The sequence below is a fragment of the Melospiza melodia genome, chromosome 8 (assembly GCF_035770615.1).
Source record: "Melospiza melodia melodia isolate bMelMel2 chromosome 8, bMelMel2.pri, whole genome shotgun sequence".
NCBI classification, from domain to species: domain Eukaryota; kingdom Metazoa; phylum Chordata; class Aves; order Passeriformes; family Passerellidae; genus Melospiza; species Melospiza melodia.
In genome coordinates this window covers 5,665,345-6,242,060 of record NC_086201.1, presented here as the reverse complement: position 1 = coordinate 6,242,060, position 576,716 = coordinate 5,665,345, and the positions used below count along the sequence as shown (strand labels likewise).

At 41.8% G+C, this 576,716-nt stretch overlaps 3 protein-coding genes across 7 annotated transcripts; all 3 read left to right on the top strand.

The window, feature by feature from the left end:
* The first annotated feature begins 100,532 nt into the window (after positions 1-100,532).
* THSD7B (thrombospondin type 1 domain containing 7B) lies at positions 100,533-400,005 on the top strand. Of its 4 annotated transcripts, XM_063161586.1 has the most exons (30): positions 100,608-100,649; positions 139,929-140,054; positions 154,416-154,509; positions 156,501-156,674; positions 205,995-206,790; positions 215,051-215,305; positions 221,699-221,868; positions 233,162-233,317; positions 234,906-235,103; positions 262,490-262,681; positions 266,072-266,306; positions 267,993-268,108; positions 273,738-273,870; positions 274,835-274,938; positions 302,909-303,103; positions 307,165-307,428; positions 322,637-322,815; positions 367,025-367,158; positions 367,832-367,985; positions 376,993-377,134; positions 378,534-378,649; positions 379,108-379,225; positions 385,453-385,598; positions 390,521-390,680; positions 391,027-391,200; positions 391,288-391,383; positions 392,468-392,550; positions 393,551-393,743; positions 397,060-397,147; positions 398,859-400,005. In XM_063161586.1, exons 4-30 carry the CDS (start codon positions 156,536-156,538, stop codon positions 398,938-398,940), a joined length of 4,818 nt encoding a protein of 1,605 aa, XP_063017656.1. In that variant the 5' UTR covers positions 100,608-100,649; positions 139,929-140,054; positions 154,416-154,509; positions 156,501-156,535; the 3' UTR covers positions 398,941-400,005. The 4 variants fall into 4 exon arrangements, with proteins under 4 accessions (XP_063017659.1, XP_063017658.1, XP_063017656.1 ...); XM_063161589.1 differs by lacking the exon at positions 139,929-140,054 and having other exon boundaries at positions 100,533-100,620; XM_063161588.1 differs by lacking the exon at positions 139,929-140,054 and having other exon boundaries at positions 100,589-100,649.
* A 20,777-nt stretch (positions 400,006-420,782) lies between these two features.
* Positions 420,783-432,160, top strand: LOC134421117 (carnosine N-methyltransferase 2-like). Of its 2 annotated transcripts, XM_063161584.1 has the most exons (8): positions 420,784-421,053; positions 423,048-423,109; positions 424,420-424,558; positions 426,061-426,113; positions 429,032-429,139; positions 429,247-429,377; positions 429,685-429,778; positions 430,831-432,160. In XM_063161584.1, exons 1-8 carry the CDS (start codon positions 421,028-421,030, stop codon positions 431,184-431,186), a joined length of 969 nt encoding a protein of 322 aa, XP_063017654.1. In that variant the 5' UTR covers positions 420,784-421,027; the 3' UTR covers positions 431,187-432,160. The 2 variants fall into 2 exon arrangements, with proteins under 2 accessions (XP_063017655.1, XP_063017654.1); XM_063161585.1 differs by lacking the exon at positions 423,048-423,109 and having other exon boundaries at positions 420,783-421,053.
* A 24,647-nt stretch (positions 432,161-456,807) lies between these two features.
* Positions 456,808-470,301, top strand: LOC134421116 (histamine N-methyltransferase-like). Its single transcript, XM_063161583.1, has 7 exons — positions 456,808-456,925; positions 457,582-457,771; positions 459,034-459,086; positions 462,457-462,564; positions 466,015-466,145; positions 466,678-466,771; positions 469,084-470,301. Exons 1-7 carry the CDS (start codon positions 456,841-456,843, stop codon positions 469,437-469,439), a joined length of 1,017 nt encoding a protein of 338 aa, XP_063017653.1. The 5' UTR covers positions 456,808-456,840; the 3' UTR covers positions 469,440-470,301.
* Positions 470,302-576,716: the final 106,415 nt, after the last annotated feature.

The window sequence follows — 576,716 nt, the reverse complement described above, 5'->3', positions numbered from 1 at the left end:
GCAGCACCTTGGCATGGCAGCTCTGCCAGCTTTCCTCCCCCCTCAGTGACACTTACAGCAGATCAAACCCTTCCATGCAAGTTTGCGACACTCCGCTCAGACCGCGCGAGCCATCTCTGCGTCAGCTTGGTTTTATTCCAGTGCAGGGCATTTACACCAGAATTAGATGAGTTATTAATTAATGTAACCTTAATGCAAAAGGTTCTGCCATCAGTAAGGCCAACAAATATTTTCCATGGATGGAGGGCAGGTTATTTCCACTAGAAAACTGAATTCTCTGCAAAAAAAGACAATACTTGCTTTGGAGCAAAATCAAATTAAAGTATAAACAGAGGCAGAATATAACAATTTGTAGGCTGGAAGAATGTTTGTGCAGTAATAACAATATTTTAACTGTTAAATATTCATGAATATAACAGAATTTAATAAAGACAAGAAAGTTACAAAATTCAGCTGAGCTCCGGATCAGAGCTTTTCTCCTTGCTCAGGTACAAGATCGCCTTCTGCCTAAAGTGGCTGTGACTGCTAAAAAGCAATTTCTGAGTCATGGAGTATTCAGGCTTGGGATTTTAGATTGCTTCTTTGTCAGACAAATAGCAAGTTAAATGTCTTTGAAAGTGTATATGAGCTCCACTAAAACCTTCCTTCTAACCACACAGCTGTCACTGCACTTGTGGGTCTGTAGTTTCTGCAAAATACAAATTAGAGTTTTCCCTAATTAATTGTTAGGACAAGGCTTTAACAGATACTTGATTAAGATCTTGGGGCATAAACAGTTAAAGAGTGTAAAGATCTGAGAAGTGGTTTTGCCTGTGGTACAAGCTTTATACTGTTTGTTTCTCAGCGACACAAAAGAGTCTTTAAATTTTTGCTGTGGGAATAATAAGCACAGAGTTCAGGCCTCACTTTTGTGGCTAAGAGAAATAAAAACCAAAGGTAAAAGTGAAATCCTGACCCTGTTAACAAGTGAATGTAGAGTGTAAGGACTTGAAGTCATTCTGACTTCTCCAAGCTATAAGTGTTAAAACCCCAGCAGTGTTTATATTGGAGTGGAAATGCCTCAGATTCTGTGTTCAGTAAAAGCAGCTTCATGGTCTCTGCTATAGCTGATGAAGATACACTCAGCTGCAGAGCAGCACAGGTATAACCAAGAGCAGAATTTGTGATCTTTGGGTTATTTGGGTCCAGATTCAGCCTCCAAGACAAAGTGTCGCAGTCTTGGCAGCTGTATTCCAGGTGGCCACTGAACTTGTGTTAATATAGCTTCACCCTCTGCATTGATCCCTTTGTGACAGTTTGGAGATGCCATAGAAATGGAAAGCAAGGGCACAAGGTTACTTCTCCTGCACCGGAGTCACACGCATAATATGTTTTGACCTCCTGGGACTTGGTGGAGTGGTTCATTAATGCAGTGGAACTTATTCAGGACTCTGAGCTTTTTTCTGCCAGGTATTTGTCTCTTTTGTCTCTATAATTACATGCCTTTTTTTTTTCTTTTTTTTTTTCCCCCTCCCGAGAAGTACTTGTTTCTAGAAAGCTATAGGGCTAATGAGCCTGGAAATTTAAAAGAAGCCTCGATGTAATTGTTATGGCACATTTTATATGCATTGCAACATCATATTCTTATGGAGAAGAAAATCTATATTTCTCCATCATACTTTAAAGACTAATTCCCTGGAGTAATCTCCATTCTTTACTAGTTTATTCTAAATAAAATTGATTTTTTCCTGGGAGATTAAAACCTGCCTTGAAGATTGTGAATGGTTTTGTTGTGCGCGGGACTTTATTAATAGACTCCCTGCAGCCTAATTCTGTTTATACAACTTGAAAACAATAAAAAGAGTTGACAGTTTTGTCAGTTGTGTTTGCTTAAAAAAAAAAAAAAAAAACAGTAAAAAAAGGAAACGCAGAGCCCTCCTTGGCCTGATGTAGCAAGCGCCAGCCCTGTAAACAAACTTCAAGCGGAGCGTTTAGGAAGATGTGAGTCATTAGTCAGGGCAGAGCGGGCTGTGGGGTTTATCTGTGAAATGAAATGAAATGTTCCATCGGGCAGGGAGGAGCCCTGGGGCTCGGTGGGGAGCAGCACACGACGCGGGTTTATCGCCAGCAGCAGCGGAGAGAGAGAGAAAGAGAGAGAGAAGGAGAGAGAGAAAGAGAGAAAGAGAAAGAGAGAGAGAGAAAGAGAGAGAAGAAAGAGAGAGAGAGAGAAAGAAAGAGAGACGGAGAGAGAGAAAGAGAGAGAGAAGGAGAGAGAGAAAGAAAAGAAAAGAAAAGAAAAGAAAAGGAAAAGAAAGAGAAAAGGAAAAGAAAAGAAAAGAAAAGAAAAGAAAAGAAAAAGAAAAGAAAAGAAAAGAAAAAGAAAAGAAAAGAAAAGAAAAGAAGAAGAAAAGAAAAGAAAAGGAAAGGAGAAGGAAAGGAAAGGAAAAGGAAAGGAAAGGAAAAGGAAAGGAAAGGAAAGGAAAGGAAAGGAAAGGAAAGGAAAGGAAAGGAAAGGAAAAGGAAGGAAAGGAAAGGAAAGGAAAGGAAAGGAAAAGGAAAGGAAAAGGAAGGAAAGGAAAGGAAAAGGAAAAGGAAAGGAAAGGAAAGGAAAGGAAAGGAAAAGGAAAGGAAAGGAAAGGAAGGAAAGGAAAGGAAAAGGAAAGGAAAGGAAAGGAAAAGGAAAGGAAAGGAAAGGAAAGGAAAGAAAAGGAAAAGAAAAGAAAAGAAAAGAAAAGAAAAGAAAAGAAAAGGAAAGGAAAGGAAAGGAAAGGAAAGGAAAGGAAAGGAAAGGGAAAGGAAAGGAAAAGGAAAGGAAAGGAAAGGAAAGGAAAAGGAAAGGAAAGGAAAGGAAAGGAAAGGAAAGGAAAGGAAAGGAAAGGAAAGGAAGGAAAGGAAAGGAAAGGAAAGGAAAAGGAAAGGAAAGGAAAGGGAAAGGAAAGGAAAGGAAAGGAAAGGAAAGGAAAGGAAAGGAAAGGAAAGGAAGGAAAGGAAAGGAAAGGAAAGGAAAGGAAAGGAAAGGAAAGGAAAGGAAAGGAAAAGGAAAAGAAAAGAAGGAAAGAAAAGAAAGAAAAGAAAAGAAAAGAAAAGAAAAGAAAAGAAAAGAAAAGAAAAGAAAAGAAAAGAAAAGAAAGAAAGAGAAAAGAAAAGAAAAGAGGGGTGCATCGCTCTAATAATCGCATTTTGCACTGGCAGGACTTGTCCCGCGGAAGCGTCTGCCAGGCAGGGAAACTGCACCGCCGCTTAACAAATGCAGTGTTTCACTGCTAGATAGGAGTGCAAATTTCACTGCGAGATAGGAATGCAAATTTCCAATTCCTAGGCGATTGTATTCGAAGTAAGAGAAAGGAGCTGAGATCGGGGGGTTAATACAGAGACACTGAATTCTAAACGGGGTTATCTTCACGGAACCGAGGATCGCTTTGCAGGTGATCGGAGAAACTTCTCAAGGCTCTACAGTCGGACGCGTTTGTAATCTGCCTTACTTTAGGAGCTGAATGAACCTGGCTCTCCACCCTGGCACAGCACTGGAATTTCTACTGCTATAAAAGCAGGACGAAAGCTTTTTGTTCAAATAATTTGACAAAGGTGACTTTTCAGCTTGCCCAAATTCCCAGCAGCTTAGTTTTGATATGGGTAAGGCTACCACAGCCGAGTTCCGCCCCCGAATTCTGTCACCAAACCCATTGATCTCAAAATTCCAGTATTATGTTATTTAGCAGCTTGCATTCATTTAATATATACAGTTTTACTCATTCTCTATCTCTGCTTCATGGCGAATTGCTTCACATTTTGGAATTTGTACTTAAATCTCTCAGCAAACTGTTACTTTAGAACAGATAAGGATCATGCAAACGTTTTGCTACATGAAACGCGATCACATCATCTTTCTTAGGCCCTTCCTAAGAACTTTCACTGAGTTTTTCAGCTGACAGATGTGCTGACAGTAGTGAACACGTGTGTTTATTCCTCCTGATTTGAGTTCAAACTGGTCTTAAATTTCATCAAATAATGCCCCGAAACTAATGGTGGTCTTTTAATTGTGGTAAACCAGAAGTGACTTCAGAGATATCAAAGCGTGATATGCATTTCAGTAGTCTAAATCACCACAAATAATGGTCTTGTGACACAAACACCTTGCAGTGTTCAATCCGAAATTTACATCAAAGTTTACAAAGTTTGTATCCAAGTTCTGCTGTGGTGGTCCTGCCATCGCCCTTAGGCATTTTTTAAATGGGTAGATTTTGCTCCTTGAATAAAACTGTAGGAACACAACTTATAAGGTTCCATCCATTCATTTGCAAAAGGATTAAATTTCACTTTATAAAAACTCGGAGATCCTTTCCCTAGAAAGGTAGGCAAAAGTGCATTTAGAGCATATAGGAACATGTTATGAATAGGTGTATCTGGGGTGGGTAACTTGAAATGAAGCCTTTGTCACAGAAATGAGGAAAATAAATAAAACACAATCTGTGTTTGGCTGACCAGCAGCCTGGGGTGTGAACCACATCAAGGGATCCCAAGCAAAGGCAGAGGCTGAGAAGTCTGAAACTCGAGAAAGGAAATGAGCTAAATATCAGTGTTTCTGAACAACCTGGAGTCCCTGTGTTGGAAAAGTGAGCTCTTCTATTTTCCCTAAGTCAGAACTTTAAAAGTTTTGAACTTTAGCAATCTTTTGTGCTTTCCGGTTGATATGGGAATTATCTTCAAAGCAGTTATCTAAAGTTTGCTGTCCACATAAAAAAAACAACCAACAACTTAAAAGGAATACTAAATACAACTGAAAACTGTATAAATCTACTCAATACTCACTTGTCCTTTTATCTGTAAGTAGATCGTTGATTCTGACACAACCACATCATAGAGTTGCGGGGAAGAGGAGCTCTAGAAGAATAGATAGGAGAGAGGTTAAAAAAAAGAAAACTATTTTTACCTCCAGGAAATAGGAGGTATTAATTTTGCATGGTCTTTTATAGTATATTTATGTAAGACAGGATTTCTATTGAGCTAATCATAATCCAAGAAACATGCTGTTATAAATTCCTGGGATATATGTCTTTAAGGTTTGTTTTTCCACCCTCTGAAAATGCATTGAACTAATAATGAATGGGGACTCCAGGCCCATAAATAGAAATACTTAGCTTCCAATCTGGTTTTGGGAGAACTTGCTCAGTTTCATGGAGTGGTTTGATCCAGGTGCTGTGCACAGTGACCTGATCTCCTCCCAGTGACACTGGAGCTCATTGCAGGCAGCAGGATTAATTTGTGTGAGAAAGAGGAGAAAGCTGATGCTGCAGCCTTCTGCTGTAGACAAAAACAAGAAGAGATGAACAGGTAGATTTGTGCTCATGATAGCTTCAGTCTCATCTAGTCTGATTGTTGTAATTTAGGATGTACACACTAACACAGAATAGAAATATATTCCAGTTTCTAGTTATGGCCTACAGTTGGTATCATCTGATGAAGTACTGAATTGTTTTTTGAGTGATGCTCTTGCTGCTATGATACTCCCACTCCTATCAGGCTATTAAATAAAACTGAACCCATTTGCTGATTGTCTAAGAAAGATAATATTTTGTGCAACTAGAAATATCAGGAACGAATCCAGTAGTGGTGAATGTTTTCTGTAGAGGTCGAGATACAACAGAAGAACAAGGTCACACTGGAAAAAAACAAACCACAAAAAAGGACAAAAGCCACAAAAAAATATGTTTAAGAAAACAAATATATTCTCCTTGTGTACTGGATTAAATTAAAGGTACCACCAATGGAACTAGACCAAGGTAAAAAAGGTTGTAAAAAGAGAAATTCTAATCAGATATTTTAAAGCAAAAATAACATTTACATGCAAAAAACTGTAAGACCATTAGTGATATTATGCAACTTATTTGTGATGTGTTTTTCTGAAATATAATCAGTGTTATTTGAACCTGGCCTTTTCCTGGGAAAATTATTTTCAGCAATAAGCAACAGAGGTGGAAAGCAATGTTAACATAGTCAGCTGTGACTTTCATTAATTTAAATAATGCTGCTCTCAAAACTCATCCAACAGCAGCAGCTCAGTTTTCAACAATTTCCTTTTCAGTCCAGCTCATTGCTATCAGCCTTTTACCCAATTTCCTCATCACCTCATACTGTCTGTAGGTTTGCTGCTCATTTTCCTTGTAGCACAAAGGCTGTTCCTGGAGTCCATACCCTGTTCCCAGAATCTAAAAGAAATTGGACAGGATGTGGTGAAAGAGGTTAATTATCACTGTTACCAAACCCTTCAGTGCATGTGAGCCTGGTGATATGGCATAGTGGAGGTCTTTGGGAAATCTCCTCCAATTTGTGTCTGCAGGAGAAAATCACCTGTGTATAAATATATAAATATAAATATAAAAATATATATTTATATATTTTTGTGTATATATAAACGTTAAATTTTTACACATGCCTTGATCCTTAAGACTATTATGAGGAAACTTATTCTGCCTCTGAGAAAGTGCTTTAAATGAAGTACATTTGATATATATGTGCTTTTAAAGTTTTTGTGAAAGGTCATTTTTTTACCTTATGAAATATGCTTTGAGAATATACATTTCTGAGACAATCAAATGAAAACAAATACTTGCTATGTCTTATTCGTAGCAAAAGGTGGGTAAAGAATAATTCAAGTTTCTGGTAAATGAATTTCATCTTTACTTGACCTTTGTAAAGTAATAGAATAATAATCACAGGTCTCGCTCCACGGTTATTCCATTGTTTTTAGTCTCCTAGTGCTGTTCACACACACAGGTATGGTGCTTACACATGCATTATCATTTCCAAAGAATTGCTTCAGGCAAACCCTTGATGGAGTGCTGCCATCTCTTGGTTATGCAAATTATATGTTGCAAGATATTAGGCACTTTTCTGAGATGGAAATGCCCTCCCTGAATAGCTCTGTTATGTGAAGGGTGATGCTCAGCTCTAATATTCAACACATTTACAGACATTTTCCATTTAATGTATCCAGCAAGGTTACTAGAGATTTTTGAGAGGCTTTGAGTTTGTCCTTCCTATTAAAGATGAGGAGATTGGCTTATCTTTAAGCTGCCAAAAGCATTACAATGCTGTTCAGGCACCTAAGCATGTGCACCCCTGTTGTGTAGCTGGTGATGCTGAGGAGAAACCCTGCACATGTAGCACTAATGGTTATGGTTATGTGTGCTTCTGTAATTAATAGGAAGTAATGACAAGTTGTCCTTGGTGAGAGTCAATTATCCATGACCCTACAATAAAACACAAAGTAGAAAAGAACAGGCAGGTGATGGGACCAGATCCCTTGGAAGTGTAGGCATAGGATGGTGCCAGAGGCCACAGAGTCATCAGATGAAAGAAACTTAACAGCCACCCAAAATGTTAAAGTACCTTTTCTATAATGCTGAAAATAATGTGGATTTAATCAGAACCTCAGGCACATTTCTCCCTGTTGAGCTGGGGGGACTCCAGTCAACCCACTCGTGGTGTTCCACGTGAGCTGCTCACCCAGGGCACCCATTGCCTACTCCAAGTCCTTATAAAGCCAGCACACTTTTCCTCAGAGTGCATTTGCCATGGCACTTTCCCTGGGAGAGCAGGATGGCAGATAAACATGAGACACTGAGCTGATTAAGTGGCACACACTGAGCTTCCCGAAGGAGGGAAGATGTGCATCCCCTTTGTATGCCAGCTCCTACATTGTATTATGCATTCTCCTCCTGGTTATTATCTTCTATAATGCAACTTTAAATTGGTTATTTATCCATGCATAAACATGTAGAAAATTCCACTTACTGGCAGCACTATTTATTCAGTTGGTGATAGGCATCTTTAAATACTCAATTTAGGTACTTCCTGGTCTGTACAGGCTCATAACATGCCACAGATATGTTGGGTAGATTTTGGTTAGTCCTTTGATCATTTACAGATATTCTCGTTAATTTTCTGCCTGCTAAGCAGTCACTCCACTGTTTCAGCTGGATTCAGGCATAATAATTAGGACACAGGCTTTCAGTAATAGCCTAAAAAATGTTCCTGTCTCAGCTCCACCTACAGCAACTTTCCTGGTGTCATACCCAAGGCTTTCAGTGCTGACCTCTTTTGGAACAGTTCTGGTTTTGAAAAGGTGTGAAATGTCAATTTGATTTAAGTGATGGTGAGTAAATAGGCTGCGTTTACACAAATACTTACAAGTTAGAGACATGACTGTCACTCTGTTTTAAAATAAATGGTTGAAAATATACCTCCAACACTCTGTTCAGGGAATATGGTGTCTCTAATTAGCAGAGTAAGGAAATGACACATCTGCTGTATCCTAGGGACATGATACATGCATGGGCCTGAGTAGGAAAGAAAGGAAAATACCTTCTTAATTAAGCTTTAGTTTACTTTTCCAAGTTCATCTTTCTTTGCTCAGTTGTTTATAGTAGGTGACAGCAACAGTGGGAGATGAAATAATTAAATGAGATTTTTTAATCCTTGTTCTCTGTGTGAAAAGTGGCTGCAGTCTATGAAACACCCTGATGGTTTGCATACTCTACTGCTCTTTAAATATTCTCAAGTCTCCCATGTTCCTTCTTCAGCAGAAGAACGAGATAAATAGTTTTACTAATTGGTTGATTCAGTTTCTCATAACATCATCTTTACCAAATTCCTTGTTAAGTTGAGTGGGAAAGAAATAAAGACTGCAAAACTTTCAATTTTCTTGCTTTGTCTGGGTGAGGATCAAATATTCATGGAGAAAATGAAACACTTTCATGAGACTTAAAATTCAGAGTAAGTGGTTTTGAAACTACTGCCTAAGGACACGTTTTATAAAGCTTGGAAAAAATGGTCTGTCTGTTCTTACCAGCTATAATCTGTATGTGAGAGGTGTAGTGGGGCTACATTGAAAATCCTTTTCCCTCCTTTTCCACTTCACCAACAGTGCAGCAGTTTAAAGAAGGTGAAGGAATAAAGAATGTGAAGGCATTCCAAATTCACACTTGTTATTAGAAAGGTCAGGAAACCATTTCTCCATGGCTGGTCTTGTCTATATTTGCATGGCCACCACATTTCAGCAGTGGTGTGAGAAAAACAAGGTGTTACCTCCATCCCCTACCAGGACAGCCTGAAAGTTCTGTTTAACTTTGGAATGCCTGCATTTCAGCTTTCCTTCCAAAGTGAAAGTCTCCTGCTGCGTTGCCAGCAGTGTGGACAATGTCACTCTTCACTGTATATATCAGAACCTTGGATAGGTTTTTTTTAGAACACTGTTTAGGTCAGAGAAGCATTTTGGAGGTAGAATAGCTTTGTCTGCATTATGTGAGAATTCTGAGGCACCTACAGTACTAGGACACTGTTTTCTGTGAGTAAAAATAGATAAGCTGGTGTGGCTGAACTAGAAAGGCTGCTGGAAATCAGGGAAAAAAAATGTTTCATAGCCTTATTTGATATCCACTGATATTCATGTGTTGCATGTCAATTCTGATGGGTATTCTCCATGGCCTGTAGGACAACAATACAACCACCTGCCCTGCTGATTATGTGACCTCTCAGGGGGTTGTTTCTGCTCCCTTACACCCTACCCACTGAGCTGTAGTTTTCACTCCCTCTCTGCTCTCCTCATTGCAATTAATGCCTTTGTGAACAACATAGTTATTTCTTCTCATACTTTCCACTTTCGTATGAGGAGAGGTTTTGTGCTTCCTGGGCCCACATAGGGACAGTCCATGCAGTTTGGGAGGTGCCTTACTTTAAAAATATATTGACTAGTTTAATCAGGGTGGAAGTAAGTTATACTTGTCTTCACTTCTTCAAAAAAGAAAAGCTTTGCTTTTGGTTCTTACTCTTGTCTTTGTCAGCCACAGGCAATGAGGGTGTCCCATGTGAGCAGGGTACTCAAGGACACAGGTAGCTCCCTGGAGTGACAGCAGCCATGTGCACGCTCAGAGTGCTGGTGATGACCAAGGAAATGCTGCCTTCCCCAGGACCCAGAGCTTGGAGGCTGACAGTGAGAGAGTGAATGAGCCAGCTCACCTTGCAGAAGGCAGCCATCAGCAGCAGAGATGGCAGTTCACTGGGAAATGGCCATTTCATTTTCTGTGTTTGTGCTGGTAAAGGACCCTGTCAGCACACATTCACACACACAGCTCTAAGTGCAACTGTCTTTGATCGATTACACTGCAAGGAGGCTGCTTGTAATTCTTTGTTTGTCCCAGTTTATATACTAGACTGTCTCTTGGTCACCTTATTATTCTGATCTTGGGTGAATATTTAATACATAATCACATATTTTTAGAAATTATTTTATTGCCTGGCTCCTATGTTAAAGCTAATTAATATTTATACTTTATTCAAATAAGGGATGATTTTTTTTCTTCTACATATTTGACCTTGTATAAGATAACAATCCTTTCTCTGCTATAAAACTGGGATGTTTCAATCACCCCTTTCTTCACTGATCTAGATGCTGGCAGCAAGTTTTACAAGCTTTTGTTTTATTTCCCACTCCTCTTAGATGCTCCACACAAATGTATCTCAAACAATTGGCTATGAACTATCTATATTATTCTGATCCATATGTTGGTGAAATTATATCAACAATATTTACTGCACTGAAAAGCTTTGAGAGCATCAGCAGAACATCAGCTTGCCTGGTAATAACTTTAAAGCAGAAATAGGTTACATTTTTTATAGCTTACAAAAAAAAGGTAAATATTGATTTGAAAAATTCATACACAACCTTTTTTTGGTTTTAGTATACTCAATAAAAGAAAGGAAGCATGTGTATGGGTCAGTTTAAAGAAAATGTGAAAATAATGGCAATAATACTGACCAGTCACATTGTTCTGGCAGGTAGAAATATCTAAACCTTAACATCATTTGATTATGTGTTTTTGTGTTGCAGAGAGATTGTTATGTTACAAGTATTAAGAATTTCATGACACAATCAATTTACCAAGCTGTCCTAGAGAAACAAACTCTAGCCTAAAATTCAAGTACTGTAGAGACAGGTACATTTCTGCCATAGGTGAGCAGCACTGTCAGGTTCCAAAGGGAATTGGCAATCACTCTGGTTTTACACTGCTTTTAAGGACATAGTTTTATTTGAATACAATAGTTAATCTAAGAATAGTTTTATTTGCCAGGGTGTGTGTGCTGTATTTCTACTGTCACTGTTTGCAAGCTTGCTCTTGTGCTTCATCAGGAAATTGAGATGAAAAAGTGCTTCCAGCTACACTATTCTGTGGCAGAGAAACTGTTTAAATGGTTCAAATTTTATGCAGGTGAGTAAAGATTTCATATCATTATGCATCTGTCCTCTTGATTCTTTGGTTATGGCTCACATGGCCCAGAACTTGAGATGACAGCATTGTTGGTGGGCATTTGGAAAGGAAGGCTGGTGCCTCCTCCCCTTTTCAGCAAGTTACAAAAAGTTCTGTTTCTAACTTCCTGTGGAATACCAGTACAATTTGCACAAGACAGAAGAAAACAAAAAGCTGAGCTAAAGAGCAAAATAGAACAAAAAGTCAATGAAGTTTATTAATAGCACTATTAAAAAATCCTAGATATCTAAATGCATACATGTTGTCTGTGTTCCTGGACTAGTGAAAGCATCTTTTATAACAAAATTTACTTCCAGACATAGCGCAGAACTTTGCCCAGGAGAAAACAGGAAAAAATGTGTTTAGAGTTCTTAAAGCAGGCAAACAATTTCTGACAGACTGACTGAAATGCAGAGCAATCATTTGATGAAGAGAGAAATCTGCCTTGGCATGATACTGATGTATTTTTCTTAAGTAACTTGTACCATAGGGTGTAGAATGCACACCAAAATGCACACCAAACACACACCATTATAACTATTTTATTTTTTATAAAATACACATTAAAATACTCAGACCATGAAGTTCTACATGAGGGCTGCAGCATCCTCCTTTTTAAAAAAAGGACACTCTTGCACTTCTTACACTCTGTGCATGAATAATCATTCAGGCAGAATGAGTATACAAGTCCTAATGTAACTTGACACCCACTTGAAATTTTAAAGCTCCTTCTCTATGATGCAAAAATTAATGAGGATTTAATCAGAAACCTCTGAGAATATGGGGCACAACTGTAAGATACAAATGAGAGGTATTCACAAACATGTTACTGAGAAGAAAATCTGATGGATACTTTTTTTTTTCTTTATTTGTGAACAAATAATCAGGTGAATCTGTGCCCCTGGAGGCAGAAGTGTCTGAAGAGCAATGAAAATGTCCTCACAGTTAACAAGAAACTGTAAGTGTTTTACATTTAAATATAATTTAACTAAAAAACAAGTCCCCTTGTTTAGTCACACAGAGACAACAGCAGAATGACTCATTTTGGGGTAGGTTATGGGTGGTCTTTGGGGGGGTTTTGGGTCTGGAGGGTCAGGGTGGTCTTTTTTGGGGGGTCAGGGTGTGTGTGGGGGTCCCTGCTGCACTCACACAAGGGGGGGACACAGAGGACCACCCCAAAATGGGGAGGGAGCACAAGAGGTTTTTTCCCCAAATCGATGGTACAGAAGAAATAATGAAATGACACCAAAATAATCCCCCAAAAAACGAGGGGGGAGGGAGGATATCAATAGATCTTTATTTTGGGGGGGGGGGGGGGCTGCTGGCAGGCCTTTCAGTGAAGAGTGACTAGCACCCAAGTCAGGAGGAATTTCTGTCTTGGCCAACACTAATGATATTACCTTGATTATTTAAAACTATTAGGAATTAAATAATGGTTTATTATTAAAAGAAAAAAAAAGAAAGAAAGCTGAAAAATTGCTAAGAAGAATAATTAATTTGGCTGCATGTAATTTGGTGCCTGTGGGTCTTGAAAGGGTGTAGGTTGAGGACAGTGTCTCACCAGAGGGGATGTGCTCTCTGTGAGGCAGAACTCAAGGATTTCATTCTGCAAAGCTAACAATGTAACTCACCTTTCCTGAGGTGAACAGACTGCACAGGGCTTTTAGATCTAATTACTGCACAAAGTGGGAACTGCAAATAAAGATATAATCCCTGTTGATAAAGTGATTCATAACACTGTAAGCGAGTAGATGGCAAAACTAATTAGGCTGTTTTATAATGATCACTTTCTGTATTTGCTGCTGCTTTATGGGTCACTGTTTGGGAGACAAAAGCAGCTGTGACCACCATGTGATCCAGAACCTCCTCAGCCATGCTCAGCTCTGCTCTGTGACCCACTGCTGGTCCATGAAGTGTGTCATTGTCAGGCACCAGGAGCACCAAATTAACACTTGATACTGTTCAAGCTGACTCCCAAAAAAAAGGCACAGCACAGGGTCATCCAGCTGATGACTGCTGGCCACAACATCAACCCACAATTCCCTCTGGGTCCAAACATGATCCCAGCTGATCACCCAGAAATGCTGCTGGCTTGGACTCTGACAAAATGAGTATATACAGTTTAAAAAGGAAAATATGGGATTGCAGTGCTCATTTGGAAACAGTGGGAATGGGAAGTCAGGAAAAATATCTCAGGATCCTGACCTGGGAAAACCAAGCTGTGCCCATGATCTCCCATGCTCCAGGATGGAAATATGCCCCTGTCACACCACACACCCCACTCACAAGAAGCACAATATAATGGAGATGGGGATTAAATATGTTGTTTGACAACTATTTTATTTTTTATAAGCTGCTTCATTAACTTCATCCATTTGAGCAGGAAAGTTAAATAGGAGGGTAAGTTAAAGGGAAAAAACATCCAAGCAGTCCCTATTCTTACTATGATTTTTAAGAGGATTTTCTTTTATTTTTAATCTGTTGTAATATATTATGATGTATTACTCTTTCTATGGATCACTGGTGGATAATCTTGTACTGCTGCTGATTTACATCACTGCAAGCCATGCCAGTGTTTGTATGACAATGTAAGGTAGAAGTCATTCAACTCACTTTCAGCTGGTGGAATTAAGAGAATTCATGCATATCCCTACTGTTCAGACCTTGAGAACTATTAATTGCCTTAAGATTAGGCTTAGGAACAGAGCAGAACACTTAATCTTCTAACAGGTCTAAATCTTATTTACCATTCAGCTACAAGCTCTTTATTAAAAAAAAATCTTCAGCAAGAGAAGGTTTTAACTGCAGAGATTTAACCCTTAACCAGATTCCTTGTTAGATTAAATCTGATCTAATAAGCTAATTGTTAAACATCTGATGGTGTGTGTCAAATCTCTGTCAGTTGCTTATGGCAGAGCTTGTACCATGTGCACCCAGGTTTGTGGTGCTGTCTAAGGGTGACCTGTGCATGAACCTCCTTGATGTGAGTTCTGTATTTCCATTCACATTGTTTTTGTGAGATGCTTTTTAACCCTAGCAGTAGAGCACCCTCTAAAATAACTGCAGTACACCCTTTCTCTCATACTTAGACATGGAATAAGTGAATAAAGTGCTTCCTCATACCATTAGTGTCCATTGCAAACTGACTTTGTAATGTTGACATTAGGAAGACCTGGCCTGGCATTTGATAGTTTTCAGTGACAAAATATAAGACAGCCAAGTGGAGCTATCAGTGATGTTTTGAGATCATAGGGAGTTGAAACCACCACCAGTATTTTCTTATAAAACAGCTCTGCCCCAAGATCTGTAGAGTCCATGTGGCATTAAGTCCTCTCCTGCAGAACAGCAGCCTTTTGCAGAGTTTGCTAAATAGTCATGTAACACTTTGCATCTCTGGATACTATCCTCTTAAAGTTAGGGGTGTTCTTCCATGTAATTGTGTTGGAAAATAACTCTAAAATTCTGAGTTTGAAGGAAAATAAGAGCTTTACCAAACACAGAAAGTAAGAGAAGTTGTCCTCATACCTATTTACAGATCAATGACCTTCAGTGCTGGCTTTGGCTAACTCTGTATTCTGTCAGCAGCCAGAGCTGTGACACTGCTGCTTTCCCCACCACTGCCAGTGCTTGAATTCACACAGAAATTCCAGGTGACTCCACTCCCATGCCTGTGATCCAAGCAGGCTGAACAGGAACAAACCTGCTGGATCCCACTGGCCCCAGGTGCAGCCTTTCTGCACTGGAGCTGATTTAGCTTATAGAACACACAGTGACAAATTACTAAATGTCTCCTGTTTTTGAGAGGCTTTCAAAATCAAATGGGAGCAGGTAAGATTGCTGCACTTTGGAAGCAGTGCTTCCTTTTCTTCTTTGAACACTGATAATAGCAATTGACTTGAGGGTGATAGTAACCATCTCCTCTGAAAATAAATGAGAAGCATTTTCCATTCATCTTGCTGTAATAACTAAAGGAACCATTTTTTTCAGAGTGTGTAGAAACCAAACGCAATTATTGCTTCCTTCCTACCACTGACCCATCAGCCTAGAATTGGTCCCTGAAGAATCACAGCAGGTTGAGAGCATCAGCTGAACACAGCATGCCCACAGGCGGCTCATTCATGGGGACATGAAGCACCAGGAAGATGCTGTCCCCATGGACACAGCTCACAGGGACACAGAGCACCAGGAAGATGCTGTACCCATGGACACAGCTCACAGGGACACAGAGCACCAGGAAGAGGTGTCCCCATGGACACAGCTCACAGGGACATGGAACACCAGGAAGATGCTGTCCCCATGGACACAGCTCACAGGGACATGGAGCACCAGGAAGATGTGTCCCCATGGACATAGCTCACAGGGACATGGAGCACCAGGAAGATGTGTCCCCATGGACACAGCTCACAGGGACATGGAGCACCAGGAAGATGTGTCCCCATGGACACAGCTCACAGGGACATGGAGCACCAGGAAGATGCTGTCCCCATGGACACAGCTCACAGGGACATGGAGCACCAGGAAGATGCTGTCCCCATGGACACAGCTCACAGGGACATGGAGCACCAACCGCTGGCAGGAACCACATGTGTTTGGGGCAGCTTGCTGCTGTTTAGATTTTTATTTCAAAACTGCTGATAAGAGATGACAAAAAAGCCATGTTCTCCTGTCTCTCCAGAGCGCGGGGATCTGTTATCCTGTGTCTGTGTGTGGGAACCCAGAACTTCCCTCTGGCTGTCCTGGATTGCCAGGACCCCTGCCAGGGGGCTCAGAAGCCCTGGCACAGAGCCCAGAACACCTGTGGGTTTGATTATGGCCTGTGGAGCAAATCACCAAACTTATATGAAGATCACCAAGCCACAACATTTTAGGTAGAATAATAGTGAAGTTATCACGGGGTGAAAGAGTAGATTTTGGGGTTTCTGGAATGGGGGTTCAGGAGGCAAGCGTGTCCAGCCTTTCTCCTTCTTCTTGGCCTCCGTCTTCTGCTGTGATGTTGGCACTTACAGATTGGTTTAGAGTAGAAGCTCACTGTCTAACATAGGTGATAGGTATGGGAAAGTAACTGTATACATTGTACACGTAGTTTTTAGTATAAAGACATAACAGTGCCCCGGGGGCAGGCAGAGTGCGTCTGACTGTCTTGCTGAGTGGACCTCGGCAGGGAAGGAGAAAGAAATTTATAGATACGATACAATGAACAACCTTGAGACCGAGAAATGAAGAGCCCTGACTCTTCAAGCGCCGGGCTGGGAAAAGAGACTTTGGAACTTTTCTCGGGGTCACTCTGACAAGCCAGAGATACCCCGCCATCTGTGGAGCTCAGGGAGCCCACAGACAGCTCCCCCGAGGCCTGCGGGCTCCCCGAGCTGCCGGCGCCCGCGGGCAGCCCGGCCCGGCCGCTTCGCTCGGGGACTGCCGGGAAGCGAGGCCGGGCAGCGGCTCCGGCCGAGCGGGGAGCGAGCCGCCGCCGGAGGGCAGCCTGGTGTATCCAAACCCCAAAAACGGCGTGCTTTGAAAACCAGCCCGGTCTCCGGAGATGAACGGCTCCACGGAAAACGCTTCTATGGAAATACTTGTTCCAAACCTTCAAGTCCGCCCATGGTTTTGCAGACAGCACGGGGACATTAACAGGTGCCCTCACAGCCAGCGAGGGGCTCGCAGGTGTCAGTCCAGGGAAAATGCAAATCTTTACCCCTTCCATTTTCCTCAGAGGAGCAGGGAATTGCGGGTGAGAGGAAAGCTAATTGTTTACAAACAATTTGATGGAGAATGTATGGGTGTTATGTCTTTGAAGTGACTCTTAGTGTGCCTGCTGACTCTGGGCCGCAGGTTCCTCACAGGGCCCGGACAGCTCGGCTCCTGAAACAGACCTGGGGCTGCACAAGCCCCAACTTCTGAGCTGTGGGGTGCAGCAGTGGCTTCAAGGGGGGAATATGGGCAAAGTGATTCAGGAAGGCTCTGCAACAAAGGGAAAGGAAGGGGCAACAGGCGGCCGGAGTCTGGGATAAAAGGGAAGCTGAGCCCTCCAAGCCTGAGAGAGAAAAGCCCGAGGGCTTGTGCGCCAATGGACTCTCTCCCTTTATCCGAATAAAGCTGCAGGACTCCTCTGTCTCCTTTCTGGACACAAACCTCTGAGGTTTGTGGGTTTTCCTGACACGGGCAGGGCGGTGTTGCTGCAGGATCTGCGGGCAGCCGGCTGCGTCCCCCTGCGCACAGTGAGGACGGGAGCGCTGCCGCTCCAAGGCTGCCACAGAAAATCAGGGTAATGCTGAAGCTGAAAGGAGAAGAGTGAAAGAAAAACTCACCACTCCTCAGTGTTTGGCATTACACGTTTGGCTGTAATGGCAGATATATTAACCCTAAATTACATGGAAATGTCAAAGCAAATACCCCATGAAAGCATCTAAAAGCATGTTTATTTCCTGACACTCTATTGCCTTTGAGCTGTTATCCTATGTCTGTGTAGCTGTAATTTATAGATGTAAGAGAGAATTTCACAAAATAGGCAGAGGCAGATAAAAAAAAAAACACTTAGGAGGAGCAAACATCTATTTTAAGAAAAAAATATTACCTTGTAGTAGGGAAAACTCATATTTAGATTTTAGGTTTTGAAGCATTTCTTGGTCTGACCACCACCAGAGGAAAATAAACCCTAAAACAAAACAGTTTTTTGAGTCTCAGGCTTTGCAGTCAGCCAGTGGTGTCACCTCCATGTGTGGGTTTGTGGGTTTCAGAATTCCTCTGGCCTGGAGGATGCTGGTGCAGGTCAGAGGTGGCACAGGTGCCACTCCTGCAGCTCATGCTGTACCACAGAGCTGAGAGAACAGGGAAATCTTTTTGTGCTGCATGAAAACAGCAGCTGATCAAATCATCCACCTGTGAATTGCTTTAGGAGAAAACCAATCATGTGACGACTCCATTGAAAACAGCAAAGGAAGTTGGCTTCATTACCATTCAGGAAGGTGTCAAAGGATGACTTCCTATGAAAATGCTTTATGACACCCCTTGTGTGTGTTTTTGTGTGATCCTAACTGTATCAAGCAAGACTTTGTAGAGAATTCAGCTTTAAAAGGTAGCTACCAAATGTGTATGCTTTCATGGTGTACATAATTGGAAGACTAAAATAAAAACCCATAATGTATTCAAGGATACAATATTCAACAGGGATAGAACAGCCTATCCCTTAATATCTTTTGTGCAAATTTAGATCTGGATTAGGCTGAGGAGCAGAGCTGTGAGATTTGAAGATGAACATAAAGGCTATGGGTTAATATGGATGAAGTGTAGTTCTAACATGGTTTTCTCACAAGACTTTGGTCATAAATGTTACAAGCCTTGTGAGGCCTAGGGTGTGCAGAAGAAGGATATACTTCTATTTATACTGGAAAATATCCTTTCCTATTTGGGATCCAACTTAGAACTTCTATCCCAGTTATCAATTTGCATGCAAAATCCCTCAACTTTTGTTGTTATGGTTTCCTAAGTTCTTCTATAATTTATCAGTAGCCATCTAGACTATAACACCTCATACATTTTCCATGACATCTAAAAAGCTAAATTTCCCAGTAGTTTAAATTATTTTCTGTTCCAAGCACAGGTAAAAGATTTTTTCCTGTTGTCTCTCATTAGATTCCATACAAAGCCTTGTTAACTAGATGGAGTATGTAAGTGAAGTTTGTGATTGCTTCTTATGCTAAAAGTCTTTTTGTGGTTGCAGGTGTTCTGTGGAATTTAAATAATAAGACTTAGTCATAAGATGTTCAATAAACAAGATGAATGAAAAAATTTGAGTATCAAAATAGTTCAGTGTCACCACCAGTGACACTGTAACAGCAGAGTAACTTCCTATGCTCACAGCTGCAGGGGCTTGGCAGAGGGACTGCACTCCTGATATTCTGCAAGCCAACCCAAAAGCCAGATGGAAAGGCAGGAGGAGGTCTGGAAACTCCTGGTTGACAAACTGTCGTGTCATAAACACCCTTGCAATGCATTTTAAAACTGAAAGGCTGGACATGGCCAAGCAGCACCAAGAGCTACAGTCTCAAGCTGGGGTTCTCTGTGCCACAGTAGTTCCTATTTGCAGCCATAGAAGTCAAGGTGATGTTTGGAGCTGAACTTGTGGAAGCAAAGTCCAAGTAGCATCTGAAAATATTCACTCTAATCACAGAATCTGGATGTAAGACAAAATTGCATAATTAATCTTGGATAAAGGCAAAGGTATATTGTCGCAGACATTTTTTCACAGAAATCCTTTCTTTCAGATTTCTGTGTCTTCTGGAAGGCAGAGGCCTCAGAAGAGAATGTAAACAATTATTATCAGCTGCTGTGGAATGCAGCAGGGGCACCTTGATTGGCTCATGTTCCCATGTTTATAATTGGAGGCCAATCACGGGTGCAAGCTAGGGACTGAGTCCTTGGCCACAACTTTGTTATAGATTCTTTTCTATCTATTCTTAGCTTAGGAAGCTTCTGCAAACTTCTCTCTTTATTCTATTTAGCATAGTCATAATGTATTATGTATCATATATCAATAAATCCAGACTTCTGATCAAGAAACAAGATTCACCATCTCTCTCTCACCAGCAGCAGCCCCACTCAGGACGCTGTAATAGTATATAATTTGCAGCACTAGCAGGCCTTTTGATGAACAGAACAGGAGGTGCTCTCTGACAGACTGCAGGGCAAGGATCTCTCCTTGTCATCTGCTCCCTCTCTGGTGGTGGTTTTGGCTAATTCTCATTGGTTCTATCCAGTTTGAAGATTTTTTTCCAGTTCTTATTTTCTGTAGAAGGGGTCAAGATTTACCAGATGTTTGATTGCTGAATTTACCTGGAAGATACAGACAGCTCTAGGTTAGAAACCTTTGGAAAAAGCCATATCTGGACAGGGATTCCTACATGTACAGTATGGGAATATGGCACACCACAAAGCCTGGAGCTGCTGGGGTGTCCCACCCTTAGTGCTGCCCCTGTGTGACGCTGCTCCCTCCTGTCTCCCAGATTTCCATTCTGTTCTTGGTGCTGTGTCCAAGAGGCCATGGAAGCAAACCCACAGGGAGCTCCATCAGCTCCCTCTTGCTGGACTGGAGAGGATCTGCACCTCTGTTGGGATTTGGAAAGCTGGGAGGAAGACAAGGCTGTGCTCCTTCCCAGCCTCCTCAGGTGAGCATCTAGCATCTGTACACAGGAGAGGGAATTTACCGTTGGGTGAATAAATAAAATGTGAGGATCTGCCACACAGTCAGCATTTGTGGCTCAGATTCTGGCTCCTGAGTGTCTCTCTGATCCTTTGGACTGGGATATTTCCTTTGCAGCCATCAGACAGGCTTGGGGTGGGATGAAGAGGGAAGTTAAGCAGCCTCTGCTTCTGCTTGCATGCAGTGCTGGGCTTGGCTTAAGGAAGTGAGATACTTGCTGCTAAGTTTAAATTCAGAAGACATACCTACCTGTAAATCCCTTCTCCCAGTGGAGGTGAAAAGACAGCAAAAGACCAACTGAACTAAAGTTAAATTTGACAAAAATAGGGAAAATAGCTATTATTTATTCATTAGCTTAAGCGGTGAATAGCAGCGCAACGCTAAAAGTGTGAATGACAGGAATAACACAGTGATTCCCATATAGAGCCACAAAATCTGGATGTAGGCAGAAAGACTAGTTTGATGTGACACTGATGTAGACAGGTAATTCCAAACAGTTGGTGTGTATTATCTTAAATGCCATTAAAGTAATCAGTTGTGAAGGTACTACAGACTTAAATTCTCAAATATCCCTGGATGACTTGAATATAATGCTATGGATCTGAAGTGAAATCTTCCCTTAATGGATTTAAATCCGTTGCACAATATTTGGAGACTTGAAAAAGAATAATTTTCAGGATTTTGACAGACATAATGTGAGTTCTTTTAGGCTTAGAGGTAAGTATTAATAATACAGCTGAATGAATGTCTTCCTTTTACTTTTCTGTGATTTATATATAGAAACATTTTCACAATAAGTTTGTATTTTCAGCCTGTATCTTCAACTTCCTAAGTAAAAAATGTAAGCATTATTCTGAAGACCCTTTCTGTTTCTTTTAAAATGTCACATATGTAATTATTTGACTGTAAATACACGTTCTTAATATCTAAAGAGGAAACCTAAAGAAAGAGGTTAACTGAAAAAAATTAATTTTTAAGAAGTGTGGGTTAGTTTAGAATGTGAGTTGTTTGAAATGTATCAGTTGAACTGATTCAATGAGGGAGTGATTTTTGGATGTTTTGGGTTTGCACAGCATTTCAATGTGTGTTGTTCTCCCCATGCTTTGTTATGCACTGCAGACTCAGTGAGACATATCCTTACTGCTAGTCCTCTGTACAGATGTGTTTTCAGACCTGCATATGACCTCCTTCATTAAAAGTACTGGTTTTGATATTAAAAATTGCTCTTTTCCTGATCCTCATAGCCCTTAGGAGACAAGCTATGACTCTTCCTCTTTTTAGAATGATACAACTGAAGAGATGCATTCTTGTGTGCATTATTTTGAGATTCACTAATTCCTTCAGTCTGAAATACTGGTATTAATGTACAGCAAACATCCATGTATATTACACAGTGGTTTTACAATGGGGAGAGACACACACATGAAGTAGAAAACAAACACACTAGGATTTACCTCCTGGGATTTCTTGAGAGAAAAGGCATTGATAACCAACAGAGGGTGTATCAGCCTGTTAATGAGCAGATGTAGCTGGCAATCTTTCCTACCTTGCTCTTTAAATAAATCATTATATGAGTAAAGCCTAATTTCTGATGTGCCTTTGGTGAGTTGGTTGAGAAACATGCACAAAAGAAAGCAGTCCACGCTGCACCATTCATTAGGCTTCTTTAATGGTTATTTATGTGTATGTCAGAAATGTGTGGTGCTGGTGAGAATGGAATACATGAACAGCTGTAAAGGCAAAAGAGTATTTTGGAACCTGTGCTGTTCGTTCCTGCTCATTACCCTCAGGTATAGGTATTGTCTGGGTGCCCATTTTGAGGACTTGATATAAAAAATTGCAAGTGACAACTTTTTTTTGGCAAGGCCTTGATATTATTTTCTTCATTTGAGTTTTAAGAAGGTTTTCGATTTTGTCACATGTACTTGCCTGAAGTATTGGTATTTCCTCACATGATGAGTCAAAGATTTGATATAATCATTTAAGTTCAGATTGCGCTGTGATTTGTTTAATCTCCTTTTATATCTGGGGAGCTCAGAAGATCCAGGCATTGTGAAAACATTTGTCTAAGTCTTAATCTTTTTATTTTATCCACAATGCTTCATTTGAAGGCAGCTCAAGGACTTTCAAGACAAACACAAAATTTCAATGAGCCATTTCAATAGTCAAATTGAAAAATATCTGATTTTGCTGTTGTGATTCTCTAGAAATCAAAATACTTAGATGTAGGAATTTACTATTTTGTATTCCTGTTTAATTATTCAGCACATTAGTATAATTTAAAAAATGCGGTGTAGAAAGGTTTTGAGATTTCACCAGTGAAGCAGTTAGCCTGACATGCACTGAGCAAGCCTGGAGCTTAGCAGGAATGCCAGTCCAGAATTGTGGAAAACAGATACAGGATGTTTTAAGAGGGGAGCCATGGTTCTTCAAGCACTTAAGGAATTAAGTGCAAAAATATATTGCTCAACTATCCTTGTGCCTGGTGACAGACATATTTATGTTCTCAGTGATTCTTTCATTCAAAAGATGAAACTTTTGGAGCTCCAGTTTTGTGGAAATCCATAAAAGATTTTCCTTTAATGTTTTTTTTTCCTCAAGAAAGGTTGCTTGTAAGATTGTGTTGCAGAAGGCTATCAGTATCCATTTACAATTGCATTAATTCATTTGTGACCAAAACAAATTAATAAATGTAGCATATGTGGATGCTCATTAGAAAGAAGTACTCCCTGACACCAAAAAGGAAATAATGAGATGAATTGCTTATACTTGAGCAAGATCCAAGACAGTTTAAGGGAAATTGAGAAGGTCTCAGAAGATATTAATCACAAAAATATCAATAATGCTTGAAAACTAGAAAAACCAGCATATTCTCAAAAATACACAGTATTTTTTATACACTAGCAGTACTTAACTTTTATTCCTAAATTCTAGTCGGGCTGAGCTTCAAAAATGGGATAAATCAGAAATATTAAATACTATGAAAACAAATTTAGCATCCTACTAGTTTTGGCTTCTTATTCCTAAAGGGTGCATGGGAGAAAGCCAAGAGATCTGTGGCTTGAAAAAACTGTTTCCAAAAGAGCCTTAAGCTTGTAAGAGTTAAGAAGAGACTCAGTGTCACATACTGAGAAACTCAGACTCAGTAGAGCCTGTAAAAGTCAACTCATGAACTGTGCCATGAAATGAAATGTCCTTAGTGCCATCAATAAAGAGGCTTTGGGTTATCTAAATGTGGACAGGAGAGAGAAGGACAAAATGGTGAAGTTGTATTTCATATCCTCTCTAGGCAATTGTGATGAAGTCACCCCTATTTGTAGCTTTAAGCAAGAGGAACAGGACTTTGATAATTCTGAATCATAGATGGTTCAGAGTTTTGGACTTGTATTTGTACAAGTGTTAAGGTGTATAAACCCTGTGGTTTTGTACTGAGGGAGGGGATATACCACATACATGCAAACACACAAGCTTAAATAGGTAAATTACTGCATTCCACCACTGCAGCTGCAATGACAGGATCTTACACCTACATATTGCTTTTCAGCAGTGAAGAAATGTCCAAATATGAATAAACCTCCTTCTATGCAGGGACATTATTCTCATACTGTGCTCCTTTCCAAACTGGTATAGATTGGTATATGAAATGCACATGCATGTTCGGTGTGAGATTGACAGAAAATTTCCTGATATTTTTGCATCTGAAATGGAAGAATTCTCTGTCTCTCTGTTTTTCTCCACAAAATATTCTGACATCAAGGCTGGACAGCATAGCAGTACAAATGCCATTATCATGTTGATTGAGGTAAAGGGCAGCAGTGTTGGTCATGGCAATGCAGAAGAGAAGAGAAATTTCTTACAGCAAAATTAAAATCAATTATTTTAATCAATTATTTTATTTAAATCAATTTAAATAAAAAACCCTGTACTATCCAGAGGTAAGGTACTCTCACAAAATCTGGGAGCATAGGGGGGAAAAAATGTGTTGGGAGAGAGAATAAATCAGCAGAAAAGAGAAAACTGCCCTGGAAAAAAATCCAAGTAGCGCAGAGGAGAAACTTGAAAAGCAAATACACTCCTTTGTTTCAGACTCAGCAAAGATGCAGTGTGGATTGCAGCTTGAAGTTAAAAACCCCTCAACCTGAAGTTGCTTGGGTCAGAAACCGCCTGAGCACAGCTTCAACCCTCTCTTGCCAACATGTATCATTGGTTTTATCTGGACTGCTACAGCCCTTTCTTTTCTGGCCTTTCAGGACCCTTTATGGTCCATACCAAAGAGCTCCATTCTATATTTTTCTTTCTCACACCCTACTTGTCTCTGCTTTGTCCTTGCTCTGATAATTCCTTTAGCATCGGGTCCTATCTACTGCACTGCTCCAGATCTCCCTGTCAAGGTTCTTCTTTTGTATGATCCTGGTCTCTACATTAACCTTTCTCTTCTCTTTGTTTTTGCTTGTGTTCTGCTAGCACCTCTTTTCCATAAAATCCATTTGTAGTGTCCTGCCCTGCTCTTAACACAGTCCTTGTGCTGGACCTCATGTGACTTTCCTTCAGTCCATTGTTTTTTTGGAGACTCTTGACAAAGCACTTTACCTCCCTTTACTTCAAATTTCACAGCTGTAATATGGTGATAATATTATTGACTTCCTTTGTAAAATGTTTTTAAATTTACCAGTGAAGCTCTGCATAACAGGTGAATATTATTTCTATTGAAATCAATGAGCACTAAGGTGAGCAGTGGGTGTCTCTTTAATGTAAGATCCTGTTTGATCTTCCTCTGTCCAGCTGAGACAAAGAATGTGCATGCTGTGTATCAAGTGCAGGCTGCAGCCTGAGCTCCGGCTCAAATTTATTTATAATACACAGTGTGTACATGATTTCAAGGTTATATCAGTGGCTTGAAAACCCAGGATCTTGTCTTAAGGAGGGATTGTGAGCTGTATTTGTGGCTCCCTTCCTGCCATGGGTATGGGTACACAAGGGAGAGTGAGGGCAGGTGTGTGAGCTTCCATTCTTGATCTGATGGACATTGGAAGCACATTGTCACCTGCATGCTAAGCTTTTTATGTGTGCTAACTCCATCATATGGTCGTGGCTTTCCTTAAAATTTCTCAAAAAAAAAAGAGTCCTTTTTCTCTATGTTGAGAATGAGTAAGAGCAATTCTCCCCCGAAGGTGAAGTTCAAAGCTGCTATTTCTGAGAATAGAAGTTTAGAAAGAAAATGCCACATCAGTTTTGGTTCTGGCATCTTGTGAGCATTTCTAGGTGTCTTTCAACTTACTCTTTTGTGAAACAAACAATACAGGTAAGAAGAGAGCTGGCATACACTTATCCTCCTTTAAAATGAAGGTTGTGTTGAAATTATTTCAGAGAGCTTTTTGGTTTTACATTAATTATGAATTGTAAGCTTTTCTTAGTGAAAACATGTTAAACATTTACCTTGTGAAACCATTATTGCCAACTTCTCATTAGTTTTATGTGTAGCAGAATAGCATGATGTTTAATCAGATACTGGAATACGAGATATTCTGAAAAGTATATGAAATATTGTGTGGAAACATGTGTTTCCATAAATAGTGGTTAAGCTTTTCTACACCTGTGAATGCTAAGTGTTAACATTGGTATCAGATAGGATTTGGTGTGGTTACACAACCTCTCAAGGTCATTTTCACACCCAGATTCTAGTGTTTATGGTATGATCCTAAACAATCTGTCAATCAGTCATATATCAATGGATGTAATGGAGTTTATTTTTATCTTTGCTTGTTTGCTTTGCTTTTCTTAAATCCATTTAATACTGATATTTTTACAAGAAACCATTGTGCTCAGATCTTTTAGGGATCTTTCTTTGGTGGAACTGGTCACCAACAATCCCAATGTCTCCCTTTATCTGTACCTATTTATTCCCATGTTTTGAACAAGCCTGTTGGTAAGGGGGTGCCTTAGAGTTTAAGACTGTGCTGAATGTGTAAACTCCCACTATTCTGAGACAGACTCATCTCATTAGGTCTTGCTTAATTTCTTCTGCAGTGGTATTTTCTTTTTTCCTTCCACAATAACCTAACGTATAAAACTTAAAAGGTCTGCAGACACTAAGAAATGAAAAGGAGAGTGATTCATCTTGGCTGTGGACTGAACAATAGATTTCATCACTGTCACTGCTGAGCAGAGTTCCTTGTCTGCTCCTGACATGATAACAGTCAGCTGCACTACCAGCCTCCAGTGCCCCAGGAGGGAAGATGACTGCCAGCTCTGATTGTGGATATGTTTCTTTTTTTTTTGTAGCACCATAGAAGAGAATCTAAAGCTCTGTCTATACTAGCAAAAGAAAAAAAAAGAATTTAAAAGTATTTGAATATTTGCTGTTCCTAGTTCCAGTGTAGACTTTATACAGAGATGGGAATATTTCTGGACATTGTTAATTAATCCATAAACTGTTTAAGGAAATGAAAGTTTGGATAGCTGCTGGCTTGGTCTGCTCAGTGTTTAGCCCTTCCCAGGCCTGATCTGTGTGGCTCAGCCAGAGTGAGCTGGGGCCTCTTGTTTAGGCAGAGGGGATGTTTAGGTTTCCTGCTGCAGTGTTGGTGAGTTTGGCAGTGACGTAAACAACAGGCTGTGTGGGTGGTGGGCAAATGGGGTCTGGTAAGAGGGCTCAGAGGGGTCAGATCTGCACTTGCCCAGCAAGGCAGGACTGCCAAAATGTCTGTGATGGTCACCAGGTGATCAACCCTATCTCCAATCTGCCATTCTCTGAGGTAACTTCTTCCTACCATTTCTCTTGAGGAAGCTACATATAGTTTTCTCACCTCTTCTCCTGGTGTTACCCAGCTAAATCTGTCATAAGCTCAGACCTTGCAGCTCTGCTTTCTCCAAGAGCAATGAATGTATAGTTCCTTTAAAGTGTAGTTCTTGCTCCAGTGAAAGCTCTTTGCAGGAGCCATGACACATGTAGCTTGCTTTAAGGTTTTCCTTCAGTCATACCATTCCCTGAACGTGGGGAAGATGCAGCTTCTTTGGGAACTCTCCTGGAATCTCTTCTCTGTCAACAAGCTGACCTCCATCCTCTCTTCCTATGAGGTGTCTCAGTTTGCTGGTGTTCAGCCTCACACTCCTGCCTTTGGCAAATCCATTTGTGGAAGTGGAAATGGGATCCTCGGGTGTGACTCATTTGTCTGTCATCTTCCACGTGCATCCTGGACATCTGCTCTGCCGCCTTCGTCTTTGCTCTTCCTCCTGCTACAGCACAGTCACACAGGGGATTGTCACCATCTGCCCTAGTTGATTATTTGCCACTAAATAGTGTGTAAGTGACATTTTATTTGGTAAAAATAACGAAAGCATAATTTACTTTTGCGAACAAGCAGTTTACTATATTGACAGTAGAGAGGCTTGTACCATGGTGATGGAATTTCCTAACTTTTTATACTGAACTGTTTCTCTGGAAAAGGAGAAACAGTGGAGATAAGAAAAATCATTGTCTGAGCTGATACTATCTGAAGTCTAAGGATGGTGACTGCATAGACAGAGGTCTCCAGGTTCATTTCTTGTACATCCAGTAGAATTAATCTTAGAGTGGCATTATTTTGGATCGGTGCAGTGTTGATGTAAGAAAACCTCTGGGAAAGCAAAGAATTATTTTTATTAGTATCAGGACTGAGCAGAGAAGTACCTGAGCAGAAGATATAGAAATGTCTGTTTGCATGTGATAAGCAGTAAATCACTTTATTTGAAACATTTTCCATGCAATATGTCACTATTGTCTTTGCAAGGTACTTCTTGTATGTATGTGCTCCAGTCTCACTGTGCTCTACACTGTCCAAACATAAAAAAGAATAAAAGCTATCCTCAAATAGTTGAAAATCTAAGTGAAAGGCAAACATAAAGATAAAGCAAACAGATAAAGGGAAGAGTGGAAGATGTAGGGAGTACAAATGGTTTGAGAGAGTGAGTCTTAGCCTTCTGACTAGTTCCTGCAAGAAATGTAGAGATCATGCTGGTATGGGGTTTTATGAATCATTTCGATAAAGCTGTTATCAAAGAATGAATCAAAATAGTTCCTGTTAAAGAAAACATTATCTTTGCAGTCTATTAGAATTCTTTCATTACTTGAGGACAGGAAATCTTGTAGCTACAATAGTAAATACAGTTTATGTGGATAAAGTCACTCAAAAAAAATTATCTCAGTATAAGAAGGAAGTTCTCTTGCGGATTAGGGAGCTCTAAGAAGGTGAGAAATGGTGAGAAATAAGGACTTGGGAAAAAGATTAATAGTTGAGCAATGTAAAGATCCATACTGGAACTTGTGAAAACTGTCTGGAAAGGCAATAAATAGTACTTTTTTTTTTTTTTGTTGCTGACAAGGTGAAATTACATGGGCCTTGTTAACTCTAAGAGATACGAGGAATGCAGAGGGATCAAACGGTGATCGAGCACTCAGCAATAAATGACAGGTGAGCTTCAGGATAGACAGCTGATGGTAACTGATGCTGAAGGGACAATTGGAACTAATCATACTGCCTGATAGATTCTAAATTAGCTGTAACAACTCCCAGAAAAATACTTGGTCATTGCAGGGAACAGCATTGAGAAGGCTGCAGTTCAGTGCAGTCTAGAAAGAAATTGAGATGTTAGATTGTATTAAGACAAAACAAGTATCATTGCAAGAATTTATTGTACACCTTTGCCTGTATTAGTGTTCAATCTCAGCATTCTATCTCAAAGAGCACATAAAATAATAGAAAAGGTCCTAAAGAGAGCAACTGAAATGATGAAAAAATATCAAAACAATTGCCAGAGAAGTAAATGTCAGGATATTTGAAGACAGTGCTAAGGGGAAATTAATATGGGAAAACGTAATAGATGAATGATAGTGAGGTGAACTCTCTTTTGTCTGTTTAAAATGAAGTGAAAAGGATGCTTCAATTAACTTTACCAAAGTGTAGTTAAAAGGCAGCAGACTCAAAATAATGAGCAGAGCAAACTGAACACTCTGCTAACTGAACCATCCAAATGTTTTCTTTCTTGACACTTTGCTGAGGGAAAGATGACCTGAGATATTCAGAGCTGGCTGTTCCTTAGTTGTGTGTGGCCACTCTGGGCTCCAGGGCCTTGGTCCCCAAGGTACAGCTGGTCACCAAAGAGCCACAGCTGGCCACTCCAGGAATGGTTTCTGATCTGAAAATTGTACCTTGTCCAGCCTCTGAGTGACTGACAACCCCAAGTATTCTGGTGAGTGCAGCACTTTCTGTACAGGTGAGCAAACAGCCCCTGATGCTTCTCAGCCTTCTGCCATCCCACACCTGAGAATTCAAACTACTGCTCATTTCTGCCTTTCTGCCTTCAGGCCCTTAGATGTTGTATCAAGGATCCTGTCATGAGCACTTGAGCAGGTTAATTACCTTTCACCCTGCAAAGCTTCATTATCACCACCATCTGTTGAGTGAATACTTTATCTGGACAAGCTCTAGTCTAAGTTTCCTCCATAATGTACCTTTGATATTTTGTGTAAACTTTTAAAATGGGCAGATAGATGATGGTAAAATGATCAGAATATCTAGAATCTGTCATTCACTCCCTCAAATATGTCATTGCTCCAATTTCATAACTGCACCAATTCCAATAATTTCCCTATTTAGTCTTGTGTACTGTTATTTAGCCTTTAAATGACTGCTTATTTTTGGTAACTTAAGGGTGATTCATTTTCTGAAGTTCACCCAAAACAACTCTGTGAAATTTACCCTTTAATATAAATTAAAAAAAATAATCAGAGTAGTATTTTTGTTATTTTTCTTAGATTTTCATGGGCAGAGCAAGCATGCTTTTACAGGAGGTTTGAAAAATAACATTGATAAGACAAGGGCAGCAGACAGGATTGGAAAATTCTGAGAGATCCCTCAGCTCTCTGAAGTCATCATTGACTAAGTTTGTCTAATTTGTCCTTTAATACTCCTGTCTGCAATTTAAACATATTAACAGAGTGGGCAGTAAGGGTAACCTCCTGCAAAACTTCTCGGTTATTTGCTGCCTGTTGTTGTGTCTCCTTGAGTCTTGGCTGAGTTAAACAAATGCAATTCTCTCAACCTCTCCTCTCAGAAGGTGTTTTCAAACCTTTGATTGTTCCTGCTGCTCTCAGCTGTCCAGCTGACTTGTTTCTTCCTGGAAGTTTGGTGAATTAAACTCCCTACAGTGCTCCAGCCTCAGGCTGTGGCCTGCTGAGGGCTCCTTCAAATGTCCTATGTGTGACATCTTCATCACACACCCTTGTAGAAAGGTAATTTTATTAACAAAAATACTAACTCATGTTCTGCTGGTAATTGTTTATCATCCACATCTTTTTTTTTTCTGAATTAATTGTGTTATTAGGTATTCCACATGTGGTATGTGCACAACTGATGATTTCTATGTAAGTATATTGCACTTGTTTTCCCTGAATTGTATCTTATTTGTATCTTCAGTTTGTTTAGATAAGTTTTGAATTTTAATCTTGTCTCCAAGAGTCCCTGTGCATCCTGCCAGCCTGATATTATCTGTGAATTTAATTACTGTGTGTTTTATTCCATCATTGAAGCCATTCATAAAAATGCTGAATAGCACTGAGCTCAGCTTAGGCTCTTGCAGGAGCTTTGCTCAACACATCATTTCCTTTTGGCAGTTAACCAACAATTTTACAGACATTTTTTAGTACTTGTACAATAACTTCATCGAGATTGTGCCAGCTTAGCTCATTTTTGACAATATCACAAGAGATTGTGTAAAAAGCTTTTCTGAGGTTAATCTAAAACTAATCCTCAGCTCAGAAGCCTATTAACCTGTCCTAGAAACAAGTCAGGCTGACTTTTAGGGAGCTTGCTATTTTATAGGTTGCCTTTTTCTGTTGTTAGACACTTGCCTGCCCCTCTGACTTCAAAGGTAAATCACAAATGGGTCTAGGTTTGAATAAAACCAGCCCAAAACATTTCTGTTACTTGATTTCTTTCCCCAGACTGTCTCTTTCTATTTATTGCTAATGTATTTAGGAACTATTCTCATGTTGCTGTTTTCTTGTGTATTTATAGTTGTGCTTTGGCTTTTGTATTTTGTCTCTATGCTCCTGCAACCACATCAAGATATTAAATAGGAGGTAACTGGCTTTTGTTTCAAAGCTAAGCCATTTTTCATCTTTAATAAGATGACCTAGTGGTCACTGCTGGCCTGTGCTTTCCAAGCAGACTGTTCACAGTTTCCTGCATTGTGTGCCTTTGCATATTTTCCAGTCTATATACACTGGCTATTGACTCCATTAAAAAGACACAGTGTAAGCTCTTGGTGTGTCACTCCTGTACATTCCTTCCTGTTCATGTTCAGATAAATGAAGTCAGCTGTAAGAGAGCTAATTTCCACTGGTTATAACAATTTTTGGTTTAGGTGGCTTATTTCTTTGTCTTTCTGATGCAGCAAACAGTTGGTGATAATTAGAAACAAAAGAGCTGGTGTGTATATTCCTTGTAAACTAAGCATATTTTGCTGCAACAGGGGTGATTAGACATGAGCTGTCAGCATATTCCCATGTTCTACAGTTAACTGTGCATTAAAAATAATAATGGGAATAATAATTTCTATTATACAGAGCAGAGATGCTTTGCAGTCCCTACCTAATGTTCTGTGGAAATGTAGCCCCCACCTGGGGCAGGTGACAATCGAAGAGCACAGAGCATGCCAGCTAAGTCTGGGAAAAGGACAATGTCTGCAAAACTCACAGAGGAATTAAAAAGAAGCAGGAAATTTTCTTACAGCCCAAGACAAACATTTCTGTTAATTGACTGGCCAGGGATGGGAGGATGTTCCTTCTTTTCTGTGAGTTATATCGGTAAAGATTTAGTGGCTGCATTCTGGCCCACAGAGGCAATTTCACATATGGCAGTCCCTGACAGCCAAAGAAGTTATCTGCTCTCTGTTACACAAGCATAAACTTCTTTTAATATTCCTCTCTATTGACATTTAACTGGGCTGTTTGTGACATTGAAATGGTGTGACTTACAAATCAACTCTGAATGAGGTAATGTGGACCTTTTCAAAGACCTGATTATGGCGCATCGTGAGTCTGTTTGAGATGAATCTGTTTGTTTGTGTTCACTTTCTGTTGAACTTTGGTGACAATAATACTCATAAGCAATAATAGCTGATTTTTCTCTATGATCATTTGCATAAGAAGTTAGATGAGAAAAATGATATTGCCACAGTGATCTGTGCATCATCATCATCATCATCTGTGCATCTAATCAGCATTAGCTGTGGAGCTCACGCTCCGAGCTGTAATACCAAGGAAAAGAATGAGAGCTGTGATTAGCAATTCTGAAAATGGGGTTTGGGGAATCCCTGCCCACAAGAGTGATTGAACTCATTCTCCCTCAGAGTGGAAGCTGCTCCTGGTAGTGATATGGATGTCTGTGTGCTATAACTTGGACTGAGGCCATCCTTTCTCCTCTGAAAGGTCACCGAAGAGCCATCAAACAGCAGCAGCTTTCAGCTTCATGTCAGAAGTAGTTTGCCAGTCACAAGGCAGCACTTCACAAAGTTTTAAATTCACCCTGTTACATCAAGAGCAATGTAATAAGCTCTGGTAGTCACACAGGACACGAACTATCCTCTTGGATGGCACTTAATGTATGCTTTGTCATCCCTGAAACTCCACAGTCTTGTATGGTGCTATTATAGCTAAGGAAGAATATCCACCTGGTGAATCACTCCTACTAAATCTGATTTACTTGTGGCAAAGCCTAAAACAAACAGCCCAACACATTCACAGAAGTGAGATGTACAGCTTTCCCTTTGCTATTCCACACACAGGATAATGACAATGGAAATAACAGCCAAGGGTACTGAGGCACCTTGAGGAAATGACTGGCTGTAATCGTGCCTGACCTCTATCTGTCGCCCGTCCTTTGTTCCTGGTCTGTACAACAGTGGAACCAATGCACATTATTAAAAAACAAAACCAATTCTGTACTGGCTGAATGATAGACAGGGCATGTTATTTTTCAGGTCTACTGTCTTGCTTTCTACCACCTTTCTCTTAGTACCAAAAAAAGGGCAAAAGGAAACATTTATTTGTTTAAAAATGTGTGCCTTGCATTTCTCTTCTGATAACAAAAAAACCCAGTGTTCCTATACTGTTATTTATTACTGTGCATTGTCTGCTAAGGCTATGTTTTCTATCATGGGATTCAAATTGCTTCTTGTGCCATCAGCATTTTCCTTTTTCACATTTCTTTCAAGGCAAAATAGAAAATCTATTTCTCTGCAGTAGCAACAGTGATCTGGGAAAACTTTATTTAGGGTGAAAGGGAAAATAATGGAGTCAGAATAAGCATCCACACTAAAAGTCTATTTAGAACATCAAACCCCAATGTATTCATAAGACAGAATTTTATCTGTTTTAAATTAAGCTCAAGAAGATATAGAAACATAGTGTGTAATGACCACCAACCTGTCTATTTGCATTGCAGATTAAAAAAACCTGAAGATGACGAGTTTAGATGAAAAGACAGTGTGTTTATGGCAGACAGTATATTTATTTTGCAGAAAAGCTGTGTGAAGGCAGTGCCACTCTTGTAATAATAAAACCTGGAGTGCATTTAAAACTTAACAAATGCATTTCCATCCAGGGTTATTGCACAGGAGACCACATAAATAAAAATTCAAACACTGCTTTCTTAATTCACACTTACAGTTACATTTAATGATGCCAGGACTTCCAACATGAGTAAAACCAGCAGGGTCTGGCCCATAAAAATGATGCTTGTTTGCAGCCTGCCTGTTTTCTACAGCGTAGCACTAAGATATCCTTTACTGTCTTTGCAGCAGCAGCAGCTCTGATTTAAGGAGATGCTGACTTCTACCCTCCAGCTCCTCATCCCTTTCCATGGTACCTCCTCAGCTGCAGCAACACAAGTCTTGATGGGGCCATTAGACCAACCAAATGTGGAAAAAAATTACAGCCAGTACCCTGTCCTTATTCCACACACTAATGGCAAAGCAGAAGAAAAGATCTAAGAAGTTTAACGAGTGTAGCTCATCCAAAGGTAAATAAAAGCAGTCATTAGGCAATGACAGATAGAGAAGCAGGGTCTGGTTTTTTGTGCCAGACCTCTCCTCTAGTGCAGTAAATCTTTTAGTGATACAGTGGTCAAAAAAGAAAGGACTATGAAGGCAAATTATTTAGTTTGAAAAGCAGTACTTATGTACTTATTCCAGCATTTCTGAATTTCAGAGTGAGCCTGTGTGTAACAGTAGCATTTACAAAATTTAGCTATTACAGGAACTGACAGGTTTATGTTGGACAGCTTAAACTTTCAAGTTATCCCCTTTTTACAGGTAATGAGAAATGATAAGAAATTCTGTCTACAATGCAAGAGAAAAGAAGGAACATAAATTGCAGTGCAATTAGCTTCTTTTTCCTTTCTTCTCTGAATACACAGGCTAATGGATACCATTCAAACTGCTGGAGTCACAGATGGGGTACAAGGCTCTGTTCTGAAATCGTTTAACTATGTGCTTAACTTAGAGATGTGAGCACTGTAAAAGCTGAAAATGCTGAGATCGCTTACTCTTAATCTTCAGGGGCTCAGTATTTTGCTGATCAGGGCTGGACTACTGAGCCTTTACAGGAATGAATGCAAGCTGATCTGCTTATGAGAGGGTTTAATGGGAATTTCATTTTCCCTTTCATTTAAAATTCTGTCAACAGTATGTCCTTCCTGGCCCCTGCAGGAAGAAGTGTATCTACATAATGCTTCATTGTTGCTGCAGCAAATGGGCTGTAAAGTAAATGTTCTAATTAGTCTTTGAATCATTAGGCTGGGTGTAGTTTGTCCGGCAGAATGGTGAGCTCGTTGGTACTCTAAAGAAAAGAAGAGAAAGTCCTCTGCATGTTTTCATAGTTTCTTTTTGCTTTAAGACTGTTGTGACTCAATAGTCACTCTTCTGCTGCCTGTTAGCAAGGGGAGGATCCTTATTTTTGGTTTTATTTATATACTTGCCATTTTTGACCTGAGAAGACAGGTTGGTATCCCAGAAAGCACCTTTTTACCTTGAGGATTTCAGGTGCAATATAAGCATTCTGCTTCAGATGAAAAATATAATTTTTGCCCTCCAGACTATTTTTTAACATAAGACATCGGTGTGTCTTGGTGTCCAAAGAGATTTTTATGTGGGCCTTGAATAATTTAGTGCTGGTACTAACAGCAATACATGCTGACATGACTATGTGTCACCTAGAAAATCTCTACAGAGAGAGACTGTCTAGCTCTGAGTACTCCAGTGAGCTCTTTGGAGTGTTGAGGTAGCTTTCAAGTACAGAAGAAAGAAGGAATAAATGTATAAAAAGTGAACCCTTGTGAGAGCTGCAAATGGAGTTTGGATGTACAGGATCCTCAATGTGTGAAATATCTGAGGCTCTTAGGAGGATAAATGCACAGTAATAAGTCAAGGAAGAAAGAAAATAGAGAAGCTGGAGATGAAATTCCCCATTTGTAATTCCAGGTTGGTTTGGGTGTTTTAAAATTTGTGTTGTGGTATGAAAACTCTTTGAGGCTGAAGTATATTCTGGTAGCTCTTCCAATTAAAGACTTTAGTGAAACCAAAGTGGAAAAATGTTCTCATCTATCATGTTGGCTCTAGATTTAGTTAATTCCCTCCAGAATACATCTACAGGCACAGAAAAGTCCTTAGGATTAGCCTGGCAGAGGATGCAGCCTGTAGTGGCGGCTTGAAGTTGAGGAACTCAAGCTCACATCTCACTAAGACACTGCCAGGAGATTAAACAAACAATCCTGCTTTGCACGAGGACTGCCTTTTGGAACAGTGACACTGGGAATTCCTCTGCTGCTGTTGCACCTTATCTTATCTATTAACATGTTTGCCCTGGGTTTTATCTGTGCCCTGAGCAGAGCTGGGCAAGCAGTGATAGTGCAGATTGACGTGGAGAGTGATGTGATCTGATTTGATGATGTTATCTGATCTGCCTGGGAAGCAGTTGGCTCAGGTGCAGTGCTAATGCAGAGCAGCATTCAGAGTGATCGGATTTACTGGCACAGACCTGGCATCAAGGTTGGCTTAATGGCAGAAATGGCCCATAATGGCAAAAATGGCCCATCTGCAACTGGTGCTGTCAGCTGGAGTTGCACTAAGTCTCTGGAATGGCTGGTTGCTTTCTCTGTGTGCTGTGTGATGAGTCTATTACTGTTTATCTTGTAAATATACATTTAGAGACCTTATAAACCTGCCTGAATTGTTGCATCTGTAGACTAACTGCTCCTTCATAGCCTTGGTGGCTTAGTTAAAGTGCATGTCATTAACTTGATTGACTACAGGAGCTCCCAAGGTTTATCATACCAGTGCAGGTGCTGAACTGGAGTGTGGGAGTAATTCGAGTGGCTGCAGCAGAAGAATAGGAGGCTGGAAATGTCATGAAGTCTCTCACTAGTGTATTTTGAGTCTCTCTTAACCTCACTTCTCACCTTTCTTACAGAAGTATTTGAAGAGAGAAAGAAATGTCAGCAAAGACTTTCAGAATCTTGTATTTTAGGTGCTGTAGAAAAGCAAAGTATTTTACAAGCATTCCAAATCAAATGTCTCCATTTAGGAAATAACAGTTATTAATTCTTTCAATCAAACTACTCAAAGCTTTTATTCTTGTACAAAGATGTATTTTACAGCCTATTTAGGTTAAAAAAAAAAACAACCAAAAGCAAGCAAACTAACAAAAAAAGGCTTTAATAGGAGTTTATTATAGGAGTACCATAAACCTTGCCACTAAAATTGCCCTTTTGCAGGAGAAAAATGGCAGCTAAGTTCTCTCATTAAAGAGATACTGGCTAACTGCATTAAAAAAGATCAAAATAAAAAAAGCAGCAGCTTAAGATAGAAAGGAAAATTTCAGCCTTTCCAAATGCCACCTCTTCCCATGGAGTTTGTGAACTTACAACATATAAAAACACAGTTTGGAAGGGACCTTTGAGAGCGATCTTGTTCAGAGTCCTCCCCCACACAGAACCAACAACATCAGGTCAGAGATTGCTCAGGATTTTGTCCTGTCTAGTTCTGAAAATCTCCAATGACTCAAACTGCTCCCTTAAAATAAAAAAAGAAAAAAAAAAAACCCATAAAACTGTTTTGGAGGGATTGATCTGGCTTCTGCCTTTGGAATCAAATGGCTGAAGTTCAGGCTTTCACGATCAGTGAGCAGCTGTTGATTGAAGAACACAGAAATGGTCTCCGGGAGGGAGGTGCAAACTGTCCCTGCACAGGTGTAAATTCCTTCTGAACAGCTGTCCTTTAGTACCTCAAGAGCAAAACAAACAAACAAACAAAATGAGCAACTTTCCTCTCCCTCGCGTTTCATTTCCAAGCTAAATTTTAAACCACACCGCAGCGTTAGGAGTGCTGTACATAAAATTTTTGAAGTCAGGATAAAGGATGGAAACACAGACAGAGCTTTTATTACAGTGCTGCTAAAGACGGTGCTGTAGTAAATAAAGTACTGTTAATATTTTAAGAATGGCATCCCTGAAGTATCTTATAAGATATTTCTCCTCAACTGCCTTTCTTTAGCTGAAAAAAAGAGAAGTGGTTCTTATAAACACATGTGCCTCTGTCTCATCAACTGCACATGTAATTTTTTCAGGCAGCAATTAAATTTAATTACATAAACTTTCCATATCCAAATTGAATACTTAGTTTTATACTAAATATAAATTTAGAGTTTCTGAACTGAAATAATTTGTACATTTTTCTTTTTTTCCTCTAACTGGGCCTTTACTGCCTTAGAATAATGAATATAATTATAAAATAATGCCCCCAAAAGACAGAAATGTGCTTAGCATTTTTTATTCCAAGCAGAATATTGTAAGCTTATGTTTACAAAGCTTGTCTTGTGCACGTGGGTGGACCATGAAATTATTTATCAAATTATTTCAAATAATTAATGAGATGATTGCAAACTGTTCCCAAATAATTCAAAGAAAAAGAGATTACATTAAGCAAGTAAATAATTGCGAACCATTTGCCTAGCTCAATTCCAAACAAATTCTTCCAATGTCAGGGAAATGAAAGAAAAGGATATCTGTAATACCCACAGATTGCTTTCACACTGCTCCAGCACTCCCTCACTGATGTGGAGTCATTGCCAGAATTTTTCTGTAATTTCCCTAAATTGCTACGTGTGCATATTGTGTTAAATGGACTTCAGTCATAGGGAAAGTCATCTGAGGTCACTTCAAAACTGAAAGACAAAAAGTGACTTAAAATGACTTAAAGGAGTAGTAAATATGTAGAATGTATTTTAAAGTGGTTTTGGAGGAAGGAACATTTTAATGAACTATAGAGCACTATAAATGAGTTTTTAAGTAGAAGGAGAGGACAGAGATGGATGGGGAAAAAAGAAATGGAACTGAGGAAACAAAATGGATCAGATATGAACAAAGCTGCTCTGCCATACTGTGAGAAGGAAGAGAGCAAACCTCATGAGTGCCACTTCATTCAGTGTTTAGGAAAAGGCACCATTTCTTTGCTAGGCAATGTAGGCCATTATCAGTCACTGATACTTCAAGCATAACATGGGGAAAAAACCATTAAAATAAACTCAGGTTCTATTTTCCCTCCCCTCTTCACTTGTTAAGTGCAGGAACAAAAACCTCTCTTCTAAAAGATACATTTATCTATTTATTTATTTACTATGTTACCTATCAAAAGTCAATGTACAGTTGTATTTGGTAATTTATTTCACCATGAAATGTGCAGGGTTCTGTTTTCTTCCATGGAATATTTAATGTTATGTGGACCTCTGCTTTAGATGACTCTGCTGATAAGCTAACCAAAAGAGATTAATTATCTCATATTGGCCATGATATGCATAATTTCAGATCACAAATGCAGAGCTGGACTGTGTGTCTCTTCTTATTTCCACTCTAACTCCATCTATTCATAGGATATTGCTAAAACAATAATGGAAAAAACAAGAGACCCAGACATAAATATGATATCATAAGTAAATAAGGTACATAAGTAAATTCACTCCACAGCAAATGATTTTTCACTACAGCTACCCACAAAATAGCTTTTTTCTTTCATGAAATATCCAAGTCCAAACCTGACAAATAAGTACAGAAATCCCTGGGTGGATGCAGGACTGATCCAGGTGTGCTGAAGAGCTCCTGGGTGGGGCAGTCTGATGCATGGGGCATTTCAGACAAAAGTATTTTAGTTTTCAAGACAAAATTTTGTGGTAGATTTTTTTTGTTGTTTGTTTGCATTTTTCCTTATTTTTTTCAGGCAGTGGTAACCTTTCCACAGAAAGGGAACACCACTAGTAACTGTTAAAAAAATAGAGTTGTAATTTTTTATTCATTTGTTTAAATTGGGACTTTCTCCTCATCCTTCCCTCCATTTTTTTGCCTGCATTGCTGGGCTATGGCTGAGCCACCTGTTTCACAGATCTGTCATAATCCATTTCTTGGGTGGCTTTCTACTCGTTGTGTTTAAATTAGAGGTAGGGAAGGGGATTGAAATATTCTCCTGCTACTTCATAAATGTTAATTCTGCTGCAGAAATACAGATGAGAGCAAGACTTTGTCTTCCCTTGTGAGACCTGTAAAATATACAGACAGTAAATGCTTGTACATGCTCAACAACCAGATAGCTTAGCAAATCCTTTCCTAATATTTTTTCTATGTAAATAAGCACCAATAAATGTTTTGGCTTTAAACACCTTGATTGTTTAGCATGCAGAATTTTAGACATGTCAGCTCTGGTTGTTTGATTTATACCTTTGACCTATCTCTAATTATTTTAACCTTATAATTTGCATAAATCCAATCTTTGCTGTCAGACTTAGAAGACAACAGAAATCCCCTTATGCATTGTGATTCACTGAAGAAATTAGAGGTGTGATACGTTTTCATTTGACCCTTTACAACTTCTTCTAACTTTGAATTACTCCAGTGAATTTTTCTGTTGCTGAAAGTAAAAGATGTAGAGAACAGATTACTGCTGAGTGCTTTTTGCCTGCTCCTGACAAAGGGAATCGATGACTCCCTGCAACATCTGTGCTGTACCTGAGCTGCCCAGCTCAGCAGGGAGGGTTGGACTGTGGCTCTCAAGAAATTCAGGTCAGAGGCACTGGTTTTCTTCATTATATCACCTATCAAACTTGCAAACTCGAATTTGAATTCTGTTTTGAATTCTGCACGCTGACTCATCGTGCCGTAGGGAATTCAGTTTTTTTAGACCTTTGGTTCAAGCCCACTTTGAGCTGTGAGGATGCTGCCAGACTGCTATTGACACTTGGCACTGGATGAACTGGGAGATCTCTCTCTGAGGGGCAAATGGCCCTTTCTGGCTTTTCTCAGCTCCCTGGAGCCAGAGTGAGCATCCTTCCTGTGTGGGTGGTGGAAAAGTATGCAATGTGAGATGGCAGTTTAAACTTCCAAAACTTATTTCTGTGGAAGAAACTGTTGTGAGAGGAGAAATGGTGGCCTTATCAGGCGTGGTTTCATACATGAAATTGAAAAGTTTATTTAGTTGGCATTTGCCTGGTGCTTTACCCTGGTGCAGGAGGATGGTTAGTACTTCCTCACCTCACAAGATGTGGTGACAGGCCTTCATCTGAAAAAACTGGGAGCTGTTCTGATGTTGCAATAATGAAGGCCATTTACTATCTATTAGCTCGGATGGATTAAAAGGTTAAACCAGTTTCTGAAATTAATTATGCTGAGAATTCAGTTAGAAGGGTTCTTTGATGTCTGGCATTTGCATGTCTGTGATGAGGAATAGGTCACCTGCTTTGTGCATAAACTCTCAAGGCTTACAAGAAGAGGAATAGCAAAGTTCCCTGCTAATCTACTTCTCCTGCTTAAGGATGAGTTTCCTACTGATGTGGAGGGAGTCACACCTCGCTGATGTGATTATCTGCAGGTTGGCTAACATTGGGCAGGAATTAGAAGCAGCTTTGTGGCTTCATTTAAGGATAATCTCACTCTCCTACTTAGCTACAGCAAGGAACTCTCCATCCTCTTTCATTCTGCTCTTCTGAAGGTGCTGGTGAGAAAACTGATACTGAAGGGTGGAAATGCAATGTATTTAATAGTAATGTGACAAATCAGGCATTCATTGGTCTGGCCATGGGCTGCATGACCCTTCCACACCATGAGGTTTGATTAGCTGCTGGCTTTGTTCACCTACTGGAGTGCACCTCGGCATAGGCCCTTCTGTGTCAGTGCTGGAGAACTTCTCACTTTGTACACCTGGCACTTGCAGGCTTGGGCAGGTGCTGCCCTCACCTCCCTCTGTGTCCCTGTGTCATGATGCAGTGCCACAGGCTGTTGACAGAGTGTCTAACACAATTTGGGAGTGACCTAAGTGGCATCTTTATATACAGCCATTCCTTTATGAAGAGAAGAAAAGGAACTGGGTTATGATGACCTGTAAAATAAAAGCTTTGAGAATGAGGTCAGTGACACATGCTTCGGAAATTGCTTGCAGTGAAGACTCGTTGCCTTCAAGGCAGTAAATGTTACCAGTCTGTAGTTAATGCCTTGATGAGAAAGGTGCTGTATGCTCAAGTGACAAAACCCTTCACTTGGCAGCTCCTGACAGTCTCACAGCTCATGGGGCTGGTTTCAGAGAGCCTCAAGCATGTTAAAAATCTGCAGTGCAAACTTGTACAATCTGCTCACTTTCTCTACAGCCTCTCCTGCCTTCAGTATGAGTTAGTCATGTTAGTCACACGGCTTCCCAGCCCTCTTACAGACAACCTGAATTCAGAGTTTGAATGTAACTGCTGGTTTGTAAGCCTGAGACATCAACTGACCCCTCCAGTTACACTGAACAGAGCCAAAAGCAGTGCTTGTGTAATTCTTATAATGATAGAATAGATTTGCAATTGTGTTTAATCTGAGTCTATTATTGCTGAAGAAATTGTTGATTCCACATAGGGCAATTAAAGTGCTCAATACTGCTTCTACCTGGAGTGAGCCTTGCCTTTCAAAGAAAATAGAAACAGAGAGCCCAGCCAGCTCTGTGTTTGCAGCACTTTGCTCACCTCTGCTTTTGACCTTTATGTAAATGAAATAGCCATTCCACATCATTGAAACCATATGCACAGAGCAGTTTAAAATATTGGCTACTTCTCGGGTCAGTGATGCCAGAACAATGTGGAAGCAACAAAGAGGAAGATGATTATGCAAAACAAGAGTTACCTTCTCAAATGAACAAGTCACAAACATCTTCCTTTCATGACACCTAGAAGAAATGTCAAGCTTTGCAAGCAATTTGGATCTGCTAAATCCAAAACTTGCCACCATTAAATATAGTCTGCAATTAAGTAATTATCTCCCTTCTCTCCATTGTCTTCCACTATACAAGAAGCTTTGCTGGGAGGAAGGATTTTGTTACCTGACTTGTTGATTAGGCTTAAAAGATGTAGGTTTGGAAAAGTTGCAGTAAACTTACTTTCCTAAGTGCTGTAAGTGCCCAGTTACTAAAGTGAACAGCATTAGAATAAAGACTATAATTCATTAGCTATGACTTGTAACTCTTACCTTTATCTCCCTTTGGTTAAGGGCTCTGGCTTCATGTAACTATTTCATTTCTAGGTCCACTCTTTACAGATGGAACATAATATCTGATGAACTGTGGCTTGTATCTTGAGCATCTTTAGACAAGCGTTGCTTAGCATCTCTACTTACTGTAGAACTAATGAAGTGAGTCTATGCCTAAATTCATCCCTAATGTAGTTCCAGTAAGGCAAATGGATCCAGCAGTGCATATTTTGCTATATGGTTTTTTTTCCCCTACTTCCCTTCATTGAAGTCTCTGACATCACTGCAGAAGAGGGAAATAAAAGCAGCTGAGGAAGAAATAAGAATAAACAGGCATTTGGTGACTTCGTAACTCCACTTGTGCTGTGGTGGAGCAGTGCAAGAGTGTGGAAAAGTGAGCAGCACATCACGAGGATTCCCACTTTTATCTGAAGAATATCTCTTATCCAGAAAGATCATGAAGAGCTTTGCACTCGGGGAAGTGTGAATAACACTGCTAAGTCCTTCTAGTCAGAGAGGTGAAAAGGCAGTCATTGACTGGGAAAGGGTAATTGACTGATGGCTTCTGTGACCCTGCTGCTCAGAGAGAGAAGGACCTTGTCAGTCAGACAAAAAATTACTGCTTAGGAACAAGCCCAGAAATTCAGTGATATAGCTCCAGTTATTAGTTAGGTCTGTGCATTTTAACCCTTCATGAAATGCTTTAAAAAAGGAGGGACACACAGAGCTAGCAGCAGTTGGAAGCATTTGTGCCTTTAATGAGAGACATCCTGGCTGCTGGTGTCCTTCCTCTAAAAGCACAATTAGAGAGCAGCAGGAGGGAAGGGAGGATGGTGAAACCCGACGGAGCTCTGGGATCTCTGCTCCCTGCAGTGCTAATGCTGCTCCTCAGAGGCACCTTCATGTAGGGGGTGTGGTGTGTGCCTGGCGAGGAAGGCTGAAGGTCACTGCTCCAAATGTTGTTTTTACACTGAAATTTAAAGGAATTGCTCAAGCCTTATAGAGGCTGAGAGCAGATTTTGGCACAGTCTTCATTTGTAGCCCTCCCTATCATAAGATGAAAGCTTTGCAGTCCAGCTGAGTTTGAATGACCTCTACACCTCAAGGTCAGGCAGGTTTTTTGTCTGAATTTCTAAGGTTTTCCTTGCTGCTAATCTTATGTGTAGAAATAGAAATTTTTCCTGGCATGTAAATGCACCTGCCTCAAATCAAAATCTGAATTTGACTTCTTGAAGATGTCAAGAGAGATCTTTCCTGTTTCTATTCTGTTGTGCAGTGGCTCTGAATACACTGACTTCTGGATTTTGCCCAAGGAAGATCTCAGAAGCCTCCTGTGGAGTTTTGTTACTGTCATCAAATGGACTTAAAAGAAGGAAAACAACTTGCTGTGTTTTCAGACAAAACTAACACATTTTATTTTTGCTCCTTGAAGGCTGTTCAGAAGGGGGCATGTACTGTTTCAACTGGCTAGGACTTTCCTGGTGTGTTTCATCACTTTCTGATTCAACATTTAGGTCTTTGGAAAAGTTGCTTAAAGCATTGAGGTACTTTTTTTTTTTTTTTTTTTTCTCATTTGAAAGGGAATTTCATTTCTTTAAAGTGTCAGCAGGTGTTTAGAGTACAGACTTTCAGTAAGGAGAACCAGCCTTTGTTATGTGTGATTTATCTGTGGGATGTTCCTTCATTTGTCATTGGCAAGGCAGAAAAGTGGGCAGTGTGGAGGGAGGCTGGAGTGGTGTGAGCAAAGATGGCTTGTCCTGGTAAAAGGCTTTTTGCTGGCCAGCTCTGCCTGAGGATGAGCAGTGGGGCTAGAGAAAGGCAGAGCTGGGCTGCAACACAGCTAAATCCATTTAGGGCAATTTGGATCTGAATTCTTTCTGATTATTTGGCCTCAACTACTCTTGAGTGTCAGTGAGCGTAGTTGTAGAATCATATCCTTCTCTGCAGTGGAAGTGAGAATTTACTGTGCCGTGTGTAATTGTAGAAACAGCGTCGTTTTCCCTTGCTCTAAGACAGATTTCTGTGCTTGTTTCCAGAGATCAGACAAAGGCTCTGGTCTGTGACTGAGCACATCACGCCAGCCAGCCTCTCTTTTGATTGATTTTTGATATTTGCAGATGCTGTGGTACTGCAGATGGAGGTCATGAACTATATCCTATGGTTTTGTCTGTCCAAATCTGGACACATATTATATATGTTAAGAAAGGCATTAACTTAGACAAACAAATTTATAATGAAGTGAAAAATAACAAACACCAAACACCTTAATATAGAGTTAGGATATAACAAAATAGTCTTGGAACACTTGTTTCAGTCTCGTAATTATCAGTTCATCATTTCTTTACCTTGTGTAGAGTCTGTAGGACACAGCTCCCGTGATGCAGTGGCTGAGCTGACGCTGGCTGGGCACCAGGTGCCCACCAAAGCCACTCTGTCACTGCTCCTCAGCTGGGCAGGGGGAGGGAACTCCATGAAAGGTTCATGGGGAGGGATCATTCAGTTACTGGCACAGGAAAACAGGCTCGGGGAAATGAGTTTAATTTATCACCAATCAAATCACAGCTGGATTAGGAGATAAGAAATTTGCTTTTTTGGATTATAAAACCAAACTTTATAAACACTTTCTCCCCACTCCTCCCTCTTTCATGTCTCCCCTTCCCTCATGATTTTCTCCACCTTCTTCCCCCACCAGCCATGCAGGGGGATGGGGAATGGGGCTGTGGCCAGTTCATCACACCTTGTCTCTGCCACTCCTTCCTCAGGGCCAGATTCCTCACACTCATCCCTGCTCCAGAGTGGGGTCTCTCCCGTGGGAGAAGTCCTCCATGAACTCCTGCAACGTGTGTCCTTCCCATGGGCTGCAGATCTTCACAAACTGGGTCCTTCAGGAATGTGCAAACAGGCTGAGCCTCAGTCTGCCATCATTGTTATTGATTTGTATACACCTGACATTCCAAGGAGCTGATGAGTGTAGAGATAATACCTTGTGCTGTTCAGTGTGTAAAATATCTCTTCTTTTTTCCTCAAGTGGAGCTGAATAAAGACTGTTTATTTTTCACTCATTAAGTGATTGACTGTAGCTGTGAGGTGTACATATCCTATTGAAACAAATTATGGGCAAAGAGTTGTATAATTCATTCACTGATGTGAGCTAAGTTCATATAACACTGTCTCAATATCTGACTGATATTGCTGTTTAGTAGATGTGACATTTAAAAGTTTAATCATGATCCTGCAGCATTCACTTGGCTCATTCTAAATTGTGGAATAAGAAAGGGGGCATTTGGCATGCTTTCAGGCACACTGCAATCTGCTGCAAAGTACTCAGGAATATTTCTAAATGCATGGATCAACCTTTTCATCTATTGATCTCAGAATGTTTTACTGAGCTAAGTAAGAATCATCAGCTTTCCTATTAAAAAAAAAAAAAAAAGAAGAGAGGTAGGAATGAAGAACCTTTACAAAAATCTCTTTCTTCTGACCATATGTACAGCAGGAGAGCAGTGTCCAGCACTCCTGTGGTTTAGGAGAATCTTTCAGGGTCTGAGCTTTGAGGCTGATGTCTGTTCAATAAAGTGAATAAAGTGAGACTTTATTCATCTTCAAAATACCAGCTCTGTCTTGATGGTGTTGTAGGTGGTTGCACAGATGAGGACAGTATGTATCACATGTATCTCTTTCTCCTTGCTTTCACATTTTATGTTTGTTTGGGAATTTGAGCACTAAATCACAGGTGAAAAAAGAAAGAAAAAGTAAATTATATGTTGGTATTGAATATTTTCTTATTACAGACATCAAACAGCAAGACTGGACTTGTGGAGAACAGATTTAAAGTACTGAAATGTCAATGCTGTTATGCACATGGTTTAAATTACTTTTCCCAATGAAGAAGAAACATGGAAATATGTTCAAATCTTTTGCCTGTCTTCAGTGACCTAAGATAAATTTAGATTCACGGTTTTAACTTTGGTTGCTGTTTTTTTCCCCCCCACAGTCTATTAATAAAATGCTGTTCTTGTAGATAAGTGTAAATATACTCCAAACTTTTAACTTAGGTTTACCTGGGACATTTTATGGCCTGTTTTACATGGGCAAAAGCACATAGCCTATTGGGAGGGATTTCTTTTGCTAATTATTTGGGGAATTCTGAAAATCTGAGTATATGTGATCCAGACTCAATTTGATCTTTTAAGAAAAAGACACAAAAACTCCCAAAACCCCACCCCACATACACAGAAGAATAAATACAAATATTCTTTGGAACCTTTCTTGATATTTCTCTGAGGAGTGAAATAGGGTTTGCTTTTATGCCCCTTTGAATGTCAGCACTGTTTTGGAGAGTTGGGGTGGAAATGCCTTCCTTGCAGTTTAAATGTAATATTTTTGGTAGTTCATGTTCTGGCATCTCTTGTGGAGTTGGAATCTTAGCTTCACCAAAATGAAGCAGCTGTACTGGCTCTGGCCTCCCTGTGTTCTCTTAGGAATCACCAGTTGGAGCCATCTTTGTTTGGGGCTGGGTACAGAATATCAGCATGTGTGTTTTTACCCCGTGCCTTTGAGCACAGGTGCAGGGTGGAAGCACACAAGGAGTCTGCTGGCCAGCAAGGACTGAGCTGCTGCTGCATCTTGGGAACAGCAGCTTTGGGAGCAGGGGTGAAGGCTGATACAGTGGAGGGGGTGGGTATAATTGTGATATTGCATTTTCTTAGTTTGGCCTTGATCTACACCTGTCCCAAGCAGATTTTTAATGGCCTCATACAGTGGGTGCTCTTCCCTCCCTTTATTTCTGATGCAAACCTGTGATGTTCACCTAATGGTATTTTCATTGTACAGATTTAGTGGGGGAACAACCTGAGGTAGAAGGACAGAAGACAAAAAAAATTCATAGTGCTGAGAGGCTCCAAACCAAACCTTCAAAGAAAGATTTTAGCACTTGCTGCTCACAATATGTTTTCGTAGTTATTACACGTGATTGCCTCTCATGGTCACAGTGTGTAAAGCAAAGTAAGGAGATATTTCCCATTTTATACAGATGAGGAACTGTGAGGAAATGCAGATATTAAAGAAAGCCTACAGTTCAAATAGGAGTTCAGCAAGGTTCAGGGAGAAAGAACCTTTGTTCAGCTCTCTCTAAACCCACTCTCCTCCCTCCTTTTACCTGTGCTTTTCACTTCTCTCTAACTGTGTGTTTAACTGGCTTCTCTTTTTCAGTATCATTTACCCTTTTACTATTTCCCAGAAATCAAAAGATTTGCTGGTGCTGGTTGCCCAAAAACCCCAGCAGAGAGAACCTCTGAAGTGTGCAGTGTTTGTGTGACCCATGGGGGTGTGAGAGGTGCCTGCACAAGGGAATAAACCTCCCACTCCAGCCAAAGCAGAGGAAAAGGGTAGATTGTCAGTCAGGAGTCTTTTGGGCTCTTGTAAACTGGCATGATAAAGCCATAGGTAGGGAAAACTTAATCCCATTTATTATGCAGAGATTAAAAGTGACTTTAGCATCCATGTCAGCGAGATGATGGATGGAAACTTCTTATTCACACATTTTCTCAGTGAACTCTATTAAGATGCAAGTCCAGGTAGAATTCAGTATGCTAATTTCAGAGCAAGTCCATTACACAGCTGAAGCTAACAAAATATGTATCCTTAGTAGGTCCTACAGTGTTTCTTACTGAAAAGAATGTTAAATATTTTAAATTATTTGAAAATTGGTTATTTAAGAGCAAAAAAGTGTTCAGTCATGGTTTCCTTTCTGGACCCAAAAAATTTCCAACTCTCTTAACATTTTATTTCTCAAAGCTCTGTTAACTTTTTTCAGCCCTCATATTCTAATCAAAGTTACACTCAGGAAAGCTTTATGTACACTTTAATACTGATATTTTCATTGGCACTACTTTCTCAGCCTGTTACCTTCCCTGTATGTGAAGGAGTGCAATCCCTGAGCTGTAATTTCTGTTATTGTTTCAGAGGTGGTAAAATCCCACTGGTGTCTCTCCAGGGAGTCAGACATGTGTTATAATCCTGGGTTACGCAGCTAAAGCTGCTGAGGGCCTTTCTCCTGCTTCTCTCCAAAATCCTTTGAGTGCATTATCTGACCCTCAGCACTCAACCCCAGCTGTACTTAAATACTGAAATACTGAAACACCAGGCAAAGGGGGGAGGCAGTGCCCATTCAGGCAGTGACTGTCACCCACAGCCATCCAGTGAGATTGTCAGAGCTCTTCAGTGCTAGGGAGGGGAACACAAAGTCTTTGAGTTTTAATTGTTTTTTTCTTTTAATTTTAACCATCAGTTTGTATCTGTTTTAACTTTTCTAGTGATTCAGTGGGTGTCACAGATTCCTGCAGGTGAGGAGATTTTAGTCAAGGCAAGTTCCTTTAGTTAAGGAGCAGGAAGAATCCAACTGACTCTATCTTGTATTTTATAGGAATGCTGGACAATTGTTAAAGTCAGAGAGAATTCTACTGATTTAGGTACTGTTAAGTTGATAAACAGGAGGTAAGTAACCAGACTGTACATCAAGTCAGGCTCAGACTTAAAACCTGAGCCTTCATCTCCTTGCTGCTGTGCTGGTCCTGCTGCAACACATTGCTTCCTTAAGATATTTGTCTTTTATTTAAAAACAAAAAAAGTATAGGAAAGTAAAAATAAGAGCAATAAAAGAAAATACTTCCTTAGTGACAGAGTATGTGAGTAGATGGAATGCAGATACAGACAGAATTTGAGAGTGTAGCTGTCACCACTGGCACAGGGATTGCCCTAAGGTGTGCCTGGATGTTAACTTAAGGTTAACACAGTCAATCTCTCCAGTAAGAATATTTTCAAGACCAAACATGTTGAAATATTCCTTTACTATTTCTGCTAGAAATCAGTTGTGATTGGATTTTAAGAAAATGGTTTTTTTTTCAATACTTTTATTTTTTATATCAGACATTGTAACATCTTCCCTCCAATACATCTTCTAGGTACAGATAGTGCAAAACCCATCAATTTCATATGTTCAGAGAGATAATGTATTAAGGAAGCAGTGACATATATACTAGAAATACTGTGCACCTGTAGGAAATACAGCCTTGAATTCCTACAGAACCTATTTACATGAAGTTATTGGCACCCAGAATTTCCATACTTCTGTACCTAGCCAGCAAGCTGCTATAAAGTTTCTGTGGTCAGTCATTCCCTGCTTTGCACCTTATTTATGCATTGCACAGCTGATGTCAAATCAGACCTGGCACTTTGTTTATGCTGCACTTACTTTGCACAGATATGAAAGACTGACAGGACTGCAATGCAGAAAGGAATGAGACCCCTATTTCATGTGTGTGTGTGTGATCTTCTGGATTCTTTAAAGCAACACAAAAATGAATTATCAAATCTAAGGCTAGAGAAATTACAAGGAAAAATATTATTATTAAAAAAATCAGTGATACCACTTTGAAGCTGAACATGCTGAACAGAGAGATTTGCTGATGAAGTTTCTGGGACAGATGGTCTCTGAATGGATTGATGATACAATTGCAGTAAGACTACTCTGAGCTGGCTCTAGGTAAAGTTCTTTCTGTGAAAGTGTGGAGCAAATGTGAATAAAAGAGAAAAATTATTCAACTGAAAACACAGTAACCAAAAACCTCAGCCTGTTTTTGTCCAAGATAACAGTATTCCACTCTTTTCCTCCTCATTGGTTTAGATTAATTTGTGAAATAGTTTCAGATGGTTTTTGTTGTTTGAATCAGAGTATTCTGTCCTATGATACAGTATAGGACTCATTCATGGAGAGCTCATGACATGTTTGAATTTCCTTTTGTATGAGAAGCAAACTTCTTACCAAACTGCTGAAATATAAAGACTAATGTAATTATTTTCAAGAGATATGTTGAACTGTAGCTTTTTCTTACAAAACACTTGATATGGGGAGGATAATGAAAACAGGTTAACTCACTTCTCCAATACTAATGATAACTCTAATGTGGATACTGAAAAAATATGGTAGTATTCCTAGTTGTAACAAAAGATAGCTGTCTTTTTATCAATTCTTTCCTGTAACCACTGCAAACAGATAAGAAAGGTGCAGCTCTTGAGTGAAACAGGGCAAGATTGAAGGGCTGGCAGGTCCCTCTCTGCTGTCTGGTCATGGTCTGGAGGCACCATAAGTCAGGGCACTGGAGGAAGCAATGAATTCACAATTAAAATGGAGCTCAGTCAAAAATTAGTGAAAAGGCTTCAAAACTGCTAAGCCAACTGGGAGCTGGAAGAATGGGAAAGATGGTGTTCTTCCATTCTGGGGGTACACTCATGACATCTCTGAAAGGGGTTTTAAAGTCTGAAAGACACAGGAAGCATTAGATTGCAGACTGATTACCTCAGTGAAGTTCAAGTACAGAGCCTGGGCTGGAGGATGATGGCAGTCTGTTTTTTTCTGTGGTATCATGGAAATCGATCACTTGTCATGCACAGAGAGTTGATAGACAAGCACCAGACATCACTGGACATAACCTTATTGATTTTCTTGATAATCAAGAATGAAAAAGTCACAGGGGAAACAAGAGACAAGATGAACTCCAGACCCCTGGCTGGCTGATCTCTCAGTTTTACCTGTACTTACAGCTTGTTTGTACATGAAAGGAAAGCTCATGTGTCTGTTCCTGTGCTTCTCCTCTGCTTTTACAAATGTGGATTCTCTGAATGTGTGCTCAAGCAAAAAGAGAAAAAAGAATAATCAGGTGCAAGAGTTGAAAACCAAAATTTTTGTGAGTCTAAACCCAAGTAATCATTTGGAATTTGTCAATGATTTCAACTGTCAACTTCATCCTCCCTTACCTGTATTGGCATTTTTTTGACAATATTTCATTGCTAAGAAATTCCTTGGATTTATTTTTCTTCCCAAACTTAGTTTTATCTTTCCAGAAAATGTGAAAGGAAGATCTGAATGAATTCTTCTGCTTTTACCAGTTGTTCTAGGTCAGTGGGTTATTGTAATCATGGACAAATGGTGTAATTCTCCTGCACATCCAGCTCTGCTCCTACTCACACAGATAAGCAAAGGCTTCCAGGATGAAAAAGTCCTTCCTGGAATCCCAGAGATGTTCACTGCCGTTTTCTGTGGATTTTGAAATATGTCAGTCTATTCTCTGAGGTTATCATATGTAATAATGACAGTAATAAGTCACTGTGAAATAACTGCATTTCCAGACCATTCCAGGAGCAATAAACATCAGAAGATATGTTATGAAATAATCACAAAAATATTGTTAGTGTTTAAAGTGAAGTTTCCAGCTGCCTCATCCACCTTGACATTGCTTTTTTATGGGAAGTAATAGCGCTGGAAACCTGTGTGTAATAAGAGAGGAGAGGGTGGAGGAAGGAAAACTTTCTTGAGATGTTGTTTCAGCCTGGGGGTACAAAGCACATCAGCCTCCTAACTGAGTGTTCTCTTCCTACAAATGCTGGAAACACATGGACAATTTCAGCCTCAGCTATAGGAATTTCAGTCAGATGCAATTCCACTGATTTCTCTGGAAACCTTTGAGTGATTCAAGAGAATAGAAAACCACAGCAATAATCTTTGCAATGAAAGTACTCTGTATTGGAGTGTTTTCTGGGGCATGTGCTGGGTTTCCTGAAGGAATGGGACAATCCATGGGTTATAGAAAGGAGGACAGGAACTAACTGTCAAAAATTGCAAGCACAGCCTTAGGGTTATTGTACTCCAAACTCTGCCATAAGGTGCAGGCTAAACTGGGGCCACTGCAGGCTCTTCTGGAGGTGACTGAGGCAGTGGGACAAGAAACACAGGTGCAGTTTTCAGTTTGGAAAAGCAGGATTTGCTCCATGGGTTGATTTAAAATCTAGAGAAGACTTGAAGTACATGGTGAAGAACATCTTCATTTTGCATTGAAGAAACTGGAAAACTTAAAATGTGCAGTCAGTAATGGAAATCTGCGTGCCAGAGATCCCTCAGAACTGCAGGGAAAACAAGAACTTCCTGATGAGGTTTATATTGTGGTGCATTTTGAACATTCCCTTAAGAGCTGTTCCTGCTTCAGCCACAATATGGAGAGCTGTCCTGAGACCATCCTGGATGTTTCCATGCAGATGACTTGAGTTTTCATCATCGGTTCCGATAAAATAATGTTTAAAGTGATCGAGATATCTCGGGTTAAGTACTCTCTGTTGTGTCTTAAAGTAGTCTTTAGCCACTACAGAAAAGACTGATAACTTAGAGAATCTCCTCCTGAGAGAGCCAGTTTAGACTTTAAGACATAACTGAAGACTTTCCTGGGAAAACTTAGGAAGAAATACTCCAAAGTGCAATACATTTATCACCAGGTCTAAATTTTATGTAATTTGGGTTCTTTATGATTATATTTCAGTTGTTATACTGCCAGCCTTGTGCATTTTGTTCAGTGCCTGCCCATTTGAATGTTGTGTAATTGGAAAGCAGGATGAGCAGTGGGGAAATAACTGTTACACTGGTGCTTTTATGGGCTCTGTATCCGAGGAGAAGGCAGCCATAAGGGACTCCCCCAGTGCCCTTCCTCCCTCAGAAGAAATGTTCCACAGGGGTTGGTGGAGGAGTGATGCAGATCATCTGTATTTTGTGGCCAAATTTAGAAAACAAAGCTGAAATATTTCTTGCATTGTCTTGCTGTAGTGAGGAAAGTGAATGAAGACTTGGGAAGGGCTGAGTTTTCTGTGGAAGTGCTGGGAGAGTGGGATTGTGCTGTCAGGAGTGATGGTCCTGAGGGAAGGGGGGCAGAGGCAGAAATTCCAGGGCAGCAGAGGGGCTCTGCCTGCCACTTCCCTGTCCCTGTGAAAATGCTCAGTTTGTTCCTCTTTTACAGAGCTGAAAACAAGTAAACACATTTAAGAAGGCTTCTTCTCTTGCGCTTAAGAGATACTTTAAAAAATCTTTTTATGATCAAAAAGTTTGTCAAAAACTTGTTGTTTTCCACTCAAAAAGAGTGGAAAACTACTGAGAGCTCTGGGTATAAACAGACAGGAGGTGGTCATACAGTGGCTTCACTCAGACATGGCAGATGCAGAGGTGAGAATTAATAAGTTTAACAAGAAATAGAAGAGAAAATGTGAGGATCCAAGAGTCTATGAGAGAGTGTGGCTTACAGGGATGGGGAAGGAAGGGGACTCTAGGGGAGAACAGCTTGGCTGTGGAGCTTCTGCCTTGGATCTGTGGGGCTGAGATTGATGGAGCTGGGTGAAGAAGTGGGTGATGGAGAAAGAAACTGAAGAAGCAGTTATAGATATAATTTGAGGCATTGGGAGGCATTTGCAGGTATAGGGAAAAAAAGATTAGTGCTGGTTTGCAGAGAAATAAAAAACAGTGTAAAAGAAGGAACTCAGTTCAAGTTCATGCAAAGAGACGGAGAGGAGGGAGAAACACAGTTGGAAAAGTGCTTGGGGAAGGGAGGAAAAGTAGGAAAGGAGGTCCTGATGTTCTGCATGAGATCCCTTTGGTACAGGGATAAAACCTAACAGCAAGGGGAGGTTCTGTGGGACTGCCAAAGCTGCCTTGGTGGGAGGCACAGAAAGAGCGAAGCTACAATTAAGTTTGTAAGAAAATGTACAAAAGAAGAAGGAGAATTCCCGTGGAGGCAAGAACAAAAGTGAAGAGACAACAGAGCTGCACTGAATAGGTGAAAACTGCTCCCTTCTGCATCAGCTGTTCAATGGCACATTTTCCATGGCACTGTAAGGAACACCTGCTCTGCTCCCCTCTACTCGTGATTTCTGTCTGAGGAACCACAATGCACATCAAAGGTCCTTTATAAGTGACCAATTAGAGGACAAATAGAAACTGTTTTCCTAGCAGAAGTGCACTTGAACTGCAGGTTGAACAGAATGCTCTGGGAGGGATACCACTGTCTCTGGAGACAGGGACAGGCTAATGGAGATGGAGCATTGCTGAGCAGCCCCTGCCGTGTGGGAAAGGGCAGGATGTGCATGTGGCTCTCCAAAACCATCCAGCTCCATTCATGCTTCTGAGTTTCTACAGGCATCATTATTTTAGAATATATTTTTAAGCTAATGGAAAGGTTTTTAAAAATCTGTTGGGATTTGCGACTTTGAAGAAAGGTTTCCAAGAAAGTAATTGGCTTTGCCTTCCTTCAGACACTGAAGCTCAATTTTCAGTGCAGGAGAGCATTAAAAACAGCAAAGAAAAATGGCTTAGGTGCATATAGTTGTAATACATGCTGCATTTGTAGCATCCCCAACAGGATACAAAAACAATATAGCCAAGGCACTTTGCTAGCATGAAAGAGCATCATTCCTTTGGTATTAGTTTATAGCACATGGAGTCATCTCTCACTTGCAGGAAAAGTCACTGAAATAATTTATGTCACTATTAAACAGCTTCACTGCTGATCCATTGCAGCCTCAGCACATTAACTATATTTACCATCTAAGATACAGAAAGGATTCTGTCCTATCTGACGAGGAAGCAATAAAGTTTTAGTGAAATGGATGTAAATCAAAGTTTAAGTTTGCCCAGTAAAAATACATAAAGCTATGTTTCACATCATGTTTTATGCATGGCAGTATTCTGCATATATGAATAAAACCTGCATTTGTTGGTAAATACTTCTTCCATATTGTTGATTGTTTTGGTCTGTAAATTAAACCTGTGTACATGCAATGATCTAAAGAAAAATGCATTTTTTGGCCCATAACTGTTTGTAAAAAAGATGCATTGATTGGTAGGAGGAGGAGAGGAAACAGCCTAAATATGTAAAGCATTCACTTTCTGGCATCTTCTTGGTTTCAAGTGCACAGTTTGCTGCATATACCTGAATTTCTACTTTTCTTTTTGGAGCTTGAGCTTTTGCATTGAGCTGTCACTTTATTAAAATCTTGCAGAGTGTCTCTGTACGTGTCAGACTGGCCACAGGATGGGGTTTATTTCTGGAAGTGCTTTCCTGGAACTTGATTTGGCCCCCAAGAACCCTTGTATGTATAAGGTAATGACACTTTACATGGTCACAGGGGAACATAATACAAGCTTCTTCTGTCCTTGCTTTGGTAATCCTGAAATCATCATTCACTGACTCTCTGTGCTCAGACAGTTGCTGAAATTCTGGGATAAGAGCTGGTGGACGGCTGTGGCTGTTGTAAGTCAGGCCCAATGTTAAAATGTGGCTCCTTTCAGTGATGCCAAGGAGCAGCAGGTCTGGGGAGAGGGATCAGGCCTGGGTGTGCTCCAGGGTGGAGGGGCAGTGCCCTGGAGATGGATTGCAAAGCTGATGGGAGCAGAGGGCTGGGCGGGGCCACGCAGATCCAAGGAAATTCCGTAGGTAAGGCAGCAGTAATAGGTGTCTAAGGTCAAGGAAATGATCTTTTTTTTCTCCATGCAATTATTTTGTAGTGTGTTTGCCAACTTGAACCACACAATGTGATAACTGCTGGCTCTCTGAGGCATTAGCTGAGGCATTACCATCACTGTTTTAAATGTGGTGATGTGCTGGATGTTCTTTCATCCCACAGGGAGGGAAGAAAAGGCCAACCAGTGCCTAGAGAGAAAATCCTGCTGCAGACAAAGGGCTTTGTGTAATCTCTTGTAGAAGAAAGACTGTTTTTATGTGCTGGCCCTCACCTATCAAGGTAAGAACTGGGGAGGAATAGGATGCTTAATTTTGGTACTATGTGATATTTCAATATACTCTATCATGGTTACTTTAATATATCCCTTTTCTGTGTATCTTGAAGGTTTAAAAAGTTTTCCTGAGACATATCAGCAAGATAGAAGAAATGCTGAAGGAGGCAGGTGTCAGCTGTCCCAGAAAAAGGATATTCAGAATCCATCAGAATCTGTAGCCATCACCTTTTATATGGACAAAGTTACCATGCCTGGCAGGCTGTCTCATGGTGTCCAATTGTCTGCTTTAACAAACACATCTTTAGGCTTCCAGAAAAGTAAGGTCATTGCTTGGATGAGTAATCTGACACTTGGAAAGAGATGCAGTGGGATAGGTCTACTGCTCTCCAAACAGTGTGCAGAAAAATAATAGTAAAACTAAAAGATAACATATAAGCAATAAAAATAGCAGGTATCTCTTCCTAGGCACATCAATCCTGGCATCATCAGCCCAGCCACAAGTTAGATGGTGAGGGAAAAACAGAGACAAAATGTGTCTCATTTCAGCACTGAAGATTACATGCCATCAAAAAGATAAAATTACCTGAGACCCTTCCAGATCACCTAAAAGTTGGGGTTGTGTATATGCAGCACATTGGAAAACTAGCCCAATTTATCATCTTTGCAAGAAAGCAAATACTTGGCAGGTTTTGTATTTTAAACAGCACTCAAAGTGCATGAAAATAAATAAATAAGGTAACCTTAAAGTCTAAGCCCAGGAATGAAAATCTGAGCAGACTTCAGCCTTCATCATCAGCTTAGCTCTCTGGGTGTGACAGGCAATTTTCCTTTTTAATTTTCTCCAGCAGTAAGGAAGCTAATGGTACATCTTAAAAGAAATGACCTTATCCTTGTAAAGCTACCTGAAGCTTGGCAGAAAATAGGATGGCCTCACTGTCTAAGAAAGGCTGGCTTGAAGGGAAAAATTCCCTTCTTTCTTGCATCAATGGGCTGAAGAATGGGAGGGAATATTTTATTCTTGTATGCCATTTTTATTCTGCTCCAGATATGATCCCTTTGGTGGTTTTTACAGGTACTATTTTATATATTTTTGTATTGTGGATGCTCCACATAGATAGATAGATATGACTCTGTTTGGCCAGAATAAATATTGTTAGGGCCAAATTTCTCAATAGCATACCTAGGTGCAGACTGTTCCTCCTCACAGTCTTCTTGAAGTCCACAGTCTGATGTGCATTCATAAAGCTGTGGGTTTGCTGGGCTTTAACATGGCAAGGGTTTTGATGAAATAAAAAGTATAAATTGCAGCCAGAGCTATTTCAGTGAGCAATCTGTCAAAATATCATTGGTGCTCTGAATCTGTCATAACTGTGGTGAGAGAAAATAGTAAATTCTGCTGTGTTTGTTTCTGTAGGGTTGCTGACCTGGATACACCCACACTTCATTGGTAAATGATACACACAACTGTATTAATTTTATATACATACACAAACATCCTTCTCTATCATCCTCTGGGGTTTTTAGCAGAGCCAGGCATTTCCCCACTAGTTTTTGGCAGTAGTTACTCCATTATCTTATTATTTCATTTGCTGTCAGAAAATGAAATGTTTAACACCATGAAATTCCTTTTTTAAGATGTCATACAGGACAGAGCCCAGTCACAGGGCTGTAGTTACAGGATGAGTGTATTTTCCTTTCACTGCTCAGCTCTGCTGCTGTCCTGCTTTTCATTTGTATATTTTCATTAGAAATGCAGTGTTGCATCCTCTCATGATTCATGGAATTAATGAACTCTCAGACCCTGGTCTGTGCAAAGAGTACAATCTGGTACTTTGCAAATATTTTGAATGGATTTCCAGTCTTGTGGCCAAAAGCTGGGATTCCATGCAAATCCAGCCATAGATGGCAAGGGAGAGCAGGAGGCAGAGCTCTGCCATGCTGGCACCAACCAACCCCAGGTCCCTGTTGGGAAGACTCTGTGGTTTCAACCTTCTGCCAAACAACTTGTCCAAATTCCCATTCTCTGTGTGGCTCAGCAGAAAACTAAACCTGAGCATCACAAATGCCCAAATAGTGATCTAATCACTGGACCATGTGTCCTCTGTTTAACTTGACTTTAGAATTTGCACTCTGCTGACTCGAATAGGACAGTTCACACGTCCAACTACTGTTATTACAGGTGCCTAAAGACTTGAGCACACATTGATGCATTGCTTTAAACTCATTTCACATTTCAAAGGTTTGCTTTGTGATCAAAGGGGCTGGAAACTTCTTTCTAAATGAAAGCAGACATTTTGGGACTATTTTGTCACTATAGCCACCACTGAAAAGAAAAGGCTGTGAGGGAGGAGGAGGACTGGTAATCCAGTGAAAGCAGGCTTCTTTTTTTCTGGTCTGGCTCTGCAAGGCTAAGACTTGGTTGGAAAAAGGAGTATCTCCCCATTCTCTAAGTTTGTTTAATCAGGAAGATTTTGAAATGCAACTGGAAATCAAATGGAAATCAGAGTGCTTCTAATGGATCTAAAGAACACTTTTCTATAAGACAACTTAGTTTTTCACCTCAACTGCGATGGTTTGGAGCCTCTCTACCTGTCCTGTCAGGGTAGGAGTTACTAGTTTGTTACCCATTTTCTTGCTTAAACCATCTGAAATGTAATGCATTTTCTTCATCCAAGGGCAAAATTTACCCACTTTGGCTGGACTGGGCCCATGTATGTGACTCTTTCCAGTTTGGTGTGGATCTCCTGAACCCAGGTGGCCCTCTGGCCCATTGCTCTGTTTGAAGAGCTCTCACAGATCTGGCAACTGTTTTTCATGACTGGTATCAAGATGATCTGTAAAGATATCAGGCAGAGAGAAAGAGAAGATTCAGATGCTGTCAGGGTGTTTGTTTATTTGCTTTAATAGTTGCAGTGGATGTTCTGGGTCATTAGTCTCAATTCAGGAAGATTCAAGCTAAGGTCACTTAGCCCAGCTGGAGAGAGCAGCTCAAGCTGTTTGCCTCCACATGTGGGTGGTACAGAGGCAGATGTTATTTTGGATGACTTTAATGTTAGTTCTGCATCCTTGAAGCTTTGTAGTTTTAAGTGTCTGAAGTGAGTGAGTGTCCTGGTGCAGACCTTTGAAATTTATGGCATCTGAGGGTCATGGTTTGAAGCACAACTCTATATTATCTTCAGAAACACAAGGAAGAGATCTCCAGGAGATAATGTTTTGTCAGACAATGATAATTGACTGGACCTATCAACACTTGTTTGCTCTCTGACTGCTAACCCTGACTATTACTGATCATGTAGCATGTTAAAGCTGATGTCTGACTTGAGTGATCTATTGATAGGGATATTTCAGTGGCTTTGAAGTCCAGAAGGGTGATGATTTATGGAGGCTGTGCCTTTAGAAAGGGAGGAACTATGTTGCAACAACAGAAGCTCTCAGAGTGCGGGGTCAGTGGTTGTCACTCATTCCCCAAAGTCCCATTATTTGTGCCTTCTTCCAATGGCTGAGGCCAAATGCTTTCAGATGTTTTATACCCCAGGACATGCCTGCTATTTTGGGAGCAAAAGTGAGTTTGGATGAGTTTCTGGGTTTGTATTTGCAATGCTCCTAGTATGAGAATCCTTCACCTCAGGTTACCTTTTGCAAGTGATCTGTGAAAAATTTGAATATCCAAGGACTATTGTAAAGAGTGCTGTGTAATGCTTATGAGCTTAATCCTTAGTATAATCCCTAAACTTAGTGTATCCTGGCAAGTTTCCTTGAATAAGAGTACTTTGCAGCTAGATCCAGAAAAAGAATAAACTCCATGAGTTAAGCAGAATGGCCAATATTCTCTTTTAATTCTTGCTTATGTGGCTCTTGCATGGCAGCAGTTGCCTCTGCATTGAGTATTGAAAAAAATAAATGTTTTAAATCCCTTAGAATCTCTAACAATATTTCTGAAAATTAATGGCTTCATTTTTTCCTCTTTCTCTTCTGTTTTCTGCCACCTTTTCTCACATCTGTCTTAGTGGGCTTGTCAGAACTCAAGAAGTCAGCCAGTACAAGTGGGAAAGGGGGGCAGGATATCAAGGAATGTCTTTAGGACTTGGTAGATATTTAGTTGGAATGCTTTACAGGTGATTTGATGTGAGAGTATGGGTTGGTGCTTGTCACTTTTGATCTGTGAACAAGAATACTTGCCATGAACACATCAATCACTTGGAATAGGAAGTTGCAAAAGAACCTGATCTTCCTTTGAAATACCAGTTCAAAGCCTTATTGTTCCCCAAATTATCCTTAGGATGGAAAAAAATGGTAAAAGATGCTTTCCTGGTTAATGATAGATAAAACTGGAGTATCATTTTCCTTTTTTTAGGGCCTTGGGATAGATCTCTGGATGTATTGCCTGATTTCTTAATGTATTTCCAAATTTCACCAAATCCTACATGTGGTTTTGGTTTTTAACCATCTTCATTCCATGCTGGCCAGATCAATGCATCAATTCCACGAGCACAGAATTTCCTCTTGAAACACCAAGATCAGAAGAGGGTCCTAGGAGGTGGTGGCTCAGACCCTTTTGGGGGGAAGGGGGAGCACACCCTTAGCAAGGGGCTGGCAATCCTTTGCCTTGGCGCTGTCTGCACCAGAGCTCTCAGGATATTGTTCTTAGTGAGGACAGTTCAACAAACAAACACCACAACTGACAGGGCAGAGCAGCTGAGCAAACAGACAAGGGTATAATTTATCCCTTTCTCTGGTTTTCAGTGTCTATTTAATGCTTTAGCTAATATGATCCTAACTGTGTGATGTCAGTTGTGACAGAAGCAGCCTCATCTGTTGTTTTTAGCTTGGGTTTAATTTAGAACGAAAGGAAGACAGGGCAGGAGGTGGAAGGGACGGCACAAGAGAGGAAGATGGGAGGGCTGGGCAGAGAAGAGAGAAAGGGCACTGTCACCAGTGACTGTGGGACAGAGAAGTCCCTAATAATCTTGTCTAGGCTTTAATTACTCGTGCCTTGGCTACAGCAGATAATTTTCTCTGACCTTGACAATTGTAGCTGTGCCAAATGCCAACTCCTTTCCTATCCCCTTGGTCACGATGGATCATCTCTGAGAAGGGACAGATCATCCCACATCCCACAGCACCAGCCTGCCTTTGTTGCACTTACCAACACAAGGTTTTCTCTCAAAGTGCCTTCCCAAGTCTGAAGACACATCTTAGAAATGTTTTTGTTGCCATCCCTCGCATTGCTCCTCATAATGCATTCCTGATGGAGCCTGTCTTGTTCTATTGCTTTTCTGGCTTCCTCCATGGTAGGTCCTCTTTGACTTTGGGGCTGAATGCACCTTTTTATTATTTGTTTACAAGGGGTTTAGCAGAATGGGATTATCTCCCATGACAAGGGTTTTTGCACACCATGCTGATAAGCATGACAAAAATATATGAAAAAATATATTGGCAAACAGCTTTTCCTTGTATTTTAGTAATGTTTTTGGATATCTCTGGTACCAATAACTCCCATTTTTCCCTCACAGTTAGGTGATGACCTCCAGGGTCACCAATACCAAATGCTTTTTTGTTTCATTTGGCTGAAGGTGCCACTGAACCTGGCTGCTATTACCACCACTATTTCCATTGCATTCTGCAATAACTGTGATTCACAAGCACATGCTGGGACACTGGAGAGCTGGAAAACTACTACCTATGAGGAAAATTAGAAGAAAAATTTCTGCCTTGAAATGAATTTATCTGATTCCTGTCTTCCTCAGATACACAGATTGAGCCTTAACTACACAGATGAGTTTTTTATTGTTTCTGTCAAGGAGGATGAAGTAAGGATTCTGATTGAATAAATGATGTGTGTGAGGCATGTCTGATGACTAGCAATCATTGATTTACCCAGCTTTAGTTTTCAAACACTGCAATTGTTTCCCTATTTTGTGTCCACTGTCTCTGAAACTATATTATATGTAAGTACTCTGAATATTTTATATTGCCATGCTTCTTTTTCCCCAGGTTTCTGCCTCTCTTCTTTTATCAGCATTGTAATGGCCTGGGCTTTGAATTGTTTTATCACTTTAAAGGAGATTGACTGAACAAATAATGTTGCTCTTTTGTTGATTGCCTTGTTGTCACTTAAATACTATTCCAATATAATGGGCAAGTTATTACTTCTAAGACAGATTTGCTACTACATTTTCTTTCTCTGGCTTTGAGAAGAAGGAAGTTATCTCAGTCAAATCTGTATTTCTTAGGAAGGAAGAAGATACTGTGCATTTGAACCTCATGAGAATAGTTTATTTTCAGTTTAGGCTAATACAGTCTTTAATTAATGAAGAGGAGACTTTCAAAGGTAAAAATGCAAGTGGGGTTCATGGTAATCCATATGGTTTCTCTTTTTTTCTCTCATTGTATGACTCTGCACCTTTTTTGACTAGTGACCCAATAAATAAATACTCTTTCATCTATATTGCTCTGATTGTCTATAACAGGAGCAATGCAGAGCATCCAAGCAAGAGGGGACCAAGCCAGCAATTCCAGCTCTCATTAGTGATGTTTGGCCACACAGGCTTTGCCCCAGCCTTTGAAAGCAGTGCAGTTACTCTGAATTTACTGTAAGGAATTTGCCACAATGAGCTGAGACAGAATGCAGGTCTCTATTAGATGTGTAAATAATTGCACATTTGTCACATGTGGAAAGCTGGTTTGATGTATGTGTAAAGATAACTGTTTCTTGATGAGCTCGAGTCCTTGAGTTTTAGTGCTTTAAGAGATTTATGGATAGTTGGCTGAGACAGCACAATGCCTGTGCTTGGAACAATGTACTTTTAGAACCTATGCATGCAGGTAACAGGCCTGATATTTACATCTAAGGAATACCCCAAATGAATGCTGTAATCAGTACCAAATCTGAAAGGTCAGCATCTCTGAAAGCTAATCCCAGAAAGAGAAGCAAGTGGTTTTCCTTTTGTGAAAGAGGAAATCAAGAAATAAAATACAGAAAAAGGAAAAAAGACCAAACAAAATCTCAACTCTCCTCTGCTTTTCAGAAAATAAGAGATTTGTAAAAAAAAAAAAAATAACAACTCTTTTTTACCATTTATGTCTCTTCTAAGTGTGAAGGACCAGCTATGAAGAGGAAAATTCCCAATCAAAGGTGTCATATGTGGGAGAAAAGGAGTTGATTGTTTTCAGGCTGAAAAGGTAGAGGTTAAGTGATAATTTGAAAACAGCTGACACTCATTCTATAAAAATCAGTGTGGTGTGCTTATTTGGAAAGGAAAAGACTCAGAGCAGAGGTGCTGATTTTTTTTCTCTTCAAGGAAGAGCTATGTCTAGCCTCCTGTCAAAAATAATTAATATTGTGTGGCATTAAAAAAACAAAAGAACCCTCAGAACCCCCAAAAGGTTCTTTGCTTTGTGGCTGCCTGTATCACATTGCCCTGTAGCAGAAGCTGAGTGAAATCAAAGGCAGCTGTAGTGAGATTTTCACAGGGAGTGAGGAAATGGTAAAAAGGTGCATCAAGAGGGAAGGACCTCCTGCCTGGGTCAAAACAGCCTGAATCAGCTGCAGCCTCTCCAAATCGATATCCAGGATGATAAGGGGTGTAAAACTTTTAGTGTTGGCCTGAGGAAATAGTAGGAGCCATCAGAGTCCACCTGAGAGGCAGGTGAGCAAGAACAAGAGCAGTGGGAATGGAGCTGTGCTTGCCTGGTGAGGAAAGGGGGTGACCTGGGGGAGAGGCCTCCCACAGTCACAGGGAAATGTCCCAGGAGGATGCAGGTACTGGTTCTGTGAGCTCTGCTCCACTGCTGAGGACCCTTTGGGTAGCTAAAGGCACTGGGAATCCCAGGTGACTGACAAAGTGGAATTGCTGCCCTGCTCGGGGCCCAGGATGCCAGGCAGTGGTTAAAGAGGTTCCTTGTCCCCATGTCCTTGTCCTGTCTAAAGCACATGGAGAGCATCCTGCAAATCCCTGTTTTATGACTGTTTTCATAAAACAGTATTTAATTTACCATGTGGAAAGCAGGAATGTATTGTTGGGATAGGGTAACAGATGAAGAACACATCTATGAGCATGAATGTAGAATTATATAAAAATAAGGTTTAAGGGAAAAAAAAAAAAGCAAGTAGATATTAGATGTATTGCAATTTTCTTTTTAGTATAAAAATTATGTACTCCCTGCTGGGAGGGATTTTATTAGTCTATTTAAACTGAAGCTTTGCAAATTAATTATGGAGGCAACTTCTTTGAATGCAGCTGAGAACTGCTGGAGCTTGCATGAGTCCTTGTGTCTCTTGCTTGATTTTGAAAAGCTATCAAAAAGCAAGCAGTCATTATAATTTATAGGTAACAGTGTACAGAAAAGCTCATTTGTTGCTACTCCACAGAGTTATATGCTAATTGTCAGCCACACTCTTTTCTCCAAAATATGAGTCTGTCTGTCTAACCACAGTGTGGCACTAATGGTATAAATGCAGCAGAACACAGATGGAAATTAAACAGCAGCTGGGTAATCATCTTCATAAATGTAATATTAAAAATATCACAATCCTTTAATTTTTGTTTTGCTTATATAAGGCAGAGCTGCATGACAAATAGCTATCATAACTTTACTGAGAGAAATGCAGCTTGTGACTGCTTTAAACCAAATTACTCTTTTGCCCTGCTGTCCTCACTTGAGCTTTTGAGTACCAGTATTTACAATCTGGTAAACACCAGATCGGGGTCATAAGCACTCATTAGCCTCTCAGAGCAAGGCCCCCTCTGGTTTGTTGAATATTGATTAGGAGGCACCAGAACATACCAGTCTGAAGCCACCAGGGAAGATGCTGAACATCTGAAGCATTCCCTCTGCATTTCATGAAGCTCTGGATTAAATCTGCAGTGGCCACTTTCATTTTTACTGACCACCTTCTTTGTCCTTCTGCTGTTCTACAGGGCTGGGCACTGTAAAAAGCTGATTGAACAATAAACCAGTGTTGCTGTCACCCTGAGCCTCTTGTGGGATGGAGGAGTGCTCTGACAACTTAACTTGGCTTTTCCATCCCTCATGGACAAGCCTACTTCCTTTCCTTCCTCTGATGCATTGCAAGTGTAATGTGTCTTGTTCTGCTGCCAATACCACCACAATAGATTGCAGTGCTTCTCTGAATAGAGATACCGGTGAGTCATTTTCATCCCTACTGAAATTAATTCATACATTTTCCCCCCAGTTTGCATCAAAATCAGGTAACTTGACTGATTTAGAGTCCAAACTCGCAACTGGTAAATATAGAAATCCCTTCTGAAGACAGTTTCTTGAAATTGGTAGCATAATGGTAAATACTGTTGAAGATGACCTTGAGGTAATAACTTCAAAAGCTGATAATAGGATTTATGCTCTGGTAGTAGAAGGTGTTTAAAAATTAAACAAGCAAAACATTGTTTCAGTATTAAAAAACCTCATATGTTGTCTTAATATGTGCTATAATCCAAGCCTGACTGTGCATAATAAGCTTGTAATTCCATTGATCCATTGATGGGGAGATAACAAACCCCTGTAAATGGCAAATGGCTGGTGTGTGAGCAATGGGATATTGATGGACCTGCTGCAGTGCTGTAACTTTCTGTGTCTTGGCTGTGTCCCCATCCTGCCTGGGGCTGCCCTGCCTTGTTCAGTGCCCTCAGCAGGCTGGAAAGCCAAGCAGTGAGGCTTTGCAGAGCATTCCACCAGCTCAGGCTCTGCTCTGCCTGCACTGGCAGCCTCACCCCCTGTGGGTGTGCAGACAGTGATTGGTGAGCATGCAGAGCTGCATTAAGGGATCCATGACTTGTTATCACACAGGAGCCACACCAGTTCCTTATGTTGCTTGAAGTAATTTCCCCCATTTTTCCCTATGCTCAACAAGAATTTTCAAGGGGTTGACATTTTATGGTCATACACACAGTGTCATAAGGGAGCAGACTTTTTAATGTAAAGTTAAACATGAATGGGATATAGATATAAATGTTAGAGGGGAGTGTTACAGTTAAAAGGAAATGTTTAATATGGTGAAATTAGTGGCAAAGGGAGGGCAAATTGATCCTCAAATCATCTCACTCCCACAAAAAACTGCATTTAAGGCATGATCCTCCACTGTTGAAGTCAATGACAAAAAGAAAAAAAAATCCATACTTTTTTGATAAGTGAAGGTTGAAGCCTTAAAAGACCTTTAATATCATCTTGCTCATAAGTTGTTTTGGAAAATGAAACAAGCTCCTTTAGACCTCTCTTCACATCTCCTACAGCTCCAAAATCAGCAAAAGAGATTATGGGTTAGAGATACAATCTCACTTCTCCTCTGCTGTCTAGGAAGTCCAGGGTTGTCTTTGCCCTTATGAAGCACAGCCCTACAGAAGAGAGGAAAATCTATTTAATTTTGCTTTGCATTATACACTCCAGAAAATGCAACTTTATCTATATAACAGCCTATGATGAGGCAGAGGGAAGGAGCTACTCATCTAATAAAGTGCTTGTTTCCAATTCAGAATCTTGCCACACTTTCCTGAGGCAACACTGATCCAATCCATCCTAATTGCCTCTCTTAGCTCAATGTGGACTTCATAAAAACTAAATATTGGGTTCATGCAAAACAAGTTTTGCTTTGCTGAGCATTAAAGTCTGCCCTTCTGATGCAGACCCTTATTTTTATTCAGAGAAAGTCAGTGGATGAGGCTCATAACTTTTTGGGAACATTTGTACCATCCATATGGTTGTTTTTTTCTGAAGAGCAATATGACTGGAGTTAAGGCATTTGCTGTTAAATAAATGTTTCTTGTTTTAATTTCTCATCACTCCCAAAGAGTTGGGATGGAAATCATAGTGCTTTCATACAGATGGAGCTCTGAGGTAGATTGCTGCAGTGATGAGGAGATATTATGGACTCCTTAAATGGTGTGTGGGTGTCTGAGGAGAGTGGGATACAGTCTGGTCTGGAGCATCAGACAAAGGTGGTGATGCCAAGAGCTCTGGTTCTGGGCTCAGAGTAGGGGACACCAGCTGCCTTCTGCCCAGATGCAGGGGCTGTTCACCCTGCAGTGCTGCTGTGACACACTGGCCACCCTCTAGCTCAGTCATATGTGTGTTTAAGCACCACCTTCTTGTTAGGTTGGTGCAAGAGCCTTTCTTTCCCCAAAAAACTCACTGTCTCTATAATTTTAATTCAAATGGGGGCTGCATTACCTGGGAAGTCTAGTTTATATATTTGAGTCCCTCAAGACATGGAGAGGAAAACATTTGTCAAGGATTATGCCCAGGGCAGGATGACCAACGGGAGTGAGAGGGGGCACAGCTGAGATGCAGCAGAGCTGCTTGGATTCAGCTGGGTGCTCTAGACCCCAGCCCAGGGCTGCTAATGCCCAAAGGACAGCAGTTTCTCATTTTCTGGGCTGAGTGATCTCTTTCCTTTGGCTCTGGGGGAGCCTCTCCTTGGGCTGTCAGGCAGGGAGCTGCCCTGAGCTCTCCCCTGTGGCTGCCCCTTGAGAAGTGTCTGTTGAGGGGCACGTGTGCACACAAATGAGAACTACAAATACACCAAGATGTAAAAGGTGAATCTTTCAGTCTGTGTGCAAGCTGTGCATACCTTGATATGATAAAATGAAGTATTGCAGTGTTTAGATATGAGTATGGTGGGAGGAGTTTAGAACATTTCAAATTAATGCAATGTCAGTGACCTGTAACTCAGCACTGCCAGATCATCTTCAAATCACAAACCTCAACCTGTTTTCTGTTCAAGATAAGCCTGACAGTTTTCAGTCCGAACTGTTTGTTATTTCCCTTGCCAAGATTGTATCCCACTAAAAATAGAGTTTATAATAGAAGGTACAGCTTTTAGCTATGAGGCCTTCAGGATGGCTCCATTATATTGCAGTTCTTTAAATTAAAATGAAGGGTGAAAATGCATATAATAGGCTTGTGCTAATAAAGCATGAAATGAACAGTCTTACCTTAAGACACTGCTCTGTTTTTCCTCACTGTGTGAGCAGTTGTCTTTGTCTTCCCCAAAATACACTGAAATTGAGGGAAGATTTTTTTTTTTAAAGGAAACTTTTAAACCTTCCTATGCATTGTCATTCTGGCACCCTCTGATTTGTCACATAATTGTGTTTAGGCATCTTTGGGCAGTGGATGGGAGCACAGTGGAGCCTGCTTGAATAGGTGCTTCATGTTGAATTCAGATTGCCAAGTGCTACAGACTGAATTGCTGGAGCTGCTGCATTAATAGGCTGGGATTTTTTTCCCCCTGTGTGCTTTCAGGAGAACTTGTACTGAAAAATAACTTTCACTTCTCACCTTAAACCTGGAGAGTTTCTCAAATAGTCTGTGCTGTTCTAAATCTGCAATACAATTGGTAGACTCTTAATAGTGATCATAATGCAGAAGCAAAGCTTTTATATCAATATGACTATACCAGGAAGGGAAATTGAATCTTTCCCCATGTTTTCTGAATTAAAATTTAAAACATGCAGCAGCCGTGTAGATCTAGAAGCAGTAGGTGATGTTGAACTGCAATCTTTGAGCGTGATATTATGCCCCCAGCATTAAGTTTTTTTGCAGGGTTGTACTACATTTAGCTTCATTCTTCACATGAAATCTATGCATTTATATCTTTTACACATTTCCACCCAACAGAATTGGAGCTCTTATGCAATGGATTGGAGTGACCTCAGATGTTCACAGGGTTGGGGACAATAATGGCTGCATTAAATACCATTTAAACATTATATTTTGCTAATGCTTTGAAGTATTTTGTATTAACGTGAACAATGTCCACAAGAATATTGGTTTCTAAAGGAAAGAAATAATGCAGCTGTCAGGTTTAAATAAAAAGAAAGTTCATGCAGAAGTCAGGTTTGTCCAGGCGCTTTCCAGGAGAATTCAAAGGTGAGAGCAGAGCACAGGGTTCACATGGGCAGAGTTGCCTGGCACTGAGTTGCCCATGGGACTTCTGCCACTGACATAGCCAGCACAGCTTTCACATGGGCTGTAAAATCCTCAAAGCACGGGCAAGATGTAAAATATGTTAACTTCTGTCACTTGCAAGGCTCAGAGACACCACTGTAGAAATAAAAAGTAATATTCTGAGTAAACCAAAATGACAGAACATGCATTGCAAAGTGCTGCTCAAGCATATAAAGTGCAATCCAGCCACTAACTCAAATGAAATATTCTGCAAACTGTTATTGAGCACCAGCCTCGTGCCACAGAGTGTCTGCACAGAGGAGCTCTGGGTAAGAACTGGAAAAAGTTCTGATAACTTATCCAAAGAAGTCATTAGAGCTAGTAAAGTAAAAATTTTTGGAGTATAGCTGATCAATCCATCTGAAACTGCTGCTAAAAGGAAACAAAAATATATTTCTTGGTAGGAGTTTTGATAGCTGAAGTGAGGTTTTTCCAGAGTTGAAATGCATCAGGTTTCTGATAGCCATTATTAGATGAAATACTGTTGGGAGACTTCAGCTCTGAGCTGATCTTGTCCCATTTCACCAGAATTAAAGGGTGATTTGTGAGGTTGCTGTGGTGGGAGCAATAGCAGTAATTTTTTGTTGCAGGGCTTAAGATTTTATTGGGTGTTGTGCAAGGGAAAATGAAAAATCTCAATGTATGTTCTCAATTCTACGTTTCTAAAATGTGTAACGATGGAGCTTAAACTGGGCATTGCTTTTGGTGTGTGAATAGTGAAGAAAAGTCAGATTTTTCATCCTGTACTGGCTGTAAAATATTTAAAAGTAATGAGAATAGTCTGGATAAAGATTTTAATCTCAAATATTAATGAATGTCTATATATTTGTCTGCTCAAACTGAAATTGGATATTAATGAAAAAAAAATGAAACTCCAAACTTTCTAGTCCTTCACTGGTAACAAGGAACGTGAACAGCACAGTGGGGCTCAGGCAGAGCTGGGCTGAGCAGGGACAGATCCACCTTCTCCACACCAGGGATGGGACACAGCTGCAGCTCTTGGTGGCACTTGCCACCTTGTCACAGCTCCTTCCTGGGCTAAATCTCCCTTGCAGTGTGTGTTTTGTGTGAGCAGGACTGAATCCACTGCTTCAGGCTGCCAAGCCAGGGCTCGTGTGACAAAGGAGGGTGACTGCAAGCCAAGCTTTTCTCTGTGACTGAAAGCAGAGAGTCACAAGTGGAGTTTTGGAGTCTCTTGAGAGCAGCTGGAGTTGTAAATGGGATGTGTCTGATGCTGTGGTGGGAAATAGACCCAGAATCTCAGGCTTCTGGGGCGAGACATCAGTCTCTAATCCAGTCACTAGGGACAGACATAATCACACACATTAAAGACTTATTTTATGCCACAGACTGTGTGACTAAATTGGCCTGACATGTTTATCTAGATCCTTGTGCTCACATTGCATTTCAGCTGTGCTGAGAGCTGCCTGGGCCCTCTCCTTGTCCCTGCAAGGCGCTGCTGCAGGCTCAGTGTCCTGACAAGGACGCCTGCCCTGCCTCTGTCACACATTTGATTTGTACCTTAAACTTGTGGGGTTAATTTCCACTGAGCTTTTCCATTTGGGTTGACATTTAGATTCTTAGCCAGTGCTAACTGGGTGTTTTTCCAGTTGTTTTAACAATGTTTTTCTTTGTGCAGTTTTTCCAAGCACACCTCAGGGATACAGATGAGATTTGAAACTGGGAGCCGTATCATTTGAGAAAAATTCAAACCCTTCAAAAAGAAAGAAACAGCAGGAATTATTTGATTTTCAAATCATGTTAGAGGGAAAACTTTATACAACAAGAACAGAAACAAATTTGTTTGTATGTTTGGTGGGGGTTTTTTGCCAGGCCTCAGATTCAGGGTATCGAATGGATTATTATTGGTTCTTATCTAAGTTTAGAAAGAGTTGTGAATATATAATGAATACAACAGAGAGATTTCAGTGTTTATTGGTTTACTGGTTTATTGATGCTTCACTTGCCAGTCTTTGCAAGATGTGCCATTTATGAATACTTGGCTAATCTCCAAAGACAGTCGAGATTTGTTCCATTTATTGCTCTTCTGAGTTTGCCTTTTGGCAAAAAGTCTCAGCTCAGGAGCTGTTTGCATATCAAGGCTCACAGGTCTCCTTTGAAAACCTGCCAGGTCTTGGAAGTCATGAAGCCTCTCACTTTAAATTAAGGGAACAATAATTGAATGTATTAATTCTAATTCTTAACATTGTTTTTGTAACAGGCATACTTAATTTTGCCATAGCTTCATGTAACTGAGTCAAGATGGCATGCACTGTTCTGGCTTTCACTCAGGGGAAGTACAGGGGAATGCTGCAGAGGGGAGGTCTTTTGGACATAAGTTACAGCTAAGTTTATGTTTATTATGCTGATAAGGGAACAGCCAATGGAACACTGGCCATGCTGCTGGTGGTGTCTGTAGGGAAAGGTCAGGCACAGTTGTTTCATCCCTTTCAGAGGGTTCTGAAGCTGCTTCATAACTGATGGTTTATGTTGGTCAGTGAAGCAGGGATTGCTGCACAGCTTAATAACAAGAAGCAGAGCGGGAGGAAAATGCCTTGAACATCTCTGTTCTTGGGTGGAAGCAGTCTGGCAGCAAAGAGAGCAGTGGAGCAATCACAGCTTGGGGTTGGACTCATTCCCCTGGAAGCTGTGGGCTGGCTGGGCCTGAGCAGGCTGGAAGCACCTTGAGGCACTGGCCTCAGAGGGGTTAGCAAAGGATGGCTTTTACCTTCCCTAAGTGCCTAATTAGAAACATTTCTCCTGAAGGAGCTTCAGCCTGCAGAAGGAGAGGGAAAGTGCTGTGCAAGGAGGGGTGAAGTGGTGGTGATGAGCAGAAAAAGCAAGGATTGGCAAATAGTGGGAGCTGTAAAGGCACAATCAAATGCTTGTAAAAGGCACTCTTGGGTTTGAGAACAGGAGAGGGAGGAGGATCTCCTAGAGACACTGCTCAGGGAGCTGATCGACAGTCATTGAGAAGTATCTATGCTGGCTACTTGCTGAAAACAAGATAGTGCTGCCTCTTGCCATTTGAGAAAGCAGGAACTGAGCTTCTCTCTGTCCAGCACCTCCTTCTGTTCCCAGATCCTCGTTTGTGTTGCAGGAGAACTGGATCTGTGGTTACAGAAAACACTGGGAGTACTCATCAACTCAAGCACCCACAAACCACTTGTCACTCTCCACAGCTCAGGGAGGATTGATGCCCAGGAAAACCCATCAGTCCAGAACAGCGGGGCAAACAACAGCCCCAGCTGCCCTGACTTGTTTAAAATTTATCCCAGACCTATGCAGTGCTCCTCCCTCTGGAGGTCAATTCCAGTTTTTGCTCATTTGATCCATCTTTGAGCCAGAGGTGTTATTTTAAGGGGGAAAAGAAAATGAGTGCCATCAGTAGGGAGCTTGATGGCAAATGTGCACCTCAGTGTATTCCACTGTCTGTTCTCCCAACAATCAATCTGTGAGTGACCTTTCCCCTTTCCACTCTATTCTATAGCAGAGTTTTGATTTTATAAGCTGACCAGCTTCTTTCTGTTTCCCAAATCCTCCTATTGTGCTGTAACTGCCTTATTAAGATTTCCATGAGCATGTGGAAACGTTATAATAAGTTCCTCAATATGAAGTTCTAGTTCTGTAGGCTATAGATCATCTCTCATATGCTTTTGAATCAGGTATTGATGTTGCTCTATATTATAATGGGGTTATATTTCATTTTCTTAATGTCACATTTTTATTAATTTCTGATATTGGTACCATACTAAGTATCTTATTCATATGAGCACAATTTCTTAGGTTGAAGATATAATTAAATATGCACCAGAAAGGTGTGGCTTGCATCTTGATACTGAAAATGACTTCTAATCTTTATAACTATTACATATCTTATGTTTCATAGACAGATGTGTCATATTCCACTTAATGCTCTGACAGTGAGGTTATTCAGTTGTTGTAAAGTATTTTTGTGTATTCTGTATTTCCTATCAGTCTTTAAATTGCTGTTCCTTTCACTTAACATCTTTTTGCTTTGCCTCAGAATTTCTCCCCAGTCTATGAATATATTGATTCTGTCACTCATCCTTTATTACCTAATTAGTTTTAGTTGCATTGGTAGGACTTACATACTAATTGTAGCCTCCTGGATCAGCTTTTCCAATGTGACACTGCTACTATGAAGGCAATGCTTAGCAGGAGAATTCTAGCAGTGGAAGTCACATGGAAGACTTGAAACAGTGAAATGCAAAGTCTCAAAGTCTGGGGAGCAAATAAAACCCCCTGAAATTTCAGTTGTGATGTGAAGGACAGCCTGAGTTGGTGTATGTTGCCTCCTGTTATTGCAATAATACTGTGGGAAATAGTGCTGTGAGTGACTTTCCTCTGGAAGTGAAAGCAGGAAAGATGTCTGAGTGCAAATGGATACAGCTCCTGTTAGCTGCTGGTGGGCACAGAGGTCAGGGGAATTTGCTTGGTACAAGATATGGTTTATGAGACTTGTGATTTCCTGCTTTGTGTAGTTTGCCTTGCTTGGCATCTTCTGCAAAGATTAAGGGAGGGTGCCAAGTAGCTAAAGCCAAAATATCAGTTGTGTGTTTTGGAAAAATGAAACATTGTAAGATTAAAATACTCTTACTTAATTAGTAGCTTTTTATCAAGGGTATAAGAAAGCCAGGTCTTGCATAGGGAGCTGGGGTGGAATATGGTCAACAAGGTTCAAAATTGTAAATTGGCTGAAATATGGAGCTAAATCTTGAAGTTTTCTCTCTGAAAAACCTGTTCTAATGGTCTGAGTGTCAGCTGCATAAAGTTTGCACTATTTTCCTCTCCTCAGACTCTAGTGATGACAAATGTTCTTACAAAGCTTTTGTTTTTCCAAATAGAAAAAGAAGTAATGTAGTTTCCCAGGATCCCTTTAGCAACAATAATGAATCCTCTGGCACTCCTTACTATGTATTTAATGTCAAGTTTACCTTTCACCCTTAACTCATCTAGACATTAACTGATCTATAAAATTCACTTGAGGATTCATTGCCAATTATAAAACTCTTGTTCTGAAATGTAGACTTTTTTCTTTACATTAAAACATTTTAGTCAGTGAAATATCTTCATGTCAAACAAATGATGGATGAATGATTGATTGCCAATACATCTGGTTCATTCAGTTTTGTGTTTTATTACTTTGTGGACCAAGCAGATATTATCCAAATTCTTCTGTCAATGACACCAATGGAAACCCTGACTAATGGTTGTAGTGCATGGCACTGATCTGCATTTTCACACATCATTGACCAAAACACAGCCCAGAGCATGGAGGAAGAGGTGGCACTTAGGGAAAGCTGTAAAGGATACAATGCCATAAAGCTCGGAGCAACTGGGCTTAGTTAAAAATCCTTGGAGCCTTGCCTTGCTACAAGCAGATTGGATTTTCGATTTTTCACTGTCTTTTCACCAGGACTGAATGCTGCTGCTTGGTAGGAAACATTTGGTTTGGTCAGGGGCAAGCTAACACCCGTTCCTTGATGGGACTTGCAAGAAATGGGCTGGTCCTGATGCTCTGGGAGGAATGCAGCTGAGGGGGTCATCGTGGAAAAGGAAAAGTCAAATTCTCTTCATCTAGAATGAGAGGAAAATGTGGAAGCCTTCTGCTCTCTTTCTTGGTAAAAGTTTGCTGACATGTTTTATGGACTTAGAGACAGATATGATAAGATTAAAAGGGAAAAGAAAAGGAAATGGGGAATCAAGGGAAAGCTGCATTTTGGGGCCCCTGGATAGGACAGGAAGGTTTCATGAACTGCTGTAGGGTGGCAGTGCAGTCCCAGTGTCTGGCACTGCCCACCTCAGTTGGGTGTTGGCCCATTCCATCAGCTGCCACATGCACAGCCAGCCCCATCCCTGGGGCTCTGATGTTATTTGGAAGGAGCTCAAGGGAAAATATGGTCAAGGCTCCTGTTTACCTTGAGGAAGGAGCAGAAAGAAATGAGGTGAAAGCTGTATTTGCAATGAATCACTCCCAGAAAATGGTTTATTGCAGAGATATCTGTGAAAGGGAAGGCAGGATGAGAAGCACATGTATGAGCCCACCAGATCTATTAACTGAGGTTGTGCAGGGCAAGAATCAACAAGAGAAGATTTTGCACTTATTGCTGGAAAATATGTCAGCATCCCCTCAGGAATTCCAACTGCCCTTTGATAATAACTGCTAAAACCCAGTGTTTTCAGGATTTGCAGGTGTCAATCTAACTCATGTTTTTTTCTCACCTGTGATGTAGATTTCAGTTTATGTTTTTTCTCAAAGTTTCTTTCAATGTGCTGCAAAAAAAACCCCTAGTCCAAAAAGTGCAACACTGTTTAACCAGCAGACATCAGCTATGTGGATTTTAAATGTATTTGCATTACACAGTTAAGCATAAAATGGGTTTACTCATGGTCTGAAGTGTTCTGAATAATAAATTTTAAAAATGCTTTTGTATTTCCTGGAGAACGAGGCCACAAAGGTAATTTAGATGTATTTTTATGATGGTTTATCTCAGTATTTTAAAGAGGTGTATTATTGTGTGAAGGCTTTAAAAAAACCCAAAACAACAAAGGAAAGCAAAGCATGGTAACCTCTATTTGTAGTGGCTGATGACAGTGAATTGGAAATGTTAAACAACAAAAAAATGGCTGCAGTGTTCTGTGATAGTTCTGTGTATATTCTTGACAAATGCTTTGATGTTGAAAACTCCCATTGTGATATTTTTCAGAAAGGAACACTTCATTTTTTTATTATCCAAACTGCTTTAAAAGTATGTCATTGTTTCCATGTTTACACTTTATGTAGTCTAATAACAATGTTTAGGGAATAAAAGGCACCAAATACCTTCTTGTAGAGGCCAGAGACATTTCTTGAGAGTGAGTATTTGCAATATTAAACAGGTATTTTGCTTTGAAATGGGGAAGAAGAAACAGTCATTTTTGGGTTTTACTGTGAAAAGGGCAATTTGGCATTGGGCAACTAAAATACTGGTTGTACACCCATATATCAGTGAAATAGATTCTACAGCTGCTTTTCAGCTCTTGGTGCATAGCCAGGCTATGATAATGCCAGGAGTGCTTACCCTGCAATGCTGTAAACTCACCTGAGCTGCAATTACACACCTGCTTCCCCATGCTGCTGGGCTTAAAATCACCCTGGCTGCATCCCCTATGCTAACTGGTGTCTTAAATATGGGTATTTTTCAGTCTTTGTGGAGGTTTGTACAGCTTTCCCTCAGGCCAGGAGCCTGAACACAGCTCCTAAATGCTGCAGTCTGGAAGTGCTGGTGGTGTCAGTGCCTGTCATGAAGCACAAGTTGCATTTTCTCATCTTGCTGGTTGATGTCTGTCAGAGCTGGAGGTTCAGCTGGAGCCCTGCACGCTGGGAGAAGTTGGAGCTGGGTTTGTTGGGTTTTTAGTTCTGGCTGAGAGGGTTTAAATGTTTCCAGAAGGAAATGACAGCCTTGCTCGGGGCTGCTCTTACACCTTGGAGCATCATGGAGCTCCCCAAAGTCAGAAGGGTTGTCCTGGCTTTATACCCTGGTTTTCTTCCTCTGTTACACTCGAGCTCTGTGTAGGTTTTGAATAGCTGTAGGTAGAGAAACTCACCCCCAAAGATGTTCTTTCCTTTGTCTGCAGAAGTTGCTGTCTTTCAGAGAAGGCAGGTACATTACCCTGCCTAAACAACGTCTTTGAGATTGACTGTGAGAGTACACTGTGAGGCAGCACTAAAGACACCATAAATAGTGAATCATCTGTCGAAGACAAACCAGCTCCTGTAATGGAATCACTTGGAAAGGTGCCATTTATCCTTATCATTTTTCTAGTGAGAGTTTTACATTAGGGGAAAAAGACATGAAGAAATGTTTTCTAGCTGCCTGCCCGTCATCCTTGGACCAAGATTTATACAGGAACTGATCTTTGTATCTTTAACATTTATTGGTATTAACAACACAGGAGTGTAACAAATAGTTGGACTCACCATTTTTACAAGATATCAGAGGTCAGGAATCATTTTTGTTTCTTTTTTTCTTTCTTTTTGGAAGTCACAAGGTCATTTATGAAATAATATCCGGGAGGAACGTGAAGAAAGTTAAAAAAGCTGCTGCCTGTCCTACTAAGCTATTTAGAAAGATTTACTAATGAGCCACAGTGAAAGAGGCCAGATGAGCAAGAATGCAATTATTTACACTAGATTTGCAACATGAGATGTGTAACAGCTACACCAGCTTAAGGAGCACCCAGCTGCCTCCCTTTGTCTCGGTTGGTGAATTCCCACCTGTGCTGTGGCTGTTCTTGCAATTGTTCAAGTGGCAGCACAAATTGGAGCAATGAAATTATCTGGGTGGGGTCGTTTTTAGCCTGGATAATTTTACTGGTCTGCAGTGTGGCACCACAGAGGGGTGGCGTCACAGTTTGGTGGCAGATTGAAATAGAAATGTGAATGAACAGTTGAGAGCAGGGAGAAAAAGTAGAAACTTAGATTAATTTTGGTGCAGTCTTGGTATGTCCAGACCTGGCATAATTGATTAGAAGCACATGAACTAAATTCTCTTTCATTGTTTCATTTGGTTTCCTATTTTATTAGTCCATGTAGCTCAGAGTGAATAAAACCCAGCAGTTTGTCTCCAAATGCTGTAATTGTTCTCTGTACCATTCCCTATGTATTGGAGTTAACTGTAACAGCCTGGTAGAGAAAGTGGTAGGAAATCCTGGGTGAGGAGGATTCAAAACCAGCAACAGGGTGGGGAGGAACTACCTCAGAAAAATAAGGTACTGTAGGAAGGTACTGTAGGTCTAAACACAAGTCGAGACTGATTTGCTGGCAGCAAAAGGACAAGGAAAAAACCAAATGTGAGATGCAATAAAAAACCAATGATGGTGAAAGTAAAACAAAACTGTTTTCTGACTTAAGATCAGTCATTTTATTGATTTTTAAAACAAAAGCTCTATTTTCTTATGTGTGCCTGAATATACCAGGCAAAACCTAAACCCTGAAATGCTCACATAGCCTCAGGCAGCCCCCAGCCCCCTGGCCAATAACTCTTGTCTGGCTCGTGCTGCACGTACAACAGTGTGTGTACTCTGCAAGGTCGTTTATCCACAAAATCCCAGAGAACTGCATCAAAAGGGTCAAGAACAAGCTCTTTTGGATCTACACTAGGCAAATCACTGAATTTTTGTTAAAACAATTGTAAAAAATCACGGAGAAAGTTAAAAAGATCCAGTGCAAAGGCACATGATTACTACTGCGTGTGTCTAGAATTTGCTTCTTAAATGTACTTCTGCAGCAGTTAAACACTAAGGTACCCCTGGAGCTCAGATTTGTCTGACAGAGGAAATCAAGGGATAAAATCTCTTTTCAGACAAAGCCATACTGAAGCCTATGAAAGAAAAATAAAGACAGATGATGCTCATTGGGGGTGTCTAGAAAAATATTAACATGGTAATGTCTTTATGTCTATGGATTGTGCAATTCCATTCCCTTCAGTAGAATTGCACCAGCTTAGCCTGCTGAGCATTTCAACCAGCACACCCAGCTCTGCACTGGATGAATCTCCTGATAACAGATTGAGAGGTGTGATTCAATATCTCCTGCTCTCACAGGCGCCAGAATGCTTGTAGCACATCTAGAAATGCAGGGCACTTGATCCTGCCAAGGAGCCCTTGCTTCTGCTGAGGGAGTTGCCAGTATAATTGCAGAAGGTGAAAGGGGTTAACTCTGTGAGAACTGATCACTTGAGCCCCCTCTGGGAGGTGAGAAAGGCACCGGGTGGAGAGGCACTGCTGAGCTGGCTCCACTCCGCCCCGAGGTGTGACTCGGCATCCCAGCGTGGCTGTGGCATCTCAGAACTGATGTGAACGTGATCCTGATTTCTGACCAGGTATTGACTGAGCAAGGTGGAGCCATGGGACAGCTGTGCTCATTTGGTGCAACTTCTGGCCACTGACAGGGTGGACTGGGGTTGGGAAAGAATTTGGTGTGGGGCCACTCGTTGATTGAGAGATGTGGACTTAACCCCACTAATTGTTCTAGTGCCCTAATTGTTCTAGTGCCCTGGGACTTTTTCTTTCCTGGGCCTCATTTTGATAGCAGGAGTCCTCTGTGTAAATACAAAATAGTTTGAGACAGAGTGATACAACCCCCCTTCTGCAATTGGAGGAGGAAGAACAATACATACATACAATTCCCATACAATCCAGCTCTCTCTGGTTGTTCTGCTTACTCCTGGGGCTCTGAATTGGAAACTTCTGCATTTAGGCACACACTGCAGTATTTTAGCAGTTATTTCAATTTCTTTCTGGATTTGCTTATACACGAGTCTTATTTTGGTTTTGCACTTTGCACAATATTTGAAGAAAACAGCAGAAAATCCAAAAGCCCTTAACGTTTCATTTTGGACTATAAAATTAGCTTAATGCATTTCATAAAAACAACATTTGAAAATGAGCCTTATGCTGAGCAAAAAGTCAATTATTTTAAGTGAAAAAAATAATTTTATGATTGTATTTATCAGAAATTTATGTATAATTAGTGCAAAAATAGATATTTATTGATGCTTCAGCTTATGTTAAAAACGGGAATTAGTAGGATTTATAGAGATTTGAGAATTTTTCTTAATTTTGAGTGATCCTTTTAATAAGAATTTATTAGGGTTTTCCTCAAATGTCTCAAATTGATCAAAATAAAACCAAAGGCTCTTTGGTACAATTCTCTAAGTAGGCTTAAGACTGCTTAAGATTAGTACTTGTAACCAGTTTTTTTCCCTGTTAAATACTGAGGGCAGCTCCTGGGATCCCAGAGACAACTTGCTGTACTGTGTCTTCTTCCTGACACTGTGCATGCATTGAGTCACAGGAAGCTATTCAGATATCCTAATAAGCCATGATAGAAAATCCTACATGAAATCCTTATCAGAACACAGCTTAAAAACTGAAGCCCTTCCTCAGCTCAGATGGAAGCTCTGATATCAAAAGGAAATGGAGTAGAAATCTTTCCATGGGCTCCGTTAGACCTGGCTGCAAAGTACTCTGGAGGTACCCAAAAGTTAGCAGGCGTTGCTTTCTGGCTGATAGCAGAAAGAACAGATAAGTAAGAAAGAGTCATGGATGAAAGGAGGAAAAAGCTTCTTTCCATTTCACAAGATAGTGGTATTTGTAGGTGTAACTGCAGCACCCTTGAGTAAGAAGAATGGCAATGTTCCTTGATAGTGCCTAAGACCTAAATTAAACTGTGCTTTGCTCAGGGAATGAACAAACTGAAACACTTCTCTATAAACCATGGGCCATTTTGCTTGGCAAACTGCCTTGATATTTAAATGGTGAAATACTTGATAAAACCATGCTTTAGTCTGGTAGGGCTTCGATAAAATTAACCCATTAGTCAGCCCAGGACAGGCTGTCAGTCCCTCTGCAGTGATGGGACTGGTGTTGACTGCCAGCAGCCTCATCACTTCTTTTTCTTGTGCTATTCTGTATTACAAGAGAAAGTTAGCAGTTGAAAAGTTATTTTTATGCTAGTGCAGAGGCAATATCTCAGAAGGGAAGCTTCTCCTGGAATTTATTTTGCTGATCTGAAGCGAGATGTCCCACTGCAGAGCAGAGCAGCCACTACCTGTGTTTCTGTAGCATGGATGAACGTGTCAGTCAAGATAATGACTATTCCAACACAATCTGGTCTCTTCATTTCTCCATCCCTTTATTCCTTGACTTGTCATCATACCCACGCCTCGAAAATCCAGGTCAGCCCAGCTCCTTTCAGGCAAAACAAACCCAGTAACAACCCCCACACTATTAGCAGGGGCTGGGGACAATTTCTTGACGTGTGAGGAAGGTTCTCAAAATTCTCTTCCTTGTGAGTCATCGCGGAGAAGACCAGCATGAAAGGTTGCATGGCTCCCACACCCCCACCCCCCAGGCTCTCTTGTACAGACTCCTCATTAATGGAGGGATTGCGTTAAAAGGAATAAACCTTCCCTCAGAGGATCAATTAGCAACCTTAAAAATAGAATAAAGGAAGACAGAAGCCCTTGCAGAGCCTTTCTGCCAGAAGCTCTCCTTCGCAGTGAAAAATCCAGGAGTAAGCAGGAGTGTGACAGATGATGGAGAGGTTTCTGTCCTCGTTCCCTTTTAACAATTCCTTCACTGTAATTACTGGAGTGTTACTGGTCACAGCAATCCAGTTAGAGCCGCAGCAGCTCTTCCATTTACAGTTTCTATTTCCAGGGCTTTTCTCTCAGCTGTAAATGCGCGCTAACGGGGACAGTTTGGTGCACAAGGCCTTCCTGAAGGCACAAAGTTCAGAATGTTTTTTCCATGCAATTGTTCTAAAATCTCAATATTTCATTACTGCAACAAAATTACAAGTGTTGCAACAGTGTCTGTGTCTATGACTTCGGATGAAGAGTTCAGATATAAAATCCAATCCATCCCTTGCATCTGCCAGAACACCCTATTATCTCTACCAATCAATTGGCAACATCTTGGGAAATGAAAGTGTTTTGATAATTAAATATCAACGTGCAGCTGCAAAGGAATACTGAAATCTTTTTGATGTGTATAGCAAAGCCAGAAGGCTTAAAGTATCCCTGAAAATGTCCAATGCAGACTTCTTTATTTAGGAATTCATCTAAACAGTCAAATCTAGGTCACAACTAGATAGCATTGCCCAATGTGTCTTTAAAATTTCCTGCTACTTTATTTTTACTTTACAATTCATATTACTGCCCTCCTACAATTGGCCTTAAGTGTTACGCTTCTCAAAAATGTGAAATGTATTTTTCAACACCCTTTGCTATCAGTAATTTGACACAAAGGACACAAAGCAAAGATTTCACGAAATACCCTTGACTTTATCACATTTCATTATATAACATTTTGTGGAAGAGAAAAATGATTAAAATGTCTCAGTCCAAAAGCAGTTGGAATAAGTTGCAGATTGTGTATGTTCAGCTGCCCTTATACAGCTTTGATTTGTGTGGCCAGCACTTACTCAGCAGTTCAGTATAACTCTTATTGACCTTGGCAGCTGTCACATCGCTTGCTGGATTTTATGTCGCTGGAGGTGTCAGTGTTCAGGGGAAAGATGTGCAGAATATGCGTGGTTTTATTTGCAGGCGGGAACGAGGTAGAACCCAAACTGCATTTCCAACAGCATTATTTCACAGATGACAGTCACAGGAGACCTGTGACCAACTTTAACCTTTTAATAGTACGCATAAATTATGGCTACCAGAGAATACTGAGCTGCCAATTATAGAAGCTGTAGTTCCAGGGTCTGTGATTAGCATATTCTTCCCTACTTGCCCCATGACAAAAATGAATAGCAGAAGCTTTATGAAACATTTTCTGAGAGCAGAAACTCATAGAAACTTATCTCCAAATACATTTAGTGTGCAAAGTAGGTTAGTAAAGCTTCCATTAGCTACTAAATACCCAGAGTGAGAGGGTGGAGCAGAGTGTAGACTAAGGTGCCAGTTTCCTTTGTTCCTTAAACAAATACCTGATGGGTTTTTATTGGCCTACAACCCCTCCTGCAGAATACAAAGAACCAAGTCTGAGGTTGACCTTCCCCAAGGCAGCCAAGTTCATCCTGAATCCTTATCAGCATAATGGTTCAGCAATAAACAGATGTGGCTTTGCGGTATTTGTAATATAAAATGTAATGTTTTCTGAATGTCTTGGATGTCCTCTTGAGAGTGTTCCAGGGTGAGTTTGGATTGCAAGTCTGAATGCTGTTGCACCTCAAGGCTTTCTTTGGTAACATGTTTCTAGGTGGTGTGCAAGATTCTTGGTGTCCACAGCCTGGTCTGATCCTTGTGTGCTGAGAAGGCTGAGCTCTGTGGGTTTGGGTTTTTTTTTTCTGGTATATTTTTCACTCTGTTGATCCATCAGACCTGTTGGTGCATGTAAGTCACTACTGGGCATGAAATATGCCTGAGAAATTGCTTGTGAATGTTGCCTGCAGAAGCTCCCCACAGAAATGGCCTCAGCAACAGCAGCTGCAGCATCGTGCCAGCTCCTGCAGTAACTCTTGGTGACAGATGTCACCTTTTTGGAACGTCCAGCGCCATCTGTGACACTTTTATTTTGACCTTGTATTGATTAGCCCTTTGTTTTTTTTAAAGTTCCAGCAAATAGTGATGCTAATCCAGATAAACCCAGTCACAACTGAAGGTCAGCATTATCTACATGTGAGCCTCCAGCCCTTTCCTAATGGGAGCTGAAATGGCACCTGAAAGATTTTATGATTTTAGTGGACTTTTAAGAGGGACTAATTTATTGATATCATTCTGTAAATGGTGATTTCAATCACTGTAGTTAATTGTGCATGATTTCCCAATAGATTTAAAAATACAACATTTCATAAAAAATGAATAAGTTGCAAAAATTTAGGGGCCTCAGACTGATTTCAATTGGTGTTACACCAGAGCATTTTTCTTGTGTCCTGTGTTTACAAGTGTTTTTTAATCAAGTATAGAATAAAAAGCAAAATAGCATGAAGGCACTGAATATGACACTGTAAGAAGTGCACATGAGTCACTGATTACTACATGGGTAAAACTGAACAGTTCCATCACGTGTTATATTTTTAGTATTTTTAATGGCAGATATTGACTTAATTTTAGTGCTGTGCTGTGAAAAGTATCTAGACCATGTCCCTGCAATCCCAGACATTTCAGTCTGTCATACAAATCTGAGAGAATTGCAGACTGATACAGGGGTTTTGCACTATTTCATTGGAACTAACTTTTCATTGACCTTTGGCAGAGAAATCTCTTTAACTACAGCCTGGTCTTTTATTTCCTGGAGAGCTGGAATCAGAGTTAATGAGTGTGTATTGAGGTGAGAAACCCTGGTGCCCTTTTCTTGGAAACATGCTCCCCTCTCTACTTACCATTACAGGGTGGCTATTAGGAGAAGCACACCAGCACCACAGAAATAAAGAGCAAAGCAGATGCTCTCTCCCTTGCTTTCTTTTGGACAAGAAATCTTCAGTCTAATCCTAGTTTGGGGTTTCCTTTGTTTTCCCTTTTATTACAGAGAGGAGTATGTTCAAACCCATTCTCTAAGATCAAAATATGCAAGGTTTTAGTTACCAGGTTTAAACTGGTAACTGGCTCCAGGCTTGGGAGCCTTTTCTGCCCTTTTGCTGTACAAATGATGCCCTCTCTCCCCTTTCTGAACTCCTCCATGAATGCCTTGGCTATTCAAGGCCATGAAAAACAGAGTGGGAGATACTTTGAGCCTCACCAGCAGTGCTGTTGGTGTTGAACAAGATCTCTGCCATTTGCTGCTGCCCACTGCTGTGCTGTAGGTGTGCCCCAGACACTCAATCAGACACGTCCATTGCAACTGCTGAGTCAACAGAGTCGGGAGGCACAGGGTGCCTGTGTCATACTAAATAGTTTTCTTTGCAGATCCTTTCCTTCCTGAGTCTCTTTGTACCCCTGATCTTATCGATTGAATTGGCTCTGCTAATTTAGCAGTCCTTTGGGCTGATGATCATAATTACAACACACAGCACAGCTTGAGTAAACAGGTCCATCGCAGCCCTAACGTTTTTGGCTGCCCGATGGCAAATAAACATGTTTGGCAAGAAAGTGCTTCTTTAATGACTTTCACTGGTTGCTACAAAGCTGGAGGAGCTGTTGCAGTGTTATGCAGAAAAGGGAGCTGATCTGTATAAAGTTCAGCTCCATACACTTTTCCATGCAGCTCAAAAAGTGTTGTAAGACTGAATTCTTTTGAAGCAGACAGACATTGACAGGATTCAAGATAATTCTTATTATGCCTACCTAACTACAATCTTTCTATTGTTAATAATGAGGTAAATATTTATGCTTGATTTTATTTCGACAGCTATCTCGGAGTAGATGTGTCATACAGTTGGCAGAGTAGATTTTAAATTAACATGTTTGCTTTAAAGTTCAGTGGTAAAATGTAACTGCAGAGCAGAAAGTTGCATATGTTATAAACAGTAATTGGAAATAATTATAAAATTCTCTGCTAGAAAATTGTGATGAAAGAACACTTAGATGAATGACAAATGAGCTGTTCAAAGTTCCAATGATGACAAAGGTAAGGCTGTGTGGGCAAGGTTAATTCTCTTCCTTTGTGCATGTGCACTGCAAGTACTAATGATCCCCCCTTGCACCTTGAAAGTTTTCTGCTGCAATCAGTGGGCAAGCCCCACACTCTTTATTATTTTATGCCTACCCTTGAAGGTGTAAAACCCAGTACCATTAATTGCAGTTGGGGTTACACTGTGCCCTGGTGCAGGCACTCAGATTCTCTTCATTAACCCAATACCACAACAGAACCTGCACCATAAGCAAAAGCCCTTATTTTCATCATTATATATTCCTATCCCAGTCACTCTTCCCTTAATTTAGCTGCAAGGTAGAATAAATAATTCTGCTTTGCAAAATAAATGTTGTGAATTGGAGGGATTTGTGTTTTCCCTTCCTGGCATGCATTGCAGCCCCTGCCAGGGGCAGTTTGCTGGGGGTGGCTCTCACCAGGTGAAGCTCTTGGTCCTGGGCACCCAGGTGACCACCCAGGTGAGGCTGGTGCCCACCAGCTGCTGCCCACTCTGCCAGGTGGCTGAAGGTTTGACAACAAAACCCACCCTAGATCCAGGGATTCAAGCCTTTAGCATTCCAGATGAAGTCCACAGGGACTTTACAGAATGTGTCAAAATCACCTCTTGAATTATCTTTAAAATTCATTTAAAACTAACATGCATTCAGTTCTTAAGCAGCACAGGTACTTGTAGGCAAGTATTTGAAAGGAATTTAGTGATCCAAGATATGTTTTTAGGATGCAGCAAGGAGGAGTGATCAGTGTTGGGAAACAACTGATGTGATCAGTTTTAGCAGCATGTTTTTCTGCCAGTTTTATCCATGTAGCTCTTTGGATAAAATAGATTTAGTGGGAGTTCTGGGCATACTGTGATTCATCTGGCTGGAGCACTTAAACATGTCTCAGCAATTTGTTTTTAGTTTAAACAGCATTTAAACTCAATCTTTTAAGTAGGTACAGACATTATTTGTACATTATTTAATCCTATGCAAAAATTTCTTGAGTTTATTGCTAGCTGTGATACCCAAATCAGTTTGCTGCCAGAACATCAAGTAATGTTTGATCTAATACAGCTTTATTGGATGAAGATTATACTGTAAGTTAGGTTTACTTGTGAAAGCCTTTCTTTCCTGTAGACAAATATTTAATATCTGCACTCACTTGTAAAGCTCACTTTACAAGAGAGGTACTTCAGAGAAAAATGTTATCACCCCCAACGTGACTTTACCTGCAAGGAAAGTGCAAAACTAGAAACTGTAAGAAAATGAACAGAAATAGTGTTTTCTCTTGGGTGTGATCCCAAGACAAGTGCCAAACTGGGAAAGTCCATTTCTGGGCAGCTTTTGTTTTATTGGGATGTGGCTGTTGAGCTCTTGCCCCCGCTGAAGCCTGCAATTAGGTCAGAGGGATTTTCCATTCCTTGGCCTTCTCTTGATTTGTGGACTGTCAAGGTACAGTCTGAAATGTGACAAACTGGGTAAGGAGTTTTTGGGCCACAGTAAGCTCTGTATTTTCCAGTTAACCTTTTACTAAGTGTGAATCTACTTTTGGCATGATGGCCCTTGAGTAATGATTAGATCACTGTTATTGATCACTGCATTTTGAGGAAGAGTTCCTTTCTGGTTTTTTTGGGCTGAGTAGCCTGTCTTTGTGAGCTACTGTTTTGCAGAAGAAGAATCTTTGAGATCATGACACATATAGGAGCAAAAAGAAGAAGTGTTTCAAGAATGTCCTGCTGTGGCATTATCTCCCCTGCAGAAGACAGCAGCTGAATTTGCACTCTGTCAGGGAGCTGAGAAGTCAGGCTCTTTCATATGACCCACAACAATTTCCAGAACAGTCTGAAGAGCAAAAGGTGATTTTTTTTTAAATTCTTTTTACCTGGATGACAGGATGCAGACAGCCCAGCACAGATTTAGGTTTATGTGGAGACTTTTCCAGGCAGCCAGGTGCACCCTTTGTTTTTAGCCCTTCCTCCTGTTTGCACTCCTACACGTTTAAATGAGCAATGCATGCCTGACTGAGGAGCAGCAGAGAAGTTATCTGATATAAATGAGGTTTCCTCTCTCCTTTCTTTCCTGCCTGGAGAAATCTAAATGAAGGATCATCTTTGTTATTATGAGACAAGATGTGCCTGGTTGTTCTGCAGGATTATTTATGAAGTGAATGCCAACAGGAGAGTTAGCTCTCTGAGGATCAGTGCTCAGGTCTGAGCTACTGCCTTTGGCACAGTAATAACATCACTGTCAAAAAGTGGAGGGTTTTTTTCCCCTTCAACCTACAAATTTCTTATGGCATATCTTTTCTATTATTTAAATTTTGGTATGATATAACTCAGCTGTGCAATCTTCCTTGTGATCAGGCCCTTAAATGCTTGGCAGTTCAACTTTAAACTCTGGGAAAAGTGTAGGCATCAAAACATTTTCATAGAGGGAGGGAAGGTTGGTGAATATTAAAGCTGTGTGGAATCTGTAGTCACAGGGAAGCCCTGGGATGCTGTGGATACAGCCCAAGGAAGAGTTCTCAGAATTATTGATATTCAGACCAATAAATGTCTGACATTTACCCCTTGAGAGGATGGTGACTCTTCACCTTCCAGGTATGCTGCAGCTGGAAACTTTATGCAGCCACTTCTCACAGAGAAGATAATTGAGTCACATTAACTTCAAAGGTATCACTCGCATAAGAAAATGAGATTTAGTGCAAGGTTTATAAATATGCTATAATTAGACCATTAATTGTGTCATCTTTTTGGCTCAGCAGTTGACATTGCCTGTTCCTGTAAGTATGTGTTATTTCATAGTTTGATTTTAACAATTGTTTTGCCTCACACTGAGGAAGTTTGACATATGCAATGCTGACGATGTGGAAATAAGGCAAATCTAAGAAGACATGGGCTGTGCATGGTAGTTAATTGCCAAATGTTTTTTTAGTTCCTTATTGCAAAAACTCACTTCTAACAATTATTAAAATTGTGTATTTCCACTGACTAAAATATTTGCTGGATGCCAAATGGATATTAGATCGATTTCCTATTAAATGAAGAAGAATGAATCTGAGTATGCAACGAGACTAGTGAACAGCAGGGTTTATTTTTAGATTATACTTTTAAAGCTAAACACTATCTTTAAGTCCAAAAGGAATGTGCCATTTCTTTCATTACTTTTTTACACTTGATTTCTTTTGGCAGGTTAAGACAGCAACTTTACATGAAATGGATGATTGGTTGGGAGATTGTGAATCCTGGTTTCCAGGTTATTTCTTTTCTAATAAATCATTTATAGAAAAAGTGGTCTTCTGAAGTTGTCTCATTAGTCTTCATTTTTTCTGCCTTTTCTCGATTTTCTTTTAAAAAGACTGGTTAAATAACCACCGTCCTCTTTCAAATTCATGGGTGCAACTAACCCCTCAAAATGAACAAATGGCCCCTCTTTGATCATTGCTGTGGTTGAGAATTTAGATTTCACTATGAATATAATACTGAAATCCTTTTTTCTAAAGCTAGAGATGAATCCCTGCCCCTTACTAAGGTCCCTTTTTGCCTCCCTCAGTACCCAGGGCGTGCATCACTGGCTGTGCTCAGGTCCTGCCCTCCGCAGTAGCTGCTGCAGCCTGTGCTGCAGTGATCCCAGGCTGGGAAATGTTCTCTGGAGCTTGTCAGATCTGGAAATAATTTACTGTGCTCAGGGTCAAAATGCCTTCTCACTGCCACTATGGTTGTGAACACAAATGAAGTTTTAAAACTACCTTTGTTCTGCTTTCCTTAGTAGAGGCACTGGAATCAAGCCACCTCAGGCCCTAGCCAGTGTGTTTGCCATTTAGAAAGCCATGTAGGGCTTTTTCTTTTGTTCATTTTGCTGCCAGGTATCAAATATTTAATCATTTACAATGATCCTTTCCAGATTTCTACATGGATGAGAAGACATCAATCAAATTATGAGCACTTGCTGGCAATTATATGGATTTGATCTGCCTGCTAAGAGGAGCATGAATGAATTTAGAGTAACATTTAATGGCTCAGAAAAAAATTTCTGTTTTGGTCATCCCCACATGAAAATGTTAGTGTCTGGATTCAGGTAAACTGAATAGCTTGTGACATTCTCTTCCCATTTCCTTTCTCCTCACTGTGTTTGCTCTTGAAACTGAAGGAATGAAATCTGCACGAGTCTCAGATTTTCTCTAAAACTTCAATCCATTTAAGCCAAGGTGCCCTTTGTAGGAGTTGGGGGAGCACTGTTTCCCCTGATTTATTTTCATTTGGGCTCATATAGTTCTAGATACAAAACCAAAAAGAAAAATGTTTTTAATTCCTTCAGCACTGTTGTATTATAGCTGAAAATGGTGGGATGTGAGGAGAAGTTGGTGGCTTGTTGTGGATCACCCCTTTCAAACTGCAATTGTTTGTTATCACTGTCTTACTCCCTTGCCAAGGTGAAGCCAATCAGACCCCATTGCTGGCTACAGGGCTTCAGAGAGGACCATAGGAGACACAGAATGGTGGAGGCTGCTCTAAATTTTGTCTGGCAGTTGGGAGTGTTTGAAGGTATAAAATCAATTTGGGGCTTCCTGCAGCTGCTGGCAGCCTGAGGTGTTAGATGGGAAAAGTATTTATCAAGGAACAAATATTTTTTAACTGAATCAATGCCTCAGAAAAGAGAAAGTTGGTTTTGAAGGATTTCTGATGAGTAGGAATAAGTTTCAGGGAGTCATGGAGGAAGGAAGTCTTTACAAAAAATGTCTGACATGGTAAAGAAAACCATTACTTCTCCCAGAGCAGCTGGGAACAACCCACCTTGTCTGATTTCCTCTGGGGACTTTTAAAAGCAATTATTTTATTCCAGGTATGAAATTCCTCATCAGTTGCTACTGAGATTTAAATATATAGTTAAGTTTCTGTCATTCGTGTTTGAATGAATGATAGCATTGACCCTGTTCTTGCTTTATTAATAGATGAAAGTTTTAAAGCTTTGATTTGTTCATGAAAGGCTGGGTCTAGATGTTCCTCCTTTAACATGATGGAGTCAGATCCACTGCTGATAACTGTAGAATAACAGAATGGTTTGGGATGGAAGGCACTTTAAAGACTTTCTCATTCCTACCCCCTGCCATGATCAGGGACACCTTCCACTGTCCCAGGCTGCTCCAAGCCCTGACCAACCTGGCCTTGAACACTTCCAGGGTTGGGGCATCCACAGCTTCTGTGGGCAACCTGTGCCAGGGCCTCCCCACCTTCACAGGGAAGAATTTCTTCCTAATCTCTGATCTAATCCTGCCCTCTGTCAGTTTACTTCCATTCCCCCTTATCAATTCAGCCAGGGATGTGGCATTAGAGCTGTGCTATGACTTTCCACATCCTGGAAGCACATGAGGATTTTCATGAATTGATCAATCTTGCATAAAGCACACTGGCACCAGTAGACTGGTTCACCCCTTCAGGTGTTTTGCCCAAGGGATGCAGGTGTACTTTGGTGGGTTTTTGTTCAGAGGCTACCTTAGTGTGTGTGTTACAAATGTCATTTAACTTCAGAGCAGGAGATCACCAGTCAGTGAGGGGTGTTACCTCATCTACTCAGTAAAGGTAAATGCACAAATACAGCACAAAAGCTGAGCAACTGTATAATTTCCCCACCTCTTTACATCCACTTCAAATGTTTTGGTATTGCATCTTTCATTTAATGTTGTTTAAATCATCGTTTTACTGTGTAAGTTTTCATAGTAATGAGTTTTAGCAGGTTGCAGAGAGATTGCAGAAAGGGAATGTTTTGCCCTTCAGACTGGTGAGGAAAGGCTTGTGCTGCATAAACAGGAGAGGGAATTAGGCCATGTCCCAGAGCTGATCCCAAAGAAATGAAGTTGCTTGTGTATAGTGTGGCTTACCTGCCCACACTGCAGAATGAAACCTTGGCTCTGGTAGGAGCTTCCTCCTACAAGGCAGTGAAATCCTCACACCTTACAGAGCACTTCAGTTACCAGCAACAGCTCAGAGTTACACGAAACACAAGTAAGGGGGGAAATCTCCCTTAGTCTGGAACTTTGAGAGAATATAAATCTTTTTCACTTGGAGTAGTATTGTATTTCTTGTGCTAGTATTTTTCTGGTCCTTAGCACAAGAGTTGTCTTACTGGATCCGACCAAGGATATTCTGTCTCATATTCTGTCTTTGCTGGTGGCAGCGAAGATGTTATTCAGGGAGTGCACCACTGCCCTGCCCTCCTACGTGATCATTCCTCTCCTAATTCCCCAGAATAATTGAATTGTGAACATTAGAGCATGATTTTAAACTGAAAGTAGATGACTCTGCTATAAAATATGACTTATTTTGATACTGCATTCATATTTGCAATGCCATCCCTTTCCACCCCAAATAAATAAAATCTGTTCACACGGGAGCTGTAAATATTGGGAATTTGTGATGACCCACAAAAAAGTGACAACCAACATCCACAATTAGTGATTGCTCATCATAATTTCATTTAAGTATATCTTTATAGTAACTGCTGTAACATGTGCATTCTGAAAATTATCATGTCATGGGTGATACATTAGGTGAAAGCTATCACCTATCTTAGAGGTGGGAAATGTGGGTTCTGTTGCAGAGCTTAGAGACCTATGCTAGATTAGGAAAACCCCAGATTGTAGGTAGTTTAATATTATTTTAGGTAGTTTAATATTATTTTTAGTTAGCAAAGATTGCAATAGGTGAACTACCATTAGTTGTCATTGGCTCACTGATGAATTCATGTCCTTTTAAATGATTTTTGAATGTGTGCCTACAGGCTCTAACAGGCTCCTTTGAGCAATATAAATGAATAAATCAGCAAGAGGTACCCACCAAACTATTACACCAGGGGGTGTAAATGGTTTAGAAAAGAAGCACTCAATATCAAATATTTGTCTTAAGCTGCTTATAACTTCTGAACAACTGACTCGGCAGCTGCTGTTACAATGCTTATTTTTGTGTTGTAGACAAGGCCCAGGTATCTATGTGAAAACTGAGATGGATGTGGAGAAGAGCTTGTGACCCCTTTGAGTTAAAAATGAAGTTTGGGATGGGAAACAAAGAAAGACATTTTAATCATGGTTGCTGCTAGGGGATCCCCCCCCCCCCCTTTTTTTTTTAATCTGAGTCATTGGGAGAAAAATTACATGATGACAGTTAATTATAACTAATCCTGCAGTGCTTCAACACAGACTAATATAAAGTTCAGAGAGTTCCACCAGCAGTTAGTTATATCCTTAGGAAGCAATGAGGTTTTGCCTAAAATAGTTGCATTGTTTCTTGGCATCTGAAAAGACCCCCACAATGTGCAGTAAATTAGTCTGATATGGTGCTGAAAACCAGGGATATAGTGAAAGAAGTGATTTTTTTTGCATATGTATGTAGGTTCCAGGACTATGAAGTGTCTTTTAAAATAGTTTTTGTTAAAAAAAAAATAAATAGAGAAATGTCATTCAAAAATGAAACCCAGCAGTTTGTAAGACCATGGGTCAAGTGAACTGTTTCAACTTCTATAGGCATCTAGAGTGGAAAAGAAATAACTGCAAAGCAGAGAAAGAAAAACTAGGTGAGGATTTCAGAGATAGGAAAACATTAATAAAGTTGGTAACTGTTGCTTTAATCAGTCAGTAATATTAAGGCATTCAACACCTCATGATTTTGCCTTTAGAAGAGTTTGGGTCCATTATTCACCATCCTGTTTCTCCTCCTGGTTGTGCTGCATAGAATGGCATTGTGGGAGATGACTTGTCATGGAGAAAAAGAGGAACAAATACACAGAACTAAGTCCTAAATGCTGTTAGGAGGCTGCAGTGTTTCTCTGGCAGGACAGCCTGGGTGGGAATGATGTGCACAGCAAGCAAGCCTTCAGGAGAAATGGGCCTAAGCCCCTGGCTTCCCTGGAAGTGTCAGACAAATTCACTATCACCCTTAAATACAGAGGAAGAAAAACACTGGAGATGATTTTTCAAACCTTCCTTAAAAAATGTAGCAAAAATAGTTTCTAATATTTTGTGGCTGTTCTTGAACTTTAGTTGAGCTCTTTTCTACATATATCCCACTTACACAGATATGAATGATGTTTGATTTGAATCTTTACTATTGAATTGAATCTTTACTGTTGGAAATTGGTTAAATTTTGTATGTTATTTTCTATTAAAATTGCAAAAAGTGCAATTCTAGAAAGTTATGAAAAGCTTGATAAGGTGACAGAAAATTGTGTACAATGCATTTATGGTGTTTGCACGTATAGGCAGAAAGGACTTATGCTCAGGTATTCCAAGTGCTTTTCAAAGGTACACAAGGTGCATACAAATTCTGGAGAGTGCTGTGATGTTTAGTCATTAAACAGGTAGCCCCTGGAGAAGGAAAGGGACCTGGTGAGAAGGGAAGGCTTTTAGCTGAGCTGAACATCCCTCTCATCTTTGGTTCTTTAGGCATAAAGTGATGACTGCTTTCTAGTACAACAGAAATCAGAGAAACCTTCTGAAAAATGTGGCTGAATATTAATCTGTTGGCTCAATTTCTGTTTGTTCTTTCATCCCATTTCTGTTCTGTAATTTTAATTTTTTTTGTCTTAAAAATTGCTGCCATTTATAGAGTGAACATTTTCCTATTTCATGGGGCTTTTTTCATGCTTGACAGGGAATTTAACAGCAGTCAATTGAAATAATAAATTGCATCAAGGTAAATGTTTAAGACCAGGCTGGATGGAGATCTGAGCAACCTGGTTTGGTGGAAGGTGTTGCTGTCCATGGCAGGGGCTTGGACGAGATGATCTGTAAGCTGCTTTTCACCCCAGGCCATTCCAGTACCATGAATCTGTAGCATTATCAAGGCAGATATTTTTGTAGTGTTAGAAGTACTTATGTGTACTGGCTTTGTAAAACATTCATGAGATAAAAGCAGCCAAATCCAGTGAAGTATGATAGGAAGTGAAAGCTGCTCATTATGAGAGTGGCTGAGCCAAACCAGAATTTCTGCAGACAGGCAAGTGCTCACCATCACTGGCATGTTGGGAGGGACCATTCCTCTCTTCAGTGGGTCCCCAGAAGAATGCAACAGGATCCAACCTCCTTGAGACAAAGTCCTTCTTGGGAACCTCCTGTACTGGCATGTATCTGCAGAGTCCAAGGTGTGACTAAGGATGATAGGCAATAACTAAGCAGCATGTTAAAAATAGCAAGTCAATTTAAAATCAGCATCAGAATGCCATTATTGATTGTGTAGAGCAAATCCCCTACCTTGTACTCAACACTTAATTAAAGCAGTGGAACAGAAGCACTAATAGAGAGGGAAAAAAAAAACCCCAAAGCAAAACCATAATGATTAGAAAATATCTTTAATTTTAGTGTTCTGCTCCATAGTCATCAATAGATTTCAAATCTAATTACTAGTCACTAGCATGAGCCTTCTTTATCTCTTGTTATCACTTTTTCTACTAAACAAGCAGTGCATTGGGACAAAAAACCCCTTAACACTTGACAGGTTCCCAGCTGCTAAATTATTGCCAGTTACTATTTGCAGGGAGACCCTTCTTTGAGTAGGTGCTTGCTGCTCTTTCTGTAAAGCAAGACTCCAATCAGGAAAGGTTAATAGCTTGTGAAGAGCCTCCATCACAGCTTTTCTTGCCCTGCCATGGCTGGTGAATAGGTGGCAGATGCATTGCTTCATGCTGCACCCTACTCATGTTTTTCTTTAACCTGCACACCACAGTACTTAAAAAGGACTTTCTCTTACTCACAAATGCAACTGTCGTGTTTCTTCAGACATTAACAAGGGCATCACAGTTTGAAGCTCTGGGGGCTCTAGCCAGCAAGATAATTGGTCTTTTGTCGGAGTTCTGCTCTGTGCTTTAATTTGTAGTGTTCCTCCATCTTCAACCCATCACTGGCACCAAAAGGTCTGATCCTGCATTCTCAAAAATAACACTCAACAGGATCTTGATATTTGAACAGGACAAATAATTCCAATTTACACCCTCTACTACCTGTGCCTTGAACTATGGTGTGCAGTAAGGTCAAGTAAAAAGGAGCTTTGTGTCCCTTGAGAAACATTTGCCACCATTTGAGGGGCAGTTGGGTGGAGAAGAATAGGAAGGGACAGATGGGTTGTGGGGAAGAGGGGGCTGTTGTGCTGATCAGCTCCTGCAGGTCTGTGCCACAGGGAGGATTGATTTCAAAGCCTGGCTCAGAAGTTATTTCAGGTTCAGGCAGGGATGCACACTGGGATTTGGGTACTGTACTCACTAATGGGTGGTGGGTTGGGGTCCAACATTAACACTGGCTAGATCTATTCACAGAGGTGTGCTCTAACTGCAGTGTTGGTAAAGGTAGATATCCTGCCTGAATGCATTTCTTCTGTTGCTAAAGAAGTCATCATCTAAGGATATGATCACAACAGGGCTGCCATCAATTCTGCTGGTACTCCATAATTAAAAATAAATTATGCTTTGTCCTTAATAGGACTAGTATTAAACTGAATACCTGTTTAATCTCTGTTAAATCTGCCACAAAGAAATGACACCATGAGAAGTGTGAATGAATGATATCTTTTTTTTCCCCTTCCCTGATTCTAATTACACATGATGGCACTTGCAGTGTCCCTTGTGAATGCACAAAATTGGTGCAGCAGGGGAAATGCAAGCTTCCCTGTGCTGCAGTCTGTTCATTAGCATCGATTTCTGAGGCACTGCCCCTAAGGATGAGAGGATAATTTCTTTTTTCAGTTTCTCGTGATCCCAGCTTGTAGTAGACTATTAAAAAGAATTTCTAAGCCTCAGTGTAAGTTCTGGAACAGTGAGAGATGTACAAAACTCATAACCCTCCTTTCTATGGAGCATTAATGCCCAACTAACCACTCCTACTTTGTCCCTGGCCTGTATCACTTACCTAAAGCTGTGCCTTTGGGCTGCAAATCCATTGTGTCAGCCTTTCATTGTCTGCTTGGCTTTCTGCTGCTTTTCCATGGTGCAGTATGAAAAGTGATACAACATTCCATCTGGAAGAAGCTGTCATTTATTTGGTTAAGTTAGGAACATCCTGGTAAAGCTCACGTAGTTCAGATTTCTTCTCCTGAGTTGTACTGGCTTTTGTGGTACAGTGTAAAAACATCACTGTGACCACATTTACAAAGTCTTCACTATCAGAAAAATAGAAACCTGATCTATTCATCCAGCTGGCTTTGCTCTGATTTGTACAGTCCCTTCTATTAACTTGGGGCACATGAATAAATGCTGAATATTGATGAAAAGAGTCCCTATTTCCTGAGTTCCACGTTAATTATTATTGCAAAAATTGCACCCAAGACACTTTCCCTAAGTTTTTTTTTAATCTTCCTCTTTTGAAAAAAATGGCCACTGCAGAAAGAATAAAATTGAAGTCCAACTAGCTTCAGTAACAAATCATAGTGTGCATATTAATGATAAAGACTGAGAGAACAAATCATAGGTGCACCCTAATTTCGACAGCCCTTCATCCACATTACTCTAGTAACAACTACTTTTAGATAACATAAAAAGTGAATTATGAAAGTATTAAGAAAGACTTCCTAACAAATGCAGAATATATTGATAGGGACACTCTGTGACAGTTTGCTCACTGCCCATTAACACTGCAGTGGGTGGCTTGTACCGTTTTGCTCTGAATCTCTGCTCCCTGAGAAACAGACAAAAACTTGGCGCCGTGTTTTTATGCAAGATTACCTCTTTGTTTTTAAGCCTGGAATGCCATGTTTTGAAACTGCTCTCTGTTCCTGCCTAAGCTGTATTCCAGATGCTGTGCAGGCAGGTTGGTTCAGGTCCCCATGGTACCGAGGACAGGAGGAGGTGGCTGCTTTGCCCATCTTGCTGAGGATGGACCTGCCTGTAGTCTGTGGCTTTCTGCCCAGCTCTGCTGGAACTGGCTGTTGCATCGCAAGCCTTGCCAAAATTTTTCACAATAACAAGCTCCAATCTACATAACACCTGGCCTGTACAAACCAGGTCATTATGAACTTGATCCAAGCTGTCATTCAAGCAGCTTTGTTATTCCCTTCTTAGCCTGGGCCAGTCATCCATAAGCAGGAGCTGGCTTAAACCTTCCAGGCCTCGCAGCACTGGGGTTCCTCTTTTCTTTCTTTGAGCCCCACCAAGCAGGAGAAACCCACAGAACAAGAGGATCACAGGTAGCAGAAACACGAAGAAACAATGAGTGATCTGGGCTAAAACCCAACCTAACAGGTTACTCCAAGTTCCAAGCTCCTTCCTCTCTATTTTTGTGCTTTTATTTTCCTGTTGCTGCTTCTTGGTCTCATCCTTCAGCCTTTCTATTCAAATTGAACAAAAAACAGGTTTTACTTCATGCATTTCCTGCATATTCACTCTGTATTCATCTCCTACACATCTTTTAGGTATATGCAGTCATCCGTGAACATTTTGAGGTAAGAGAAAGTCCTGAGGAAGAGAATCAAAGGCCAAATGTGTGTGATGAAGGGAGCTGGCACTCAGCTGGCTGGAGAGCTGTGAGGACTCCCTTGCCCTCTTGCGCTGCCTCTTCTTTTCATTAGTACTGCTCTTGGGGCTGCAGGGAGGAGCTCAGGCTCCCATATCCAGATGCTGGATTAGCTGCATTAATGCAAGCTCTGCATTGGCAAATTAAGCTAAGAATTGCAACACTGCAGTTCCATGTAGGCTTCAACCCCAGATCAAGCAAAAGGGGCAGAATGGGGCTATTTTTAGCAGACTACACCACAAGGGCTGTGAGGAGGCAAAGAGAGTGCAACTGCCTGTAGTCCAGAGCCAGTCAGGAAAAAGGAAGTGTCACTTGCAAAAAACTCCTGACATTTCAAGAGGTGCCTCCCATTCTGTATCAGGCAAAAATGAGACCTTTAAATTTTTTTCAGTGGAAAAAAGAGAGCAGTGAAGCTGGGGCTGCTGCAGCCCTGGTGGGTGCCCTCTGCCACTCTCTCTTGGAGGTAGGGCTCTCTGACCTGGGAAAGAGTCAAGAAAAAAAAATCTTCTTAAAAACAATCCTCTTTGGCCAAGTGTTTCCACTTTGACAAATACAAATTTTTTTCACAGAACTTCGTTTGGAACACTCCTGACCAGCTGTGTTCAATCTCGGGTGAACTCTCCTTCCCCAGCAAACGTACAGGATTTTATAATTCATGAGAGCAATGGGACAGGCTGAACCTGGAGCCAGGAAGTTTGTGTTTCAATCTCTGATCAGGATTTCATATCCTATATGTTGTATCTTCCATCTCTCTGCCTTAATTTCTACTCCTCTGTCTCCCATCTTTGTAAGGTAGAACTCTCTGAAAGTAGAAACACTGTTTTTTTTAAACAGCATCTACTACAATGAAGTTCTGGTTTCATTTTGAGTTTGCAAATGATGTGAACAATCCTTGCATGAAGATTTGATATTTCAGTAAATAGAAAATAAACTGAGGATCATAGATGATGCAACCATGTCCATTAAAATACTATATATGTTGTTCTTGTTAAATGGAAAATGTCCAAGAGAAACTTGACTGAGTAGGCTATCCCTTGGGCTCTTTAACACACAGGGGATGTTCTGTTCTTGAACAGAAATAAGAACTGTGTGAAAAGCAGGAATAGATACTGTAGTAATTTCCTTGTGCATACACAGTCACCTCTTACTGTCTGACTTAGATATAGGCATTAATTTTTCCTGAATAACTCCTAAACTTAATGGCTGTCAAAAAAAAAAAAAAAAAAAAAGAGGTTCTGCAGAATAATGCCTATTTGAATTTTTAAATAGTGCAGATAAAGTAAACTGAGATCATTCACTTCATGTATTTAAAAAGTGATGGATTCAGTATCCTCCCTGCAATCAATAAATGTTCTCTCCTTAATCGAGGACTTCCGCCAGTTTGGTGATCTCTTGCACTAATTACTTCCCTCAAAAATATGACTTAGATGAATTTGAAACTAAATGGGACCAGTGTTCCTTGGGCAAAGATGGTGATTTTTTGTTCAGTTGTTGGCCCTTCATTTCAGGATGGACATTGATGCGCTGGTGCATGTCCAAGGAAGGGAAAGGAGTTGGGAGAGGCTCTGCAGCACAGGTTTGATGGGGAGCAGCTGAGGGAGCTCAGCCTGCAGAAAAGGAGGCTCCGGGGGGACCTTCTCAGTCTCCACAACTCCCACCTGGTGCAGCCAGTGTGGGTTGGGCTCTGCTCGTGGGTAACAAGTGGTAAGATGAGAGAACATGGTTTTAAGCTGTGCCAGAGGACATTTAGGTTGGATATTTGGAGGAATTTCTTCACAGGAAGGGGGGTTAGACATTGGAAGGGGCTGTCCGGAGAGGCGGTGGTGTCGCCATCCCTGCAGGTGTTTGAGGAAAGCCTGGATGTGGCACTCAGTGCCATGGTCTGCTTAACAAGGTGGTGATCGATCACAGGTTGGACTCTATGACCTCAGAGGGCTTTTCCAGCCCAGTCCCTTCAGCAATTCTGTGATTACCTGGAGCGGTTACGGAAGCACTGCGAGCACCCTCAGCACTGCACGGCAAGCAACGTGAGGAGGTTGGTGACAACGCGCTGTTGGGAATTCGGTGCGGGGTAAAAACAACTAAAACTGAGCTTTGACTAGTTTTGTAGCGCTGGGGCGTGTTTAACAACACCCGTGGAACCCCCGGTCTCTGGAGCAACTTCCCGGCCCCCCTCAGCCCTCAGCGCTGGGCCCTGTTCCGGCGCCGCCCGGCAGAGGGCGCCGCGCGCGCCGCTCCCGCGCGGGGCCGGGCGGGGGCCGGGCCGCGCCTCCTCCATCTTCGCTCCGCCCGCGGCCCCTCCGCGCCGCGGGGCCGAGCGGGGACTGCGCGCCCGTCCCGCCCCGCTCGCCCGCGGCGCCGGCTCCGCAGACCTCCCGCCGCAGCGCGCCGCGCCGGGCTCCATGCCGCGCACCGGGATGCCAGGAGGTGCGGCCGCCCCGCTGCCGGGGGAGAGGGTGGGTCCGGGGGCTCGGCTCCGCGGGCGGGGATGCGGGTGCGTGGATGGACGGACGGACCCGCCGGGTCGCGCCGCGCCGCGCGGGAGAAGTTGCCGCGGGTTTGGGAGCGCTCCGGCCGGGATTCCCGTCTCGCTGCTGGTGGCGTCCCCCGCGCTGGTCCGGCTGCTCCGAGCGCCCCGGCTGTGGGAGCAGCGGGCAGGGCGCGGAGCCGGCACCCCGTGAGACCGGGGAAGTTGGGATGGGCACGGGCACCGCGGGGCTCGGTGCGGGCACCGCCGCAACTCCGCTGCGCCGAGCAGCGCGGAAAGTAGCGCGGCTGCCGCGGGCAGCGCGATCGCGGCTGGCTCCGGGCTCTCTGTGGCGCAGGTTGTCTTCCAAACCCCGACTTTTTCACCTGCCCACACACCCCTGGTCGCAGCATCGCAATGTGTTTGGGCTGTCTTTTTCCCTCCGTCGGTTCTTCAATCAGTGTTTTTAAACGAGGCACGCTTATACGCTCCTTCATTAACCATTCATTACTTTGAACGTTCGTTCTTAATTTGTGCTCGTCCTTGTATTTATTTTGCGTATTATTATTTATTCAAGGTCAAACCGTATAGAGTTGGGACTTTATTTATGTGAAGATATGATGAGGAGTCTGTAATGCTGTTCCTTTCCTCCTCCTCCTCTCCCTCCCACTCCTGTGCCTGCCTGAGCGTTTCTGTAGAAGGCTTTTAAAAGAATAGATGAGGGTCATAAAAAAGTACTTGCTGACCACTGCCTCCAGTTTTTTTGTATAATTGAAATATATTGGTGAATTCCTCTAATGAAAACAGAGAGTCAACTTAAAGAATTGATTGCCTGAGGATGTAATTTTTGGAACAAGTTGTACAGGGAATGTCTGTTGTGTGTGCAGGTGAGTGGCATAATCTACCTGTTAGAATTGGGGACCACTGTAAGTACCTGTGAGAAGATGTGATGGCAGAGAGCTGCTGTTTGTGCCTTGTGTCACTCAGGTGCCTTGCATGGCTGTTGAACTTGCTTGGTGAAATCTTCAAACTTTAAGGAAACTGAAAGAAGTAGTGAGCTGTGAAAAGATTCCAGTGGAGTTTAGGTAATGGCATGCCAGAGGTGAGAGCGATGGCGTTAAAGTGAGGTGCTGGAGTCCGGGGATGCTTCCCAAGGAAGGCAGATAGGGCTGGGTCGGGATGTGCGAGGTGTGCGGGCTCCGCTCGTTCTCGGCTGCTCCAGGGGGCTGAGACCAGCTCAGAATGCACAACTTTGTGTCTTCGCGGGGGCAGGCTCGAGGTGTTAAGTGCTGAATTTCCGAGGATGCAAGCAGGGGGATGCTGTGCCTGCCTGTACCTTACATAGTGCCGAGCTGGTTTTAGAGCATTGTGCAAGTTGCTGCTTTTACTGCTGCGAACATCAGCAAGGAGAGCATGACCCCGCTGTGAGTTGTGACGGTTTTGCTGCTTGCTTTGGTGGGACTGCATAAAGTTTCCATTGTTAATTATTACAAAAATTATTGAGACACTGTTCTCAGCAGTCTTTTCTGCGGCACAAGGAAAGAGCAGGAGATTGTACACTCTGCTTTTTTGTCTTGGTTCTCTGAGGGGAAGCTGCGTCTAGTCGTCTTCCTACATGAAAACAGAGGATTCTTTTTTTTAGATCACAGCGTTGAAAAGCATTTTGTGAAGAATCAGAAGTAAACATCATTCATTAGTAAACTTCCTCTTCTGCTTTGCCTCGATGGTGTTTCAAAGATCCCATTTCACTGTGGTAATGGAAGACCAAAAGAGCTGTTAAGCTCCATCTGTATGCATTAGGGTAGGTGGTTGATTTGTACCCTGGGGCCATATTATCTGCTATTTCATTACTTCTGGATCAGTAATGATATTCAGGAAAACGGTGTTTGTGGTGGCTGCTTTCTAGGGATGCCCGCTCACTAGAAAGCCTCGCCGATAAGATCGCGCCGCGTGTTTGCTGACGTGCTGCGCTGGCAGAGGCGCCCGGGCTCTGCCTTCAGTGGCACACAACTTCTGGGCTTTGTGAGAGAAATGGGGATTCCCGGGCTCTCCTTGCTCCTTAATAGAATTTTTTTGTTTTTACCTAACCATGTGTCTTGCACGCCCTCAGATGAGCTGAGCTCTTGTGGGTGTTTAGGCGCTTTCTCCTTTAGTGTTTGGGCACATCAGCAACTACCCCAGTGACTGGGAGCAGAGGAGAGAACATCAGGAGCCTGGGCTGGGGCAGGAGAAATGTCCCAGATGCTGCAGGTAGCCTGTGCCAAGCTCAGTGCTGAACAATAACACAAAGGTAGCCATGTAAGAGTGGTTCTGGGCAGTGGAAAACCCAGGTGGTGATTGTACTTGGGAAGCTTTTGCCTGCCTGTTGGTAGGTGAGCAGCGGGGTTGTGGTGGAAGATGTGCTGTGATGTGAATGGTTTCATCCAGGTGTCCAAGGCAACTAAGCTTGTCTGGCTTTGCAGGCTGTAAGCAAAGAGTGGGATAAGAAAATACCAAAAAATAAATTACCCCGAGTTGACAGTGCTTCACTGACACCACAAGTACCTGTGTCTGCTGTGCTTCCCTGCCCTGCACTGCTGCTGGCATCCCTGTGCCTTAACTGGAGTGGGTTATGAAAGCTGAGCAACAGGGATGCTGTTTCAGATTAAAGAGGTGATGGAAATGCCCCCAGGCTGTTGTTCAGGGAGGTAAGTTTTTTATTCCCCATTAGAGGTTTATGCTGGGCTTTAAAGGGTTGTGCTCACTGCTGTGGATGGGGGAAAGCAGAGACCTCTCTGCTCGAGCCACCTGACACAGAGCAGCTTTGGGGAACTTCTCCAGGCATTTTGTAGGTGAGGGAAGCTGACCCGATGGACTGCCTGCCTCAAAGTGCGTTCAAAAACTGTGTCTGGCTTGTCAGTTCTCAGGAACTTTATTGAATTTTGGGGGGCTTGTTCCAGTACGGTGAGACGAAAGCATTGTTTCCACAAGACAGAGCTGCTCTGTGGCTTGTTAAGGTAATAGAAAACGAAAATTTGTGTGGTTCTGGCAGCAGTTCACAGGCTCTGGTGCTGCTGAGGATGGGGAGTCCTGCTGGGGCTGCCGAGGGGTGAGAGCTTGTGTGTTTTCCCTCTAAACCAGAGAAGCTGAGAAGCTGTGGATGGGCTGTCATGCCTTGTTATAAGTGAGTTTTATGATACAATGGCATCAGACTTCATGGCCAAGCTCTGTGCAGTTATGGTGTGTTTCTCTGTGTGTTCTAAGTCCTCCCACACTGTTGAGTTTTTGCCCACACATCATCGCTTCAGTTCTTTACCTGAACTTTGAGAATATTGATTTTTTTTTTTTTAATTTTTTTTTTACTGAGATTGCATTCCAGCTTTTCCAGTTATTTGCCCCAGTATCATGTAATGGAAAGTAAGTGTGAAGGTGGGGTGTGAAATGGGGATTTGATTGCCAGGGGACCCCAGGATGGAGCTGAGGGGTGCTGAACTCTGCTGGGCTCCTTCTGGAAGCTGGGCATCCCATCTCATCCCAAGCTGCCTCTGGGGTGGTGAAGTGGGTGCTGTGGGAGGAGAAAAAACAGATAAAGCACCACAGGCAAAAGAAGTACACTGTTTATTTGAAGAAAAAAGGAAAACCCAGGAGTTTGTGGCAGAGGATGAGAGCCGCGTGGGTCATTTGGAGCCAGGAGCTCTGCAGGGAAGGCAGGTTTCTGTGCTTGCTCTGTGAGGCTGCAGAGACCCAGCCTCTGAGTCACTGCTGACCTGTCCCACCTCACTCCTGTGTCTAAGCACAAGTGCCCACTGTCTGCAGTCTGGTTTGGAACAAGAGAGCAGAAAAACACTGTGCTTTGGACTGGCAAGCTTATCAAGAACATGCTGGTAATGCTCTTTCTGCTTTGAATGCTTCCTTATTGAGTCATCTTCAGACATTCTTTTGTACTTCTGCTGTATTTAGTTAAAACACTTGAGTATTAAAGACATGCTGCATCATTTTTGGTTGGAAATGCTTTTAGTTGTGCTTCTTTTCCATTGTGATTTTTGTTTGTTAAGCTTTTGTTCTGATTGAAACAAAATCTTCTGCAAATTTTTTTTATAGAAAAGCATCTTAGTTTTTCTTTTCAGTCCCATCTAACTAATTCTCATATTTGTGTCTGAAAGTAAGGTAACTTCTTTAAGAGGGGATTGTTTTTTTTTCCCTACACCACCTGTACTGACAGAACAGGCAGCTGTTTTGAGAAAGTGCATGGAATGGGTAAGAAAAGAGGCTCAAGGGCCACCAAAAAGCGAACAAAAAGCTGTGTTGGTGATGCAGGGCCTGAATGTGTGTGTGATGTGTGGTGTCCATGCGTGTCCCAGGCAGGTGAGGAGGGAATCCCACACAAGATGAGCTGCTGGCTGACCCCTGTGGTGGCTCCCTTGGTTGATAAAGGCAGAATGTGCAAACCCATTCACAGTGCAATGAGGTATCTGTAACCTGAAAAGATAGAAGCAGGAGAGAGGGAAAAGGGTTTTACAGATGGAATGAAGATTTAAAGGTACTTAAAAACTACGAGAAAATGGAGAAATAGTCACTTTCCTGACTCAGTTGCTTAAACAGAAAATGTTTGTGCAGGAACGGGATATTCTCCTAGGGAATAGTGGATATTTTTGAAAGGTTGAATGTAGGATAACTCAATGTGGCAAACTTTTGATCCCAGCCTTGTTAGGAGCAAGGGGGATTCCTTATGTGTCTTGAGGCTGCCAGGAATGGACAGAAAGACACAATGTGCCATTTGGCTCTATCAGACTGGCATAGCCTTCCAAAAGAAAGATAAATGAAACAATCTTTTCACTCGTTAGATATAATTGTGGCTGTTTCTGATCCATCTCTCCCAATAACCTGTAATTCACGTTGGCATTGTTTCAGCACATGCTGACAGCAGTGGGGAATTCTGTCTGCTGTGTGTTCAACAGGGATTTGTTGAACAGGAGAGGATGAGTTGCCACAGCACCTTGTGGGATATATTAAGTGTGTGTGTATATATATATATATATATATATATATGTATAAGTGTAATTTTTTTGTCCATGTATGACAGGACACTGATACTGAGTCTTTAGATAGATACTTAAGCAAAGATAAAAACATCTATTTTAACTGAATTGCTGGGTTTTCATTGCAAAATTGATGTCAGCAGATAGCAGAGAACAGAGCAGAGAGCCTGAGGGCACTGCAGTGTGGGGGAAATGACTCCTGGGCATTAACATATGCCTTTTAAAACACTTCTGAGAGCTCTAGGCTGCAAATATTTATGGTTCTGTAATTGATTTCAGGTATCTGTAGTAAATAGGATATACACCTTTGGTAAAGGAGGAAGCAGCAATCTCTGTGATTGCCATTTTCTCCAGCAATGGTGCAGTTTATGGAGCATCAATTTTTAGTGAGTGGTATTTATTCAGGAAAGAAAACTTAGGTGGTGGGAGGCTTCACAGTCATGGCAAACTTTATTTTACAAAGCCGTCCTAACAGAAACATGCAATGGGATTTCTTCTTGTGCTTTTTTTTTTTTTTTTTTTTTTTAATCTGTGTATGTTTTGTTTTCCTATTAAAAAATTATCTATGTGAAATATTTTGAAATAGTCAAAAAGATCGCCTGTCCTGTGTAGGAATATATATTGAATTAAATGACTGTTAATAAACCAGAGATTACATCAGCTGTAATGGGTGGAGGAGCAGCCTGAGGATGTGGCACAATCCCACTGTTGATGAATGGGATTAAAACTGGCATTTATGGGTGAGGGAGACTCTCCACAGGGATGGAGTCTGTTCTGTGCCTGGCTTTTTGTCTCTAGGGGCTTGGAACAGAGCTCTCTCCCAGAGCCTTCCTGAAGCTCAGCACACATGATTTGTATTCTCCCAGAGAGTAATTTGTCAGGAGATGAACAGCAATATGCTCAGTGTTTGCTGCAATAGGAAAGACAAGTCCAGCTAAAGACTTATTTCTTGGAGTAAAGTAATTTTTAAACTTTCCGTCATAAAAAAAGTCATAAATGCCCCTGCCTGGCCTAGATTTTTTTCCATCTCAAGTACTTTGGTGGCAAATTCAGGTGTGCAGGAAATGAAGCAGCCCAGAGCTTCCAGCTGGGGAGGACACAGGGTTTGTCCCATGGCTCATGAGAGGTCACTGGCTCAGCAGTCAGATGATTTGGGAACTTGGAAAATTTGTCTAGACATTGCAATGTATTTTTAAGTAAAACTTTGATGCAAAATGGAAATTGAAACAAAATAAGCAAAAGGTTAATTTTCCCTGAAACAAAGCCATAATTTTTCTGTAATAAAACTTGGCTGACTAAACGAAAGCTTTAGTGTTGATTTCTAGCAGAGGCGAAAACAAAATAAGCATTCGGTTCTAGTTCAGTTTTTTTCTTTTGGGAAGGGAGGTGTGGGGTGTGTTGCACTTCTTTTTTCCCTTTTTCTAATTTTTTTTTCATTAACAGAGGAGCCAAATCATGTCCAGCTCTCTGAACACTGAGGATTTCTGTCTTCCTGTTGCTTCTTTGGGGCAGAGCTGGGAATGATTCTTCTTCAGTACCTGTGTAAATTAGGTTTTATGCCCAGGTTGGATGGGGCTCTGAGCAACCTGATCAAGAGGAAGGGTTCCCTGCCTGTGTCAGGGAGTTGGAGTGGGATGATCTTAATATCCCTTCCAACCCAAACCATTCCATGTTTCTGTGATTCTATTGAAATTTGGTACTGGGGCCAGGGAAAAGGGATGTGTGAGTGGCAACCAAGAGAAGATGGCAGCTTGGAGTGGAGCTGTGATGTGATGGGAAGGAGTTTTGGGGTGTGCCAGTGGGAACAAGAGAGGCAGGTGAGTGAGCAGGTGTTCAGGAATGGATTTAGGCTGTAAATGTGTTCAGAAAGCAAGGGGCTTGAGGCCTCTGATTGACAGGGAGGGAAGAAAAGACATGAAAAGGAGACATGATGCAACTTCGATTTTAGTTATCTGCAGCAAAAAAAGGATGTTTTGTGCCATTTTGACTGTGAAGGAAATAGGAAGCAGAAAGGAGAGGTTTAATGAGCAACAGGATGGAGACATGAGGCTTAATGAGCAACAGACATGATGGAGGCTTGTCAGTATATGTTTTTTTCCTTAAAATCTGTAAAACCCTATTCCCATCCTTCAAAAAGCCTCTATATATTTAGGAACATCAATGGTATTATATCATGTCAAATTAATTTGTTATATCTGCTTCTATCATGTCTAATTTTGGCAGGAATTATAACACTAATTACATTTACTGTCAAGCTGATTGCCCCTTCCCTGTGCAGCTCTAGCTGAGCCTGTCTTGCTCTCTGTTTAAATAGGTATAACTTTTTTTCCCTGGCTATTTGGAAGAGTCTTGGCTGTGGAATACCCTTTCTCTGGGTCTAGAGAAATATCGGCTTGTCAGTCTTCCAGATGAGCTGTAATGACTTTCTTATCAGGGAAGGTTTAAAGCAGAAAGGTATTGATGGACTAGAGTTATCAGATTTCCTTTTTTTTTTTTTTTTATTTAATTTGAGAGAGGGATTGGGATGGACAAGATATATATATATATATATATCTTTTGGAATATGTGTATGAGGTATTTGCCACCTTGTAAAAGACCACCATATGTTAATTACTCTTTGAAAACAAAATGCAAGATGCTTTATAGGGCAGTTTTGGACATGAGATGTTCTTGACTTTCCAGGGCATCAAATCAGCCTCTGTGTTTGACTGCTGAAAATACAGATTAGATGAAGACAGTGAGTAGTAGATACATTATTTTGATTCTAGGATGCTCCTTATGAATATTTCTGAAAGAAGCAACAGGGCAGCTGAGTAAGAAGCTGTGGGGAAAAAATGTGAGGCAGGAATGTTGAGTGGGGAGTGATGTTAGTAGGAATAAAGAAAAAGGAACTTGGCACTGTGGCTTCACTGAAAATAATCATAGCAGCAGACATCCTCCTGCAGAGGATGATGAGGGGGGATGCAGCATGGGAGGCAGAACTTCTGTGGAAGCATTTTTAAAGTGTTTTGCCAAAGTACCTCTGGAAGGCAGAACCTGAACTGCAGTAGTATAGAAGGGCAGTTTGGGAAGCATCTGATCCTGCAGAGGAGCACATTTGGAAGTGAAAAATTTGGAAATTACTTTTCCAAAATGAGCCCCAAATGAGGTTAGGATTAATGCCTGTCTGCCTTTAGGAAGATACAAATAGTTACTATTTTCTGCTAAAGTTGAAAAGAAAAATCCGAATAACTCTACTGGGAGTGAGAGTTAAAGGTCAGAAACTCTGAATAGCAGCATTAATTGCTCCCTTTAAAGGATATAAAGGATCAGAGTCTTTCAGGGCTTGCCTAAGGAGAAGAGCAATATTAATGTCAGTAAAGGATGATGCAGCAAGACTCAAAAAGGGGATGGGGGGAGGTTTTTTCGTTTGTTACTCCAAAATAAGATGAACCTACCATTTACTTGGGTGTAACTTCTGAAGTATTGCAGTGTTGCTTCAGTTGTGTGTTGTGTTTAATACTTTTTATTCCATTGAGCAGCATCAAAGTGCAAGAAATATGACCAGCAGGATTAGATGTTGCAGTGCACACAGGATTGCCTTGGCCCATCAGTGCAGTGAACTTATTTCCTTATTTTTTAAAGATTTAAACTCTTGGTTGAGATTGTTATCACAGCCTTTCAGCACATGATGCCACACTTGATTTCGCACCTTTGTAATCCTCAGGTTTGACCCAGTCTTTGCAAGTTGTGTTCCATTCTCTTAGGTGGTGTTTTAGTGTTACTGAGTCTAATTAAGAAATATGGGGTGCCTCAGAAAAAATGAATTATCTTATGCATACTCCTACTGTTGCTGACCTCTTATCAATAGTTCAGGCTATGTGGGAAAAATGTAAATATTGAGGGAATCAGTGATATATGATAGAACTTGTTGTTGAAATGGATTATGCATTTTTAACATGGTGATAATTTTTAAGGAGCCTGGGTTTCTACAGGTGCCTGTGAGATTCTGTATAATGATAATGAGGCTGTTTCTGCTTTCCTTCTCTCACTCATATATTCAGAAGATTACTTGCTTTTTCATGCAAGGAAGGGTTTGGAAATCAGAACTTCTCAGTGCTGAAGAAACAAATAAAAAGCTTTGTTTTATCTATGGTTAGATTTGCAAAGGAGTCCTTGTTGTAAAAGCACTTTGCTAAAAATGTTGCTGGGTTTTTCTTGCTCATTTTCTTTGCATCCCTTGCTACATCCTTTAGGAAAAGCCCTGTTTTCTCTAGGGAATGAAGAGAGTTGAGGGAAAATTATCTTAATTTTCAAACAAGAATGCTTTTAAAGTATTTACATTTGTTTAACTTCATAGCCACGGGTGGCAGATTTCTTTTTCTTCTCTTGATTTCATATATGCTTCTTGATGATCTGTTGAAAAACATTCAGATTTGGCTTTTTCAGTTAAAATAAGAAAAAGTATTTGCCTGCTGACTATTTTTTTGTTTAACTTCTAGGAGCTTGCCTTCACTGGGATAGATTTTAGATTTTGTAAGCAAATCCTGTTGGACTATGCAATGATGTGTTTGGATTAAGTTTCCTTCCTATTGCACACTCTACAGGAAAATGCATTTTCTGTTAGTCTGGTAGATGGTTGTATAGGATATATTTTGATTGCTTCTGAAACAGCAGAAGTCTCCTAGGCAATTCTGTTAAATCCCAGGTAGTTCAAGGGAGGGGAGGGAAAGGAGTTCACCTCCTCCCTTTTTCCTGAGGCTGGGCTCAGGTGAAATGTGTGTGAAGATAAGAAACTTCTGATGCTCAGGATCTGGCATGGAATGTGGTAAGTAAAACATAAGGTTGCATACAAAAGATGGTTAAAAAGTTGTATCCAATAGTTCCAGCTCTTTGAATATACTTTGAGTACTTTAAATACACTTTTAGTATATTAGTACTTTGAATATACTTTTAGAGTTCTTGATTTTTGCATTTTTCTCTCTAGTTTTCTGAGTTCTCTAAGGATGGTGTGAGCTTGGCTGTTGGATCAAATAACAATGAAGAAGGGAAACAAGCTTAAACTCAACTTTAAATACTTGAAGTATTTAATTATAGTAAGTGTATTAAAAAAAGTTCAGTTGATATTTGGCAGATCCAAGAGTTACATGCTTAGGCTGGACAGTGCAGACATCAGGCAGGTGTTCAAGGTCTGGTGTTCTCCCTGTAGACTGGATTTTTGTGCTGACAATGTTTGCAGTTATGCATTGTTGAAAATACTTGCATTTTCTGTGGATTCAAATGCCTGAAAACAAATGGTTGCAGGTTGAAATATTGGCAGCCTGGCAGGGTATTTAAGCTTGCACTGTAGATTACTGTTATATTTGTTTACTATCTGGGGATGCTGCTTGCAGAGCTAAAAACCCTCTGAGCTGATCATTATCAAGCTTGTAAAGGGAGTAGCAAAGAGGAGTGTCAAATTCCGTCTGACATATGAATAAAGGATTTTGGAAGTGAACTTATCTAAAACCTCAAAAAATAATACAGTAACTAATGCCTGACCTTTTAATTAAAAGTTCACTACTTTTTTCTCAGGAGTTAGTTCTGTCAAGATACTTTTGCAGTGTAATGCTCTTGGTGGCAGAGCTTTTTGTATTCTCCTCGACGGATGGATGATTAATGATCTCACCACTGCCTTCTGGATCACCTTGTAAGAGGTCTCCTTCATCAATCTGGCAAGGGGATTGTATGGCAGTTTGCACCCTAATTACAGTCCCCAGCTGGGGATGTGCTGCTTAACAGATTACTTGCAGCAGAACTGGAGTCAGTGCAGATATGGATGGCCACGGAGTTGTTTGATGCCGGGCTTCTAAAATTAGATTTCCTTCTGGAAAAAAACACCCACTTCATATAAGCAGTGCAGCAGATAAAAGTGTTTAGCTGGAATTAACTCTGTAACTTAAAGGTTTAATAATAACAGCGCTTCTGTGTTTCCCTGTTTTCATTGTTTCCCTTCCCTTCTCTTGCGGTCTGATAGACCAGGGCAGTATTGCAAGCCAGAAATTTTATTACTAGTGGAAACATTAAGGTATTCCACAGGGCAAAACAAAAGTGATTCAAAAGGTGCTTTTACAGATAATAAGTTTTAGCATTGAGCAGTTTACCCAGAAGGCAACAGATTATTTCTAGTGGTCTGTCGTTATTGTTGGCCTTTTTTTCTGGCTCATTTGTGGTGTAATGCTGCTGCTCAATTAAGATGTATTTCAGTGAGAACCATGAATGACAATGTCCACCAAGCATATTGCTAAGCATATACATCCCTGCCTGCTGCTCAGGCTGACAACTCTGAGTGTGTTGCTGAGAAACAGCTCATTTAAGGACTAAGGCAAGGAGGAAAACTTGCACGGGATCCAGCCAAACACTAAGCCAAAGTGCCCATTTGATGTTTGAAAATGGCAAGATTTTAGGCTCGGGAAGGATGTAATTGCCAAATGATTTTCCAGGTATGTATCAGTGTTTTAGGAGTCAATATTGCCAAAACAGATAACATTGTGAAAATCGTGACAATAGGAAAAAAAATCTAAAAAGGGTTTTTTTTTTTTTTAATGATAGGAATTTATTTTCATGGTCTCAGGGTCTGGGCACTGGCAACTTCTCACTGGGTGATATGTATTGGAAGGATAAAGGCAGTGGAGAGGGGTACCAGTAGACTAAGGATGGAGGTGGAATATTAACTATTTGTGCTTATATCCTGAAGAATATGAGGCTTGAAGAGATGGATATTTGTTTAGGACAAACCTTCAGTAGTGCAGTGGCTGCTGTGAGGATATGGGAGTGAATGTTTGACATCATCTAACCTGAAAGAGGAAAAGAAGTCTTTACTACTCGGTGAAAAATTAGATGACTGTAGCTGGCCTGTGTTTTAATGCTGTGTAATGGCAGCGAGTCTGGGCAGTCTTCTCCCTGTCTGGGAGCTTGACTCTTGGAGTAGGGGAAGGAGCTGATAAGTGTGTGTCAAGCAGGAGTTTACCACTGTGTTATCCTAGGTTTGGAAGAAAATCTCTCAAGTTTTTACTCCTAGAGATTGGTTATGCTGTATTTACTCTTTCTAGGTTTCCCTCCCCATGAGAAGTGGAGGAGTTGAAGTATTGTCTGGAAATCACATGCTGTAGAGTTGCTGTATTGTCTGGAAATCACATACTTTTCACTTTATGGTGAAAACACTTGCAAGAGATGGTTTGGAAGGCTCTGTGCCACAGGTTTGCCCTAGGTTGAGACCCAGAGCTTTCCCTGTTCTGCTTCCCTCTTGCTCCTTTGACTCCCACCACAAGTGAACAGTCCTTCAGTGCTCCATCCTCCCAGCTCAAAACTCAAGGCTGGCTCTTCAGCTTCTTTTATTGTCTTGTTAAAAAGCAGATGCAGTGTTTCCTCCCTATCAGTCTTTTAGATGGGGGAGCAGCACACTTTGGTGTTCTTGTGAGCTTCATCACTCTTCTGTTTGCAGAAGCAATTGGAAGGAAATGATCCAGGTCGTCGTTATTACTCATATTTTGTTTTTTTCCAGTTCTGCAGCTTCAGCTCCTTATTTGAGCTGCGTTGGCACGTCATGAAGCTCCACATTTCGGTCTGTAGTCGTGCATATTAATAGCCCAGAGCTGCACAGCCTCTCCCTGATCTTGGTTTTCCATGGTGGCTCTCTCAGGTTTTCTTCCAGGACAAATACATTGTAGGTACTCGAGAGGAAAGCATTTTCTCCTAAATTATTTTAGCAAATGGAAACCCTCTTTTACTCTGGCTGAAGACTTTGTCTTGGCTGTAAGCCTGAGAGATTTAAACATTTGCAGTTCCTTTTATTGTTCAAACCTGTGCAGCATATTTTAAGTGAGCGAGCAGTCTGTCAAGTTACTAGAAATCATTACTTTGCCAGAGAGTTATCGAATGGATGTGAAAACAGGTGTTTGTCAGATTTTTACCTTCTGGCCTGAATATTTTTGATGTTTGGGAACTTTTATCTGCAGTCAGCCATTGTGCTTTGGGGAGGAGAAGGCTTAATTCAGATTATCTGAGCAATCAGGGAGCAGAGATGCGGGTCTGTGATTCATAATTGAAATTTAGCCTTTAGATTAACTTCATTAGTATGCTGTTGAACAAGGACAGGGTGTTAATAAATGAAAAAATCCTTCTGGGTTTAAGCACCAAGAGCCTCAATAGGGCTTTGCAGTTCATGAGGAACTTTTATTTTTGCTGTGACAGCATTATTTTTGATTTGCCGATGCTCTTTTTGTCTTTATTCCTCAAAATTTTACAGAGATAAAGAGAAAAGTTTTATCTGATGTGATATTAAACCCAAAATTCTTCTTGTAAAGCCATGTTCATAAGCCCCTCTGAGATCAAGAGAAGGAACATTAAAAAATAGACTTCGGTTTCCTTTCTAACTGATGATTTAGAGTAATGAGTGAAACCTGACTGATGTTCTTAAAAGACATGAAACTTTCTGAGGAACTAGAAACTGTGGAATCTCCAGTCATTATCTTATAAATGTTTATAAAATGTTTATTCTACTGAGATGACAAATACTGATTTCTGATTACTTTGTAAATTTTTGATTTTGAATTTAATTAAAGGACTTTTCCAACCTGTGCATATCCCACAGTAGTCCATGGGCCATCAGCATAGAAGGAAGTATTCAGACTTCTCCAAGCAGAATTTTCTTGCATGAAATGAAGGTTAATGTAGTTGAGTTTTAAATGACTCTACTGTAATGGAGGAAGTTATAATTGGTTTTAGTTGTAAGAGGTTTTCTGCATTTTTATGTAATGTTTTTTATGCTTTTCATGGTTTTATGAAAGATTTTGATAGATTCTCATTCATCAGTTGTAGAGCAGTACTAAGAAAGTAGGTTCACAAAAAAAAAAAAAAAAAAAAAAAAGAAAAAGCAGCCAGTTACCAGAATGGAAAAGAAGATATTAGGGATTTTTGGTTCCTTCCCATCTTCACAGTTGCTCTTGATCTGCCTAAAACCTGTAGCAGAATATTTTGAGTTGTCTGTACATTCTCTCTTCGGCGGAGAGTCGTGCACTTGATGTAATCCTCTGTGCTTTGAGGTGCTGAGGCATCTGCTTCTGCAGGCAAGGATTATGGATGTGGCTTTTCTTCCTGCATTCAGCCTTGAGGGAAACACAGATTGCTGAACAACAGAGCAGATTGGTGTCTGCTGCTTGAAAGGCTGGGAGCCGAGTTTGAACTCCTGCATGGAGCCTGTGTGGGCCTGCAGGGTTTGGGAAGCTTTGGGAGTTGCTGCAGCTGAGGGTCTGGGATAAGGGCAGCTTGGAAAAGAGGAGTGAAGAGGAGAGCAGAAAGTCTGTATTATAATGAATAATATGTGGACTCCTTCAGTATTTCCTTCAGTGCTAGGAAAAGCACAGATGCTGATCTCACATACAGCACTGGGCTATGTTGCATTTTTCCACAGGGCTTGGCATGAGGGAACACATGCTTAAAAATTTCTAGAAAGTTGTGACTGAGAAAACATAGCTGGTGTGGGGCAGCTTAAGATATATGGAGTCTAATATCTTCCATTGTTTATCCCTGTGGAAGATGAGTCCTAGCCAGCAGACATAGCTCACATCCCGAAATTTCTTAATTCTCACAAAAAGCTGCTGGGAAACCTTGACTTGAGATACACTGCTGGACTGCAGTGGGGGAAAATGGCACTATCAGTGGTTTCCAACTTACTACAACCAGTCTGTAGGAGAAGTGAAATGATCCAGGCCCGAAAATATAAATTAAAAATAATTTTAAATGTGCTTCCTGCTTTTTTAAATAATATTTGCTATGTCTTTGAGCAGTGCCCAGAGTATAACATATTTTGCTCACTTTTAGGTAGAGAAGCCTGATCTGTAAGAGTTTCCATTTTTGTAAGAGAAAATGATGCAGAGGGAAAGAAGAAAGAGAGAAAAGGGAGTAAATTGGAGAACTATGGACTTTAGATAACATTTAGCTGTAGTCCAATAGTACAAAGTTTGAATGATGAACTACCTGCTTGAAGACCAAAAGATAAACTCGATCTCCCCATAATCATTAACATTATACCTGATAGATCTGTGAGAGCAAGCAGTGAAGATACTTAAATAAGGGATGATGATGGCTTTGATTCACTTAGTGAAGTGGGGTTTCCACTGGGAAGATAGTGTGAGAGAAATACATGACATGTCTAAAGAGATTGGGAAAAAAAATATTTGCTTTTCAGGGCACCACTGTTGATGTTTCATTTTGACAAGATGCTGTAAATAAAGTCCCTGGAGATGCTCAAGAGTCAAATATGCTTTTCAGTATTTTGTTTTCTATAATTGAGAGCATTTCTGGTTGCCAGCATTTTTTTATTCATCTTTATCCTTCAGTTGGGTGGAATCCCCTGACCTTGGCAGCACCAGCAGGGGAATGTGTTTAGCCTTTGCACACTCTTGGAAAACTTGGGTGTGAGCAAGGGCAACCACTGCCAGGTCTTGGCTGTCCTCACTCAATAGATTTGCCTTGCTGAAAGAGAAATGCATGAATTAGAGATCATGCTTGATTCAAATGGCAAAATGCAAACAGTCATTTATGTACAAGATCTGAAATAGTAAAATCCTGGGTGGAGAAATGAGAGAAAATCTTCACTTCCTCGTTCATTCGCAAAGGTTAAAATGGGAAGGTTTGTCAGTGTGATGTGTTGGAGCCTCTCTTGATGTGATGGGGGTCAAGCGTTCCTCTTGCATTCTTGATGCTTCCCATAGTGTTAACTGGAGAATATTCATGGGTATGCTGGTGTTTATAGCCAGTCTGATGAAAGATGCAGACAAATTTAACCTTTTAACTATAATCAAGTTTATTTTTCTTACTCAGGGGTTAGCGTGACCAGTGAACTAAAATAGATTGTGCTTTTTCTTTTTATTTATGCAGAGGAGAGGGCTTGAGGAAATGGTCTTAAGCTGAGATGGGGGAGATTCAAATTAGGTACAAGAACAAAGCTTTTCCAGTGTTAGGGTGGTCAGGCATTGGAAGAGGCTGCTCAGGGGGGTGTTGGAGTGACCATCCATGGAGGTGGATGATGAGGTTTGGTGGTTTAGGGGCACAGTGGCAGTGTTGGGCTGATGTTGGACTGAATGATCTTAAAGGGCTTTTCCAACCTTGGCAATTCTGTGATCCTTTGCAGATCCAATGTGTGTAATTTTCTATATTTAAGTGATTATTTAATTATTCCTTGCCTCAAAGAAGGATGAAACCCTACCCTTCTGCTATATCTCTTTGACTGTCTCTGTATAAGGGGTCTCCTCTACTGAATCTTGTGCCTTGCTGTGCAGAAACTGTGATTCCAAACACAAATACTTAAAATACTCATTGCTAATTACTGGTCCTTGATTGAGACCATGTCACAATGACAAGTACCTGATGTAGAGTGACTGACCCAGTCCATAAAACCTCTAAGAAGCCATAACGCATGGATATCCTTATTCTAATGAAAAATTATGGTAATAAAGTTTAGTTTCTGTAAGACAAATGTGTATGAAATATAACCACAAGTGGAGACCTTTCAGTGAGCTGACAGCTTTTCTGCTCTCTCCTCATTCTCTGTGCCATTTTTTCCCCTCATCACTTCTTTTCATGGACACATCCAAAAGATGAAATGCAAAATGAGAAAATGTGGAAACCCACTGAAGTCAGTATGAGGATTCTTGTTGACCTAAATGGGAATGCAAAAGCTGGAGGTCCTGTCCTTAGCTTTAAATAAATTTCCCCCTGTATGGAAGCACTGTCTGGAAATAGACTATCAACATGCCTTGAAAGAATTTAAACAAAAATGAAAAAGCAGGAGTCGAGCCTACTTCCAGCTTTTAGTATAATTACTTTGATATTCCAGATTTTCATATCATCATTTTCTTACGCACTTCACAGAATCACAGCCTGAGTTTTCCAAACATCTGCTCGTTTGTGGAAGGTATCCTGGTAGGCTGTTTGTGTTGAAACAGAGCTTAATCTCTGGCTTCACTGATCCTCTCTTTTAGTCAGAGCTGTCACTTACTTCAGGTCAGTTCAGGCACACTATAAATCAGGACCTTCTCACTAGTCAATCAGTGATTGATTTAGTTTTGCAGTGCTCCAAGGCAGTCTTTTCTGGTTTAAAACTGAGTTAATGTGGCCTGACGTTAATTTGGGGTTGTGCGCACGGCTGGGAGCTTGTGGGTTCTGGAGCCGGGACTGCTTTGTTGCTGATTCACAGGGTGGGCATAGGCAAATAATTTTATGATTTAATGTAGAAATACTTGCTGTGCTTCAGTCTTTGTCTTTTTCCTCTCTCTGTGTTAACTTGAGTTCTTTAAGGCCCTGGAGTTGGAGTGTTCAGAGTTATGTGGGCTCCCTAGTACCTGGAAGTATGTGGAGATGGAAAACCATTTGCCCTGGTTTGTGCCTCAGATGGAGACATTTGTGCTAATGGAGCTTTAAAAAACAAAAAACTATGTTTGCAAAGGCCTTTAACACTGTTGCAGAATAATTGAAAGTAAGACTAAATGGAATTTTTATTTTCTTTTGAAGGTGTGAAAAGCCTTTATCCCATTCCTTGCCCTGTTTACACCACCACCCAAATATTGGAAACCCTCAAATCCTTAATAGTGGATAGCAAGTGCATCATGATGGGACTGAACTCTGCATGATAGTATTAAAAGTACTTGAGAGGGACCACATTCTCTGATGTGCAGTTTTGATTTCTGTACTTAATACTGGATAAAGAATTACTCTCAAATCTTGATATTCCCGTGGAGGGAAGAGCTGTGTGTGATACTTGTGCCTCTCTGCGTTTCAGAGTTATCTCATGTGTATGTTCTGTAACCTTTCCATAATCTCAAAATGGGAAAGCACTGCTGGTGTGAAGATGCTAAACATTTCAGTTTATTAGTAAAAATAGAAAAATCTCTTGAAAAACATCCACCTTTTAAAATGCAATGAAGTTCAGACTTCTGTAATTGTTTCAAAATTTAAAATGCTTTATAAGTAATAACAAATGAAACCTGTTTTCCTGAGGCAGATGAAACTACAAGGATAACCTATAGCAAATCAAAAGAAAGTAGGAAAAGACTTTCATCCTGCTATTTCCCCTCTTGCAGTCTGTGGGTCTTCCGCTGTGGTGTTCTCCTACTTTGAAATTGCCCCAGTTAGGTTGGTCTGAAGTTATTGTTGCTATGAGAGAAATGTTTTTTACATTACAGAGGTGTTTCATTTGACTAGCCTTAGAAGGTGGGTATTTTTTCAGTAGTAGTTCCATTGCCAAAAATACAGCCATCATCTCAGTGAGGGCAAGTAGGGAAGTCTAAGAAACACATTTTCTGACAGTACGTGGTATTTTTTTTGTTTTTCAGGATGACTCTAAAATTCTGTTCTCTTGAAATAACAATGAGGAAATACTTCTGTTTTTTTTTTGGTTAGGAAAAAAAAAAGTGAACTATTCTGTCTGATCTGTGGAATGTAGTTGGAACATTTCCAGAGCAGTGAGGGATGCTGCGGGCAGCGAACAGGATCCTGCAAGGCAGGCTGCCCTCGGTGTTCAACAGAGCATCTCTAACTTATTTAGCTCTTTTATGTCTCAATATTGGGTGTTTGCTGGGGAGTGATGGCTGCTGTTGTGTGCTGGGATTGCTGCTGGTGTCACAGGCAGCTGGATTGATGAATCAGGGCTCCCTGGAGGGGCTGTGCTCCCTGCGCCAGGCTGACACGGCACACGCAGCCGCGTCCTCCTCCTCCTGCAAGAGCACAAGCAGAGACTCTGGCAAAGCTGCACATTAGTCCAGAAAGGTTCTTTCTGTGCATCTTTAGCTTCTTTAAATATATGCCAGTATTTATGCCAGAGTTTCCAAGTAATTATTCTGTTAAAACATGAATATTTGAAGAAACTAAAACAAATGAGGTGCGATAACGTGAAATACAACGGAATTTGCATAATCTATTTAGTAGATAGGAATTGTTACTGTGTTTAGTTTAATTTGTCATCATTTGCCCTGCTTTACTATTGTTTTGGATGCAAAAAAATTTCATGTCTAAGTACTTACTCTTCCACAGAGGCTTAATGGGACCCATAAGGGAGTTGGGTTGCCTGACTCAGGAATTTGTCTGCTTATGTTTCCACCTCACCTTCTCTTTCCTGGTTCCTTCTTACTACTTTAGACTTTGACCACTTGAGTGGCAGCAGCTGTAGAGATGAGAATGAACTGAAGCCAACCCTTGTAAAGCAGGGAGTTAATAATATATTTATAAGGATACTATATATAGGTGCTTTGGTATCAGTATATACTATTAAATAATGTATAAGGTATTTACAGGAAAGAAACTTCAGTTCTGCAGAAGCAATTGTAGATACAATTACATGGCAATAAGCATCACATGCTCTGTTGTAGGTATAGGTAGACTGTTTAAAAACAAGTGGAAAATTGCTCTAAAAGTCCAGAATGGGCTAAATGCCATGGCAGATCTTGAAGCAGGTTATAAAATTGTTCAGAGGAATCTTTGGAGGTAGTAAACAGAATTTAAAAGCCTCACGTGATTTTGAAGTTGAGAATTGGAGCATCTTCTGTGAGAGATTTGTCAGTGTGGGAGAGCAGTGTTTTAGTGAGCTGCTCCTAGAATAGATCCTGTGGGGAGCTCAGGATTATTGCAAACCTCTCCACCAAGTGCTGGGAATATTTGTTTGGCCTCACCTTCTTTAATAGAAGAAGTAAATGGTTGTGTGATAGGGCTTTGGAGATTAAATAATGGGTTTTGATTATATGGAAGAAAACGGGAGCTACTCAGCAGTGTGGAAGATTGGTCTTCAACTCCACAAGTAAGGCATGTGGCAGAAATCCCTGTGTAAATGTTAACACTTAATAAAGTCAAAGCTTTTCTTTCTGTAATTTCACCATGTTTACAGTAGAAAGGGGAAGAAGAGGTTAATAATTTATAATATGAGCAATATAGGCTTGTAAGGCAATTTCTGTTTAAAGGCATTAAGGTATGAGTATGTTTTCTGCTTTCATACTTGTAACCAAAACCAGATTAAAACAAAAAGACAAACAAGCAAACAGACCCCCCAGTTCCCCGTAACAAATCCCAAACCAAAAAAAAACCCCTGAAAATAAACAACCCAAAGGTCTGATAGATGTCTGCTTTGACCCTGGAACTCTTGTCCCATGTCCCATCACCTCATATTTAAGCTGTTTGTTTTTACAGACATTTTTTTGAGATCGTTCTTGCTTGGAGTAATACAGTAAGTAGTAGGATGGAAAGTTAAACATGGATAGCAGAGCCAAGAGGAGCAGCTGAGTTTGAGAGGGGTGGGGCTCACTTCCAGCAGAGATGTCCCAGGTGAGCACTGTGCTGGAGGCAGTGCTGGACACGTGCAGGAGATGCTCCTAAGGGCACATCCCTCTCCTGGGGCTTAGAGAAACTCCTGCCCTGGTTCTTCTGCCTACAAAGTGCTGCTGCCAAACCTGCTCGCTTTTGGCTTCCCAAGGGTCTGTTCTGAGGAGAAGCCACCTCAAAGAGCTGCTGGCAAGCAGTGCTACCTTCCAAGTGTTTCTTAATGAATTCCATCATTTTTCTGCCACACCTCCATCCTGGTAACCTCCGACAGGGATCCTTCCCCCCAAACAGCCTGACATTGAGTGAGGATAATGCACTGCTCAACGGTGGTGATGATAATGGATGCACTAATGTTATTTGACATGTATTTCATGTTAAAATTAATGTTGTCTTTGATGTTGTGAAGGTTGAATTCAGAGAAGATAATTGATTCTTGAGCTGAAAAGATGTCTTCAGTGTTGTTGGCAGTTCCTGGTAGTTCAGGTTGCAGGTGTGTCCTGGCTGTCATTCCACTTGCAGACTATCCTGGCAGCCTGGTGGGTCAAGTACCACAAGTGGACATGTCCAGCACAGAGAAACAGCAAAAACTCAGTGGTTTGGGAGTTTTTTTGCCTTTATACTAAAACCCCCAGGGTTTTTTTAGAGTTACAAAGTGCCTGTATCATCTTTTTTCATTTAGAGCTATGTAAATTAAAATGTGTGTGGGAAAGATAGATAACTGATTTGCAACTCGTACTAGATAATTTACTAATTACTTGTGTTTTCCAGTGTGTAGGATTATCATTTTAGAATTAAAAAAGCTGCCTCCAGAAGTGCTTTTGAATTTGATTTTCTAGAAGATCGTGAAGGTTTAGGTATTCATCCCTGGAAATTCTTTTCAAGGCGATGGAGCAGCCCTGAAATGAAGCAGTCCTTCATCCTCTGATTCTGGGTGGAAAGACCTTGCATTGCTGGCTGCTTGTTTTAGTTACATAATCAACAGTTTTTAGCCCAATAGCAAAGAATTCTGGCACTAACAGATCCAATCTGTATTGTTAAAGCTTTTTGTGGTGGAAGCTATCATTCCTAATGTGGAATTGCCTCCTGCTGTTACAGCACTGGGCATGTCATCAAAATAAGAAAGAATCTCCAAATAATACTAGCCATGACATATTAAAAAGTTTATATGATGTTTTAGTTATTTAATAAGTATTTAAAGTCTTTAAAATGATACCTTTCACTATGAATGTGCTATGACAGATTTAGTTATTTAATAAGTATTTGAAGCATTTTCAATGATACCTTTCACTATAAACATGCTATGAGAGAATAAATGACATTTTTAACATTTTGTTTCAAAGTTCCTCTATATTTTCCTGAATAACCAAGTGTATTTTCCTTGTTACTTGATTGAGACCAGCAAAAGTATTATTTTAATCCATTTTTGGATAAAGTAGTAAGACTGTAACATGCAGCAGTGTGACAAGACATTAATTCATTGTAATATTGTTATCAACAGACTTCTAATAACTTTAAATACACCTTTGTCATATTAAATGTTCATGTGGAGGTAGAATGGGAAAGGTTGTTTTCAAATTCAAGGAAAGTGCAAAAGAGTGCTATTTGTTCCTAATTAAATATTGAGGACCTTTGTATTAAATATTTAATTTGCCAGCTGTACTGCAGTGGAGTGGTGGAGAAATGATAAAACCCTGCATTTGCACTTAAAGACTGTTTTTGGGCAGTCAAGTGACCTGTTGCTAAATGAATTGGAAGGAAGGAAGGGACTTAAATAAAAATACTTTTGGTGTGTTTCCCACCACTGCTGATCCAGGAAAAGGGCCCTTGATAATCATCATGTGGCTACACCAGGCCACATTTTATATATAAGTGCACTGAGGACCTGCTTCTGATTTCTGTTTTCTGAAGGAGTCCTGGAAGATTGGAAAGTCTCTAAGGCAGAGGAAAGCAGGAAATGCTCCTTCTGTGGGATAAGTCTGTATGAAAATTGGTATTAAACCCATGCAAATGGAAATGGTTCAGGTTGATGGAATCTTTGTCAGCTTTACAGACAACTTTGAAGCAGACAGTTACCAGAAGAAGTGAGGGTGTTCTTTCATGATGTGTAAAGCAGTCCTTGTCTGTTGAGGAGAAAGTGTAAAATTAAAAGAATTGTATCAGCCAAACACTCAGGTCTGGTTTGAACACTCCACAGATCCAGTTCAGAACAGGTGACTGCACTATAAAAGATGCCAAGGCAGAGCTTTAGACATGGAAAGGGACTACCCCTGTGAAATTGTGGGTTCATGAGGAAAATCAAAATGTACACATGGTGTGAGGCTGTACCACATTATCCGTTTGTCCAAAGCCCTGGAGTTTGGGGTTGTATTTGCAAGCTTAAGTTCTGTATCCCAGTAATCATAGAAGGTTTTGGGTTGGAAGGGACCTTAAAGACCTCCTGGGTCCAACCCCCCTGTCTGGACAGGGACAAAAACCTTATAATGAACCTTAGCAGCTGTTCCTAAGATGCCTTGAGGAGTTTATGTGTTGGGAACTCTGTGTGTGTGTCATGAGAGGTGATGTGGTGGTTCTGCCCTATTTGCTTATCCTCCCTCTTCCATCCTGTCTCCTACCCCTCCATAAATTACTGATAAGGTGAAGCAAAGATCAGCTCCACATCTCAAGATGAATGATGTGACAACAGCTGACCTGGCACACATTTGTCAAAAATTATTTTAGCCTGGAAACTGAGCCTTTAAACTATAATGAGAGATGTCCTGGAATGAATGGCATCTCAGTCTGAGAAATTCTGTATCTGAAATCTCTCTGCTGCTGTACCCAAAGGAGTTTCACTCTAACTTTGAGTATGTGGATTTTTGTGCCATTTGGTTATGTTCTCTATGGTATGTTAGATTTAGGTCGCAGCAGATATGTGCTGGTGTCTCTGGGCTCAGGTTAATTGGATTATGAGGCTTTAGGAGTAGAAAGCATGTTCATCTTGAGCAAAGAAAGATGAGATTTTTGGCTTTGTTCTGTGGCACATGTTCATGCATTCTTCATGCCTGTTCCAGGATCATTTGGGTGTTTGACCCAATGGATGGTGATTCCCCTGATCTGTGTGTGCTCCTGTTTCACTTTGCTGCTCTGACTGCTGTACTTTACTCTGGGCTTGGTTTGTTACTGGGTGCTTGAGCTGCTGGTGGTGTTTGAGGAGACATGCAGAGATGCTTTATGGTTTACCTGCAGGTTAAACTTCCCCCACACCTCTCTGCCTCTGGGACTGAGCTCAGTGATACAGGCAGTTCTTCCTTTCTTATGTTCCTTGAATACATTAGACAGGGTTTTTCCAAAAGTGGTGCTGTTGTTAATTACTATTGTAATAAATGTTGTTGTTGAATTAATGAAACTTCAAAAGAATTCCAGATTTCATTGGGATGTCATAAAGCTACGTCTTTTAATAAGTGAGTTAATGGAAAAAGTAGCAAGACTTAGCACACTTGCACAGTGTTATGTTCATTTTTACTAGCAGGCTATAAATTCTGCCAGTGTGTCACATCCTGACATTTAGTAGTTTCATTACTCTGTCTGTTGGCCACTTCTGAGCAAAGAGTATTAATGAGAGCTACATAAAATGTTTTTTGTTAAAGACCGGTGACTGTGAGGCCACTTCATGTACAAGATTTGCACACTCTTTTTTTAGTCCTTTTTTTAAAACTAGTATTTTTCACATACTCCCTCTGAATACTATCAGAGTGTGTGTGTGATAATTGTATTTATATTTTAAATTCTCTAGGTTTTGTCTCATGTAGTGAACCAGGCTGTCTGGGGTTCATAGCACAGACCCAGAAATATTCAGTGAAGAGTGTTGTGTGTCTGAGAGAGGAAGAATTGTTTAACACAGCAAATTGTAACTTGTGCTCATTCCTTGTGTGGGAAACTGAAATCCACTGAGTGGGAAAGTCTACCCAAGATTCATATTTATTTTCGTAATACTATGTTAAGAGATCTTTCACTTTGTGAAGATTGTTTGTATTGCAAAGTGAGTTTCAGTTCTTCCTCTGACTTTACAAGTGATGAATCCTTCCTCCCCATTTCTGAATTGCATATGTGCACCCACAGGGACAGATTCCATCTTTTGAATGTCTAAAACTTTCCCCAACATCCTTATGCAAAATACTTTTTTATCTGAAAACTCTAATTGCAACTGAGACTCCTTAATAAAATATTCTGGTCTTGATTGAAGTTCTTCAATAATTTTTTCATGTTCCCAGTGGAATTTCTGGTAATTCACCACAGAGACTGTAGTGGTAGGATGGGGGTGGAGATTTGGATTTCCTTGGGATGGGGGATGCTTGCATTCAGATCAACTCTTCCTGGCTTCGTTCAGATCTAGGACTTGGATTAGTATTTGGGGATTCAGTTGAGTATTTTGAATAAAGAGCTGTGGTGAGGTGCATCTCTCTCATGTTTTTGATGTAAAATATATGTGAGAAGGATAACCTTCATAATCCGCCAGAATATTAAAAAGTTACAGGATGAAATAAACCACTCCAGTTCAGTTTTAATGACAGTCATGGATGAAACCTGCAGCTCCTGAGTGCATAAGACAAGACTTATAACTGGGAAAGCTGCTTTAATTTGGCCTGAAATGTGGTCCATCAGGAAGCCTTATAAGCAACTTTAACTGTATTATGCAATGGAAGGAAGCTATTACTTATCTAATTGCCTGGATTTTCATTAATAATGTAAAATTCCCCGCTTTTTTATTCCTCCAGGTGATTAACTGAAGATTTTTCTCAGCAATCTCCCCTCTGTTTTGAGAGAGGAGCAATGAACAGTCCAATAGATCTTTATCTCTGCTTTAGAAAAAAGGAACTGATGTGATTAACCTTTAGCAAAGATACCATGACTGTTAACATCTCCTGTGGTAGCTGTGCTGAGCCAGTGCTGAACTGATGGGAAGAAGGTTAATGACTGATCCTCAGGCTCTAAAAGACTTTGGAGCTCTTCCCAGTGCCTGAAGGGGCTCCAAGAGAGCTGGAGAGGGACTTGGACAAGGGCATGCAGGGGTAGGACAAGGGGAAATGGCTGTACACTGACAGAGGGCAGGGTTAGGTGGGAAATTGGGAAGAAATCCTTTCCTGTGAGGGTGGTGAGGCTCTGGCACAGGCTCCTAGCGAAGCTGTGGATGTCCTGGAAGTGCTCAAGGCCAGGCTGGATGGGGCTTGGAGCAACTTGGGATCATTGAAGGGATCCCAGCTGATGGCAGGGGATTTTGAACAAGGTTTTCTAAGGTCCCTTTGAACCCAAAGCATTTTGTGATTCTAAGTTGATCTCCCATGAATTAAATACAGTTGGAGACTGTTGGGTTTTCACTGCTTTTAACTTTTGGTCTAAAACCACAGCAAAACTTTAGTGACAGAACCGGCACTGAAGTTATTAAATGCTCACTCAGAGTTACAGATGTGTGATTTTAGTGAGATACTGGGATAATTTAATAAACTATAACAGCGAAGCTTGAGTATTTAATGTGTTTACTGGAAGCTGGCGGTGGTGTGGGATGGTGGGGATGGTTGCATTATCTTAAATATGTTGGCTTATACTTAAATTTCGCCTGAAAAGGTGTCCCTGGATTGTGCACTGCTGTGGTGGGTTTTTTAGGAGAGTTTTTTGTTGGCTGGGTTGCTAATGGCCATGGTGGGATCTTCCTTCATGAATTCCCTTTCTCTCTCTGGGTTAGTGCCATTACCTTACCAAAGCATGAAAATTGCTAATTGCTAGAACTAACAGCTCACCTTTGTGAGTAGCCACCAAAGAAATCCTGTATATAAACCACATGTGGTATGTTGTGGCATTAATTGGCTTTTATCGGTTTAACTTAATGATAGTCCATGGTTAACATAATCCCAGGAATCTTTTACCTGAGTAAAGGCTGGGATCCATGAGCAGAATATCTGGATACAGGCACGGGCTGCTGCTCCCATTCAAAACATTGCTGCGCTCCAGCTGTCACATAAAAGACAGAATTCTCAAATGTAATATTTCTTGGAATTTATTTTTGTAGAATTGTTTCTATGGCAGTTGTTATTTTCTGTGCAAATGGTGTGGTGAAAGTCAAATGGGTGAGTGTTTCCTGAGGCTGAAGAAGCTTAGCAGAGCAACTGTTGCTGACTTTAGAGCAAAGCAATCAACATCCATAACTAATGCCTCAACTTTTTAATGTGATTTTTAATATTTAAGTAGGAAAAAAATGCTGTGAGATTGTATAATCAATGCAACTGATAGATTTTAAGAAGTAATATTTTATTGAAAGTACTGCTTTTTTCAGGTTTCAATCCATAATCATTCAGTGCATTGTTTTTTCCATAACCACATGTTCATTATTTTGTTCAGCCAGCCTTGAACTAAAGGGTTGATGGATTAAACTTAATTCTAAGCTATTGCTTTATTTTTTTAGATACAATGTTAAATCCGGGGATACATTTTAAGTGCAGAAAGTTGTGATTACCATGGTTGTCAGAATCAAAGTAGCATGTGCATTCCAAAGTGAGCTACAACTTTATAATTGCTGTGATTTTGCTGTTCAGCTGTAAGATAGGAAAGCTTGACAGCAGGTCCGTGGAAGTTTAAAAAAAAATAAACTGAAGCTTGTACTTAAGCAGTGGCAATCACAAACCAATTGATTTTTGGAGGACATCCCCTGGGATGCAGGAGGACATCCCCTAGGATGGGTTCATGAGTGAGCTCTGCAGAGCCTCAGTGCTGTGTGCACATTTCTGTCCTGGTGCCTTGGATCAGTGTCCTTGTACTCCCTGGAGTGCTCTGTGTCTCCTCCAGCTTCCCCTGTGTGCTCAGAAGCTGCCCTGCAGAAGGGCTGGGCGTGCTGTTCCACAAAGGTTCATTGGCTTCCTTGCCCTGCTGATTTTTCCTGGAGGGAGTGCAAGGGTCATGGAGCGAGTCCAAGGACAAGGATGCTCTGAGTCCTTGGGCACCTCTGCTATGGACAGGCTGGAAGAGCTGGGACTGTTCAGCCTGGAGAAGAAAAGGCTCCAGGGAGACCTTAAAGCATCTTCCAGTGACTAAAGAGGCTCCAAGAGAGCTGGAGAGGAACTTGGGATAAGGGCCTGGAGTGACAGGACCAGGATCACTGGAAGACACTGCCCAGAGAAGCTGTGACTGACTCACCCATGGAGATGTTCAAAACCAGATTGGATGAGGTTTGGAGCAACCTGGATGGATGAGGTTTGCAGCAACCTGTTCTAGAGAAAGGCATCCCTGTCCATGACAGGAGGTTGTAACAAGATGAACTTAAAGTCCCTTCCAACCCAAACCCTGCTACGAGTCTGGGATTGGATTTCTTGGAAGAAGGTCATCTGTTGTCTTGTGCTCTCTTCTGGAACACTTCCAGCCTGATTTTCAGCTGGATAACCTGCCTTTCCAAGCAGGGTGGTGGCAGTGCCTGTTGCTGCTGCTGTCCTGCTGCATGGCTGTAACTGTGTTTTTGTACAACAAAGTGTAAGTAAGATGCTGTCTGTGTTTTTTCTCAAATGACTTTAATACTCTGGGAAGCTCAGTGGAGAATTAGGTGTTTATGCATGGATGAGGAGAAGTTTAATGAAGAGGAAAACTACAGTCTTTACTCATTTCAGACTTTTTACTGTTTTTCAAATAAATCCACAGAGAAGTCGCAATATTAACAGTGTGCACCTATTCTCATTGTACCTCTCAGCACTTTAGCATAGAAATTAAAGACAAATAAACCCCTCCAAACCAAACCCAGAGCCAAGCTTTGAAAAATGATAATGGGAAAAGGCCTCAGAGCACTGTGTGTTTCAGGCTTTACAGAGCAAACTTTTTAAAAAATGAGCAACTCCAGGGCTATGGTGTTGTAAAGTGAACCTCTGCTTTAATTTTAATTGCCCAGGTGTTGAGAAATGAGAAAAAATTTGAAAGCAGGGGTTTTGCCCAGGCACAATCTTGAAAATAAATAAAATAATACAGAAATACACACACATATCTATATGCATCAAGTGTTAGTTGCTGAGGGCAAGACTTAAAATGCTATTTGGCTTTATCCTGTTCATCTCCCTGCACACATTTTGCTTCCCTGACCGCATGTGAGAAGGGGCAGCGGGAAGGAACTTATTCCATAGCATTTATATTCATAATTTATGCCTGCAGCCTTGAAATAATCTCATTTGTCTTCCACTGTTACCGGAACAGTTTTGCTAGCAATGAAGAATGCTGGGAGCAGTGAGGGATTCTGTTGTTTCAGCTTTTCATTTGTCTTCTGTAAAGAGTGGTTTTGAATAAAAAGATGAATTGGGCAGCGCTGTGTAATGCAATTGCCAGGACATTCCCAACTTGATTTTGAGGAGGCTCGCAGGACTCTGGCTTGTCTGTTCAATGGATAACCAGGTTTATTGGCAGATAATGCATTTCTCTGGGGCACAGGGAGGGAGCATGTCAGACACCTTCTCCTGCCTTTCCAGGCAGTGGGCAGCAGGACTGGAGCAGGCTGTGGCTTTGGTGGGGAAGCAGAGCAGGATGGAGGGAGGCTTTGGGTCCCTGTGTGTCCCCTGCAGCAGCGTTTATCTGCCCCAAGCAAAATGCAAACAGAAAGAAGGCAGGGCTGTGATCCCACTTGCAGCTGGGAATGATTCCTAAAGTGAGCTCAGATCAGGCAAGGAGTGATTTCTGTAATGAGCCCTGACCAGGAGGAAGCCCTGCCCTGTGCCCTGGGCAGTGGCTGTGTCAGAGGTGACCTGGGGGATAACTGTGCTTCACCTGTGCTCAGGCACAGAAACAGCCACACAGACTTTAACCTGAGCCAGCCAAACCATTAGCAGTCTGTCAGCAGCACTGTGGCACTCTGCGTGGATTAATTTTCCCCTCTTGTCAGTAGTTCTGTGATTGTAGAGCAGCAGTGCCCTGTGCCTGCAGTTTTTGTAGGTTAAACCAGCAGGTTGCAGACTGCACTGCAAAGTGGTGAACTGAGTCTGTAGAGAAAAAACGATTTGAAACTTTGCTCGAGAGGAATTTACGGAAAATTTTGGCTATTACAAACCCAGGAAACACAAACGTTTGTGTTAGGCATTTTGTGTAACTTCTTACCTTGTTTACTCTGGAGTATATCTGAGTGAGTGCTCATGATTTAGGATCTATTTGGTGTAAATTAGATTAAAAGTCACCCTTGGGGCCTAATTAAGCCATGTTATAAACAGGGCAGTAAGTTAAACACTTGCAGTAGATTTTGCAGATAACAGGTACGAATAGATGCAAATAAATCTAAGTTTTCATTGATACAGGAATTTTAATTGCTGTTGTTGGTTGATCTTGGGGTGACTATTAAGAGCTCAGAACTGTGAGGCTGTGCTGCTGTCCCTGCACAATCCATGCATGCACCCCACCTCTGCTCGCTGTCTTTCATCTTGTGCTGGTTGTTTCCCCTTCCTCCTCTGCCATTGATACAAAAGAACATATAAATGCTTTTTTTTTTTTTTTTGTTAGTCTAAACAAGGGGATAAGATTTGAGAAATTTTCCTAAAGACTTTCTTGTTGTTGACAAAATATTTTAGAGACAGGCTTTGGTTTCCCAGTTGCACCAAATGCAATCACTTGCTGACTGATTAACTATAAATTCTTCAGAATTTATACTTTATTAACTCTAATGTAGTATCTTCTACCTTGTTCCTGTTAGATAAAGGTGGCTGTGGGAAGTTTTTATCCATCTTCCCTTCCGTGTTCCTGTTGGATGTTTCTGCAGTCAGGGCTGAGGTGCCCTGTGCCATCAGCCAGGTCTCACACACAGGGGCTCTGCTGAACCCTCAGCAGAGTCTCACTAGCTTGCCACATACTTATTGGGGGGCATAGAGACCTCACAAATGTGTTATTACTGATAAGATATGTGTGTTTCCAGCTTGGTTAGTTTTATATTCTGTTAAATTTTAAATATTTTTTTTTTTTTTTAGCTAAAGGCTCCATGGAAGTAATAGGGAGCTTGTATTTTATTTTGTTTGATTGAATCTTGAATTCAATGCTAAAAGTGAGAGATAAATTTGTATTAAAATCTCTAACTCTTTCCCCTAAGGAAATTTGATAACTAAACTCCACATATTTTCTTCTAGTAATAGCTGTCTGATTGGCTTTTAATAATCAGAGTGTTTCTGAAGACTGCTCATATAAAAGGCAAAAGTTGATAACTTTAAAAAGTATTTTTATTTACTTTCAGAGTATGATTACTGCAAAGTGCTTTGTGCAGGTTCATTTAGGGAGTGTCACCTTGTGGTTACCACTGTTCCAGGAGGTTTACATCTGATAGATTGATCCTGCTGTTATTGGAGATGACAGCAAAACCTTTCCAGCACGCAGCAGTTCTGTAGCTGGGACAGGTGGCATGTGCTCTGATTGCTGATTTATGGGCACTGAGGCCTCTCCTCCCCAAATCAGGGCAGGGGGCTGTGAGTGGTGGTGTGGTTTGTTGGATTTGAGCTGTACTCCCTCTCCCACACAGCAGAGCCCAGAAGTCCTTAGCTGCGTGTGGCTTCTCTGAATCTTTTCCCCAAGAACAGCTCTGACATTTTTATCACCCCTGTGCTCCAGTGAATGTGGCAGAGGTTCCTAGGGCACTGAGCTGCTTTCCCTTGCCATAAAAATAAAAGAGGGCCTGGGGAGCCCCTGTGTAGCAGAGGGGATGCTGTACCAGTGTGCCTGACTCATCCTTTCCCTCTGCTGTGAGTCTGTGTAGGTGTGCAGCAGCTCCAGCAGTGCTGCTGTTGGTGAGCTGAGCAGAAGGTGAGAGCAGGCGTGGCTGGGGAGGTGGAACAACCCGTTCTTCTGGAGGCTCCCAAGGTGTGCCAGTCCTGCTCCTGTCCATCAGTGAACCCCACACAACCAGCTCCAGGGCTGGGGACCAGAACCAGAGCAAGCCATGCTTCTGTGTTTTACACTTTCAGCTAAAATTGAGCAAAGCAGCAAAATTAACTTCCTCAAATCAGACCAAAGCCTAAAGTCTAACTTCTGCAGCTCTGCCTCAGTTTAAAGCATTTGCTCTGATTACCTGGTTTGGAGGGCTTCATGGCAGATCCATTTTCTTTATTTGGATTAAGAGAATAACTGAAGCGAATCATTGCCTATAAGATGTGGAAGTTCAAGTTTAGTTCACGTTTAAAAGGGTTTATAATGAACTTTGTTAAAACTGTGTGCTGATTACTCTGGTGAACTGAAGTGCATATTATTAAAGCTGCTGATTTAAAGTCCATCTTACATAAGCTTATATATTGAGAACTTTAAAGATTTTTTTCAATATAAATTTGGACCAGCTCTTAAAGTGAGATTGCACTCTGGGTTTTTAGGGTGTGGATATTCCAAAGGTGTGTATCTCCACATTATTTCAGTGTCTTTGTAGACCAGAAGTCCTGTCCCTTAACTCCTGGGGAAGACTGATTTTTATCTATTACATAGGTAGAGATTTCACATGAAGTTTCCTGGACATATTTTACTCAGAGCAACTTGCCACTGTCCCTGCTTTGAAATGCTTAAAAAACCTGTGGTTTGATCTTAAGCAAAGGGGCTGAATTGCTGCAGCCAGGCTCTGGCAGGAGTTCTGCATCCCCTGGGGTGGGTGTCACGGCACATACACAGCTCCTGAGCCAGTTGTTAGGCTTTGCTCGAGTGGTGGAGCAGAGCATCACCTGGTCCCTCACTGTGCCCTTCTGTGAGCTGCACCTGCACCAAAATAGCCATGTCTGTACTCAATAGTAACAATTACTGAGCTGTGCTGGGGGAAGGCGGCTGGAATAGAGACCTGCAAACCTTGGAAGAGCTCCTTGTGTAGAAGTCTCTCTGTGTGTGTGTGTGGGTTTCCCTTCCCTGTGGGGACTGTCTGTGCCTCAGTGTGCTGGTGTTTGGAGCTGTAAGCCCAGATCCCTGGGGGAACAGCAGCAATTGATGCTGCTGTACTGCACAATGTCTTGTGGGAACATAACTTTGTCAAATGAAAAGCTTTAAGGCCAATGGCTCTAACTTATCCCATTTCCTTTTCATCTCGGGGATTTTTTGTATTTTTTTTTTTTGGAGTAAGCCTAATACTCATGAAGTCTTACTGAAAAATGGCTCACAATTATTCTATGGGTATCAAACACTGCAGAAGGAGTGTGATGATTAATACTGAAATAGTGAAACAACTGGGGGCCTTGTACCTTGGCTAGAAATAATTGACTCATTAATCTTAACCACTGCATGGGGGTCAAACATAGTTTAATCCTAATAGGTGGGGATATGCCAGATTACACTCCAGTTCTGACAGTTATTCTTCTCCCTGGAACATTTGCTAATATTTTTACAAAGAAATTAGGAAGAAAGAGAGTAGAAGATACCGAGCAAGCTCTAATACATTTACTGAGACAAAACAGCAATGAGGCAGAATTTAAACCTTTACGAATGGGATTTTGAGGAATATTAGATGAGAGCCAACAAATGAGAAAAAGAAAAGGGAAAGATGTGCCTTTTTTAGAATTTGATTTTGCCCTGTGCTGGTTGGATGCTGGTCAGTTTCTTATCCCTTTCAAAATGGTTGTTCAGCCACCTACTTGTGAGTCTCTACTCCCTGAGTGAGATGCTTAATGCTGTACCTCAGTACAAAACAATTCTTAAACTTGAATTTGTCTTCTATCAAATCTACATGTTACAAAATGCCACATTGCAATGTAGTGGTTGTTGACATGGTATTATAATTTAAATAATGTTTCTAACCAGTGGCAAATACAGCTCAGGGTCTGGTAAATAATGGATGGAAATTACAGTCGAAATGGGAATGTTAAATAGCCATTCCTAACAGATGGTCATCAGAAATCATTCAGCTTATCTTTTATAGACAGCACAAACACAGATATCTGTGCTTCTGCTGGATCAATTTTTACATGAGCTCCTTGAAATTGTGGAGCAGAGTCCCAGCACTAGTGGCAGCTCTGGGAAGTCCAGGTGATGGGTAGGTCTGTGTTGGCTGGGCACTGAAACACGGATCTGAGCGTGGTGGATTGTGGATTCCTTGCCTTCAGGCTGCTGCTGTCAAACCTGTGTGAAAAAGAATTGATTTTGCTGAAGAGAAAGTCTTGGGCTGTGGGCTGAGTAAGAGATGAGAAAGGTTTGTCCTTCCTCCTGGCCCTCCTGCTCTCCATCCTGGAGCAGAGTGCTGTGTGTGCTTGGGCTGAGGAACCGGGTGTTGGAGCCAGATCTTATCTCATAAATCAGGCATGATTGACGCCTAAAACTGCTCCATGGCCACCAGTGGTGTGTTATGCACGTGTTGTACAAAAACTGGCAGTAAGCCCATCAGGCTGGATTTCAGACTCCATGTAACAAACACTTCCCTACATTCCTGTGAAGGAAGAAACTGCTTTAGAGCTCTAAGTGAGTTAGTTACTGCAGATGGATTCTCCCTGAAAAGTGCTTCCCGAGCTCTGGTATGCAAACAGTCCATGGCTGTGCAAGCAGCTGGTTCTTCAGTCTGTATTAAATACAGGTTTGGTTGTGGTTTTTTGTTGTTGTTGGTTGTGTGTGTTTTTTTTTCTTTTTTTTTTCTTTTTTTTTTTTGTTTTGTTTTTGTTTTTATTTAGAGAGGGATGTTTGGAGAAAGTAAATATGAGCCATGACAGGGAGAGGAATGGTGGCTGGTAGACCTTTACTTTAAAATAGACAGCCAAAAGTAGGAGCACAGAGGTATCATGTTCTTGTTACCTGTCTATGTATAGTATGTGCCAGGATTGTCATTAAAGGGCCCAGAACAACAGGAGGAAGAGCCTTAAACATTTTGTGCTGCCTCAGAAGCTCCGTGGCTGCAGAGGCTTTGCAGATGTGAGAAGAACAGGTCCAGTACTGCCAAGGGCTCTAGTAGTGATACTGCAGGTGCTGGTAGCTTTAAGCAAGTGAAAAGGCTGGGGAAGTTTTGTGCACTCTGTAGTATTGCTCTCGTTTCCCCCAGACAGCCTGGGTTATAGTGCAGCTAACCAGGGCATTGTAGGGACAAAAATGCTTCTGATCCCCAGGTGGAGCCAACACAGGAACATCCAGCAGTACAATGTTGTTTTAAAGATGAACTTTGCAGAGAAGCGTGAGTTTGGACATGTCGTTGGTAGTCACCATTATTTTTAAGCCAATAAAGTAAGGAAAAAGGTGTTGAAATATAAAAATGCCAAGTGAGACAGGTTCAGAATGAGATCCCATTTAGCAGTGTTACACTGCAGATAGATGCCCATGGAGCAGGGGCTGTCAGCTGCTGGCGCTTCCCTCCACAGCAAACTGAAAGATGAATGCCTGTGCTGTCTGATACTGATGGTGGAGTCATTGGGGATTACAGATGTATGAAGACAGACATGAAAAAATCAATATGATTTGGGGTTCCAGAAGTTGCCACCACTTCATTAAAGTGATGCTCTGTGTCTCTCAGGAGGAAGAGGCAACTTCAAGGTCACAGGAGACGGCTGCTCCATGCTGTGGTGTGATAGGTGATAACACATGTGAATTGCAGGAGCACAGGTGACAGCTCTTGATGTTTGATGGGTTCTCCAGAGCTCTGATAATTTGCAATGAGAAATGTTAAGGCTTCGGGATTTAACACAACTCAGACAAATAAATAAATATGTTCTCCAGTGAGGCTGATTTTCAGGAGTGGAATTTTATCCAAGGAGCAGCCTGAGTCTCCTGAAGGACTAGCTGATTGTTGTTGGCAAACTTGTGTCATAGTTTGGGTGTGCCTATTTAGATGGTCTGTATTGCTTAGTTACAGAAAGGAAGACGTGGTGATAATTCTTGAGGACAGGTTCTGCCCATCAGGGCTTTCTCAGACAGAACCCCTAAAAGGCATCAGAGATTGGACACAAAATACATCAGTGCTTCTGCAAGAAGGAGAAGCAGTGAATTATCACTGAAAGTGGCCAGATCTTTCCTCAAATTTGTCTTATGGTTCCTTGCTCTCAGCACAGACATACATTGTCAGAAACACTGATATCAAGTGAATCATCTGTGTTGTTATATAGCAAATAGTTTTTGAGAAGCTAAAACAAGCTCTGTGCTGTGAGTCTAGTCAAACATATGTATGTTGACAATGATACATGATTACTGTTAAACTTTATAAATCATTTCTAGTGAGGTAAATGAGCTAAAACCAGGCTGGAAGAAGTATGCAAATTAAAAGTAAAATGGAAATGAAGAAGGCTAGAAGGGAAAGATACCCACATTTGTGAGAGTGCATGAGAAGAGGCTGTTCTTTTATAACACTTGCATTTGTGTAATACGTCTCTGAGAACAGGGGATGGGAGATATTCCTTATTGTCCCAGCTGTCTGGGCAGCAGGCTCAGTGAGGATGAGGAGCCTTGCTTTGATTGGAGAGAGGCAGTGGAGATAAAAGCCAGAACTGTTCTGAGCAGCTCCATCCTCAGGAAAGAAGCATCAGGTGCCCAGCCCCAGCAATACCCCAGTCCTTGTCTCCAGCTCAGACGTGGTGCATGGCAGGACAGTGCTGGGGAGGGATGGGTTTGGTAATGGAACTCTGCAGGGCTGAAGTGCTGCTGAATTCATCTTCGCTGCTGGTAGCTCGAAGATGCTGTGAAAGGAATCTGCAGCTAAAGGAGGACTAAAATTTCAGGTACACTTTGATATTTTTCCTTTGTGACACGTTTCAAGTGTGACCATTAAGCACGAAACCTTGACTAGTGTCAGCCTGACATTTTGTTCCCTGCCTGGTGCTGCTGATGGAGTGGTGATGGGCAGATCCTGCTGCAAGGGATGGCTCATTGCTCAGGGAGCAGAGGGACTCTCCTTCACAGAGAATGGCATCTCACACCAGGGTTATGGACTCTCAAAAGTTGGAAGAACTTTTCCATCAACTTGGGAGAATGGATGAGACTGAAGGATGCCTGCTCCAGCTGATGTGAGCCATTGGTATTCCAGCAATTGTTTGGACTGGCTGATGGGAAGATGGCCAGTGGCTTAGCTGGCCATATCAAGAATGACTTCAGAGAGATGCTAATTTTTCTTATGCATGTCACCCACAAGTTGAAGGAACTGGTGTTTCTTCAACTTGTATTGAATCCTATATATCTGATCAGTTTATCACATTAAGGTGATAAACTTTGGGAGGAGTGAAGGTGCCCATCAGCTACTGGAGGTGCTTGGAAGATTGAGCATAGTTCTCAGCTGGTGTAGTTGGGTTGTGAGATTTTGCATCCCCTGAGGAACATAATCTGCAGTGAGGGAAAGCAGATAAATACAGTGTGCCTGTAAGCATGTGGCTGGTGGTTGGTCATAAGATGGGAACTCATCTAGGACTGTCACTACTGGCATTTAACTGGGCAGGAACCTGAATCCAACATAAATTGTTATGAGGCTTTCAATTCCCTCAAATTAAGCCTTCAGCAGTAAGTTTCTTTCAAAAGACAGGAGGATTTCCTGGCAATGTGTGATGTATTATTTGTCTGCCCTTATGATTCAATTTTCTGTGTGCTGCTTAACTGCTGTGAGGAGCAAGGGGAAGCAGTTTGGTGTGGGAGAGCTGCTGCAGAGCAGGTTGTGCTTAGGAACCCCAGGAGCCCCAGCTGGGGCTGCCAGAGACAAAGCCTGGGTTTGGCTCACTCATGGAGCTCCTGCCCTGGGGTGGCAGCAGGGTCCCTGCAGCAAGGAGGCTCCAGGGCAGCCTGGGGAGCTCCTCCATCCCCCCCATAAAGCAGGTGTGCAGGGACAGGGCTGCTGCTGCCTCCCTCAGCACCCCAGCAGTCCCAGGTTTGGGTTTTCTCTGTTGAGCTTCACCTGCACCAGCAGATCCAGGGGTGGATGTTACTGCAAACCATCTGTGCCCCTATGGCTCTGGATCTTGGTCTGGCTGCTCATTCAGGGTTCATTGCCATAGTCCTGTCTTGCAGTTTTGTACTGGGTATTTTAATGTAAAACATCAAGTTTGTATTAAAAAAAAAAAAAAAATCCTCCCTCTCCCCTGTGCTCTTCTAAAACATTAAGATGTGTTCAGGTGCTTTTAATTTTCTGTTGGATTTCTGAGCATCTCTTAGGATGCATTAAAGGTGGTGTCTGCAGATTTTATGTTGCCACCATGAAAGAGACAAAACTTCTTTTGAGATAAAGGAGATTCTGATATAATAGCAGAATTTACAGATTGAATCCTTAAGGAAAAGAAACAAAGTAGTGGTGCACTGTAGGGGGAATATGGAGGAAATATTTTTCCTGTAGTAGTAGGAGTGATTAATTGTAGGTCTTGTACCGTGCCAGTTGCAGACAATCAATTTTAGATCAAATAATATAGAATGTGTTGCCAAATTATATATGCTAATTGATTATGAGCTTCTGTGTAATGTACTATTAAATTTTATTTTTAGCCTGGACTGTGCGTGCCTGTGTTCTGCTGCATGGTCTGAACCAGATTTCATGGTGGTAGGTGTGTCCAAGGGAATTTAATTTCTGTAATTGTGGAGAGGGGGCTGGTGTCTGCCTGGAGCAGGCACAAACTCACTGCTCCCATGGGTGGGAAGGCTGCAGCATCCCACGTGTGCTGAGCATCCCGTGTGTGCTGAGCATCCCACGTGTGGTGGGCATCCCATCCATTGCTGCCACCTGAGTGGAGAGTGGGGGTGTGAGGAGGAGTTTGAGCTGATGAACCACCTGAGGTTGTGTTGAAACTGGAGGGAAGCATCTAGGGAGCACCCATACAAATCCAGGCTTCAGTGCATCCATGAGACACCTCCTTAATGAGGTAAAGCCATAAAGGAAATAAAGATTTACATTTTTCTCTCTGATGGGATTGTACTTGAGTTAATTGCTTCTAAAATGAGACCATAACTTTTAGCAAGGAGGATGGGTAGCTACTGTTCAGATTTCATTTTGATAATTTTCTTAATACTTTGTTTTACATCAGAAACCCAGTTTGAGATTGAAGAGGCCACTTTTATGTTTGAGGCACTGGAACACTGAGGAGTCATGCTAAACAAAAGTCATGCTAAACTTGATTTCTGATGCATTTTTTCCTTCCATCTCTGTACTTTGCTGCAATACATGTGTGTTTTCTTGCTGTGATGTTTCTGAGAGGCTGTGGGAAATGGGTTATTAATAAACACATTCAGTAAGTACATTAATGAGTGTATTTTATGTATATGACTGCACATCTGCATACATTACATGCTCCAGGGCTTTATCCAGAAAGGCAGTTTTCCTTCTGGAAATAAAGTGAGACAAGTTTTAACCAAGGAATTTGTTTTAAGTGGATTAGGTCGCTAAAAAATTTCATTTGAGTTTAGTGATGGCAGACTCAGGTCCAGTATTGTAATACTTCATATCAAATGGCATAAATTCCTTTGATACAGGATTTATCTAGTGCTCCTTGTAGTCTTTTAAAGAAAGATTTAGAGAGAGCTTTTAATTCATACTGATTTTCTTTCTTAAAAGAAGTTGATTTTTTTGTCATGAAAAATTCATATATATTACACTAATTAAGAAGTGCATGCACCATATCTGTCTAGACATAATTTTTGTAGGTTTTTTCTCCTTCCTCTTCCACCTCTCCTCTAGTGCAGACTTTTTGAACTGGCTCCTTTCAGAAGGGAGTCACTTCTTTACAAAAGCTTAGGTGTTTGCACAAGCTGGGCATTTAAAAAACATTTTTAATCTATCCTATTATTTTTCATATCCTATAGCAATATATAATGGCTTTTATTAGGATGGCTACAATGTCTTTTTAAATCCCCAAATAACACTTGGCATGTCAGGATTATATATCAGCATAACCTTTTTTTTGAGCGTGTCTGGAAATCACAAGGAGCCTGATGGACGCTTATTTTTCACAGGCTGCTGTTCTAACCCCCCTAAGGCAATCAGGAGAGAGCTTGCAGTAGTGTATGTAATGTGAATAATTTTGGATACATTTCTTTTTCATTTCTCTAAGATGCCTGTAAAAGAGTCTGGCTTCTGGAGCTTCTCATCACCCGCTTTCTGCAATCCCAGCCCATTTGCTGTGTCTTGTAAGGAGCACCTGAAATCACTGGTCACATTTGAGGGTAGTCCTAAAAAGGTTAGAATGATTTTTCTTTTTTTTACCCCCAGTCATTTTTTCCCATCAGTCAGAACTCATACTGCTGTATTGGAATGGAAATTTACAGAAGAAACAGGGTTCACTGCTTACAAACCTGTTGGTTTGTTAATTTGGTACTTTAAAATTCAAATTTATAGCTATAAACGATGCTTAACTGCAAGAAGAATTAACATAAATACACAATTTCTTATTTCCTTACTCTTAACACTTTCAAAGCAAAGTGAGGTCCATGTTTAAAGTACACATCATAGCTTCAGTAGAAGTTTTGGCATGGATACATGTATTTTCAGGATGGATCTTTGGTCTGGTTAATGCAGGAAGTGAGACTGGATGTGCACAGTGATCTCCTTAAACTGTGTCAGTGTTTATTACAGGAAATAAAATCACAAATTTTGGGGGAAAACAAGCTCTCTTTTTGTTCAGAAGTTAATTAAACAGTAGCAAACAACCTTTGAATGGGTTTTGAATTTACATAAACTTTATTAGAATGGAAACAGGCATGGATGTTGAGCAGATTCTGGTGGGTTTGTTTGAGGAGCTGGTAAGGTATAGACTTGCATGAGGGTACTTAGAGCAGTGTATATGTACAAAAGCAGAAAGAGTTATACTGTTGCAATTTCATTCCTAATTAACCTGTTTTCTTAGAATATTATGTTTATTTTTAGCTCTGAGAGCAACTCTGTCTTTTCTCTGATGAGAAATGCTGTGTGAGACAAAAGGGAAAGTCAACTTCAGACTTATTTCTCTCTGCAAGTTGTTTTGCATTAATAAACAATGATATTTAACACAGCAAATGTGTGAAGGGAGGAAATGAGCAGTGTTTTCCCTGTGTTCCAGTGTCTGTATCTCAGTTTGGGTGCATAAGTGTGCACTGAAATTCCACAAAAAGGGAAACATTTGTTCTGTCTCAGATCATGGGTGGTGTAAAGGTTTGGTGTTTGCTGGTGGAGTGTGCAGGGCACAGCAAGATTGTGTTAGGCTGCCAAGAGATAACAAAACCGTGCAGGTAAATGTTTAGGAGATTCACTGGAGCTGGTACATGACTATTCACAGGCACTTCCATCCCTGAGAGGCCTTGAGAGGTTTCATTTCAAGTGATGCTCCCTACAGAGGGTCAGGGTCCTGATGCAGAGAGCTTCCCTTGCCTGGAGCAATGCTCTGGGGGTCTTGGTGCCTCTCTGTACCACTGCAACAATCTGACAAACTGGCCTCAGAATGAGATGGCTTTGCTCAGTCTGATTCTGATGCTGGCACAAGTCTTGTTAGAGCTGGAATCATTTCTCAGGGTCATCATTCAAATAGCAATTGGCCTAATCCAGAAATAGAGGAGAAAAAGTCCTTTTTTCTTGTTGGTGTGGGATAGGCTATCAGTGTCTCTGTAGTGTTCCCTCATGGATTAAGTGCTGCTCCCCTGTAGATACACCAGACATCAATCTTGCCAGCCAAGAAGAGAAGCACCTCTGAGCTGGCCATCAGTTCCTGGGTATATGCTATCATCATTTCACTCTGGGGAGATGTGACATCTGCCACTTTTTCCTGTGGGATTTGGGGACTATTGAGTGTTGAGAGCGACAGCTGCTTCAGTGAGCCTGGCAGCATTGATCTGAGCCTGGAGAGTCCTCATGGCTTTGCTGAGGTGACCTTCTCCCAGGGTGGGCTTTGCGAAGGGATCTGCAGCTTCCCTACGTTCTGTGTCGTTATGAACCTGCCTTTTCTTCTCCCTGGTGCTGACAGCTCGTTCATCTGAAGGCAGGGCACACATTGATATTCCAGTGCAGCTCTTCAGCTGCTGGAGGTGTTGGCACATCACAGGGATCTGTGGGAATCCCTCCCTTTTGTGTGTGTGTCTGTGTGTGGGTTCCAGCCTTGCCCACGGAGCCACTGGCACCAGCCATATCCCCCATGTGCATCCTGCACCCTCATCCGTGTCAGAGGCTTACATCACTGACAAACCTCCTCAAGTGGTTCCCTAAAAGCAGTTTTTTTTAAGCTCCTCCCAAATAAATTCCTTAAGATTAAAAAATATATGGCTTGTAATAATGTCTCTATCTATTTTGTATGAGGTGGTGCATAGCTCTATCTGCCTACTAAATGCTGCATATTGTTTAAAGCCTGTCTTGTGCTTTTTCTTATTGATTAATCTAAAATACAAATTTACAATTGATTCTCGAGTCTTGGATGCTGCTGAAAACCTCTGCTCGGAATAGATTTATATAGATGATATTCACTGCTGTTTCCAGCACATGGAAATATACTGAAGCACTATTTTTAGATGTTTTATATGCAGTCAAAAGCTTTTTGCTCACCCTCTCTCCTGTACTTTTATTTCTTGCAGTTTGGAGAGTTTTGGATTAAAATAAAGGGAAAATTAGGAACAACAATCAATTTACCCTTAGCCTTACAGTCCCTTATTACAATTGCTAATTTATCAGTGGGTAGGTACCTCTCTTTTGTAATGGATATTGAGGATAATTTTAAATGCAACTCTTAAGCTTAACCAATTTACATAGTACTCTGGGAGATTAGTCGCTTCTGCATAAAGAGCTGTGTGCATTCCAGGGGTGTTCTGGAGCCCTCTTGTGTGGTTTTCTGAATGTTTGTTGTAATAATAATTGATTTCCTTAGCAAGGTGTTGACCTCTAAGTAAGTATTGCAGATTGAAGCAGTAAAACTTTGGAAAACTGCTTGGAAGTTTTTGGTTGGAGCAGTTTTTCTCAGCTCACAATTGTGTTGTGTTTGAAAGATGGGGTTGGGGTCCAGGAAAAGTGTTGGATTTTATATTCTGTGCAGGCTGGTTCCAGTCTTCTGAGTTTGGGGTTCCTTGGTTCTGGTTGGTGTTATTTTGTTTTTTTCTGCCATCAACTGATCTTCAGTGAAACAGAAGCTGTATTTTCCTCTCTTCTGTCCTTCCCTTCTATCTCTGTATATTTACTTTCCTGGTTTTTTCAAGCCATTAACATCGCTAGGATCAGGACGGAAAATGTGAGAGCCACTAAATAGGATTATGTTAAAATGATGATTTAATTGAGCTCTTACACAGGATAAGAAGATTGTCTTGTTTTGCTGAGCTGCAGTTTATGGAGGTCCTTGGCAAGAGGAAGCCAAGTTGCTTTCGGCATTCATTAGCACCAAATCCAAATCACTGCTGAATTTGTTTAGCAGGAAAAGTAACAAATAGAGGAAAAGCAGAGCCCATGATTTTAAGTGTATTTATAATTCTTGTTTTTTTTTTTTTTTTTTTTTTTCCTTTCTCTTAGAGTTGAAATGATCCTATGAAACATTTGCTGGCATGACAAAATCCCACTCTTGAAAGTAGGACAGGAGACATTTTCCACTTTCTACAGATCAATCTTTTTGTATAACTCAAAGCAATTGCAGTCCTTTAAAAAAGGACTCAGGTACTGAGTAAAAATTACATAGTAAGTGGAGTTTAACTCCAGTTGTAACCCAGTTCCCTGCTAGTTTTACCACATAAAGAAAAAAGTATCCACAGAATTATGACCCAGCTCTTGTACCAACTCTGCCAAATATTGCCTGGTAGGCCAATTTTTAAAGAAATGCTCAAGGCTTGCAATATATTTATTTCTGCCATTTAAATTCTAATTTAATTTTAGATTTGTTTATGTAATCAGATATATTGGATTACTGCTGCTATCAAGTCCTGTATTTAGTTCAGACTCCCATCTTTCTGAAGGAAGAAAATGCTGCAGGAATGTAAAATAGTTCAAATAATGTGGAATTCAAGCCTTTGGGAGTTGATGCAGCTTTTAATACTGAGAGCATTTGTAAAAGAAGTTCTAAATACTTTCAGTTAGCAAGACTATTTTATTCAGGTATAAGTACAGCTTTTTCACTGCAGAAGCTGTTAATTTCTCTTAGTGTGAACCCACAAAGAGAGCTTCTGCCAGCACTGATTTTTCCAGAAGGTTGGCTCAAATTTTATTTAAATTCTGAAACACATAGAAGGGAAGGCTGGAGTCTGGTAAACATCCATCTGGGTGTGCTTTTACAGAAGGCTTTATGCATTAATTGACTTATTAATGCAGCTAAAGGGGAAAGTGTAAAAAATGAGCAGGGAAACCTGCAAAAGCCTGATGGGTTTACCTTGGCTAGTGTGACAGATGTGTTTTTGAACATCTGTCTGCTGTAACCATCCCAAACTTCAGTGGACAAAGTGCTAATCAAGTATGGATAATTGGAACTGAGGAATTTCAGCAGGTTCCTCCTACTGCTGGGTTCCTAAAATACCCCTGTAGGCCTGTCTTGGCACTGGAGTTGTTTTCTGTCCTTCTCCTGAAGCAGTGTTTTATATGCCTTGCTTGCAGCTTACAGGTGTGCCCTGTAGGACTGTCTATAAATAGTTATATATGTTATATATATGGTATATATATAAAATATATCTGTTTTACTTTGCTGTTGAGGCTGAGATGCAGCTTTAAATCAAAAGTAGCCAGTGAACATGACTAATTTCTCTAGCAGCATTTATTGCATAGGCTATGTCTATTCTTCCTTTAACCAGATGGAATCTAGTCCGTACTGTGGTTATCAAATTTTGACTTATTTAACCCCATACATTTAAATAAAAAAGCCTTTTTTTAATGGAGCACATGGCTGCTAAGAGTGAAGTAAATAACATTTTCTGTAATTGCAGTTACTGGATTTATAGGTACTTTCTGCTGTTTCAAAGAGAAGGATGAGTAAGGCTTTAAGAGAGGGTTGAAAGCAAGTGTGATGAATAGATAAAAGCAAGAGAAGTCAAAGATAGATTTAAATTGTATTTTAATATAGACTTTAGTAATATGGTAAAAATAGATATAATCATGAAACCTGACTATCTCAATACATTCCTCCAAGGCAGCCTTATTCCAGGATTTCTTAAATGCTGATTATTTGTAACTGTAAAATTGTTATAGTATCCTCTTTTGGATATAATGTATTGTGTCTAGAGTTTCCTCTCCAAATGTCTCCAAGGGAGGAAAAAAAAGGCAAAAAACAATAGAGAAGAATATGTGAGAGTGATGAAAATGACTCCCAGGGAATTAGAAAATAGAAGAGAAATGCAAGTGAATAAAGGGCTAGTTAGGAGAAGGAACAAAATGCTGTAGGGCGAGAAAAGGGTAAGAAAACAAGCTGAGAAAAGGTGGTAGATGTAATAAAATTATATCTGTTGCCATTTGGAAGAAAACAACTAGTTTAGTATGGGGGAGAATTAAGGGCAAAGGATAGAAAGGATTTGAGGATTAAGGACAAGGTGCTCAGGAGGAGATGTGCAGCAGGCGATGAAACAGGTGGCAGAACTGAATGGAGAAAAGAGAATGTACTGAGATGGGGGAAAGTCCTGATTGTGGGACTTGGATGAGGGCAACCACAGCCTCAGATCTCGTGTCAGTTTGCATGAGCTTGGCAGACTGAGCTCTGCTGGGAACAGAAACAAAACAAGGGATTTGGGGACAGTGTCAAGTGCCTTGTGAGATTCACAGCTCTCTGGTCCTGCTTTGAGCAGAAGGTTTGGCTGAAGCAGGGATGTGCCAACCTGTCCTGTCCTGGGGGTGAGGAATGAGCTGCCCTGGTGACTGTACCCACAGGGAAGAGTGGTCAGTCTTTGGGGCAGTGCAGGTGATTGTGTGATGGGAAAGGACGTGGCTCAAATGAAGCTGTGAATGTGGAGCTGTGGGAATGGGCAGCTGTGTAAATTCACTGTGGTTCACCGATCACCTTGCAGAACTCAAATGTATCTTCCTTTTTTCTCCTCTCATGCCTATCGTCTTCAGTAGATCTGTGCCTTAATGGTATTAAGGAGACATAAAATAGAAAATTGTGTTTGAAATCAAATTAATGTCCTATTTCAGGGAATAGGATTGTTGAAATAAAGCTGCAAAACTCATAAGGACACTACAATCACTGGGCAAAAATAAATCCACGCAGAGCCATATCCCTCAGACACAGTCCCTGTGACATCCAGTGGTGGAATAGGAGATGAAAGGGCTGTGGGTGGCTCTGAGTTTTTGTTGATGGAATAGATGTTCCTAAAGCAACAGGAGAGACTCAGAGGATAGGTGGAAGTTAAGGGAAGTCTCTGCTGGAAAGGTGCAGAAGGAAATGAAGGGAGAAATAAAATTTGAGCACCAGTAAGCAGTGTGTCCTGTGGGGCAGGGAGAGAAGACCCAGGCTGACACTATCTGCAGTAGGAGATTTTGGTTTTGTGTGAAGTGTTTCATCCAGGTTTGATGTTTCTGTGAATTTCACTCTGCCTGAATTGCCTCAGTAGTAGTTTTGGCCTTTTTCTCTGCTCAGGTGCTTCATTTTTTAGTTCAGACCAACCACTGCTGAATGCATGAATGGAACCATTTTTTGGTGGAACTGGCAGAGAGAAAATTCAAAAAGATTAATCTCTTTGGTGTGGGGAGAGTTGTTAATCAGGGACTCACCAGGAAAAGTGGTTCTGCATCCTTGTGGGCAGCACTGCCAGGGAAACCAGACAACACTTTAAGTTGCATGTTGAAGCTCTGAAATATAAAATTAACTGATAATTTTCATAGGTCACGCTCTTTCCCATAAACCAAACTCATCTGCTCTCCTGGAGGGAGACAGAACAACTGGTCTGACTTCTCATTATCTCTTCCTATGGCGTTCCCTTATTGAATTACTGCCGGGTAGAGGCAGCAGATGCTCATCAAGCCACTGCAGGACTCCTCTGTTAATTGAACTGTGATGGGGATGACAGCAGGGAAGGTCAGGATGATGGCACCAGTGATGTAACGTGAACTCTGGTAAGAGCAACCTGCACAGGCAATTGACCTTGCTTAAACGGTGTCACAACGAGGTCTTTTAGCAGTTCATATCATTATGGTTATTTTTTGTATCAATACTGCTACAGTGTCAAGGCTCCCTGTGCGAATTGTATTATATCGTGTTCAAATATATTTTTCACCCTAAAGAGATAAGACTTTCCTGTGTGATAAAATACAGGGAGGGACCATAGCCAGCAACAGGAGAAAAGAAATGGGAATGGGAAAGGCAACAGAACCACAGAATTCCTGACCAGATCTGTGGTTGTACTCAGCTCCAGCTGAGTGTCATCCTTTCTAACCGCCTCTGTGACAATGTGGAGCTTTTTGTTGCTGCCGTGCATAGTTAATCCTGGGTTGAAAGCAAGTTGACTTTTGAATAAATATGCAGGTATTATGAGTGGGTTCTGATAGGAAAACCCACATTTTTGCACCAGGTTCTGCAGCTCTTGCCAAGTTCCTGGGAATGCCTGAGTTTCGGGCACACATCCCAGGGCAGGTGCTGAGCTGGAGCAGGTGCCTGGTGCTCCTCCCTCCTGGAGGGGGTGATGGGGTGTGCTGCTGTCATGGGGCACTTGGCTGCCGTGTGCATCTTCTGCAGAGGCAGATCAATCCTGGGTACTGCCGTGGCAGGGAAAAGGAGGGCTGGAGTCCCAAACGTGGCAGTGTGAGGAAGTTTGGGAAAAGGAGCAGCTCGTGCATTTCTGAACATGAATGCCAACTAAAAAGCAGATGCTGCTTCTCAGTAAAAGCCTTATACCACTGCACTGTGTTGCTCTTGGTGAGTTGGAGTCTGTGTGGCAATCAGTAAAAGCTGAATTCAGAGTGCAGTGTGTGCACGTTGGCATCTGTGTGTGTGTGCAGGAAGCAAATTTTAGAGGTTCTTTATACCAATATTTGGTGGTTTTTATTATATGTGTTTTTAGCTTTCACTAAGTCTTTATTTTTTATCTTTATTTTTAGTCTTTATTTTTCATTTAATTTTTAATCTTTATTTTTTAATTTTAGCAATACAGTTTTCTGAACCCTTTTGTTACAGTGCCTCCTGGCCCACTAATATCAATGTTGCAAAGTAAATAGAAGGAAAATCAACGAATCAATATTAAGGAATCACAAAATGTTTTTTATTAATTTTGACAAATCAAGGTATACTTATTTAAAATACATGTTCTGACATGGGACCTGACTTATACAGGGTTTTATTTTGTAGCAATGATGAAGCCTTGGTTATAGGAGACTTCATCACAAGGTTTTGTGGATGGTGCTTGATAGGAAATGAAGAGGTCCAGTGTCAGAGCTTGATGAACTCTGTAGAGCCTGTGTGTTCAGTTTGCCGTGCCTTGTGCTCTTTATTTGGCTCTTTATTTTCTCCTTTCCTACAAGTTTGTTCTTTGGTGCACTGAAATAAACAGCTGATGGCAGAGGACGCATTGGAATAAATGTTTATTTCAGCACTTTGGAAATGAGTTTTTTGAAATGGGATCTATTTTGTGGATGTGTGTGTGTGTGTGTCTCTTCTTATTAGCTCATTTGGGTATGGGCTACAGCTAGGTAGTGCAAATGGCAAAATGCTAATGACTGCCTACAAATAGAGGTACAGATCTTGTGGGAAATAAATTATTCTTAGTGTGGGTGTTAGAGCAGAAGGAAAATTGCACATGTAAGAAGTGTGGAAGGCGGCCTCTGCATGTTTGGCTGGCTATTTTAGCCAAAGTCACCAGTGGTTAGAATTTCAATGCTGAACCCCACACACTCTCCCCAGAACAGATTAACAGGTAAAACAGTCAGATTTTCTGCCTATTTGCAGTGGTTTCTTTGGTGAGGGGTTTGGGTGTGTGCATTGCTCTGGTTGATGTGTGGAAGTGTGCAGAATGTAACAACTCAAATTGGAGATGAGCTTCAGCGACACCAGTCCTGTGGCAGGGAGGCAGATGGTCCTTCCCTGCTAAGCAGAGCCCAAGTCTTTGTGAGCTCATGTGCCTGGTGGTACTTGATTGTATTATTCTGACCTTGTGTTTTAAGATTGATAAACTCTACGTGGTGGCCATATTCCAGTGAGGAGAGGAAAAACTCCCTGACCTACAGCCTGTGATGCTGTACTAATGTCAAATAATATAAAGTAATATCAGAATGCAGAAGAAAATCACTGCAGTAAAGCAATTTAATTTCTGAACTGAAAGCACTTTAATGGAAATGCTCAGGAAATCTGCCATTGTTCTAGCAGCAGAGGTTATGGGGTTGTTTATTCTTTTTTTGAAACTCTGCTGCCTTGTAATTGGTGACTTTGAACCTTTCTGTTGTTTTCCGTGTGAATGGTCCTGCTGCTAAAGTAGGGACATGGCTCTCTACTCACTCTGATTTCCAGGTTTGCCTTTTAAAGGAAAATAATTTCAAATACTAGTTTTCAAATGGTATTATACTGCTGAATGTGCATTATATGCAATGCTTTGCCAGTGAAGTGAGAGTAATCCTCTTTGAACAAAAACTTGCAATAGCATTTACTGAAATGGTGTTGGAAGTAGTGCCAGCTCCCTTTGCCTTTGTTTAATTGCAATTTAACAGTAATCCAAGATCTGTGCAACTGTGACAGCAATTCTTAGATACAGCTGAGTTTCAAAGGACCTTCAGTTCATCCATTGCCAATGATAAAAGCTTCAGCAGAGCAATGGATTGATAATAGACTCAAACTTTTCTCTAGCCATTGAAAAATAAACAAAAAGAAACTTTTTTTGTCCCTCAAAGCTATAAAGTTTTGTTGTTACAGAAAGGATGTGCTATAATGTGAAGAAATCACTGAGCTTCCAGGCTGTGTTCTGCTGTGCTGGCTGAGAGGGCTGGCATGAGGCATTCAGCTATAATGTGTAAGGGTTGTAAACATAACCTAGATAAAATAACCCCCCAAAATTATTTATCCCCCAAAAAATGGGCCTTTGTAAGTTTCTATGGTGACTGTTGGTGTGTTGATGAGATGTTTGATTTGAGTTTCTGCAGCCTTTTTTTTTGTATTTGATTAAATATATAAAAGTGCACGAACAGCCTGAAAAGGTTACTTAAAAGTTGTTGGACACTTTCTCTGTTCTGCTGCTCAGAAAAAAAATAAAATCAATGCCTGAGTTCAGGAGAGAAGCCTATTGACAGTCTTGAGCATTTTGATCTTAATTGCTCTGCACTTGTTCCTGCTGCAAGGGGTATGATAATGGCCTGAAGAACATTTGTGAAGGTAAATTACCCTACTTTGAGCGCTGATACAACACCAAAAGGTCTGTGGCTCTTAAATCCCATTGAGAATTCCAGGGCTTGGATTTCACTTGGGTGACACTGAATGCAGTGTGTAGAGGGAGATGTTGGGGAGCTCTTGGTTGTGCTGAGCATCATTTCTGCTCTTCAGTGGGCCTGGGGGCTGTGGGTGGCTGTGTCATGGACAGGATGGTGCCTTGCACAAATTCCTGAGTCCTTGCCTTGGAAGTCTCCTGCCCTTCTGAGGGAGTGTGAATCACCCATGTTTGTGTGCAAACGAAGCAAGTTTTGCTTCAGCTGTGTTTAACTGAACCAGGTTCCTGGGAAGAGTCTGCAAACCCCATTCACTTTGTATTCTTGAAAGTCAAGTGTGTTCCCGTGGAGTCCATTGGAAGTACCCAGAGTGAAGGAGAAGTAAGAGCAGCATTGTTTAACAGAGCAGTTCTGCTCCAGCACTGTTGTAATTAAAGTTGTTCTACTGATGGAAAGTCTATTCTCTGGTGTTTTCCTTAATGTAGTCATAATGCATCAGTCTGAGCTCCCTTGCTGGAACATCTTTCATTATAATCCACTTAGCTAAGTTTATAATTAAGCTTCTAAATTCAAACCTGCTTTTGTTACATTTTTAGGTTGTACAGAGACTGAAGGAGGAAAACTTAGGATTCGTGTTTTTTACCCCAAACAGGTTGATGTAAGTTAAGAAGCAATTAATTGGCAGTACAGTAGTTTCATATGTTTGCTTTTAAATTTCTGGGTCTTCTGTAGCTTTGGAACAAGAATTAGATGCAATTGAATAGAAGAATAAATGAAAATAATTAATAGATTCTTACTGTTTTGACTATAGACATCTCTAAAATACCCAAGCTTTCAAAAATAACTGGTGATGATAGTGATGATTTACTGAGCTTTCTAGCAATGGATTGTTGAGGAAGGTTGTTGAAGTTTATATCTGAAGATGGACCATGAGATTTCTGTTGAGCTTTGCTGGTTTGGAGGTTGTGCAGGATTAATCCCACCCAAAGCAGGCTGGTTGAGACTGTCTGCTCATTGTTTGGAATGATCTTCTCTGTGAAGATGTGTGAACACAAAATAGTTTTTCAGGCATTAATTATCCTTACAGTTATTGTAGCAAATTACCAGAGAACTGTTCAAGTTAATGTTTGGATTCCCAATAAGTGACCACTTAGGACAAAAGTGATAAAGGTGCTGTCAGCATTTGTCCACGTGATATATAAATCTCGCTCATTTGATCTGTATGTTTTTAACCAGGATTTTCTCAAATGCTCCAGGAAGAAGGGCAGATATTCTCAGTAATGTTTGGAGGTGAGGCAGTAGAGGTATAGAAAATCAAGCTGTCATTCTCATGTGTGCAAAGTCACTCTGCTGAAATCATGGGGAGCGCTTGCAGAATCGAGTTTTAGTGTCGGAGCGTGACCTTGGGTGACTTTTTACACTGGAAGCTTCTGGCACAGCTGGAAATGGAAGTGGAGTGAACTTTGGGTGCCTCTGCTTTAACCAGAAGACTGTTTCCCTCCAAATGTGTAAGGGGAGAAATGTGTAGGGTGTCTTTTAGGTATAGAAGTGTAAGGGAAGTTTAGTGTAACTACATTCATCATTAAATAAAAGACTGGGCACATAGGTACTTATATTTCAGTGCCTGTTCCTAGTTTGGCATATGTGATTGTCCAAACATTTCTATTTTGTTACACTCCATGCCTGTTACACTATAGCATTTGTGGTTTTTTGGAAATCTCTCCCCAGGGATGGTGAGCAGTTCTTGTCTGTGGTGATCAGCCTTTGCTGCTACAAGCCAGGCATTCTGCTGCTTTAGAGCAGAATAGAATGAGCTTTTTGGATAACAGCTTTCTGAGCAGGCAAGGCAGACTTTATCTGAGGATAAAGAATATGATATAAACATCCAGATTATCTTGGGATATCACAGGCAGTGGATTTGTGTGTAATAGGCAAACAGTTGCACAGTTACTACTTACATTTGTATTAAGGAAATTTATTCATGATTAATGATGCTTATCTTTGTGCTAGACACCTGCCAAATGATTTATAGCCACACATATCATCTGTAATGGCTCTTCTTTTTTGTTGTTGCTATTCAAAGTATTTGGGATTATTCTAATTGCATCATGTGTTTGAAATGGAGAGAGCTACCCAGGTGTCCTTGTCAGCATTCCCATCTCATACCAAAAGTAGGTCAGATTTACCCATGATGGGAAAGGTCACAACTCCCAGTGAAGTCAGGGGGAATTGAACTGATGTATGACAAGCTGAAATCATGTCTCGGGTTTGGATCAGTTTAAATTGATCTTATTCTAAATTCAGTATTAAATACGTTGTAAATCCATGCTGGAGCAGAGCCAGGTTGAGCTTCCCTAAACCACAGAAATGGAGCAGAAGGACTGGAGAAACCCCTGTCCCATGGAGACCTGGAGAAAGAGCAACTGGTCCCTTCTTTACAGTGCATTATGTGAGAGTGTACAGTCAAATTTGGACCATCAGTCTTTTATTTTTTTTAGTGTTGGATGATTTTGAGGACTCTGATGTGCCTTGGGCTAGCACAGTGCCTGCCAAACCTGCCTTTGATTGCTCAGCAGTGGCTGGAAAATGGGAAAAGTTTCCCAGAGGCTTTTTCCCCTCTCTAGCTAAGCAGGGATTAGACTGGAATTTGGCTGTTGGATATTCCATTGAGGTTGAAAATTAAATTAAATTTTGATCACTTCAGCAATAAGATACTTGTCAGCTGTGTATGTTTACTTATTTCCAACATTTTGTCACTGGAATGCCCTGTTTCAGCAGAAATGCAGGTTTTTAAAATAAGTTTGCTTTTCAAAACTAGTTTGATTTAATTCTGTCATTAAGAGAATTAGCAGTGGATTAGGAAATGTAAATGCGTGGTTATGATCATTATAAAACTTGCACGTGTCTTTTTCAAGGCTGCCTGGATATTCCCAGCCATTACAGCTAATGATGATATCCTTGTTTTTCTAAACAAGATTCCAGACCAACCAAACAAAGTGACAAGGATGCTTGTGGCTAATCCTCCAAATATCAAAACCAACACCTCATTATTTAATTTCAAGAGAATCCATTAGTGCAAACTATGAACTGGCCAGGCCTGGATTATAAGGGTTATTGACTAAATCCAGATAATTTTGGAAGAGGGAGATATTTTTTCTGACTAAAGCATATGCCTTGAACATATTTAGAAAATATTATGTTAATGTGAGAATGGTGCCCAGAGAAGCTGTGGCTGCCCCATTCCTGGAAGTGCCCAAGGCCAGTTTGGTTGGAACTTGGAGCAACCTGGGACAGTGGAAGGTGTCCCTGCCCATGGCAGGAGTTTGGAATGAGATGAGCTTTAAAGTCCCTTCCAACCCAAACCATTTAATGATTTTATGATATTTAAGCAATTCCATGAATTTAATGACTAGTCTCGATGAAATCAATTTTTTAAATACAAATTTCATTTTTTTTCTCCTTTTTCATCTGTGTTTGCCAGTTTACAGCTAGCCATGCTGACACATTTGGGAGCTGAGATATCATGTAACTAAATTTGATGTGAAGTGTTGGTGGCCTTCATAATGTAATTTATTCGTGTTTCTGTAGATAGCATATGTTGCCTGTGCAATAATTTTTTATCATATCAGGACAGAACAGCTACCGTTCCAAACTGTGTTACACAAACCTAGACACACAGACAAATTTTCATTGTGCATTGCTGGGGTGCAAATCAGTGGAATCTATTGAGCTCTGCTGGGGTGGAGGAGATTAGAGCCCATGGCATGGTGTCTAATTTATTTCTGTTTTTTCTGACTTAATGTAATCTCTGTTCTTGCTCAGTGGGGAGCAGCAGCCAGTTATCTTTGTAGTCCTGCCCAAAGAATGAAACCCCTTGTTTTGGGCAGGAGGCTGCTGTTCCCAGGGACGTGCTGCTGTTTGCTGACCCTGTGAGTGCTGAGATGAGGGCAGTGCATTCAGAAAGCAGCTCCTGAGCCCTACTCGTGCTTCATTAAAAACCTCAGCCTCTTAATCAGCTGTTATCTGAGGTGTCCTTGGATCTGCCCATTTTGCACCCCTGCCTGTTTAGGTTTTGGTGGTTTTATGGCATTTTCTGGCCCTGGAGGGCTGCCCTGCAAGTGCAATGAGCGCTGTCCGTGCAGGGCTGGGCGTGTGGCTCCCCTCCGGTGCTGAAATCTGAGCATCTGAATAATTCCTTCCCTGGTTTTGTGTTTTAGTATGCGAGACCTACAGAGGTGGTGTTGGAGCCAGTGCCACTAACTGCTTGTCCTTCCCTTGGCAGAAAGCTGGTGACTCTGTTGTCCCACCGCCATAGATGGTGACGGCGATGCTGAAGGCACTGGCCGAGTTGCTCCTCCTCAGCTCTTCTGTGTGAGGTGAGCAGCCATCCTGATGGGCAAAAAATGCTGAATTGCAGGGTTTCTGAGGGCCCTTCTTCCCCACACCCCAGGACTTCACTGCTGCATTGGGTTTCCGAATGATGCTCGAGATTTCTGGGCTTGTGTGCTTCCTATGAGGCCACTTGTGGTCTGTGCTACATCGCCTGGGTGCTGGGACTTGGTGGATGCATTCTGAATTAAATGTGAATTCTGAATAAAATTAACCCAAAAGACATAAGCAAAGCATAAATGTGGTCCCTTGCCCACGTTAATTGGTCAGGTTGGTGGGTTTTTAGCTTGTACACGAGATGCTGTTCATCTGAAATGCAGGAATGAGCTAAACCAGATAACAGATATTACATTGTATCTCCCACTGTAGTTAGTCAATATCTGATTAAATGTAATTGCATGAATTTATCATGATAGAAACTGTTTCAAAGTAATTTGAATACAGCCTGGAATTAAAAGCTCTACTGTATATTCAGTATGTACAATTTCCAGATTTATCTTCAGTTTCTTATCAAGAACGATGCTGTGTATTATGTGCTATGACAATGTTGCTTTTCATAAGGTTAGCAATGTAATAGAATTTTCTGGTCTGAACCTCTAATAACTGATAATTTTAATGAAAATCACCAAGATTATGCCCGTGAAGACAAATCTTGAAGACAGGTATTATCTCCATCCTTATGCAAGTAGAGATGTGACATTTTTACCTATAAAAGTAGGATTAATCACTAATAACTAGAACTATGTGGAGAATTTAAGTATGGTATAAATACACGGTATAAATACAAAAGCTGTTGCATCAGAAAAATTAATATAAATTAATGTAAATTTACATCAGAAACTTGTTTGTTGTGGAAGTACTATGAATGTTTTTTGAGATTTCTAAATTGTTCCCACCTGAATGTGGATGAATCCAAAATAACTTCAAAGTCAAGTAAAGTCTGCCTAAGTGTCTAGTTGGTCATCTTGTGGAATGAGAGACACAAAGATTGGAACTACTGGACTGAATAGGAATTTTAAGATCTTGTTTTATTGTGTGAGTTTCTCAATCTCTGCTGTTTGGAGCTTTTCTGTGGTGTATAAACGATGTGGGTGTTTGCTGAAGTTGGCATTTAGGAGTTGGTCTCCTGCTTTGTACGGGAGACCCAGAGGAGCATTCCTCCTTGCTTCCAGCACCACTCAGTGATTATCTTAATGAATTGTGTGGTGTAAAACTGCTGCAGCAGCAGGACTGGATCCACTCCAGTCTCGCTCACAATGTGCCTCTGGTATTTGTCTGAAGTGTTGGGGAGCTTAATTAAAATCCCTTAGTCAGAGAGACCTCTCTGGAGTAATTGGTTGCTGACCTGGAGCTCAATGATCCAAAGGGACTTGAATAAGTGTCCCAAATTCCACAGAAATGCCTGTGTAGTGTCTGGTTTTCCCTCTCAAGCTGGTCCATCATGTGCTAACAAGCAACCCCTGCTTTTCCTGCTGCATTTCTGTAGTTGCTCTTGTGTATCCCATGTTTACACAAGAGTTAGGAGCTAAAACTCTTCCAGGCCTGGATCTTAAATGTAGGGCATGGATTTGGAGCTGAATTTTGTTCATGGAATCCCTTCTCACTTTGGTTTAGTCTGCCTGTATCAAGATAACATTCCTGCTAAAGCTAATAGAGAAAAGAAGGCACACACCACACGCTGCCCCTGGGTTCATTGCCATTTATTGGCACTGGCAGATTTCTTGCTAAGAGCCTGCTAGAAGCATTTACAGTGGCTTTGTAGGGTGGGATTGCAGGTCCTCTGGGAGCTGGCCCTTCCCTTCTCTCTTCCCTTCTTCCTTTTCTTTTCTCCCTCTCCAAGTGAAGCACTGTAACAGATTTGTCCTCATCAAATCCACAGTGGCCACCAGGTCACCCTTAGGCTGAGCCTGTTGCCTTGGTGGTCTAAATATTTTAACAAGCCTTCTCTTTTTGTTTTTTCTTTTGTTGTTAATTCTAGGACCAAAGAATACAAGAGACTGAATTATCTGAATTATGCTTCTACCACAGAACTGGGTTTCTCCTCATTGGGCATGGCAGAGCCTGGGGAAGCCCTTCCTTTTGTTTGTTTTCTTAATGTTGCAAACAGCTGATCTGCAAGCCAGGAGAGGTCACCAGTTTGTCTGGAAAACAGGTAGGAAACAGATATATTAGCTTCTCTACTAGATATTTGCTGTATTAAAGGATGACATGATTGTCCTTTCTGTTTTGCTTCAATAATAAGTTTTAAAAGTCTGATAATGTCTTCTGTTCTAATTTTTTTTGATTCTGAAAAATAGGAAGTTAATTTGTGTTTGACATTAGTAATCTACATGTCTGTTGCAATTATCCACCCAGAGCATAATTCTAGACTCCTTAATGCTTTTCATCTTAGAGTATTTTTACTAGATTATTATCCTAATAATGCTTTCTTTGAAATATTTAATAATTTGCTTTTAATTTTTGTATGCAAGAGGCACACCAGCATCTCTAAGGATGAACTGAGTCAGAAGCCCATGCTGTTGGTCGATCTATTTGTAATTCCATTGGTGTATGAATTATTTCTGTCCCTCAGTCAGGCTGGATACATGCAGTGATTGAATGTGTACAAGGCTGGAAAGCTGTGAAGATGCTTTGGTGCTGGAGTGGGTGGGTGGGAGGTGGGGTGGTACAGCTGCACAGGACCAAGCATGGTGTCTCAGATGTTTGCTTTGCAGCCCAACACACAACTGCAGAGAATGTTCACTGGAATGGAAAGATTGGTTAATTTGGGAAATGTTTACTTAAAGTGCTTAATCAAAAATACCCAACTGAACCAGAGGTTTCATTGCTCAGGATCCCTTTGAGGTTTGGCCTTTTGTGACTGAGCAACACAGCAATTAACTGTGATGGGAAATTAATTTCCCTCTTTTTTTGTGTTTTGTTTTGTTTTGGAGAGGTTCTTTGGTATTTTGGTTATTTATTTTTTAATTACATTTCTGTAGAAGGTAGTAGACTGAATTATTGGAATAATGAACAATTTTTCTAGGAGAACTGTTCTTCTGGTAGGATCAACTTGCCTGGTGTGGGAATGTGGGGAAGGGCTGGTGAAGTACAGCATGATACTGTAATAAAAAGACTTTTTCTTTACACTGTCTAGCATGTGAAATGAGGAGGAAATAAACAATGACTCTCTTTTCTCCAATTCACTGTTATTTACCTGATTTTTGAACAAACTTTGAAAGGTAGAGTTGTTTTCTTAAAGACAAATTAGAGCCTTCAGTGCTGTCTGTCTTCTCTTCAGTCATTAGGGCTGTGCATTGTAAATCATAAAACTTTAATTTGACTCCATGATTCCAGCTGAAAATAAGGAGCTTTCAATGCTTCAAAGGCATCTGGGGCAGATGTAATTAGAGCTAAGAAAATTTGGTGCCCAGGATTGTGTGGGCACCATGCTCTGAAAGCCCCACAATAGGATTGTTGTTAAGGCTCCTCTTCCAGATGCACAAGAAAATTATCAGTTCTTGTGACTCCCACAGTGCATTAAAAATATCTGATCTCTCGAGAGTCACTTTTAAAACTTTAAATCCTAGGAGTATTTTGATGTACTTTCTCTGCTTATGGGGTGGCATGAGGTAGAAAACAACCTTGACTGATATGTTTTTCAAATGAAAATACCTTTTCAGTTCCAGCTAAATGCATTGTCCCAACTGAAGAAAAAAGATTTTTCTCCAATATTTGTAAACATTACCCCTCCCTCCCTTTTTTTCCCCACTGAAGTATTTTGTTGAAAGTTAGATAAAAGTTACATCTAAGCCCCAAATGTTTAGTTCCAGGTTGAAATGAATAGTATGTTCACCCAAAACATTTTGTTTTGCTGAGAAACTAAGTGTAATTTGTGAAGCTCCTGCAGTAGTAGTGAAACATCAGCATTTCTAAATCCTGAATCTTTTGTTTTTGTAGTTTTCCTGAGAAATAACAGAATGGGCAGTAAATGGCAGTCTGCTGTCAGGGGGGCATATGGGGCTTGATTTTGTAAACATTTTCATGCCTTACCTGAAAAGGTTTTTCACTATGATTAGTCACAAAGGTGTGTCTTCCAGAAGATTAAAAGGAAGTGTTTTGGGAAGAGAGGGGTGGTGACCTAAATGGAATAGGTGGATCTGGAGAGGTAGAAGAGTTAACATAACCCCTTGTGGTAAAATATTAATAATATCTCTGGCATATAGATCATGGACATCTTGACATATTGAGACCTGTGGCTTGTATAATAATTGTATAAAAAATCATCCGGTAGTTTGAGGATTTTGTGCCCAATACAAAATAATAAAAAGTTAATAAAAGCACAGCACAGTGAACCTAAAATTAAGTAACTTTTAAAATAAAAGCTGGGCAGATCCATTCCAATAGAAGGAAAACCTGCAGCTGCTGTCCTTTTTCTTAATAAAACAATCTGATGAGAAATGAACAGTCCATAATGGGAAAGGGGATGATCTGTTCTGTTTTTAAATCTTGAATTGTCTGTTGTAAGCATGGCAAGTTACTTACCTGCTGGGGAGAAATTCAACTTCTTATTGAAATGTCATGCTTTATAATTAAATAAGATTATGCTACTGAAAGCTCTGACTTTATGAAAATGAATTTTTATGTACTGAAATAAATTTTCCTAGCACACACAAATCCAGGGAGGCATCCTTAATATGGATGGGGCTGGGGAAAAGGAAAAAAAAAATCATATAATTGCTGCAGTTCATAATACAGACCTTGTTTCAGGTAAATCCTTGACACTGTCTAATGAAGACTTGTACATTTTCATTCTGGGCTTGGTGGTCTTTTTCTAGGAGAAAACAACAGTACTGAAATCACTGCATCCAAAAAATCCCCCAGGCTCTGAAATCATAAAACATGAAAATTTGGCAATGTGAGGTAATTTTATACATACTCTTCCCTCAGCTATTCAGAGGGCTATCACTTGCATGTTGCTTATTTGTGACCTGTCTTAAAGCCATTTATTTTGAGCTTTTGGCTTCTAGAAGTTACAAATTAATATCTCTATCCTGTGTCTTCTGGTTTCCAGACATTTCCTGTCAGATTCTCATTTAGGGGCCACTAAACATGAAAACAATAATCATATCAGCTAAATTACTCAGCAACATCAAATAGCTGAATAATTTTGTTGCACTTGCAAAATTTAATGGGACGTAAATTCTTTTAAATTGATAGAATTTAATGCAGTTGCCAATTAGCAATTTGAATATTTCACCATGTTAATTTTCTCCAACACTTGGAGTAGCACTAAGAGTTCCTGGAACTTCTGCAGTGCCAGTATGCCTATGCTTTAGTGATGGCCATTCAGGGCTTTAAAACTGTGTATAGAATAGTAACACATACATAGTCCACATCATAATTCTAGGTGTTTTTTTCTTTTTTTTTTTTTTTTTTTTTTTTTGGTGACTCTCTAAAAACTCCAAAATTTAGCTCCAAAATCACAATTAAGTGTAAGAAACAAGCTAATATTTTGAGTACTTTTCAGGAAGGGGCTGATAATTAGGATTACAAAGTGCTGGAGTGTCTCTTTCCAGAAACTCTTTTTGTAGCTCATGGACAGATTAGGCTCCCCTTCTCTGCTGGTGTCTTCAGCTCCTCCATAAACTACAGCCCAGGTATGTTCTGTTTCCCTCAAAATACAAACAGAATACAAGATATAAGGGACATAGCTCATAAAAGGCTATCAGAGCTAAAGCAATGACATGGGTTTATTTTTTAATGAGGGAAATACTGTAAAAAATGTTTTTTTCTAGATGGAAATGCCCTGATCTTTAGAAAAATGGTTCTTTAATAATGGTAGAAATGCTATCTATCATGGAAATAATCCTCTGTGTACTATGGAAGGGAAGGAGGGGATTGTTAGAAACCCAGATGTTGTGTCCCAGTGAGTTTTCCTGCTCTAGAAAAAAGGAATCATGATGGCTATTTAGCCCAGCAGGGACATGCTCCCTGATCTGAGTGGAAGAGCACTGAAAGTGAGGTATCAGACTGGGAAATGGGTTTGTAATGATTCTGATCACAGCAGAGAGATTTTTACCTGAGGAAGAAACCATTAAATGTCTGGAGTTCGTGGGCTTTTGGGAGCCAGGTGTGTGAGCTGTAAGTACTCCTGCCTGAGGTGAACATATGAAAACTTTAATTTTGGAGTTACCCCCTGTATTTGAAAGTCGTCCTTAAAATAGGGTTAGCAGATGGGTTTTGATCTTTAGTCGTTATTCAGAAACAATCCATAATGGAAAAGGGACAAAATGAACTTTTCAGAGAACGACTTCTAATGTGGAGGAACCTTTGAACCACCCGCGAGTGTGGGTGAGCTCGGCCCTGGCTATGATGAAAAAGGGCTTTTGTTCTCTGATAATACTGCCATAAAATGCCCTTTCTCAAGATGGTAATTTCATGAAGGTCAAGTGCTGGTTTGGAAGTGCCTTTGACCTTATGTCTTAAAAGACGAGCTTTTACCTACGTACACCAAATGTTAAAAGGAGTCCAGGTCTTGAAAGGACAGTAGAGCTCAAACCTGCTGAAAGGAGACTCAAAAATAGCTCTGCAACAAGTGAGGTATTCCAAAAGCTCGACCAAATGAGGAGTGATTATCCGTCCTAAATGAAATGGTTTCTTTGTTTGATGGGACAGCAGCTCATGAATGAAGCACAAGTCCTTTTTAGTGATCTTTGTGTGGTGTCTGGAAGGTTTGTGGTGTATCTGACTGATGCTTCCAAACTTCTCATTGTGTGGTAAACATTCTAATTGTGGCTTGTTCTTACACTGCCTTGGTGGATGGAGTTTTAAATGCTGAAACTTTGAAGTGGAAATTTAGCCTTGATTTAATCAAACTTTGTATGATTCAAAGGTTCTTCACTGTGCTAAGAGTGAACACAAGTGGTGCTCCTGGGTTACAGATTGTAGTCATGTAGTATTGACAGCAGAAGCAGTAAGTAGTTTTAAAAAAATCTATTATGTTCTGTTCTCAAAATAACCAGGACACTGCCATAAACCTGATAATGAAAAGTTGTTCTGAAATGAGAAATCTTGTTTTTACCTTTATTCATGGTCAGTTTATGCTTCTGTTCTGGAGCTGGACTACTCTTTAGTTTAAGTAATTCTTCTTTTGGTCATTGCTGCTAATGTATTTATGAATTGAGGATACCAAGCTTCTGGACCTCTGTGAGTAAACTTATTTCTTAGAACTGGTTGGTCAAATGAAATCTTTTATTAGCACTGCTCCTCAGAATTATATCAAATCTCAATTAAGATTTCACCTACTGATGTTTTACTGTATTTAATTGGAATTATAGATGTCTGGCTTAAAATATCTCAGAGTAATTTTTGAAAACAATGAACGGTTTTTGTAAAGAACAGTTTCATTTGAAGCAGTGTAGTTGTTTTTAATGTGTTGGCGCAGTTTCATTATGTAGCTGTTAAAAAAGTGATTTAAATAAAAAAGTAGTACTTTAGTTCTAAATTTGTCTAATATAATTACTTACAAATAATACTTTGTGAGACAGTATAAATTATGCTTCTATTTCTACCAAACATTAAAAAACAATAACATTTGAAGATTCAAAGGAAGTTGTTTTGCAAAATTTTGTTAGGAGCAAAATTTAAAATGCTGGTTGATATTAGTCACTGATATTTGAGATCCTTTAAGGGTGGCCTCAAAGCTAATGTCACATTTCCTCAGACAGAAATGCAGCTGTTTCAGATTGATAAATATTTGGTTTTCTTTCTTCTTTGCTCCTTACAATTTCCTATCCACATTTCCACCCTTCTGTTCCATGACTCTCAAAATTTTATTACATTTCGTTCTGCTGCTCCATCCATCCTAATTCCACTTCTGATATTGGTATCATCATCTGGTCTTATTTTCTCAACAGCTGAATCCAGCTTGTTTTGGGATTGTGGAGATGCACCTGTTGCCTTAATTTATGACCCTTTGCAGGGGTTGGTTAATTCATGGTTAGGTGGGTGAGACATTTCAAAGTTGGTGCAGACCTTGTGTCCTCAGCCAGGAAATACTGGGGAGTTTGGCAGAGAACAGGACCAGAAGAGTTCCATGAAGGCTGGAAAAGCTTTCTTGTGCTGGAACATCATTTTCCAGCCTGGTCTTTCCTCCACATGCTTGAGGTCTGCTTTTGGGTTGGATAAATGCCAGGGCAGCCCATGGCACTCCCACCTGGGTCCTGTCCTTATCCCACCAGGCTGGAAACCTCATGTGTGGGACGTGGATGAAGGACAGGGAGCCAGACAGCATCAGAGATGTTGGAATAGCTCCTGGAGGAGTTTGGATGCTGCTCAGAGATACAGGAATACTTAAACTTTTTTAAACTTTCCTTGTCTGTAAAGCTTGGCTTGTTTATTAGCTCTGGTTTCCCATGAGGAGCTGTGGACAGCAGAGGGAGGTTCTTGGTGGCCCTGCCTAAAGAAGGAATCCTTGGGTTATGATATTTTCCTAGAAAAGCACTCCGGCAAGCAGGATGGGCAGCACAGAGTACAATCCAACTAAAAAGGCAAGCAGAGGAGCAACTGAAAGAACCCAGAAATAAATGCAGAAATTAACACTTGATGTGCCTGGAGTAGGAGTGCTGAGCCTGGCTGTGGGCTGGCTGCCTTCAGGGGGGAGTTTTTGCAGCATGTGCCCAGTCATTTTGTTATTGTTGGGCGTGCAAAACTATTTCAGCAGGCCTTTTACAGTAAGGCTGCCTGCTTTTAGCAAACATCTTTGTCAACCAGCATCAGATGTTCAGTAGGTGGTGGTTTAAACTAGATTACACAGGAGATCCACACTAATCTTTTAATGTCCCTCTTCTCTTCTTGAGAATAATGGTTTTTGAGAAGAAGGTGCTTTCTTCTGTTTTTTTGTTGGTATTGGGAAAAGTATGTTAGGCTTCTCATCCTTTTCTTTCCTCAATTGTTACTATGGGAACAGAGCTGGGGGTCACAGGGGAAAATCTGCAAAAGTGGTTTCTTTTAAATAGTTCATTAAAAAAAAAAAGATAGCTTCTTATTGGAATTGTGGTACTTTTCATTCAACTTTGTTGGATTGTATTGTTGTACATATTTCAGTCACAAAAGAAGCACAGTGAGTGGCAAGAAAAACAGATTGGGATATTTCTGTAGTTTTTCCTTGGGGTTAATTTTTTTTTTAATTGAATGCAGCTGTTGGAAAGATTTCTGTTGTTATGTATAGGTGGAGCATTAAAAATGTATGATCACATTTTCAGCCTGTTTTAGTGGAGTACTAGATTTAATTACTTTGTTGCCCTTGTTCAGAACCCTGCAGGTTTTTTTTAAATAAGTATATCTTAAGGGTTTTACTTTGCCACTTAGCTGAATGGCTTCAGTATATAAGGGTAATCACATCCTCATTCAGCTCTTGTGTTGAGCACAATTGTGGTGAAAATAACACAAAATTGTATTAGAAATCCCTAAAATACACGTTGTTCTCAGTATACAAGTTATGCTGCTGACTCTTTCTAGGGACTCTTCATGAGGTTTGGGAAGTCTGCCCTCTGATACCCTTATTCCCTAGATATTTCTTTTCTTCTGCTGCTGTTTTTGAGAATAATCCTGCCATTATAATTTTATTCATTTTTCTTTTCTTTCCAAAAAGAAATAAAAATTACTTTGCATTCTTTCTTAGTTTCCAAAAATGTGGATGGCAAAAGCCAGGAACATGAAATAGAGAAATTGGAAGGGATATTTCATGATAATCCAGGTTATTTCCATAGTCTTGACATTGTTTAATTCAATCGCCCTCAGCCAGTGGATAGATATGATGAAATAACCACTTAATTCAGGAGTTTTGAATGTCATAGCTTCAGTTTGCCTGGACTGAGACCAGTCTAAGAGCAGGGTGTGATTCCAGAGGCACTGTCTGGTCTCTGTCTCTGCAGAATTCTGCAGTTCCTTCTTCCAGAGCCCTTTTAAAGCTCGTGCTTGGATGTGTCTCCGTGTAGTGCCTGCGTGTAATAGTGATTTAGGATTATAGAGCTAAGTTTGGAAAAGCATGTTAAACCCTCATTATAGTGGTTCTAAACACATTGGTTCTGTGTGCTGGGGGTGAGTTGTAGACAGTTGCTGAAGCAGATCCAGCTTTTGTGTGGCATGTCCTGCAAGGCCAGCCATGAAAAATCACTTTTCAAATGAGAACTTAATAAAAACTTTCCTGCTCTGAACGCTGAGCCCTGCTCCCCGTGCGATTAGTGGTTTCATTTCTTTCCCAGCAGTTGGGTAATGATTATGGCTCCAGATGCTGCAGCAGTGATAAAGAGAGTGATTAATTTCACTTGAAAGGGCATATGTTCAAAGAGGAGCCAGCCCAGGCTGCGGAGCGCGTGTGCCCTGGTACCCAGCAGATGCAGGGACAGCACCAGGCTCCCTCCCTGTCACCTTCAGCCACACATTTGCTGTTGGTTGTGAGATTATTTTCCCAGGGTGTGTTTAGAAGCCCTGCACAGCTCTGTGAAGCAGTGCTGTCAGATTTGCAGCTTTGGGGAGGGGCTGATGTCACCAGCACAGCCCCAGGGCTGTGTTCATACCCTGCACAGAATTAAGTGGTAATGAAGGGTTCGTGTTCCCTGGCTTAGTCAACAGCAGCTTTAAAGGTGTTCCTACGCTTCATTTGCAAGAATAGTTCACGCTGTATGCCTCTGAAAAATTCTGACATTTAAAGCATTATATTTTCAATATGCTTAAAAATTAAATGTGGAAGGTAGATATTTCTTTTAGTCTCTATCAGGACTTTTTTGATCCATTGAATAAGTCAACAGAAATATGAAACATGACTGGGCGTGCCACCCATGGGGTTAAATCCAGGGGACATCTGGTGTTTGTGTTACCACCTGAAATTTTTCACTGTTTAGTGTCTTTTTGGGTTTATTCTGTCCCCCCTGAGATCCAGAGACCTTCAAATTTCAATAGTGTAATAATATCCACCTACATGTGAGGCATGTTTTACTTCTCTACATGGTGACATTTATAATCATAACTTTCACAGGTTTGAAACTGCTGAAGGGAAAACTTCAGTACTTGTGACATCTTTAACATCTTTTGACCCATTAGTTACATTTATATCACTCATCTGCTTCTAAGCAAAATAAACACTTTTCTTCTATCTGTTGAAGTGGAAATGCTGCATAGAGAAAAAATTATTTCTATACTTTAAATGTTCTATGCATTCAATAGATTTTGGTGTGTATTAGCTGCAGAGTTTTGAAGCAGCTGTCTGGATGGGGTACAGAAATAGAGTTTTTACAGACAAGGATTAAAAGGAAGCTTTATGGATTAAACACCAGAAACTTTCTGGAAGTTCTGTTATTAACTATAGCTCATAAGGTAGCACTCATGTTTTTATTGTCATTCCCTTAATATTCTTGGTTGCATTAATAAAATAATTCTGTATCCAAGCAGAAGTGAAAATGAATTTCAGTGAATTGTTTGCAGCTCTGTGTATTAAATGCATATGGTGTATCACTAGAATAACTTCTCTAAACTTCAGTATTTTCAGTTAAACTAACTCAGTACATCTGTTTTTCAATTGGCATTAAATATTTCATAACTTCTGTGTAGCTGTATCTTGACTTGAAATGTTCTTAGTGTGAAATTTGTGATTCTGCAGATTGGAGGTTGTGTCTGCATTTAACAGGAGGCTCACTTGGATTCATGTTGAAGTTGTAAAAATCTGATAATGAGGGTTTATCCAAACTGTTAACTGTTATTGATCCCACTTTTCTCTTAAGGAAATACCAATTCTCTATCTTCTGCATTCCTCTGCAAAATGCCAAGATGATCTTGCTTTTAGGATTGTCCCCAAACAATTTTAAACACGAGAAAATGTGCAAAACGACCTTCCCCAAACCCTGAGTACATCCTTGCCTGCACAGCACTGGGAAAATTATCCATGTGTCTGAGTTTTAAGTACGTTGCCTAGATGTCAGTGCCTGTGTGTGTTTGTGTTTATTTTAATTTTTGCCTGTGTTTTATGTCACCCGTGTATAATTACAGCATTGCCACCCAGCCAGGGGCACTGGCATGGTGGCAGAAATAGAAACAGAGCTGCAATGTTTCGAGAAGGCTGGGGATGGATCAAATGAGAGACAGGGAAGTCAGAGTAAATGATGACAGTAATGTTATTGTGCCCTAAGGGTCTTGCAAAGTACAGTACTTAAAACCCAATTTTTTGCTTTGTAGATAAGTGAGCGTGTCTCGGTTAAATCAATATACGTGTGCAATAGATGATAAAACTTGGTATTACATACCTCCTTTGATATTTTTCATACTTAGTGCTTTAAAGGTAGCATTATATTTATGTTCAGAACACTCCAAAGTACTTTTTGCCTTTTGTTATGAGATTTCTAACATGTTGCTTGGTTTAGTAATGGGAGCTCAGGCAGCCTGAAATTGTCACTCTCATGTTGGGTGTTTATTGATGGTTAATTGATGGCTGACCTTTGCCAGGACTCTCTTCAAAGAGCAGGGAGTGATACCAGGGGATAGTAAATCATGGAAACTGAAAAGCAAGTGAGAAAAGGTAATTCTATGCAGTTACATTTAAATTTTGAACTGTTTTTTTTAGATAAAAACAAAGGTTAAAATCAAACAACTCCTCACCCCCACTGTTTTTCCCATAGATATTTCAATGTGTTCTGATATAAAAAAGAAAGTTTTACTTACTCTTCTTCTTCACTGTGATTTACTTGTCCTTGATGGATTTTTTTTTTTTTAAATGGATGAGCCAGCTTTCAAAGTCTTGAGAATGATTTAATTATTACAGCACACAGAGCCCCAAATCAGATTTAAGGTTTTTTTGATATAGTTTATGGAATAAACCAGCAAACAGATGCAGAGGATGGAAAGCTGCTGGTACTCAAATCAACTAGATGATTCTGCAGGCAGAAGATTCCCCGTAGACCTTAGCTGAAAGGTCAGGAGGCAACCTCAGTGTGTGCCATTTAATCCAATGTCATTGGGATAAATGTGTTGTAACTGTGTGTCTGTGGTGTATCAGGAGCTAAGGAACTGGTAAAACTCACAGTGTTCTGACTATATTGCCAAATAAAGCTGTGCTACATTCAATAAAGCAATTACATAAAAGGCATTATAGTCAGCTTCAGTTCCAATACCAGCAGCATGATCAATCATTTTCAATCCAAGGGATGGTCTAATCGCTTTTCATTGCTGCTTTGAAAGGTTACAATACTCAGTTATCTTGCAGCTGGGCAACCTTTTCATGTTTGCTTCATGGAGGATTTTATAAATGTTCTTTCTTTTACTCTCAGTGTTTTGGTATGGCCTGTTTAAGTGAGAGTTTAAAAATTTCCTTAACCTTTCTGTGGAGGGATAGAATGTAAGAAAATAGTGCAGAAGGTGGCCTCACACCTGAGGAGCTGCAGCTGCACTAATCACCAAAGATTAGGAACAGGCCTGCCCTTAATGGGCCACAGCTGTGTCCAATAAGATGAGTGCTACAAAAGGGTTAGCTGGGTGAGACAACAGTTGGAGTTTGTTGGCTGTGCTGTGAGGAGCTGACCATGAGAAATCACCAAGAAGGTACGAGAGCTTTGCAATAAGATAGCAACTCCTTTCCTCATCCCAATAACTTTTTACAGTTCTTAAACTTTTTTGGAGTAGAAGACCGAATTGTCATGATCAACAAACATTTTTTTTTTTTTTCAATCTGTTTATGAAATTCCCTTTTTTTTCTCCTGGTGCTGGTGTTGTCACTTCTCTTTCAGTGGAATAAGCATCCTGCATAAGTAATCTCATCTGGCTTCATCCCGTGCTTGCTGCTGTGCAGTTCAAGGACTTCTCTCCCCTTGGCACAGTCCAGCCTGGGACTCAGGCTGGCTGGTTGTGGTTCAGGGTCATTCCTGTCACCAGGAATTGTTTCCCTCTCTCTGTCTCCCCTCTCCTCTGCTTTGCTCCCAGCAGCATGGGCAGCGCTCTGCAGGCTCTGTTACTGATCCCTGCCTGTGGGTATTAATGGATCCCACCTGGGAAACACTATTGAATTCCTTCCTTAATCAGCTAATTTGGGAAGTAGTTAAGGACAATTGGGTTATCATCATTAGGGCAGTGCTAGTGAGCTGATACTTCAGTGCAAAGACACGAGAGAATGGGGAAAAGATTTCCATCAAGCTTTGCTTTTGCTTCACCTCTCAAAGGTAACAGATGTTGGACTGATAAAGTGACAGATTTTTCAACTTATTAACTTTTTACCTTTTGTTTTTTGTTTCCCCAGAAGCCTAGATACTTTGTGAAAGACCCTTTTTTTTCAGGTCTTGTGGAACCAATTCTAGCCAATACTTTTCTTTGCCACTTAGAAGTATTACTCACAATGCAAAAGATTAATTTTTAAGCAAAAGGATACCTCCTTTTCTTAGAGACATACCTGAATAATAGTTACTTGAATTACTGTACCCTGGATGCTGCTTGTTGGCCCATAAATTTGTTCCCTCCCTAGACCAGTAAAATGAATGTATTTTGCATGAATGAGAGCTGAAAGGTCTGTAGCATTTTAGTTGTTTTTTCCCATGTAAATAGCACTTGAAGCAGCTGGAAAATTTTAGCTTAAGAATAAATTGTCAGAGATTTGTTCCTTTTTATGTCTTTGGTATTGGCAAAGCTGTCTTGTCTGTTAATGTATTGCTGATGGATTTTTCATTTATTTATTCACTAAATCCTAGCAGTTTCCTTATGCCCAACTCAAATACACATTTTGGTGCCAGAAACTGGTTCTTTTGTGCTATGGACACACAGACAGGTGTTCTGTTCTCCTTATTTCTAGGTAGCTGTTAACATGTGCAAGATACATACATCTGAATGAATGTCTGGTGTATTTTTATTTTTACTTTTTATCAGAACAAATTTATTCAGCCTGACTACTATATGCATTGAGCACTGACAGCTGCATGGAGGTGCCATAGGATGTCACAGGAATCTGCTGATTGTCAATGTCATGCATTATTCTGGATTTTTTTATTTTGTTCTTGTTGAACTAGGCTGGTGAATGCCATATGTATAATTTCTTAGCTTTTCCATAAAACCATTCTAGTATCTTTCTGGAGACTCTGTTGATAAACCTTCCCTTAAGCTTACATACAAATTAAATGTGAGAGCCTGCGGCTAAAAGAAGTTGCTCCAAGGCAATGATTCACAAGGATGAAAAATCAATAAAAGTTTCATTAAGAAAAGGGAAGGAAGTTTAGACAGGCTCTTTGCTTTGCTTTCCTGTGAGAAGCAGAGGGAGAAACCATTTTATTCAGCTTTATTCTTAGAAACAGGGATCCCAATGTGTATGGGGCTATTTTGGAGGGTGCTGCAAGTGGAATTATCCTCTGGAGAAGCTTCCTTGGCCGGTGGCTGGGCACCTGTTCAGGTGGGTGTATTTCTGCAGGAGGCTGCAGCACAGAACTGCTGCCACAGGGAGATGTGTCCTCATCCCCACTCCTCATGGGTCAGGTCACATCGCGCTGCTGGAGGAGCCCATTTGAAGCCTGGTGTGAGGGAAGCTGCATTTCCCCCTATGTTTGGGAGGATGCTCTGTTGAATCAGCAGTGTGCAGCACCGAGAGGGTGAGCAGTGGGAGGGCAGGAGGGGCAGAGGGAGCTGGGGCTGAGGTGTGCGCGCCAGCTCTGGCACAGGCACCTGCTGGGGCTGTGCGTGGGAGCTCCTCCCTGCTGGAGTGTTGTCTTGTGGAAGCTGGACTTCTATAGCAACCATATTTCCCTGTCATAACTCTCAATCTTTGTTGTTTTTTTAGTTCTGCTATTAAAACTTGGTGATGACACATGTTAGCAGTCTCCCGGCGACGTTCGGCAGTTGTACATCTGTTTGTTTTCATTAAATACTGTTTTTTGAAAAGTTTAAGGGCTGATCCGATTAAAACACAGTTAGGATGGAAAAGCTGGCGAGGTTCTCGCAGCCAAGAGCGAATTTATTTCTCCAATCTTGTTTAAAAAAGCAGGAATGCTGGCAGGGTTGAGTAGTAAATGTGAGCTGTACATCTTGTTCAGTGAGCTTTTTCTGGATGCCTTGTGTGAACCCAGCAAGGGAGTTAAGTGAAACACACGTGACTGAGGCTCTGACAGGGTTGTGGTGATGGATTAAAATCAGATGAGTGAAGCTGCTGCCACCCCAGACCATCTGCCCCGCTCTTTGTTGTGCATCCCAGAACAGCAATATTTGGTCTGTTCATGAATCAGCTTTTATAAAGCAGAATTTAGCCTGGAATTTTAAAGTCATCTGAACTGGGGCTGGTTTGCTTTAATATGCTTCTCCTAAATGGTTTTGGGGAGCTTTCAGACTGGCCCAGCTGTTTGACAAGGCATGCTAAAAATGTTGTGTGTATTTCTGACCTGGGTAACATGCTTGTGCTGCTCCCTCACTTCTCCCTGCTCTGTTGCTCTGTGGAAGTGCAAATGTGCACATTTATGTGATTTCTTTGCTCTGTGTCAGGTCCACAGCCCCTGAGTGTCCCTGTGCCAGCACTGCCTACCCTGGGGGTCAGCACAAATGCTGCTCTCAGGCTAAAGTTTTCTCAATCTACACTTGTTCACCATTCCAATCCCATGGAACCTCTGTGCACATTTGTAAATATTATACCTTAAGAGCAAGCTGATATTTTTTGCTTAAATATTTGTCTGAAAATGTGCAGTGATTGCCCAACTTGCATCTTCACCTGACCTGTAATTTGAGGAGAAGTTGCTTGGTTTTAGAGCAGAATTGTATCAAAGTTGATTAGCTGGATCAAAAGTGGTGTATCACAAAGTGATGCTGGGTTGTGTTGAAAGCAGTAAACAGGAATAAACAAGTGTATGGGCTGGAAATCCCCTGCCTGCAAGTGCCATGGGCTCCAGGGCGACCTGTTCACCTTTTCCAGGTTTTGAACAGTGGCAAATGAACAGATTGGATCAGATCTTGTTTCAGCATCGTCTGTTTCCACAGCTGAAGCTCCCATATGATCAGATCCTATAAATTATTTAAGACACAGAAGCTGTGTAACCAGAGTCTCCCATAAAGGTTAAGGCTCCATCTGTTCTGCCAACCTCCAGGACTGTGCATTTCATGCCATTATCTCTATTGCTGGGTGGCATTAGGAGAGTCAGGAACATTCAAACCTTGCTTCCTATTTGCTGCACAGCACTGAAAGCCTCACTGCATTAGCACCATGCACCTGAGGTGCTCTTGGCCCATCTTCATCCTCAGTCAGTGAGAAAGGAGCTGAACTGGGCTGTGCACAGGACCAAGAGATCTGAGAGGTTCTTGTAAAAAAAAATAAATAGGAAAACCCCCCCAAAAATCCAGTCTTTTGTGTTACTCTTGCATATAATCTGTCTTGTTTAAAAAATGCTTTCAGTTTAAAATCTTACAGCTAATCAGTATTTCAGTGATTCTGTTCAGAAATGAGAGCAGCAGTATGTTTCCCATATATCACCACCAAATGAAATGATTCCATGTGCAAGTGATGAGGAGGATAAGAATGGAGTTTTGGAAATTGAAACTCCTTTTCCAAGTTTCTTCCTTTCAAAGAGCAGGAATTGAGTTTCTGAAAAGCTCCCTGCATTTTGCTTTGTGATATTAAAATGAAATATTGGCATTGTTTTCTGGTTTCTCCTCCAATCCAGGTGATGTGTATATTCCTAGGTAGTTTATTCTGCATATATATATATATAAAATCCTCAGAGAAATGTATGTTCTTAAAATGAGCATAGCTTGAGGTACAGGCAAAGGAGTCATTGCAACTATCACAGCTGTTTAGACTGAAATTATGGGAATGAGGAAGGATGAAGTTTGGTCTCATGGAGGAAGATGACAAACTTCTAAAGCTTAATTTTCAGAGCTTCGTTTTCTACTCTTCAGGTTATTGTAACCCTTCCTGGAGTCTCTTTCTTAAAGCTGGATGATTTCCTTTCAGTTGGAAACCAGGTGGGATTGTAGATAAAATATCTTCTGGGTAGCTCCTGTATAATTTTTCTAAGTATAATAATTATGTTTCAGTCTTGTATTCTTCTGATGCAAAACCAAACCCCAGGTAGTGTTCCAGCTTTTTTTCTGTGAAAATATAAAGCTTTAACAGGCATGGTGGTGACAGCTGCCTGGTACCTGTGATGTTACTGGTTGTTAGAAATTGTGTTAATGGCCTCTGTTCTGGGGAAGTTTATAGCTCAGTTTTGGGAGAGGTGGAGAACAACCAAAGCTAAATAAAGTAAGTTGTTTTCTTTTTTTTTTTTCTTCCTAATTTGAGAAGATTTTGTGGCAGATTATGTTTGGCAGACTGGTCTGGCCTCATCCAAAGCTTTTTTTTTGTGTGTGTGACAGCTCAAAAGTGGAATGATTTAGACCCCCTTACTGTCATATATTAGAGCTCAGCATTTTGCAGCTACTGAAGACAGATCAGACAGAGCTGGTGTGCTTGGGTGGAGAGCTCAGGTGGGAATTTATGTGGTTGCAGCAGCACAGGCAGTGTGGATCTCTGGAGAAATCCTGTTTGTGTTTTCTGTGGAGACCCTGCTGGGGTGGCCAGGGAATTGGCACCATGCCTGGCATCTCTGAGCTCTGGTCCTGGAATGTGTTTGGGCTGGGCTGTGGTGAGAGCCCAGGAGCTGTGCAGCACTTTCAGGGGGTGTCCCAGGTGTGCACCCCTACTGCAGAGTGGGTGAGACACTCAGTCTGCATCAAGGATTTATCTCAGAGCTGAAAAACAAAATCAGGAAGAGGCAGTTAAATCTCTCTTTATGCTTTCTGACTTTATGGGATTTCTTCATTCTGTGCCATGACTGAGGTTTTTTGAGCTGAATGCTGAAAATATAACAGAACATAAAAGCCCATGAATTTAACAGAAGGTAGAAAGGCCATAGAATAAATAAATACATTTACTTTCCAGGAAATACCTCAGCCAGGAATTTCTCTTCGTTCAGGTTGGGCTCCACCTTCTCTAGCATGTAAACTCCTGGGGATCTTGTTTCCAGAAAGAGATCTCTCCTAGATGGCTTTGGTGGCTCCTTGGAAGGGAATTAACTACTCAGGGCAGGTGGGCACCCTTCCTAATTTTAATGCAATCATTTAGCTTCTTGATACTTTTAAAGGAAGGGAAAGAGTGAGAGTGGCCTAGAGCTGCCATCTCTTTTCTCTCTCTTGCCCCTGCACTGCCTGTTTTGTGTGGACCTGTCCTGTCCCTGTGCAGCTTTGCATCCATCAGGGAAAGAGGAAAAAGAAAAGGTGAAATGAAGGTTAGTGGTTGTGTAGGACACACTGTGCTGAGGGCTCTGATGGAGGGGGAAGAAGGATGTTTGCCAGCAGGTTACTGTGCTCAGGGTCATCAATAAAAGGAATTGTAATTGTCACTTTTCTTTTACAATACTTTCCCTTGGATTGTTTTTCTCTGAATTCGTAGCTGTGACAACAAATGCTGTTTATGGGGACCAGTCAGCAGAGAGTTAAACTCTGGTAAATGGTCTATAGTTCACTTAGGCTTAGCAGAATTGCAGGAAAATAGAATTTACAGGAGAAAACGAACAATAAAATCCAACATAACAAATTGGGAGTTGCTAGCTGCTGCTGTTGTGCAGGCATCCTCCTGCACTGTGACCTGCCAGGTGTTCTTTGTGCTGCTGTGAGTACCTGTCTCTCTGGAGGGAAAACAATTGAATGAACAGACTGAGACAGAAGAGAATATCTGTGCTTTTAATAGTTTAGACAGGCCTCTGCTTATTCTTAGATAAATTCTTTAATGGAAGAAATAACAAATTTGATATTAAAATGCATCAGCTGCCCAAAACCACAGTGGGCTTTCATGTATCTGAAGAGCAATCAAGCTTACCTGAAGTCAACATGGCATTATTTTTGCTCATGCAAAGATGTTTTGCTCCCTCTAAAATACTTTTCTCCCTGGCCAGTCCTCAAACTGATCAGTAATTTCCTTCAAGGGGCTGAATTAGCGATAAAATGTTTGTGAGTACACATTTTGTGGAGCATATTGTTTCTCAATTTGTCAGAAAGAGGGGCAGGGAAGGCTGTGACACCTTCCTGCTGCAGCAAGGAGCTGCTCACATAATCCAACATGAATCAAATCAGGATCAAAGCACTTCATTGATTTGTTAATGGGACGTAATTAACCAGCAAGCAGTGAACTGTATGTTCAGGGCCAGTATCAGTAATGCACCAGCTGAGCTGCAGTACAAGAGGTTTAATATCACTTTATAAACACCTTTCAAGTTATAATCCCCAAAAGTTTCTAATCACCATCCCAGCTCCTGGTTGTGGGTGGGGTCTTCTCCCACAGATGATGTGGATGTGCCCTGTGCTATCTGCCTCCCACAGCTCTCTCCTCTGCTATAAGAAGGAAAATCATGCCTTTTAAAAATACTTTTCAGGGAGATTTCTTTCTTTGTTTCAGAGGTCCATGTAATTCTTTGGCTGCTGGTTTATGGTCATCCTCTTCAGTGCTGGACAGGCACCTTTTTTGGCAGTTTTGGGTGCTCACAGTGCCATACAAAACTCTGATAAACTACATCTTGGAGTGGCTCTTGGAACTGCTTTTTCTGCAGACAATATTGAAATCCCAGCCTTGGGATTACCTTAACTTAATGTACTAAGCAATGTGATACAGCTGTGGCTGCTCATCTCCCCACTTATCTCCATTGGCTTTGCAGCTGCATCCATTTCTGTTATTTGCTAAGTGGCTTTTCCATTTATAAGGGGATTCAAGAATAGATGAGAAAACACTTGCAGTTTTTTGCTGTATTATACCTCGCTGTAAGAGACCAAATACCATTTTCATTTTAACAAAGAATACTTACTCATGTCCATAGCTGGCTTCCTCTGGGTAAATAGGCAGTTTGTCTGTAGTAATTTCAGAGTGATGGAGCACTCAGATAAATTTTTGGTATTTTGTTTAGTTCAGCTGATGTAATCTCCAGTCTCTCACTCAGTTTTAAACCAAAATATTATTCTGGATATCAGTTTATATTTCTGGCTTATTAAAGAAACAGAACATTTCTTGGCAGGCTATTGATCTGTTGCCAATTTACCTTTTATTCCCCTTTTATTCTCCACATTCACAGTGCAGCAGAGTTCTGTGTTTAGAGTTGTTGCTGATGGGAAGGAAGTGTGGCACTGAAACTCTCACAGTGTCTTGCCAGTTCTGCACTTTGTGCACTGCCAAGGCTCTTTGAAACATCAGAAACAATGGTAGGAATAAAATATATTTTAAAAAAGCTCTTGGTGCAGGGCTGCTTGTGGTTTCCAAGAATAAATGTGTGGAGCAGAGGCTGCAATCAGGGCACTGCTCAGGAATATCTGGTATCTGTGTGTGTTCTGGCCACTGGGGTGTCCTTCAGGGCACAGTGGAACCAAAGTGTTCGATCCAGGGCAGGGAAGGGATGGCTCAATGTCTGAGGGATGGGGTGAGCTTGTCTAATGGTGACTCTACAGGACCCAGGAGGCACTTAATCATATTGTTGGCAGCATTCCTTTGGCTCCTGATATTCTTGAAACCTCATCTGTTTCTTAGCCTTCATTCTAACCAGCTTGCCCATCTTTTTCTTTACTATTGTGCTAAGTTGTAAAGGCTAATCTGTGTTAATTTTTTGATCATTTACATCTCTTGTAAAGATTTTGTTCTATTTGATTTGGAACAAAATTGTTTCACATGTATAGACATCACCCTTTTAACAACAGTGCAAATAGATATTGAGTTGATAGGCACTTCAGTTCTTTTACTTATGATTTTGCAATTAAGTCAGAACTACTCATAAAGCATAGGCTACTGCTGTGTTGTGGTTTCCTTCTAGTCTTCTGGTGCAAATACCAGTAGCTGAGGCTCTCCTGGTAAATATCCAACCCCAAAATCTGTGGAAGAGATATCTGAAATATTTAATCCAATTACCGAGTTTTTAAAGAAATATTTTACAGGCAATTAACCATGACTACCAGTAATTTTTTGAAGTGTTATGTTGTTTTGACTGCATACCTAATGATGTTTTAATAGATGTCAACTCCTATGCAAATACAAGAATTAGAGACGAGGGTGGATTTTTCAACAGCACAAAGGATAATTGGGTGTCTGACTCATATCAAAAGTTAATACAAGTTGAGTGCCAGGCCCTTTTTGTGCCACTGACTACCTCACACAGAAACATAACTAGTCAGTGCTCCCACTATATGACCCTGGAGCAGTTATGTGTTCATTTAAGATTAATTTCTATTTTGGTTTTCTGGCATTTTTCAAAGTTAAATGTGCATGAGTCGGCTGAAGTGAGTGACACTTGTGTGTGTGTGTGGAGTAGGATGTGTCCTGTGGGTGTTGGCTGGGGGTGATGGGTACACTCAGTACTGCCAAGGTGCTTCTCCAATCCTTGTTGGGAGTGTCAGCTTGAAGACATAGTCTTGGTAGCTCCTCTCAGCTAACTTCAGGCTTTTCATTGAAGGCTGAACATGTTGATAGCCAGGTGTGTCAAAACTGATCAGCTGCAGAATTGCTATTTGTGTGTGTTTCTTGAAAAGTGGTGTTATCTAAACTTTTTCATTTTCTATAATAGTGCTGTTATAATGACTCAGCCAAAGGAACCCTCTGCTGACAGTAAAAGGAAAAGCCAGACTTTGAGCCTTAGATGACATTCCTTGTTATGGTACAGGCTTTGTTTTGGACTTCATGATTTCATGGGGCCTGTCAGAATTCACCGTGTTGTTCTTTTTTTCTCCTTCAGTAATCAAGCTGGAATCTCATTTGACCAAGAAGTTCAACAATATTTCCTCCCTCAAGCTGTATAACCACATCTTTTTGTGGATGTGCTGGCTCTGGTCCAATGTTTGAGTCAGCAAGAATTTCCCCTGACTTTGTGTGAGGTCTGCGGAAACAAAATGATGAACACCACAAACCCAGGCACAACTTGTGACAAATGGTGTCCCAGCAGACAGCTTGATTGCTGGGAAGCATTAATCACATAAATGCTTCTTTGTAGTTCCTTTGTTGGTGTAAGGCCAGGAGATGATCTACAAGAGAGTAAAGGTGTGTTTCTCGCTGACCTTCAGCAAACCTTGGTTTTCCTTTCTGTCCAGTGAGTCCAAGAGAGCAGCAGCAGGGCCAGCCCAGAGTGCCAAAGTGGCTGCCCCTGTCCCCAGCCCTGCCCACGCTGGCTGCCTGTCATCCTCTGTGAAAATGGGGAGAATACAGAGACTTTTTGGTGTCCTCTTGCACTTCTGGCAGCCTGGAGCTTTAGGACGCCCTGAGCTGCACCATTGTGAGGGATAATCACCTTCACCTTGATGAACTCTGCCATGAATCTGCCTAAATGACTCTTGGGACAATTGGTACTTCTCACATCCAACCATCTTAGAGCAGCAAGGCCCAAAATTTAATTCATTGCTATCCTGCTATGGCAAGGCTGAAAGAGAGGTTTTGCTAACTGTATCATTTGAGCTAATAAATAATCCTTTTCCTTACAGTTCTTTCTTTTTACCTGGATTATGCCTTGTATTTTTGTAAGGTTTTAAGAGTGCTGCCTATCAGCTAGTGATGTAGGGTTAGTATTCCTTTTTTTCCTTTCCTCTTAGTGGTTCTCATATTGCATACCATAGGCAGTATTTGAAATATTTCATCCTGAAAACCTGAAGCGTTCAGTGGCACTGAACGTGGGGCCCCAAGATGGTTTTTTCCTCTTTTGTATAACCTCAGCAGCAATCATAAGTACCAAAGCCAGCTCTAAAATTTGGTTTAATAAGTCTTTAGCTGTGTTGCTCCAAATGCCCTGCTATTTTCAGAGCCAGGCAAGCAGCACGGGCATGGTAGGAGCTCTGCTGCAAGGCTGGGAATGAAAAGGGGAATTGTCTCCCCAGGAAACAGAGGATGCACTGGGAATGCTGCACAAAGCCAAAGCAAAGATGATAAATAGACTCCTTGAGGCCCTGGATATTGCATCCTAAAGCTGAAGTCCTCCAGGGCTGTGTAGGTAGTTTGGTAGCACAGCTATGCTCTTCTTAAACATTAATTGAATCTACTGGCAACTTGCAGCGTTGCAATTTTTTTTTCCCCATTCTCTTCTTTGGGGAATCTGTTACATTTTCCCTACATCTCTATCTCTGGTTCTGTCTCTTAAATATGTACTTGGCTGCTTGCTGCCAAATTACATGTTTAAGAGGTGAAAAGAAAACTTAATATCAGCCCTGTCATGGACCTTTTCCCAACCTTGCTGTGTAATGCCCATCTGTTGACCAGACTGATGGAATGAATGATGAGAGATAGCCTGTGAGATGTGTAAAGCTATTGAAAAACATTTTTTCCTGTTTTCCCTTATTGTAATAAAAAAAAATAGATCATTAAAACTGTTTTATGAACGTGAATGAGCTAGAAAATATTATGACAATGAAAGTTACTGAAGATATAGAAATGAAATTTTAAGATGAGATTTATCTTCTTACTCTAATTTGTACTCCTGCTGTACTGTAAATGTAATAACCATCAAAATGAAAAATGCAACAGATTGATAATACCATTGAGTTTTAATTAAACCACTGAATTGAAAAGGGCCCAGATGGATAACTGGAAAATGTAGTTATAAGCCTGGTATGAAAAATGCTGGATTGCTAGCAATATGTCTTACAAATAAATGCTATGCCAAAAATAATCTCATTTTTAGAACATCTTCCTAAAATTAATCATTAAAGTTTCTAAAACAGATGGTTTCTAGATTTTATTTAATTTGGCTGCCAAACAGTTACCCCAGATCAGGAGTTGTGCTTTTGACAAATCCCTGTCTGAGAAGCTTGTCCAGTGCTGTGGTGTCCCAGGAAACACAGAGCAGTGCCAAGGAATGTGAAAGCTGCAGTGAGTAAAATCATACCTTAAACTATTTCAGTGTGAAAATTGCATTGATTGGGCACTCAGTGCTTGACACACAAAGTGATTTGACATGAGTTAGTGCTAAACACTGCCCAAGCAAAAGACATCTCTTACTCCTGATATTTATAAAATTATCATTTCAGTGGAGACTCCTAATCAGAGGTGGCTCCATGCTGAGACCTCCCTGGCCCTGTGTCCTGGCACATTATTCCAGGTAATATTTTTTGCCACTAAACAAGCTGGTGTGTGAATTCATACCCGAGTGTGCGTGCACAAGTGAGTACAAAACCCTGGAAGTTTTCCTGATTTCATTTCCTCATGGAGTCTTCTGAAGTTATTGTCAAATGGAATCTTCATCCTCAAGTTATTTTTGAGATACCTTGAAGGGAATCTTCATCCTCAAGTTATTTAGTAGATATCTAAAAGTAAAAAAGCACCAGTCAAATTAAATTAGCTGTGATCAAATCCTAAAATTAGCATAGAAAGTCGCACTAATCAATATCTTGTTACCTTCAAAGCTTGTTATCTGTACCTTCTCATGAATTAATTCTAGAAACTTTATGCTAAATGATGTAAAAATTGATCTAAAGCTAGAAAAAAAATTAGTGATCAATAAATTTCTTCTAGGCGGAGAGAAATTAATTAAATTCTATAGGTATTACATTGCCAGATATTCTTACCCTGCTCTGTTCTAATCACTACATTATTCTTGACTGAAAGCACATTAGCTGTAAAAATTCATGAAATGAGAAACAGAACATTATAAAGATTTTCTTGGGATTTTGTCAGTAATGGGTTGTGCAGAAAAGTGGAACACACTGTGCTTGCCAGTGAAGATGTGCTGGGTCTGGTGCTGCTTTGCATTTCAGCATCACTGTGCCTTTCATCTTGCATAAGGAATTATTTCCTGATAAATTTGGAGAAGCATAAAATACCCTTTTCTTTTTCCTACCAGAGAGATTGAGCTTGTCTTTCTCTACCTAAATATATTTCTTGCAATAAAATTGGGGTAGGAGTGATGAGGTTCAGCATGTCATTCAGAGGAGTGGTTGATGAAATACTTTTTACTTTGTTGGCTTTCTCTGTGGTGATCACTTGTATAATTTTAGCCAGGTTTTAGTGACAATGGGACACCTTTTTGGGCTGAGTCACCTGCTTCAGCTGCTGCCCTGTGCTTTGGCTGCTTTTTGAATTATCAAGTTTTATTTTCTGGCCCTGTGGCTGCAGTGTCTGTTCTCTGCAGCTGTTTGGAGCCGGGCTGGGATTCCTTTGCTGATCAGCAGAGGTGTCCTGTGCTCCAAATTAAATCATGTTTAGGAGCCCCCTGGCTGGATAAAGCACTGGGGAGCACATGCCTGTGTGTGTGCTCCAAGGAAACCCCTCTCCTCTATTAATTACCATTTTCTTACCCTCTTTTACCTGATGCCAGATGTTTTTCCTATCATGCTGCCTGCCCTCTGGCCTTTCTTCACCTGTTCTTTTTGGTATTATTTTTCAATACTTTGGCTTCTCCATGGATGTCACTAGGAGTGAAAAATAGGAGTTGTTGATATTCATGTAAGTCACTTCCCTACTACTTCAGCTTATTTTGATGATTCAGGAGAGCCTACACATTATGTAAATTGAATAGCAAATATGAATTCCTATTGACAAGACAGGAGAGGTTCAGTCTAAGAAAAAATGTAAAGCATGTGCCAAATAATAAATAATTGAAAGGGACTGAATTGTCAGAAAATACTGGTTAATAATTTGTGACTGATGTGTAGTACTATTGTAATGAAGAAAATTTCTTTTTTGTGCATTGTGTGTCATAGAATAGACACATAAATGTGAAGGTCCTATTTAAAGCACATATATTAAAAAGCCCAAATTTGACACTGCTCACAAGTGGGTGCTGGTTAAATGATGTTATCCTCTCAGAGCAGTTAATAGAGAATAAGATACAATGGTAACATGTGAACTTTATCTTTTCCTGAATCTTGTATGTTTTTGTTTAAAGAAGAGCTGCAGTGTGGGTTGAAGTGAATTTATTTGAGCAAGTCTGATTTAGATTGGATGAAGCCCAATAACACTTGTTATGTCTGTGACAAATTTTGAGCAGTCACACTTAAATTGTCACAAGAAGTGGGCTTCTCTTGTATATCAAGGTTTCTAATGGATTTGCATCAGCAGAAATGAAGTGGAAAAATTCACATTTTTAATCACTGGAATCAAATTTACAAAGTAAAGCATTACCATCTGTTAGCAGTTTTATACTCAAAGCCCCCTGGTTGAGCAGAGGGAGATGCTCAGTGTGTGCTGAAACTCTTATCCTGGGGAAGCCTTCACTGGCATTTACCAAAAGTGCTTTTTATGACCAAAAGTATTTCAGTACCTGGGAGCCCAAAGCTGTGCAGTTTTGTGCTTCAGAATATGTGTGCTACCTTTATTTCAGAAACCAAGCTAAATTTATGCCTAAAGTGCAGTGACTTTGAGAATATTTCATTAAGCCCCTAGTTTTGTAACAGCCCAGTCTCACAGATATGTTTTTAAATGTCTCGCAGGTTGTTTCATGCAGCTTGTGAGCAGAAGGCAAATCCAGTCTGTGAGCATTTCACCCCAGCAGATCTGGATCTCCCTGTCTGCAAGTGAAATGTTTTCCAAGGGTAGATCTGAGGTGCCAGCCACAGTCTGCCTCACATCATTCCTTCTGTAACTTCAAATTAAGCATGTGTTTAGTTTCCCGATGATTAAAGTGCTGAAATATTGATATTATAGATGCAGTATTTAAAAATTGCAGATTAATTATTAAGCTGAAACTTTAGACTCTTCCTCCTTCAAAGCTGAAGTCTGTGGTGAATGAATTGCTTTTAACAAGGCCACAGTTGTATGTTAGCCTGAGCCAAAAGTTTGACAAGATGCATTAAAAAAGCACCTAATTACCCTGTAATTCAAACAGTATTATGGAAAGCATTTTCTTATTTAGACTCTCTTACTGTGTTTACTCATTCCTCTGCAAGTTCACCAATGCATCATTGTGCCCTTGCCCTGGTTAATTTGTGCAAACATGGCTTTGAAGAACACTTTCAGAGGATGAAGGTTATTAAGGCTTGACAATTTAAATGATGTTTACTGATGTACTGCCATTAGTGTTCGACATTCATATATTACAATGAAAAAGTATTTTTTCATGCATATTTTGTGGGGCTTTTGTAGTGTCAGAGCACATCTCACCTCATGCCCTGCTGGGTGTTTTGGGGTTTCCTTGTGCTTGCTGTTTTTCCATGGGATTTGGGAGTTAATGTAACTCTCAGCCTCTGGGAGTTCTGATTTTTCTTTACTTGGAGGAATGAGGGAGATAGAACCTTTGTGTGTCACCCCACTTCTGATAGCAACACACCTCTAAATTTACTCTGAATTTACTCAGATGTACATGCTGCACTCTTTCAGGTTATGGAATAATTTGTGGCTTACAGACAGTAAAATTTGGCTTTGAAAATTTTGGTTTTTGACCTTTCAGGAGAGTAGTGTGTGCTTCTGTGTACTTCAGGTGTTTTAATACAAATATTACAGTGTTACAAGCTCCTGTAAAATAGTTTTATCACAAATGTAAGGAGGTGATGGGGATGGCTACAGCAGGATGCACCTGCTGCGGAGCAGTTTTGATATAACATGTAGCTCAGTAATTTTGCAAAAATGTAATAATGGAAGTATATTCTGTCATTCTCTGTTCCCATGACATTTAAGCCCAGGAAATAAAGGCAGGCATTTAGTCCTTCATACTTCAGAACAGTCTGTGGAACCACTGCCTGGTGAGAATGAGTTGCCTTTAGGAGCAGTGAAATGACTGAACCTCTGAGTCTCATTATTTTTTTTTTTTTGCCCATGATCTTCTACAGCTATTGCTGTTTGTTAATTCATTTGTAAAGCAGGTGTCCTGTCTGAAATTTTCTGAACAGCCCATCTAGTCAAAGATAAAATCAGATATGAAATAGCTGTACTGTGAAGTACAGAAAACTTTTATATGCAGTAAAATTTACTGATAAAACTGGTGGTAGGCTTAATAAAAGGCAATTGATGAAAGGCAACATGTAGTCTCTGATATATATGAGGGAAAGTGATAAAAAATGGTGGCTTGTAAAATACTCTAAGGAGGTCTTTTCCTGTATTGTGAGGAGCAGCTGGGCTTTGCATGCTTCAGGGCTCCCAATCATCTTCCTCAGAGCTGTAGATCAAGGGAGAGCAGCATTTGGAGAAATCCAGCTCCAGAGTGGCAGCATCCTAAGGCCTTCCCCATTGTGAGTGGGGTTATCCCACAGTATCCACCTTGTTCCAGCTGTGAGACTGGTGGTGAAGCTTTGGCACACATCTGCAGCTCTGCTGCCATGCAGGGAGGAGCCCTGGCTGTGGGACCAGCCCTGCAGCAGCAGCAGGAGATTATTGTCCCTTGAGCTGTAGCTGCTGGTTTGAGTTTCTGCAAACTCTTTCTGTATGGAAGGGGTGAGCTCACATGAGTGTGGTGGCAAATATCCCAGGAATGGGATCTCCCATTCCTGGATGTTCTTTCCTCCATGGAAAGGGAAGCTTTGAGCAGAGGTGTGTGCTTTTAGTATACCAGGGCATTTCTTTGGAGAATTAAAGTTCTCTGACGTTGCAAAATAATTGCATTAATGCCTCTTTTTAAGAAGAAAGCAATGTTGCGAGAGAAGATTATTTGTGTTTTATGCAAAGTTTTGATCCAAGTGTAAAGTGGCAAAATATTTGTAGTAATTCTCCATCTGTAGCAAACTTTTCTAACCAGTGACCCATCTGTTTCAAGCTGCTGCTTTGAAACTTTCAAAGTGCTGCATCTCAGCCAGAGCTGATACACTTATGCATTTATAAATTCAGAGTTTGCATGATGCATTTAGTTAAAGAAAGGCACCTGACTTACTGGGTTCTTTTTTCCCCCTGTACTGTAATGTTTAATGGAGTTTATTAATAAATAGCATTTTGTTACTTTTTGCTGAACATTCAGTTTTTGGGGAAGAAAGCAACCATTTCTAATAAAAGCAGCTGATTGTGCTTTGTCTTGCAGTTGTGACAGGAGTTCTGAACTGCTTGAAGGGAACAGTGCTGGGCCTTGTTATTAGCATGGAAAACCATAATTATGTTTGCTGAATTTGAAGTCTGAAGTTCTCAATTCAAAATCCAAGGTTTTTTTTTTTTTCTTTTTGCCTAATTTATGAAAACCTCATGGGAACTCATGCTTCCATTTTCTTTTTGGTTCCACCCCATCTGCATCATCACAGTTTTGCTCCATTTATTTCCAAAGTTGTTCTTTTCTCCTCCTTTTGCTTCCCCATACCTAGAGCTCAAACATAAAAAGTTATTTTAGTACTTTTTATGGGCTCTATTTTTGGTTTTCAAAGTTTTCAAGGACTCACCTGCACACCAGACAACCTCTTACTCATTTTCAGTTTTGTCTTCCAGTCATTACAATAATGAAAGATTTAGGAAATGCCTCACCAGCAGAATAAGCCATCAAGTCCAAAGATGTAAACACACATTACAGTTTCACCCAATGTCAGCTTTGCCTGCTCCACCAACATGCTATTTTACACCAGACTTTGGAAATCATTTAGTTGATTGATACAGCAATAAAAAGGCACTTAATAGCAGCCAAGATAAAAAGCTTTGCCTAATGTTCTTAGTCATGTGATAATGATCCTCACAACATTCCAGACCTTCTTAAATGATGGAAGTATTGTACATAAAAATGCTGGTGGAAAAAATTGACAATTTTTTCCACTCTGACAATTCCTGCTAGGCTGAGACGACCAATTAAAAAAATTTCTGTTTCCTCTTGTGACACCTGCCATTGCAGGAGAGTTTGGAATAGAGTGAAATTAGAGGAAAATGAACTTTGGAAAAGTGTGCCAACCTTTTTGGGGGTGCAGTTTTTTCCTGCTGTGCACTGAGCAGAAAAGGTTAAACAGCAGTCAAAATAAGGCTGAGTGTTGCATGATCTCTATTTATTATATCTATAAGTTTGGTTGAGCAATACAAGTATTACTTTGCCATAAATATTTTCTGGGTTTTTCTGTCTCAGACTAGATGCAAATGTGTGCGTTCTCCAGATGGGTGTGGAAACACAAAAATGTGGAAGTTTGAAGTTTGCTGTTGAGGCAATTTTCACTGTTTCAGGCAGCCCCCTGCAGCCAAGGCCAGGTGGGATCTCCTTCCCAGTGAAAATGAGGTGTTTGTTCCTCTGTACTGAGCTGCACTTTGTGGTGAAGAGCAGGGAATGAGTTTGGAGCTGCTGTGTGTGTCTTAGGAACACATTATGGGCTGTGGAAAATATTGAATGAAGGGCTTAAGAGATTATATGTATGAAGGGGAAAAGAATCAATTTAAGATGGAGAATCAGGGATTTTTGGTATGCTGGTGCATCCAGTTGATCTCTGCTGGTAGAATATTTCTTGCAAGATTGGGGCAGTTAAGATAGAAACAGTGGAATATTAGTGGACTTTTTCTGAGGGGCAGAGAGAGACTGAGAATAGCACTGCTAGGGCAGAACTGTGGATTAAATCTGTGCTGTTTAATTAGGAGCTTATTGTTTGGTGTGGATGGGTAGTGGCAAGATTGCAGAAGTGAAAATCGCAATTGAAACTGAGATTCAAGGAGTTCTGTTTGGCTTCTGCTCAGAAAGCTGTTCACAATAGAAGGCATGTGCATGCTTTTCCTTTTCCTTTTTAACCTGGTTTTCTATCTTGTAGTGAATTAAGTCTTCCCCCATCTTTCCCCATGAACCTGCCCAGTTTTCAGCATTTTGTGGCTCAACAGACCATTTTGGTACCTGCTTCTCGGGGCTCAGAAACATTCCAGGCAATTAATGGGATATGCCTCCTGAAAGTAAGGATTTCCCAGGTAATACCTACGAAATACCCTTTGAAAGGTGGCTTAAATGTGTATATTCCTACAGAAAGAGTAGGAGAATTCAGAGCTTTATGTAAAGACAATCTTTACCCTCAGCTGTGTCTGTGTGTTGACAGAGGAGCTTCTCTGGGCAGAAGTTCCACATGTGGCCATGACCTGGGTGCTCCCAGCTTGCTGCTAGAAAAGCTGATTGCTCTCAATTAACCCTTGAGGGCCTTTGTGACCAGTCAGGGCATGTTCATACCCACCCCATCCTCCCAGCAGCAGTGTTTTGTTCTTACAAAAATACCACAGGTATCTATCACAGGCTTGTCTCTAAGTGCTGACACCTAGTCAATAAAAATTAGTTATGTGTGATTCCTCCTCCATCTGCACTCTCATTTAAGTCAGTTCGCAGAAAATCTCGAACAAAAGTGAAATTGCAGGGCTGTAGGTGGCTGCGAATTCCCAAATATCAATAGAGGACATTTAAATATAATATTTTGCCCTTTGAAAACACTGGGTCGCTTTTGTTTCTATGCTACCCACTACTACAAGGTGATTTCCATTTCATTGGGAACACATGATCTGCCCAAATGTGGGCTTGGAGAAACTCTCCCCTTTGAACTGATATTTGTGGAGTTGAGTATCAAACCAGAAGGAAAATGCCTGAGGTGTTGGTGTCTAATTGACACTGAGTCACACTGCAGGCATAGAATTTTTCTTTTTTTATCATAAAAATAGAGAACAAATATATCTAAGCATTCCAGTGACTTTCACAGGCATTGACTCAGACTGTACAGTGTTCCATTTTGGGATGAAATAGTATTCTGGTTCAGAACTGGCACCAGTCATATTAAAAAAAAAGAAAAAAGAAAAGTACTAAAGTACTTAACCTGCCCTTAAAGTGTCTGTTGTGCAGAATTATCTGAGAGTGAGTGTGTATCCTGTTCTTAGAACTCTTCATATATAAATAAATATATATATATATCTCACTGATTTATTAGTTCTGAAATGTTTAAAGATCAAGCAGCATTCTAACTGTTGCAGTTCATAATTGACAAGTGTGATTAACAGCACAACAGTGGTTAATCCAGATGCTGCTGCCAGTGCAAGGCTTGGTGGGTGTATGAGCTGCTGCAAATAAATTGACAAACACAGGCAGTGCTGATTTATTAGAGGAAGCTTTTTTTAAAATAAGTATTTGAAGTTAATAGGTATTCTATATATTGCAAATGACTGTAAACTACTGTTCTGGGACACAAGGTGCCCAGTCTTGGGTGTCCAGTGGGGCTGGAGAGTTTAAGCATCACTGCCTTGAGCTAAGTGGCCTTGATCCAAGATGATTTTGGTATTCTTTCCAGAGAGTAGAAATTAAAATATATAATGTATAATTTAATAAGTGATTCCCCATCCTTCTCTACCCATCCATGCTTCCCCTCACTGAGCTGAACAGTTCAAACTCGTGAGGATACGGAGCCCTGCTGGATGAGTAGAACAGCAGAGGCAAAAAAAAAGGTTTGGCAGTTAGTGAATTAGCACTGGAGATGGGAAATTATTGCCATTTCAGTTCTTAAGTTGTCACTGGAAAACAGGATTAGAGGGGGAAGGATTTCTCTAAGCCTCGGGAGGAAAGCTTTTGCAGTGGAATATTGAAGCAGGAAGCAATGCCTGTAGTCTGTGCTATTAAGCACACTTACCAAATTGTTCAGTGCCAGTCACAGCTGGCTCCTCTGATGTTTCTCTTATGTAATTCCTGAGAACAATCAGAGGAGGCTGGTTTATAGAAAGTCAGCCTTTCCCCACTGTGCTCTCCTTGGTGCCTGTGAGCAGGCTGATGGCAATGAAGGTGTCCTGGCTCTGGGTGCCCCTGCTTGTCCCTGCTGCTGGAAGGGCTGTCCTGCTGTAAATATCCCAGCAGAAGGGTGGTGCTGGCTGGCATTTTCCTGATCTGCCTTTTATTCCTCTTTTTTTAGGGTAGTTTATTTCCAGTTTCTGTATGGCATATCAGATACTGGGTCTCATTCATCAGAACCACAAAATGCTTAAGTAGTGTGGTGCAATGGAATAGTGGGATGTTGTCTGTATTGTTTGGAAAAAGCTGTGCAAACAGACATCCAGTGTAGATTGACTAGCTAAACATTATTTCTCAAAATTGAACATTTTTTAGAATACTATAGTGGAATTTGGAGCACGCTGCATTATCTTGGTTAAATGCTAGATGGTAAATCAAAAGGCTCTCTTAAGGGGGAGCAAATGGGGCTAAACCAGTGGCAGTGATGAGATGTTCTCACTGTGATTACCTGGGTTCTCAGGGGAAACTGTGGGGAACTGTGCAATGGAAATAAATCACATTGTGGCACCCATCAGTGTGCTGTGTATTGCTTTTCTTAAGCAGGGCTTGGAGTAGGGAACAGACTAAACCCTGAAAGGCTCCTGTCTGGGCAGAGAAAGAAAAGGAGCACCTTCAGGATGACAATAGAGAGAGAGTGACAGAATGGGGAAGAGAATAATTTGTTTTACCAGCACCGAGGTGGAGGTATTCTAAAAATGTATAAAAGAACAGAATAAGGTGTATGTACATAGAATCCATTCATAGGGACTTCTTATTGTTTTTACCTTCCAATCTCCATGTTAATACCTTTGGGTGAAAGAATAAATAATTATTTGCGTTGTGGAGAAATGGTTTTTGGACTCATTTTAATGGGAAGTGTCACAGTGTTGTGGAAGGGAAAGAATTAGAGGTGTTGTGTTAACAGGGTTGGGAAGCAGAGGCAATAGCCCAGAGAGCTATTTTGGGACTGGGTGATTTCACCCAGGAGGAGAAAAAGCCTGCACAATCCCTTCCCCAAAGAGGTGAAAACAGAGGAGCCAGAAGGAGCCCAAAGATCAGCTCATTCTGCCACTTTTAACACAAACTGGTTGTTTTAACTCAGGTATTTACAAAAAAAAAAAAAAAAAAGATAGGAAAATTCATGCAATTTGCTTTAATTTTATAATTTGGAGTAATTGTGATCAATAAGCAGGCTCCCTTTTGGTTATAAGCTCTCATCACCAATAAAAATTACTTTGCATTGTTCCTCTGGGGTTTTAATTGCATTAAGAAATGATTGGCCCTAATAAACTTCTCCAGTCTGTGATAATTATAATCAAATAACATATCCATATAAAAGCACAAAATTATGCTGGAGCAAATGCAATCTTGATCATTAATTAGTGAACTATCAGAGGCCTTGCAGATGGTGGCAGTTTGGTGTTTTCAGAGTGAAGCCTGACCATTGCAGCCCCAGCTGTGTGGTGTAAATTTCTCTTTCAGTTATTCCTGCATCAGTAGACGCCTCTGGGTGTGTTTATATGCATGTGCTGCATGTAGTTCCCAGTTGTTTTTCATATGTGGAAATGTCACCAGAAAGGGTGTTGTTGTTTCAATAAGACTGTGACCCTGCACAGTGCTTTACAAAGCTGAGAAAGGGATAAAGCTGCAGGTAAAATAGAGAACAGCAATTCACAGGTAATGGTAAAGCAGAAGCTTGGCATAAGCAGTGTCTTTCTGTAGAAACTGCTGAATTTTTGGGGTTCTGTGAAGCAGAGGAGTTTGTGTTTGGTGGAAGATTGTGCCATGTTTTGGCGGCAACATAGGATAATGAGATTTCTTTCCTGTGAGGGTGGTGAGGCCCTGGGACAGGTTGCCAGAGAAATTGTGGATGTCCCTGGAAGTGTTTAAAGCCTGGTTGGAGCAATCTGATCTAATGGAAAGTATCCCTGCCCATGGCAGGGGTTGGAATGAGATGGTCTTTAAAATCCTTCCAACCCAAACTATTCTATGATTGTATGAAAGGATGAATGAGGAGAGAAGGAAAAATGAAGTGGTCTCTGAGTTTGGCAGCCAGCAGTGAAATCAAAGCTGTGCTCTGACTCTGCTGGGCCACCACATTCTCCTCACAGAAAAGGTGGGAGAATGGATGCTTTGCAGCTCTGGGCATGTTGATTCCAACCCAAGTTCTGCCAACATGGAAATATTTGAAATGAGGTGCAAGTTTAAAGGCACAATATGCTTCCTACCTCTGGAGTCCTTGGAGAAATACTGGACCTACAAAAAAATGAATCCAAAGTGTTACCAAGGGCAGGTGAGCTCATCTGCCAAACTCCTGTGAGATGCTGCCACTAAAAGTGTTGAGAGTAAAGCTTTATTTACAAAGAATGCCAGCCAGAAGTAAAGATCAGGAGCATCATTAGACCAAATTATCTTAATCTAATGACACATGGCTCTCTTGTGAGTGGTATTGAGATAGAATGTGTCTTACAGTAGAATTGTCTTACAGTAAGTTCCCTTCTAGTCAAATGGGCATCACAGCTGTCTTTGAGTTGCAGGAAGACTTTGATTCCTAAATCCCATAAAGTGGATTTAGGTCCCAGTTTGCCTTTTATTGATTAGAAAGTTAAATTTAATTGCTTACGCAGTGTTTTTTTCCTATTTTACACATTTTATCAGTGAAATACAGGCCCGCATCTTTGACTTCAAACAATTCCATTTACATAATCAGCACATTTACCAGTCTCCCTCACAGTTTACATATTGGTTGAGCTTGTCTGCCTGCAATGTGATCTGACCACAATGGCTAACCACTCCTCAGAGATAATTTACATTATTATTGCAATATGGATTAGGCATCAGTGGGAAGCGAGTCCGAGTCGATACGGAATTCTTTCCTGTGACTTCTTGAAAGAAATTATATAACAGCCTGATACCCATTTGGAAATTCAAGGAAGTTACTGAGGAATGCTTCTTGACAAGCTGAAGTTCATCAATGAAACTTAACAATTAGTTCAGCATCCAAAATGTAGGAGAGAGTTAAATGAAAAAAAAGGTAGGAATGAAATGAAAAACAGAGTAGGAATGTAGACTCTGCTCACCTCAAATTGACAAAATAGAGACCAGTTTGTCCCTGTTTCCCTTTGGAAGATGATGCCATGGATGCTTCTGTCAAGTGTCTGCTGGTCCTGACACTGCAAACCCCCCTGAGTGAAGAGCGTGGATGTTGCAGGGGGAGATATTTATTCTTGCTGTAAAAGTGTTTTTCTCCTTGAGCTGGCAAACACATTCGCTAAAATAGACTGGAAAAAACTGAATTCTTGTGCCTGCTCAACCAATTTATTTGTCTGGGGCTTGAATTCCCTGAAGAGAGGAAATATGACGGATTCTGCAGGAAATAGCAGCTGTTCTTCCTCCTCCCTGGGGCATGGTGATCAGTAAACCCCCCTTACTTTTTATCAGTGTGATTGGCACTGGTGTCTTGTTCTAATGGTCCAGCTGTTGAATGCTGTAATCCCTGCTGGCCTGATGGCACATGGTGTTGTTACTGCTGCATGCCCTTTATTTATATTCTTGATGTTGAGTTAATAATTTAATGTAGCTTGTATAAGCAATTTCATTATAATTGAGTGATTTTGAAGGGTTTTTTAGGGTGACCATAAAAAGGTGTTTTCAAGCCTCACCAAAGTTTCGTTAGGGAAAATCTGGTTTTCCCATAAATTATGGATATAGAAAGCCCTACAGACTTGTTGTTATGGATGGGTTTATTAACATATGAAACTTGAGAAGGGCTTTAGTACATCCTTAATCTAAGGAAGAATTTATAATATGTTCTGATTAGTTGGTATTTAAAAAAAATTAAATCAGTTCCTATCACGTGTCTTTGTTATGCATAGTGTTCTTTGGCTATTACATGTGAAATGGAATGAATTATTTGAAAAGATTAAGGTCTGTTGCAATACCCGAGACTCTGAACTTTGCAGTCAGGGAGCCATAGTGACTTGTTTTTCCAAGGCATTGCAGTATCTTATAAATGTAAAGACAGTGAGGGCTGATGCAAAATATCTTTATTTCTACTTACTGAGGCTGATTTATTCCCAGGACTCAGGATTTGAATCTGTTGCATTACAGATTCAGGCATTTGTGTGTTTACCAGTGTTGTGGCACAGTGCTCTGCCTGGGCTGGTCTGGCAGAACCTGGTTCCCTGTTCCTGGTTCATTGCAACCCTGGTGGGATTTGGAATTGCAATTTCAGGAATAAAACCACTCAGATCTGTATGGGCTGAGAAGCAGAGTCCATCTCTTAATATGGGTCCAAGTGTTGCAAGGCAAATTTTCTCTCCTCTTGGTCAAGGAGGAAGAGATAAATAAAGCCAGTTAATTAATGGTAGTGTGGCTGAAGCTGTGAGAGGGCCATCAGTGTTAGCCCAGATCTAATCCTCACAGAGGAGAAGAGTAATGCAGTTATTGTTGCACAGTTCCCACCCTGGACGCCTTTCCTGTGTTACTGTCCCCTTGCTGCCATGCATCCCAAGGCTGGGGGTGTCACCCTGGGGAGGTGGTGGGTTGTCAGCCTGGAGTCTTCTCCCAGGAGAAATGTGATGCTCATGTTGATGGTTCCTTCTCTAGGATCCTGTGGATGCTGTCCTGAAGGGCCAGGAAGGTACAGGGCAATGTAGGAGTGCATACACTCTTTTATTTTCTCTTTATTGCCAAGTTTGGTGCGAGGCTTTCTGGACACATGGTGGGAAGCTTCTGCTGTCATAGTCTGGTGCAAACTGATGGCTTGTGGAAATAAATAAGGCTGTCTGTGGATATGGTGTGTGACCACACATCCGTCTTTATCATGGGAAAATTCTTTGGGCAGCAATTGTTATAACCAGGCAAATTTAGATAAATGGAAATGGTGACTGAGTAATCATTAATATTCTGGTTTTGCATGAGTAAAAATGACTGTGGAAAAGTATTTAGTTGCTTAGTTTGCCTGTCGAGAATGTTTATTGGTTTAAGTTAGAATGCTTGGGAGAATGGGAATATGGTATGGTGAAGTGCTTTGGGAAGAGTGATGGGACAACAAAACTGGCAGGTCTTTGAGTAAAAGAACCTGTGACAATGCAGCCTTACAGTGACCAAGCTCAGAGGTCAGGAGGTGTTCTCCTCTGTTCTTCAGGCATTAAAGTAGAAACAGTTTAAATTTAGCATACCAGCTTTAAGAAAGGATTTTTAAAAAACACATCCTGTGAACAGTAAATATTGTTTAAAGAAATTGGATTTTTTGTTTGTTTTAAAAAGACCTGAAGTTTATGCAGATCATTAGCCATATACAGCCTGCTTCTACTTTCTGTTTATGCTTTTTGGAACACCCTTTCTATATGTGCAGCAGTATCAAGATTAGATATAGACTAAAAAATCTTTCTGCATCATTGCAGAAGGAATACAAGTCATTTAAGATCAATTTTCAAAGATGATGAATATCTTGAATTTCTAAACTTCAGATAGGGCAGACTGTAAATGTTTAAAACATGTAATGAATATGGATTGCATTTTCTTAGCTCCCTTTTCTTCATTGATTTTTGCATTTGACCAATCATTTCTCTTTGTATATGTAAAATATATGGCTTACTGTTCAAAGGATCCCAAATCAAATTGCCTTTATTTACCTCAGAATATTCTGAAATATTGTTATGGGAGTCATAAGAAAGCAATAGACATTTATAATAAAATACTGCTTTCAAGTGGCTTCATTGAGTTAAAGAATTCCTGGTGGAATTAAAATTCAATTAAGAGCAGTTATGTCAGTATCCTTAGTGGGAAAGCCATTTTTTTTTTTATTTCAGAGAAGTACCACTCTGATTTGTCTGCAGCTGAGTGTTCCCCATCTGCTGTGGGTGTGGACAGGTTTCCTGTGGTTTTTTGATGGTTACACAAACTCTTCTCTGAACTTTGCAATTCTTTAAACCAGGGTAGAAGACCAAGAGCTGGATTTCCTTCTGGAAGAACCCAGATAGCCCTTGCCATTTCTTTAGGAATTTCTTTCTGTAGCAGTTTATTGTTTTCTTGTGGTGATGCTGAATCTTCATGTACTGGTTAATGAAGCAGCTGGGGCATGCTAATGAGCTGGTTCATATGGAAACAGCTTACTCACATAAAAGCAGCAAAACTAAAAGCCACTCGAAATCTGTGGTTCAGGATTATTAGCTAAGTGTTTTTATTGCCCTGTTCCCCAAAATCACTCCTCATTCTGCCTGTCTGCATTCCTCTCAGGGGATTTGGAATAATCAGGTTGCCAGATTTCAGTGTTTTGTTCATTGCCTGCCATAATCTGATTTTCAGCAGTATCCACAGCCTCCATCATGACCTCCAAGGCACTGTGGAAGGGTTGGGAGCTGGCTCCAGTATTTCAGAGCCCATGGTATGGAAATCATGACATTTTACATATGCTGTGGTGTGTTGTATGCAGACTGAGACGGAAAACACTGGTTGATTCCAAAAGGTGAGCAAAATGGGATAATTTGGATATAAATATCTCACAGCTCATACTTACATGTCTGTGTGCACTTAAATCTTTGACATCAGTTATGTACATTATGCACAATCACACATATATCCTTTTCCTTTTATGAAATAATTTATGATTTTTCTTAATCAGATGTGTCTTAACCTATGAAGGGGGAAGGGATATTTGTCTTGGCTTATCTTTTCTGCCATTCCTGAGCTTGAGCAGGTGTTGGAAGGTTCCTTTGATAGCATCTCCTTTCAGTCAGGACTTTGGGCTCATCCACTCCTTTGATTAAACACTGGGGCAGCAACATCTCCTGTCAATATTTAGTAAGTTGAGGGATTTCAGGTGCTATCTGATGAACCTAAATGTGACCTAGTTTGAACTGAAAGCAGCTGGAGGCAGGAATGGCCTTTTATCTTCTTGAATCGTGTTTGAAGTTGTGCTAGTTCTTTGAGGCGTATTTAAATTAATAACCACAGCACTATCTTGACAATACTGATAGAGATAATGTGGGATTTCCATTATTCTGGCCTGGTTTTTGATCATTTCCCAGTTACAGTGAGGATGATGAATGAACATCACCAAGAAATTATATTTTAAAACATTAGTTTTGCCATGTAGTGCCACAGGGGGCCAGAGATGATTACCAGGGCTGATGTTTAATTTCGAATTATCTAAAAATTTTTACTTGACCCCTTTACATCAAGGTGAACCCGAGGCTGGCTTAGTTTATGCAGGTATCTCAGGCAGTCATGACATCAGTGTAAGTGTTAGATTTATTGTGCAGGCTAAATTATCGTTTTATATATTCAATAGAACCACTCAGGAGTACAAAAGAGGACTCCTTGCAGTTGGGTTTTCATGCAAATATCTTTATTTGTAGTGTAAAACAGTAGAACAGATAGGTGCTCTTGTGCAAATTACTAGCACTGTTTGTAAATATCTCTGCAATTGAAAGCAGCAGAAGTGCCAGATGTGCAATTACATTAGCACAGATATTCTACAGAAAGCTGCTTCTGTGAAACAGAAACAAGCTTAATGTGAAAATCTTTGCTTTTGAGAGCACGCATGCTATGCACATCATTAACCTGTTAATTAAATCTATTAAGGGCTGCATTTCTGAGGCCTTGTTAAATGATTACTTATGTGTAAGAACGTCTGTTTCTAAAAAATCTTCAGTTGCAAAGTGTGGGCTGGCATTGTGGTGGCAGATGCCTTTGTTTGGATGTGAAATACATGTATACCATATGTGCATCCATAACTGATATTTTCCCATGTCACCATTCTTTTATTTCAAAAAATCAGGGTGGGAGATCTTTTATGGCAACAGTGACCAGATTTCCAAGTTCAAGATTGTTCATCTCTGCTCAGCAAACAGAAAACCTGAGTGCTGCCTGCCACATCTGGTAGTGGTTTTTGAAAGAAATATGGGGCTGTGCTAGCAAAAGCAGCCTCAGGATTAGGTATTATCAGCTGTTTAAACATCTCAGAGGAGGTGGTTTTATCCTTTGTGCTAAGCTGTGAAAATGTGAGTAAAGGTGTCCATCTGTTAGGATTTCAGTGATAGATGAAGGCTATTCAGAAATGCAAAACCACTATAAATTCAGGCTACTGTGAGCAGAACACCTGCCAAAGAGGTAGTGAAGATCTGCCAGTCTGGTGAGGCTGACCCCTAAGTAACTTCAGGGTGCAGTTTGATGTTTGAACACTTCCAACACTTCCATCTTTGACTTACTGGAATTGGTGCTCTACTTTCAGCTTTCTTTATTTCAGAAGTGCAGATACTGAAAAAAAATCATCCCAAACTCTGCCCCTTCCCCTAAAGTGCTTTTTCCCACCCAGACTGTGGGTTAACACCGTGCAGAACTTGCAGCTCTTGGGCTCCTGACACAATTTATGGCCCAAACTATGGTAGTCTCTTCTCTGTTTATCCTTAAGCATTACTGGCTTTTGTTCTGTGGAATCAATCTCAGCTAGAAGAGGAAAAAACGAAATTAAAATTAAAACTAGTAGAAAATTTTATGGATTAATACAACCCCTTCATTTGATCCCTGGATCTCAGTCTGGCCTGATGTTCAGATCTTAACCTGACCATATTTTGCTCTCCCTTACCTGCATGTGCAGTTGTTTGGAATGATGCCTGGCAAAATCTGCCTCCAGATGGGATGGAGATTTTTCTTTCTTCACATACTCATCCAGATATGATGTGCTTAGTTATATTTTGTAATTCTTGGCACAGGATCCCCGAGACTTTTCTTATCTTAGCACCTGCAAGCCTGAATGAGGTAATATAATCATGCTCCCTGAGTGCAAACTGAAGTATTTTAGTATTCTGTTCTGCTGTCAAGAAGCAGAATTTATGATGTGATAGGAGTTCATTTCCATTAGGACATTATTGTCTTTGTTTTGGTTTTCCTATTACATTAATTAAGGAATTTTTGTGAACTAGATTTAGTTGTTGGGTTTTATTTTTTTTTTATTTTGGATTTGTTTGTTTGTTTTGTTTTAGTATGTGCTATATGCTTGTCCTTCTTCCCTGAAGGGAAAAGCACTGGCATCTCAAAACCTTTCACCCTGCTATGCACTGGAAACTGCAGCTCTTTGAGAGCTCTTTGAGTTCTTTGCTCAGCCACCCTCCTGTCAGCAGCCAGTGCTCCCAGTGTGTGTGGGACAGTGAAATTGATTTACTGCTGGAGAACACTTATATTCCACATTTTGGCATAGCTTCTCATTTGGTTTATTCCTGCACAGCTATTTTCACACAACACAGAGAGTTGTGCTTTTCCAAAACGCTTTCCCTCGAGAATATGGAGTGTCTAGAGTAAATGGAAATTTAATTATTAATAATTGAAAGGGGATAACTAAATATGGATTGTAAGGAAAGTGAAAATGCCCAGTAAAAGCAGTTTGTAGAGTTCTACAATAACCTCTGTCCAGTTTTGATAGAATTGATAATGCACACGTTTAAAAATAGAACTTTTCATATGAATTAATTATGCTGTTGCTAGGGAATCATTATTATAGGTGTTCTCCATCTTTGCAGAAATACTAATTAGCAGCAGTTGGGCTCCATGGGGCTCCTGCCCATTGTATAGCTCTTCTATAATGTTTATTAGCAATAATGAGTGGCCCATATGGTTGGGAAGGTATTTCTGTAGCAGTGCATGATGTCTGTGTTTTACCTTTTCTGTTCCGAGTACTGTGGGCAGCCCCACTCCTGCCCCAGAGCAAGGGGACAGGGGCTGCTCCAAGTGGGGCTCACCAGAGGTCCCACCTGGAGAATTTCCCCAGGAGGACACATCTGCAGGTGCATCAGCTCTGCAGGAGGCTGAGGGACAGGGGAAGCAGCTCCTCTGTTCCACCCCAGCCAGACCTGGTAGCACCTCCACGTGCAACTCTGGATTTCCTTCCCTATACCATCACATATTGGTTGCTGCAGTAGCTGAAAATGTCTGTGGGCTTCTGGGCTGTGGTGGGTTATAAAATATGTAAGTTGGAAATAGGATGAAGCAAAGCAGAAAAATTGTAGTTCTCCCTTAAAATGATGTCTGGAGGGGGATGCATGTATTTCTGTGATAATGTGTTTGTGAAGTAAATTTGGATACTTCAGAAAGGTTCTGCAGGTGTGCAGATTGCTATATTATTTCACAACTTTTTTCTCTGAAACAATTTTTTAATTTTGCTGTTATTTTAATGAACAAACATAATTTAAGCTTCATGAAAGAGTAAGAAAATTAGAAACTGCAGTTGCCACAATTTGGAAGAGCGGTTGGGCTCTATCTTTGGTGTTTGCTGGGTAATGAATTCTTACAGAACTAAAATAAAGATTCTCTGTGTGTCTTGAAGCTCGAATAAGCAGATGTTGGGCAGCTGCCTCCCCCAGCTGTCCCACCCAGGCCTTGTCTCAGAGCAGTGAACCTTTGGCAGAAAGTTTTCTGCTGTGGTTCCCTCAGGAGTCCGTGAGTTCCAGTCTCCCCTGTTCATGGGTTCTTCCCTGTGAGGAGGTGAGGCCCTGGCACAGGGCCCAGAGCAGCTGTGGCTGCCCCATTTCCCTGGAAGTGCCCAAGGCCAGGCTGGACAGGGCTTGGTTTGTTACCTGATCCAGTGGAAAGTGTCCTTGCCCATGGCAGGAAATAGGAATGGGATGGTGTTTATGGCCCCTTCCAACCCAAACCATTCTGTGGTGTGTTTGTTGAGGTTCCTTGTGAAGAGGCAGATGAGTTGGACTCTCCAGAGCTGAGGGCATCCCAGCTGGGCTCTTAGTAGAACATGGGCATGGGGTGAAATGCTTCAGGCAGGCTTTGCATGCTTGAAAAATATCTCAGAGTGACTGCCTCTGTGAAGGGCAACAGGGGAAAGGCAGTGTGTGGGAAAAGCAGAAAAAAACTCTGTGTGAAGCTTGCTGGTGTGAAAGCAGTGGTGTAAGGAGCTGCATCCAACTGGAGAGACTTCTGAATCACCCAGTTCCTGGAGCCAAGTGAGAAATAACCCCATTCACAAATCTCTCTTCCTTCTTCTTGCCTGCAAATATCTGAGTGGACCTTCTCAAGTTCTTGTTTCATTGTGCTTGAAGGGGTCTGAGATTTCCTGTGGAATGGGGAAAGGACTGAAGTGTGACTGGGGGCTCAGGAGAAGGGGCTGCTGACAGGGGTGTCCAGCAATGCCCAGGATTTCACCATGGCCCCACTGGTAAACCGGTGATTTGTGTTACAGGAAGGACTGTGTAACCTGTCTTGTGTTGATTCTGGGTTTGGTTTTATTTCCCACTGAGAAATAACAGTTCCTGTTGGGGATTACACACCCCAGAGTCAAGCTGGAGTGACTGAAGAAACATTTCTTTTGCTCTTAAGGTTACATTTGCAAACACCTTACCTAGGCTATTATGTTTTAAAAAGAATTGGTTTCCATAGATGTTTGGAATTCCAAAAAGGCCAGAGTTTGATTATAGCTATTTATAATCCAGCACTGAGGTGGTTTTAATCTCATATGCAGTAAACAATTTAGAGTTGTAATCTGTTGATAAGATCTATTTATTCTTTTTGTTTTTCAACGCACAAGCTTCTATACATTACTTATTACTAGGTCTCATGTCCTATTTTCCACTGCTGTCAAGGCCAGAAATCTGTTCTCACAGACCCTCAGAATGTGTTGGATGAATATGACAGAAATGTTTTGGAATATGTGGGGGTATTTTTTATTTTTCTGTTTTTAATTGAGAGTTGAAAGGAAAGAATATTTTTCCCTGGGCTGTCTCCGGGGTATGGGCACATGATTGAGTAGCTCAGCTAATACCATTTACATTAGTTCTTAATATTGGGAAATCCTGCCTTCCAGTGCCAAGGGGTTAGTAAATCTCTATATTTTCATAAACAGCAGTGTTCATTACATTCTGCTGCAGAATGTCTTTCTTGCTGGAGTGTGTCTAGAGTGTTACAGCATATGGATAATAAAGAAAAAACCTGAAGTGTAAAATGGGAGCAAACTGCTGAATGGCTGTAAGTCACTAAATTTCACATTTATTCAGATCTGAAATAAGATGAATAACTAAGCTGCTGAGTTGCTCGTTTGTGTAGGTCATGAAAGTTTAAAAAAGTGCTGCATATATTTAAAATTAATCCCAGGAATCAGAGGAATTTTTTATGCCCTGTATGATACTCAGCAAATAGAACAATAGTCTTTTGTATAGAATCTTTCATTCAGATTATAGTACAAAGAGATTTAATGAATTGCTGTTAATAATAAATAGGAAAATAATTGAGACAGTTAAGAATAGGCAAGGAAAATAATCTCTGTTTTGGCTGAGATGTGGCAGCAGATGCAGGGCAAGGAGACAGGAGGGCTCTTTCACAAAGCAAGGGAATGGGCATTTCAGCCAACTACAGCCATACTAATCTTCCTTTGTATTATAAAATACTGAAACATCCCAGATCTGGTGTCCTAGACTGCAAAGATTTTAGCCTGTTTTGTCTCCAAGAAAATATGTGGCTGTAGGATCCTTATCTAAATCTTTAGAATTACTTTTCTTGGCATAATGTGCCAAGAACCCCAATGCCTTTGTATCATGCCAAGAAAAAAAAATATTGGTGAGGACCTATGTTATAATTTGTGTGATCTTCAACAGCTTTGGCATATGAGAAATAAATATACCTCCAAATCTCATAAAACATGCATAATTCTCATAAAATTACATTAAAATTACATAAATCTCATAAAACCTTCTCATAAAACAACCAGTTATTCTGGTGAAACATATTCAGTGGAATTTATTTTTTCTGTCTTACTAATAGTGGAGATTAATTAGCTGTAGTGCCATTAGGAGTAAGGCTCATGTGTTCTCCGAGTCAGTTGTTACCTGTTCTCAGAATTCACAGGCTGAGTTGGAGCTCTGCACTTCCCATAGCCATGCTCTGGTGGAAGGATGACATTCAGAGGGCTTCTGGGACATTTCAAACAGAAGTATTCAATTAAAGTGGATGCTGCAGGGATTTTGGGGAGTTATGTCCCGTCTGGTGGAGTTAGTCCTCAATAAATGAAGTTGTACATCTTTGTTATGATGGATAAGAATTAGGAGATTCTGTTCAAAAACAAGTTGTTAAGGTCTTGAACGATTGCTCCTAAATTTGATACTTAAACTGAAAGAGAGGGTAAAAATGGGTAGAAAATAGGACTCTTCCAATGGTTGTCTATTAATTTTTTCAGTGTTCCTTCACTGGAGCGTATCTCTTATCTGATACAAATTACTAACACAATATTCTGTTTTACTGATTGCTCATCTTCTGCTAAGTTTGCAAATCAGAGCATAGCAACAGGGACAGAGTCATTGTGGGAGATGCTTATTATTGAATGAATTCTCTGTCGGTGAAATGGTTTCAATTAAGCTAAAATGTCACAATAAACAGAGCGTAATTATTCTAGCAGTTCTTATAAAGCAATAACATACTTACTAAGCAGCTCTTACTGGGATTCCTCTTGTAAGTTTGGTGTTCAGTGGTGTTTTATTTTGTCTGTGAAGTGTAATTATTATCTGTATAGCCTGCTTGCCTTCTGTGTGTGTGACCTGCGTGTCAGAGAGCAGATGTCACTGCATCCTTTCAGACACAATTATGGTGCACTTGTAGGTAGGTCTTGAAGGCAGGAAAAACAAATCAGTGCACAGTGCATCAAATAAACTCCAGTTGCTGTGCTATTGCATGTTTTGAAAGGGGTTAGAGAAGCTGAGTGGGGTGATAGTACAGCTCTTTTTGACTGATCAAAGAAGAGAAACAGAACAATGTGTAATTTTGCTTTAACAGATTGTCTTGACTTATTAATCCCTTTCATGTCATTGCTTGTAGTGTTACAGATGCTCTGGAAGAAACAGTGGGATGTCTTTGTTCACAGTTGTTCCCAAACAAAGACACCTCATCTGTCTGTTACCTTTTTTGTGTGAGCCCAGCAAGTTTTGTTTCACTTCTCATTTTTGGAAATAGTGATTTGGTTGAACTTCTCTTTGGCTTGGTTGATAATGGATTTATTCATGCTGCTGTGTGTTTATTGGTACTTTGCAGATCTCAGTGGTATTTATTAGTGAAAACCTTTTTTTTTTTTTTTTTTTTTGGCATCCTGCTGGAGAAAGCCTTGCTGTGAGTCAGATGCTCCTACACAGAGAAACCCAGGTGGAAAAGGACCACAGGAGCTCCTCTGGTTGAACCTTATCCCAGAGCAAGTTCAGCACTGAATGCACACCCCGAGGTTCTCAGGGTTTGTTCAGTCAGATATGGAAACCTCCAAGGATGAGGTTCTCTTGTCCTTTGGGGCAGCCTGTCCCCAGGGTTATCCTCACAGCAGTGAGGATTTTCCTTACACCCAGCTTGGAGCCTGCCTGTTTCCATGTACAACCACAGTCTGTGTCCTGCTGTGATGAGATCAAACGTCCATCCAGCATCTGATTAGGGTACAATACATAGGAGACAGACTGTCAAGCCTTTATCTTCATATTTTTGTACTTGCTGTAGACAGATCGTTGTGAAATTAATTTCCTCTTATTTACTCTTCTTCTTTAATTACCAGTGGCCTTCCTTTCTAGATGGGGAGTTGTAAAGCATGCTTCTGCAGTTCAGGCTTCTGATGCCTGAATTCCAGTGGGTTTATAACACAGTTAATATTATAATTCACATTGTGTTGAGATGTTTCTTTTAATTGACTCAGACAGATTTTGAGAAAAGTGTAAATTTAATATGAGCCTTCTAAAAATAATTCTAATTACAAAGCGGACTATTGACTAGAAGTATTTGCAGCATTCTCCTCATTTGAGCTACAGGACAGGATATTTAACCAAGCAGTGAAACACTGTGGATAAGTTTACTGCCACGTCCTGAGGAGATTGTCAGGAAGTGAAAAAAAATCTATAGTAATGGATTTTGCATCTGATTTTTTTAACTTTATTTTTCAGGCTTCTTTTCCTGGTATGCCAAGAGCAGGCTCTGTTTTTAGCATGTTTGCCAGGGAATAATTGCAAATTATAATGTGTCTAACGACAGTGTAATTACTTACAAGTTCTTGCTTGGTGGTTTTTTTTTTGTTTGTTTTTTTGTAATTTTTCATTCTAAATTCACAACTGACTTTAAATAATGGCCAGTTCTTGCTTTCTGGCTTCAGCTGAGTGTCTCTGTATCCTGTTAATGTTTGAGTGATCATTCTGCTGTTCATGAGGAGAGCAGTTCACGAGCAGCACCCAGGAGAGTTCTGTGCAGTGGGGAAAGAGCAGTGCTGGGTTTGATGAGTGATCTCTGCTGCAACTGCTTGGCATTCCTCCGTGGGGGGAGGGGGTTAATGCTATTTTAATGCAATTCACTGTCTTAAGAAATTGTAAACCCTTGATTGGTGTAATGTGTTTCAAGGTCTTATTGATGTGTAAAATTTTGTTCTGTTTAATTCTAAAGGGATTTTTTTTTTAATTTTTGCTTTAAATAAAACTGAAGAAAATGGAACTTCTTCTGTACAGAAACTTCCACATCTCTAAAAACTAAACTGCCTTTGCTGAAGTGCTGCACAGAAATAAATAAGTTCACGATACAATTACGTTGTGATGCTTAATCATTGTTACTTTTCTCTGTTATAGAAAGCCCCCCAGGATCTGAGGTCTGAATTTTGACTATTACCTTTAGATGACAGTATTTGCATAATCTGATGTCTGGTTTCAAATCTTGGTGGCAATAGAAAAGAATATTCTGTTAGATCAAGGTGAAGTACCAAGGACGAATGTTTAAGTTGTCAATGGACCTCTTCCCTGTAACTGAACTTCAAAAGCATATTTAAAGATTAATTTTTTTTTTTATTACTTAGTTTTTAAGCACACTGGATTCTGCTGAAAGCCTGTCATTAGTGTAGGACAGCTTGTAGAGCACACTAGAGTTTGATGCTGCCTTTTCCCATTCACGGTACCTGTCATGACTGAGTCCTTACCTTGGGCTGATGGCTTTTGGTGTGAAACAGAGGCATTAAAAGGACACAGATTTCTGATTTCACATGGCCTGAGGGATTCAGCAAAAGCTGCAGCTGTCCAAACCTCGAGGACTCTGCCATCCTCTCTTGCCCCAGCCTGTCCCCCACTGCAAAAGGTGCCTGACTGAGGGCAGAGCTGCAGCCCTGGCTTGGAAGAAGGGGCAGGAGGAACTGGAACTAGGGGATCTATTGGAAAAGAAGCTTAGTTATATCCAGTTCCTTTCTGCTTCTCTCCTTTCCCAAAAATAAAAACATTGGGAGTTTTTATTTATTTATTTTCATTTTTCATTACACAGTGTCAAGCCCCTGTCTCTGGAGGATCAACTCCTCTATTCACAGAGAAAGAACAATGGGATTGCCAACAAAACCACCATTGCCTGAAGAAAATACCTGGGATTATAATAGCAGCTGTTATGGGACTGGTTTTGGTTTTTGTGTGTGTTTGGACACCTAACTGATTCCGGTAGTTTTAAAATCAATTTAAAAAAAACCTGACTGCAGTAGCGTTGCTTAATATAAATCGACTTATTTGTTGCAAGTTCATTTTCTGCCTTGAGAAAATAGCAACTATAGGGCAGTTGCAGTGTATTTTCAGGCAAGAATTACATATGCAATGTTTGTAGTGAACAAAATGGCTCTTTTATGAGGTATTGGAAAGTTTTTAAACTTAGGAACGAGATAACACCCCCTTGAGAGGATCATCAAAATCCCTTTAATAGTTAAGATTCGGCCTGAGTGCTTTTCTCTACCTTTGCTCTTCAGTTTGCTGGCAATTTTGTACTTTATAGCCCTCAGTATTCTTTTGATTTGGTGGATTTTTATTGAATAATATTTTCACAGACAAATCGTTCTATTTAGCCTGGTCTGATTGCTTTCACTTGTAAATCCTCAAGTAAATTTCATACAATTACGTATGTCTGTTGGTGAGGTCCAGCACTGAAAACTACATTGCTGGGTTTTATTTTGGTTTAATTTCTCCTCCTGGATGATGGCTTTGCTATGTCTGTCTCATAGTGCCACGTGCTGCAAGTGGAAACGATTTACTTAGTGTACCTTGAGGGTGATTATTTTCATGTATTTATCCTCACTGTTTTATCCCTTTGGATGATGACTCTGCTGCTTCCCAGTGCAGTTTATTCTGTTGACTAATTGCGCTATTAAGACTATTTTCCTCTTATCTAACTTGACTTTCTTTTCCTATTAGATGATTGTTCTTTTATGATCATTTTTATATTAATTTGTACAAATGAAATTAAATATTCATTTGGGATGAATTTTACTGCTGCAGAAATTAAAGGCTCGCCTTTAATTTGAAGCACTGTGAGGCATTTTCTTTTCTCCCCAAACATTCTCCATCTGAGTACACTGGGAGAAGCGACTCGCAGCCTTTAGGAAGCACTTAACCAATTTGAGGGACCAGCTGGTAGTTATTTGCTTTTTAATACATGATGGGATATGGCTTATATTTTATATATGATTTATATTTTTTAACATGGGCAGATAGTGATAGGAGAAGGAGGAACATATTGGAACATGGAACATATGCCATTAAAAGAGGCAGGAGGGGAGAACATATTGCAACATGGAACATATTGGAACATGGAACATATGCCATTACAAGAGGCAAGATTTCGGTGAGAAGTTAGGAAGAAATTCTTTAATCAGAGGGTGGGGAGGCCCTGGCACAGGGTGCCCAGAGAAGCTGTGGACGCTCCATCCCCAGAAGTTCCCAAGGCCGGGTTGGATGGGGCTTGGAGCACCCTGGGACAGTGGAAGGTGTTCCATGGCAGGGGCTTGGAATGAGAGGAGTTGATGGTCTCTTCCAACCCAAACCGCTCTGAGTTGATGGCTTGGTGGTTGTGTGACGTTCTGCCGGTGTCAGTAGGGTCTGCAGGGCAGCACTGTGTGCAATTTCTCACCAGCCCCTCTCTTGCAGGTCACTGGGGCCGCTGCATCGGAGACTGCGGCTCGGGGGGCGTTCGCAGCCGCGCCGTCTGGTGCACCCACGCCGAGGGCTGGACCACGTTCCACGCCAACTGCGACCAGCAGGACAAACCCGAGAGCCAGCGGAGGTGCTTTAAAGTGTGCGACTGGCACCTGGAGCTGTTCGAGTGGGAGGTTTCGGGATGGGACAGGTGCGGGCTGGTCCCGGCCGCGGGCGCTGAGGCGGGGGCCGAGGCCTGTGTCACCGCTCAGCACGGGCTGCAGCGCCGCAGCGTCCGCTGCCTGCAGAAGCTCAACAGGACCGCGGTGTCCAGCGAGATCTGCGAGCACTTCAGCCCTCAGCCGCCGGCCGAGCAGGCCTGCCTGGTGCCCTGCCCGCGGGACTGCGTCGTGTCGCAGTTCTCGGGCTGGTCCCCGTGCGGCCCGGGCTGCGCCGGGAGCCTGCAGCACCGCTCCCGGGCCGTCATCGCTCCCCCGCTCTACGGCGGGGCCCCGTGCCCCAACCTGACGGAGTCCAGAGCCTGCGGGGCTCCCGCCTGTCCGCTCGGGGAGGAGCAGCACACCTACAGCCTCCGCCTGGGCCCCTGGGGCCAATGCCGGCTGCCCCATCCTAGAGACGCGGAGCTGGCGGGCAGGACGATGCTGGATTTGGGCTCGGACTCTGGAGAGCGCAGCGCGGCCGGACTCGGTGGCTCTCATCCGCAGCAGCCGGCCGGGGAGGTGGAGATCGGGTACCAGACCAGGCAGGTGCGCTGTGTGCGGAGCGATGGGAAGCACGTGGAGCTCAGGTAAGGCTGATTCCCGTTCATGGTATCCCCGCTGCCTTTGTGAGATGGAGCCCTGGCTCTGCCTGGCAGCGCCACAGTGAATGAATCCCGTTCTTGAGTTTTAAACGCAATTTTTAATGTGTTTTCTTTATGAGCCTTTTCTTGATTTAATTCCTTTCTAGCGTATGTTGAAGATTTTGCATTCTTCTACGATTTGTGACTGCTTAAATTCATTTTATATTTTTTAATAATTCTCTTCTGGGTCTCTTTTTTGTTGTTGTTTTGAGGAAATAAAATTATATATCACTTTGTGCTGTTGCTGGGCCCTGGCTGTGGGAGAGGGAGGATCCATTCTTGGTCATGTACTGCATATATTTGGTATAAGAGGCTAAGATTGCATCAGCTTAAACTCCTTCATTCTTATGAATCAATACAGGGTAAAATAAATCTCAGATATTGTGAATGTGCTAGAAGGTATATTTTGGAAAGAAATCAGTGAGTAAACCTGGGACTGTTATTTTTATTGAGGAGCCTTCCTGTCTGGATGTAACTCTTGGGTGCTGGCACAGCATAGGTGACTGGCACGTCCATCTTGGATACAGGTTTTTGATTTCTGTCCTTACCTAATGTTTTATCTAATGATTACTCTTTGTCCATATATATATAGGCTGCTTTGCTGTAATTTGAATGTGAAGGTTACAGTAATGTTCAGCAAATAATGGAAAGATTTATTCTTTCTATTTCTCACATAAAAATTTAAGCTGAGCTCTGCTATTTGACTTCAGGTTGGATTTGGGAAGGTGCCAGTAGTTACAGATGACTGATAAATTGATTGACTTATGAGAAAGTCAGAATTTCTGGAGATCTTACTGTGTTCTGTTTTTCAAGGAAATTAGAAGTTCTTGAAAAATCCTTCTCTTGAATTTTGCAGAAATCAATCTGTTTCTCAATAATTCATAGCTCCTGGCACCTGCACAAACTCAAATGGCAGAGAGAAGGGGTTATTTTACATCCAATTCTCTACCCCTGTTAATTTCTGCAGTGTTTTTGCACACACACTGAGGTGAAAATATGAATTCTAACCATTTTTCTTACCCACTCCTATTACACCCATAGCCAAGTATGAAGTATTTTTTTTTATCACTTGGAAAAAAGTCAGGCTTTGTGAAATGTTCCAGCAGTTTCTAACATCTTGACTTTATTACTCGTCTCTTATTATATGCTGATTCTAAATATACAGATTTTATGCTCATGTAGCTGCTTGACTTTAATGGAGTCACTTGTGATTTATTCCACAGCGTGACCAGCAGCAGCTTTATGTCTGTTAACACTTGTTAGCTTTCTCCTGCCTCTTGTATCTCATTTCTTATCAGAGGCTCTGGGAGGGCAATCATGATTTTGTTAAAATTTCACTTGCTCTGCCCTCACACACTCACTGCTATATTTGCTCTAATAATGGAAATGGAAACTTTCTATAAATGTTTTCTGTGTTATACACTGAGTTTCTGCATGACAGTGCAGAGTTTTAGTTTTAGTGACTATCCCTGATCGAGCTGTCTTTTTCCTTGTTCCTCTCTGAGTTTTTTGCTGATCTAGCCCCCTTTTTGGGAGTGTGCAGCTCCATTAGCCACCTCCTGGCAGTCTTTTTCTGCTGAGCTTGTGTCTCAGATTTACTGCAGAGCTGGGCCTGACCCATCCTTTACTCTTACTCTAAATGCAAGAGCAAAGCCCATTGATTGAGTGGAGGAGGAAAGGTCATGTCATGTTACAGCATCCAGACACTCACACACTTCTCCTTTCTCCTTTTGGGCCTAAAATTCAAAGCTAAAAATCCAGCCCAGAATCCACTCCCTGTTTGGTTCCAGGGCTGGAGTGTCACAGATATCAAATCCTGCTGACAGTGACTCCCTTTAAGCCTCCCCTGGTGGTGTCCTCATCGTTTTGTTGTGCAGCAGATTTGCTGCCGTTCTTGTGAAGAGCAGCCCGATCTTACAGATGTTGCTGTGCAGCACCGGTGGTGTTTTGGCTGCTGGTAAAGAAGAGTAAATGCATTTGCATAACCCCGTGGTGGGGACTGGCAGGCAGCCAAGTGTCTGCTGTAAACCAGGGGAGAAGTGCCTTATTTGTGCTCCTGCATTTTCCTGGCTGATGGTTCCCTTTTTTACTAACGTTGCTAACTAAGCAAGCACCACTGTAAATTAAACCTGTGGAAAACTGAAGGAAAGGACAGGAGTATCCCAAGATGTGCTTTAACAGTGGGCTCTGAGCTGCTGGTCTGCCAGGGCTGTGCCTTCCACCAGTGCCCAGTTCTTGCAGGTGACAGGAGAGATCAGCTAACCACCACCAAGGGCCACCAGAGCAGAGGGGCCACGTCCTCATCGTGCCTCCTAATTCATAATGAAATGGCAAAGATGCCCAATTTATCACCAAGGTTGTTTAATTTGCTGGTGTCTGACTGCAGGGCTGTAAATAGGAATTACTGGGAGAGGAGCAGGAGCATGGGGAAGGCTGGACATGCTGTGCCAGGGAAACAGAGCTGGGGATGTTTTTGATTAAATATCTTTTCAGTCTGGAGGTCCTGCATTTCTCTAAAGAGAAGGAAAAGGGACAAAGGAAGAGGAAAGGAGGGACAGACCTTTTTGGAGACACCTGAAGTGACAACAATTGAACAGCCAAACATCAGTAGGCTTTGAGAGGGTTTGCTTTTGCTCAGAAACGATTTTGGTGTAGAAACGTTATATTCATGAAAATAAAAAAGGTAACATCAAAATAGAATGATGTTATGGATCTGGTTTGAACCTTTTAAAGACTTCTTTTATTTAAGAAGTTGGAATTTTTTTCATGCTATTGCAGATAGAATTCAGGTTTCATTTTAGTTCAGAAAAACGTTATGGTGTTGCCTTAAGCCTTACATTCAATAACAGATTCAAACACAACCACTTATATGCATTAAAAAAATAAAAAAATCTCTGAAAACAATGCAAGAAACAAATGTGAAAAATGCTACTATTTTTGCTTTCCTGTCTTGTCACAGTTGTAAAAATCTACAGAATAATGAGACAAAGCCACTTGAGTTCCTTCCTTTTTTTTTTTTGAATAAAAGGTTGTTTAGGTTAGATACTAAATTGCAGTTTGGCAAAATAAATGTGCATAGTTAGACATTGAAATTCTAAATAAATTTAACCTGATTTTCTAACCTGATGTGTGTGCTCAACTAAGCGTACTGAGAAGTTAAAGTCAGGAGCAAACACTTAAAAAGCATTTTTTAATTATTATTATTTGGATTAGGAGTCTTTTATGTACATATTTCTTAAACTCTTCACTCTATGTGTAAGATGACAACAGTGATATAATAGAGTTGGATTTGGGTCTCTGTTTACTTTACTTTGTAAGTGAAAATTCAGGTCAAACTCAGTCAAGGGACAACCCATCTGTCAAAGCGGAGGTGGAGCAGCATTCAACTCTTTTGTTTGCCTCTGTAATTTAAATTTCCATTATCCATTTCCTGGTGGACTGTGCTTAACCACTTTGCTGTTGTAGGTTTTTAGGAAAAAAATATTTGCAGTTTCAGTGTTGACATTCTTCTGTTCTCTGGATGAATACAAAATTCTGCAGTCCGGAGGTGAAAATGCTGTGCTGTAAAATGCTATTTGATGGTTGTGATTCTGATCTGGGAGAGAAATTCTATGTTCACATTCCTCCTGGCAGATGTAGGAATCAAGCCTCAGTGCTCAGGCTTGAAAACAAATCCCTGAGCTGTTGGAGAAGAAGAATATTCTTTTCAAAAGTTTTGTCTCTCATTTCTTTTGCTTTTATTTAAAAGCACAAGAAACAAAGGAGCAGTGGTGGCTTTTTAAATTTCCATGAGTAACAATTTAGTGGCCAGGCACTGGAATAGGCTGCTCAGGGGATGGTTCAAAAGGTGTGCGGATGTGGCACTTGGGGATATGGTTTAGTGGTGGACCTGGCTGTGCTGGCTTCATAGTTGGACTCAGTGACCTTAGAGATCTGTTCCAGCCCTAATGATTCTGGGGTTCAGTGATTTTAGAAGTGGTGTCCAATAATAACTGTGGTTTTTCTCTTGTTCCCAGACTGTGCTGCGAGGCAGCTGCCTCTGTAGCCCCAAGATCTCAGAGTGTGCCAAGGTAGAGCAAATGCAAGCCAGCATTTTATTTTTAATTAAAACAGAGGATCTGGTGCGTTAAATTCTGGAAACACCAAAACTTTGACATCTTTACTGATGTTTGTTTGGATTATAGGTCTCCCAGTTCCCTTTCCCTTAGGTCAGGTTTATGGCAGGCAAATATTCCCCATCTTCACCAACCTGCTGCAGAAGGGGCTGATGTTTCTTCTGCCAAAGAAACCTCTGCTGCACAGATTGAATATATGGTATCCAGAACAGTCCTGGCAGCATTTGAAGACCCTAAAATACATTAGGAATTCTCAGAAGTGTATTAGGAATTCTCAGAAGTGTGCCTGTTAACACTGATTGCCAATTTCTAAGGGAAATAAGTGTTTTAATGCTTTTAGAAGCATGGCAAGACTGTCCATTATGAGATGTTAACATTATTGACCAAGTGCAAAGAGCAGGCAGTGTGAATTCCAGCAGCCTGTAGGGCTGGGTCTTTAATTACAGAATAGGAGATGGTGCTGAAGAAGAAGAAGGAGGAAAAATGGAAATGGGTTGTTAACTTAGCTCACTTCAGGATTATTTTGTTCTGCAGCAGGTGGGTTTGAACACAAGTTGCCTGGCCAGGCATGGGACTGCCCAGGAGGCTTCCTGAGCTGCTGGTAAGAGCCTGGCTGTGGATGTGGCACCCTGTGCTCCTGGTGCTGCCCATGGTGACAGCTTCTTAGTGTGCCCATTTTCTTTGCAGAGGATGCTTTCAGTGTGAAAGGTTTAACAACAAGTGCCTGTCTCATCCTGTAACGTAAGGAAATGCACTCACCTGTGCTTCTGAGTGCCTTGGTACAGCTGGGAAGGGAAGCAGGGGTGACTCCTGTGCTGTGCCCAACCTGATTTACTGGTGCTCAGCTCCAGGGTGGTGTTGCTGCTTTTTCCAGCTGATGGACCTGTTCCCACTCATTCCCTTGTGGTGGATGTGATGGCTCTGTGACTGCAGGGCATGTAGCACAGGCACTGAGCTGTTGGAAAATGTGCTATTTTTGGTGAGTTGCTTTTTGGCCAGAGCAGGAGGGAGGGTGGTGTGGTTCAGCTCAGGGCTGCACAGCTCCTGTGTCTCATGGGTGTGTGTGTGGCTGGAGATGGAGGAGATCAGTGGTGCTGCTCTGTGGGCAGCAGCCTGAAGTTACCCAGACCCAGGGATGTGGAGCTGCACAGTCAGGGTGGTACCCTGGGCTGCTTTCCCTCCTCCTCTGCTGCTCTGCTCCAGCACTCTGGGAGCGTGAAACAGACGTGAGTAGGTTTCCTTCCTAGTGCTTTGTGTTTCTTTAATAAGTGGTTTATTGCCCTTCAGCACACGAGAGGCTCAGAGGGCACTGTGCCACTTGAGCGAGCTGTGCTGCTGCTGGCTGCTCACTAATGGATCCATCCTACGCCACAGACACCGCAGCGTGGGCTGCAAAACAATTCCTGGGGTTTTACAGTGTCAATCCAAGCATGTAACACACAAAAGCAGCACTTGTGCAATGTGTAAACTACAGTACTCTGCTGTATCACTGTTACCAGATCGACCCCCAAGTAGAAGATCTAACCTGAGACATGAATATGTCGAAAATCAGTTTTAAACTGATTTGTCTATCACCAGGGCTGATAAAGTACCTCCTGTCCCCAAGACCTTGTTCCTGTCCCTGCTGGTCTGGACACAGCCACAGCAGCACAAATCTGTGTCTGGTTTGCAGCCTCAGATCAGCGAGTGTCTCGTAGGTCTGGGCTTTATCTGTATTAGATCGTCCTAAATACATCTGTGACATGAAAGGCTGTGTCTGAATTTCATGCAAAAGAGTGTTTTTACATTTGTCTTTGTGTTGCTCAGTGTCACAATTAATTTGACTTGGAGGCTCTGAGTGAGTAGGTACAAGTTAATTAATTTTCTTTCTGTTCAGCAGTTGCTTGTAATTCTCCCTCAAAAGCCTACTTGAACAGGGGGGAAATTGCCAGCTCCATGTCTCATTCACCTTGAGGTCAACAAAGTTAGCATCTTGCCTTTTAAAGCAGGAGCAGTGGGGGAGATTTTCAGGGAAAGGAACAGCTATTCAGCCTCTGGCAAAGGCTTTTGCCAGTGCAAGGTGATTTCTGGGCAGGGATGGCTTTCCCAGCCAGAGGATTGCCACAGGTTTGGAGAATCCATTAGGGCAGGTATTGTCTGGCTAAGAACTGGGACTGGCAAAGATCATTTGAACCAAGACTCCAGATTTTTAAAGGCTACATTTTAGTTGGTGTTTCAGTAAAGATCAGGCAGGACTAAAATCTCTCTGGCAGTGGTGCAACCCCAAAAGTGGATTTTGCTCTTCACACTATATCTGAATGGGGAGTTTTGATTGCTTTGAGAAGCAAGATCAGTTACCTTCCCTCCCCACACCATTCTGTGTTCTTAGATAAACTTCAGTTTTCTGGTACCATCAGTTAGGACAGTGTCTTTTATGTGCTACTGTTTTATCTACTGAAAATCAGGAATTATTCTTCCTTGTTAATGTTTTAGCATAGGGGGCTCCCCTTTTGAAAAAATATTAAAAAGGAAATAAAGTGGCCATTCATGTGACTGCACCTAACTTAATGTTCCAAAAATCACTCAAAACCCCTTGTTAGTAGGTACCTATATAATGATTATTACTTTCCAGGACACCTTGTTTTGATAGAACTGACATTTTGTACCAGAGATAGCTTTGTAATCAGTTCAATTTGACTTGTAGTAGAGAAATGAGGCATGTTTTGCAATTGTGAGCAAGAATAGTTTCATTTTGAAGGGGTTACATCACAGGCTGTTTGTACTTGTTGAAGTTGTTTAAATAAGCCTCAGTAAATTCATCCTCACAGCACCTGTGAGATTACTGAGTTTTATTCTGGGTGAAGAAATCAAGACAAGAAGTTGTTACAGGTTTTTTTTTGTTTACTTTGAAGTTCAAATAGAAGCCACTAAATGCTCTGTTTTGCTGGTGATTGAGGTTCTAGTCAAACTTGATGTGTTTCAATGGGAATATTCCTGTTGACCAGTGTGAAAAGGGGACCAATTTCTGGACTGGAGAAGGGAGTGAGTGCCCTTTACCTTCTCTGCTCTCCCCATGAGGCTGCCCAGCAATCCTGACATGATTGCCCCAGTCTGTTTGCTTTAGAGGGAGGTAGTTTGGCCAAGCTGTGCTGTAAGGAATAGCAGGAGAGGTAATGGCTGCTTCCCTGGCAGCAGCCCTGGATTTCAGATCTTTTAAGTGTACCTGTGTTTGCTCCTTACAGCTGGCAAAAGCTTTGACCACAAGCAGCTGGAGGCTGGAGAAGAAGAATTAGAGTTCACACTGAGTTCATCAGGTGTGGTCTTAATTTCTGAGGCCAGTTTACACTGTCCCTATAACACTGTATAGAAGACAAAATGTGTTGTAGCTTTGAGACTTTCCAAAATGTTGTTCTGGGACTTTGTATCTTGGTACCAAATCTCATCAGTTGGTTGCCCTTGGAATTTGGTTTTCCATTGTGTTTGGCGTAGGGCACTATTGAAGTGTTACAGAATGAGTGAGATCGTGTCCTGATGTCAGCAGGACTAATTGAGTCCCAAAATCCAGCCCCACTTGCAGCATTCCCGAGTCTCTGGTTATCTAACAGGTTAGAAAACCCTCTGCCGTTGTTTGACAGCACGTTTGATGACAGCCTCATGGAACTGAGACCTTTCTTATTAGTGTGGGATTAATTAGGTTTTGAAAGAGCAGAGTTGCTCAGATGGATGGATGGATGGAGGACATCTAGTCCTGTGTGTGGGATGTTGGAATGGTTACCTGTGGCAGTATTTCTCTCGGACTTGGATTTTGTTTTCCATCCAGGACGAATTGTGAAATTTTGGCCACACAGGGGCAAATATAATGCCTCGTGCATCTGTTTTAACTCGAGATAAATGAGATACAATATTTCCAAAGTACTCGGCATGCAAGCACCCAGAGCTCATTGGAAATGTGTTATGTGCCCTGCATTAGAACTTCTGTTATTCCCATCGCACTGGTGTTGGTGTAGATCTTCTGACTGAATGACCATGGATTTCTTTTTGGGGAGTACGGCATAGAAAAGAATCTCATTAAGCAAGACCTCCTCAGCTGTTGTCCTGTGTTCTTACCGCAGCCTCTGCCTGCCAGAGCCCGCGAGCCCCGTGACCTCCAGGTCCTGTGTCATCCCCAAGGACTGCGCCACGTCCGAGTGGTCGCCGTGGAGCCGCTGCTGGCGCGGCTGCGGCTGGGGCAGCGTGGCCGCGGGGCTGCGCAGCCGGCGCCGCCGCGTGCGGAGCGTGCCCGTGGGCACCGGGGCTCCCTGCCCGCAGCTGGAGGAGAGGGAGGCCTGCGCTGGAGGAGGGAAGGCACCGCTGCAGCCCTGCCCCAGGTATGGCTCGGAGGTAAAGAAGCCCCTGCAGATCCTCCCTGCTCGGTTCGTGCATGGAGAGGGGTGCAAGTGGTGCTTTCTCTGTGTTGGAGAGGTCATCGATTTGGTCGTTGTTAGCTGTGATTATTGGTATTATTTATGGTTACTAATACTCTTTCAATTATTGCTATTTTCATTGTTCCCATTACAATAATTACAGTTACATTTATTTCTACACATGAATTGGACCCATTACATTTCATATGTAGTTCACATTTATCATATTTTAAAAACTGAGAGCAGTCACTCTTGCTCTCTGAAGTGGCTTTTGTCCTGATTGCTGTTTCAGAGAATTTCATCAGCTGTGCAGAGACTGGGCAGGTATAGCCAGAGATGCTTCTCCCCCAGGTTTTGGAAGTAAAGAAGCCCCTGCATTTCCTCCCTGCTCGGTTTGTGCATGGAGAGCAAGTGGTGCTTTCTCCGTGTCAGAGAGATCATCGATTTGGTCATTGTTAGCTGTGATTATTGGTCTAATGCTCTTTTAATTATTGCTATTTTCATTATTCCCATTACAATAATTACAGTTATATGTAGAAATAAATTTGAATTGGCCCCTTTACATTTCATATGTAGTTCACATTTATCATATTTTAAAAACTGAGAGCAGTTGCTCTTGTTCTCTAAATGGCTTTTGTCCTGATTGCTGTTTCAGAGAATTTCATCAGCTGTGCAGAGACTGGGCAGATCTCCATGGCTGAGCTTTTATTGGCTTTGAAATTTTAATTTTTACATAAGATTTAATGATTCATCTTCATCTCCCCATAAAAAAATCCCAGTCTTGCTTGAGGAAGATGGGAACTGCTCAGAGGTAATAGATTGGACTCAGCTTCCCTCTGTGTGCTTCTTGAAATGGGAAACTTTGCAGTCCCTGAGAGCTTGCTTGGTTTGTGGTGTGAAGGAGAGGATCTCACCTTTCTGGTCTGCAAGTCCATTATGCTTGGCCAGGCTAGCAGAGGAGCTCGATAGTGTGCTTTGCTAAGAAAATGAAATGTTGCTCGATTTTTCATGAGACATGCTCTGAGATTGACTGTAAAATGCTTTGGGATTGATAGAATTTTATATGCATGCAGAAAAATCTCCCTGTCTGTGAATGAGTGTGTTTAATAGGAGAGCTGTTCAGTGCTCAAGTCATGAGTTTCTGGGGCTTTTGCCAGATACTGCCAAAACCTTCTATAAAGCCTTTGCAAGATACATTTCTTAGAAAGGCATCACCTGTAAAAGTGTCTCTGTATCACTGGGCTCATTCAAAATCAAATGCTGATCATTTTTATGCACCCTGCTAGCAGAAGAGAGGAAGTATAAAAAAATATTCTGTTGCTTGATTACCTTCTAAGGAAAGGCTCTTACAGAGTGATTTTTGCTCCTGCCCAAGTGCACATCAATTTCAAAGACAATAGATTAACACATTGTCTTGCTGATTTTGTACAGGAGCGTGGGTGCAGGTGATTCCTGATGGGGGGAGACTGGCTGGAAGTTAATCAGGGAGTGAACAGACGTGGGTCTGTCCCTGGTTTCTCACTTCCCCTTTTTGACATTGCACTGTATTGAAGGGCAAACGGTTGTGTAGAGCCAGGAGAGCACAAAAGGTGAGAACCTGCAAACCACTGATAATTTTTGTAGGTGCCTCCCTCTCTGTATAGAAGGAAAATCTGTTCTTTTAGTGCATTGCTGCTATGCCCAGGTTTTCATGAGCCTGTGAGCTCTGAAACCTTCCCCATCCCATTATGCCTCCCTACCTTGAGGCAGCACCTCCAGGGCAGCACCTGCATGAGTGAGGATGAACTCTAATGTGCTAGCTCAGAGAAATAACATTAAACTTGCAGGTTAATAGAGCTACTTAGCTGAAAATATTAAAAAGTACAACTCTGGTATTTAGTTAATAGTTATTTCTAGGGATGTAATATCTCAAAATGCAGGTGGTAGGCTATGACCTTCTCACACTGTGCAGAAGAATTTTACAGCAGTGCCTGGTTACTAGACTTTGATTGATTCACTCTGTATAAAGAAACAAGCGAGAATGAAAATCCATAATATTGCAGTATGTGCTGTGTCTACTGGATGTAAGGCTGTGGGGACCAGGATTTTGTATTAATGAATAGAAGTAAGAAAAATGTATGTTATTTAGGTTTCAGCAGTTGGTAAAGGTTGCTATTGGTCCATATTTCAGTTTGCAGCCTGGTGATTTGGTGTTGGTCCTTGGGAATTGGTGACTGAGCTACTGGAAATAGCTCAGATTGGAAATCAGTAGCTTTCCAGGCACAGAGATGTAGTGTTAATCCTTGTGAAATAATACAAGAAACTTTAGATGTTTCTATTCTCCTTATTTGACCACATTCTATTTGTAGGTTAATACCTAGAAAATTATGCTTTTTCCCCATTAAATATATGCCATTTCATCTGTAGTTTGCTTAGGTTTACCAAACAATGATCTTTTCTTGTTACCCCTTAAATGATCATGATGACTTTAAGGAGCTTCAGTAGCAGAAATGAAAGAGGCTGTCCTTCATTTGTCTGGTCTCAACACAAACCACTCCTTCTTTTTTTTCTGTTTGCCTAATCAGATTAGGTTTTAAATCCTTTAAGGTAAGACTGCTGTTTACTTTCCAAGTTCCTAGAAAACATCTCTTTTTTTTTTTTTAAGTTGATTTGGAAACAAGTAGTCTTTAGTTTTAGGGCAAGAATTTTCCACAGCATGCTTCAGCCACAGCAAAGAGAATGGGCTAGGACATAGACCAGAACAAGTAGTTGCTGAGCAGAAGGAATGGGATTAAGAAGAAATTAATATTATATTTAGGAGAATATTAGGAAGTAATTCTTCATTGTGAGTGTGGTAAGTCGCTGGCATAGGGTGCCCAGCAAAGTTGTGGCTGCTCCAACCCTGGAAGTGTCCTAGGCCAGGTTGGATGGGGCTTGGAGCCACCTGGGATAATGAAAGATGTTTGTGCCCTTACCAGGGGGTTGGAATGAGATGATCTTCAAGGTCCCTTCCAGCCCAAACCAGTCTGTGATTTTTATGATTTTCTAGAGGCTGTTTTTAATGCAGGGGCAGAGAGCACCCCTGACTGCATGGAGGTACACACTGTGGGCTTCATCCACTGACATAAAAAAGCAGCATCTTAAGAGGCTGCAGAGTTGTACTCCTCAGAGGGAGGTGGGTGAAGTTATATTCCAGTCTCCTAAAAGGCTCCAGAGATGACAAAAATACTTTAAGCCTCAGAACTGCTCAGTTAAATATAACCTCTATGCCCATGGCAAAGCTACAAGTTAAAGGTCCCATCACAGGTAGGTGGCACAGGTGTAAATTTGCTGTTAAATGGGAAGGGCTTTAATTTTATGGCTGAAGTTTACAATAACATCTATAATCAATAGTCTAAATGCAAGAAAATAAAACATTTTAACTGCATATAAGACTCCAGAGCTTTGTGCTTTGTTTTACCTTTGGTTATTTGTTCTGAAAGGATTAAGTGCTTAAAAAGCTTAAACACATAGGAGGTGATTCTACTTTCTTTTATTGTGATATAAATTTGGGATAGTTCAATTAAAGTGAATGGGTATATACAGGTATAAAACTTGTGTAAACACTAAGAGCATAAGTCCTGCAGACTAAAGAGACCGAGAGGTTGCTGTAAATCGGAAAGATATTGAGCCCTTGTTTGTTTCATAACTGTCACCAAGTCATGAGTTTTAAAACAATGTATTATATCTTTTTTATCCTTGATCTGTTGCTTTCATGTTCACTGGGAATAGATAGATTTTCCAGAATTATGATTATGTCTTCATATCATTCATTTTGGTTGTGGTTGCTACGTTACGAGACAGGGATATAGCAGAAACTCTCCTTGCTTTGTTGGAAATTCAAAGCTTTTCAGAAGTTAAATGATGGAAAATGGGAATGTTTTAAGACTTGATTCTTTAAAAAAGGCTTATTTCTGAGATACAGATGTGATGGTATTACTTTGTAAATGAGGTTTATTATGCCCAAATTAAAGATAAGTTATTGGTGTGAAGTAGTAAAGACTGGAGAGGAAGTGCAGTGAACTGTGCTAGAAGGCTCTGGAGTTACACTCGGCAGTGCCCTTCGGCCCTTTGACCTCCTGGTGGGCTTGTTAATGGCTATGGAAATGTGTCCCTTTTTATGCCTGGAGGTCAGGATTTGTTTTTGGAGCACTGGACATGTGCAGGTAGGAGACAGGGCTGAGGCTTGGAGTTGGTGCCAGTGGCGCTCTGGAGGGCTGTCCTTGCCCATGCTCACACAAGTTACTCTGAGAATATATAAAGGATTTTTTGTTCTTTTTAATTCAAGAGTTGATGAAGTTTAATTATCTCTCTGAGCTCAGATTTAGTTATTTTGCATAATTTTAATCACCGATGGCCTAATTTTCATAGGTGTTAATTCCTGCAGCTCACACTGAGTAGGAGAAGCAGATGCTCACACCTCTGGAAATGAGTCTTTAGGATCTAGAGTTCACAGCTGACTTCCTAAATCAGATATTGATAATGAGTTTTACCTTAGTCCATTTTTGTTTTAAGAAATACTTCCTTAAAACAGCTATTTCCATGGCTGTGGAAAGATGCACGTGTTCTATATTTAAGATTTTAATTTCAAAAGTAGACCTGAAAAGCACAGATTTCTGAAGGGATGTGGAGGAGGAATCCCCTTCACCTGGTGTTTGCTGAAGAGCACTCTTCATTGCCTTTATGGTTGCATTTAACACTGCAGGCCCAAGAAGTGGGATTAGGAATTCCCAAAAGGAACTAGTGAGAAGAGGAATTCATGACTGTGCTTTATATGTTGTGGGAGTTAGATATTTGATACTTGTCATGTGAAAAGTGTGCTCTTCATTATTTTCTTTGGGGGTAATGAACCCTGTGACTGTATCCAGATTTGCACAAGATGCTGTGAGTTATTTAAGAGAGCATGACAGCTCATCTGAACAGTACCTGTAAATGCAAGTAATTGGCAGTATTCACAAATATTTTTTGTGAATACGTTAGAAAATTTGGTGCTAAAAAAAAATCATTCACAAAAAAAAAATTCATTCACAAAGTAAGTTAAGAGAACATGTGTACTCTAACTAGTGTGTTTATTTTTAATATAGTTTTGAGATGCAGGTTTACTTGCCATAGCTGTCAGGAGCAGATACTGTGGAGAATAAACAGAATTATGATGTGGAAGGCTTTTTGTGCAGAGACACCCCACTGTGTTTGAGTTTACAGTGATCAGTCAGCAGTTAAGGAACATATGTAGTTTTAACAACTGTGGATCTGCTGTAAAAGGAGAGAGTATTTGTCTTGAGAATAAAGGAAGGAAATTATTTTACATCGTTTACATTACACAAAACCCAAAGATTCTGTGGTAAAAATAAACTAGGAAATTTAGAGGAGTGGAGGCATAAAGCAGCACAAGTGTGAACAGATTGGTTATAAAAACAGTATTGCCTGAGATTTGTGTTTGGGAAGCTTGGGAAGACTTTGGTCTCTTATTTATTTACTCCTCTCTGACTGTGACCTGTGAATCAAAGCGAACTCTGCCTGTGGAAACAGTTGTGTTAGAAGTATGCTCTGCATTTTCAGTCATGATGGGGAAATAAATTCTGCTTTTCCATGGATAGACAGCACTGTTTTCCCTGTGGTTTTAATAAGTTCTTCCTGGCATTTAAGCTGATACACACCAACAACTGTTGTCTGTACAGCATTCACCTACCTGTGTCCCAAAATATTGTAATTCCTTGAGAACCTTTAATGCTCTTTAGGTGTGAGTGGAACATAGAATGAAAGTATTTTTTGTCTCGAGCTTGTTGTGTTTCACAACTTGTGAAAAATGGAATTAACTGAGATGCTTTAGCCAATCCCTTGAAGGAACTGGCAGGACCTTGGGCACATAGAAAGGTGCCCCTTGTGGAAAAGCTGCAAGTGCTTGGAGCTCCATTACAAATGCAGGATTTCAGCTGTTAGAGGCATGTCAGAGCGAGGTGTTCAGCTCTTGGCAGAGAGGGGTGGTTTAGTGCTTTGAGACACATGTTTGAAAACTACTGTTCACACTTAATCAAACCTCTTAATCTTCACTCATTTTTTACTCTGTGCTCAAAGGTGCTGTCAGGATGATTTAGTGCTTCAGAACGCTTTGGAGATTGGTGCTCTGTCAAAAGTTTTACACAAGTGCTCCAGACAAATAGCACATGCTTAACCTATGTAAATTTAACACTCAAAATGTTTCCAAACATTCCCTGTTTTGGATAGGAAAGTGCTGCTACAAAGATTTAACCAATTGTATTTTGTCATCTAATTAAGTACCTCTCCCTTCCTGTAGTCTGTCAAAAACTAATTTTACCTGTGCTCTTTCTATTCCCAAAGGTTTGCCTGGAGGACTTCTGAGTGGAAAGCTTGCCAAGTGTCTCTGCTCCTTGACCAGCAGGACCCTCAGCAGCAGAAGCAGGCAGGGCTCTGTGGAGGTGGGATCCAGAGCCGGGTGGTGTACTGTGCCCAGATCGTCGTGGAGCTGGGGACACACCGGCCCAAGGAGGGTGCGTGTGCAGGGGCGCTCTGAAACGCTGGCCTGAGTGCATCTCAGTGGGAGAAACAGCAAGAAAAAAGTGAAAAACGTGGAGTCATTGGTAGCCTTTGGCTTGCTGGTGCCCTCCTTGTGTCCGTGCTCTCACAGGGAGGTGCTGTGGGCACCAGAGGGAGCCCCGAGGAGCTGCCAGGAGCCGCAGCCTCCGGGGATGAATTGCTGCCAGTTCTGCTGTTCGCTTCATTGGGAGAGTTACAAAGGATGAAGGAACTAAATTATGCTTGGAGTTGACTTTTCTTCCTCTGTCATATATCAGGAAACCCAGCCCCTTGGTAGCTGAGTGCACTTATCTGTAGTGTAGTCTTAGTTCAGAATATAAAACAGGTTGTCACACACCATTCTGGATATGGCTTTAGCCTCTGCTTCAGGTTGATACACAATCTTTCTTGTGATTTGAAGAGGAAAGCAAAAATAATATTGTCACAACTTTTGAGCAGACAGACGAGTTTTGGACACTGGAAGTGAGTTATATTTCCTTTAGAAGAATAATAAGTAGTTACAGATTCTCAATGAATAATTCATCATAGGCTGTTTTATTTACTCAATGTGGTGCTCTTGCAGAATGTGTTTTTGAGCAGAGATGTAAGATAATAACAACACAATATTGTATCTTAGATTTTTTACTTACAGAGGAGAAGCAAGAGTTTCCTGGATGCCCAGTGTGTGTCCCAGCATCCCTCACATACTCTGAGGTCATGGAAAACCAGACCTGTTTTAATTTCTATTCAGTCCATGCACAGTGGCTGATTCACCTCTCCCAGACATCTGGCACTCCTGTGCTCTCCCAGCACAACTCCTCTCTCTTGTTCCACACAAGTGTGGACTTTCAGAGTTGCAAAGTGCTGTTGATAAAAGCTGTGTGGCATTTATTGACTTTCTTCATCCTTCTGAGCCTTCCTATGTTCCTTGCAGCCATTGTGGGGCAGGTTGGTGAGCAGAGAGCTCGAACTGACTTCATTCACACTTTATTCTTTGTCAGAATTGTGAATTTCTCAGCAAGACTAGAGGAGTGCCTCTGAATTCCTTGAGCATTTCTGTATCTCATGACCAGAGTGGTGCTGCATACCCAGTGTGTGACCCACCTGCAGATTTTTCCCTTGCTCAAAGTTCAGTTCAGCTTAAAAGTTGCCAGCCCTCTCCTCAACTAAAAAAACCCCACAAACCATGCAATACCTCTTCCTTGTATTTACACTTCTAATCTTAAAAAAAAATATTCATATAGTCAGCTGGAAAAACCCAGCTGTGCAGAGCAATTGTACTAGTTATAAACTATTACTGTAATTTCAAAGCAGTAGTGCAGATGTACAGTAGTGCTTGAAAAATGAAAATCCCATCTACTGTCAGCACAGTGACTTGCAAATGGAGCAGGAAAAGCCTTCCCTGTTATCCCTCCTCATCCAGTGATATTCAGTGTGTCTCATTTACTAGCTGACTAATTTTTGTTCTTTGAATAAATAAAGAATTACATATTTTTTTGCTTTTTTCTTTTGGCAGTCAGAACTGGCAGAATGCTTTTATTTATCACTATCTCATCTTTTACTGTACCAATTTTTCAGTGATGAGAAGATGAAGAAATTAATTCTCTATGTATAAGCAAATATAGTGTCTAATTGCTACCATCAAAAGCACAGTAATTTTTCTTTCTTCACCTCTTGAGTGTCCTTAAAGGGATCATTCAGGAGTCAAACAAGCAAGTCTAATGGAACATTACCATCCATCACAGTTGTTATTCTTCTGGTTACTTCCAAAGAGAATTTGGAGCTGGGCCCAATGACATATGTGAAATAAGATTTTGTCCCGTGGTCTCTCCAGCAGCATTCTGGGATAAAATATGTTGAATCCTAGTTGGAGACAGGTACCATCTGTGATGTGTTTATACATACTGCTCAAAGCTCTTTTATCCCCCAAGGATGTCTCTCCCATTTTTTATTTGCCTAGTCTTCCCATCTATTTCTTCTTTTATTAAAATGTGTGTTTGGAAAGGGAGCACATGTTTCCTTGAGCCCCTATATATCAGCTGTTCAGAAGGTTAAGTCTACTGAAATCTTTCTGTATTTTGATTATAAGGTTCCAACTTGAAGATACTGAAAATGGAAAACTCTCACTAAGGTATTACTTTAAGAAATGCATTGATAAGATTTCATATTTTTCTCCCCCAAGAGGTGACCTAACTAAGAAATCCCTGTCTTGTTCCAAGTGAAGTTATATGTTTTCTAAGCCTTGAGGAGGATGTTCATACTATTAATATGAGTATTTGGAAGGAAAAGATATTGCAGTCTTTGAAGTGCTTGGTAATATTCCTGCATTGTGAGGCTGTTACAGCTGAATTTACATTTTACATTGGTAAATGTGTAAAGTGCTGGGCCGTTCAGAGGTCTGTGAATGTAGGTAACCCTAAGTGAAGAGACTGTGCTGGTTTTGATGCTGACTGTTCTGTCCAAGGAGTCCAATCCCTCCTCCCCTGGGAGGCTTTTGTTAATTTAGGCTGAACTTTAACATGATTACCTTTTACAGATCCTGCTGTCTTTAAGTATCTCACTGAATTTTAACATGTTTGAATTTATAATGCTTAATTTTTCACAAAGAGATTGTAATCTAGTAATTCCAGAGATGGAAGTAGCAAATCTGCATGTTTGAAATGATGTTGCTTTTAAAGAGGAGACACATTTTGCACAAAAAGTAGCACAGAATATGCAAGTGAGCTGCTTGTGGTACAGCCCTTTCTGCCCTTCAACTGTGATATTCCTTCATGCCTGTGCCTGGAATCCCATTTCTGGAACCAACTGTAGGCATGATGGTGACCACCCTTCTTTGTACTTCTTTTTAAAATTAAGTCTGTTCATTCATATGAAAACTCTCTTAAGCAAAGTAGAAATGCACATCATTAATTTATTTTCAAAGCCAGACGCTGCTACCATAGGACACACATGCTTTCTTCTCCTCTATAAGTGGGCTTACAAAAAGAGAAAACATTTTTGGGGTTTTATAAAATTTTATCTGAAATATATTGTTCCATAATAAATTTTAATTGATCTGGGTGAATATCACTAACTAGCAATCCCCAACAAAAAAGACATCTGGTAGGGAAGAATATTATGCAACAATCTGTTTATGAAACCTCTCCTTGTTTGGTAGTACAACTCTGCTCTCAATAAATTATTCCACTGATACGGGAATGAAAATTTCTCTTAGAATCTGGGACTGGTGTCTGTATTTATGTTCAAAAAGTTAGTAAACCTATGTAGTTCCTAGATTTAATTTTCTACCTCAGGATTTTTTTACCTTCTTTTCTGAAGACCAGGGAGTATCCTTCTGTTTTCTAATGAATTTTCCTTTTTGGCTTTATCTGGAAACTGCATCTCTTTCTCAGTAGTCTGGGAGATGGCAGTCTTTATAAAATACTCAAGAAGTATTTCCTCTCTTCTCTGAACTACTTACCTGCTGTCTCTAGTGGCTGGGATTGCTGCTCTTTCCATATTTTCTGTAGTTTTCTAACTAGGGTTCTGTCTGCCCTGTCATTCTTTCATAAAATTTGTGCCTTATATATCTTGACATTTTTCCTTTTTTACTTGTTTGAATGAAATCCAATTCACGTCTTGCTCTCAGAATTTTCTTAGAGTGCTTTTGGAGCCTGTCTGCTTAAGTTTTAATTATATAGACTTACTTTGTGAAGTAAGGCTTTGCTTCCTTGAATCTTCTTTATTGTTTACTCTGCATAGTAAATTTGGCTAATAAAATGTATCTCTTACTAGCTGCTCAGCAGAAATCATTGCAGGTTCCTGTCTTCTTAATCTTTGCTATTATATCTGAAAAGCCACATAAAATTCTCATGCCTGTACAAGGTTCTAAAGTTTTGTTTACATTTTTTTTTTTGCTTAATGATTTTCTCCATCATATTTGTCTCCATATATTTGTTTTTATTTGAGCTTTAATTTCAATAGCAGGTATGTCACACAGTTGTGCCTTCATTGTTTTTGGATAGCTTTTAGTGTTACCCTTCAAAACTATTTTGTGCAGAAGTCTCTATCATGTTTATATTCCTCTTTCCTTTGAGAGACATCCAACCCTCACCTGTTAGCAGGCATAGTGCCTTGCCTTACTCCCCTGCAGTTCCCCAGCCTATCCTAATTTTTGCTTTATTTTTAGGATAAAATTCCACCTGGTTCATTTTACATCAGATTGGTTTTTTATAAACTTGTGTGTTGCCAGCTGTAGCAGCAAAACCTCCTTTAGTCTGTTTACAGCTGAGGACTTGGAAAATCCTCAAGTACCTGTTCAGGTCTAATGGTTACTCTCTGATCCATCCCTCTGTGTATTCCCTTATGTAGTTTTGTCTTACAAGCCTCTTTACTGGCAGAATCACAAAATGGTCTGAAGCTGAAACTGGTCCCCTGCACTTTCATCTAAGTCCTACTTCTACGAGTCTCAAAATGATTATTTTATGGCCTTTATGCATTCTTGTTTTCCTCAAAATATTGAACTTTCTCCCTACTGCTGATAGACAAAAATGCCTATTCCTTTCTTATCTGATGAGTGGTTTTTTCAGACTCTTCTTGATTCCCATATGGGAAATATTTTGGCCTTGTGTTTTGTTTTTCAGATATTGGTGCCTTTTTAGACTTGCACAGAGATTGATTTGAGGAGTCCTTTTGTTGATATGTTATTCTCTATTTATTTTCCTCCCTTTCTGTCCTATTGTCTTTTTTAGCTCCAAAATGTGCTGTTTTACCTCCTTTGCTCTGTTTGCTCTGTTTCCTAATGAGGGTGCCACAATTTTTTCCCTGCTAGTTCTTTGTTCTGCTCTGAATCATGACCTTCCAATGTGTGTCTCCTGGGGGATTGGTGTTTCAAACTGGTGCATGTTCAGTAAACTCTGGTTTTGGGAAGGGGACAGTGCCAGTGGAAAGCCCAGTTTGAACATGCCCCCATCCCTTTGGGTGCCAGGGGTCTTGTGGAGCACCAGGTCCAGCTCTTCAGGAACTGGAGTTGGTTGGGCAGGTTGTTGTCATTTATGGCTTTTGCCATCCTGCATGTTGGATGTACATCCTGCATATAAAGGACTGTGTTGATGAAGATAAGCTGCCTGTGGTGTTTAGGAGTTGATGCAGGTTATGCCCTGTTGGAGTGAACCCTGTGTGGAGTGTGAGCACTATATTAAATGCACACTTTTTTTTTTTTTTTTTTTTTTTTGTGGTAAATTTATGCTGGTGAAACTGCAGGAATGAGAAGATTAATTTGCTCTACGGAAATTAGAATTTTAGGACTTTGATGTTTAAATCCTGTTTTCCTTGTCTGGTTTATGAAATTGAAAAGGAATAGGTTAGAATATATTAGTAATGAGAAAACTTGACTAGGACTGTAGGAGGGAGAGAAATAATGGTCAGCAGTGGTGTGAAAAAAGCTTTGTTGAGCTGTTCCTGGTGCAGCAACAGGAGCATCCAGCCTGGAGCTTAGCTGACCTGAATCAGCTAGAAGCCAGATTCTCAGGTGGAACCTCTCCCCCCCAAGGATCTCTCTCATCCCAAACTAGTTATTTATCACTGGGATGGCTGTATTGGCTTGAAAAGATGAGAAATACACCTCTGAAGTGTGAAATATATTCAGGGAAGTCTGTATCAGATTTATATTGCTGTGATGCCAAGTTATTGATCTGTAAGCTCACCAAATGCTGAGCAGATTTATGAGATACAACTCACATAATGGAAAAATAAATATGTAACAGCTGGCTTCTTCAGGGGAAACCCTGTAGAAGCAGGAGAGGAAATGATTTTATTCAGATTGTTGTAGTGCTTGACAGTGGTATTTAAATGTGCAGTTCAAAAATTTGAGTTTGAATCCATTAAGAAAGAAAAATCCAACATTTTCCCTAATGTCTTTCAGAGGTCTAATACTTTTAATTCTTTCATACCTTAAAACTAATTAAACTAAAATGAAGTGAATAATGTTTAAAAAGACTTTGACAGTGAAAAAAGTGAGCCTTTTAAGAGGTGCCTTATAAAAAATAGGCCTTTTTTTTGTCAATAAGCTATTTGCTATGACCCTGAATAGTTATCACTTTATAAATGCCTGAATTTGTTTAGCTGACTGTGGTATGCAGCAAATAATGTGCTGCCCAGTGAGTTCACGTGAGATTCTAGGTTTTAGTCCAGGCTTTTATCTTTGCAAGCTAACATTTTAATTGCATCTGTGTTTTTATAATTATTTCCTGCCACTGGAACTGGATTAATTCCCTCCCAGACAGTGATGGTTTGTTCTGTGTAATTTTGTCCTGCTGCTGTTCTGAGGCTGGGGAGCTGCATTGTGTTCAGACAATAACAGGGAGAGAGATGAAAAATTAAAAGGATTTGTGTGCACGAGGCTGCGCCACAAACTGGGACACTGGGGAGAGAGGAGGGGGAGCCAGAGGTGTCTGGAGCAGGGGACTGGAGATAAATGCAGTTTGTGTGCCAAGGCCAGCCTGGCTGCTCCCAGCATCCGAGTCACCAGCCCAGCTTGGGGCCACCTGTGCCACGTCCCGGTGTCCCAGGCACATCCACAGAGGGGCTTCTGTTGTGCCAGTCACAGAAGAGGCTCCTCCTTCCTGTGGAATGAATGCTGAACACAGCAGTGGGCAGAGCTCACACTCTTACAAGGCTTTCATGAAGTTTTCATGGATTTTCTTCCTGTTTCATAGGTTTTCTTCCTTGTTTCTTCTCTACCCTCTCTGGTGGTCTGCTCTAGCGATTTTCAGCATTTTCTGGCTAACAGCCAAAAGGCTTAAATATCCTGCAGAATCCTTTTTTGCTTTCCATCATTGGCTTTGCTGCCATCCCAGCATCCCTGTTGCCTCTGCTGTTTTTCCTGGACACTCTTAATGAATTGTCACCTCTGATCTGCTCAGTCATGTGGCTGCTGGTGGGGAGCCCCGTGCTCACTCTGAATGTTTGCCAGATATGTAGAGTGTTGTTAATCTCCACGAGTTCTGCTGTAGCAAAACAATGCAGTATCCCAGCTGAGATCATAGTCCTGTTGAGCAGCAGAGGGAGGACACAGGGATACTTTTTGTCTGTGTCACTTTAATAAAATTGTGAGGATTTTTATTGTTCTGAAATGCATTAAGCCGTTGTTGCTCTTGGCAATCCACTATTAACCCTCTTTCATGCTGTGATTAGCTTTCTATTCATACGTTGTTCCTTGTCTATTAAATGGATTTTAATTGAAAATAGGCCTCCAACTTTGTACTTAGTGGCTTCAAAACTAATTGATTTTTCCTGAAAGCATAAAGGAACCCTTTCCCTCAGACATGGGGTGCATTAGGCCCTTAATGGAGGGGTGCAAGGGACTGGGGTTGGTGCCATTTCCAGGCTGGTCAGATGGCATTCACCACTTCTCCCTTGTGCAGTGTTTTGTTTTTGCTATAAAAATGTCTTTCAGGTTAGAGAAATTGCTTGCAAATGTTGTGCTAGGTTTACCCCTATTGTGTTTTACACATGAAGGTGTTTTTATAACATAACTCACTCCTTTGTGGTTTTCTCAAGTAATTTCCCTTTGTATTGATCCAAGTGTCTTTGGTTTATAAGTCCCAGCAAAGGCAGAAAGAGCTTTCACAAGGATATGCCATCCCTTTCTCATAGCTGCCTTGTATCCTGGCAATCTTCAATTTGGATTAGTTTTGCCATATGGTAAACATTTGGATTTATTGCCTTGAGAATTGAGTATTACCTCAAATATGTAAGAGACAGACCTGATAATCTTTGTGTGTTTTCTAGATATATTAGTGATATTTAGAAAAATCTCATTTTAGTTTTAGTTAAAAAATACTTGGGTTTTCACTGTAAAAAGAAAATGTAGTTAAAGTCCAGGAAAAAAAGTGTTATTTACCTCCTGAGGAGTTGAAAAACCATATTTGACAGGACCCCGTGCAAACAAAATGCCATCCTATGCATTTCTGCCTCTTGTTTGGTCAGCATTGCTTTTAACATAGTGTGAGTATGTGTGCCTGCAAGGATCTGTCCACATGACTCTATTCAAAGATAATTTATTTATTGGCTTAAAATTGCATTATGGAAATAATCATATCAGAGCTGATTTCCTCTTCCTCCAAATCATTACCTCAGTAAAAATATATAGGGAAACAAGACACTTTAGAACCCAATTTATTATCTCCTGCTGGTAGCAATAACCTGAAAATAACAGCAAATAGTAAAATTCAAACTTGAGGCAAGACACTGGTGCTGGGAACAGCTGCAGTTGCATTTATAAAGGATAGATTCAATATAACAGCTATAGAAATGTGCAATGTTTCAGAGGCTGCCAGATTAGTACTTGATTGCTTTTTCAAGTTTATTCTATAGATTTGGAAGAACACAGGATTTTAAAAGGTATGAACAAGTGTCATAAATAAGCTGCTACTTGAATCAGAGATGTTTCCTCCCCCTCTGCTTTCCTGGCTTCTGCCTTTCACCTTCCTCCAAAAACGTGGCTAAGGTTGTTCCAAGGAAAATAATTACACAAAAAGCACTTTTTCTGTATGAATGCAGGAAAATGCCACTACAGAGTCAATTATTGAATGAAATCAGAAGGCTGGCCCATTCCTAAAGACATTCCTGGCAGCTCTGGTCATTTATCATAGGCGTAATGTCAGGTTTTTCCCCTGAGCAGGACATGCCCAGTCAGGCTCCCCGTGCCATTTGGAGGCTGCAGTGTTTGAGAATTTTGGCATTTAAAGGGTCCAAAGAAAAATTTCCCCTTATCATTCCTTTATAATTAAAAAAAGATAAATTTGTTAGAGTATAAAAGAATGACACTAGAAAATCACATAAAGCTCTGAAATAAACCAGATGGAAATCAGAGTTTTTAATCAAATGGCTGAAGAAGAATGAAATTCTGTTTTAAAGAGGACCCTGCTGGTTCATCCTGTCACTCTGGGTGGAAACTGTCTCTCTACACCTGCCAGGTGTTGGAAAAGGATGGCATTGTATATGCATTTGTCATTACAGCTTGGGTTTTTTGTTCTGGTCTTATTCCTGAAGACTGACTGGAGGACTGCAGTCAGTGTAGAGTGAGGAGCAGAAGCTGGCACAGACTTGGAATGTATTTGGATATTGGATCAGAATGGTATTTTCTGATTTACCTTCCATAGAATGCAAAGAACTATGTAAGGAAGTGAGCAAACAAGCAGCCTTATTCCAGTGCCAAATGGGAAACATTTCCTGGGAAAAGAGCTCCCAGGGCTAGAATTAAACAGGGCATCAGCCCAAGGGAGGAAGAGGAGCAGGAGGGTGGTTGGCAGGGGGAAGGAGGCAGGAATTTCCATCAGAATGGGAAGAAGTCATCCATGAGTGTGGGATGAGTGGTAGCCCCTTTGACTTTTTCTAATCAATTTTTCTTGATTTTTTAATCCAAAATCAATTTAAAATCATCTTGGGTGCACTGGTTGGTTTTCAAAGAAGGAGAACCATCCAGCTGTATCTAGGCTTCCACATTTAAATAGTTAAATTCAGTATAGAAACAACCTAAAAATCAATGGGGAGGGAAGAGCCATTCCTGGCAAAAACACCTTGAGTTAGAGCAAAGCAAGACTGGACTTCATTCCTTGGGCTGACCATTTGTACTCAGTTTTATTTCCTTTCATTTCTCTGAGTGAACTTCCAGAAAATTGATACAATTTTGTAAAGCTTGATGCTGAGAGGCAGGTTAAGCCATGCATGAGACTTCTTGGTAAAATAAATACTCTTATCCTTAAAACTCTAATATTTATCTCATTCTGTCTGACACTTCACTTGCAAGGTTTCTAGAAAAGGTCTCTTTATGTGAGCATTCAGGTGAATTGGATTTATGCCACCTTGTTCTAATCTTTAAATGAACATGTCAAAGGCCTTACAGGGTCTGAGAAAACATTCAGAAAACAGTCTTTTTTACCAATATATTATCTTTCAGCTTAGAATTAAATCACACTGTTGTTTAATCCTATTATTCTGATGAGTTGGAATCATAAGCACTGATATTGGTCTGAATATCACTTTAGACTGATAGGTCTAAACTCAGCTTCAGGATGTGCAAATCAGAATTTGAGGTTGTGAGCATTAAATTCTTGTGTCTAAAAGAAAAAAGAAGTGTTTTTCTTCAAATGATTAATTTTGAAGAAAATGGTGTAATATCAGAAAAAGGAAAGATTACTCATATGTTGGGCATGTTTTTACAAATTCTTTTAAAATCAATTCCATGCATGGAAGCAAAGAAAAACAGACATGAAAAATAAAAATGAGGATAAAACAAACTCAGTAGCTATAAAAATTAATGAAGTCTTGGTAATGCCATGGCAAAGTAAACTCAAACAAGCCTTTGCCTTTTGAAAGACTGCTTTGATATTGATTTATCTAAAGAGACAGCCAAATTCAGCCCATAATGTAATTGAAATGCAATATCATATAATGACTCAGAGGACAGATTTAAGAGTCTTTCTTTGCCTTTCTTTTCCTTCCTCCCCCTGCCCCAAATAAAAAGGTGAGAGAAGTTAATTGAATCTAGAAATCTCTTATGATAAATGAAAATACAGAGAGAGTCAACTTTCCAAATCCATTGTCAGTATCAACTAAACTGGAGCTTGGCAGGGTTTGGGATTGGCTCATTTCTGGGATAAAGAGGATTGGAGATCCATGGGTGCAGGCAGCTCAGGTAAATGTCTCTCCTCCCAGGCAGGAAAGATGCTTTGTGCTTGAGTCTGTGTAGAATAATCTGAGAGCTCTGCTCAGTTTTAGTGAAAGAAGATGAAAAAATTCCAAGGTCTGGACACTGCATCCATAATCCAGAGATGGCAGTGCCCTGAAGGGCATGGAAATGGAGAGAGTCCCCTGTGCTTGGGTTTTACTCACCTGCCTCTGCCTGGCTCCCAATTGCAGTGGGAGTTTTGTGGATTCCCTGCTTGGGTGTCTTTCTCTTTAGACCTCTCTAAAGAGGTCTCCTTGGCCATAAATGTGGGGATTAGATCCTGGTTTGTTACTCCAGGGCTGCTGAAAATCAGCACTCAGTCTAGTTTTAAAGCGCCTGATTGCAACTAAGCATAGTCTCAATGGCTTGCTGAATAAGTGTGGTTTAGATAAAACTCTGAAATGCCTTTCTAAACACAAGATTAACTTTGTGCCCTGGGAGATAAGACCCTGAAAAATCAAAATCACTGGATTTTGGTGCATTGTGGATAACTAAGTCCAGCAGGACGGAGTTACAACCTTGATTTTCTTTCTTTCCTCTTTTTTCCTTTCCCTCAGTTGCCAGACCAGTGGATGGGAAGCTTTGCCAGGGTGCTGCCCCTGCCAGCTCCCAGCTGTGCCAGCTGCCGTGCCGGGCCGAGTGCGCGGTGTCCCCGTGGGCACCGTGGGGTCCCTGCCTGCCCGAGAGCTGCCAGCACCGCCACGGAGGGAGAGGTGAGCAGGAGTGCAGCATTGCAGGGGGACTGCAAAAGCAGGGCTGTCACACTGGACATTGGGGGCCTGATGTGCTTTTTAAAAAAATTAATCTAACACAGGATGAAGCTCTTGGATGTGCGTAGTGGAATCTGACCTTTAAAAGCTTTTTGCCGTAATTCATGTGAGAAGAAAAAGTAAGATTTTTTTCAAGCTGATTCAGGTGCTTTTGTCCTGCACTAAACTTGTGCAGGATGATCTCTTGGGCCAGCAGCTGCCAGGCTGCCCCTCTCTGATCCCCTTGGAAATCCTACTGCATGCCTGGGTTCCAGGGCAGTGTATCAGGATGGAGGTGCATCCCACAGCCCTGAAATCTGGACTCAGGTGGACCCAAGAGGTTGTTCTCATTGTTGTGGATTTGGTTTAAATTCCTGGAAGAAGGATATGCAAATGGAATTCAACCTCCCCTGGATTTTAATTGAAAGCTGTACATGTTTGTTACTGTGACACATTGAGACTCCTCACAGAGCCTTTCCTAAGGCTCTAAGTTGGAAAGATGGTTCTTGGAGTGCATGTCAGGGAATGGATATTATTGTTTGGAAATTAAGCTCTTCTGAAAACTGCTTAAGTATGTGAAATGATTTCAACTGGTCAAAAACTTTCAAACAAGAAGTGAAATAATAAAAAAATAATAATAATTGCAAAAGCATTTAATGTTTAAATTGTTTTGAATAATTTCTTTTTGCTGATTTGAGAACTGTGGAAGTTTGATCTGTTATATTCTCTGCGATGTTTTATTTTTAATTTTATTTTCTGTTTCATGACTGAAGCATTTCCATGAGGCCTCTTCTAATGCTGTATATTTGCCCCTGCTCCAAGACTGTCAGAGGAAAAACCCACATGTATTTTTTTCTGCCTTTTTGTTAGAATTCTGTGTCATTTACATAACAGAACTTGCTGAAAGATACTTGTGTATTAGTTCTGCATTGTATATAGCAACATGACTTTTGGTTTTATTCAGAAGGAGGGAGATTATGTAATCAATTCTATGATTATTTCTGTAACCTTTTTCCTCCACTTTACATTTGAATCTTCCAGTTTAATGGGATGTCATTTCAAAGAGGTCTGATATGTATTATGTATCAGAAAACCTTACGCCTTCATGAAACAGAATACTAATTTCTTAGTAAACTGTTCTGCTGTGTCTCAAAACAAATCCTTTCGTTAGTGGATTCCCAGGCAGAATGGAGATGTCATTTATATCTTCAGTTCCTTAACTGTTCCTCTCTTTATCTTAATGCTGTTATAACATTAATATATGCATTGTTGGTAAATTTCTATATGCTGACGTGTATATTTCTGTCTAATGCTGATGAAAGGGAAAAAGAAATGTGAAAAATGTGAATTTCTGGAATTCTTTGCACACTGTTAGATTTTGCATGCCTGGACACCTACAGTGCTGTCCCAATCAACCCAGTTTGTAAATATTGTTCGCTTGTTTGTCTTTAAATCCCCCAGCTCCAGATGCCTCATATAGTCCTCTCACTACTAGATTATTGCATAAACATTTATTTCTGTTGTCCAGTTAACCCAGCTGTGCTTTTTCCAGGCTTCAGGATGAGGCAGAGGCAGGTGGTGGTGGATCCCGTGGGCGCCCTGGCGGGCTGTCCTCATTTGGTGGAGTCCATCCCGTGCGAGGACGCGCGGTGCCACGAGTGGGAGGTGTCGGAGGGAGCCTGTGTGACCGACCGAGGGCACTGTGGGCCTGGGCACCGTGTCCTCAAGGCTGTCTGCAGGAGCAGGAAAGGTGAGCTGGGCTCTGCTCTTAAAAACCCCGTGGATTTTTGTGCCTCCTAAAATGACGTTTTGTTCCGGAGCAATTGGCGCTTATGTACGATGGCTCCTTACTGAATTTTTTATGAAACTTTTCAGATTTTTGAGTTGGCTGTTATGCTCCTTAAAGCCTGGGGCTGGTAGAACCAAGGATTTTGCCTGGAGCCTTCTGTTCCATTTTATCCTAAAGGGAATGGCTCACCAGTGTGGGTTCTGTATTGTCATTTCTGGCCTTATTACCACAAAAGTGGGATATTTTTACTAAATCAGGGCTCTCACGGAGGTCAGCAGCTCCATGGTCATTTAGAATATCAATCCAGCTCCCAGAACTCTGGTTTTAGCCTGTGGTCTGAATAATTCTCTCATTGGGATAACACTGTTACAGTCACGAGCAGGGATGCTCGGTTGTGCTGCCAGAATTAATAGAGGTCTGAGATGTAAATGAAATTATTGTACTGAGTAATCCTTCCCTTGGCAGCAGTTTGAGACCTGCAGAGTGTTCAGTGTACAAGTTGCTAATAATGAATAAGTACATTTTTATGTGACGTTTACAAACAGCCAGCAAGATGTTATTTCTTGTGTGTGGTTTGAACCTCAGCCAAAAGTTTCATTTCTTGATAAGGTCACTGTTGTCAGATCTTTAGATTCAATTACATGGAGCAAAATTTTGCAGTCCTTAGTCACAGCAAGACTGTGCTATCATCTCAAAAGTGGCAAAACTGTGCAACTTTACAGCCTGATACTGTATCTGAAATGGAGAATTCCTCTTTTACAATTTCAGGGTGATAACAAGTGGTTAATTAGTAAGTGGTTAATATAGTGTGTTGTTTATGAGGCACTAAAACCTGGCAGAAAGAAATAATGGCTGCTTTGTCTGAAGAGCACAGATTCTCTTGAAATATATTTAAATCTGTGTGGTTTTCTTGTCAGTTTGTGAGAATGGGAGGAATAAAAGAAATCTTCAACTGTTACAAAATGACACTGTTAGAATGTCAAGGAGAGCAAAGAGCTCACTCTGAATTTTGCCCGAGTGGTCTCTGCTGGTGTGTGATGATTCCTGTAGGTCCAGGCCAGCAGGATGAGTGCAGGTGGAGGCTGGCATTGCTGAGGAGCACCATGTACATCACACTGCTGAGGCTGTGCCAGCATCCATCTCTGTGCCCCAACTTGTGCTGGGACAGAAAGTGTGTTCCATGGCAGGTGCTCACTGATCTCTGATCAAACTGTTCTCTGTGGCTATGATCCTTCAGAGGCCAGGCCTTTGAAGTGTCTCTCTTTCACTCAATTGTTCAACAAGGTATTGGAAGTCTCACAATAACCTTTTCATTTCAGTTATTCTGTGCATGTTCTAGTTACAAAAAAAAATTTGGTGGGACAGTCTTCCTACCCCAGCCTGAGACAAACATTGTTACTAGATGTGATCAGGGTCCGCTTAAAACTGAGAAGGTTTCACCAGGAAATGTGAAGGGAGGTTACCAGGCAGGTTGGAATCACTGCTTAATATTACTCTGTAGACTTTCTGGAGTCTTGATTGAGTATGAGAGGTCTGGAAGAGTCCTTACAGTTGAAGCTGGAAAAAGAGTCAAATTGTTTCTTTTCTTAATTCACTAACATAGTTGCTTTGTTCATAACCTTATTTATTTCCTTCTGTAATGTTCTTTTACCTAGATTTCCTTTGCAAAAAGTAGTCTGCTTTGTTTTTGGATAGAAGTTGGAGTAAGTGTCAGCTTTGCTTAATGTATTTTACCTGGAGTAGCTGGTTAGTTGGCAGTAGGAGGTCAGAAGGGAATTATGTTAAACTAAGATGTGTCATTTACAGGTGAAATAGCATGAGGCCTTTGTCCATGCTTAGCATTGTACACATGCTCAGTATTCTGTGCAAGCAATGGCCCCGCTGAAAGCTGTGTTGTGTGCTGCTATTTTCATGTACTTAAGCATCATTTGTAGAATTCAGCTCTGAAATCCAGTGATTTATCCAATCATTCTGTCATCCATGCTTGGCATTATTGCTCAGTATTCCTACTGAATGCCTGAAGGGATGAAAAAAAAATCTTTTTGGAACCTGTTAAATGCCAAATCCAGTATATCATCAACTTAACAGTTCATTTGGGCCTGGAGTGTGTTGATTAGGGTACTTTGGGTTGTCTCTGTATCCCTGCCAGCAAGATGCCTTCATTTTCATGTAAATGCCAAACTTTGTGATGTGGTGCTCTCCTCCTGTTGGTGCCGTCTGCTCCCTTCTCTTCATGAGCAGCTTCTGTGCTGTTGATGTCAGCTGTGCTGCAGAAGGGTTTTCCATCAGGCTTCTTGTCCTTCCCTCCCTTCTCCATCCTCAGTGGCTGAACCTGTGTCCTTTGTCACCTGTGCTTTTCTGTGTAACACTGGGCTCTCCATGGCTCAGGCACAGGAGGCCTTTTCCATGTGGAGTCTGTTTTTTCACTTGCCAAAAAGGAGCTTTTGGCCACCACATTTTCCTTCTCCCGTGGACTGTCCCCGGTTCCAGCCCATGCCATGAGAGAGGTGAGTGGGGTGCAGGGGCTAGAGAATCCCTCTCACCAGCTGAAGCCTCACCTTTGAATCCCTTGTGGTGTCCTTTCTTTCCATGGTAAAGAGCCATCATTTCTGGTGAGATTGTTCCACTGGGCTGGGTAACAAACAGCTGCTGGCCTGAGCTGGAGCTTGGGCAACTTGGGAACAAGTCACAGCTGGGTCAAGCTCTGCTTTGTGGGTTTCTCTGAAGGCTTCCCTCTGTGTAAGGGCTTGCATGAAGTTCAATGATGTAACACTTGTGCTCAGCCCAGAGGTACAGAAATGACTTTTTTTGCTTCTTAAATAGGTTAATTTGTAATGGTGAAGTGGCTCCACAGAGCACATACTATGGGCAGCAGGGTTTTATGTAGTAGCTGGAGTCTGTAATTTGTGATTTGCAGTGCTTTAGCGCAGATGAGGAGTAATGAGAAGACAATAGTAATCTCATTACTTTGTCATTATTAGGTGTCTGCTCCCACCTAGGAGTGTCTCTAATCTCTGTTAATAAGTTACTGAATATGTGCAAGATACTCTTAGTGTCTGGTCCATATCCCTTGAGTGCTTCTCTTCTATATCAACAAAAGGCAGTAGTGTAATAAGTCAAATTAAATTAAATACTGTGTAGAAACACAATGTCAAGTAATGCATAGAATAGAAAAAGAGTTCTTTTGTATGCTTCTTATAAATAAATTTTTTATGGATGGTATCTTTTATTTAGCTGGTGAAGGTCAATAATAGATATATTTGGGAAAGTCTGTGAAGCCAAAAGAACAGTATAGGAAAATTGATGATTGTACTAAAAATTGGACTGTGTGTGTCATTGGCTACATTGATCTATACTTCAGATAAAAGAATTTATTTGAAAGCTCTTTTTTTATATTTGCAGACACCTCAGGAATTATTTGTGATTTTACTCAGAGCAGTTGTTTTTGGTTGTTCAACAAGGAATTGAATAATTGCCAATTGCCTTTTTGTAATGTGTTCTTGGGCAGGTAGCTGCAAGTGTCTGACATTTGATTTTGGGCAGCCTTGATTAGCACTGGCAAACATTATTGTGCATTGACCAGATGAAAGGAACTGCCTGAAATCTTTCCCCTTCACAAAACATGAACGTGGTCAAAACTTTTTCATTTTCAAATGCAGCTGTGCAGTAGCCAATGCTTATTGTGTTTCATTTTTTTAAGAGAATGACCAAAATCATCTTTTGCTTCTTTTGTCTTTGTAAGTGGTACAAGCACTTTGAGTGTGGTGGGTCAGGGGGCGTTCAGACAGCAGAGCTTGATTCAGGGTCAGCAGGCAGAACTTCAGTCCAGACAGGAGTACTTGTCCTTCAGAGGGAATTTCACAGTTGTTTGATTTAGGTGCTACAAAATAGATAAACGTGTTGGGTTCAGTCTGATGGAGGAATTCGGGCACTCATTTTATTGGCATTTTCCCATATCTGTTTTAGGCTGCATTGATAACAGAAAATGAGATTGAAGCAAAACAAATGTGGAACCAGACCTTGTTTTTAGAAATGCCTGTTGTGCAGAGCAGTCATTATGGTAGGGAGTACAACCTGAGAACACATACGTAAAAGCAACTATAACAATAAACTCATGAAATAACAAGTCTGACTCATAAAAGTAACAATTCATTTTCCAAGCATTTTATAAATGTTTCTGACGGTGCCATAAGCAAATTCTTGCCTATTAGCAGTGCTCTTGAGTAGGTTGTAAAATGTTATTATTCAGAATCATACCCACAAGTCATCAATCTATTTCAGTGGAATTCCCATGTCATCATTTATTAATTTGCTTTTGCTTGTTCAGATTCCTACCAGAAGAACTATTAGTAGCAGAGAGGATTTCTCTGAGACAGCGAACAGCGTGGTATCTAAGTAATCAAATATATGAAATAAGTCATACCCAAAGGCTTAATTGTTTTAATCAGAAAATTATTAGCTCAACAACAGGGATTAATGCAAAGGTCATGTGATTTTGCTGTATTCAGGCTCTTCTACTCTACTCCTGGTTAACAAATCTAAGCACAGCTCAAAAGCTGCTGAGTATTTGCTTCCCTGTACTTGGGTTTCAGGGTTTCTTTTGTTTGTGGGAGTTAAAATTCATAGAAAGGTTTGAGTTGGAAGGGACTTCAAAGATCATCTCAATCCTCTCTGCCATGGGCAGGGATGCCATGAGTTTGGACAAACAATCCAGACTTGTTATAAATGGTGTCTTCATTTTAAGGACAGTATTTACAGCAGTGCTGAATAATCTCTCTGTTCCTTATGCAGAGTTGAGGCAGTGCCAGGGAGGTGCAGGTGCTGAGGCAGAGGAGCAGAGCCCAGAGGGGCCCAGGATGCTGCTGACTCTCCCCTGTAGCACCTGAAGGGCTGGTCCTGGGGCCTGTCACAAAACCTCCCTCCTCAGCACCTCCTGCCTCACCTGGAGCTCTGAGGCACCCTGGGTGTGTGTGTGCATCCTCCCCAGGCTCAGCTGATAAATGAACAACACCTGGCAGCTCTCAGGACTCACAGCTGGGGGGGTGAACATCCCTGCTATGTTCCATCTGCCACAGGGGCAGCTCAGGAGTAAAACACTGCAGCCAGAGGGGTTCTGGCAGTGCTGCTGAGAGGAGCTTCAGCACAGCACTTCTGGTTTGTTTTCCTGTGCCATCTCTTTGGTTCTAGGCAGTTGGAATCTAGAACCTGGTGCTTGCCAAGAAGATAAGAGGATTTTTGTTTTTCAGTGTTAATAGGTTCACTGAAAAAGTATATTTGGGTTGAAATACATCTGTTTCTGAGTTTCTGTTCCATCTGGCAGTTTTATTTGTAAAACCGGGGAATAGTATTTCAGAGACAAAATGTTTTCTTTCAGCATTTTTTAGATTAAATGATTAATGTTTTGCGGGTTTTTTTGGCAAATGAACTAGTCTTAAACAAAATTAAGAACTCAAAATATTTTTAAAAGAGGTTGTTAGCAAAAGCAAAATATTCCTTTCAGATTAGAACAACATTTTGCCTTACGTTGATTATTTTTCCCTAAATCCTCCCCCAATCTCTCTTCAATCCCACTTTAAACATTAGTTTTAGCTTTCTTTTCCCTTTCCCTTTTTTTTTTCTGTCTCTTTTTTTTTTTTCCCCCTTGGTTCAGTGCCCAAACAGAAATCCATTATTCACACAACTCAATTGCCAGAGCAGACACCGAAATCCTGTTGGAATTGAAGCGAGGAGTAAAGGGAAGTAAGGTAATCAAAGCAGTGTTAGTTTAAGATCCAATATTACATTCTGCCAGGGCTTGACAGTGAAGCTCTGCACTTGGAGAAGCTGAAGACTCTGTGGGGGTAGAATATCAGCAGTGGTGTGCTCAGCTGCCTGCCTGTGCTTCCAGGTCAGTGCCAGTGTGTCCTGTGGTCCCCAAGAGTGTCTGTGATCCCTGCTCTGTGCAGAGCATCCCCACCAGTGAGCCTGAGTCCTGCAGGAGGAAGGGGCTGCAAGGGCACAGGGCAGCTGCCTTTCTTCCTCCTTCAGGGCATGAGAGAAGCAGCCACCTGAGCAGTCCTGTTTTAACAGGAGTCATAGAATCACTTAGGTAGGAAAAGACCTCTTAGAGTCCAATCTCAGCAAAGCCAAGTTCTTCCCTGGGTAGAGTTCATGATTTTTCCTTTTTCAATAGATTGATATAAAGTTAATTTGCAGATTCTGTTTATGCTTCTCAGAGAAAAGATAATACCCTGTTCAATGTACTGAAAATAAGTTCATAATAAGTTCTTTCCTCTTAGTTCCTGAGTGTATCTCACTGTAGCTGTCACTGGAGCAGCTGATCCCAAACTAGTGTGTTTTCCTGACTTTTAGAAATACAGATTCTAAAAGGCAACATGCAAAGGTTTCTAGCAGTTAGGTAAGATCCATATTTCTCATTTAGCAGCCGTGCAGGAAGAAGGATATTGCAGTGTAGTAGCAGGGCTGAGTATTATGAGTGTTTGAGGAATCCTGAAGCAGGATGTGTGAGTTGTTCAGTGGGTTTGGGACCTGTGTTTCTTGTAGTCATTAAGGTTGATGTTCTTTTTGAGCAGGCTGGTTGTTAACGAGCCAGCTGGAGTGGATTTAGTTGCCTCCATCAAGCCTTACCTTCCAGCAGCTGGTACCATGCCAAATATTCGATGTCTCCTGCTGGAAACATTTAAAAACTCAAAATGCAGATTGTGCTCTGCTCTAGGACTGGTGCACAAATACTGTGAGGACAGACACTGCCACGTTCAGGAGAATTTACTGTCTTTGAATCCTCTGCTGAAATTGATGTCTGCAAAAGAAGCAGAAGATCAGCTTCAGGTTGATTTTAAGGTAAGCTGCTGGAAAGTTAGAGCTTTCTCTGCTTAGTCACACTTTAACAGTTTTACTTAATTCAAGATTATAGCAAACATGTGACCTGCCAGCCAAGGAAAAGAGAAATGGAAAAGTCTGTAAGTGATTCTTGTAGTAGCTGTGTGTGTGCAAATAACTGTCCTGCAGGAATATTTCTCTAAAGTACAGGCTGAGATATCTAATGCTGGACAGGTGGAAGGTTGTGGGCTGGAATTGTGAGGTTAAACTCAAGCATGCTCTGATTTATTTTCTGTATCTTTGGTTGCAGATATATTGCATGATTTCCAGCTAAGCTGTGGCTGTGCTTTTTCAAATGCTGGTGGTGTGTCCTGTGTCAGTCACCCAGAAGGCAGCTGCACTTATACCCAGTGGTAATTTTAGCTCCTCATATTTGGCTGATGGAGATGTAGTGGGGTTTATCAGGAATAAAGCCAGCTTTCATCCTTCCTGTGCTGTCACTATAAGGTATTACAGCCACCTGTGAACTTATTTTTTCTTGTTGCTGAATAAGTGTAAGCTTTTGGTCAGTGCAGAATGCCCCCAAATGAATTGCTATGCAAAACCACGATTCTTTGCAGTATCTAGTGCTCCTTTTTGATACCCTCTGTCTCCAAGAGATGTTTTACAAGACTTCAGAGCATTGCTGAAATGGTGAGGGCAAAGGCTGCTTCTTCCCTATGGCTGTTTCAGCAGAGAGGAGCTGGATTTTCAAATACCCAGCTCCCCCTTTGCACTGTGAGGGGGAGCAACTGGTGCTGATGTTTTTTAAAAATTAACCTGAGCTTCAAACACTTGTAGGTTAGGAACAAAGGGTCGAGGTAGCCCTTTCAGAAATGGGAGCTATAACATTAAGAAAAATATAAACATCAGTTAATATGGCAAGATCTGTACTGCCCTTTCTTTTTTAAATGTTAAGGAATAAGTTTGACCTATGTTGATCTGAGCCTTGTGATAAAGGTTACCTAAAGAGCAGGGGGGTGTGTGTGACCTGTAGGTCTGTTACTTTTGTGAAAGTGCTTTGAAGAAACTTCATGGAAGAATTAGCATTTATATACCAGGCTAGTGCATATATATGTAGATTAAAACTTTTTTTTTAATAAGCTGCTTTTAATGTCTTGGGAACCTTTATGGAGTTTGATGCTTTCTAACCTTTTGATTATGAGACTGAAATAAAGTTCTTGTATTGTATTTTGTAATTGCTGAAGTATTTAATTTTTTTTAAGTCTGGAAAAGGAATTGTATAATAGCTTTCTTTGAGTTTGTCCCTATTGTACAAGAAAAACCCAAGTTGTTTCAGTACAAAACTAGAAAAATACCTGTAAGTGCCAACAGGAATTCCTGTTTTCTCAGTGAAATGAAGCATAAAATACCTGCTTGGCTGTTTTCTTGAAACTGAGCAAAACTTCACATACAGGTAGTTCATGTTCTTTTTGGAGGGTTATTGCATTTCTTAGGGAACTCTGATTCAGAAAAACATGTGAGTAAAATGGGATTGTTCTAGAAGGGTGTTAAGAATGTGGATTGATGACAATTCTAAAGTTAACTAAGTGGGTGAAAGAGGAGGGAGGTTGGAAGGATCTGTTTGAAAAGTATTACTAATGACAAAATTCTGCATCTGTGACCCAAATGTGGCTGAAGGCACCGGGAGGAACAGGTGGAAGATGTGACAGTGAGGGTTCATCACATTCATAAACGTTCTGTTTTCTTGGATTAAGTGGGTTCCAAAGGGCATTAAGGATTTCCTGGCTTTTTTGCTGAAGGGTTTCTAAGCTGTAGATATGATAGATGGCAGACCATACTCCTTGACCATGATTTGAGACTTTAGAACTCACAGCTTCTTGGGGAATATGAATAATGGGAATACTTCATGTCATCTTTTTATCCTTCTCATCCCCAGTGGAGTTTCTAAGGCATTTCGGTTACTTTAATAAAAGGTTTCAAAATTTTCTGGTGTGCAGCTAATGGAGAAACTGTATAATGGCAAATTCTGATTTTCTTGGGTTGCCAGGCTGAATCAAACCAGAAAATAGTATTTGGCACATGTGATATTTTTTAGATTCTAATAGAGAGAAAATTGCCCAATTCACATTTCAAAATTATTTTAGCCAATACATTTTTTCCTAAGAGAAATAGTCAGGACAGTATAAAAGGCTTAAATTAAACAGGAGGTCATTAGGGTGAAGAAATGACTGGCTGTATTTTATTGCATTCTGTGTATGAGGTTTAGTGGGATGGAGTGCAAATCCCATGGCATGACTCATGGAAGAAAAAAATGTTTCAAAATAAGCCAGTTAAGTTCTGTATGAAGTAGAAATAAACTGAACCTGATTCTGCAGACAGGAGGCTGGTAGTGAATATCTGTAAGAAGTGGGGCTGGGGGCTGCCCTGCAGCTCAGTCTGCAGGAGGGATTGGGGTGAGGGAGAGGAGGGGTGTGGAGGAGGAAGGGTTGGAGCAGCCAGGGGGTCTCAGTGCTCCCTGTTCTCAGGCAGGAGCTGCACCCTGGTCTGGCTCTGTGCCTTGCTCTGGGTGTCAGCACCAACCTTCTCCCGAGGCTTAAAGAAGGGAACAATTCCAGTAACTTCAATAGACAGCTCCTCACATTGATCTCTGACCACAGCCCTTCAGTGGAGGGAAAAAAGCAGGGATTTTTTGTGTAATTTAATCCTTCCCTGCTGGGTGGCCTACAGAAAGCTTTTTCAGTAGCTGAAACTCCTTCGGTGCTGGACAGGAGCGACTGTGAGAGCCACCTTTGTGCACTAGTTCTGAAGGCTGTTGAGTGGAAATGAAAGATAAGTCTTGTACTTTCTTTGAGTTTTTTTTTATCAAGCTGTTTATGAAGTAGAGCTGATTTAAAAACAATTTAGTCACTTGTTTTGAGGTTAATGGATGCTGGAGGGGAAGGCTCCTGACATAAAATAAGAAGTTTTGACAAACTTTTAATTAAGAATTTGGAACGTGGAAATTTTGGGGTAGTTCTGCACTACTGAGATTGGCTCTGGGGCATATTGGTTGGTCAGGTTTTTAAAGTAAATCTTCCTCTTAATTCTAATTAAGTATTGTAATGCCAGCACTCTTCATTAGGCAGCAGTTTGAGATTAGTCAGGTGGTAGTAATGAAAAGAGAAAAACACATATGAAGTAGTAGAGAAGTTGGAGAGCAGGGAAAACAGCTGTAAGATGTGGCTCCTAAATGTTCTTCAGCATTCCCTTGTTGGCAGATTTCCCACTGAATTCAGTGAGTTCTGTGGGACAGGATTCAATCCTCACACAGTTCCTGCCTTGTGTGGAAATGCAAGTTCAGAGCACCTTGATCACACAACCTCAGCTCTGAAGTTGTGACAAGAAATGATGCTAAGAACAGCTATAAAGAGGGAAAACCCCTTATTACCCCCAAAACTTTGAAGCCAAGCTATTATTTTAAGTGTAGATTACGTTATTGAATTGTTTATCTGTGGATTGAATCTCGTATTTAATAAATGGGAGCTGTTGTGAAGTGCTGGAGTGAATGTGAATTAGTGAGTTGAGAAAGATTAGCTCTGTGAGGAGATTGAGAACAATTTAAAATTCCATTGTGTGGTGTTTTTCTTTCTGTCTGCATGAAGTACGGCTGTAATTGCCTCAAATTAGGTACTGCCTTTGTCTGGGAGAGTTAAACAAGTAACAGGATAAGATATTTCATGGTCCCCTTCTAAATAAACAGCTTGTTCAGTTTGTATCTTTAGGCAGCTTGCAAATGTCAGAGCCAAGTTTGTGGAGAGAACACACACACTATATATATATATATATGAGGTGGAGTTTGGAGTTTCCTTAGAAACAGAATCATCCTGGATTGTTGAGATGCATTTTACAATTTGAAGCCTGGTCTTTCCCTACTGTGTAATTTTAGAGTCACCTTTTGTCATGGTTCTTAAAATAGATGCTTTATTAAAAACTTCCTATGGAGACGTGGACTGTAAGCACGAATTTCCCCAGCTCCTTTTTGACAGCTGAGGTTTATATTTTGCCATCAGTTGCGTGATGGAGTTGTTACCAATGAACCCTCACATTGACCTTGTAATTATCAAGACCAGAAAGAGAAAAAACTGATAAAAATGAGCCACCACACCTCCATGGATTGGGGCAGTAGCACATAGACAATGCTGCTTTTTCCTTTCATATTACTGAGAAGGAAAAAATAACCCCACAAAGTTCTTGGGTTGGTCTTGTGGCCAGTGCTGTCCATGGGGATTCAGGAGTGAGATGGTTATAAAGTGACTTTTCTGGAAGGAGAGAGAATCCTTATCTGGCAAGTGAGCAGGGAATTTTCTGGGTCTGGGTGAGCCCAGGGTGCTTTGCTGGAGGAACAAAGTCACTTCCAGCTGGTGTGAGGTTCACCTGGGGCTGTACCTAGGTTTGCCTCTGCCCTGGGGGTTGTTTCCATTCATTACTGGCACATGTGGTCAGGTCATAAACAACCACAAGGACATAAACAACCACATTGTTTTTGTACTGAAAATGCAGCAGAACTTGAGAGTCCTCATGAACCTGGTCAGTATTGGGCAGTTCTGTAGAAAAGGCTTCAGAACTGGTTGAAGCAGGGAGAAGGTGGACCTTGGCTGCCCATTGTATGTTGTAAAAACCAAAATCCTCTAAGTCCAAATTGCATTTTTTGTTGCCACATGCAGAATTCCCATCACTCTCCTGGCCTGGTTTCAGTGGATTTCCCAAGTTTAATACCAAGTCTGCACTGCTTGTTGTACACTTACTGCTGTGTCAAAGGGGACTAGAGCCAAGGGGGTGTTTTGTTCTGTTTCATGGTGTTTGCAAATACAGCTGAGTGCTTTGGTAAATCTCTTGGAAACTCCAAGTTGGGCAGAGTGCTCTCTGGGCATGCATAGATCTAAGGATTTCACTTTCTTGCCTATCAATAAGTATCTTAAGGCTTTAACTTTTAATGCTATATATGACTGAAGTCCCAAGGAAATAATTCCACTACTGCTGTTCATTTATATCATTGGAGTCGGAATTAATTCAGCCTAGGCTAGGTTTTCTAATACATTATTTATTTAGGCCTTCAAAATGTCTGTGGTGCTGCATGTGGTTGACAGAGCATGTTCTTGTTTGTTAATATTATATGGCATCCCGTTTTCCCAAGACACTTCAATAAATGCATGTCTTTGAATAAAGCTGGAATTTTAACAGGCATTTTTTCCCCTTGTGTTGTAACTGTAGCTTCCCAGATTCTTAGCTCTGATTTCTCTTCTCTACAACCATCTATTTTAAACAGTTCTGGAAAGATCTTCACTTCTTTAATGTTTGTTGTTGGGTATTTTTTTCTTTTTTTTAATGCTTGTTTATTGTTACTGATAGGTAAGGCTTTATAAAGTAACAGTTTGTGTCTTGATTCTAAATATCTAGCCCAACTTCTCCCACTACCCCCAGGCACTAGAAGTGTATAAATACCCTTAAATTCAATTAAAAAATCCCTGACATGAAGGGTGGAGCACTGAGCTCATATTTTCTGACAGCCCACAAAACTTACAAATCAAAAGACACGAGTGCAGTGTAAGTGAGGGTGAAACAAATGGAATACAATACCTGGAAATGAATGAGTCCTGTGAATGAACATTGGCATGTACATCCCCGGCCCCATATGAAGATTAAAGTGACTTGTCTGCTCTAAAATTGCATAATTGCTTCTGTGACTGATTTGGTGCTGCTCCATAATAAGTTGTGAACACTGTATGCTGACCTGGTTAATGGGATGTTTACTAAATGGATATATTTGTGTAGTTTAATAGGAGGATGCTTGGAAAAATTAGCAGGATGAGAAAGAATGGCTGGAGAGGGTAATTTTTCAGCAAGTGCTGGTGTTGTGAAGAGGAAGGCAGAGGCTGCCTTGCCATTGGCATGTGGGGGCTTGGAGGGGGAGGTTGGATGGGACTGGATCCCTGATTTTCATGGAGCATCCTTGCCCTGAATTCCTGTGGGAGTGGCTGCTCCAGCCGGGGTACCCAGGCTGTGCCCCCACTGACGGTGCTGCCAGGTGGGGCTGTGTGTGCCCCTGGGAGCAGCCTCATCTGCTGCCCTAACAGCTTCATTTGCCAAACTCTCTTTCTGGAATTCAGCTGTTTTAAGTGCTATAGACTAAGATAATTATTTCATGAAGTAATATTATCTGCAAATTAACCTTGGATCTCTGTGGAGGTTCAGAAAGAGCGAGATAAGGAGTTTTATCACAAATTGCAGACTTACTGGGTTTAACGTAAAGGCCGTGGCAAGTAATACATTTAAACTGCATTTAAGTAGTAAAGACCAGAATATCAAAGTCTTAAAGCAATAAACATTAAATTATTCAGAAAGTTTTTATATTTTCTTTCTAGTTTATATGTTCTTTTCACACACTGTCATTTAATGAGGTTATATTCTGATTAAAGTAGAAAAATAAAAAAGTAAAATGTTTTATTTCAGTAGATAAAAATGTAGCTTTTAAAATATATCAGCTTGCCCTGTGTAGTCTGAGCTGACTGTACAATTTTCCCTTCGTTCAGCATGGTTGCTAACTAACGGATTTCGGGGGGAAAAGTCCCCCTTATATAGAGTTTCAATTGAAATCCATATTTTAATTTTAAGTGACAACTAATACATTTACTGTAATCCCTTTCAAATATTCTCTGGCAGGGTTCCCAGACATATATTTTTGAAGGTTAAATGGTTTAGGATTTATGTATTGTACTATGTAGGTGTGTTGGCTTTGAGTGTCAAGGTTTTGGTAGCAAGTGAGCTACAGGGGAGGAAGAGAAAATCAGGATTAAAGTGAAGCCTGGAGGGGAGGGAAAGTGTTTTAAGATTTAGGTTTATTTCTCATTATCCTGGTAATTAAATTGATCTCCCTGAGTGGAGTTTGTTCTGCCTGCAACTGGTGAGTGATCCCTCCCTGCCCTTAACTCACCTCATGACCCTTCCCTGATAATCCATGATAATCTCTCCATGCCCAGCTGAGAGGGGCAGTGGCAGAGAGGCCTTAGTGGGCACCTGGTGCCCAGCCAGAGTCAGGAAGTCAGTCTGAACAAGGTACTGAGTTTATAGGGCCCCTTCATTGCCAGACACCAGTTTGTGGCTCAGAAACACCACAGCTGCAGCAGCAAAAGTTCCTCTGGTTAATGACCTGTGTTTTGAGGGGCCCAGGGTGAGGTGCTGGGCTGAAAAACTGCTTTTTGCTGGTTGCAGGGCTCTCTTGGGTATCATTACACAGGGCTGATTCATGTAGTGTGGATGTCCCTTTCTGGCAGCTCAGAATTTTGACTGTCCAGAAACACTTCTTGTTTTTTTTTTTTTTTTTTTTTTTTTAATAGGCTGAAATTGGCACGAATAAGCAGCAGTAATTGAAATAATATTCCACAAGGTTTGCATTTTAGTATGGCAGTGTGAGTAGAATTGGTCCTGCCTTTTCCTCTCCCTGGGGAGCCGTTGTGTGCTCCATGGCTAATGAAGTGGAATGAGCACTGTGATCAATATTTATGGTATCACTCTGGGCACCTGCGCTTCTTCCAACCCTTCTTGCACTGAAAAGCTGGAGTGGAGGTTCCTGACTCGAGCTGTTCATGGCTCACCTGCAGCTTGAGGAGAAGGCTGCAGAGACTGCTCCTGATAGTGTTTCTCATGAGGGTCTCATTCCACCTGCACAGATTTGCTAGTTCTCATTATTGACTGACAGAGGTAGAAACTGATTTTCTTAGTGATGTGCCTTCATGTCTTCCTACTCACCTTTTGGTGTTTGGGTTTTCCCTGTGTTGGGAACAACCACCCTTGGGGTACTATATTTTGCCCCTGACCACACAAATAAGATGACATTTTTTGATTATTTCAATAGAGTTTATAGAGTTCTGCCTATGGCTTTTCCTCTTTTTACATTCCAGTCTGCACTACAGGTTCTGTATCTGCTGGGGACAGTGTTTAATTCCAGCCTGATGCTGTGGAGTATCTACCCTGCACTTTTGCACCTTGCCAATTTGGGAGCTGCTCCCAGCTGTGCCAAAATATCTTCCTGCAGCTGCTTATGAAGTCTGCAGACTACTTTCTGTCCAAATCCTCCCCAACTGCTTTATTTTCTTGTTTCTTGACCTCTTCAGGGCTTTCCCAAAATAATAATATCATCTCTGAACTCTTGGTGGGTTGGTTTGTTGCAAAGTTTGCCCATTCCCTGGCAGTGACAGCAGCTGGAGGCAGTCCAGTGTAATTAGTAAGTATTTTGGAGACTTTGCCTTGGCAGCCCTATTAAATATGTGCAGTGAAAGCAGGATTAGTATGTGGCCTTATCTTTTTTTTTTTTCTCATTAGGGCATCTCGATGATCTGTAAGCTCATTTAATTGGAAATTAGCCATTCTTATTAACACAGGAGATACCCTTTGGTCTAAATACTGACATTGGATAAATGTATATAGTTTCCACTAAGGAGAAAGAAAATGCATCCATATACTCTAGGGTGGAAATTTGCCCTTTTGTGTCCAGTGCAGTTCTCCTGGAAGAGAATTTCATTTTCTAGTAAAGGCAATAAATTTTCACTGCTCAGATAAGTGACTACAGAGGTTCATCATCAGGATTTGAAGAAATAAGCCTCCTAAGAAGATGGATGATGACAAGGGGAGTAAGAGTTGTTATCCAATCATTTGTCATGGTCCAGAACATTAAGATGTATTGGTAAGACCCCAAAGGTGTGTGGAACTTCCTTTTTTCCCATGTGTAATAAGTTACCCTGTGCAGTCAGCCAGTATTGCACTGTCTGAAAACTCATTCTGTTTGCATCTCTTTGTATACACAGCACACAAGTGTTAAAATCCTATATATTGCTGGGAAGTATTCTACACATCATCCAGATGTGGCCCCACAACCACTGAAGAGAGAGGCTGACTTCCTGGGTCCTCACTTTCCTGCCCTTCTCTCCCTCCTCCATCCCACTCCAGTTGTTAACATTTCTGTCTTTCCTCTTTTGCTGTGAGTGTTCTGCTCCAGGCTTTCTCCAGAGACTTTTCCCTCTGATTTTTCTGTGGTTCCCTGCTCTGCAGCCCTTGCAGTTCTTCCCTTGTCTCAAAGCTTCAAAACCAGAGAGCAGCCATGGGGGATTGTGTCAGCTAGTGAAAAACTGGATTAAACATTCATGGCTGTAGGAGTGCTTGTTAGCATATATGTATTAATTCAACATTTCCTGCTGGTTTTCAATATGTTGGGAGGTTGTGTTGCCAATGAGGTGACTTAAAGTCTGTAATGGAATAGGTTCCAACTAACTGCTTGAGACCAAGTAAAAATTTTGTTCTGCTTGTCTGGTTTCAGAGAAAAACCTTTCTCCTTACTTTTTAAAAGGGAGTATTCCTCTCTAAAGCAGACATGGTTAAGACCACCACATTTCTGAGGTTTTTGTTGAATTCTGGATTGGTAGCTGGGATAGCTGATTTTGAAAGTCCACCTTCATATAGGAGAGACAAACCATGGTAGTTTGCTGTGGTGAGCTGCTCCTTGCATTGCTCTTTGGTGCTGGCAATTTGTGCAAAGATGAGGTTTGACTTGTCTTGTCTGGGCTTGTTACACAGAATGGCTCAGTAGCTTAAATTTGATCTGCAATTGAGAGCTGGCACTGCTTGTCTCCAGGAGGAGCCCATGAGTTTGGGAGCCCTTTGCACCATTTCTGGCAGCATGTCTTCAGGTCCTGCAGGCATTCTGCAAGCTGGCCATGGTGGGGAGACCTGTTCCTGTGGGTTGAGGTGTTAAACACCTGGCTGTGTTTCCAGGGAAGCAAAATGTAGCTCTTCTGAGTCCCAGCCACATAGTTACAGCCATAATAATAGCTATCATTTTTGATGCCGCAGTGCCAAATGTAAAGGTTGTTGTTTCTGTTAATGTTTTCAGAGGACTCTGTTCTGCTGCTTTTTCCCTATTTGTGCCTTATCTGTGACTGAACAATTACCAGGAATGTGATGAGGACATGGTATGCAGAAAGTCACCCCCTTGTCTCTCTTGCTGATGGCTCAGAGGAGTGTGCAGTGCTGCTATCTCAGCTGCTAATCAATGGAGCTGGAGCTAATGTGCGCAGTGACCTTTGCAGGAGAGAGGAGCTCTGCCAATATTGCACTTGCAGTTTGACTCAACTCTTACACTTTGTCATCCACTCGACTGCAGGAGCTCCTCCCTCACCTGGATTGCTGGATCAGTGGCTGCTCTATCCACCAGGTTAAGAGATGCCCCAAATTTCCCTTGTGTGTTAGTCCTGATGTTTTCCTTGGCCAGGTGTCATTGCTTTATGGGTGACCCCTGATCCTCCTGGTCTAAATTCCTTTTGTGCTTTGTTGAGTTCAAAGTGATCCTGTATAGCTGTACACTTCACAGTTTGGGGAAGTCAGTGGGATTTTCACTGCTGGAATTAGACAAAATTTACAGCAGCTCATGGGTGTGCAAAGGCTCTTCTCTAGCATTTCCCCTCTCTGCATTTTTATAGTGCTTAGGAGTCTGATGGATGGAGCTCTCAATTATTTAGCATCTATCAAGTTTTTGCTTACAACACCTAAACAAACACTAATATTACATAATTTTTTCTGAATATATAAGGTATAATTTCTGCTACAGCAATTTACAAATGTATGAAAAACACATACTGTTTCTTAACCATCCCTTTTAAGGGAATAGGTTTTGGATTGAAATTTTAAGTATGCATGAAGACAGTAAGATACCATTTGCACCGTTAGGATTTCAATAATGTATGGAATTAGCAGAGCTTTATTATATTTCTGTGCCTGCATGCCCTTCATAGAGTGAAAGTTGTAATAAATATAAGTTCAAAGGTAAAATTTTATTGCTGTGCGTGAGGGGAGAGAAAATAAATTAGAATAATGTAATCATGCTCATATATGTTATGAATTTTGAACAGTGTCTATTAGAAAGTTGGTCAAAATGTGCTTAGCTTTGAAAATACAGATTAACGCTGAAGGTTTTAATATTGTTCTTCCTTATATTCCTATTCCTTGCAAATATAAGTGTAAAATATCTCCTGCCGAAAGCAATTGTCGTGAAACGACACTTTCCTATTTTAATAGCTGAATAATCAGAACAAAAATATTTTCTAAGTTGCAGGGAGGTTATTGCTTTTTTCACACAAAGAAATTTAGTGGTAGAAAACCAAATTTTAGCCGGATATTCTTCGCTTTTTGTGTTTCTATTCTTATATGTGAAAAGCGTGTCCAAATGTCTCCTGACAGCTTTGACACTTCAGGGTGATTAAAAATGGGGTGAGGTGTGCTCATCTGATTCCATTTACTGATTCTGTATTTTCCTTTAATCTGGTAGCAAAGTTAAAATAGCAGCTCTCCAACAGGATCTGGAAAATCTGTTTGGGGAGGATTGGTTGGTATCAATCTGGACCCTTTGGGTTTCTTTTTTATTTTTTTTTTTTTTTGTACTTTGGAGCAAATAAGGACCAGGTCAGCGTGGGAGGGCAGCTGCTGGCACTGAACCCAGCAAACATCAATTGTCTGGGCTCCCACCTCAGCACATGGTCCTTCAGCCCCTCGGAGACAGCCCCACGTTGGGGAAATTTTGACAACAAAGGCAAACCCTTCTCCTGAGTTTTATTTCCTTACATTCCTTTTTGTTGTCCTGTGTCATCTCCCTCTCTTCTCCTTCTGTGAGCTCTGGCTGCACCACGAGGGCGCTACAAAAGCACTGGCAATGACCTTTTTTTGACATTTTTTCATACAGTCTTCAGGTGTTAGCTCTGTCACTCAGTTTGGGAAAACTGAGCAGCTATTGGTGCACACACACCCCCCTATTTTTTAATGTGTTTTGAACAGTTTGGATGCTGAATAATTGGGAAAAACATTGATGGATTTTTTGTTGTGGTTGTTTTTTTGTTGTTTTGTTTTGTTTTCTTCCTGAAAGCAACTGTCACCTTAAAATCTATAGAAACTTTCTGGACAGAGAAAATATCAGGAAACTTTTCTAAATAATCAATTTTAGGTGATAATAAGTGGTTCCTGCCTTTAAATTCTTCTGTTGATGCCATGGTAGCTGAGATGCAAACAGGATGAGGCTGCTGTTCCAATATAATCAGTGAACCAGTTCCAGAGGGTGGAGCAGTTTAGAGACCAAATGCAGTTTAAATGGCACTAGAGGAATGATGCACTACTGTCTGAAAATGCAGGCATTGTTATTAATGATGTAATTAAAGTTCCACCTCATAGGCAAAGTGGAAGCACACAGAAAATATTGTTAATATTGTGTTTCCTATATTTGATTTATCCCCATTTTAAGTACTAAATGAAGTATGCAAAACACAGTGGGAATTAAACACTCTGCCTAAAATTCACAGCTTTATTATGTAAAAATGGTTCAAGCAGAGGTCAGGGTACATTAGCCAGAAGTAACTTAACCCAGCTGAAAAATGTCTAATGCATTTTATATGCACGGCTGCTACTTTGCTAAACCTGGGTGTACAGTGGGAAGTTCTCCTCAAGAACCAAAGGTCATGGCTTGCTGTTTGTGTTGTTTTGGTCAAGAACAGATCTCAGGCATTCATCTAGACCCTTCACTGATGATCATCTGTGGTACTGGGTGTATTTTCTTTATTGCAATTTTTAAAAGCTCAGTTCTGAGATTTGTGGATCAATTAGAGACAAAATTGAAAAAGATAGTAGTAAAAATAAAAATAAAAAATAGCCTGGTATTTGGTCCTGCGGATTCTGAATGTTTCCTGATGGATGGTGGGAGCTCTCAGAGTTGCTTTATGAGCTTAGGCCAGACTCTGCAGCTGAACTAGAACACATTTTTGTGTTAACTGCTTCTAAATGAGCTCTTAGTTTAAAGTAGTTGGCATAAATCTAATTTTAATTTACTGTTTTCATTTTCTTTTGCATTGATCCTCTTTTTTGTAGAGATTCAATTGCAGACTTGGAGAAAGAGGTTTTTTAAAGAGTCCAGATGGTATTTCCAATTATTTATTATCATTAGCATTCACTGTATCTGAAAACAAGACTTTTGCCAACTTAGATCAACCTCATCTGCTGCACTATTGTTTATGAATTTTCAGTGTCCTGTGTTAATGCCAACTCACTTTTGGGGTGGTTTCTGGGGCTACAAGAGAAAAAGGGTCTGCTATTGCCAATATATTACAAATTGCCAGTTTACTTTGGGAATATCACTTGGATAACAATCAGTGATAGGTTTCTCATGCTTATGAGGAAATGAGCAAGGCATGTCATAATTAAGAGTAGCATAATCTGAAGAAAAATCATAATAATCAAACCAGAAGTTTTGCATTTTTCCATGTCTGAACACAAAAGTTTTCTTTTTGGGTTCAGTGGCTGCGTGAGAGCACAATTAATTTTTCCTTTGTAATAAGCCCCTTACAATTTTTTTTCAAGTTTTGACATTGAAAATGGCACCTCAAGTTGTCAAAAATAAAAAGTTTGGAAATTCACAGGTGTGATGCCTTGGGTATAGAATGCCACCTTCCCTTTTTTTTTTTTTTTTTTGAAATTTGAAAATTGAAATTCAGGCTAAAATGCCTGAATTCTTCCACTAAAATTATTCTCCCCAGTACAAAGATGTAAGATGAAATGGATTCTGTACACTATTGGAGTGAACAAGTCCACTTATATTTTTTTTCCTCAAAGTTTTGAAAATATATGTATCTTTTATAATATTTTAATACATTGAAATTATTTGAGTGATTAGTTTCTACAATATTTTGTGTTGTTTAGCATTTGGAACAAAGCAGTACAGAGAAAGAAATAGAGGGACACCTGTTTCAATTACACCATAGCAGCAATTTCAACAATAAATCTTAATTGCAATCAGTCTTGATCAACCCACCTGTGTAGATTCTCTCATTTACAAGGAAGAGGGATAATGGAGAGAAAATAAGGAAAGAATTGAAAAGAAATAGAGGAAAAAAAAAGCCTGCAGAACACTAATATGGATTATGTAACGTTCTTATACTTTAAGTTTTCAGATTGCTGTGCTATGTTAATTATTATGAACAGCAGCCTGAATTTCCCTGCTTTTCTCTGGGGATTCAGTCAAGCCTTGTTTACTTTCAGCTGCCACTTGAGCAATTTCTCTTCCATTCAGGAGGGGTTGTGCAAACAACCACGAGGTACAACTAATTCTGCTTCTATGCCCAAGCTCAGCAGGTGAAGGTGCAGCAAATTCCTTTGTTAAGGAACAAGTTGTCTTTGTTGTGCGGGGTAGGAGACACAGCAGAGCTGATGTCTCTGTGGGTAACCTCCTGCAGGTGTGTTGGTTGTTCTAACCTTGACTTTGGAGATGCTCTGCCCTGAGGTGTTCTGGGACCTTCTCTGCAGGCCTGGCAGCTGCTCACTGACGTGTGCTGAGCTTCCTTGGACTCACAAATGACTTTTCTTAGGTGCATTTGCATAAAGAGAGAAAAGAATTGTGGATAAACAGTCCAAATTGCAGTAGAGGATGTATAGGGAAGGAAAACAGATACTGGTTTTTTTTTCTATACTCGTCATCATGTTTTTCTCATAACTTCTGTAATGATCACTTGGACATAGGTAAGGGACAGGATTGTGGCTAATTATGCAGGGACTTGAGATTTTGTAACATTTTTCCAGACATACAGTGCTTTCCATATTCATTATCCTTGCCTCTGTTCCTTTTTTGTACATTTTGCTTTTACTTTTTCCTTATGCTCCTGCATTGTTATTCCCTTTTTCTTCATTGTGCATTATGTGATTGAAAATGTTTGTGTAATGGCATTTGACCAAGTCTTTTGACTCAAAACCTTAAGGATTGTCTCATCTCTTTTGTTTTCTTCCCCCGCTAAAGAATGTCCAGGTTTATTTGTGTTTGTTTCCTCTGGTCTGTTGTGAGTGCTTGTTCTATTTCACAGCTTCACCTTCTTTCACGCTCTCGACCTCCCTTCCTCTTCGTCTCTTTTGCATCCTCTTCCCCTCCGTGGGGCTCTGGTAATAGTGATGGACCAGTGCAATTAAATTTATTCCATACACCACTGCTTTCCCTGACAAACTGACACCTCTCTTTTCTGCTGTTCTTACCTGTTGACTGGCATTAAGCACAGTCAGCCAGGAGCCAGGATTGCAGTGGAGTGTGACATTCATCTGTGGAGATGACTGAGCATGGCAAGTCCTGGATGCTTTCTTCTCTAAAGCTGGCTGTGCAATGTGGGAAAAAAAAAATAAATCTGTGATGTTGTGATGAGATGAAGATGTTCAGGAGGGTTGTAAGAAATTTCTCCTATTGTAATTTGATTGTTATTGCGTTTAAATGTAACATTTTCCTTAATTGATGAGATGCCCAGGCCAGGATCCTGCCAGCACACAGTTTCTCTGCATGCAGTTGCTCTCAGCAAACTGGCATGCAGTCAATAGGAATCCCTCTGAATTTACTGCTGTCTGTTGACATCTCACTCTGTTACCGGCAAGTATTTAATCAAAGTTTATTGTCATTCTTTTCTGAGATTTAAGTGGGACGTAAAATTTTACGATACATATAGTATTTTAGATGACAGCTTCATTATTTCCACTGAATAATTTGAAATGCTACAAGGAGAAATATTGATGGCAAACTGGTAATTGTCATTAAATATGCAGCATTTTTGCAGCAGTCACTTGTGCAAAAAATAAATTTTCTGAACTTCTAGGTAGCAGTGCAGAACGGTCTGAAATGCAATTCCTGTCTTGGGTCTTTTCCCATCATGGAGGTCACTTGAGGCTCCAAACATGTTCAGACATGAAAACTTCAAAGTGACTTTGCAATTTTTCTTTCTAAAAAATGAGCATGGTATCATATTATTGAATGTCAAAAGGAGAACACTCGGTTTGTTATTGAGTTGATCTTTTGGTTCCTGCTGCCTGATGGGATTTTTATTTTTGCTGCCTTAGTTGTCTCCTGTCCAGTGAACATTCCCTTTTTCCTGAGCCAGGAGGGATGTCTCTTGCAGGAGTAATTAAAAACTGCATCATGGGAGGTGGGCATAACAGGTCACTGGGAAGAATGAGACAGTGCACCAGAGCTGCAAGGCAGAGTGTAAAACAGACAGGTGCAGTTTATTATTGGAATGATTCCAAACAAAACATTCCTGTTGGTTCAGTGCCTCACCATGGAGTGCATTACTCAGGACTGTGGGAGTGGCTTCTCCTTCTGGAATGCAAAAGACATTGAAAAAAAAAAGTTTCTGGAAAAAAGCCAAGCTCTTCAGTTCAAGGAGGGTTTTAGGTCATTCCTTATTTTGTTTCTCTTGTTGGGAAGAATTTAGTTTGCTTTTAGGTGAATGCAAAATTCTGCTCAGCAATGGTGCTTCTCTGTTACCTTGTTAAAGAATTCAAGTGAGAGACCAGTACATTAGGTCTTTGTTAGCATTTGTGAGCAACTTTGTTAGCAAATATATTTACAAAAATGCCATGCTTGTCTTCTCTTTTGTAATGACTACGCCCTGACATGAAAGAAAATGGATTAAATCCTTCCTGTAAAATGCTATCTGTTGGTTATATCTTGAGTATTTAGCTTTATAATCGCTGAACTATTCAAGTACAAGGCAATCAGTTTAAAAAAATGCCATTAGAGTTGGTCAGGATGCTTGCAATAAAGCATTTTGAATAGAAAACTGTAACATTTTTCTTAACTACAGCTTCTTTTAGGAAAGCAAGCGTTCAGTGAGGCTGAGAACAATCAGCATTTAAGGCATGAAAAAAGAGCATGTGAGGGGGATCAGCTGGGCTCTGAGGATGCTGAGGGTGCTGTTTCAGTTCTTACTCCTCAGGCAGATCAGAAGCTGGATCGTGTGGGTTGGGCTCTCCGGTGATGGTGTCTGGTTGAGCTCTTGCTCTCAGCTGGTGCTGGCCAGCACCCACAGGTGCTTTTTCACTGGGCACCCTCCAGCCTAGAGAGGTGCCTGGGTTTTGTGATCCAAGTGCAGGACCCAGCTCTTGGCCTTGCCAGACCTCACACAGCTGCCTCAGCCTTGGATCCAGCCTGTCCAGATTCCCCTGCAGAGCCTTCCTGCCCTCCAGCAGATCCACAGCCCTGCTCACTTTGGTGTTGTCCCTGAACTTGCTGGGAGTTCCCTCAATCCCCTTGTCCAGATCATCACTAAAGATGTTAACCAGGGCTGGGCCAGTGCTGGGCCCTGGGGAGCACCAGTGGTGACAGCCCCAGCTGGATGTAACTCCAGTCACCACCACTCCCTGGGACTGGGTGTCAGACAGGCTTTTACCCAGCACACTGCACCACTCCAAGCCATGAGCAGCCAATTTCTCCAGGAGAAATCTGTGGGAAGTGCTGTCAAAGGCTTTGATAAAGTGCAGACAGATACATGCACAGCTGTTCCCTCATCCACTAAGTGGGTCACCTTGTCATAGAAGGAGAACAGGTTGGTTAAGCAGGATCTGCTTTTCCTAATGCATGGTGGCTGGGAATGATCCCCTGTTTGTGCCATAGATGCTGTTTGATAGCAGTCAAGATGATCTACTCCATCACCTTCCCTGGTACTGAGGTCAAGCTGCAGGCCTGAAGTTCCCTGGATCCTCCTTCCAGCCCTTCTTGTAGCTGAGTGTCACATTTCCAGCCCCCAGTCACCTCTGGGACTTCCCTGGATAGCCAGGAATTTTGGTCAGGGATGGACAGTGGTGTGGTGAGCTCTCCTGCCAGCTCCCTCAGTCCACTTGGGTGGATCTCCCATCTGGCCTCACAGAACACACTCGTGCATGTAAAGATTATGGAAAGATCTAGAAAGATTATTCAGCCATATGTGAGATAAGAATTACACTTTCAAGGTACTGAGTGGACAGTTTGGAAGCTCTTGAGAATTTAATATTCCCTTTAAATCTGCGACAATGCATAAAGCACACTTCAGCTATGTCCTGTTCTAGTATTTTTTCATGGAAAATTAAAGATTATTGCCTCCCTTTGTAGTATACAGTAGTTTTCTGAGAATTCTCTGCCAGGCAGCTGGTACAGAAGAAATTCCCCTTCTGCAGTAATAGAAGGCAGTGATTAAACCTGAACACAGCAAATGGAGCTATAAAGTAAATCAAAGTGAGTGTTGAATTGTGCCTTCATGCACCCGGTGGTAAACTCCTCCTAACAAAGCACAAAGCTTCCTTTCTTTGCCCAGGAACTGTGAATTGCAGCCTCTGTTTGCAGTGTAGCTGTCACCTGCTGTAAATCCAGTCTGAAAAGAAACTGTGGAAGGAAGAAGTTGAAAGTGTATTTGTCCCCCTTCCCCACAGGGGGGTCACCCCACAATATGTGACATGTGAGCTTATGGGTAGCAAAAGCCACCTCAAAGGGGCCCCAAGTGTTTTAAATCATTTTCTGAGAGGAGTGGTTTGAGTTTTTTAAAGTCTGATTAAATCAGTGGAAAGGCTTTCTTGGCTTTTAACAAGTGATGCTTAGATCTGTAGCACAGTCTGATTGGTGGAAAATAAAATGGCTAAATTCAGAATTTGGTTAAGATCATGGCACTGTCTGGCCATAAAGTCCCGATGTAGCAGATACCCTGAGCTGTGGATGGAGGGGTGGGGCTCATGCTTTCAGGGCCAATGTCCCACCTCATCCTGCCTGGTTCTGAAGCCTGTCCCTGGCTGTCCTGTCAGTGATGGGAGAGGAGGACAGGTGTTTCACCCTGCTTCACCAAAGCATGTAATCTCTGGATGCTGCTGTACCACTGACTCCTAAATCAGCCTGCCCCGGCTGCCTTGCTGCCCTACAGACAAGCTGTCAAACCTTAGCAGGGATTTTGATGCTTAGGTGGCTTGGGAAGACAGCTGGAATAAGCCTAACAGGTTTATTTGCTGTTTTCACATTGGTTTTTTTGCTGAAGGTAGTTTTCAGCATTAGGTGAGCATCCAAAGCAGCAGTGGTGATACAGAGGCTGCTCAAAGTGGATTCAGCTCGGATTTCCTTGGGATGCCAATTGCAGCACCGATGGATGGGGGCTCTGTGTAGGGGGGTGGAACACTGAGCCTTCCAGGTGAGCAGAAAGGAAAGGGAGCATAAAACCAAAGTATTTTTAACCATATCTTGCAGTCTGATTGCCTGCTGGATCTGCTGTTCCTTCTCATAATACGCTTGAAAAGTTTTATCTGTGCCTCGAGGGTGATGAGCCTGTCTTCATTTAGGGATGCAACTGCAGATAATAGCACTGTGCTCTTGACAGCTTTATGTGCTCACAGCCTGCCTCTCTTATTTACTCACTTGTAGATGTGGGCTCTTGTAAAAGCAGCTCAGTTTTCTCCCCTCCCAGTTATAATTGCTTCCTGGGCTGCCTTGTTACAGAGCCTGCTCCTGGAGCATGAGGTGAAAGAGGCACTTTCTGCCAATATAATTTTTTTTTTAATGTATAATTAAGACTGGATAGTCATTATGGTTTTTTTTCCTAGGTTCATAATTAAAGAAACCTTGAAGGAGAGGTTTGTAACTACTGTAGGGGCAAAAGAGGAGGTAACATGTGACGGGACCCTTTTGTTTATAAACAGTTGAGCTTCTAGAAACTTCAGATGTAGCTGAAGTTTCTTGAGGATCCGGAAGTGCTAAGTAATTGAATAATGTAGCAAAGTCAGTCATGACTGTTCATCACTTAAAACACATTTGTAAGACACTGGGTGTAATTCAGTACTAAAAGAGTTATATTTTATGAATTTTTATGAATTATAATGTCCTTGTAAATTCTATGTAATTACACAAATTTCTAATTTTAAAAAATAGCTTATTTTCCTTTCTAAAAACAATAGTTCCCTGTGTTGTATTCCACATTACATCCCTCATGTGCCTCCTTTTGCTGCTCATTCTGGCAGTGATTCTTTTGGTTGGCAGGTTTTCCCCACTGTCTTTCTTGTTGAAAGGGCTTTTGGAAAGATGCTTCTCATCAGAACATCTGCTTTGGTCCAGGTCTCTTGGTTCATCTGCAGCAGAAAGTATTTCTCTTTTGGATGGTGGTGGCTCAATAGATTCACAATTTTAGATCTCCTAGTTTTTGGGTGAGAGGCAAGAGTCAGAAATAAGACTGGCTCATCTGGTGAGGCTGAAGGGGAAGGACCAAAACTTCTCTGGCCTACAGGAAAAAGAAATGACTTCTTTGGGGACCTGCACAATTTATACTTAGGAAAAGAAGTTCTGGAGGTAGAGATTGCTAGAAAATATGGGGCAATTATCATTAGTTCTGTTGAGATAATTTCATCAATAGAAAGCTGTAATATCTCATTCCTTTTCCTTACCTCCTTCAGAGAGTGGACTGCAGCCAAGATGTCACACACTGAGCTTGAAACACATTTTTTTCTTTGCTTTCCTGAATAAATTTTTAAGATAATTGTTCAAGTATTACACTTTGCAGCCTGAAGCCTCACCCCATGCTGTTCTGTAGCATATTCCTCCCTGGGCAGGTGGACATGTGACATCAAGTCAGTCTGTTTGGAGCAGGCTGTGGGTATTGAACCAGACTGTGCCTCCCTCCATGTCTGTCTTGTTTCATTTGCTCCAGGTGAAGAAGTTCCACATCACCTCTGCTCAGAGCCTGCCCATCCCGAGGTGGTGGCTTGTGAAGTCCCTTGTGCCAGGGACTGTGTGCTCAGCGAGTGGTCCCCGTGGTCCCCCTGCTCCCACTCGTGCTCCAGCAGGAACGCCGAGGGCACTCAGAGCAGGAGCAGGTCCATCGTGGCCCTTCCAGCTGAGGGTGAGTGCTGCACAGGATCATCACTGTTCCTTTAGTGCTCTGACTTCCTTTCCTGAGGCTAGAGCTAATCCCAGTTCCTCAGGAATCAGGGACAATACTGAATGCTTGTCTCTGCCAAAAGACTAAGAGATCTTGATGGGCTGGAGTTCATGTGTCACTTGGAGAAATTCTGTCACTGCTGAAAACTGTTTACTTCAGCCTCTGAATTGCTGTCTGTTGAGGGCCTGTCTGGGTGTGAATTTGGTTCTGGAGAGCTTCATTCTCTACCAGTTAAATTGCTGCATGACAGAGTTGTCATGCAAGTGTCTTTATATGGGAACATATCAGTAATGATTTAAAACCAGTGAGCTGTGAAAAAGCAGAAAATGGAAAAGGACTTGCTTATTTATTTATTTTTTAATGTAACACCTGGAAAGTGCTGACCTGCTTGTAGTAAGTAAATAGCTCTTGATAAATACATGTAATTTTTTCTTGATCTTCATGGACATACGATGTATCTGTTTTTTTGCATATTAACATCAGTGATACAGCTATTTAAACAAACTTTTTTGTATTAGGAGTGTAGTCTTCTAATTCAGTTACACATATGGTAATTAATTTATGTGTTGGTTTATCACACAGGATTTGGAAGGTCTTGGATCAAGTGCATAAAAATTCATAGAACATGAAGAGGTCCAACAGACTAAAGCCTTGTTGACATAAAATACTTGCTAGTGCCAAAACTAGGTGCAGTTAATGCAGCAGCAAAACACTTTTAGATGCAAATCTAGTCCAGGACAAGTTCTGTTAAATGCTATTTTGTAAATTATAATTAAAGCCACCCACTGTTTCTGGACTAATGTAAGGACTTGATCTTGCAAACCCTTACTCATGTGAAAGGTCTGTATTCACATAAACATCCTCATAAGCACTTGTGAAGAAAATTGTGACCCTTCAGGATGAAAATAATTGTTGATTGAATGATAATAACTACTACTAAAAAAAAGTCTATGAGATAGAGAATAATTTAAATGAAAATACAGTTGGTCTTATATTTTCCATGGATATAATGAATCCAAATAACAGGTAAAACATGGTAAAACGAGAGTGAAATGGTGAAGAAGTGAATTCTGGAAGTACAGAAGCACAATCAGCCTGAAAGGCACTAGCCTAAAAATGCTGTATTCAGAATACTTGAAGTTTCTCTGAACTGAATACTTGAAGTTTCTGAGGAAGGAATAATTAACTATTAAAATCAAACTCCCTGAGTTTTCTGTGCATCTTTAGCAATGATGTTATGATTTCCTGTGCAGAGTGCACATCTGTGTTCAGATAGTGACTGAAATTTGGGAGAGTGGAAGTGGAGTTAATACCATTATCACTGCAATGTTAAGGCAATTTTGAATTACCTGGCTTTCTCTACCTTTTTCATACCCAGCTCACACCTGACTTCTACAGAGCTCTGGTACCTTTGCAAGGGCCATTTTGTTTGTCCTCTGTCATTGGAGGAAGTGTCAGCTGTGGCTCTACTGTTGAAGGACTAATGGAAATTTTGGGTCATTTTCTCCAAGCTCTTTACCTGCTCCCAGAATGTAACCAGGAAGCTGTTGATGAAACTTGTGAGACTGGATTTCAATCAGTTTTTAAAGGATAATTTTTTACACAGCGAGTCTGAAACTTGGTGCAAGAGGAGATAATGGAGCAGACACTCCCAGCAGGTGTAAAATGAATTATAGGAACTGCTGAACATCATAAATAATCTTTAAATGGCTACTGGAATGGCCAGGCAAGGGCATGTTGTCCTGCTTTCTTTGTACAAAAGTTATCAATGAAATGCAGAAAGTGGCCAGCCCCTTGTGCTCTTTACAAAAACAGCATCTCCTGCTTGCAGTGTTGCAGGCAAGTTTGGATAAGACTTTTTTTTATATGCTAAGTTAAATTAGCCTTGTTTAGGAGAGCTTTGTTAACATATTGTAACTAACATTATTTAAAAAAAAGCCACCCTAATTTTTCCCTGGGAAGTTAAAAATTTGAATTGGAAATGTTCTTTAGTTTTGCTTTTTTTTTTTTTTTCTTACTAATGGATCAGGCATTTTGCCATTTGCTTCTTACATTTTTTTTATTTTTAAGGTGTGTTTCAAACACACAAGAAAAAAGAACTGGTTTGTGTTTTTCCTGCCAAGTCAGATTGTTCAGGAAATAAGCTACCTGGGACATTTTCTACTTCATCATCATTCTAAACATTTCTGAGACTGAGCTCTGTGTGGAACAGTCCATTTTCATGAAAAGATGAATGGTAATGTGACATGATTATCCAGTGGGCTAGGTAGTTTGTCTCTTTTTCTTTTCTCACTGCTGTTCATTGTGGCCATTTGGGGCCTTACCTTTTTTCAGGAGGGTCAGTCCTGCAAGGCAATAGGCATCCCTTTGGCATCCCTTCATCTCCTGTTGATTTTAGTAGGGTGTAAGTCTGCTCTGAACCTTGTGGTATCTGTTCCTAGCACTTCAGCTCTTTCAAAACCTCCAGCATTTTGGCTGTGTCCCAAGTTGGCTGGGTACTCCCTCCAGGAGGAGAATGATTTTGATTTTGGTAATTTTTTCTTCTTTCTTCCTAAAATGACAATGCTTACTGTTAAATTTCACTGCATTACTCCATAGCTTTTGAGCTAGGATCATCTGCTTTTATGGATAAATTCAGGCTGCTGGCTGGAGTGTTTCAGCTTCTGGGGAGGCTCCTCAAACTCCTCAACTTTGGGGCTTTGTCACCAGTTGCTGACAAAGTGCATCAGTTTGGCAAAATCTTTGGACATGATTTCGAAGGATGGTCCTTCAAAGAAGTGAAGGCTTCATGCTCAAAATGTGTCTTTAAAGTTTTCTCCTTCCTTGATTTGCAGATGTGGGTTTCATTTGATGCATCCTGCTGTCATTACAGTTCAGCTTCCTCTACTGCTCAAATCCTTAAGGGAACACGTGAATAGAGTCCAAATGTGAGAGAGAGATGTTCCTTCTCTCTCATATTTGGGAGAGAAGGGAGATTAGCAAGGAGAATGAACACAAAAATAATGCTTAATTTGTCTTTAAACCTGATTGCATGTTTGCTGAGTGATACTGGCATTTAAACGGAATTAACTTGGCTGTGTGTAGGAGTTATTGATAAAGTAACTCAGAAATACACTTTGCCTGTTTTTGTTTCCATTATGCATTGGAATACAATTTTATGCAAGGCTAGTTTAATGAGGAAACAATATTTTAGAAGGTTGTTATTGCAGCCATAAAGGTCAACAGCTTTATTTAAGCTTTATTTATTTATTTACTTTTTTCCGGTGGGGGGGGGGGAAGAGAAGGTATTGTGCAAACCTGACTTTTTAAGAGCATGAAATGAGGATGTGGTGTTCTCTTGACCCTTTTCAGGTGGAAAGGGCTGTCCCCCTGAGCGAGCCCTGCGGGAGCAGCGTGCCTGCAACGAGCACCCGTGTGTGCATTTCTTCTGGGACGCGTCCCCCTGGAGCTCCTGCTCCGAGGACGTGCTGGGCACTGCCCTCAACGCCACCTCCAGCTGGAGCGGGGAGCCCGCCTGTGGGGTGGGCATCCAGACCAGGAAAGTCTTCTGCAGGAAGAGCAGCTCTGGCCAGGTCACTCCCAAAAGGTATTTAAAGAGAGCTTGCTAGTGTTTGTTTATAATATACATGATGTATAAAGGCGTTTTCAGCAAGTGTGTGGACTCTGCGGTGTTGAAATAATTTAATTTCAGGACTAACTCTCCAGGTGTTACTCCATCACTGTTGTAACAGTGATGTAAACAAACCAAATATCCAGCCCATTTTAACTTTCCATGTAAATCCAGGCCAAATTATGCTTTCAGTGGTGGAGATTTTTTGCTGTAGCTCATCTGCTACTCTAATTTACAGTTTTCTGCAAATATTTTCCCTGAAGGATAGGTGTGAAGAAAATATGAAATACATTTGAATATAATGTTCAGCAACTCCTTATTAGCAGTGCTCTAATCAAATAGAAAAAGTAAATAGATTTGGCATTATATTTACACTCCAATAAGGAAGTACCATATGTGTGATCTATATTGTTCAATTGGTTTATATAACTTCCATAATGTGGTAGCAACACAGCAAAATTTCGTATTCTGCAGTAGAAATATCCCAAATTTTGCTTTGCTTTACTGAATGAGGAAAGTAAGTAGCACAGATGTTTTCCTTAATATCGAAAAATCAAGACGTTGCTAATTATTTTTGCACCATTAATGAATCTAGAGACTTAGAACTGAGTTTCCTTTCCTGTTGTAACTCTCAAAACAATGCTGTTTGTGTAAGCAGACTGTGCTGATTTCAGTAAAGTTAATTAACATTCTTGAGGTTAATGGGGTTAATTAAATAAAAGGAAAGAAATCTGGTCTTCATGTATGTCTCAAATGCATTGATAAGCTGGAACTTTACCTAATTAAACATATTGTTTATAAAGTTATGTAATGCCTGAAATAGTTGTTTGCCTCCTCCACTCTTGAGGTGGTGTAAGAGGAAATGGAACTGAAGGGGGTAAGTAAACACTTAGGTAGCTGAATCATGGTTTTAACATTTTTTTTTCTTGTATGGATTAATGGCACATTCCCCCTTCAAATGGGATCGTTTTGGGTTGCATGCATTACCCAGTATTGTTGAATGATCTTTTTAATAGAAATTAATAAGGAGTAAGAAAAAGTAATTCCCTTCCTGTTCACCCACTTGATCTACAAGATCTGACAGATCCCATAAAATTGTCCCTTTTCTGCTCTTCAAGTCTTCATATATTTACTGTGTCTGAAACTTTTATTAGAATGTGTATGACATGTTTTCCATGTAGGAGTTAAAATGAATGAAGAAAATCACAGAGCTCTTTTTACTGTATTGCACTTGAAACTATTTTTGTGTTCCTTGGAGGTTGAAAGTTGAGGAATATGTCATCAGCCCTTACAGACAGGTGGTTTGAAGGCTGCTGCATGTTGTGCTAAAACAGGACTACTTTAAAAACATAACTACTCACTTTCTTTGGTAATAAATATATCTGTTTTACTCCCATGAGCTTTGTGGTTTTGATGTCACAGACAGAGCTACATTTAGCCTGTAGTCATCTAGCCAAGCTCCCCATTTTTTAAAACAATTATTTTTTTTTCAATTCTTGAAACATAATAAACTCAGCTGAGTTGCATGAGTGAAACGAAAAATAAGGCTTGCTCTGGCCAGGAGTGGTGTCTTTGATATGGCAGTGTGCTCACAGCCCTGTGAAAGTCTCAGGAATGAATCTTTCTCCACAATTTTAAGTTTTTATTGTGTTTTGTCCGCAGGTGTCCGGAGTCCATCCGGCCCGAGGCGGTGCGGCCGTGTCTCCTGCCCTGCAGGAAGGACTGTGTTGTGACACTGTTCAGTGAGTGGACACCCTGCCCCACAGCCTGTCAGCCTGGTAAGCCCTAAAGAAGTCAAAACTTGGGGGGAAAATTAGAGCATTGGCCTAGAAACGTGGCAGATGAAGTTCACACCAGTCTAGTAACTTTTAGGGCATTCATCTGCATGAATTTTGGACCTGAGGACTTTGGACCTTGACTTTTGAGTTGATGTTCTTGGGCAGGTGGGATCCTTGTGAGCAGCTTTGGACATGCGAATTCTCTTTGCCTGGAAAAAATTCCTTCTGAGTTTCTGCCTTCAGAGTCACAGCTCCAAGGCCCCTGTGCTGTATGGCTGCACATGGAATTGCACATTGCTTATTGCAATTGCATATCAAATGTAATTTTCTCAACCAGCCTGGGTGTACGTACAGGGGTGTGCAAGTACCTCCTATGCTTTGTTGTTTTTCAAGGGCCAAACATCTTTGATCTTGTTGGTTGACTTTGAGGCACAACGAGTGTTCAACAAAGTTTCTTTATAATCATCTAATGTTGGGTTTTCTGACGAATTTGTGTTTCATTAATTGTTCAGATGAAAGTCTGCTCAGTTATCAGAATACTTCATTTTTGTTGGTAGTTTCCTTGCCCTTCAAAGATTATCAGTGGATGCTTTAGCATAGTCCTTGTTATATTTTACAGGAAAATGAGTTGCTTTCTAAAACAGTGAATCCTGTTTTAATTAGCAATTTATTTTTAGACTTTAAATGAGCTGCCTATGAAGGGGTAGAATAAATTACCTGGTAAATTACTTTGTTTATTAAATAATAGTCTACAATTAAAATGAGAAGAAATTAATTATTTAACCTCCTTGGCAGTGTTATCATTTTAATATAATTCTAAATTAAAACTTCTTAGATGAGGGAGTTTGTTTTTTGCTAAATCTGTTATTGATATGGCTGCATTGCAAGATTTTTTTTTTCTAATTTGCATTGCACAATTAAAACCTCAGCATGATAATGAAATTTCAAAGCCACTATACATACATGAGTTGTTAGGGGTGTTGTGGTTTTTTTATAGAAAAGTTGTATTTAATGAAAGCAATATACAGATGGTGAATTACTAATCAGATCAAGCAGGAACAGGTATTGCCTGGCAGATTTAAAATTAATTGTGTACCAGCATAAGATCAGAACTTAGACAAACATGGAGTCACTAAATCAGCTTTACACAGAACTTTACCAGTTGAGCTGTTTGTAGTTTATCTGAGGAAATTCATCCAAGTTTACCATCTCACAGTAAAAAAACTGACATTTTCCCTACATTTAAATGTCATCAGACAACCGTCTGTCTTCTGGCAGAAGATTATCTGCTGCCTCAGGAGTGCAGACAGCACTGAACTCAGGGCAGTAACAGATGGGTGGACAACATAATTCACAAAGTGCCACTGAGTCCCAGCACCTGTTGGGGAGGCAGGAGCAGGGAGCTTGTTGCAAGTTATTGATTCTCTGCCATTTCAGATACTACAGGTGGCAACTGTCTACTGCAATCTGTCTGTTTTACCTGGGCTTTGAGGATGGATTGAAAAAAGAATCAAAGCAGCAATAGGGTGGTTTCAGGATATGAAGTGGTTTGAATGAGCAGCAGGTGGATTTTCCTCTGTCACTTGCTTTCCCTGGGGTGAAGGTGGCCTGGAGAGTTAACTGCTTTCAGCATGGATGAGGTACTCCCTGGTCTGTCAGCGTGGATTTAAAACAGGGAGATTAAAAAAAAGCAAACAACTAACAATAAATTACATTTTTCATCTTCCTTCTGAAAATAGATGGTACCTGTAAGTACCTCTTCTCTTCTGGGCATTTGCTCTCCAGGAGGAAGGTTAGAAATTTCAGTTACTTAATTCTCTAAACAAGTTTACATGAAATGTTAGATAGTAACTGTCCCATTTTTCCCCATGCTTTAAATCAGATTTGAAATGAGATGGGGTAAAAGTAGATAAAATGCATGGTGTGCCACAATAAGAAATTCCAACAACCTCTACCTTGTGTCAGAGTCCATGATCTGCCACTTCCAATCCTCATAAACACAAAACCAGAACTGGTCAAAGTGAAGGACTTAAGAGCTCTTATCTCTACAAAGGTATTGGAGATGACACTGATTTTGGATCCCAGAAAATCTCAGAAAATTTGTCCTTGTTTTTTGTGTGAGCAGAGTCTCATGTTGACCAGACTCTGGCTTTCCATCTGCTCAGGATCAGAAGCTGGATGTTTTCTGGGGAAGCTGGACCTGATACAGCCCATGTTCCAGGAGTGAAAAGGGATTTTGTCCCTCACCTGAGAATGGTGGTGCAGCTCTGTGAGCCCTGGGGGTGACAGGCAGAGGAAGGAAGGATGAAAGATCCAGGGAGGAGTAAGAGGGGGTTGGTAGGAGCTGTGTGGCTCTGTAAGGGAGGAGAATGGAGACTGGTGGCACAAGAGAGGAAAGTGGAAGCAGAGTTAAGACATCCCTGAAATTCTCAAGCAGCGTTATCTGAGTTGCAAAGTCAAGGACAGAGAAGTTAAGATGGTCCTAAGATCTTGAGGCTTGACTTTTTTTCAGGAGGGCAAACAGTCATAGCCATGCTGGAAATCAGTTTGGCTTTAAAAGGACAGACCTCCACAGAGCTAGTGCTCTGGAAAAATCAGGCAATTTTAACTGAAATATAGAAATTATGCTCATTAACATTTATAAGGAATGCTATAGAAAAGCCAGTGTGGAAATTCAATTTTGAAAATGGGGTTTGAGTAAGGTGCAATAAATGTTGAGGATAATTTAGTTTCTTGAGGTGGAGAAAATGACTGTGGGAAGCTCATTTAGATTTGGTACTGATTAATAGGAAGGAAATGGGTAAGATTCAAATGGTGGTAGATAATTTGAATGAAAATCATCACAAAGTGATAGAGTTCATGGTTCCTGGAAAGGAAGGATGGCAATATCAACAAGACATTAGAAAAAAAAAATAGACTTCAACAAACTGCAGAAATTGGTATCTACACCTCTTGGAACTTGTTCTATGCAGACAGGAGTACAGAAGACCTGGAAGCTCCAAGAAAGCCTCTCCAAGGGGCTGAAGCCCTCCTGGACTGTAATTCCTATTCTGAAACTGTGCTAATAGCAAGCCAGTAGCACTGGGAGCAAGGCATGTGTAGGTCTGTTTGTGATTTGCAAGTTCCAGGTTCAAACCATCAAGAGGAGCACCACACACATCTAGAGAAGCTCTTTTTTGTGTTACTGTCAGAGCTGTTCAGGGTCTTGTTTCCTTTTGGATTCTCATATTGTTTCACAAAGATTAGAATCAAGAATGCAAACTAAGCTGGAGGATATTAGACAGTGAAAATAGCATAAATGGATTAAAAATAAAGGGGAACTGAATGAAATGTACATTCTGAGAAATGGGGGAAGTACAACATGGGGAATGTGCAGTTGTTGCCATTGTTTCCTGTCTGCAGCCAGGAGAAAAGGAATGTTTCCAATGAGTAGCTGTTCCCATGTCATTGGGTTTGTGTGAGTAAGAAGGAAGTAGTAAAGTAATGCCAGAGCATCAAGTGACTCTCTCATGGGTGAGAAATTAAGTCTTAAAAAACTAAAACTCAGTAATAACATGGCAGACCGAACCAAAAGTCTCCCTCTCACCTCTGCTCCTCCAAAAAAAAAGGTCAAGAAAATTGTAGATTACTCACCCTAGCTTTGTTATGTAGAAAGCCACAAGAGCAAGTTATTACTCAAGATATGACCATTTCAAGAATCAGATTGTAATAAACTGGCCAGTAAGGATTTATTGAGCACAAATTGTGCCCTATAAATATAATCTCTTCTTTTTTTGACAGAGTAGCTGTTCTAATTAAGGGAAGTGGTAGATTTTTGACACATTAAACTTTTATCAGGAAGCTGAGGAACGGTGGTTTAAATTAAATCACTCTTAAATGGGTACTCAGCTGCTTGAAAAATCTCACAGTGGATATCACAGTGAAAATAGTCTGTGTCTACTGCCTGTTGTAGTGTATTGATACACACTGATGAGATCCTGTGAGCCTTCTCTCAAAGCTGAAGAGTCCCAGCTTTCCTGGTCTGACTCTGTGTGCCAAGTGCTGTGCTCCCTAAATCGTCTTTGTGGCCTCAGGCACCTCTGGAGATGCAATGGACTACAAAATGAATGGAAGTCAGCAGTTAGAAATGCTGAAACTCACACCAGGCTTGTCAAATTCCAGGCAGGTTGTACGTGAGACCCCTGAGGGGTCACTGCACTGTGCCCTGGGGAGGCTGCAGGTCCTTGGGCACAGTGTAAAAGTGAGCAATGACAGGAATTGAATTGGATCTACAAAGCTGGGTTTGCTTAGTTTAGAGAGGGGAACACTTAGAATGGATGCAAGCCCTTGCAATTTTATAAATGTTATGCATTAGGTGACAGAGATAAACTCTTTTCTTCATGTAGTGGACAGAAGATAAAAAAGTTTCATTTCCAGGAGTGATGGTGTGGGCTAGGTTTTAAGAACAGGCTCTTTGTGAGGCTTTGCAGGCAGCAGATCAGGCTGTGAAAGGAGACTGTAGGAAGCTGTAGAGCTGCCTCAGGTATGGCTGTGAAAGCAGCAGGAGAGGATCTCTCTGGATGTGCTTTTCCTGCACCAGGGCAGCAGCTGTGCTGAGCAGACTCCTGCCAGTGCAGTGTCCCTTGCAGTGATCTCTCAGGGGTGGCACATGTGCCAGTGGAAGCTTGTGTGACTTGGTATTTTTAAAGTCAACTTTTTTCTTGGATCTGTGCTTGTTCTTTGTGTTCATGATGTGGCTTCTAAGTTTTCCTTCTATTCTACTACATTGTAATTTTGCTATTTGCTCTTATTCTGAGCTGGAAAAATAATACTCATAGTGGGCTTATTGGCCCACTATGCTTTCCTCTTACAGACATATTTGATGAAGTCCATTATTTAAAGTTTTTTACAGGGTCTGTACCATACATTAAGGAGCTCTCCTGAGATCCCTTTTTACTTTTCTAGCACCTGTTCTTGAAGTGTGAGTACAGTACCCAGAGAATGCCATATGCACTGGTTAAACCAGCTCTCAGTTTGCTCTTACCTCTTACACAGCCAAGGATTGTGTTTGCTTTAGCTGTAAAGACAAATAGATAAATCTTGTTCTTGTCTTTCCTGCTGCATTCTGTGCATGGATTTTGTGAACTGTGTTTCTAGATGGACTGGTCTTGCATCAACTCAGGTTAAGGAGGGAGTTAGCCTCTGTTGGTTGCAATGGTTTTCCCATCAGGAAGTTATCATCTCTGATTTCTAGAGCCATAAAGATGGGTTACTGGTAGCAGCCTGAGACCCCCCAGAATGCGTTCTCAGAAACAAAACCTTCCTTTATGACAGTTTGTTTCTTTGGCTTTTATTCTTTTGCCAGTTAAGGTGTTTATTTTCTTATTTATTTATTGTCTTACTTGATTTGGTGTTCTGTTAAACAGATGCTTTTTGATGCATTTCTTAGGCTGTTGATTTATCATCCTTCCAGCTGCTGTCCTGCTGAACTACTGATAATTTTAAAGGGACAAATGTTAGAATGCTCGTAGTTTCAAAATATAAATGAAACACAGAGCATGTTTCTAACCAAGGCAGCTAAATCATTAACTTGGGATGACAACTGTATCTGAAAGACAGCTTTTTTTTTTTTTTTGTTTTTGCTTTACAGGCAATGCCACTGCAGTTAAGCAGTCCCGGTACAGGATCATCCTTCAGGATTCTGCCAATGGGGGACAGCCATGTCCAGACACCTTGTATGAGGAAAGAGAATGTGAAGATGTTCCCATCTGTCCAGTGTATAGGTAAAAACTGTTAGCTTGGAATCTGTCTCTAGGGGGTGTCCCCTTCTCCAGAAATGACTCTTGCCTGCACAGTTTTCACCAGAAAATAACAGAATTTTGGAAAATGCAGAGTTTAAAAAAAAAAGTTTACCTTGCAAAATGTGTAAAAGTAGAGCTCAGGCTGGAGATTTCAGTAGATCTGGCATCATCAGAACAAGCACCAACAGACACAGCTCCTAGAAATAGTAACCTCAGGGTCTGATGTGTGTAAGGAAGCTGTTATTGGGAACTCCCCCCTCATTGTATCTAAAAATCAATGTAAGCTATTTTGGGACCACAAGCCCTAGAGTTCCTGAATCATAATTGCATGGTTATTGCAGAAACTCTTGTCTTTTCCCCTGGTACTCTCACTCCAGTGAATAGTACATACTGAAAAAGTTCTAATTAGACAAATAATACTATACAGCAGTTACTCACTGCTCTTCATTAAGATTCTGTGGTCCATCTGTTGTGCAGTATTAGTAAATAGAAAAGCCATTGTATCTTTGCATATGAATCTCCAGCCTGCACATCCCATGGAAGATGGTCCTGGAGCAGAGTGTGGAGCTGAAGGCAGTGCCAGGCAGGGGACAAAATGCTCTCCTCTGCCTGATGCCATGGCTGTGAGCGTGGAAAGCAGACTGGGAACAACATCAGCTGTATGAGAGCAGGAGGAGAGCCTGGTGAAAAAGCCCACTGGAGCTATTTCCTGTGTATGTTACCTAACTTTGAAACATGCCCTGCAAGATGAGAAAGGAGAACCTTGTTGGACAAGGATGTGACTTCCTAGAAGGTGAACCTGGCATCTGAAATCCAGTTCCCGGTGCTTGTGTCAGGAGTTAATTACAGCTTTGTGACTCCAAATGATTGGTAACTGGAGTTTGTGCTGAGATTTGTTCCCTGTTTTCCAGTTTGAAGTGCTTCATTGTTGGCTGTTCTGCTGCAGGTGGAAGAGCCACCGCTGGAGCCCCTGTGTGCTGGTGCCAGCCTCGGTGCGCCAGGGCCCGCCGGGGCAGAGCGAGGCGTGCGGGCACGGCCTGCAGTCCAGGGGTAAGAGTCTCCATCCTGCCCCCAGTGCTAAAGGTGCTGCACATGGCTTTTAAGTCTTTGCTCTTTTGCAGTAGGTAATTTGGAAACTAACTGAACTACTTTACTCTTCTGGTTCTGGGCAAATCTGGGAGAGAATTTTTAAAGGTGCTCCTCTAGGAAAGCAGATTCAATTGGCCCCTCCCTGCAACTGGTCTAGGAGAAAATGCTTCTTTGGAGAAAAATGGAAAAAAACTGTTTATTAAACAATAAAACCTAATAAATATTAATCAATATAACCCTTTGCTGCTCTGAAAGAGATGACAAACTGAGAAAGTCCCCTCAGCTCCCTCAGTCTCTGATCAGTCCCTCAGGCACTGGAAATGTCGCGGGCCAGGCCCAGCCTGGTGGGCCTCAGGTGCAGCTGCCGGTGCTCCCCTGGGTGTTCAGTCCAGAGCAGCTTTAAACAGGTCCAAGGAAAAGGGAAAAAGGAAAAAACTACAGTCTAGGGAACTTCTTTGCCTCAGCTAGCTAAACTAACTAACAGCAAAGGAGAGCTCTGTCCTGCTGTCTGTCCATCCACAGACAACAGTCAGGAGCAGGAATGTGGAGGAGTGAGTGCAGTGTCTGGAAACAAACTGCTGCTTCTTCTCTCCCCCCTTCACTCCCTGGAACACATCTTAAAGGTGCAAAACTTATTATTCAGCATAAACAGAACACGACAATTGGGGATAAAAGCATCATATAGTCAACTTAGGACATTTACAAAATAAAGTGTTGGGAACTGCTTCCTTTATAGAGTTGTTCTGCTGTTCTGGGCATTAAAGAACCACTAACACAATAGCTTGGAGTATAGGAGGAGATCTGTGCTTGATGTTCAAATATCTTAACCTGCTTTTCTGCCTAAAGCTGAAGTGTGTGAGCTTTAAATGAATTATCTATAGGCCTTTATGAAGTAATCCATTCTTTATGCTAAAAATGGAGAGGATAATTTCCTCATGATTTTGAATTTTACTAATGATTTGCCTGCGGCCTGATTTTCATTAAGACTGTTGAAGAAATTCTGCATGGGTAAAGGCTTTGGGCTCCTGCCCTTGGCATAATTAAGCACTTAGAAATTAGTGGTGCCATTGTCTGAACAGAAGTATTGAGAAGAGTGTTCAGAGTATGCATCAGTCTGTAGTGGTGCCTGCAGATGGCTGGAGATGTGGTTGTTATCAGACTCCTGGAAAATACAATGAAACCTTTAACAAAAGATTATTTTTATTGAAAAAAAATTGCTATACAGGTATGCTAACTGAGGAAACTTGACATAATAATTTACTCCTTCACAAAGGTAGAAGCTATTCTTTAAAGATGAAATGGATTTCTTATATAATTTGGAAACAAAGGAAAAGAAAGAAAAGCCCTGACAGTATGTGGGATGTATCTGGAAGAAGAGATGTGTTTTAAACTAAAACTCAAAGGAGTAAATATCTTTAACTAGGTTTTGACCACAAACCTTTCCACAAGGTTTTCAAATCTGTAAATTGTATTGTTCAGTCTGTGTGGAGGGATGGTAATCTTGATGTTCTAGTAGGTGCATGAACTTTGTGTTAATCTTACTCTGACAGAATTAGAAGTATAATAGAAGAGTATCACACTTACTTTTACTGTATGGAGAGCCCTCCAGTAATTACCTAGGCTATGTGCTGTTCTTGGGTAATTGTGAAAAATCTGCCTGGGTGAATTTAAGCAAAAATAGTTTCAGTGCCACGATCACTTTTTTGTAATTAACTGTGGCTTTTGTAACAGCTTCGGTTTTCATAATTACATATAGTGATAGAACCACTCTTCTGGGTATTATTATAGATGAGTGAGGTCTCAGGAAAAGGAGGTCTCTGATGAAACCAATGGAAGAAGATTTTTAAAGATATTTTGTATGAACAGGAGGAGTGATCTCCACAGAGAAGGCAGCTGAAACCCAGCTGCTAACTCTGGCCATACTGTGTCTGGAAAAGAAGCTGCTGGGTTTTCAGCAGTTCTGTATCCTATCTGTAGAAGTGTTTAGTAAGGGAAAATTTCATAAAGGTTTTTTTAATACCTCTCCTTGCTGGTACTTGAGCTCCTCAGGAGTGTGCAGAGGTGCTCTGTGTTGTCAGGGAGCAGTCCTTTAGGCAGGGGAGATACTTGCTTGCATGCCTTGCAGGGGCTCTTCAGCTTGTAAACCTCAACCCTGGAGGACTTCTGATCCTGTCATTCTTCACTGCAAGGGGGTTTTGGACATATTTTTGAATTACCATGTGAGGTGAGGCTGGGGATTTCCGTTTATTCAGCCTGGAAGAGAGTCTAGTGTGGAGTTCACAGGTGAGATGGAGCCACGCTTACCAGAGATGCACAGTGGATTAACAGAAGAAAAGTCAGAGGCTGGAGTGAGAGAAACTCCCAAGTTGCCCAGAGAGACTGTAGATATCTTGGAGATACTGAACACTCAATGAAAAAAGGTCTTGAGAAGCCCTTTCTAACTTGGAGATTGACCCTGCTTGGAGCAGGCACTGGATCCTCAGAGGCCCCTTGTGTCCTAAATTACCTTGTATGATACTGTGAGTCTGTGGGTGTTTTCAGGGGTATCTGGGCCATCACTGGAAGAATCCCAGGTGTAAGAGATAGTTGCTGCCTTCCTGCAATATTCAGGCATCCTGTGAATGAACTTGCATTCAAGGTATCACCACCACTCCACACAGTAATTGCATTACATAAAATACAACATCTCTAGCCAGTAAGTGCTTCTTCTCCAAAGAGTATTCATACGAATTTGGCTGGTTCCTTTTTTTCTGTGTGGCAGCAATTACCCTTTTACTTCTGAAGATAATCAGTCTCACTGTTCCTTGGAGCATCCATTTTTAATTTTTTTTTCTCTCCATAACCTGACTGTCATATAAAAAAGAGGATTTTAGTTTTCAGCGATTGTCATTATATAAGCCAATTGTCTAGCCAATTATATAAGAACGTTGAATTCATATAAATTATTTCTAAAGAAAAAAAAAGTATGTGTTTATGTGTACCTATTTAGGACAATTACTGTACTGATGGAAAATGAGGTTTGAAATGACTTTCAAGCTCTGTTCTTTCTCTTGGCTAGATTCTGAGATAGATACTTAGAGATCCTGTTCCATGAGCATTTTCACTGAAATTGCATGTAAACGTACTGCATAATATGCAGAAGATATCAGAGTTTGACTGTGAATAATAAGCAGAATAGCAAAGGAGATGACAGCTGTCTGAAGTTGCAGTTTTTTATGGTTTTATCTTGGAAAGATATTGCACTAATTACAATAGCCTTTCATTTTTTATGTCAGCTTCAATGGACTAACTTATTTAGCAAGCAGTGCCACAGGAAAGAGAAAGGTAGCCTTTAAAACTAATAAATATAGTTGTTATTTAAACTTAGTTGAGGCATGATTGGCAAAAAGCCCCCAAGACAGGGCACTCAAATAAAACAGGATGAGGATGTTGCTTGACAGTTACATAAGACAACATTACTATCAGTAAATGAGGATCTCTGCAAGCTTTTGTGTTGCTGTACAGCTGTCATTTGCCTCCACCAGGGACTAATTTACTAGGAGATGTCAAGATTGTGAGAAAAGGTCCCACACAGAGGTGAGGACAATCCCAAGCAGAAATACAGGCTGGGTGAAGCATAGAGTGAGAGCAACCCTGGGAGGAAGGACTTAGGAGTGTTGGTTGATGAGGAGCTCAGAGATGGCAATGTGCACCTGAAGCCCAGAACACCCAACCTTGTCCTGGGCTGCATCCAAAGCAGTGTGGGCAGCAGATGAGGGAGGGGATTTTGACCCTCTGCTCCACTCTGAGACCCCACTTGGAGCTCTGCATCCAGCTCTGGGGTCCTTGACATGAGAAGGATGTGGACCTGCTGCAGCAGATCCAGGGGAAATCACAGAGATGCTTAGAAGACTCAAGAACCTCTGCTATGAAGGCAGGCTGGGGTTGGTCAGCCTGGAGAAGAGAAGGCTCCAGGGAGATGTTGGAGCCCCTTACAGTGCCCTAAAGGGGCTTCAAGAGAGCTGGAGAGGGTGTGGAGTGATAGGGCAAGGGAGAGTGGTTTTAAACTGACAAAAAGTAGAGCTGGAAGAAAGTCTTACCTTTGAGAGTGGTTGGGCCCTGGCACAGGATGCCCAGAGAAGTGGATGCCTCCATCTCTGAAGTGTTCAGAGATCAACCCTGGAATAGTGGAAGGTGTCCTTGCCCATGGCAGAGGTGGAACGAGATGAGCTGGATGGTTTCCAATTCAGACCATTCCATGGTTTCATGAGAGTTGCTGCTTCTTCAGGTGCTGTTTGGTGACTTTACCTTGTTTTGGATTTTTGTGATGGAGAATCCTTCAGGAATGACCTCTCCTTTCAGTGCTGACATGAAGAGCTACCTGGGACACACAGTTTTTTGGGGAAAAATGTGTTGCTGATTACAAGGGATTGTTCAGGTTTAATTAGTGGATGGAAAGCCTGTTTTAAGCAAGTGTCTTTGAAGGTTGCTTCAAACGCCATTGGTGATGTAAACAGACATGTATTAAAGACCAGACGGGTCTAATGAGACTCTGCCTTAAAAACTGCTCCTGGAAATACACTGACAACATGATTATGAAAAAACAAGTTGCTTTCCAAAAGCAGGGAGAAGCTTCAGCAATGGAAAATGCCATGTCTTATTTCTCCTGCTCCTGCCACTTTGCTTTGATTCATTTGGAGTGTTTGACCATATTTCCCCCTGTTAATGAGACAGTAAGTCCTTCTCAGAGCTGTAGCTCCCCATCTCAAGAATACAGAAATGCTGTGACACAGAGCAGGAAATATTTTTAGAGATAGTTTATTGATTTATGTACAGGAAAACAACAATGCACACTCACCAATGCAGTAATAAGAAGCTATTCCTTACCTTTGGAGAACAGAACTCTCCCTGTCTCACCGGAGGTCATGGGGTGGATCAATCCTGGACAGCCCCATTGAGCATCTCTGGGGTGTATTTCTTTTGCTTGCTCTACTGCCAGACCACACAGGATGTATTTCCTTTCCTGCTTTAGCTGGGTTGTAAATTCACACCACATGGATTTTGTGGAGATGGTTAGTGTTAAGTATAATCTGTTACAGTTGAAAAGTTGATGTATGAATTGACAGTGCAAACGTGGGATGCAGGCAGCACCAGACTTGGGCAATTTAAGATTCCTGTCTCCTTCATTGCAGGTTTCTGGCTCTTGCTCTGGAGCTTTCTGATAGCTTTAGGGACACTGCAGACCAGGCTGGTTTTAGGCTGATTCAGACCAAGAGAAAATAGTCATAAGAAAAAAATGGTAACAATCTGCTATCTGAGTTTCCTGAGTGTGTCTAAATACAGTGATAGTTCCAGTGAAGTCTTATATAAAACTTAGGCAGTACTGTGATCACAAGTCTAATAGTGACCAAGTTAATGCATCATATTAAGCAAGATGAAAGGATGAGTTTAGATATAGCCTGTTAAGATTGTATCTAGAGAAATATTTCAAGCAGGCATCCTTTAGCTATATTATCTGATGTATTATCCACCAGTAACTCAGTATAATGGCCATATATACTCTTGTTGTTTCTCCTGCAATTATTTTATGGTAACCTCTTTATAATGAGATGTGCCATCAAAAAAACATCAGTGTTACTATTTTTTTTTTTTTTGCTCATAAGGTAAGTCACCCAACAGTTCTTATTTTCTGTATTGTAGATAGTTAATATAACTGCTGATTAGCTAAATGAACACATCAATGTGATTTGAGTTGCAGAATGCTTTTGCACAGAATTACCAATTTCAGGAGGTACACATTAGAATCTTGTGACAATTTACAGGCTGAAGGCAATGTGATAACCTGAAGTTTACAAGGAATGCAATTATGACAGTAAACGTGGCAGAGACTCACCTGCTTCAGTTTGCTGGTGATGTTTTTTTGAGCAGGGCATTTGGTGCAGTCCTGTGTCACTCTGTCCAGCTGACAGCAGCTCACCTGTCACCAGCAGCTCCCTCCAGTATGAAGGAGCAGGTAGGGCAGGGAGGACAATGGCACCTTGAGCCTTAATCTGAGGGATGCTGGGTGTTCATTTGTTGGTCAGTGTTTTTCCTGGTTGTTCTGGTCTAGGGTGTAACAGGGGTTACAGGACACAAACAGAGCCAAACTTGAGTGGTCCCAGCCACAGTCCTGGTCTAGGAGGCGCCTGCCTGGCAGCTGGTGGCATTGGAAGAAAATAATTGAGGGAAAAAATAATTACCAGTCAGGAGCTGAGTCTTGTTTGAGATACATTTGAAAAGAACGTGAAGCAGAGTTTGTCTAGGATGGCACTGAGGCTCAGGAAGGAGGTTGCTTTTCCAGAATGAAGAGCCTTGGTCTGTTTATCACCCATGCCTGCCCAGGGCTTCACCAGCACTTCACAGATATAATTCCTCTACATCATATTGCAAATTCACAAAGGTGTGTTGTGTTGTTTTCCTCTTCTTGCTGATAATGCAGTTTTTACCTTAAAAACACAAGGAGAGTACTAGGAGGGTAAGAAACAGCCAAACTATAATTGATTCACTATTCTTGCTTTTGATTATCTGAGTTCTTTCCTAGACAAGGCAGTGGGCTGGAGGTCAGGCAGTAAGGTAAGTGAAAAGCAGCACAGATAATATTCCTTAACTTCAGGAAGACATTGAGTCCAGTCCCCTGTGAAACCCTCCCATGTGCAGTACCAAAAAATGACCTAGAGAAATGCAGGCTGAGGTGCTTGTGCAACTTGTTGAAAAATCCCAATCCAAGCTGTGTTGTCAGCTATTTGCTGTCAGTCAGGAAGGCTGTTTCAGGTGGTTTCTGATCAGATCCTGACAGCTTCCCATGGGGCACACACACCCTGGACTACCATCAGTGCTGTCACTAACAGTGTGGAAGATGAACTAGAGAGCACATCTGTAGCACATCTGGGTAACTGCAAATCGTGAGTACTTTGAAGGGCAGACCAGAAATATATGTTGGATAAATTTGAGCATGCTGTGAAATCAGAAAAGTGAAATTTTCGTTAAAGAAAAAAATGTAAAATGTAGCACTTGCACTGCAGAAAGGTGGGCAGCAGTGCTGTAGAGCAAAGTCTGGAATTCAGACTTATATTTGGCATTGTCCTGTGGTGGAAAAACACCCATCATAAAATTATGTTTTGCTTACATTTTCCTTTGCATCTCCAAGTTCCTGAAATTTATTCTTCTGTTGCATAAAACAGAATCCATATTATAGGCAATCCTCCCTTTTATTTTTGTTCCATAACACCTTCTGCCACTATAATGACAAACAGTTGAGGTCAGGTAAAAACACCAGAACTTTCTCTTGAGTAATTCCAATTCCTGATTTGCCAATAGATTCATAATAGATTGGAAACCTTTTTTTTTTTTCCAAAATGTCCAAATTTCATTAACGGAAAGAAATTAAGTATTTAGGAGTCTACCTCTGGTGAATAGCACTGAACAAATTAAAATCTCTTGAGCTTAATGAAACCTTACCCTTGGTTTTGCATTTAAAACTAATCTTCATTCTCAGTGAACTGTGTATATCTGCACATAGGAGATGGAGAGAATGATCACTGCAGTGTGGATGTGGGATTACATGAGTCCAGATTGCTTGTGTCAGATTTCTGTCAGTTTACATATAAGCTTTGGTCTGTTTTTAACTGTAGATTTGATAATGGATTTGCTTCATGCAGAAATGTGTGTCAGTGTTTCACAAAGGGGTAAACAAGGGAAAATTGAGGAGGAGACAAAAATGCCATACTAATATCATGCATGTATATATGTATGCATTCTTAGCCTTCCCTGCACCAGTGGAATGAGGAAGGTATCCTCTCCCAGAGAGATTTTTCATGGGATTCATTTCAGTTTTGTAGCATTAGAATTGGCTGGGAGCAGGAGGGGAGGGGAGGGTACAGATGAGGCTATGTGAGGTATAGTGGACCAGTCTCTCTGAGCATTTTGGCTGCCTTTGATATTCCTATAGTTTAATTTATGAGAAATAAAATCACCTGTTTTCATAGAAATCATTCTGAGCAAATTTCTTAAAACCTGGTGCTGTGGCCGAGGTGTCTGTGCTAATGTGCATGGGCACTGCAGTGGGACATGGAAATTTGTCCTCATATTGTATTACATCCTACTGATCTTCCAGGTAATATGTTCCCCTAGATCAATTTTTCTTTCTTTGGGTGTGAGTTGATAGGACAAGGGGAAGAAAGATTGATACTGGTTTGCCAGTGACAGGTTATTCACAGAAGAGTGATGGTGGACTGCCCTCCTGTTTTTAATGGGGGATGTCAGCAGGCATCAGAGGACACTTAAAACTATATTTCAGCCTGGGTCTGCCCAGCTTCCACCTCAGGTGCAGCTGCTCTAAGAGTATTTCATAGGCAGGGGGAGAATTGGCAAGACATTACTTTATAGACGTGAACTAATAGCAGGAGAGACTCTGAGTCATTTCTGTCACTGTAGCCTTATGCCAGCAACATAAAAATTGAGGAGACTCTTAGAGAATTTGTCCTGACCGCAATCTACAGTGCAGCATTTTATCCAAAGGCAACTCAATGATCTGTAGACTTTCCGTAAAATAAAGATGATGAAGACTGCATCAGATAAATTACATGTATTTGATTTCCTTCAAAACCAGGACAGTATATTCCACTCTGCAGAAGGGAATGAGCAGGCTCTCTAGCTTAACTATATATCTGAAAAACAAAACAAATATCAGCCTCTTAGTGCCACACAGAGCATTTGTTTTCTGGGGGAAAGGAATAAAAAGCCTTAATCAAGTACACCAGTCTTTTGAAGCCAGAAGGCACGAACCCTGAAAATGTACACTAAGGGCATGTACCAACAGAGGGATTGTTAAAAGATCAAAATAATGAGAAGTAAAGCAGAGGGACATCAAAGCTCGCCAGGCTGTGTATTTCTGCCTTGATTAGGAGGAAGGAGGGAAGAAGGGGGGAAAAAGGGTTTTAGATCAATAGGAAGTGGCCCGGTCACCTCAGACAGCACCATACAAATGTGTACAATTTACAGGAATTGCTGGAGCATCTCAGTCATGAAAGTCCCACAGGATCTGACAGTGCTCACACCATATTTAACAGGCACAGAGGGAGAGAGTTGAGATCGTCTTATCTGAAGGAAACTCCTTTTTTAAATGTAAGGGTAGATAGATTTTCATTTTGTCTTTCATCCCTCTGATTAAGTTCAGCTCTCTTTGGTCCTCCCAAGATTTCTTTTATCTAGTGTGGAGTCTGTATGATCTAAGCAACTATCGTTGGTTGGCAAAAGTCATTTTTGAGGTCCTTTTTTAAATGATGGATTGTCATTAAACAGAGTAGAGTAGATGAAAGAGGTCCAAGGAGATCCAAACTGTGCCGAGACTTACTCAGGAGGATGAAAGGCATAATGAGAGACATAATGAAGAGCAATCTCTCCCTCAAACTGGAGACAGGCCCTCTCAATTATGGCTTGTTTTTACCACTAGCTTCCAGTGATTTAAAATCCTAGTTATGAGCAGTTGATTCAGACTTGGCACACAAATCCTGAGAAATTAGTATTCTGTGAGCAGTAGGCCTGGGTGGTGACATGTCATGGCTTGTGCAGAGGATGTTACAGACTGGAACAGCAATCTTTTCTGTGGCCATGGGTGGATTGTAAGCAGACCTGTTCACTCAGTCTTCTGTGTGCTCTTTATCAGAAATACTGGAGCCATTTCATCCTAAAACGCTGTATTCTTCACTTAGAGCCTGAAATATGAAGGTTTCTAATCCTTAATATTTTAAATGAGCTCATTTTAGTTGCTGGTTTTTGGCCACTATGTGTGTCTGGCATATCTCAGTTCAATGGGGTAACCCTGCAGTGAGCAAACTATTCTAATTTCTTGATGATTTTCAATTTAATTGAATCATCCTTTGTTCTTGAGGCATTTGTGTCCTGGTTGGTCTCCCTTTTTGTTTGCTATTTCATATAACACTTTCACATTCTTCTGGTTCACCTCTCCATGTGGAGGCAGGCTCATTCAGTACTGATTTAGATCTACTTTTGCTTTTATAAAATTTTAATTTCCTGTATGTCACAGTTGTGCTGTTTACAACTCCAAAGACAATTCATGCCAAAGCTGCTGTGGTTCATAGGGAAATTGTTAAAAATTCATCTGAACTGAGCAGGATAAGATCCAGGTTCTCTTGAAAATGGCCTGAAGGAGAACTTTTTTTCAGACACTTTAAATAGAAAAGCTTGAAACATTACCAAAAATAAGCAAGTTTAATAAAAAAGCTTTTATACTATTAGTTGTCAGGAAAACACTAGAGATGTTACTTTCACAGTTTCTAGCCAAATAACCTCTTTCTTGTCCATAATGGTCTCAGTCAAGTGGATTATCAGCTTCTGAGACATTCCAGAGCCATTAATTGGAGGAATGGAGACCAGTTGTTTATTCTTACAGTATGGTAGAACCAAAGGGGTTTAATTTGAGATATAGACAATACTGGGTTGAAATGTTGATCGTGTTTAAATCAATGAAACATTCAAGGACTCTGTCAATTGTTTTGACTTCCCCCTCTTACCTCCTGGGAGAAAAACAAAACAACAAACCCAAACAAGTAAACAAGCTCCCCCCCCAAAACCCCTGAACAAAAACTCAAACTAGCAAACAGAAAAACAAATCAACAAACAAACCCAACTGTTGGTGAAAGGAAAATAGGGATGTTGAAAGGAATGCAGAGTTTGATTTATAGCATATATTGTTCATTGTCAGACTCCCGAGGTTTGACCTGTCTGGGGAATTTCCTTCAGAGGAACGTGATAAAAGTCTCAGTTTGCATTTTCCCTTTTTCTGCATTACTTAGAAAGCACTTCTTAATGGAAATTATTGAGTTAAGTTTCTTTCAATAATTAAGAACTAATACTCACCATGAATATTAGCATCCTGAATGACAGAGCTCATCAATATGGCTTACCATAAATCTTCAAGCACAAGATTTTTTGAAGTGTCATGACACAAAGGTGTAAAAGGAATCCTGATGTCATGTTTGTTGACTCTGAATTTGTATATTAATGTTGCTCCAATTGCTTTATGTCTGCAGTAGAGGCTTTAGACATGAGTTTTCAATTTCAGAATAAACGAATAACCTTGAATCAAACCGTCTTTCAAAATTCCCAGCATCTGTCTTTCAAACAGGTGCACTAAAGTGACAGAACAGTAACTGGAAGTGACAGGGATGCTTATGAAGTGCTTGCACTTGTGAGAATACAGCAGGTGTCTATGAACTGGTCGATATTACATTTGCTGTGGGTGTCCAGTGGTGCTCCTTTCTGCTGGCAGTTTCTAAATATGTTCAGAAATATTAAAAATTCTGAGTGGTGTGTTTAGCACTTTCTAAACCAAGTCTGATGATTGCAGTAGTAATACTTTCAAACATTTTTCCTGTTGGAAACAACCCTTCTCCACTTCCCTTATTGTCATCCATTTGGTTCTGAAGAGACTCAGGAGAAGATTCCATTTTCTTTATTTTTAATAAATCAAGTGAAACTTCATCCAAAAAATTGGAATTCCCCTGGAATAAAATTACTACAGAAGAAAAAGCCATCTCTATACCTTGATGGCAATAGATAGTAATGAAAAATATGTCACCTTCTAACAAAAATTTTTCTAAAGTCAATTTTTTTGCTGGCAGCTGCTGGTTTTACCAGGTACTTGCATCATTTATTAAAGGATTGCTGATATTGGCTTTGTGAAATAAGGAAAGTTTTGAATAATATATTCTGGTATTTGATAGAGTTCTCCTGAAGCAGAGTATTTTGTAGTGTTAAATTTGGATCTAAAATGTGAAGCCTTGTAGCAAATGTTACTTTTTACTGCTTTTGTGATCAATCCAGGTCAGTACTATTGTTTCTTTCTGACAGTTCACAGAAGTTTCAGCCCTGCAATCATATATTTGTTTTCTTTGATGTGCCCCAAGGTGATTGAAGTTATATCTTTCCTACTGTCTTTTAGATATCAACTTTCTGTATCGAAATTTTTATCCCAGTCTTTGTGTATGCAGAGGAAGTGCCTGAACTCGAGGTATGCAGTATGAGGGGATCTTACCAAGCTATTAAAATGTGATAGGCTCGTCCAAGGCCATCTACTTCAGCCTGTGTTTAATTCAGGGTGAAGGAGATCAGCGCATCCTCGGGGGATGCGGGACGTGCCGGGCGGCGCTTCAGCTCCAGTGGCCTTCCCCAGCCACTGCCCTCGCTGACCACGGGCCTTTGCAGCCACTTATTTATTCCTTGTGCTCCTGGAGGGCAGCTTCATAATAGGCACTTAACAGCATTTGAGAAAATCAAGCATAAATAGGCCTGCAGAAGTGAGCAGCTGCTGCAGACATGAACTCTTGAGGGCATTTGGGCGATTATCTCTTCTGTTGCATTTTAACCCCAGAACACAGGATGTGGTCACAGACTGGTCAGGGCACAGTGGAGAATTTGTAGAATTTGTGGGACTGATGCCTCAGGTTTTAGCTTTTATATTTTTCAGATTCTGTGCTGCTTTAGTGTGTACTTCTGAGCTTCATATTAGGGGATGGTGAGCTCCCTTCACAGAGTAGGGAGACAAAACAATTCCTTCTCTAGCTGGGCACCAAGGACAAAAGATCCAAATTTCAAACCCAAGAGCATAAACCACATGGACTGAAGAGAGAAAAACAAGGATGAGCCTTCATAACCTAAAGCTGGAATTGGACAATTAACTCCAGTATGCTAATGGAGTGGAACTGATAAAAGTATGAGTGAGTGATCGTCCCTTTTGTGACCATTTTGGTTCATCTTGGGTGCAGCCCTGGCTGGGCTCTTGTGCTGCCCAAGGTGAATCCATTGAGGCCTTCTAAATAAATCCCTACTTTATTCTTTAGCTCTGCCTAGTCTCTGTTCTAGCTCAGCCTTCACAAGGCATCAGGACAGATCAGAACTGCCCTGTTGGTGATGAGTTGCTTTCACCAGTAGGTGCTTTTTCAGAACCTTTTTACAATGTTTACTTCATGGAGCACACAAAAAGCAGTGCTGAGCTCAGTCCTGTGGGATTGGATGGGGTTTTTGCAAGCCACATTGCTGATGTAGTTGCATGTGAGCAAACCTCCAAACACACAGGGACAAATTTATGCTTCATGGATAAATACATACCTTCAGTGCCTGGTTTCATGGAGTACAAATTTTCCTGTAATCTAAGCACATCTGCTCATTATAATTAACTTGTGTGATGTGTGAAAAGAAGAGCTACATCAGCTCTATGGCTTGGTTAGATGGATTGCTTCCTCTCTGTTCATCACAATGATTAATTGTAAGCATTTATAGGAAGATGGCTGTTTTTTTATTAATTTTTGGATTTAGATTATATATCTGGCCCTTTTTTAAAGCTTATTTAAATGTTAATACTCTGCAAATCTGATATAAAAGCATAAACTTTGCAATTTTAAATACTTTGCTGAGAAACAGGGCAAAATATGTCTGCTCAAATTGTCTTATCTGAAGCCTTTCAAAGATGCCTTTCTTTGCTAGATGAATTTCACAGGTAACTGTAAATACTGGAGACAACCATGAAAGAAATGTAGAAGGATTATGGAGTTTCATTTGACCCTAATTGCTGGTGTTTCCAAGGGGCAGACTTAATAATAATGAAACATATTATCAATTTGCAGTTGGTTCTGTGGTTTTGCAAGTATTACATTTTTACTATGAATGAAATAATCACCTAATGTGTCTCCAGAAGTTAAATACACTTAGTTCTTGGGCTGTATTTGAATAAAATTTGATTATATGCTTTGTGGAATGTAAATGTTCAGGCTTGCAGTGGAATAAGTGATGGGTACACGAGTACAGCTGTCAAATAGGTTGATGAGGGGAGCCCAATGATCCTGTTGTATTTTCTCCCAGTGCAGTCATTGTCATCTTCCATTACTTGCAAACGAGTTAATGTGTTCTGTAGATGGAATTCAGCCACAGGTTTTTATTGCTGTTGAGTTTGCACAGTCAGAATGGCAGAAGCAAAAGAAATGATGTGTGGAGAGTATTCAGCAGAAGCCTGAAACTTGGGTAAAGTTGCAGGAGGAGTGAACAAAATGTAGCTTACTATTAAAAAATCTTTCTGGGTTGCTCAAATCATATTGATTAAATGATAAACAAAGCACTTTCTTGAAATCTCAGTTAACTGGCATAAACACCCTGATTGAATTATGTTGCAAACAGAGCACCATAAGGGAAAATGTCTTTACCAGTTACAGTTATATCTTTTTTTTTTAGGATTTCTTATTAAAAATTTCATCTCAGGGTTTACTCAGAAGATAAACTAGACTCAACAAAGAAGCTAATGCAAAAATAAGCTATTGCAGTGGCATCAATGAACAGATACAATAAGCAAATAAGCAATTTGCAGATAGAGAGTCAACATCCCATGAAATGTTTATAAAGGTAATATTTAAGATCTCATAAAATCAAATTGTATTCAGATACAATAACAAAATTCAGTAATAAAACAATGGTGAATAGTCAGAGATTATCATAAAGCAAAAGGCTGTATTCCATTTCAGAGGTTTCCTTTAGTGCTAAGCATTCTATGTGTTTTTATGTCAACTCCACCCAATCTTTGCATACCCAGTTACTCCTGGTTAGAGTGTGCACATCTGAATCAAACTCCTGAAGGCATGTGCTTTTTGGTGCAATATAATTTAATTACTAAGGATGTCATTTGGGATTCATGGTGCTGAGCATTTTTAGGACTTTTGTCCTCAAGGGAACAAACTATTCTAAAATAAGGCCATTGTTCTTTTTGTTTCACTGTGTCCATCAACCTAGTACAGAGAGAAAGTTGATGTATTTCATTTTTTCATTTTTTTGGCATAGCTGTCCCAAATGTTTTTGTGCAAATCAAAAATAAGCTGATGTTTGCCTCTGACACATGGAGATGGGTTCCTCTGAGTTTGCTAGAGCCAGGATTCATTAGAGCAGACACTTTTGGAATAGCTGGTTTATCCTTGATAGCCCTTTCCCTGTGAGGAAATCCACTCCCAGGAGTGCAGCTGTCCTGGCCTGGGGAGGATGGTGAGAGCCTGGGCCAGGTTTCCAGGGGGTGGTGGCACAGTGCAGGGTGTCTGGCTTTTTCCAGGACATTTGCAGGAGGATCCTTTGTTCCATTGCTGTTTCTGATTTTGCATGTTTGTGCTGCTGCCTTCTGCTAATCCATAGGAACCTGACCTAATTTTCACCTTTTTTGTTGTTGTTGTTGTAGTTCCAAGGGCAGCGAATAACTTTTGGCTGAGCTCAGCTGATCTCTCATACTCCAGATTATCCCCATTGTGGTTGTGCCCATTCCATCATAGGAGAGCTTTCACTTTGGTTTTTCTCTTTTTTTTCTGAGCTGCACCTTTCTTCAGTTTTCCCTGCCAGCCCAGCTTTCCAGCATGCCTTACTAAGTTTTAATGCAAATATGTTTATCTGAATGTGTTTGTCTGCCTGCCCAGACCAGCTGGCTTCTGCTCATGGTTTACGCTCTATGCTGAGTGAAATTTACTCTGTCTCCACCCTGACACGCCAAATTTTACCAGTCATTCTCTAGAAACTGTTTCAAAGATGGAAAAGGTGTAAAATTTTTAGATAAAATACTTTGCACCATCATTTACATGCTGTTACACAAGTGCTGTACCCCCTTATGTTACTATTCCAGTCATGTGAATTCACCTGTTAAATATTGGCTGCAACAGGGTTTCACCCCAAAAAACATGTTAGTGTGATAACTGTGTAAAAATTTTTAGTCTGTTTTTAATTAAATATGTTCATATTGTGACACCTTAGTTATCTGAGATGAACAGTGATGTGAAGATGATGGAGGAGCCATCACAGTTCGGGAGAGGGATTTAGGTGTCTCACCTGGCACTGCCTCTGTATTTCACAGTGTGGGTACATTGGGCAGCCTGTGGGGCACAAAAATCAGGTCCCACTTTATTTCCTCATGTAAATTGCTCTGAGAAGAGTTGTTTAACACTGGTATCAGGTGACTGTTTGCTGTTTATTCAGTGTTTTTGTAGGTGCAGGAGATTTTTGGCTGATAAAAAATAATTTGATTTTGGGAGGTGATTCTATTCAATGTGTTTGTTTGAGGTTGTTGCTGAAGACTCACACTGTAGCTGTAATAGAAAGTGTATTAAACTGCTTTTTAAACATATACAATAGAAAGGTAGATAAGCATTAGAGAGTTAAACATTTCCTCACTTCTTCACAATCTTTGCTCATTTTTTTGCTATGAGAGAATCAATCTTACATCTTTTAACTTAGATGTAACCCATGTCCTTACTTCCAGTGAACACTTATGTTTTTTAGAATAATTTTATGTAACAATGTGAAACAAGCTGTTGTTATATGGGACAATGTAGGATACAAGAATCTGTTCAAAGCACCATATGAATCTCAGGGTTTTTTTGTGTTTTTATTGTGTTGGAAAACATGGGAGTTTCATCAAGACTTCTCATTTATTGATAGACACATCAGTGTTGGTAGCTCATTTTTTTCCTTTTATTAGGAAAAATTGCATTTACTAAGTTGAGCGGAGAAAGAGATTACATCCTGTGTATGTAGTTTATACAAGTGCACAGTTCTCTTCACTCCCAGGAGATAATGGGGTTTGGGGTGGGATTTTTTAAAATTTCACTGTATTTTTACAGTTCTGTGAGTACCTAGGACAGTGGGTTAATAGTTAAAATAGCCATTTTTTGCATTCCTTTATGATTTTCAACAACTAGAGAAAAACTGTTTTTCATCTTGATGTAATCAGTAACTCTACCAACAGTATTTTTGATGCCTTTTCTTTACCTTTAGATGGAGTTCAATTTTGTATGTGTTAACCATACACATTCAATATACGGTATTTAATTTAATTTAGGATTATTCTTTTACTTTGAAACCTTACATGGAAGGCTGTGAGGATGTCTTTGGTTCACACACCAAATGCTTTATGAGACAAAAAAGTAATTCGGGCTCTGTAGTCACCATGCTACGTAATGACTGAGTCATAATTTTGAATTGACAGTCAACATATATTAAATCAGATCATCTATTTGAAACAGTTGTATTTTATAAGCTGTAGCTGACAGTTTATTATCTTATCTGGGAGAACTCCTTTCTTCCTTCATCTTGCCTCAAAACTAATAGCCATGGAACTGAACTTTTGGTACAAGTCAAGGTCACAGCTTTGGAATAAAGTTATATATGGGAATTGCCTGTCTTCATGTTGAAAAGGTGAGTAAATCAAAAGTACTGATATGGTAATCTTGCAGTGTGTTCTCTTGCATTTTATTGAAACAAAATAAGAAGTTTTCTTGACTTTCAAAAACTGGTCTTGATGAAACTTTCTTTAGAAAGCATCTTAATAAGCCTATTTCAAAATGCCCTTAAAAGATAAATTTAAAAAAATCAAGAATGGCCGTAAATTATAAGATGTGTACCTATATATCTTGATGCCAGATCACTCAACTTTTCTGGAAGGACAGGAATCAGGAGCTTGAGGGTGTGATCCTCTCTGGGTGGAAGAGGTGTGCTTGGAGTTGAGCAAGGGACTGCTGGATGCTCCCAGCCTGTCAGGCTCCAGTTCCCATTCAGATTCTTTATTATTTTTCTATGTTTCATCCTTTCCACTGCTGGGTTTTTCACTGAAATTTTGAACTGTGGGCAAAATTATTTTCAAAAACTGGCTCTCATTCAATTCCTTCTTACCCCCTTTTTTTTAGTACACAGCAGTGAGATCTGCTGATGTGAGCTGAAGAGTCAGTAAAATAGAAATCAAATCTGCCTCCGAGGATCTTCCTCTTCTTTATTTGTTGATCCAAACTTTCCATCTTAATCAATTTCTCTCTTATTCCTTGTTGGCACCAACCTTATAGGCCTGAAAGAAGGCAATGGTTTTCATTGCTTCTAGTATGTTGTTGCTAAATTGTTCATTAATTTGCAGTGAAGAGCCTGTATATTATATACACACATACAATCTCCATACTTCCCCATTAGTGCTGCCTTGATCAGTTGAAAGGGGTTTTTATGGGGAGATGGTGGGGGAAGAAAAAAATGTCTTAAATGGCAAGATTTTTTTTTTTCTGAAATGAATTATGCATTATTCTGAGTAGGTGAGGACCGTGGATGAAATATTGGCATTTAATAATGTAATGCCAGAACCTCCTGGCATAAAGTTCAGCAGCTAGACCAATATTTAAACTGTTGAGCAACGTTATTGCTCTACTAAACCTCATCACTTCACATTTCTCTCTGCGAGAGCTACTATTGCCTCAGGCTGTAAATGGAAGATGAGATTTTATTATAAGTCTCCTGGATTAGGTACACAGGAACCACACTGGTTGACACTGGCTTTGATATATATGAGCAAAAGTTTATATAGTCATTTTTGCTGCGTTTCCATTCTAAAAGTTAATTAACTGATAAGATATAACCCTGGAGCGTGGGCCTTCTGACAGGACAAGACAAAGGTTTAGAGAAAAATTGAGACAAAGGTCTGATGCAATGAATGATGGAGGAAAGGCAGAATGCCAGTGCAGTAGCTCAGAGAATGTCTCACTTCGGTGTAGCTGTACAATCTGAATTTATTTGCCTGTGCCATGTCAAACTTGCTCATAGAAACAAATTACTATGAATTCCTGCTATGCTGTATTTATGCTTTCATTATAGCAACAGCAAGAGTTGTTCTCCCAAGTACAGCACATTTGTATGGAAAGTTCCCTTTCCTCTGGGCTTCTGATGAATTAAAAAGCTGCTATTTACTGTTTCTTTGAAATACACAGTTAAAATTCCAAATATCAGTTCTTGCTTCTGAAAAGGAAATGTGATGTGAATCGTGATGAATTTTCAAAGTATTCAGCTGGTTTTGCATTGAATTTTGTTTCCTAAATAACTTATACTAAAATGGAAGAAATAATTACCTCTTTGGGAAATTTTGGAAGTCCCTCTGGTTATGTTCCCTTGTTTTTAAGCTTCATGGTAGTGCTGGGTATGACTGGAGATAGAATTTATTCCCTCTTCAGGGAGGGAAGGGTCAGATGTTCCTCTGGGGTTTGTGTCACTGAGGCAGCCTCAGGTCTGGGTGTGCTCCTCAGGGATGCCCTCCCTGGCTGGGTCCTGCCTCTCTAGAGGGGAGCACAGCCCCTGCTGCTGCTGTGTGTGTGGACAGGGCTGGGAGGGGAATTTCTGCTCTTAGAGGAGGTGGAAGCTGATGATAAATCCTTGTGGCCCAGCCGCTCTGAAATGAGCATGTGAGGTAAATGTGGGTCTGCTGTTGTTGCAGTGGTGCAGTGTGAATAGCCACCTCCACTTCTACAAAATTTTATTCCAATTTAATTTCCAAAGATGACCTTCCCCTGCTTTAAGTGCTCCTCAATTTGAAGCTCTGATCTTGTAATGACAGTTGGCAGAAACCTTCTGCATCAGGAAAGATTCACACAGAGAGCAATTTTATGGGGGAAACTGCTCTGAGCTCCAACAAAGATGAACAAAACTTCACAGGTGAAAAGAGGGTATAAGCTGAGAGTCTAACTGGTGATTTATTATAGCCAAGATTAAAATGATTTGTACTGGAAAGACTGTAATAAAAGAAAATGCAGCATAGTGCAGTGTCCCAGGCTGTGGTTGCCTGGAATGAAGATTACTAATCCTAATAATCTTTCAGCAGGGTGGAAACTATTTCTAGGTCTGATGCCATTTATGTTCTATTGTATTAATTTATTTTTTTTGCATTTGATTGCTTTTTTCAGTTAAGTAAGCCATCAATTCTATTATCTGTACCAATGGTAAAGGAATCATGATAGAGAACTTTCTGTGTCCAAGTGTTGCATTTGGTATACATGACTAATCCTATTGTGATCAGTGTTTGGATTGTGTAATTTCTTCAGAAACAAATGCTTGCAAACAAATGTTTTATTCATAGAAGAATCATTAAAAAGAAAATATAATAGGGTCTGTTGTTTTCCTGTTGAAATAATTGTGAGTTTTCCCATTGTTTCAGCAATAATGCAATCTGCTTTATAGCCCCCCCAATTATAACAAGTTAGTGAAAATTTAAGATGAGTAGCAGCAGCCAAATAAGAAATGTTTCTATTTTTTCTGCCCATAAGAAAGGAAGAGAAGATCATTGCATGAAAACCTCAAAGTCCTGTAAGATATCTCCCTTTGCATCTTCTCTGATCTTCTGCCTTGTTTTTAAGAGATGAGAAGGAAAAAACAGATCGTCCCTTTAGATCTGTTAGCTTCAAAAGAGAAGTAAAAGGGAATGTACTGGCAGTGAGAATGGTCTGAACAGCAAACTTGAAGGAAGATGGGTGTAATTATTTTTATTATTTTTAAGAGGCAAAGCTATTGGATCTCTTCATTCACACATGAAGTTCATTTAGCATGAGCCAGGTGAAATACCACTCCTAATACTTATGGAAATCAGGGTCTTTTGTATACCCAGTTTAGAAATGCAGCCTTCTTGGACTATTTGTCTCTCCTGGAGGATTTGGGTGTCTTTTTTGGTTTTGTTTGTCTTCTTTTTTTGGTTTTTTTCTTTCTTTTTTTTTTTTTTTTCCTGATGAAGAATGGATTCCCTGACATAGGGTTTCAAAAAAACACTTTTCCCCTGCACAGTAGGAATGTTGGGGAAAAAGTAGGAAAAGCCATTCTGGATGGATAATTTACATATTATGTACATATGCATGGAACTCCCACACATCAGAGTGTGACTCTGCTCTTCCTGGGATTCCAATCTGCGTATTTAGTTTTCCCACTGGGTAAATCTCCTGAAAACTCTCAAACATTTCATTTTTCAAGGCTGTAGGAGGGAAATTTTTCACATTCTCTTTCACTTTCTCACTGCCTCTGTTACCTTTAATCTAAATACAGTGTCTTTACTGTACTTACGCTGTGCTGACCCTTGAATCTCAAGTCCAGTATCTTTATTTTTCTCTCATGATGTGGACAATATTGTATGATGGCTGAAAGATACTTAATTTAGATAACATGAATTATTTGAGTATGTGTTTTTATTAGTTTCAGTCAAAGTAATTTCAGTTGCATTATCAGTTTTAGACTGGAGATCAGTAGCCAGACTTCAGACCTCAATGCATTTAGTATTCTTATCTATTATTTTATGGTAGAAAAGTGATAGTTAGAGTGGAAAGTTTTATGCAGGACCATATATATAAAATCCACTGGTATTTCAGAAAACTTTGAGAGCACTTTCCATGAAGTGAATGTAGATTAGGATGAGTTGAAAAGCTGTTGAAGGGCCTGTGTATGTCCCAGTGGCTTTAGCTGCTGGTCCTGAACAAGGGGGCAAGAGCAGTGTGAGTTTGGAATACCAAAATGGGAAGAGCCAGAGCTGGGGAATGGGGAGCTGAGGAGGAAAGGTGGACTCAAGTCTTGAGGTGTTACCTTGGACCATCATATTTTAAATCTAATGTTGGAGCAGTTGTGAATATGTGGGTGTATTAGTGTTGTTCTGGATTTAGTATCTGTGCTTCACTGCAGAGGAAGTCAGTGCTTGCCTAATCAGCTGAGTAATTTTCCAACTTGAGTTACTAGAAATACTGTAATGTTGTGTTTGTTTTCCATTTTCTCTCTCTCTCATGTTATTTGGCATATTTGATTCTCTGTATTTACTGTCATCTCAATGCATGTATTTATAGCAGGATGGCTTAGTCTTATTTTCAAGTTGTGCAATAAATAATTCATCTTAAATATAACTTGATGATAGGCGCTACAAAGAAATTGAACTCGAGTAATTTTGGTAATTGTGGGCCACAGAAAGAGGAAAAAAATTAACATGTTTTTGTATTTTATGTTCTCAGAAAGGACCATAATTTCTATCATTAATCATCTAATGCACTTCCATTGATTTTCTTTTTAATAGAAAATGAAAATAAAAGCAATTCAAAACCTATAATAATGTTTGGGGGAAAAGGGAAAAATTGTGAAAGATTCTTTAGACTGATTGCATAATGTAGAAGCACTCAGATTGCAGCTATTCTCTGGACAAAGTAAATTTGAAACATTAAAAACTCATATTATTTTGCCTTCCTGGCCAGGCAGAATCTGAACCACTTAGAATATGAAAACGCTTGTATAAAAATAGTGCTCAGCATTAATTTATCAATCCTGTGTTCTGCATTCAGTGTGTGGGTGGGAGGAGGAATGGGCTTTACAGCAATGCACTTCTCTCTATCTCCTCATACAGTGGGCAGCTGTGGCTCACAGATGAAGAAAAATAAAACCTCAAGTCACACAGCTTGGCAAAATTGACATGTGCAGCTCAGCCCTTACAGCAGTTCAGATCCTGTATTCCAAACCAAATAATCGATCACCCACTCCATGAGTATCAAATTAAAATTGCACTCTGAGGACTTATTTTAGATGGAACAGAGATGAGTCCAGTTGAAGGCATTAAATGGTGCTGGAGGTGCCCTCCCACCATGCTGGCCCTCAGCTGCAGCTGGAACTCCTTCTGGGGCTTCATTAACCCCATGCACGTGTTACTGTGGACAGGCTGCAGAGAGAAACCAGCCTAAAGAGCAGCCACAACATGGACCTTTATCTTGAGAAGGATGTGCACAGTTTTGCATTCTGTTTGTCCCTCGTTTCTTAATTCTATCCCAAACTTCTCCCCTTTCCCATTACAATCTCTTCTCCATGCTGATGCTCTGTGCCTGACTTTTCTGCCCATTTCTTCCCTGACCCCTTTTCATGCAAATCATTTCAGTTGCTTTCCTTTATCTTTCAGTTGGTATTTACCATCTTTATTGCATCCCAAGCTCATCTCGGGCTCCCCTTGTTTGTTTATAGAGCCTGTTGGTTGGGATCTGTGTTTATTCAGTGCTTTGTTTGCATGGTGGAATTTGTCAGCCCTTTAGCACTTCTGTCAATATCATTAATAATTACAGAATGGGAAACTGGTGACCTCAGAGACAGTTTTCCTGCTGAATAACTAGTTGTCCCAGCTCTTCCTCAGTTATTTGTACGAGATTTGTGTCTGTGATGTCCTTGCTGGCATCATTTGTTCTTTTTCTCAGACTTGCTTTTAGTGGTTATCTTATGGAGTGTTCTGTAAGTCCAGACTTTGGACACACTTCATGGCAGGGAGTACTGCCATCCAAAAGGGCTGCCACAAAGGGCATCCAAAAGGGATGGAGTTAAGTGTATTGTTTATTTTCTTATAGAATCAGGACTTTAAACTTCAACCTGTGTCTCAGCTGAGCCTTGTCTTATGTCTTCTACTCTGTCTGATTCTGGCCTGCTATAATTAGGGGTTGCATTAACATACCAATAATAGTGTAAATGTTCCACCTGGGATTCTGAAGAAACTTGTTCTAAGTATGAAGGAGTATCAGTATAGAAAATAAATGAGGTCATCACGAGTTATGGGAGTATACTTATAGTAAGCATGCCTAGACCCTTATGGTATTCTATTCTTTGGTTTTCTAATATATTATCTCAACTTCTTTTTCACTTCCCAGTAGTGATATGTGTAAGCAATGATGTGTTCTCTCATTACATTGAGGGATACCAAGAATAATTATGCAACAGAAATGAGGGTTTTTCTGAACAAGAGAGTAAAGAGCGATATTAAAATAATAGCTTTGACTTTACATGCTGGCTTTGATTTTTCAACAGTTCTTAGAATTTGAAGACAGGGAAGATTATGACCTTATTTTGCCTACACCTCTTGGCATTAAAGCTCTTGTCTAGCCTCATAGCTCATCCTATTGTTCCTGTACTAATTCCAGTCATTTCATTTGCCCTACTGCATAACTTTAGTTTTAGTGTTTGGCCTGAGTGTACCTTCCTGGAATTATCAGTCATGGTTTTCAGATGTCCTAATGACATTTAATTCCAGAGTTTTGAAAACACAAATTTACTCTTCTCAAATTGAAAGTGCCATGGTACAATATAATTTTACTGGTTCATAGTTGATACTCTCAGTCTTTAGCTTTTTACCCTTTGGAATCTGTTGGAATGCATTTTTAAAGGAGAATTGATTGTAACTTAGGTAAATGAACATGATTACAGAGGCTGTCTGTAATTGGATTTTTACTTAAGAGGAATTAAATTTATGTTATGTTTCCTTATTGGAGGCAGTGCTGTGCCTGTACTCTTTCATTCTCAATACAATTCCTTTTTTTAGGATCATCTTCAATGCTCTTATGCCAGGCATGATCACCTGAGAGCACCTGAGTCCCCTCAGTTTGATGCTGACACCCTGCTTTGGTGATGCTGTAACATCATCCAAGGATGCCTTCAGTGCCTCTGCAATCTGACAGTGTGCAAACATTTGATTTCACCATCTAAAAGTTTATAGGAGAAGTGTCTGTTATTTACTTTCAGTTTAGGAGAAATGTAGTTACAGAATGTAGCTCCCATATGCTTGTGTGTGCCATATGCTGAGATGCTGGCACGCAGACACACTCTTGTGGGTGGGAATGCACAGCCAGAAGACAGAGACTGTCACACTGCATATCCCCTTAGCAGTCCTTGCTCAGTCTCCTGGCAGGGCCCTGTAGCAGCAGAAAGGGAAATTTGCTCCCCAAGCTCTACATTTAACACTTGACTTAAGCCTTGAAGCAAAGCATGCAGCTGTTTTCATTGCTCATATTTATTGCTTTGTTGTGTTGGCACCTTCATAGGTGCATCCACACAGTCTGCTAAACAATTCCAGCCCTTCCCTGAATAAAAGTTATTTTCTTTCAGTCTCTTAAACCTGGCTACCTTTCATTTTAATTCATGAACTCATGGTTATTATTACAAGAGAAAGTGTTTTGGTTTTTATTTTTTTTTGTGACAGCAGTTCTTTTTATATCAGTGGAAGAATTGCATTAAAATGCCATGCCATAGTGTGGCCCCAAGTGTTTAATTCCAGTTGGTGGGGTTGACTGGTGGTAATAAAAAAGAATAGTAGGAGTTCAAGAGGAAATCCTGCATTTCCTCTCTTGGTGGGAATGAATATTATAATTTGAAAGCCTTTATCTGGTAGTGTCCGATTATTAGCAGTTTTTGTCATATGTTTGTGTCCATTTTAAATGCTTTAGAGATGGTAGAAATCACACATTATGCCTAGGAGGGATTTGTTACTGTGATTTTTTTTCCTCAGTGCATAGGACTGCAAATGGACTGCATTTGCTCTCTGGGGGTATCCTGCTTGAAAAAACAAAAGAAATGTTGACATAACAGAAATAGCTTTGCGGTATGAGTTTATTTAAAACCATTGTGACAGAACTGAGGATTAAGGGGAAATATTTTTTATGCAGGATAAACCACATATGAGCCAAACCAATCAGTAGTTTGAAACCACTGAGGATAAATAATTTTATTTTCCTGAAGGTTCACTGAAAACAAATTTCTCTCATTCTCTTTCCAGAACTGCCTGTATATGAAAATATTTTTCTCTTAGAAGTTAAAGCTAAGTAAACTGGGAAGTTTGCAAGAAGCAAAAATGAGGGGATTGGTTTCTGATGGAGCCACTGGAGTTGGGTTCATTTTCTCTGCTGCTTTCTGCCTGCCCCTTCCCCATCTGTTAAAATGCCCTAATGGGCTTTTGCTTTAACATTTTGTTTATTTTAACAATTCATGCAGCTCACCTCAAGCCAGGTTTTAAGCATGTAGCAAGAGTCACGGGAGATCCTCCTCCTCCCCTCCTTTAGGGGTTATTTCTCTTATCAGAGTACACATTAGACATTATTTTCAGCCCCTTCTTGTCTCCATGTTTATACATACCTAATTCACTATATTATTTGTTACTTTAACTTTCCTCTCTCATCTTTCCATTGTCAATTTCTTTAAGCTCCATAATCTCTGTCAAATATTTTCCCTGATTTCATATGTCCTTATATATATATATAGTTCTATTTTGGCATCCAAATAGGCTCAGTGAACTTGGTGAATTATTTGAATACTTAAAATTGTGGCCGTTTGTGCAGAAGTTGGGGCGGTTAGACAATAACTGATCACAGCAGTGGGGTGTCTGGTTTAACATCGATACCTAGAACTTCTATTACTTGTCCTGACATCATTAACAGTGTCAGGAATGAGCTGTGCTTTTCTGGCAGCTCCTGCTGAGCATGGCTGTGGGGTGGTTTGCTCTGGAATCACAATTCTGCTGTGTGGGGCTGGCAGTGGAGGACGATGTTCACGTCCCTGCCAGCCGCCGTCGCGATGCTGAGGAGATGCTCTGCATCCCCTTGGCCACACCTCACGTGGTCACAGCTGTGTGGCCAAGCCTGGGGTGTCCTTGCTGAAGGTAATGAGGCTACACAGACCTTGGCCACCAGAGTCTCTCACCTGTTTAACCTTCCTGAAGAGGGCAATTAGGCCGTGTCCTGCACAGAGCTGTGACCTCTGTCCTGTAATGAGGAGGGGAGGGCTCCAGGCTCACAGCTGGAGCTGGGAGCTGGGAAGGGTCACAGCATTGGAAGTGAAAGGCAAGGATCAGCAATTTAGAGGTGGTCATTAATATGCTGATTTGCTGTCACTTGGGTCTAAAGAGACATTTAACAATTGCTTGCCTTTTGCATGCTCTTCAAAATGCTGATTTTTTTCCATAGAATCTAATTACATTTTAATAAGATGTTTTCGTATTTCCAGGTGATTGCTAACCCATTCCTTTCTCCCATACAGTGCTATAGTTAAAACCCAAAAATCATGTGTATTCATTGCAGAATTACACCCCAGTAAATCCTTTAACTGTAAGAAAACAGAGTTGTTTTTACCTTTCTTTTCATGCAGTCTTACTCACATTAAATGCTGGCAACAAGGAAAATATATGCAGCCTCAGAAACCTGAATTATTTAGCAATTGTCATAAAATAATATCACAGGTTGTTAAAGTTAAATAATAAAATCTGTATGAAATAACTTCATCCTTAGTAGTTTTATGATGCAATGTGTGGACTTGCCCAGAATCAGAGAGCCCAACATGACTAAAATCTCATGGCCAAATTCAGTTCATTACTCTGTCCCTGAGTTTATTACCTTAATCAAGTCATGACCTGCCTTTGCTTTGTTTAACCTGCACTGGAGGATATAAATAGCCTATAATCTTGGAGGTTTTAAGAGAATTAATTATTATTAATGAAATGAAAGACTCCATGATGTGCAGGCTATTTTTATTTTTTTATTTATTATAATTACTTACTATTAATTCACTGAATGTAGCAAGTTTTATCCTAGGTTTCCTGTGACTCAGATTCATACATTGAATACTTTTGTTCTCTATCGTGGCTATAGAGTACCAATATCCACTGTGAAAAATTAATTATTACTTCTAAAAAAGGACAGCAGACAAAGTGGGAGAGTATAAGAGGTATCACAATATTTAGGGAGCTCAATGTGGGGGGGACAGATCTGGTACTTACACCTTGCTGAAGGAAGCATTTAGCTGTGGCATCTACTGAGTCACTCCTTTCATCTGAAATATGGAAAAATGATGGTTTTGGAAAAAGAAGCTTTCTTTTATAGTTTTTAGGGGCTTTTTTTTTTTACCACAGTTTCAATTCCATGAGTAGCAAGTGCATCACAGCTTGTGAATCCTGGCCTCGACCAAATATGTTTTCTGGCTCATGGCCACAGTGTTACCTATTTTCTTGCTTGATTGTACAACGTATCATTGGTTACAGTGTTCCCACAACCTTTAAAATGACTGCTCCTTGAGAATATTGAGTTTATATCATCATTTAGATAACACACTGGTCAAACAAGAACGTGTCTTTATGGTTTAGTGAAGCTTCACTCACTGAGTGACACACGAACAATGCCCTAAAACCAAATCAGCTTTATCCTGTTAATCCAGGGGAGAGAGTCTCACACAGAACACCAGGACTGACTGCCCAGAGTGTAATGCAGTAAATATATATATGAGAACAAAAGGCTTTCTGTGTTTTCTGTGCCCTTGCTTGCAGCTGTGACGTGCCTGTCGGAGCAGGGTGGCTCTGCTGCCGTCGGGGACTGCGTGCGGTGGGCAGGAGCCATGCCAGCCCTGGTCCAGGAGTGCCACGTTCCCTGCAAGGATGACTGCACTTTCACCCCCTGGTCTAAATTCACAGCCTGCTCCTCTGACTGTGACACAGCCAGGAGCAGGAGGCGCTCGCTCACAGGTATAATCTTTTACAATATTTGTCTGATTGGGAATAATGCCTCTGCAGTGTTGGAGTGGTGGGAAAATCCAGAGCATCCTTCATTGCTTTTTCATCTGGCACTGATCACTGCCAGCCTTATACACATTCCAGTACAAGAGAAGTGCAGAAAAGGTATAAAGGTTTTAAATGTAAACCAAATTAAACAGGGACCAGGCTTTGTGCAAGTTTATCTGACCTATTAATCTGGGAAGCATGCAGAAAATACATACACAGGAGTACAAATCAGTGTGATTTTCTGGAGGAAGTTTAAAATTGGGAGTTTTGTGCTCAGCGGTATGCCCCAGTTCAACAGGGCAAATTAATACCATGAATAAAGAAAACCCAGTACCATTAGAGCAGCTTTGTTTGATCTTTTACATGTGTTCATTAAACTCACCAGTTCAAACCATTTGATGGATCGGTCTTCCATGCTTGCTGTTGAGGTTTGTTATTATGTTATTTGAATGCTGACCAAACTGAAAAGCTTTAAAACTCCTTAATATGAATAGTTTGGAACTGCATGTTTTGCTGGGAGTTGTCTTCCCCCACGTGCATAGTTAAGTAAAAATGAATTATACTGTGCTTACATGGTTTACAAGAAATTTGCTGTTATTGTTCTTCTCAACAGTCTCATCTTTTCATGTTTCTGTGTTGTGTTTGAGAGCTAATACGTACCTGGCTTGAGTTGCTCCTTTAATAGGGATGAAACTTCAAAGATTTTGACTGTGGAGTAGAGTGCTAAAATTGCTGTAAGAATATCTGCTGAGATAAAAGCTGGGACCTGGAGGGCAGCAAAACGTGGTGGCCACCACTGCTCCTTCCTCCAAGACTCACTTGTCCTTGGCTGCATGGCTGTCTTCTTACTCCATTTGTTACTGCTGGAATGTTCTGTATGTTTTACTAAATAACAATTACAGTACACATTTATACTGGTTTCAAGCTGCCATTTGTCAGTGTGGCTCATTAAAGGATAAAGATTTCTTTTTCACTAAAACTCTCCAGTATTATACAATGCTCTGTAGTTTCTGGCAAAGAACATATTCTAAAGTGTTCTCTACACCAGTGCCTGTAGGTTTATAGTAGGAGAAATGCTTGATCCCTAGCAAAATAATAGGTGCCTGGTCTTACAAAAAATATGTAAAAAATAATTAATAATTACTTACAGGTAGTTCTAAATCTGATTTTTCTTGATGAGCATTGTGCAAGTTACAAAACAGTACAGCCCTATCTATCCCCTTTCTTACTCTTTTCTACATCAGATGGAGATCTGTTCAATTAAGTGGACCAAAAGTGATTTCTAATGCCCAGGTTCTGTTGGTTTGTCTCCTCACCTGCACTGCATTTGTGACCAAGCACCAGCAGTCTCCCCATCCGACCTTGCTGGGTTCCATTTTTCCTGCCAGGATGGAGCTCGTGGTCTCAGCCTGTGGCCAGTGAAGGTGTCCTGAAAAGCAAGTGGTGAACATGCAGTGAATGTCCCAGGTGGGGATGTGACAGTGCCCCAGAGAGGAGAAGGGGACACCCAAATCAGACACTGGCTTTGGTTTGGCCCCCTCTCAAAAGGGGAACTCAGTGAGACAGGTGCCAACTTGTATTTGCATAAATGCTTCTTGAAAAATAGACACAAGTCTTGAAAAAAATCTCATCTGCAGGAACTCAAAGATTAAGGAAAATGCTATTTTCAAAAGTATTTTGTGATGTTAAGAGACCTTGATCCATTTGCATTTCACCTCTCTGTAAGTGTGCATGAATTGTACCTCTTGTTCATCAACTGCGTGTGTCTATTCTCAAGTGAATGCTTTGGCTTCATTATAAGAGTTCATTGCTAATGTCATTTAATGGAAATCTTCTAATTGTTTGCTGAATATTTGCGTGCTCTCCACTCAATTTTTAATAGTATAATTCATTTTACTTTGTAATTCATCATTGACTCTACATACGAAACTAGTCATTACTTAAGTGAAGGACTTATTACAGAACATATCAAAATTCAAAGACATTATAATGGAAACACCATTTTTAGGTGAGTCTTCAGTTAATTAATACAGTCAGTTAATTCTCTGCATTGTGGATACAAAGCACTTTCTGTATTTTTAATGTTTTCTATAATTTTATTTACAGTATGTACTACCTGATAATATTTAATATATAATGTTTCTTAGTATTCAGAAATGTAATTAAAAAAGGAAATTGTATTTAATTGATGGGTTTATGTCCTCAAAAAATTTTGGAGATGGTATTTTTAGCAGTGATCTTTAAAGCAGTCTGTAAAGATGATAAAAATATCACTACCACTAATTCTAAAAATATTTCTATGGGAAGAGTATGGGATCAATGTCACTTTTCCTCTTAAAATAGGGCTTTCATAGCAGCTTCATTTAGGGGGAAGATTCCAACAAAACAGATGGCAGGGCAAGTTGTTAAAAAAAACAGTCACATAAGTATGAGGTTATTAACATCCTTACCTCAGTGTGTTGTGCTTCGTGTCATGGTGGCAAAACATGGGCAAATCCCAAATTCCCATGTTTACTAACACAATGCAGAGCACACAACTGAACATAGTTTGTTGCTCCTCATGGCTTCTCAAACAGAAAAGGCTGGAAATGCCATTAGAGAGCTCTCAATCTAGTTAAAGTCTCTTAAAAGACTTTCCTTAAAGTATGGAGAGTTGTACCTGCATTTCCTCATAAATATATTCTTAAAATGTAAACACAGATTTATCTACCAAACTATAAAGATGCTGATTGATTTTTTTTTTTGGCATGATTTTGTGCTGGCAAATTCTACATTCCCCAGAACTCTGAAAATACCATTTTGAAAGAGCTGGGGCTTGAAGGATGGTGATATTAAGGGTCTACAGTCAGGGGCCTTTCCTTGGCAGGTACATATTTGTATGGAAACAGGCATTGATGAGACCCAGCGTGTCTGGGGTGAAATGGCTCTTGGTTCCAGGCTGGAAAGGGGATTGTTGAGTTACATAACTTTTCTTTTGGTTTTAGTATCTTATTTGTGTGCTATGAAGAGAAAACATTTATTCTGGCATCAAAGCTTTAAAACCTTCTGCAAAACTGTTTTTAGTGCATCCAAGATTCCCAAGGAATATTTTGAGGATGGCATGCAGATACAGTTTGTTGCTGAAGCCAAATGCAAAGACATTCCTGAGCTCAGCCAGCATCAAGATTGTTCCACGGCATGCTGGCTGACCTGTGCCAAGAAAAGCATTGATTTTTATCTTTGGAGGCTGTGTACAGACATTTGTTCCCTTCAGCAGTTGTAGGGATGCAGAGAGCTTGAACTGTCTGTTTTGCATTATTTCTTCTTGTACTGGGGACCGACCCCTTCTCATGCCTCGAAGTCCTGCAGGACAAGGGCATGGAGAGTGCAATTGCAGAGAGCTGTACTGTGGGTTTATTTGGATGCTGCTGCTTTCTAAAACTTCTGAAAGAGCTTTCTTTTAAAACCTGCTGAAGGAACAGAGCAAAGGAAAACATGAAAGCAAACATAACCATTGAAATGCTTTCCAGCCCTAATAATTTACTGAGGATTATCTTTTTCTGTTTTCTTCAAAGCATGGTTTGTGTGCACAGCTCATCTTTAACTAATTTGTAAAGAAATCTCAAAGAAGTTGTAGCTAATTTAGGGTCCTCCGGAAGTTGTCCTGGCAACCATTGATTGCGAACAAATAGAAAACAATCAATTTATTTCCATCAGATAATTAGGGGAAAATGATATTATATGAAATTACAAAGCAGTTTCTGGGCAGACCATTTCTAGAGTGAGACTTTATATTTTACTCCTTCATCTACCCATCAGAACAGTATTTCCAAGTTCTCTGGTTGCCCCTGGAGATAAGTACGTTGTCCTTGCATGCCAGAGCACTGGCAGCAGCTAATAGATGCCTCAGAAACATCCCTGAATATTAACATTCAGATTGTCTTGGTTCTAATGTGTTGAATTCATGCAAGTATAAATACTATGACGTGTTGTTATCAAGAGCAGCAGATGTTGAGCTAACGTGCCGATTCCTGTGGTCGGAACAGGGCGAAGCAGAAAGCGCGACAAATGCCAGAACACGGAACTTTATCCTCAAGTTGAGACGGAGCCGTGCCCCTGCGAGGCGTTCACCTCCCAGCCCCATGGGAATTGGTCTGACTGCATTATCAGAGGGGGTCCAGCCGAGCCGCAGCTGGGGATGGCGGCCCAGGCAGCGGCCAGGGAGTGTGGCCAGGGCGTGCGGCTGCGAGCCATCGCCTGCTACGACAGGAGCGGCAGACTGGTGGAGCCATCTCTCTGTAGCACTTCGGGTAAGGAGTGTAGAACAGCACACAACACCTGTGAATAGCACTCTGTGGCTCACTGGGGAGCTTATCTGAGGTGTGTGCTTGCTGGAATAGCTCTCACAAGTTTGTCCTGGGTGTGGAACACAGTTCTTCAAATATCTACTTATTGCTCTTTAATACTGAGGTTTTCCTCAGTGTAAGGGTCTGCTGGCATTTCTGCTATGAAAATGAAGCATGAGAAGTCTCAGGTTGGCTATAGTGCCAGAATACCAGAGACATTTCCCTAAAAATCCCATAAAAGTAAAAGGTTTGGAGGAGGTGTATTTATTTCAGTCAGCATTTTGTTAGAAGATGTCTCCTACTTTTGCTTTTACTTGTTTAGAAATTTTTATTTCCTTTCACTAAGTTTGGAGGTTTGCATGGTTGTTTTCAATGAAGGAATTTACAATTTTCTAGAGACAATTATATTTAATTACAAAATGCCTGTGATGTCACCTGCTGTCCCTCATGCCAGGCACACATGGTTTCAGCAACCAATGGTGTCCTCCCACCGTTATGTGCCCATGTTAAGCTCAAATTCACAGAGTGTATTTTCATAAATTCTTAGAGTAGATTCTCATGTCCCTGCTTCCTGGGATACTTACATTTCTTGTATAATCAAATAACCTATATCAAAAAGAGAACAGAATTAAAATCAAGGAGAGCAGGGTGTGTCGTTCCATTTGGGTGTTTTTTCCCATTTTCCATGATATGCAGTTCAGTGAATGGTTTAAGTTGGAAGTGACCTTAAATATCATCTCATTTCAGCTCCTTTCCACTGTCCCAGGTTGCTCCAAGCCCTGTCCAACCTGGCCTTGAACACTTCCAGGGATGGGTCAGTCACAGCTTCTCTGGGCAACCTGTGCTAGAGCTTCACCACAGTTAAAAATTTCTTCCTGGTATCAAATCTAACCCTGTTACCTGTGCATTTGAAGCCATTTTTCCTTGTCCTATCACTTATCACAGACATAAGCCTTTATTATAGGAGTGAAATCTCCATCTGGGCTGCCCCCAAACCACTGCTGCTCTCTGACTTCCAGCCAAAAGCTTTGGGTCAGCTTGGAGCAGGATGTAGCAGTTTGGAATTCTGCTGATGAGCTGTATGATGGGATGGGGAGAAATGATGTCTCAGGAGGAGATTGTCATACAGTGGGCACCACAAATGTTCCTGAGGGTATGAGGGAGCAGAGAAATCAGCTCTCTGGAGGGTCTTCATGATGGGGATCAGCAGCCTGAGCCACATGTAATAAAAGGAGAAAAACCCTCCACCTTAATGAAGTGATTCAGTCCTGGAGTGAATTCCTCTTGCAGCTGTTGATGGCTGTTCCAGCTGGCTGCACAGGTTCATAAAGCAGCTTTCCATGGTTTGTGTTTCAACAATGTGCTCTTGTACCAACTGATTGTGCCTCTGTGGCCCATGAAGGAGGAGTAGTGTACCTTTCCCCCACATTACCTTTTCTCCTGCAAAAAGGGAGCTGCTGGGTTTTGAAGGTGGGTTTGCCTGTGGCATGGCTTGCTCTTTTGAAACACTCAGGGTTTTTATCACTGTTAAAAAGGGGAGGTTGTCTATGCGTGGGGCTTTTCTAAATAACCTTGAAGCCTGTTTTCTGTCAGTGATATTTATGTGGCATTTTTAATGGTCTGGCTTCTCTTAGGGAGGTAGTAGGGAGTGGTAGCTCCAGGGGAATATTGTTCACTTTGTTGTCTTCAGGTTTTTATGTGAGCAAAAATGATTGTGGCACTGCCTTGGCACAGGGCCCACGTCAGAGGCAGAGGGGTGGTCAGTGACTTTGGGCATAGACTGACTAAAAATGGGCAGAAGCTCCACAGGCTGCACTTCTATCACCTGGGACCTGCCTTCCAAGGTTACACAAAGACAAGTCTGATATTTATGGTCTCTAGAGCTGGGAACTTTCAAAATGCACTTCTGAACACCTTATTGAATTAGTGATAGAAACAAATCATTATCCAATTAATAATTAGCAGAATGCTTTTCGATCATAATGGAGAAGAGCAATTTACAGAAGCATGAAGAATTGCTAAGCCCTCAGAAATTATTCATGACAGTGTTTTTTTAAAGCAGCTCAGTTTGTCTTGCTCACCATTAGTATCAGGTGACCTTTTAACATTTGCTGGCTGGCCATGATTATGGCTAATTAATCCATTGTCTTATATATGGAATGCCAATCACGGTGGTGTCTGGGCATTGTTCTTGCTTTATGAGATGGGGATAAGCAGCTTCCTCTTTTACTCCTTTCAGGTCTTCTGACTTCTCTTTGTTTCCTGCTCGTTTCCTTCTGCAGGACAGTGCTTTTCCTTCCTTTCCCTTGAACCAGAACAGAAGTGAGAAGTTGTAAGACTTAGACCTCAGCTTTTTGATGGGTCCTTTTGAAGAACTACAGAATGTAGAAAGAGAAATGTAGGGATGTAAATTGGCCCTCAAGAGTAGAAACAAATTTGTCCCAGGTTTGGTAATGTCCTGAGTACGTGGTGTAGGACAATAAAAATGGTGTAGAACAGAATAGATTGTAGCTTTTGTGGAGAGCAAACTCTGGGCTTGTGCCTCCTTGCTGCTGTGATTTTCATTTTCCCTGACTGAAACCTTGTGAACTTAAACTTGAGGAAGGTTTATTTCACTTGGTCAATGTGACCTATTATGTGAGAGTATCAAAGTTGTCAAGTGAATGTACAGTTCACTTGAGTCTGGTGTGGAAATAAACTGCTCAGAAGGGTTTTGGTTCTGGGGCCCTGCTCTGACGCTGACTTTTTGCAATAATTCTGCTTTTGTAGCTTGGAGAGTGAGGGGGGAGCCTAAACAAAAACCCAATTAAGTTTGTTCATCTGTGTTTCCTACAAGTTCAGACTCCAACTGTCCTAAGCCTATTATCTACAAATATATTAACCCTTTAAGCATACCTTCCCAACTGGAAATGCACAGTTTCTCCCCATTGGTGTAGTTACTGCAAGCAGATTATCCCAAGGTGCAGAAAGAGTGAAGACAGAGGCATTCCAGCTGTTCCTTTTTGGAAATGCTCTATCTACCTGCCTGAGGTCTGCAGTTTGTTCTGTCCCAGGACCTGAAGCCCAGGCTGGAGGGAGGGACCTCTGCCCTGAGCCACCAGAGCTGAGCAAGAGCCTGGTGTCAACACTTTGGGTCAGCTGTAGTGGGCACACTGATCACCACTGACTGATTTACCCATCCTCACTGCCATTTAATTGTGTGATAGCTCATGGTCATTAGATATTACAAGCTTAAAAATACTAATCACAGACTTTTCTGGATTTTATTTCCTTCTATATCAAATCTTTTCTGCAGGGAAAAAGAGTACACTTTTTTTTTTTTTTTTCCCATGGCTGGCTTTTGTGATAAACTGCTCTATTTTGGTGGCGTCACCTTTTTCCTTGATCACCTGTTCAATAAGCTTGAGAAATGAGTGATCTGCATTTTCCAGTTGAGCTAGTGATTTTCTCCCAGGTTTGGTTCACCCTTGTTTTTCTTCCTTTAATTTGGAAATGCACCTATGAAATCATGGATAGAGGTAACAACCTCTAAATACATTACAAAATTATAATTGGTGGTTTGCCTCCATTTTCCTTCCCATCAGAAATATTGAGTTGAACTCACTGCTAGTCCAGAGGGTCTTCATTTTCTAACTGTGTCTGGAGCATCCTCCTTGGCCATGAAATTGTCCTTTTAATTGCAGTTCATCCGCTTCTCAATCTGTCATCTGAGCTGCTCATACTATTTTTGAATTTCCATCTCCTTTGTTTTGAACAATTTCCCATCGTCCCTTTCCTTCTCTCTTGTGTGCGATGCCAACAGGGTTTTTTTAATCTTAGAGGAACACAGGGTGCCTCATCTGTTCCAAAATCAAAGCTGGAGATTTCTGTGCACTTGCATGGAGGTTCTGCTTTTGATCCGACGAGCAATTTATGGAAAGCAGGAGTTTATGAACAGTGCTTATCCTATTCAAATTCTGCTGTGCTCACAACAACAGGAACCTGGAAGAAAAAGGCACCACAGACAAATAGATCCTGGTTTTAAATCACAGAGTGCTTAGCTGTGACCTGCACTCACCTTAAAAAGCTTTAATTATCTCTGAATTTATGAAGGGCACAGCAGGGATGCTCAGACACCTCCTTACTCTAACCAGTGCAGTCTCCTGTGAGCTCCAGCTTCTGGTGGACTAACCCATCCTAAAATAAAAAGGCTGGGATTGACTTCCCCCATTTTAAGAGAAAATGAGCTGTTTTCAGGTAGTTTTAAATTCTTAGATTTTAATAAGCATTCTGCAGTTTTTTATTTGCGTAGCTCAAAAGCCATAAGCAGAGCCTAATAGGTTAAAGGAATATGAGTCAGATCTGTCCTGATCTGAAAGCAAACTTGCTCTTTCTACAAGGTTTGGGGGGAAAAATTTAAATAAAAAGGTTGAAAATGCAACACTGAATAGGTGCTTGTTTATTTTTGGAAGTGTATCAGTTTTAGTAATTACTGTGGTACACATTTTTGCACATCCAGTAAATTTTATTTTAAGGAGTGAAAATGTAGAAATCCCTGATTTTGAAAACCTTCAGAAATACAAGCTTTTCTGAACAGACATTTCTCTGTGTTTTTGAAAATATTCCAAAGTTTAATTTCGTTCTTAGTCTGAGTGACATTTTATATTGAAATTTCAGTTTTTAGTGCGACCTGTTGATTTCAGAACCCAGCTAGGCTCACTGTAATCACTTCCCAAAGATAACAAAGACATCCCTGTTTTATCAACGTTACAGCACAAATCCAAAACACAGCCCCATACCAGGAACTGTGAAGAAAATTAACTCTACTCCAGCCAAAACCGGCACAGTCTCTCTATGTCCTTTTTATTACATGACTGGATTTTATTAATGGCTGTATTGCTGCTGGAAAGCTTTTCAAAGACTGCTTGAAGAAGAAACTTCAGCTAAAAATTGACGTTATTTTCTGTCTATCCCACCCTCTGACGTGGGAATTAAGGCTGGATCACCGGACTGTCCTGCCCTCAAGTCCCCACTTCAGGACTCTCTGAAGCCACTGCCACCTTTGACTGTTGTCTGCTCTCTCACAGCTAAATAGCTTCTAAATTTAGCTCTGAAATCGTGGCTGGGTTCTGCTCTGGACTCTCTCTGACATTCCTACATGTCTCCTTGGGTGTGTGGTGACACTTTTAATTACAGCTCTGGCTGCCAGGGGAGCTGTAACACAGACACAGAGCCTGGGAAGGACCTGGCCTCCACTTCTTGTTTGACTATAGGATTTTTACATATTGCTCCCAAAACAGTGCTCAAAGAATGATGATTTATTCCTTATCTTTTCCTTTGCTGCTTTTTTTTCTTTTTTTCTTTTTCAAAATCTGTTCACCATGAGAAAATTTGGCCACGGTTCTTCCTGTATGGATGTTAAAAGACTTATCAAATGAAATTGGATCACAGGACAACTGTTCAGACATTGAGTTCTCTGTGTTTTTCTGGCAACAGAATCAAAGATAAACAGCCATCAAAAAAGTTATTTCTGAATGGGTCAAACTGGCTATCAAAGAAGCTTATTTAAGGCAAGGTGAGACTTCCCCTGAGGCATTAGTACACAGAAATGCACATTCTTCTAGGTCTTTATCTTCTTAGAGAAAGGAAGCATGCATCTTAAGAAAAAATATTTAGAGACTTGGCTTTTGGAGCAGCATCTTCTGTAAGTGCTGCATTTAGTCAGAGTGATGTCTGTTGTTACTCCTTGGCTCTAAATACACATCTTTATTGCTTATCTTCTTGCCCAAATTTCTTTTATGCTTTTTGCTGCATTCCATAAAATGACCCCTTTGAAGAGGTGGCAGTGCCAGACTTTGTGAAGGAATGGCTTTTTACTGTCCTCAAAGAGACTTTCTCATATTTGGCATTCACCATCAGCTGCCTCTTGCTGGACCACCTCTGCCCACCCTTGCTCATGTCCGTCACTTTTGTTTCTATTATTGGGCTCAGTTAGGAAATTTTTTGTTTTGTGGTTTTTTACAGATTGATTAAAGCTCTTCCATGGGACTTGGGAATGTTTTTAGTGTAGAAATTGTAACTCAGTGTAGAAATAGTCTGTGGGAGCTTTAGGAGAGCTGTGATAGCAGGTTAATGCACTGGGTGATCTCCTGCCCTGATTTCTGCAGCAGGCTGTGGAAAGAGAATTTCCTTGAAATGTGGCCCGTCTCTTCAGCCTTAATAACACATTTGTCACAAATACAGCCTGTTATGAGGCAAGGCTCTAATAAAATGTTACCATACAAAGATAGACTTAGAATTAACATTTTTCTCTCCCTACATGTCATTCCATTTAATATGCTATATTGGAAGTATGAAGAAATATTTAGCCTAGTCCTGTTTATGAATTACATATTCTAGTCCTAAGACCTCTGTCCTTCTGCTGCTCATGGAGAGCTTCATGATCCCTCTGAGATGTGTGGCTGCACTGGGAAGTGATGTGGGAGTTCATAGAATTCCTCTCATGTCTTATGTGGGGTTTTTTGCAACATTTTTTAACCCTTTTGCCTTTTATGCAGCTCTGATGAACAGGAATTTTAAGCAAATAAAAGGATGACAATTTTTGAGTGGAGAGTGACAAATTCCATACCTTTACTGCTCTTGGGGAGCCCTGTGGCAGCTGGACATAGTAGGTACTGTGGTGGAGTTCAGTGGGCATTAAAGGGGTTAATGCCTCACACATTCTGAAAATTTTCAGAAGCAACTTAATTAAAATTAAACCTAAACTTCAGCTCAGTCTGTTCTGAGGATTATCCTTGTGATGCTGATGAGTAGTAGAGAATTTATCCTACCTTAGTCTCTTCCTGGGCCTGAAATACACTTTAATAGCTCTCTGTCCTCCAAGGTTTGCAAATGAGGATGGTGCAAATTAAATTACTGAGAGGCTGGTTTGCAAATCTTCAAATATCCCTCAGTGCAGACAGATATTCCCACTGTGACATCTTGGCTCTCATTTGTATTTGGTTAACATGGGGGAGTGACCACTAACAATGGTGTTGTTTAACAGGATTGCATTGCCTTCTGCTTCTGAATTCACTGAAGTCCTCCAGCACAGGAGATTGAACTACACAACCAGGGAGCTCAAAGTCACACTGCAAAATGGAAACAAAAGTCTATCAGAAATTCAGTACATCAATACTCTGTGCTGGGGCCTGCTAGTGTCACAAAAACGTCCTGTTTCCCTCTCAAGGTTTTCCATCATATAAATGAGTCACTGCTCTCCCCGTGCCTGAGCTGTGGAGAACCAGGACTGTTCCCTTCTGCAAAATTGTGTTTTTGTCAGATGTTTTTTATAGTAGAGCTTTATTCAAGGAGGTCAGATGCTTCTGCAGCAAGGTGACCTCTAATAGGTGGAGTGAAACTCCTTATGCAAGCAGATGGGACCTGGCAGCAGGTACCTGGATTTTGGGTAAGCACTCATGGATCTTCCTGGTGCTGGTAATGGTTAGTGGCATCCTTAAAACAGCACCTTTATAATTAAAGTGTGCAGCTGGGCTTCTCATTTAGTGTGGATGGGAGAAGGGATTGAGGCAGAGTATTGATTTTAATTATTGATTTGGGGGATCACTGTGTCATTCACCCCCTGTGACACTGGGGAGGGGGCTGTGGAGGTCACAGCTGGCTCACAACCTTCCCCTGCCCTTCCAGTGCCTGTGTGACCTGCTCGTGAGCAGAGGCCCTTGAGTTTGTAAATTAAAGAACTAGGAATGTACATTTAAAGAAAAAAATGTTTTTCATGCTGCTGTGAGCCCTCTTGATAGTATTAATTGTGCACTGATCTAATTAGTGTTCCTTCTGCAGAGTCATCTGCTGGTTTATTTTGTCTGAAATAAGAGCAATATTGTAATGCAGAATACATGACAATTATCAGGATGCAGGGAGATGCATCTCCGTGTCCCATTTTGTCAAATGAAAGCCATAATGCTGTTGTCCAAGGCAAGTGTCTAAATGAGGCTTGTCTGTGTCTTGGGGTCACAGCTTGGCAGCAGAAATGAGGTGGCATACTGTGGTGACAGTGCCCAGTGTCATGGCTTCAGAAACTGGCAGAAAGATGCTCTCCATGGAGAGCCCCAAAGTCTGAAATTGAGTTTCTTAGTGTGCTCCAGCAGAGCCTGAAACCATTGACCCTCAGGACATCTGTGATTTACTGAGGGGGGTAGATACTTGCAGTGATATTTGGTGGCAGCTTTCTCCCAATGATGGACCCTTGGCTCTGGAAGATTCTTCCTGCCAGGTCCAAATTGCCCAAGTCTGTATTGATCTTCAGAGCACTCTGCAGTGCCCGTCTATTTTCAGAGCTGCTGTGCCATCAGGCCTCTGAGAGAAGTCAGGTGTAAGAGAAAAGGGAATCTGATGGTCTGTGGACAATTTAGGCTTTAAAAAAAGTCTTGTTTTCTTGTGTAAATATCATAATAAGAATAATACATAAACACAGTTTTGGGTTTGTTTTAAAAACATGCTAATACTATTAATTGAGTAGCCTGGAAAAAATATATGGTAAACAATCCATAATAAAATACAGTGGGCTGAGTCTTTTTCCTGAGGTATAGAGGATTCCAACACTGCTAAGGAGAAAAAACCAAAAAAGCTACTCTGTTTTATTTGAAGAAAACAGATGATTTTCACAGTGGCAGAGTGATGAGCAAAGTATACAGAAAAACACAGCTGAGCTACTCCCCTAACTGCTATTGATCCCAGTGGATGGTTTTTTATTTGAGTAAGGACTTTGTTAAGATGTCAGGGCTCCCAAACAGCCAGGCCAGCCCTTCACCATGGGAGGGCAGCCCTGGGAAAAGGGAGCATCATTCCCACAGTTGGTTTTGGACAGACTTGTGCAGTGGATTTCTGCCCTCCTCTATCACATGTTCCCTGTGAGATGGATGTACAGTGTGCAGCCCCATTTATTTGCTCTATTTATTTGCACTCAGAAGGCAGCAGACGAGGCTCCTTCTCCGGAAGAGTTCTCAGCTTGTTCTGCAATCTGTTACAAGGAAAGTGCTAATTAATGGAGATTTCCTTATTGAGTTAAAAGATTAAATATATCAACTACCAGGGCTTGTATCTAATGCCAAGTGTATGCTTGGAAGTTCTTTAAGGAAGAAAACGGTAATGCAGAATCAAAAGAAATTAGAAATCATAATGCAAAGTCAGCACCAGCCCAACTGCCTCCTCGGGATTTATAGAGTCTGTGAAATTGAGCAATAAAACCAACCTTTGGATGAATTTCAATAACAATAATGTTGAGTTAAACTTACCAGCCTTCTTTACAAGTCCTCTCTGGTCTATTTAGAATCTCTAATCAGTCTGCTAGCAGATAACGTGAGCGTGTGCATCCTTTGTGGAGTAAGTGGGAATAAATTAGCTAAGGGTCCATTATTTGAGCCTTGCAAAATATTTGATGTGGAAGTTATTTTTGCTGGGTTTTTTGGCTGTGCATTTACTGAATGCAAATTAGATTATCTCCTAAATTTCTCAGCAAACTAATAATGTGTAAAATCTCTCAAATCCTTGTGTACTGTAAAAAAAGAAGATTAAACATTTGTTCTGTGGCAAGATTAAATCCTTTTCAGCTGCAACTCAAGTTTTTAGCAACTTAAGTCACCCAGACTTACTATGTTTAGTTCCCTTCAGTTAATAATTTTCTGCCTTGAAGCAGGATTTAGGTTTTGAGCGGGGATTATTTGGGACAAGGTGCTCCTCTTGCAGCCCACAAGCTTCTGGAGCTTTGTTTGTGCCATGTGGCCCATGGCCAGTGGCTGCCTTATTCTTGGCACACTGGGAAAGCCTCAGCCACAGAAGTAGGATCAGCTGGTGGAGTTAAGTCTCTGAGCTGCAGTCTGTACTCCATGCTGAGTTTTAACATGAGGTAAAGCAAAAGGTTTGCCTTGCAGGAGATCCCAGAGCTTCAGCTGAGCAGAATTTGGCCCACCAAATGCTGTGGTCCACCAGGTCTCCTTTATAAAGTCTTTAGCTATTACATTTTTAGCAGTGCTTGGATTTACTGGCGTTATTTTGTGATATTTCACAGTCAGTAATCAAGTGAATGTGAATATTAATTGCAAAATGAATCATTTTTTTTCCCCCTCTACCTTTGGTCTGTGTAATTAGAAACATTTCTCCTGTGTCACTGTCCACTCTGCTGCTCCCTAGTTTGTTAAAGGGTGATCTCTCCTGTCCCACAGACTCAAAGGGAAATTAGCAGTGTTATTGCCAGTGGCAGCTGTGGTGATGCACAGAATTGTCCCTCTCACAGTAATGACCTTGAGTTTTATGAAGCACCTCAAGGTTTACTAACAAGGGTAGAACTGCTAGAAGTTTGTTAATTGAAACCATGAAATATGTTAGAGAGGATACAAATGAGTTTAAAGCCAATTCAATTAGAGGTGCATCTGTTTCCAAAGCTGCTGGAGAAATGTTTATTTTCACATCACTTTTAAGGCAGCCTCTTGGAATGCTGCTGGCACTGTTGTTTAACGCTGTGTGCAGACCTTGCACCCACAGCAAATTTATCTTCTGGAAGTGCAACAGTCAGGTGGAAGTGTCCCTGATGTTTGCTTGTAAAAGCACTGATGTCCTTCTTCTCCCAGCACAGCCCCCTATGGCATCACTGACATCCCCCAGCCCATCACCCAGCTGCCTCCTCTTGCCTTGGCTCTGCTGGGTGGCACAACAAAAATGGGACCATGGGAGTTTCTGCACCGTGTATTTGTGCCTCTCTGACGCTGGCACAGGGTGCCCAGAGGAGCTGAGGCTGCCCCATCCCTGGCAGTGTCCAAGGCCAGGTTGGACAGAGCTTGGAGCAACCTGGGATAGTGGAAGATGTTCCTGCCCATGGTAGGGAGTAGAACAAGATGAGTTTGAGGTCCCTTCCAACCCAAACCTTCTGTGATTCCATGACAGCCACCAGAGCATGGTCCTCACTTTATCCACCTGCTGTTGCCTTGTCTCAGGCTGCACAGGAGAATTGAGGTGAGTCAGGGCTGCCACATTGTGTGTCTGAGCCTTCCCAGGACATCCCGCGTGATCTGTGGGTCCTTTGTTTGTTAGAGACACTTTAGAGACTCCATTTGTGGCTTGTTGAGCAACAAGCACACTGTTCTTAATGAATAAATCATAGGAAAATGAGCTGTGCAGTCTAGATAAATGCATTTGCTCATCCCACTAGGTTGACAGTGTCTCAGTAGAAAAACAATAGCACTTAAATGTAGAAAAGGCTTATTTGGTCATCCAGACCAATTTTCCCTGCCAGTTCCCAGTAGCATGTTTCAAAGTGCCCACTTAAATAACCTGGTGTTCTTGTCATTACCTCCTGTGACATCTGTGTGTGCAGCTCCAGCTCTGTGGCATTCAGGAGCCTGCTGATGGCCCAGGTGGGACAGAGGTTCTCATCTGCTTTGTCTGAATCAAATGAGTTTTATTCTAACAGTGTTTGAGACTTTGAGGAATAATAATAGTAAGAATAATTTTAAAAAGGAGGTAAAAGAAAGCGTCAGTAAATAATCTACGAATACATGGAAAGCAGGCTGAACATGGCTGAAAAGTAGAGAACATCTTTTTCTGTGGAAACAACAATTGTTTGGTACCAGGTTTTACAGAGGGGAGAAAAATGAGGGATGTGATGGATGAGTGGGAAATTTAAGGATGACACTGATAAAACCAGCTGTGTAAACTCAGCCTTGAGTTGGTCTCCCAAGCTGAGCAACAGTAGCTCAGAAATGTTATTTACTTTATTCATATTTTGTTATGGTAAGGTTATTTCTCTGGATAGTGGCTTGAATGTAGAGTTCTTTATTAATGGATTGTTTTAATAGCACATTGGCCTTGGGGCTTTTGTTTGTTTAGTATTGTGCATCATGCCAAAGCTACAAGTTTTCTAGGCATGCCAAAGCTGGGATTATTGCGGGTCTTTTTAGTCCCTTGACAACAGCAAGTTATTGCTTGGCTCCTACAGAAAAAAAAAAATCCTGGTCTCACAGGCAATGGATGAGTTGAGTACAATGTTATTTACTACTCATCGTAAAAAGCCATAAAGGCATTCTCTGTCTGAGCAGAGAGGGCACATCACAGGAACATTTTTGGAGGAAAATTTTGGTTGAATGAAATCTTTGCTCTTTAAATAAATACCTTGGTGTAGGATTAACCCTACGTGGTTGATAGAGGAGTAATGGCAGTCTGTGAGGAGAGCTTGAAGGAAAGTTACGTTCCCATCTTGATTTTGTAGTATGGACAGTCAGCTTCCTCTGGACAATATGGAAGTGTAGTGCTCTGTATCTGGCCAGTATTTGATTATAATTGGCGTAATTAAGAAATACGGGTGAGGAAACTGAAAAAGGAATGAGCAGCCTCTTAGCAATGGGATGTCTTCGGAAATTCTGAGGTTCACTGAGGGATAACTCACAGCACTTCCTGGGGATGGAATACAGCAGGTTCTTCAGTCTTCACAGAACAGTCTGTGTTGGAAGGGACCTTTTAAAGGTCATCATGTGAACCCAGTGAGCTCCACCAGGTTGCTCCAAGCCCCATCCAACCTGGCCGTGAACACTTCCAGGGATGGGGCATCCACAGGTTCTCTGGGCAACCTGTGCTGGTATTCTACCATGTTCATTGTAAAATCTTCTTTCTTGTATACAAGAAAGATGTTTACTATAACTTCTTCTTCATCTTCCTTTCTTTCTTTCTTTGGGTAGTCTATTTCTTTTTTTATTTTGTCTTATATTTCTTTTTATTATAGACATAGATCTTCAGCTGCCTAAAGACTTAGCCTGTTTTACCTTCTCTGATAAGTTGATAACCCCTCTGACTAATCCTACTTTGAAACAAGGCACTTTCTTTGTTTCTGTTGAGAGTTAATTACCCAGGCTGTCACACAGCCCAAGGAAAGATGATATTTCATACAGTGGTGGAACAGAACTCTTTAGAGAACTGCCTAAGAAATGCTTCTCATAAATCTATCATGAGAAAATTTCTTTTACTTATCATAATGTATTATGAATTGCTTTGAGTGGCAACCTAAGCAGGTGGAACAGAATATCAGTGGGTTATTTGAGATTTTTATTTGGGGGTAAAAAAAGTGAGTCTGTTTTAGAAATATTTGTATATGTGTGTGCATGGATGTCATCTCACTGAGGTGAGCATACAAAGCACACAAAGTTGAAATATCTCAAATGTTCCAATATGACTGGAATGGATTCAGTCAGAAATAATTAAGATACCCAATTCCAGTGGGTTTGGAGCAGCAAATGAAGAGACACCACAGCAGAGAGAGATCAGAGGCAGCAAAGACAACCAGAGCTCTCTGTATGGGCACAGGTCTGCAGCACTGGGGAAGAGTTACAGCGTGAGTTAGGGGGGGAAATGATTGCAGCTGTCAGGCTGCAGGGTGGCCGCTGTAAAGAAACAGGAGCAGCACCATCACAGGGAATCAGGAGAGGAGAAATAGAGCAGCACTGAGCTGAAGGAGCTGTTGCTACTGCTGTTTTTTAAGGCACTGTTTACAAAAACAACATCAGTATTTCTTGTACCTCTAGAAGGAAGATATTTTCCAGCGGATGGATGCCTAAATAAGCCTGAAACCTTTCTTGATACTGACTTCAGAGTGAAGAGCAGGAGGGAGGCAGCGAATTGCTGCTGTGGGTTCATGCCCAGGCTGTAACACAGTTCTGGTTCAGAGTGAGCAGCAGGCTTGGGCATGGCTCAGCCAGTAAATCCAGCTCTGAACCAGAATAATCTCTGTGCCTCAGCCTTGGTGTTCAAGGTTGTCTGGGGCTGTTTTCTGGGGGTTTTGGACAGCAGCTGCTTCTGGGTTGAGTTTTGTTGTTTGGGTGTTTTTTCCCCTCTGTGCTGCAGTCACCTGGGTAGATGGGGGAAACCCTTCCTAAAAGAGTAATGAAATGAGTGAATTTGGTATTCTGTAGGTGAGGAATCAAGAGAGAGTGTTCACATGATGAAAACCAAACAGAAATAAAGGGCATAAAAATGAGAAACATCGGAACAGTGGTAGGGATGAAGTTCAGTTATTTCTATAACCATCATTGCCAGAGCTGTCAGAGGGATGAAGCTGCCTCTAATAAAGGCTGATCTGAGCAGCCACTGGCTTTCATGATCTAACATGAAATCTCTTTTTTGTTTAAATTAAAATAATACATACAGACATGACAAGCAGATAATAGGAACTGGGGGAGAATGAATGCAGCATGGTAAGTAGGAAGGTGCAGAAATAATTCCACACTGCCAACCCAGGACTGGTGCCACTAATTCCCTGGAGATCCCCAGGGCTTGGCCACCCTCTGCTGCTGTTCTGCACACCAAGAGCTCCACAGCCACTGCTGGGCTCTGCAAAGTCTCCCCAGATGTCAGCTCCTGAAACAGCTGTAGGGTTGTGCCTTTTTGGAGGAACCTGTTGGATTTTAATTCATGAGGTGCTGGTCCTGCAGATGTCAGGTGTTGTGATTTTAAGAGATGATGGTCTTGTGAGAGCTTTCATGTCAAACCAGCTTAAAGTGAAAGTAAAGCTTTAAAATGCCATTTTTGAACCCCATAAAAAGCAAAGCATTTGGAAAGAGGTACAAAGAGAACTTGTGAGGTGTGGGAAGCAGGTTTCATCTGCTTCTCCCAAGAATAAATCCCATACTGTTCCAGCTGGCAGGCAGGTCCCTCACACATCTGATGGGAGCTGCCAAGAGAAGAGTACTGTTGCCTTCCCCATCCTGTAGTTCTCTCTGCTGGGGAGAGAGCCTGTGTCTGTCTCCTGCCTGTGCCAGCTCTGGAGATGGCCAGTGTAATGCAGAAGGAGTACACACCAAGGCTGTACACTTAATTCTCCAGAATTTGTCATGGATGGCCACAGTCTAATAAAGAAGGTAATTACCACATCTTGATGACCACCAGCTTCACAACATGTACTTTTGTCAGCGTGTGTCCTTTACATAATTCCTTTTTATCACTGCCTTCTTTGGACTAAACCAAGTAGAAATTAATTTTAGTCACTGCTGTTCTTCACAAATAATGCCATAACCTCACGTTGGATGGTGGTGTCAGTTTGCCAAATGCCTTCTCCTTAAGAAGCTCTTGTTTTGTGTTGGTTGCACAGGTCACATCAGAGGATGGGAGTTTGTTGGTTGTGGTGATTAAAACCTGTCTTAAATCTTTGGTTTAGGTTACATTGAAGAGCCTTGCACGGTCCCGTGCCCGTTTGATTGCAGATTAAGCGATTGGTCCAGTTGGTCTCCTTGCAGCTCCTCCTGTGGACCGGGGGTCAGAGTCCGATCCAAGTGGCTCAAGGAGAAGCCCTACAATGGAGGTCGTCCCTGCCCCAAGCTGGACCTCAAGAACCAGGTGAGCCACGTTCTCATAGCCAACAGAACTCTCTGTGCTGTGTTCTGAGTCAGGATCCAGAGTTTCTGTGCTGGTGAAGAAGGTAAAGAGAGGAGTTATCTCTGGCACCACACCTTGGGTCACCTTTTGTAGGCAATCCTTGACCTTCTTGAGGACTGAGGGAGAAATGCTCCTGTATCAGCAGAATTTGACCTGAAGCACCATATTTCTTATGTGAACAAATTGTTATCTCCCAGAGCACAGGAAGCCCTGGAGTAATAATCCTACCTGGACAGTGTGTAGACATCAGAGAACTCAGATGTCATGGATATTTTCAAAACTTTTTCAGTCTTTCTGAGACTCTGCTTGCTGTAGAAATGTTTGTTAAATAGAAATTGCTATTTTTAGCAACATTTCCCTTCAACACAGCACAGGTTCCCTTTAACATTAATCTCTGTATATTCAATATTGAAGTATCCCATCAGAGGAAAATAATCTTTAAATTACTATTCTTAAAGGAAGATCAGCTTCTATTTAAATGCTACTTAATGCTGTATGCATTTCTGCAAAGTGCATAGTGATTTCCTACGTTTGCTGATTAATTCTCTAACACTAATTAACACTGATGAAGTACTGTTTAGTTTTGTCTGCCCTATATTTCAGATTCAGCCATGAAAATTAATTAATAGGACAGAAACAGTCACGCTAAAGGAAGTCCATATATATGTTAAGAAGAATTTGAATATGTATATGTATAAAATACGTGATGTGTAGAAGTACTTCAGTGGTATCATACAAAGATTTATTTGGTAGGTGCTAGAGATGGTGGATTTATTTGTTTTTCTGCACAACTGTTGCTGCAGCAGTCATGTCCTGGAATGCAGCACCACTTCCAGCTCCTGAGTATGAACTTGCCTCATTTTCCTAACAGTTAATTTTATTTTCCTGTGAGATACTTAGTAAATATTCCTTGGATTTTTTTTCCTTCTTCTTTTTCCTTATTTCTATTTGAAATTCATTGGAAGTAGGCTAACAGAAGCAGCAGGGACTACAGAAATATAAAACTGCTATAAAGTGTACGTTGTCCATAGCTCAGTGCTTTCCTTAATAGATCAGACAGATCACCAGAGAGGCAAAGTGAAATCCCACAGTAAGTGATAAGGTAACAATAAGCTCCTTTGTAATGAAAAGATACTGGGGTTTGTTACCCACAGACACAGCAGACTCCTTCCATTAATAGCAAACTTATTGCCATCATGTGTTGCTTATTCCCACACACATTAGAGTTGCCAGTTTCAAAAGCCTTTCAGAGGATATTAAAGGAAAGAAATTGTTCAAACTTGGAAGTTATGTCTTTGCACAGTTTATTGGTGCACAGCGCTTGCAAAGTGCCAGGGCTGGTATTAATATAAACGTGGTTGGTGCTTTTTGCCTCTTTACCAGGAGCACATGTCATGATCTAAAACCCACTGAATTCATTAGAGGCTTTCTGTTGCAGGCTGTAGTACAAATAATGTAGAATTTGTGTTCAGATTTGTTTGTTTAGGTTTGTGACCTCCTGTTTTTCAAAGTGTTCTTTTGGTTGGTTGCTTTTTGGAGTTTTTGTTTCCTTCCTTGTGAGTTTTTTTAGGGTAAAACAGAAGCTCTTTCTAACTGATTTGGCCCACAAGTGGTTTATCTTCTTCCAATTCAGATTTAATGGATTGAGTGCAAGTCTATATATTTCAGAGCTTTTAGGGTAAGAAGAAATGGTTGTGCTAATAAGAAAAGTGTGTATATATGCACACAAATGCACATGTTTTGCCTGTGATTCTGTTCATTACCTTCCTGAATGCTTCTCAGTACTTTGTGAGCTTCAGAAGGAGTTTTGCTCTGCATCCACTGGGCTTGGACTTCCAGCCCAGATTTAACACACTGAGGTCCCTGGGCACATTGCAGGATGCACAAGTTGCCTACCCAGATGGTGAAGTAAATGAGCTGATGGCACTGCTGCTGAGCTAAGCTGGACACATACCATTAATCCACTGTCAGGCAGATTGTCTGCTGCTGTTCCCTCTGCTCTGGGCAGCTTTTAAATCCTAGAGCAAAGCTCTACAGATTCATTATATATAAAAATGTGACATCCTAATTATTTTGTATAATCTGGATTAAATACCTGCAGTAAATGCTGGCTTTTGTTTGGTATCAGATAGGAGAAAACCATATAAACTATATCTAGACTTTATATATATATATATACTATATACAGTAAAGCAGTACAGCACCATTGTGCTGAGTTTTACTTTCCAGTGGCTACTGTGTGGTGTTTTATGCATTTGATAAGATTTTACATAATTTAGAACAAATAATGAATTCCTTCAGGTGTTAGTAGATTTCGCTTACGATTTCCATTTTATTTTCTCCAGTATCTTTAATTATTTTGCTTTTGATTATTGCTTCTGAAGTTGGGTCTTGTTATTGCCTAATCAGTTACTTGGGAGAACTCTCCATTTTTCCACTGTCTTATAATTAAATCTCTCAGTCATTTTGTGTCTTTTTCTTAAGCCAGATAATCTTTTCACCTCTTTTTGTGCAGGGTGCTGTCTGGGCTTTTTTGCAGACCCCTGTATATCCTTTTCTTCAGTGCTTTTCAGATATTTGACATGAATCTAACTGTAGTGTTACTTGAAATACTATTCCAGCAATTCTTTCTCACCATTTCCCACCATGTCTGGAGCTTTGCCAATGCAGATATTTAGTCAAGCTACTCCTTTGGACAGAGGGACAATTTGCATGATCAAAGAAATCTATTTTGTGAATATAAGTAGTTATTTGAGTCATATAAACTGTGTTGTAAAAGACTGTCCCCTAAGAGTCTGTCCAGTCATGGTACTGCAGCTTGCTTGTGTATTAAGGATAGAATATTTTAGGAGAAATTTGATTTTATACAGAAATAATGGCATGTCCCACTACTGCATGATATTCTGTGGTATTTGTGTTCCTTATTCCACAGAGAGTTTGACTCTTCTGGAGTATCTTGAAGCCATTCTTTTGGATGTGTTCATCTGCCTGTAGAGCCTCTCAAGCAGCCCACTCTTTTTGCAAGAGATGTGAGAAGTAAACTCAGAGTTAGGAGAATTAATTCAGCTTTTTAGTATTTATTGTTCTCATTGTAGGCGATGGACGAGGTTGAGCCCCTCAAGATTTTATTCAAAGCTATTTTCTGATAGAGGTGCCAAACATTTGCATGGGCTGAATGCTCCTGGTATTCTGATAAAATCACTCGATTTGATGTGGTCCCTTTTGCCTTAAACTCTGTCTGTGTTGCTGCCCTGTGAAATAAAAGGATAAATTACAATATTTGGTGGAAGAGATGACAGTATTTTAACACAGCTCCATGTAATATGCAGAATTACTTTTTCCTTTTACCTCTGTTTGCAAATGGTTGAAGAGCTGGCTAACTACATTTTGCTTCATCTCTTAAAGAAAATGGGCTTTGCACGTAGGGGCTGTGCAGCTCTTATCTGAGGATGTGATTGCTTCTGAACAGCCGATTGGATTAGGGGGTCAGCTGGCAGATGTTCTTGGCTGTGCTGTGCATGTTAAAAGAGGTGTAGCATTTACATTTTTCCATCCCTGCTCTTCTCTGAATGCACTTGCACAGCATGCAGTTGCTATTTAATATGTAGTTCTACATGATGAAAGGTTAAATATGAGTTAAGGGGGGTTTATTGCTTGAATATTCTTTTATAGGTTTTTAGGATTACTGTGAGAAAATGCATCTTATTTTCAAGACTCATGAATTCCGAGGATTATTTTTTTATTGATTGCCCTTATACATATTCTTGTCAAGGTTTTCCCTCCTTCTCCTTCCTCCCCCTCTCTCCCTTAGCCAATACTGCTAAAGGACAAATATCATAGCAAGTAGTTTATTCCCTCTATTTATGCTGTATATATTTAAGCAAACGTTTTTAAAGGATTGGGAGTATTTGTAATGGCAGGCATAGCAGGAGAAAAATGTAGTGTATTTAGAATGTAAACTTACTGCTTTCATTAAAATGAATATTTTATTCTTAATGACATTTTCTGGTGTTCACCGTAGAATATGAGAAATACAGACACTTTGCACATTAGAATTGCAAGTACTGCTCCTGAAATTGCATAGAGGAGTTTAAGGAAAGAGAAAAGGAGGGTGGTGGTAAGCTTACAGACCTGATCTCTCAGGTGTAAAGATGTATGAATTTCTGGAATTTTTTCATACAAAGTAGCTGCTTTAGGTCCATTTGCACTTCAGAGAAAACAGTTATTTTCAGCATTTTCAAAGCTTTTAGACTCCTGTATTAACAACCAAGTTTGAACTGAGCATCTTCCATTGCTGTCACTGAATTAGCTCCCATCTAGTCCCTAGCTGGTGAGTCCCATGTATAACCTTCTCCTTCCAGCATTAGGAATTGGCCTTCAAGAATATCATTATTAATGTACTAACTATAAATAGCTCCTGCTCAAATCACTTCCTTTATAATACAGATTTCTAGTTTTCAGAAAAGTCACTGAACTTTTTGAGGCGCTCAGAATCTCTTCTTCTCATTTATTTCAGGTGCCAGTAGTTCATTCCTGAGCCTAGAGCTGTATCAGTCCATCAGTTGTGTCAGATCCCTTCCTGTGCCATGCAGGAAATCATCTGACTTGCATTTTTATCTGGCTGCATCAGCACTCATTTGCTTCAAGTGCAACTTAACTTCTAGGGGAAAAAAAAGAGTCCTATTCTTAATCTCTGTTTTACCTTCAGAAGATCTGATTTCCTCCCATCCTGCCTTAAAGGAAGGAATTACAGCATAAAGCATATCTGTCCTCTGATTCTAGTGCAATTTTACAGCATCATAAAAATGACAAGTTTTTTTGCCTGCTGCACTAATGTGGGAGAATTTTCAGTGTCAAAAAATAGCAAGAACCTCCTGTTTCCCTTTACACTTTTCTTGCTGTGACTGGAAGTTTTGGTACTATACTGCAATTTAGTTTGTCAAATGAGCAGAAGTAGGAGCCAAATCTGAGCAGCCTGAGCAGTATCTCACCTGCCTGAAGTGAGTTTCCATGTGGGTGGGTGTTGCTTCACTTCCTTGGGAAATCAAACCAGTCCCATGTTCTCCTCCAGGAGAATAACCCTGTAGTGTCTACTCTAATTCTCAGCATGTATTAATTTTATATTCACCTTCAATAGCTATCCACACTTGATTTTCATTCCTCCTGCAGGTTTTCTGTTGAGTAAAGAGTCATATAAACATATTTTCACAATTGCCACTCATAAAAAGCTTTAGCTTCAGAAATTGAGCTGTTTAACAACTCCCTCAAAAGTGTTTTTCCCTTGGCTTTTTTTTTCCTAGATAGCTTCTTTAAATTTCCCTTTAATAAAAAAGCAGCTTGATGTATGGTGTAATGCTGCTTTCTGTAATTGTGACAGAACATTTGCACTTTATGAAGTTAAATATGTTACAATGTCAATCTCCTTCCTGGCATTACTTTCAAATCCAAAAAATTAGAATCCTTGTGCTAATTAATTAAACTACATTTTTTCTGCCTATTACAGCCCCACCAATTTTTAATGAGATATATACCAAAGCTTGAATGTTTGGTTTAAATGAAATTTATGTGTTTGCATCTCTGGAACTAGGAATGGAACATAATTATTTCTGATTCAAATAGAGTTCCTACGTTTGTTGTTGAAAGGAATATTTATTGTTCAATGTGATAGCTTTTTGTAAAGTACAGGAAAAGGCAGGAATTATACCTAAAGTGCTCTGTCCTTTTGATTTCTTGCAGAGGAGATTGAATTAAATTGGAAATCAGCCATAGAAAGCTGGTGGCCCAGTGAAGAAATTATTAGCATTTCTCCTAAGGAACTGAAGTTCAATTGGTTTAGGCAATACTTTTTTTTTTGAAGGGAAGGAGTGTGGTTTGTGCTGAATCTCTTGTGGACAATATGTCATGTTGGAGGACCTGCAAACAGCGTGTGCCATAAATCAGCGTGACAGCATCTAACACTGAGACTGAACTTACTCTTGCTTGTCTTTGTCTTAGGAGCAGGAGAACAAGAAGGATTGATGCCTTGGTTATTCCATGGCAGCAGTTTTAATCTTGGTTTGGTTTTTTTTCCTTCTTCCTCATTTTAGGAAGTTTTTTTATTTCTTTTCTACAAAGTTTCGCGATTTGTTCTCATTTTAGGTTTGCAATTGTTAAGGAAGGGAAGATGCTGCATAACATTGAAAGTGAGGACCTAGCATCTGTTCTAATTAGAACAAACACAAGAACATTCAGAATAAAAAATGCTGGTACATCTTCACCTTTTCATGTGGTAAAAGATGTGAGAAACAGTTATTTGTCATCTTTCATTTTATCACACATGATTTAGTCTTCTGAGAGAGTCAATTACTTCAGAGAGAGTAAATTACACTTTTGGCAAGTTAAATGAAGATTTTGACATGTTTTCCTTTTCTTTGCTCTCTTTCATAACTCCTTTCAAAAATTAATTTCCAAAATATGATCTCGTTGATTGCAAAAAGTAGCTTGTTACAACGCAAGACACAAACGTGGAAATTTCTTTTGTAATAGATTCTACGCCAAGTCATGAAATTCATTACAGCAATTTATAGTTCTAAGAACATGCCACATAAAAACTTCAAAACTTTTTGAAGTGTGAATGCAACAAGATGTTGGACAGGAGTGTGTTGAGCAGCAGGCAGCCTGGATCTGTCCAGTGCAGGGAGCTGCTGTGTGAATCTGAATCATGGTGCAGAGCATCCAGCAGGAGCAGACGTGGGGCTGAGTTGGTAAATGAGGTGCTGGTGTTGACCTGATTTAGCATCTATTATCAGAAACCAGTGGGAGGCTGTTGGTTGTTAATGAAGATTTTGGTCACTTCTTTCCTTTTGTTAGTGGGCAGCAATGTCTTCAGAAGGACTGAATTTTGTCATAAATATCTAGCAGATTCTGTGTGTCCCCAGTTTAAAGCTGACCCCATTCCAGTGGATGGCTTTATTCCTGGGAGGAACAGGGGTTTATTAAACATGGTCTGACTCACCTGCATGCTCTGAATATATCCTGAGCATTCAGAGCAGAAAATTTCTATTTTTCTGACTCTCCTTTATGAATAAGAAAGAATAATTGGAAATGAAGTTACTGCTCAGAGAGGGAGAAGGGACATGAAGATGTATGCTGTGTGAATTCATCTGTCAGAGCTCCTGAGCAGCCAGGAGCTCTCAGGAGCCTCTTGCATGATGGTCATTAAAATAACCTTGGTCTTGCCTCTTTTAAAGTATTTAATATTGTTCTGTCTCTGTTGCTCTGTCTAGAGCAGTTCTCATTGATTAATACTTAACAAGTGTTAATATTTTTCCTGCTGCAGACGTTTCTTGTGGCCATTGCTCAGAAATTATAACCAAATGGTTTGTTGGGTTTGCTTTGTTTTATGCTCTGCAGCTGATTGATAGATTCAGAAATGGACTTCATTTTCTTTTTATGTTGTTTAATTGGTTTCTTCCTCCAAGACAGCAGAATAAAAGTGCAGATGACCTTCTGTCCTCCTCTTGATGTCCCCGCACATGCCTGGAAGGATTGTGCCAGGTTTGCCGTCAGCTAAGTGTGAGCACTTGAACCGCAAGCTGAATACATGAATTTTGCATCTTCTTTAAGTGACAGCATCAAGATCATCAGCATTACCAGATTGCTGGGTGGAATATAAACCACTCAGAGATTTCAGATTCCAAGGCCCAATTACAGCTCTCTGAGTGGTTGTCAAACACAGCCCCTGTGTCAGGGCTCCTGTTTGCAAGGGCTCTTTAACCAAAGCCGAAATACACTTTAGTCACATTCAGGTGGGTTTGGGGAGGGAAAGGAAAAATTTGAGACATCTCCCCTTTACAGCAGTCTGGGGCTCTCCCTGCCTCCTGAACTCCTTGTTTTAGCAGGGCTACCAGGAAGAGAGTTGTAAATACGAGTTTGCACAAATTCAGCTAATCCTTCCTCATTATCTATAAATCATGACACATTTTTGAGTTATAAATAACTGTGTTGTAGGCTATAGCCATCACTAGAAAAACCAAAGGTGAGCAGATTTTTATGTATGAATGAAATGCCAAAGGATAGATTCTTCTTCTCCAATAAGATGTATATTCTGTCCATTGTAATTTTATTTACTGCTTCTCACTAGAGGATTGCATAAATCAGCAGTCCTGCGCAGTTTGTTGTGATTTATTGCTTAATTAAAAGTTATGAAGGTTTTTAATCTGTCTATAATTTATATTATTTTTGAGTCAGCTGTTTCCCATATTGTAACAACCAGGAAACTTGCATCCTTTTATGAAGGAAGCATTTTGTGAGCCCTTGGATTCATTAATAGGTGTGGCCCATAGTGGTGCCAGATTGACTTTGGAGCTTAAACTCAGAGCCAAAGATAATTAAATATTAGTGCACTTAATAAAGTTTCTCCAGCATCAATTACAGTTTGATGGCAAATGTAGTCAACATGTTTTTTAGAGTTACAGATTAATTTTAAAAGGGATGCAACTCATGTGTGATTTCACAATGAACAGATGTTTGCTACACATTAATAATTTTAAAAGCAGGCTTAAAATGGTTATGTAGATTTTAATGGGGGATTAATTTGGTTCTAGTGCTGGACCACATGTTGTTGTCAAAACAAAAGTTTTAGTTTGGTTGTTGGGGGATTTTTTTTTGTTGGTAGATTGCTGCTGTAATTATTAATTTTTCCGTATTTATTTTTTTGTATTAATTTTTTCCATAATTAAAGTTACAATAGCGTACAATTTAAAAACAGACCTTTTTTAATGTATGAATTTCTATTGAAGAATAAAAATGCTATTAAAAATTCAATTTTTGTAGTGATGGCAGGGGTGGCTGGCTTGAGAGAGAGCACTCATCTGCTTTAAACTTCAGTAGGTTTGTCTCCCTCTTTCTCAAACATCTTTATTATTTGAAAAGACATGCTATTTTCTCTAGCAAAGCTTTGTCCAGTCCTGGCATTATAGTTTTCAGTTAGAATGTTTTGAGGTCAGCTTGGATTTCACTGATGGCACAGGTTTTGGCAGGAATAAGGGCTCCCTTTAGCTGTGAGGCAGCTGCCCTCTGTTGGTTGGCTCAGCTTGGCTCTGGTTTCATTTCTGATCTGTGTGACTTCTGGTGGGATGGATGGGAAGAGCCTTCCCTGAGTCCCAGCTGTCAGTGCTGTTTGAGACCAGTGGGATCCTTCCAGGACCCCCCTCTCCTCCTTATGAGCTGTAACCAAACTCTCAACTGCTCTTAATGTCACTTTCAAGTTTTTTCCTACATAACTTCATGTGTAATTGCAGTGGTGTCGCTGAATGGGCTTCATTGTTTCTTAAACAAAAAATTTGTTCCTCAACTTGTTTTTTTTTAAACCCTATTATTTCTAAAATAATATTTTAGAATCATTAATAAAAATCATTGAAGTGGTTTGCTATAAAATCAGGTAGAAAAAGTCATATATCACATTAGATAAAAATTGAAGACACTTTTTGGGTAGTCAGGAAGATTTTTATCCAGGCTATTCTTTAGCACTTTGAGAACTGGACAAATATAAGTTAGAATGAACTTTGGCCATTTGAAATGCCAAACCAAATAATATCTGTCAGCTTTGCTGGCCAGTCTCCATTCAAATTCCAGTATCTGTTAAGTTTAAATGTCCTTTATGCTCTTATAAGTTAGATTTAAATTATTACTTTGAATTTTAAATTATTACTTCACTAAGTAAGAGTGAGAATTTTTCCTTCTCTAAGTGATATTATGAGGTTCATAACTTTCTAATTAACTACCAGGCATAAAGATATTTCATTCTTGTCTGAGCAAAAAGAATAAGGTGGAAAAGGTTTAGCAGCCTCTTCTAAGCAAGACTTTGAAAAGGAATTAAGATCTAGTCGTATGCTGCTTTTGTAGTGGCTTATTGTATAAATATTTAAGTGGTGAAAAGAATTAGTGTCTGTTTTTGATGCTGTTATTCAGTGTTATATTTAATACACAGAGCTCATGTTTTTCCTTCAATATTAGAAGATCTTTGCTCCTCAGTCCATGCTTCCAGGTCCTGCAGCTGCAGTGGTTGGACAATCCTGAGGATTGTCCTGAGGTTGGACATTCCCTCACCTGGTTTTGATTTTACTGGGAATGCTTAGTGGTTACTACGTCCATCATATGGCTTTTTATCAGTGTGCAGCTTTTCAACATTTCTTAAAATAAAGCCAGTCTTTTTCTTTAATTTCAGTTCTGTGTACTCTCAAGTGGCCATGTGGAACATAAGTTTTTCTTTCTGCCACTTTGCAGCCAGCATTTCAGATTCTGGGGGACCAGTGTGTTTGTTTTTGGGTTTTTTTTTTTTCATGTTGCTTTTCCCCAGTTTGTAGCTTGGTTGTGAAGCTGGGCAATAAATAAACAGATCTGTGATTGTTGGAACACAAACCAGTGGGTACTTTAGCAACTGGAGTAGCAACAGATATTCACTAGAAAATCCATTGGAGTAATCAATTATGCTTTGAGTTTGTCTTGTTGAGAAAATAGAAGTACTTGGTCCTTTCAAAGGAGACACTACTCCAGTGATCAGCAGGTGGGCAGACAAAACAGGCTTTATGGAGAGTCTCACAGGTGAGTGAAACAGTGAGAAAAGATTAATTTTCTATTCTGCATGTTCCCAGAGCAACCACTGACAAAACAACAGGCTTTTTTGAGAGTGAGATGTGTAAGATTGTATCTTACAGTGCACAGAACATGCACAACTCATTGGGCCTGAGAAAGGAAAGTCATGATTAAACTCAGTTGGATTAAACATTTGCATATAAAAGAGGTTTTTCTTAATATTCATTTCAGGTCAGTGTTTGATAAATGACTCGCAGATTTTCATCAGCGTTCTCACGTCTTGGCTTTTGCATAATAAGAACCCTCACAGGAGTTGTATGCAAACAGCAACATTTCAGCCTAGTTACTTATCACACAGCAAATTCAAAGTACAAGTTGTATTTGGGTCATATCTGCATGCTAACCTCAGAAATTAATCCCAGCTAGAGTTAGAATAAATATCTTTTTAACCTTACTTCTTTGTTTTCACCCTGTCATAATAATGTAGCATATCAGGGTATCTGGGAACTTGGCAAGGGAAGGGAACTCAGATGATTTCTGAAGTCCTTCTGATAACATTAAAATATTTATTTGTTTTGGAGTAAAACATTTATTCTAGGCATTTCTCTTAGTCTAGTGATGCTGATTCTATGCACCTGAATGAAAATTAATTTGTGATTAAATCCCAAGAATAATCAGTGCCTGTCAGGCATTGGTTTAAAACTGAGGATGAGACACTGCTTTTAATGATGTAAAGGGAGTTATTTCCTCTCCATTCAGAGCAGCATCAGAGAGCAGTTCTTCCCACAGCATCCTGTACCAAAAGGCTGTGTTTGAAAACCAACTGTGAGAAGTTTGGGTGTGGATCCAGGCACTGCATGGCTCATTTTCCACCTCCATTTGTACTCCCCATGTGTGCCCAAGCCAGTGATCAGCTCTTGGTAGGTGGTGGGACGTGTGCTCCAGCTGCTCCACGTGCCTGCTGGGTGTGCTGGCACTTTGTGGCAGCTCCTCACTCCTGGAACATTCCCAGGAATCCCTGGCATTTGGTGTGGCAGCAGATGCAAACACCAGCTTTATGTCCTGTTTTCCACCCAGTGTTTTTCTAACTACTGTGCTGTTCCAACCAAAATGTGTCCGGCCCAACTCTCATCATTTAATTAAATAAAGGCAAATTTCAATTAACTTTTAAGACACCTGGAATTGGCTCAGCATTGTTTTATAAAGCAGTATTAAATTAAACAGTATTTCCCTTTTTCTGGTCTATTCAGTGAAGGTGAGACCTTAGATCCAAGTTAGATGTAAAGCCCTAAAACATGGCCTCCCTATAGAATAGTCAATCATTTCATGTACCAGGAATTTCCATGGTTTTGCTGGATTGTGATCCACTCTGCAGAATGGGCAACAGATGACATTTGATTTAAACAACCAAAAGATAATTTTTTTGGCATGAGCTAGTGTTTGTCAATGGAGTTAATAATGAAAGAAACAATCAGTCTCCACATGCTTCCCTGAAATGTGTCCAATAGTATTTGGAACACTGTTGGAGTATCATTTAAATGGTGAAATGAGGAGCATTTGTTTTTTTGTTTTTTTGTTTTTTTTAAAGGGTTCATGTGTTGCAAATGGGAAAAAAACAAATGTTTGGAGCATGTCACACAAATATGAGATGCTCTCAGGATTGTATTGCAAGCATCCAAGGGAAAGGAGTACTCTTCATAAAAATTGATTACAGCAGAGCCAGGTGAGGCCAGAAAAACCTGAGATAATGTAATTATATTTAAAGTAAAATAAAAGTATTGTCAGAGGTCTGTGCTTTCTGTTTCCTTAGTTTAAATTCCTGCTGTTAGAGCTCTTTCCCTCCATTGTGCTTTGGGGGAAAAAGACTTGTTTCTTTTCAGTTGTTTTTACTTATGTTGTGTTACTTGCAGCGTATAAATAGATTTTATTTAGAGAAGACGCCCACTTTTCAGTTTTACTATATGAAACTGCTACTGGTTTTGTTATTATGTTTGATGTGTATAAGGATAACTAAATCATGGAACTTAACACATCCTTCCTAATTTGCTGGGAGGTTAGTTCTTCCCTTAAATAATAGGCCTTTTCCTATTTCCATTAAATTCAATTTATTAGATGTCCTAATGGCTTGCATGGAAACCAAAATGGGCCACTTTTGTGATAATTCCACACAGCCTTGCTTGGTTCCAAAATTGAAGCTGTTGCAAACAGCTTGGATTGGAAAATAAAATAAGCATTTTTCATCTAAAGGCAGTTACTAAGAGCAAATATGTTGATTCAATGTAGGTTTTTTAAATTATATTTTGTAACAAACTGTAAAAAATGAGTGTTTATCTTAGTAACTTTACATGAGTCATTGCTTAAGCTAATTTATCTTTTCTCTGATACCCCAGAAAACCTATTAAGAGCTGCTAAAGACAAAACCCAATTCATTACCTACTTGCAATCAAAGATCAGTTTCTCAGTGGTCTTGAATTTAATTTGCCTTTAATTCGAGGTTTCATTAGGATAATTGTCTATTGGTTCACTTCTGTAATTGAAGGTTTGTAGGAAAATTAATGTGTGATCAGCTGAGGGAGAGGAGAGCTGTCACACTGCCTGTTCCAGGGTCACACATGAAACACTGGTGGTGTTTTCACAGGACACAGGACATACCACAGTCACAGAAGCTGCAGGCAACTGCATTTTCCAGTTGAAAACATTATAAAGTTTTGCCTTGGCATTGGGCAGATGATCTGCATTGCTCCTGAAAGCCTGGCCCATCCTCTGCTGTTGAAAATCATTCCCAGGCTGAGTGGATGGGTATTTTCTTCTGTCTCATCTTTGCTGAAGTTTCCATTAGTGCTAAAAGCTCTGCTGTCTGGTGTTTTCTTTATAGGAAAAAACCAACTCTATTCTCTAATGATAACAGAGAGATCCCTTGCAGCTTCCTGTCTCTGGACATATTGAAACCTTTTAGCCACTCCTTGCAAAATGTGAGCTTCATTCTCAAAATTGTTGTGTTGTTTTTCTTCTGCATTTCTTTGTGTTTGAATTTGGGAGATTAAGTGTCCAGATTTGTACACAGCACACCAGAGAGGGTCTTAGCAGGGCTTTGTAAAACACTGGTAATTGCATCCCACCTTCTAGGGAAATTCTGAGCTAAAACCTTCCGCAATTGCATTTTTGCCTGGTTTATTTCACAGCCACATCACATAGTGTTTCATCTTGTGATCCCCCCCTGTAGTATCCCAAGGCTGATTTTTGGGATGTTTTTAGTCTCCAGATATGTAATCAATCCATGCTCTGTTCTCCTGAACTGCAGCCTCTCTCCCACACTCTGTCCAGCTCCATGTGGATCTTGCTCCACACTGTCCCACTCCTCTTGTATAAACATGTCATTTAGCTTCTCTCTTCAGTAAAATTTTAACAGGGCCATAGCTATTTGTGTGCCAGTATAATTGGTGAAATATTATCCAAGGCTGGCTGTCAGAGCATTCCCTCAGCAGTGATGCTAATAACTTCCCTCCAGCCTGACGTTCCCCATTTCATGCTGCTGTTGCTGTCCTACCTCTAGCCATTTCAGGCCAATTTAAAATTTCTGTACTAATCCCCCATCTTCTTCAATTTAACTAAAAAACTTCCCAGGTGACACAACATTAAAGCTTTCCCAAAAATCAGACTGCCAAGATCAATTTAATTTCCTTTCTCTGGAAATTGAGAGGTTTTTTTCTCTGAGAAAGATGTCAGATCAGTGTGCCTTACCTGTATTAAATCCATGTGGTATTCCCCCCCAAGTTCTTTTAACTTCACTGGCTTGGATTATTCTTTCCTTAATAATTGTTCTAATGCTTTGCTGCTGCTAAGCATAGAAGAAAGGGCTTTTAGTTGCTCTGATAACTCTTTTTCCTTATTAAATATAGATGTGACATTTATTATTTCTGATTGTATGATATTGTTTGTGTCTTGTTAGATTTATTAAACTTGCTACCCCACATGAAATTTTGTATGCCAGTTCATTCACTAGTTTGAATGGAAATTACTTAATTTCTGGACTTTTTTTTCCCTTGAGCTTTGTGTTCATCTCAACCTTGATACTTTCTGTTTGATTATAGTCATTGGTATCAATGAGAATTGAAGCATATATTCATTTAATTTGGAGTTACGTGCTGCCTTTGGTCTGCACTCCAGTTTAGCAGCTCTGCTCCTGAGCAGATTATCTCTTCACTTGTCATCACTTCTTTTAATACCTTCAGAGCAGCTCCCTTGTCCTGGCTGTGGCAGCTGCCCCTCGCTGCCTCCCCTGCTCTCCTCCTCTGCCATTTCCAAACCTTGAGGAAGGGCTTCCCTTTGGTGCTTTCTTCACCTCCTCTCCCTCATCCCTGCAGGGCTTGTTCTGATCTCCTCAGCAGGAGAGCTCTGGGCACGCTGCCTGTGAGTTTTTGTTTCTGAGGTGTGGATCCCTGCAAGTCCCAACTTCTCTGACTGAAAACCTCCAGTCTCCTTCCCCTGGCAGATCCTCCATCCTCGTGAGCAGTGACTTCCCAGCTGGGTCCCTCACTGTGCACAAGTTGCCCTTTTGAAGCCAAGAGCTGAAAATGCCAGCCTGTCTTTTCTAAGGGTTCTGTGAATGCTGGTGAATACTTTAATTTGGAATTGTCATATAATCACGTGCTTCAAATTTATTTTTATAACTAGCTCTTTCATTCCTCTTCCCTAGGAGGAAAAAAAAATCTGAAATAGCACCTTGTTTCAGTGGCTGAATGAAACTGTCAGTGACTGCTTTTGGGAACATCTGATTCTAGTATTTTTATTAGCAGCATTTGTTCTGCAATAAATGAGAAGTCTTTTTTAGAAAATAGTGGTCCAATAACACTGTTTTCATATGAAAATCTCTCTCTGGAGGTCTGTGGTGTGTTGCTCAACAGTATTATCACAGTGAAACCATCCCAGTGTTACCTTCTGGTCCCATGACAATTTCAGCCCGGTTTTGATAAACTTCTTCAATAATTTAATTCACTGAGTCTCGTTTGCTTCTCACTGGTGAATCTCCATAATATCAGGTAAGTCCCTTCTGATTTATATGTCTGTAAAAAGAATCTTGAGGTAGCTACATATCATCTTTATTTGAAGCCTTGCAGAGCTGCACTGTGCTGCTTAGCAGGAAACACAAACATTTGGATTTGCTTCCTGCTGTGGGAATTGTAACGTTCTAGGAAGAGTTTAGATTGTTCAGTAGAACAACTGAAGAAGTATTTTAGTATGAATTTTGACTTACAATATGTATGTATTAGTATATCCACAGATATACACAGAGAAGATACTGGAGAAAACAAATGAAATTATGAGCTGAGTTGAACATACACTGTGTACTTGTCTTGATTGACCTAAATGCTCAATTATGGCATAAATTCAGTGAGAACTTCCAGTGGTCGGTTGGAAGGAAATACCCATATAAGATACTGAGATGAGTTAAATCCTGTTGAGATGTGCAGAAATCAATAGAGCACTTTGGTTTTGTTGCAACAGCTTTGCTGAAGCTGAAGTTTCTCTCCTCCCTTTAGTCAGGCATTTGGTCGTGCATTCACCGATTCTGTGCTCAATCTTGCCACTCTTCAGCCTTAAACACAAGTTTGAGTATGCAACTGCAAGTGCCACATGGGAGATGCAGAGATGTTTAATGAGTGATTGATGTTTTTCACCTTGTAGTTAAATGTTATCTGTGAATATTTGTTCACATGAAAAATAAATAGGAATTTATGATGTTGGCCAGCAGGTCATTGAGAAAATTAATGATGAGAAAAATTTTCTCAGAGGTGCTGTAGAAAAATTAACTGCACGTGTTAGTGGCCTGGATGCAATTACTGAATACAGCAAGCAAATATAAATATATATAAATTTATAAGAGAGAATGTAGAAAAGTTTAAGAACGTTCAATCATTAGTTTATCCTGTTTGCTGGGAGCATTCACTTTTGGGGATAGTAGCTCTGAATTCAAAGATAATAAAGACAGATCCTCACGAAGTTTTCAAAAAGGTCTTTCGGTTCTCAATAGTGCAAATCTAGGGAAAAGAACTTTTTTCCTCTTGGAAAATACCACTGTCATTTTTTTCTCACTTAATCCCCAGGTTGTAGAATGTTGAAAGGTCAGGTTTGATGGACTCATTTGGGAATATGTGGTGTCAGAGTAGAACAAAATGGATATTGGCAGTGGAGGTGTCTCTGTTCTGTCTCACCTGTCTGTCTGTCCCAAAGACAGTTAAATAACAAATTATCTGCAGCTGGAATGCTGATCCTGGCTGCATATTCATTTCACCTCTGGTCTTCTACCTCAGACTGTCATTAGCCAGCTCAGTCACTTGGTAGAGTGATGGGTTTCAATAAAGACACTCATACATTAAATTCTAGCTGCAACAGGCAGGGCTTCACTGCTAAATAGCTGTGACATTCCTGAAGTGAGTGCTCCAGACTGGATAACAAGTTTGAAATAGGAGAGGCCATGATTATGAAAGTGCTTTCTAAATCATCAATGTGCAACCTAAGAGTTACACTTCTTCTATTCCTCGCTTTAAAGGTGCTTTGTAGGACTTATTTCTTCTTCAATCAGCTGGTAAAAGCCATTTTCAGAGGAATATTCTGTCCTTTAGAAGAGAGAACCTGTGTATTGCAGTGTTGTTTATATTGACTATTAGAGAAACATTAAACTGTTTTGCAAAGCTAATGGATATACCCTGATAAAATGCACTCAGATCCTTACCCAAACAGCACATGAGAAAATCTGATCAGCTCAGAATGGTTTAGATAAAAAACTAATGAGCATGAAGCCTAAGTAATGACTGCCAGGTTGGGATCATTGTGTGTCTGCTGCTTTGGGCTAAAAAGGGGCTGTTTATGATCTGCAATGATGGCAGCTTTATTAAAAGTAGCATTGTTTTGGTCCCAGTACAAATATCCAAATTCCCTGGACAACTGCCTTTTGGTTTTTTTTTTTTAATTTGAAAGTCCTTTTACTCTTCAAAATTAGTGAAGTATTCTTCTGTTAGTCACATAAAATCCACTTTTTATTAATGTGCATCAGCTCTTACCCACAGCCCAGACACTTCACCATAACACAGAAGGGGATAATAGGCTGAATTATCCTTAAGCAATTGCAGTTGTAACTATTTCATGTTTTATTGTGGTATGTAAATTTGATTCTTTGCCAGGTCCCATGGACATATCTTCATTCTGACTACTGGAAGGCACAGTGGGATAAATGGATTAAAGTGGAACTAGCTCTTAGCATTATTTCTTATAACTTTTATGGTAATGTCTTCACTGATGTAGTTGCTGTATGCACATAGAAGGCAACTTTCTATCCCAAAAGTGGGAAACCCTTTCAGTATTAAACCAAATGTAAAAAACCATAAAACAATGGGAAAGGATCAAAGAGCAGTGAAAAGAGTGGTAGTGCAGAGATTGTTTGGTCATTCAGGTTAATAGCAGACACAATGGGATGTTGATGCTATTTTTACCAGGTTGTTTTTTGAAAGAAAAAGTACAGTAAGTAGCAACCAGTATTACCAAGAGTTGTGCAACCAAGATGTGTCTGAGTGGTTTTGGGAAGGAAGTGAGGCTTGCAGCAGGCATGGATCTCAAGAAAGTACTGAGAGCTGGGGAAAGAAATGATATTTCATATTAATTCCAGTTAAGTATTCCAGGGGGGTGGCATAAAGAAAGGTATAACAGAACTTCAGCCCTGAGTGCCCCTCAGTGGTGTCGTTGATGGAGCGAAGTGGGGACAACTGAAGTGAGAGAGAGATGAGCTAAAATAATGTGTTGACTCGAGAGGAACACTTCAGCTATGACAGCCTAAGTGCTGGTTGAAAATGAAAGTTGAAGCCATGGGGGAGATAAAATTAGCTGTGGACAAGGGAGGGAGAAAGAAGAGCAGGCAAGCTGAGGGATAGCTCCCCTGTGCCCAATAAAAAGGAGGATAAGTGGAAGGAGCAAACTTATGAAAGGCATAGCAAAGAGACAGCTAACTCCTGCTCTCAATACAGTTATTCCTTGGTGCAGTATATATAAAATGGGATGTTGCATCTTTGCATTAGAGACCAGCTTTTTTTGTTCCTTGTTTGAAGCTGAGGCTTTTAACACCTCACAAACACAAATCAGCAGTGAGGTGCTCTGGCAGGAGCTCTGCATCTGGGTGGTGAGTAGGGCACATGCTCTTGCCTGTCTGCTCAGCCTGGGAGGGCAGTTTTGGCTGGCACTTTGTGCCTGCTGGTGGTACTGCCACTCTGGAGTGTTCTCCAGCAGGCAGGGATGCAAGGCTTTTGCCTTTGCAGATGGAAGTTCCTCTGCAGGGAATGTTTCCAGCTAGGAGGAGCAGGGAGGGGAGAAGTTCATCATCGCCAGCAGGTGGGAAATTTTGCTACTGGCACTTAGCTCATAACTTCAGGAAGTTTGGCCCAGCCTGGCACAGACCTGTTTCATGACCATATGCTCTGCCTTATAACACTGCCCTCTCTAAGTCTCAGAAAAGCTTTTTTAATTTAAATGGTTAGATTAATTGTGTTTTATTAAGTATTTTCTCACCAGGTTTTTCATTAGTATGGAGGGTGGAGGAAAATGGGAATGTGAGACTGATGGGTAAGCTGCAGACATAGGTGAGGGGTTGTTCCCCAGTCTCTGGGGCTTTCCCTGTGCCTGTGGGAGCAGGGACCAGCTGGGAGCATGGGGGACAAAGCTGCTGTTGCATGAAGGTCAGGCAGGAGAGTCCCTGCAAGGAGCCAGAACTGGCATTCCCTGGTGCCTGAGGAATGGATGCTCCCTTCCTTCTGCAGCCTCTAAAATACAATTGTTCCCCTCCCCTCAGCCTTGCCTCCCAGAACTCTTGCTGGCTCTGTCAGCCCTCTGTGCCCTCCCTTGCATCCAGCTCTGCTGCTGCCACCAAATTCAGTTTTTCAGCCTGCAGAGTTAGGGCAGAATTACTCATTCAATTTTGCCTCCGTTACTGATCAGCCATGGGCTGCCTCAGAGGGCAGGTGGGTATTTAATGTGACATTTGCACTTCTGTAGTGTTCTGTAGGCAGTGTCATGGGGGCCAGCTAATACAGGTGAGTAATTGCCAGTGGTGGCCTAGTCTCGTGAAGAACAGAAATATAACAGTTTATACTCCAGGCTTCTCTCTGTGGGATGATACTGCTCAAGGAAATTAAGCCTAAGAGATAATTTGGCAACAGGCTTATTTTAAATACTGATTAATGACTATTGCTTTAGTGCAGCTCCTGCTTTACTCATGATGTTTTAATATGGCGAAAGAATTATGATTAGTGCTCTTAGGTTTTTAATGTTCAGATAGTTAAAATGTCCCATAATAATCGCTCCCTTTAATACTCAGCATAACTATTACAGAGATATAACTGTGCTTTGGTGTTGAAAAGAAGAAAGCAGGATCCCAATGTGATCGTGAATGCCTTTTTCTGGTAGCTTAAATCAAATCCTTGAATTTCAAAGTCCTTGGCAGCAAGTTTTAAGAACTTTAATTAAAAAAGAAGTCTTCCATAAATTAAAAAAAAAAAAAGATAATTTGTTAAAAGGAGTTACTGAAATATTGCAGTAAAAATATAGTGGAATATATAGCAGGAAGCACAAGTAAAAGCCTCACAATCAGAAAACAAATTCAGATTCAGGGTGGCTGTAATCTGAGATGTACCTGTATAGCATACAAAGTGCCTCCAAGATTTGCAATCATTATTCTCGTGACATTAACGTGGTTTAGATCTGATTCTGCAATATCTCACACCACTGGAAGTCAGGAGTGATTTTTCTAATAGAATTGCAAAAAAACCCCAATAAGAATAAGAACAGACTCCAACTCTGCCAGTCTGGCTGATCCTTGGAAGAAGCAAGAAATATTTGCATACATTTCCCCTCTCCTGCCTCAGAGGTGCTATCTTGCTTGCAGCAGTTCATTTTTGCCTCACCCAGCTTGTAATTCTGTTGCTTTGGGTTCTCCTCTGTGGCTTTGTAAACCATGTTAAGAGTGGAAGGAGTGTGAACTCAAACCTTCCCTTGAAAAGAAGAATCCCCAAGTGCCTGAGCGGGACTCCCACAAGGCTCAGAGCAGCATCTCAGCATTTGGAGCTGGGAATGCTCTGGGGCTGCCGGTTTGTCTGAGGGAATATTTTATGTACAACTGTGTCTTGCAGGAATCACAGTGCTCCCACACAGCCCCACAAGCTCTGCACCAGCCCACTGAGCTTGTCCTTGCCTCAGTCTCCCCCCAGGGAGTGTCTCTGCATGTGTCTCTGGGTGCACTGTGGGGTGGTGCTGCCTCCCACAGCAGCCTCAGCCACCCATTTGGTGCCCCTGTGCACCTTGGGTGATGTCCCACACTGCTTCAATGCATGGAAAAACCTTCTCTCTTGTTCCTTAAAGCCTGACCTTACCTTCTTCCATTTGCCATTTTAAGGTGATATCCTTTCTGGTTTTATTGAGTTCTTTCCGTGATGTCCTCTTCCCCATGTCCTCTCTTTGCCTGTTTCTCACCTGTCAAAGGCTGCTGTGATCTCACCATTCTTCCTGAAAAAGTGTTAATAGTTCTTTATTTCGGTGCTGTTTTCACTGATGGCTTGGCTAGTCTTGTCCATGTGTTGAAGTACCACAAGTACATGGTCCTTTCTTCCCCTCCATGTGTGTTTCTTCAGCTGTTGGTTCCTCTTTCTGCTCCCTTTCTTCCTTCATTTGCCATAAAGCTGAATATGGACGATTGATGACCCTCATTGGTTACTTGGTGTGGCATTTCCCACTTTTTCAGGATGAATCCAGGAATGTCATATGTAGTTAAACAAAGCACCCACTGGCATTGGGCTGGCTGCTTATTCCTGTAGGAATACACAAGGAAGGGTTGGAAAGGGCAGGCAGCAGTTTTGTTTATACAAGTGAGAAATTACCCATGGTGGGGCAGTTCAGCAGCTTCTGACTTTGTGTGTTGGTCAGGTAAGGATGAGGTGGAGAAAGGGGAGGTAGCTGAGCGTTTTGTGTCTCATGTGAGTTTCTCTGTGCACATTCCAGCTCTGATAGAAGCAATGAGCTCACTGAACTCATCACTGACAGCAGAAATGTATAGAACTGGCTAAAGTAGGGACTGGAACACTAAACGTGACAGGGAAAGGAGAAATGGGAATGGTTTGGCTTCTAGAGTAGGATAAGTTGGAGGTTAAAGAAAAATTGGGGGGAAAAAAAGACACTGTAGAGGTATTCCCATTAATCTTTTAAGCTGAGAGGCTGACATCCTTACATAGTCAATGGAAGGAGATAAGTGCCTATAACATGCCTTAACTAGCAGCCTAAATTGAGGGGTTTAATGCCACCTGTTTTATTGTTGTGATTCATGATCTTATTAACACATTTTTAAAATGAAAAGAAGTGTCAGGCATCAAGAAGGATAAGGGGTAGGTGGAGAGCTTGAACATCTGGTAAATGTTCTGTTCATTTTAATAATAATTTTGGATGTTTTTTACTTTCTTCTTCCATTATTTTTAGGTAAATGAGATTGTAGCTTAGCATGAAACTGATTTTGGAAATAAATTTGGTGGTGTGCTCCTTCTCTTGCAGAGGTGGCTTGATCTCTGTATGCAGTTTCTTGCATAAATGCATGAACCTTTTTATGTAAGTTTATTGCTTGTTAAAGATTTGTCCTCAAGTGTAGATTACTGCTTTAAAGTCTTTGTCCGTAGCTGTGGCCAAAACCATTTTTTGGGCTGTTTGATTCTGATTTGTTTAAGAAGCTGCCTTTACTGGCCACATATCCTAATTTTAGTAAGACCTGCTGCTTTTTCTTGTGTTCTTGCATTACTGAGCCTCTGGCATTTTGGCAGGGAGATACACCTGGAAGAAAAATTTGCACACCCAAACACAGCCCTCATTTATTGGCAACTTAAAAAACTTTGCCAGTGTGTTAAGTGTTTAATATGTCTGAATTCATTTTTCACAGAAAGTCTGCAGGAAATAGAAAAATCCTCACAGAAGCATCCAAATACAGCTCGACCAATTTCTGCTGTGTTCAAATATGTCACAGTGATGTCTGGAAAGTGAGTGCCTTCCATTAGTGCAGCGCTGCACCTCAGACAGATGCCCCGCTGGTGGCTGACCCCAATATAATTGTCCAGGACCTGCAGCAGTCAGTTGTCCTCTGGCGTGTCTCCCCCAAACCATCATCTCTTCCCTTAACTTTTACTCTAAAATCCTGTCAAGCTCATAAACACCTTTCCCATTGCTTTTCCTCTCTGAGGGCTAACTCCTGGCTGACATGCTGATGGATTTGTAAAGGAAGCACTGACGGAGCACATTCCGTTCTGCCGCCCGACCAATTAGCGGCGCGTCCGGCGGCTGTCCCCGGATGGCTGCACAGGCAGGAGCCCACTCAGGATGAGAAGTTAGCACTTACAAAACAAATGATGCCTCACATGAGTTGGTAATTACTGGCTCCTTCAGTTCCTGTGGTGAAAATAGAGATAAAAATGGGTTTTAGCCCTTTTGCCAGTTTTGGAACTGCTCCCTTCAGCCTATGAAGTTGGAATGCTCAGAGTGTATTGGTGATGTGCTGTGTGTGAGTATCTGGGGAAGGTTTATGGACCCACCAGCCTTCAGCTGTGAGCTGTGTTCTCCTTCAGCTGTGACTGTGATGCTGGTGGTGTGTTTGCCCCTGTTCACAGGCAGAATGGGAAAGGGGATGTAAACCACAACAAGGAGCAGAATAATGAACAGAATCCAGTGATGTGGTGATGGTCGCGTATGGTGTTAAAGCAGGAGCTCAAGTAATCGTGAGTGGTCACTCAAATTCAAAGCTACATTTATTGAAACTGGGGCTAGAACATCTTGTCCCCAAAGGGTATCTCAAAGCTCATGCTGAATGAACATTGAGGTGAAAGTTGAAATGATTCTTTTGACCTTGGTAATCTGTGTACTTTCTGAAAATTGTACTGACGCTTGAAACATCAAATTAGCCAGGAGGTTTTTCAGCTCTGATTTCAGAGATCTTTTATGCTGAATATTAAGGAGAAAGGAGCTATGCACAGTAAAAAAAAAAAAAAAAAAAAAAGAAAAATCCCAGGTAACTTGATGAAAGCCTTATAAATAACTGTTTGAAAATAAGATCTTGTCATACTGGAACTAATACTGCTATTGAACTAGTTGGAAAGTTATATTGACATTATTTAAGAATGTTTTATCTCTAGTACTTGTGATTCTAAGCTGTGCATTTATTGGATGTTGCTATTGGGAAAATGGACACCTATTATATATTCTTCTAAGAAAGGACAGTCATCCGGGATTCAGCACATGGCTGAGCAAAGGAAGCAGAGAGAAAATTAATTTTCATAGGGAAAGTTGGGCAGAAGACGAAAAAAAAAAAATACATTAGAGAGGTGGCTGAGTGGAATAAGATAATCTAAAGACCAAAGATCACCTGTTGAACCAAATAAATAATTCAGGAAAACCCTTGATGCCCAGGGACCCTGGGCTGAATTGGAAAGTGAGCTCTCCCAGTCCTTGCCTGCTGTTATGAATCAGTACCAGACAGCTCCACTGCACTGTGCCAGAGGCTGGGATCTCCCCCAGCTGATCCTGGCAGGCTCTGCCAGTGGCTTGTGCTGCCCTGAAACAGCCATAATTTCCCTGCCTTGCATCATGATGTCTGCTCTCAGAAATTACCTCCCACTGAACTAAGGGCCAGCTCACCGACCTACTTCTCCTGCAGAAACTTCCATGCCCTACATATACCAGGCTGAATGTTTTAAATAAAGATTTAACATGAATAAAATACCCATCAGCCAGCTGACCTGCCTGATGTGGGAGCCCAGGCAGGATGATGGTGTTTTGGGCTTAAAGGTGCCTGCAGGGTGAAGTCCCATTGACACTTGGATTCTCAGTGCTTGGTCTGAAAGTATGATTAAAGATTCTGAAGTGAGTTATAGCCTCACACTGTTCTTGATGCTCATATTAAATAGCCACAGTCTCTGCAGGGAAATGTGCTGCAGCCTGAGGAGAGCTAGGTCAGGCAGTAGAGGTTAGTCCTTGGGTTTCTCATGATTTCTAGGAAATCTTGGACATTGCCTTGCCCCCAGGTTTCTGAAATCCAGTGCTGTGATGAATCTCAATAGTTGGCAGACCAAATGATTCTGGAAAACCGGCCCAATTGCAATAAATGCTTTCAGATTATTGTCCCAAATGCTCTTTTGAAAAAGGAACAGTTGAAGGCAAGAGTGAGCAAATGAGAGCATTTTCTGAAAGAGCAAATCACAGAGGGAGCCCCTGGCCATTTTTCAGGCTCTATCACATAATCAGGAGCATTCAAAAGCAGGAAGTGTTGGAGGGAGATAAGGAACATGTACATGAGGGCAGTGAGGTCATGGGTAATAATTGGCAAGAACCTGAGAGAAGCTGACCAGTCTAACCTTAGGTTTATCTCAGAGAAGAGTAAAAAAATTTATGCAATATTGAGATAGCCAGTTCCAGTTGGTGGGAGGATGCAGATAAAAGCAGCACAGAGCATCTTAGGAGCCAGCACGGCCTAATTAAGAGAAAATACTGAACGTAATCCCCTAAGACTCCTCTCAATGGTTCTTTTCTCAGGCAGCAGAGTTCAGCATAAACAAGTTAAATATGCTGATATAGAACTGAATTGCATAATAAACACTGATAGAGAGCTTTTCTGCCCTTTTAATGCCTGGGAAGAGCATAGCAAGTGGGCCAAGGAGCCAGGGGAGAGCAAGCAGTGTGGTGTTTGAATGGTATGTTCCCCTTTTACGTCAAAGTCTGGATTCAACCCATGTGTGCTTAAGCTAAAGATTTCTAGGGCTTGTGTTTTCTAGCACCCCTGTGCTGCCCAGGCTGCTTCGGAATGGGAGTTTGGGCTGCAGGTAACTCAGCTGTGTCATCCCACTGCAGGGGGAGGGGAAGAGCCAAATATTGGTGTGAAAAGGCATCTGGGGCTGAGCAGTGTCTGTGGGGGCTCCTAGCAGTTCCCAAAGACATAAATATCAAAGAAAGACACACTGGTTACACCGCATGGTGCCTGGGGGTGTAATGGTGATGGGCTGGAATTAAGAGTGGAGATAGAGGCTGACTGTAAGGAAGAGTCTTCCTAGCTAATCAACCACTGCCACAGTGCCCTTTCCAGAGGGAAAGAGCTGTTAAAACAGGACCAAACTAACTCTTCCTATAGGAATTTCTCAAGTTCATTAGATCCTACCAGAGGCCTGGGCATGGATTACTGCTGTGTGTAATTCTGTTGATGGAGTGAGCTATGGAGAAGATGAATAACCACGTTCGTGGTCCTGTTATTTGTGCTGTGTCAGAGCAGCACTTGCTTCTGCTGCTGTGCCAGCCTGATGGAAAATGTGACCTCACTGGAGATGTGCTCACATCCCCTGTCTGCTGCTGCTGTGTCTGCACTTCTGGTGTGCTTGTGGTGCAAAGTAACAAAGAAAACAATCCAAAAGAGACAATATAGCAGAAGAAAGTCTGAATGCTTAGTCTCACCTTGCTTTGGGACAAAACAAGATAGGCTTCTGGAAGCAGTCAGTCTGAGGAGAGTAATACCCAACAAAAGTTGGGAATGTGTTGTTACCATTAGAATTGATGATATTGTCATTTGCTGCAAGTAGATGTGCTCTGAAGGAGTCTGCACATGTTACTGTACCAAGCAAAGATAATCTTGCCTCACTGTACCCTGCTCTGTTCTCTGTTTTAGAGCTTCCCTTGTATTCTCCATCAGGGGCTTCCTTCTCTACTTCACCTAATTTTCTTTAAGCCTTCCATAATTGTTCCTCAAGGAAAGGTGTATTTTACCCACTGTGGCATCTCACCTCATCCCCAGGAGGTCCTAAAAGCATAGCCATTATAATAGTGTCTGTCATCAGCTTTTCCTCTGCCCCAGCCCTCCCTGCTGGTGATGTGTTTTGTTGATTCCAGGAATGCAAAAAGCATCAAGACTGTAATCTTTGGAAAACATCCAAGGGAGTTTTCCAGTAGGCAGAGAGGAGTGTTGAGGTGACTTTCTTTCAGGTGAATACTGTAGTCCCCCATGCTCTTCTGCACCTGCCAGCACCTCTGGGTTGCTGCTGTAGGGGGCTCAAACAGTGCTGGGTGGCTTTGATGGCATTCCCCACTGGACAGATGGGATTTATGTGTTCCTGATTATAGGTGGAAACCCCAAGTGCCAGCAGGAGGGATATCCCTGATGTCTTCTGCTTGTGTGAACCATGCAGCTCCTGCCCAGTGTGCCTTTAGGCTTTTTCCTTTAGCTGCTTTGCAATGCTCAGGTGCAGCCATGATTTCTTTGTCTGGATAAGTGAGGAAAATAAATCCTTTTTCCTTTTGTGTGGAGAATCTCATGTCAGAGATATTTAGAAAGAGCCCTCTGGCTGGCAGTGCTCCACAGCTACCTGCTCACATCCCTTGTGTTCAACAGGAGCACATTCTGCCCCAGAGACCTCTGTCCAGTGCTTGAGGAAGCCAGGCAGGAACAGAGAGGCATACATTTTGTGGCTTGGGTTGTTTATTCTGAACATCCTGTTTTGCTGACCATCACAGTGAGAAATATGATTTTTGTTGGTGTCCAGCAGTTGCCTGAGTTAGAAAGTCAGGCACTGTCCTTGAGAAGCATCTTCCACTGTGTTTAGAAGGGGAAAATGCTGCCTCAGGTTTCTGTTTTCCTCAAAATTGCAATGTCTTTTGTTTTTATTAAGAAAAATATTTCCATGTCTAAACATGCACGAGCACAAGTAAAAGTTGATTACTTCTTTTTCCATTTCCATGGTGCAAAAGAAGGAACTTATTTGGTGCTTTTCCTTGTCTGATAGTTTTTGTTGATATAATAGAAGGTAACAGAAGGCAGCTCAATTTTTTTATTACATAATCTGAAAACAAAAAAAACCCAAAACAACCAAGAATTCAACCTAAACTAATATTTATTCCAAATGCAGTGGATTTTTCAGGGATTTCTAGCGGGCTGTATTTATCTATACCCATCTGAAGCAATGTGCTCTATGCTGGTCCTTCATAGCCTAGACTTGCCAACATTTGGCAATTAAAAATGCCATTTGGAAACTGTCTGATGTCCCTATAGCAAACACTGAGAGGAGTTTACTGCCATGCTCAGGTAGGTTTGAATGGCTTTCTGAGTGAGTAGTTACTTTCCTTGCTGTGGAGTGTTTGTGTCTAAGTCTAAATGAAAAAGCAGTGAAATGTGGCTTGTTCCATGCCCCATTATTTAAAAGGTGGCTACAAAAAAGGTGGAGGCTACAAAGAAGGAGAAGTTGTATGGAAAAGGCAACAGGTAGGAAAAAAAGGTTTTTCCTTCCAGCTGGACACAAGATAACATTTTCACAGTGAGAATAATGCATTGGAATAATCTCCCCGGGGAGGTGGTGGTTTCCCCAGTGTTGGACACTTCTGTGATGCTGGGCAGGGGGTGCTGAGCTACCTTGTCTAGACTGTGCTTTTGCCATGAAAAGTTGGACCAGATGATCCCTGAGGTCCCATCCAACCTTGTATCCTCAGATTCTGTGATTCTCTGAAATTTGTGTGTCTGGACACACACACTGGTGTGCAGCTGCTCTGTGGGAGAGGTTTGGTACAAGCTGAATGGAGCTTGGCTCTTACACCTGCGCTGCTTGCTGAAAGCAAAGATTTCCAAAGCTGGCTTTGTGAAATAAGCTGAAAATAACCACACAAGTGTTGCCAATAGAGCAAATGATGGTACTAAGGTCACTATCAAGCTGTCAGTAGACATACAGGCATTAGCCTGTTAAGTGTTGCTGCTTTTCCAACTTGTCTGTTTATTGCATGTGTCTCACACGATCAGAGGCTGTTACAGGACTGACCAAACCACAGAGATGGCCCAAGTCTAGCCCAGCAGAGTTCCATGGATTCCCTGTTGCAAATAACTTTGTCATTGCTTCTCCATGCACCTCTGTCCTGCCTCAGACATATTTTGCTTTGTGTTATATTTTGTCAAGCCTTTGTAAAACACAGTGGGCTTCTTCCTTTAGTGTTTTCCTTTGTCTTTCCTTTGCTCACAGTGTCACTTCCAGTATTCCTTGTTACCATATTTCTCCTCTTTTTCTTGCTTCCCCTGAAATGCACTTCTGCACAGTGAATATTTGCCCTTCTTTGCCAGTTATTCTCTCTCTTTCTTTTCACTTTCCTGTCAATCAGCTCCTGTTTATTCCTAGGGATATCCATGCATACATGCATATATTTGTCCATGTGCCAGGTACTATGCACTGACCTGCAGGAAGGTCAGAGGTGCACTGCAGAGTAAGGGGTCTTAGTAATAAAAACCAGCAGGAGTAGCTGTCTCAGAAACGAAACAAAGATCTGGAAGCCTCTATCCAGAGACAGGAGACTCCAATTTGCATTTCCAAATATTGTATGTATTTTACCTACCCCAGAGTTACAGTTGAGAAATGGCAAAATTCATTGATGAATAAATGCAAGCAAGGGAGTGTTTTCTTTATTTAAATAATTACTTTTTTTGTTTTCCTGCTTAATCTTGATGGTGTTGGTGCCATTGTGACTTAGCTAAGAACTGTATTCTCCTTCTGAATTCCAGCTCCTGTCTTGCTTAAAATTTAGTAGCTAGAGCTGATGCAGTAAATAAAATATTGTCATCTTTGGGGGATCCACATTTATGGGCTGGAACATGAACTGGCTGAACTCCAGTGTGCCTCTGATCTATAATGTAGAACTGTGGTTTTTTGAGAGCCTCTCAAAATGTACGTGAAATCCACACAAGAATCCCCTCAACTTCAATGTGCAATTTGTATTTAAAGTACCTAGTGTGGCTTAATAAATGTGGTGATCACTGGATAATTGATACATGATTTAGAAGTCTTGTGTGGAGTTTCTCTTTCAAAGATCCTAAAACCAGGGAGTACATGATGATGATGATGATATGGTGATGAAGGTCTGCTTTGGCCCCTTGTACAGGATAAGCTCTTTGTCTGCAGTCAAATCTCTGCCTAGCTGGGGAGGTTTGTGGAAAGGCACACTCTTTGGCTGGAGCAGGAATAACCCTGGATAAACTGATCCAGTAGTTAATTTCTTTCATACTTAAAAAGTTCCCTCTTTGTTTATCATTTTAGGTTGAATTTGTCTAACTGAAGCTCTCAGCCTTGGGAGCATGCATCTTTATCTGCTAGCTTAAAAAAGAGGTCTTCTAAGAGAAATTCTCTCTGTATATTCTCAAAAATAATTGAATCTCCTTTTTCCCACCTCTCATCTGAACCAAAGTAGGTTCCTTCATTTTCCTACTTTTAGGCAAGTGTTCCAGACTTTGAATTATTTTCCTGGGTTTCCTTTAACTGCTCTGTCATTATCAATGCTTTTACAATGAGGAGCTAGGACTGTAGGCAGTGTTACAACAACCATGTGGTTAATATTTAATATAATGGAAATTCTTCCCCCCTATTCCTCTATGAGGTATAAGACAGCCCCAGGTTTCCAAAATAGTCTGGCAATCTGTGATTTATTCAAGGCAGCAGTGAATAAGCCAGCATAGAGCTCAGTGATGCTGCAGATAGATGGTTTCAAGCTGCTGGAAGACCTCTTTAAAGCTCTCTCAGGTGTCTTTTTGCTACTCTGCATCTGGTGTGATACAGCAGAGTTATTTCTTTTTATGGCTAAGCATTGCTGTTTTATCTGACAGTGGTACCATGCTTTGTTGACAGACCTGCCATCATATAGATGGTAACTAATTATATTGGTGTTTTAAATGTTTGCCTGTAAAGCAACAGAGGAAATGCCACCACTCACCTTGGCAATTTGATTCTGGTCTTTATAGTGTTACTGCCATCAGTTGTTCCCCAGTTGGTTCAAATCCTTCAGATTTCTTGTCAACTTGGATACCTAAGCCTGGCTGTGCTTCCTGAGCTGAATCTGTGCCACAGCTGAAGTGGTACCTCTGTGTTTTACAAACTCTGCATTTGTCTCATCATTTTACTATACTATTGGATCACATTCTCTTTATGGTTCTCTGCAATTCCTGGACCCAGGACAGTGAGTGGCTGTTTGTTTCTCATCCTGTGTTCTCACTGTTGTCTGGTCAGTCTCTGGTCACTGTAGTTCTCTACTTCTCTTTCAACTTATTTTTTCATTCCATGTCACTAATTCATAAAGTGCATCTTGAATTCTTGAATTCCTGTTCTGCAGTAGCCTTGCTGTCCCTGTCACCTTGGCAGCATCCACAGTCAGTAAGAATCATTTTCAGTCCATCAGCCTTACATTAATGAAAAGAAGGGCTATGACTGGATACAGAACATAAAGCTCTGCAGAGCCATGTGTGTGGTTTCTTGCCAGTTTTACACTTTGCTATTCTGAATGTGATTTTCCAGCATTGTACTGCAGAGTATTAGATTAATCCAAACCATATTTCCTTAGCCTGAAGGTTTGTGAAAGGCTTACTAAGGTCGACATAATACCTGCCATTTCATCCCTATCCGCAGCATCTCTTATCCTGTTACTGAAGAACATTACAATGATTTCACACAGTTTGTTCTTGACGAACCCATGCTGCCTGCTACTCATCTCCTTGTTATTTTCTGCTGCTTATAGATGATGTCTGTAGAAAAATATTTTCTGAAGAATAAAGGTTTATATGACTGCTGTGCAATTCACTGTTTTCCTCATTTCTTCCTCCAGCTCTCTTGCATCTTCTGAAGATTCTGGGCATCTTGTCCCTGTCATTCCTAAATAACCCCATTGACACAGGAGTTATTTCAAGTGTCTCTTCAAGTTTACCCTCCTTGTTGGCAAACTTTCTGAATCAGTGCCTATCATAAAAAGTTTATCTCACCTTTCTTTGCCTTCACCCTGTTGATTTTCCATTTTCTGCCATTCCCTCTATTGTAAATTGACTTTTAGTGTTGGACTTTCTCTGTGTGGCTCCTGTGATAGGTAATGGTGTTTCCCCTTATTTTTTAACTCTTCAGTTCCTTTCAGATCTGCTATTCAACATCAGTTTCTTGTCTCTGCCTTGTTAATTTTCCTTACTTTCTCATCTGCAATGGGCTGAGTGAATACTTTCCTTTAGACCATTTGCATGATCTTTAAATTACTGGATCCTCTAATTTATACCACATGCTATTTGCTTTGTTGCATTATTTAATTCTCTAAAAGGTTTGTTTCAGGTAGAGTGGTTCACAAGTACAACACACTGCAAAGCACAGCTGGGTTGTGTAGTCTCCATGTGCATTTGCTTTCTATTTTCTCCTTTTACTTGCTGTTTTGGGAAACAGCCTTTTTCACTCCATTATTTCCAGAGTCATGGATGCATGAAGGTGGTGCTCCAGGGAATGGCAGAGGTGTGAGAACTGCTGAATCACTTGTGCCCTGACATCCCCATCCTGAATGGTGGTACAGAGCAGGACTTAGCACACTGGTGGTGCTTATTAGAGGGTACAGGGCCTTCTGGAACATGAACAAATCAGGAGTTCAGTGTTCTGGTAGGGTTCCTGCAGTCAGACACTCATAAATTCCTTAAAACCAAGAAAATATAGCTGTGTGCTAGATGCAGAGCATGGGCACATGTGCATGAGAATTATTCTGTTGTTCCTTCACAGAATCCTGGAATGGTTTGGGTTAGAAGGGACCTTAAATATTATCTAGTCCAACCCTCACTGCACACCCCTAGGGATGTGTTCCTTGTCAGATTTATTCAAAAACCCATCTATTTACTTCTTATATAGCTTCTCATTAATCAGCAATATATAGGCAGTATTGATATCCATTTAAATAAATACATACTGCAGCAAAAATTCACCATGATCAATACTTTTTTTCCCCTAAATTTTAGTGAAGCACCTATAAATGTTCAGATGTTTCTTGCTTGCTGCAACACATCCCAGTGGATTTCAGTAGAAGTCTGCATTGATTTGTGTAGGTTTGTGCAGGTCCCTGTAAAGCATTTAACCTCAAACTAGAGGTCAGTGAGAGAAATGCAGGAATCTAAAAATACATATTCCTGAATAATACAATTCATTGCCCTGAAAGAAGTGAATGGAAACAGAGAAGAAAGGAAGGACTGGAAACAGAGAAGATGTCAGCTACCCCACAAGGTAGTGGCTTGCAAGCAATTCCCTCTTATCTTTTGACTTGGGGACAGTGTGTATGCTCTCTGATGTTTGAAGTAGGTTGGGTAGAATTTAACTTCTGGCTCAAGGGAGCCTTTAGTTTATTAAATATGGATGTTCTTTCAGGTAGAAACATGGTTTCTCTCTGCAGCATATCACTTTCCTTGAATATATGCATTTGGGGAAGAAAACTCAGCTCTTCTGTACCTAAATCTTTTCTGTCTGGATCCACCTGCAAGAAATAGCAATAAAAACTGTCAGATTGTAACAATTGCAGGATTTTTAAGTGTGCAGTGGTGTGGCTTTAGCTGCCTTCACATGTGTGGAATTGTGTGGCTGGTCCCGAGGCTGGGCTCAGTACAGCACTGCTGGGGGACCTGCCTTTGCCTCACCTGTAATTACAGAGAGAAAATCACTGGAGTTATTGCCGCGCCTAAACGCAGCGCTAACATCTGGCAGTGAGACAGCTCCCACAAACAGGCCAGCAACAGGCTGTCACATCCCCTGCCTTCTGCATTATCTCGCTCTTCTAGGGAAATTTTTTCAGCTCCAGTTGCTAATCAGGCTGTGGGTGATCTCTCTGGGCTCTGAAGCAGTGGGTTCTATCACTCATCCATCAGCGCCTGTCCCGCTCTCCCTGCGAGCATCCGTGTCTGCCTGGCTACTGCTGAGGAGGAATGAGACCTGCTGCTGAGTGGGCTGGGGGAGAGCCACAGTCTCATCCTGACAAAACAATCAGGTTATGGGCTGGTTTGCATTTCTATTCCTGCTTTTGCAGGAACATAAACTGGACTGTTTCTTGCTGTGACTGCGGGAAGCCTCAGGAGCAGCTTGCTCCTGCTTCCAGCATTTGGTGTAGCCTCATAGAAGAGTGTTTCAAAAAACGTAACTTTCGACTGCCTGCCACTCCCCAGTCTCTTCTATCTCTTGTCTATAGTGCTATCAATCAAATTGTTCTTGTCAGTTAACTGGTTTTAAATCTCGTGTGGAAGAAATTGTCAGTTCAAGATCATGCTACAGTAAGGACAGATGTGACTGCTCTGATTGCGTTAATTCATTCTTGCTTAAAGATGTGAAAATAAACTGATAGAATATCAATTTGAACCTCTTAGACCTTGAAATGATTTAAAATCTCCTAAAAGAAAGGCTAGGGCTGAGCTGTGTCTCCAAGGCATCATTTTTAACTTAGCAGGAAACTCTGATGGTCTTTCCTTTAAATTGCCTATTGTCCAGAAGCCTACAAAGAAAGTGCTTCTGTGGGACTGTTTGTGTTTAGTGACGGCGTTTATTTCATCTCGTGTGACAGATGACTTGGCTTCTGGATCGAGTAATTACTTGCTCACATCCTGCTGGGGCAGGTTTCTGACCTGCTGGAGCAGTGATTGGCTCTGGGAGTGCTGGCTGGCTGGGCAGGGAGCTGCTGTGGTGGCGGTGACAGGCACCAGAGCCCCGTGTCCCCAGGCTGGCATAGCAGTGACAGGCTCCAGAGCCCTGTGTCCCCAGGCTGGGGTGGCAGTGACAGGCTCCAGAGCCCCGTGTCCCCGGGCTGTGGTGGCAGTGACAGGCTCCAGAGCCCCATGTCCCCGGGCTGTGGTGGCAGTGACAGGCTCCAGAGCCCCGTGTCCCCGGGCTGTGGTGGCAGTGACAGGCTCCAGAGCCCCGTGTCCCCAGGCTGGCATAGCAGTGACAGGCTCCAGAGCCCCGTGTCCCCAGGCTGGGGTGGCAGTGACAGGCTCCAGAGCCCCGTGTCCCCAGGCTGTGGTGGCAGTGACAGGCTCCAGAGCCCCGTGTCCCTGGGCTGTGGTGGTGGTGACAGGCTCCAGAGCCCCGTGTCCCCAGGCTGGGGTGGTGGTGACAGGCTCCAGAGCCCCGTGTCCCCAAACTGGAGTGGTGGTGACAGGCTCCAGAGCCCCGTGTCCTCAGGCTGGGGTGGCAGTGACAGGCTCCAGAGCCCCATGTCCCCAGGCTGGGGTGGCAGTGACAGGCTCCAGAGCCCCGTGTCCCCAGGCTGGCATAGCAGTGACAGGCTCCAGAGCCCTGTGTCCCCAGGCTGGGGTGGCAGTGACAGGCTCCAGAGCCCCATGTCCCCAGGCTGGGGTGGTGGTGACAGGCTCCAGAGCCCCATGTCCCCAGGCTGGGGTGGTGGTGACAGGCGCCAGAGCCCCGTGTCCCCAGGCTGGGGTGGCAGTGACAGGCTCCAGAGCCCCGTGTCCCCAAACTGGAGTGGTGGTGACAGGCTCCAGAGCTCCGTGTCCCCAGGCTGGGGTGGCAGTGACAGGCACCAGAGCCCCGTGTCCCCAGGCTGGGGTGGTGGTGACAGGCTCCAGAGCCCTGTGTCCCCAAACTGGAGTGGTGGTGACAGGCGCCAGAGCCCCGTGTCCTCAGGCTGGGGTGGTGGTGACAGGCTCCAGAGCCCCGTGTCCCCAGGCTGGGGTGGTGGTGACAGGCTCCAGAGCCCTGTGTCCCCGGGCTGGGGTGGTGGTGACAGGCTCCAGAGCCCCGTGTCCCCAGGCTGTGGTGGCAGTGACAGGCACCAGAGCCCCGTGTCCCCAGGCTGGGGTGGTGGTGACAGGCGCCAGAGCCCTGTGTCCCCAAACTGGAGTGGTGGTGACAGGCTCCAGAGCCCCGTGTCCCCAGGCTGGGGTGGTGGTGACAGGCTCCAGAGCCCCGTGTCCCCAGGCTGGGGTGGTGGTGACAGGCTCCAGAGCCCTGTGTCCCTGGGCTGGGGTGGTGGTGACAGGCTCCAGAGCCCTGTGTCCCCAGGCTGGGGTGGCGGTGACAGGCTCCAGAGCCCCGTGTCCCCAGGCTGGGGTGGCTCTGCCACTCCTCTGTGGGGAATTCTTGGGTGTTTCAGTCAGAGGAGAGGAGAGGGACATGGCTGCTGCAGGCTTCACTAATGACAGAGCCACCCAGTTAATATCTAAATACCTGAAAGCTTTTCTGGTCCCTTACGACTGATAGTCCATAATTGTGGGGTGTCTCACCAGATTTCAGGATCATAGATTTTCTTAGATTTTCAAAAAAAATTTTTTTATTATCCTAAACTTTGATTGTGAGACACAGTGATGAGCTCCTGAGGATTGCTGGATGGAGCTGAATGAACTCTGCTTTATTCTTCAGCATAGTAGAGCTTTTCATTCACTCACAAAGAAATGCTTGATTTCTGCTTGAGGTAATTTTTTTTTTTTTAAGACGGGGTAATCAAAGCATTGAATGCAACATTACATTGTGGCAATTTTATTTTAAGCAGATTTTCTGCCTTTTTTTCCTTTCTTTTTTTGCAATATTATCATGCAGCAGCCAAACTAATGCATATATAATTTTCTTTCCTCTCTGCTTGTCATGCCCTGCTAACATGGACATCTACAAAGGCTCAGGTTGGTGTTGCAATCTGTCTTCATCTTGTTGTTCTCATCTAGTAAAAAAGGGCTTCGATGTTTTCTTCATCAATCAGCTTTTTTTTCTCTTCCTCTCTTTAAAACTGGATCCAACATTATTATAACATTACAGATTCATCCAGAGAGGTGCCACATTTGTTTGTTACCCCTGAAACTCCAGCTGCAGCAAAATGTGTTGGTTCAGAAACAAGGGATATTGATTTATTTCTATCTACTTAAATTTTCTATGCTTGTCTGGCTTTGTGACAGGGAGGCAGCAGCACCTACAAGTTCTGAAATCTGCAAAAATGCACTGAAACTCTCACTAATGAGTTTCTGCCTTGTCTTAAACCCCTGTATCTGGCATCATTGTAAGATGGCATTTGTTAGTATCTTACCTGGATTTAGTATTTTCTTGGTAGGAATGAAACATAATTAAAATGTAAAATAAAAAGCAGAGGCACAGGAACTGGCCCTTTGTGACTGTATTTTCATAAGCTCCCCCCTTCCCACTTTAACTCCTCAAGATTTTTGGAAAACTCTGAGACTAAATTGTCTTGCCTGAGTATTTCTGGTAGAAATAAATACTCAATATGTGCAAGGTTATACTTTGTGCTATGTCCTGCTCCTCAGAGGTTCTACTGACAATAAAATCATGAGTAAAACCAGACAGGCAGGTTTGGGGCCAGGAGCTGCATGTTTTTTTCCTGATTTACTCATGTTGAATGATGTCAATTTTGTATTTTAATCTCTCAGAAAGAGCACTCATGCTTTACCCTGTTACCACTTGGTATTTCTAGTGCCTACACCAATCTCACAGCAAATAAAACCACTTACCACTTGTAAATATGAATTAATAAGCCTTGCTGAGCAACATGGTAGTTCTATCAGAGTGAGATGTAATGGTTGGGGTTCGACAGAGCTCGCCTCAATTAACTTTCTAAACAAGGCATTTTCCACTCATTGCACTTAAGAATTTGAAATAAATCAGTGTCTGACTTGGAATATTTAATTATCCATTAGAAGAAAGTAAGGGATTTACTAGGAGCATTTTGTAAAGTCCAGCAAAAAAAAATAGATGAAGTAAAAGCATCTAAAGGCCATGGTGAGGGAAAATGCAGCATCCAGATGTCTTTATAGGAAGAATACCCTGCTGCTTTCCTAATTTCTCCTCTTTTCCTCATTTTGCAGCCAGAATTTTACAGTGCTGCCTTTTTTGATGGCTTCATCCTGAAATGTCTGTATCTGAACTTTCCAGGATCTGATTTAAGCTGAGATATCATCCAGTTAGTGCAAGAAACTGGGCATTTCCAGACTCAGTCCTCCACTCCCTGAGGGCTCCCTGGCCACCCTCTAGTAAATCACTCAACTCTTCATCCTCAGTTGTCTCATGTGTAAATTAGGATTAAAGTTGAGCAGTTTTGAGGATTGGGCTATAAATAGATAATCAAGAGCAGGTGAAACTTCAGAGGCTTGATAAGTGTTTTCACTCTTTTCAGAGAAAATAATTTTCCAGCAGTTTTTGAAGTAGTGGAGGAAGGGTGAGGGGTCTTTGTGCAGAGGTTCCCATTCTGCCCACAGGGCAGATCCTGGGAACTGGAGCAACTCTGTGTCTGTGCTGTTGGAATTGCTGCCCTGGCTCTGAATTTAGAATAAACCAGATCTCATCCTTTTGCTGGATAAAAAGTTTTAGGCAGTTTGAGGTTTTTTTGGTTCAACACCAGTGAAGGCTTTTCAGAACCTCACAAAGCTCTAATTGATTTTCTTTTCTCCACACCACAAAGGAGGTAAGAAACACAAACTCCTTTGATTTGGGTGTAAATAAAAACTAAAACTGCTGAATTTGTTTCACAAGTATTTGTGCAGGGATCTGCTAGAGGCATACAAAATTCAGGAATTCTGATAATTTAGAAGTCTTACCACATATCTGTTCAAACTTCTGTGCTCTAAGTCATTTTGAGCAATTCTTTTTTAGTTTTGGTGACTATTTGCTGCAGCATCCAAATACCTAAAGACAAATATTCATCAGTGAAGCTGCTGCTTTGCAAAATCTAATTTGCTTGAAAATTAACTGTTCAACCAGGTTTAATACTGGTGAGTGGTTAGCATATTTCTGGCAATCATGATCAATATATAAACTAGCATGAAATAAAATCAATTTTATTTTAAAGAGAACTATTTAATGTTGAAATTTTAATGAGATAATTTCTGTGATGTAGTGTTTGTTAATGTGCAAGTGCTGGTCCTTCAGATATTCAGTTAATTCAGTAAAGCTTTTAAGTGCATGCTTAGATCTGCCAAATCAAACACGCAGTTAAGTAATTAACAAAGCAAGTACTCAATTTTTAATTCAGTTTTAAAGAACTAAATAAAAGAAATTAATTGTTAGAAATTATCTGGTTGCTATTAAACAGAATGTGAAAGCAGCATTGGAACATTATAAAAGTTATTCAGTTAATATATAGACATCTTTCAACCAAAGGAAAGATTTGGATGAATGAGATGGAGTCAACACAGAAGTCATATTTGTAGATTATTACAGTGAATGGACATTTTTTCAGATGTATTTCCCACCATAGTGTAAATCCATTTGTGTCAGGCAGGTTGCAAGAGAAATGCTGGCTGTGGCCCATGTGTCACCAGCTGGTGGCCATAAGCTCTAAGAGGAGGAGAACATCCCACTGCTGCCTCCTCCTGCAGCCTGGATATGCAGACAACATACAAGTGGTGATGCAGAAAGTGTTACAAGTGAGCAAATTGCTGTCCAGTGTCAGTAGCAGTGGTTTTAGCCCTTACCAGCAAGTGTCTTTGCAAACCAGAGCAAGCTCACTTTGCCATATGATATCTTCTCTACCTTTACTGTTACTCATGGTGGTCTCCACAGTTTGAAAATGGGTTGTTATTTCTTTGGTTCTGACTGTTTCAATGTATTAGGTCTAATGTAACCTTCATGTAAGGGCGGCCATGTGAAATGAACTTATGTTAGCAATGAATTTCGCCCATTTGTATTAGAAATGAATAGCACAGAGGTAGTCCTCAGGGTCTCAGGCAACTGCTACAGTGATCAGTTTGGTTGTTCTAATATAATAAGCAGATATTGACTTAGTTGGAGTGAACACCAAGATTTACTGTCATGAAAGCTAAAATATCGACTGAGGGAAAACCAGAGTCAATATTTACCTTGAGGGACAATAAATCTTGATGTTCACTGAAATATGAAGTCACTATGATTTTCAGAAGTGTTGAACCTCATTGTAGTTTATTCTGCAGGTGCTCATCAGATAGGCTACCTGAAGTATAGGTAGGAATTTCTTATAATGAATAACATCATTTGAGCAAGTGCATTTATTTCTATAAGTCCTTTGCAAGCCTACATGTAAATAAGTAAGTTAGAGAACAATATAAATCACACCAAAGCTCTTGGGTGGTTAAATATTTGGATTTTTCATTAAAATGCAAGTATCAGCTATTAAAAGAGAAAATAAATAGATTAATACTTGTATATCTTGTTAAAGTAACTGTCCACATCAATAATGCATTAGCAAGGTCTCAGGATTTGCATTGGAGTGAATGGGAACTGGGTTGTTTTATTAGGGTAAGCTTTAGCAGTCTGTCTCTTAAAAGGTAGCTTTTGTCCTTCCCTTTAATTTATTGAGATCTGTTCCCATCAACTCGATTTTGGGACTCAGGTGTTAGAGCAGTGTTCTGGGTTAATTCAGGCTACAAAGAGGGATACAGCGAGCCAGTCAAAGGCAGCAGCAAAACTCCCCTTGGCTTCAGACAGGCATCATTACAGCCCTTGGTTCACTGAGCCCAAAACCCAGCAGGTAAATATGAATAAAAACTGAGGAAAGCAGTTAATTTGCTAAAATTCCAGAAGACTGTGTTTATTTCTTGAGGCAATGAGGGATGAAGCCAGGCTGGTTGCCCTGGGTGCTGATCTCTGCAGCTCCTCACAGGTCAAGTGTCCGCAGCTTCCAGCATCATTCTCCCTCCATGCAGAACAATGGGTTCCTGTGGCTATTGCATGGAATTCATTTTAGTTTTGTCCTTCAGGACATGGATTGTGGCACTGCAGTTCCATACAGGGGCTCAGTATGAAGGGGTTTGTAAATGCACTGTCGTAGCAGGTTTGCATAAGCTTGGGGAAGGGTGAGCATTAAGCAGATGATTTTCAAAGGAACTGTTGTCTTTGTGCTTGGGAAGAGAAGTTTCCCAGCTTTACAAGGGACTTCTGTATCTTCAGCAGAGTTAGTGGATGGCAAACTTGGTGGGGGCCAGGAGACCATGTGTAATTTGAAGGTTGGATGCCCTCTGTAACAGGCAGGGATCCATGGGAGCACATCCCAACCCCCTCCAGCGTTGGGTGCTTTGGGTTCCCGGGTTGGTGGGGAATGAGAACACCACATCCCATCCCAGCCTCTGTTCAGAGTCAGGACAGGGGTGCTCCCATGGACCCAGGAGGTGAGAAGTGAACCTAGGGTCCTCTGTTTTGTGGGACCCACAGAACAGCAATGCTTAGTCAAAACTCTTTGAAAATGAAGAATCAAGAGCATGTCTGTTTGACCACCTTAAGTAGCACAGCTCCTAGCAAAAACAGAAATGGAAGGCTTCAAGGTTTGCTGTAGGTTTTTTCCAAATAAAAAAAAAAAAAAGAAGAAAAAGGAGGAATTGGAGGTGATTGAAAACAAATTATGGCAAGCCAAGAGAGAAAATAGGAGGAAAGCATTGTCCTGTGGAGGAAAGAACCACATGCTGCATCACTGTGGTTTTTAAATGCAAAGATGGAGTTACAAATTGTATTCACAGCTTCCTGAACTCATTCCCACTGAGTTCTGCCCGTGGAAATCTTGCATCTCCTTGAGACTCCCACTTAAGAGCTTAATGGCATCTATGGGTGCCTGTTGTAACTTGTTCTGAAGAAATCTGTCCCTCCCGGTGACGCAGGTGGTTATTTACATCTCCCCAGTGTCCCAGAGGAGCTTGTTCACAACAACGTGCTGTGGTGTCAGAACAATATTTTAGGAAAACAGGTTATTTGGGACAGCTATAATTCAGGTTTTTGGTGGTGAGTGGAAGCTGGGGATCCTGACCGAAGAGGAAATACTGCACAGGTCAGCAGCAGATCACTGGGGATCTGAGGTACCCCAGGGACAAGCAGCCAGGGCTGTGTCCCCTCCCACCTCCAGCACAAAGTGGGATGTGTCTGTCTGTCTGTCTGTCTGTCTGTCTGTCTGTTGGAGGAGGAAGAGAGCTGATGGCACTTCACACGTAATTGAACAGGTTTGACACAGTCAGACAGCAGGCTAGGAGTGCTCTATTAATGGCTTTGCTATTGTGATCCTCCCTGCTCTTTAAAAGAGCACATTTGAAGTATCACTTCACATTATGTCTATTTGTGTCAGTGCCTATGGGATTTCTGTTTTGGCTCACAGGATTCCTCAGATTGATTTTAGTGGCATCTCATGCCTGCCCAACTCTGTCTGGTTTTCCTACACAGTTACTACAGCACGAGGAGGTTTTGACCACTAAAACACATTTATGGTAAATGCCTCATGTTAAGCCTTTGCTGGGTTTTGCTGGTTAGGAGAGGTCTGAGGTTTAATAGATGTTAAGGTGGAGCAGTCAGAGGTCACTGAGACAACAAGATGGGATTCCCAAGCTCTTGGCCTCAGCCTGGCTTCAAGTAGTAGCGTGAGTGCTGGGAGCCTGCAGGTTCACAGTGGCATACCCTAACCCTGAGGAAGGGTTATTCATTAGAGCAAGGAAAAGAATCTTTAATCCCCAAAGCTGCTGTTTGTGCTGGACTGCCGTGGCTGCCCTGCTGTGCCTGTGGAGGCTGGGAGGGAGGGAGGGAGGGAGGCAGCAAACCCTGCCTGCTCCCAACCTCAGCCTCCTCCTCAGAAGTCTAAAAGCAGGAACAGACCACCCAGCTCTTAATAGAACTTACTTGTTAAGCTTTACCATCCTTGACACTGCCCTTCTCACTGGGCTGGCCCCTGGCAGCCAGTTTTGTCCAAGCTTGGCTCTTTGCTCATTCCCTCTTTGATGAGGAAAAAACTGATCATGCCTCAAGCACCTGTTTCCCTCACTAATCGTCTCCTGTGGATGACAGGGTGTTTTATCAGGCAACATAGGCAGGCTGTAGTTTTTCCTTCCCCCTGTGGAGCAGGGAAACTAATAAATACTCCCTGACTCTACATCAGTCTCCTGGATGGATGTCTGTGGGGAACACAAAGGCTTTGCAGTGCCTGAAGAGGGATTGCTGTTGTCCCTGGCACATGCAGAGATGTGGCTGCTGCAGTCAGTGGAGGTGACAGACTGGTGGGGCAGGATGGTGGCTTCAGCTGTGTCCCAGCATCCATGGGCTCCCAGGCTTGGTGAGTGCTGCTTTTCTGTGCTCCCATGTACACAGTTAATGATAACGAGCCTGGCTGCTCAGCTAATTAGCACTGCTTGTGGTGCTGCTTGCTCAGCTCTGAGTGCACTTTGTACAATGCACAGACACCTGTACACTCTGGAGTTGGGCCAAGTGCCAGTGCCTTGGTGCACAGCCCACACAGAACCAGAGAGTGGCTTCAGTTCAAATGGACCTTAAAGATCATCTGGTTTGCAGCTCCCCCATCATGGGCAGGGACACCTTCTGCTAGTTCAGGTTGCTCAAAGCCACATCCAGGTTTGTAATTTGTGCTTAACAATATGTGCTTAATAATAATGTGCTAATGGTATGGCTGCCTTTGCCCCTTTTGTTTCCTTCCTTCTCCCCTCCTCTGTGTGAGATGTGATTCTCTTACTGGTTCATACTGTCCTTGCCCTCACCAGTTCAAACTTTGATTTTCCTCTTTCCTGTGTTTTCACCTTTACATGTTTTCCACTTTTCATCCTCTGTTATTCTTCCTTCTCTGCTAAACCTATGTACAAGGTACAGACAGACCCACAGTTAAAATTAGTTTCAGACATTTTCTGCTTTGAAGGAGTTTTCCTTTTCAAGTTGTCTTCCTTCCATTTGAAAGGAAGGTGATTTTCTGATGGGACACCAGTTTTGTTTTCAGACTGGTATCTGAATTTTCTTGTCTTCCCACTTCCAAATATTATAAAGAGGATTTCTTTTTTCTTATGTCCACAACATGTCTAGTCATAATCTGCTATTTTAAAATGAAGCTGTAAATTATTAAACATATGTCTGAATCTTTTGTGGGGTATTGGGAGGAAGGCTATTGATTTATTCTACAAGTGAGAATGAAATGGCTTCGCAGCAGCAAGGCTGAGGAGGTTTTGGTATGTGGAAGAAGGAATTTTAGGTGTGTTGTATTTTTCCAGGGCAGCACATTATGCTTCATGCAAAGCAACAGGGAATACTGTATCTTCAAATCAGCTTCTGCAGACAAACCAGATTCAAAATAAATAACTTTTATTCATCACTGTAATAGAACTGTTGATGCATTCATTTATTTAAACCTAAAAATCTGCTGAAGTGCTATATCTCAGTGTGCTGCTTTTAACAACCTGAATATCTGGCACCTTTTATCAAGCTTTTGGCTGTATTTTTCTCCCTATGTAGATACCATAGTTCAGGTGAACACGCTGTCGTGTTTGATTAGGAGATATGTTAGAGATAAGTCATTTGTAGGCAAAAAAGCGTTTACCATTTTTGTGTATAAAAATGAAATTTGTAGGAGGCATGAAATTTCATTCTTTTATGGCAAATGGCTTATAAGAATGCATTAGAAGCAAAGGTAAATGAGTGCTGATTTTAAGTTTGTACCTGCTGAAACACAAAAGGATGTGGTACATACGATCTTGGTGAATGACATGTGATAGATTATCCTGAGAGCAGGCAGAGCAAATGAAATTGTAATGGAGTTCCTCTTCTGGCTGCAGGAAATAGCTGTTATTTATCCTGCTTCCGAAGATGCTGCATGCATACTGCCGTTCATTATATACTTAAAAATCCCTTGGCAAGTCAATAATGAATAAATGAACTGAAAGCCATTACAGCAGCCTTAGCATGGGCAGTGTAAGCCAGGATACTTTTCTGTGTGCTTTTTTGTGGGTTTGTTCTGCAGACATGCTAACCTGGACAGTTCAGCTGAAGAGTTTGGTTCTTTCTCCTGTCAGGTACACGAGGCAGTCCCATGCTACAGTGAGTGCAATCAGTATTCCTGGGAAGTAGGACCATGGTCTCCATGCAAAATCAGCAGCGAAGAAAATTCCCTCCACTGTGGAGAAGGAATACAAACGAGGGAAGTCAGGTGCGTGAAGACAAAAGCTCAGGTATTCCAGATCAAAAAGAGCTGCTGTGTTCTTGCATAAAGCTGCAATATCTGGCCATCTGACAGTGAGTGTGTTGCTGAGTCCAGTGTATTGCAAATGAAAAGAAATGTGTGTTTATGTGCCATGGTTTACAGGAAAAGCATTTCAGAGATACAGCCTTGGTTTTTCAGGAACACGGCATGATATTTAAATTAGTATTCTTCAACCTAAATGCCATGTATACACAAAGCTCCCTGAGGTGCAAAGCCTCCATATTTTGATTTGCTAACATTTTCCCCAAGTAATAGCACTGCATGCACCAGAGTGGCATTCATTATTACTGAATATTCATTCCCCAGGCATGGGGAAATGCTGAGTTATTTCCAAATGTTCAGATGTTACTAGCAGGAGCACTAAGATTTGTTCTCGCTGGTTGTCACTTTCTGTTTGCTCCTTTGTCAGCCGATCAAAGTTAAAATCCCTCTGTATGAAGTAACAAAAGCATGTTGTGCACGTAGCTGATTTCCATTTGCATTCACATATTAGTTTTTTTTTGACCAGCCATGCTGCTTGTATCTGTTGTCATGTCTATGTCCTGTATGGGGTGGAGAAAACTTGTTGATACCCATGGTGCCTGTGATACTCTAATTAAAATGTGTGCTTTCTGTGTAGGTGTGTGAGCACTGCTGAGGACCACGGTGTGGAGACTGTGCCCAACGCTCTGTGCAGTCAGGCTGAGGTCCCAGAGGCAGTGCAGAAGTGTACCTTGTACTGTCCCAGTGAGTGTGCAGTGTCTGACTGGGGACAGTGGAGCCCATGTCCACAGGTAGGCTCTCCTGCCCGTGTCCCTCCAGTGTTCCTCACGCAGCAGTCTTCGCTTCTCCTTCAACTATTTCATGGCCTAGTTATTTTCTAGGAAAGTAAATTATTTTCTGAGGGATGTCAGGCTTAATGGATCCTGCCAGCATGGTTGAATCTGGAGATATTTATGTCTCTACAGAGACGGAGCTATAGAAAGTTGGTTAGTGAAACACATAGTTATTACTGTGACAGTTGATTCAACACATCCTTCCCCTTGTTCTGCTGTGGGAGAGGGCCCACACAAGCAGAGTGGCTGAAGGGACAGTATTGCAGCTGCTGAATGCCTTAGGAAGTGTTTGCAGGGGAGACCTCTGTTAGTGGGGCATGACTGCCATAGCAACCTGCTGGTAAACCCTTGGGGTGACACTCCTCTGCGCAGGTTCTAGTCCTCAAGGAATGACAGCTCTCTCCTCCCAACACATATTGTTTCTGTCCAGTGTTTCCTCCTCCTCAAACACTTGGGGGAAGATTTGAGGCAGCAGCAGCAGAAGGGTATGACAGCAAGGTGCCTGAACAATTTGTCGTGTCATGAAATACTCAAAACTTTGTGAATTATGCAGGGAATTCAAGCCGCTGTGAAGCGTTCTGCGTTTTCCTAAATATGCAAAGATGGAAAGAAGTTGCAAATTCTGTGTTATGAAAAGCCTCTGGCCTCAAACCACGTGACTTCAGATCTATTGTTTCTCCTTGATCAGTGTTGAAATAGGTGCCAGGTTTAATCTCAGAGGGGTTTTTTAATAGACTTGCTTGATGTATTTAAGTGACAAACACATATTCATTGCCCCCATGTTAACAGGGCCATTACCAAAAGTTGAGTGGTTATTGGACAGGTATTTATACCAGTGCTGACACAGGTAATTTCCTTCCATAATATTTTGTGTAGCGTATCAATATACTCGGTAAGAACATGTCAAATAAAATCTTGTGTTTCATTTCCTGCGTTCACCTCCTCCTGAGCAGCGTGGTTTGATGAAGTATAACACTCTTGCAACCCATACAAATGCTTGGATACCTTTCAGAGTCCCACTGTGGTTGGGCTGTTTCTTTGCCATTGACTTTTCCAGGCATGAATTTTCTTCATTTTCGTACGCAGTGAGCTGATGCAGAGATCCCTGAGGCTCTTGAGTGTCTATCAGGTGCCTTGGTGGCAGTCAGTTGGTTATGTAGGACTGCTTGAAGCTTTAAGCACCTCATATCCTTAAGACACACAGGATTTTTGCCTGAAGGCTCCTTTTCTTTGGCAATAGCGAAGCCTCTGTAGCCCACAGAAGCAGGAAAGGGAAGCCCAGAGCTCGTGGGCTGCACTCCATCAGGCAGCACATCTCTTGGCAGGCACAGGGCCACATGCCACAGTCCCTGTGTCTCCTTGTACATCCCTTTGCCATGGTGGATGTTAATTCATAAATGTGAGGGCATCTGCATGCCAATGCAATTAACTGAACAATATGTTTTCACAAGCTGTTCTGCAATGCTTTGTTGTGAAACTGAGGTGACTGTGTGCTGATGGAGCATGTGTTCCCATAGTTCTGTCCAGATACATGAAAATAAACAGCTTGAAGTTTTATGGGCAAATAAAACCCTCTCTTTGATGAGTTTACTGCAGTGCTGTCTCCCTTTTACAGCTACTCTGGCTGTTTGTGGTGGGTTTTGAGAGGGAACCACGCAGCACAGTCCCTCTCAGATGCTCCACATCTCCAAGGCGAGTGCTGGGCTTGCTGTTAGTGCAGAATGGCTGTGCTGTTCCACTGGTGTGTCTTTGGTGGGTGTGGGGCAGGGATTGAGGGAATCGTGGTGGCTGGAGTGTGGCACTGCCAACACCAGGGTGATTAATGAACCTTCCATCTCCTGAGCCACCAGGAAAGGTGGTCAATTGGGACAGGTGTGAGTCGAGAAACTCATATTACAATGAACATTTGGAAGATCACATTGTGTTGTAATGAAAAAACAAAACTGTGCATCCTGGCTGCTCTATTTCAAGCACATTTACATTTCATACCACAATAGTTGGCACTCTTTTAGTCATAGCACTCGTGAGGCAGCTGCCAAAGACCATTCCAGGAAGTCTTCCTGTCACTCTGGTCATGTTTGGCTTGCTGGAGATAAAGAGGATTTATGAAACTTGACAAATTCTAGTTTGTAAAAAGTGAATGATCACAATTTCAGCCTCATCTTTGCCTGAGGAGCTTTTTGATTTGAGATATTTACCTAAGATTTTGGTCAGGTGAGAATTCTTTTCCAGTTGCTTTGGTGTTCTGCTCATGTTTTACAGTGTTGATAATAAATTCATCCTGATAGCAGAATAACTAACTCTTATCAGCTGAATATAAAAAGGCCTTTTAGATTATCCGTTGTACCTTTGTCAATATGTCGTTGTACTCTGGATACTTTCTAGGGTATTACTTGGTTTTATCTTGTAGCAATATTCTTCCCATGTGAGTTTTCCACTTTCAGGATGGTAAATGATCTTGAATCGTGTTGAAATCAATGAGTCATAAAGGTGGTGACTGCTTTGTCAATGGAAAGTATTTTCTTCAATACTTTTTTCTGCTAAAACATTGTATTTGTTCTACCTTCTTTGGCTGCATTTCCCTTTTGCTTTTAAACACTTTTGTGGTCTTTTATAATTTCAGATGCTCCCACAATTCTTTTATGTGTGTTTTTCAACTGAATTACGTATTTTGCATCTTGATTATGGTGCTATTTAACACTGCAACACAAAGGTAAATTTTAATGTTTCATCTAATGGTCAGAAATGAAGCTGTCAGAAATACAATGCCTCGAGGTTGCTTTGAGGTTTTGTCTCTCTACTGGATCCAAGAATTGCATAGTAACTGAATTAAATCTTCCCTATTATTCTCACTTTTTCTATTGAGAGATTAAAACCATTCAAAATGGTTTTCCCTGTGGTTGAAGACTATTTTTTTGGCTTATAATGTTTTGTTCTTTCTCACTAAGTAACATCCAAGTGACTTAAATATCAAGCTTTAAAGTCATTTAACATAACAGTTTGAAGCTTGCTAGTTAAAAACAACAACAAAAAAACCAAAAATAACAAGGAAAAGAAAAACCAACAAAAACCCACAAGGAAATTAGGTTGACTTGCATTTTGCTTAAGAGATTTCATATTTGTTCCAGGGACAATAGCCTGTTCAGTCAGACATCATCACTTGATTGCTCAAAGACCCAGCTAAACAATCTGGGAACTGAAATCCTGTCATCTCTGTTACATATTCAGTGATGGAATAACACACACTTCCTGTGGCGTCTCGACTTTGTATTCATCTGCCTTGGAAATGTAATTAATTGACTTCAATTGAATTCATCAAAGCATTCTTTAAAAGAGTTAATATGCGAGTGGTGCTACAAGTCCCTGAAATAATTACCTCAAATCTATTTTGTTAGCTCTCTGTCGGCGGATGGCTGTCGCAGCCCCCGGTGTGGATTGGAGTGGCCTCCTTGCTTGCCTCAGCTGTTGGCATTTCTAGCAGCTAATTCCAAGAGGTCTGAAATTAGTTAATTATAGGAGGTTGTGTGTGTGGTGAGTGAGAGCAGCTGTCTCCATTTCAGCGAGCGTTTTCCTCATGGATCGATGGCGATGTGCCGCGCTCGGGACTCGCGACAATTGAGTTATTATTCCCTGGAATCCACGGGGGGAGTGGGACACCCACAAGTGACCGGATCAAAAGTGTCACCAAGCGATACACAGAGCTCCCAGCTCTGCAGTGACTTTCCTTGCTGGAGTTGTTGCATTTTGGAAATGCCAACTGGAAGGGAAATTGTGGACTCCTGTGAGTCACTGTGTGGATTATGAAAGTCTCCATCACAACTGGTGCCTGAACTCAGAGCAGGCAAGGTTGGAAGGACCACTGGAGGTGATCTTTTCAAGCAGGATTCCCCAGAACACATTCCTCAGAACTGTGCCCTCAAACAGCTTTTGGATATCTCCAGAGGAAGCTCCCCAACTTCTCTGGGTTTGGCATGTAAGTTTGGCGGAGGAGCTGCAATGTGAAGGCTGAACTGAAGAGTGAGGCTTGCACAGAGTTGTCTTTCTAGCCCAAGAGATAATTTATTCAAACAAGCATGAGGATTCTGCTGGTCAAGGCTTTTTTGGAAGAAAATGCTCTTCTCCTTTTGCATACCTGTGACTTGGATGTTTTTGTATGTCTTTGTCAAAAAAAGTGGGTAACTGCTGCATTTTATATATTCATTATTTTATTTTTATTAATCTTTGTTAACAATCACTTTTTTAAGTGATTTAAGTGTGGAGGCAGGCAAGGTTTCAGAACCTGGATGCATCTGAGAAAGAAAATTTATGCAAATGCATTTTCATTTCAAAAGACTGCTCGTGTTATTGTAAATGGCTTGTTAAATTGTTACAAAACATCCACACTGGCATGAACAATGTAATGGTTCATTGCTCTGTTAAAAATAGTCAAATACGGTTGCTGCCTTTGCATTTACCTTATTTTAAGATTGTATGTTTGCTTATGAATAGCCAGTTAAGAATAATGCAGCCAGCTATTTATAGTGCAGGATGCATTATACAAGCTGCCTGATAAATTAAACAGCTTAAAGGGCCCTGTAATGGGTTACAGCCTCTGTGCTGTACAATTATGATGCATATGAAAGCCTGGATCAATGAACAGCTCTTAAATTCCATCCCAAAGAGGGTCTAGTAGTGTATATTAATGTGTGATATGTTAACAGCTCTTAGACTGGAACTTAGTTTCATAACCTTGCAGCTTTATTTTATTTTATACCCTTCTCTTCCAGAACAAACTTCCTGTGCTTTGTCAGTTCTGTGATTGTCTGAAGCAAAGGCTGGGTGCATCCTTTGTGTATGTTTTTGTGCCTCACTTTTTATGTTAGCTTTAAATAGTGACAAGTGGTCATGGTGGAAAAATAGCTTTGGCTAGAAGAAATATTTTAAAATGCAGTAGTCAATAGTGCCAGAAATTTCCCCATAGAACCAAGATGGCTGTTATAATTTCTAAAAGGTCCTTTGAGAAAAACCTTGATTTATTCCTGCCTTAACATTTTATGGACCTCTCATTGCTTCAGCATATTTTGTTTCTGTAGAGGTTTATATAATCTCACCTGTGGATCTGTGGCTCTAGCTCAACTTTTTCATACTATATGGAAAAGAATAATGGAAATGGTGAGGTTTAATACTATAAAGTAGGCTGGAGCAGTACAGTTATACCCATAAAGAAATCTACTGTCTGTGTATGACATGCTACTGCTGTAGGCTATTGATGTGGCCCCTGAGGTGGCACCCCATTATTATTTTCATCAAAAAATTAATTCTGTTCCTGTTACCAGTTCCAAAGGATGCATATGACAGAATTACCAGCCCCATTGCTTACAGTCATCAACAAAGAATCTGAACAAGCAACATAGTATGGAAAAATTATTAGCCAAACTGATTTGCACCTGATCTTGAAGGTACATAGAGGTCTCCAGGCCTCTGACCTTCCACCTCCATGCACCACAGCTGCCTCCATTTCTTAGGACTTGCTTCCTCCCCTATTATTTATAGGCAGTGGGCACCCATGATCATTGTCCTTCCTTGATCCATAGATCTTTATTCCTAGTCTGGGTGGTGTCAGAAGTGGGTTTCAGTTTCCCAGAATAGGTAACATTTTCTGTTACACACATTTCTGTCTCATGGTTACATTCCAAATTCTCTCATCTATGGGAGAGTTAAGGGATTTTTGACCACAGGCATAAAGTAAGTATCATGAGCATAAAGAGATGATCTCAGAAATACAAGTCAAACTCCCACTCCTGAATACATCTGTTGTTGGCACCTGCCTTTCCTTCTGCTTCCACTGTGGAAATGTTGGCTGATGCTGAGCACAAACCAGTTGCAGTAGCCTTACAGAAGGCAATGTCTAACTTAATGTAAAAAAATAATTTTAAAAGCTTCATCTGTCATCAGTGAAAGCACTAGTTACTAATAGAGTAGTAGAAAGTAAAATAATGTCTTTGGAAGTGTAGCATCCACTCAGTGGGAAGAGAGGAGTTGTAAATGAACATACTCAATAAAACATTGCTGAATCACAGTGGGTTTCATTTATTTAAAACCCCAGAAACTGAGGGTTCATACATGCTTGTGATTAGAAACTTGGATCCCTTGGGCAGACCCAGCCTTGATCCATGTACCTTCTGTTTTGTATGGAAGATTACTTGAGCAGTGAAATTAGTTTTGTCATTTTCTTCATTTGTGAGACTATTCAGAATCAACCTGTTATCCGGCTTAAATCTTAATCCCACAGCAATTTCTTACTTTGGGTACTCAAGAAATATTTCTTTCTTTTGCTGCCTTTTCTCTAAATTGATGGCTGCCATTTCTGTCCTGCCTCCTAAGCCTGTGATTTGCCATTGATGGTGATTGGTTTTGCTCTCAGTATTTTCTAAGATCCACATTCAGGACTAGACATGCCCCTTGGCATTGCTTGTTAGTGCCCTCAGCATCTCTCCACTGGCAACAATCCCTCTTCTTTACTTCACTGTTCACATCTAATGACATCGAGTCTGCCAGTCCATTCCCCAACCTTTGCTATGCCATAAATATTTGATTTTTTTTTCCAGCCTGGGTTTTTGGAGGGGTCCTGCAGGAACTGTGCACCCAAGCCCATTGAGATTTCAGGGTAGCTGGATACTCAGCTCCCTCTTGCTCCTTTGAAAATTCCAGCTTTCATCTTTTTCTTTGCAAGTCATTCCCTCCTGCTGCTTACTCAGTTCCATATATATTTGGCTCCGTTTTTTACATGGTTAACTTGAAAGAGCAAGGGCAGAAAATCAATTATAAAACTAAATTGACTTCTCAATTGACGTTAAGAGAAATTCAACAAATAATATTACAGGATATTAGTTACAGTTTGCCAACTTTGAATTTTTGTGTTTCCCATGTCCTCAGCTTGATTAAATGAATGCTTTTCCTACAGAGATTCCTTATTATTCAAAACTAGTAAAAGTGGGGGGCTTATTGCATCAGCTCTGGCTTCTGAGCCCCATGGCTCATCAGCACAGTGAGAATTCTGGCTTCAGAGCATCAGTAAACCAGTTGTTTGTTTGGATCCTGGCAAACACCAGAGAGATTTTGACCTGTTAGACTGGTCTGCTGCCTACCAGGAGGAAATCTGAGAGGGAGAATGGTCCTGCCAGCCAGGAAAGCTCTGAGGCTCTGTAACAGCACTGGGCTGCAGCAATGTCCTATAAAAGAGCACAACGGGGGCTGTGCTAGACAGGGGGAAAATACTATTTTATTAAAAGAATTTACTTATCTACAAATGAGCATATTTTCTGTCTGCAGGTTCTTATTTTAAAGGGAGCAAAAGCTGGTCTGTCTGAGCTGGCACAGACAGCTTCTGTCACAGCATCCATTGATTTTTTTTTTTTCCCCTTGGTAACATAATTCAGAGAAACATTAATTAGGAGTAGCTGCTGAGATACATGCTTTGATTTTTTTCCTTAGTCATTTTGCTTTATTGACAAATCATTTAAGTTATTAGTGTTAGTTGTGAGAATGAACAATCAGATTAGTGGTGAAAAAGGCAGTAAACTATTGGTAAACACTTAGCATAGGTTTAATTTTCAGATAATTAGAAACAATTGGGTATTTTAGCTGACCAAGGGTATTCAAATAAGATTACCATTTAAAATGATTTGACAAGGTGTGTGTCAGCAATAAAAATGTAATGGATTTTCCTTCATGTAGTGTAAACATAAGGAAATAGGCCCTGACAATGTATTTTAAGACCAGACCAGACCTTTTTTCCCTTTTGTTCTGATATTTATTCTGTTCAGTTTTGCTGTCATCTGTGCAGCTAATCCAGTTTACAGCAGCCTGAGATCCAGATTTATGCTGCAAGGCCATTACATTTCCCTTTAATATTCACAATACAGGAATTATCCACACTTCCACCCGTGCAGTGTTCAGTGTTTGCAGGCTGTTTGTTGCATGGTAATAAGCCCATGGTTTTAAACTGTTAGTTATTTTTTTGTAATTATAGTACTTCATAGAAGAATCATGTTTTAAGTCTCCAAGCATTTATGAAAATGTGGTTTTACGTGCATTGTTCTGGGGATTTTGTTTTGTTTTCTTTGCTGTTCCTGAGCAATCCTAATGAGAAACTGTTAGGAGTTAAATGGGTTATCTTGTTCGATAAATGGTGGTGAATACTTTTAATAAGGGATTTATTTCCATTAGGTTTGCTGTGACCACCTCCACTCACCTATTCCTGTTACTGGATTGTGGGAAAATCACTCTGTGCTGCAGTGCTATGAGAGTGAGGATCAAGGGCTGCTAAAAACAAACAGTTTTCATGCCTGTGATGCACAAACAGAAATGAAAACCTGCCTCAGTTGGTTCATATTCCTGTGAAAATGTAAACAAGCAAATCCTGGTTTATAGGCAGCTGGACATCAGTATTTGGTATCACATACTCTGAAAAGTCACCTCGTCTTGTCAGCATCATAACTGATATGCAATTACAAATGTCCTTCCTTGAAATGAGTGCTTTGCTGTAACATCAGATACTACTTAAAAATGCATTAATTGTGACAAAAATCCTGTCCTGTTATTCAGTACTGTGGCATTTTACTGGAAGTCTTGGAAGGAGGTGCAAAGCAGGGCACAGCAAAGTGGTGCAATCTTTGTCCCAATGTCCCCAAGGATCTTTATCAAAAAACATGGAAAATACAGTGTGGCAGGGCTAAAATAGCCAGATCTGGGTGGATAAAAGATGATTTTTAGTAATCTTAGATTCTTAACTCTGAACCACATTTCTTTTCTTTCATGTGCTTTTAAGTATAGTTAGGACAGGAGTGGGGTTGCATCCTGCCTCCATGTGGCCACGGATGTGCGTGAGCAGCCCTGGTCTGTGGTGTCTGTGTGGTTTCCTGGGGTCAGTGATGTCTGTGTGATTTACTGGGGTCTCTGTACTGTCCATCCCTTCTCTCTCCAGGTGTGTGACCCCAATGTTATGCAAACCCGAACCCGACAAGTGCTGAGGTCTCCTGTCAGTTCAAAGCCCTGCCCTGAAGTTTCTCAAATGAAGCCATGCATTCTTAATCAAAATTGCTTCCAATACCAGTACAACCTAACAGGTAGGTACAAATTTTCAATATACCCTTAGTATGTGTTTTCAGTTTTTTCTTGTGGTGTTAGTTAAAGCCTTGACATTTTTAGTTTCAATAAAGTTAATTACACACCTGCATTTTTACACATTAGTGGACAAATGCACAATTTCTGTATTTAAGTTGTTGCGAGTACATTGGAAATAAAGCATGCTAAAATGGGATGTTCAATGGGTTATCAACATAATTAATTACAAAATTCCAATTAAAAGAGTGTCATCTGTGTGGTTCTGGTGAAGCCAATAATACCAACAGAAATCTGCTTTGAAGGCAATATGAGTTATGTGGGTGGGCCTAGGATATTCAGAGCAAAATGCATTATTTAGGACCTTAGAAGCACTTGTTGGTTCTGTTGCAAACAAATGAACAAAAAAACCCCAAAAAATTCCTTTTGTTTTGACCAGCTGAAATAAATGAGAAAGGCATACAGAGGAGAGATCTAAGAGGAGTTTGGGAGCTGGTAGGAAGGGAGAACAAAGCAAGATAAAATATATGAATATAAACTCAGCCTGTTTGTAATAAAAGCCCTAGAAACACAGGCAGCAGGATGATGCCTTTTTTATCATCACATTTCAGAAATGCAGAACATTTATGTGTTCATGTTTATCAGGGGTGGAAGACACAAAGTAATAGGTTTTCTTCTCATCCTTCTTATTTATTGGTGGTGTATGGAAATTTTAGTGGCTTCTGTTATGCTTTTTGTTTATTTTAAATGGTGTTTTAAAGCTTATTTCAGTTTAGTTGTATTCCGACCAACATCATTTCAGACACGTAATAAGATATTAATTTCCTTCCACTAGAAATACTGCTTTTATTTCATGACTATTAGAGTTTAGTTTTAAATAATGGATAGCTTTGCCTGGAGACAAAAACAGGTTAAACCAGAGTTCCCCTTCAGAAACTTCCCCAGCTGCTTTATCACAGTGGAATTTTACTTCAGACAATAGAGCCTTGTACCTGTGCCAAGTGGATTGAGCTGATAGCCTTTATCAGTGCTCAGCACGTGCACTCTGATGTAGCGGTGTCATCACAGGATGCGGTATGGGACTGCGGAGAGAACGTGTCTCCTCTGAGGCTTGCCTGGCTCTCAGAACAACTTCCTTTTGTGTGGGGGGTTGTTCTTGGCTGTGGGATGCCCTGACATGGGGAAGTGCTGCTGTGGGTGGAGGTAACACCCATGTTCAGGGCTTCAGAGCCAGCCTGGATGGGGCTTTGAGCTGCCTGGTCTAGGGGAAGGTGTCCCTGCCATGGCAGGGGATTGAAGCTACACAATCTTTAGGGTCCCTTCCAAGCCATTCTGTGGTTGTATGACTCTGTGCTGGGTGTAAAGCTGAGCTGCAGCAGTGCACCCTTTGCTTTGTGTCTGCAGGCTGGAGCGGGTGCCAGCTGGGTGCCAATGCCACCTGCGGTCACGGCGAGCGCCGCCGCCTCCTGAGCTGCCGGCGCAGCGACGGCGCCACGGTCAGCATGCAGCTGTGCCAGAGGGTGAGCAGCCTGGGACACTCCCTGGGGCTCCAGATGGATGGGTGACCTCCTGATCCATGCTAAGATATTTCCCATGAATGGGGAAAAGGTTTTGTATGGTGCTGGGGGCTTTGGGAAACAGAGGGGTGTCAGTGGGTGGTGTCACTCCTTGAGTCCAACACACAGGGCATGGCTACCAACCCTGCACCACCCCAAAGCTGGGGATCAGGGAGGGGATTGCGTCCTGCTGTTGGAAATGTAGGGTTGTCCTTTTGGAATGAGACCCAAACACTGAGGGATGCTTAGATGTGAAACTTTTCAGCACTGAAACCACAATCCACCTTGCACCCTTGGCAAAGCTCCACATAAACACCATGGTGGTGCCCTGCAGAGCTGCTGCCAGCTCTTGCTTGGGTGCCTGGCAGTGGCAGGAGGTGGCTGGGGCCTGGGGACGCTGATGCCTGTGTTTCCTGTCACAGCTGCACCTGGAGAAGCCCGTGCCCACGAGCAGCCGGTGCGTGGTGCCGTGTGCCGTGGACTGCCAGCTCTCGCCGTGGTCAGCCTGGTCGCAGTGCTCCCACACGTGTGGCGCCGGCGGTGAGTCCCTGCCTCCCTCCTGCCCCCCACAGCTCAGCACCCACAGGCCCAGCTGGGCTCAGGTACCCTGAGCAGGGGTGCAGAGCTCAGGGAGAGCCTCGAGCCACACCCGAATCCTTCAGAGGTGGCTTTGGAAAACTCTCAGGGTCCTGAGGTGGTGGGTGTTCAGGGCAAAGCAGGCTATTTTCAAAGTACTCTAAGGTGAAAAATGCACCTTAGGGAAAAAGTAGTCAGATGTCTGGAAGATTATTTATTAATTAATTCAAACTCTCAAAATTCAGTCACAGCAACTGTTAACTGCAGAGATGGGGAGTATGTAAAGCTAGCAAAGAGCTTGGGAGTGTTAAAAGATTCTGAAGAGATTAATAACTAAATACAATTTCTCTGGTGAAGTAATTTTTAGGAACATAATTGTATCTATTGAAGAAAACACACAAAGACTATTTTTCATCATTTAGTGTATGCCTCTGTCTCCATCTTGCATCCACAGGTCCCTTAACACTTACATGACCCCAGTACCTTCAGCAAGACTTTCTATAGCCAGTAGTGCTCACCAGCATACAAAAAGTGAAAGGATTAGGACCTTTTTCAACTTATGTGATTTAAAATACCCTTTGAGTATTGACATGAGGAAATGCATTGAAGGTTTTATTCTCAATAAGCTTGGGATTTTATTTCCCTGGCCTCTGATGTGCATTAGATGTACAGCTAATGGTCTTTAAGATTCAAAAGCCATAATGTATATTTGAATCAAATTCACTTAAGGTCAAAAAGAAAAAAGCTCTTAACTTCCATAAAATGATTCCTTCAGATGGATTCCAGAGATCAAAGCGTGTTACAGAAAAAGCTTAATATTTGGATTAGTGATGTTCTTTCTTTGCTGAGCTTTTAGCCCTTTTGTGAAGTAGTGCTTTCTTAACAGAAATGAATAATTCATGGACAGTGTTTTAACAACAACACACTGAGAGTACTATTAATTCCAATTTTTTTTTTCCTTTAAAATCCATTTTGGATTGTTAATGCTTGTGTTGCTGAATAAACTTAATTTAATTTTTTGAGTGTTCTATCACTCACTAAGTTAAACAGAGTACAGTACAAAAGCAGGTTGCAATGTTTTTCTGGCTTTTAGCATGCTCAAGGAGCAGCTCACCCTATATAGTACCTGAAGGTTTTTTCATCCTGAGCTCTTATATTGCGTAGTTTGCAAAAGGAGGTACTCGAGTGAAGATGTGTCTTGTATTCAGCCCCTGATCCTGAAATGCTTGTGCAAATTCCAAAGACTGGTTAAAGAGTGCCAGTGAGTACAAGGAGTTACTTCATGTCCTAAATCAGAGGAAAGCTGGAAACATTTGTGCCTTGTTGAAAGAGACTTTCCAGTGGTTGTCCTGGCTTTGGGTGCCAAACCTCATTGAGGCTGCCTGAACCACACAGTCCAGCCCAAGCTCAGCCTGGTTTATGGATCATCCCTGATCCTCACAGACCATAACCCTGCCGTGCTGCTGGTGAGAGCTGTCTTGTACAGGCCACTGTACTACTGCTGCTGTTCAGCTTGGATTTAAAACCTGGAGATACTCTTCTGTGAACCTGCAGCAGCTAAGCAGCCGGGAAAACTCTCTTACAAACTGTCTGAAGAAGCCAAGTTTTGCTCAGTCCTTCTCTACCACTTGAACAGCTCTGCAGGGACCCAAGGGTCTTCTGAACCTCATGCCAAAGCAGGAGCATCAGTGAAATGGAAGTGCTCTGCATCCAGGTTATTCAGAACACACATTTTATTTTCCTGCAGCCTCAGTCCTGATCTGACTTTTGCTGTATCAACTCAGGAGTGTGGAGCTACTCTGGACAAAACATCCCTGGTGGAGTGACTGTGGCACCAGTCCTGTGGCAGTGGCCCTTGTGAGGTTCCAACAGCACAGACAGTGTCACTCCAGCTGCTTCACCGAGTGCCACTGGGCTGTAAATACTCTGGATGATAACAATAACAGAGAAGATTTCACTTGTGCACTCAGAGGAGCACAGCAAGGGTTTCCAGCCAGAAGGGTCATGGACTGTGACACCTTTGAAGTCACCCTGGGTTTCTCAAGGGCATTTGTGGGAGTAGGATGGAGCCTTAAATTAGATAGGAAAAAACAAAGGATGACAACAAATGAGCTGTGGGAATTGGCTGTAGTAAACACTCATAACTGCTTCCCTTTGCCAGTAATTGCCCAGTGTTTGGTACAGCTAAAATGCAGGGCTGAGATGCTGGGTGTGCAGAAATAACTCACAGCAAGTGGAGTGCAGCATTGCTGGGTCAGCTCACAACAATATTTTTTGTTTCTGGCTTTTTTTGGAGAGCGTGCAGAAGCACCATAAAGGACTTCAAAGAGAAACATAATTTAAATATAATTCAGGTCAAAATTTAGTGTTGCTGGATGTGTATTTTCACCTGGTTTTTTACTCAAGGATTGTTGCTAACATTTTTATTCTAGTTTTTTCCAGTAATATTTTGATGGGATATATTTTAATGGGTGATATCTTTACTCAGGTGTTATTTTATGGAATAATGCATTTAAGCATGAAGTGGTGCTGCTATGCATGTGGTGCTCACATCTAACACAGTTGTGGTGCACAGCAGCCAAAGGCTAATATATTGATTTTTATGAATGATGATGAATAAAGCAGATCTCTCTTTCCTGCCTGTGCTGAGCCTGTGGAGATGTGTAACTGATGTTTGCCTGTTGCAGCTGTAGTTCTGGGCAGCATCTGCTAAGGATGCTGGATAGGGCTTTAGGCTGACACTGGGTTATATACAAGGTTTCTTATATCAGTTGCTGTACAGCTATGAAAAGATGTATGGAACTGCTTTAATGGATGATGCTTCCCTGGCCTGAACCAAAGTTACTGGAAAGATGTTTGGTAAGGATAATCCCCAGCAAATTAAATTTCCTTTGTTAAGGCAAATGAATAGATAAGGGTGCTGAATTTTTCTACATAAATGTTTTCCAATCCCACATGGCTTCTCTCAAGGTCTCCAACAGGACTGCTAAACTATAAAACCACCTACAGCTGTGCTTTGCCACTTACAAAGCTGACTTTATCTGATAAATTACAGGATTTACCATGTTGCTGTTCCTCACTCAGTCCTCAGACCCCCAGGGACTATAGCAGGCTGCAGAGATGTGAATCCCAGCACCGGAGTGACCTGTGGGATTGAAGTGAAGGGGCAGAAGGATGCACACAATGAAAAATTTGCTTGTTGTATTCTTCCCTGGATCATCACCAATTTGGGAAAATATTTTTTGGTGTTGCCTTCTGAAGAAGAACTCCTTGTGATGCTTTCTCCCCTGCTACTCAAACTCAGCAAGCCCCAGTCTGGCAGTGGGAGATGTTGCTGGGGTTGCCCCGGTGCTGCTGGAGGCCTGGCAGTGGAAGGGGATGAAAAGCCCTTTTTATCACCTGCCCCACTTGCTTGTGACTGGACCTAATCTGACCTCCAAGGCTTATTTGCCTGCTCTGATCTTGTGGTTCCTTGATAGAGCTGTGTTTTGTGTGCTCTGCTCAAACTCACTGCACTGCTTACAACATGTTGGTCATTGGGACTGGGATGAAATGCAGCAGGAATCTGAATCTTCTTGGTTTCAGCTGTGACACATCACTTTGCGGAGATAAAGTGCAAGTAATGGCAAGAAGTTTTTAGGGGGGTAAAAAAAAATCTTCTGATTTGAAAATATTATCCCATATTCCTGAGATGCAGTTCTTGCTGCTGACACAAAACAGAATTTTGAGTGAACAGCATTAACAAGACTGGCCTCTTTTGTTTTTTCCCTTTCAAATCTAATTTGAGGATATGAAGAAATGTTTATTTTCAATTTCAGCACACGTTTATATCACATAACAGTGCAGAGCAGAGGAATCAGAGACGTGGCCAATTCATTCAAAAATTAGAGAAAAAGTCAAAGGAAAATTAAAGAAATAACTAGGATTGCTTCAACTCTTCTAGAGCTTGTATTGGAAACAAATTAATTTCAGATGCAGTGAGATTCTGTTCTGAATAGGCAGCAAAAGATAAGGCATTTAAAAATTAAAAAATGGAGTTTTTCTGCTACTTGAGTGGTAATCGAGCGCCTAGATAATGTTTTTGGAGTAAAAAAAAATAGAGCCTTAAGAAACTCACTGCAATCATTGTGCAAAAAAAGGTTTCAATGAAATTTCTTTCTTCAGTTATTCATTCACAGTGTTAAAAGAAAGTGATAGACTGAGTCAAGCCTGACCTCTGGGACTGTAGTGAGTTTCAGTAGTTTGGATAACCAAATGCAGGAAACCAAAATGGAAAGAAAAATTGTTAATTCCTCTTTCTGTTCAATGATCTTCCCATTTACATATTGCTAGAAACATGTTAAACAGAGTGTACGAAAGGAAATTATTTAGTTAATTAAAATAGCTTGATGAATGCTTCAGGCCTTCAGGTCCCTCCTAATGAAATTGGATCTTTTAACCTGAGGAGACCTCCTTTTCCTCAGCTCCATGCAGGGAGCTGGTGCTGGCAGGGTGCCCCAGAGCCCTGCAGCCACAGGCTTCTTCCCACAAAGAGCCTTTTCCATTGCTCACCAACACTCAGCATTCAGCATTTAGACTAATTTGGCAAATTTTATCTCTCCTGAAGAGGAGGGAACAGCTAATTTTGGCCAGTTAGGCTGGGGAGAGCTGTTGGGGTGTTCACCCAGCACCAGGCTGGGAGATTCCTGTTCCCTGGCTCTGTTCTCTTCAGTGAACAACAGGACCCATCCCTTTTCCCTTTCCCCTTTTCCCTTCCCCTTTTCTTTTTCTGCTTTTCCTATCCTCTCCTCTCCCATCCTTCTCCTCCTCCTTTCCTTTTTCCTTTCCTCTCAGCTGGTAGGATTTTTTCCACCTCCTAATGTATCTGATTCTGTGATGGCTGAATGCACAGTCATGTGGGTAACAGCTTTTATCCTCACTTCTGTTACAAAGTCCCCAGGTCTGGGGGATTAAAACTGGAAAAGGAAAAGTCTTAAAATTGGTTTTAATGTGTTTAAAAACAAAATTCAATGGGTCAGAGCAAGGGAATAAAGGTAAGAGAGCTTGCTAAGGTATCTATCAGTGCCTTTTCCAGGTGTGTCTGCTTTTCATTTTTATTTGCTAAAATGTTTTGCTCTGTGGATAGTCACGATGACAGAAATCAGAGATGTGCCTTACACCTGCAGTGTCCTTAATTAAAAATCATGTGCATAAATAGCTGGGAGAAAGATCTGGCTGGGTATTGCAGCCTCCCTGTTTTGCAGGGTGTTTGCTCCCCCTCCAGACTCCCCTCTGCTCACAAAAGCAGCTGAAGGGCTGTGATCCAAAAGGAAGAGCTCCACCACAGCACCTTATCTCTCCCTTTGCACTGGCTTAGCAATTACCACTCGCCTCTGCCTTGTTGTATTCGTCTGCCCTTACTGCCCAGACCTTTCAGTTTTTTAACTCAAACCCACACATATTGAAAGACAGGGCAGAAATTTTATCCCCAGCACAATCTTCTGCATCCCCCTGCATAAGGGCTTTTTCTTTTCCACTTTCTTTTTAATTGGAGATGGAATTCTAATTGAAACATTTTGAGTGAAAACATTCCTGGACATAAATGGACAGCAAAGGAGGCAGAAATGGAATTGCTGTAAGTTTAACGAATATATTCAGTTTTATTAGTTCAAAAGTAGTACCATAATTGCTTTTTCCATTCAGTGGCTGAAGAAGTTTTCACCAATAATAAATAGGTTTTTTAATGGAAATGGTAGAAGTGGTTATGGACGGTAATAGCCACTACAGTGTTTGCAGTTTTCAAATTAGGTCCACATAATTGCTCATAAAAAGAAAATTTCATTTGTTAAAAATCTCTGAAAACATATTGAATGTGTAATGGTAGAAATGCTGCTGCCATAGGAATTATTTTCCTGTCATATTTAATAATCAGGATCTAGTCAAGTATTTAAATGTGTTGCATAAACAAATACTATATTTGGAAAACATACAAAACCACGTTTAAAAAGTGTGCTTGAAAATACCAGCGCCCGCATTTCTTAGACTTAGCAATCGCATCCCTATTATCCAAACAGCCTTCCCAATTAATTGCTTTTTTAACAGATTTTAGCGCTGGGAAATGAACCAGGAATGCTGATAAATTACAAAATCTGTCTTTCTCTCCTCCTTTCCCTCGCTGGCTGCGTCTCCTGGCTGTGTGCTGTCTGTCCTAGGCCAGATGGTGCGTGGGCGCTCGGTGGTGCTGCGGGCGGCGGGCGAGGGCAGGCCCTGCCCGGAGCAGCTCACCCAGCACAGGAGCTGCCCAGTGAAGCCCTGCTACAGCTGGCTGCTGGGGCCCTGGTCTCCCTGCACGGTCCAGGTAGGAATTTCTCCAGAGCTTCCCCCTGCCCGGGGTCAATGGCAAAATCCACCCTCACTGTGTGGGATTAATTGCTGGTCGTGGGCTCGAGGTGTGGCTGTGGCTGGTGGAGGTCTGCAGGGAAGAGGGGGAGTTCAGGAGTGGTGAACCCCTGCCCCTCATCTTCCAACCATCAGCAGCCATTCATGGGAGGTGATATGGGTTGAAGTACTGTAAGCTTATGGAATTACTGTAGGGGATTTATGGAGTTCATGTGTTTGACTGGGCATAGTCACGGTGACCTATAATTTCATTACATAAAATATCTCTAACAAGAAAATAGATGCACTAGATATCAAGACAGCTTAGCCTTTTTTTTTATCTTTTTTTATTTCCTTTTTTTTTTTTTTTTTTTGAAGGACTGTACAGCAGGTCTTCCCCCCTAGGTCTCCAGTACAATAGTGTGAGTTATTGTGTGAAGGGCTGGTTTCTGCTTTCTCCTTACCCTGGCTATCTTTTTAATGATCTAAAAATGTCTGGATTCAGTTTCCATGTGCTGTCCCTATGCCTGCCACCTTTGCTCAGCACTGGGGTCATCATTTTTTCACTGGCAATGACTTCCATCAAGCTTGAATTGACTTATTCTTCTCTCCTTATCTGTTAGATCACATTTCCAATATTAAAACGTATTAGCTGGTAACCCAGTTTAAGCAGAGGTGAATCTTTCTCAGTGAGGTTTATCAGCCTGCTTAAATCTGGCTTTGGTGAGATGGAGGCAGAAGTGTGGTGGAAACGAGCCCTGTCTGGTCCCAGGGGACAGGACCTGGGCCAGATCTGTGGCTGCTTCTCCACATTATATTGTGTAGGAGATTGAAGCCAATAATGCACATAAAGGCACACATCCCTTGTGATTTCTGCTCTGCCAGTGCCTTGAATACCCACGTGGTTTCTCAGTGGTGGAGGGATGTGAAGTGAATATGTGAGTAGCACAATAAATACCCAGAATTTTTTCAGTGTTTCACAAATGAAATCTGGATTGTGACAGTCCAAGATCAGAGAACAGAAGTATAGTTATATTTTCTCTAATCAACAACTCATTGCAAATACTGATGTGAATGTGGTCCTTATATGTGCTGTACTCAGCATGTATAAAATGTATAAAACATATGTACAACATAAATGCAACAAAATGATAGCATCAGCTGGTATTTTGTCTAGCTAACATAAGCAGATTATGTTAAGCATCAGGGAAGAGACTTTCAACCATAGGAGCTAGCACAGCTGATAAAAAAATTAGTAGGGAAGCTGAATTAAGGCTGTGGCTTACTCCAGATAAATAACACATTGTGCAGATTAAATTGTGCCCATCCCAAACCCAGCTAAATTCCAGCTCAGAGCCAGTAATCACAGCGTTCTGTAACCCAGATACCATCCCTGCATTCAGTGAGTTAGAGCCTGCTTCTCTCCTTCAATTACCACAGAGCAGTTTCTCTCCCCTTTGCTTTGTTTTGGAGAGAAGCCATTCTATTCATGTTCACTTCTCTTTAATGAGGTGCTTAGGAATTAAATGTACTTCATAAATACAGGGTGATTTATTCCTGTGCTTTACCCAAAAAGAAGCTTAAGCCTGTGCTCTAAAGAAAGCTTTCAGAATTCCTGTTTTCAAGGATGCTTTGTGAAATAAGGTAAAGCATCCTATGGTAAAGCCGTAATGCATGGTGTGAAAGTGTCATCCTGTAATAATAGAAATGGGACAATTAATTATAAGGCTAAAATATTTTTTCCTTGTATTATAACTGAGACTGCAATTCCTAGTTGTAGGAGGACTATTTTATGCTAAATTGACTTCATGTGAATAATTAGAGGTGTCTTTGTGGTTAGGAATAGAGCCTGCTAAGTGTTCTGTGTTGCTGATTGTCACAGTATGGAAATTACACACAGTGTGTAATTGCACACATCCCAGGCACACCTGTGGCAGCATGGGGCATTTCCCCTGCATTCAGAGGGATGCAGAACTTAGGAACTGGTCAGTACATCCAATTTTAAAGGGTTACAGGACATTTATAATTTTCCTCCTAGAGTTGAAGTGGTTTACTCTGATTAGCTCAAAAAAAGGGGAAAAAATTAGCAGTGTCTGACACTGTTCATTATTTTTTCCATTAAGGGAATATAAGTGGAATAGCCAGGCATTATCAAACTCGAGCTGGCTGACATTCCTAAAAGACTAAGAACCTTTCCTTTCTAATGGTTTTAAAAGCACTCCCTTAAATGTGATCACACAACACTCCCTCATTAGAGAGACTTTTACCTGATTAAATGCTCATCAACCTGTGAAAGCATTGCCCAATCAACTCTTTACCTAAAATAATTGTGAACACATGAACCCCAGTAAAAGCCAAAAAGGGAAAACTTTTCTTCAAGGCACATCTGGGTGAAGCATCTCATTAGGGCTGTTACCTCCTGTCTTGTTAGGGTGTTCTATGTGGGAAGCATCAGATGTGATGGAGAGAAGGCTCGTGGAGATGCTGCCTTACATTAGGGTGTTACTGAACTCCAGGGATTCCTGACTGTCCAACACAGGAGGTGTAAACCTTCTCCTCATTTTGCCATCAGGGTGAGAGGTGGAGGCTCCATGCAGGTGCTGGTGGAGGGGCACATACATCCTGGTTTTAGGAAACCCAGCATGGGTTCTGCATCTTCAGTAGGGGCAGCATAGGAGTTTTTGCAGGCAAATGGCAGGAATTCCTTGTGGAAGTCAAATTCCCACATATTTCCAGTAAGGACACAAGAGGTAAATCCTGATCCTAGGCAAATCTCAGAGGATCACACCTTCCAGAGAAGAGCATTTACAACAGGGAATTGATCCCTGAATTGAATATGTGATGGTTTCCTTGGCAGCTCTCCTCTGATTAGCAGCCATTCCCTGCATCCTCAGTGTGCCATTTCTGGCACAAACTTCCTCTGGTTCCACACCTGTTGATTAGATCTTCAAATGTATAATTTTGGGGACATGAATAATTTTGAAGATGATAAGGAAGTCAGTGAAGTGCTCCTGCATTGCTTAAGACCTTTTCAGATATACCAAAAAGCATCTCCTACTGTAAGTGACAGGGTGACATTTTAAGTGTGTTCAGTTGATTGTAAAAAACCCAATTCTGGTCTTGAAAGAAAAAAAACAATGGGAGCCACTGTTAAAAAGAAAATCTCTTTGGGATTGTTTTGAGAATTCATAGATTTGGGTTTTGTTTTTTTTTTATTCTAGACATTAGAAAAAATGAATTAAGCTCCAATATAGTGTGATGGAAAAATGGAGAGTGTTGCCTGTGGCCTTTTATATTGGAAACTGTTGTACTGAAAAAAATTATTGTTTTAACCTATTTATTTCTCAGTATTATCATTATTATTTATATATTGATGTGTATATAAATAATTATATACTGTTGTAGAAGAAGTATATTTTTGAAAACTCTTCTTCATTCTTTGAGTCACTTCAAACTGGAGATACTGCAGTTTGATTAGTGCCCATTTCCCCCAAGAATATCCTCCCTTCATCTTCTGTTCCCACCAGCCATTTCTAAGCACTCTAACCCAGTGGACAGCTGCATGAGTTTTTCACACACCATTAATCTCAGACCACAACAGAAGTTTCTGCAGTGAAACAGTAATTTAGAACAGTAAGTTACACACTGACTAAAGTGAAACACTGTTAAAAACCTGGAATCTGGCTGCATACAGTAAATCTATGCTAATACTTCTTTAAGATGCTTTAGATTAGCAGCTGCTCTAAATCCAGCTAGTTATTTTTTTTTATAGTGGATCTGCAGCAGAAAGGAGGGAGAGAATGCAAAAGCTGCCAGGTGTGTGCAGGAGAGGCGTTCTTGAGATTCCTGCTAGCAATCCTGCTGCTGGATGAATGCACTCAGTAGGAGCCATTCTGTTCTGCAGATGAAGTCCATTATTTTAAAAGAATCCACTGCCAAGAAATCCAAAGGAGCATTTCCCTTGGTTATATAAAGGCAATGTTTCTTCCTTCTTCTTGAGTTTTGTTTACTGAATTTTTCTCAAGTGCTGTTTCCACGAGGCTTCAGGCGCGCGTTCATAAGGCATCATGCAGACATGAGGCACCTCAACAGCACCACAGCTCTTCATCTGATGGGAATGAAACAATTCCAGTCTCTAGAAATAGCCTCAGTGCTTCATCTCTCCGAGCATCCTCAGCCCTTGATCATAACTTTAGCCCAGGAATATTGATTTTCCACTAAAGGATGTTCTCTTCAGTAGTTTGGTGTATGCCAGGGTATTTCAGGACTGGGATGATGAGCATGGAGTGGCCCAGATGGAGCCTCCTTTTTCTAGTTCAAATGGGGTTTAGTGCTGACAGGTTGGTGTTTTGGTAGTGATGTGAATTGGTGATCTTTGCTCCAGATCTGGTCACTGCCTTTAGAACATGACACAAACAGCCCACAGTGCAGTAAGGACTTTTGCTGGGTTTAAATCATGTGAGTACTCTTCTTGGGCTGTATCATCAAAGGAGGGTAGAAGAAATGTCTGTTCCTTATGAGCAGGCCCTGCTCTTGGCTTCTTAAGAGAAGCCCAAAATGTCCGTGCTCATCTAATTTGGCACTAATTAAGAATCAGTAAATTCATTAATTTGAGTAAAAGGCATGAAGGGCAGACCTCAAAGATAGTATTAATCCTTTATGAATGTATCCTCTTCCACACCTTTGATAATGACACACTTTCCTGTGTGGTCCTGCCCTTGCTTCCAAGCTTCTGTGGAGAGATGTGCAGAGCAGATCTCCAACTTTCTTCTCATAACTGGGGATACTGTTGCAGACCAAATTTGTACCTTTGAAGACTTCTCATATAGAATCAACTGTGTTTTGTCTGTCCTTTGCTAATTTCATTGATGTGTGCCTCTGTTCCCTTTCACCATCCCCTAGGGTGGACAGTGTGGAGATGGATTGCAAGTCCGCAACCTCACGTGTGTAGTGCATGATGCATCAGTTTCTGCCACATCCAAACCAGTAGAAAATGCATTATGTGGTGAGCTACCATCGAAAGAAAGTGTGCTGCAGTTACCCTGCTCTGTGCCTTGCCCAGGTAAAGGCTTTGGAAGGTCACAGTGAATTTTCTGCCTGTGGTAGCTGTCTGAGGTGGACATGCTCCCATAGTTCTGAGTACTGTCAGGCCTTGTAGCACAAATCTGTGCTTCAGCAAATCAGATAAATGCTCAGTCTGCTGTTTCTAGACCATCTAAGAAAGTCTTCCTTTGTTTTTTTGAGAAAATGAGATACGCCATGAAGCAGAAAATCCAAATATTGTTTACTTCAGAGAGACATCCTAGGGATATTAAAGCTGATGTATGCTTAGGTTAGCCTTATGCTTATCCTTACCCTTCAAGGCTAATTCTTTTTGAAAACCTGTGATTTCTTGTTTCAATGTGCAGGCGACTGCCACCTGACAGAGTGGTCAGAGTGGAGCTCCTGTGAGCTCACCTGCATCAGTGGCAGGAGCTTTGAGCCCGCCGGGCGCCAGTCTCGATCCAGAGCCTTCATGGTGCAGGCTGCAGAGAGCCGGGAGAGCTGCTCGGGACAGGAGGTGGAGACACGGCCCTGCTCAGGTAGCTGGCCACAGCTCTGCTCCCTGCCCAGCAGGGGTTTGTCCTGGGCTGGCTGCAAGGTGAGGAGTAACTGTGTTTGTGTTGCAGGAGGGAAGTGTTACGACTACCTGTGGCAGAGCAGCCCCTGGCGGGACAACGTGCGCACGGTGTGGTGCCAGCGCTCGGATGGAATCAATGTCACAGGTATGTCCCCTCATGGCCTCGCACACTTGTGAGTGAAATGTCTCCACAGAGGCTTTTCTGCATCTGTTGCTCAGAGGAAGTTGGGCATCCTTCTTCACTCTTAATTTCAGAATTTCAGTTTGGGTTTTTGTGTATAGGGAAGATGGGTGGGAGCTCACCAGCCTTGCTGTCAGCTCAGCATCACACACATATTGCATAGGAGTATTTGGGCTAATTGCCCTTACTGTCTGGCTGGTCATGGGAAGAAATGAGTGCACACATTCTAAAGGGCTGCCTGGGCTGGCTTGCACAGCCCTCAGTTCAACCTTCCTGTGGCTGTGAAGAGCAGAAGAGAACATCACACACCTGGTAGGGACCCCATCCTCTATACCTCCTCTTCTTTTCAAAACACAGGAGTCCCAAATCACTCAAACTGTGAGATTCCTGCTGTTGCTGTGACCTACAAATTCTGCCTGTGAAGGATGAAAAGGGGAATTCATGGTCAGAACTTTGAAGCTCCGTGAGATTGACAAAGGCAGTAGGGCTGCATGTCCATGGGATCTCTTTCAATATGCACAGGGTAAATGAGAGGAGAGAGTGGAAAGGAAAACGCAGATGTTCATGTCTAGTTCTATTTATAATGACTAGTTAGGATAATAACAAAAGTCTTATGTGCAAAAGTTGCCAAGTATTTAAGAACTCATTAACATGTTTTTATTCCTGTAGAAGCACAGGCTTTCCCAAGTGAGGATGGGCAAGGGCGTTATGTGGATTATGTCTTTTTATGTAGATAAGCCATTAATGAGGACACAGAAGATCTGCATCTAATTCTGGATTCTGTCCCCAACTTCCTATGTGGCCAATGGCAAATTGCTTAAATCTGTATATCTCTGTTCTCCATTAACAAGATGGGTATGATAATAATTCCCTGCCTTGTTAAGGCAAATTAATTAATGCGATGCCTACAGATATTATGTTAATGTGCTTAATAGACTAGTATTTAACTATATAAAATAAGCAGGCAAGCACTTCTTACACTGTGGTGATCTAAGACAAAAACATTTTGAAACATGCCCTTGAAGGCACTCAGTGTTTTCTTTTGCAGGAGGGTGTCCTCTTCGGACAAAGCCTGCCGAGGTCCGGCACTGCAGCCCGCCGTGCAGAAAACCCTTTTCCTTCTGCACACAGGTAACTGCTCACTGCAGAACAGGGCTGGAAATTCACTCTGCAAGATTTAATCAGATTGCATCTTAGATTGCATTCCGGGACTTGGAAAATTGTTTAGTTTGTCCGTGGTACCACCTCGAGGATGTTGTGGGAATTTCATCCTGAAAGAAAAGCATGAACCTGCACAAACGATGTGGTATTGCAAGTTTGGGTTTATTCAGTAGAGGGGTTTTGGTTTTAATTTTAAAATTAAACCTCTTAGTTTAATTTTAATTGAGTGCTGTTGTACTGTTCTTTAGAAGAGGGACTGTTTAAAACTTTTGTTAAAGAGGAGATAAAAGAGCATCAGTCACCTGTTTGGATCAAGAGTATCAGACCCTCAGACAGACATTGTAGATATAAGACAATTAGCATTGTCTTATATCTAACAATTAGCATTAACAATTAATATTGTTTTCAAAGGAAAACAATATTAAAAAGCCATTTTAAAATAGAAATCCAGAAAACTGAGTATGTATTTAGCAAACCACAGACTTCTAAAAAGCCCCTTGAAGAAACTGCTTAGTCTGATCCGGGGTAATGGATATTTGGTCATAAGAAAGTTTCATTTCAGATAGCCCTGTGAAATACTGGAGTGGGAACATGTGAGGAGGGTTTGGGTCTGCAGGAGGATTGGTTTTGGTTTGTCTGTTCTGTTGCCCAGCAGGGACAGTGGGAAAATTGTTACTTGCAAGAGGAGTTTGCCACAGATTCCTGTTGTTAAGCCTATTGGGATGAAAATGTTTTATGTTGAACTTCTCTGTAATTACTGACTCTTTTTCAACCAATTCCCCAAATATATTTGTGTTTTTTTGAACTGAAACGGGCTTGCAGGTGCCAGTTCCTGGCTGGTTTGGTTTGGTGGTGGTGAATTTGCACGTGCAGGTTATACCTTGCAGTTGGTTCAAGCTTTCCCTGCAGTGTGCACTGTTCTGTGAGAGGGCAGTGCTTGGTTTAATCTGAATTCCCTTTTATCTGCCAGAGAGGAGTCTGTGGCTGTGAGCGGGGATACACAGAAGTAATGAGATCAAATGGACTCCTGGATTACTGCGTGAAGGTACCAGGTTTAGAAGATAAGAAAGCTGATGTTAAGACCATCGCCGGAAAAAATAAACCTGTCAACTCCAAAATGCATGACATTTTCAAAGGATGGTCTATTCAACCTTTTAATCCAGGTGAAAAACTTAAATATGAATGGAATAGATTGTCTTTAGAAGGTTTCTATAGAAGAGAGGTACAAGCTTTGTAGATGATAGCATCAGAGATTGTGTCTGGGAGCTGCAGAGCGACCTCCCAGTTTCCAGCTCGTGTGCTGTCTTTCATGCCTTTGTGCCTGTACAGAGGAATCACAATCTCTTATGTTGGGAGACAGCAAAGACAGAATGAAGCAATAATATTGTGCAGAAGTATGCTCATGTGTGATTTGGGGGGATGTTTAGAACTACTATCTGATGATGTTTCTGGAAGTAATATGTTTGGCCTAGGAAAGATATTGATCACTAGTGCTTCAGAAATTTCAGAGCAGAAAGAGCTTAAGATTTCATTAAAGAAAACATTGGTTGTTTCTTGCCATATTTCAAAAACATATGAAAAGAACAGGGTAGAAAGTGTACAGTTTAGTCTTGAGGGTTGAAGTTACAACATTTGAAGTGTCCCACAAAGGCAGACAAGCTATTGTGCCCAAGCAGCTCATCCCAGGTGGATCTTTGACATCCATAGCACAAAATCCTTCCCAGCTGGAACCACAGACTGCATGTGCCCAGACTGGTCCATTGCTCTAATATCTGGTTCCCATTTTGATTGTTGTTTTGAAGATGAATTCATTCAAAACAAATTTCTGAAATGCAAATAGGACTTTAAAAATGGGAAGCAAATGTGTCAGGCACATCAGGTTTTACTGAAATGTGTCTGTTCTCCTCGTGTTATAAAATACTGGCAGTGCAGTTCCCCCCCCTCTTCAGGTACCTGACATTGCATTTGTTTGCAATGAGTTCCTAATGAACACGAGACTTTAGAAAACATGTAGAGAAAGGTTCTGTTAGGGGGTTCAGGGAGCCATAATTCTGTCTGATATATGTGATCACACTTTGAATGTTACATTTACATATTTGATTTGCAGACAGTGGTTAACCTTTGCGTTGACAGTCTCTGGGCTCACAGAGCTCAGTCCCAAGCCTTTTAAAGTTGGCTGCTTTTCGATCAAGCCCTTCATCCAGTTCACCCACACAGTTCACCTGCACTTTGAGTCACAGGTGTGGGGTTAATTGCCTTTTTGTCAACACCCCTGGCTCTCTGTAGGCTGTCTTACTTGAGTATCATCTCTTTGCCTGATACCTTTATGGGGTTAGAAGAAGGAAGGGAGGTGTAGGTAGGTGCTGCAGTACTCCCTTTTTAAATCAGCATTTGAGTCTGCAGCACTAAAAGCTTCTGGAGGGCTTTACCTCAGTGCAGCACCTGTGAGCCAGCTCTCACCCAGGGTCTGCAACAGAAACAGTGACTGAGGCACTTTTACAGAACAGGGTGTTGCCTAATTTACAGCAGAAATGTCATAGAAACAATATATGGGAAGGGAATAAAGGTGCCCCACGTGTGCTGAGTGTGTCACCAGCCTGTGGCATCCTGCAGTTAACTCTTCAGTCTGTGTGTGCTCCTCAGACCCCAGCTCAAGGCTAGTGCTCTTCAAAACCCTCCCCTCTGACAAAATGTGTAATTGCTCCTCTCAAAGAGGCTCTCAGGCTCACAAGCCTGGGGATTTGCAGTGGTTACTGCTGGCTGAGCCAGGAAACCACTGCTGCCTCCCCATTCTGCTGTGAAAGCAGGTCTGTGGTGAGAGCTGCCTGTATGGATGGCACTTGACACCCTGCAGCACCACAGTCCTTGACATTGTGTTGGTCAATCAAAGTACCTGTGCCTTCTCCAGCTTATCTATGGTTTCCCTTTCCATTTACAGTTTGGAACACTAATTTTATTTTGATTAAATGAGGCTGTTGTTTTTGTTCTTCTGTAAATGCTCTACAGGAGTGCACAGAACTGATTTCAAATCAGGCTGTGTTTTTCCTCTCTTTACTGCACTCTGAGAGGCCAGAGTTCAGGTACAGAAACTTTTCTTTGACTTGAGAGGCAATTTAAATAGCATTGTTTAAATTGTCAGGTGACATGGTCCAGTGCCTTTCTGCTGGGGATGGAGAGCAGAGCTGCCTTCACAGCAGACATGCTGTGATGCCTTTATGGGGCTGTGACAGTCCCTTTGCAGCATTGCTAAGTATTTCTCGGCCATCTCCAGGTGAGAGGGCAACAAATTTCATACCTAGGCTTCAACCAAAGAACTCAAACCTGGCCAGTCCTGATGAACAGAGCTCTTCTCACATGGGAGATAGCCTGCAAGTGTTTTGAGGAGCAAAACAAATCTGTGAGAGGTACTCAGCCTTTCCCCAAAGTCTGGAGGAAAAATGAGAAAGAATGGGATCTGATTAAATGTGTTTCCCTTTGAAAAAATTTGTCATTCAAACATAAAATGAAAGCCAGGCTCAGTGATTGTCCCTCTCACTTGACTGGATTTGAAATGGCCTCTGTCAAACCGTGTCTGGGGCACAGCACAGGTTCCTGTTCCTGCCTGCAGTGTGTATTTGCAGCTCTGCTGATGTGAATCAGCTCAGACTGCTGCTGTGGCAAAGCAACAAAGCTGCTCCCTGCAAGGAAAGCTGTGCAGCCAGAAACAGAGCCAGGAACAGAAATATTGATCTTTCCAAAATTGCTGGTATTATTAATGCAAAGCTTGTAATTAAGGAGCTGTCCCAGTGAGGTGTTCTGAGACAAGGGAATGTTTGAACAGACCCAAGCCCACGTGTGCATGGAGGGGTTCCTGCAGGGCTCCTGGCTCACTGCAGCCCAAAGAGCCCAATCCTCAGCCTTACCTTATCTTAAAGCCACTTTTGTCTGCTGCTCTGGGCCCCAACCAGAAAGCTCTTTCCAGCTTTATTCCTCTTACTGTTACAAAGCCTATTCTTGTTTTTATTCTAAGCTGAATTTATTCCTATTTGTTGCTCTAGTGTTTCCCAGTTCTAAGCAGCTTTTCCACTTGTGCTTGCTGGTGTTTACCCTAAGTGACCCCCAAGTATTTATAGAGAACAATCCCATCCCTTCTCAGCCCTCAGCTAAACACATCAGGTGTTGCCTGTGTCTGTCTGGGTCAGCTCAGCATTGAACTGCCTCTGCCAGAGCAGCCACTGGGATTTGGAGGGAATGTATCCCAATTATCCTGTGCTTCTGCCCCTTTCCATTAAAGTTTTGTCTTTAAAATTAGGCATTATTTCAGAAATCTTCCTATTAAAAATATGGGGTTTATTAATTATAGCTAGTCCCTGCTGTGTTCCCCATCAATGATGCTACTAATTTCTCTTTAATTGATCTCTTAAAACTTTGAGTATTTTAGAATAAAGTTTTTTATTCTCTCCTCTTCTTCCTCTGTCCTTTTTCCTTGTCTTCCAACAGATGGTAAACTGAAGATATGGGTATATGGAGTATCAGCTGGAGGGTTCTTCATCATAATTTTCCTAATTTTTACATCCTACCTGATGTGGTGAGTATGGCAGGTGTTCTGTCCTTAAATAACAGCTAGTTTGTTTTTATTTAAACCATCCAAAATACCCCACAACACTGCACTGCAGGCATTTAATGCTCAAGGCTTCAGGAAAGGATGGAGGTGGGACTACCTGAGTGCCTTCATTTAGCCCCTGCCTCAGAGTAATTAAAACTCTCCAAACTCTAAATGTTAGCAGCTGTTACTGTGAAGAAGTTTGGTGGCCATGCAGGGAAAGAATTATTTTTGGTTATCAATAGGCCCTTATATTTATTCAGGCTTCTGCTGGGACTAGAAAGGGGTTTTATTGTATTCTTCAAAAAAAAAGATGAAGTAAAACTGAAGAAAGGCAAGGAGAGTGGTTGGAACAAGGAGCTGGCTTCTGCTCAAGGAAGGACTAAATAGAATAGGGACATTCAGTTGAAAAATTATGTTTGATGTGGGAATACAATAGAGATCTATGAAATCATGAATGGGGGAGAAAAGGGTGCTATGGAATTTTTATCTCCCACAATAAAAGAAGTAGGAGGCATCTGATGAAATGGTTGTTTAAAATAAACAAAAGAAATTATTTTTCCCACAGTGCATTATTACCTTGTGAGCTTGCTGCTGCCAGGGCTGTGCATGCCAGGAAGATAAATGGATTCAGAGATGGCTTAGGAGTTCATGGGAGATTGGGTCTCTTGGTGTTAATTGTGGTTTCTTGGCTGCTCGCTACAGCTCAGAAAATCCCTAAATAGGTTTTTGCAGTGAATACTTCCAGTGAAAATATGTCCTGTGTCTAAAGCTGCTCTTGCCAGCCATTGTTAAGGACAGAGACCAGCTCTGCACCTTTGGGCTCTGGGGTTTTGCTGGGGGTCAGGGCTGTGTGCCCTCCTGAAGTGCAGGAGAGGTGAGCCCAGCCTGACAGAGCTCTCCTTGCCCTCCCTGCTTGGAGTACTTGGGATGCCACTGATGCCTTTGGGGGGACAGAAAGGGAGAAGGGGAAGCATCCAGGTGTCCTGCAATTCCCAGGGATTGGGCCTGAGCTTACAACATTCACAGTGCAAGCTGGCCCAACCCTGTCCAGCCAGGACAGGCAACCAGAGAGTCACAGCTGTGGCCTGACAGCATCACTGCCCACTCCCATCCAATAGTTTATACCCCTCCACTCTCTTACTCTCTCTCTCATTCTCTCTCTTGGGTTAAAAGCTCAAATAATAGCAGCTTAGGAGCTGCAGCTCCCTTATTTTCCAAGCCATGTAGCTCCATTTCTCTGTGGCTTCACAGCAGAGGATACAGAGGATTTTTTAAATAACATTACACACTTCTCCATCACTTGGAGGCTGCTGAGGAAATGCATTTCTCAATAATAATTATTGTTGCTTCAATACCATGCCAAAGAAAAATGAGAATATCCCAGTCCCAGACAGCTCATGTTCCAATTTTTCTGCGAGGTGTTCCTTGTTTTGTCAGCTGTGAGAAGAGATGGGAGACGAATGTGCTTTATTTCCTCTGCAGATGGGGAGCACAGCTGGCTGCCCCTTCCTGCCAGGCTGTGTGTCCATACCACACACAGGAAAGCACCAGAGGGGCCCTGTGGTGCCCCCCAATTAAAGCATTCAGTAGCCACTATGGAAAGTTGATTTTTTAAATTGAAGTTTGGGGGTTGATGATGTTTCTGAGCTTGTTACAGTTTGTAGTTTTGTCTTCTGAAATGCTTTTCTTGCAGCAAAAAAACGAAGCAGCATCAAAGCCCTCCACCCCAGCAGAAGCCTCTAACCCTGGCCTATGATGGAGACATTGATATGTAACATAAACAAAAAATCCAAATGTAGACATCAACTGCCTTAAATGCTTTCTTTTTTGGAACTCTCCGACTTCTCAGTTTTTTGAGGAATCTCCTGATGTATAATATCCTGGGCAGGACAGAAGTATTGCAAGCTGAAAATTTTGCCACCTCTTTATGAAGGAAAAAAAAATGGAGTAAAAAACTTGGATCTTGTGAAACTTTTCTGAAGAGAACAGCAGCTACATCCCTTCCTGTTGAACAATGGGAATAAGAAAAAAAGAAAGAGAGAATCTACAGACATCAAAAGGAATTAGTTGAAAAAAAAAGGCATGACAATCCCAAGGAAATTGTGACATTTACTGTAAATGACAAGTTTGACACAGCATCATTATGCACTATATTAGTGCAGGGTTCTTTATTCTTCACATACTTCAACAATGAGTTTTCTAGTGTTTACATTTCGTTCAAAGACTTTAAAACCAGATCATGTATTTTGAGAAATGCAAGGAAGAATGAGTTGAAGTGTCTGAAGTTATCAGGTTTTTTAAAGTTTCTTCCTTCTTATCCTGTTTTCTAGTCTGGAATATGATTTTGCTTCATTTCCACCTACAGGACAGAATAAGGATCGTTATGAAAAAGCATAGGTGGTTTCTTAACCAAGAATATTTTCTAAAGAGCTGAGTAGATAGGTGTTTTGATGAATGGCTAGAGGATTCGATTGTTTGAAAAGGATTTTAAATTAAATTAAACCATGTAGATACATTATGGCCAGTTTAAATTGTTATTCAGTTTAATTAAAACAAACTCTGCTTTTGTATTTAAATTTTCTTATCTGAAATATTTATAAATTCCTTTTTTTGAATTTAATTACCTGACCTCATTTAATATACATCAAACACAAATGCAGTTTGTAGAAGGTCTTGCTTTTTTAAATGTTTCAGAACCACTGAGAAGTTACATGTAAAATTCTGGGAACATTTGAAGAGGGTAAGTGTTTATAATAGTGTGTGTTGCAAGTAAGAAAGTGCCATCTTGTGGTATTGACTTGTATTTATAAGCAAATAAAATGCTAAAGAGAGTGAGAAAATTGCTTCTGGTATGTTGAATTAAATGTGTGTAAACGACTTGTGTTATTAGTCATTTACTGAGCTGAGATTGGCCTCGGATCTCAAATCCTCTGGCATTGTTTTGTGCTGCAGTGATTAGTGAGAGAAAGAGCACAGACAAGTGCAAGTGGAGAGAGTAATTGCAGATCTGGAGAATGCTTGGTCTTATTTTTAACTCAATGCTGCTGCTCATTCCAATAATCAGAAGAGAAAGAGAAGTATTGTTACCAGCCCAGCACCTTCCCCATCCAAAGGTCCCTGGATCATCACAGCAGATGGGTATGACTGGGGCAGAAGGCATTGCTCATCTTGTCATGTTGCTTTTCACAGCTTTGTAAAGTGGTTTGAATGCTATGGTTTTATTGAAAAAATGATGGAATTGTAGACAGGGTTCCTCCCCTAGGTCAGGATCCCACCCACCCAGCATTGCTCCTGCAGCATCCAGCTGAGATGGCGTTGTGCCACCAAGGCAGGGTCAGGAGTGTGCTTTTCCCTTCCCTCATTACAAAGAAAGGCTGATGGAATTGTGAGGGGGACTTGTCTCATGTGTTCCTGGCCCTGAAGATGTTCTGCTGGCCTTGCTTTCCACCTTACAGCTGTAACTGTTTATGGAATATAAAGCAGGATCTGGTGTTTCTGGGATCCTAAACCTTTTTTCAGAGTGCCCTGCAGTGAAGCATTGAGTAACATCTACAGAGGAAGAATGACAAGGGGAGTGATGGTCTGGTGCCATTAGGAACAGCCCTGACAGATCTTAACATATTTTGTCTGTGGGATACCCTGTCAGCAGAGTGGTGCTCTCTGAATAATGAAGGAATGAGCTCAATTAAGCCTGCTGTTCAGCAAGGCATTGGAGTGGGCAAGTTTGGTGTAATAATAGCAAAAATGACAGCTGGAACATGTGGTCATTGCCCTCAGCATCAGGGTAAATTACAGTCCAAACCATGATGAAGAGAAGGCTCTGGGGAGACCTCAGAGCACCTGCCAGTGCCTAAAGGGAGTACCAAGAGAGCTGGAGAGGGACTTTGGGCAGAGGCATGGAGTGACAGGACAGGGGGGAATGGCTTCAAACAGAGGCCAGGTTCAGATGAGATATCAGGGAGAAATTCTTCCCTGTGAAGGTGGTGAGGGCTTGGCACAGGTTGCCCAGAGAAGCTGTGGCTGCCCCTGGAAGTGTTCAGGGCCGGGCTGGATGGGGTTTGGAGCACCCTGGGGTAGTGGAAAGTGTACCTGCCCATCAGAGGGGCAGACCTTTCAGTCCCCTTGTGACCCAAGCTGTTGTGTGACTCAGAGATTCTGTGCCCAGTGCGGGACACGTCAGATCCTGGGGGAGCTGAGGAGCTTTGCAGCACTGCAAAGTGTGTTCATATTGAGGAGGTGGATGTGGGGTGGTGTCCAGTTTGGGGCCCCTCTCCCTCTCTGTGTCCCCACCTGGGCACATTCTGGCCACGGGGACTGGCCGTGGTTCCTGCTGGGGCTGAGAGCTGTGGGCAGGGCTTGGTGCATGGGGATGAGACCAAACCTGCTGCAGAGCTGTTGCAGTTCCCTGGTGCCCTTCAGGGAACTGCTCAGAAATGCCCAGGAAATGAGTGCACCTGTCTGACTTGGTAAAATAAAATAAAATAAAATAAAGCAGCAGGGAGGGCTCGTGGGGCTGCTGCTGGAGGCAGTGGCTGCTGCTGTGCACTGTCTGAATGGGATCCGTGTCTGCTCCTCGTCCAGCTTGGGCAGCCTGCTGATTCAAATGTCACCAGGTAATTTAATTGCATGCATTTGATAATTTGGGATTGAATTAAGCTGTGAAATTGAACCAGTGGCCCTGCAGGGTCCACGAGGCTGAGAATGCAGCACAGTGCAACAGCAGGAATCGGTCACTTAGGCTGATGCCAAGGTTATTGCTCTTTGTAAGAGCCTTGGAGATCCTGCTGGGGGGAAATCCCAGCCTCCTGTGGGAGCACTGGAGTCAATTCCTGCCTTCCATTGTCCAAAATGAGTCCTGACATGGAGAAGGGATTATTCCAATTCTTGCCTATTTGGGATTTCTGAACTTTTTCTCAAGTAGCTGGGGCTGGTGCTGTCCCCTGCTGAAGACAGGAGCGACATTTTGGTCCCTCAGGAAGGAATTCCTCAACTCCCAGCTCAGGCATCCCATGAGCACATGTATGTGTTGTGAGATTGTGAGGGAAAGCATCTGAGGGTGAAGAATTTCTTCCTGATACCTAATGTAAATTTACCTTCAAAGCCATTTCTCCCTTGTCCTATCACGCCATGCCCCTGTCCAAAATCCCTTTCCAGCTCCCTTGAAAACCTTCAGGCACTGGAAGCAACTCCCAAGTCTGCCTGGAGCCTTCTCCAGCCTGAAAAATCCCAATTGTTTTAGCCTTTCTTTACAGCAGAGGTGCTCGATGCCCCTGATTGTATTTTTTCTAAATGTATAATGTAATTTGCACTTGTGAGGGCAAGGAGCAACACAGTTAAAATAAAATTTTAAGTCCTGTTTTCAATTGGGAGGTCATAATACAGAAAAAAAATTACCTCACTCAGGACCTTCTGAAAGATGGATCAGGCTACCTGATGTATTAACGTGCCTCAGGACAGATTATGGTTCTGTCTGGTTTAAGATGTAATTTAAATGAATGAACTTCCACGTCTCACAGCTGTGACACGCACCTGTCCTGCTCAGGAGCTTGATTGATGTCACCTCTGTGAAGCTCTGTCTGAGGCCAGGCTGTTAAGTGCCATCCATGTGGATGTGCTCCTTGATTCCCAGAGCCAGGCCTGGCAGGTGACTCCGTGGCTGTCACTTGGCTGCTGACACGGCTCGTGCCACCAGCCATGCCAGGAGCTATTGAGATGTCCCAGGAGCCGATCCCCGACGCTGGAGATGGGCTGTGCCTGCTGCTGCTGTCACACTGGGAGATTCAGGGAGCCCCAGGTAATTCCTGCTGCCTTTTCCTGCACAGAGGGGGTGCCAGGGAGGTGTCACTGCTTGGGAAAGCTGTACAGATGTGAGGGTGCCTTAGAGAAATCTGTTTGACCCATCAGGATAACCAGGATCAGAAAGGAGAGTGTAAAACACCCGGGGCATTTGAAATCTGTTTGACCCATCAGGATAACCAGGATCAGAAAGGAGAGTGTAAAACACCCGGGGCATTTGAAATCTGTTTGACCCATCAGGATAACCAGGATCAGAAAGGAGAGTGTAAAACACCCAGGGCATTTGAAATCTGTTTGACCCATCAGGATAACCAGGATCAGAAAGGAGGGTGTAAAACACCCAGGGCATTTGCATGAGCTGCCCCTGGATAAATGGAACAGCACACAGCATTCCTTGTTCCTGCCTGGGAGGAATGAAAGAAGTGTCTTGCTGTGAAATCTGAGAGCAAGGAACCCCACTCTGCCTGGAAACAGGTTATTCCTTAGATATAAAGATTACTTTGTGATCTGGTTGCATTTACATTTGGGGAGAGAAGAGTAGATTTGAATGGTTATAACAGTAATCACAGCAATGGGATGCTTTCTGTGGGAATTTTTAATGTGTGCAATTTCATCCCACAATCTAATAGAGCTTATTCATATTTTTAAATGTAAACCAGTGGTAAAATGGTCACATATGAAATGAGAAAATAACCCAAACCTCCATATTTGTAGACATTGGTAATTATGCTCATTTGCTTTGATTACATGTTTTGTTCCAATCATGATGGGCTGTAGGCAGATATGCAGGTTAAGCAATTTATGGGATTTATGCTGCCTGTGAAGAGATGTTTTGATGGAATGAAAAATCAGATTGAGTTTCCTCCTATAAGAAAAAATTGTTACTATTCTGCTCTGCTTCATGACAGTTCACATGCATGTTATTAGTGTTGGGGTTGTCACCTGCCAACATGGCACTTGGAAAAACTCCTCAGACATAATAACAGTGAAGAATCTTTCAACAGCACGTGGGTGAAGTGGAGCACCCAGCACTCATTTTGCAGATGAGGAAGATGGCATTCATAATTTTATAATTTTTAGTGCAATCTGGCTCCTACCCCATGTGAGCAGGCTCCAAGTAGCCTTTCTTGCAGAAGTGTCCAAGCAGAGGAGTGCAGCCCAGAAATGCTGTTTCCAGGATGCTGCCATTGCCCAGGGGTCACAGCACTGTTCAGCAGCCGGACTGGAACAAGGAATGATGATTGGAACAAGGAATTCCTCTCTCCATTGCAAATAACCTTTGGTAACTGTTCTAGAGCTCAGGTTCAGCAGGAATTCACATTCTCTGTCACTGCTGTAGCATCAGGCAAACCCATAATTGAGGTGGCAAAGGAGGAATGGATCTGATCTGAAGTCGGTAAATGATTCCTATTGACTTCATTCCATCTCATTTAGAGATGATCAGACCATTCTTACGTTGTTATCTGCTGCTTCCTGAGAGTTTTCCACCTTCACTGAGCTTTGTGAATATGAGTGCATTGATCCTGAAAGGCCTCATGTGGCAAATTAAGTGATTTAATTACACAATTTGCGTTTGCTTTCTACATTACAAGTCAATTTACCCAGTGACTGGATTAGAGACAAACATCCCAGCAATTGACAGGTCAGAGCAGTGAAAGACACAAATGTTCCCTGAGAAACATGGCCTGTGGCTGCTCTTCTGGAGGGGAAGGGTTGAGCTTCTTGGCTTGTGTGCATTGGGTACACCAAATATATCCAAATTTGGCTGAGTGAGGTACCTGGGGTGTACCTGAGGATGGAAATCCAGGATTGCTTCACTGATGGGATGCAGCAGAGATTCAATTTATGGTCATCTGTGCTTTGAGAAAAGCGTTTGTATCAGCTGACATCTGTGTTTTTCCTGTTAATAGTGGGTGTTTTAAATCTTTCCTCTGATGAAACAGAGGTCTTGTCCTGCAAGCAATTGTAAGCAGGACTTTGGAGAAGAGATTCCTCTGTGACAGAGGGTTTTTTGTTCCATGATACTACACAGAACTCGTGGGTGTTGTAGCACAGCTGAAGCAGCAGTGAAATGTTTGTTTTGAGAGATATAAGAAGGACATTTGCTGAGACCTTGAGAGTGTGTATGAGCCATCCCTGCCAGTGACAAACCTGCTGAGGGACTGCCAGGGACAGTCACAGCAGAGCCAGGTCATGCCTCAGCAATGCACAGCAATCTCTTGTTTTCTCCAATGGCCCCACACCACCTTTTTAACTGAGCAAACCACTTCATCTCTGACAGTCCTGGCACAGAGAAAATGGGCTTTTATAGCTGAGTCCAGTCCTGTCTCGGGTCAGTATTGCAGGGCTGTGGCTGCTGGGCTGGGCAGAGGAGCAGCAGACACATCCATCCCTGTGAGCTGTGCCCCTGCCCACAGTCACTGACAGCACTGACATTCAGGCTGGCTCCTCACTGCTGCTTTTCCAGCAGAGATGGGCTGGAAATATCACTGCATATACCAAATTCAGGCAGCTGATGGAGCCTGTTGAAGACAGAATTGAGATGAAAAGCTGTAATGCAGATGTGTCACATCACGGTTGTGCTGTCACTCCGTTTCTTTTTATGACACAGCAGATCCACAGCAATTAATTTTAAATGCAGTCTCCATTGCTGCAGAGCGGTAACTTGAAATATTTACTACTTTATTTGCTTCATGCCAAGTGAGATTTCACTCAATTTGTCATTAGAAACACTGTTCTCTTCTGAGGAGAGAGTATATTTACATAAACTGCTCTCCAGTAATTCTGTGTTTTCTGCAGGAGTAGATATGTGCACAAGTCTCCTGATGAGCCTGTGGGACTGAGGGCAGATGTTGGGGAAAGAGCAGATCTGTTCACTGCCCTCAGTGGGCTTTAGAAAGGCCAAAGAGATCAAACTCCCATTCTTTTGTCATTCCTCTGCATGCAACAGGAATCCTCACTGACCCAAAAAGGCCCTAAAACCAGCAAAACCCCAACCTCTTCATTATTGCAAATTTGTGCAGTGTTTTTGATGTACCAGCAGAGCATGATTTGGAAATGAAGAGCTGCCATCTGCAATGGTTTCCTTGGATCTCTTCTAAAGTCTCTGAAAATCAAAAACCAGGAAAATGCCTGTCTCACCTAATCATGTGAACCTGGGGAGGGGATTTTGGGGGAGGGAGGGAGGGTGGTGGGAGCCAAATGCTGTGAAATTTGAAGTGAAATGGGCAATGTTGCAACCCAGAGCACAACAAGGGGATGCAGTGCTGGGTGTAGGAGCAGCTCCCTCCTGAGCCTCAGCTGCACCATGTGGGAATGACTTGAAACTTGTCTGTCCTGTTGTTTTACAGAGAGAAATGTGTTAATTTCTAAATCTGTAGAAATGAAAAATACACACAGGAGGCTCAGGGCAGTCCTTATCACTCTCCACAACTCCCTGGCTGGAGCCAGGTGAGGACCAGCCTCTCTGGGTAGCAAGTGACAAGAGGAAATGCCTCAAGATGCTCCAGGAGAGGTTTGGGTTGGATGTCAGGAAAATCTCTTCACCAAAAGGGTGGCCAAGCATGGGAACAAACTGCCCAGGGCAGTGCTTGGGTGCCATCCCTGGAGGTGTTTTAAAAGCCACGTTGATGTGGCACCTGGGCACAAGATTACTGCTGGAGCTGATCATCTGCAAGGACTTTCCCAATCTATTCTATTCTGTCACCAGTCCTCTTCTCCCTTAAACTTCTGCTGTTCAAGGCATGAGATTCTTCCCAACCTGGAATCAGCCTGGCTTAATTCCATGGGTGCTGCAGTTCCATGGGTGTGACTGTTTGGGCACTGCCTTCAGGACTGTGTTAAAACTCAAACAGGAAAGAAGATTCTGTTGTGTTTGAAGATAAGCTGTGCTGCCAGCCCTGGGCCAGGGACAGCAGTGATGCTGGGCCAGTGCTGGGAGCTTTGGGAAAGAAATCCCCATTAAGATGCTGTCAGTGCCTGGATCTGTGGCTTGGTGCAGTCAAGCATGCTCTGTGTTTGACATTTCATGTAATATTAGACACTGGCTGCTGCATGCTTTGTTTCTATTAATTATCTTTCATTTCTTATCAGATTTGCTTACCTTTTTTTTAATATAAAACTTTGGATCAGCTTTCTGAGACCAAAAAAGATTAAAGTGGAATTTTTTTCCCTTGCTGACACTGAAACAATGAATATGGATCAGAATTTTCATTTCCTTTTTTTTTGCAACATCCATTTACTTGATAGAACAAGTTTACCAGCCTAGTTTTACTTTGATAAACCTAATAAGGAAAAAGCACTTTCCACCTCCATATTATTTTATGCCTTGTTTGTGACTTCAGCATCCCTTATACAGGTTTAAAGACAATTTATTCTTTATTGCCCTTGAGTCATTTTGGGAGAGCATTTGCGTTTTTCCCGACATAAAAATGTCCCCCTGTAACATGATGAATATTAAATAGGTGCTTGGATGAGGATGGATCAGTGTGCTCTGACCTGGCAGCTCCATTTAGGGAGCTGAATACATAGGGAGAGCTGAAGGGCTGTCTGGCTGTGGATGTGGGGCCATGCACCCAAATTGCCTCCCCAAATGACCAATTTCACCATGCTGATGGTGTGAAATCCCTTCTGTCCTGCTTCCCTAAGGGGAAAGCACTGCCCAACTGGAAGCAGAGCTTGGCTGCTGAAATACAGGGCTGGTTTGAGCTCCTCTGTATCACTGCTCAGAGTGGAGCTGGCCCAGGGGGCTCTGCCAGCAGGAGAGAGGGCAAACAGCTGGGCAAACAGCTGGGCAAACAGCTGGGCAAACATCTGGGCTCTCCTGTGCAGGGATGTGCTGCAGTCAGTGAGCCCCTCACTGTGTCAGCAGCTCCCTCCCCACATCACCCATTTCTCCATGTGAGAGGCACAGGGATGAGCATCAGCTTGGCAGCAGAAAATACCCAGGGGAGGTTGAAAAGCCAAGGCAAGGAAGGGTGAAATGGTGGATTCCTTGTGCTGGGCCCCTCAGCCCCTTCCTGGGGCTGTGAGGGCTGTTGGATGGGACGGCTGCAGGATGCAGCAGCCCTGGCTGTCCCCTCAGCAGCACAGGGACAGCTCAGCTGCCATGGCTCGTGTGTGAATCGCCCCTGAGACAGAAAAATGCCTGGCTGGGATATTTCCCTCTGCTGCCAAGACAACAAACTGACACCCTCCTACCATAAAGAAGAATTATGGGGAGGCGAAATGCTTTCTCATTCCTGTAGTCCAAGGACAAGGGATGTCCAAGGAATGTGAGGTTTAGATTAGGTATTAGGAAAAAATGTCTTCAAGGAAAGAGTGGTTGGGCATTGGAGCAGCCTGTGCAGGGAAGTGGTGGGGTCACCATCCCTGGGAGTGTTCAAAAGGTGTGTGGCTGTGGCACTTGAGCTCATGGTGAGCATGTTAGGGCTGGGTTACAGCAGGACTTGATGCTCTTGGTCTTTTCCAAGCTCTCTGATTCAGTTTTTCTGTGATTCTGTGATTCTGTGATTCAGTTTTTCAGTGATTCTGTGATTCAGTCTTTCAGTGATTCTGTGATTCAGTTTTCAGTGATTCTGTGATGCTGTGGCACTCCTGGAAGCTCTGCCTCCCCTAACCCTCCATGTGCTCAATCTCTCCTCATGCACAGAGCTGTGGCTGAGATGTGAACTCTCCCATTCCTTGTGGACACATCCACAGCTCTCCAAGCAGAGGGTGAAGCAGAGAACCCCTCCTCACACACACACAGGGCAGCACTCCATGTTAGTGCAGCCTGGAGTGGCCTTTCTGTGCTGCAGCAGGTAATGAGGGCCATGAGGGTGGTTTGTGTGCCTGGATTTGTTATTCTTTTCTCTCTAGGTTTTTTTTCTGAAAGCTGCATTCCATGAATTCATATTGCTTTTTCTTCTGTTCCATTTGGGAGCTGGTGGGAAAAGGCTGTGCTAATAGGGTGCAGCACAGGTGCCCTTGCTGAGTCAAACATGCTCATGTTATGAAAACTGCTTTTCCATGTGGGAAGCATTCCTTTTTAAGGAATAGAAAAATGACAATATCTTCACTATCTACAAATGCAAGGGCGACAACCAGGTTAATTATGGCTTGCTTTAGCAAAAATAGCTGTGTAATGGTACAGGAAAAATAGTATGAACCTGCCCAAGATGGTTTTAACTAACACATTCTCTCAACTGAAATGAAAAACTGTCACACAGGGAAGTTCCTTGGCCACCTGCAGCAGCAAATGTGACTGCCCCAACCTCACTGTCCTGACGTGCTCTGAGCCCTCCCTGTGCCTATCCCTGGCATTTCTGCATTCCATTTCATGGGAATGACAGAGCTGGCAGCATTCTCACTGCTCCCCGTTAACACAGAATTAAATTCTGCAAAAGTATTGAGCAATAATAGATCTGCTAGAGCTAATGTATTAAGATCTTGAGGATAATTAGCCAAGGTAGTGTCTATCTGATAGACTCACAGAATGGTTTGTGTTGGAAGGACCTTAACAATCATCCAGTTCCAGCCCCCTGCCAGGGGGATTTAGTGTTAGGAATTTAAACCCAGTGTGAATGCAGCAAAGCAAATGAAGATTCATGGTGATTCCCTGCACCAGTCAAGGCTACGAGAAAAAGCAGTGGGGAAATATCCACGTTCAATAGAGACACATCCTACTCCAATTTGTCAGGGCTGTTAAAGGTAAGAGCAGCTTTGCTTTGCCTCCAGGCCAGGCTGGACTCACACAGGGCCTGTGTGCCTGAGCTTGTTTGTGTGCCCTGATGAATGGCTCAGCTGTTGGTTTGGGTTTGTTTTTTTTTTTTTTTAATGACTTCCCACATCTTCCAGAGACTCCTGAAGAAGTCAGGCCCTGGCACCACGGAATGTCTCATCATTCATCAGTGGCTCTGGGGTGAGTGGGTGGGAGCAGCCTCCAGGGGCTCACAAGCACAGGGGGGATTGTGATGGTGTTCACTGGGGTTCTTGGATGAGGGAGGAGATGAGGATCTGACTCCATGTTTCAGAAGGCTTGATTTATTATTTTATGATATATATTACATTAAAACTATACTAAAAGAATAGAATAAAGGATTTCATCAGAAGGCTAGCTAAGAATGGAATAGGAAGGAATGATAAAAAAGGTTTGTGGCTCAGCTCTGTGTCCGAGCCAGCTGAGTGTGATTGGCCATTAATTAGAAACAACCACATGAGAGCAATCACAGATGCACCTGTTGCATTCCACAGCAGATAATCATTGTTTACATTTTGTTCCTGAGGCCTCTCAGCTTCTCAGGAGGAAAAATCCTAAGGAAAGGATTTTCCATAAAAGATGTCTGTGACAGGGGATCCCAAAGCAGCCAGAGGACACTGTGGGGTCACCCCAAGCAGCTGTGGAGGAGCCCCAGTCCCTGGAGGAGCTGCATGAGAGCAGCAAAAAGGGTTTGTCCTCAGGAGCAGGCAGGGAAGGCAGCCCTGCTGTGCTCAGCAGTGGCACAGCTCAGTGCCTGCACACTGTTGGGTTTTAACACCTTTTCCAAACTTCTATTGCTTTCTAAACCATCAGTCCTGCCACATGGCAAGGCCGGCCACAGCTGCTGCTGGGGGTGCTGGCTGACTCATCCTGGCATTGTCATGAAGGTGGGATCTGCCCTGGCTCAAAATGCATTTCCTCTCTTAACTCTGACTTTTTGGTGCATGCAAAGATATGGCAAAGCCCAAAATACAGCATTAGTTGCACCCAAATCTGCACAGCCTATCACAGAAATACAGGATAAAGCTTGTCCCTCCTGTATTTTGCCACCCATGAGGGCTTTGTGAAGGTGTTTTGCCCCCTTGCAGCGATGGCAATAAGTCTTTAAGTGAGCAAATTGGTTTTGAGGTACTGGAGTTTGTACCTTGTTTGCTGCTGCCTTTCCTGCTGTTTCCATCCTGGCTCTGGGCAGGCACAAATAATGAATTAACTGCTGGATAAGCCCCATGCTCCCCTGAGCAATTATCCTGGCTTCTGCCAGAGCAGACTCAATTTGTCCTGCAATAAGTACAATTTTCTGAGAAGTTAGTTCTGGTTCAGGTGCTAATCATCCACATCTGTGCAGCACAGGTATTTTTGGGGGGAGGACCCAGCTGTGGGTCAGGATGCCAGGTTGGCACATCTTTAGAGCATCGTGGTGCTTTTGGGGGTGCAAATGCCCTCCCAGCTGTGTGTGGCATTAACTCAGTCACTGGAGGGAGGAAGAGTATGAAATATGCAATGACCTTGAGCACCTGGTGTTCCCAAGCTCGCTTCCCCATCTCAGGGAGATCAGCACTGGGGATCCAACATGAATCTGAATCTCAAATATGTCAAATTTATTTGCAGAAGGTGCTGGAGGCTGGGAATGGAGGTGCTGGTTAGAAAGGTGATTTCCTACATCAGCTAATTAGTTCTGGGCAAGAAGAGTCATTAGACAGAAAATAAATCATGGCAAACAGCATTTGAGCAGCAGTGGACAGGCACCTGTAAGCCTCACAAATCCTAAACTCCAGCTAAAGATGAAACTGGTGGTGTCTGGGAGACCCCAAGCTGGGCCATGCTGAGCTGTTCAGGGTTTTCTCACTGTGTTGCAGCTCCAGGATGCTCAAACACAGTGTAAAATGGGGCAGGGTTGGACACAAGCTCCTGATCTCGCTGTGCATCAGGTGTATGGACCAGGATTGTGCACAGCAAGGCCCAAGCTTTGCCCATTTCTCTGGGACCCCTGGGCCTGCTGAAGGGCAGTGGGAATGGGAGCTGGGGGAGGTTTGGGTACTGGTCTGGGAGCTGCCTGGATGGACAGACTGCTCACTGCTGTGTCCTCAATCCCTGCACATCACAGGCAAAGGGCCCTGACTGCTCAAAGCCTTTTGGGGGAAAGAGGAGAAAAGAGCTGTTTGGTATCTTCCCCCAGAGATCCAGTGTTATGGACTGCACAGCAGCAGGAAAAGCTCCGCAGGGCCTCCCCTGGACAAGGATCCACAGCAGGTGAAATGACCCCACTGGTTTTGTGCTCTGGACTGGGTGAGAAACTTGGCAAATTGCCTCTTTGCTGGCCCTGGTGAGGTCTGTGAGAGTTTCTGTCATTGTAATCGGCTTCCTTCTTTGCATAATGTTTTGATGAGTCAAAATTGCCTGGTGTGTTAAAACAAACGATCTCTGCACACGGTGATAACTATCTGCATAATTGGTGTTAATCACTGCTGAATCCTCTGTGAGCCTCTGTAACACAACCCCTGTCCTGGCTGCACACACCGATGGCTTGGTGCACATACCCTGGACAGAGTGATGCTCCCAGTGTCCAAAAAGCAAAGTCAAACGCTGAAAGGCTTTGAAAGTGAGATTTTATGGTCTTGTGCCCAGCCTTTAAATAGATGCAGAATCACAGTCAGTGTTATATCCTGTTTACTCACTTTGAATATATTATTAAGTGTTTATTGGTACCAAAAGAGCATAATTAAATAGCATGTCAACTGCAGATCAACACTATATTGATGAGGGCTTGTGGCACAGGAGATGTGTGAATTTTATTAACATTGTCATTTCCAGTCCCCAGCATCATAAAGGACTTGGACATTTCCCATTACAGTTGCAGATCTACCTTAACATTGCTAAAGCAATCATAGTGTGGGAAATTAGATATAAACTGAAAAATAATTAAAGGCCTGGTGACAACTTGATAACGCTGAATAATTGAAGTGCTGGTGACAAATCCTGAATTCTAATTTTCTCCCTGTAGCTGATGCTAGTAATCAAGATCAAAAGTATCTTTGTTGCTTCGGGAAACTCTCTCACATTTGTACCATGCGAGGAGGGGAAGGAAGAGAGATGGAAACCTTAGGTGTGAGTTTGGTAACAGCTTGGAATCCCACCAAATCCTGCAGATGGGAATGGGCCAGAGCTGACCAAGCTCCTTCCCTCCTCACTCTTAGAAAAGCACAAACTCTGCAGGAGATACCTCCAGGAGCCTCTGCAGTGTTGTTTGGGACGCACACCCTGGGGAATATGTGAGTGCAGGCAATCAAGGGCATCCACTCTGAGGGAAATGTCCCCCCAAGGAGGGCAAACACACATCTGTGTGCCTGGGCCAGGATGGGCAGGATGGCACAGAGTGTGGCTCAGCTCAGAGGGGAGCTGGAGCTTTCACCAGAGCTGCCTCATTTGCTTTTGTTCCCTGGGATTTTGAAGCAGTTGTGGTCCTGACACATTGAGGTCAATGCAATGCTTGGTGCTGGTGCTCTGTGACTCCTCACACCTGCCTGGAGCTCTGGGCCAGCCTCTGCCTCAGCAGTCAGAACTTTCAGGGGTGACTGGCTAAAATCTGGCTGGGAGGGAAGGAAATGAGATTCTGCAACCACCTGAGAGAGCAAGGATGGATGGGGGAGCTGGAGCCACCAGGACCTGTCATCACCTTGGTGGCCATGAAGGACTTTGTGCAATAAAAATCACAGCTGCTGTAATGATAATTCAAATAGCACCCTTGTCTGAAAAGATATTTAATACCTTAATGCTGTCCAGGGTTCATGCTGCCCACTTGGCCTCCCAGGGGTGCTGGGGCTGATCCTGCAGCCCTCTATTGCCAAGGTCACCCCAGACAGTGGCAGGGAGCCTGCAGGGATCTGCTCTGTGCTGCAGATGTGGTGTCCAGATGTGGATCTGTGCAGGTGGCAGGACACAGGGAGAAGCCATCAGAAATTGGTCATGGCTGGAGGGAATGGCAGGGGAGCAAACAGCACTGAGAAGATCCTTTTATTTTTGTCAGGATTCAGGTGAACATAAATGAACTGCTCAGGTGTGTTACAACAGCACACAGCTTAGAAACTGGACAGCATCCAGCACTTTGCAAGGTGACAGAAGGTTACTGTGCTTGATGCTTGCAGTAAAAATCTTCTTTTTTTCTCAAATATCCTGTATATGAATCCACATGAACACAAACAATTTTAAAATTACCTCTTTGCTTCCTATGCTGAAACTAGTCATCACTGTACTTTTTTTTGTCTGATAAAACCATATGATAATATTTTGACATAACTTAAGAGCCATATTTAACTAAAGCTGTTGGAGGCTGTAAGTCATCATCCCTGGAGGCCTTAAAAGATGTGGTGCTTGGGGACATGGTTTAATTGTCTGACAGTGCAGGGCTAGTCACTGGACTTGATCCTAAAGAGTTGTTGTCAACCAAAACAATTCAGTGATACTGTGGCTCCAGAGAGGTGAAAAGCCAAGCATCTCCATTTGCTGCTGGCTGTGTGTGACTGAAGGCAGCACAGAGCCCTGTGCTCCTGCCCTGGCACTGGTCTGTGAGTGTTTATTGATCAGTTATTGACCTGAATTTGGCAGGGTAGGGAGTGGGGATCATTTACAGCACAGTGAGGAGCATTTTGGCTCTGGCTGCACATTTCAGACTGGAGGTGAGTGCCTTATCTCCTCCTTTATCTCATCCCTTCTGATCCCTTGTCAGTTATTTTAACATCCTTTGTATCCCACCTGACCCCTCATTTGGAAGCTCTTTGGATCAGGGATTGGATTTGCTGTTCAGTGCTCATTTGGCATTGCAGCAGAAATCAAACTGTAATTAATAAACAGAAGGAGGAAGTGTTTCTGTAGGGCTGGAGCACCAGAGGATGCTTGGGGAGGGACAGCACACCCAACACCCAGCTGCCCTCCCAAAACCCAGGAGATTTTGGGATGGATTGAGTCACAGACTGTGCTTCAAGGGACTGATATTCTCTGTGAGCAAATGCAGGAGCAGTTGGAAGGCAGGGAGGAAAAGGAAAAGGGCTTTGATGAGGTCTTGCAGTAGAAACCAACTCTGCTGCATGGCATCCCATCTTCTCCAGCAGAAAACTGGAGAATATGGGATGCCATGCAGCTGCATTCTACTTTGGCACAACACAGGCACAGCAAATCAGAAAAGAAATGTGTTTTCCTTTCTCTGAGGTTCAGAGAATGTGAATCCCAGAAATATTCTTGGGAAGAATTGTGCCTTGCTTTTCTCTGTGAAGAGAAATGTGGCGACACCTAGCACACTGCACATGGTGTCAGGGGGGCAGCACGGGGCCCTGCTGGCACTCCCTGCTGCATTTTGGGGCTCCCCACAATGCCAGGGGGAGCTTGGCTCCAGGAGAGGGCAGACACATCCTGCACAGCATCCCCGTGGCCCTCGCCAGGGTGCAAAGCCAAGGGCAGGATGGAGGTGCATTTTTCACACAGGGCTCTCCCAGGGTTTGGCTCTGCTGCCTCTGCAAGGGCTGAGCAGCACAGCAGCAGATTGCAGAGGGACACAGGGCCCTGTAACTCTATCAGCTTTGATCAATTTTTCAGTCGAGTTTGGGAATACACCAGAGAGCGTGTCAGCGTGCTTTATGGAGGGCTGCAAGTGCCTTCCATGGCTAATCCATAAAATGGGTTCCTGGAAAACAGACATTCTGTTGTCACCATGAGGAGACTGCTAAGCAGCGAGGGAAAAGCACAGAGGAGGAAGAGCTGGAAGGTGCAGTGCCTGCTGCAGCTGCTGGGAATGCCCTGGCAGGGAAGGTGGGCAGCCCGTGGTGTCCCAGGCACAGAGGGAGGGACACGGCCCTGCTGCCCCCCCAGAGCCCCCTCACCCTCTGGCCCTGGAGAAGCAGCTGCCCTTCTGTTCATGCTTAATGAAGCAGAGCAATCTGCTTTTGGCAATTAGTGGAGACCCAGCTGAAAACACCAAACAGTCCCCAGTGCCTCTGCTCTCCCAACCCTTAAACACTGACTGCCATGAACTGGCAGCTTCAGCTCCGTATTTTGAGCATATGGAGTAGGGAAGACATTTATTTTGATAATATTTGAATTGTTCTCCCACTTTTCTGAATTTATTGTTATGATACAAGAATAATTTGCCTTCAGGGTATTTACCAGAGCCTTTTTTCTCAGACTCCCAAAGACACCCTGACACCCACTCTCCCTCCCTGCCAACCACCGAAAGCATTCATGAGATTGCTCTGAAATGAATCAATTTCTGGATTTCTTTCAAAGCATTTTCTGTGTTTTGAAGCCTGGAGTGCATTTTGGGTACCTTAGCATACTCCCAAAGCCGGAGTTTTGCTGTTAAATATTTCCTAGAAGAGCGTGTTCATTTTTTTCCCCCACATTTCACCTTGACTTCAGGAGCTGGGAATTAATAAAAGCACCAAATATCCTGACACTTGAGATAAAATAGTGAGAGTGGGTGCTCACTGCAGAGGGCCAAGGTGACTGGAGGCCAGAGCTGACAATTACTGTGGGGCTGGAGCCTGTAATAATGCATTCCTGATGCATTGCAGGGACCCCTGCAGCCTAAATGTGCTCCTGGGGCACCTCTGTGGAGGGATCCTGCCCTGGAGAGCAGGGCTGGTCCTGCCTAAGCCTCTGCCAAACCAATGCTCCTGATTTTGTCTGGCTTATTCTTAGGGCAACTGTGGATTTCAAAAGAGGAGAAACAAAAAAAAAAAAAAAAATACTCAGAGATTTGACTACGGAGGAAATCTCCTGGCTTTTCCCCCCAGTTAACTGCTCCAAAGTATGGACATTTTCAGAGATTACCAGTTTGCTGAATACCATTTTCTCCCCTGTGTTCAATCTCAAGTACCTTTTCTTTCCACAGCTTATAAAAGAAGGCTAATCCACAAACTGAAAGGCAAACCCTTTCTCCTCCTAAGTCTTGGAGCAGGGAATAATATTCAGCAAGAAGCAATTGCACCATAACTGCTGCCTGAGGCCTGATCCCTGCAGGATGAGAACTCAGCGAGTGATAAGTTTCCAAATGACCTCTGTCAGCTGCTAAAGAGAAAAAGGAAAGACAACAGCAGCCCCGGTGAGTGGGAAAGGGCAGCTCCAGCTCAACGTGATGGGATCCAGGCATAGCAGAGAGCAGAAAAGTGTCCTTGCATCCCCATCTAGTGGCGCTGGGTAAAATAAATCCGGAGCGCCTGGTTGGGACCTGCTCTACTGTGCTGTGCAAATGCACATTGCTAAATTCCATGTGCCAAAGGTGCTGGGTTTATCTGTTTGTGTAAATGTTCAGGGTTTGAGAGACGACAGAACGCCAATGGAAAAGAAGCTTTGGCCCAGTGTCCTGGGTTGACTATATGATGCTTTTATCCCCAGTCGTCTCATTCTGTCAAAGAAGAGTTAATTTAGCTGAGGTTTCTCTTTTTAAGAGTGGACAGACCAGAAATGTTCACAGAACAGCCAAAGCCTGAGAAAGGTGAGCGTCCCCCACTGGCTCAGGCCCACTCTTACACTGCTTCTCTCTGCTTCCCCATGGCAATGTGGCTCATCATCCTATGTACATTCCAAGAGATATTCCAATTTTTCTAACACATTTTTGCCTGGCAGAGCGGCTTTTCCTGGGATGCTTTGGCTGCTTGGAGCATTCAGATCCCTCCAGTTCAAATGGGGTGTGATGGCTGGGCTCAGCCTTGCTTTACTAGCAGGTGAGCAAAAATAATTTAAATTCTGATCCTTCATTTCCTGCCCCCCTCAATTCATCCTCTTGAACCACAAAAACCTCTCAGAGACCAGTCTCCAGCCTCACTATTTGCCCTGCTGACTTTGAGCTAGGGACAAAATCTCTTTTGCTGGCAATTCCTCATGTTTTGGTACAGCAGGATCTGCAAATATCCCTGCTTTGGAGTGCTGTTCCTGTTGGATGTGTTTAATCCTGCTCATGCTACTGGCAGCAGCACAGGTACAGCCGCAGAAATTTAAATTCCAAGTGTGTTTTCCTGGCTGAAGACTTGTGAGTTTTTGAGGGGTGAAAGTCACATTTTACTATATCTGTCTGTGCTCTCAAAGATGTATTTTTTGAATACTGGGTGGGTTGTAGAGCAAAGCTGGTCCTCATCTTGAATCAAAGAGCCTTTTTTGCAGGCTTTCCCTCTGCCCTCACCTTGGCTCTGTAATTACAACTACATGAGTTAGGACCTCTAGTCAAATGGGTTGGAAAGGGTCATTTTAAAAGGTCTGGAAGAGCTGTAGCAGGATCCAGGCTTTTATAAAGAGGCAGGAAAGGTTGTGTTAAAAAAAAAAAAAAAAATAGCACCAAGACACAAATACTTGAGGTTTTTGGGGAGCTTAAATAGAAATATGTCTGGAGCCCAGCAGCAGTGAGGGCTGCTGCTCCCAGGGAGGGATGGGTTCTGCTTCTGCAGTGCCTTTTCTTCAGTATTTATCAGAAATTATGTTCTTTTTCCCATAGGAAAATATCCTATATAAACATATTTTAAAAAATACTGTTGCTCAAAGTCCAAAATCTACTGCTGCCCAGGATTAAAGGATTAAAGAAAAACAACATTTCTTCCCTTAATTAGAAATCTTGTTGTTAACTGTCAGAAAAATGGGTGCTACAGAGTTGCTGCTTATCCTTCTCTCTACCAGAATTTGCTTGATGGAGAATAACATGTTTGCATGAAATATTTCACCTGGGAGAGTACAGAAACTACAGTACTTGAGAGGATTTGTCTAGAAAACTGAAAATATCTGACTGATGAAAACATTTTCATTAAAACAGGAAACTGCTACAGAAGGGCTTTGCTCAAAATAAAATTAGAGTTACAGGAAAATCAGTTACAGGAAAATCAGAGTTACAAGAAAATCAGAGTTACATTATCGGAGCTTTAATCGATTGTTTGATTTGGAAGAGTCTCAAAAAACAAAGCAGTACACATGGAATCATACACTGGTTTTGGTTGGAAGGGGCCTTAACCATTTAGTCCTAAACCTTCTGCCATCAACATTCTAAAAATGCCAAGGACCTCCCTGACAATCACCAGCCTCAAAGCTGATTGCTGTTTAGAAGTAAATTCATGGAAATTTGATGTCAAACCCAGGCTTTCCTGCCTGGAGATGCAGGTCTGAGCTTGTTGTGGTGGGCTGATAGAGATGGAAAATGAGAGGGGCTCAGGCCATGGGCAACACCAGCCTCAGCCAGGCTTGCCCTGGGGAGAGTGGGTGACCCATTTCTGCAGGATCAGCCCCAAACCGACCTCGGGAGCTGCAGAGCAAACACAGTGGCTTTGTTTTCGTCCCCTCGCAGCCCAGCTCTGCCTGCAGCCACCCTCCCTCTCAGTGAGCAAAAATCAGCTTTTTCAGCTGGCAGGGCACACAGGGCCGGGAGCGGATTGAGTCACGAGCTGGGCAGAGCACGGCGGGCAGGGCTGGCAGAGGGACATCCTCCGAGGGCACCGCTGCCAGCGGGCACTGCCCACAATGTGCCCTTGTTGTGGCCAGAACAAAGGCTGCTCTCGGAGCCTAATGCCGGCTCGGGGGGGCTCAGGGACGCGGGGAGGGAGCAGCGCCCGTGGGTGTACAAGGAGGCTCCCCCATTGCAGGGCTGGCAGCTCCGGGCCGCTGGACGTGTCTGCGCGCTCCGGGAGGTAGGGCTTCCCGAGGGGTGCCCACCCTGGCCTTGGCACGGGGGCTGGGGGGGTGTTGGGGGTCAGAGTGACACTGGGACACGGCACAGGTGGCTGAGGGACACGAGGCTGCTGCTGGGGCAGTGCTTGGGGCTCGGCTGGGACGCTCCAGGTGCATCACGTTGGTGTCTGGGATGGAATCTCCGGTGGGACTGCTGAGGGACTGAATGAACTGATGTAAGATCACTGCCCAAGCAGTCACACCAGGAGCCAAAGGTGCACTTTAGACCTAGCAAAGAGGTTCTGGTTTTTCCTCACCTGGAATATATTAAATATTTTGTTGAAGAGTAGCAATGCAGTTGTTTCTAGCTTAATGTGGACCTGCCTTGGGGTGGATAACTTAAATCCATCTGGAAGCCACATCTTGTGCAAACCAAGGCAGGTCACTTGATGGTGAAGCATCTCCACCTGAGGTCCCTGGTCTGTGTGGGGTAGGAGGTTTTCTGGGGGGTCTCAGCAAGGTGGGAGGTTTTATCTGCTCAGTCTGTTCTACCTGTTGTCATCAGGCAATGGGAGTGATGAGGATCCTGATGCTGCTTTTCCCACCAGTGGACCTCCCTTGGAAATATAAAGTTTTTATGTCCTCTCTTTTTTACATTCATGTTATCAGATTTCAGGCAATATGAGCACCAGTTCTGTGGGTGAAGCTAGGGGAAAAATCCAGAGGCAAGTGCAGGGAGCACCCAGGATTTTCTGTACTTCAAACAGTGATCACTGCATCTTCGTGGGATCCCTCAGCCACCTCTGGCCTGGATAGCTGTCCCCAAAAATGTTTCCTTGCTTTCTAATCCCTGCGGCTTAACAAGCAGAGTGAGCAGGCTGGGCTTGCTGCCCCTGTCCCTTTCGTGGGGCAGGACAGGGGGTGCCAGGTTGCCGGGGCTGCAGTGCTCGCTAGAATTTCTGCCACTATTTCCCCCTGAGTGACAGACGGAGAAATCGCTTGCTCAGGTGTCCGGGCAGCCAAGGAGCTCCTCTGATCCCTGGGGAAGGCAGCGATCTCCCAGCGCATCCCGCAGGCAGCAGCGGCAAGGATGCAGGGAAGCGCTCCCTCCCTCCTGCCCCGAGCAGGACAGACAGACCGGGCTCACAGCTCATTCAAAAGGGACGGGAAGGTCCCCGCTCCGCCCGGCTCACACCCCTCAGGCTCCGGAGGTTCGGCAGTCCCAGGGCGTCCCTCGTGTCTGCCCCGCTCCATGAGGACACGCTCTGCCCGCCCCGGCTCCCGCTCCTGCCTCCGGGGCTCGGGTTTCCCCCTGTCCCTGCCCCGGTGACGCTGCTGTCCCCACAGGTCCGGCAGAGCCGAGCCGAGCCGAGCCGAGCCGTGCCGAGCCGTGCGGGACATGCTGGCCTGGCCTGGCTGAGCCCGGCCCCGGCCCCGCTGCCGGTCACGGAACCGCAGCGACCCGGACCCACGATCGGGATCATCAGCGCGCCCCGTGTCCGCACCCACGAGGATCTGATATCAGCGCAGCCCCGTGTCCGGACCCACGAGGATCTGATATCAGCGCAGCCCCGTGTCCGGACCCACGAGGATCTGATATCAGCGCAGCCCCGTGTCCGGACCCACGAGGATCTGATATCAGCGCAGCCCCGTGTCCGGACCCACGAGGACCCTCTGCACAGCATCCAGCCAGCATGGAGCCGGCTCCGGAGCTGAAGAGGTACCGGCAGGAGCGGGATGGCGCTCCCCACCTGCTGGCTCTGTGTCACAGATGGGTGTGCGGGAGGTGGGAGGAGCAGCAGATGTGCCCGTGGCCTGGGAATATTTCCCCCTTAGCCCCTCCACAGCCTAAGTTTAATAATGTAATTATTAATAATGACGTTTATGAGTTATGAAGATATTCTTGCAGTTTGTCTTCCTAGAAAAAACTTTTCCAACTAAAGAGGCTGCATCACCTAAAGCAGTAATGTGACTTCCCTGCAGCTGCTGTCCATATTGCACCCAGCTCTGCTCACAGAGGGAAGAGGTTTAACCTGGGAGCTGTGGCAGGACCAGCTGCCCGTGGGCATCCTGCTCCCTGCCAGTCCCTGCCTTAGTCCTGGGTGTTGGGGGACCAGAACCAGCCCAACATGTTATTTGCAAGTTTTAGGATCTGCTCTGGATTTTAAGCAGATTTTAGAGGAAGTCCATTTGTTCCTGTTTCACCTTCCCAGCAACAAGTGTTAATCAGTCTCAGAATCTAACCCCTGCCCGCAGAAATGGCAGAAGTGTCAGTGGAAGAGATCTTGGCATCATCTGTGCTGGTGAATGCTTGTGCTGAAGTCTGTTCAGGTCCCCTGGCAGGTCTCCTGGCATGGCTGGAAACATTTGACCTGTCAGAAATGGAATTCGTGTTCGAACTGTTCCTCCCTGCAGAGGAAAAGCCATGCTACCCTTCGGCATTTGAGTGGGAGATTTACTCTGAAAAGCACCTTGCTGGGCTCACCCAGCTCGGGGCACAGAATAACTCTCTGGGGGCTGTGGTGGGCGGAGATGGAAGAGGTTGGAGGGTTGAGTGGAAATTGGAGGGAGTGGCCTGCAGCCAAGCTGGAGATGATGGAGGTGGGCTGGTTCTGGCCTCTTCCTGATGAGCTCCTGAGAGCTCTTTCCTGGGGAGAGGGGAGGTCAGGGTGGGTGGAAGACAGACACACCCCATGGACATGAGTTACATGACTGTGGCACTGAACTCAGATGAAATCAGCTGCTCTTGCAGGACTCTGGAAGTGTCCCAGTGTCAGACTTCCAGGACCTCTCAGTATTTTCTTGCCCTCATTGACCAAAGCAGTGCAGTATTTGCACGTGGCCACTTCCCTGCCACATGGACAGCATGGTCCCTACATATTTGTATCTCAAAGCTCCTCTACAAACTCCCTTCTTTACTTTTCCACTTCCTGCCTTGTTTTTTTCTTCTCTTGGGATTTTTATCCTTGGCAGAGGAGACTATTGGGCTGGGATCTGCTATCTCTGCCCGCCCTGAGGCATTTTCTCACAGCAAAGCCTTGGTGTGTCTAAACACATTATAAAGGATATCACCCCCAAGACTTGCTGTGCATCTCGAAATGTGATTACCCAGGAGCTGACTCTTCCCTTTGTACAGAGAGCCTCATCCCAAGCCTGTATTGGCTGAAGTGAGGTCCTTGCTCCAATTTAAATGCATCCCTTCCTTTTTGCCTCATCCTTGTTTTATATATGAGGCACATTGTCAAAGGAAAATGAAGAAAGGAAAATTTCAGTCTGATGCCTTCAGCTGCAATGACTGAACTGCTACGGTTCTGCAGGGGTATGAAAACCTCCACAGCACATCTCAGGCAAACACTGGAGCAGTGGCCAGTTGTGGCTGCCTCATCCCTGGAAGTGTCCAAGGCCAGCTTTGGCAGGGCTTGGAACAACCTGGGATAGTGGAAGGTGTCCCTGCCCATGGCAGGTGATTGGAATGAGATGAGTTTTGAGGTCCCTTCCAACCCAAACTCTTTTATTGACTCTAGGATTCTATGGCTATGATCAGCTACAAAGAAGTTTTGGCTTTCTCTAGTAAAAAAGAACAAAATAAATTATGGATTATCAGCATAGGAAAGTTTGTCCTGGAGCATTTTCCCTTTGTTCTGCATTTTCAGTGCAGCTTCAAAAAAACATACAGGTTCTTCAAATAACTGAAGTGCTATACTTTCCTTACAGGAATAGTTTCCCCAGCATGAACTTTGAAGCAGAGATTCTGACAACACCACATGATAATTCAGGTATTTGGAAGAAAAAAAAAAGAAAAAAAGGAATGAAAGTAAAATGCCTACTCAGGTTGCTATCACTACAAACAGGTTTTAATTCTTTTGGAGTTAGAGATTGTTTAAAAAAAAAAAAAAAGACAAAGAAGCAGGATGGTAAACTGAGTGCAATTCAGGTTTCTGTTAAGGTAGAGTTCAAATTGTTGAGGATAGACATTGATATCTTTACCTCCAATGGGGCTGGACCAGGAACACAGCTGCCAAGGACATGAGTTTTTGGAAACAGCAGAGCCATTCAATTTGAAATTGCAGTGTCCTGGATGAGACATACATGATTCTCTCACTAGTGGTGACTAAAAGCAGGTGATAAAAATGCAACTCTTTGAAAGGCAAAAATGAGGATGAAGATATTTTGCCAAGCCCTGTCCTTCATCCTCATTTCATTTAAGAGGAATAGCTGATTTTTCCCCCATTGAATGATGCCTTTTCAGCACTGATCTGAGACAGACCCAGCACAGCAGGGCACCTTCCCTTAGTCCTGCCTTTGCTCCTCAGCCCTGAGCAGCTGGCCAGAGCCTGAGCCCTGGCAGCTGCCCTGCCTTTAGGATGGGACAGCAGGAAAGGGAGACTTTGCAATAATTGCTTGGAACCCCTTGAGCATCCCAGGTTTTGGCTCAGAGAGAGAGATCTTGGTGTCAGTCACCCACATTTGAACAGGAGCCCATTCAGTGACATGTTTTGCCATCAGTTGCCCTGCTGGCCACGAGCTGCAGGTCCCAGCAGGGAACTCCCCTCCCTGGCAGCCCATTTCTGTCCCACGCTGTCCAGAGGCACCAGGGAGATGCACAGGATGGACTATTTTTGCTTCAGCTGCAGGTGGCAGTGTTTGTGTTGCATCGCCCCTCCTGGGAGGTGTGCCCAGAGCTGCCCCTCTCAGTCACTCTGTCCAGCATGGGCACCAGTGGTGGCCACAGGTTTGGAGCCACCATGTGACTCCCTCCACCTTCTCTTTAGTTTTCCAGAAAACCCCTCCAGTTCCATCCCCTGCAACACAGAGCCCCCCCACATCTGGCTAAACATTTTGGAGGCATTTTCCTCAGGCTGTCCTGTAATGATGAGTCACTTAGCAAACATGCTGATGTCAAAGGGTGCCCAAGAATAATTTTTGTAACCCTGAGAGTGAACAGTTTGGAAAGTGCATCCTCTGCATTGTTTTCCCAAATCCCTGGCTCCTGTTGGGTTAGGCTGGGTTTCTCCCATGAGGTAAGTGCTTTGACCCTCCACATGCCCCAAAGCCTCTAACATGCAACCCCTGCTTGTTTCCCAAGAGCTCTACATGATCCCTGCCATGAGAAGCCTCACAGCTGAGGAGTATGTGGAGGCCTTTAAGGCGTTCTTGGAGCACTCGACAGAGCACCAGTGCATGGATGAGTTCAACAGGGAACAAATGCCCACCATCGTGGCTGGGTAAGGAGCACTTCCCCTGAGGTGGGAAAGCCATCTGTTATCCTGGGAGTCAGCAAAAACTTTTTTGGGGGCAGGAATGAACTTTAAATGCTTTTCAGTTTTAAGTCTCCTACTCGTGGTTTTTAGGATATTCTGTTTAATGACTCCAGAGTAAGTGCTGTTTCAATTAACACACTGTGCTGCCTCAGCTTATGTTAAGAAAAGACTCAAGATCTTATTCTCATGTCAATCTCTTTTCATTAGCTGATTTTCTGAGGATTAACGTTGGGTTTTTTTGGTTTTGTTTTTTTTTTTCCCTAAAAGAATGCTCCCTTGTGCTCTCTCCCTGCTTTTGCACATCCATCCAAACAGAAACACATCTCTAATTCTCTCCTTGTGGCTAATTCATGGTTTTCCCAATCCCCTAAGACCTCCTTATTTCTATCCTAAGTCGATTTGCATTGCTTAAGTACCAAATGAAAATCAGTTTTGTGAAGTATTGATGTAATATCTTAAGGCTGGATAACTGCAGACAACTTCAGAGCAGCCTAGATCCAAAGCACAAGAAAGTCCTTTCAAATCTGGGTAATTTTTGGATGTTAGAGGAACTGTGTTTTTCTCCATTGAGAAAAAATTTTACGCAGACAAATTTTTATTCTACAGAACAGATATATATATATATATATATATATATATATATATATATATAATAAACAATAAAATAATAATCATCAAAGATTATGTTAAGAAATTTTAATTGTGAATTTAAATCATGGACAAAATTGTGGCTTTCTATGATGCTGATTTTGGGTTTGTCAAAGGATCTTGACCCTCTTTAGGGCTAAGGCCCCTGGACTGCTCACACACTTCAGGACTTGCTGCTCATCCCATTCCTTGGAATCATTTCTTTGGTGCCTCCTGAGACAGTGCTTGGCAAACTCAATCCCTTGGCTGTTATTAAATATTCTGCTAGGAAGCATGTGACTGGAGTCTTTTAATAAGCAATTTTTCTAAGGTAAAAAATTATTGACGATTCAGATCCTCCTCCCAATTTCAGGATTAATGTTGATAAGAGATGATTTCCAGTCTCCTGAATAGCTTCATGGTTTTGCTTTTTCTGAGTATTTATATCCAATATTCCCTCCTGAGGCTGCTGAGGTTTTCCCCAGCTCACCTTGTCCCTGCTTCCCCAGCAGTGCCATCCCAGTCAGGAAGAGCCCCTTTTGCCCTGGGCTTCCCAGAGGCTTTTTTTGCCAGCCACAGCCTGAAGAAATCTCCTTGGCAAAGGGTGAGAAACTCTGCACCGTGATGCCTACTGTACTTTGAAATATGAGCTGGCTGAGCCATGCTGCTTATCACCAGGCTCAAAAGGGGTGATCAAATTTCTGTCCCAATTCATGTGCATGACATGAAAATTTCCAGGTTGTAAGAATGAAAACATGAAGTGGTGTGACACAGTATGATTAAGTAATTTTATTTATATGTGTATATAATTTTGTCTATACGTGTATTTATCCTTTCAGTCTGGGCACTGGAAAATCGACCCTCAGCGTTCTGGGAGTTGGGAGTGGCACAGGTGAGGAGTTTGGGGATGTGGCACAGGGGCACCTGTGGGCAGCAGAAGGAGATGCTGGAAAATTGGGCACTGAAGATTCCTCAGACATTACTGGCAGCATTGCCCACTGAAGCACAGAAGGGCAGAAGGAGGAGTGGAGCTGGGATAAGAGCAGTGCTCCTTCTCTTCCTTCCCCCTCCATCTCCCTTCTGAAACACTGCTGCTCAGATCTTTCTGGGCAGTGAGAAATGTGTGATTTTATCTCAGTTTCTCCCTCTTGGTGACTCCCACCTGACTTCATTTGCCTCAGAGCAAGGACTCCTCCTTCTGGCTAGGTACAAGAGCATCTTCAAACCTTGTCGGAGGGAATTAGAGACATTGGAGAGGTTCTTTCCACCCCAAATCCTGCCTTAGACTATCCCCCCTGAAGGGATGTCTCCTTTTGCTTTGATGTTAGGGATCCCAGAGGCCAAGGCTGGGCAGTGCCCTGCTCTCAGCAGTGCAAAACCACCCAGCCACAACCATTACCTGCACCAGCTTTTTCAAGACATGTTTCTTTGTTACTGCTGTGTTTCTTACCCAGTGATAAGTAGGGTTTAACTGCAAATGATATTTTTCCCCAGAGAGAAACCTATCCTTTGGAAAAATAGCTTTAAAGTTGTTCTAAATGCATTTGTGTTTAAAAAAAAAGCCAAAACAACAAAACAAAAAAGTGGTGAAACAGCCAACTTTGCTCCTAGGGAACCTGGGAGAAAATAAAGAGTAGAGAAAAGAAGCAGTGGTTTGATTTGTCAGAGTTTACTTCTCTTTGAAAAGTATTTTCAGCTGAATTTTAAGTGCTAATACTTTCAAATGAAAGCATTTTTCTCACTTTTTTTTGGTTTTGTTTTCCTGAGTAAGAGAAAATTAGCATCTGATTGTTTTCCCCAACTGGGAATATGTTGGAGCATATGAGAAACCAAGCAGGAAGAAATGATTCAGTTCTCAATTACCCTCTATTTTCATTAAGTAATATAAAACAGAAATTCTGACTCCACAAAAGCACAAGGGGGAAATGAACTTTTAGCATCGTCCTTAATTTTCCTTATGTCCTCTTCAGAGGAGGTTTTAATGGGAAAATAAACTCTCTAAAATTCCCTGTGTTTCCTGGGTGATGCCAGGACAGGGGTCCAGACCTGCACCCACGTCTGCAAGAGCTGGGGCTGGGCAGGGAGGGAGCTGGGATGGCACCAAGTAAAAGGTTATATCTGATCCCTGACCTTTTCAGAGGTGGGCTCTGGTTTCACAGAGCCCCCAGAATTAGTTTAGTTGATGAAAATATTAATGGGGATTAGTGGCCGACTCCACATCCTGAAAGCCTGTTGTGCTCCAAATCACGTTTTTTCACTCACCCCATGTTTCCTCATGGCTGGTTGAACTCTGAGCTGGAACTTTCCAGTTGCAGAGAGGTTCCAGTCCTGTCCCAGCCTTGCTGTGGTCAGTGCTGGGGGGTTGTTGCTGGCAGGGAAAGCTACAGCAGAGAAATTCCTGCCCTAGAGTGCTGTTCTTTTATTGCTTGTTTTTACAGACACCCTGGTTGAAGACGTTATTACCTGCAAACACTGCATTAAGGAATTTTACAGAGGTGGAGTGAAAAAAACTCCAAACTTTAGCAGCTTTTAAGATACCCACCTGCTGTAGGTGCACCCATTTGCCTCCATCAGTGGCTCCAGGGCATGGGGCAGTGATGCTCTGCCTCTGGCCCTGCCCAAGCCTGCAGGCAGCTCTGAGGGCTGCTGCTCCCCAAACCAGGCACTTGCACACTGTCACTAATGATTCAGCTGCTGGCTATTGGGATCTGCCTTCCTGTCAGCAATACTGGTCCCAGCACCTCCAATGGATGCAGCCTCAGCCTCCTCCCTTGAGCCTTTGGCCAGCCCTGCCCTGCTGCCACCGCATTCCTCACGGCCCTGGGGTATTTTTTTTTCTCACTTCAAAAGACTCCTCCTTCCTCGGATGTCCCAGTAGTGCTGGCATGGCTGATATTTCCTCCCCTGAATTCTATGTACTGCAGCACCTGCCAAGGATGACAGCTCTTCCTGTGGCTGGCACCTCAGCTGAAAGAGCAGGGAGGATGCAGGGTCTCGTGTCAAGACCTCTCTGTGTGACATTTGCAAGGCCAGGGCTATTTTTAGGCCCCACCATCGGCTACAGACAGGATTCTTGCAGAGGTCTCATCAAGGTGGTCACATGTGCTGTTTATTTACATAGTTTGAAGTGATCCAGGGGGACTCATACACTTGGCATTTCTGGGAAATAAGCAGCATGACCTGTATCACCTCAAAGGAGGCTGGAAATTTCCTAGAACAGGAGGACAGACTGCTGCTTGCTCCTCCAGAGTGACAGGAGCACCAACAGCTAAATTTGCAGGGCACTTCCACAGAAATATGCGAGTCTCTACCTGCATTTCCAAGATAACCATCAGTTAATTGATGCCCTGGGCTGAGGCCATGTGGACAATCCCCAAAGAGGGAGGATCCAGGATTCTGCATGTCAGCGGGTCATTTCTCTTGTGGTCAGTTCCCCAGGTGCTGGAGCTGTGTCACAGCTGTGTCAGCTGCCTCCTTGCACCCATTCAGACTTTGTAGGATTGCTGAAAACAGTTTTGTGGTTATTTTTGTAAACAGTGAGCTGTGATTCTTTTGGCCTGTCTGTCCCACGACCCAGGGTATTGCCATTAGCAGGTTTCTGTGCTGCTGCTTGTCTCTGCCTTGTTCTCAGGCTCCTCTGCACCTCTCTGTCAGCCTGAGCAGTTCAGTACCATGGTAGGAGTATCAGCAGGCTCTGCCACATGAGCCACAAAGCAGAACATGCCTCACTTCTGCTGGGGGATTTCCTGGCAGGAGTGGTGGCTGCTGCATCCTTCCATGGCATTTACCTGCTTTGTGTTTATTGAATAGGTGAGCAGGATTTGAAAATGATCAGGATACTGCAGGCTGTGCACCCAGGGGTCTTTATTGACAATGAGATTGTGGAGCCCAACCCACAGCACGTGGCAGCTTACAAAGGTAAGGCTACACCTGCTGCCTGGGTTATAGCAAGGACCATCCATTTGAATGATGAGTTTTTCTGCTACTTTATGAAATTCAGGATTTTCTTCTACTTTTTGAAACAGAGCTGGTGAATCGAGCTCCAGACCTGCAGAATGTTTCTTTTATTTGGCACCAGCTCACTTCCTTGGAGTATGAACAGCAGGTGAAGGAGAGAGGCACACATAAGAAATTTGACTTCATCCATATGATCCAGGTAATGGCCATTGCTTTAACACAGGGCTATTGGATTTAACTGCCCCCTCCAGTTCTGCTCTCTGCTTGAATTTATGACCAGAGCTGAGCACTGCTCTCCCACAGCAATCCTGCAGAAGCTCTACAAACACCAAAGCTGGCAATGCTCAGTGCTGTGAGGTGTCCCTAAATGGGCATGTGGAATCAGGAAAGGCTGGGAAGCATCTGGAACAGAATTTAAAACACCTCTAAGAGAAAGAGTTTAAGCCTTTGGAGGGTCATTGCACTGTGGAGGAGGAATAATGGCTGTGTGCCACTGGCTCTTCTAGATGCTGTACCGTGTGGAGGATATTCGCAGTACTATCAAGTTTTTCCACAGCTGCCTTGACCATCATGGTAAACTCCTGATCATAATTTTGTCAGGTAAGGGAGACATTGTATTGGTGGGTTTTTTTGTTTGTTTGCTTTTGGCTTTTTTTTTTTTTTTTTTTTGTTTTTGTTTTTGTTTTTGTTTTTTTTTTTTCTTCTCCACTGCTGGAGTTTTGAAGAGATTTGAAGTTTGAGAGCCACAGATATTTATCTGGGGATGTCAGTGCTGCTTATTCTATAGTAAATAATTTTTAAAAATGCTGGATTTCATATGGAGAATGCAATCTTGGGCATAGCCTTGGGGCCCAGTGTCTGATGGGGCCACTTAGGCACAGCCTTTGTGCCCTTGCTTCCCTGCTTATGGAATTGAGGTAGCAGAGAGAAGTGTGGCTGTCTATGAATGAGGGTCCATCCTTCCTCATGGTGAAAGCAGCACTGGAAAAACACAACCTGAGCTCTGGGTGGACTCATCCTTAGGGCTCTTTGTACAGAGCCCAGAAGGACAGCAGATGCTGCTGAGAGCTTCAGGCTTTATGGCAGGACAGGGGAAAAGGGGCACAACATGATGGCACTTCTTAAAAGAATTGAGTGTTTCATCACTTGTGCCATTCATGAATCCCCAGCTCCCAGTGTGGTGGATAAAGCACAAATTTCCATGTTCCCCATAAAAACTGCCTCTCATGTTGCCTGTAGGCTGTTTCCCTTGCTGTGTTTTTGAGGTATGTATTGTTCAATGAACACTTATAATTGAGGTTTGAGGTGTGAAAACATCTGCACTGCTTTGGCCAAGGCACAGTTAAGAGGTAGCATGGGATGTTCAGGCTCAGCACATTGGTACCTCTGTGTGTACCCTTCCTTCTGGGCAAATTCAGTGCTGGAGGCATCTCTTAGGAGTTTCCTTTAAACAGGACACTTTTGGAGGCAGGGCTGAAGGAAAGCAGGGTTTTATGAGGCGCGGGTATTTATGAGTAGGGAGAAAACTCTCCTCCTGCCCGTCAAGGGCTGAGCAGGCAGTGAGGGAGCTTTACCAGCTCACTTCATACTTGATGAACCAGTGTTTGACTGCCTTGGCTTTGCCAAAATAACCTTCCCTGGTGCCCCGGCAGACAGCAGCGGCTGGGCCAGCCTGTGGAAGAAGCACAGGGACTGCCTGCCCGCCACCGACAGCGGCCACTACATCACCTGCAGCGGCATCACCGAGGCGCTTCAGAGCCTGGGCCTGCAGCACCGCGTCTACGAGCTGCCCTCGGGCTGGGACATCACCGAGTGCTTCAGCGAGGGGGACGCGGTGGGCGGCCGCATGATGGATTTCCTGACGGGCACCAAGAACTTCCTGGGCACGGCCCCGCCGGCGCTGCGGCGGCGGCTGCAGGCGGCCCTGCGGCAGCCCGAGTGCAGCAGCACCAGGGACGGCAGGGTCATCTTCAGCAACAACCTCAGCATGATCGTCGTGGAGTCCTAGAGCCCGCAGTGTGCGTGGGCTTGTTTTTAACACCGTGCTCCTGCCCGTGCTTTCAGTGGAGTTGCACTTTGTGTGGGCAGCACGTTTGCACAGCCACGGACGGGTGTGCGCAGCCTGGGCGGCTGTGAAGGGGTGGCGGCCCCCTCACAGAGCTGCTGCTGCTGCCGTGTGTGCCACTGATGCCTTCTGTCCCCTATGGGTCACCAGAAACTGATGAATTGTGAAGGCTGACCTGGAGCAGAGGCTAGACAGTTTAAGAATAAAGTAGGGATTTATTAGAAGGCCTCAATGGATGCACCTTGGGCAGCACAAGAGCCCAGCCATGGCTGCATCCAAGATGAACCAAAATGGTCACAAAATGCACAACCAGTCACACGATCTCACTCTTTTATCAGTTCTGCTCCATTTGCATCTTGGAGTTAATTGTCCAATTCCAGCTTTAGCCCATGAAGTCCCATCCTTCTTGTTTTTCTCTCTTCAGCCCACGTTGTTTATGTTCTTGGGCCTGAGATTTGGATCATTTGTCCTTGGTCCCCAGCCAGAGAAGGAATTGTTTTGTCTCTTTACTCTGAAGAGAGCTCACTGTCCCCTAATATGAAGCTCAGAACTACACACTAAAGCAGCACAGAATCTGAAAAATATAAAAGCTAAAACCTGAGGCATCACCAGGACAAAACCAGCAAGATGTCCCTGCTGCTTTGCACCCGGGCCTGAGCTGCAAGTTGCTCTGCACTAGGCTATTTCACATGGTTTTATTGGCATGGACATTTACTGCCTCAAGTCTCTCAGCATCTCACAATATAGACGTCTTAAAAATTTATCAGCCTTTTTGTTTGGAGAATATTTTGGAACCCAGAATGATCCTTGCCCTGTGCTCTTTCAGGCAGACATTAATTTTGTTACTTTCTTACTACTGTTTGTCTCTATATAAAATAAAAGCAATCTTAAATGAAAAAAAGTCACATCTGGTTCTGCACATGTGGTATTACAGAAAATGAAGAGCAAAGAGGTCATTGAGTTAAAAACCAAAAAATATGCAAAGTACCATTTTATGGAAGGCATTAAGGGTTTCTTGTAAGTGAGAAAGATGAGCCTGAGGATGTGGAAGAGCTGGGAGAGAGCTGCAGCTTGCTTAGCTCTCTTGGAGCAGCATCACTGCAGCACAGCAAAACAGCACCAACGGCACTAAAATGTGGTGTATGTGGTTAAAATGTTAATATAGGTAAGTTGAAACTATTTCCCAAGGGCCCTGGGTTGTTCAGAGGGCTGAAGGAAGTGCTGCCAGGGCAGCCAGCTCCAAAGGGAGATGCCACTCAGGATGCCAGTGAGGTTTGGATCTGCATTTGGCACCGTGGTGCTGTGCAGACCTTGGACGGAGCACATGGGGAAGCTGCCTGCAGTGTCAGCAGCCTCATTGGAAACAAAATTCCCCTCTGAGGGGGGAAAACCCAGCTTGGGTGGGAAATAGCTGCAGGCACAGAAGCCATCTATCTCTATGTCTGATTCTTCCATGCTTAAGGTGAGTAGGATACACCTGTGTGCACCTGGAGGGGCTCAGGTGGAGGTGTGGTGTGGGTCAAATGGCTTCTTCCAGCACCAGGAACACGTGGATCCTCACACTGGCTTGCAAGACATTCCATGTCACTGTCACCCAGAGTCCTGCTGATCCTGCTAAAACTGTCCCACCTCACCCAGCTGAATGCAGTTACTGCCAGGGGCAGCATCATCCTGAAAAGGTAATGAGCCTCTGGAATCATTGTGTCTCCACGCTGTCCTTTGGGGTGTTTTGGCTATTTTTTAGGTTTGGGTTTTATCATATCTTTTTGAAATGCAGCCATCTTTCTTGAAACTACTGTAACAGGAAAAATGAGCAAAATAATGGGGAAACAGCAGCATGATATCATCTCCCTGGCAGGACTGAGGCACCCTGGCCTGCAAGTACTATTGCTGTCAGTTCCAGAAAGGTCAGTCAGAACTGGACAGCCTCCTCCAGAGTACCCCATACCTGTGCACAAGCTTTTCCCTTTGATCCATCCTATTGTTTATTCCACAGGCGTCCCCTTTGCTGGTGCTGGCTCCCAGCAGCTGGGCTGTTGGACAGGGTCTCAGCACTGCTCCCATCACTGCTCTCCTGCCACTATGAATTCCCGTGGTTTATATCCAATCAGCAGTGGTGTCTCTGTCTCTACCTGGTACATTAAGAGGAAAAACAAAAAGTACCATAAAACAGGTTTGCTTTTCAAGCTTCAAAGAAAAATCTACCTGTTAATCTTTGCAGAAATTTGGCATAATACAGGTTTGCCCAGATCTTCCCCAGCCCAAGATGTTTCTACCCCTGCACAGACAGACACATTTCCAATAAGCAGATACTCAGCAAGACCCATCTGTGAGCACAAAATTTACCCACAAAATTGTAAATCAATGTTCAAATGCTCAAAAAAAGGAGCACTTCAAAGCAGACTGTTTAGTGACAGGCTGGGTAGATGAAACAGGACACCCCATTAAAAACACAGCTGATCAATGCTTTATATGTAATTTTTCCTTTGATTCTTCAAAAGCAAGTAGTTTATCAACAACTCTGCTTGTACACCTGGAATAAATAGCATCCTAAGTGTCCCATTTGTTTGTATATTTATTCTTTGGTGAACATGCTGTTTAATAACTATTTGTTTTGCTTTCTAAAGGACGCTCTCTTCCCATGCACAATTTCAGGCTGTGCTTCCCCAGCAACAGGAGTGTGGCCACGAGAGGGCTGCAGCAGCCAGCAGAATAAATCCACCTCAATCCACCTCCCAAAACTCTGGGAATGCTGAGCTGAAGCAGCAGAACCAGACAGTCAGGCAGAGAAATGCATGGAGCTTCCTCTGCTGGCTCATCACACCCTGATCCCAGCAGTTGGAACCATACTTTTTTTCTGCTGCAGTCATAGGCTCTGACTCTGGGCTCTGGTTTGTAAAAAAAGTCACGATGGCATAGCACAGCTGCCACAAGGAATGCACAAAATCTGCTTTTGGGCTGGTTGTTTTTCTCCCACTCAATGGCTGGAGCTCGGTGTCTGCAGAGAGGGACTCAGGAGTGACAGATCCCAGAGAGGGAAACACCAGGAGGGGATGGCAGGAGGGAGAGGCTGCTTCAGTCCTAGCTTTGAGCCAAATTAACCCTGCTGAGCTCAGTCCAGGAGAGCTGGGCTCCATAATGAGTTCCATGGCAGTTCCCATTAGAGAGGAGCCAGTCCATGTCTCCCAGAGGGAGCTGTGATGCTCCATCAGCACCACTTTGTTCCAGCCCAGAGAGAATATTTTTGTGGATAACCATGCAGTAGGCTGTCCTGTGCTCTCTGCAGCAGAATCAGTGTCTGCAAAACCCAAACTGTGCAGTTTCACATGGAGCAGTTGCAGATTTTATCCTCATTTCCAGTCCATAATCTGCCCATTTCAATGCACAGCTCTGGTTGTGTTACAGTCCCCTAAAAAGGAGCTATAGAGAACAAGTCTTTACCACATCAAGGATGGATAATTTTAGTTTTACTGGGCCTATATGCAGTCTTGGGGGCTGAATGGTTTGCCTTTGAAGTGTTAAGGCTTCTCTACTCATGAATATCATCAGGGGAATGAAGGTAGCATGGGAACTGCAAAATCTAGGAGCTGATTTCTGAATAATCTCATTAAAAAACAAGCTCAGTAAAATACTGGAGCATATACTAAAAAAGATTATACTTAATCTCAATAGGGGGGAAAATAAAGAGGCTGAACTTTTTTCCCTCCCCCTTCAACATTTTCCCACAGAAATCTATTGAGGCTTATATCAAGCATGTAGGATTGTGCTCACATTTTTGGAGCTTATAAAGGCCTTGATAGGAACAATAACCTCCTGGATGGAGCTCTAGAAAGGTATTTATCATCCTGCTTTTTAAACTGAATATTTTTTCCAAGTCATATCCTCCAGACTGAGGATGAATATCTAATCCAAGTCTGAAATATCTTTATTATTGAGCATCGCTCCTTGTAGTCACTCCCCTCCCTTACTGAAGTATCAACAGAAACTTAAATCTTGCTAAATGGTGAAAGTCCTCTTAGGCAGAGAATGTGTTGCTCATCCCCCATTCTCCTTTAATTCCTTGTAAACAACAAATAAATAAAGAAAGAAACAAATCCCTCCAAGACAAATGTTTGGAGTAGAAGCTCCAGCTGGAAGGATCTGGTGCCTGAGGAGGGTGTGTGGAGCATGTGAGATGGCAGAATCCCAGTGGGGCTTTTCTTCTCATCTCTGAGAAGGAGCAGGGAAGAGCAGAACAGGAGTTTCATTTCCACTCCCCACTTCTGATGACACGTTTGATTAGACGTGCCAGCAAATTGCTAGAGAAAACATATGTTTTGTCATCCATTGTAATGATGGTTCCTCTGGTGAATTTAGAAGTGTGATAAGGAAATTTTCAGAGCGGTCTCTAAGTCCCTACTGCTTTGTTAACATTTTTTAGCATCCTATTAATCACTCTGTATGTATCTGTCAACAACTGATATTATGGATTAAGGAAGATTACAGCTCATTGCTCCAGTGGCTGTTTTCTTTAGGATTTAACTCCACAGGCACTTTGCCACTTGCCTCCCTCTGACAAAACCAGCCCCTTGCTTTTGCAAACACTTTGCAGTGCTTCCCTGACTAAGAGTGGGTTTACTTTAAAAAGTGTCAAAACGGCTCATCTAGGAGGGAAACATTTTGATTTTATTATTTCTGGAAGAAGGACTAACACACTTTCAGTGCTGAACAAATTGTCCACAAGATCCTGGTTTACAGATGTTTCCATGCAGATTAATGTTGACTTTCTTTTCTCATGCATGTGTAGATCATGTCACTTGTTATTTGGGGAAAGGGGATGTTATTTGAGGAAATTCAGAAAAATGTTCTACAGGTTTAATAAATTTAACTCAGAGATTTTCTCCATTGTTTACTATCAGGTATAGGCCATTCTCCAGTTCTGTGTATTTGCTATCCACTCTGGGATACAAAGAAATCCTTGTGACACCTATGATGTCAAAACAGAATTAACAGCAAAGAATCAAACAGCTCACCCATGAATAACCTTCAGATTAAAATTTATTCACCAAAACTTACTCCCTTGTGCCAAGACTTGTTTTTATTCATAAAAACAATAATGTCAGAAATACCAGTTTTGACCTAGACATTCTCCCTGAGCTTATTTAATTCTTACATCTTGTCTCCAAGGCCTTGTCATTCCTTGCTCCCTTCTCTGGCAGAGCATCTCCCCCCCACAGCCCCATCCCAAACAGCCAAATTAAAGAAAACTTTCCTCCCATGCTCAGAAGATGCAGGGTCATGGCCAGCCTCTATCCTAGCTCACTTACAGTTCCTGCCAAATGTTAATGCAGATTTCTTGCTTCAGAGCCTCAGGTGACACAAAGCTGCTCTGGGTGTTTTACTGGGAGCCTCTCACCCCATTACAAACGCCCTAAAACAACAAGCACTGCCAGAGCCTCCCTCTTCTGCACTTGGTGTAAATTATCCCTGGGCCTCTGCTTAATGTTTATTATTTCTGATGATTTGAAATTTTAAACTGAGGACATTAATATAACCTATTAGGTTATATTATCAAGGCCAGGTAAAGGGGTTAATTGGAGAGGAAATTTTTTGCTTTGCTGTATGGGAGAGCTGTATTTTAGTCCCCCTAACCCCCAGCAAATACAGTCCCCAAATTCATTCTTGTTTTGGTGGGAATTTAAATGAATCTTCCAGCTCCATCACTTGGCCACGAATTGCTTCTAAACATAATTAGCCTTTCTACTGCTACTGGAGCCTTGTTTATTTATGTGTCAGTCCCTGGAAAGTGTAGGAATATATAAAATTTCACTCAGGCTTAGACAAAAACTCCTCCTTGGCCAGAATCCTGTACTTTCAAGGGAGGGAAGGAAAGTAAGGAATATAGAAAATAGTCAATATTCTGTATCTTTCTTATACTTCCCCCACTCTCCCCTGCCTTTTGCAAACCTGTCTGTCAGGGATCTTCTGTGCTGAAGGCTGCATCCAGGCAGTCATCCCTCCTCCTTCCCTTTCCTCATTCATTTCCCTGATTTCTTTCCACGTGTTTTGCAAAAAAAACCCAACAAATAAATCCATTTCAATACCTCTGCACACTCACTTTTTATCTTGGTGAAAGATATCTCCTTTTTTTAATATAATTTCCTTTAATGTGAGGATCATCTGGCCAACTTTCATACACACCCTGACTGCAAAACTCTCACCTTCTGATTCCAAAATAAGGCTAAAAATTATTTCAGAGATAATCTCCTGTCCAAAATCTCTCATTTGGCTGTTGAACAGAGAAGCATTGAAGTCTGAGAATGCAAAGGAAGGTTCATGTTTGTAATTAAGGGCTTCCCCTGTTCCCAGGGTATCTGTATTTTCACAGGGCCCTGCCATGGGCTTTCCCAGGTTGGCCATGATCACTTCATCTTGCTTGGAACCAATTTTCCATCTTTAAAACCTTCCTTTCCTTGCAGGCAGGCCATGAGGCTGGATCCATTACTGCAAGTGAGAGGTTTTATAACTGAGGTGATAAGTGTCATGCCAATACAATAGTAATAATAAATAACTTCTCTAGAAGTGTAAAGGGGCCTGACATTATTAATTGCATTTCAAGCTCTTGCAGTGTGTGTGGATCAGGATTGAATGCAGAACAGACCAAAGGCTTTTTTCTTGCTTGCATTTTTGCTCTTTGGACAGAAATGTGTTTTGGTCAGCTGAAATGTCCCTGATGCACTGAGCCTGCAGCAAACCTCTCACCTGTGCAAGCCCCCATCACTCCCATCAGGGCTCAGATGTCCCTGCTGGAATGCAGAGATGGAGGGGCACCCTCTGACAGGCAGGGGAGGCCTTTCTTTTCCCTTTTTCCCCTTCAACAACAAATGCAAATTCTCTAAATCTCAGTCCTTAGCAGAGATGGTGTCAACAGGAGGGAATACTTTTAGATGCTTATGAAAGATGTGATTTCCTGCATCTCTCCTGCAGGCTGCCATTCACTGATGAATGTGCAGAGGGCCTCCCAAATGCCCCAAAAGTGACTAAAGCTCCTGGTTAAAGGCAGAAATTGGTCCCAGGTGCTGCAGGGCTCTGGCACAAAGCATTGCACGAGGCTGCCTTGTACATCTGAGCTGAGATGCTCACAGGTAAGTTCACTGAGCAAAAGCAGGTCACATCAGCAGATTTAAAGTGTCCTTTGAACCTCCTGCACCTCATTTTCTGCCCTCTGCTGTAGCATTTCTCTTCTTTTGATCATTTAGTAAGGGGCAGTTGTTTCATTACAATGGAAATAAAAATAGTTGCCACAAAAGGGTGGAGTTTTGCCTATTCAGGACAGTGAAAAGTTGCACTCCTGAGTTGGCTTGAATAGAGTGAGCATTATTAAGTGGTGACATGAAAAAGACCTCTCAAAGGAGATAATGCCTTCATCCAATTAATCCTTTCTAATGAACTTACCCTTCAGAGGTGGGCAGAACAGTTTCAGCATGAAGTTTGCTTCCTGTGATCATTTGTGCCAATAAAAGTCTTGCGAGGAAGCTGATGAAAACTGATGTGAATGTGCCTGAAGTGAATTTATTTTGATATTTGACTTGTCAGGAAAAGAAAAAAAAGAGTGGTTTGTACTTTTCAACCTGATCTGCCATTGTGCTCTCTCCTGATGATCCCATTCTTTAATAACTCCTCAAATTATAATAAGGCTCCTGGGCATCTGCTTCCCTTTGAATTTGCAGCTGAGAAAATTCCACATTTGAATCACTTGAAAATGGAGTTTTATTTGATAACCTGTATTTTCAAGGTGGGTAACTACCTTGGTGAACACCTTGATGGTTATTTCAGTAATAGTAGTCTAAAATTACTCTTCTGTCTCTGAGAGATTTGGATTGAGGAAAGAATCCTTTATCCACTATGTTATAGTGATACTTTGCACTGAGACACATTTTTTTATCAGCATGTTTTATTCATCAATGCACCAGGCCCTCGATTGGTTTTGTTTAATTGTGACTCTCTTTATACCACAGGCTTGGAAGTCCAATTGTGACATTTTAATGCTGCTTTTCCCTGTGCTTTAGAGATCTCAAGAAAGTGCCAGGAAGGGGAAAAGAAAATGGGTAAGTTCAACCAAAACAGAAGTTGTCAGACTAAAACAAATCCAGACAGAGGAAAAATGTCAGAAAAACTTATAAGAAGATTTTAAAAGTCATATATTTATAATGTGTTGGTTCTTTTATAAAAATGGAAGCTCCTGTTTATCTCCAGTTAGAACTGGTTCTAAAGTGAGATACCACCTCCAAGAGGTGCACCCAAAATTATCTACCCAGCTCCTACCTCTGTTTTAATAACTCATATTACTGATCTGATTTTCATCATGCCAGTGTGTATTTTTGCAGCCTTGAAAAAATAAAACATGCCTGGAGGTTAGGATTTAAGCTGATAAACTGAAATTCTCAGATTTTAAATATTGGCCACTACAACTTTTCCACTGCTGTAAAATGATTCAGTGAAGTCATCATGAATAGCAACTCTAAGTCTTCCCCATCTCAAATTTAACCAGCAAAAAAGAACTCTTTAATGAGGACAATGGAGCTGATAGCTGGGGAGAAATTATTTTCCAGCTGCTACACGGTTCTGGGGTCATGATAAAATTAACCACTTTGAAGTTGTGCAGCCTGGTTTCATACCTCAGACAAAGAATTGGGATAATTTTTGAGCACTGCAAGCTGCTCATACTTCTCCTACTGCTTGTGGCAAGAAGGAATAGTTTTTAACTTGCACTTTGTTCAATATGGCAGTGGAAAAGCCAGTGCATCCAGCCTAGTGCATGCAGGTAGTGGGCACTGAATTAATATTTCTTTTCATACTCTGGAAGAGTGTCTCAATCAAAGTAAGACTTTATGGCCTGCTTTTAATTTCACAGTCATAAAGATGAACATGCAACTTTTTCAGAGAAATAATTAGGTATCACAGAATAAAGCATGTCCCCATCAAGTAATAATAACACATTTAATTAAGTGAAAAACTATACTAGCTCTAACAGATTTTACTGTCTGTAATTTATTTCTAGATTAATGGGTATTTTGTAGTCCACCAGTCTACTAAGTATGCTTAGTGTATAATAATGCTTTTCTTAGTTATTATTTCTCTTTCTATTTCTACTCCATGTTGACTAAAAGCTCCTACATCCATTCTTTTCAATTAATGCATTGCTATAGTTTCTTTTAACAAAAACATCGGTTTTTGCTCATTTTTTGCCAGACATTTAGCCCTGGAGCTAAACCAGCTGATATGTATTTTTGTTTCCCTGGTGGTCCCATGGATGAGCTTGGATTAGAGTGGGTGCTCATCTAAATGTAAAACACAGATAATCACTTGTAATTGCCTGGAAACTGGCAGCAGGTTAATTAGTGCAGACTGTGGTGCTGAGCTGGACATGCAGGTGGTGCAGTGGCTGTGGGAGCTGAACCTAAGCCATCATGAGGCTCAAAACAGAAAAGGACATTTCTGCTGGCCCCAGTTTTCTGTGTTTGGTTTGATCTCCTCTTTAGGGAGCTTTCGGTTGAGCCTTGGGCAAGGAGGGGATATGCTGCTGTTCTTCCAGAGCACAGCAGGTCAGAGAAGACACATTCTGAGCTGGTTTGAAAGCTCAGAGATGCTTTTTGGCTGGTGGCTGAGCTGATGCTTGAATGACTCCTCTGATGGTAAAAGACACTGATGCATCAGCACCAGCCAGTGCCAGAGCCATCTATTTACCCAGGGAAGTGCTGCAATAGATCAATGTTAAATGCTTATTTGTGCTTCACTGCTCCAAGGCACAGAAACTAATTACCAAAGATAAATTAGCCCTTGTGACAATGACTAAGAAACACACGTCCCAGGACAGACCACCTTGACCACAAACACACATAACTCTGCCTCTGACGAGGAGCAGCAGAGGGTTACACAGCTCATCCTTCACCAGGGCTCACTCAGGCTGCGGTGCTGCTGCCTTTGTCTGAGTGCTGGAGAGCTGGTGCCCATTTGCTGAGCCCCTGAGCCTTCCTTTTCCCTCCAGCAGCCACTCACTTGACTCCCCTGTGTCCCTGCTTGCCCAGCTGTGGATCAGCAGCAGCAGTAAATAAAACACCTTCTGCAGATACCAGCAGGCCCGACTGATGGCAAACTGTCCCCAAAGGTTTTGAGTTAACACATGAGCTTATGAGCTTTGCTTTACACCTTGGCTGCCCAGGAACTGCAAATGCCTCACTCTGTGTCACCTGTGCAGCAGTCAGGAACACAAGGAAAGTTTTCATTTTGAGTGTGGTTACAGAGTTTTTCTAGCTAAACTCTTGGTGTTTCTCGTGGCAGCTGTAATCAGCAAATGAGCACTTGTCAGAGTTGCAATAGGTTCGTAATGCCAGTGCTTCAGTTTTCCCTCCCCTGGACCTTTTACTTCTCTCTCCCTGCTGAATTTAGTGGATCTGAATCCAAAAACATCTACCCTTATTCTCTGACTGGAGCTGAGGGGCTCAGGATGCATCTCTGGGAGTGCCTGCAAGGCTGCAGAGCTCCTCTAAATTTTCCCTGCAAGGAAAGCAGGAGAGAGCTGCTTCCATTAACTTTTTACCCCGAGCCCATACAAAAAATCTTGCTAGGCTGGGCACTGCATCTTCCATGAATTGTATAAAAACAGAGTACAAAGCCATTATGGATTCAACCCTGCTCACTGTGTCCATCATAACAAGCTCAGGAGAGACCTGCAGAACTGCAGGAGGAATAACTTGAGTGGGGAAGCCTTGGGAACACTCACAGTGCCTGGGGGAGGGTCATGCTGGTGTCAATATCTGTGGGAAAGCTCCTCTGTAAGCCAGGTTGACTAAATTGCTGTCAGATAACTCAAAAATGGCTGCACTCTTCCCTATCTATCTCCATGGGATGAACCCCTACCAACTGATATATCTCAGCATTCCCCTTGCCCCTTTCACCTGGTCGTATCTCTATGGCACCACAGACCCATCTCATGCTGGAGCAGAGCAATCTGATCCCCTGTGCCATCCCAAACTGGGCTTTCAGCTCTCAGGGACATCCATTCCTCTCAGTATCATATCCCAGCTCTCCTCTGTACTGAAGGCACCCCCAGGTTTGGGCCATCAGCACATTTTCATCACCACAATCTTCCTTTTCTGCCAAGATCATTAGTGGGAATATTAAGCTGTGTGACTGACCCTTGAGGAAGACCCTAAAAAATGCCTCCAGGTCTGCTGCTTCTCTCAGCACTCCTTGTTGCTGGACCTTAGGTATAATTAAGAGAAATAACCTGTATTTTTATATCATTTTAGCAACCTACTATTTTCTAGGTGTGAAAATCCCAATTGCTGCCTGAAAAGTGAAGCATCACTTCTGTCTCTGTGACATCCTCTCCTCCCAGCCAGCAGAGCAAAGCACTGATGGAGTTTCTGCAGCCAGACTTGTGAGATCCCCTGTGCTGGTCGGGGTGGGCACATCAGCTCTGGCTCCCAGGGGTGGGGACACTGCTCCTGTCTCTGCCAAGCCATCAGGGCAGGACTGGCTCCAGCTCTTAACCCAGATTTTACAGCATCTCGTCAAATTTGCAAGGTGCAAACCCGAAGGTTACACCTGGCTGGGGTTGTACTCACTCCTCCAAAGCCTCCTGGCCACGTTAGTGCTGCCACAGGTAGTTTTCCATAATTTTGGTTTCCGGCAGCAGAGGTCAGCATTGCCCTGCTGATGGACGGCCACGTTCGCACCTGCAGGGAACAGCAAAACATCACAAAATCCGTTTTCATTAGTCCTTGCTCTCTTGTTGTGATGGATTGTGTCTTTGAGCTCCAGCAGCTCCTGGAGGGGCAGGTGACCGGGCCACCATCTGTGTCCCCTGGGAAGTGACACTGTGGGGCTATGGGGTGGCCTTGCACATGCCATGGGCTGTTCAAGGTGCCTGGGGACAGCAGGGACATACTCAGGGTGTTGCCATGGGACCTGTGGGACACCTGTGTCCCTCTAGAGTGGCAGCAGGAGAGAGGCTGCCACAAACATCCCCGAACATGGACAGGCAGTGGAGCCTGGGGGCCCTGGCCATGGATCTGATGTTCCCTGTTCGTGTCAGGACTGCGTTATGTCCAACAGATTTATGTCTTGTTAAATGGCTGAGGGATGTTATAAGCATGTGACTCAACTGTAATTGCATATAGATAATTATAGCTCTTCTAAATAGCCTATATTGGACACTCCAGTCAGTCCATTGAATAATTGTTCTCTCTTTGTAAACATCCTTTTGACACAAGGTGAGTCCAGCAGGGGAAACAGAAATGTGAGCCAATCCTCCAGGCATCCATCTATTGCCTAATTGCTCTGCTATGCCCCTAATATTTTTTCCTGAAATGGGAAATGAATATTTCTGACTAGGAATAGTCTTTATCTTGAAGTTCTTGGGGTTTTTACCTACATACAGAATGACTCAGCCAGGCAGTCTCCAATCCATATGTTCTGCACCGTGCTGCAGTTACACCGCCCTTGACACATAATGAAAATATTGCACACCAAAGAGCCAGCAGCTGTGCAAGCCAAACTGGTTGCCTCAGTGTTGTTGTCAGCCAAAATCCCAACCTCATAACAAACCCTGGGAGTTGTTGACAGGAGTAGTTTCCATGCTGTCTGGCACTGATTGTGTGCCTCCACTTGGAGCAGGGGAATGGCACAGAGCAAAGCTGTCCCCAGCATCCTGAATGGCAAAGTGGCTTTGGTGCCTCCACGGATGGACAAGGTGCTGATCAGCCTTTAGTTGGGTTGAGGAATTGGCTTCTATCTTCCCCTTTGCACTCCAGGAGGTACAGAATTTTGGGAGATAAATTTGGGCTGAAAGCCTAACAAAAATTAACAGTTTGAGGGCTGGATTTGGTGTATGCTGGTAATGACAGGGAAATTCAGGTGCAATGGTAAAGCTTGGCCTTCAGCACTGGCTGTCAGATTGAAGATCAACATGAAGTCCCCTCAAAGACGTGTGTGATGTGAGAGACTTTGTGGGATTGTTCAAGGGAAGCTGCCCAGGGAGCCCAGGACTGAACTCTGTTAGAGGAGTGAACCCTTACTGCCATTCCCTCAGGGTCCCTCAGGCATTTATTGAATCTCACACATTTCTGTACTTTCTTAAAATTCCCATCTCCTGCAGATGCTTGCAAGGCCCACAAGAATTCTGTATTAGATCCCAGATGAGAAGTACACCAGTGGCACAAGGATTAACACAGCAGCTTTGGTCTCAAGACATTTGGATGTGGTGCCACATGGAGATGAAGAACTCACAGTGTGGTGGGAGCAGCCTGGGCCCTCCCTGGTGGCCCCACCTCCCCACCCTGCAGTTTGAGAGGTGTTTTCTATTGAGTTCATCAAAGAAACACCACACAGAATCCCCTGGCTGTGGCAATAGATTCAATCAGTCTCAGTCCATTAGCTTAACTAATCAATAGCTTTAAGTGCCATAATGCTGTCTCCTACTTCATCACAAAAGCTGCAAACTTACAGGAGGCCACGTGTAATTACAGGCACTCTCTCCATTAACTTCAGGGAAATTAAACAGCCAATATTTGGGTGTCTGGCAGGTTACTTCTCTCAGGAAAGCAGGCACATCCAACTCAAACAGAGCTGATTAATGGAAAAAAAGAGCACATTTTTAGCAAGGCTTTTCATGATGTCATCATGTCACTGTCACCCCAGCAGCTCAGGATGTGTTTTGGATGGCAGACCTGCATCTCCCCACTGCACTTTGTCTTGCTGGCCTCAGCTGCAGGGACCTGAGACAGAGATGTGCCCCTGATTTGGATGACTGCAAAAGACCCCACTCCTTTGCTCTGGAGTGAGAAAATCAATGGTGGAAATTGCTAGAAATAACACCAAAGGGACAAAAACCCCCACAGGTAATAGTAATATTATTATATTAGAAATATTATTATTATATTTTCTAAATATTTTATAACATTATTATAGTATATTATATAGTAATATAATTTACTATTAAGTAATATTATGATATTATTATAGTATTATTATATATTGTATGTAGTATAGTGTATATAATATATATATTATAGAATAGTAATTAATGTTAATAGTAAACAATTACAACAACAACAACAATAATAATCCTCTTCACAACTTTTCTTTTGCTTGTTCCCATGCTGTAATTCCTCTATCTGGAAAAAAGTTGGCTCTAAAATTTTACATTAAGCTCCCTTTAGTCTGCCTCTGGGAAGCCACAAGTGCACCACATTTGCATTTTCGTGCCTGAAGGCTGGAGGCTGGACCTTTAACCCTGCATTACCAGAGCCAGGGGGTACAGCCACAGCCCAGGTCTCCTCTCCACTGGGCTCTGAGTTGTAAAAATCATTAAGTAGAGCAAGCCTGTGGTTTTTTTTCAATTATTTTTGCCATAACTGTAACCAATTCCAGTTCTCTTTGCCTTTTCAGGTACTGTACCCATCCTTGTGTGTGCAAATTTGAAAGATATTTCCTGCTGCCTTGCCCCACTCTTCCCAGTTTCCTTGGAATTTGGATGTGACTGCAATGGGAAGACAAGCACCCAGAGCATGGCCAGGAAGTGACTCCCACCACTGAAATCAGGAGCAAATCCTGAAGTGTTTCTTTTGTCCTCATTAACTCTGCCAGGGGTTGTCAGAGCAGAGACAAAATCAAACCCAAGCAAAACAGCAAATATGATCTGCAGAGCAGGCTCATCCCAGGGTAGAGATTGCAAAGAGGATTCCTGCTCAATAAAAGCATGAATGCACCTATATATAAAGAAACTCTGAAGCTTTTGTCTGTGGGAAGATGAGAGGTGAGTAGGGATCAAAATAACAAGATGGCAATGTAGCTTTCTAATAAAATTCTTCAGAGTAACTGGTCCCAGGTTTATTTAATCAGGAAAATAGCTGTGAGTTTAAATAACTTACAATATAAAGCCTGCACAAAGGAGAGAGTGAGCAGGCTGGGTTGGATGGGTCTGTATCTTGCAGGAGGATGTGAATTTGAAAGAAGCAGTGACACTTGGAAACTGCCTACAATGGCACCAGCTGGATTGAGGGGAGAGATAGAAATGGTATTAAAAAATATTATTTCCAGCAGCAGTTGCAGGCCTACAGGGCAGAAAGGGAAGGGAGAGCAGGGATCATGGATAGAGATAAGAGGGCAGGTGAAGACACCACACTGGGAATGGCAATTGCTGGGGCTGTAACAGGAGCAGGAGCTCAGAGGATGCAGTCAGGGACAGAGCTGCCTCCCCCAGGTCTGCAGAGTGACAGCCAGGCTCCCTGCAGGCATCCCTCACTGCCCCTTCCGTCCCACTCATGGCCTTCTGGAAAATTCCTTTTTTCCAGACACAATTCCTCACATCTGGCTTCAGAGCAAATAAACACACCTTCAGTTTAAGGCTTGAGGAGACAACTGCGATTTCTTTGGGAATGGCTTTGCACAGAGGGGGAGAAATCCACAGTTCTAGGGAAGATTTAAGATGGCCTTTTCAGAATCTCTGGCTGAAGCATGAACAGGCTCTGCAGGGAGGAGCTTCCAGTCAAGGCTCCTGTTGGCTGCAAATTAAGTTGTAATTAAAAAAAAATGAAATGACAGCACTATCCATGAAAAGCTCTTGTACATTTTCACTGGAGCAACGTTACGGCACTATGTCAAGGGCTTCTGCATGATCCATGTACCTTGCACTGATAAGTACTAGCAAGTAAAAGCAGTGCTTTTGTACTGATATTTCACTGTGAAATCCTACATTTGCAACGTCTTTTGGCAGTAGGTGGTACACTCAGCTCCAAAATTAATATATTAGCTCAAACTGTAGTAAAAAAAGTAGTATAAATTAAAGCATGGCTTTGTTCACAGCCAAGCTTCAGCATGGCTTTGGAGAGCAGCTTTGTGCATTGGCAGGTGGTGATGAAGCAAGGGGGAATGGCTTTAAACTAAAAGAGGGCAGGCTTAAATTGGATGTTAGGAAGAAATTATTTTCTGTGAAGGTGGGCAGGCCCTGGCACAGGGTGCCCAGAGCAGCTGTGCCTACCCCTGGATCCCTGGCAAAAAGCCAGGTTGGACAGGGCTTGGAGCAACCTGGGATAGTGGAAGGTGTCCCTGCCTATGGCAGGGAGTGGAATGAGATGGGCTTCAAGGTCCCTTCTAACTCAAACCATTCTGTGATTCTCTGGCCGTAGCAGACCCTGGTGGGCTGCAGACCCCTCTCACTTTGCACCTGCAATGGCAGATCCCAGGGCCTAACTGCACGTGACAGCGGTTGGTCATAACATCTGGCATTAAAAAAAAAAAAAAAAAGGTGAAATGATAGTTAATAGCAGCGTGCAGAACTGTCAGTCTGTTTCTGTGGTCCTGCCTGCAGTTTGTTTGGTTGCTGTGAGTGGCACAGGGCCATTAGAGCTCACTCTGCTGGGTGTGCTTGCTGAGAGTTAAGGGCTGCAGAGGCCAAGGTCACGGCAGAGCAGCCCCCCCAGCCAGCCATGCTGCTTGCTGGATCTCCTGATCTTTATTTTTCTTATTCCTCCACCTCTGACCCATTGTGAGGCCCAGGAGAGACAAAAACAGCAGGAGCTGAGCTTCAGCTCCCATCTGTGCCCCAAGGGGAGGCCTGGGGCCACACAGTTCCCCTGAGAACATCCAGGGCTGCTGAGCCCTCTTCCCACACAGGCGCTCCTAAAGCTCACTGGCCCTCTCTTTCCACACAGATTCTCATCAGGAACCTGTGGGAACATCCCACCATTGCCATTAAGAGGACAGAAGGGGGAAAAGCTTCTGGATTGTAAGGAAAAAAAGAAGAAAAAAAGGGAAAGAAGAAGAGGGAAAGGTAAGTGACTGGTCTGGAGGTGCTGGGTGCAAAGCCCCATTTTGAGGATGCTGTCCTCTGTCCCAGGAAGCAGAAAGAAGGAAATGTGTAACATTTTAGAAAGAAACATGGAGCATTTTAGATCTAAAGGTTGCCATGGTGATGTAATGCCCAAAGTGGTGCACGGGCTGTGCACAACAGAGACACCAGGGGTGCCACCCCTGAGCTGGCACTGCCAGCTGCCATCTAGCCAGGACCCCACAGGCTGAGGGGAATGAATTTTGTCTAAAGGACACTCTTCACCAGGTCAGGGTAGTTCACATGTGGGGTTTTGGCATGAGTGGTGGCTTACAGACATCTCAAGTGTTCCTAACACAACTTCACACAAAGATTTTGATTGTGAGGGTTGTAAGCAGCTACTGCTGCCATTGGAGGGGAGTGAGTGTGCCTAAACCCTTTCCAAAGCTTAACAGAAGTTCCCACAGGAAGAGATATGAAGGGCATGAAAATGTTACACTTCAAGCAGAGAGATTTAGGAGGCATGTGAGCCACGCCAAGGAGTTCCAAGCGGAATATTCAAATTATGCTGTGACGGCAGGCACTGCTCCCCCTGCATTGCCCTGTCAGAGCAGGGCACAGGCAGGCAGCAGAGCCATGTGCTCAGGGGGATGATGCCTTTCCAAACACAGCTTAGAAGAAAGCCCTTCTAATTTTGGTTGATTGCTTTTCAAGTGTGGCTCGTTCAGATCTTCTTTGTCACACCAGCTCTTGAGGGAACAGCCAGAGGAGGAGGAAAGGGGAAATTAGTAACGTGGAGAAGGTGCCAGTGGGAAGTGGATATTGCAGAAATAGCACAAATATAGGAAAGACAGCGATCTTTTGAGCCAGGAATGTTTGTTTTGGGAAAAACAACTATTGCTGTTACAAGTGAAAATGAATTAAAACATGAGCAGGTGTTAAGAGCTGCATGACTTCTGTCTCACTTCATGCTTTTATCATTCCTGGGGCTGAAGCTCCACTGAGTCAGCCTGGTACCAGGGGCAGCCCCTTATGACAGTCTCTGAAAAACAATGCCCAACTTGTTATTTTTAATTTCTAGGTTGTTGGGTATTTCCATCAGTTCTGTTCTCATATCACAACATCTTCAAAAGAGAAAATAATTATTCCTATATATGGGCAAAATGCAGTAAGAATTGGGGTTTTTTTCATAATGAATGATTATTGTTTCCTAAAATGTGTAGAAAACCTGAATCAGCAGCAAAAGTGGCACAAATAAAAAGCCATCTCCTCTTGCCTGGCATAAATCTGCTTCCCCATAACATCAGGTCTTTGCTGAGTCCTTCATGCTTCTCCAGCACAGAAAAAGGGTTTCTGGGCAGAGATTGCAGTCCCCAGGAAAAAACGAGCTGCACTCAGGGCTAGCAAGAAGCTGGAGGTTTTATGTCTAGATGATTTCCATCAGCATCTCCTTCTACCAGCTCCTCCTGGTGTGGAGCACCTGTTGGTGAAGGTGTGACCATGCTCAACCCCTCCAAACCCAGGCACAGTAATGAAATCCCTTTACTAATGTTTTTTTTTTCAAATTGAATTTCTTTCTGAGATCAATTCAATTAAGAATTTCAGTTTCAAATTGCTAATTGAAATGCTCTAATATTTTGGAGTTTTTTTTCAGTCTGGGAATAGAGCACTGATTTGTTTCACTAATTGCAAGCCAGGAATTTGAAGTGCTTCATAATGAGGTATTTCACAAACAATTTTTGGTTCAATTAACTTCAGGAGCGGGAAAAGCAAAATTATTTTAACTAAGGCACATGTTTGTAAAAATTTATTCCTCAGATATACTGGGGAGGATAAAAAGGCACATTTGTTGAACAAATCATTTCTCAGCAGACAAATTCAGGTTTTGCTTCTTGTAGCTTCTTTGTGTATTATGACAACAAAAAGTGAAATACAGCTAGGTATTATTATTTTTGCTCATTTCCCCCCTATTTTTGTTTTACTATCATCTGTTTAAAAAGCATTTATATAATGTCCTCTACAAGATGCTTTAACTTACAGCCAGCCCTGAAGTGATCAGGCAGTTGGATTAGATCATCACTGTAGGGTCCTTCCAAATGAAATCTCCTCTCTCCTCTCCTCTCCTCTCCTCTCCTCTCCTCTCCTCTCCTCTCCTCTCCTCTCCTCTCCTCTCCTCTCCTCTCCTCTCCTCTCCTCTCCTCTCCTCTCCTCTCCTCTCCTCTCCTCTCCTCTCCTCTCCTCTCCTCTCCTCTCCTCTCCTCTCCTCTCCTCTCCTCTCCTCTCCTCTCCTCTCCTCTCCTCTCCTCTCCTCTCCTCTCCTCTCCTCTCCTCTCCTCTCCTCTCCTCTCCTCTCCTCTCCTCTCCTCTCCCAGCCTGCACCCGTGGCCATGTATGTGTGCATGCAAAGCTTTGGAAATTTCCATTTTAATAAAAGTAACCTTGGAGGAGCATGAGCAATAACCTGTCTGTTCTTTGGCACTGACAGTTCAGTTGTCCTGACAAATGAGATTTCGCGGGGCCGGCGTGGCGCTGCCGTTATCAGCCCAGCTCACATCAGCCTGTGCTTTATTGGGACACAGCAGAAATTATTCCTCAGACATTAAACAGCGTCCTGCTCCTGCTTTTATCAGGATCATTCCCCAGAGAAGGGTCACTGCAGCCACTTATGTGAGGGATGGTCTGTTCTGGCATTCCCATCCCTTCTGAGGTAAAATCAACATTGCACAGCCTTCATCTCCTCTCTTCGTGTAAGCAGCAGCCAGTCCCAGTCCCCTGCTTGTACCCTGGTTTTTGCCAACTTAGATGGGTGTCGCCCTGGTTTTCTAGGATTTTCTAAGCCTTCTGATGTTGACATTCTTGTAGTGAACTTTCCCACACACTTTTTCTGTAAACAACTCATTGTTTTTCATTCCTTTTGGAGGAGGAGAGATTTGATGGACCGTCAGTTTGACCTGTGGCATTGCAGAGGTGTCACTGTCACCTTCCAATCCACTGTCACCCTTGTAAAACTATAAATAGTGGAGTCAGAGAATAAAACTTCCCTTTTTCCTTTCACCTGAAAGCGGTGTGTGCCTGTGTCCTTTCGTGTCGGTCAGCGACAGATGGGACTTTCATCTCTGAAGGCATCAACAGATTCCCCAGCTAGCCCAGCTCTTCTAAACCATCAGTGGATAATTATTTTCTGCTATTTCCACTTCTGCCATGGGACTGATGAGATCCACACAGCCTATGGGAAATCCTGTGCTGCTGGTGGGCACCCTGGGAGCCTGGAGCAGGGCACGATCCCCTCCCCCTTTCCGCCACCCAGGGCTGTCTGCCAGCATCACTTGGAGCATCCCTGGAGGAAAAGGTTTCAGTGATTCATTTGGACCCTTAACTCCTTTCCCCTTCTTCCCAGAGTATAAATTTCCAGCCCAAACCCACACAGCTGTACTCTAGAGAAGGAAATAATCTGCAGGTGTTGGCTGTTCCCAGCTCTTGACTCACCTAAGGAGCCAGTGACAGCTACTTGTGTCCTTGCCAGCTTCCCAGGGGGACTTGTCTTACTCTCAACTTTGTATTTCAGTATTATTCTACCTCACAGTTGTCCAGGTATCTACAGAGCTGTGAATTGTCCCTTGAGCTGTCATGATAGAGAAATGTTTAATATATTATTTCCAACAAGCCCTTAGGACTTGTAGGATTTCCTCTCAACAACTCAGCCTCCTGCTATCTAGGACAGTGCTGTGTATAGGAGGCCACAGGGTAGAACGGGACAGGAAGGTGATTTTTCATAAATAAATATTAAGAATCTGTGGCTGCCCCTTCCCTGGAAGGGCTCAAGGCCAGGTTGGATCTGACTTGGAGTAAGGTTGCATGGCAGGGTTTGGAATGAAATGATCTTTAAAGTCCCTTCTAACATAACTGTTCTATGATTCTGTGATGGTTCTATGATGTCAAATAGTGTACAACCACCTTAATGAACAAACCCATAGATCTGCCAGGTCTGTGTGTGGCCAGCTCCTCTGCAGGGTGTCATTTACAGAATGATGCTCCATCCTGGCCCTGGTCCTTCTCTGCTGAGCCACTGGCTCAGCACAGCCCTGCCCTGGGCACTGGGCTAGGCAGTGGTGCAGCATCCCCAAATCCACAGTGTCCCTGCTCCAGGCAGCACTGAGCACACATCACACTGAAATGGCTGGTGGATTTTGCTTAAAGCTTACAATGAGTCCCCAGGGGAAATTAAAGAAGCAAATTAACAGCAGCATCTTTTATTTTCATAATGCACTTAAAATCACCTGATGCATATAATTTTTATTTTTGGCTCTCTAAACTTAGGCTTTCATATTAAATGGCAACAGGGACTTGGAAAACCCATACTTAATGTTCTACAGAGGAGAAAAAGTGTGGGCCAGATGCACTGAGTTTATTTTCTTTAGACCAGCTTGCACAGCTTTGGTGATACCAATTAATACAGATTTCTAGAACTGCACAGAAAACCAAACACCAGTGATGTTGCTGCCCAGCTATGTTTGGACAGCAGTGCTTATCACCAGCACAGAGCCAGGACAGGGTTCTCTGGGTGGGAGCTGTGCCTGCAGAAGGGACATTTGCTGGGACACTGGAGGCCAGCAGAAGCTGGCTTGATTTGTGGCTGATGGGGTACTTAGAGTTTCACTTCCCTCAAAACACCCCTTGAAAATAAAATCATAGAATTAGAGAACCACAGAAAAGGGGTTCAAAAGGACCTGAAAGGCCACCTAGTCCTAAGCTCCCCTGCCATGGGCAAGCAAGTCATGATTGTTGATTTCAAAGGGCAAAACTGTTGCTGGTCTCCCCATTCTGCCTATGTGGATTTGGCATCACTCTTTGAAGCACAGAATCATAAAATATGGTAGGTACTAAACACTGTGGCATTGCTGCTCCTGGTGAGGTCTTTGATAAAGGGCTTTGTATCTCATTCCCTCAAACTGGAGAGGAAAGGGTGCTGCGAACAGAGAGAGGAAAAATTGCAGTGGGTGTTGCCTTCACACACAGTCATCGTTCTGGCTGAACAATTTTAACTGTTGATATGAAATCTTCATTTGAGTAAACTCTCAGCTAAATGTCAAACTGCAGCCATTCTCCCTGTAACTGTGCATTTGAAAGCGTTGTTATTAATATTACTGGTATTATTTTGTGTGACTTTTATCATGTGAACAGCTCATTTCTCCTTGAACAGTTCATTTCTTTATCTAACTCCAGAAGGAAAACTTCTTCGTTTAACTTAAAAAAAAATCCTTAACATGGAGAAACAAAGGCAAAAAATGGGGCAAATGTGCGGTGCCCTGAATACCAAATCACAATGTGATAGCAGACATGGGTCAGTGGTTTTATCCATACTTATGTTACTTGGGATAAAACTGCTCCTGGCAGGGCTGCAGAGGGTGCACACAACTTGGAAAATGCTTAAGCTCTGCAAAGTAAGGGATAAGAAGAATATCTGCTGACAAGAAAACCAGCTAAAAAAGCAAAGTTTTCTCTAGTGGAAGGGTTCTATAGGCAAGCTGCAAATGATGCTGCCCATCACCCCATGCCACACACTGAGACAATTATTTCCAATTTGTCAGGAGCTGCATTTTCTATTTTCCACTGGCAGGGCTTCATTTGCCACCCCTGCTGTAATTAACACAGGGGTAGAGCTCTGTGTCTGGATGCTCCCACATCAGGGTGGCCGTGCCAGGTGTGTCCTGGGGGAGAACTGGTGGCGAACACATCGAGAGTGGGCATGGATGTGGCAGGGCTGGAGCTGCCCCCTGCCTCTGCTGGCAGCTGGAGGGTCTAACTCTGCCTGCTCCATCCTCAGCAGCTGCTGCCATAAGAGGGTCTGTCTGCTCTTCCTGTGAGGTTCTAACTCTGCCTGCTCCATCCCCAGCAGCTGCTGCCATAGGAGGTTCTAACTCTGCTCCATCCTCAGCAGCTGCTGCCATATGAGGTTCTAACTCTGCTCCATCCTCAGCAGCTGCTGCCATATGAGGTTCTAACTCTGCTCCATCCCCAGCAGCAGCTGCCATAGGAGGTTCTAACTCTGCTCCATCCTCAGCAGCGGCTGCCATAGGAGGTTCCAGCTCCTTCAGCAGCAGAGCCTCTCCCGTGACGCGGCTGTGGGGGTGGGACGGCAGGGATGGGATGGGATGGGATGGGATGGGATGGGATGGGATGGGATGGGATGGGATGGGATGGGATGGGATGGGATGGGATGGGATGGGATGGGATGGGATGGGGCGGGGATGGGATGGGATGGGGCGGGGATGGGATGGGATGGGATGGGATGGGATGGGATGGGATGGGATGGGGATGGGATGGGATGGGATGGGATGGGATGGGATGGGATGGGATGGGATGGGGCGGGATGGGATGGGATGGGATGGGATGGGATGGGATGGGATGGGATGGGATGGGATGGGGTGGGATGGGATGGGATGGGATGGGATGGGATGGGATGGGATGGGATGGGATGGGATGGGATGGGATGGGATGGGATGGGATGGGAGGCGCCTGGATGGGAAGGTGGCTGGGTGAAAGGTGGCTGGATTGGGAGGGGCCGGCTGGGAGCAGAGCCCGGGAGCTCAGCAGCGTCCCTCGCCCAGCCCGAGGGGCACAGGGCACCCCAGGTAGGTGCGGGAGCCAGCGATGGAGCGGGCTCGCTCCGGGCGGGATGCCGCTCTCTGTCGCTGGCACACGGGCTCCTGTGCTGGAAAACCCACCCTGCCACCATCACTTGGTTTGCTGCCTTCACGGGGAGGGTTTAAAGGGTTTTATGGCGAGTTTAAAGCAGGTTTCACTCTGCTGGCACTAAGCAGGGTCGGATCAAGTAACTGCAGCATAAACAGTGTCCGCTTTCAAAACCCCTGCAGTCTTCCTAGGATAAGTTTCGATTATCACTGAAGAGAACAAGCCCGAGTGAATATTATTATTATTAACCTTACAAGTTTCTATCAGCCTGATTCAGAAAACAGTCCTGTTTTCTGAATTAAAAAAGTTAAAGAGAAGTTAAAAAGAGAAGTCCTTTCCTTCCTTCTGTTTACGCATTTTTAAAGTTAACTGGCTTCAATTCAAACAGCAGAAAACACAGAAAGAAATAAATGGGGCAAATTCCAACAGCCTAAAGTGTAATGAAAGAAATGAGACAAATTCCTTGAACTGCACCCAACATGAGAATGAATCTCGGCTGCTCATTAGAGACCGCTGAGCAGGGGATGTTGGCAAATTAAATCATGGGAAGTAGAGGGAGGAACAGAAAAAAGGGTCAATTATCTAAATCTCCTCTTATAAACTGCAAAACTTTGTTTTTTCAATATTGAAGGTAGTAAAAATATATTAGTGGCAAACAGCAAAGCTTCCTTATGCACTTAAAATAAAAAACAAGGAGTCAGGCATAGCAAAGGAATGGGTGAACACAGAATACACAATTGTGTTTTCAGGGTGGGTTAGCAGTGAGTAATTCTCATCCAAGGTACATCCAGGAGTTTCTTTCTTTACTATCTCTGGAAAAATTTGCACTTGGATTCCCCAGGGTAATTCAGATGTTGTTGGGTGTTTGAGTGCTGCTCATCTGGGTCAGAGGCTGACAAAGTTTTTAAAGCTCTCCCGTCTACTTTTTACTAGTGTTGTGCCAGCTTGTTTTTCATTAGTGCTTTTTAAAATGCTCAGATTTGCTATTTTTTTGCTTGAAAGTATCCTTGCTGTCTGAGAAGGTGGGGAGCAGGGAGTGTACCAAAGCCAGTCTGCCTTGGAGGCACTATGGGTGGAAAATCAACCTTGGGACCTGCTCCAGAGGTCACCACTCCTCTTTGGGACTGCCACAATGAGAGCAATTATCAGGCATTGCTAATTGATTATGAATTCTCAGCCGTTGCCAATGGCTCTGGTAGCAGCACTCACTGGGGGAGGTGGATTGTCACCAAGCTTCACCATGCCCCTTCCTGCAGGAGCGTTTGGGATCTGAGGAGATTTGGCCCATGGGCTGCAAAACCAAAATGTGTCACAACTTGGATGTTTGTCACAGGCAGGGAAGGAAAATGGGCAAAGCCAGGCAGCTGATGCTGTCATTGGAAAGGGGCAGGAGAGGGATGTGGGCAGCTGCTCAGCATGATGGCTGTCCCTAGAAATAGTTCCTAGAAATCATCCTCCCTGCAGCAGAAAGAGAATAAGGTGATGGTCAGGCAATGTGGATCTATCAGGGATCCAATCAGAAATTGTTCCAGGCCCATCTTTCTGCTGGTGTTCAGGGGAGAAGGAGATGGCACCATTGTGTATGAGATTCTCATAAACAAGTGAGGAAGATGTGGCCTTGATGAGACAGGTATTGGGTGAGTGGAAAACTGGTTGCACAGTCAGAAAATTTGTCAGAAGTTCACTGCCAGAAAGGGAGGCAATGGCAAATATGGACCTGAGCCTGTTGCTTTTGTTTCTGTTTATGGTGTGAAGGAGAGATGAAATTATTTGTGTTATTTGATGTGCAGCTGGGAGGGACTTGAGCACAGCAGAGGCCAGATTTATAACTCAAAGGGACCAGAGGAGCAGTCTGGGAAGAGCCCCTGGTTTGAATTCCAGTCATGCTGGTGAGTGAAGGCAGCGGGTGCAGGGTCTCAGTGGAGCCAGGGAAATCGTCCTGGCTGTGCTGGGAGCCAGGAAAAGCAATGGCTGGGAGGGTTTTGTGCTGCACTTCAGCACCAATGGGGTTTGGCTGGAGACAGTCCAAAGGGAACTGTAAAAATAGCAAGGGGTGGCTGGGATTTAACCTCTGCAGGAAAGGCAGAGGGAATGGTGAGAGACACCGAGGAAATGCAGTGCGTCCTTCAGCATGGGGCCCCTGAGGAGGGAGAGGGTTCCCCCTTCTTCTTGCCAGGTAGGACAAGATATGAGGAACTTAAATTGCAGTTTAAGAGAGGATAAAGACATCTTTGTGCACTTTTCAAGGTACAGTCTGACACTTCCCCACTTGCCTTCCCCACTCCTGATTGCCTGTAAGCCTGGCTTAGCACAACATCTATTCCAGCAACTCACGTGGCTTTGGTGAATTAGCTACTTAACCCATGGGAATTGTACCATTATCTTCAGAAGAACTAGAAAAATAAAGTGCATTTATGAGGTTTTTATTGTTTTCACCCCACCATCAGCATTCCATTTAAGAACATCAAAAGATTAAAAAAACAGATAGAGACATCTGCCAGCATCTCTGGAGATGAGTGTTGCACTTTCTCCTAATCCAGAGCCATGCCTTCACAAAACAGAGGAATTTTTTTTTTTTTTTGTATTTAAGAACCATCTAAAGACCCTTTTACTGTGTTTAAACAGAGTCCTGCGTCAGCAGAGTTAAAAAATGCTGGCACTTGCTCTGCACAGATTAAAGATGATAAATTACCCTTTGCTGCTTGGACCCCATTTGCAGTTTGTATTGCAAGGTTGTGCAACACTCCGAGGCAGTGGCAGGGCTGGGGACGTGGAACAGAGTCCAGGTGCAGGCTGGATTTTCCCCTCCAGCACTTTTCATTCCTTCTCTAGCCCGGAGAGAAGAGCTGCAGGGAGCAGCCTGTCCCCTCCTGCAGCCTCCCAGCATGGCTTCACCCATGAGGAATTTGCTGACAGACCTTGACAGATACGTCCAGTCCTTCCGCGTCTTCCTGGAGAGATCCACGGAGCACCAGAGCATGCAGGGGTTCGTGGAGAGGCACCTGCCAGATGTCATAGCCAGGTAACCCCAGCCTGGCCTCAGGGACAGCCAGGGCCACGGTCCCAGGGCGTGCTGGCCTTGGGATTGCTGTTCCCTGCCCTGTCTGCTGGCCTGGGATAGATTCCATTTGCACACACGGCTCTGGATGGTGGCTCTCGGGATGGAGGCTGTCACAGATATGTTTTCTGAAAAATCCTTTTCTTAGGATTTTTTCTCCTGAGAATCTGAGAGGCCTCAAGAACAAAACGTAAACAATGATTATCTGCTGCTGTGGAATGCAACAGGTGCATCTGTGATTGGTCTCATGTGGTTGTTTCTAATTAATGGCCAATCACAGCCCAGCTGGCTCAGACTCTCTGTTCGAGACAGAAGCTTTTGTTACTCATTCCTTCCTTTTCTATTTTAGCCAGCCTTCTGATGAAATATTTTCTTCTATTCTTTTAGTATAGCTTTAATATAATATATATCATCAAATAATAAATCAGCCTTCTGAAACATAGAGTCAGATCCTCATCTCTTCCCTCATCCTGGGACCCCTGTGAACACTGTCACAGGAGGCTGCCTAGCCAGGAGGAGATAAGGCTGCATTGTTTCCTTGCACGCAAAAACGGCTGGCCCTGAATCAGCTCTGAAATGCTCTAACAGATACTATATTCTAGCATCAAACTTGATGGAAAGCAGCTTTTTAAAAGCAAGCTTTTCAGGTAATATTTAGGGTTTCTCTAGGATGGCTGGATTGTGCTCGTGCTTTGCCTGCCAGTGTGTGTCCTTTGCTGGCTGGCTTGGGAGCAGGCAGCCAGCATCAAATCCTGACTCTGGGGATGCTCTGCTCAGGGCTTCATGGCTCTGCCAAAGCCTCACTCAGGGATTTTTGGAGCATTGCACTCTCCCCTCTCCCTCCCCATTTTGCATAATGCAAAAGTTCTACAAATAATTTTTAAGCTGCTGGTCCAGACCCCGAGGGCTCTGTTCCTCAGAGCACAGACACAGAGAAGGTGTGCACTTGCTTCTGCTTGTATTCCCTCATAATAAAAGGAAAATGCCACCTCTACAAATTGCCAAATAATCCAAAATAACAGTTTGGAGATCATGAATGTTCAAAGGGGAAGAGTTCTGAATCTGATCCCTCCTGCCCACTTGCAGGCATGCCTGTGTACACACACATTACATTTGGGTTTTGCCCTGCAAATTTTACTCTTAATGGGATCTCCAGTGTCTCACATCATGCATGGAACCCTCTCTACTGGGCAGCTCTCCTAAAAGGTATAAATAATGTTTTTCAGTATTGGAAATGGGAAGTCTACAATCAATGTTCTAAGTGTTGGTGGTGGAGCAGGTACGTATGGACTTAAATATTGGTATGTCTTTTCCTTTATTTCTTTCCTTAAAAATAGGGGACTAAAAGTTGCAAAAGGAGCAGAATGGGAAATAAGTCTTTCCTTGATAAGTCAGCACCAGGGGACAGCTGGTGTTAGTTGATGTGTGACCACATCATCTGAAAACAGCTTGTGCCTCCCCACTCTGATTCCTCTGTGTCCTCCATAAAAACCTCTCCTTCTACAGCATCCCTCCTCAAAGGCAGAGAGAAACTTTAACTGCTCCACAGGATTTCTATACAAAACCAAAACAAGACAAAACAAAACAAAAGCAGCAAAAACCCCACCCAAACCCCAAACAAAATAATGTTTGAGATTCCTCAGAAAATTTTATTTTTTACCTGCATTACAATATTCCCCCTGTACCTTTATTGAGGTGATAGCTCCCATCACTGCTATGTAAGAGCCATGGCTGAGCTCTGCTTTGCTGTGTTTGCTGACCACCATCAGTGTACAAGTTTCTGCTGGAGCTACTGCCCTCCAAAACACTGGGGCTGAGCGTGAGCTCCAGAAGAAATACAAATAAGAAGTCTTTTGTCTGACATTCACTGAGTGGAAAAACAATACCGGTAAGATCAAGTAGCTTTTCATTAAGTTCTTGCTTAAGTGGCCCCATAATTAAAACCTATGTTTCTTTCTCTGCCCATTAAGTCACCACACTTAAATTTTATATGAACAGTTAAATCTAGTTTAACTGCTGTAGTCATACCATCGCCAAAGACTAACCTCAGTTTTGTTAGTGTCTCCTCCATAAAGTAATTGTATGTAAATGGAAAGTAATTGTATGTAAATGGTTGGCATTAGCCATAAAACAGACAGTGTGACAGAGCAGGAACATTGCTCTCCAAAGGAAAGCATTCCTCTGGAAAAAAGAGAGAAAAGAGAGAAAAAGAGAGAGAGATAAAGAGAGAGAGAGAGAAAAAAAAAGAGAGAGGGAGGAAAAGAGAGAGAGAGAAAGAGAGAGAACACAGCGTGGTTCTTCATCCTGGCCAGAGACAGTCCAGCTTGCCATCAATCAATAATGGGTAGGCAAAGCTCACTTTGTGATCTAAAAATCCCCCGATCACCCAACCCCATCTGCTCACAGGTTTGTTCTCAGCACAGCTGTTGTGAGGCCAGGAGGGAGCCGACCCCCAGATCCCCCTTACAGCCGATCCTGGCTGCAGTGGAGGGCAGTGATGGAGCTGCTGCCCCAACCCCACCTGCCCCTGCTCTTCTTAGGAAGGAGGCACAGAAATAAAGCTTTTCCTCTCAGTTTTTCCACCTCGGGAGACAAGAACCCATTAATGCAGCATCCCATCCCATTAGATCCCATCCCATTAGATCCCATCCCATTCCAGCTGCCCAAACACGGCTGCCTTATTAAGTTCACACTCCAGCGCGCCGCTCTCTGTACCTTTAAAAACCATCAAAGGCATCAGCGCTGCTGTAAAGGAGCAACTGGGCTATAAACCATCCCGTTACGTAAAATGTTTAATTAGAAACTTAATGGCGAACATAGTGGTAGCCTTTAAAAGGTAATTGTGTTGGAGAGTTTAAATAATTCGGATAGCCTAATTGCCAAATTGTTGATAATGCAAGCTGCCACCGATCTGAGTGTAAAATGCCTCGGGACACTTGTTTGCATATAAAAGAGCTAAAAGTGAAGTCATTTAAGGCTGTGGATTAATTTATGAATCAAAGGGGTGGGTTTTTTGGTTAAAAGCAGTACAAGGGTGATTTGGCCACACAAGAGCAGAAGGGAATATTTTAACCTATCTGCATATGGAAATACAAAATTCAGTTTATTTATTTTTTAATCAGGACCTGCACAGCCTTTTCAAAGGACTAATCATTTTATGGGAAGTTGGTAAAGCAACCAAAAATCAAACTATTGCAGCAGTTAATTTCAAATTCTGTGTTCCCAGATTTTACCATGGCAGACTACAGAGTACAGGACTTGCAGCAATAGCAAAGCTGCAGCTCTTTCTGCTGCCTCAGAAATTCAATTTCCCTCCCTCAAAGAACATGCTTCCAGAGATGCCATGTGAGGGTTGGTGTTGCTGGTTGCTTTAAGAAGGACACATAAGTCTGAGAAAATGCAACTCTTCCTCGCTTTGGTGTGTTATGTACCCTGGGCACTAATGAGCAATTTAGTGCCCAGTGTTTTCCTTTTGCTCCTCAAATATTCCGCAGGATGGAACCAATGCTGAAGTGGTGGGAGTCCATGGCTCTGAAAATGATGAGGGTGGGCAGAGGCTGTGCAGCTCCTCCTTCCACAGCCCCTCAGCAAGGGCCTGGCCATCAGGGTGGTCTCCATTTGTTCATTTGTAGGGAATTCTATAACATGGAGTTTTGTGCAAGCACAAGTAAATCTTCCAGGACAAAGCTAGATATTTACTTGTAACATGACCTCTGGACCTATTATTCAATATATTTACCCTCTGTTTCACTCTTTCTTACCTTAATTTATTCTGCTGTTGCTTTTTCCACCTAAAATCTATCCAAGCACAATAAGCAGAGGTTGGAGAAAGTCGAGCAAGCCAGCTGGATATTGTCCCTGGACTCATGCCTCAGTCAGAAATATCATCCCCCTGAGTTTCCTCCACTGCAGATGGGGTGAGATGGCTGAGAATGATGGAGCTATTTTTAAATTCTGAAATCTTGGATATACCGGTACATCCATCAATAGAACAATTACAGCTGGCCTGAGCAGTGTTTAGAGAGAACTCTTCCTCAACAGAAACATGAAACACAGGAATCTCTGGGGTATTCTGTAAACAAGGGTTAGCTAAACACAAATGGTATGTGCTCCATTCATCATTCTTTTGGGAAAAGTCACAGGACACTGAAGACAAACAGATATGAGTATTGTCTCTGATCCCAGTGTAAACACATATTCCCTTTCCCTCTTCCACATGACCTTGTAGCCAGTGAGGTGCCTGGCTAGAAATGCTCCTACTGACTCCTAAGCAACCCTGCCAAGTTTGCTGGAGCCCTCAGAACTGGCACTGTGAGAGCCCTGTAGGATCTCCTCCTCGAGGTTAGACCATGTCCAGAAAAAGAGAGGTCAAGCATGACTGTGTCAGGTTTTCCCTTGGCCCTGGTGGTGCCAGTAAGAGAGGAGAAATGAAGAGATTTGGGACTGATGTTTACATTTTTCTCAAGTCCTAGAGCTCAATCTTCACTTGCAACCTACTGAGAATGCAAAGCAGCTGCTTGGCCCTGTGTGGTGCACCCATACATAAATGGCAGAAATCAGTCAGCCAAGCTGGGGGTGTGATGGTGGTGGAGATTTCCTTTGCCTGAGCTTTGTTTTCATTCTCTGTTTTGTGTCTCCTGCTTCTTTAGGTGAGATGGACTTGCAGATCCTCTCAAAAATACGAGCCAGGTATCCTGGGGCCACCATCAACAATGATGTGATAGAGCCAAGTGCTGACCAAATCTCCAAGTACAAAGGTATTTTTACACTAAATAAATTAAATTTACATTAATTATTTTACATGCATTTAAAAGTGCTGAAAAGTGGATGACCCTATGTTCAAATGCCTTCTTGTCAGAACTGTCTATTAAAAGTTTAAAAATTCAAAATTTCATGTTTTTTTTGCAATCATTGCTTCTCAGCAATGTTCACTCTCATTGAAATCTTAGTCTCTCACACTGCAGAGATCTCTGAATGGCAAATGCTTGCCTAGGTAGACTTTAAAAGCTAAACAAGGTGGGAAGTGATGGGTGATTTTATGGGAATGGAGTGAAATCCCGGCATTTCAGAAAGTTTTTCCATTTCAACCCGTGTTGAATCAGGATCCTTCCTCAGCATCAAAGGGAAAATTTTAGTGTCTCATGGTGATTCTCTCACATCTTAAGTATCGTTTCCAACAAATACCTAAAGCTCACAGTGGGGCACTAAATTAGTAACCAGGCTTTGAATTAGAAAACACGGGAAGGGAAGCAGGAGTGATAGGAAAGGCTTTTACCGTGTGCTCTGGGGCTCAGAGCTTCTTCCCTTCCCCAGCCCAAAGGTCTAAGCAGCATCCATGGAGGAAAATGGAACATTTTCCGAGGAGGATTGAGTGTTAACGAGGGTACTTTGATCAAATTGCCCTACAAAGTGAGCATTAAACAGCAACGCAGGGTTTGATTATCACTGTATTAGAGCCCACCAGGATTCACCTCCAGGTGGTGCTGAGGGAGGTGGCACCAGCCCTGAGCAGAGCTCACCTGGCCAGAGAGCCATCCTGGATGGATGTGAGAGCAAGGAATGAACCTCAGCAGCTGAGTCTCTTGCTGGAAATCCTCCAAGCCATGGTAAACACCAGGCTGTGAAACCACACTGTAAATCTCCAGTCTTGCTCTTGCTTGAATCCTTAAAAATGAAGCATTCCCAGTGTGAATCAGCTTGTGGAAGTCAAAGGAAAAAAAAAAAAGCAGCAATCCCTTTCTCCCTGCAGTGAGGTAGCTCAGAATCACTGGAAGCAACAAAGGCTCCCAGGACAAACCTAATTTTTTAAGATCTTTCTCAATTTAACACAGACCTGATCTTTTAAAATATGTCTTGTGCAAAATCCCCAGTGCTCTTATATTCCTGCAGGCTGAAATGGTGAAGGGTGGGCAACACAGCATCTTCTCTGTTTGTAAGACAGTTTGAGCAAGGAATTTCTGTCCTGTCTGCACTTGAGCAGGGAATTTTTGTACTTGAGCAAGGAATTTCTGTCCTGTCTGGGCTACACTGGACTGGATTTGCTCTGAATCTTCCCAGTGGTCCCACCAGCCACCACCAATTAACTGGCAGTCCCATCCTACTGCAGAGAGTTCCTTTCCAGAAGAAAGTTAAAGAAAATATAAAGCGTTGTCCTTATTTTAAGTTTTATGCTAAACTAGAAATGAAATATTCATCTGAATTTCTTTCTTTAAACTCTCTTATTTGGTAATTTATCATGTCCCCAGTAGCTACCGTTAATTAGGTTTCTGAGGCCTAAGATTTTCTGTAGAGAGTTAGAAACATCATCTGCACCTCTGAGGGTTCAGTAGTTGTGTTTTCTGCTTCACCAAATGCTTTCTCCATGGGAAGGAGAAGCCAAGCTCACGAGAGAAACTCCTTGGGATGTGCAGAGGTGACAAACTCAGGTTTCTCTTAGGCTGTGGCATGGGACGGAGGCTTTCCTCAAAGCTTCATGGGCAGGCTGTGCCTTTCCCTCGCTCCTGGTGGATTCCCTTGGTGGCCATGGTTGGAGTGTTGGTGGCCCCACATCTGAGCTCCATCACCAGCACAGCTGCCAGTTCCGATGGCACCCATCAGGTACACAACAGCTCCTGGCTGGGAAAAGAATCTGGGGTGAGCCCGGGGGAAGAGGAAGGAAAACTTTTCATCAGGGATTCAGATGAATATTTAGGCAGAAATTCACCACAATCCCATAATGAATTTCCATTTCCTAGTGTTTGGACTTTGAAGGCCCAGCCTGGAAAGCAATTCAGTTTTCTTCCCAGCTCCCCCTTGCAGACAGACCCACAATTAAACTGAACCAGACTGCCCTGGATTATTGGTGAGGGGATAAGAGCTGCTCCTGAGCTTAGAGCAGCAAATCAAATCTGGACTGCCAGTGCTGGGGCCAGTGGCTGATAAATGGAAGCTAACAGAGTAACAGTGGCAGCATCTGAAAGGGGTGGCCCATTTCCAGGCTCAGAAGAGAGGAGATAAGCACTGATGGAGCATTTCTCATCTGCCTGACGGGGACGTGTCCAAATCAGAGCCCAGAGGGAGGAACATTGTCATTAGTGCTGTAAAGGCTCTGGTCTTAGCAAACTGTGCTGTTCTGAACATGTGTTCTGTAGCTAAGGCTCAGCCTGCCTTTGGGCCATGTAAGTTTTAAATTGATGCTAACTCCAGTGAAGCACAGGAACTGAATCAGGGGCTGCTTTGGCCTGGAGCAGTGCTGAGCAGCAGCACAGTGAGAGGAGCTCCATATGCCAGCAGATGGACATTAGTATTCCCTACATTATGAAATTACCTCTTACTTTTGCTCCCATAAAAACAAAGAGAATGTAGCAATGAGCCAGGCCCTCAGTGTAACTTATTGTTTGAATCCACTTCTCCAAAATTCCGTTTTCCTCTGCTGCTGATGTGCATTGTATTGAGGTCTGAGGACACTCCATGTGTCACTCCTTAAAGCTCTTTGCTTTAAAATACTGTCATCCCTTTTGCCTGAAGCAGCTGGTCAGAACTGTGGGCTCCTGAAAAATTGTTTCTACAGAAGCCACTGAATGTCAAGAGAAGGCTCCTTGCTCCTTCCCCCTCCTGCCATCCCAGTTACACAAATTTAGAAGAATACATTTGCTTTTTCTGCCCTTCTCAACCTTTAAATTGTGCTTCTCTTCTAAAGAAACTCTTGCTTTGATCCATCCTTGGGCACCTGTTTTAATTTGGGGAAAATCCTCCACCATGGCCTGACTCCTGCTCAGCCATGTGGGTTTTGTTTGGCTCCCGCATAAGTGCTGGGGCTATCAGTTCTTCTATTCCTCATGAAATGTGCTGCTTGTGGCCTCATAACAATGAATCCCAATCAACATCTTTTAATTCAGCTTGAGCCAGTCATGGGGAAGAAATTACTTCTATTTTTTTTTTAGCTCAGGTAAACACCAGCAGAGCCCAAATAAGGGAGCAAAGGGAAAAGCAACAGACTCTCTTAAGATTTTGTCCTGTAAATCCCTCTACATATGTGAGGAGAAGGCTCATATGTGAGCCTTCTCCTCACATATGGGCTAAAACTTTAAGATATTCCACTGTTGTGTTAAACTGGTACCTAAACTCTCTACCTAAATAGGGCTTTTGGATGTATTAAAGCTCTGAGTGGAAATCAGCCCCCTATTTGCAATTGAGATAACTCTGTCCTGCCTTCTCCTCTGTTTCAGAGCATGTGGCTCAGGCATCAGACCTCGAGAACATAAAGTTTGCCTGGCACAAGGAGACAGCTGATGAATATGAAAGTCGAATGAATGCAGAAAAGAAGACTGAAAAATGGGACTTCATTCACATGATCCAGGTAAGAGTCTCTGCAAAGAAAATGCTGCCAAAGACTCAGCTGTTAAAAGTATGCATGAAGTATGTGACCTCATTATCCACTTGTAGGGGAAGAAAGGTGAGTTTACTTCCCAGTAATTTGAAGTGCTTTAGCATAAATGAACTGCAAAAATGAAAAGCAGCTTTGAGCACAGTAGTCCTATTAGCCAGGCTGTGGGTGGCAGTCAACTAAGAATACATTTTAGCTGGTGTCTTCAAAAGCTCCTTGTCCTTTTCATGAAATTGCCTTTGTGTTCCCAAAGCCTTCACTGAAGAAAGGCAAATCTCTTCCTCTCAGGTTGATGAATAACATGAGCTCAGAGCTGGCAGTGCCAGAGAGCAGGCAGGGCATGTCAGCCCTGAGCCTGCAGTGGGAGCCCACTGCCCACACCTTCCTGAGGTGCCTCATTGTCCCTGCTTTTCTGCAGGAGTGCCCCCATTTGGATCCTTTTAACAGTGTTACAATAGTCACCAGGATGGCACTGCATGTCTCTAAGCATCTCTGCTTTTTCCAGATGCTCTACTATGTGAAAGACATCCCAGCAACCGTCCGGTACTTCCACAGCCTCCTGGACTCACAGGCAAAGCTCCTCATCATCCTGGTGTCAGGTGAGAGCTGCTCCCCAAGCACTGCTCAGTCAGGAGAGGGCTCTCTGGGGCTCCTGTGTGTGGCACAGGCCACAGAGGTGAGCAGACATCCCCTGAAACCTGCCCACTGCCTGTGTCTGAGTGGATTTATGAGCCAAAACCCCACACCATGGGCACAAAACATCCCTCACTGCCTTCCCCACCTTACAGCCTGCCCAGTGATGGATGGCAGCAGCGGCCCTGCAGCAGGAGAGGCTCCATCCTGCAGCTCTCACTCACAGGAGCCCCTTCAGGCTCTGCTGGAAAAGGTTTCCAGGCTGGGCACTGCATTTTCTCTCTCCCAGAGACTCTGGCATTAAGCAAACGGCGGCGGGGGGCTCGGAAGTGCCATACAGCAGGTGTTGGAGCACATATGGTTCATTTTCTTTTCAAACTGCCCATTTCCTTAATATCATCATTTTGGGTACCAAACAGCGTTCTCAGGCAGTTTCAGATCTTGCAGAGATGCTCTGTGGTCAATCCAGCAGCAAAGTGTTGCAGCAGAGTAAACGACAACCTTTTAATGCTGCGGGCAAGGTATGCCAGAGACAGTGCAGTGGTGGAGTCTAATTTGACTCTAGAAAGCCTTTAATTTGCCTCAAAAGCTATGGAAATTTCAGCTGTGTAAACCGTCACATCTAGCAACTCTGAAAGCCATGTTAAGCATTATTTGTTCAGAGGTTTAAGCTTAATTTCTCATTGAATTTGGCCACCTCTGCAAATGTGATTGAAGTTCCTTTTATTTTGTTCATGAAGGATCCAGTAGAAAGTGACACATCTGACCTAAATTTATTCAACTACTTTTTTTTCCCCCAAATGATTTTGGTTTGAAGTGTTTTCAAGCACTTTACAACAAGAAATCTGTGTTTGAAATTATTTTAAAAAACCTGTTCATGTTCTTTGGCTGAACAAGAATAGATCACAATATCAGAGTATTGCTGATTACCTGAATATAGTTAATTAAAACTCTTCCAGTTGCTTATCCTGTCCCTTTGGATATTCATAAAATGTGAATACAGGAAAGAATGTGTGCCTATGCAAAATTAAAGTTATTAAAGTTCTGAGTTCATGAAAAATATTTGAAGTCCTCTCTGGGCCAGATGAGGCTGTGTTTTCTGATGGAGCAGAAATGGCTGGGAGCAACAAAAAAGTGAGGTAGAGGAGCAGGGCTCAGAACAGCAGAGGGGAAAAGAAGGGGAAAACCTTGAGAAAAACAAGAGAATATAGAAGGGAAGGAAGAAGTGCGATTAAAATGAGTGCTGAAGCAAAAGGAGTTACTGAAAGATCATCAGAACAAAGCTAATTTCACACAAAAGTAATGCCATCCCCAACTCAAACTCATCAGGTAATTAAAGCCAGCCTGGGAGCAGGGCTGGCAGGAGAGGTGGAGGTGGCAGTGCCGATGTGCAGGGGCTGTGGCTCTGCTGCAGAACAAAAGCAGAGCCATGTGCTGAGCCTTCCCAGAGCCATCCTGGAATGCTGCCTTCAGGTAGGGGATAATTGCTGGGCTCCGAGTCACACCGCACTGACACCGGCACATTCCCTGCAATTAGTGCTCACCTTCAGGTTCCACCGGGTGAAAGAAAATATTGTCGCCTCCCTTCTAAACACAAACTGTTTATTTGACTGTAAATAACTGTTTGCACATAAAGCAACAAGTAACTGGTTTTAGTACCTAGGGAGAATTATTGTTGTAACTTTCAAGAGCTGCTCATTAGGCTCAAAGTTATTTTCACCCTGTCCAGTCATTCTGAGTAATCCTTCTAAAAATGACCATCCACTCAGCCACTGCAGAAACCTAAAGAATTATTCCTTAGGAACAGTTATTCCTAAGGAATAATCCAGAGCTACATGTGCATCCACCATATTCATTTGAAAACTCTCTGGAGACTAAACAAGCAAATTGCACTAGAAATACCAAATCAGAGATCCAGGCTGGGGGGGAAATAAAGATGTGAAGATGTATGTGGGGACTTTCCAACTTACCCAGCTGGTTTGCTTTATAAAATGTCTCTTGAGAAGAGAAGCACAAGTGTGAGCTGCTCTGGCCTCATCTGGGGGCTCAAGGAGGGTGCTGGAGCTCCAGGGTAGGTGCCCACCCACTCCTGCAGCCCCCAAACCCGAGGAACAGAAGCAGGGGGCAGCCAACTCCACTGTGCCCCAGAACATGTCCCAGCTCTGGGAAGATCCCACTTGCATTGATGACAACTGCTAAAAAACCCAGAAAATCAAAACTGCTTTGAAATCACGTTTTCCCTTAACTCTGAGTGTTTTTCTGGTGGTTTATCTCTCAGGGAAGAGTGGCTGGGAAACGCTGTGGAAGAAGTATGGTTCCTCCTTCCCTCTGGAGGGTCTTTGCTCCTACGTTTCCTCTGGTGATTTGCCCAGGATGCTGGATTCAGCTGGGCTCAAGTACCAGCTCTACGAGCTGCCATCCCACTTGGACATAACCAGCTGCTTTACTGAAGGGGACAAAGATGGGGAGCTCTTGCTGGATTTCCTGACAGAAACAATTGACTTTGCTAAAACTGCCCCTCCTGAGCTAAAGCGTCAGGTGATGGAGGAGCTGAGAAAGCCTGGCTGCAGTGAAATCAGAGATGGGAAGGTGTTTTTCAATAACAGCCAGGGTGTAATAGTGGTTGAGCCATGAGTTAACCTCTTCTTGATTCAAAGCAAAGAGATACAAACTGTTGACAGCTGAAATGTATTTTTTCATCTTTTATAAATGGCTTCATTTACTTCAGCACTGGCAATGATTTTTGGAGCTTGTTAAGAAATCAGTATTGACATCTGTTTTTATAAATGAGATTTAATACTTGATTAATTCTGCACTAATCTATGACTGTGCAACTGACTAGGCAGTAAATTGTGCTTTATCATACAGATGCTGTGAAATCAGCTATAGCTCAGACCTTCCACTCAGGCACTGCAGAAACTGAAGGAATTATTCCTTAGGAATAGTTGTTCCTAAAGAATAGTCCAGAGCTGCATGTGGTTCCACCATCTTCATTTAAAAACTCTCTGCACACTAAACAAGCAAATTGCAGTTTGTTGGTGCAGCTGGCAGGAATGCAGGCTCAGAATGACCAACCATTGGGTGGATCTTTGATGGGATTTCTTGAGCTTGTGGCTTCCAGATCTCTCACCTGCAGCTGCTGGAGGTGCATTCACACCTGCATGTTCAGTGTCTGCCTCTGCAGGCATCTCCATTCAATGGCACTGCTCCCCCTTTCTGTTTTTACTTTATGGTGGATCTGCAGAACAAGTTGTGTGGCACTACAGAGGGAAGCAAGGGAAGAGGGGTGAGGCACAGGGTTGGTGACAAATGTCCTGGAGAGGAGGATTGCAGTGCTGAGCCCTGATGCAGTGTCTTTGTTGGTAATGAGCTGCTGCAGCTGCACAGAGCTTTTTTTGTGTTTTTAATTAACCACACAATGCTTCTGGTCCCAGCCTTCCCCTGGCCTGTGAGCTTTGTAATAAGGAAAATGTAAAAATAAACTCTGATGCCAAAATGCCTGGTTCTAGTAGCATTTTTTAATTTCATTTTCAATGGCATTGTGTCAGGTACATCTATTCACTCTACAAGGTATTCAGCAAGAAGGGGGTTTCACCTCCTCAGCTTCTTCTCCATGTGAGGCTGTTGTGGTTGATGCATTTGTTTTGCTAAATGATTTTATAGTTTTCAGAAGTGTTTTCTCTCTGCAAGGCACAATACATAGTGGGATACAATAGAGATGCTTGAATGGATTTAACAGCCTGAATACTCGATTTATCCCCTGAGACAGGTGTGATTTCTGCCATTGCAATAATTTGATTCAGTGTTGAAATGGTTTACTTTAGGTAATACTTTAGCTGCAAGGAATTGTGTTTTATTTTTGCACACACATTTCTGATACAATATAGATTATTAATCATTTGAAGTGATTTCAAGAGATCATATTGGGCGTAATAGCTGTTTATATTTATTTTAGGGCAAGTTATTTGAAACACAGACATCTCCTGGTGCTCAAATGTTAATTCAGGTGGAGTTTAGAACATTTCCATGATAATCCTCTGTTGGACAGGACAAAATTTATCACCACTTTACCCAGTTCTGTGCACAGGCTCCTGCATTAGGAGACCTCAGTGTATCTGTGAGCTGCTGTGGTCACATGCCAGAGCAGGAATGAAAGAAAATCTCCCATTAGAACAGATTGCTGCACACATTTCTAATGGCAAACAAATTAAATTTACATTTATTTTCGTGGCTCTTTTGGACTGTCAGTGACCTTTTCTAAATGGTGCTTGCAAAGCAGGTGACTGCTGAATATTGCCACATCAACCCTGTCAGGGGTGAGGTATCTCAGGGAGCCACAGAAATGCCAGAACAAAACCAAAAAAACACTAATCCAGCAACAAAACCCAGCAATAAGATGCCCTTGAAGATCCTGCTGTTTCATTGTTTGTCAGACTTAAAAAAAAAAAAAAAAAGAAAAAACAACAAAATGCGAAAAAGGGGTTTGGTCTGAAAATGTGGAAGAGAGCTGGAAAGATGAGAAGCAGCAGAGCTGATCTGGAGAGAACAGAGGATGATTTGACCACACACACACACACACACACAAATATTCAGTGTGGATGCACGGAGAGCTTCTTCCCCTGTTTTGCTTCTGAGGAGAATTTCATTAAAATTGGGAGGGGGAAAATACATTAAGCTCCATTTTATATCTTGCAACTGCTTGTGTTAAGGGGCTGGGGGAAAACTGAATCAGCAGAGCACCCTTAAGGGGCAAATCAGTTTTAATTTTAAATTTGTAACACACACATTTTCAGGAAGCAAGTACTTTAAGTATTTTTAGAAGGAAATGAATGTGGGGAAGCACAGTTTTATGCTCATTTTACCATAAAAACCGAAGGACATTTTGTAAATCTCTCAAACATCTTCCTAACAGAGTGGAGAGCCACATTTTCATGTGAGAATCACCCTAAATTGTACAGTGAGACTCTGCTATTCCACAGCAGGGTTGGGAAGTACAGTTTGTCCATGGACTGGGATTTGCACAGCAGTCTGTGCCAGGGCCTCATCATTTCCCCAGTTCCATGTTTCACTGGCTTGTACCCCTAAAAAAATAATTTTCTGGGCTTTCTACAGTGGTTCATTGAGAGTAATGATATTAAACCAGCACAATACTGATTGGATCAAGTTTGGCTTCAGAATACCTGTATTAAAAATAGACCAGAAATGATCCTGAAAGCTCTTCATGCATTGGTGTCCCTTTTTGGCTAAATATATGTTTGAGATATGAAATGTGGCCCTGGGTAAATGCAATCCTTAATATTGCATCTCCATGTTTTTCTCAAAGATGGCTCTGAGCAGTGCTTGTTTTTAAACTGGGAGACTTTCCTTTTCATTTCATGAGCACATAAACCTGGAATAAACATTCTAATGCAGGTAGAGGAATAAAAAAAAGCTGGAAGGAGGGAGGGAGGGAGGGAGAGGAAGAGGAGGGAGTCCTTTGGAACAGCAGCAAACAGCTGGGCCTGTGTCCCTGTGATAAGTGAAGGAGAGCTTGTGGCTCTGGCGCTGTGTGTGGCGATTGTTCCCCAGGGAATTCCCGGGGCAGGGAAGGAGCAGCCCCGTGTCCAGGAGTGGGGCACAGCTTTGGGGCGATGCCTCGAGGCTGGGGGAGCCGCAGTGGGGCTGACCCCTCCAAAGGGCCCAGGCTCTGTGCACGTGTCCCTCCACATCGAACACATCTGCCCAGGCAGCTCCAGGGCTGCTCCTTTAAATCGTGCACAGGAAAATATTCTCACTGCTCCGTTAATTACTCCAGCAAATTGAACAAACGCGCTCACAGCTCGGCTGCTGTCGCCACTCCTGCATTGGGGTAATTCATGCTTGCAGCCCATGATAGGATTTTTAATGTCATTACACAGTAGGGCAAAGTCTTCATTTTTAATAAAAATACAAATGCTGAAATGAAACGGATTAATATCTAATTTTACATCTTCATTTACATGATGTGCAAAATTATCTTAAATATTTGTTATGGATGGAGTGGCTTTCCACCAATTTAGGCTTCTTTTTTTTTTTTTTTTCATACTGGAGAATGTTAACAGAAATTGTAGCATAAATCATTGCCTTGTAGAGTACCAGAAGGTGCATATAAAAACCCATATCTTTACTGCACATATTTCCCATTAACCATAATCTATTAGTAATTGAAGTTCATTACAAATTCTTGTAGACTTTATTGCTATCATGCTGCATGACATAGTGAACCTGGCTTGCATAACAAGAAGTCCTTGCTGGGAAATATCCTATTAACAATGACAGTGCATTTGTCATTGTGATAATAAATCCAAAGCTGCCTGTAGATTATAAATTATTGCGGCGTCATTTCCACTGTTGTAGTTTAAAAGTTTTGTCAGCACTTCCATTTTTCCCCCCCTTTATGGGCAGTTATAACTTGACCATAAGGATCTGCAGCGAGCTGAATCCCATCTCACAAGGTCTCACTCTTAGAGATTGTTTCTTCCCCCAGTGAGATTCATATTTCACCCACATGAAAACCTTGGAGGCAGAAGCTGTGTTTGTGACAGATTTTTAGGTTCTGCATTTGCACAGATTTTAATTGGAATGCCCAGGCCATTTGACAAGTAATTTGTCCATGATATTTCTAAAGATTGTGGTGAAATTAAAAAAATTCAGCGAGACAAAAAGACGAGAGCTCGGCTGAGCTGAATGCTCAGCACCTGAAAGAGCTTCTGTCCTTATCTCCAGGTGCCAGAGACTTTGGGGAGCCATTGGGCAAACCCTGCTTCTCTTCAGAGGAGAAACTGCAGAGAAATGATTCTCCCCATAGGCCTCACAAAGGTGTTTTGGGGATTAATTACTAACGCAGAAATCCAGGCATGCACTCGAGCCATCCTTCACCACGTCTGCGCAATTCTTACAGCCCTGTGTAGGTTTTAAGTGTTATTAAAAGAAAATTGCTATAGAGTTGAACTTTAAGTGTTAATTATGACTCGAGATATAAATGACATCAGGTCAAATCTTTCACAATTTAACTCCCTAATTGACTTCAGCTCTCTGCACCAAGGGATATCTCTCTAGCTGAATGCATCTGTCTATCACATTTCTCAAGTGCCTGTAGCAATGCATCAAATTAGCTGGACGTAGCCATTATGCCTCAACAACTCCTAAATAGTGCAGGATGAAGCCTTCATCTCCCTGAAATAATCAAGGAAATTTTACCTCTCACCAGGCCAGGTTTTCACATCATCCTGCAGTACATGCTCTGTTTTTAAGTACTGTTTGCAGGTGTGGATAACGGATTCTGAAGTAAATATGATAATTTTCGTTTCACATCAATAATGCCCTTCATCTCGCAGTGCCCCAAATTTCTTTAAAATCCTGATGTGCAAAATCACTTTGCTGCACCTCAGTGGTAAGAGGTCTCCTGTGTGAAATTCAGCAGCTGTTGGATCATCCACGGCACCGTTTCCCAGCGATTCCTGGCAGGATGAGGAGGAGGAAGTTGGCAGTGGAATGCTGAGGAGCAGAAAGCAATTTCCTGGGCTGGTACTGAGCAGGGGCACGGGCACTCCAGCCAAAAGTGTAATCAGCTTCCCCTTTCCTTGGCAGGAGAGTGATGGGACATTGATTGGGCTGTGGGGTTGGCTCGGGGTGAAGCTCACAGTGGTGGTGGGACAGAGTCTGCCATGGGTGGGCTTGGCAGCAGCTTGGTGTGGGAGTGCCCTGGGGCTGCCCAGCAGAGCTCATGTGGAAGGCAGGGATGGATCTGATGGGTGTAAGGGGAAATAAGGTGTCTCCCCTTTTGGCTTTGATGGGAAGCAAATTGCTCTTTGAACTCGCAGATGGATGTGAATGGTACCCAACACAGTATGCAGTGAGAGTGTGGTACTGGTGTGAATCAGGATGGGGCTTTGTTCAAGAGTGGTGAATAGCTCTAAAACAATTACCAGAAAAAAAAGTTGTTACAATGCATTGCAAATTTCTTACTCGATGTTTTGTGTTCTGTTTGTATCATCTGGCGAAGAACACCAAAACCCAATGAAAAGAGAATTAAACAAATTAAACACTCTTTGAAATCCCTAAACCTAAACCATGTCATCATTTTCCATTTTGAAATCCCTCAGTCTAAGACATATCATAGTTTTCCACTCAAGCAGAATAGAGAGACCTAATATCTTAATGCTATAAATACATTTTGATACTTTTATAACCACGATTTTACAGAGGTCACAGTGAGGCATCATTTATTTTGGTGGGGGTAAGTAGGCTATTGGCCAGCAGATATAATCTCTTTGTTTTCTCCAAAGAAAATGAAATGACAGCGTTTGGAGGCTGTTTCAAGGATCCCGTGTGCTGCAGTGGATCCTGGTGGAGATGAATTAGTGGCCAGGGTATAGGTGATCTTGCCAAAAATGAATAGCAATGCAATTTATCATACCCTTCTGTAATTTATCTCACCACCTTGTATTAGATTAGATAAAGACAGAAAGACATGTGAATTGGATGGACTGGACTAATACTGAAAACTTACACCTGCTTTTATTGAGGCTGACAGGAAGATTTCTGTTGCCTGCATTGCAATCAGGATTTGGCTTCACATTTTTAATTTGCTTTGAAGTATGATCTTGTCCAGCAGCGAGAAAAAAAGCTAACTCAACATTAAAGTTTGTTGATTGTGTCTGCTATTTCTTTTTCAATACAAATTTGTTCCATCATATATTTCACATTCAATCAATTAGAAAGTGTAAAGCTAAACAAAAACCCCTCAACACTCAGAAGCTTAAAAAGAAGAGCAATAAGCAGCTGTGAAACTGCTGCAAACACTCATTACATGCTACACCGTTTTCAAGGTAACGAACCAATAGTTTATTTTGTCCCCTTCCAACAAAATCCATACCTCAAAATCCACTTTTCTTACCAAATCGGTCTGTCTGTAAGACAAAGGGTGTGCAGCTGGGAGTGTTTACCTAGAACAGCAGAAAGATGTGCTACACTGCCCTCAATTCAGGAGCAGCAGCAGCAGGTACCTTCTCCAGGCTCGTTGGGAGCAGTGATTGATATCTGTTCCTTTGCATTGCTTTCCTCTCATATCTCTTTGTCTCGCTGCTATAATCGATCACAGATTTTTCCATCAGGCTTCATGTCAGATTAGGATAGTGAACATGACTGGCTTAGAACAAACTGCTTCCAAGTGCACCCAGGCAAGCCTGGGATCCAACTGCTCTCAAAGCCGTTGTTGTGGGCACAGCCACAAAGACAGTGCAGCCAGAAATGTGCTTTTCTGGCAGGGGATTGGGATGGCTGCTCTCTGTGGAACCTGTGGTGATCACATTTCCACTGTGGGATGGGTGTTTAAGTGAGGGGCAATGCCTGGCTCATCATTTTCCTGATTCAGGCAGAAATTTCTTCTTAGAACTCCATGGATGTGCCTGGCAGGACCTGCGCACATTTTCTACCTGGGGCTGGAGCTGCACAGTCACACACAGCTGTTGTGTTTAGTGCTTTTGTGTTTATCAAGAACTGCAAGGAGGGAAAGCCCAACAACTTTCCCTGAGTAGAAATAGATTTTAAACATTCATTGAGACCAGTCTTCCAGGAGAACTAAAATGTCAGTGCCTTAGACAGTTCTTTGGGGGATTAGTGCTTGTTTCTATAGTGCCTAGCACAACTGAGTCTCCGTCTTGGTGGGTGTTTTTTTGGTGCATCAGTTGTATAAATATTAATTTTTATTTAATGTGAAGAACAGAGCAGAGGGCTGTAAGGATTTGATCCAAATTTGGATCAGTGATCATGGATGAGCTTGCTGACAGCAGATGCTGTTGCTCAGATCTACAAATCCTGGAAGAGGAGTTGACCCATGGCAGTTGGGTGACCTCTGGGACTCCTCCTAGAAGAGGAACAGATATTAAACTTTACCTGGCTTGAAAAAAGATAAGAATGTAGTGAATGAGAAATGTTTTGAGGAGGATCACCCAGTGTTCTGTGCAGGACATCCCTGACCTGAAATAGGTGCAAAATCACTGAGGCAAATGATCCCAAGTGCTTGCCCTGTACATATAAGATGCATAGGAGAGTCACTGCTGGGTATCTGTGACCACAGCTGGAGAAATACTAAATAAATGATCATGATAGTCCAGCCATTTAGAGCTTGTTGTAATCCCTGTAACATGTGAAACACATTGTGACACAGAGATCTAGTTTCCCATTTGACACAATAAACTCCTTTTCCTAACAGTGACTGGCATCTAAGCCCAGGACCAGCATCAGGAGCAGGAGCTCTGACATCCTGCATTTTATCCAGGGAAGACACAGGCAGTGGTGCCTTAGTGCAATGTTCCTAAACAAATTCTGAATAAAAGGTTTTTTGCTCTAAATGTGTAAAAAACAGGCACTCCTGGATTTTGCCATGTGAGATGGGTGCTAAGAAGCCTGAAATTTCAGATTTCTGGGGGAAAAAAAAGCCTGGAAAATCTTGAGAGTCAGCAGACACAGAATATTTCCATCAGGAGCTGGGACAGGGATCTTTCCAGAAAGATGTGAAGTGCTGCTGAGATGGATGTGCTGCCAGGGCAGAGGGCAAACTGTGAGATAAACACTCAGGTGCCCATGGGCTGCTGTAATGGTGCACCAGGTAACGGTCTGGGGGGGTACAAAGAGAGGATTGAAAAAAGCACAACTAAAATCTTGCACTCTGCCAGAGTCAGGGTTTTCAGCACAGACTTTGAGGTGTTTCTGTGTCCTGCAGGTCCTGGCTACCCTTCCTCTTGCCTTGCAGAGGTTCTGAGGCTGTGCCTGCAGACAGCACTTGCCCTGAGGAAGGAACAGGGGTCTGCTGGAAGGCAAAGGATGATGGCCAGAGAAATCTGGAGTTTGGTACCTTGCAGGTGAACCCCAGGCTGAGCAGCTAACCCACCCAGCAGGAAAGGCTAACCCAGATCACTGAGGGAAGCCTCATTGTGGGATGATTTATGGAGAGGGCACAACTGCCCTGTGTGCAAGCAGGGCCACAGATGCCAGGTTTAGTGTTCAAATGGCTCATCCCAGTGCAGGGTCATCCATCACACATTGCTCTGCACTCCCAGGCCAACACACATAAAAGTCTGTCTCACAACAGGCACAGCCTTTTCAGCTCCCATCTGCCCACAGCAGCCCTTCCAACGTTGCTAATTACATCCCTGCCCTTGATTATATCAGCTACAGCTCTCCCAGAGCCACAGCCACACCGGTGTGCCCCAGGGGAAATTGGGCTAATGAACAAAAACAAGAACAGGGTCTCTGTTGAAGAGCCCATTTCAAAGCCCAAAAGTTGGAAGCTGAACCTCTGGACAACCACATTCCCATTGGTGTTCCAAGACTGCTTTATTTGTTTCCATTTTCTTGCTGTAATTCAGTTCCTCCTGGATAAGTGGCAGGATGCTCCCACTAACAGTGCATGGAGGGGGTCAGTGCCTTTTGCAGAGAAAAAGGAGGAAAAAAAAAGGGAAAAGGGAGGAAAGGAAAGGAAAGGAAAGGAAAGGAAAGGAAAGGAAAGGAAAGGAAAGGAAAGGAAAGGAAAGGAAAGGAAAGGAAAGGAAAGGAAAGGAAAGGAAAGGAAAGGAAAGGAAAAGGAAAGGAAAGGAAAGGAAAGGAAAGGAAAGGAAAGGAAAGGAAAGGAAAGGAAAGGAAAGGAAAGGAAAGGAAAGGAAAGGAAAGGAAAGGAAGAAGGGAAGGAAGGAAGGAAGGAAGGAAGGAAGGAAGGAAGGAAGGAAGGAAGGAAGGAAGGAAGGAAGGAAGGAAGGAAGGAAGGAAGGAAGGAAGGAAGGAAGGAAGGAAGGAAGGAAGGAAGGAAGGAAGGAAGGAAGGAAGGAAGGAAGGAAGGAAGGAAGGAAGGAAGGATAAAAAAATCAGATTGCACCAACAGCATGAACATAAAAGGAGCAGGGAATAGGAACTTGTGTAATGGAGTTCTAATTATAATTCCTTTTGTTTTCCTAAAGAACATTAAAAAGCCATGATGTGACCAATGACTCAAGCCCAAAAAAATACTTCCAATTTTATTTTTATGCTCATTGGGGCCCCTTGTTAATTTACAGCTAGTGAAATAATAAACAAAGCTGATCTCCTCATTTGCATCTGACACTATAGAAATGGTAATTTTTAAAAGGTTACCCAGAATCTGTGTGAAGCTTTGATTTCTGTCATTAGCATATTTAAGTCTAGCTTAAGAAGGGCTTCTTCCCTGAAACACACATTTTGTTAAAAGCTGTTTAATGCTCATAATCATTCTGCTGGTCTCAAAATATGATGCCCTAGCAGGCCAGAGCCAACCTGTGCACATGAAATAAGTTTAGTTTAATGCTGTGTCGAAAGAATTTGGTCTCTGGAGCAGTCACTCTGCTCAATAACATGTAATCATATGCCTCCTATTTAGTTTCCATTTAACTTGCCCCATACAAGCAATGAATCCAGTTTAATTAAATGTTCTTTCAAACAACAAAAAATGACGCTGGTTTGTATTTTAAAAAATCTACACGCCACGGGGCACCCTCAAGACACAAAATCCTAATAAAGAGGCTGTAAGACTCACAGCTAATAACTGAGAGCCAGTTTGACATTTGCAGGGTAATTTAGTGAACCAAGTGCTTCCTTACAGGCTTCGTGGGGCTGCAGTGCCATTTAATGGAAGATGAAGAGCCGTGTTTATAATAATGCTAATAAACAGCTAATCTGGAAGTTGGGCTGGCATGTGGCATGTGGCTGTTGTGCATGTGTAATAAATGCTGGCTGAAGGCTCTCAGCTGATGCTGGAGTCCTGCTGCAGCATTAATCAGCAGCCTGGGGTGGCCAGGCAGGGCTCAGCCTCCTGCACCCCAGGCTGCACACGAGGTGGCAGAAATGCACAGTAACCATAAGGGATGATAATAAGGCCAGGAGAGGGGCACTGCAGATGTTCCTTGCAGAGCTTAAACCAGCTCTGAAGCCCTGACATTCAGAGGATGGCTCTGAGTTCAACAAGTGCTCAGTTCCCATCCCCATAAGGGGTGAGCAGAGGCATCAAAGCCCTTGAGACCAGGCTGGATGGGACCCTGAGCAACCTGGTCTGGTGGAAGGTGTCCCAGCCCATGGCAGGGACCTGGAATGAGATGATCTTTATGTTCCTTCCAACCCAAACCACTCCATGACTGACCAAGCATCCCCTCTCCGCTTTATTTTTCTGTGATAGTGTAAATCTGTCCTAACCCTGGCCAGTAAGTAATTTAAATCCTCTTTTATTGAGGGCATCATAAGGTAGAAGAGGTAAATGAGGTAGAAAGGAGTGGTAAATGCTTGTTTTTCTCCTTTGGAAGAATCAAGATCTTTAATAAAGTAAGTATTAGGGCAATGAAGAAATAAACACTGAAAGCATCTTGCTCATTACTAAAATGAAAATGCTTGCTAATATATGCAGTGCACCTGGAAGTGCCCATTCAAGTAATTACAAAAGGGAAAAACACCAGGGAAACAGGCAAGCATGAAGACAATAGCCATTAGAAACAATATTAAATTAAGCACGCCTTTTGAGATCTACAAATTCACTGATTAAATTGTGCATTACCAACCCTGCCTTGACTTCACTCAGCTGGAGTCCTGGGGCCAACCTGCAACACACGGAAACAGCCTCTTGTTCTGCATTGAGATTAAAATTCAGGGCTGTTCCTAACTCTGCTTAGTCCTGGGGTTTTTTAAAGACACAAAAATAACCTTTTTTCCCCCCTAACCCCACAGATTCCAGCCAGCAGAAGGCATCACACTCCCTCAGTCTGAGCAAAACAAGGGAAGAAAAGCTGCCATGCAGCATTAAGCTTGGCAAATGGCATAAAGCCCATCAAAAATCAGCAGGATTTGACTTAAAGGCCCTTGAGTGTGGACACCTGTGAGTGTTTGGGTGAGTTTGGATCCATCCAGGACAGGGAGCTCCACGTTTCCCCATGGAGCCCCTTCCCACTCATCTGTGGGGCAGAGCAGCTTCTCACACAGCTTTGGCAAAACTCACAGTGGGGCAGAACAAGAGGGGAATGAAGATATTCCCCTCAGACATTCCTGCACCTGGGACAGCTCAGGGGGCAGCAAATGGGAGCTGTGGCTCTCTCAAGGCACCCACAACCACAGGGATGTTTGTTTGTGCAAAGAAAGGATGGAATTGAGACCAAAACGTGACCTTCCTGGTGACAAAACTGTATCCTCTCACAGAGACATGAGAAATGAGTGAGGACAAGTTTATTAATACGTTTATTGGAGTGCAGGGTTGTTTATCACCATTTTCCTATTGCTGATGAGATTTCCAGGGCTAATGGAAACTCTCCCACTTTCTCCCGTTCTCTGAGAGATCTCCTGAAATTGATTGTGGAAGCCAGCAACCACTTCCAATTGATTTTGTGTCATTAAACATTAAAAACTGTGTGCAGCTTTCATAGAGTTCTTTCTGCTGGAGAGTGGGCTATTGTCTACCAGCAATCCCAGCTTGCTGCTAACAATGGATTGTCTGGGAGGGGAGTAAAATTATATAGAAAGCTCTTTTAAGGTGATACTTTCTTGTAACAACACATACATACATAACCTGTGCTCCTTCCTCTTCCAAAACCCCATAGAGAGGCAGTTGTTAATTTTTTTCCCAGCTTTTGATTTTATTTAGTGGGAAGACAAGAGCCAAATCATTTGTGCTTCTATCCACCCAGCTCCTCCTTGTTTTTCCCTAGGCAATGAGGTGCTTCTGTTTCGTTTGTTTTTAGGGAATCTCCTAATACACTCCCTCCCCTTTTTCCCCTCAAAAATTTCCATTAAGCCAGAAGGAAATAGAACTTTTGAGAAGCCTTTGGTCCCAGGATAGCAGAAATTGGGTGCTCCTCCCCTGTTCCTCAGGTCAGTCCCTCCCTCCAGAGGCAATCTGCAGGTGCAGACAGAAATTCCCATTGTGGCTGCTGATGGGCAGGGGAAGCAGCGAGCTCCTGTGCAGGCTGTGGGGCTCATACCTGGTGCTCATCACACTGAGGCATCTCCAGGGACATATTTTGGCAATCTGTGTAGGCAAATTCACCATATCTTGGTAAATCTGTGTAGGCTGGGTTTCCAAAACCCAGCCTGTGAGAAGTGAATTCAGGATGAATTCAGGATGACTCCGTCCCTTTCATGCCTAAATAAGAGAACTCTGTGGCCTGAAGCTGACAGAAGGCCAGGAGAAAACTGGAGTCCCACAGACCCTTTTCCCTACAGAAGCCCATCCAGGGCTCTCCCACACCTTTTCTGCTCACATTTCCATTAGCTGTACCCAAACCCCATGGCACTGATGGGCTGCTGAGGGGACAAAGGGGAGGGAGATGACAAACCAGCCACCTGGAATGCTGCTGAGGGGACAGGGGACAATGGGGAGGTGACAAAAGAAGGATCAGCCACCTGGAATTGAGGGAACAATGGGGAGGTGACAAACAGCAGGAGCAGCCACCTGGAATGCTGCTTTGCTCAGATGTCCTGGTCACAAATGGAGAACACTCTGAGCGAGGGATGGAGCCTCCCTGAAGCAGGGAGCACATTCAACAGGACAGCTTTTGTGCACCACATTTCTGGCTTGGTAATTAAGGCTGGAATTACCCATAAAGTGACAGCTAACATATTAAACACCTTCTGTGTCTAGGAAGCACAAAGTAGGTGTCACAAATGGAGGCTCATATGGCCCAGCTGCCTCAGGCCATATGGTCACCCTGCTCCTCGCTGTGACACAGCTGGGTGACAGTCAGGGGGCTGGCCTGGGCCAGGGGTGGTGGCACATGTGAGGGTGACAGCCACGGTGGTCACAGAGAGCCCTGCTCCACGTGCTTTCTCTGTTAGGGTTTGTGGACTTGGTTCAGCTACTCAATTTGTGGTATGTGGAGCAGCCAAAATAATTCCATGCGAAATAAAGAGCTGAGAGCAGATGCAAATAGAGCTAATAATACAGTCATTAGGAAGGGAGCCAAGGCACAAATTGCAGAATTGACTGTGAAAGGAGAAGTCAGGGGAGGGAGAGGACTGTGCAGAGCCTGTGCTGCTCAGGGGACACAGATATGCCCCCAAAGAGCAGCTGTCTGTAGCAAAGGGACAGCAAGAGACTGTGTGGGCAGACCTGCTGACTTGGCACAGGACACAACCCCAGCAGGATGGTGCTCAGGTGCAGGTTGTTCATGGCCCTGCCTTCTGGGCTAGAACCCGTCAAAGAACAGCAGCAGGCAGGGCAGGGACATGCCACACCACACGTTTGTGTCACCTGTGGGGATGGGACAAACACCCTGCTCTGACAGAAGTGCAGGACACACCTGTGAGGGGACATTTGCTGGCACCAACATGGGTCACCATTGAGCTGCAGCCAGGTGTTTCAAAATAGCAAAATGACAGCCCAGGAGAGTCAGGGTGGTGATGAAAAATAATCCCCAGTCCTTGGATGGACATGGATAACTGCAGTGTGGGAGGTGGGACTGGTTTGTCCTGTCTTGGGGAGGTGGCAGCCCCACAAACAGAGCTTAGCCCTGCTGTGCTTTGTAAGGCAGGCACAACAGCACAAGTGGTTAACAGCAGCAGAGCAGCCAGGGATGTTTTACTGCCATCTGCTTGATAGCCAGTGTGTCTGATCCATCTAAGGTCAGCAGTGTATTTTGGTTTGCCCTCAGGTGAGAGCTGATGATAATGCAGCCTCTCCACTGGCCCTCCACTGCACCTATTTAAAGCTGCTCAAAGAGCCTGAGCAACTGCATGTCCTTAAGCAGAAAACTTCAAGTGCCTTTCTGTGCCAAGTGCTCTTCAGATTAGACCAATCTTCAACTCGAAATGGGAGGAAAGTCCTTCCAAAGAGTACCAAGAGGGCGATTAAATATACACTTCATAGATTCATACAATGGTTTGGGTTCAAAGGGACCATAAAGATCACTCAGTTCCAGCTCCTCTGCCATGGGCAGGGATGCCTTCCACTAGGACAGGCTGAAAAAATCCCTGTCCAGCCTGGCCTTGGACACTTCCAGGGATGGGGCATCCACAGCTTCTCTGGGCAGCCTGTGCCATGGCCTCACCAGCCTCACAGGGAAGAATTTCTTCATAACATCTAATTTAACCCTGCACTCTGTCAGTTTTAAGCCATTGCCCCTTGTCCTGTCACTCCATGCCCTTGCTCTACATCCCTCTCCAGCTCTCTTGGAGCCCTGCTAAGTACTGGAAAGGGCTCTGAAGTCTCCTTGGAGCTGTTCCTCCAGGCTAAACAACCCCAAGTCTCTCAGTGTGTCCCCAGAGCAGAGGGGCTCCAGCTCCCAGAGCCTCCTCCTGGCTCTTCCCCAACAGGTCCATCTCCTTCTGGTGTTGTGGGCCCCAGAACTGGATGCAGAGCTCCAGATGGGGTCTCAAGAGAGCACAACAGAGGGGCAGAATCTCCTTGCTCTGTTGTCTTCCTGGGAAGTGCCCATTGCTGAGTCACACTGAGCTTCTCATCAGCCAATATTTGTCTATAACATCTTTCTGCCCAAGGTGATCCTCAATTCTCCTTTAGACGAGCATTTCTGCTGTAATAAAAATGCTGTGGAGCAAACACAATGCAAGTCCACACTTCTGAAGTATTGACTGGAATTATTTCCCTCCACTCTTCTTGCCATCAGCTTTCTCTGGTGGCTCCCATCCAGTCTATTGCATTCTTAAAATGAGTAAAAAAAATTCCCAATTTCTTAATCACATGTAGTGATTTCCCTCAATATCTCTCTGTGCCTCTAGGGAAATATAGTCTAGGCCAATTTCTGGCATCTCTCTTTCCTAATCCCCTATGTATGCCAAGGCAGAAGGTTTATTTAGTGGTGTGGAAATGTCCATGACTTCAATAATTTTTGCCTGCTGTGTTGTCTCATTGCTGGAGGAAAAATTTTAAAGGATTTTTGGTTTTCTGTTTTCCTTTTTTTTTTAATTACACTATGAACCTAAAAAATTCAACTTTTTGCTAGAAAGTTTTTTGTTTACAAGTAACACCTAAAGTTGCAGTAGCAGAATGGAATATGAGACATATTCACACTCATTTGATTGTTCCCTTGAAGGATTTCAATGTACATAATGAATTATCCTGTTTCGCTGGAGCACTTGTGGCCTCTGCTAAAAGTTTCTTATCTTCTCAAAATTTTAGGCCAGAGAAATAATTTTCTCTCCATAATACAGGTGGGGGACCAAGATGCAAAGAACTTGAACCAGATTTCTAAAATTATTATCTCTAAACATGAGAGCAAAAACCAAATGGCAGCTCAGGAGCTCACACTGTGTGAAACCAAGAGGAGTTAGCAAGTATTTTTATATTTTTCAGTACCTGAGTGAGGTGAGGACTGAGTTCACATCCAGTGATGATGCAGACACAGCCAAACATAGAGCAACACATGCAGTAAGTGTCACATTCACATTCTCTGAAAAATCCCTTCCCCCAGGATTTTTCTCCTGTGAAGCTGAGAGGCCTCAGAGAAAAAGGAAAACAATTCTTATCTCATTTGCTTCTCCTGTGTTGTGCTCATGTGGAACGTGTTTGGAGATTGTTTACCCACAGGTGATTGTTCCATTGGATTCTGGTGTGAGTTGTTTTCACTCTTTGGCCAATCAGTGCCAAGCTGTGTCAGGACTCTGGAGAGAGCCATGAGATTTCATTATTATCTTTTTAGCATCCTGTAAGTATCCTCTCTGTATTCTTTAGTATAGTTTCGTTTAGTATTCTTTAATGTAATATAGTATCATAAAAAAATAAATTAGCCTTCTGAGAACATGGAGTCAGATTCATCATTCCTTCCTTCGTTGGGCCATCCCTACAAATACAATAGGGAAGCACAGAGAGTGCTGAGGGTAATTAAACAGATGTGAGGATGCTGTCTGTGTCATTGTGTTTGTCCAGGCAGGCATGGTCAATCTTTGCCAGGGTGGCAAAAATGGTTCTTCTAAATAAATGTTCCAGATGAGCTGAATCAGACAGGAAGGTTTCCCTCTTTCCTCTTCATTCCTTTTACTATGCAAAGCAGAATATACCTATGCCAAAGCATTTCATTTCTTCCAGTTTATTGCCAGCCTTCAGGCTGCCTCATTCTGGACCTGCTGCAATCCAATCTGCTCTTGCTAATACTTCAAATATAATATTTATAACGGCCCAGGTTGAACCAAAGGCTACTTGCACTGACAGATGTCACAAGCTATAGCTCTCCTTTCCATTTTATTGTTTGGTAGCTTCTGGCAAAGAGGGAGAGGATCTGGTAATGAAATGTTCCTTCTCTGCTTCAAACTCACAGGAACATTTTGCTGTGCTGCCTTTTATTCATGGGGAGTAATCAAGGGGTAGCTGGTTGGTTATCAATGTGTTATGCAGGGGAAGTTTATGTGATGGCAGAGGATAAGATATATTTCTGATTTAATTATCAAGCTGCAAGCTTGATATGAAGTTTTATACTTGTGGTTTTGGGGATGTGGGCAAACTTGCAATGCTGTGGACAGAAGGACCCTGTTCTGTAACAGGGGAGTGAAATCATTTCTCTGTAACTAAAGATAATGAGTTCTGCAGGACTATAAAGAGGCGTGGGGCTGTTTTGCAGATAAAGCATCTCTGTGGTACTTTGCTACAGCAGAGCAATGGGGAAAATTCTGCAGGGAACAATCTTCTCCTGGCAGATGGCTGGACCAGGAGACCTACTCAATATTTTCCATGTCTAGTTTTCATGATTTATGCAGCATCATCCCTTGGAAAAGCAATTCTGAGAGGACATTATGATTCCATGATAATTCACTGTACTTGAGAGAAAAGAAAAAAGCCTGTGTAAATATGTGTATCCCCTATGGTTGGAGCTAAGAGACTTCTTCAAGTCCTGTTCCAGTTTCTTAACTTTCTTGGCTTGAACCATATGGAGTTTTGTGCTAGCTGGCTGATTAAGCAAATTTCCATGGGAATAACAGTGATTTTGGGGGGAGAGTTCAGAGAATGGTCAGAGGGGAAGAAGAGGGGATGAGGACAATCAGGACCCGCTCTGTGCAAGAGCTAAGCTCAGTCTCCGGGAATTCCAGGCTGAAGACTCAGTGCCTCCTGCCCTGGACTTGTGCCACAGCCACTGGAGCACTTGTGAGCTCTCTCTGGGGAAGAGGGACCTGTTCTCACATAGTCAGAGAGAAAGAAAGGTGATGGAACAGTGAAAAAATCTGTTGGAAGGAAAATAGCTTCCCTCAATCTCTATTCAAGTGCCTCAAGGAGGACAGTCCTTCTGGTTTTCATTGGAAAGAGAAGTGTGAATCAAGGGAGAAAGTAAGATCCAAGGGGAGCAAAAGGCTTCAGGGCAAATTTTTTGCCCTGTAAAACTCAGTTTAATGTTGCTGGCACTGGGAGAGTTTTGCATTGCTCTGTTATGAGCTGTCACTCCACATTGCAGAGCAATGGGACACAGCTGCTGTCCAAGAGCAGCATTTTCCAGAAGTGAAGATGGAAATTGCCATGTTCATTAGGACTTCAAAGACCAGAAATAAAAACATTTCAGATCAAGGAAATGTTGTCATGCCAAACTGGGATGATACAAAAATGTACAGACCAAAGAGCCCATGATGGCAAATGGCTGGAGACAGATGATTTTGAAATTAACAATTAGCTTTAAATCAAACTAGCAAGTCACTTAGAACCAGACTAAGCAGAGGACAATTAAGTCAATAAATACTCAAACAGAACTTTGCTTATGTTTACAGCTTCACTCTATCCCCCACCCTCGATCTTCCTGTCCAAGCACAGTGTGGAAACAAGGCTCAGAGCTTTCCAAAGGCCACACACAAGCAGAGTGCAGAAATCTGACTATTTTCTGGGTTTAATCTCTCTTGATGTGCATCCATGGCTACAGCATAGCATCCACTGACAACTCCTACTTCATACTTTTGCTCTTTCCTGCAAAGGAGCTGTGCTCCTCTAAATGCACAATTTTTTGCAAGGCAAACCACCCTGAAAGATGGATGCCCTTATCTTGTGCAGATTTAATCTTAAATCCACAAAAACATTTAAAAAGGTATTCTGAATGCAAAGCAAACAGCAATTACCCTGACAGCTCCCCTATTTCAGCAATGGACTACAGCTGTATTTGCTCTTGGGCAGGGAATGGTTTTCACTTAAGCCATGGTGAGAGGAGGACACAAATCCCAGAATTTCGTGGCCTGGAGGAATCCCCACAGCACAGACATTTGGGTGGGAATGGAGTCCTCTGCTGGAAAGGAGCCTGAACTTGTTCCTGCTGCTCTTGGACACAGCTGGCCTGGACAATTTACATTGCCTGGAAACCAGGAAAAAGAGCTTATGTCCAACTGGTTTTGCTCAACTACTGTTTTCTAAAAAGCCCCAGCCTCAGCAGTCCTCAAGAGGTCTCTCCCACTCCTTTAATTTCTTAATACATGTAAAACCAAACAGAAGAAAAACAGAGCAGAAGGTTCACTCAGTTAAGCTCTAGATTGACTTCATCCAACTTAATGCTTTTTAATCACTCTTTGAACAAAAGATTTAGTCCTCATAATCCTCCTTTTGCTCAATTTGCTGCTCCTTACTTTATGAAATCTACTATTTGTTTGGTTCCTCTGATTTCCACCCCCTATATGAGTCTGTGGGAGAAAAAAAGGGGCTAATATCACAGGGAATATTACTTGCAGGAATAAAATAGACCATAAATAATAGTGGCAGCTTTTCTTGTATGGCCCTTCATTGGAAAGGTGCATTGTAAAGGTCACAGAGCCCTTTCCACAGGGTAACCTCCTGAGCTGCTCACCAAAACTTCTCATCAATCTCCAGGAGCATGGCTGCAATCAGACCTGCTGATTTCCAAGCTAATGCAACCCTTTCTTGGGATGAATGGGATTTGTTTTGACATTTAGAGACATTTGCAAAGAGATTCCTGTTGTAGGCTCTGCTTGCTGGCAGTGTCCAGCAACGTGGCCACCACTCTCCCAAACATTTGAACCTGGTTTTGCCTACATGTATTCTGACTGGGCTGGGATGGAAATTGCCAGACCTAACCAGTGTGGTGGCTGGGCTGGGCTGTCCCAATTTTGGAGCCTCTCAAAAGCCCTGAGAGTGCTGGGGGTGTCTGGCTTTCACCAGCTCCTGCCCTGCAGCAAAGAATAACCGTGCCCTGACAAATAAGTCAGTCTTTCCTTTCCAAACGTTTATCTCTGATTCATTGGGCCTTCAGGTCTGCTTAGGAGAAAGTAATTCAACCTCAGGATTTCAGCTGTGAAGAAATGCACTTATGTGGGCAGGAGGAGAGCCAGACCCACAAATCACTGTCTCCCATCACCCAAATCCTGTTTTACCCTGGATTTCAGCTGGTGTCTTTTGAGCAAAATCCTCACAAACTGTTTGCAAAGCCCAGAGCTATCTGTGCTCACACCTTTCCTAATTTTCACAATATCTATCCCAGGCTACAGACTTTCCTATGTGAGAACATTTGCAAAATAAAAATTAAATGCATGTTATCCTTCTTAGAGTACATAAAGCTAAAAATATATCTCATCTTCCATTAATTCCTCATTTAAAATAAATCAAATATCACTTTTAAGACATCATGAACTATTATATACTTGAAACATATATTCTTCAAGTTGATCACAAATAAGTGCAAATTAGTCTAAAGTACTGAATTTTATCTTTCAATTAGACAATTTCAGTGGAAGTCCTTAAGAAAACTTATTGCTGTGTTTCCTACCATTCCATAAGGTTGGACAGATGTGATCAAATACACCCAACACATGAGATATCTTCAAAATTCTCCTGCCATCATTTTCTCTTTATGAGAAACGAAGAATATGCCCTTAAACCAGGTGAAGGAGAATGGACCACTCCTTGACTTGAACTGTGTCTGGATTGTTTTGGAAAACTGGAACATGATTTCCTCTGAATAACAGACAGAGCCCCAGGCACTTTATATGTTCAAAAATTAAACTTACAACTGGCATACATCTGGCAGTGGTCCTGTACACGAAATCCATTTGGTTGGCCAGATGGCCTGAGACTTGCAGCTTTTTAATCTCACGCACAAAGCACTTTAGGCTGGAAAAAAACAATAAATACAACATAATACAGCATTATGACAAAAAGCCCCTTTTATTGGTTTTCCAGCTATAGGTATGGAAAACTATGAGCAAAGTAAGTCGTACTTTCACACTTTAACTTCCTAAAATGTTCTATATCTGTGACTGCATTCTTTTCTCCTCTATTTCTTACATCTAACTGATCCTCAGTGAAGGGTGAGTGATTCCTTAGGTACAAGGTTGCATGCTGGAGGCAGAGGATGGCTTGATCTTCCACAACTCTTCTTTGATGAGCAAGAGCAGGACTGCAGGATCCTAATATCTCTTTTACTTGTGCATTCTTTGGGATAAAAATCCTGCATTGCCCTTCTGCACTAAAACTGAGACAGCTTTAAAAAGTGCATTTCTCTACTGTCAGTATCTTCAAGCAGCCAGGGGCCAGAAAAAACAAACACTCAATTTCCTTTGCTGTGAATGCACATTTCTTTTTCTCAAATACCCCTCTGTATGTTTTTGGGGGAAACCTTTTCTCTCATTGACCTCTGCAGGAGTTGCAGTCCTTCCCCTGTATTCAAGTGATCAGATCCTGTGCTTTTATCTGCTTTTTATGCCACATTCTATCAAAATCAGTGTGAAACTCCCACTGAATTCATGGCTCTGTGAACAGCCATCCACTAAGGCACCGTGATTTGACCACAGCCTTTCACCTGACCCACTCCACCACTAAATGAGTGGCACCAGGGTGGGAGCACCTTGCTGTGAGTTTGTGTTCAGTGCTTTGGTGTTCCCTGCAGCACAGCAAAAATGTTTGCACAACTGCGAGTGAAGCAGAAGCTCAGCCTCCTGGTGTCCCACCCGTTCTTGCACTAAAGCTGCACGTTACCTGTCACCATGGTATATTCTGAAAAATCCTCTTTGCCCAGGATTCTTCTCCTGGGAAGCTGAGAAGCCTCAGAGAGAAATGAAAACAATAATTATCTGACTGCTTCTCCTGTGTTTGCTGCTCTGGAATGTGGTCTGGAGATTGTTTATCCAAACATGTGAATTGTTTTAACTTGATGGCCAATCATGGCCGGCTGTGTCAAGGCTCTGAGGAGTCAGTCATGAGTTTTTATTATTCATTCTTGTTAAACCTTCTGTCTGTATCCCTCTCATAATATAATATAATATAATATAATATAATATAATATAATATAATATAATATAATATAATATAATATAATATAATATAATATAATATAATATAATATAATATAATATAATATAATATAATATAATATAATATAGCCTTCTGAGAGCATGGAGTCAGATTCTCACCTCTCACCTCATCCTGGGGACCTCACAAACTCAACAGTTCCCCTCACTCATCCTTTCCCAGAGCTATCCCTTCTTCTCCCTCTCTTTGGAAAGGGTCATGGACCACCTTTGGCTCAGATTTCTATTATTCACCATGCAACTAATTCACCCAGAATAGCAGGGTTTGGGACACACAGATTACTTCACTCACTGGCTCGTTTCATCTTCCCAGTGATGCCTTCCTTGCTGGCAGCTTCAAAGGCATCTTAGTGGATAAACTGCCTGACCTACTAAAAGAAGTACAAAGAGTATCCCCTTCTCAATTAATTCTTGCGCTCCAAATTCATACTCAGATTTGTTTCTGAGCAGCTTTCATTCCTGTTAATCAGCTGTGACAGTTTTAGCTCCCTTGAGTTGCTGCTTGGCTGCAGAGCTCCTCCTGAACTGTAAATTTCCCAATTGTTTTAGGAAACGCTGCTGCTGCTGAAATGGCACAGGCCTGGGCCTCAGCTGAACTGAATCAATATCTGCTCCACAGGAAATTATTTCAAATTCATTAAAGTTAAAGGAAGCAGATTTATGTCACCTGAGGCTTCTGTCCCTGAATGTTACAGAGATAGCACATATGTACTTATTGCCTAAAGACCTGATCCAAATGCTGCTTCACACTCTTCAATTCCATGGACACAGCTAGCTGAGGGGAGATTGCTCTACACACCAAAGATCCCACTGCAAATCTGTGCTTCAAGGCAAGCAGGTGAATATAACAAGGGATGTTCTCAGCACACATGGGAAATCAGCCCTGCTGTCCTACAGACAAGAAAGGGGAAGCTTGGGAAAGGTTTATCCAAGGCCATATGTGTGGAGTGCCCAGAGTGGGGCTGGAGAAGAGGTCGGTGACAGCCAGCTCTGTGCTCTCTGCCCTGAGCACTGGGCTGTGCTGCTGTTCTCAAGGGGTGAGAGGAAAATGTGTGTTCAGAGTCAAGATCTGAGGATTTGTAACAAAAACAAAAGGAAAAAAAAATAAGACAAAACTATAGCAGTTTAGCTACTGTCTGGGGTGGTTACCTACAGCATCTCTGGAGCTTGTAGACAAAGATTAGAGGTGAGAAGCAAAGCCATTACTAAAGCCTTTTCCTCATCCCCAGTATTCCCCTTGCTGAAACCTCTTCAGCTGGACAGACAGACAGACACACAGCCCAGCTGGGAGCAGAGGGCTGTAATTCAGACTCCTCACTGCTAATTTATGAACCCAACTCCAGCCAGGCAAGTTTGTCAGCTCTGGCCCCTGCCTTTAGTGCTATCAGTATTCTGGAGGGTCTATTGACGATTTCATGCCAAATCAATTTTGGCACATTAAAGTGATTTGTCAGAAATCCAGCAAAAGATCTTTCTTAATAATTCAGCTCTCAGACTCTGCAATGCTGGTGGGAAGGCACTACGTGCCTGCATAGGTGTCCTCAATTAGCTCTAAAAATTTCAGAAAGATTTTTCTGGAATTTAAAGCATTTCAACACGTTTATTTTAAACCTGTGCTTTTAATTTTAACACTGAGTTGTAGTTTGCTTCAAGGTAATTTTAAAAGAAAATAAATAAATATTTTCTCTAAGGAAAAGTATTTGCATTTGCAAAAATGAATATTAGATTGTGAAAATGTACACTAGCAAAGTAGCCCTACACTAGTCAGGCAACACAGCTGTCTTTCTGCCAGAACAACAATGGTGCACAAATAATCAAATTTATCAGTGTCCTTTGTGGGGCATGTATCAGCTCCTTCCAAAATATTCAAACTGTTCACCCCATATGTGGATTCATCCAAATGTGACAACCCCTCAGTTTCAGGTTTGTAAATTATACATGTCTGAGATGAAAGATCCCATTAGCTGACTTTATGGGGAAAGGTTATTTACACCACACTTCAAGCTATGAAAAGAAGCATGAAATGCAAAGTTGCTCTTACGTTTGTGCTTGGGGTGAGGCAGGTTCAGAGGTTCAGTCAATGCTGACTGCTGGGAATGCCAAAGAACATGGAAGTTCAGCTGCTCTCTGGGTTGGATGTGCATTAGCAGTCACTGGTTTGGGGGTTTTTGGTTGAATTATATCAGTTACCAAAGAAGCAGCCAAGGGTGCTAAATAGTTTGAAATGGGAAACCACCATCCCCTGCCCTGCCAGCTCATTTAATGAGTGTTGGAGTGAATGTGCTGCAGCACAGAGACAGAACTGTCTGGGGCCCATCCAAGAAGCAGTTCCACCCAAATTCATGACAGCTAACCATAGAAAATAAACATTTCTGCCTTCCCAGTATGGAATTTACCATCTCTCCCTGTTTATGGGGCTTGGATAGGGCCCCAGCACCAGCTGAGGGCTTTGGGTGCAGCTGTCCAAGAGCTCTGGCTCTGGATGTCACATACAGGAAAAGTCAGTGTCTTTCCCTGACTTTCCACCATGCAGGATGGTCAAGGAGACCTTCACAAGGGGACTAAAGACAACGTCCCAAAAAACAAAGAGCTTATTTTGCTCTAGGTAAATGTACTGCTATGCATGGGTGGCTTTTCCAGTTCTGGCACATTGCTTCAATCTTTTCTTTCCCACCATGTGAACAAATGTTTGCTTGCTTCAAGTTCAAAACAGGCTTTCCAAAGCAAAATCCATCCAGATGGTCACCAGACTAAGGGGGGAGCCTCAGATTGCTCTAAACAAGTTTTTAAACCAAAGAAATTGTTTTCTACAGTGTTCCTCACTGATGATGCCTTTTCTGCTGTAGCTCACGACACTGATAGAATAAGCTGCTTTTGTTGATTAAAGCTCCACAATCCCATAGGCAGCCTAAATCCTATCAAAAGGTTCATCTTCTCAGATGTTCTTTTAAAGTTGTTTAACTATGGTTTCTGAATTCTCCCTCCTATTTCAATCCTCATAGCTAAGCCCTTCATGCTATCTTTATGTAGCTCCTAGGGATGACATGAGCACTGCATGCAGTGCACATTCAGCTCAAAATACCATCTATGTTATTTTTGTAAGGTGTCCCACAAAAAATTGCACTCCTCATGTACTGCATGCTAGTGGCAGAGTCAGATTTGGCTGTGATTAGCCCAAGGCAGGAGGGTCCTCATCCCATCCCAGCCCTCCACATCCTGAGCTGTTGTGCAAAATCCCCTTTCCAACAGGGAATTCCATAACCAACTCCAGAGTGCTGCAGGGCACTGTGTGGGCTGGGGGATGCTGGAGGAGCACAGGGATGCTGTGCTGCAGCTGAGGAGGGACCTGGTCACCATAAGGCAACCAAAAAACTTGAGATACCCAGCTTCAATCCCTGCTCCATCGCTGTGTGTGACCTTGGGAAGCACAAAAATCTCTGCCTGGGTGAAATGGGGGGAAATGTGTTTGCTCACCTCCTGCCAGCAGGCTCAATTCCTGGGAGCTGCTCAGGGCCTGTGAACACAGTGTAGGTACAATGGATTGAGAGTCCTTCCATTAACTTTGGATGAGACCTTATAGGCACTGTGCATTTCTCTCAGAGCTCAAAGTAAGCAATTATCCTTATTTCCATCTGTTCTTTCTCTGCCTGTGTCCTTTAAAAGCTGTGGCAAAGGCTGACGAGGTTGAAAGTGCCTCAGAAATAAGGAAAGTGAAACAAAATCCCTCATCAAAGTATGTCTGCAAAATATATATCTATACACAGGATCAAGTCTGAAATTTTTGCAAAATATTTTTGTGAACTATCATGAAGATTGTCTTTGAGGCTTGGGTAAGTGACACCTCCTCATCAGCCTGTTCAGGTGAATTTAAATAAGTAATTTCTGGGGTTTAAATAAATAATTTCTGAGCATTGACATGTTTTAGTTACAAAACACTTTCATTTTACAATCTTTGTAAAAGTGGCTCAGAAATGGACAGCGTCATTGACTTATTTGAGAAGAAAAACACAAAGAACTTACTACAGCTAGAGAAATCCAGTTCAACAGAAGGATCACTTCTGCCCAGTGAAGTCATGCTCACCCACAGCAATTGCATTTTTTACCAGATGATAAGATAGCCATCAAATCACCTGAAACAAGACAGCTAAGTATTGGCTCTGTATAAACCCAGCTGCAGGAAAAATGGGAGCAACCTCTCTGTGAGAAGGGGAAAGGCAGGGTGGGGATGTGGTGCCAGCACAACCTCTGGAGCGAGAAAAAAGAGTGTGACATTCTTAAAATTGTGGTCCTAAACCTCTCATGTACATGGGCTGTCTCTTGAACTCTGTTTAAGTGGCAAATATCCTCCTAAAACCTCTCTATAAATCTAAATTGCCAGATCCTGGGGAAAGTGCAGGCTCTTACCTGTGCTAGAGTTTCTCTATTACTCTGCCTGCATGAAGGGCTGGGAAATGATGTTGCAGCCCCCTTTAAACACTGCTCTGTTGGTAACAACACATTCAGAGACTTGGAAACATGATGAATAGTTAGGAATAAATTCAGTTTCATTGCATTTGAGCCTTGATAGCATGCTTGATTTTTTTTTTTTTTTATAATGCCTTCTCAGCAAGCTTTAGCATCTTTCAAATATCGAAGAAAAACCTGAGCTCTGGGGAAGCTGCACTTGCCTCAGCTCTTCTGCAGCAGGTTCAAAGGATGTGGTGAAAGAATGGCCAGGGAGTTATTGCTCTTTCTCACAGGTGTCACAGGTCCTCAGGGGAGCAGAGTTCTGTGTTTCCAGCTCTACAGAGTAGAAAATCAGTGTTGGTGTAAAGTCAGACAAGAGCAAGGGTCAAGAAAGCTTTGAAAAACTTCTTGCTGGACACTTTTAAAAGTGAACAAAGTGGGTGAGAGCAGGGAAAATGGTTAATTTCCCTTCCAAGATGATTTCCATGCAAACTCAATGGGATCATGAGATGGTCCTTCCTCTTCCTAAATGGGATGGTGTGAGGGATAAAGGTCAGACGCTGCACACTTCCAAAGGACTCCATTCTGGCATGCTTTGGCTTTCAAAACATTTTTAGAGTTGCTCAGCCCCTGCTCAGAAAAGGACAGCATCACTGACTTCCTTGATAACCATCAACAGAGGAATAAACAGAAATTGACTCCTGACACTGAGGTTGCTCCTAAATTCATACTGCTCCCTTTACCTATCAGTGAGCATAAGACACCTCAGTGCTTATGGAAGTCTGGATTTCTGCCAAAGGTTTTTGGGGGCAACTTCTCCTTCTGTTAAAGAGGCTCAGCTTTAGTTATCCAAACAAATCAGTTGGCAACAAAGGTGTTAAATTCCTCTATTCACTACCAGCAAACACGGGTAGGAGTGAAATGTCCATTTGAAAATGTATTTCCATCCGCGTGTGGATAGGCCTTGGTGTCTGGAAGTGTTATCACGGTTAATTAGAAAAATTATCTCATCAGAACAGGAGAGAATCAGGTGAGTGGGATCTGTGTGCCTGAGCCACGCTAATCTCCCCCTGCTCGGCTCCGGGTGCAGCTGTGATCCATCAAAGTCACTTGGCTGTGCAGTCCCTGGAGGACACCACGAGTTCAGCCCACTGTGGCAATTCCTGCATTGCACCCTCAGTGTTAATGAACATGGGTGCTGCCACTGCTTCCTGCTAAACACAATCCAAAAAATAAATTAAAAAAGCAAAGCTGATGTGTCCATGCCATTAAATACTGTTGCTCTTTGAAAAGACACATGTTGTTTCTCTCAGTGGTTTGGGAACACTTTCCCTCAGTTAAAAAGAAATCATGGCCTTTCTCTGTCTTCATTGTCATTTGATTGTTCTTATTCAACATTTACTTACATGGTCTTTAAATTATTTTGTTTTCTTGTAATAAAATATGATGCCTGGCCAGGCAGGGCAGTGAATAGGAGGTGTAAAGACACTGGAAGAGTGTCTTTCAAAAGAAAAGTTAATGGTATCACTGAGTCTGTACTTGCTCAGGTTCCACCCCACTACATTGTTCCTTTTTTCAAGTGGGCAGCCACCACCACTCATACCTTGCTGGTTGCTCAGGCCATTGATTTTGAAATGTTCATTGTCTCCTTCAGTAAGATCTTTATGGATCAAAAAGTCTCACACAGCATGATTCAGTGCTCACCTATCATGCAAATTGGGTACTAGTTGGAAAAGATTGCAAGAGAAGCCAGGTATTTCTGTTGTCAGCTACAATGACATTTCTCACACTCTCCTTTGGGAGGATTTTGCTGTGTCTCTAGGTCCCAGCCTTCTCTCTCATCATTCACAGGATTCATTCCTTTGACTTCAGTTTCAGGAGTGCAAGATTTAGCCCGCCACGTCTCCTCCAAGATAAATAAACTGCTCACTCTTTTGTTTTCTCTTTTGTGAGTCACCCACCCATAGGATGCAGGCCTTTGCCTGATACCTCTGCTTGGGCACTGCTCCTCACACAGGGTGGGTGACAGAGCTTCAAAGTGCCAGCCTGGGATCAAGAAGGGACACAATTGCCCCAAAATTGTCAACATCAAGATCTGTTTTTACATTTCGCTGCACAGCGTCGCCATAAATAAAATGGAAAATCACCGTTCGCTTTCTCCCTTTATCAGTCGTTGTCCTCTCTGCCGTGGCAACACAAAACAAGCAAGAGAGAAAACAAATTAAATTACTCTCTGGTGCATGAAAAAATAAAATAAAAAGCCATTTAGTCCAGAATTCCCACTGGAACTGTCAGGCTGCAACAGGGAGAAAAATCTCGTAATATCGCTGCTGCGATGTGTGGGAGCATTAAGGGCTTGTTGATCTCCTGGCAAGCACCGTGCACAGGAAGGCACCAGCCCCTCTGCAAGGGATGCAGGGAGCCATGGGACTGTGCTGCAAACTCTCCTGGGTGTTAGGACGTTCCCACAGCCACCAATTCATTGATCCCAGCTGTCCTCACAACATCACCCCCGCAGTTCCAAAGCCGGAGCAGCATTTCCAGCGCAGCTCGGGCTGCCCCAGACACTCCCCAGCAGCAGATCAGAAAGTTTCCAGCCTCCAGTTTACCTGAGGTGTAACACAAGTGGACTCCTGAAATGCATTTTTAAAACTCATTTTGATGCCAGTAGAACTCACAATTAGAGACCTTCTTCTGTTGTGAAGCGTTTGTTTTGTTCCGTGCTGATTTGCAGCGTCCCTGGTGAGTAGTTAACAGGATGTCAATTAATCATGCAAATGGGAAGAAATAGGTATAATCTTACCTGCAGCTAAGATTTGGGACTTCATATAGTTACTTTTCTCTTATTTGATTTGGTTTTGCTAGTAATTTGCATGACTTTCTACTTTTGCTGCTAAAGATAAAGAGATGCTCAATCCTTCCACTGTGTCTTTGTCTTACTGGTCCTGAAAAGACAGGACCAGTAAGAGTGAGAGTAGTTTGCTATAAATGGTGGAGATCCAGGAGATCCCTCCTGGCCCTGCATCACCAGTGAAGGTGAATCTCCTCCAGCATGGGCAGAAATGCCAGGCTGAAGGTGAGCAGGGCCCTAGAGGGACTGAGCAGGGCTTGGGGACAGGACTGGTGGCCACACAGCTCCTGCAAAGCCACGTCCTGTGCCACTGCCCTGGGATTCTGCATTCCTCACATGCCTTTTCCTCTTCCATCCATTGGGAGTTTCCCCTCATTAATTTGATTTTGCTGTTGGATGTTTTCCTGAGCATATGCACTGATTTTTCCTTCTTTTTTCTCTTTTTTTTTTTTTTTTTTTCCTGGCAAAACTTATCCAGTGATTATTTGAAAGGCAGCAAAGGCATCTGGGGAGTTCCTCTTGTGCTGTTATGATTTAGGCTTGAAATTGCTTAATTGCTGTTTCCTATACTCCTCATTTTCAGTTCCCTAATGACTGTATCAATTTGTTACCTATTATTCCCAATGACAGGGCAGTGTTTTCTGTGAGTGTTTCCACAAACCATTTTAAAAACTCTTGCCTATGAGCTGCAGAAGGATCCAGCCTTTTGTCCTGGTTTGCCCCCTTGTTCCTGGGGCCAGGAGGAATTCCCACTTAAGGCACTGAGGGTTGCAGGCAAGATTACATGTGGTTAAAATTTCTGAATTCCACTAAGCATGCTCAAAACATTTCCTGAGTTTTCCTATCACATATTGCTTTTAATTTAAATTATTAAATACTGATGGGGTTCTATTGATTTTTTTTTTTGTGAGGAACTGCAGTAGTTATACAGTTATAAAAATCTTGAGTTAAAATATACACAGCAAAACAAGAACAACAGATGCAGAAAGACAGGAAAGCAAAATCAGTGATGTGAACAAGTGAGAGTAGTGGAAAATAAAAGAGGCATATATTAAATCACACTTATACTGAGTTAAAATAGAAATTAGTCCACAAAACTCACTGCTACAATATTTGTGAGGCAAATTATCCAATCCAGGATGTATTTTTAGTATTGTAGCAGTTCTCAATCCTGGGACAAACACCCTGCATTTGATGCAGACCCCCAGGGTCAAGCAGGGACCCTTTTCAGGTCAAATTTGTGTAACAGACTTGTGACTGTTTGTTAGTGCAACAAGAATATAGCCCATAAATCACCTTATATATAACAAAATAATTTTTCTTTTGGAGATAAACTCACTTGTTTTCTCTACTCATATTCTGTTGCATTTGCTTTTGAATGTCCAGTTCTGTATTTCAGCATTGAAAGGAATAAAGACATGTTTCAGATCTCTCTTTGCCATCTTGTGTTTTTAAATGTTAATCTTCTAGTTTGTTTGATTTTTGGAGAGACTCAGAGTTGTCTCTGCTTTCTGCACAACCTCAGGTATTGGTTAAAAAAAATCCTCATTTTTATTCATTCTTTTATGTTGATGGGCACTTTACCATGAGTCAGACTCAAATTAAACTTTACCAATTCTATCAGTGATTAGCTAAAATCTAAACCAAAATAGTTTTATGCTATGCTGTAATGCCACACCCCCTTAACATTTCCCTTTAATCAGAGAACTGTTAACATCCTATCTCCATTGTCCTAACAATGTACTAAAACTAATGTGCTGAATAAATAACTCATGTCACTGGTTCAGATCTGCCCCATCTCGTTCAATTGTAAATACCAGCCAGCAACATCTGTTACAAATGTATTTGCAAACAGAAATAGTGCTAACAAACTTATTTTTGATTATCATGCTGATCATTGGGAGCAATAACAATTAAACATGGGTTATGATTAAAAGAAAGCAAGCTCATGAATGGTGTCCAGGGCAGTAGCAGCCCTCTGGAACCATATGGGGGATGACAGGTGGGAGCCAGTGTTGAGAAGGAGACTCCACTCAGTTCCAAGTGCTAGGGGAGGATATTCAGCATACGCCCCTCCAAGAAATCTGTGTGAAGTTGGAAAAGGAAATGCTAATGATGCCCTCATGAATTATCTTCCTTCCTGGCTCTAATGGAGTAATTTCAAGCTTCTGACACGTCAGATTATTACCTGACCACAGAACCTCACAGGAGCTGCTGACACTAATGGTCACTGATATTTCTTGACCAGGATTTAATATCTGCAGTGTGTGACAAGCACAGCTTCAGCCAGGAGGTGAGGCTTCCTCCAGGGCTCCGACCTCTTGTTGGTTTTCATTCAGGCTGAGAGAGTTGGTGTTGCCATTATATCGCAAAGGTGTCATATTGTTGTCACCTTATTGCAAGAGTTTCATTCCTCCTTGATCTTTCTCATAGTCAGCTCCTCTAAACACTGACTCTTCCTTCTTCTCGTGGTAGCAAACTGACTCCAGTTCACTCTCAACCAGCCACTCCACTCTTTTGTAGCACTCTTCTTCTCATTGCTTACAGCTGTGGCCCATTAAAGTCAGACCTGCTCCTAATCTTTGATAATTGGCCCAGATGCAACTCCTTAGGGGTAAGATTACTTTCTACACTACCTTTATTTTCTTACATTCTGTTTCCCTACAAGTTGGGGCTGCTAAGCCTGGAAGTGCCCAAGGCCAGGTTGGACAGGGCTTGGAGCATCCTGGGATAGTGGAAGGGGTCCCTGCCCATGGCAGGAGGTGGAACAAGATGAGTTTGGAGGTCACTTCCAACCCAAACCTTTCTGTGATTCTGTGATCCTAACATTCTGCTTTTATTAAGCACCTCATTTACTAAATTTATAGTTTTGCCTAATTCCATTTTACCTCACCTTCAACAACCATTGGCATGGTTCCAATTTTCACGATTTAATGTCTGGACCCACAAGGCAAAGTCCAAGAGAGCTGGACCCACAGGGCTCTGATTTCCTCCACATCAAGTCCCTAATTTCAAAGGTGCCATCCCATATTGGCAATATTGTTAGCCTGCAAGTTATCTGGAAAGGTCAGATCTCAGCTCCATGACTCACACCTGAGCTCACTGTTCAGGGTATATTTCATTTTTCAGCACAGCTCTCTCTGGAGCTCCTGAATAACTTACGGGTTGCACTGTCATTTCATGTAAATTCACATACAGAGAAAGTTTTAAACTCAAAGAACTGCCAGCCAGAAACACAGCTGGACAAATGCCAATTTTTGTCCAATTTTATTCAAAGCATTTACAGCTTACTTGGTTACTTTGATGTAGTGCATTGGGTCAAAATACCCACCAAGCACTTTTTTTTGTGATTGAGGCATGTATTTAGAATTAGCTTAGACAAGGTGCATTACCCTTGAATTATCTGTGTGAGCTAAAGCAAAGCAGATGCAGGAAGAATGTGATTATCTTGGTAATGTTTGTGAAGCAGATGCAAGTGCTAGCAGTGGAATAAAGCACCCTTCTCTGTTACTAATGTTGTTGCCACCAGGTTAATAATCCACTGCACATCCACCACCTCTTTACTCAGTCTACTGGCCAGACATGTGAAAAAAATATGACTAGGAAAAGGTCATATCAGAAATATCTACTTAAAATTAGGTTTACCCATGGAAACATTGAACAGACACTCTGGCTCCTACAGCATCAAATCCCACAGCTCAGTAAAAACAAGAATCATCTTTCTGTGCCCTTCACTTTCTTTTTCAATTTATCTCCCCTCAAAAGAGGATACTATAAAAGCACAAGTACATGATGAGACCTTGCACAATGCAGGTTCCCCTCTGCAATAATTTTTTACCATAGGTTTGGTGATTGCTGAGTCCAGAGGAGAGAAGAAAAGGTGTGTGGCTACACGTTCTCCTAGGCAGCACCCTGGGCCCAGCTCAGCCCAGTTTTGGGGGTGTCAGGGAAGGGTGGGAGCAGCCAAACCATCTCTGGGTTGGCAGCCAAGGCTGGCCTCAGTTTGTATTGCCTGAGAGTGATGAGGTGACAGGCAGGTGCTTTTCAAAGCTGACTGCACTCCATGTGTTTTTTTTCTGTAAAGCACAGGAATGTGCCTCCTTGTTGAAGGAGTGACCAAATTATTCTTTGTCTGCTTAAAAAGGCAAAAAGCCAAGAAGTTTCTCTCCTTAATTTGGTAAAAAGACACCTCATAGGACCTTTAGGACTTCACTTCAAACCTGGGGCTACCCAACTGGACAGAGATCAGAAGGTCCTGCCTAGGTAATTCACTTAAAAAAGAAGAGAACAAAGGAAATAATCACTTTTGTGGAGTGTTTAAGCAGGAGAAAGAACCTCTGCCCTAGCTTGGTTTTTCTCTGAAAAAGCTTTTTTATTTTGCCTTTTCTTAAACTTTTCCTGTTTCCAGCACTGCCTCAGAAGCCATCCTGCTAATTTCCTGCCATTCCAGGTAGCAGGGCTATCTCAGGTGTGACAGGTTCCCTGAGAGCTCATAAGACCTGGCTCGAGGAGAAACCTGTCAGTAGAGGACCTGGGAGAGGCTGGAAGATGCTCTGGTGTGATCACATCCACCTTGCCTTCCTTTTGTCCTGAGCTGTGTAACCCAGGGCAGAAAATCTGCAAATACCCAGTCTTGCCTCCCTGGAGAGGGCTTGGAGCAACCTGGGCTAGTGGAAGGTGCCCCTGCCCATGGCAGGAGGTGGAACAAGATGAGTTTGAGGTCCCTTCCAACCTAAACCTTTCTGTGATCCTGTGATCCTAACATTCTGCTTTGATTAAGTACCTCATTAACTAAATTAAGGGACTGGTTTCACTGCTGTGCCATGGGCTGGGGCCATGGCCTCCCTCTCTCACTGCTTTCATCCTGCCTGCAGGTGCATCCTGCCTGATCCACACACAGGTGAAGCAGAAGATAAAGGTCCTTCATCCCTCTCTGTCACTGGAAACAAACAGGAAAGGTGGGGAACCTAGTCCTGTGCAAGGCACTAAGTCATACCTGACACAAAGTTATAATGTGAGATGAACCAGAAATGTAAGGGCTTTAACACTCAGCTCACAGCAGGCTGGAATGTGTGGAAATTTTTCTAGGCATGAGTCCTTCACAGATTTCAATCCTTGGTTAAAAAATAAAAAGAATCCGTAAAGACATCACGCGTTTGCCTACTAAAGGAAATTGACAAAGAGAAGATAAAAAACTTATATATTTCTATCACCAGCCTCCTAGGGAATAAGTACAGAGCTCTATCTTACTCCTCAGCACCGCATAAGATACAGAATGCAAAATTTCCTCCTTGAAATATTTTGGCATAAACAACTATTCTGCGCTATTTGTTTAGAAATCCAGTGGGGCTTCACTGAATAAAAGCTAGCATCTTCATACTGGTAGTTGAAATCAGAATTAATTTCATGCACAATTGGCAGCACAGAAGGAACCTCCTTGATATCCAAAGAGCAAAAGATTTTATGAGGCTGCATATGTATTTATGATTATTTAAGGTTCTTGTTATAATTGAAGAACCTTTAAGGAGAGGAGTTTTGTATTTTAATTTGCATAAAGACAATAAAAACTCTTTGAGAAGCAATTTCTTTCCATATAAAAAGTGAGAACATAGCACCTTAGTGGCACAGACATCTGTTACTTAAGCAGCTGCCACCGTGTAAACTCCATCGAGCAGCAAAACCCACCAATCAGAAACCACCCAAAATACATCTGCAGCCAAAATTCAGTGGGTGGCTGGGAGCCTCTAAAAGAGGTTGAGAAAGGATGGGCTTTTATTCCGAGTGCTCATTGCACTGAGGGGTCCAGTGGCCCTCGTTTGTCCCTGGTCACCCAACGCCGCTGCAGCGCGCGGCTCCGGAGCAAAGTTGATCCCCCTGATCTACAATCTGCAATTCCTGCCCGCAAGATTCATACCCACAGAGCCCAGATAAATCACCCCTTCTTTGTTTCTCATTATGGCTGTGCCTCAGCATCCTCACTCGGGAGCTGATGTATCAATATCTCTGCCAGAGGTTAAATATTGCCTGCTTAAGTGCGGCGTGCAGAGATACAAACTCGCAGGGCCAAATTCAGCAGCCCAGCAGCAGCACGGGAGAAATCTGGGGCTGATAAGCCCTTTCTGAAGTCAGCTTACACTTTAAATCAGGAGTTCATGAAAGGCATTAAGAAAAACTATTATATTACTAGAATGGATGGCAGTGCAGTTTATATGTTACACCTTGAAGTAAGCAGCAGGATTTTCAATCACTTGATAACCTTGAAACTGCTAAGGTATCAAATTGCTATCATGAATATTGTACAGGAGCAGAAATAACTCAGAAAGCTTCCTTTGTGAATAATAATGTGGGAAAGAGCAATGTTCTTCTGGGCTAGGCTCACAATAGCACCGACAAGCAAAGAGACACGGAGGCAAGGCATGTACTTAAACAAGCATATTTGCATTTGACTATATATCAATCAGTTATCAGGGCAGCTGCATCTTACCTGGCCCACAGAGAAAATAAAGAGCCTGCTAGATAACTTTGCCATGCAGGAAAAAGAAATTGCAAGGGACTCATGTTTATATATCCACCTGAAACTATTAGGATAAATGCCCTCTGCTTTGATGGGCACTATGTATTGAACAAGAATTTTAACAGAACCACGGTACAGATCCATCCATGCAGGAATTTAATTTAAAGCCCCAGTCAGCGTGTCTTCCTGGTTTGCATGCAAGAGCTGTCAACATATCTTGAGCCCTGGTTCTGGTTTCATTCACTCTGGGTGAGAATGCTGAGGTTTTCCTGCATGACAGAAAGCTGAGCCAGCCCTCCAGGCTCCCATGTTTATGCCCTGAATCAGTGGAGTTTATACCAAACTCTGGTTTTGTTCTGAAGTACAGCATGGGTTCAGTCTTGTGGCATTTTCAGGTGACACAGCCTACTGAGATCATCTGACAGCCATGTGAAAACTCAATGTCTGGAGTGATTCATCATTGTGTCAGATTGTCCTGCACTTTGTCACAATGACTGACAATAGGGGAAACTTGGAAATAATACAAAGATTCAATGCTGGCTGATAATGCCTGCATTGTGATTAGAGCAGGCGCTGAGCACGTGAGGAGAATGATAATTTTGTCCCCCACCCCCAACTTCATACTGCTTGTGCTTTCAACAGCTGGGTGTCTGCACTTGCTTTCTTAATCTTCACTCCTGTGGCATTTTTAAGTGCAGAGACTTTTTTTCCAGCATGTTAAAGAGCCATATTATTACAAATGTAAAAATAAGTAATATAGTAGAAAAAGGTAAATTCTGCCAGTACTGCCAGGCACAGCTTGGGCAGGAGCATCTCTGGTGGATGTACCCATCCCTTCCAAACCCTAACCTTATCATGGAACCTCACCAGCATCTTAAATAATGGTAAAAACATGTGGAGAAATGCTATAAAACCCAGCAAGCATAGGTGAATTTGCATGTGGAGTGGGATCTTGCAGTAGGGTCTTATAAAAAAAATAATCATAGAAAAATATTCCCTTTATTTTGCATTGACTCGCAGTAAAGATTTAAGGAAATTGCTGGCTCAATAGGGTATTCACACTTGAACAGCCAGAAGAGGTGGTTGCAGCAAGTTACGTGTTCCAAAGCTCTTCAAGTTTTATCAGTGTTCACAGCAACAACATCAGAGACCATGGACTTGCTGTGTAATTAATTGGGAGGAAAAGAAAGGCCCTTCCTCTGTGCTCCAGCTGCCCAGGTTATTCTGTTAGGTAAAGAACAAGGGGGTGAAAAACAAACAGTAGCAAGGACCAACAAAACAGCCATTGCTGTGCCTACCACAGTAATGCAGGCAGCAGAATTTCTCCCATTTCTGAAAATATAAGAGGAGCAAGTGGCTCTGTCCCCTGTGCAGGGAGGGGACAGTGGCCTGGCTCCAGGGTGTGAAGGATGGGACAATCTGCCTCAGTGGATTTTCCCTGCAGAGACTGGTGTGGCATGAGCTGCATCACCAGACAGGTGATTTTCAGAAACAGAAGAGTGCAAATTTCTCTGAAGAAACTTACTTGCTTACAAACTCAGAGTATATTTATAATTTCAGAGCTCATTCTCACAAGCAACCCACTTAATTAGACGTGTGCTATTGTGCTTTAGAAGCTGGGCCCTTGGAAGTAAAAGAAAAATAAGTTTCTGTCAGAAGAAGAATGATCCAGTTATTTAAATGGCACTAAGAGTCTATTTTTCTTTAAGCAAATTCCAAGTTTAAGAGTAGTCAGAATTAAAAATGGGCAAACCTCCTGCAGCTTTGGTTCGGTGCTGTGAGCGACCAACTCTTTGTGTGAAGAGCTGCATGATGCCAAAAGTGGTCCAACACTTCAGGGTCTGACTCTGGCCTTGCTTTTGCTGATTTAAAGCTGAAAAACCCACAGGCCAAGGTGGACTCACTCTGAACTGGTGCACCTGAAAGAAAATGAGATCAAATTAAAACAACCAGAGGTTACCTAATTTCCAGTGACCACAGATTTTTCATGGGTTAGGTTTGAGTGAGCTGGGAGCTGAGGTGATTGAGGTTGGTTATATTGGAGCCCAAAATGCATTTTATTGTGATCACTGAGCATTTTGTCCCTAGCAAATATGGGCATACAGCTTGAAAGTGTTTAATGAATTGGTACATTAATTTAGGCTCAATGACACACTTCCATCCTAACTGTGAAACTGCTCTGTGAACACAGCTCTGAGCTTTATCTCATTTCAGAGGTGCTGGATGAGGATACAAGAACAGGGTAGGTGCTAAAATACATCTACACAATAAATGATCCATAGATTACAGAGACGTCAGAAGCTTTCTGTTAAATAGAGACAAACATTGTAAGCTGAGGGAAAGAATGACTTTATGGATGTTGAAAAATCTCATCATTGACTTTATTTTCTTTAAAATGAGCAGTAAAAAGCCAGACATATTTTTTCACTCTGTTGCTTTGGCAAGATGAGTTTGAACCATCAGCTGAAGGTCTCTGGACCTTTAACTTGTGACAACTGTGATGGAAGATGCAGGTTTCCCAAAATGTTTCAACAACCAGAACAGTATCTGTCCATGTAGATATTAAAGATATAGTCAGTGAAAGCAATACAAACCCACCATGAGATTGCAATCTAAACATCTGGGAAACAATTGATATGTTCAATCATTCAGGTGAAATCAGGGCTGGCCTTTGGACTTCCCATCATATTTTTTCCCCAGTTGTTTCCTTCTTATAATTAACACCTAGTATGGAGTACAAGAATTTATTTTTATTTTACAAAAAACACTCTTCCATGTGGATTGCAATAATCTTTGCAATATTTTAAAATTGAGAAAACAGCAAAAAATGAAGAGCAGCTTCAGTTTTAATACTCTGGTTTAATTAAAAAATTGTTCAAGTAATTTAAAAATGTAGGCATTAAAATACCAATTAAGCTTAAGGCAATGTTTCCTATTAATTTTGATGACATCAGTACAGGGGTGTCACATAAAGGTGACCCCTTAGAGATAGGTTATTTTGAATTTAACATTTGACTGTACTAGTGCTGAGAGAAAATTAATTAATTTATGGAGAAACTACACCTATTTGGTTAATCCCAACAGGCTGAGCTTTGAAAACCACGTCACATTTCTCTCAACCAGTAATTTAGCAAATGTAACCTCCTTTAGAGGTTTTAATGACAAAATTTTATTTCTCAGATGTTCTTTTTGGGTGGCCACCTCATCGAAAAGTTGAAATATTTAAGTATAGTTTTAACTGTGCAGTATGAACAGAACTGGAATTTATAGTTTGAGATAAAGGCTATACTAAAGTGCAATAATTATTTCTAAAACTGTTTATTGTTCTAATTCTGTGTTGGTGGTTAAATGATAACATGATAAAATTCATTTATTACCTGAACTCTAATGCTGTAAGGAGTAGAGCAAGTTTTGATGGGGGCAGTAACACTAAAGAAAGCAGAGATTTCTATATCTAATTTGAGTATTTGCAATTAAAGTTTTGTGCGCAGCTGGACGCCCTAAAAAGCTCAGAATGAACGACCTTGCAGAAACACTTGCTGGGAGTATCCTTATGCACCCAGAGAAACTAATTCTTCAAGCCAGCCTGGTTATGATGGATTTAAGTTAAATTGATCTCATTTCATTTGAGATCCTAAATTGGTTAATGAGGCTGAAATATGCTTTATTTCAGGGAAGTCGTACTGATCTGGACGAGGAGCAGAATTTATGCTGACGTTCGAGTCAAGTGCAAATACCACCATCACTTCTTCATTACCATGTTAACTGGTGTGATCTGTTCTGCTCAGCAGAACTTGAACAAAATGTCAGGCTCCTAAATGAAGAAGCTCCTGGCTCTCTGTGAGAAACTGGCTGATTGGTTAAAAGTACTTCAACCTTTATTTAATTCATGCCTTATAAGTGCTCTTTGGCAGGAGCTCTTGGGATCTGATCTTATGTCACACTTACTGAAACTCATTTAATTATTGCAGCTGAGGAGGGCAGGGAGATGGTTATCTCACCAGGAAAATCTAATCCTCTTCTTTATCAGCTTAAACCCCAGCCCGGGGAAGCTGGTTTGGATTCCTGTTCTTCCCTCAGCCCCACCCGCTGGTAACTGTTTGTCAGTACACGACCCTTCCTTTTGGTGTTTTTTTATTAAAGGAGGTGATTTCTACCAGAGATTTAAAAGGGTTTTGCAGGCAGATGTCCACGGACTCCCTGAACACAGACCCTGTCCTGGAAATCTCTGAGCTGCTGCTCCCAGCCATGCTAAGGTCATTAAGGGTGGGATTGCAGATATCCCCAGTGTGCCAAATGAAATGAATGGGATAATTTGGATATTCTGCAACCGCAGGCAGCCACTGCCAAGCCAGGGTCTGACTGTGCCTTCGTGCTGCCACGGTGCTGCCAAGGGGCTGCAGCCCCAGTGCCTCTGCAGCACAGGTTAAAATTGAATTTTAATAAACACCAAACTCTGCCATAGATTTACAACTCCGTTTTATGGGTCCTTGTTAAAAAACTTTTGTGCTTTGTTCTAAAGAGAGGGAAAAGGAAAAACCACACACACTGTGCCCTTATGAGCAAAACATGAAATGGTTTTGATGGAAAGCACGTGCAGAATAAGGGATTCAGCCTGAGGCTAAAGACAGAGAATCAGTGGCTTTTATTGCTTTGAAAATTGGCCTTATGACCATTATTAAAGTATCTCTCCTCATGGGGGACTTTCATTTCATCAGGGGCTGAGCATCTCTTAGCACAATTAGTCACCCCCAAATGCTGCCATCGTAAAACTTAGCATTTTGAATTGTAGCTTAAGAAAACTGGAAAAAACCAAACCATTTTGAGTGAGAATGTTCAGTAGTGGCGAGTCTTGGACCAGGATGATTACATTGATGAAAAATTCTTATCTCTGTGATTCTCTTGGTACAAATTCCAACCTGAGCAACATACAAAACAAAGGGTATAAATGTTTCCTTTGAAAACTTTTGTGTATTTCATGATTACACAGCTTATGAAGTTTAGGAGCCTTGGGCAAGCCAGTGAATGTGTAAGAGGAAGGCTTAAGAATTGTTTGTATGCTTGATTTGTTTTACAGTGCATTTGGTCTTTAGTTTTGATTGGATTGTCTTACTGAAACATGAAGGGCATTTAGAAAGTAAGGAAGTGAATAGGATACATTTGCAACTATATGCCCAAAAGCAAGATCTTAATGTCAGAAGTAAATTATAACAACTTAGGTTACTGATGACATACATTATAATTCAAAGCTTGGCAAACCACATCAAGGTTGCTCATACCATGATCTGACAAAAGATCTTGTGTTTTTCAGGATTTATTTATGCTAGGAACTTCATAAATAAAAAGCAAATATTACCAAAGGTAAACCTATTCTTTCTAAATGTGTCTGAATCTTTCTCAAAATTAAAACATTGTCAGAGTAGGATGGTTCCAGGGGGTAAGACAGGTTTGGTGGTTTGGGACGACCTTGAAGTGTTTTCTAGGCATGGATCTATCAAGGACTTAGGTCTAAACTTCGTGAGGGTATCCCAGAGCTGTAAACCCTTCTGCAGGTGGGATGGGATGTACAAATATGGGAAATTTTCCTTGTGAGCAGCAGAGAAGTACATGAGACTCCATGTTTGCCTGGCACATGGTGGCTCTCTGTGTAACCTGGAGGATTTTCCCAGCACCCCAGGTCCCTTATCCAGCTGCAGGGCTGAGACCAAGGGTGTCAGCATGGGTGTCCCCCTGGCAGCAGCCCTGGCACTGGCAGGAGCAAGGTAGGAGCATCCATCCCGTCCCTGAATATGACAGCAGCCCCCACTAACCCACAGCTCCTGCACTTGCTGTGCAAAGGACAAGTTCTCCATGTTCCCTACTCCTTAACAGATCTCTCTTCCACTCAGTTGTCAGGTCTTCCCCAAACTCTCTTAAACCTTCAACATCCACAGCCTCCTCTGGGATGGAGCTCCAAATTTAAATCACAGGTTTGGTAGAGGGAAAAAATAAATGTCCTTTTGTTTGTTTTAAATCTCCTCTTGTTTTGGAAGGGGGACTGGAAAGTCCCTGCTCACTTTCTCACTGCCAGTGGTGATTTTACAGATTTTTGCCATATCCCCATCACACACTCTGCAAGCTGAATGGTTACAGTCTGCCTGCTCTGTGAAGGAAAGCCTTTCCAGCAGCTTAACTCATTCGTATCACAGGTACCTGCTTCAATGCCTGATCTCTCCAGTGGGATTAAACCACAAATCTCCCATTTCATGGTGACTCAACACCAAGTTTGTCTCCTGGGTGAAGTGAAACTCTCACCCCGGCTCAGGTTTTATATAAACAGAAGAGAGAGAAAGCAGGGAGTGAGAGCAGCCACTTTCTGCAGGGGTTCTTAGGGGAATCATGGACTTGTGTTTCAGTCCCTGTTCTGCTGAACACTTCACTGTGTTGTGCTGATTGCTCAGAGCTCAGGCACCTTTTGCTGCAGTGAGTGAAAGCCTGGTTTAGCTGCACGGTGAGTGATGACGAGGAGCAAGGTGATTGCTCCCAATTTACTCCGGTGGAAATGGCTACCACTTTAGAATCAGGCCCACTGAAAACCCAAAAATAAAAATATTCACAACCCTTACATATAATAAGCCTGATTTGTCTTCATTTCAGCTGCAATCAGCCAGAGACACCCGTGCTGGAGTAAGCCTGAATGAAACATGAGATGGCATATTTAGGTTAACAGCGCCTGAATTACTCTGGGCTTGGATTCTGGTGCAGGGCTTTAGTAGGAAAGGATCCATGTCATCACTGTGTCCACACACTGGAAATGCCATCTCCTGGCACCAGGGCCACCACATAGTCACACCAGCCCCCAGCAGAGAGGGGCTGTGCTGGGGCTGGACAGAGCTCCAGGCTGAATCTGTGTGGTTCTGAGCATTCCACAGCTGCTGAAGCTTTCACCTAGCCCAGATTCACACCTGGTTTTGGAGTTCACAAAACTCCATGGGGTTTTTGTTTATTCTGGGAGTGTACACATACTGAACTAGGTCTGTTCTCTCAGCAGAGCACAAGAAATTTTTGTTTTAGAATGCACACAGTATTGCCATTTGTATTCTGGAAATCCTAAATCTCCCTGAGGAAAGTTCACCAAAAGTAAATAAAACATAGTAAATTAAAAATCCCTGAAACCTATACTATTTAGCTTTAAAGATATTGTAATTTTTGTTTGCTATTGCTTGCTAATGGTGTTGTCTGTAGTGTTCTGCCTCCACTCTGGTCTGTACAAAAGAATTGTGTGTGTTTGTAGCTTGTTCACAGCTTATGCACAATAACTGCACTGTGCTCTGCTGGTCTGAATGAGAAATTAAAAGGGAGTTGTCATACAGAAAATTAAAAATTGGTAAGAGCTACAAAAATCTATTTAATTCATGCTCCTTGTAGCCTCCTGAAAAGAAACTAATTACAGTGCCTGAAAAATCTTACAACAGCCCTGAGCACGCACCAGGCCAGCACGATTTGCATTGTTATTTGTATGTGCCTCAACTTCTCGAAGCAAAGCCTGAGCATGATATTTCAGGGCACTAAACCCTTAGTGACTAATGCACAATGCCATTATCAGGCACTAAATGCTTCTTCTTCTGCTTCTGTTGGTTTGGTTTTATTTCTACTTTTGTACAGCTTCCTGTGTTAAGATAGTGGCAATGAGTCAGTCCTGTGCTCCTTGGGCCAGGATCTGGTGCAGTTTTGACTCTCAGGATACCAAGATGAAGCACACCCAGTGCTGGCATTTTCCTAAGAACCCTACACATCTCTGACATCATCACACGAGCAAGAAACATTCAGTTCCCAAACTGCTTTACAAGAACACTTAATTCTTAGGATGGAATGTCTAAGCAATGCCAGTTTACAAGAAAGAAACCACAGAAGCCAGGGGGTTTGAAAGCGAATGAAATTGGTGGAAGATTAGAGTTTGGCCAGTTGGGATCAACAAGAACACCTGACCGTTCAAGAGAGAATTCCAGTTCAGCCTGGATTGGAGTCTGAGAACCCCCTGGAGCCTCATTACTTTTATTTCTGCAAAGGTTTCCCATCAATAAATCAGCAGTACAGGTATCACAGAATCCAAGGTGGTTTGGGTTGGGAGGGACCTTAAAATCAACTCATTCCAAACCCCCTGTCATGGGCAGGGAACCTCCCTCTAGACCACCTTGTTCAGTGCCACATCCAAGCTGGCCTTGAACACTTCCATTTTTAGTAAGTGTGTTAAAAATCAAGTCAAAACAAAGCCACCTGCTCTGCCTGTTCTCCCAATGCACTTTGAGCACAGGAAAATGGGAAGCCAGGAAGTTTAGATGGATTTAAACAAAATCCAGACTCACAATTCTGCTTCAGAGGATCAACCCCCACAAGTTAAACTCTTCAAGAGCCCAGACATGTAAGAAGCACTGAGCTCACTAAACCAGACCTGCCAGTCACTTACTATGTTTGATATTGATTAAATTATGAGCCTCAGGGATCATTGATCCAGTGCTAGACAGACAGAGTAGCTTTCCCTTGCATGGTCACTCCATGGAACAGAATTCTGGAAGGGAAGGAGGATGCCAGGTGGAAATGTCTCAGCCAGCCCTGCAGAACTTGGGCCACCCCAAGCTTTGACCCAAGGTGATCTAGGCTGGATGCCTGCCTCACCTGTCACAGCTTCCACACCCTGGCTTGGAATTCCAAGCATCCTCCACAGCACACACTGAAAACGTGCAACCCAAACAGCAAGGATTCTAGAGAAAGCTGTAGTTTTCCCACTCAACATCTGTTGGTATTTGAGGAAATTTTGAGTTATTTGCCCCTTCCAAATGCTCAAAAATACTGCAGTGTTTCTGAAAGGCCAGGGGTGGGATCAAGGGCAACTCCAGGTATGTAAATACCACCCCTGTGTCCATTACACAGCTGACAGCACATATGATCATTGGCTAATTGGGAAAAAGTAAAATGCAGTCTTATGGCTGCTCTAAAGCAGCAGTGTTTTGATCTTTATTCTCTTTTTTTTTTTTAAGAAATGAAATATATTTCCACATTATGTTAATTCTAAAGTAAATTTCTACTTGCTCTGTGAAAATTGGAAGTCAAATGAAAGGGAACTAATCTGGGGATCTCACTGTGGGAGAACCTGCAGCGTGAACTCAACCAAGCTATTAGACACTGGAGAAACCACATGGGAGGGAGCTGCTGGAAACAAAGCTTCATAAGTTCCACTGGCCACAGAATGACTCATTTCTTTCTTAGTTTAGGATTAGCCCTTATAGGAGCAAATTGAAAAGCTGTGAGAGACTCCAGCAGGTAACTAATTACACAATGCAAAATCAAATGCATTCCATCAGATATGTTCTTTACTCAGAGTATGAAAGGGTGCCAAAAAAAAAAAAAAAAAAAAGACAAAAATTTCAAGGAATTTCCATAGATTTTCTGAAATTATGCCTTTTAAAATAATTCAGCAAGAACTGATGTTTTTATGAAAATATTAGTTCTTTCACTGAACTGCAAATGCCACTTGCACAGGGACGAAGGGAAGCATGAGCCAGATGCAGAAAATCGCTCCATTTGCTGGCAGTGTAGCTATTTATATGTTGACAAACAGTTGTGCCAAGAGCAGATGGATATTTCCTAGGACTGAAGAACTGCTAATTGTTTGCTGCTGCTCCTCTCAAGTTCACAGGGGAAAGCCATCGGTGCTCTGCAGAGCCAGGCACGAAGGAACCAGCTCAGGGCACGCGTTTGGCAGAGCGGCCCAGCACTTCCTCTGCCGGCGTGGGGGATGCCCTGCAGCAAGAGGATGCTCTGCCAGATGTCAGCTCAACAGCTCCCAGCAAAGCACAGCCACAGGAGCAGCCCTCCCCAAACCTTCTGTGAGTCCCTCACCGAGCTGTACAAAGAGGGCAGAGCTTTCCAGCTCAGCCTGCTGAGCATCCTGAGCCTGTGAAGGGTTTGCGGCGTCCCGCGCGCATTCGAATCTTGTGGAAATAGGAAAGTTCTTACAGCACCACAATGCTGGATGATATCTATTTAATCTGACAGGGAAAAGGCATCTTTCCATAAATCTGTGTATGAGTTACCTCAGCTCTGCTTGTTCCTATCTGAGGCATGCACTGCCCGCTTACTGACATATCGGATCCTGCTAGAGCCAAGTGAGAAAAAGTGAAGGCAGATGAAGAGCAGGAAATGTTTTGTGTTTATTTATTTTTTTTTAAACTAAACTGCTCTTAGCCCACTTTGGTAAAAAAAGTCACCATCATGTGTCTTGATATTCTTATATATATCAGCACCAAAGCACAATTTAGTTAGCTTAAAAAAGTCTCAGATCTGATTTATCTATGAGACACACTTCACAACACAAACCAATTTTGCTGTAGTAATACCATGTCAATATTTCTTGACAGAAGACAAATGTTGTTATTATTTTGCCATTTCTTACCTTTGTAAAAGTTTAGAATTTTATAAAATGACTCTTCTTTACATGTCAAAATGGTAAGTTGTTGGAAAGAAAAAGAATTGAAGCCATTCTTATATCTATCAACAGTGATGGATTCTGCAGTTAGGTTAAAAATGATTCTGGCTCAATATTGATGTTCAAAAAATAAAAAGTAGGTGATATTTTTAATGGATATGTACATTTTCCTATCCAAACTGAAGAAAATAAAGCAGGAGAAAACCCACAAGAGCTATTTTTCATTGTGTTTTTTGGTATTAAAAAGTATTTATCTGTATGCTGTCTGCTGGACCCAACTGTGCAATATGTGTAGACATAATTTCCTCTCCAAAGTGGTGATCTCCAGAAAAAGCAGCCTCTCTTACCTTTGCATTCATCCTCTCCTTGCCCCTTCACTACGTGGAGAGTGACAAATATAAAATATCAACCCTGATTTAAATTGAGTTTAAGAGATTACTTTAAAAAATTACTAAAACTCTTGAAAGCAAAATATTTCAAGATTTTTCTCTGCCATTTTTTAGAAGTTTCTGCAATGCTTAATAAATACAACTCTGAGGAGCCATGACTTGCACTTCCATATGGATCTCCCTCTTGTGCTGGTCTATTCGTGTTTCCACAATTAGATCTTGTGCTACCACAAAAGCTTTACAAGACATGCAAGAACCACTTATCTCTGCGTTAAACTGAGATAAAAACTTCCAGGGTTTACCCTGGGGCTTGCCTGGGTGTGACTGCCATGGAGGGGAGCAGATTTGCCCAGCTGACTCCAGATGTGCAGCACCTTGTCCAGCAGAAAGCAAGTGAGCTTGCACACCTTGTTTGGATCTAAACTGGTGCCAGGGCCCTAAAGTTAAGGAGAACACAGAGATGAGGCCTCAGATTTTGTTCTGCAGCACCTCTGCCTGCTGCTGCTCACCAGAAAATGTCACATGGAACACAATTTACATTTTCATCCCCAGGCAAGCCAGGATTTAAGGACAGGGTAAGGAAACTGTGTGATCACAACAGAGCACTTGGACAGGGAAACCCAAACGACTTTATCCACCAAGTTATCCACCAGAGAATGAGGGCATTACTCTGTAATAAAACAAAGTTCTGACCTTTGCAGAGCATGCATGAATCAATTCTGTTACTTGTTAGCCCAGCCAGGATCCAGAGCTGCTCCTTCCCAAACCAAGGGTGAGCAGTTCACAGGTTCCTCGTGAGAAGCCTGACCCTGAGGTTTGATATTTAAACTGTGCTCAGCCAGTGAGCTGTATGCAGAAATACATCTTCAAATATGGGTGTTGAAGCACAAATATAAATATGCAGCTATAGGATATCTGTATTCAAATGAATTATGCAGGCCAGCTTCTAGAAGCTCTGAGTTTGTGGAACAGAAAGACCTCAAAAGCTATTATGATCAAATTTAACCAAAGTTACAGTATTTATATAAATATTCACACACTTTTTTTTTCTTTAGCACCATCCTGATTCATTTGTAACAAATCAAAGCCAAGAAAAACTCTGCACATTTCATTTCAAACTAAGGGTTGCAGAATGAAAGCCTAAACATTTTCACTTATCTAAGGACCAGATGCACTGAAATCACTGAAATTACTGCTGTGTTTTTATTTATATTGCAACAGCTATATTGGCCTAAAAATGACACAAAGGGAGAATTAGGCCATATATTTAGGTTCAGCACAATCTATGGCTCACTTTCATGCTGATTATTTTGCTATGTTTCCCAACTCCATGCTGTGTAAGTAGTTGTGGATGATTATTTTACATTGCAGCAGCTATAGGAAAGGTTTATCAATTCTTGCATAAAAGTAAACATACCCTGTATTCTGAACTTTAGGAAAAGCCTTCATTTTTTGCCTTAATCCTATGCATTATATAAGCAGAACATTAAAAAAATTACCTTAAAAATAAATTACCTGGACTTTAATCTGAAAATTGCACAATAACCCAATTACCGTATTTCAGAGATTTTAGGATTATTTTTGTTTGCTTGTTTCCTTTCTTTATTTCCTTCCTAGCACTGGCTCAATGTGCCACAGAGCACATTGCATACATTCCCAGGTATAAGCTGGGGATACAGCAGGGTCAGTGAAAAGCAGAGCATATTTCAGTGCATATTCCTGTAAAATTACCATGCTTCTCTCCTTCTTTATCTTCCACCAGAGACACTAAGCAGATGATTTTGCAAAGACTTATGGATTCATTAAGTTTGAACCATGCCACATGTTCCTCCAACTTCAACAGAATTGCTCACACACTGAATTTAAGCACATACTTAACTGTTTTCTTTATTAACTCTCTGAATTCTGCATGGAATTCATGAGCAGTTTTCCCCGTGTTCATGTAGGTTTCAAAAATAAGCAGAGAAACAAACCACTCAAAATAAAATAAAATAAAATAAAATAAAATAAAATAAAATAAAATAAAATAAAATAAAATAAAATAAAATCTGTCAAGGAGGCTAATATGCTGCTTTACTACACAAAACATTTCACTTGTTTAATTTTGGAGAAAGGCAATGACAGAATGTATTGAACCCCTAATTCTTTATCTTTACAAAGATAAAGAGACTTATTTACTGAAGCTAGCTTATTTACCAAAGCACATAGAGACACACTAGAAGGGAATTTTTCTCAGTATCTTTGGACTTTTAAAGAGTGTCTGATATCTATTTTCCAAAACCTCTTTATGAACCTACACATGAAAATGCTGCTTTTTCTATGAACATAACATGTTATTTGGAATCAATGCTATGTGTTGCCTTGTTAGAACTGTAAAAAATTATACAGATAAACAAATTTGTACTGCAGCTTCTGATTGAAGGTAAAGATTTGTGCCTAGCAAACTATACAGAAATTAATCACATGCATTTACCTGATGCCTAATGATTTTAAGTCATTTTTGAGATAAGTGTATGCCACATATGATAATTTTGCTATTGTTATGATTTCTATCAATTTCTACTCATAAAATCGTGACTTTCTATTTCCCAGTCACATCTATTTGCAAAATGCTTTTGTAAAAGCTAAGAAAAAAGGTAATTAAATTTACATCCTCAGAACAGAAATGTGGTTGTGCCCCTGATTTGTTTCACCAGCAATCAGGAACTGCAGTTACAAAATATAATTTCATTCCTCACCACAAAAATCACCTACAATACAGACCTTCCCTTCTAATTTTAGTAAACGAATGTATTTCTAAATCCCCCAAGTTCCTGTTCTTCACTCCCCACCAATCTCAGCCTATTGCTGTGTAGGAACCTGACACAGGGAGCAATTAATCCACACTGCCAAACACAAGAGGAATGTAATGCTTTTTCAAATATCAAATCAGTCCAATTTCATTTAGACTTAAATGATTTTTCTGGTCCCTCTTCATGTAGATACCTCTGCAGTCAATTAGCATTGTCACTTTTAATCTGTAATACTCAGATACTGGTCATTTCCCATTAGAGGCTTATTAAATAGATTCTTATGGTAGATAGAACCTTCTGCAGTGTAATATGTGAGAGAGAAAACTGACAGCCATTATGCAGCTGGCATTTACTGAAAGGTTAGATACTGCAGATAACCTTAATCACAAATTACACTGCATGCCAGTGAGCTGCCTCACCACTTCACAATTCCACCTGAACACCTCCCACCCAAACGCTCTCAGCTGTCTGCTCAACTAAGCTTAACCATCTAGATGTTTCCTCATTAAAATATTCCTGTGCTTTAGAGCATCAGGCTTTCATGTTAGATGGAAAAACCTTTCCAAGAGCTTTGTAGCTCCAGAGGATTCTGCTGCCTGTAAAGCCACATTCCTCTCCCTGAGCTGTGGGCACGTGTTCTGTGCTGGGTCCCACTGTGCTGCCCCTCTGGCTTGAGGAGAACCTGTCATTTCTGAGGCTGCCCCTGCTGAATGATTCATTTGGAGGAGTCCCACGAGCAGCTCAGCCAGGAGGCTGAGGGGGGACAACTTCTGGCACCAAGGGCCATCACAAGCAGCTGGGCAGTGGCTTCAGATGTGCTGCTCTGGCACGGCATGGAGCTCAAACAGAATCAGAGATTGTGAGAGTGATCCTTCCTGTACACAAAGATGACAGCACAGGAGCCCAGCTTAGCAGGATTTTACCAGAAAGAGCCCTCTCTGTCTTGTAAAAAGGTATTCAACACACTCTAGCCCAAGTGGAAGACAAGGATTGGAGGTTTTTAAAATAAATTTCTGATATTTAATGATTTTTTTTTTTTTTGTGACAGATGATTTATTTTAAAAAAATATTTTAAAACAGCCAAGAACTCCTTGAACATGAACCCAAAGGGAGTGATGGGTTGGCTGGGATGTAGGTAGATACAGAAATCAATATATCCATCATGTGACCTTAAATAGTGACAGTTAAGTGCAGCAAAACCAGGTGATGAACTGTCTCATTTGTTTATTTACTGCCCTTCAGACTCAATAGAATCCCACTGACTTAATGAACAGCAGAGCAGATCTGTGTGACCAAAGTGCTTGAATCACTACTGGCTCACTGCGATGAGATCATGGCAGAGATTTCTGCACAGCAATGCAGGCTTCATCAGCAATGCTTGAACTATCAGCAGTGCTGAGGGCACAAGCAAATCTCTGCTCTCTGTTTTGTTGTGGTGCTCATGGTTGATATGGCAAATACAGGCAGGATGGCAGCAGGGACAGGCAGACTGTAGTTGGGTTGTGGTTTGTGCAGTGCCTTTGAAGCCTTCTTGCTGCATGGACACCACATCTAAACCTGTGGCAAAATGAGGAACTGACCATGAATCTTCATGTTCTGGTTCTTAGACCTTCCTCCCAGTGCAAATCTAGGAAATACATCATTTATGTAAAAACTAACTCACTATTACTTAGTTACTGCCAGTCATTATATTCACACACTAGATATTTTCAATATGCAACTTTATCAAAATATCTCTTTCATCCTGAGCACTGCATGTGCATTTTTTTTTTCCCCTCCTCAGATTTATTTAAGTGATTGCCTCCCTGATCAGTGCTCCTGATTGTTTATCTCTGGTGGCACAACAGCACGCACGGAGCTGTGCTGCAAACTGACAGGCAGCCTCTCACTGCACGGAATAATTCAATGCCTCATTAAAAACGAGAATTAGACGTGGCTTTGGAGATTAGTGCCAAGAGAGTTTTGCCATTTTGCATTCCTGTTGATGCACACTGGAGGGATGTGGAGCGTGGATCAGCAGGGCTTCAATCAGAAGACTCCACAGAGGTCACTGTGAGCAATCCTGTGTGGGCTTTCTCCCGAGTCACAGGGATATGTGTGGGTTTGTTTATTGCTGAAATCCCTTCCAAAGCACCCCTGTTTGCACAGCGTTAGGGTGACCCAGGAGAGAAAAAAATGGAATAAAAGCCAAAAGCTCAGCATTAATGCTGCTCCTCGTGCTTACGCATCAGAATAATTCCTGTCAAACCCTGAGACACAATAACACCTATAACACAGTCTAACTTCTCTATGCTTTACAGATAAGTGTAACATACTTGCATTCTGGCTTGATTTTATGTTTGTGTGAGATCTACAAAATAAATTAAGGCAAAAAATTAAGCAACCTCCAGTCATCTTCCTCTCTGTCATATGCTTTTCCTATAAGGGATGAAGAATAGCAGCTCATGGGCACAATGAAAACGATTCGCATGTTCACATTTTGAAGCTATCAGGGAAAATTTGGTAATGAAATAGTTCCCTTTCATCCTTTTAAAGTTTTTTCTTGAACCTTGAATTGGAAGCTAGAAAAATAACCTACCAGCTTCCCTTGCTGGACAGACAAGGGGTTACACTGAGGGTGGGGTTATATGAAGGATTATCCTAAAGCAGCCTGACTTTTCTGGCCGTGGGGACTGACACAAGTCTCTGGGAGGAACCTCCCCCTATTAATCTCTCTGCAAACACAGGACTCGAGGTCAGAGAAGGACTGAGAAGCCCCAGTCTGTCCTTGCAGAGCCTGTGGACAGCAGCCAGTCACAAAGTGATCAGCACTGCTCACCAGGAGCGCTCCTGCAGCACAAACCAGGATTGCTGCTCTGCTGCTGCACAGGAAAAGGACAATCTGCACAACTCCCTGCAGCCCACACGCTCATGATAACCAGAAAGAGTCTCTTTGTGCACAAGTAATACAAATATTGCACAGCTGACTACAGGGAATGAGAATGAGGGACTAAGATCTAATATTCATTAACAAATAACCACTGTTTCATTAAGCTGAGCGGTGAGGACTGTGCAGAACAGAAAACCACAGTGATTTAAATATAGATTTCTAGTTGGAACATTATGATACCTGTAGAATACTTTAGTAAATTACTGATGTCAGTAGTATTTCTCTTTGAGACTAGGGAAATAGGTTATTGGCACAATAAAACATCTAGAGGCATTTAAAATGTCAGTCTAATAGCAAGAACCAGTAAGGCTTTTAATTACCTTCTGTGCCATTTTTTTAATTGCTTCAGTGGCTGCAGTGCTTAGTGAATTCCTGACAGAGCAGCTGCAACTGACTTAATTTAAAATGTTTTTTAAGCTCTTGGAGGAAATATTAAGAAATACAACAGAAATCCAGGCAGCTACGTGGGATATTTTATGTGGTGCATGTGAGGGAATATTTGGCTGCAGCATGGGCCAGAATGTTTTGAAGAGCAGGAATGGATGCTCACATCAGCACTTCCCTGCTCTGAGTGGAAGATCATGTTGGCTGGCTTTTGTAGGAGCTGTGTTTTGGCAATTCAGTTCATAGAATGCAAAACCTGCCCCTCGTGGTCCTGGCAGCTGCAGAGGAAACACCAGAGGCTCAAGAGAAAGGCTGAGTGCCAGAAAATGCCCCAGGACCTGGATAGTTCAAACAGAACTTATCCTTATCTTGCAGATGCATTTGCAGCTCTTGAGAGCAAACTCTGATTTTTTCCTTCAGGAGAGAAAGCTATTCTATTAACTGGGGAAAAAAGCATGTGAACATTTTCTCCTAATTTGCAGATAACTGCTGCACTCCACCCAAGGATAATCCACCGTGAACTCAGAGGTGGACCTGAAGATTACCAAATATCCAAGAGAGCTCCCATTTTTCCCAGCAGAGAGGAAACAGCCGCCTGCAAAGGCTCAGGCCCCCCAAACCCATGTGCACCTCCAGTGAAGCTCTCCTGAGCCCACCCTTGCCTTGGATAAGCAGCTTGGGCTCAGGCCCCCTGTCCCAAACACCTCCCTGCCACCAGGCTCTCACAGGACAGGTTCAGATGTTGGCCCAGGGCTGCTGGAGTTTCCTGGCAGAGGGAGGCTGGGACTGGGAAAATCACAGCAGAGTTCCAACCTATGGCTCTCTGGCAGGGCAAACCCATATGCTTTCAGGTTTATTTCATACTACACTGCACTCTGTTAATAAAATGGACTTTTAATCCATTTGAAAAACCGCACGGGGCACAGATCCATCTTGCAAACCTCTCTCTCCCTCCTGGGGTTTATCTCGATTAGGCTGTAAAAAGACATCATTGAAGAGGATTAGCTTAACACCTCCTAGCATTGTTTCAAAGGGTGTTTCTACCCTGCAAAAGCACAGCAGTGTCACATTCTGGCTGGAGCGTGGTTAAAGGAAACTTTTTTGCTAATAACACTGCAGAGGAGATATTGTACTGCAGCACATGCAGGAGGGTGAGGATTTCAGCCACGCAAGTTGTGCACAAACTAACAGTGCCTTATGTACTTCAGTAAATGTAGGCAGGGCAATCTTAGAGACATGAGGACACATCATAGAAACAGGAAAGAATGAACTATTCTTACTCCAACCTACTGATACTGGTGGATATTTAATGTCATAAAACAAAACTATTAATCAAAAAAATACTGGATTTTTTGTTGTCAATTCCAAATGGAAAAGACATGCCTTTCCTAACTATTAATTTTGTCTTACATTGAAATTGGGAGAGAAACATAGACATGAGGTAGAAATGTACTGGCAACCTTTCTAAACTGAGGCTTTAGTTAAATATACAGAGTAGTCCTTAGAGTGAATATTTAATAGCAATTTTGAAGGTCAGCTAGAGTCAGTAAACAATTTACAAATTACCCTGAAAAATTCTTTTGATGAGTCTTTGCAATAAATCCTTTTTGTGTAAACTACAACTTATTCTACTGGGCCCTTTCTAATTTCATTCATACTCACATAAATCAACAGAAAATCCATGGAAGTCAATGGAGTTGCACTGAATACAGTGAAAATTTTTCATTTGATTTTTCTAGGAAGTGTAAATTCATTGCATCAGCTTTTCAGGATTAGTATAGTTCTAGAACATGTGTTGGTGACAAAATCCACCAGAAGATTTTATGGGCTCCAGTAGTCTAAAAATTCATGCTTAAGAAACACTTGTCATAATTTAAAATAGGAGGGGTGTGTGTGTCAGATTTTACAGGAGATGGGGGAACTGGACCAGCATCTTTAATTTTAAGTGAGATGGTTTGATTTAAAGGGATTTTTGCCATTTTAACTCAGAACATGTAAAAGAGGTTTCAGTTACAGGGCAGATTTTATTCTCCTTAGCACACCATGATGTCTTGTTTGCTTGAATATAAAGAGATTGCATCTTTTTAGATGTGCACAGATGCAAAGGAAAAGCCAATAAGTCTCTGTGCACAAAATGCATCATTTTGATAAGAAATAAGAAAGCCTGGCGATGTGTGCATTTTTATTTTGGATTTACTCCAAAAGTCTTCTTGTAACTGGGACAGATATATGATCCAGTACAAACATTTCAGTGCCTTACAGTCAAATCCCCTTTCAGAGTGAGTGGATCTCCTTTCTTTTCTGACCCACTTATGTTCACAAATGAGCACTCGCTGATTTCTTTGTCAGCTTTGGTTGGACAATGTGTTCAAAAGCTGAAAGTCAGCAGTTGTGCACTGGAACAGTGGGACTGCACTAGGCTTTGTTTGTCCAGAGGATTAAACCAAAATATCATTGAATAACTGCAGACAGATGGACACCTGAGAAACCCCCTGGATGCAAGGAAACACCTTCCAGCACAGTGACACCCAAGCCTGACACCCCAGAGTTCACAACAAGGATTCCCTCAAACATTAAAGCAAATCAGGTGCCAGTTTTACTTGTTTTAAACCACAAACATTCTGGTTTCTTGGCTGCAGTTCCAATTTCATGAAAATTTGATGCAGCATAGGCAGGCAAAACAGTCTGGCAAATCACCTCCTAGAATTAAATACTCCTGTTAACACCTATTGATTTCACGTGGAATTGAAATATCTGAGGAGAACACACAGCAAAATCAAGTCAGCAAGGTACATGAGAAGAAGTCAAAGAGGACAGGAATATCTTTAACAACACCTTAACATTATACTAACATTTAATATGATAATTTCAGATATGTTGTGTTGTAAAAGGATCCCTGGAATCTTTAATAAATGAGGGGAAACATTCCCATACTTCTCCCAGATGTAAGGTGTGTTGTTTTACTCAGGGGTTTTTCCTCATGTCAGAAAAAAATTGTATAAAACAATCTAATATTTAAGTACTGTTCTATAAATTTATATGGTAAGAGTTCCAGTGGACCCTTAAAAATTAGACAGGTTAGAATAATTTTTCATACCTAAATTTTGAAACTCATTCAGACACCATAAGCAGTGTACTGGAAGGCTACATTTTCTATCAGTTATCACTATCTTCATTCATCTATCAACCTTTATTCATTGCTAGGTTCATATTATAGAATTTTATTGGATCATTGACTAATGCTTTCTATTTTTCTGCTTCTGATTAATGTGTTTATTGATGTAAAACCAAACAGATATTACTTTGGGGAATAAACAGCAATACACTGAATTGAGCTTTAATGTTGGTTTCTTTACCAAAGTGTCTAAAAATAAAGAATTAAAATATCTGCTTCCATTCATCATTTCACCTACACAAGTTCCAGTATTCTATTACATGAAAGAGGTTTTGCACTTGAGACAAAAGTTTAATTATCAGGCCGCTGCTAGAATTGTGATGTATTCTGAGGTAGCTATATTACCTGTGATCTCCTAGCAGCATTTCAGTGTTTTAATTTTAACCAATGAGACACTTCATTTTACATCTCCAGAACCTTGTTAAATACACTGAACAACAACAAATTTTTTATTGATCTTAATGGAGGTGCTCAATGTTAACTTCATTTCACTCTGACATCCATTTAAATTCCTTTTATTCCTTGCAGTCTTTAGTTTGGCATAGGACAATACAATTCATCGAGGCTCTAATATGTTTAATTATGCTCCGTGGAAACATGTTTAAAATTCATTCCAGTTCTAACAGATGCATATAAGCCAAATGCTTCCATAAAAAGGAAACTGGAGACTTCACAGATTCCATTCCATGCAGCAGGAAGGGAGGGTAATCCCTTTCCCATCTGCATATTTTGAGCTGTTTTGGTCTGTGAGTTCCTAAATCTGAGTTTTTAGCTTGGGAAAGGCAAACTCAGCAGTCCTGAGCGAGCTGGAACCAGCAGGCTGCACCAGCCCTGCCTCCCCAGGCACAGGCTGAGCCAGGCAGGAGCCCAGATGGATGCCTGGAGCCTGTTTGCACAAAGAGGCCACCTGCCAGTTTAAAGGCAGCGAGGTGAAGGGGCTGGGACGTGCTCTGCACTGCTCCAGAGAGAGCATCCCTGGAATTATAAACACGGGAGCTGCAGCAGACCCAGCTCAGCCACCACAACTCAGCCACCTCCAGCTTCCAGGGCGGTGCCAACACATGGTGTGAAGTTGGGTGCTGCCATGAAGAAACCCAAGAGGCAGAAGCAGAATTTTATAGACAAAATCAGCATTAATTTCACAAATCAGCCTGTTCTAATTGCACTTATTCATAACTCCTGCAGTATCACTGCTGGTCACTGAGATCTGATACCCTCTAACAACATTGGTGTTGGAGTTTACACTATATCCATCCCTAGCACCCAGCTCCCTGGTTCACCCAAAAAAATCCTCCTCTTTGACAGGATTTGGGCATGCATGAGTGCTCCAGGTAGTACTACTGCCATTAACTCACCTCTTACTGGAACAACACATAATTAAATGTGCATTTTGTTTGGATGCTGAATTTTGCCTAACTATCCACCCAGTTTCCCATTCTCCTCTATTATCAGTCACAAATTTCCTTCACTGATGAGAAGATCCTAGAATTAATTTGATTCTTTTTTTTTTTTCTTTTCCCTTTGGCTGTTGTGAACTTTAATGTCAATCTGTTTTTCTCTGTTAATGATAAGGTTAACAGTTTCCTTTTTCTGGGTTGTTTTGGATCCACCTTCTCCAACAATTTTAACTTTCCTGCTTTGATGTGAGCAGTGTTACAAACAGTACTCTAGACAATGTCCAACTCTACCATATGGAGCCATAAAAGTTCTTGGATTTCCTTATGATTTATAGCACACAGGATGGGTAATTCAATTCACTCCACAGCTTGATTTGTTTTTCATTGCCAGTACACATTGGGATGAATACTTCAGGGATTATTTCAATGCAGAAACACCCACATTGCTTTATTTGTCTAGATATCAGCATATTTTCCAGTTTATGAATGGCTTTTGGTCTCATTGTTTATTCATTTACCTGGGCTGAATTTCATTTGTCATTGGTGGGTCCCAGCATGTCGAGTTTTTCCCAGATGAGCTGTGGGATTTTTTTCTTTGCATACTCAGTTACTTTTAGTCGGTTCTATTACTTGGACATTCAGTATAGAATTAAGGGGATATTCTGCCCCTGCCAGCCCAGCCTCCCTCTGCACAGGACTATCATTTCCATCTGTCTGACACTAATTCAACATTTGTGTTTCGGCACAAGGCCACAACATTCCTGCTAAAGTCTGAGTTTGTGACACACAGCCACTAGAATTATTCCAGCTATATTTAGTTTTCACTTTTGACTTTAAAATCCCTTCTGGACTACTACAAAAAGTCTTCCAAGAATCTAAATGTGATTACCTCTAAGTCTTCCTTAAGGACCAGGAGAGCAACAGTTTATTTTACTTATTAAATGGTTAGAGCTGCTTTTAGCCCTCCCCAGGAACTTTTCCCTGAGGGAGACATGACTATTTCATGGACATGGGCATGCTTTAAATTGCATCTAGCTATCAGCAAGCCTATAAAAGTCACTCAAATGCTGCAAAACATTTAAAATGGAATATTTTTTAAAATACTTTTTCCAGTCAGAAGTCTGTCTGTGCAATACAGTAAGCTCAAACAGCAAACCAATTTATTTACAATGATCTAAGAATGCTTATCACACCTGCTGGAAATCCTGGTTTCTCAGACAAAAGAGATATGGTCTGCAAAGACCATACTTAAGTTTTAGTGCTTCCCTGAATCACTAAATATGAGAATTTTCCTTGATTCAGGTGCACCATATTTTAAATCCCTCTTATCTTCCAGAAGTGTTTAAGAGATGACTCCTGCCATCAAAGTCAAGCCCAACATACCTATAAGATAAGAAATTCTGTCACCTTCTAAAGTAAAACTTGAGGAAATTACTAAAAAAGTAAAAAAAGAATATAAAAAGGGAGGACAGATGTAATGTCACACATGAACACTAAAATCTAGTACCACATTATTCAAAGTTGGAAATTCCCTCCAGCAAGTGCAATTGGATACTTCTTTCTCTCTATTAATATTTCTGTTTGCCTCCAGACACTACAGAAGATAAATTTGGGTTAAAGTATTTTTTTTCTCCACAGACTTTTCAACAGAACTTTAAAAAACCATTTTGCTTTACAGAGGTTTGATATTACACTTCCCTAATTTTATATGGAACATCTGAACGTATTAGAAAATTGTAAGGGTTTAGAGGAGATAACAACCCCCAAATTTCAGAGGTAATCCTCTACTATCTATGGATTTCTCTACTGTTGGAAGACAACAACAGTTTTTACTGCTTGTGTTGTGTCCTTTAACGCCTTTGTCTCTGGATTGCTGAATCATTTCACACAAGAGATGGTTATTTTCACTTAGCAATGCATCTGCCAGTGTTCTGAGCAGCAATGTTTGCAAAGGGAGCTGTGTCCACACGGGAAAAAAAGCAGTTCCCATTTCCCTTGAAATGCTAGAGTGAGTAAATGACACTTTTCTGATGGAATAATGTGATATAGGATGGGATGCTTGAAGGAGGCTATATGGCTGTATTAAAAAAAAATATTAAATAATGCAAGCAAGCCAATTCATGCAGATAATTCCACAGACCTGAAGCAAGACATGTCCACCTCAAGCTTTCAGTTTCTTGAGTTTCATACCACAAGGAGAATCAAAGCACAAGATACAACAGAGGAGTTTGTTTTGCCACCAGTTTACTAAGAGAAGATTCAGCATGAGAATGGCCATGATGTACTATACAAAAAGTTAAATAAAACACAAATTAAAAATAATAAACAATGAGCTGTGTTGCTTAATTTTTGCACTTTAAATTTCACAAATCATACAAGCCTAGAATGGTTTGTGTTGGAGGGACCTCAGCGATCACCCCGTTCCAAGCCCCTGCCATGGGACTCCTTCCTCTAGACAAGGTTTCTCAAAGCCCCATTAAATCAGGCCTATAAATTTTAAGAAGTCCCTCTCCTTTACATATTCACTACCCCCTGTACATTTTTATTCTAATTTTTATTATTATTTCCATCATGACTTGCAACTTGCAGGAGCTGAGCTTGGAGCAGCGAGCCAGGATGTGTCTGCGGCAGAACAAACTGCACCGAAATCAGCGCTGTATTATCTCTACAAACATGGACTGGTCCTTCCTCATTTTGCAGCTCTCAATCTAATGGATGTCAGGGTATTTAACATGGCCCATTCCTCATGGAGAATAGTCATCCCATTTGCTGCTGTGAGATTGATAGTGCCGAGTGCTATCAATCCCCAAAGCTCTGATGCAGGCCATGGACCTCAACCAAGAGATTCCTTTCTGTGCTATCAATCTCACAGCTCTGTGCTCTCTCCAAGTCTTAAATCAGTCTGCTTGATATCTTTCCAGTTCCTGTATTCCTGCATCAGCAGTCTGGCTAAACGTGGCCATCATTCACTACCTCTGTTTCAGCAGTGGTTACAAACACAATATCACTTTTATTATTGTCATTACTATTTATTTTTATTACAATAACAACACTGGGGTGATCAGTGCTTTTCAAACCAAGGAAAAAACCACAGATGCCATCCCCCAATACAGGGAGATTTTTACCAGAGTGGGACTTTCAAACCTAGACAGCACAGATAAATACAAACTTCAACAGCTTTGTGTTGAATAACAGGAAAGTGCAACATGTGGTCCATTATGGATGTTTCCACCTTTAACTCACTGAGCTCTGAGGGACCACAGAAAGCTCCTTCTGTTGGAGTGCAAAGGGACAAGTGGCCCTGCTCTGAGCCCTGCTGGTTACTCTGCCTAATGGCCATTAAGTGACATCCCTAAATACTTCAAAAGGCCTTCCATGTTTTGTGGTGCTGGAAAATATTTTGTGTATTTGTGAACATTAAAATAAATATTAAATTTGCTATCCCATATTTTTTTTTTTTTAATTTAAATGGGTTTTTAGGCTTAGTTTATCCAGAAGGAGTAGTATTTACAAACAGACACTCCATAAAAATACCAGCAAAATCTAAGTCTAGGAAGGTAAGAGAAATCTTCAGTTAAAAGCCTATGGCTCACACAGAGAACAGCTGAAATGTCTCTCATATTCAAGTCTTAATATAAGCTGATAATTAAACCCTTTACCATTGTTGTTGAATGTGGATTTTAAATCCTTAAAATATGGGAATGTCAAGTCACCTTTCCCACTGAGACAATTTAACAATTGGAATTTATGAACCATATCCTTCATTACGACTTCCATTATGTAAGGGGATCTTAATTTTAAGCCCATTCAAATTTTCAGTGGAAGGATGATGAAATAGTAAGAACCATAGCTTTTACGCAGCTGCTTCCATACAAAAATGATTCTGCACAAGTATCTGGGTCTACACAGTGATCTTTTATTTTTCACTTTTGTTCATCCTTCCCCAATTAATATGCACAATAAATATTTCTGCACAAGCACCCTGCTTGGAGTGCCAAGATGAGACATGGGAATTGAAAATCAATAATTTAGTGGAGACTCTATTTACTGTTTATTTTTGTTGGCCACAAAGAGAGAGGCTCAACCATGCTACACACTGGGCAAAACAACTCCATCCGAAATGTCAGAGTCTACAAGTACAGCTGACCATAGACAAACAAGGAAAGGGAAAATAATAAACATAACCAGCTCAGAAAAACGGGAAGTGATCAGAGTTAGACAAAACAGAGGTGGGGAGACAAGAAAATAAGGCTTGCCAGATGATGGAGATGGGGAAAAGGAGTTCTGGACTCATCTTGAGTTCATCTTGAGTCCTGCAAAGGGACCCCAGTGTGAAACTTGCTTGCCTTTGCTGGTGGAAGAGACATAGGTTCAACCATAAAGGAAGATGAAATTAAATAGAACCCCCCTCCAACATGCAAGGCTCAAATGGGAAGTTCAGCTAACGTTCTCCACCAGAAAAAAATAGTGATCAGTGAAAACACAGGGAAATGTTCTTTTTATGTGATCAAGTTTTGAAATTATTTAATATAAAAATGAGAATTTCATATAAAAACACACAGAGATGAAATTAAAATGTAGTATCTCCACTGGCCCAAAGAGCTGGATTAAGTAGGTGGAAATAGAGATGTTTTAATTACTAAGGAAAGGTCTTTTATTAGTCTCCAACTTATGTATTGATTTTCTCTGATTAATTTATAAATGTGGTCTGTGGAGTACTTAGAATGCAAGTTTTTGTAGGCACTGCTGTAAATACCTGATTCCTCTCTCATCTCTCAAGGCCAGATTTCTTTATTTTAAACTAAATTTTTTTTTTTTTTCTACAAAAGACCTCATCTAGTCACAACTTCAGTCTGCAATGAATGCATCTAGTGAACTAATTTATGCCTTTTTTTGAATTATAATTACTCATTTTTTATAGAAGCTGTGATTCCTACAAGAAGAGCTGATTGAACTTTCACTGCTTACAGCGTGAGCCTATAAAGATGCTTGTATGAATCTTACAGTAATATCTTTACAGAAGACAGAAATGAGGATATAAAAACCTGAAATACAGTTCACTTAGATTGCAGTTTAGTGGAAGTACATGACACTTTATCAGTTGTATAAGTCCTCCTAACTAAATTATGTTACAATGATGATGCCATTAATCATGCCTGCAGTATTTTCCCCATCGTAAGAGATATCTCCAATCCACTCAGGCTCTCCTAAAGAAAAATACCACACACTCATTTATCCTCTATTAAAGAAAAATAATGGCAGCAAGGTAATTACTAGCAACAGTGATGTAAAAACCAAAACATGAGCATATGCCAAAAACAATTGGGAAAAAATGGACAGTAAATTCTATCAGTAAAACTGTCCTGTTTTTCAGCAATAGAGCAAACTATAAAACAACTCCATAAAGCTGTTAATGCAATGTAAATCAAGGCCTCCAGAACCAAGGTCATGCAAAAACTGAACTTTCTAAAGTCAGGAGAGGAAAGTGAGGGGGGAAAAAATCATATTCTATGGTGTATACACTATCCCATCTGTTAAATAATGGGGGTGAAGATGAAGTGAGAAAGGGTGTAAAGCAGCATACAGGGTAGGAATGGGACAGAGCAGTCATCAGTATGCAAAAACCATCTGTTTAAGGGAAGAATAATTTAAAGGTTATTTCAACAAAAGCAAATTAACTGCAGAGTTCAATATCTGCTTTGTCATTACAATCCACCCTAAACATTAATGCAAATAGCCAGTAATTCTCTCACCTCATGTGATGCTGGATCACAGACAGTTTGGAAGAACCATTTAAAATGAGTTACTAAGCCCACTATGAAAAAAAAAAATATTGTTCCTTACTGGCTTTCTTTTGGAGGGAGGCTAGTTCTGCTGCATTGCAAAGAACAACCTGTGATGTGATATTTTACATCTGAGTCCTCATAGCAATCAAAAAAACCCCTCATTTATCATAAAACTCTGATTATAACTGCAGTGGTTCAGATGCCTCTGCACAAAAAATTGGAATTGCCATGGCAGTGGTCCCAGAAGCCAGGATAAGTGGGAAGATGGGCAGGCACAGCAAGGGAACTCCAGCCACCCCTCCACAGCACAGGCATCACATATTTATTATACGTTAACATATTTATTTATTACATGTTCACATTTCATACATCCAATACACTTGGTGCAGCTGGCACTGCTCTAGCAGGCAGCTCAGCAGAAGACAAATGAAAGTTTTATCAGCCCAGTTTATAACAGTTTCTATTCCTTCAGTGTTTCCTTAAAATCATCTCTGAGCTGAACTCCTTTTTTTTTCATTGATTTAAACTGTTTGAGTAGAAGTGTTTTTCAGGTGCCTATGCTTCTCTCAATGCAAATCAGTGTTTTTAAACATTGCTGCAGAGAACAGCTAAAATTACCACAGTAAAGAAAACTATTTAATTTTCCTATATATCACTCTTACATTAGGCTGAAAGCTCAAACTGTTTTGCAAAGGAATGGAAATGCCAAGAATGACACGCAGAGGCTTCATCTTCCACACCTGCAGTTGGTTGTTAAAGGAAACACAATTTTCTGGGTTTTGCACAATTAATCCTGTTGCATTTACTTACATTTCAATGCCTGCAAAGTGTTTCTGTGCAAGTGCTGAAAGATGTGCATGCAAAAGCTAAATATGTGCAGGCAGAAATGCGTCATTAGCCTCTGCATGCACAGCAGAGAAAATCGGAACAAAAACACCCTGAGGAAAAGATCCCATGAATTTACAGTTGAAATGGTCAAAAACCAATGGCTAAAAAGCAGCATTTAATCATCCAGCAATACATTGTGCTCGTTGTTTGTTTTGGGCTTTTTGTTACATGGACTCCAGCATATGTGTGGGTGTGTACGCATCTTCTGGGCAGAATGTGAATTAGATCAGATAAAATACATATCAGCTCAACAGGGTGCCCCAAAACACTCACCAACCAACCCATCCATTGCTGCATTTGCCATCTTAAGCAAATTCAATTTCTTTCTTTGTGATAAAATAAGCCAGTTCAAAGCAGATAACATCTCACAGTAATGAGTCCCAAAGCTGCAATTTAGCACAAACCTAGCAATTCTATTATACAACACATCCAGTTCATTAAAAACAACAACAAGCCAGTTTGTATATGATCTGTATCACCACAAATCAAACATCAGCAAACCAAGCTGCTGGGAAATGCATGGTCCAGTTGAAAGAAAAAAAATATCAAGCCATGTAATCACCTCAAACAACGGCAAATTTAGATTTATTGTTTAAATGAATTTATGTTCATGAGCCATTAATTGTGAGATAAAAGCTGTTCTCATCCAGTAAACTTTAAAAGATCATAACTCTCCCCTATATGAACTATAGTATATTCACAGCAAATATAGTCACATTTATTGTATTATTCCACATATCTGAGTTTATTCAAATATATGGCTTACAGTATCAGAGGTCTGGTTAATCATTATTAGCTTATTTATTGGAAATCTGTGGGAAGGACAACAGAAATCCATTTAAATAGTATCACTGAAATAATTTGGACTCAGTCCTTCATTTCATGAGCTGCTGGACACCTGGCAACTCTCATTATCTTTAATGAGAAGCTTCCAAACCTTTTCAAAATATGAACTGGGCACAATGGGCCCCCAGCTGAAGCATCTTATATATTTTAGCATTCACACCACTATAATGCCACCAGCTATGTTGCATTATACTTGCTTCACCTTGCTTAATGGAAAGGATCTATCAGATTTAATGCTAATGAAATATTTTAAAATTCCTCCAGGCTCAATAAAAGGCAAGAGACGTGGCCCACACATAGTGTTCAAGCGGTCAATTCTAGTTTTAAAGCAACAATATACAACTCTTTCTTACAGGTTTGCCATTTTAATTGCTCTCTCTAATCCAATTCTACACCTAATAGGCCATTCAGGATGCTTTGAAAGAAGTGTACATGTTACTGCAGCAATTTGCTTACTGCCTCACCATCCATCTCCTGAATTACTCTCAGTGTGTTTGCTGTCACAACGTCTGAATACTCCCAGGACAAGGTTGGGAAGAGCAAAACGAGGCAGGGAATGCCCCCTTGACCCCAACCAGGCTCTGTGCCTGCACACATGCACAGGGGACATTCCTGGCATTCAGGATGTGCAGCTCCTATGGCCATCCTCCCTTCTCCCACAGAGGAAAAGCAGGAGCTGGGTTATTCTGCTTCTCCCTCACAGGAAACAGAGGTTCCAATTCATTTCTCTAAATGCTACAGGCTGTGTCTTTCCATCACAAACAGTGGGATCCACGACAAGTACAAATCACAGCCAGTGACAGAAAAGGCCAAATCTTCCCAGTGATGATTCTTGTTCTTAGCTGCAGCAGAAGGCAAAAGGACATTTCTTGCAATAATCAAGGCTACATTACACCAGCTTAACAGGGAAGTGAAGGGCACAATATTAAAATCACCACAACAAACTGCTGATGTGCCAAAGAGAGCGTAGCTGTGCTTATTACAAACAGCTCATCCCTAGAAAAAAATCTACTTTAAAATGCCTTATGCTTCTGTACTGGCTGCAGAGGGAGCAGTGCTGCTGCAGGGCTGACACAGAGATCAGGGGCCCTGGAACAATCTGGGTACCTGTGGGATTTTGCTGTTGTGTGCCTCGATGTTTTGGGAGCAAACAGTCCAGAGTTGGGTGCCTTGCTCACTGCAGTGGTTACTGAGAAGCTGAATGCTGCTTTCAGGGCTTTTGGGGTCGTTAACTTGGGGTCTAAATATTACAGAACAGATTTAGGAGGGTGCTCACAGGGTCTGGTGTGGGCATTTGTGTACTGTGGATGATTGGACATAATGTTCATTTCTATACAGGTAATGGCAACAGGAGCAGAAAGGCAGTGCATTAATTAAAATCCAAGTGATCTGGAGAAAATATGGTGCTGCAACTTTGGCAAAACCTGAGAAATTACTCTGCCCTCACACTGCCTCCAGAGACCCCCTGGCCTCAGGAGGAAGAAGCAGCAAATCACTTTGCATGAGGAAGGGAGTGAAGAGTGAGAAGCACCAGTACACAAGAAACTAAAACTCAGAAATTTCATCTTGCAACCATCAAAACCTCACATTCCTTCAGTGTTTCCAAATGTTTTCAAAACCTCTTAAATTCTCTGAAAGAACAGCACAGTCAGACACTCTGCACCAGAAATGTGAGGCTTCCCAAAATACCCCAGGGTCAAGAAATGTCAATCCTGGGTCAGTCCCCAGTAAGAGAAATTTGCCTGACAAGATCCAACAATGCCAAGAAGCCATGAAACCTGAAAACTGTGAAACTTCCACTTCTTGGAAGTGAAGGGAGGATGGATAGGGGAAAAAAAAATCTTTGTTACATTTTCAGCTGGGATGTTCTAATTTTATGGCAAGTGAATTTTCTCCTGAAAAAAGTGACTGTGATGGCAATTCCCCAGCCCTCAGTCCTGCTCTTATCTGCAATGCTTGCCTGAACTGGATGGACAGTGAGCAAAATCCTGAAGGCTTGGATCACTTAGGCAGATAAGGACATATTCTGCAGAAAGAGATGTGCTTCCATGGGCTGGAAAACATCACAAAATACACTGAAATGTGTCAGCTAAAAGGCACCAAAAAGCCATGGACGCCTTCCCCTTTAGGAGAGTGCAGAGTGCCAGGATTCAAAGATATGAGCAGTGTTTAACAGGCACCAGCTGCTGCCTCCTGTGCTGGGTGCACAAGGCTGCACATCACATCACGCCTTGCAGGCTGGATTCTGAGATGTTCAGCTTTGGGGATTAATACCTTATTATCACAAAGACACATATAACTCAGCAGTTTGCTTAGTTTTGAGCAGGGTCCCAAGCCTGGCACTTTGCACAAAATCTGTCTTAAGCCAAAACAATTACAGATTTCCAAACAAGCTTCCAGTTGCTGGAGGGGGGGAAGAGAAGGGCAATGAAAACCTGTTCTAAATAAAATGGACTTCTAGTGCCAGTGAGCTGTACTATCTGGGCTTTGTATCTCAGCCAGGTTTTCAACTGTCAGAGATGGGATCTGAAAATTGAATTCAATAACAGGATTTTTAATCTTTAGAGACACTGCTTGTCTCTGAACAGTGGTTGAGAGGAGCTAAACAGAGGAGCTGATCAATGTGTCACAAACACAGGGTGTACAAACATATATACAGATACTGTTTGGCCAGAAATGTTTTGCAGCAACATTCCCAATTCACAAAGGGCTTTTGGTTAGCAGATCTCCAGGTCAGCCAAAGTTTCATCACCACTGCATATTTCAGCTGCTCTAACAAACCCAGAGCAATGGTAATCTTTTTAACCTCTTATTTCACAAGTTTAAGTGTAAGTTTTACTCCTTAATTGTAAAGCAGTGAATTCCTACTATAAGTCTTTCCAACTTGACACAGTCTATAACTTGAGCAGCACCACTTTATGATACAGACAAATGTTACATGGTGCCAATACCATATAACATATCAGCTACTGTCACCTACAGCAATTGGTAGTTTTAAGTTTGTTGCCAAAGAGCCAAAGTGAGAGTATACTTGCAGACATTAATTTCAGCGTTCTGTTTCAGTGACTTAAAAGCCTCCAAACCTATAGAATTGCATTGATAGCAGCTACACACTGCCCTGTTCTTACTTTTTTTTTCTTTTTTTTTCTTTTTTTTCCAGGAAAACAGTAAGTCATTGCTACTTTGGCAAAGCTACAAAATGAAGTGACCAAGAACTACAGAGTTGGCTCAGAAACGTGATCTGTGTTTGCCTTGCTTGAGAGAGGGCACAGAAGCAAGGCAAGACTTCAGATATAAAACATACCACATACCAGTCTCAGCAGAAGCTGTCAGCGCTATTTCTCCAGCGTAGTAAATTATGCTGGAAATTAAATGAGAAATTACTAGTTTTCCAGATTCTATACATTAAGAAGTGATACACAGTATGAAATATTGCTTCTCAGACAAAGCAGCAGCCCTCGTCTCCAACTCTATACCCCAACAGTCACCAATGAAATATAATTGCTGGCAAGAGAGAGGTAAAAAATGAATCAGTGGCTTAAGCATGAAACTGCCAGTAAGCAGGCAGACAGGGAACCAAAAGGAAGCAATCTTCTCACATGGATTAGCTTGTTTCTCTCTGCTAACTCACCACAATTAATACTACATACACCAACAACTTGAAATACAAAATAAAGAGAGGATAAATCATTTTAGTAAGCTACTGCTATTGCCTTTAACTGGAGCAAGACATGTAGCATCAATATCAAGCTCATTGAAGGAGACATTAGGTTCCTTATTTTTGTTGTGCTTTTAATACTTTATTTTTTGTAACTTATCTTTTTGAATAGGGTGGAAGCAATAGAATTCAAGACTGTTATTTTACATTGTTTCCATGAACTCCTGCCATATGCTTAGCCCTGTTTCCTCAGTAACCTCTTTGTGTTTTCTCATTTCCAAGCCACAAAGAACTCAGAAATTCTGGTGGATGCCTGTGCCTGGAGGCAGGTGATGCTGCTGTGACCCAAGGCACAGCTCCTGCCCGTGTGGAGCTGCAGCCTGGCCAGGGCAGGAGGTGTGAGAGGGGCAGCAGAGCACCCAGGCTGGCTTTTGCCCTCACTGGGATGCAGTTTCCACTCCCAGCACGCAGCACCTGAGGCCAGCAGTGGATTAAAATGGTGAAGGTGAATGGTGCCTGCCTTGCAGCCCCCTGCAGCAGCCCACCCCATGAATGGTGCACATCCAGATCCTCATCACCTTATTTGGGCCTCCAAGGGTTTCCCATGCTCTGTCCCACATTTTCTCAGCCATAAAATGCTCCAAGGAGAGTATAGGAAAAGCATTTTCATACTGAAGAACTTCCTTTGTTTTCCTTTCATTTTTTTCTATATGTGCTGCTTTCAGAGCTGGCTCTCCAGCTTCTACATGATCTTTGCTGTGACTTGTTTCACCATGCAGCTGGAAAGCAAAACTAAATTTCTGGCCATCCCTACACTTGCAGCTGGCTTTATCCCTGCCTCTGTGACCTTGGGAGCCCCAGGCAGGAGCTGACATTACTCCTATGCTCCATACAAACCTCTATATATTCTGAACTCACAGACATAAAAAACCTCATTTTTAAAAGCAATTTTTAGATCCTGTTTTTGAAAGCTAAATTCCAGCTGAAAACCTGGCCAAGATACAGACTAGAGAGCAGTGTCCATCTCAAACCACTTCTCTGAGCATCTCAAACTGCCCTGTACAATTATCAATTCAGTTAATTGCACCTTGTAGGTGGTCTGCATATGGGTTGGGACAGGCCTGATCAGAAGGCAGCAGTTTGCAATTTCTTAATTTTAAATTCGGAAATAATTTTAGCTCATCTTTTACCTGCAAGCTTACATATTAAACCCAATTAAAAATGCACTTTGTTCTTTAAAAATGAAACTCAATATCAGTCACTCTCCTTTTATCTCTTCAGTGCAGTGGTACTGCTGGAGAGAGAAGTAATTAATGAAGAGAATCAAAAAGTTTCCAAAGTGTTTCCTCTTCACAATATAATCATGATTATATTAATGTAGTGTTTTTATTAAATGAAAATCAAGCCAACCTAGGCCTGTGAGTGTTGCTTCACAGGCAAAGAAACCTTTATTAGCATTCCCTAGCTGCTGCTGCAATTCTTTCAGGGAAGTTTTATTGCTGCAATATATATTCTCAGGTCTGCTACTAGATTTTTGTCTTGTTTATGGAATTTAAATGGTGTATTAGACTAAATTCTTCACTCTGCCTCTTTCCAGAAATGGAGATCCTAGACAGATGAGTTGATGGGAAGAAAACCAAATAGAAATAAACCCCCTAACACTTTTGTATTGGAATTCAGTAAGCAGCCACATTTGTATCAGATATCAAATTCTCTGCTGACCTCTGCTGAGGTTGTTGTGGGAACAGGAGCAGGGGAAACGTGGCCAGGCAGCTGCAAGAGCCTTGTGCTGCCCTGACCCCAAGCCCAGAGCCTTCAGGCTGTGAGGGTGCAGCACCAGAACTGCAGCTCTGAAAGCTTCAGAGCAGAGTCCTGGAAGTGTTAATGCTGGAAAAGCCCTTTAAGCTCATCCAGCCCAGCTGCCAAACCCAGCTCCACCACCATGGTCACCAATAAACCATGTCCTCAAGAGCCAAAACCACACATTTTTAACACTTCCAGGGATGGTGACCCCACCCTGAGCAGCCTGGTCCAATGCTTTACAGCCCATTCCATGGAATAAAACTGATCTAAACCTCAGCTGCTGCCATTTCCTCTCATCCTGTCATTGTTTCCCTGGGAGAAGATACTGGCATCCACCTCACTACATCCCTCCTGTCAGGGAGTTGTAGAGTGAGAAGGTCCCTCCTGAGCCTCCTTTTGTCCCAGCAGTTCCCTCAGCTGCTCCTCATGAGCCTTGTGCTCCAGATCCTCTCCCAGATCCATTGCCCTTCTCTGGGCTCGCTCCAGCCCCTCAACATCTTCCTTGGAGAGAGGAGCCCAAAACTGAGCATGGAGCTTTCTCCTCCCTGCCTGTCCTGCTGGCTCCTGGGACACCCCCAGAGGACCTGTCCCATTCCAGGCCAGCTCTCCCACTCCATGCCCTGACCAAGCTGGGATCTCACGTGGTTTCAGTGCATGGAGCAGCCACAGGGGTGGACCTTGCTCTGCTTCTGCTCTTCCCATCAAGGAGTGCTAAAGCAGAAGGGCCCTCAGCACTGGCCCAGCAGTGCACAGACTCTGTGAGTCACTGGGGTTATGTCCTCCAGGCTGAGATGTCCTTCCCCTCTTAGTTTATTTCCACTAAGCAAACCATCCTAAAATCCATACAGTGAGTGCCAAGGTGCCCAAGGAAGAAATTAGGTGGATGCTTTTCTCAAATGGAGCTTTCTCCCCTGTCCTACATTTCAGAAGGGATGGGGCAGGGAGTGCCTGCCTTTCCCCAGGGTTTCTCTCCATCTGGCAGGCAGTTTATGGAAATGAAGTCATGCTGTGGCCCTCCCCTTGTTCAAATGGGAGCAGACAGCTTCTTTCCCTGCAGCATTTTGGGCCCCAGGGTTTAGGTTTAAAGCCAGAATAACTCTACTGAGTTCAGGGGAGTTACACGAACATTAAAATGGAGGAGTCTGAATCTTTGCATCCTTAGTACTCCAGTCTTGCTGGCATTATTTTATTTATTCAGCTCATCTTTCCAGAAAACATCCAATTTAGATAATAGCTAGTGGGAGAAGCAATCCCCTTTAGGGATCAGCAGTGGTTGTTATATGATTTCTTAACAATTTTCTCAGTGGCAAACAAGTCTGCTACTGAAATAGTACTTCTGTAGCATGTGAGAGAGTACAGCTTCCAGAATTACTTAAGTCTATTAGAGCTGAGGGAAAAAACCCCACAGATTCATAAATGCAAGACTGAATCATTCACAACAATTTCAGAGTTTACTTGGCCTCCTTTTCTCTTGGTTATGTTGTGGTTTTTTGGCCTCAAAAGGCCAAGAGAGTGCACAGATGTACCCCCAGTCCAAAAGGGGGCTGAGGAAAGCTTTTTTAATAATTTACTGCTGGCTGTGTTGGACTGCTTGGCATGTTGAGGCTGTAGCATTGTTGATGAGTAACGTGGCTGCTGGCACATGTAGAAGATAAAATGCGCAAATATATTAGGGCTGCTGGAAATGGTTAACAACACCAATCAGTGCAATTAAATTATTGGATTTTTAAGCCGGTTATTACTTGTGCACCCATGGATGAGAAAGACAAAAGGTCAGAGTGGGATCTTCTGCCTTTCCATTTCTTGGTGGTGACAAACTGCCCTGCCTAAAGCTCTGCTGTGGTGGGGGCTGCGTGAGGGTTATTTCTCCACACAGAGTTAATGATTCAGCAGGTGGATCTCTGCTAAAAATTCCACTGGTGATATGCAAAAAGCACAGTGAATTTAAGCAGTCTTCTTTGATTATATGAATTTTCTGATAAAAATCAGAAAATAAATCAAACTAAACCTCTCTGCTAACATTTATTAGAAAGTCTGGCATTTCTCATTAGCTGCTTTGTCATTAATTCACTTTATTTTGGTGGGCTTAAATTGAAGCTTACTTTTTGACAGCAGACAGGAAAGCTAAGAAATGTGCAAAGAACACATTTGTATCCAGTTTTGAGGGTCTGACTGAGTCTCCTGCTCATATAGACCCAACACTTCTCCAAACTTCATCTGATGCCCACATTTCAGGCTACAACCCATAACTTTGGGATGGAATGAAAAATTCTGACAACAATGAGTTGATTTCATCTGGAGAATTAGCAAAGTACGAAGGAAACAGATAAATTAATAACAATAGATGCATTAAAAGATGCTTGTAAAATCTACAAGAAAAATTCAGAGCATACACAACAGCACCACCATTCAGGAATAAGACAAGCCAGATGAATATGACAAAGGGAACATTATAAAATTTAATAAAGAGAAGCACAAATAATCCCCAAACACAATATTGGCTCTGGGGGTCTTGATCAGCAGTTGTACCAAGCCCTGAGCAGACTGATCTGACCCCAGAGCTGATCCCACTTTGAGCAGGAGTTTGGAGATTTCCTGCGGTCCTTTCCAACCTGAATTACTTGTATAAAACACTCAGAAAAGGTGTCTAGCATCTTGTTAGCTATTTAGACATCCCCCTTGGCCTAGCGCAACACCATCCTACCAATAATCTCTGAAAGATATGAACTTGGGGAATGCTTCAGATACACTCAGAGTATCTTATACCTTCAAGTTTTTATGTCTTATACCTTATACATCAGCTTATGCATCTCACATCCACATCCACACTGTGATGAGAGTAACAACAATTTTACAAAGACCTTTGGAATCACAGGCATGCCATTAACAATCTTATCAAAATCCTTGGCGCTAACACAGCCCAACTTTGCCAACAGTTAGCTTTCCTGCTAGCAGCAAACCCTTCTAAGGCAGACTTGTATTAGTCCTTGTGCCCTCTTTGAAAAGCTTTGGAAAGAACTACAGCAACTGTATGCAGGCTATGAAGTTTTCAAATCATTGGAGTTGCTGGTTTGGAGCAATGGCAAACACAGGGGGTCAATGTTATTGTCAGGGACTTAGGGATAAAATTGTCTTCAGGAAACAGTTGCTAATTTCCACTGACTTGCACTTTGGGGGCATGCACAGCCTCATAGGAAATATATACAAAGAACAAGATTCTCTGTTCCACCACTGTGTTTGCGGAGGAAGTGGTTATTACTGTAGATATTATCCCACTTTTCTGAGTGGGAAAGGTTGAGATCATTTAAAGAGAGGGCAGGTTTGCTGATATTCAACAGGCAGAGTTTTTTCCCTTGAATCTGTGCAATACTCCTCGCAATCACATTTTCAGTAAGAAATGCCTGTACGATCACAGAAGCCATCATTAAACACCAGGCAACCACTCCTTGTTCAATTGTAGCATCAGATACACACAAATATCAAATACTATTTGCATGATATCCTTCATTAGCAAAGGTTAGTTACACCTCTTGCACTTGTAAGGCTCTTAGCTCTTATCTCTAATTACGCTCTGGCTTGCCCAGCTGCACAGGGAAATTGCATTGATACAATCTTTAGAACTCACTTAGACCTGCAAGAGCAAGTTTGATTTAAATTACACAGATATCACTGACTCTACCTCAGGAACCCTGAGATCAGACTTTGCTGTCTATTATTAATAATAAAAGGATTCAGAATGGATTTGTCATGGAATGTGAAGCAGGGCAGGCTGTGCCTCCTGGGACGTGACCTCTGAGAAACAAATTTACTCCAGCATATTATCCGAATAAAGGCCTGGTGTGAAACCCGGGCATGTCAATGCAAGGTGCTCAGGGGACCAGCCTGGCAGATCCAGAGGGAGAGCTCCACATACTGCACCAGCTCCCTGACAGCTCTGCCTGTCCTGGGCACAGCCACAGAGGCAGAGTTTGCAGAGGTGAGGAAATGGATCAAATGAGTGAGATCCTGAGGCTTTGGAAGAAACCTGAGGGCTGGAGAGATGGAGATCTCACGCAACAGACTCAGGGATCCTAAAAATGAGTAATAATGAGGCTCTTATGTTATAGCCGGTTGTCCATACAGCAGCCATGAATAGTTTCTTACTGAAAATGTGATTGCGAGGAGTATTGCACAGATTCAAGGGAAAAAAAGACTCTGCCTGTTGAATAACAGCAAACCTGCCCTCTCTTTAAATGATCTCAACCTTTCCCACTCAGAAAAGTGGGATAATATCTACAGCTAGCTGTAGCTGGCTGCAGTGAGGAAGCTGATGGGTTGAATGAGCTGAGATGGTACTTTGAGCAGGCAGGATGGATGGGTCAGGATGACAGGGACACCCCTTGGTGAGAATTCCTCTGGAGATGGGATGGTGTAGAGGGCAAGGATCATGCTCTTCTCCACCTTTACTGGTCAAAGCTCTGGGGAAGGAACTGGGGCACCCGGGAAGAAAATCAAAATGCTTCTCCAGGTTCTGTGCCCAGCACCTGCCATGCCATCTGCTGCCACTGCCAGTGCCACCTGGGCAAATCACTGCTTGGATGGAGCACCAGGGACTGCAGCCATGGGAAGGGCAGAGATGACATCCCACAGGCTTGGAGCCACAGTGGCCCCTAGAAACCACAGGCAGAGCTGCTCCCACTGTGACCAGGTGCAGCACAGCCATCACAGACACTGCAAGAGGTGGCTGAGTGGCATTTGACAGCTCTGACCTATGTTATACCTCTGTGCATAATTGTATTTTTCATAAGCCAGCTGAGATTAAATGAGTTCAGATATTGACTTTGATTCTCTGGCTATTAAAAACATCCACATTTGCATGTATTTCATATAACTTGAGAATATTTTAATTCACCAAGAAATAGTGCAGATGAAAGTTCTCTGAGTTGGTTCGCTTATCTACACTCTGTTCATTTACATCAAAGACCTCACAAATTTCAGTGCTAAGTCTGATATATTTGAGCCACAAACAACTATTAAATACCTGCATTTTCAAATAAACAGATTATATTTCATAATTGCAGTAATGAATATACTGTCCAATATTGTCTGACATGCAGAGAATCAACTTAAATGTTCTCAAAGGGAAATTGATCAACCCCGACTTTGATCTGGAGATGGTTTGTTTGAGTTTGCAGAGGCCCAGAGTGGAATTATAGCACTTTCTAACTTCCTAACATGGTTTTTGAGGCTATAAAATAACTGTTTGCTTTGCAGAAGAAAAAGCCAGACCTTAGATTTAGTAGATATAGGTATGGCTAAATGTTTGTGCTGTTTGTATGGGTAGAGCAGGGGAGACAGATAGGAAGTTTGACCACGAAATTGCTTTTTACCCCTTTTGAGACACCACTCCAAGATCCTGCTTTGATTCACACAACACACAGCCTGAACAAATAGCAATTGTGCAGCTTGGTTACCGTGTGTGTTGTCAAGCTGCAGTGAAGGACCTCACCCTTGTGCAGGGGGGGAAGAATCTCTGCTGTGGCTCTTTAAAGCTCAGGGAACTCAAGTTCAGGAGAGATATCCCCCATGGCCCAAGTGTGTCTTGTTTCCAGATGATTCACCTGGAGTGATGAGCTCCCTGCTGTATTACATTTTATGGGCTACTAGAGGAAGAAAGATTTTGGTTCCAAGCTTGACAAGGGATCTGATTTGTGAACAGGAACCATAAAGAGTAAGCTGCTGCAAAAGATAAAATAGAAATGGTCTAAATGTCATAAGCAGTTCCGGTGAAGGGTCAAATTTTTGGATTAAGAAACATTTCAGACACTAACCTCAGAAAGAGCCACACTCCTCTCGACAATATCAAAATTCTCTTGATAAAAAGGAGCAATTTACTGCTACACAAGAGTTACTGTGCCTTTTTTAACCCAGGCTGTGTTATAATCCCTCCCTGACAAACAGCCAAAGCCTCTTGGTGTCCTACAGGCCCAGCACTTGTAGGCTTGCCAGGTTACCACATGGGAAACCAGTTCATGAAACCCTAAACTGCAAAGGAACCAAGCCAAATGCCAGATGGACAAACTGCCAGTTCAAATGCTCTAGCGAGTCTTGGTGTTCCTTTGAAAGTATGGGTTGAGTGAATTCTTCCTCCTGCTCAAATACTGTGTCAGACATCTACAAGGTCAAGCCTTGGGAGCACTCCTGGACTTAATGCATTTATATTTTAACAGCGAGTTCACTGATTAGCAGACTTACATCAGAAACACTCAGCTATTAAGTGTCCCTAACACAGCTGCCTCAGGGGAAGTGAGGAAAAGGTAAATAACATAGAGATGGGATGAAATGAAACAGAGTCATACACAGGAACAGAAGCATGGTAATTTCCACAGCTTGATACCAGGAGGTGCTGCTGGGCATCCTTCCAAGAGGCAATATTAATTAGCAAGTAAACCCAGGCCCTGATTTCACAGTCCTCCAGTAACACTCAGTCTCGCAAGAGATTGCAGCAATCTTGGCAGCTCTTACGTAAGACTCACGTTTTGCAGAGGAAGCTGTCCACTCTGCTTCCCGGCTGAAAGCTGCAAGAACTTTCTTTCCCTGTCTCATTTCATTAGCTCTGACTTGCAGTGATCACCCCCACAAGACTCCAGCCCACGCTGAGCAATGGCTGCTGGAGTCTCCAGCCAGTTCTGAGTGACACATCCCTGGCAGAGAGTCCAGGTCCAAAGGCATCACATGTATCACAACTGCTGCATTAACAGTAATTTAATAATAAGCTATTAGTAATTTAATTTAAGTGACAATTTTTGCCCTTTTCTATCTTATTAAACAGATCAAGTTGTGTATATATTGAAAATGCTCTGTTCCATTGTGGTTGCTTTATAAATATGTTCCTATTTCAGTGAGGTTACAGAGCACATAAAATTTTCATATAACTGAAATGAGCTGTGTAGGGTAAAAGTAAATGCCAGCAGGCATCTAAATATTGTAGCATCTGTTATATTTTACACTCTGTGATCACAAATCTTATAAAGCTTCACTGCATTTTAGCAGCATTCTTCACAAACTATTGAAGATTGATGGCTAGTGTAATTGCCATATCTGATATGCTATCATTTTTAATATACTGAGCTACTGCAACTGCCCCTTTCTTTGTGCTATCAACCTATGTCTATTTTATGTTTCCACAAAGGGCATATTGTACCAGCAGCCAGTTGTATTACTACCAACTAATATTTTACACACTGCAGTGTTATCTTAATTTTCACTGCAATACATTGTTATATGTAAGTACAGACAATACAGGATGGTATGCAACAAGATAAAAACATGAGCCTTCCTTTCATAAACAGTTACATATTTCAAAGGTATTATATTTTTATTCCTTTTCTTGTAGGTTATTATCTGTACTTTCAAGATAAGACTGGTTCACAATGTATTAGGCTGATGAAAATGGACTTCTAAATTTCATACACATTTGCAGATTATATTATCCAGAAAGAACAGTGCATATGCAAATTTCTAACCAAATTGAAAGTTGCTTAAGTAAAAAACACAGCCTGGAGTTAGAAGGAGATCTAGAATCCTAACAAAATGGTTACATGCTTAATGAATATCTATTTAGAAGCACAAACAACTACCTCACTGCCTTTCCATCCATCCTGCTGACTAATGATGTGCACAATTTGAAGAAAAAAATTAGTTTTAAGGAGCAGCACTAGCACCTTGTTGATCAATTCAACAGGAAGCTCGTGACAAAGAAGCAGATAAAGTGCATTTCCTTGGCTAATCAGATAGAGCTCTCATTTGTCATCCCCAGCCAGGGCCATTACTCCAAACCGCATTTGAAATACATACAACTGCCTTTGCTTTAACTTCTGAATAAATACAGCATTTCTGCTGCAATGAGAGCACCGTGTCAGGCAGAGCTAGCTGCTAATTTCCCCTCCAAGAGAACTCTTTTCATTTACAGACAGCATCCAGTTGCCATTCTGTTAGCTCTGACTCCAGAATATCAGAGGTTTAAGCCAACAAACATAACCTGCCCTTGCATTAGCTGTCTGCAGACACAGGACATGCTCACTTTGGTGAACATCTATAATGATTCAAGCTAAAATCTGGCAGCAGGAGCCCATGTTTGAACCCTTCTTCACACAAAAAGCACAGCTGGCTACAGCTGAATCCCCCATGGGGCTAATAATTTCTTGGTTTGCATGAAAATGCTCTCAGGGCTCTCTTGAGAGCAGAAATTTCTGCAGATTGTTTAACTTGCTCATCTTACTCTCACAGGACTTGTAAATGTGCATTAACACCTAGGGGTGTAATAAATTCAGAGGAAAGGTGTCACTCTTTGAGTAACAAACCTCACTCTTTTGAACCTTGTTTCCATGAACAATATACAATGTCAAACATTTCTCATTAGCTGGAAAAGAATGAGAATGCTTCAGAACAGCAAAAGTAATAAAAACCACTGAACATCTGCAGAGATATGGTTTAATGAACAAAGACTATTGAAGGCACTCACTGTCCTAATTTCCACTAAGTTGACAGACAATGCCCCAAAACTGCCTTTCATATCCAACATTAACTAATAAGCTAATCAGAGCAGAACAAGCCATTTGTGTAGGACTTTAAAATAAAGAATGGCAACTATAGCTCTGTAACATATGTAGCATTTTGTTTTTGTTTTTAAACAAGAGAATGACTTGTTTTGCTAAAAGATGCACACACTTATGCTGAATAGTCTGTTCAGTATAAAAATGCCCAGATTTGTTTAAAATTGCTGTACATTTTATCTGAACTGCAATAAACTCCACAGTTGTGAACTCTGGCCAAAACTCCTTGCAAAGCCTGTAAGATGCAGCTTGCCATAGTTCTGCCATTTGGCACTGAGCTGATTTTCTGTGGTGACCCTCTGTGCACCCATCAGTTTAGCTTCAATAGGTGCTTGGCAAAAATGTCCTTTTCAGATGCTCCACAGGACCATTCAGTGCATTTTGCTGCAGACACTGAGCTTTACTCAATAGAAAAGCTCTGGTTAAAACTCCTATTCCATGACTCAGTAGAAATGTTTTATTAGAATTAGAAGCCATAATAGAGATGTAAAAGAAAGGAGGTTTACTCTGAATTTATTTTTTCCCCAGAACTGAATTTGCAGCTGTGACATTCATGTCCCTTGTGGCTCCAGACTTGGAAACTGATCTGAAAATGTGTTTGGGGAGATATTTTGAAGTCTTGTCTTCTGTGGTCATTTGCTTGAATCTTGTATCCTTCCCATTTTCTCTAAAATGTCAGCTTTTTGGAGCAAAGGCTTCCATCTTCTGATTGTTGTATGGATCCCAAGACTAATGCTGGGACTAGTCAGTGTGGTTTGGGACTTCAGTGATGGTGTGATTTAGTATAAATCACACACTGTGTAAGTAGAAACTATTCGAAATTATAATCATTACTGTAGACATTAATTTTTACTAGGATGAATCCATGAATGTACAAGCAGGCATTTAAAATTTAGCATATTCAACATGAATTTATCTAGTCAGTGAAACTATAGAAGGCTAAAGATAATGAACTCAAAATTAGATTGATAGCTACTGAAACATATCCAAATACATAAAAATAGAGGTTATTGAGGGAAAAAAAAAAAGTTTCAGGACAGTTTTTTAAGCACAGAGCTCAATCATTTACCTCATTTCATTTCTGAACTACTCCCAGGTAAGGGCACATTAGGCCTTTCAAACTTGAGATACCACATTGCCCTTCTCCTCAGTGACCTGGGCTGCCCAGATAACTCTGGGAACATGAAAGGTGATCATTTAACTCACACAAAAACTTCTTATCATAAGAAACAGTTCAAACAGGGAGCTCTGCTCACACAGGATAAACCCACCATTAAACACTGAATTAAATTACAATGGATCTCTGAATCTGATGTGCAGAAATCTTAGCAGGGGGTTTTGTTTGTGGGGTTTTTGAGTTTGTTTAGTTTTGTTTTTCTATAACAATTCCCCATTCCAATGCTCAGTGGAGCTGCAAAAACAACCATGCTGAACCAGGGAAGGGCTGTATTTTCTAGCATCAGCACTGGTCTATGGCAGCTTAAGATCCCTGTGAAACTACTGATCCACACTAAAACCCAAAATTTGTAGCAGAAAAAAAAAAGACACTGAAGTGAAAGCTTTACCTCTGAGATTAATTTAAACAAAGGTGTCCAGGTGCAAACTGGTAGTTGAGAAGCCCAGAGGCACAAACATGGTGTTTTATCTTATCAAACTGTGGCATTTATGGAGAAATGGAAAGTTTGTATTTGCATTGCTGACTCAGTTACAAGGTATACAAAAACGCTGACCTTTGTGATGTTTGTTTTATGCAGAGGGTATAGAAATACACCAATGCTCCAGTTACAAATGAATCAGTTGTGCAGATAAAAAGTTTATATTGTATAGCTTATGGCCTGCCTTTTGTTGTTTGAAATGACAAAACTGTGTCTCCTGATCTTTGAAAATGGAGATGGAAGATGTCCCTCTGGCTGCTGAGGGATACCTTCTCACCCTGGAGGAAGGGAGCACAAGGAGCTGAATTTGAACCTGTATTCCTGGGACAGTGTGGGTACAAATACCATTAAACATGAAGGTCACATCTCAGTGTGCCAGAGGACTGAACCCAAGGGCTGCACCCAGGAAAGGTCTCAACTCAAAGATTTAAATTCTCTCTGGTCTCTATCTCCACTTCCTCTCCTATATCATAGCATGAACAATTTTATTAAGCTTCTTCAGAGTCATGAGCAATGAACAGAATTGATGCTTGCAGTGTGTTTAAACAAGAGGAAATGTGTGAGTGATAAGTGCTCTTGCAGTTATTGATAACACTGAAAAGTCTGCCCACGTGGAGGAGTTGGTGCCTCAAGAGCTGGGACTGCTTTTAAAAAGACCTAGATCCTGTTAGAATATATTGGGCAAACAAGGCAGAGTGAATAAAGGTCTTATGTGCAGTGCCAAGTCAACAAGGCTTTATTTACACAATCCCATCATTCTGCTGACAGATTCAGCTGCTGCAATATCTAATGCAAGGCTAATATGATTCCTCTTGTGTCTGTCAGCACTGACACTCCATGACCTTGGTGGGAACCAGAGAAGGAAGAGCACTGAGAAATCCTGTTAACAGAAGAAAAAACATGGAGAAAAAAGTGGAGCCAGTGGTTGTTACAAGACCCCAGGAGCAGCACTGTGTTAATAGTCCCACTGGGAATGCAGTGTGTCTGACCACTTGATGTCAGACTTGACCCACATTTCACTCAGCCTCCAGGGCAACAGAAGCTTCAGATTAATTTGATATAAACATTACTACACTTGAAAGATGTATTTGGAAAGGCATTTCTTTGTAACACGAGTTGTGGAAGGTCAAATGTATGAAATAACATGAAAAGCAGTATTTGAATCTTGACCTACTCAAAGCAGCTAATAAAGCTCCTCACAGCAAGAAACTCACATGTATGAAATAACATGAAAAGCAGTATTTGAATCCTGACCTACTCAAAGCAGCTAATAAAGCTCCTCACAGCAAGAAACTCACATGGTGCTTAAATCTTAATTACATTGAAAACCTCAGACCCAAACATGTATTTGAACATAGGGAAGCTTGCTAAGGCTTCATTTCAGGCACAGTTCTCCAGAAACCAACCAGACAGAAATCTGGCATCCAGCACTCAAGTCTCTTGGAAATACAAAACACAGATTTCCTTTCAGTCTCCAAGCACTGACATTGATCAGCCAGTATCAAAGCATTTATTACTCTTTGCAAGGCAGAAAACTCTGAAATTGTGACCTTACATCTCCTTCCAGGCACAGCTGTGCTGATCCCAGCCTGCACCATCACCTCCCTGTCCAAGGTCATCACCTTCTGAGCTTCTTGCCAGGACAGGCACGAGGTGCTCAAGGAATAACAACTTTTTCTCTTGCAGAAATATAATTTAACAACATGGAAGAAAACTAATCATTATCTTCTAATTTGGGCAAGATAAGCCAATTCCCCATTGCAAATAGTTCCATTTAAACACTTGAAAAAGCTTTTCTGTCTTCCTTTCTATCAAAGCAAGCGAATTAGCCAACATTTAAACTGCTTAACAAAGTCAGGAGCCTTGGACTTAAACTAGATAGAGAAATGCCCCCAGCTGCTCCTCTGATGGATGAGTGGTGGTAAGCAGAGCAGAGGAAGGAGTGTGCCACAGGGCTCCAGAAATGGTAAGTGACAGAAGCTGCTCCCAGGAGATCTTTATCCACCACCTAAATCCCCAGCTCAGCAAAGCATTAACCAACACTGCTCAGCTTAACTGTGTGCCTAAAGTCGCACTGTCTTCAATGGGATGGAAGCATTTAATAAAAATTACACTGGAGCTTAAATGACTTCTGAAAGAATGAACTTAAAACTGCCCTGAAATACTTCCTGAATGATGTTTAGGCCTTCACAGAGACTTGGATATCAAGAAAATTAGACTGGGTCATATGAAGAACTAAAATATTAGCACAGAGAGTGCAAGGCAGTGAGAAGGAAATGGACAATTGAGTGTAAATTTAAGCATCTCCCAATTTATTCACAAAGTCACCAATCCAAGACATTAGTGCAGTGAAGTTTGGCATGAACTTAGATTTCAGTGGCTCTAATGGGGTTTAAGCACTTTATTTTGCAGCTGTCAAGGTTTTAGGGATCTAAACCAATATGGCCCTTAAGTACAGGATTCTCTGTATTTTTCTCAACTAAATTAAATAGAAATAAAAAAACCCAGAAAAACATTGGCTGCCTCCTTCATGCCAGTGTGGAATACATGATGATTTGTGCAACCTGCAGCAGTGATGTTATCTTTATCAGAGCACTCAAACACCAACATTCATTTCCACAGCCTCAGCGACTGAAATCACTGGTTTGAAACATGCAGTGCCATTTTCTGCTCTGTACACAGATTTTCAGCAATCATAAAAGACAGACCTTTCTAGTACCCAGTGAAGAAATAAAATAATCTATATTCCCTGTGCAGAAGTAGAAAAAAACCCCACAACTGAAACAATATAGTATTGGCAGAGTGTAACACAACAAGCATTAAAAATAAAGCAGGGTGTGAATGATTGTTAGGTAACTAATAATAATCACAGGAGTACTACCATCTAAGCAATTAGATTTCAAATAAAGTATATTAAAAACAAACATAGAAAGAGGTGGCTGAGCATTTTAAAATCCATTTTATTTAGTTATTGCTATCTGCAATTTATGATTTGTTCTCTTTTTTCAGAGTTGAGTTTTATTTTACTAGCAGTAACAGAAGAAGGTAAATATATAATTTACCTTCTTCCCCACCAAAGGCAGAAAGCATAATGATTTCATATCTCCTAAAAAGGAGCCATCTCATTTCTCTGAATTTAGATGATCACAGCAGAGAAATTGCCCATGCTACTGGAACAGAGAATTTATTCTTGCATCTCTTGGTCCTGCTGCTGGCTAGAATTCTTTTACATTCTAAGGGAAGATGTAAAACTATCATACACGTACTAGTGTCCTGTTAAACAATGAGTGGAAGCAAAAGAAGGGTGGATTTGGGTTTTTTTTCCTTTCTATCTCCTCTAATAATCCAGGTTTTGCTCTGAAGCCTGAAGATGTGAAGGACACTCACTGGAGCTGCATTCCTCTGAAGGTGTTTGGCCTGGCAAGTAACAGCCTTTGGAAAATTTTGATAGAAACCACCTAGTGGTAACAGAGGTATACACAAGACATGCAGATTGTTCTGATTCCCTCACAAGTTTTTTCCTTGTGTTTCCACTGCTGCATTAAAGTTCAGCACAATTATAGATTCTGACAGAGGTTTCTTAGGAATCTGCACCAACACCATAAAAACATCATTTACAGCTCTAGAGCCATCTGCAACCTCCTATTCCAGGCAACAGGAAAATGAGAAGATTTCCCAAATGGTATTCCAGGCAAACCCTACAGAGAATTGGAGCATGGGTGGCCCAGACTGGAAAATCCTAATATTTCACATTAGGATTTTTATGCTGGACACTATAAGCTTCTCCCTTGAATGCCCGATGTGTAGATGTCAGATGGTACATTTTGGCTATGAAAAGAAAAAATTTTCTTGATCTGAGCTGCTGTCAGAGAGGCTTGGGAGAGTTTTCTGTGGTAGAGAGAGAAAAGTCTCACAGTGTGTAAGGACAGTGAGCTGAAGTGCTTGTACCATCTGGATCAGTGCATTTATTTCCTTAGCAAGGCTCTAATATTTTGAGCCTTTGATCAGTTTATGACTTTTTAGTGCATGAGGCACTACCATTGCATTCCATAATTCCTCTAGTTTTCCAATTTGTCCCTGTGCCTAAGTTGAAAAGTTATGCAGCAGGGAGAGATCAGGTCATAACTTGTTTTGCTTAGATTTGTTCCTCAGAATTTCTGACAATAAATGAAGTGCAGGCTTGCATGAAGGTGGCCTGGGGTCAGTGGGATGGGGAGGGAGGAGATTCTTTCAAGAATGCTAATAAATGTTTCTGCCTGGGACAATGAATCATGTGGGCTCTATAAGGGTGAATTTGTAGGTCTTTTATCCAGGTGGCTGAACAGATTGGAAGTAAACTAACACATGCCTTGGAAAGGTCAGAATGGCCACAAAATTCAGTCCCTTCACAGCAAAACACGAAGCCACTGTTTCAGCCAAGCCCTCCTATACTAAAAGTAGGAAAAGTAGTTCTGTAGATGAGATTAATTCAGTCTTGAGAGTTTTCAAATTTCAAATTCTCAACATTTTCAGAGTTTTGCATGTGCCTAAATTAATTTGTGTATTAAAGCATCTTTGCAGTCAGTGTGATTTTGTGGCTTGACACCAAAAACACTTTAGCATTGATGCTGTTATGTCTAACCTCTTTTCTTGGGAAAATAAATGGCAAGGTACAAGCAAATAGAAGATTTCAGATATATAATTTGGGAAGGACAAGATTCTGTGCTGAAAATCAGAGATCTTGAGGATGATGTAACATTTTTTGGGTCTAGAAATAAACTGCTCTCAACATTTTTCTGCACTATGTTCACATGCACCAATGAAGAGCAGATGCAAAAAGTATAAAACCTGGTTGTTTTTTTCCAAATAAAATAAGTTAAAGCAACTATATTTTAGCCAAAAAATCTTTTATGCAAAAGATCCTTTAGATCTAGAACACAAATGGAATATCAGCTATTTTTAGTAGCATGAAATTTTTTCTAACCTTTGACTCAGAACATCCTACTGAAAGCCTCCTTTGAAAAGCATGAAATATCTGTCTAAATGTCTATATCATTTAAACCAGCAATTAGAACCAGATGTTACTGCATTTTATATTTAGACACCAAATTTCAATATCTTCAACAGAAAGAACTCTCTTGAAGGACAGAAGGAATAATTTTCAAATGTAATTACAGCATATTGTTGTGATTCTCTCTCATTAATTTACCTGATTGCAAAGTAAAATTAAGTGAAGTTATATTTAAATTTAAAATTGGACCTGTGAGTAATGTAACATCTTATTATCTTACTGCATGGGAAAAAAGTAGTTTTAGTGTATATTTCACATTTCATTAAACTGTCTATGTCCTTCATAAAGCTGTTTAAAGACCTGGAGAATATAAAAATGCCACATTTATGAGTACACAGCATGTTGCAGCAGTTTTGTAGCGAATCTCCCCAAAATGGCAAAGTGTTTTTTTTTTTTATATAAATCTCTAAATGTACTTTAGAAAAAGCATGTGATGTAAGTAATTGTGACTAAGAGCATTTGATTAATAAGCACACTGAGAAGGGCACTCCACCTGCCCAGTGTCACACGGACTTTGTACCAGTGCTGAGAGCAGAGTATCCCTGTCAAGAACCCGATCCCAAGGGAAAAACGAACCCAGCAGCCAAGCCCTGAGCCCCAGGCACCAGAGGCAGCTCCTGAGTCACCAGCAATCCCTTGGGATCACACACCAGGGTGTGTGCCTCGCTCTTTGGAGCCAGGTCCAGGCAATGCTCCTGCCAAGGAGGCAGTAAGGGATCCTCACTCCACTTGGCTGCTCCTGGCTGGGAAGTGCAGCCGCTCCAAGCAAACAAAAGATCAGTGTCACTGCTGGCAGCACCAACAAAGAGGAGAAGATTGTGAGGCGGTTATTCGGGGGCTGGGGAGAAGCCAAGTGCTGAAATGTTGTGTTTCACTGGCAAGTAGGCATCTGCAGCTACCAACAGTAGTACAAAGGGCTTATGGGTTTTAAAGAATTAAATTAAAAATTTACGGTGGTACTTCAAGCTACAAAAATATTTAGAGAGCTGTAGCTTCATTTAAAGCCCAACTTTTGTGGATGTGATTGGAGAATCCCCTCATATTTGATCTGATGTTGTCCTGCAGACATTACAGTCGAAATCCAGACAACCAGACAAAAATCCAGACATAGGGCTGCTAACAGCTACCCAACGTTTTTCTTCCAGAGAGATTCCCAGTTTGCTTTTCTTAACAATAAATCTTAATATAATTTTTAATCTTTAGCAACCAATCTTGTTCTCAGAAAAGCTATCTGCCACATTAGCAATAAAATAAATGGCAACAGGTTCCAAGCCCATGAGACTGCTGTGAAGACTTGTGCACAGGCATTCCAAGTATTCCCAAACAAGTTTGCTGTCACCACAACTATCTCTGGAAAACGCTGGCACAGTCCCATGCTGCAGTGTCTAGGGGTTGATGAGCAAACACAATTTCACCATAATTCTAACACAAGCACTAAAATATATTTCTTCTGCTGCATCTTAACCCACAGACTAAATAAGGCAGACAGTGACTCAAAAAAAAAATTACCAACTTGAGATGGAAACCTTGAGAGCATTGAAGGCATTCAGTCAGGGTAATTCCTACAGACCTTTCTTCATGAGGCTCCCACTGAAGTGAATGGGATGTAACACATAGGAGGACTTCACAGGGTTAGTGTCTTCTCCCTGGTGGATTCACTTCAGAGTAATACTTCTGATTTTCTTACATTCACCCTAAATTCACTTCAATGGATGCAAACCATCCATGTGTAGACCTTTGATTCCAGCTCATTAAAGTAAAATCTAGAATATATTCTCCTGCCAAAAACTGTCCTTTAAAAATCTATTCAATCTCTGTTGCACATTTTACGCAAATTTGTACCATTTCCCCTAACATTTATTCTCACCACTGGCTTTTCTCTCCTCACCCATGGTAGGATCTGCCACTCGCTGGTTTGTTGCTGTGTTTATCTGGCAGTACCTCTGGCCAGAAGGAAGGAGAGCCAGCCATCCCACTGCTGAGGGAATATAGGGAAGTGTGGTTAAGCACATTTACAGGTGGTGCACACCACCTCCAACACTCTCCTGCATCTTTTCACAAAACTTTCATCTTTCAGTTTCTCTGTCCCTCACTGAATTTACTCATTAGAAAAAAAGCCCAGGGCTGGGCCAGGGTATGGCAGAGGTATGGATGGAACTGAATTCCTCAGCTGGGGAAAGGTGTCCATCCATACAATCTGCTGCCCTTTTGTGTTGCCAGAGGATGTTCAGGTCCAATGTAAATCAATAAAGAAGGTAATCTGAGCAAAGTGCAGGTCTGGAAACAAATGAAATCTAATTCATCTGGTCAGCTGAAGATATTTGTACAAGCCTACCAGCAAGTACTATCTGAGGGAATAAACTAAAGAAATGACAGGTCAGAAGTGTCATGTATATTTAAATGTATTCAAGTCTTCAGGTTCTGTATTCTGGACAATTTTCTCTATTACAACTCAAAAGAAAAGTTCCTACCTGATGAATTTTCAGAAGAGGAATCCATACAAAGAAATCCAGGTGCTTATACTGGAACACATATAGCTGTAACAAATTTCGAACACGATATTTTGTTGTAGATTTTTATATTCTTGTCTCCTTTGAGAGACAGGCCAACTTGTTTTATTTTTTTTTTGGTTGCTGAGAGCAAAACTGTTCCTGTAAAATTGCTGTCTTAAGTGCTCAGCTGACAGATCCCTTTGTCTGACTCTATTGCATGGGGGTTTCTTCATCAGTATGTAACAAATACAAGAACTAATGCTTGGCTCAGGATTTATTCTTTTTAAAAAAAGAGGAAGAATTTTAATAATCCTTTCTACACATTTATAGTCCTTTCCTCAAATACTTTTTATGTGACCTGAGATAAAGTTATTTTCTTTCTCACCATTTCCATAAAGCTCTGTCTTCTGTTTGAAAATCTGCTTTTATTTTCCTCTCTAACATTAATCAAAGATCTCTAATTTAAAGTTTGTGTGTGGCCCCTGTATTTAGCATCCACTCTCATTAATTCAGAATCTTGCATGCTTGCATGGGAATTTTCCTTTGCCTTAGGTACAGAGGAGAAATAAGTCAAAACTTTCTTTATAAATCATGCTTTAGTTACTAAATCACCACAGATTGCCCCTGCAGCACTTTCTCAGTATCTCCCTGTAACCAAGTGGCTGGAGCTGAGCACTGTTTCCTAATGGGACCAGCAGCAAGGCCAGAATAATTCCTGCAGCTTTACACACCACACTGCCAGAGAATATTTCAAAATCTTGCTTGCTCCTCTTCATTTCTGTTATTGTTACCAGGAAGGAGTGCTAATGGTTTACTCTATTATCTGCAGTCCATTCTGGGTTCTTTTCTTACAATGAATTCCTTGTTGTGTCCCTATTTAGACTGCAATCTTCGTGCTTATTCTTTTAGTAATTGGCTACATTACTGCGCATCATGCTGCACTGAATTTTATGAACCACTTATCCACCCAAAGCCCAACATGCTTGTGTTATAAATATTACATTTCTGCTCATTCCAGGCAATGCTGCTATCACCTGTGTTTAAATCCCTAATCTATTCCACTCTCAAAATACCTCAGAGAGGGGCGAGCAGCTGCAGTTAAATGGACTAACTGCTATGCAGTCACTCATAAAAAGGGAAAATGCCATGGAGGATTAAAAAACCAACAAAAACCAACCCACACCATCTGTGAAAGCCAGGTTCTCCCTGGAGTCATTCAAGCATCAAGGGAATTCCCTGACTTTTTAGCCAATCACAACAAAAGTTAACATGTTTCATGAAATCTTGCCCAGTAACCAACATCCCTCACTGCCTTCTGCTCGCTCAGGGTATTCTTCAAAGGGTCTGCTTCTTGAGACTCAAATTTTCAAAGGGTTGCCCAACACCCAAGGTCCCTTTTTCTTTCTCTTTGGGTACTTAGAACTGTGAGCAAGACTCAAATGATGCCTTTGCATGGACTGCCATCCATGTAGCACAGCTATCCACCTCTCCAGCTTGTGCTTGTCTCCAACCACCCAAATCAGCATCTTGGCCTTTCTCCCTGGCATCTCCTTGCAAATATTTAGCTGTTATGTCACAATAAGGATGACTAAAATATTGCTGCTAGCCCCCTTACTCCACTCCACGTGACCCTGCTACTCCTTTCCCTGCCTCTTGTGATGTATTTTGCCTGTCACTCAAACACTGAGAAGGGAGCCTGAGATGTGCCAAAGCCTTGATCCTTTCTACACAAGAACTGTGAAACTGCCTTTTCTTTCTAAAAAGATGCTAAAAATCATGCAGACTTACAGTTTTCAGCAATTTATTTTTTGTATTGCAAGAGCAACTTTTGCCTCATTTTCACCTACACAAAAATTCTTCAAGCTTTTCACTGTGACTCTGGTACACTTCCCTTTTTTTCCCCTTCACAGGTCTCACTTCTTGGTAAAGTGCTTGTTCTCACTCTCATGCCCTTCTCAGCCTACCCCTCACTGGAAACAACTCCTGCCCCCACTGGATGTTAGCAGGGATTCCAGGCTAACTATTCCCTACTGCCATCTCCACTTGGGATGTGGTTTTTTTTAACCAAGCATCCACAGAGCTATGCCATTATCCTTCAGAACCACTCTTATCCCATCCCTTGGCTTGACATCTCTAATGGACAAATGTTAGGCAGCTGGTGTGCTGATACTGTTTGCCTTCATGCTTATCAACTGTTTAGGAGTTGCTTTGCACTTCACCATCTGTCCATCTCCATCTGGTGTCTCCTGTCTTATAGTTTGGATTTAAGCTCTGGTAGTGGGGACTGTCTTCTAATTTATTTTTTTTTCCTTCTGCTAACAGTGCAGCAAGCACAGGGGGTTCTGGTCCATGACCACCATTTGCTAGGTACTGTGTAAAGCTAATTATTCAGTCAGCATGCCAGTGGACTATTTGCTCTGCATGGGACAAATATGGAACAGAGGGTGCTCATGGACTTCACATTCCTTTTGAATCTGTGACTAGCAGTAATTTCCTTCTCCTGTTGCTTCCCATTTCTCTGTTAATAGACAAGAAGATGAAGAGAGAGAAGGTAAACAGAGTCAATTAATATTTAGTTGCCTTCCTGCTTTCTTTCCCTTTTGTTCCACAAATCTCTATGAAAACAAACTGAAAAATTATTTCTCTAGTTCCTCCTGAAATAAATGGGGGGGAGATTCAATGAACCAGAGAGACAACAATGGCCTTGAAGGTCATGCCTGGTATTGATGGAGGATGAGGGAGTTCTGGAGGAAACTGAGTGGTTGGAGTTAGCACAATGACCAGAGCACCATGCCAAGAGATATCCAGAGATAAAAAGGACAGGGAGGAAGTGTGGTGCTCAGGATGCACCAGGCCATGACCTGCACAGAACAGAACACTGTGTTCCCTCAGGGGACAAAAGAGGCAGAAGACCACACGCTAAGAACAAGTATGCCAGGAACATCAAGGGAGGACTATGAGTAATGACAGCATGAAAAGAAATATTCTCCTTCCTCTGGAAGAACCTCTGGAATTCCTCCAGATCACCACTACTTTTTAATAGGAAAAATTATCCATATTTTCTTTACCTCTAACTCATGTCACAAATAAAAACAACCCTGCTTGTGGTGGTGAACACAGCAATTGTTCTGCTCATGTGGTGTAGAGATCTGGGGAAACACCAAGTATCTATTCTGAGGTACCTGGAAATCTTTAATGTCTCTGAAATGGGCCAGAAGTTTACTTAGCAGGTCTGAAAAAGTGCTCAGTTCACTGTAGGATAGACCGTCCATTCCCCTCTTTAAAACTGAGAGGTAGGGAAAAAAACCCAAATAACACCAGATGGGATTCTAGCAACTGAGTTTTCACCCTCAAATAACTTCAGGCACTTCCCATGGTGCATTTTTGGTTGTTTGTTCAAGATTATTAAAATTACTATTATTATTATTTTCAGATGCAGATATTATATGAATAATGAAATGACAAATGGTAACACAATACCTTTTTAATGAAGTGTTTATCTATGTCTTTTCCAACAATTTTTTTTGCAACTATTTTTTTGCAACTTAGGACACTGTAAGAAAAGTTAGAGAAGATCCAGGATGAGTCTATTTTAAGTAAATGAGAAAATGAAGCTGAGTGGTGTTTAGGAGATATTTATGACATACCACATATATTAACCAGCGCTGACAATTTAGATGCAATCTATCTGTGGGTTTTGTATTTCAGAAGACAGATCAAACACAGCTATTTGAAACAGCTGCTGCTGGAAGTCTTGGGAGCAGTCCTCAGCCTGTACAAGTCAGCACAGTTCTGGCAATTTCAGTGGCTGTACAGTGATCACACTGCAGCAAACCTAGCATTCCACTTTTGCAAAAGCTATTAAAATGCAAGCAGTAGATCGACTGTGGCTTAATGCTGCTAATCCAGCTGCCCTTGGTCTCTCTATTTTCTCTGCTTAGACTTCAGAGACATTTACTGTGTAGGTAAGCAGCATTAAATTAAGAATTCTTCAAAGAACTGGACAGTATTGATTGGCAGAGGTTTTAAAGCCATTCCTGTAAGCACTGTGCTCTGGGAGCAAACGTTTCAGCCTAATGCATCCAAGCCCCAGGTCCTGGAGCTCTCCTGGCAACTGAAGGGTGACTTCTGTAGGGTAGGACCCACTTGTCAGGATTCAGGGCTCAGTTTCTCATGAGATACTTCACCAGAGGAAGGGTGACAATGAAAGCTTCAAGAATGGCTTTGCTCTGTGGGATTCATTGTGAATGTAGATGTCAGATCTTGTTCATAACTCAGTACCAAAATTCTTCCCTGCATACAACAAAGGACTGACAGGCCCAGGCTATATTAAAAGCAGAACCCAATGTTCTTTATCTCCCTTTCTTGCTCCAATATTTCCCTTTTGTTACCTTTTTATATGAAAAGAAAACAGTTTTACACAGTAGGCCGGCTGGGCCAGGGACTGCTGCCTTCTCTACAATCACAGAGCACAATGGGATTTCCTCCAAGCAATATAGCTTTTAATATATTTTCAGTCAGAGACCTTGGTGGAGAGAATTCAGAAGTATCTCCCCATATGATAACTTGTGGCTTTTATATCTGAGACCAAATCTCCTGAGAGAAGGATCAAAAGAACGTGAGCCTGCGCAAACACACACAAAACAAACTTTTTCTTTTTTTCTGTAGGGACTATCCTTGTCCCTGCTAATATCTCCTGAGAAGTCAGTATGAAAAGAGACCTGAGGGGTGAGGAAAAGGTTGTATAGCCTCATTTCCTAAAGAATGTCCCAAGAAGGTCTCTTTTCACCATGAGGAGATGATCTACTGAGGATCAATGTACACACGTAAAAAATGTGTACTTGGAGACATGAGGGATTGATCCCAGCATCCCACCGCTGACTTATCTTCCAGGTTCTGGAAAAGCTCCAGTTTTCTTCTAGAGAAAAACAAACTACTGCTTAAAAATATTAGAGCTTGATATTTGTCTTAGCTCTTGATTAGGAAATTAGTGCTGCCCCCTCCCTTCTTCTTCCCAAATTACAGCAATTGTACCTGCGAACAGGTGCTGTCAGAAACTAGCATCCATTAGTGTATTTTCTGGTTTCATGATTAGCTGATACAAAACTGAAGTGTAATCATGTAAGGATTCATTCATTTGATTAACCATTGAAATTATTCTGTGCCTAATCAGATGCCTGGCTAGTTTGTCAGCCTCCTTTATGGAGTCTTCATCTCTGATGGATGGTCCAAATGCACTCACAAAGTGGATCTGATTTAAGTACAGTTAGGGTCCTCTGACTCATCTTGGAGAGTCAAAACAGAAAGATAAAAGAACACCTCTAATGTGAACTTGTTTAATTTCTCACCTACAATAATAAAAAAAGAGCAGTTTTGAACTGCAAAGCCTTATGTACAACAGAACAGGACTAAAGATGTTACCAGAGAGAATGATCCACTGCAACAAGTTCAGTGTGAGCTTAGCAATCAAAACAGATCTGCAACAAAACAGACCCAGGCTTAAAATCTCTGCCCTGATTCACGGTGGGGCTTCTCACTCGTGGATACCAAGGGTATCAAAGGACACCAAAGATCTTATCTTTGGTGAATTTTCTGTATCCTGTCAGGGAGGGGTTTCCTTAAGACTGGACAACTGTAAAGAATGGGCATTTCTTTGAGGTTCTTACCAGAACCTGTGATCTGACAGGTGACTAAAGGGGTAGCAGGTGCGGGTTTTTTGGGAAAATGTTGCTCTCACTCTGGCTGCAGTTGCACAGCCTTTTCCCTCCTCCTGAACACATTATAGCAGCATTAGTGCTGCTGCTGATGGGCCCACCCTGGAGCCAGCAGCATCAGCTCCCTCGGACATGGGAGAAGTTTCTGGCAGCTTCTCACAGCAGCCAGAACCCTTGTAACCCCCAGCCCCAAACCCTGCCAGACAAACCCTACACATGAACTCCTTCCACCACTGTTGAGCCAATCCCAGCCAGGCCCACAGCAAAATTCATTTCTGCAGCTCAAAGCTGTGATTTTCTTCCTGCCTACATCTGTCCATGGCCAGACTTGCTCAAATCAATAGTAATTTTTCTACCTAGCTAATTATTTGAGTTATTCTACAACCATGCCGAGAAATTAATTTCTTGCTTATCTTGCTCCCTCCTCATTTACTCTTGGGTTGTTACACTGCAATACATGCAAGAAAACTGTTTCAGTTGCAAGGTTACAGAAGAGTTTTTGAATCTATTTAACACATAGGTCAAAAACTTGCCAAACAGGAGCATGAAACTGGTTGTATTTTAGCATTCCTAAAGACTAAAAAGTCTTTTAAATGCTAAATATCCTAAAGTAGTTTTACCTCATTTCCACAGGAGTTATTAAAGCACAGAGATAATCCTGTTTGCTTCAGTATATTTTCCCAACTATTAAAAAAATTAACTGGATAAAATTACCATATACTTTATTTTCTGTTATTTCTATTTTAAAAAGTCTCAATCACAAGTGATAGTGCTCAAATATCAGATAGAATATGAATGATGCGGGTACATGGCAAAATAATTTTTGCTTTTCTGATTTCAGATGTTTTCTCATCAGCTGTTCCTATTTAAAAACCAAAAAAAAGGCAAAACACTATTACAGCATCTCAAATAATTTCAGAAGTTAGAAGAAATAGAACTATTTGGGATTTTAAGTTCAGAAATTGATAAATACTATAAATACAGCAAATATAATGTATAGCTATTAGAAAGCGCTTTACTGGGGAAGCCTGATTGCAAGAATTCAATTGCGATTTTCCGCCTTTTAAACACAAACTCAATTTAAAAATGTTTCGATGTTGTTTACACTGAAGTCCAAGCCCTGACTGGAGTGAACTCCACAGTCTTAGCCTGCTGTAGGAATTCAAGTTCAGGTGCCAAAGGCAGTGTATCAACTATTTCAGCAGCCCCTCTTTGTAAAGAGAAGTGGTTTTCCAGCCCCTGGGAATTAACACCTGAGTTCTACACCGGATGTCGAGCTGGTATTGTGATTTCAGGGTGGAATGAAAGAAAACAAGAGTGCTCTCAGGGTAAGTGGTACAGGAAATTGATAGCTAGACTTGCTTCTAAAGTGGGATCTACTCAGCTCCACTTGCTTCACTCAAACAATTTATACCCAGAATGAGTCTTCAGATAAGCAACTCTCTTTTCCCTCACCCACCAACAAAATCCAGCTGTCTTGAGTGGTATTTTAGAAAGGTTTAATACAGCTTGCAGTTTAAATTAAGTAGGATTCAAAGTTAAGATATTTCTCAAAAAAGGATCCATTATCCAGGATGGAAAGGATAAAAGTCAGAGTTTGTGTATTGACTCTTTTTCTATTTTCAGTACAAGGATCAGTTTAGCTTTGTATTAGCATTGCAAGAACTTCTCACTCTCAGAATCCTTTCTTCCCCCCCCTCACCCACTGCTGAAGGATTCTGCCCTTCATGGTTAGAACAGCCCCGTGCAAAGAGCAGGTGACAGGACCTTCTAAAACAGATCTGAAAAAGAGAAACCTGCCAGAACAGATCAGCTGATGGAGTTTCCCACCTCATCACTTAACCCTTCCCCTTCCAGCTGTGTCAGATCATACAGCCATCTCAAACTGAGGAGAATTTGGATTACAGTTGAGTGCTATTATTTTTTCTCTGTTATCAATTACTAATAGAAGTTAAGACAAAGGATCCTAGTTAGAACTCTAATTGACACTTTGTAATCATGTATTTTATGGCTGATTTAGCATTTGCCCCTTTGCAGGTTTAATACCTGAAAATTGATTTAGTACTTCTGAAATGAATGAACAGTCTATTATTGACATCAGTAGTCTCATTCATGACTTTTAAAACTGACTAAATGTTAGTGATGACTTATTTAGTGGTAACCATCAACAAATACCATTTCAGGAGTTCTTGTATTGTGCCTGATACCTGGTGGAGGAGGAGGCCTTCGGATCTTTTCTGAAAGGGGTTCTAACTCCCTCTGCTGCTCCATGAATTTTTTAGGCTGCCTCTAATCTATTTCTGCTGCAGTGAAACACAGGATAAAAAATTTGGTGTAACTATGAATGAAGTTGCACTATCATGGTATGCACTCTGCAGAGAAAGGTGAGACATGAACATAGTACCTGCTTTGGGAATTATTTGCTGTGATTCATCCAAACAGGGCTGCAGAAGTGCCAAGGACTTTCCCTGTAGGGACCCCTCTGTCCTCCTTTAAGGTGTCTCAGTGTCCCTGGAGAGAAAGGCTTACATGCAATCAGGCAAAGCTGAGCTTTCCTCACCTCAAAGTCTTCCAGCTGACACTCGGGTTCTGAGGACAGTGAGGATTATCCAACTGCCCACTTCCTGCTGGATGGTTACAGTGGTGCCCCTGCCTCACCTGGGAGGAGTGCAGAGACTTCATCCTCCTGCTTCATGCAGACCCTGACCCAGCCTCCCTCAAGCCAGCGGGAGTTGAAGCAATGATCAGAGTCACCCATAAGCCACTGATCACATCCAAAGTCATCCAGCCCCCTCAGTCATTTCTTTAACAGTCTATCTCTGACTACACCAAATCACAGCACAGGAATTCTCTATCTGGAAGGAGGGAGGGGAGCACAGCCCTTCAATTTTTTATGTGCAAAACTGTAAGTTATACTGAAATAGTAAAAGAACCAAGAGGCACTTACAAAGAGAAAGCTCGCTGTCAAGATAGTAGGAAAAAAACCTCTACAAACCTGAAATGGAGTCAGTGACATTTAAAAAGAAAACTAAGAATCTACTGAGCTTGGCTTTGCAGTCCAGCAGCTTGGAAATGATGGCTCGTGAGATGTTCTGTAACAAACAAATGTACCCTCAGGGCACAATACATATTATTGATCCTCAGGCAAAAAGAGAGGAGATTGAAAAACACAGATTAGAAAAAAGCTGTAAGAAAACCTCAATTTCAACTTCTCTTTCAAGTTTTAAAATAAATGCAATTGCAGATGTATACTTGGGGAAAGTGCTTCATATTTTCTGACACAGCAGCTTCATATCTGCCGCAGTTACACCTCAACACAAAATTGTGTTTTCTGAAAAAAAAAAAATTAAAAACACCCCTACAGTATGATGTCAACTCCTCAAAAACCTCACTGTCCTGCAAGGAAGCTCAGGGGAGGTCTTGTACAGTGTTAAACAGAACTGAATGGCTTGAGTCCTGAAACAAAACTATTTAAACAGCAGAGTCACCAACCCTCCCGGTGGCTTCTCAGTTAAGAGTTTATGGAAACCAATTCTGAAATTATTAGCACTAGATTTGGCCAAATTTCATTATTCTGTATCTAACAAACTTAATGTATTTAATAGCAACTCCTCCCAGATAGCCTGAGAATGTGTTTAGACAAATCTTTTGTGTAAATAACGAAAGAAATTCTCCCCACAAAGTAACCCACAGCTTTGGATGGTTTGTTTCTAGCTAAGTGCTGCCCTCAGAAGGACACTTCTTAAATGTTGGATGAGAAAAGGGGAAACATTTCAGTGCAGGCATGTAAATGTCTGTAATAATTAATAGTTCATTTCTTTAATATTCCTATATAACTGAGGAAGTTTATATCTTAAAAATCAAAATGTATACATTGCAATTAAGTATTAAAGTTTTCTATTCAATTGTTGCCTCAACTGGACATGACCTGCCCCTTTAAAAATATCTCTGCCTGTAGATAGCTGCAGCTCAGATCTAGGACTCATTCTCAAAACCAAGATTTTTAAGAACAAGTCTTCTGTGATCAGGGGGAACAGAGACTAAAAATAGTCTCCTACTCACAATTAATAGCATTCATGACTTTTCATTGACTTTCTATTCATGATTTCAGAGGTATTCCAAGCGGAGTTACATTTAAATTAAAAATTAAAAGCACTTACCATACATGATGTAAATTCATTAAGATTCTTAGTTACAGAAATGTTTATGTGAGAACATTTTTTGCAGTATTGTTAAAATAGGCTATCAAGTTGCAAATGCTAAACCTATGAATAATTATTGTCAAACTGCACAATGAATTACAAGTTATTACACATCTTACACCATAAAGTTGTTGTGCAGTTTATTTGGCTCTGGAAAAAAAAACTGCCAGAGTTGGTGCTAACCACAAAATTGATGGGATTTCGGACAACAGAGTAATAAACAAGATAACAAACCAGACATTTTAAGTAATTGCATGGATAAAGTCCCACTTTTCCAACACAAATATATCTAAAATTAGAGTTTATGTTCATATTCCAGCTAACTAGAAAACAGCTGATCTGAAAAGGTACCAAAAACGTCCTGGTCTAGTGGGAGCTGATATTTTGCAGTATCATCCAGCCCTGGCCTGCTCTGTTTAGGAGCTTATCATTAGCATTTCACATTGCAAAGTCTGAAAACCTGCCGACAGGTTCTTGTGCAGCATCTCTTGCTCAGCTCCACTGCCTTTTTATGGAACACGATAATGCTTGCTTTTTTGTTTTTCAAAGCTTCTTTCCTTTATAGTCCTTAGACTGAAGGCATTTCCTGCTTCAAAAAATTTCCTTTTTGTGTTTTCTACACTGACAGCACCCTGTTAAGTCCCCAGAAATCAGCTGTGTTATTAAATGATTATTTATGTATGAGGTCACAGTAATTACCATTCCTAATGCCTTGCATACCCTAATACCTCCAGGCTGGTAATCTTTAGCATGTCTTCTTCCAGCAAGTGTTAAGAGGCTTATGCCTGAGAATTTCAAACAACTTGGAGAACAAGACAGAGTCCTGTTGCATTTCCAGCCTCCCTTTTAAGTGACATGCCTTTCCAGCTTCAGCTCTCACGTGTGTTACCATTCTTTCATCATCCAGTCTTTACAGCAAGTCCACAGGGCTCCATCAATTCTCAGACAGTCCTCCCAGACTGAGTAACACACCTGTTTAAATTCACAGAGGATAACTTCCTGGCCCTATTTGTTTATTCTTCTTAGCAAGATCACCTGAAAAGCACAAATATCCTCTTCTGAAGCTGGAGACACTTTCCTGCAGCTTGTAAGAGCTGTAAGAGTACCCAGGAGGCATATTGATACAGATTTCTGCTCCCCTGCTTGAGCAACAAGAATATTGCTATGATTTCACTCACCTTTCCTAATTTAATATACATTGGATTAGTCTACACTAACTTACTGGCATTGTGCTTAGTGCTATTTCATATACCTTCCATACATGTGACTCCAACTCACATTTCACATATTTACCACGTGCTCTTTTTATTTTAACATCTTTTTAATGGCTTCTTATTTTCCCACAACAGCTCTTTTTAGCTTATTATAAATATCTACTGGTTCCAGTATGTCTGCTTCAGCACAAAACCAAGCCTGGACGACTCTTTGCAGGTTGCCAAATCACGCCAGTAACCTCCCATTTTAACCATGGTGAGAAAATCAGTTTGGGTTCAAGGAAATAGCCAAAAGCCCCGTGGATTGTCTCATCCAATTGCTGTTGTCTCAGAGGTATCAGCAGTGCTTAGAGGAAATGTTTGCTCATCACGTACTTGCATGCTAATGAGGGAGCATCTCCATCACACCTTCAGCTCCTTTTGTTTTTTTTTTTGCCACAGGAAACTTTAGATGAATCAGCTTCCTGTGCATCACTGGTGATGAAAGAGGTAAGGAATATATGGGTGGGAGGCCATGGCCCAGAGCTGATGTGGATGTTCACCCTTGCCCTTTCTTAATAGCAAAGCCAGTTTAAAAAGTTCCTACTCTTCTCAACCCATGCTTTCCTACACCTTTCTCATGTTCTTCCAACTCTGATTTCTGTGCTCAGAAAGGATGCTAGAAAAGACAGGCATTCTATGAATATTTCTATGAGACTTTGGAGGAGATATCCCCTTGTGCATCTGGAACAAATCAAGAATGCCTGCTTCTTAATGTTACATTGGTGTTAAGGAGCTTTTTTATATTTACCAAATTTTTGGTAACAGTCCAATGCCTTTTTCCCAAGGTAACACGGATGTATTGGCTGTATAGTTAATAGTTTATCTTCTCCAGGCCCAAAATACTGATGCAAACCAATCATTCAATAGCTACAACAACCTGCTGCCAGAAAAGCTAAGGATGACCCTGAGAGCTTTAGACATCTCCACCTGCTGGATTTGGGTCACCATCTCCTTGCTGGAGGTGACAGTGGTGTCATGTTGTGGAACCAGTAATCAAACAGGTTAATTTGGCAGCTTGCCTGCAGGTGGGCAGGTACCCTCCCCTCTCCCTCTGCTTCTCACTGTGCCCTCAAGCCCCTGAGCCCACGCTGCTCTGGCCAAACCAATGTTAATTTTCTTTCTGGTTAATGCTTGATCTGTTCACAAAGCCTGGTGGAAGGGAAAGGATGAAGCCAAGCAGGGTTTCCCCTTGGAGACCAGCAGGATCTGAGAAATGCAGCATCATTCAATAGTCCATGTTCATGCTCATGGGCTGCTTCAGTGCCAAGTCTTAAAGTTAAAACTGTGAACAAAAACCAACCCAGAAAAAAACCTCATCGGCCTCTGGGCACTGAGACTGGATTTTTTTACTGCCAGCGAGAAATGCAACATCCAGCAGATGGGCAGAGTAAACAGCTGGAGGAAAAATGTAGCAACATATTTTGAAAGATCATGAGAAGATGAGTTAGAGCTCATCTCATCATGCTGTCATGACACTCCGAGCATTTTGCTGCTCTTACTTGATTAAAAGCTGAACAAATTGCACAACTGAATCCACCAGCTGAAACCAACCACATCAATCAAATCTGCATAAAACCACCCAAGAAATCAAAAGAACACATTGCTCTGGGGCCAGCCCCGGGAGCTTTGGCCATTTCAGTGTGTCAGCACTGCAGTGTGCTGTCTGTGCTGTGAGCACAGGGGCTCTGGGGGCACGGAGGGCTGAGATGGCCCCAGCAGCCTGGGGCTCTCTGCTCCCACTGCAGAAGTGTGCAGTCTGCAGCCTCCCTGCCTCATGGCAACACAGGATGGGTGACAAATCTCTTTTAAAGCACTGGGCTAAACACCACCTAAGCTGCACTCTCTTCACAAGGTCTCCCTGCCAAGCTGCCCCTGCACAGGGCAGGAACTCAGCTGTCCCAGTGATGCTGTAATTCCACACATGGTTTAGGGCAGTGTAGGCTGGTGTTGCGTCCATATCCTCCACATTTTTAGCTTTCCTTTTCTGGTTTGTACGTCTTCCTTGTACAGCACATGCACTTGTATAGTCACAAAGTGAGGCAGGCGAGGGACTGAAATAAACTTTTATGTTTTACTCCACCAAATCTGTTCTTTTAGACACAGATCTGCAGAAATGCTTGTGCTGCCACTAGGTCTTCTCTGGAAACACTTCATGTTATGAGTCAGTGAGTACTCCTGGTCATGTTACTTGCAGCCTGAGTTTAGTTCCTGTATTATGTACAGCTCATACACAAGGAGTTTACCAAGTTCCTTCAGAAACTGATCCATGATTTACAAACAAGAAGCTTAGTTTCAGTTGAAAGAAAATGAGGCAAATTTTATCTGGCTTGGCAATCCTTTTCAAGGGTGTCTTCTCTGCCGAGCAGCTCAAACCAGAAAATAAGAAAAAAATGCAACTATCTCCCATTCAAAGTCACAGTCAAAGTTATTTTTAGTCTAAATAGTCACACTTTTAAATAGTCAGATGACAAACTGTCTCTCAATGTTCAAAATGGCTAAATATTAATTCCTTTTAAATAAAAGGGCATTATAGGTATTTATAATCCCTATTGGTATTTATAATCCTTGACATTAACACATAACCCTGCACAATATGTAATTTTGCAATTCTACTTTCATATTTATGTAAATGAGCTCTTCAGTGTAGTGCAGCTGTTTCCTCAGCCACATAAAGTGTTTGCTTGTTGCAGGAAAACATACGTAATTACGTTAGGTTGGCTGCCAAGAAATAATAGTCCTAGAAGTGAAACCTATGGATCAGGCAACTGCTACATCAGCCTGTATGTCACAGCACAGCTGCTGCTGCTGCTGGGAGCTGTGGGATCAGTCCTTTGAAACTTTCCAGCTTTTCACAGGTTCATGCCATGCTGCCTTCCCTCCATCCAGCCTGATCTCTTAATGCTGTAAAAGCAGCACCCTTCATTTCTCCTGATAATGGCTTTTCAAAAGGCAAATCTTACAACTACCTCTCTTACAGACACTTTTCTTTCAGGTATATAGCACATTACACATGCACTTTCCAGCATCAATTGGGTTTTCTGTGGAGACAGTTATGAGGCAGAGCCTGACTGTTCAATTTGGGATTCTGGAATCCACTACAGAAATTTAATGGTGGGGACAGAGAGGTTTTGGACATTAAAAGTTTGGCTGCTCCTCTGGGCACAGAAGCTGTTCCAACTTCTCTCTGCAAGGCCTCCAAAAATCTGAGGGACCAGCTGTCCAGCAGGATATGTCACAGAGCAGCAGCCACACTAACAGTTCTACCTACTTGTTGCTGGAAACCACACAGAATGGTGGCAGCTGATGAATAATTTAAATGGGATTCCTTAAACTGTGAGGGGTGGTCAACTGGAAGCTTTAGTGGGTTGTTTGAATCTCCTGTAATGCCAACTGGTTAAAACAAAGCACAGCTTGCACTGTCCACTCTGCTCCACCCTGGGGTGCAGTAAAAGCAAACTGAGACTCAGGCTGGTGTTTTCCACAGGGGCAGGCAGAGGCTGCAAGTCAATGACAAGGAGGAGGAGAAGGCAACAACACATTATCCATTACAGCTCTAGGTGATCTGGGAAGCTCTGAGATATGATTCCAGAGGTTTCACATCAACAGAGCTCTTTTCTCTCCCACAAAATGTCCAGGCAAGTTTGTAAGGATCACCTGAATCAGAGAAGAAAAAATGATTACTGCCACATCCAGCCATGCCTGTTCTTGTGCATAGGTTTAAGACTGATCCACACTGGAGTCTCCAACTTAATCTTTTATACACATCAAATATTTTATCTGCTGTACCATTTTATGGTCTCCAAATTAAGGAAAATAAAATGCTTACAGCAACAAACAACTCAGCTGTAAACTGCTTGCCTTTACTTGCAATACCATAAGATCTTGAACCTTCTGTTGGTTCCTGCTTTGGTGTGGCCATGAAGGCTGAGGGTGTAAACACCTTTACTCAGTATCCCAGTACAATTGTCACACTGTAATAAAACACTTTAAAGAGTTAGTGCATAAACATATATGTGTTTCTCTAATTCCTAACTGCCTCTGTGACATTTAGACTTTAACAATTACTTTAGAAAATCTTTATTTTCTTTATTTATCTTTAAATAAAATCTTTATCTTTATTATCCTGTTGATTTTCAAGATGAAAGACAACCACAAAATATGCATTTTTTTAAAGCACTAGCTCTTGACTCTGTGGCTATATGTGGCAAAGTTGTAGCAGCTGCAAAGATCTGATCTCATGTTGAATTTGGTTTGTTACAGATTGAAATTTATTTTTTCAGATGAAATAAGAAAGCTTGGTCAACAATAGCATATATTTAGTAAAACCACCACCCATATATAAGCCACTTTGCAAATCCCATCTCTCAGTTTCTTCTTAAGTGAAAGCTCACAAATGGAGAACAGTTAAGATCCACATTTTGTCACAGCAAACTGTTTTTTCCTTTTGTCTTCTATTACCACATCTCAAAATCTGTCCTCTCTGACACTTTCCAAAAATGAAGATTCCTCCTTTCCTTCTGACAGCCTTGGACTTCCCCTTTGCACATAACCCCCAGAACTCTCACAGTGAATCAGCAATCTGGTCACGGGGAGCCTGATGTGCCTGGCTCTGGAGAGCAGCTGAGATGCAGTGAAATGAGGCACGTTTGCTCCAGCTGAGGATGCTGCTGCCTTATCAGCCCTCACAGCCCCTGCCAGGGGCTGACCCTGCTGATTGATTCCTGTACAGCTGAGCTCTGTCCCCACACTGCATTTTCTCCCTGGCCTCTGCTGACAAAGGGGCTGCTGGTGCTGGATGTCCAGGGGTGCAGAACCCATGGAAAATCTGTGGGCCGGCAGGTGCTGCCTGAGTGCAGGGAGAGCCTCAACAAACCCCCATCTGCAAACTCTGCTGAGACACCCACAGGCACAACCAGGTGAAATGCAACAAGCTGAGGTGTGTGGATGTTGAGGAAAAAGGGTGCCCTGACCTGCTGCCCATCCCATTTCAGAGCTGGGGAAGTTGTGCTGTCGGTGGTGCTGGCAAAGCCTGCCTGTCACATCAGCAGATCTCACTCACCTCTAATTAAATTCAATTTCCTGCTTCTAGAGCTAAGAAGAAACCACAGCCTCCCAGGAATTGCCATTCCTGCTAAAAAGCAAGTAAAAAAATCACAAGAAAATGTAGCTTAGAGTATGAAACAAAGACAACTGTTCAGACACTTTTTTTCTTTTAGAGAGAAGCCAATACAGAAGTTTAAAGCAAACACCGGATTTGTGACAAAAATTTTCATGAGGAGGACCAACTGCACTGATGCCAAGGATTTCACAATCCCAGGGAGGCATTCCACCAGCACACTATAAATGAACTCCCACTCACCCATTGTAGAGGAGGCAATAAAACACTCATTTACAACACTGCACAGCATCTGCAGGTAAAACCAGTCTCTGTGAGGGCTCTGAACCAGGAACAGACGAGTTCCAGAAGCTCTTGTGAAAGGACAAGAGTGTTTCTGTTGAAGCCACCCAGTGCAGCTGAGGCCCGAGGCAATGACAGTAACATAAGAAAAAGTGGTAACTCAAACCAGTCCATCAGAAATTGCAATCGTCAGTGGCCAGTGCCTATTTCAGAGGAAATAGATTGAGAAGCTGATAACTAATAGTCACAAACTAATCGTGACAAATCGTGACTACAGCAATTGCTGCTGTCTGAGTAAAGCTATAGATCTACTAATCTGCCACTTACACAACAATACATTCCTGTGTTAGAGCCTGGGCTGGATGAGTCCTGTCGGGCTTAGTGGAAGACTGCATCACCACTCTAATGGGGAGATCCATTTGCTTTAGAGTAATCACAATTAACCATTACTGTGTGCTGAGAACTGATTTCTCACACATCTGCATTGGGAAACAGTGAGCCTTCAGCTGCTTCTAGAATCAGAAGGCTAAAACACAGGCAAGCCTGGGATCTGTACCTGGAACAAAAGCTCAAGCAGGGCAAAATAATTAGAGCAAAGGGAAGTGTGTCATATTCATCAGCTTTACCCTAAAGATCCTCTTGTTTTCTCTTAAGGCCTATTCCAGTTCCTAACTTGAGAATTTCATTGACTTCACTTGGGCTGTGTGTCAATTTTTTTCACTTTTACTGCATGACCCAGATTTTAGACACTATGCTCATTAATCTATTCCAAATACAAGTTAAGCATATGACAAACTATTTCCTCATGTGTATTCTGTTCTAAAATCGGCCTCAAAACAGCTTAGCAATTTGCATTGTCAGTATGCTTTTAAAATTTCTCACTTTTTGTCTTCAGACATTTTTTCCTACTATTAGAATTGTCCCTCGAATAAATACATTTATTTAACCAGAAGAGAGAAGATCACTAATACAGAAAGAAGTTTTAATCCTACACATATCCACATAACGAAGGAAAAGGAAGTATCAGTCCAAATATATCAATTTTACTTTGAAGGACTTACTAAAAATCATAGACTAAAGAAGCTTATTTTCTTGGAGATGATTTTTTTGGTACAGCAATATCTGACATCAGTGTAAGGCCAGCAAAACTTCCTTAGTATGCAGTGAGGTGCCTGGAGCACTGCAGTAATTACACATTTGGCAGGACATAAACTCCTCTGCATTTGTGAGCAGCCTGCTAGTCAGAGTGCAGAATGGAAGGGGCACAGATGAAAAACCAGGCTCAAACACCACATGGAAAAACAAAGTTAGGAAGGAACACACACAACTATAGCATCAATGGTCAACTGATCTGATCCCTCTGCATGTGGCAGAATAAAATCTGCTGAAGCCAAATCCCTTCCCTAAAATATCATCATTCTGGGAGCGATGAATTAGCTAGTGTTAATGTAGATGTTGTCAGGCACTCAAACATTATTTCAAAAAGCACCATTTCTCTCAGAAGCACTTTCCCCAGGTCTCCCAGCACACCTAGAAAATTGGGAGATTTAGTGTCTTCAAAAAATGGTCTGTGAGGAAATGAGCTGCACGGCAAAGAACCAAAACAGGCCAAAACTAAGCTCACAGATGTTGCAAAAGCAGGGAAAAAAAGTCAAGGAGGAAGATACAACTGGGAGGGGAAGATATGAGGAACATGGCATGGATACTTAAAAAAAAAAAAAAAAGAAAAAAAATCTTTCCCAAAATCAAAGCCATCAAAATGCAGGCAGGCCATACGCCATCAAGTGCAGGGACATGCAGCAAAGCTTGCCAAAATTGATTCCCACTGAAGGCCAAAACAGAAAAGGAGGACTTAAAAACACTCTGGAATGGAGATACCATCAAAGGAATTGCAATTGGAGGAGAAAAAAAAGAAATTTGGGAAATTTAGTGACTACAAGAAAATGGACCGGGATTATATCAGGTGCAGTGCAAAGGACCAAAACAGGCCAAAATGAAGCTCACAGATGTTGCAAAAGCAGGGGAAAAAGGCAAGGAGGAAGATACAACTTGGAGGGGAAGATACGAGGGACATGGCATTGATACTTAAAAAAAAAAAAAAAAAGAAAAAATCTTCCCCAAAGTCAAAGCCATCAAAAGGCATGGCATGCCATCAAGGGCAAGGACAAGCACCAAAGATTCCTCTATTGGTCCCCATTGAAATTGCAAGATTCCCTTTCCCGTCCCGAAAGGAAATTTCATTTCCTTTCGGGAAGGGAAACGGAATCTTGCAAGCCCAAAAAGAAAGGCTTACAAACACTCTGGAAAAGAGATAGAATGAAATTAAATGCAATTGAAAAAAACCCCAAAAACTCCAGAAAATCAGGAGATTTAGGGCCTTCAAAAAATGGTCTGTGAGGAAATGTGCTGCATTGCAAAGCACCAAAACATGACAAAACTAAGCTCACAGATGTTGCAAAAGCAGGGGAAAAAGGCAAGGAGGAAGATACAACTTGGAGGGGAAGATATGAGGGACATGGCATGGATACTTTAAAAAAAAAAAAAAAAAAGAAAAAATCTTCCCCAAAGTCAAAGCCATCAAAAGGCATGGCATGCCATCAAGGGCAGGCACATGCACCAAAGCTCTGCACTGTCTGTCTGTCATTAGGCTGCACACTCCTTGGGCCACCAAGTGTCATTTTTGCTGCCTCTTACAGCACTAAGCACATTATTGAAGCTTAGCATCCATAACTATGAAAAGCAAAGCAAAATCCCACAAGTTAACTTTGATGTGGTAGCAGATCCCAGTCCTGGTCTGACATCAGGAAATTGGACTCAAAGGATTTGGGAAGGCTGTTAGAAAACATGGTGGGGATATTTAGAGCTCACCTACCGAGGGAAAAATGGGAAACTTGACATGGTTTACTGCCGTTTGTTTAACTTCATGAAACCTCTCCATGGGCACGTATAATCAGTGACTTTAACTTGCTTAGGGAGGGTTTCTCCAC

Excerpts from the sequence above, each read along its gene's own strand:
- LOC134421117 (XM_063161584.1), top strand. The coding sequence starts at position 421,028 with ATGGAGCCGGCTCCGGAGCTGAAGAG. Across the intron at positions 424,559-426,060 it reads ATGCCCACCATCGTGGCTGG|TCTGGGCACTGGAAAATCGA; the intron begins GTAAGGAGCACT and ends TTATCCTTTCAG. Across the intron at positions 426,114-429,031 it reads GGGAGTTGGGAGTGGCACAG|GTGAGCAGGATTTGAAAATG; the intron begins GTGAGGAGTTTG and ends TTTATTGAATAG.
- THSD7B (XM_063161589.1), top strand. The coding sequence starts at position 156,536 with ATGCTTCTACCACAGAACTGGGTTTCTCCTCATTGGGCATGGCAGAGC. Across the intron at positions 274,939-302,908 it reads GCACGGCCTGCAGTCCAGGG|CTGTGACGTGCCTGTCGGAG; the intron begins GTAAGAGTCTCC and ends CCTTGCTTGCAG. Across the intron at positions 378,650-379,107 it reads GCATGCAGCTGTGCCAGAGG|CTGCACCTGGAGAAGCCCGT; the intron begins GTGAGCAGCCTG and ends TTCCTGTCACAG.
- LOC134421116 (XM_063161583.1), top strand. The coding sequence starts at position 456,841 with ATGGTGAGAGACACCGAGGAAATGCAGTGCGTCCTTCAGCATGGGGCC. Across the intron at positions 456,926-457,581 it reads TTCCCCCTTCTTCTTGCCAG|CCCGGAGAGAAGAGCTGCAG; the intron begins GTAGGACAAGAT and ends TTCCTTCTCTAG. Across the intron at positions 466,772-469,083 it reads CCTCATCATCCTGGTGTCAG|GGAAGAGTGGCTGGGAAACG; the intron begins GTGAGAGCTGCT and ends TTTATCTCTCAG.